General features: G+C 38.2%; 4 protein-coding genes and 1 long non-coding RNA gene across 7 annotated transcripts; 3 read left to right on the forward strand and 2 right to left on the reverse strand.

The window, feature by feature from the left end:
* Nucleotides 1-61,817: 61,817 nt before the first annotated feature.
* On the reverse strand, nucleotides 61,818-65,134 carry LOC131737333 (uncharacterized). 2 transcript variants are annotated; one of them, XR_009328952.1, is made up of 2 exons: nucleotides 64,914-65,134; nucleotides 61,818-62,469 (listed from the first exon to the last, which is right to left on the reverse strand). It is a non-coding gene; the product is annotated as an uncharacterized LOC131737333 (long non-coding RNA). The 2 variants fall into 2 exon arrangements; XR_009328951.1 differs by having other exon boundaries at nucleotides 61,818-62,472.
* Nucleotides 65,135-65,319: 185 nt separating this feature from the next.
* On the forward strand, nucleotides 65,320-388,173 carry LOC117411447 (exostosin-1-like). The gene is made up of 12 exons (XM_034019003.3): nucleotides 65,320-66,951; nucleotides 67,477-68,571; nucleotides 324,028-324,121; nucleotides 334,784-334,891; nucleotides 346,706-346,825; nucleotides 355,698-355,830; nucleotides 359,245-359,363; nucleotides 360,825-360,920; nucleotides 372,220-372,309; nucleotides 376,056-376,216; nucleotides 379,770-379,941; nucleotides 387,144-388,173. The coding sequence occupies exons 2-12, from the start codon at nucleotides 67,607-67,609 to the stop codon at nucleotides 387,327-387,329; spliced, it is 2,244 nt and encodes a 747-aa protein (XP_033874894.2). The 5' UTR covers nucleotides 65,320-66,951; nucleotides 67,477-67,606; the 3' UTR covers nucleotides 387,330-388,173.
* A 45,783-nt stretch (nucleotides 388,174-433,956) lies between these two features.
* LOC117411518 (zinc finger protein 512-like) lies at nucleotides 433,957-455,097 on the forward strand. Of its 2 annotated transcripts, none has more exons than XM_034019138.3 (16): nucleotides 433,957-434,247; nucleotides 435,626-435,703; nucleotides 439,217-439,272; nucleotides 439,672-439,730; nucleotides 439,992-440,197; nucleotides 440,438-440,512; nucleotides 443,323-443,415; nucleotides 443,797-443,921; nucleotides 444,516-444,602; nucleotides 444,810-444,908; nucleotides 445,160-445,327; nucleotides 445,616-445,810; nucleotides 447,735-447,836; nucleotides 448,353-448,415; nucleotides 448,603-448,701; nucleotides 449,079-455,097. In XM_034019138.3, the coding sequence occupies exons 2-16, from the start codon at nucleotides 435,628-435,630 to the stop codon at nucleotides 449,355-449,357; spliced, it is 1,782 nt and encodes a 593-aa protein (XP_033875029.3). In that variant the 5' UTR covers nucleotides 433,957-434,247; nucleotides 435,626-435,627; the 3' UTR covers nucleotides 449,358-455,097. The 2 variants fall into 2 exon arrangements, with proteins under 2 accessions (XP_033875029.3, XP_033875027.3); XM_034019136.3 differs by having other exon boundaries at nucleotides 433,958-434,247; nucleotides 435,626-435,715.
* A 1,526-nt stretch (nucleotides 455,098-456,623) lies between these two features.
* Nucleotides 456,624-500,759, forward strand: gtf3c2 (general transcription factor IIIC, polypeptide 2, beta). Its single transcript, XM_059025765.1, has 19 exons — nucleotides 456,624-456,836; nucleotides 458,214-458,629; nucleotides 464,147-464,498; nucleotides 466,287-466,599; nucleotides 468,526-468,617; nucleotides 468,975-469,052; nucleotides 469,430-469,528; nucleotides 470,128-470,355; nucleotides 470,565-470,676; nucleotides 471,898-472,015; nucleotides 479,841-479,872; nucleotides 481,128-481,257; nucleotides 485,422-485,566; nucleotides 487,786-487,947; nucleotides 491,310-491,397; nucleotides 491,751-491,879; nucleotides 492,437-492,598; nucleotides 497,418-497,525; nucleotides 498,959-500,759. The coding sequence occupies exons 2-19, from the start codon at nucleotides 458,281-458,283 to the stop codon at nucleotides 499,187-499,189; spliced, it is 2,928 nt and encodes a 975-aa protein (XP_058881748.1). The 5' UTR covers nucleotides 456,624-456,836; nucleotides 458,214-458,280; the 3' UTR covers nucleotides 499,190-500,759.
* Nucleotides 500,760-508,672: 7,913 nt separating this feature from the next.
* Nucleotides 508,673-522,832, reverse strand: LOC117410883 (proton-coupled zinc antiporter SLC30A2-like). Its single transcript, XM_034017790.3, has 8 exons — nucleotides 522,479-522,832; nucleotides 516,211-516,419; nucleotides 513,747-513,893; nucleotides 513,099-513,252; nucleotides 512,638-512,863; nucleotides 512,121-512,226; nucleotides 511,302-511,436; nucleotides 508,673-510,888 (listed from the first exon to the last, which is right to left on the reverse strand). Exons 1-8 carry the CDS (start codon nucleotides 522,556-522,558, stop codon nucleotides 510,743-510,745), a joined length of 1,203 nt encoding a protein of 400 aa, XP_033873681.3. The 5' UTR covers nucleotides 522,559-522,832; the 3' UTR covers nucleotides 508,673-510,742.
* Nucleotides 522,833-543,616: the final 20,784 nt, after the last annotated feature.

The following is a 543,616-nucleotide window of genomic DNA, read 5'->3' on the forward strand; positions in this document are numbered from 1 at the left end:
CATCTGTCCAAAGGACATTCTCCCAGAAGGATTGTGGCTTGTCAATATGCATTTTAGCAAATTCCAGTCTGGCTTTTTTGTTTTTCTGTCAGAAGTGGAGTCCTCCTGGGTCTTCTTCCATGGAGCCCACTTTCGCTCAAAAAGCGATGGATGGTGCGATCAGAAACTGGCATACCTTCACCTTGGAGTTCAGCTTGTATCTCTTTGGCAGTTATCCTTGGTTCTTTTCCTACCATTCACACTATCCTTCTCTTCAATCTGGGGTCGATTTTCCTCTTGCGGCCGCGCCCAGGGAGGTTGGCTACAATTCCATGGACCTTAAAGTTCTTAATAATATTTGCAACTGTTGTCACAGGAACATCAAGCTGCTTGGAGATGGTCTTGTAGCCTTTACCTTTACCATGCTTGTCTATTATTTTCTTTCTGATCTCCTCAGACAACTCTCTCCTTTGCTTTCTCTGGTCCATGTTCAGTGTGGTGCACACAATGATACCAAACAGCACAGTGACTACTTTTCTCCATTTAAATAGGCTGAATGACTGATTACAAGATTGGAGACATGTGTGATACTAATTAAAGAAACTAATTAGTTTGAAATATCACATTATTTATTATCTTTTCTAAGGGGTACCAACAAATGTGTTCAGGCCATTTTAGAATATCTTTGTAGAATAAGCAATAATTCATCTCTTTTCACAGCTTCTTTGCCTTATTCTATGACATACCAAAGGCATGCAAGTATACATGATAAAATAGCTTTTAATTTCATCACTTTTCAGGAGGAATGAAGCATTATTTCAATGAGCTGTAAGGGTACCAACAAATTTGAGCACGTCTGTATATATATATATATATATATATATATATATATATATATATATATATATATATATGGAATACAATACATTTTCAACTGGTTAAGAAATGTAGTAGATGCGACCACTCGTCAGTCCTAATAGTAACATTAGCTTTAGAGCATCAGAGAAGTGGGTTAAATTTATCTGTCCCCAAAGACTTGTTTCACTGCTCACAGAAGCAGTGATGTTGAGAACAAATGCTATAGATTTGCTATTTTATCAGAGATTGTATTAAACCACGAATAAGGTTCTATGACCCTGTTCACACTACTGTGCTGGCCCAGGGCTGCCGCATATTTAGGTCTGCAACCCCATTCACATCTGCTGTTCAAGGTGCCTTTGCGCGTTTACATATGTGACTAAAATGGCCTAAAAAGTGGCGAATTGTTTTTTTTTTTTTTTTTTTTTTTAATGGAACGATAGCCTGCACTCAGAATGGAAGAGCTACCAGGATATACAGTAATCCTTGATTTGTAGCAGATGTTTCTTATTAATATATCTTTTTTCAATGCAGCACAGTAGCAATTTTATGGTATATATTTAAAAAAAAAAAAAAACATTATTGATTATTTTGACTTAATGTTATGGTGTGTAACGGGGTGACGGTCCGAGCTTAACCCCACCCGCAATCACATTATTCTCTCAAGAACACAGAGGTATTAGAACGCAGGAAACAGCAACTTGCTAGTGTTCAGAGGTAGAAGTGTTTATGTTCATAATGGATACTTCACACAGATTGCAATTGACTAACAGGTTGTACATAAAACTGACATTCACAAGACAAGCATATGACTGACCACCTAATACTACTGCTCCCTCCTAAGGAAAGGCACGGCATTAAATAATAATGAATTAATTGTCCAATAACCAAGGCAGAGTCTGCAGGTGAAACCAGTGCTGCCAGATCAGAGGTTTTCCCTCCAGGTCTTACGTTTCTGTCAGGGCAATCTGGAGGTAGGAAATGGGCAGAGGTACAATTTTAGGGGATTTTCTCAATTAAAATTGAACTAAAACACAGTGTGATTTATTTATTTATTTTTGTATGTTTTTTTTTTTTTTTAATTTCAATATTACCAACTAAATTGCTCTGCAAAGTTCGTAATAGATGGCACACTCCATTTTAACAGGGAAAAAAAGTGGAAAGCAAAATTACTTGAGTGACCATCAATATTTCTCTCTAATGGTGTTAATTACTTTAGATCATATGAAAAGGCAAATCAAATAAATAGATGTGAATTGTTGAGTGTAATAATACAAGCAATTACTGCATTGGATTTTAGATCCTGTATGGCATCAAAGACAAACGAGAAGTGTGTATCACACTGTACTTTTATCACACAGCTTTATGATTCCAGATTTACAAACTGAAATAAAAGTCAAAAATAAAAATTAAAAAAAATAATGAAGAAAGATTTACTAGTCACATCAAACAGTGCTGTGTTGGGTTAGGACACTACTGTTAATTTACTGTTAGAACTAAGATTCTATTAGCATCAGTAAATGTATTAAAATTACACAAACTAGTTAAAATATAAAATGAAGATTCTACTCACTTTGCTATTTATAAATATATAACATTTACGCAGGCTTCACAGTGCATTCTGGTAGCCATGTTGTAAAGACTAATCCATTGATTTGGCATTTACTGTACACATTTTCCAACTGCTGTAGTAACATAATAATATACACTAGAAAAAATAGTGTACAGGCTACAGGACACTGAAACAAGTTGTAATTGGCATGCCTATAATGCCAGTACAATGTCTAACTAGACTTCAGTAGACTCCACAAAATAAGGCAGAAACGTGAAAAATAATTGGCTAAACTATAGAGCAGATGAAGACATCATGGCGAAAAAAGGAACATAGTTCACAGCTGAGCCAAGCTATGAAGGGCAATACATTAGTAAGACCGACTTGTTATGCTTCTCTAACACTGTGATTAATTTACTATAAAGATATTAAATCATTTAAACAAATCAATATAAAAAAACTTGGAAAAGAGTACAACAGCACTACCATGCAAGCTTAGGGATGGTCTGTACATACTGTACTGTTCCTATCTCACCATCGCATCTTTTCTTCCTTGTGAAGAAAAAAAATATTACGCTTTGCAATGATGTTTACCCATTATCGCAAGGCAAGCTTTTCCTTCTGGGGTCCAAGATTTAACAGTCGAAACTACTAATCACCACGTTGAGCTTTATAGGTAAGCAGGCAGTACTGTATGCTGACAAGGGTTAATGGACTTGGGCAGCAAACGTATCAATTAAGTTTTATGGTGAATGGTTTCACAAGCAGTAGTAATGTCAATTAGAAACTTTTTTTGTAGGTGATCCAGTCACAAGTGATGCTCAGATGTTTTCTTTTGTTTGCCCCTGTGGCAAAGTGGTAATTAGTGCGCAGGTGGAGTGCAGGTGCAGTAATCCAATGATACAAACAGACAACACAGTACGGGTGAAATGGTTTGTTTTATTTATAATCCAAAAGTCTGGTGACCAAGCAGGAAATAATAAAGAGCTTGCAATACACAGCAATGTGTATTGCACAGTAATGGTAAAGGGTTGCAGTCCTCTAAATAATAAACACAATTAGACACAAACACGGTCACAAGTCCAAAGTGAGTGCTGTAGTGCTTGTGTTGAAGTACAGTTTATTACGTGCAACAGTGATGAACAAGTAATGCAGTTTTGTCCGGGTTTAGTGCTGGCCGTGGGCGACAGCTCTTGATCATGTTAGCCGTCTAGTCTAGTGAACAATGAACAATAACAGAGTTTTAAACAGATAAACAAACAAAACACTCACGGTTCACTAGAACAATACACAGGTCCTTCCGGTATCAGCGTAACCATAAATAAAGGAACAGATCACATTACTATGTCCCCTTATATACCGTCAACCATGACCCCTTGGTTGACGAGTGCAATCGCTCCTCCAATCCGCGGATGCCACACCGTTTCCCTTCCGGGTCAATGATTTAGTGTACCGTAGCTCCGCCCCCTTTCTAGATGGACAACTTCTGCTGAACCCTGGGAATGAATTGTCGGGCCATCCAGTCCAGGGTACTCTGTTCCCTTTACACAGCACCCTCTAACAGTAAGAATCATTCGATCTCAGTCACAGCCCCCTGTTGAAAAAGTTATTTACCAATAAATTATAGAAATATAAGAAACACCAATGCTTGCCTGCTTCTTAGTAGCTGATTGATCTCAATTCAAGTTTGGTCTTATAGAATCCCAATGATTTAGTATCAACAACATGGTTAGGTAACCAATTCCATACACTCACCACTTTCTAAGTCTCCACTTAGTCTCCAACAGTGTAATCTTGGTTATATGATATATATATTTTATTGTAAAAACAGGAAATAAAATGAATACTACAAACATGTGACTTCTATAAAAAAAAACCTTCATCTGCAATGCACTGCAGCCATAATAAGTTCTGGTTGTGATGTGGTCGTTCCACTGAACCCCACTTTGAGAGTCTCTGGGTTAGGATGTCATTAAATACTTTAACCAGAGCTGTTTTGGTGCTCTGGAGGTCTGAAGTGAGATTGAAAGTGATTTTAAATTGGTGAGAAAAATGAAATCTAAGTGGAGTTGTTTAGCTTCCTGCACTCAGTTAAAATGTATACTAACTGACTACTCTGTCACAGATCCTCTCAGAGAAACCTCTGCAGAAACCCTGCTTAGTGATCAAATTAACAAGGCAAGCAAACTTTAGTATTTCTCAGGACATTTAGTACATCAACAAATTGGGCTCATGCTGCCTGTGATTAATGTGGTCTAATTGGCAAGTCAACCATGCATGTAGTTAAACTTTCACTTCAGGTAAGAAAAAAAAAAGGATTCATGATGGAAGGAAGCAATCAACAAGATGTTACTACTTTTATTAGCATAGAGAGAACCAAGGCCTGGTCGGTGAAATATCTCCAGGTTGAAGAGCATGCCTGTGTTAGTGAACAGTCCCATTTGTCAAGACAAATGAGATACACGGGTCTAGCTAATGGGCAAGCTGCCAGTGAGGCCAAAGTACCATGTAGTTTATTACCAGGGTGAAGAAAATTAGTTTTCTCTGAAAAAGACGGCACAGGCAATTTATTTTACTGACATCAATGGACCTTTGGCAGTTGACTTATCTTTGGTGTACGAGAATGGATTGCACAGAAACATCTGCAGGTTGTCGCAAAGGGTTCTGGGAGAAACAGTTTAAGGGCATCGTTGCTGTGGTTCATTTGGTTCGTATAATGACCTGTCTCCTTTAAAATTTTTCAAGACAAAAATAATTATTTGTTTGTTTTTAACAAGCTTTGCATTTGCTAGTTCATGAATGAATGTTGTGTTTGGATTTAGAAAAGGCACACTGTGATTTAATTAAAAAAAAAAAAAACATGCAGTTCTACTTAAGCGTGTTTGCAGGCACAGTTTATGTTGCATGGCCAATTGCAAGCTAATTATTAATGTAAATCAAGTTAATGTAATCATGTTTGGATACATTCATTTGAATCACATTAAGCTGTTGATTCAATAAAGCAGATGTTGTATTGGATGAATGCAAAGGCAATGCAATTGTGATTACAGTTTGAGACTATTTTAATTAACCAGTGATTGTATTAAGCCTTTTTCACCTTCAACAAGGTTCTGGGGGACCTTGTTGAAGTTCAGAAGTTTTTTAATCGAATGTAGCAGCCATTTGAGAGAATTATGTTTGTTTCCATTACCCTGAAGAAAAGTGACATTTTTCAAGCTGGAGAAATGTGTTTTACTGTACTCCTTTCTAGCAGTGATCTGTTTATATGTGTAATGAATATTGGTTGACTAAGTTGTCACTTTGCTATATTGCCAGTAAACTGTTTCGTTCTTCCAGTGTCTTTCTAATTATCATAAACTGCTGACTTTAATAAGTTTTTGCTCCAGTAAAAACACAACTGTATAAATAGGTACCAGAATTTGAGCTCAATTCAACTGTTTGACACAATGTTACAATATTCATCAAGATTGTTATAACGTAAACTCCCAACTTTGTTAAAGCCAGAGAGAGCGTACAGATAAATGGAGATTGTAACTATGTTTAGTACAGTTGAAATTTGCTTCTAACACTGTTTGACCAATAAAGGTTTTTAAAGACTGTTGAGTAGGTTTGTTTCAGTAGTATTATTTTATACCCACTTAGTTTTATTACATGCATCATTTTCACCCCAAATGGGCGGTTTTATGAATAAAGGTATGTATTTATCGTAAGGTATGTGAAATAAAGATTGTTTCAGGCGGGTTTTTCATCAGCACGATGGTGATCACGCCTACTTATAAAAAAAAGAGAATAATGTATTTATTTGGGTGACGCGTTTTTCAAAGCGAGTTACAATTAGTTATTTTACATACAAATTCTGGAACCCTGCGCAAAATCCTTTTCAGACCTGTGTTTAACATGCTGCTTTGCATATGTAAACCTCATTAATTCAATGCAAATGAGGCGGTTGCGCTATTCCACCACTTTCATTTTGCATCCGCTAAATCCTTGCATGGAAATGGGAATAGTACATTTTATGGGGACAGAACTGCACACGGTAATCATCACTGGGGTAGGTGTACTAAGATGGGCCAGTCGCTCGCATCGCAAACATACCGCAATTTGCATTTTCGTTGCGGCACTTGGCAAAGTAAACATTTTGTCCTTGTACTAAGAGAAAATCAGTGAGATTCTTTCTAAAATTTTTTAGGGAGAAAATAGAAGTCGCAATGCATTTGCACTGCAAATTTGTTTGCCACCTAATTATACTTCTCGATTTTCTCCTACACGCAATGCCCTTTGCGACTCCTGCTCATGACTGATTTAATTGAAACAATTGATTTTCAGGGTCATTAACAAGCCAGTTAGTCACATTTCAATAGTCTGGACTTCCATTTAACTGCAAAACAAGGTGGTAGTGCACACAATCAATAATGAAAAATACATTCTTAGCCACCCAAGAAAGGAGGAGGCGGAACACAGAAGATTCCAAAATCGTTAGCCAGATGACAAGGCAACATGTCTGATTTGCAGGTTATGAAAGATTATACCACCATACAACATCACTATGATACGCTGCACAAAGCAACATATTTTTAGTTTAGTGGAAATAAAAGAAGCTATGGAGTCTCAACGAAAGGAAAGGTTTTTTTTAACTTGAAGAAGCCATGGAAAGTGCAGAATTACCTTGGATAAAACTAAGTGGTGGGATTACAACAGATTACAAATGCAGAAGTACCCATTTTCCTACACTGGATTCTGCAACAACAGGCATTATGTGGAAAAGTTTTAGCAGAATTAGAACACATGATGAGCATTGTTATCAAGTGTGTGAGAGTCAAGTGCCAAGTGTCCAGACAGAAGTCATAAAGAGGTACATTTCCTGGTGGTACTGCTTACTATTTTGTAATTTCACAGTTTGTCAGTATCTTTTTTCTTTCAGTGCTGTTAAAAACGTTATATTTTGGAATATAAGTAAAATATTGAGACTTAGCATTTTATACTCTGACATCTTTTTTTTACTGTTTGAGATTTCCATTGAAAGTAAAATACTCTTCTAGTTCCTCCATTATATTACATTTATGATACTGAGTTTTTTTTGTTTTTGTCAGTGTTTAAGGAAAGCTGCTTATGTGTTTTGTGTAAAGTAGTATATTTGACCTACAGGTAGTGGACAAAAAAATGGAAACACCAATGTAAAGTCACTTAATAGGACGTTGGGCCACTATGGTATCCCGCTCTGTGGAGTTCTCGGCGGACCGTTTTTTTGAAGAAACTGGCTGTTCGCGCCCCAGGTTGAAATTTGCAGTCAACTGATCTGCAGTTGCTCGCCTGTTTTGCCTTGCATTTCGAATTAATGCACGGATATCACAATCCTGGAGTATGCTCTTCCGCCCACTGTTGCCCTTTGCTGATGATGTCTTTCCCTCGGAGTTCCATGATGACATCACCTTAGACACCGTTTGTCGTAAAACATCAGCAAGTTGAGCTGTCTTGGTCACTGAAGCTCCTGCCAAACACACTCCAACAATCACCCCTCATTCAAAGTCACTCTGAGGTCTCCTCTTGCAGCCATGCTAGCCATAATTATAGGCAACCAGGCCTGTCCAGCATTTTTATACATGACCCTAAGCATGCTGGGTTATTATTTGCTTAATTAACGCATGAGCCACACTTGTGTGGAAGCCCTTATTTTCAATATACTGGGTGTACCTCATTTACCCAGGTGTTTCCATTTTTTTGTCCACTACCTGTACACACAATTTACAGACATTTTCACATACTTTATGATGTACATATATACTGTAGCATTTCGCAGGCAGCAGAAAATTATGGACACTATTTATGGACACTATCTCAGAACCCTGACCACAGACCAAAGCTCTGACAGCAACACAGGATTCACATACAGTAACACATCAACCGTGGTAACCATCACAACAACAACCCCAGAACAGCACTGTATGTCATTTTATAGGCGTAGCCCGCCCCCTTATGCAAATAGATTACCAGGCTTCAGACACTACATGGGCCTCAGCCGCACACTAAGACCAATGGGCACAGACAGACAAACAACAACCAATGAGGACACACAGAATAACAACCAATGAGAACAGAGCAGGGCAGACAAACAAACAGTGGGTCACATGGTACGGGAATACACAAACAAATGTAAACAAGCAATGGCAGAATACAACGGGGAGGGAATAACACCCAGCATGCAAACACAAACAGACAGCAGGGAATACGGTACATAAACACAAATGCACGGATCGCTACAATATGTATATATTTCTTTACGGTGCAGCCCAATAAGTGAACAGTCTTCATTTAAATGGCCCTTGCTTCCAGATTTTTCTGTTCAAACACATTTTCATAACAGGCTTTGTATTCATGGCAGACAGCCCGTAAATAAATTGTGCACATTAAAAAAAACAAAACAAAAAAAAAAACTGATCAAGTCCCGAACTTCAAGTCCTGAGTGATTAAAGAACTCTGTGCTTTGTATGGTATAAATAAATTGCATATGACACCATACCACCCTTCCAGGAATGGACAGTGCGAACGTTTTTATTGAACCCTGTTAAGTATGTTAGCCACGCTATAGAGAGAACTGTGTAGCATCGGAGTGGGTCATAATATCATTCTGTGTATGAAAGTAACAGAATTGAAATATACAAAGGAGGATTTTAAACCATTCTCTGTGTCTTCTTGGTTTCTGGTCACAAACTCAAAGAGAGTCATAAACTAACTGCTGAACAAATGGCTTATCTTCACGATCGCTGAATGACTCTTTCGGCGCCGCAACCCAGACAGTTCTTGGTGTTTTGACACCTAAGACAGGAACCAGTCCATCACATAAATCCAGCCGACAGGGGGCAGAATAGCGGACCAATGGAGAACAAGGGGTTGCATTGGAACAAGAACAACCAATGAGTAACACTCCACGTGGACTCAGGCACTGCCCAAAATAACCAAACTATCCAATCACAGGGGTAAAGAGAACATTACAAAAGTATGAGCGTGACACTCAAACAGGGCTCCCGACATAAAATCCAAGGTTCTGATACACAAACCAATCTTTGAACTGTGACAATCTGGAGATCCAGCTGGAACAGATATACTGTTTTCAGACACTCTAATACGATATAACTATTCTAGTGTTTGCCTTGGTGTCGGAGTCTGCCGCGTAAGACGTCTAAAATCCAAAAAGTACTTGTAATCAAATCTCTAACTTAGTTCCGACTGATCACTGGAGAAGTTGGATGAACATTTGAAGTTGACATAAATTGAAATATATTCAATTTATTGAGCAAGCAGTGCCAGAGTTTGTGGTGGAATATCCCAGACATAACCGGACGAAGAGTGCACATGTTGGTGGAGGAATTGCTGTTTCAGTGGAATACCTAAATAGTTAATGACTCTTGTTCTTTGCAAAGACATTTCTTTCATACCCTGAAGTGGAGATGAAACGCGAGGAAGGCAGACCCCCGAATCTGGACCTGTCCTTGCCAGCAGGAGAGCCTTCGAGTGCCTGTATTATTGAAGACACGAAACAGCTAGAGGAGGCAGCGCACGTCCATTAAGTATTCAGTGAGTAGTGTTTTAATCCTCTTGTGAACTTGAGAAGAAGAAGACCTTAAAGTAAAATTAATGTTTTAAGTGGAATGTAAGAGAAGTATTATTGCTTTCAATTCATGCTTTGAGTTAATGAACACTATAGTAATTGTTTGTATGTGATTTATACAAATTGATGTGGGTTTTACAAGGCAATTGTCATTCTGTGTTAGAAGCTAGAATCCAAATTTAGCTGTCTTTTATAATAAATAATTATCGATAGGTTGTCTGGACGCAAAGAGCGTCTATCTCACAAGAGTGAAAATTGCCTTTTGAACCAAAACTATACATAAGAGACTGATTAACAATGCTTTGATTATCAAATATTAACGAAAGTAAATATTTGTGTTACTAACAATACCCCTGTTAAGACTAACCTTCGTCTTAAATAGCTGTCAGGAATGCAGTTGTAACCTTTAAGGGAATCTCCCATAGATTGCGTTGGATCGCTGATCAACCAGCGGGAGTGGGGTGTCGTTGTTTATGTTTCCTTTTCTGTACTGTTTAGTTTAGTTAATTATTCCTTCATGTATTATTTTAGTTTAGTTGTTGCACCTTTAATTTTTCCCTTATTTAGTTTTTATTTCTAATAAAACTGTTCCTTTGTATTCACTATAAACGTTCTCTAGTCTGATTATTCGGATAGAGGTTGGGTTCTACATGACTTGAATTCAGAATTATTACAATTTAAACAAGTCCAAATACAAATATACCTTGCACACTACGTGAGTTATAAAGGTCTGAATTCCTTTCAGAAATGGTTCATGCTTATGATAACTGTTAATGCATTTATAGGTTTTGCCCCTTATTATCTGATGTTTGGAAGATATGCACATATACCTTTTGATCTTAGGTGAGACATTACCAGGGGAGGGACAAACTGTTGTTGGGTTGGTACAACACCACAGATGATTGTGTTATGCTTATGGGAAAGCTAGGGAACTGTCTAAGCAAGCTGCTACAAACTGCAAAAGGAAATTGGTTTATTGCTAAAATTAGGGGTCATCATCCAAGTTGCTGTCTAGCTCCACCTCCTCCTCCGACAGTTCAAACAATTGGGATGTCAGTGATGAAGGGTGAAAATTTGGAGCTAGATTCTAGAGTCAGGGTACCTCCTATAAGGCGAGCAACATAAAATTCTGGCACTAGTAGACATGTTTTAATTTATTTGTTATTGTTTGTGTAACACTGGCGTGCAGGTTTGATTCACTGGTTTGTCTGACGTGCATGAATCTCCTGTCTGCTTGACTAAGATTCCATGTATATTTGAGTTACTATCTCTGTGCAAAAGTAGTTTCTATAAATGAGTACTGGTTCACTTGTGGTTTAAGTAAACTAACTATATTAAGGTGCACTGCTGTCTATTTAAGTATTGCTATTTATTAATCTCTGTATAGCCAATAATCCATTGCTAAAACATCTCTTTGAGAAAGTATAAATAAAACATTTAGCTTTATTTGGGTTTTTGACATGTCTCCTTGCCTCCACACATATGACTTGCTCCTTGACCTTAACAAATTTGTATTGAAGCTAGAGTGTTAACATACCGAATTAGCGTGGCTGCTTGAACCCGACTAATGGGCGGTTTACCAAATTATCACTGCCTCCTGGTCGTGTACGCAACAGAAGGGCCAAATTAAGTGTGAAAAATGGTAGTAAAATAAATGACCTTGAATAATATTGTTTTGGTGGTTTTATTAATTCACTTTAATTTATTTATTTATAGTATCCAATTATTTTATTCCTCCCCAGTTTAGAATGCCAAGCTACCAGCCCCTAGAGGACAAAGCCAGCCCTGCATGTGTTCCCTCACCAGACGCCTGGCCAGTGACCTTGGGAGTGTCACAAGCCTTCGATGGATCACCAGCCAAGATTGACAATTTGCCACAACCAGGACACAAACCTGCACTCCTGACTGTATGACTCACCATGCACAAGATGCAGGTAATTGATTATGGCAAGCAATTATTTTTGGTGCATGATGTCTAGATGATTAAAAAGCTCTTTCAAAATGTATACGTTTTTATTGCATTCTGAGCAATAATTCTAATGAGTTTTATGTTACTCTAATAGTGCTTGTTCAAGTGTTACTATTGTCCTTAGAAAAAAAAAGTATGCTGTACTTGCTGTGTGCTGTATACATTCATAGAGTACATTGTAACATGTGTTCCTTGCTATTGTCCCATTATATTTCCTTGAAGCTTTCATACTGAAAAACCTAATTGAGACAGTGCTACAAGTTGGTAAATGTTGCCTGTAATTGGTGTGCCAATGCCTCCAGAGTGCACCAATATTACATTATTTTGCAGTTAGGAGGCCATAAAAACATTGTCAGGGTGGCTCCCAATGAAATGTACCATGGTCATGATTTATGACTGCCTTCTTTCCATATTTTAAATGCAATTTTCTCATGGTGATAGAAAATATGTTTTACTGTGTTACAATTAGTGTTGGGACAAATATCTGAATATTCGAACAAATATGTTTTTGAAATGTATTCGGATACAAAAATCGGATGTTCATATTCGCTACAAATGACAAAAATACCTTGCACTTATTTACCGTCTCACCTGAATTTGCGAGACAGTTTCAAAAAATGGCAAATGAAAAAAAGCTCTGTGTGATATGTGAGATTAATATTAATATATATATATATATATATATATATATATATATATATATATATATATATATATATATATATATATATATTGTAACCGGTCGTTCGTTGCCCCTTTGAAAGCAGAGCCAGGACACCAGAAATTGGGTTTTTAAAGCGCGATTGCGCGATTTTTAATAAACAGAACACAAACAAAAATAAACAGCTAGCTCCGGTTGGAGCGCTAACTACACAGGTAAATCCCTGACTCACTCGCAGGACGGCTAAGCCGTTTACCTGTCACACAAAACACACCGGTTTACCACAGCACTTAACGACTGCTCGGAGACAGAGCACACTATCTGCCTCCTTCTACTCAGCAGCCCCGTACAGACAAGCTGCACGTCTTAAATACCCTGCACCTGGCATTAATTTACAATATATATCAGGTGCGGGTGATAATTAAACAAAAAACAATTAGCAAAATGTGCATACGCACATATTTTCTGCAGGGAGGATATTAAACCCCTCCCTGCTGTGTTACAATATATATATATATATATATATATATATATATATATATATATATATATATATTTTAGCTCAAAGAGCCAGCTGCCCAACGTTTCGATATGTTGTACATATCTTTCTCAAGGGAGCCTGAATATATATATAAACAGGATCAACACAGCAGCTCTTGAGCCCCTACTTAAAAGTTTTAGACAGCAAAAAGTAAACAAACCAGATTATGTGCATGCACGCATTGTGATCTATATGGAAAGCCATCTGGGACAAAAATGTGTTGTGCTGCTTTAGAGCGAGCCAGAATCTCATGGGACAGAAAAATGGCAAGCACGCCATTCTAAAATTTCAGTTTTCGTTTGCTTGTTCAGCTACAAAAAGGCACAAGTAAACCTCATGTTATTACTTCATGAAAACGTGTCTGTGACCACTGTTTAATGTGAAGAAAAGGCAATGGCAAGGAATGAAAAAAAAAGAATAAATAAATAAAATGTGTTGTCAACTTTATGTACTATTGATTATAATAAACACAAAACAACATTTAACTTGAACTTCTTTTTGGCAGCCTTTGTTTTGTAGTTAATTCACTGGGGTAAAGTAAGTCCTACACAACTTTATTCTTTACTCCTGGGATATTTTTCTATTTTAACATGTTACATATTGCAAAGGTTTGCTAAAATAAAGGCATATACACAGGGGCCACGCCCCCTGCTGCTATACTGTCTCTGCCTGTGTTCAGAGCAATATAATGGCTTTTATTACTTTTTGAAAAACTAACGAATATCCGGACGAATATTTAAATTGAGCGAATATCCAAACATGAAAATGCTGTGTTTGTCCCAGCGCTAGTTACGTTTATATATCTCAGGATTAAATGCATAGATTCATCAGTTAGAACTATAGTCAAAGGGATGGATTTTGGAATATACAATAAGCTATGTTGACTTGCCTTTTCAGTCTTGGTAGAAATGACTTTGTCATTGTTGTTTTAGGTTAAAAATAGTAAGCAAAAGGGTGAAGGATATATAAAATGTCCAGATTAGGGTTTCCTCTTGAAGATGCTTACAGCAGATGTCCAGACACAGAAATCAAAAGAGATATTTTGGATTTATTGACAATATGAGTCATATAGGCTGTAGGATCCACTGAAATCCACAGGTGTTGCATCTTAGTTATATTAGTTATCAAGGACGATTGCTCAAAATATTAATAAATCCTTCATTCTGGGTTTAAAAGTGGCTGTAATTCCAAAAATGTGTATTTTTTTGCTTATAGTGCAATTTGTACTGTATATAAAGCAGAAAGAAGGTTGGCTCAGGCTTAAAAAGAATGTGAGTGTTCTGTTTCTCAAATTATTTTATTTCTCATTAGGTAAAGAAAAAAAGATGAGCAACTTCAAATCTTCCAGAGCTCTCTTTAAAGAACAGACCTCTGTCAAAACGCTGGCGTGCAATCAGTTATTTTTCCAAATTTCATATAATAGAGTGGCTAAGAAGTCTGCATTAATAAGAAAATGCAGCGCAGCTCAGCAGAAATGTCTGACAAACTGTTGTTAGTTGATATCAAATCAAAGCACTCCCAATTATTTGACTTTTTAAGTGACTGCTTAAGGAGCTCCAGGCCAACTTTGTATACTTTTTTTAAAAGGTTGCAAATAATAAACAAAAAGCTCTCTCTGCCAGGTGATTCTGTTTCTGTTTTATGTTGGAAAAGGTTGCCAGTGTTCGTGTCGACCGAGACATGCGAGATCGGAATAGGTTTGTGTAGATATGTATAGATAACTTTTTTGTATCTATTTTAATAATTGTCATAAAACCAATACATACACACTCGATATGACGGCCCTCTCAACGGAACATTAGAGCATACTTTCACATACGAATTAACAATGAAAAAATTGTAGGATTTGACACTGACTGAACCTGCAAGCTCTACCAACTGGTTGAAGTAATGTATTCCCTGTAGTACTGCTAGATGGCACTGCAGCTTCAATCAGCACCTCTCTGAAGTTGTCTACAATTTAATAAGTATAAACACACTAAAACAGCACTTCTTTACTCGCTTCTTTTCATAAACTTTTCCGTAGGTAAGTGACAATTACTACATTTTTCATATTTTAGACCAAGAACAGACTGATATTAATACATGCCAAATATGTTAAACAACAAAATACTGATCGATTTAAAAAGGTGCTCAACCATGCAGTTCAATGGTCCATTTATGGAAAAAGTACAGTCCTACAGGTACCACAGTAGCAGGCGCAGTTTACACAGCCTCAGAGTTTCTGATCGCATCATAAATTCCAGATTTCCTAAATCCATTGATGGAAATGTCTGGTCTCCTTGATTTGTACCAAGATCTGGTGGTATTGTGTTAAACTGTATTACAGTATATTGCAGTTTTGGTAGAGCTAGGCTGACTGAGAAATATGTCCGGGTTTGGTCTGTGAAAAAGGTGGCAACCCTATGGGATCAAAGTAGTGACCACCCTTTGCAAGACAATTGCACAGCCAGAATCCACTGTTGTCTACTGTGACAATTATTGTACCAGCTTTAACCTGATCCAGACACTGCATGCTGACTTGGGCATCAGGTGCACTGGCACTGTGAGATCAAACTGTACTGGTGCAGCCACCTTAATGGACGACAAGGATTTGACACGGCAAAAGCACACAGCATACGACTACTGCTCTTCCGAAGGGGTTATTGCAGTGAAGTTATCTATACAGATCTATACAAACCTATTCCGATCTCGCATGTCAATTTGCTCAGCAATGCCTGTGGTATTGAGCCTCTTGGTTCTGTCAAGCGATTTAACAAAGAGGCTAAACAAAAGATTGATGGCCCATGCTCATCAGTCATTTTGTCCTACAATCAACACATGGGGGGTGTTGACCTTTCTGCTATGCTGGTTCATCTGTACCAGAGCCCCATGAAGTCACGGCGCTGGTACACCTCCCCTGTTTGGCTACATTTTGGACCTATCCATCACAATGCCTGGCTGATGTACAAGAGGGACTGTGATCTTCTGAAGGAAAAGCCAAAAACACTCAAAAGGTCTCGTCTGTCAGCTGCCCAGACACTGAAATTAGTCAGAATCTAAAGTGAACAAATTTCTGAGTGACAGTTAAAGGGTTAACTGCTTACATTGCTCCTGTTAAGTTTTATGCTGTACAGTAGTTCAGACTCCCACTCACCCCTTATAAATGCAACCTATTTTCTATTTGCGTTTATTGTATATACTTGTTTTTATAAATGACAGTATTTCACTTTGCGTTTTATTATCTTATTATTTGACGTTTTTTCAGACTTTAGAACAATAAATCGACAGTTATCTTCTGGACCCCAAACACAAAATACTGCTTAACTGAATAGCAGGAAGAGGTTTATACCTTCAAAATATATTCAACATTACCAGTGCCCTGTGGTGAAAGTGTTTATAGCCTGTTTTGATGTATCTCTGGCTTGACTGCATTATTTCCTCAGGCCTGATATGATAATGCATTCTAGGACACCGTTCTCATGCAGATGTTTGAAGTGATCAGGTACTTCTTATTACTTCACATTCTCATCACATCAAGTATGTTTAGGGATTGGACAAAAAAAAAAAAAAAAAAAAGGCAAGGGAACCACCATGGCTGGCCAGAACAGCATTTCTAGAATGTATGGAGAGTTACATTACCATTACTCAATGATTTATGACCGCTAATTGTTTCAGGGATATTGTTCTCCAGAGAGGCTCCCGGATGAGAGAGTTTGCTACCGGATGCTGAAATTTAGATTTGGGCAGAAGGCTGTGAAATGTCATTCTCATTCTGTTTCTGTAAGTGTAAGTGAATTGGAAGGGCATTAATACAACCAGTGGCAGCTGGTGGCCAAACAAAAATGGGGAGGTAGAAAAAAGCAGAGGGCTAGGAGTCCTCTTAAGATTATGAGTGTACTGTTAGTGACAACCCTGTTCATATCTTCATAGAATTTCACCCCAATTCAGCTGTTAAACACATTTTCTCCACTAGCCAGCAGAGAAAAGAAACGGTACCCCATCAAAGTTTATTCTAATAAACTTAACTGTTAGTGTTACACAGTGCCAACATACAGTATCTTTAAAAATGCACTGTATACAACATTAATATAGTATTTAGATTGTAAGACCATGTCACTTTAACACACTTTGCCTAATAGTTATTAAGGCAGGAGAAAGGCAGACAAGTATCAAGCACATCCTATCAACTTAATTTTCTAAATTTTAATAAATGGCCCAACAAAATAATTATATATCGTTCTGTACTGTATATCTATTTAATAAAAAATAAGCAATTCAGCTAAACTTTAATTCCGGAGTGAGGTACATTACAAAAATCAAAGAAACAAACAGAAACAGTACTCTTAATAATATATATATATATATATATATATATATATATATATATATATATATATATATTGTTTTTAAATGTGTTCAAATTTAAATAAATCAGTCTACAGGCATTCGCTACATCCTTCAACTGTGCTTTGTTCCTTTTACTCTCGTCTCATCCAAGGTCATCAATGTGGAAGGGCACATGTCCAGTGATTGGCTAAAACAGGCAAAAGGCATGCCACCATTTTTTTTTTTTTTTTTTTTTAAGATGTCTTTACTCGGTGTTCCATGTGAAAAAATGAAGAATATGATTGGCTAACAGACTAGCTAATCATAACTACAGAGACAAGAGTGTGTCTGCCGCCTCCGAACATATAGCAGTGACTGAGTGGAGAATTTGGATTGGACGGCTGCCTATTTGTTAAAGGAATGTATTTCTTGTTATATTACATATAAATAAGCCTATTTATTTCAAAATTTACAAGTAGGCAGTGCCTCCTCTGCCAAGCCACCACTGAATATAACCCTAGCATGATTGACCATATTACAACACAATATTACAATAGGCCACAGTACTCATATATTGTGGCAGGAAGGTGAGGGTATAATAATAAAAATGGATGCACTGTTAACATTGTGCAGGGTAATGTGTCAAAGTATGCCATGAAACAGTATAAATGCAGCACATGTTTAAAGGCAAAGGAACCTACAAGACCCACAAGCACTAGCGAAATCAGCCGATGCATGATGGGTAGCAGACCTGTATTTAAATCGGCTGGTGGAACTAGTGAGGTGGGGGTGTGGAAAGTCGTAAGGCGAAACTACATGGTGAGGAGCGTGTACGAAGATTGAGACTGCTTTGAAAATGGTAGCTTGAGGTAATGCTACATGATTCGTGCTGTGTTGGAGCCAAGTTGTAAGCAATGACTCTGACGAAACTGAAAGCAAGCGGAAGGCTGTAACCTGCTTGAATCAGATTGGACAATGAAGCCAATCCAAACAAAAGTAATGCAGTAAGTCGTCTTTACACCCTCAATGCGAATCTATGCATTTAAATTACTTTGCCATTTAAAAGTGCCTGTGCGTGTTTATACCAGCAAGTGGATTTGTTTATGCAGTTTCTCCGAACATTGTGTACAACAGAAACGCCATGAAGGGGCCGAAGTGAAACAAATTGCCGTAGGTGATATTATTTTAAAGGAACTACAACTGAGTGCGGGACAGACTTTGTGTTGTTTTAATCACCTTGATAACTGTTTCAGCAGCAAGTTCGTTTTATGGTGTATAAGCAGTACTGAAGGAGTAACACACCACCTCTCCAGCAACGTGGTACAGCCTGAGAGAGAGAGAGCCAACACGCTGATTTTAGTAAAGAAAAAAGACAACACACTGAATCATTGCACGTACAAAGTGAGCTCTGATTCCACAGAGTTCCAGGAGGGGCATTAGGGAGTGGCAGCACTGGAGCTGGGCTGTTTGTTTCAAATCTTGGAGCTACCAATACTTGGTAGCTCTAAGACTACCTGGGAGTGTCGGCTCAGCAACGCCCTCTGCTGGTCATCATTGTAAACCTTAAAAGAAAGAAGAAAAACAGTAGAACAGCCAAACCACAGAGCTCATTAAAATTCCGGGACAGTGTTTTAAATACTCACCTTGCCGTTCCACACCAGGAGGTTTATGTGGATGGTGGGTGGAGCTCTGCACCAGTTCGGGACTTTATAAAATTCAGAACTTTTGTGTGTTATTATTATTATTTGATTAACTTTAAGTTGGATTGAACCCTTAAACTCCGGTACAGGTTTTTGTTGTCCCTAATTTCTTTTTCCCCGCAGGAAAGAAATTAAAAATAAAACCTAGTTGTTTGTATTTCTGTTATCCTGCCTGTTCTTCATCAGGAGTCTACTCATCAGTCAGTTCTCCCACATACCTTTTCTATACTTTTCTAATTAAGCCACAACAGACTTTGCTTTACTATACACACATATACACACACATATATATATATATATATATATATATATATATATATATATATATATATATATATATAATAATAAAATCACTGTCTTTATTACATGGTGAAATTAATAAAACAAACTTTTCAACAACATGTTTGTCAAAAACGAGTTTGAAAGCACTCCTAGTCTCTCCTTCATTTTTTTTTTTGGATGTCATTAGCTCCCAGTCAAAGACCCCGTTCACACTACTGTGCTGGCTCAGGGCCGCCACATATTTAGGTCTGCAACCCCGTTCACATTTGCAGTTTAAGGCACCTTTGCACATCCCCATATGTGACTGAAAAGCAGGCCTAAAATGTGGCGAACAGCTTTTTTTTATTTTTTAATGGAACGATAGCCTGCACTCAGAATGGAAGAGCTACCAGAATATACAGTAATCCTTGATTTGTAGCAGATGTTTCTTATGAATAGCAATGTTATGTTATATATTAAAACAACCAAAAAAAAATAAAACATATTATTGATTATTTTGACTTAATGTTATGGGTGACGGTCCGAGCTTAACCCCACCGCAATCACATTATTCTCTCAAGAACATAGAGGTATTTAAAATGCAGGAAACAGCAACTTGCTAGTGTTCACAGGTATAAATATTTATTTTTGTAATGGATACTTCACTAAGATTGCAAATGACTAACAGGTTATACATACAATGACTGACAATCACACGACAAGCTCACGACTGACTACCCAATACGACTGCTCCCTCCTAAGGAAAGACACGACATTAAATAATAATTAATTTATTATTCAATAGACGGTTAAACCTGGAATCATTTTATACAAAAATAAACTATTCAACATTTATTCAATTTACAATACAGTCATATAATTTACATAACACGTTTCTTCTCTGTTATACATATTTGTTTAATCTGCATGAATACTGTCTTTGTTTACAAACACGATCGTTAAACTATTCTATTGTTTACTCGTTATTATTATCATTATTATTCTCTAATCCCTAACCATTACAAGTAAAGACTGAATATCAGCATTACCCCTTCTCTTGTAAGATTACCGAACGTATGGCTATAACAAAACCTGTTAGTCATACATTGCCCTGGTATCACAGATAACGGGGCGGTTGTAAGTAAACAAGTTGGCTGCCTGTGAATCAACGCACAAAGAACATGGACATTTGCAGAGCTTTTTTGAGATGTTATAGTAATAAAATAATGACTTGGATCGCATTATTGAGGAGTTTGGTGATAAAACGAGTGATCCGGAGATGATCGATCGGTATCTACGACTATTATTATTATTATTATTATTATTATTTATTTCTTACATAGGTGAACGCTATAGCGAACGAAAGGGTGGGGCGGGGCTGGACATGCCTAGTGAGTGCTTTGTTGATATGCAGGGCCATCTAAACCCGTTTGACTGTGGAAAAAAATACTTTAAAACAGCGCGTCTAAAATTAACTGCGCGTGTGAAAATAAATTAGACCTGGCGTGCCTGACTCGCATTTAATAAATGGACCGCATCAAGTTGCCGTAGCTACATGTGGAATCATGAGATACGCCTTTTTTTTCTTTTTTTTTTCGACTCGTCGCTCCCACTCGGCAATTGTTTTCTCGGCTTTTTCCGGAGAAAAAACGACTAGAAACCCGTTTATTGCGTTGCTATAATGATGTCGGACCCAGTGATGTCCGACAATGGACCGCAAAGGGTTAGGGAAGCTGCCTAATCTAAATACAGCAATACACCGTCATACATGCAATACACTTTGTTCAACGACATGCACGATACATAATAAACTACTGCTCTATCAATAGAATAACATTAACAATACTAATCACAATAACAGGCACTGGAATATTACAGTGAAAATACAATTAATTACACTTTCAGATTCTAAGCAAGTTACAAGCTTACCAGTGCCATTAATCAACAAAACAAACACACTTTTTTTTTTTACTTCAAATATTACAAATAGTTCCTGGTTATATATATATATATATATATATATATATATATAATGTTAGTTCAACTCGGAGTTAGTCTTCGTCATCCGGATGACTATTGTAAAATAAAACTGCAGCATTTTCCAGCCAGATTGTCGTGAGATGCTGGCGTTGAGCACAGAAAATAATCCCAAATTTGCTGTTTGTTTACATTTCCTTTCATTCAATTTATGTTTAGCGCTTCCCATGTGTTTTACAATGGTCTGCCTATGAGTGTAATCTGCAGCCTTACCATCAACGTGAAATTCGTCCTTGACAGACTCATTGATCTGATCTTTAGGGGTGATTGTTATTGTTTACGGCATCTTTGAACCGCTCTGGATACTGACTGAAGTGAACTGAAGCCTCATTCAGCACTGAACTTGAACACCGGAAGCAGCTTTATTAGACAGGTATGTTTACGTAAATTTAAAGCAACGTTGCCTGTGTTAATGTTTACATACGGTATTTGTATTGATTAGGTTATTATCAAACAAACAAAAAAATCCTTGCATGTTTATTTGCCCCTCCCCAAATGTAAAACAAAACTCAAAAATCGGAAAAGGCGGCCTAAATCTGCTTTGCGTTCATACATAAACGGTAGCCTAAATCTAGGCCTGCCCTGGGCTGCCTTTTCTTTATCTTTACCATGTGGCTCCAGATTAACCGGACGCTGTGAGACAGAACAGGATTTCAAACTTGCCCCTAAATTGAAATAAATGAAGGTGTAAATGAACCATCCTTAGCTACAATTAATAATGGTGCTTAAATACCCGCATGCGCGTCAAATAACTGTATTATACCAAGAATGAATTGCAGCCAGTCGCTATTTTTTTCTGTTTGTTAAAATTCAATCACCCATATTATTCTGCAAATACAATTTCATCATCATCTCGTTGCTCTATCGATAAATTAGCTATTCGTTCATTAAGATCTGATCAGAAGCAGCTGATCAGTGTGAATTGTTTGCTGCGCCCAAGCAATTCCACCACAGCAGGATTAATCTCAGCAAAGGTGGAGCTCATTTATACGTGAATTACTTTCAATTTAGGGGGAATTTTGAAATCCCGGTCTGTCTCAAAGCGTCCGGTTAATCTGGAGCCATATGGTAACCATATTTATTGGAGTGTTCACATATGAGAAAAGGAGGCCCTGAAGCAGCCCTGGGCCGCCTTAAATCACAAGAGTGAATGTGGTCTAGAAACCAAACAGTGCATAAGCAATGCAATTCAAACCCTAATGGCTTTGGTTAGACATTTGGTTAGAAAATGGGCATTTCTAGTCATTACATATAGCTGTATAACAGAAAGTAATTACTGTGGAAGGGCTCCCATGAGAACCTTTAATTCAAGACTAATACTGTAATTTCCATGCTGTGGAAGCATGAGCTTCTGATACATTATGGGCTAAAGATATATTAAGTTACTACTGCAGTACAAGATAAAAAATAAAAAATACTGATGCACAATGAAAACGCAACAGTGTAATTTTTACATCAATAGCTCATTGAGTACATACATAATGTTATTTGCATTTTAAATAGTGAGCAGATAGGTATGTTGATTGTTTGAGAAGTATTTTTCCTTGGGATAACAAAATATTGAGCTCAAGTGATGTGATTTCATAAAAATGGCAGGTGCTCAGTGTTTGGTATTTGAGTTGAGTTAAAATTGTCAAAATGAGTTGATTAAGAATATGTATAAATAGCCATTAGAAAAGACATGATTTTAATTAACGCAAGAACAGCGAATGATATGACAATGCCCTGCTTGAGTAATGAAGATCACCTGGTTGCTATCATCATGATTGAAGGCGGCCTGTCTGTGAGAGAAGTTGCCCGGAAAATGTTCTGCTTCAACAATCAGCAGACTAGTCCAGAGAAACCAGGAAACTGGTTCTGTGAGAAACAGGCCACGTCCTGGCCCAGGGCCGTCACATCCAACTGATCCATCTGCGTAACTGTTTTCAGACTGCAGTGGCTACAGCACGAGAAATTACAGGAACAAAATAACCAGCGCATCAGCAGAATGACTGTAGCTTGCCGTCTGCATGAAAATGTTTTGCATGCTCGGAGGCCGTTCATTGGTAACATGTAAACAGCTGAGAGTCGAAATCTCTGTCTTCTGAGAGTGGTGGAGTGTTTTATTCACCGATGAATGCCGTTTTGCCCTTCACAGACCTGACGGAAGACAACATGTGTGAAGACGTCATGGTGAGTGTTATGCTGACCGTTGTGTATTTCAAGCCAACCAGTGGGGCGATGGAAGTGTGGTGATGTATGTTGTGTGAATCTCCTTTCACACAAGAATGCCTTTGGTGCAAATTGAGGGCAACCTTACTGTTCAGCGATAAATTGACGAAATCCTTGAGGCAACAGTTTTTCCATTTCTGCAAGCCAATCCAGAAGTGTCGATTTTCCAGCAGGACAATGCAAGACCACACAGTGCTAGGATTACAATTGCACGACTTTAAGAAAACAATGTCGAGGTCTTGCCATGGCCATGGCCAGGAGTCCAATAGAACATCTGTGGGACCAAATCGCCAGTGCCATCCACAGGAGACAACCGCAACCTGCCAAACTTCGCCAGCTGGCTGCAGCTGCACAGGAAGAGTGGTGGAACATCCCACAGCAATCTATCCAGAGGCTGATCAGGTCTATGCATCAACGCTGCCAGGATTGTGTTAATGCTCAGGGAGGTCATACCCAATACTAACTTTGTAATATTTTCATTTTGACAGTGTGTCACGTTTCATACTGAAAATTTATCCTGATTCTTTGATTTCTTTTGTGCATCAGTATGTATAATAGGCTGCAACGTTTTATTATTTAATATTAGGTAAAATGTCCTGAGCTTCATGGGATTTGGTATTAAATATTCGTTTTTTTGCTTGCTTTTAAAATAAGCCTGGTTTACATTAAGAAAACCACTGAGTAACCCAGTTTTATAATCGAATGAAGAAAGGACTGTATTTTTAAAAAAGTCTTACCTCCACTGAGAATGAGGTCCATGGCTAGCTTATTAGTTGATGATATTACTTAAATGTAATTGTTCTGCACTATCAGGCAACTGCTATGGTGGAGGCTAATCATCAACATGTGGTACATAAATGAATGAGGAGTAAGGCACATATAATTTTAATAATAAAAAAAATGGTTCCCACATTTTGGTCGCCTTTGTCTGGACAAAGTGCATTTGATTATAGCTTGTGACAGGTTGTAGAGATAAGAAAGAAATAATTGAATCACACTTGTGCCTATCCAGGGGGTAGATAGTTTGCAAAGTAGCAGTCTATGACTGAATGCTTTTGTCAGATTTGTAAAGATTGTACCTATTAAAAAGACGGCTATTCTTGGTAAACTTCAGCTGAACTGTTGAGAACTGTTTAAAGGTAGATTGAAAGTCCATTACAGATAAGGAAGTCCATTGCTGGCAAGTGCAAAAAATTATATTACATCCACATATTTACATAGATCTCATAAATATGATGGCACATTGGTTTACCTAATCTGGGCTGATGTTTGTAAAGGTAGTAAAACATGATAATGGCCAAAGAAATGAGCTGTTAAAGGTTTGTAAATTGACATTTTGGGACCTGGGTTAATATACTAACCCTTTGCTCCCTGAGCCATGGCTATGAATCTGGCTTATGTCATAAGATTAGTGGTTTCATGATCTAACCACAGCAGACAAAAGTCCAAGGGACAAAAGTACTGTACCAAACAAGTGATATGTCCACCGATGACAATGCAAACACTGCAAGCCAGCATCTTAACCACTGGGCTCTTCTGCGTGTTTGGTTATAGATCCTCCAACCTCATCCCATCTTACCACCAGGGGGCAGAATCTGTAACCGCAGTGCATCACACAACACCGCCAGTCACAGATGCCAAGGATGAGTGGAGTCCCTCCAGGGCAGGCTTGAGGCATGTTCACAGCTATCCCATGCTATGTCTGCTCTTTAGATAAGAAAGGGCTTTAGTTTCCAAGCCATATCAATCCTCTTTCTCAAACATCAATAATTTGCCATAAAAATAGAAAGGAGAAGAGCTGAAGATTCAAAAGTTACCATGACCACTTGTCTGTCAGACATAAATTTATGATAAATAATGCAACTTAATTTATAAAAGGACGAATACACAGTAACTCACGAAGAACATTTATGAGTTGTCAAAAGTGATCCTTCTCTCTTCAACACCAGCTGGTTTTAAAATTGGCTATCATGGTGTTTACATGTATAAGTGTTGAGTTAATTGCCACTGGAAGAAATTACAGAAATGAGGAGCCCAGAGTAAAATCTGCAGCATTGCACCTCCGTTTTGTCATGATGATTCCTTAAAGTGATAATTGAGTGATGTTATTACTTGTATTGAAAGTGAAGCCTGTGGTAGGATTTGGGTGGGGTTTACAACTGGAATTTGTCTCAAAGCTGAAATAAAGATGTGTATAGTGTATCATTATTTTCCTACTTTAATGAATTGTTCAAAATGTTATCTATGATATTCTCTTTAAATGTTTTGTTTACCCAGACTGCAGAGTTACTTTCTGAAGCGATGCTGTGTTCAGTATTTCATTTGGATTATTGACACGTTAGTAAATCAATCAATCAATCTTTATTTCATATATAGTGCCTTTCATAGTGGACCACCATCACAAAGCGCTTTACAAGATGCAGTAACAACAAGAAAATCCAAAATACTTTAGATACAGAGAAATGCATAATACATGCTATACATTTAAAAAAAACAAAAAAAACCCGAACAAACAATGCATAATAAATTAAATACAGTGGAAAGTGCATAATACACGATAGCAGCATAATACATGAAATAGTAGCAGCAACACAGCAGCTAACAGCAGATATCAGACTTCAAGAGCATGGAAAGCAAGAGAGAACAGATGGGTCGAGAGTTGATTTAAAGTGAGCGACGGAGGGAGCATCACGCACCAAAGCTGGGAGAGAGTTCCAAAGAGTAGGAGCCATGAAGTTAAACAAGCGTTCTACAAGTGTGGTACACTTTTGCGTGGGGATAACAAGCAGGCCAGAGTTGGAGGACCTCAGCTTGCAGGCAGGTGCATAGTGGGTCACCAGGTTGAGCAGGCATCCATGGACATGCCCCTCATGAAGTCACTGCTTCCCCAGGACTGATGCTTAATAACTGTCAAAATTACCAATGACCTTACCTTGTTGTGCTTTGTTTAAAATTTTTATTTTACCCTTTGCGTGGTTCCGAAGGTGGAGTGATGGCTCCCACCTTCAGTACTGAGCCCCCTATTTATTATACCCAGTGTGCACTGGGTCTCGCCTCCTCAAGGGTGCTTCCATCGGAGCAGGGGGAGTTTTTTTTTCTATATTATGAGATATGACCTGGTTTATAGTACTGTAGATACACACTGGTATATTCCTGCTGTTGTAGTTGCTGCGGTTGAGAATGCCCACTACTCTGGGAATACATTTAGACTATTTTGGCTTTTTATTTTTGTCAGTGACTAATAACTTGCATGGAGTAGTCAGAGCCATTTTGATTGCGCACTAAACCCTAGTGTCATCCACAAGGAGATTAATTACACTCCAGATGAAGGCAAAAGCCAAGCTGCTGCAGGACAGAGCTAGGCAATGTGTTGAAAACGCAGAAGGAAATACTGTAGAGAAAATGGGAAAAGGGTGTTAAGAGATTTCAATTATGTGAATGCAGAATTTCAGCAATGCATCTAAGCAGACAGACATCAACATATCATGGTGATTGCCTGGAATAACAGGAATGTAATCAAGGCTACTGTAATAGACCATTCCACATATCTGTTAGTGGTGGGTATTTGCTGATTTTTCACCATGTTTTAAATCTACAGATTTTCCTAGGGTTCTTATAGAGCAAATAGTAAACATACACACTGCCTTTTGTACAGACCCCTCACTGTAAATGTATGTAAACAATTCATGCATGCACCGTATTAGAACCCTATGCTACTGCTTATGCTATTTTAGATTATAGTGAACAATCTAGACACTATAGCATTTGTATTGAGGATAACTTTATGCCTCATTAAACTGAATGACTTTTGCTGAAAGCAGGAACTATTATTGGATGGTTTGTTTATAACTGTGTCATTGTCAATTCCCAGTTGTACAATATTTATTTTATTCTAAATATTTTGGTATCATTTGTCTTATAGGTGAAGTGTTACCCCACTACCAAGGCAGTACAAATGGGTTCAGCGTTTGTTTGTTTTACCTCAATATACTTGCTTTTAGCAAAGGTGGTTACGTCTCTGCTCTCTTATGCAGACCTCCAGCATGTTCATCTCCCAGCCAGTCTCTGCCTGTAAGTCTTGCACCTCCAGCCTCTGCACTTAATTCTCTCAATGTAGTTATTGCTTTTCATCTTCAGAGGCTGCCATCTTCTCTTCGCCTGCTACAGTACCATGTTGCTGCAGGACTATGCCCACTGGCTTATATTTAAATGATTGCACCTCACCTTCACCGTTGAAAGTGATGGGGAATAAAGTCTGTGTGCTTGACAGAGCCCTCTGGTGCTGGCAGTCATTTTTGCTCAGTTCATGTAGTAGAGAAGGCACTGTCCACGGTCTTGCCTATTTCTGCTACCTCCTGACGTGTCACACGCTTCTTCAAGGTTACACAGGGCAATCTTTCTGGATGAGAATGTTTCTCTTCTTTGCTTTGGAGATACTGAAAATCTCACTGAAATGACCCCAGTGTAGCAAGCAGGTGCAAAAACATAAGAAGAGGCTGTTTTTTTTTTTTTTTAGATTCTCCCTACAACACCATCACTAAACCTGATCTGGAATTTTGAGAAACCTTGGTAAACAAAACCGTTCGATTTATTTATTTATTTATTTATTTTTTTAATGTACAGTATCATCCTGCAAACATATTAGACTGGATCTTTTGCGCAATGACCCCCCCTCCACCCCCCCACACCCACACCCACACCCCACAATAAAGAAATAGTCTGTTCCATCGTCAAGGCAGACCTGAGCTGAAATGTTGTTGTCACCATCCTGACGGCCCTCATAAATCATCAGGGGGAATATCTGAGCAACGGTGACTGCTCGCTTATCACGATCACAGACAACGCTACCAGCAATCCAGACAGCCTGTCACCCAACACACACAAGATAGGAGCCTGTAAAATTAGTCTAGATTACTCCCCCCTCTGCCCTTCAAAGGAGCTCTCTGCTGGCTCTGCAGCTAAATATTTATTTGAATGTTAAAGCATTGCCCCTTTCAGTAGCAGTTTCAGTAATGTGTTCATAGTCAACAACATACAGCTATGGACAAAAGTGTAGCATTACCTAGAATTTTTGGATTTGGATCTTTTATTTAATCTATATGAACATAATTTAGATATTTTATTTGACATTAATCAAATAAACTAAAAATGATTTCGCAAAAGTCCACCAGAAGCCATAATAGTAGTACAGTATTTCATGTTAGATTTTGAAACCTATACTTGTAAAAGATTGTTATTGCTGTATCAATGCCAGGGTATGTTCACTGTCTGTATCATAATATTGTACTGTGCTTATAAGTCTTGTTCTCCCACCTGGCTGCTATCTAAATCGGGTGGCACATTTCCAAATTGTGCAATTTCTTCATTTCAGTTTGCAGAGTGGGCTGTTGGCATATAGCATTTTGCGAGTGGTTTTCGAGTGACTGTTACCCATGTGAACTAATTTAGGATTCAGTTTTCCCTTGATAAAGTAATTGCAAGTGTAGATAAACTCAGAAGGATTTGAGAAAGGGTAGAATTAGATCTTCACTTGGATGCACTTTGGATTTTTTTATTGTTTTAAATCCTGAGAACAGATAAAGATCTACCATCTTTGTCTTGCTGAAAGCCCACCCCGTCTTCCTGCTCAGAGGTCAATCTTCCTGCCTGCCTTTTAACTGCTTTGGCTGTCTGATCACCTACATTACTGCTGCTGGGTCAAACCTGCTGGGCCTGCCTGCATTGCTGCTGTAGATGACAGCAGAGAGAACCTGCCAGACTTACTTATTTCCTTCTTTTACTCAGGCTGAGTCTCCAGACACTGATGAAACAAAAAGAAAGAAAAAGAAAGAAATAGGCTTAAACAAGAAATTGATTCCCAATAACTTGGGGAGCTGTGGTTTTCACATAAAATAAATCAATATGCACTGTAGGCCTGTAGTTTGCTCCAGTATACAGTAGTTTCTTCTTAAAGTAACTTTTTGGACATTCTGTAATCTCTGCAAGTTTGTATATTGTTACACATATAAATGTAATTAGGCTTGCTACTATTCGTTTTTTTTTTTTTTTTTTTTTTTTTTTTTTGCCAAATCGACGATTAATATCGACGTTTATAATTGGAAGAATTTATTGGTTTTTTTTTTTATCTTTATTTTTCAATTCAAACAGAGCATGGGCGAAATTGACCTTTATGCTTTTAAAAAAACAGACTTTTTATGCCATTGAGAAATGTCTCATTTAGAGAAACCCCTTTATCATATTCAACATGCAACAAAACCATGGTTACCAACATTCTAATTGAAATAATGTTTGGTCACAGCTACGCTATACCTAGACATAGATCCCACACAAATTTTTTTTAAAAAATGTCTAAAATAAACCGTAAAAAACGCAGCATTTAAAGTGTATTACACAGACTCTTATAGCATACATTTACAAGTAAAACAATATGCACAGACAGAACAAAATATTAGATAGTTGAACAGAACTAACTTGCACTTATTCCGAGCTCTGCCCCTCTCCTTAAGCACAGCTGGACTCACTGGAGGCAAGGCAGACTGGCCCGCTTCGTCCTGTTGCGGAGACTTCTGCCATCAATCAGGGTATTGTGCACAATACTCATTAAGTGTTTTCCTCTTGCGCCCCATTTTCAAATCAAACTAGTAACTGTCACCGTATACACCTATAATAGCAAACACTTAATTCCAAAGTAGGCGCTTTGAATGACAAGCTATAGCTGGCAAATGAAAGTGCACAGTCGGTCTGATGATTGACAGCCATTTAAACAAATGAGAGCATTCTAGCGCTGCTTCAGCCAACGAGATCTGTCAGGACAGGATGAAATAGCTGACGGTGAAACTACACCAGCCTATTAAGGAACCACTGATTTGACTGACAGCAACCCCTAGCCATTCATAGCGGAACAGAGACGGGACAGACAACAAGTATAAAAACTACACAGACGAGATGATTTCTTATATTATTAATTATTATGCATTTTACTCACACAAAATACATTTTAGCAATTCTGGGATATTTTCTATCAAACGAAAGAAAAAATCGGCGTCCGGGGAAGAAACCCTGAGCTGGTTTCTCACTTTGTATTGATTGACCCTAATAAATTATGAGTGTGCTGTCTCTTAAAGTAGTGCTCTTCCGCACCACTGACAAAGGCAGCTACATCAGTAAATCAATGTACAATGCATCGGTAATATGATCTCAGCCATGCAAGTGAAGCATGCAGCAAAGTATTCAACATGAATGATCATGATATTTAATTTTCATAGGAGAACAAAGTCTTTTTGCTACAAAAAGCAAAATAAAAAATGAAGATCCTGTATAAAAAAGCATGCTCTACTTCCTAAAACTATACAGTTCTCCTTTTGTATAGAGAATATTTGAATGTTTATTGTAACTTAGTTGTATCTTGTCATTCCAGTGGTCTTCAAGGTACAGTACTAGAGTTTCTGTCCTCTTCAGTTCTGATGAGTGGATGACCACATTTGGGGACCAAGGGCCTGAATGTGATATGCTCACCGTAACACACCTGTGCATAACTTGCTTCTTAACGTGATAAACAATTAGAAAACCGTGACTGAATGGGGACTGTGTTTTTGAGACAATTGGACAATGAGATGTGAAGCCTTTCAGCCTTTCCTAGTATAATCGTAGCCATGGCCAACATTGGGAGAAAGTCTGATCTCAGTTGGGACTCAGCACACAATTGATCATAGTAGTCCTAATTTCTTATGTAGTCATCTGAACAGAAAAAAACACACATATTGAACTATCATTATGAAACAACTATAATGTGTGTGTGTGTGTGTCTCACAGACTATTTGTTGGGGGCATTTCACTTTTGTGTCACAGAGTGGGACAGGTTTTAGCAAGTTGTCCATGAAGATAGATTTCAGTTCCTGAAGCTTGCCAGTGCATGTAGTCTGATCTGTGCCTTAAATGCAAATAGACAATTGGTGTTCTGGCAGAATCAAGCTTGAGTTCATCAGTGGAACATTAAATGCACCAAACTACTATAAAGGCCACTCATGGAATGCACAAAGGTGATTCCATAAATTGAATACCCTTGCATACAATACTATTGCCTTAATGTTTCAATATTAAAGTTCTATCTGAAGCTATGCAATTCTTCTTCAGTAATTGGTAAAAACATAGATCTTGGAAATCCCAGTGCAACATTACCATACAAAAAAAAAAAAATCATGTTTTTGTTGGACTGTGAGATGCAGTTTACTCTGATATGTCTAAAAGTACCTGTGACAGGATGGACCGAGGTTTGAGACTCAGAGACAGTTTTAAAGTTCAAAATAAAGTTTTTAATAAACAAAAATACAAAATAAATAGGCACAAGGGCCAAACAAAAAGGTTTCAAACACAAAATACAACCACAAAACAAAAACTTACAAAATAAAGTTTCCAGGCTGGGCGTTGCCTTCACTGGAACCAAAAACTTACACAGCACAAACAAAACACTCTTCTTCTGGAACTCTCCTTCAACTCTCTCCCAGCCAGGGCCTCTCCCCTGGCTTTTATTCCCTGTGGCTGGAGCCCAATTATTCAATAATTACTGATTAGTCAATTAGGGCTCCAGCCACATTCTCACATGTTTTTCTGGCAGGGAGGAATTTTAACCCCCTCCCTGCCAGTCCCAACATTGATCATAAAGACGGGCAGTACCCCGTCACAGTACCATTCACCTATTTTCATATTTAAGACTACAAATATCACTTATAAATATAAAATAGATGACAATACAGGTAGTGGAACCTCTGTGAGTTAGTTACATGTGTTTAATTCCAGTTGTGACAGCTATTCATTACTCTTCCAAGCAGTGACAGCCCTAACAGGAGCCAGGGCCACACCAGCCAGTGCTCGGCAGAAGCTTCCTCTTTGCACTCTTTCTGCTGCAAAACCTTTTAATGTTCTCGGATAAGAGAGAGAGAGAGAGCTATTTGAACAGGCTTGGGTGAAGTGTACCTGTTTCTTACCTCTTTTCACATGGTCATGGTTTAAGCTACTTTCTGGGATATAGAAAAGCTGAAGAACATCCTTTTAGAATTGTGGGGTGGGAGAGGTGGGGATCGTTTTTTTTTTTTTTTTTTTTAATTCAGAATAAAGTGTTTGTTGATTTAAAGTTGAGAGACTTTTAAGATATACAGCTGTATGTATTACATACTGTAGCAAGGTACCTATTGTATAAACTAGAGGTATCTCTGCCCTGTTGATTTATAGCATTAACCCATACATGTATTCTTGTTTGATCTAATAGCTTCCTTCCCTGCTAAATAAATAAGTGGGATTCTGGTTTTCTGGTGCCCGAGCCCTGGAAACAACAAGGCTATCATTCATGTTTTAATTAAAAGCACGTGCTGCATTATCAGGCTACAGTCTTCACAAGACAAGGCAGGTGCATTTTATAAAGAAAAATGAATACTTTGTCATGGATTCACTATGTAACACAATTTTTGTTCCTGGGTAGTAAGTGTTATTTTCTAATTGCTTATGCCTCAAAAGTATAGAAAATGGCTATTATTCCCCACAAACTTTGCTTTTATGACCAGGACAGTGATATTTTGAAATTTACCTATTTCCAATGAGAAAACGGGCAAATTTGTGTCTTTTCGTTCACATAAAGTCAGAAAAAAACAACATATGAATCCAAATTAACATGTATTTATACTAAAGTAATACAAAAATGACTACAAAAGATTTAGAAGTGAGTAGTTTTTCGAGATTTACGATTATACTGTAAATCACTTTCACGAATCAGCCCCCAAATGTAGTCTCCCATCATGTTCTCGTTATACTGTCCTTGGTATCAAGATGAGCATCAAGGATATGGACTTTGAGGGACATCCTACAGCCCATTGTGCCGTAGTTCTTCACCAGAGTCTCAACCAGCTCCACATAGTTTTCGGCCTTGTGATTGCCCAGGAAGTCCCGAACCACTGCGACAAAGCTGTTCCAAGCCGCTTTCTCCTTACTAGTGAGCTTCTTGGGGAATTCATTGCACTCCAGGATCTTCTTTATCTGTGGTCCGACGAAGACACCGGCTTTGACCTTTGCCTCAGACAGCTTAGGGAAGAAGTCTTGAAGGTACTTGAAGGCTGCCGACTCCTTATCTAGAGCTCTGACAAATTGTTTCATAAGGCCCAATGTGATGTGCAGTGGTGGCATCAGCACCTTCCGGGGGTCCACCAGTGGCTCCCACTTGACGTTGTTCCTCCCCACAGAGAACTCGGTCCGCTGTGGCCAGTCCCGCCTGTGGTAGTGCGCCTTGGTGTCCCTGCTGTCCCAAAGGCAAAGATAGCAGGGAAACTTGGTAAAACCGCCTTGGAGACCCATCAGGAATGCCACCATTTTGAAGTCTCCTATGACCTTGATGCCATCTCAGAAAAATGCAGATATGTATCCACTTAGGCAGCTGGAACTAAACTGAACTGGTGGGCTTGCCCCTGTATTTATACTACTATTTATATTACTGGAAAGTTCTAGAAGTTACTCCAAGTTTACTCAGCACTGAATCTATCTGGAATGTTCTGGAAAATAGGTAAATTTCAAAATATCACTGTCCTGGTCACAAAAGCAAAGTTTGTGGGGAATAATAGCCATTTTCTATACTTTTGAGGCATAAGCAATTAGGAAATAACACTTACTACCCAGGAACCAAAAAAAAAAAAAAATTGTTACATGGTGTTATAACCATAAACAGTTATGTTTCTCAAAGTGTCAATTACTGTGGTTTTCATGTGTTCCTGTTTTCTTTTTCTGCACTCATTGCAGGTTTAGCAAGTAAGAGGAGGTGAGACAGTGAGAGGTATAAAGCTGGAGCTCCATGCATGAAGTCAACAATACAGTGTCACCTCTAATGAGTGGCAAGGCACTTACTGTGTAGATTAACTTGTTAAAAAAACATTGAAAATTATGATTACTTCTGTTAGCATCCCACTAAAGTTGTATTTATAATTTCAGTAATGAGGTTCATTTTTTGATTGTTTTTTTTCAAAAGCTGTTGTTTTGATACAAATAATCTATGTTTAAGTCTTTCTGAGCCTCTATCACAGTGAGCATCTCGCGATTCTAAAGGGTAAGGGTCACTCCACTTAGATAGGCATACCTTAATAAACAAGGTTCATAATGTTTTGGCCCTCCATTTTGTTCCATTCCACATCTTCTTTCCTACCCCCACCCACTATTCTTCATCGCCATTTAAAGGTAATCAGCTGCATTTGATCAACTGACTGTAATTAACATGCTGAGATTTAGATTATGGTGTACTTTGATCTACGGCATAGCATGAAACTATAGCATGATACAATGCAGTGGTATTTGTAAGGCCCTCGTTTTGGGTATATGAAACAACAGAAAAAAAATGTTGTGCATTGTAAAAAAAACTTGGATCTGTATCTGTTGAAATACTTGTTATTAAAATTCCGCAAATAGTTTGGCTCTTTCTCTTCTTATTAATCTTGATCACAAATGATGTATGTTTGGAGATATTGCAATATTGGAGTGCATCCAATTTAAACTTTCTTTCTCCCAGTTATATCAGACCACAGTGTTAATTTTGTGTGAGATAACAAAAAGATTTTGAAGTGACTCAATTTTCTCATATGAAAAAAAAATACAGTAGTCTCCGTGTATAGGAACACCTCATAAGAGAACACTTCACCTAACACTTTTCCCATTGTAAATGCTCCGGCTAAAGGAACAGGAACTTTGCTTAAAAGAACACCTTCTTGGCACCGATAGCGATTAGTTCATAATGGATACAGTGTTGTTTTGTAACCTGATAACTCATCATCATCAAACTTAAATTAAAATGGTTTAATTAGTCTTTCCAAAAGCAACTTGTCATCGCGTAAGTGTTTTGAGGCACACTGATTGGTTTATTAAATCATTCCAGAACTTCCGTCACATCATTGACTTGTTTTGTATTCTGATTTCCACAAGTTCACCTCATCGCTACAAAATGGCATTTAAACAAACAGCGAAATGTGCTGTTTTTCTTGCTACAAAAAGTTGGAAATTGTTCGAGCTCTTGAAAAAAAACCTGAACAAGGCACAAGTCGCCGAACAATTTGGTGTTTCCCATTCTGGTGAGTTGCTTCACTATTCTGTTAAATAATCTGCATGTCTTGCATGTTGCTGCTGCATTTTTTAACGTGTGTAGGGGTGCTGTGTTAATTTAGTTTGACAGTTTATTATTTATTAATAATTGACTTTATTATTATAGTTTATTAACATTTGCTTGCCTATTGCTTTTCTCTTACTTATCCAGTTCATGTTGATGCACATGCATCATGAAAAGTAATACATATGTATTTATTTATTGATTCATATGTCTGATGGCTAACTCTGTCTTAGAGAACACTTCAGCTATAAGAACACTTTGCTTGTTTCCAGAGGGGTGTTCTCTTAACTGGAGACAACTGTATGTCAAGATCATATCTAAAATAAATCAGCATTTGTCATTTAATCTCTAACCAGTTTGTTTTTCTTTATTTGAGAATTGAAAAGTGAAAACGAAGCATCCTGCTTTCCATTATTCAAAAGTTTGTTTTTTGTTATTCAAAAGTTGCAAAACGAACAACGAAAAACAAAGTGGTTGCTTGTTTGTTTTTCGTTATTCAAAAACGAACTTCGGCCTGTGAGTCTACCCTTGACAACAGTTAATTAAGAATAATCACACAGACAGGTTGTGACAGGGTAGCCGTGTGGTGACGTCAGGCCAGATGCAGGAAGAAAAACAAAGGCAAAATACTGTGGTGCAAAAAGACGCGGCGTGCACCGTTTATTAAATAACAAACACAAATAAAATAAAAGGTTTTAACAAAAAACACTGCTCACTGAGCAAAATAAAAAAGATAAACAAAAACAAATCACGAACACCAAAAAAACATATAGGTCAGGCTGGGCAATTGCCTTCACTGTTCCTATATTTTTTTACTTTTTAATTCTTACACTCCTCTCTCGCTCTTGTTCTCGTTGTCGTTCTCCACTTCCGAACACCCACAGCGATGGAGGTAAGCTCTTCTGTACATCCGGCAACGTTACTGTAGATCACTACCATCTGTTGACAGGCATGTAGATTAAATTATTCACCAAAAGAGAAAGGCGGAAATCCAGAGCAGAAACAAAAATCGGTGACTTCCATGGTCCAAAAGTCCACTGTCAGATTTGCACGTTCTCTTTGTATTTATATATATATATATATGCTCTGAGCACACTGTTAAACTCAGGGGAGACATTTAAGGAGGACAGAGATGTTTTAAACTCCTGTAAGTGGTGTTGTTTGTGCACTGGGCGTGCTATGCATCCAAACAACTTTTTAATAATCAAGAAAATCACACAGACTCATTTAATTTGAAGTTTTAACGAATCAGAGCAGTAGTAGTGCTCTTTTCGGTTTATTAAATGCTCTAAAAATTGGATTGGTTGGTTGCCTAGACCACCGTAAATCCAAAGTAATAAGCAATCTGGGTGATCCAGTGCTTTTACAGGTTTAACAGCATTAGTACTTCAATAGTAATACAAATATGGTTATCATATGCTTACCCTCCAGGCTAGTCATTCAATATATCACTCTCTTAAGACTAGAACATAATGTATATACCTGCATCCAAAATAAACACGATATAAATTAAAATATATGCTTACCTTCCAATATATGGAAGTGTAGTGTAGGATATATGAAAAATAATATCTAACTTACATGAAATGCTCACTTCAGCTGCCAAGTTTTCATTAATTTCTATGATACAAGTTAATTTTGCTTATTATAGAAAGGCCTTGGATTCAAAACTGCTGACAAGAAGTAAATCTCGCTTTGACTGCAGGTAGAGGCGAGGCTAGTAATTTAATTATTTTTAGTAGGTCTACTGTGCACTAAAATTATTAAACACAGTTTACACTTTATTGTCTTATATTCAAACCTAACAGTTCCGCTGTTTTTTTTATTTGCAGCAAAACCTTTATTTAAACTAAATATTTATATTACTTGGTTTAATTGATATTATAATGTCTAAAATATGTTTTCTTTAGTTGGAAACAGAAACAGAAACTGAACTAATTTTTACATTGATTAAATTAAATGAACATTATCTCAAATGTGTTTTAACAGTTTGTTCACAACATTGTCAATGTAAAGCATCTGTTATAATTAACTCCAAGTAGGTTCTTTCAACAGTTTAACTTTAAATGGCATTATAAGATGCATTTCTAATTCAGTTACTTCAGTATAACAGTTGCTCCTAGAAATTGTAATATTATTTTACTCCATTGATCTGTTATGAAGTATTTTAAGCTTTTAGTGGAAGGTCCAGTTATTTCAATCTAAATACAGGCTACCATTAATATATTAGAATGCAATAGTATTATTCTGACTGAACTAAGCTTGACCCATTTTTCTGTTCATACAAAAGCCAGTTGAAGCAGGTTTTAAGATTACCTACCTTCTGGCCAATTTTAGTGTTGACTACCGTAAGCATTTTCTAATAAATTGTAGCTTAACGCAGTAAACTGTCCTATGTTTTTCATTCCCATTTCTTCCTGCCAGGTTCTAATTAATTTCTGTTATATACAGAAAATGTCTATTTTAATATAAACTCCTATCTTCTATAATCCGAAAGGTATTTTGTTTGTTAATATTAACGAGATTGCTCATTATAGAGAGGATCTTGGCTTTTAAATATCCCTGCTTCATCCGCCAAAACCAATGAGTCATCTCCAGCACTGCTTTTACTACAAGCAGGTAAGAACGAGGTTTAACTTAGCTATTTTCCTTCAATCGGTTCACTGTTAAAGTTACAGTTATTATATTAGGTTTCTTACTTATTTAAATACTTTTGTTTTTTCTTACTATAATCAAACCTAGTTTGATTGCTTTTGGCATATTAAGTCTGTTCCATAGAGTTTGCCATTCTGCTCTCACTGGATCAGAATGTTTTAAGGCTCTGAGTCTAATTAAAAAAGATGCTTTTGTCTGATAAGGGAGGCTTGGAATTTTCAGCAGGTCAGCCTGACCTTTTGATACCAGGAGCTCTCTTTTTCAGACCTTACACAGACTTATTCAAAAGGATACAAACTACAGAATCCTACAACATTACTATTAGCAATGTATTTCATTCTATAGCATCCAATCCATATCTAATAAGTCAGCTTGTTTCCAGCAAGAATCGAATTCTCCTCCTGGCTCAGCTCAAAGTGGCTCTGCAAACACCACAACAGGCCGTACACAGATCTGCTAATAATATGTTCTACTGGTTTTATATTTTTAAAACACATTATCGTGTCAAGATACTTCCCAAAGAAACTGTACATGCAGATGTAGGTAATTGTTTTTCACATCTGGTAATGTGTCTTTGGAGTAAATATGATCGATCGCTATTTAGTTTCAGAATCACACATTAAATGAAAGGCTACTATAGAGGCTGCTGAACAGAACGTAAAATAAACAGCTTTCAGAAAACAAACTGGAAAGTCAGTGCAGACAAAAAGTATTCTTGGCGGTTGTAGCCAAGTTAAATCAGTACTACAATCTAGCACAGCCACCTTGCTTCAAACAACCTGCTGCTTACTTAGAATGCAGTTAGAATTTTAGACCCAAATAGGCACGTTTTCTTTGTTTGACTCGGTACTAATAAAATAAATTATTGGATGGGACAAATAACATGATAACAAACGTGCTGCATATATTGCCTTTATTAAAGTATGCCAGATGCCCTTGGTTAACCGAGTTTTGGGACTGTTTCTAATCAATTTCCACATCTGTATAACTTGGCAAAGCTTTGCCTTACACCAATCAATTCAGTGGATGCAGAACGTGCAGTCTTAATGTATTGGTAAGTCCACACCAGACAGAGAATTTCGGAAGCAACTGCTGGGAGATGTTGCATGCTTGCCTTTAACAAATGACAACACTCTGTTTTAGTAAGGAAGCAAGTACCACTATTTGTAGGCTTTTATATTGCTCTGAAATATTGTCTACTTAGGTTTATTTAATGTTTAAACAGGTCAGAAAAATCCTAATTTTATTCCACAACCTACCCGTGAAAAATATGTAAATTTACCGCGATTTAAGTAGACCCCTACTTATGTATAAAGCAATATGGTTACATCACGCCTAAACATCTGGTTCGTTAAACAGCCCTGTGGCAATGTGCCCCGCCCCTGTGTGCATATTATGTGTTGTATGTTGCGTGCGTGTGTTAATGTTGGTGTATAGATTGGTACACGGGATATAAACGGGTCTGTGTTTCACGTGTGATTTAAAAAGGTAGATTGGAGACGGAGGTAGTAATTGTTAAAATAATAGTAGTGAAATCTGCTCACCGTGTTTTGTCTGTTTAGTCAGTTTTGTTTGTCTGTTTATTTTGGCCTCAAGCGCCGTGTCCTGTGTTGTGTTTTTTGTTTCAAACCTTTTATTTTCTGTTCTGTTTACTTATTAAATGCTGAGCGCGATCACGCGCTCAGCTTCATCAAAACCCCAAGTCTCTGTTTATTTCCTGCATCTGGTCTGACGCCACCCACTCCGGCCGGCTTTGTGACACGTGGTGTCAGAAGTGGGATCTACAGCGCCTCCAGGATTAAAAAAAAAAAATGGCAGAAGACGCCATCAAACTGCGGGACTGGATTCTGGAAAATGCTGGGCTGGAGGCCCAGTCTATACCAGTAGCCGTCCGGTTCCTGCGGTTGATGGACAGCGAGCGATGGGAGGCGTATGCGAGGGAACAGACCGTAAGCACCTGGGAGGAAGGTGTGGAGTTGGTCCTCAGCTACCTGGAGGCGGTCATAACTACAACAGCCCAGGTAGCAGGTCCACCAGCAGAGGAAGAATGCCTGCTGGTTTTGCCTCCACAGCCCAAGCGGGAGGAGCCAGAGCGTCCACAGCCCGAGCGGGAGGAGCCAGAGCGTCCACAGCCCAAGCGGGAGGAGCCAGAGCGTCCACAGCCCAAGCGGGAGGAGCCTGAGCGTCCACAGCCCAAGCGGGAGGAGCCAGAGCGTCCACAGCCCAAGCGGGAGGAGCCAGAGCATCCACAGCCCAAGCGGGAGGAGCCCGAACGTCCTACGCCTGAGTGGGAGGAGCCCGAACGTCCTACGCCTGAGTGGGGGGAGCCCGAACGTCCTACGCCTGAGTGGGGGGAGCCCGAACGTCCTACGCCTGAGTGGGGGGAGCCCGAACGTCCACAGCCCAAGAGGGGGGAGTCGGTGCGTCCACAGACCAAAAGGGAGGAGTCGGTGCGTCCACAGCCCAAAAGGGAGGAGTCGGTGCGTCCACAGCCCGAAGAGAGGGAAGTCGGGGCTTCCACAGCCCTAGGACCCAAGCTGCCAGCAGAGGGAGAATACCTGCTGGTTCCACCTCCACCAGCAGAAGAACAATGCCTGCTGTCCCCATCTACACCAGCAGAGGAAGCATGCCTGTTGGTTCACCTGCTGCTGCCATCCCGAGAGCTAAAGGGGGAGGAGCCATCGCTGCCATCCCAAGAGCCAGAAGGGGAGGAATTACAGGCTCAACCCCCTGAATTTTTCTGGCGGGGAGAAGGGCAGGATGCTGGTGTCCCCCAGCAGCCTCTATTTATGCTGCTGAAGGGAGCACGGCGCACACCAGCCCAGCTGCCACAGCAGAGGGAGCCAGCACCGCCACAGCTTCCCTCTGAGTGGCCAGCATCAGCCCCATGGCCTCTGCCTCCACCGCAAGGAGCAGAGCAGCAGGAGCTGCCTCTGCCTCCGCCACCTCCACCGCTTCCTCCACTAGGAGCAGAGGAGCAGGAGCTGCCTCTGCCTCCACCACCGCCAGGAGCAGAGGAGCAGGAGCTGCCTCTGCCACTTCCAGGAGCAGAGGAGCAGGAGCTGCCTCTGCCTCCGCCACTGCCAGAAGCAGAACAGCAGGAGCTGTCTCTGCTTCCCGTACCTCCACCACAGGGAGTACAGTGGCCGGAGCCCCAGAAAGGGGAGCTGTCGGCCACGAAGAAGGGGGAGGAGGTCTGGAGACCACCAACCCCAGCAGCAGTTTCGCTGCCGGAGATCGTGGGGGAGGTCCGGAGACCTGCTCCCACTGCAGCACTTGCGCTGCCGGAAGTACTGTGGTCGGAGCCCCACCAAGGGGAGCTACCGGCTACGAAGAAAGGGGGAGAGGTCAGGAGACCAGCATCCCCCGCAGCAATTTCGCTGCAGGCCTGGACCAGCAGGCTGTCAGCCGTGCCACTACCGGCAGGGGTGCTGACAGCATGGCCAGCCATGGACCCACTGAAGCCTCCCTTCCCAGCCCGAGACTTTGTTCTGGACTGCTGGATTTTTAAGGGGGGAGGTGGCCGTTGAGGCCATGTGTGCTTTGCACAGGGGGGGGTATATGTGGCAATGTGCCCCGCCCCTGTGTGCATATTATGTGTTGTATGTTGCGTGCGTGTGTTAATGTTGGTGTATAGATTGGTACACGGGATATAAACGGGTCTGTGTTTCACGTGTGATTTAAAAAGGTAGATTTATATTTAGGCACGAGGAGGGCACAAGTCACTTCACGTGCTGGTTAAATGTAATATGTAAGCACGGGGTTGCACAGAATTAATTCACGTGCTGGGATTCAAGTGAATAATTAATTAGTAATTGAATCCTAGCACAACAGTATATATAGATGCACATTTCATTCAGTCAGGGTTGGGTGTTCGGTGAGTGGAGAACGGGATTGGAGACGGAGGTAGTAATTGTTAAAATAATAGTAGTGAAATCTGCTCACCGTGTTTTGTCTGTTTAGTCCGTTTTGTTTGTCTGTTTATTTTAGCCTCAAGCGCCATGTCCTGTGTTGTGTTTTTTGTTTCAAACCTTTTATCACGCGCTCAGCTTCATCAAAACCCCAAGTCTCTGTTTATTTCCTGCATCTGGTCTGACGCCACCCACTCCGGCCGTCTTTGTGACAAGCCCTTATCTTCTAAAATGAATAATATACTTTTTGTACCAGGCTACCCCCATCTTTTCTAAGACAATTATATATAAGGTATTTCTTACAACTAATAACATATTCTCTGGTACCATGAGAAGCCTATCACTCCCCTAAGATAAGAATAAAGAAGCCTGCCTGTCAAAGTTAAAGCATCTGTTTTTTCAGCAAGTTCCGTCTTGGTTGTTAAAACATATTTTCTTGTACCATGAGAATACTAGTACTCTCAGAAGATATGAATATAAAAGCGAGGGCCCCCTAAGTTGCAACTGCTAATAAGGAATTTGGCTACATGAGCATTCCAAGGGGCTTTACAAGGTTGTTGAATCATGTCAGTGTGTTATGCTTTACTGAGCACATCACTAAGCTAACACAGAGTTCTTTGCAATAATATTTCTGCTTGTAGCTGTCACAGCATAATCTAAATTAATACAGTTTTTACAATAATATTCTTGCCTTTAACAATTAAATCATTTTCTGGTTCTGAAAGGCTCCTTAAAAGCAATCACAGGGCCCAGGATCCTTCGCTGCACATCGCAAGTGTGTGTTGCTGTCTCATACTTCGTACCTGCAGAGCACTTGAACTCTGCTAGCAGGTTTCCCATCTTTGCATTCTAGTTTTCCTAAGTGAGCCTACTTTACTGGATGAGTTACATTGCGTCCCATACACTCAATTCTCCTTACACTGTCGATTTAACATTGAGTTATCATGGAAACATGCAGGGCATGATTTTGGCTCCGCTGGTAGCAGCCCAGTTCTACACCTCTGACATCCACACATTGATCTGGGTGTATGCAAATCTGTCCCCCTTTTCAGGGAATGTTTCCTATAGTGAGTAATAGTCCTGCATTGATAACTATTTATTTAATTCATTTCAATTTGATCACAAAGGGCTATTTTGTTATCCCTTCCATCCAAAATATCTGAGTGGGTCAGAATTCACTATTTTTTCACATCAGAGGGTTCCCAAGCCTCAGTTTCCTCTAGATCATCAGTGGGGAACTCCCTTGAGAAATGAAGTTGGTTCTATCAAAGGGCCATATACTTTAGCAGCAAAAGCCTTCCATTCAAAAGGAGCCAGCTTATGCTGCTAATGTATATGGCCCTTTGTAAATGGTACGTAAATGCTGCCTGCTCAAATCAAGAACAAAGCTGAGTTCTACCTAAGTATGTGTGGAAGGGTGGTGGGCAATTCACTGACACACACGGGAGACAGAAGGTTTAATTGAAAACACCACACTGGTGCCCAGTTTTATTATTTTATATATTTTCTGTTAGCCCGCAGAGGGCGCTGTTGTCCGTCGCCTGAATACCGACAACGGTAAACAGGACCACAGAAATACCAATACTGGTAAACAGTTAATATTGGCACACTCACAAGTGTTCTGAAATAATAAATAAATAAGAAAAAGGGAAAATAAAACACTACAAAATAAAGGTGCTGCTTATGCAGTGCCCCCACTGCCGCTAAGCCGGTCAGCTCGGGTCGCCGTCCAAGGTTCCCCTTCTATTCACGTTCCCTCGGATACGTAACAATTTATATTCTATATTATTTTCTTTCTCTAGGCTGGTTGTCTTCCTCAGCCGTGCTTGCCTATTTTGGTCGCTCGCTCCAACCACTGGCGTTCCTGTCTGGTCTATGTTTACACTGGCCTTCTCAGCCAGCGTCTCTGTGTATTCCCAATCACGGCCACACAAGCATAACCAAGCGCAGTACTTATGGGCCAAGCAATCCCCCAAGGCCCGCCTCTCAGCCACTCAGAGAGAGGGAAAGCCAACACACCCTCTTCCCCACCTCTCCGTGTCATCGCCATGACTGACAGGCAGATCTTACATTTTAATACACTTGAGCACTTGCAAGAATTGAATGAGTGTATTCATCGTTTGAATACACTATATAACACAATTTTTGTTCCTGGGTAGTAAGTGTTATTTCCTAATTGCTTATGCCTCAAAAGTATAGAAAATGGCTATTATTCCCCACAAACTTTGCTTTTGTGACCAGGACAGTGATATTTTGAAATTTACCTATTTCCAATGAGAAAACGGGCGAATTTGTATCTTTTCGTTCACATAAAGTCAGAAAAAAACAACATATGAATCCAAATTAACATGTATTTATACTAAAGTAATACAAAAATGACTACAAAAGATTTAGAAGTGAGTAGTTTTTCGAGATTTACGATTATACTGTAAATCACTTTCACAAATCAGCCCCCAAATGTAGTCTCCCATCATGTTCTCGTTATACTGTCCTTGGTAGCGGCGTTCAAAGTCCAGTATATCCTGGTGGAAGCGCTCGCCTTGCTCCTCCGAGTACGCTCCCATGTTCTCCTTGAATTTATCAAGATGAGCATCAAGGATATGGACTTTGAGGGACATCCTACAGCCCATTGTGCCGTAGTTCTTCACCAGAGTCTCAACCAGCTCCACATAGTTTTCGGCCTTGTGATTGCCCAGGAAGCCCCGAACCACTGCGACAAAGTTGTTCCAAGCCGCTTTCTCCTTACTAGTGAGCTTCTTGGGGAATTCATTGCACTCCAGGATCTTCTTTATCTGTGGTCCGACGAAGACACCGGCTTTGACCTTTGCCTCAGACAGCTTAGGGAAGAAGTCTTGAAGGTACTTGAAGGCTGCCGACTCCTTATCTAGAGCTCTGACAAATTGTTTCATAAGGCCCAATTTGATGTGCAGTGGTGGCATCAGCACCTTCCAGGGGTCCACCAGTGGCTCCCACTTGACGTTGTTCCTCCCCACAGAGAACTCGGTCCGCTGTGGCCAGTCCCGCCTGTGGTAGTGCGCCTTGGTGTCCCTGCTGTCCCAAAGGCAAAGATAGCAGGGAAACTTGGTAAAACTGCCTTGGAGACCCATCAGGAATGCCACCATTTTGAAGTCTCCTATGACCTTGATGCCATCTCAGAAAAATGCAGATATGTATCCACTTAGGCAGCTGGAACTAAACTGAACTGGTGGGCTTAAGGCCCCTGTATTTACACTACTATTTATATTACTGGAAAGTTCTAGAAAGTTCTAGAAGTTACTCCAAGTTTACTCAGCACTGAATCTATCTGGAATGTTCTGGAAAATAGGTAAATTTCAAAATATCATTGTCCTGGTCACAAAAGCAAAGTTTGTGGGGAATAATAGCCATTTTCTATACTTTTGAGGCATAAGCAATTAGGAAATAACACTTACTACCCAGGAACAAAAAAAAAAAAAAAAATTGTTACACGGTGATATAAAATTAGTCACGGAAGCACATTATGTAGCAAAGCACTTAAACTGAAGGACCTGTGAATGGGAAAAATCTTTCTGACAGTTCATTGGACAGAAAGATGGTATTTATGTTAAAGTGAGTTCCAGTATCACAGAAGTGCATGTAGTCTACTGTACCACCTGCATGCTGCTAAACATGCTTTCACTTCTCAAAATACACTTTTCTAGTAGTTCTTCTGCGACAGACAACAATACAACAACAAATGAAACCTGTCAGTTTTGACAGTACTTTTTTAGAAATTCAGGATCGATGCAAATCCATGAATCATTCTAAGTATGATACTATAACCAGTGCTGTTGCAAAGTCGATCGCTACCGACTGCAGACCCATTGTAACATTGTAGCTTTGTTTTAGTTCAATAACGTTAGGTTACTTACCGTAACCCTGGTTACCTGAAAAGAGAAGATGACCACCAACCAACACTTTTGGGATATGCCTGCCTTAGGTAGGTATTCGCTGAGTATTTTATGTCAAAGCTGCCGATAGGTCCTTCTGTGGAATGACGTCCTCAGTCCCGCCTGCCGAGGGAATAAGTAGTCGTTCCGCGGAGCTCACTTCCTCTTTTGCATCAAACCCGCTAATGCGAGTGATGCTCCCTCACAAGGTTTGGTGGTCGTCTTCTCTTTCAGGGAACCAGGGTTACGGTAAGTAACCTAATGTTCCCTTTCAATTTGAAGATGACCACCAACCAATACTTTTGGTAAAGTATACCGGAGCCACCGCCAGGGAGTGCGAGCGGACAGCATATGAGGAGCGCCTCGCTACTGCCAACTAGTGTTGTTGGTGTGCGCATGCACCCTCAAGGACCCTTGTATCTAATGAAGGCGTAGAGGGATCTACCGCATTGATTCGGCATAACCTGGTGAATGTATGCCCAGTAGCCCAACTAGCCGCAGTACAAATGTCAGTCAATGATGCGCCTCGAAAGAGCGCCCATGACGTGGCCACACCTCTAGTAGAATGTGCGGCCACCCTCCCTGGTGGGGCTAGGCCAGCCTCATTATAAGCAGTCGATACTGTGTACACAATCCAGTGGGCCAGTTCCTGTTTCGAGAGGGCTTGCTCTAGGGTCCTTTCACCATAGCAAACGAAAAGCTGGTCAGACTGACGCAGCACCTTTGTCCTATCCGTATACTCTCTCAATGCCCTCACCAGGCAGAGAGAATTCAGTTTCCTATCCTCCTCCGAATCAAAGGGAGGGGGATGGAAAGCCTCTAATTACACTGACTGGTTCAAGTGGAAAGCCGTAATCACCTTGGGTAGGAACGTAGGGTTCATGTATAACGATAGCCTGTTTCCATTATCCAAGACGTAGGAACTGTGCACAGACAGAGCCTGCAGCTCACTGACCCACTAGCGGAGGTGATGGCCAATAAAAAGGCTGTCTTCATAGAGAAAGATTTCAGCTCTATGGAATGTATAGATTCAAACGGGGCCTTAGTAAGAGCCTCCAGTACCACGTCTAAACTCCACTCGGGGAGGGCGTCCCTTCTAGGGGGACTCAGTTGCCGAGCACCCATTAGAAACCAGGTTGTCAGAATATGGGCTCCCGGGGAAACACAGTATATAGGGACGTGGCATGCAGATATAGCTGCCAAGTACAACTTCAGCGTAGAGGGGGACCTGCCCACCTCTAGCAGATCTTGCAGAAACTATAAAATAATTGCTCTGGCCATGCACCACTTCTGAAAATACCTCAATTTATAAGCATATAATGCTCTTGTGGAGGACACCCTAGGGTTCTGCAGTGTACTAACTACCGCATCTGTGTGCCCTAAGGCAGACAGACGGTCCCGTTCAGGGGCCAGACCCACAGCTGGAGTCTGCCCGGTTCTGGGTGCCAGAGGGTGCCTTGTGCCTGACTGAGGAGATCCATGCGGAGCGGGATCTCCCAGGGCTGGCCCTGCAGCAGCTGGTAAAGGTTCGAAAACCAGATTCTCCTAGGCCATCTGGGGGCCACCAGGAGAACTATCGCTTTCTCTCTCCTGACTTTTCCAGAAAAGCAGTGGTATTGGCGGGAAAATGTATAAAAGCGCTTTGGGCCATTCGTTGGCTAGGGCGCCGAAGCCTAACGGACCTCTGCAACTGTGGAGGGAGAACCACAGAAGGCAATGAGTCGTCTCTGCTGAGAACAGAGCAGAAGGGAGAACACACTTGTTTTTTTTTATTTTTTGAAGGCCCAAAGCACCGAGGTGGACGGGCCGAGGCAGCCGACAAGGTCTACTCGACAACGGGGCACAGCCCCGATGGAGGAACACACAGCTGACTTTTTCTTTTTGCCCAAGCTGCATGAACGACAGCCGGCAGAGTCACTCAATGACTGGGCGGCAAGCCGAGCCCCGGCGGAGTCACTCAATGACTGGGCGGCAAGCCGAGCCCCGGCGGAGTCACTCAATGACTGGGCGGCAAGCCGAGCCCCGGCGGAGTCACTCAATGACTGGGCGGCAAGCCGAGCCCCGGCGGAGTCACTCAATGACTGGGCGGCAAGCCGAGCCCCGGCAGAGTCACTCAATGACTGGGCGGCAAGCCGAGCCCCGGCAGAGTCACTCAATGACTGGGCGGCAAGCCGAGCCCCGGCAGAGTCACTCAATGACTGGGCGGCAAGCCGAGCCCCGGCAGAGTCACTCAATGACTGGGCGGCAAGCCGAGCCCCGGCGGAGTCACTCAATGACTGGGCGGCAAGCCGAGCCCCGGCGGAGTCACTCAATGACTGGGCGGCAAGCCGAGCCCCGGCGGAGTCACTCAATGACTGGGCGGCAAGCCGAGCCCCGGCGGAGTCACTCAATGACTGGGCGGCAAGCCGAGCCCCGGCGGAGTCACTCAATGACTGGGCGGCAAGCCGAGCCCCGGCGGAGTCACTCAATGACTGGGCGGCAAGCCGAGCCCCGGCAGAGTCACTCAATGACTGGGCGGCAAGCCGAGCCCCGGCGGAGTCACTCAATGACTGGGCGGCAAGCCGAGCCCCGGCGGAGTCACTCAATGACTGGGCGGCAAGCCGAGCCCCGGCGGAGTCACTCAATGACTGGGCGGCAAGCCGAGCCCCGGCAGAGTCACTCAATGACTGGGCGGCAAGCCGAGCCCCGGCAGAGTCACTCAATGACTGGGCGGCAAGCCGAGCCCCGGCAGAGTCACTCAATGACTGGGCGGCAAGCCGAGCCCCGGCGGAGTCACTCAATGACTGGGCGGCAAGCCGAGCCCCGGCGGAGTCACTCAATGACTGGGCGGCAAGCCGAGCCCCGGCAGAGTCACTCAATGACTGGGCGGCAAGCCGAGCCCCGGCAGAGTCACTCAATGACTGGGCGGCAAGCCGAGCCCCGGCGGAGTCACTCAATGACTGGGCGGCAAGCCGAGCCCCGGCGGAGGAACGGTGTTCTCCCTGAACACACACCAATACTGCACAGGCAGTCACACTCATACAACAGACAGCCAAGAAAAGATGGTCTGTGACACAAGCGAAGTAGACCATAACAAGAAGGAAAGAGACACTCAAAATGGAGCCACTGATTCCACAAGAGAGGCAAGCTGGCCCTCAGCACGAATGCAAGGGAATTGCAGTCGACTCAGAAGAGCTCTTTTCGAAAAACACACTCTGGTTAGTGACACAGAAGCGTACCTTAATGTAGATGAGAGACAAAAGAGAAAGTGAGCTCCGCGCAATGACTACTTATTCCCTCGGCAGGCGGGACTATCGGCAGCTCTGACATAAAATGCTCAGCGAATACCTACCTAAGGCAGGCATATCCCAAAAGTATTGGTTAGTGGTCGTCTTCAATTGAAAGGGAACCACATGTATTTTAAATTATATTATTTACGATTATGGAGGATATAACTGTTACTCACTGAATAATAATAATAATAATAATAATAGTTACAGCTACAGTACCTTCCCAAGTTTCAGATCAAAACCAACAAACAGGTATTTTCTTAGGCCCGCTAATGAGACCTCTTCCATCATATATTTATTATTTTTTTTGTACCATACCGGTAACTGTTTTCATTAGAAAAATGTGTTTCTAGTTCCCGCTTCTGCCTTATCGTGTGTCTCGCGCACGCTCTCCTTTGGCGCCCGGTTCACTCGGGTTCAATCCCAGCACATGCATGAACACGCCGAAGTCATGACAAATAATGTCGAAACAGATTAAACATGAACGAGCAAATATGTATTTGCAACATTATATGACTGAAGCTATTGTATGTGAAATAGCTTGGTAAAGATGATGGATTAGAGGATCTTAAAAGTAAAATTTGATTTTTTTTTTTTTCTTTAATCACCCACTTGTGTTAAAACATGGTCAGAAGGGGCTGCATGAAGCCATTTCTCGTCTTGACCTTTTTGGAGGTGTTAATGTTTTGGATTGACATAAATAGGCTCACTATGCACCTTCATATGTATAGAATAATATAATAATAATTGGTATTCTACAGAGAATAGGGCTAAAAGGCTGCAAAACCAAGCTCTTTAAAACCATGTGTAGTACCACATCTAAATCTTAATCTTAATATAATCCAATGCTTTTACCATGGTAGTACTGTCCTGTACCATAAATGGACCATGGAGTACCAGAGTACCACCATGGTAATCCCATGGTACTTTTTTGTAAGTGTAAATAATGTGTATGTGTAACAATATACAGTACAGTATTGCAGTTATGAACTAATTATTTGCACTAACCAAAAGATGAGTGTTACAAACACATAAAATGATATACTGGCGAACACTCGTGAAACATACTCATACAAATTAGCTATTAATGGGAGTGTGTTCACACACACACACACACACACACACACACACACACACACACAAAAACAATACAGTGTGTCCATTAAGAAATACAAAACTTATAAAAAGGAATGTCATAAAAATGAAAATTGCAAATGGAATGTGTCAGCCAGTATCGTATGCCTCTGGCTAAATGTATAGATCAATCATCTCCCCAAAGCAGGCATCATATTCAATCAGGGGACAGTGTACATGAGCTGCCAAGAAAAAAAAGATACTTTAGAATTGGCATAACCAACTGACCCCAGCAGGGGTCGTAACCCCATCAGCAATAGGGAACCGTTATACAGCAAAGCATGTACTGTACATACAGTCGTCTCTGGCTAAGATAAGCGAACACAAGAGATGACCACCAGACACAATATGAATCAATAAATAAATAAATATGTATTACTTGTCATGACGCATGTGCATCAACATATGAAATGAACAGAATAAGAGAAAAGCAATAGGCAAGTGTATGTTAATAAACTATAATAATAAAGTAACAGACAAACTAACGTTAATAAACTGTCAAACTAAATTAACACAGCACTCCTATACACATTTAAAAATGCAGCAGCAGCTCTAGATTAATTATGAATACCTGTACAGGAGCAATATTCAAGACATGCACAACTCATCAGAACTGAAAACACCAAATTGCTCTGCAATATTTTGTAGCAAGAGAAACAGTGGCGGGTTTTACCGTTTGCTTGAATGTCATTGTTTTGCCGTTTGCTTACATGTCATTTTGTAGCGATGAGGTGCACTTGTGGAAATCAGAATACAAAACATGGCAGGCGGTTCTGGAAAGATTGAATAAACCAATCTGTGTGCCTCAAGACACTCTCACAATGACAAGTCTAATGATGATGAGTTATTAGTTTACAAAACACTACTGTATCAGTTGGGTGTTCTCTTAGGCAAAGTGTTTTCTTATGAAGTGTTCCTATCCACAGAGACTATTGTACATGTGTTAGATTAGTAAGCAATAAGGCATGACAAGGGTGTGTGATATACTGTAAATATCACCACATCCCAGGTGCGTTGCAAGCCACGAGGCAAAGCCGAAACTTTTAAACTATTTTCAGAATGGAATAGGGAAATGCTGTAGTTCAGGGAGAAGCAGCAGAGCGATCAGAATGACTTTTGAATTGCTTTGAATACTTTTTTTCACTACTTTAATTAATCATTGGTGTCCGATTCAGACTCATTCAATATCTCATGTACACTTCGGTTTCCCAAAAGGTCAACAACTACATAAATCTCGTCAATCATGTTAATTGCGATAAATTCCAATATGTCTGCTGTTTTTTTTTTTTTTATTATTCTAGTGGTGTATGGCTATCTACCAGTGATTTGGCCCTTTCTGAAAATTAGTGCCGAACCATGGTGATATGCTGTAATATCAACACCCACCCCCAAGTGCCCTGTTTTGACAAATCAGGATAGAGTTTTTAAAATATCCATTTTATAATACCTTACAATACATGACTTCACAAAAATAGTTATGCTGGCTATGACCAATACTTAATAGATCGTTTCTCAGGGGAGTGTATGACCGAAAGCAAACAATGGAGGTATTCAAAAGTTTGCGATGGCATGGAAACCAAAAAATAGAAATTACGATAAAACTTGGTTAGAAGTTATAAGAAACCCTTTCATAATGTCTGGTTATTAGTTCCTTATTTATCTTTTTAACTCCTACCTCTTGCCTTGGTACTACTGATTCTTCTGTGATTCCTGTTTAAATAGGATACAACTCTGGAGATGATTCTTCCCAATGCTATTTCTGTCGTTTAATTGGGGCACCACTGTTGGAGAAACATGCACTTTAAGAAACTATAGTTTAAACGATGACCTGTTTAGTTTTAGATTGTTTGTACTTGGGTTTCATTTAGTTAGTTAAGACAATTTGGGTTTAATATTAATTACTGGAGCAGGAAGACAGATGGTAGGGGGAAAGCTTTTAAAGTGCACCAGATGGCAATTTAAAAGGGGACACTGCTTTGTCAGAGAGAACACTTTGGGGGCTAAAACCTTCAAAAGCTTAAACAATCTCCTTCCTTCCTTATCTTTATAACAGGCTTTGATGTTACAATCACTTAAGGTAATAAAACGAAAGTTAAGAAATAAGGGGTGGTGTCTAATGGAAGCTATATTAACCACAATATTGTATTGTCTTGTTGATTCTGTTATGACCTGTGCTTAGGGAAAATGGAATACCCAACTTTTTGACTGTACTGAATAAAATATCTTTGTTGAAATCTACAACGGAGTTCGGAATCACAATTATTTATACTGACGGATGCATAAAGGAAAAAAGAACACTAACTTGTAACTAACCTTTCAAATTCAACAACAACTTAGGGCCGGACCAAATCAAAGTTAGCACTTAGCGAACGAGGACGCGAAAGCATTCGGGTGATAAAAACACAAGAAAAATTCCAAGCGAACTCTTGCGGAACCAAAAACAAGCCCTTTCGCCCTTCAAAAAGCAGCTATCGCTTGTTGACTAAGGCCCGGACCAAATCAAAACTTTGACAATCCGCTAATCGCACTTAACAAAACTGTACTTAATAGTGTTTTCTTTTTATTAGTAGAAGAAATAAGATACTTACAAAAAAAGAAAACGCTATTAAATACAGTTTTGTCAAGTGCGATTAGAGGGTTGTCAAAGTTTTGATTTGGTCCCAGCCTAAGTGGGTTAAGAAGGGGGAGTGGCTTGCTAGTATCGCTGGAAGAATTCTAAGAATTCGATTTTCCCAGGACCGGATTTTATAGTCAACTTTGAACTTGCCGAATTAAGCAAATAGTTAAAAAAAAAAAAAAAAAAAAATAATTGATATTTGCAAAGAAAAAAACAGTACATGCCTCAAGACGCTCCACTGACCTCATATATCTATGGAACACTTGCACACAACACTGATAATTTAAAATGAATGATTTACAGTATCAAATATTATTATATGTTTTATTCCTATTATTATCTTAATATATGTTGTGTTTGTCACACCCTTAAACGAAACACACGCAAGTCAGTTTTTTTCTTTAGCCTACTTTTTATTTATTTATTTATTTATTTATTTATTTATTTATTTTTGCAACAGTTTGAGTTAAATGTTTAATAAAGCAATACGTACAAACAATAAACTATTTTCTACTCACGGAGAGGTTTGCTTGAAGCGGTGTCTCTTTCAGTAGGTAAAGATTTTTAGACATACTTTCTTTTATTTCTTAACTGCAGTAAGCTACAACTAGACGGTACATATTTCACGTCATCTGTGACGTCACCTACCTCTGTTCAAATTATTAATTTCTTAAAGGCACAGTGCTCCATTACATTGAACTTCGATCAAATTCAAGGCTAACAAATATAAACAAACTAGAATACTAATGATCTAATGAATGTTTTAACCACTTTAAAGTTATTACCTTTTAGTTTTGTAACATTTGGTTACTCTCGTAAAGTACTTCAACATGCTGGCCTACACAGAGACATTATACGAAGCTCAATTTCACGCCACTGCTGGCTAGCATTTCATTCGAGTTCTTATTGTTGTTTATGTACACATAACTGATGCTGCTTGCAATATTATTATTATTATTTATTTATTAGCAGACGCCCTTATCCAGGGAGTCTTATAATCGTTACAAGATATCACATTACTTTTACATACAATTACCCATTTATACAGTTGGGTTTTATTGGAGCAATCTAGATAAAGTACCTTGCTCGAGTCCAGGGTTGCAGCAGCAGTGTCCCCCACCTGGGATTGAACCCACGACCCTCCGGCCAAGAGTGTATGTTTTCTTTCAAACTCGCGTCCGTATTTTTCGCATACCGGAAACAAGGCGGTATCTGCCCTGGCTGTCGTCACCTGTCTTTTAGCATATCGCCTTGTTTCCGCCCCTTCAAAAGGTCACGAATACCGACTGGGGATTGGTCAACAGCTGTTTTCATGTTGCTTTAGGCGGTCCATCCTACTCCTGTGAAACTTCTTTCCGTCCCTTTCGAGGATTGGAAATGGCTAGTTTTTGTTTTGTGATAAATAAAATGCGATATGGAAACCAGCGATATTATCACATAAACACTCTTTCACAAGAGCGATTTTAATGTTTGATTTGGTCCGGCGCATAGTTTAATGGGGATATAGTATTTTGAAATGAAGAACTTAGAACGCTTTTCAGGGCGAGGCAGGTTCGTTTGAGTAATAAAGCAGCGCCGACTGCATATCCAAATTCTGATAAACGATGTGTTGTTGACATTATGGTCACTATTAGTAAAAGATAAAAATAAATGATAACGGGAAAAGACACAAGCATTGAATAGAATATACCCTACTTTGCATTTAATAAAAAAAAAAAAAAAAAAAAAAAAAAAACATGTCTCAGAAATTATTTTGTTGCAAGTTTGGCACTGCAAGGTATGTATCAGTTTAGGGTTGAAAAACTTGACAAAACACACATCAAAACCATGATACAGTTACGGTATATGCTGCATTTCATACGGTCAACGTAAGAAGTTGTATTCAGTTTTTGTGACTTCAGGGTCCTCCATGGGAATAAATATGCCTTAAATTCGACAGTTGCTGCCTTGGGAAATCTTGGTTTTGTCACCATGCACAGTGGAGTTCATGATGCTTAGCAGAGCTGGTGACCCATGTCATTCTGATCAATAGATATTATCACTAATGGGAGCTGGAGTTGTGGGGTATTCCCCGTTGTAAAACACACATCAAAACCCTGACTGGTAATCAAAGCTTTAAAATGACAAGCTGGAAGCTTTAAAATGTTCATCCCTTTATCCCACTAACTAGACAAATAGACAATTAAAAGAGTGCTAACTAAGGGTTTAAGATTATTATTTTTTTGGATTTAGGATAAAATTACTACACTAAAAAAAAAAAAAAAAAAATACTGTCCTTTTCCTTCCTGGTATCTAACCACATCCTGTGCTGAAAGACTGCACAAGAAGTTAATAGGTGCTAGGAAGTAACAGACATTTTTAATTTTAAAACGTTGTCTTTGAAATATCTATATATACTGAATTAAAGCGCAAAAAAAAGAACAAAAAAAAAACATTCAAAACAACAAAAGGGGACAAATGATAAAGTTTCTAGTGACAAAGGCAGGCAAGCAATATATTTTCAAGAGGCAAGACTGGAGTAGCTTTTATTTAGTAAATCTGTACAAGCACTCATAACACAAGGTATAAATAATTATAACAATTCTAGGTGTGAACCTGTCATATCTTAAAGGTTGTTAAGATGAAAAACCACATATTAATTGTGAGAAAATGTGACACGTTACTCGGGTGATAATACACAGGTATAATCTGTTTGTTTCTACCTTTGTAAAATTAATATCCTTGAATGTATCCATCCATAACTTCTAAACATTTGCAAGAAACTTAAGTAAAGTCGACTGACATTTCAGCTAGTGCCTTCATCTTTGTCCTGATTAAATTTCATGTTTATACACATTATTTAATGCCCTTATAATGTAGTCAGAGTTTGCCAAGTAAGTGAAATCTTCCATCTGGCTCCTGCTTATGCCAACGTACAACAGATGAGCAAAAGTCTCCATGTTTGCATTTCAGTACAAAACAGAATAAAGAGGTCTTTTATAACAACAAAACCTTGGTTATCATTTCTTTATTATTTTAGGGCCACAGAACCAAACATGTCAACTAGCTTTTTAATGAGAGCCTGCAGTACATGTTGATTGGTAAGAAAATATAGTGCTGCGGGTTAGCAAGGTTATTGATTATGAGTCACAGCATTGTTCAGAAATGGAATGCTGGATTATAGATTTATCAAAGCTTTGTCTGCTAGGAGAAATGACTTCATTGCTCAGGAATTATTAGATTCCATTCAGTTACAACACAATGCTATAGCTTTATTTTTAGAACCCTGGCTGGGATCGAACATACAAGTTTGATCAATATTTCATGAGATATATTTGTGTGACATAGAGCTGTGCAGACACATGTTGAACACAGGGACTTAATAATGAATCATTGTGAAAATATAATTGACAAATTGACAGTAGAGCCCTTCTTGTGCAGATTTAAAATGAACTGTTTTAGGATTTAGCGTTATCATTTCCTTGTCCCTCTGACAGTATATAGGAAGAATTAGTCTTTCCAGCTCCTAGCTCACATATACATGCACAATTTTAATGGAACAAACTGATGGCAGCATCCACCATTTTCACCTAGCAAGAAATCCATAGGACTCAGCAACTAATGGTGGTCCCTATACTGTATATAATTTCTTCTAACCAAATAGGTTTACTCTTGCATTCATAGCATGACAAAAGCCTTAAGTCGGTGCTTGGGGCCAAGGGATTTTTAAATCACTAATCAATGATGCCAACTTTCCACCACAGATGCCTGTGAGACTGGTTTGAGTGGTGCTGAGCGGGGCACTTATACGTTCTGGAAAATAAATGTAGTTAAACACATTTGCATGAGATTTATTTCTTCTTTCATGGTGTTCTTTTTAAAAATAGTTTTATGAATTTAATACTGTATTTCTTTGTGATTTCTTCTATCCCAGGCATTTTTTAACAGACAGAAAGGGATGTTTTATATCTTTATATCTAAATTTTTCTAGTATTTAATTTCTTACCTTTTAATATTGTGTTTTGTGTGTTCTGTATGATTAAATACTGTTTCTGCTCAGTTAATCGTTTACCATGTCTGCTATTCCAAAATTGCTTCTAAAATGACTTGTCAAGGCTGATTTTGAAGAACTGGCTACAGAAAAAAATAGTGTATGATCATATATGACATTTTATAGGAACAGATTTGTTTATATATGAACATATATATTGCTGTTAACATATGTGTTTTATAAACAGTCATATATGCTGCAAATCATAGAAATGTTGATCTACTTACAAATATTAACACGTGAAGTGCAGGTTGACTAGATTCACTTGAGACAAGTTAAGTAATAAAGCCTATTTCAAAATCACAAGTAACCTGTTAATAACATAAAAAAACATTTTTCCTATCAAATAAAGTCTCCATCCAGTCTGAATGACACCCAACTGTATATGGATTTTCCTTTTCTTTTTTGGTTTACAAAGCAGAAAGGCTTAAACGAGAGCCTGCTGTATGATTTTCCCAGGGCTGTCAAGAAAACATTGCAAGCCTTGCAACATAATATGGGGGAAATCAGGAGAGCACATTCTTAGTACAATATTCCTTTCAAAATATGTACATTTTATTATGAAACAAGCAGAAAAGACTATAAAGTACTGTAAAAGTTCCTGAGCGCTCTAAGGTGCTGTACGTATGTTCAGGAATGTAACACATATTTCCGTTATGTTCACTTAATTCATTTACCTTTCTGATATAACAACAGCAGTGCAAACCTCATGTAGTTGATCCTGTCGTCTACAATGGCTGTGGAGGCTGTGTGGTCCAGTGGTTAAAGAAAGGGGCTTGTAACCAGCAGGTCCCTGGTTTAAATCCCACCTCAGCCACTGACTCATTGTGTGACCTTGAGCAAGTCACTTAACCTCCTTGTGCTCCGTCTTTTGGGTGAGGTGTAATTGTAAGTGACTCTGCAGCTGATGCATAGTTCACACACCCTAGTCTCTGTAAGTCGCCTTGGATAAAGGCGTCTGCTAAATAAACAAATAATAATAATAATGGGTAACCACAGCAAATGTGGGAAAAGGAAAATGTATATATTTTTGTAAACATTGTGTGCGCGTAGGCTTACCGCTAATACAAAACAGACTGCCTGCCACTTCAAAGTGACAAGTTTATTGTTTAAATGTAGATTTACTGATGCGATACCAGCCTGCCCATCCTGTTGTGTCAAATAAATAATTTCAGTCCGGTGAAAGTTCAATGACCCTGTAAGAGGGCAAGGACCTGGATCATTTATTGTTTTAGTGTTCGTGATTTTGTTTTGTTTAAACCTTTTATTTGGCTCTGTGAACAAGTTTCTGTTTGTTTAACTTTTTATTTAATTTTTGATCATTTAAATAAACGGTGTGCAGCGTCTTCTTTTTTTATTTTGTATTTGTTTGTCTGAATAATAGTCCACTGAGAGAGTTACCATTGTGAGAGCAGGGCTCAAGAAGGTGTATTATTTGTGTCATCTCTAGCCTTGCTTTATTTGTCATCCAGTTTGAGTAATGACAGAATGACTAACCTCCATAGAAAACAATGGGAGAGCAGTGTCTGGTTGTTGTATAATATATATATATTATTATAGTCCGAAAGTGTCACCTCGTAAAGGCGCTTCGATGTGATGTACAGGGTGAGTCGCACTGTCAGGGGAGTGCAGGGAAGCATCTGGCTGTGCAAAACTACTGATCTTCAAACATTAATTAGTAATACATTGAATACAAAACTGTAGAGGTTTAAACGAGACAGCTCATCTCCCACCCCAGTTACTTTGAATTTGTAGAAAATAGATACAATTTGGGGGTTCAACTGCACCTGTCTGCTTGTTATTTCTTGTGTTGCATATATTTGAAGATGACTATCTGTTCAGTCTGTGGGACATCCATAATGTTCTAAGTCTAAGCATAAGCATTGGGCTGTAACCTTTTTTCAAGCAGTCAAGGTTTATTACATTTTGTACACTATCAATGGAGATAAATGACAAATAAAGACAAGAAGAAGACAGAGATAATTGAAAAAAGGATCCCCAGTCTAATAAAGAAAATACATCCCAGGGATCTAGTAATAATGCCCTCCAGCTGTGCTTTTGGTAGCTCACAGTGCTATCAGGATGATGCAAAGGAAATTCCACCAGAAATTGTTTTCTTTTCTACAAAAATGATTTCCTATATTTTCAATTCAGAACAGCCCATAAAACTGAATCTCAAATTGTAAGGTTAATTTTATATGAAACATGAAGTAGTCAAACTTATTTTTTCTTTTTTTTTTTCTCTTTCTGAATTGGTTAACATTTGGGAATATGTGAACAAAGAAACAAAATCATTTAAAACTGGTGAAATCGTAAGAAACTAGTTCATAGTACTATTAGAGCAATGAATTTGCACAGTGGTTGTCATTTATAATCACTTAGGCGTAGTGTAATGGCACAAAGAATATCAATGGTGTGTAGGCTCACAGCACTTCTAGAACTACAGTGCAGTCATAATCACAAGATGTGTTCTCAGCAGGAATCTTAGAAAACACCTTGTACTTAAATGCATCCCCTGCTGCCCAAGCACCAACAATCATTATCTATTCTACACAAGTGTTTTCTTTAAAACTCAGCAAGCAAACATAATTGAAGATTACCTACAGATTACTGGTCCATCATACATGCTAATTTCCAAACCATCTCACCCTTTTCATATAGCCAGGTGATTAATAAGGACTAAAATCTCAGCTCAACCACAAACTTACTACAGTACATGCCTTTGCAGAGATTCCTTTACCTCTCTGTGCCTTAGCTGACTATTAAACTCAGCTAAAGTCACTGTGAACAAAATGCAAACAGATTTACATAGGTGTACATACTGCTTTGTTTGGGATGGGGTTTCTGATATTTTGTAAGGTACACTACATTTGATCAGAGGCCTGGAATTCATTCCCCATTTTAAATTACATATTTTCAGATGTGAAAATCTTGATGTTTTAAAATTTTTGTCAGTTTTTCGTTAAGTATATGGAAAACTACAAAGCAGTATGTAATTCAATATGTTAAAGTAACATTATTACTCTTCAGATTTCATTCAACTTTATGAAGAAAAATGTGTTAATTCTATAGGGTGATGCAAGACTTTTGGCCACAGCTATAGAGGATTTGGGCAACAAAACCTCCAGCTTTTCACCTCCAACTATGAAAATGAGATGAGAGTCCAAAGGGATAGCTTCTACTGCCAATGTTCCAAAGAGGAGATGTCTTGTTTAGAGCTGGAGCCTATTAGGAATCATTAGAATAAGCGATAATGACTTTTCAGTAGCATGCATATGTTTATTTTCACCCTACCACTGAGTTACTGAGTTGTCCTTGCAAGCTATTTTAACCTGCAATGCTCTCAGTAGTACAATAATAATAACACATTGTCATTACACACAGGCATGCTACAGGTTATTTTAAAATGATTTCATTCTTTGCTGTAAATATTCTGTGTCATGGAACAGCCATGTATGGTGGTCAAGCAAGCTTTAACGCAGTACACACTGACTCCATGGGATTGAAATGAAAGGGAAACAACATGAGGCATGTTACAGAAACTGTCAACTGATTTCAATGGTATGTCTAGAGCTGCCACGGACCGATATATTTTTCCTGAACACAAGACTGTCCTCTGAGCATTTAAGTCATGTTTTTTTTTTTTCTTAAAACATGCTTATCTACAAGAAGTTTGTTGTTTAAATAAAGTCCTTTTTGATTAACATTGTTGAAACCAAACACATTCTAGATAATATCAAAATGCCTTTGGGTTGCACACAATCTGTTTGGAGAATGTTGATCTATAATGATAATGTTATTTTAATGACCTCTTAGAGTCTGCCAAAGCCTTTTAAACCAAATAGTTTTGTTTTCTTGTCATTTTGTATACTGTAGTGATCAGTATCTGGATCTTACTGGACAAGAAAGCCGACCTATAACCTGCAACATTATATATGTCACATTTCTGCTTACATGCAAAACAAACAGTGTGATGACAAACTGTGGCGCCATTTTAAGATCTTGAGTCAGGACCCTTTTATTTACTTTTTTTTGGGGGGGGGGGGGGGGAGTTGCAAGTGAGGTTGGATATACACTAGCTGCTAATTCCAAAGTTGGAATTTTGATTCATAAATCTTGCAAATATATTGCCATGGTTATTTATAATCATTTATATTATAGGTGTCATTTTTAACAAGCATAAAAGTGAAATGTAGCTAATACCGGTAATACAATTTAATGGTATGAATGTGAATGCTTACTGCACCTGTTGGAAAACACTACAGTATTCAGGCAAATGGCTTCTCATCCTCAATCCAGTTCAAGAATATGTACTTGTGTTACCCTTTTGGGTTCCTCTTTACAAGTTCAACAATGCTACCACATTTAATGTGTTAATTCCAGACAATCTGGCCTATAATAGTGAATGTAATAATAAGTATCTATAGAGACTAAAAGGCATGAACACACCAGGCAAATTAGGCAAAAACGGAATTAGGCAGATAATTTATTTCTTTATTTATTTGTTCTTCAGCAAAGCTGTCAGTTAAAGCCATGTACATTTAAAAAAAAACAAAAACAAAAAAAGCTCTTGCAAACGTGAGTGTTAGCCAAAACCAGTCTCTGATCATAATATAATATGTTCTTAAATAAGGAATTCTATTTTTACCTGTGGCTCACTTTGATTGCTTGTGAAAATGACAATTACTTATTAAAGGTACAGTTCTCTATATGGTTTTATTTAACAAATTGTTTATTTAAATATTTCCTAAGGATGTCTATTGCCTCATAAACTCATGTTGAAAGCATCAGCTCAGTGGGTGTTTATTTGAGCTGATTACTTATAACTGTCCCTGTGTGGCTTGGCTGAGTGGTGGTAGGGTGAGTCATACAGTCAGGTTCAAAACCTGGCTGTGCCATGTTGTTGATCTTTTCTGGGGATTCCACAGGGAGCATTGCGTTTTCTCTGGCACTCCAGCAGGTTAGGGAGGCAAAATTTGGCAGGGAGAATTTCTCCTCACCCCGCTACTGTGGTCCCTACTTGCCGGCTGCCCGTCCAGTGAACTCAAGTGGCCTTTGTCCTCCTGGGTGCAAACAGGTAACTGGCTTGGTCTTGGGATTGGAGCACACCCACTGACCTTCAGTTCTCAGTTCTACTGCAAAAAGAGAACATCATTGGACATTCTAAAATTGGGAATAAAGATAGGGGTAAAATAATTGGCCACTCTAAATTAAAGATTAAATAAACAAACAAATAAACAGAAGTGGGTTGCTACCAGCAACTACTTGTAATTCCAAATCATGCAGTTGTGAACAGTTCAGCTTTTTGTTTCAAACATTTTCTTTTCCTTTTAATGAACTGCTAATATTCAAATTAACATAACTTGTTTCAAAATCCTGGAATGTTAGCAGCCACAAAGGACACAACAAACCAGTCTGCCTTAATGAAAGAAACACAATCTGAACCTAGAAGCATGAGAACCTCCAGTTTGTTTCTCACCCAGATGGCTATGATGATGACATAATTAATTGCACTTACATACTTCTCTCAGAGACTCACTGGAAACATGTTTTCAACCATTTCCCACTTTAGAAATGACAGCTGTTTACAGTTCCAAAACAGCAAAGACAACCTCATCAAAAGCTATCCTTTTAGAGACATGAAAGCGTGGCTATGATTAATACAATTTAGAAATTTACAAATGTATTGCTTGTTAGTATTGCAAGTCGGAATGGAAGGAGTTAAAATATCCTATTATTAGTCCTATCAGTAAATGTATCTTCCTGGTATTTTAAGAGCATATTTTAATGTGGGTTTATTATTAAAAAGCAATCAAAAACACCCATAACATAAAATGAGCTGACCTTCATAACATCACTTGATTGCTAAATTGCGGCTATGAGTCAGCTATGCAGAAATAATCAGCAAATGTCATTTTAAAATCATCATCAGTCAGCCCAAGAAAATGCATTTTAACAGGACTATGTCCTGCAGTATACTGTATACTGTACAACTGGTAGTGACACCAGGACATTTGGCATATTTTTGTTTACGACTGTAAGTCGCCCTGGGTAAGGGCGTCTGTTAAGAAATAAATAATAATAATAATAATAATAATAATAATATTAATAATAATAATAATAATAATAATAATACGACAAAAACACTCCTGTTTCCAATGGTTAAGATTCCTCTCTGCAGCTATTGCTTTTTTATTGTATACAAATGGTTCCTTGACTGCAACCTTTTACGCAAATTGACAAATGGACCAACTTTCTCTTACTTCTGCGTTGGCTTGTTTGGATGGTTAGAACCAGTTCCCTTTGGACACCTAAATTATCTTGTCTTCAGGTTTGGTGGTCTACTTTGACCTCCAAGTTCCAGACTTTCCAATTAGCAAATGATAATCATCATTTCAACATTTAGAAAAGGTGTCTGTAAACAATAATCAGTGTATCGTATGGCCTCCCCTTTGGGTATTTTTACAGTTTGCATTTTTCAGTACTATTGTTACACAGTTGTACTTTCTCATGAGACAGTGTTAGAGAACAGATTGGAACTATCTGTACAAAAAAAAAAGTTATGTTATTGGATCATATCAGCATTTTTATATATATATATATATATATAAAAATAGAATTTTTACTCACAAACCCGACTTCTGGCACACTAGATGGCAGTAGTTAGCCTGTACAAAACATTTCTGCTGCGGTGTTTCAGCAGGCAGTACATTTCCTTCAGATGATACAACCTCAAAACCCACAAATCTCCACAGATTTTTGTTTTTCCATTAGTTGTGTTTTGAAACATTATTAAATCTGTAAATTGAAACTAGGCTGCAAAATAAATGCAAAGTTTATTTGTGTCTTGTTTTATTGTTAAACAATTTGTTAGAGACATAAAATACCCCAGTAATTAACAAACAGAATATTTAAATATATGGTGGCTAAAGTGCAAGCAGTTAAGTGATGGTATGAACGGCTTTGGCATAAGCAACGTTTGTCTTTAGGTCATTGGGCAATTTAAACCTCTTTTATTATACTTTCTGAAACATAGCTGTTCTCTAAATTAAATTTTTTTTTTTTTTTTTTTAATAAATAACATTTTTACCATCCTAGAAATTCCACCAATGATGGTACACACACACACACACACACACACACACACACACAAATGTATTCCCGTTTTTTAAGCCATAAGCAAGTCCAGCTCTAATAATACCACCCTACCGCGTGTACTATTTTTTAAAACGCTGTAATAAAGTTAATATTCATAACAATTCTGGAGAAGCTAAACTAATGGAAGAAAAAATCTATAAAGTATTTCTCTCAGTAAGATAACGTTCATCATAGAAGTTTTGATGTGTGCTACACTATACTGTATTGCACTACGGTGCACTATAATTAACTCATTATTTCCAGGCATGACTTTACTAATGTAAATGAAAACCACATTAACTTCCAAGGTGAGAAGTTTGCCTTTAGGTAATATTCGCTGTTCGATCTAATGCTAATGAATAAAACTTCCCCGTGCAGCAGGTATGTGTCAACAAGGTCGCGCTGCCTGTCTGTTACCAAAGGTATGTAAAACACTGACCTTCGTTTTTTGACAGGATTATCACACCCAAGGATGTCTCCTAGCCTAGGGCAGTATCTCCGTTAAATATCAAAAAGGAGAACCTCGCCGAAGAAATATGACGGCTCCAAAGTGTTACCTGTTGAAAAGAAGCGTTGTTTGTGGAAGTTCTTTACACAGACAATGGGCGTAATTCCATACTGTATACCTCATCAGCATGCTTTCTCGTTGCAACCCGATGCAGTGACTTGTTTTGTTCACGCCTCCTAGGGTGATTGACGGCAACATTGGCCATTTAGATACGATCGTGTTTTTTGTTTAACCAATAACCATGGGGGCATTTAGGAAATGTTTTGAGGGGGGTTGGCTGACAGTTTTATTGTAGCAGTGGGGAGGAGAGACCTGAGAGAGAGAGGGAATGCTGGAAGGAATCATAAACTCTCCAGTTAGTAACATACACACACACAAACGGTAGAGAGAACGCTGACTGAGTCTGGATGGAGAGTGGAGATGACTGAGAAAAAACGGAGCAAAGATTGTGTCTTGTTAATAATAATAAAATAGTCCACAACCCTACTAAGGATATTTCAAATGTGTGTTCAGAAAAGGCTAACGGTGAAGACTAGTCGTTTTGAAAAATAACACAGTTAACTTTAATATAGCCTATAATCACAACAATTGCCAACTGAGAAATGAACATTGGACTGGCTGTGTGTAGCATCCACATGTAATTGCAAAGGTATTCGTTTTTAAATTAATATGCACTAACTGAAACGGATTTCTAAAGCTGTCATTTGTGGAATTCGTGTGTAGCCGATTGTATTGGGGAAATTAGTGATTAATTGAACTGGAACAGTACATTGATTTAGCTGTGCAGGAATAAAACATACTTATTGGTATGATAAATACACTACATCGTCACAGGTTTGGAAAACTTGGAAGTTGCAGTATCATCTTCATGAAATGTTAAGTGTTGGAGACACGGGACTTGCACAATACCACCAGAACTTATGAGCGAAACAGCTGGGCTTTACATTGGCGAAGATGTTTCTGACTGGTAAATCAAATGCGAAATAGTTCATTTTAAAATATGTTTTATTGATTGAATACTTTGGATTAATTGAACTTGTCCCCAGGGCATGCAACATTTCACAGTGTGTGAACACCGAATTTAGCTTACTGAATAGAGCTAGAGGAAAGGATGTCTGGGGCTAGTGCTGGCTACACATGGGTAATGCTTGGGACTCGTACAAAAAGTTAATGCCATGTCTAAATCTTGAAACTGGCTGAAAAAAAGTGAAAAGACATCACATTTACAAAGTAAGAAACTCTGAAACAGGCTGCCCTACGTATTTTAAATTCAAGCAAGTGATTCACTTTGTAGAATGTAGTTTTGGGGAAAAAAAAAAAAAAGTCTAATGACCTCATATGGAAACCCTTTGCAGCTCTGTTTAAAGAAAATACTTTCAAGTGAAAGAGGTACACAAAACAACTTTATATGGAAATTGGCTGAACGGACGTGTAGACTTTTGGATCATTATTCATGTACCACTTTGGGAATATGAATGGAACTTTTTTCCCCCTGACTTTTTAAGTATCGATAGCTTGGAATCTGGGTGATACTAAATACAGAAGAATCTGCTTCCTGCAGCTGATGATAATGGAATCAATATAAAAACTGCCATATCTATATTTAAAACAGTTCAGAATCTACATGACAAACTGTTGCATCACTCCCTCATAACAGTTTAATGTCGTTGTTAATTCTCCCACAGGAATGTCTGAACTTCTTGTTAGTGTTTTTTTTAATATATATATATCTTTTTTTTTTAATGAAGGGGATTCCTACCTTGAGATGTTTTAAAGCGCTATTCTGTGAAGATGACGTTCAAAAGGAAATTTAAATATTTAAAACAAAAGTGAGATGCAACAATATGTGTCTTAAAATGAGGTATTGACGTATGCATTTAGGACAACAGTTAAGTAGAAGGAAGAGACGTCATCATTCTTCATCTCCTTTAAGGGAAATAATAACAGCAGGTGTCACCTGTTAAAGCAGGTACGAGTTTAACTGTATTTTTTTCACAGTCCGCTAAATGATTTGGCGTATCTCAATTGATTGTCTTGCTAAGTTGTATGACTTCAAGAGTAGAACACTACTAATACTACAAATATTAATAAAAATGTGTATGCAGTACCATCAGAATCAGAAGTAGTAACTGTTCACTTCCAGCATTATATCATAATTGTCCTAGAAATCAACACTTTGATATGCTTAAATATTAATTCTAATTCTGTATTCTGTGTAAACATTTAAAACACAGAAAGTAATGTATTTCCTGCTAAGTAATTCATTATTTGATTAGTCTACATTTGTCACTTATGGAGCTGAGCTGCTCATACATTTAATGGTGTACTTGTACAAAACACACTTTCTTAAGTAGAATAGACCACATTAAGTAAAGTTAACATTTGACCAGCACTTTATAATAAGGCATGTCTGTATTATTACAGATTTAACATGCTTAGAGTAGTGCTTTGTAAAATAAGTGAAGTGAATGGCTACTGTGTTTTGTGCACACAGCTAACTAAAGCCACCAACATGCTCATTTTGAGATGAGAGTCTGCTTCATGTGTTGAAACTGGACCAGTCTCCTCCTCTTCCTCCTACTCCTTCAGCCTCTTTTCCTATCTCCATCAGCCCCGCTGCCCACATGCAGGCCAAAAAGAGGTACCTTCTAGTGTCTCTAGGAGCCTGTCTTCTACTGCTTGTCTATCTGGGGGGATTGCAGATTGGAGAGTTCCATCAACACCGCCACCACCCACGCCACCTTAAGAATCCAAGTGGTGAAGATCATTCAAGGCAGCGTTGGCCGCAGTGGATTAACCCTTTAAACACCTACCTGGATAGTGAGGAGAAAGATGAAAATGGCTCTGAACTACATTTGCGGCATGCTTCTCCCAGAGAGATTAGAGAGATCAGGGCCAACATATACAAAAATAGGAAGTGCAGGATGGACACCTGCTTTGACTTCAGCCTCTGCCAGAGGAGCGGCTTCAAGGTCTACATCTACCCTCTGCAGAAGGGGGAGAAGATTTCGGAGACCTACCAAAAGATTCTCACCACCATAGAAGACTCCAGATTGTATACCTCAGACCCAAGCCAGGCTTGCATGTTTGTCCTCAGCATTGATACATTGGACAGGGATCAGCTTTCTGTTCAGTATGTTCACAGCATGAAAGCGAAAATTCAAAGCCTTCCTCAATGGAACAATGGGAGGAACCATCTCATATTTAATCTGTATTCAGGGACCTGGCCCGATTACACAGAAGATTTGGGTTTCGATATTGGGCAGGCGATTTTGGCTAAGGCTAGCATTGGCATGGATAATTTTAGGCCAAACTTTGATGTTTCGATCCCATTGTTTTCAAAGGACCACCCACAGAAAGGAGGTGAAAAGGGTTATTTGACGTTCAATAATGTTCCTCCATCAAGGAAATATTTATTAGTTTTTAAAGGGAAAAGGTACCTGACCGGTATTGGGTCGGAAACCAGGAATGCTTTGTATCACGTTCACAATGGGGAGGATATTATTTTATTAACTACTTGCAAGCATGGGAAGGACTGGGAGAAGCACAAGGATACAAGGTGTGACAAAGATAATGATGAATATGCAAAGTAAGTGGCCTTCTATTGTTAGATTTGTGTTTAAAAGTAATCTTGTGTAGTGTTTTATTTTAGTAGGCACTTTGGGGAACTTCCAGCCTTGGAAGTTATATTTCATTGAGTGCATATAAACCTTTTTACTTCACAATGCATAGTAACCAGGTGTTCAAACTTGTGAAGTATGTTAAGGTTCATTTAATTGTTAAACCAGTCCCAGCTCATGTTGTCTTTAGCAAATAGTATATTTATGAAGCTCAGGTACTGTTACCAGCATCCATCCACATTCTGTAAATACACATGTTCAACTTTTGTTTTTTATTTGGTGATTTACATTTTATTTAGGGCAACTGGGTTGGTCATCTATCCATCTTGGTACAGAGTCAACTTTTAAATGAAATAGTGTTCAAAGATCTATTCCATGCTTCCATTCTTCACTTGAAGTTGTTAGCTCCACTGTCACATTGCCTTTTGGTGTAGATTTCATTGGACTTTTCCCATGGAGGGGTAGGTCCTACAAGGGTTAAGGATTATAGATTTGTTATCTCCAAATTCTCTGCTATGGGCTTCTTCTTTTTCTTATTTCTTATTGCAAGTATAGTTATGTTTTATGACAAGTATTATACAATTAAAATTCAATGTAACACTTTGTCCAGTGTAATTGCTCAGTCTGCAGACAGGCAGGATTGCAACATGCACCGTAGTTGGGTCGGCTGCACTGTAATCACCTCTTACTATAATTAATTTTGGGAACGGGCTGACGTAGGTGAATGCATTTTTTTTTGTAGGTCATCTCCCACAATAAAAAAGGTATTTAAAATAGGTATTTTTTATTATATATATATATATATATATATATATATATATATATATATATATATATATATATATATAATTTGGAATCGGCAATTATTTTTCTTATTTTCTCCCCAATTTGGTAAGCCCAATTATTGTTTATTTCAACCCGGCTCACCGCTACCACCCCCTTGCTGACTCGGGAGGGACAAAGACGGACACAAGCATCCTCCAAAACTTGTGCCATCAGCCGTCTGCTGCTTTTCACTATGCAGGCCTGCCTTGCAGCCACTTCAGAGATACAGCGTCGGAGGACAACGCAGCTCTGGGCAACTTACAGGCAGGTCTGCAGGTGCCCGGCCAGTATACAGGGGTCACTGGTGCGCACCTTGACTGACCTAAGCCCCCCGGGCTCTTGGCCAATTGTGCGCCGCCTCCTGGGAACTCCTGTCCATGGTTGGCAGTGGAATCGAACCGGCGACCTGCAGGCTATAGGGTGCATCCTGCACTCTACGCAGAGTGCCTTTACCGGATGCAGCATTCGGGAGATAGCTAAAATGGGTATTTTTGTGACCATAATTTGTTCTTTCCAAGAGAGGTATGAGTTACTGTAGTAGTTCCTAAATTTGGGGCCTGGGACCCCTGAGAGGCCATGGTGCTCTCAGCTGTCATTGATCAACTCGACAAATGTATTAGATGTTCATAGTGTTTGACTCATTTTCAGCTTACAAGAAAAATTGTGTTAGTATTTGTATTTGGTTATTTTTGCATCCTTTATGATAAATGTGCACAATATTACATAGTAAATGTAACATGGCAGAGGCTGAGTGTGAACTAGAAACCATTCACACTGCAAGCGAGCACATTAACCATTATGCAAAACAGTGTATCACACAAAACTGCCTGTTACATAAATAAAAACTAATACACATAATTCATTGACAATGAATTGCATGCTATCTTTGCATAAAGCACCCACAAGTGGCAGTAACATTCTTCTACAATTACGGATACTGATGCTTTGAAATATAGATACATTACGGTGCATGCTGTGTGAACCTTCTGACTAAAGCTTTAAAATAAAGTGGAGATTGGAGAGTGAACACCACAAGACCCTTCCACAGTTTACCTCTACAGTAATACAAGGTTTAGTGGGCTGAAGGTTCCAGAAAAGTTATAGAAAGCACTTTAGTTTGCACCTAATCCTCTGTTAAATAATTTGACTTGTTTTTATATATTTGAGGAAACTTTATAATTAAAATGTACTTATTTTGTTTTAATCTGAAGTCTCACCTAAAAGCCATTCAAAATAAACTGTGGGCTATTGTATGCCATAGCATTTTAAAGCATTTTCTGTGACTACTATGCATCCAGTTTGCCTAAAGACATGACTCCCCTGCTGATAACATATGATTTATGGTTGCAAAATTAAATATCTTCTCTGTTGGGTGCTGTTCTACATAAGTTATGGTCACAATAGATAAGTGCATTTTTGTATGTGTTTAAACATTGGCTTAAGTGCTGGATTATTTCTTTAAAAAAAAGACAAGAATAGAAATGGAAATATTGATTGATAAATCCAACATTTCTACATACTGGTGTGCAGTCTCATAGAAAAAATAACTGCTGCTCAACTGGAACAAACCAAACTCATGCATTAGTGACCCCAAAAGGTCTCCAGCTTAGATCGATTTTAGGTAGTTGTTAACTGTGATGGAATTATGTGCACAGTGGTATAGCCATTGTGTGCTCTATGTTAGGGTAGACAGACTGACTGGAAACAGTTTAAACGGGAACTTTTATCTTTAGAAAAAATATGTTTTTGGATTTACATCTTAAAGATGCAGCACAGAATATTTTTTAAAGCAACATCGATAGCATATGGGCATTTCCACACTAATGGGGTGCACATGTGTAACACAAAGTTTGAAAAACAAAGTTCATGATGTGATGTTCATCCCCCTCTTAGCATATGCTCTAGAGTCTCAATGACATAGTTCATACTCCATGCATGGTAACACTGCGAATGAGGACGTACACAAGGCATGAAAAGAGCCCTATAAATTACAATTGTGTTAAAATGTTGTGCATGACTTGTTATTTATTGACATTATTGACTTTATGAGCGTGTGCCGAGTGACTGATGTTAAACAGGGAGGATGCACAACCAAAAATTCAGTTAAAAGAAACAAATACTTTATTAGTGAACAAAAGTAAGCTTGTTCTTTCAACAAATACCTATTTACACTGATCCTGGATCAAAAAAAGAAAAAAAACATTGGCAGATAACACAATCCTTCTATACCGAGGCTACCACAGAGGTCAGATACTAACTTCCAGCCCACCTTATCTCAGGTAGGTCCCTCCCCCAGCAAAACCATTACTGGGCAAATGATTTACTCAATAAGAATGCTTTACTTCACATTCATTTCAATATAAACTCCATCTTACCCTTATTCAATTTACCATTATTAAAATAATAGGGTTAAACAAGATTAAATGTCCCCTCTATGGAAAAGGCAGCCCTGAAAGAACAGCGCATATTAATCATGAGCCTCAGGCACGCTCTCCCCTTTCCATACAGACAACAGCCTGCCACAGAGAACAAGCAGAAATGCATTACCTGCGCTCCTTAAATCCGATGGGAAGCACCATGTCTATAACTAATTGTTAACAATCTTAAAACTCACAACTCCTGTATGTATAAGCATTTTCATTAGCAAAGAATACTTAAAAGATACAAGTTCACTTTACCAGCAGTGTGCACCCTGCTACCCAAAATGGTACATCACACTCAAAAAAACCCAGCAAATGTATAAATACAGATTTCATTATTGTGACATTTCTGAGTCAACATAAACTCCTAGGTCTTTTTCATAGATTCCTTCTTCAATTTCAGTATCTCCGATATGATATTTATAATGCACATTTTTATTGCCTGCATGCAGTAACTTACACTTTTCTCTTTTAAATGTAATTTGCCATGTGCCCAATTCTGAATGCTGTCTAGATCATTTTGAACGACCTTTGCTGCTGCAACGGTGTTTGCCACTCTTTTTGTGTCATCTGCAAATTTAACAAGTTTGCTTACTATACCAGAATCTAAGTCATTAATGTAGATTAGGAAGAGCAGAGGACCTAATACTGATCCCTGTGGTACTCCACTGGTTACCTCGCTCCATTTTTAGGTTTCTCCTGTAATTGGTACTTTCTGTTTTCTACATGTTAACCACTCCCTAATCCATGTGCATGCATTTCCTTGAATCCCTACTGCGTTCAGTTTGAGAAGTAGTCTTTTATGCAGGACTTTGTCAAAAATTTTCTGGAAATCTAAATAAACCATGTCATGTTTTACAATTATCCATTGTCGATGTTGCATCCTCAAAAAAATCAAGCAGGTTAGTTAGACACAATCTCCCTTTCCAAAAACCATGATGACTGTCTCCCAGGATACTGTTACCATATAGGTAAGTTTCCATTTTGGATCTTATTATAGTTTCCATAAGTTGTGGACGACTAATACCGGGTCGTCTCCTGTTCTTTCTAGGAGACTGTCCACGTTCTCAGTGATTTGCGTGACAAAGGCTCCCGGAAGGCAGCACGCTGTTGTTGTAAGGGGGTCCAGACTGCACACTGAACTTGCTGTGTTTCTCAATATGGAGTCCCCAACAATCATGACCTCCCTTTTTTTGCTGCTGGCCAGCACCGTTTATGGGGTCCTGGATGTTGTTCCTTTCATTCTCTTGATGCTGGTTTTGATCATCTACATTTTGAAGTGGGTCAAATTTGTTTGATGTTTTGATTTCTGGTGGTTGTGTTTGACTAAGTTTCTTTTTTTCCCTGTCTTCTATCTCCCTAGTGGCTTTCTGTCTGTTAGGGGTGTAAACTTGCAAGAATTTCAGGTGTGTCAGCTCCTCAAACGCTCTCATTTCGTGCAACTCCATTTCTAGCATAGTTACTCGTTGAAGCAAGTCCTGGATCTTGCAGCACTTTACGTTATTCAATTACTCCAGTTGCCTACCGGTAACTCATTTTCTTTTTTACAGTAGCCTACTTAATACACAATTAACAGAAAACAGAACACTCACTTACAGAAATAATATTTTTTAAATGTACATAGAAAATTTGACAGTGCACTTATTGAAGTTTTTTTAGATTTTCCGTTTTTGTAGTCTTTTCCTTCTGTTTTTGACACCCAGATTTGTGTGTCTTTTTATTTGGAGGTTCCAGAGGTTCGGCAGGCTTCATTTTTGATGGTTTAAAATCATGTAATTATAATAGGCGTTTAGGCTTTATGATAATAATAGACATTATGATAATGAGGGTCGACAAAATGCTTGTCAAATGAAACTCTTGATTGTTGGAAAGTATGTGCCAATTATAGAATGTCTTTAACGGGCACATTTTATTATTTATTTATTTATTTCTTTATTTATTTCTAAGTCACCCTTATCCAGGGTGACTTAGAATTGTTACAAAATATCACAGTACAAAGTATCACATTATAAAATATCACATTACAAGTTATCACATTATTCAATATCACATTACAGAATATCATAATACAGATAACAGCAGTTATGAAAGTACAATAAGATCAAATTCAAGTAAGAGCAAAATAAAGAATATAGTAAATTATAAGTAAGAGCGAGTTCGACTAAGAGCAGTTAAAACTTATAGTAAATGTTTGCTTATATGAGTAAAGTTCAGTAAGAACATGTAGTAAGTATGGTAAATGGATGAGAATGATTTCAAATAACAGCAATTACAAAAAAAAAGTGAGTTTGGTTACCTATAAGAATAAAAGCAAATACAAGATACAGTAAGTAGTTATAGTTAGGAGCACTAGTAGAATACAGCAATGTGTGGAGCAGTTAAGTGCAACTACAAGATGTTGCAAGTACTGATACAGTTGGGTGCCATTTAGTCCAGTATAGTCGAGAGTTTTGAGATTTACAGATGCTGTCTGAACAGGTGTGTCTTGAGGAGGCGCCGGAAGGTGATCAGGGACTGAGCAGTCACTGAGGGGCAAGGGTGGAGAAGGAGCGGGCTCTGGAGGCGGGGGAGCGGAGGGGGGTTACAGCTAGTCTGCCAGAGGTGGAGGAATGGAGGGGGCGATAGGGGGTGTAGGGAGACATGATAGTCTGGAGATAGGATAGAGCAGAAAGGTCAAGACAGCAATAGGGTGCCAGTGCAGAGAGCGGAGCCAATAGCTTTCGGCTATATGAAGCAGGGCAGCAGTGTGGCGTAGTGGTTAGGGCTCTGGACTCTTGACCGGAGGGTCGTGGGTTCAATCCCTGGTGGGGACACTGCTGCTGTACCCTTGAGCAAGGTACTTTACCTAGATTGCTCCAGTGAAAACCCAACTGTATACATGGGTAATTGTATATAAAAATAATGTGATATCTTGTAACAATTGTAAGGCGCCCTGGATAAGGGCGTCAGCTAAGAAATAAATAATACTAATAAATAATGAAGAACTGGGGAGGATGGAAGCCACTAGGGAGTGAAAAGTGGCGGGACTAAGGGAACAGGATGCAACCAGGAAAAGAGAAAAGAAAAAAGGGGAGATCGGAAAAGTTTCACTGCACTGCAATATAGTTTAGTTTAGTTTAGTGAAAACAAAACGTTTCTAGCCCTTAAGGGCTGCTTGAGTAGGATAGCTGGCACAGAAATAGTACATTTACTCAAATTTTCAATTTTATTTCAGTATGTGTGTGGGCCCCCCTCTGGTGTCGGGGACCCGGGGTTGCCCAGGTGCTGACGCCGGCCCGGTCTCCCGCTGCTACCTTTAAAAAAGAATGATCAGAAGGAATTAATTTCTCTGAGGCGTGCCTCATATCCTTACGTCACCCAGCTTCTTGATAAAACCAGCATGACGACTGGAGCAGATACTCTGGTAATGGAATTAAGTTTAAAAATACAAATAATAATAATTATTAGCAGCAATGCTACAAAACTTTAAATACATTAGTTATCGTTGTTGTTTTCTATACCTATTCCATCCCACAAACAAAACAAAACAAAAAAATGCTGTAAGTGAAACAGAATACCAAAAGAGAAACAAAAGTATATTGGACACCTAGGTATCTTCCCAGATCAAACTTATATTATAGCAGAGCAGATAAGCACCCCTTGTCTACAGCATCTGCTGACAGTCTACCAAGGACTGTATATACAGAAAATATTCTCATAAAACAACAACAAAAAAACAGCATTTGCACTAATGTTTCAAGTACTGTAAAACACTACAGTTAAAATTCACAGTAAAATAATAGATCAGCATTATTAAGAGATTATTAAGAATTTTACTTTTGATATAATCTTAACTGCAGACACATTTTAGTTCCCATTGGGCTTATGAAAAGCATCTTATTTTTATTTTTGTCATGCTGGAGGCACGTCTACCAGGGTTTGAGGATCCATTGTATTTGCAGATCTTTTCACGAGCAGTACTTTTTATTACTCGAGCTGGCTTAAAGAATTAGATGGCATCCTACAGTAAAATATGCTACATGTCATTTTTAGGAGAAATGTACTTGATGTATTCAGTACGAATGTATTGAAGTCTGTTATATGTTTTATTGTTTCCATTTTATTGGCTAAATGAGAAGCACTTTTTTTTTTACCCCAAACAAGTTTTTTTTTAATTTTTTTTTTAAACATACTTAATTTTTTAAACCTCAAAACACAAAGTCAGTGCGATTTTTTATTTGGGGGGGGGGGGGGGGGGGGGGGTATTTATCAACTGCTGATTTCTGCCAGCATGCATGGTGCAAGTTTTTACTCTTAATGCCTTATATGACTTGTATACATATAGACAACTCTATCTTAATCATGAGACAACTTGAAGTATACAATAGAAAAATCTCAAAAGCATGTGCACACATGAAATGTATTGTAGGTAAGATGTTGCTAAGGCCCATTAATCCAGAACCAAAAAGAGTATTTTCCTGACACAGAGGGCATTAACAGACATTATCAATCAATCAATCAATCTTTATTTTATATAGCGCCTTTCATAGTGGACCACCATCACAAAGCGCTTTACAAGATGCAGTAACAACAAGAAAATCCATAATACTTTAAATACAGAGAAGTGCATAATATGTGATATACAGTAAAAAAAAATACAATGCATAATAAATTAAATACAGTGGAAAGTGCATAATACATGATAGTAGCATAATACATGAAATAGTAGCAGCAACACAGCAGCTAATAGCAGATATCAGGCTTAAAGAGCATGGAAAGCAAGAGAGAACAGGTGGGTCTTGAGAGTTGATTTAAAGCGAGCGACGGTGGGAGCATCACGCACCAAAGCTGGGAGAGAGTTCCAAAGAGTCGGAGTCATGAAGCTAAACGAGCGTTCTCCAAGGAACTGTTTGTATGGTATTGGTTAATTATACCTAAACACTCTAAAATGAACATTCTGTTGTCCATACTGCAGACATAGAGAAATCTAGTTATTGTGTTGTTAAATTGTACATTTAATTGGTCTGTAAACATCCTAAGGACATATACCAGGGATTAAGGACTGATTTCCCAGCCAATCAGTATTCAGGAAATCTTTGCATTGAAGTATAATTCAGAAAAAAAAATGTCACTGTTATAGTCTCCTTGAAAGTTAACTTTATTCTTTTTAATAATAAAGCGGGATGTTGAAAATGTATTTGGTAGTTTGCGCATTAATAATTGACACTGTGACAACCCTTTTAGTCAAGTGACCTGTGGAATGGATTTTATAGTTCAGTAGTTGGTCTCTGCTAATGTGTAGTTTCCAGCCTTGTTAATTCTTCCCACTGGAGCTAAAACAGATGCATTAAATGCTATTGAGATTACTTCAGTATGTGAATCCTAAAGGCAGCATCATCAGAAGATGAAACTGGAATAAACTGTGGAGCTTGATGTTCAGTGTGTGCTAAATTTGTTTCTTAATCTTCCCAAAAATAGTTGCGGTGATGAAATGATGAAAACACTACTTTAAAATGCAGGCAATGTAAGTACATTTTAATAGAGGTGCATCATGCTACGATAGCAGTGCTTTATTCCTGAATAAAAAATCAATTTGACCGTTTCCTTTTTTATTTTGGCATAGGTTTACAACACACTTTTAAGTGCTGCACCAGAGGGTGTTATTTTATGGGAATTATTCAATACAAATATCCTGGCTGTAACGCATTACAATAACTGTAATATGAATGAAATGCACATTGCATTAAAAAGGGTAACCTAATCTTACCTAATCATGTCGGTGGAGCATTCTACTTGCCATCCTTCTTTTTTAAATGTTTCCCTTAAGAGTTTCTCACAGCACAAAGGTGATCTGTTAACGCGATGTGCAACAGTTGTGCCAGTAGGCTACCACTACGACTAATTCCATTTTATTACATTTTTTAACTATGTAATATTAGTATGTGTTTTGTTTTATGGTTTCCTCAAATCAGCAGGCTATCGGGAGCTTCACTGTAAAATTAACATGAAGTTAAAAGAAAATGTGCCTGGTAAAGGATGATAGATTCTTAACTCCAAAAAATTCAGTTTTCAAAGAAAGTCAATATCTTCACTAATTATTATAAGAGAAGTACATTTGTATTAAATACTTTTCAACAGTGGGATTCACTGCTATGATATTAAAAACCATAAGCAAACACTTTATTGTTAGACAGAAAAATGTCAGTGGCTTTATCAGCAACAGTTTGAAGGTGTATATATCTCGATTACATAACTGTTTATATATATATATATATTTTTTTTTTACTGTTTCTGTACTGTATTTGTGTTACTGTTGCCGACCATTGTTGGGTTGGCTGTGTCTAATAACCTCCAGAGCTAGAAAGAGTATATCGATGACACTTTTGGATGGTGTCAGTAAATAACTCACACTGACAGTTTTTTTTGTCTCTTATAAATCTGCAATTTCGTTTTTGAGTCAGCTTATCACAGCTCTGTCCTCTCATTAAACTATTTTATTTTTTAAACTGTGAGCCATTTTAAATACAATGATATGCAGCATACCCTCCAACTGTACCGATGTGTGCAGTACAATACCGGCTGTCTTACTTAGGTAGTGGATCCTTACAACTTGATAGTGTGTACCTCATTTTGAAATCTGCTCTGTCCCGAGTACACTGACAGTGAGTATTCTGATCATTCTATCGCTAAGCTGCTAGAGGCATGCAGGTGTGAGCGTCATGGTAACCACCGTGCATGTGCAGCCAGACAGTAGACAGTGCATTTCAGAACAGTACCACTGAGCACCAGGCACTCGGCATTCAATACTGCTTGGAAGAATATAGCCAGATTTGTCTAAGGTAAAATTGACTTAACTGATAACAGGGTTAAGGAAACAAGGAAGGCTCTTCAGCATAATAGTATTTGGGAGTGAGCTTTTGTGTAACAAAATGAAAAATATACAGATGTTTGGTATCTAAATGTAAAAATGTAGGCTACTTTCTAGATGGCAAGTTAACATCTCAAAATTTCTCGGGGGGGGGGGGGGGGAGTGCGGGACATGCCACCAGAATCCCCTGGAAGCGTCTCTCTCACTTCGCTTGTTCAATACTGCGCTATGAGCCATTCTCTCGCTTAACACAATGCATGTACCTATTTTCAGCTGTCAAGTGTTGGAGGGTATGTATGAAGGTGAAATCTATTATTAGTATGATTTGGTATTTTTCATTATATGGGGTGGCAGTTATTAAAAAGAAGCTACACAGTTAAATACTGATAAATGATAAATGATAAATCAATGAGTTCAGGTTCTGAACGACTGTAAGAGAGGTTAACACACAGGCAGACACCTTCTACTGCAGGTCCGATTTGGATCACCCAGGAATGTTGAGGAAATGAGCGAGGTGGAATGTGCAATGCATTCATAATATTCTCACTGACCAATATGCATTTATCATAAGGTGGGTGATAAATTAGCCTACTTAAGAAAATGTAGTGGAACAGGTAGAGTTGTCAATTAAAGGCCTGGTGAAGTATCCCCTCATGATGCTACTCTCAGGCTGAGACAACTGTATCTTGATTTAAAAGTGGCAACAACTAGTGTGTTACTGTATATGCAGTGTTTGGTTATGCCTCCAGGATTAATAAATTCAGTAGGAAAAAAAACAACAAAAAAACATGTGTACTGTGTTATGTTTTGTATTAATTTATCAACATTCAGTTTTTAAACAATAATATACTATAAATACCTTTTCAATGTAATTGTATATATTATTATTAAGTACTGGTTGCTGTAAATTTAATTTAGCAATATGATTTTCAGTTTTTGTTCTACTATTATTTCAATATTTTATATGCCCAAGGCATTTATAGCAATCACACACAGACACACACACACACACGCGCACACACACGCACACACACACACACTCTCACACACAAGCTTTTAGTTTTCATTATTGAAAGAAAGGATCTAATTACAGGGATGCTTGTGTTGAATGTTATCCAGTTAGCACTCGTAAATCCCATCTGATGGATACATGAAAGGGATGATTTTAAAAAGCATTAAAAAAAACCAAAAAAAAACGAGCAGTACTGTTGGCTAGCACTTGCGTTTACTTTATCTAATGGAATATTGGCAATGATACAGTACTGTAATTTTTAACTTTGTTTAGTTAACTGACAAATAAAAAAAAAATTTTGAATGGCTTTTCAACTGGTAAATACTCGCTCAGATATATAAGAATTAAGAACAAGCAATATAGTGCTGATGTAACAAAAAAATTACAGATGGAGTTGGAAAACGTGTAATGGTGACATGTAGTATTTTACAATAGGATCAATCTGTTACAGTGCTGATTGATGGATTCGTGAGAGAAGGATAAATGGGTGCTGACCCAGCAGGAGACTCTTACAGTTGTGAAGCTTGTTTTAAACAAGACAACTATGCATAAAACAATAAAAAGCTTTGCTCAGATCAGATATTTTAGGACTGTTTTACATTAATGAATTTGATCATTTATTTATTACTGATATATTACTTGCAGAAAAACAAGTCCCCTAAAAGCATTGCTGCTTGCAGCATGGTCAATGTAAGCTTTGTTTGAATCCTTTTCGTGCAGAGTTGCCAATTTTGGCTATGGGCCTACAGGAACACTGCACTGGCCTTTGCACTCCCATGGGGAAGTATTGTCTGGGGATAGTTCATTCATCACAGGTTCACTGACCCCTACTGGCCAGGCACCTGACAAGCTCAGTCAAAAACTTCCCAGACTGGGCCTCCAATTCAGGATTAAGTCACTTAGTAACATTTGTTGCCTAGGTTTTGCAGGTGAAAAGAGGCGATTGGCTAGAATGCGGTAGCACAGTCAGTCCTCCTAGGCTGCAGTGATGAGGTGATGTTACATTTATAGATTTACTTACTTCTTGCTTTGTAATAAATGAATGATTAAATATACAGTACCAACGCCCGTTATATACAGTAAAGATCCCAGGCAGTAAAATTGTATTACTTGAAAATACTGTGGTTGTAATATTTTGAAGTGACAATTTGGTGAGCATGTGTGAGACATAATTAACAAGAAAGTGAAATACATTATTAAGGTTTTTTTTTTTTTTAGTTTTTTTTTTTTACATATGGGTTAATGTGAAAACTTGTGTGAAGTTTTTTTTGTTTTGTTTTTTTTTAATGTGAAGACTTCTACATAATAGAAGACACATTGGCAAGGGATGCTACAGAGCTTGACAAAACTGAAACTATTGTTGTTATTGAAGCCAAGTGTTGTGAAGATTCAAGGTGTTATATTATTTAACTCTCATCCCCAAGGTTTGACCAAAGGAGTATGGTAGTCTCAAATTACCTGGGAAACACACTACTTTAAACATTCACATATATGATGAAGGTGAATCAATAACACTATATAACAACTCTGGTGAAGTAAAACAGTTTATTGATTACAGAATAGCTCGATGAATAAAGAAGTGATTCAGTTAACAAAGTTACAGAATGTCGTCAATCAGTGAAAATAATCAAAGGGTTAAATCAAACAATCAATCGGTTTAACATCTCAGAGCACCCCAGTCTCTGGTAATGTTATGTGAACCTGTTTATACTCCTCAAACCAGTTCCTTAGAAGTTGGTTGAGCATTGGGTCCTTTAACTGTGGAGCAAGGAACAGTGGTGAGGTTGTCTGTGCATCTCTGTATCTTCGCCTTTTTCCCACTGCAATTACCAGCAGAAGTCTGAGAGATTGTTATTGTATCCAAGGCTGCAGGCGAGCAGCTTGAACACATATCCACTGTTGGTCTATGGGGCAGAGATTATGAAACTCAAAGTGCAAAGAAAGTTTTGTCGGTTTCACTGGTCCATTTGTCTTTGTAGATCAAGCGTAACAAAGTCCTGAACTCATTCTGTCTTGGGTTAATTATTCCAATTCCTTTAGTTAAAGCTTGACATTAGCACTCTCCATGTTTGTTAATGAAGGGTCCTTACTTGTATACTCCAGGGGTGGGGTCTCAAAAGTAACTACATTGTCCAATAAATTCACAGGTTTCCATATGATGTTTTACACAGTCAGCTCAGTGCTTATTAGTCATGATACTGAAATTTATAGTTGAAAAGAATTGAAAAGAATGAAAGAAGTTTCTTACAAATCTATTGTTTGTCAAAACATGGTCCTGGGTTTTAGACGTTGCGGCTCCAGTTTTCAACACCAACTCTCAAGACAACCACCAAAGCAATTTATCCTCAGACCAACATATTTGAAGCCTAGTTACTGCTTTTTTTAGGTTCATGCAAAATTCCAATTTCTGGATACGAATATACCGAATATACAGGCCATGCTCAAGTTCTCCGAAGCCAGCTGATATATTTTTGCAGGCAAGCAATGCTGTGTTAGCATATTAACGTTTTCATAAAGTTTGTCTTTATTTTGGGAAACCTCAGCAAACGCTGCCTTAGTCTGTACTAGTAGGCCCCCGGGGATGACAAATATGGATCTGTTTGATATTTTATATTCTTAAACACTACATATAGCAGATTTGCTTTGCACCTCATGCTAAAAGTAGGACAGTTTCAAAACTGTAGTACTGTAAAACAAAACAAATCTATATTAATTAACTAAAAAGCATATGAATCTTTAACCCAGTGAATCATGTGTATTAAAGTACAGGATGCAGACAAAATTATTCCAGCAAATCATGCCTTTTATATATATATATATATATATATATATATATATATATATATATATATATATATATATATGTATATGAACCCACCCTCCTTTGCTGTAACTGTTGGACCTCCTACAACTAGTAAGGTAGTGAATAAGTACTCTCAGCCCAAATGAACATGAGATCCCTTGGCGGGTCAATCATTGACACAGCAATGCTTATGAAGAGTGATACTCACTGAGTTAAAGCCAGGCAATATTTGGCCTGCCAATTATAATTTCGCAATGCAATCTAACATTTCACCAGGAGAGAAATTGGAAGTGTCAGGTTCTGGGTATTATGAAGCCCTATCAGCAGTAGTGGCCTTTTGCTTATAGGTTGGCTTGAGGAACTGAATACCCTTTACAATACCGGACCAAATAAAGAACAAACCATTCTTGTGGCATTCCCTGAAAGCAAATCTACAAAAACACATTCAGCTGTAACTTCTGAAAGATGTCAATAACATTTATATTTTATTTTATAACAAAATGTAACTTATCATGTTGGACTGGATGAAGAGTCTGTTGTTTTGGGCTGTAACATGACAAAATAATATGTTATTTAACCATCTCTCTTGATTAGGAAGTAAACATAGCCTGTGGTATCACTGTCAATGCCATTAAATGATACTTAAATGATACTTAATTATCAGTTGTGTTTCAAAGTTGAAATCTGAATTGAAACAGAAATACACCAGTCAAAATGGATGCACACTGACACATTATTAAATTGTCAAGGGTTTCTATGCTAAATTAGTCCCTGTTGCATGTTTTGTTATCAGAGTGTTTTGCTTAGATTAAGCATTGAATGGTATTGGGTTGAGATTCAGTCTTCCATGGATACATGGTACTGTAGGTGGACTATCACATAAACAGTGTAGGTGTGCAGCTGGTGTAGGGTCACAGTGGTCCCAGATAGCACTGAGAAAGAAAATAATACACTGTAAAGCCTGTATTTCATACAGCTATGAAATAATTTATTCTAGATCATTTCATTTTTTTTAAGTGCACATTCAAATGTAAAACCCTTTGGGCTAAATTACTTCCAGAAATTATGAATTACGTGATGTATGATGATGCATTAAAAAAAAAAAAAAAAAAAGTTTCATACAAATCTTTATTCTTCACAGCAGCACTAAATTTAATGAAGCCACGCTCCTAATCACAGTTCCCATACAAATCATAAATAAGCTTTATATTGTAAAAGACTAGAAGTACAGACGTGCTCAAATTTGTTGGTACCCTTACAGCTCATTGAAATAATGCTTCATTCCTCCTGAAAAGTGATGAAATTAAAAGCTATTTTATCATGTATACTTGCATGCCTTTGGTATGTCATAGAATAAAGCAAAGAAGCTGTGAAAAGAGATGAATTATTGCTTATTCTACAAAGATATTCTAAAATGGCCTGGACACATTTGTTGGTACCCCTTAGAAAAGATAATAAATAATTGGATTATAGTGATATTTCAAACTAATTAGTTTCTTTAATTAGTATCACACATGTCTCCAATCTTGTAATCAGTCATTCAGCCTATTTAAATGGAGAAAAGTAGTCACTGTGCTGTTTGGTATCATTGTGTGCACCACACTGAACATGGACCAGAGAAAGCAAAGGAGAGAGTTGTCTGAGGAGATCAGAAAGAAACTAATAGACAAGCATGGTAAAGGTAAAGGCTACAAGACCATCTCCAAGCAGCTTGATGTTCCTGTGACAACAGCTGCAAATATTATTAAGAAGTTTTAAGGTCCATGGAACTGTAGCCAACCTCCCTGGGCGCGGCAGCAAGAGGAAAATCGATCCCAGATTGAACAGAAGGATAGTGCGAATGGTAGCAAAAGAACCAAGGATAACTGCCAAAGAGATACAAGCTGAACTCCAAGGTGAAGGTACGTCAGTTTCTGATCGCACCATCCGTCGCTTTTTGAGCGAAAGTGGGCTCCATGGAAGAAGACCCAGGAGGACTCCACTTTTGACAGAAAAACATAAAAAAGCCAGACTGGAATTTGCTAAAATGCATATTGACAAGCCACAATCCTTCTGGGAGAATGTCCTTTGGACAGAAGAGTCAAAACTGGAGCTTTTTGGCAAGACACATCAGCTCTATGTTCACAGACGAAAAAATGAAGCTTTCAAAGAAAAGAACACCATACCTACAGTGAAACATGGAGGAGGCTCGGTTATGTTTGGGGCTGTCTCAGTCGCAGGTCATGGGTCCTCCAACAGGATAATGACCCAAAACACACAGCTAAAAGAATGGATAAGAACAAAACATTGGACTATTCTGAAGTGGCCTTCTATGAGTCCTGATCTGAATCCTATCGAATATCTGTGGAAAGAGCTGAAACTTGCAGTCTGGACAAGGCACCCATCAAACCTGAGACAGCTGGAGCAGTTTGCTCAGGAAGAGTGGGCCAAACTACCTGTTAACAGGTGCAGAAGTCTCATTGAGAGCTACAGAAAACGTTTGATTGCAGTGATTGCCTCTAAAGGTTGTGCAACAAAATATTAGGTTAGCGGTCCCATCATTTTTGTCCATGCCATTTTCATTTGTTTTCTTATTTACAATATTATGTTGAATAAAAAATCAAAAGCAAAGTCTGATTTCTATTAAATATGGAATAAACAATGGTGGATGCCAATTACTTTTGTCAGTTTCAAGTTATTTCAGAGAAAATTGTGCATTCTTCATTTTTTGTGGAGGGGTACCAACAAATTTGAGCACGTCTGTATGTCTTAGAAAATGAATGTGTGTTAATATAACAACACACTGCAATGATATATGCAAAAATTGCTCAATGAATGTCAATATTTCTCGATACTGCATTGGCAAATGGTTTTATGACAAAAAAGAGCAACTTTTTCTAAGAAAACACAGCAAAGGCCATCACTAGGGCTATCATTTTCTTAAAGGGAATGTCAGTTGCTCCTGATTTGCTAGCAGCTTTTGCCTCCCATTTTTTCTTTCCACCAGCGCCCAGTTCAAACTCAAAATCGAGGCAGTAGCATGCCAACATTAAGCACTTTACAAATCACCAAAAATCAGGCCCATAGTATATTACTTTAATGTAACATTGTATATTATAAGAGCAAACATGAAGAGCCCCCACAGTGTTCCTCAAGACCCTCTAATGAATTGTTGCAGATTTACTGTGAAGACAGTAAGCCATCTCAAGAAAGAACTGGGAATGCTGATTTCAAAACAATTTAGCATTACACACAAAGAGCATATGGGTTGACTTGAAAACCATTGTAATGTTTTATCTGTCCATCTGAAAACAGTGTGAAATGCTAGTAAAATTCTCAGAAGATTTTCATTTTTACAGAAATAATCCTTCTGCTTACCAGCCCACCTTTCAAAACTCAATCTTAATATTCATTTAAAGGCTTCATATCAGATTGTTCAGGTTTTAATGAGTTCTAGCCTGTGTACTTTGACACTGGGGTTCAGCACTGCTAAGTTATCACAGACTGATTTATCATGACAGATTTGAGTGGGAAAATATGAGACTGTATCAATTAGCTTTATGATAATTGTCAGATATTCATAGTTTTTGCATTATGTTGGCATGTTTTTTAATTATTCTTTGTTTGTTGTTATCTAGTTCACTAAATGAACACACACATTGAACTTTAAGTGAAAAGTTGTGTCCAAGTCAAAACAGACCTTGCTGTCTTGCTGGAGCCATCCACAGTAGAAATCAGTAAAGCCGGTGGCTGTCTGGACTGGGGGATATTGGCTTTAACCATTGAATGAACTCATCAAAAAAATTAAATAATAATAATAATTAAGATGTAAACTTTTAAGGTGCATGAGAAATGTTCAGCATCTCAAATAATAATAATAACAAAAGGCGAAATCAAAAAGAGAAAATAAAACACAATAATCAAAACTACAAAGAAAAGGTGCTGCACTTGGCAGCGTTACCCCGACCGTCGCTACCCGCACGGCCCGGGTCCTCGTCCTACACTTCTCGGCTCCCTCAGCCTGCTTTTTATGTACTTTATGGGGTCTGCCCAAAGTTTCCCCGTTACAGATATTTTTTTCTAGTTTCTTCTCTTTGGGGTTTCTTTTCATTTTCTTTTCTTTTACCAGCCGGGCTCGGTCCTGGAGCAGTGCTCCCGCTGGCTCGTTATGTTGTCTTATAGGGGCCGACCTGAGGGAACAACAGAACGTTATTTATAGGGCCAGCAAGCCCACCAATGCCCGCCTCTCAGGCACTCAGAGAGAGAGGGAAAGCCCACAGACCCTCTCTCCCACCTCTCTGTGTCACTGCCATGACTGACCGGCAGATATTGCAAGGCTGCTGCCCTCTTCCTGCAGCACTATGAACGCACCAGAAGAGTCACCACAGATCTCCCCCCGTTACAATTCCCAACCAGAGAAAGGACACAGACCTGTATCAATATATTAATGCATCCCTACTACATTCTCAGGAATTCTCTCAAAACAGGTTAATCTGTTTATATATATATATTCTTTAAGTATAAATTACACCTACAGCGTAAAGTCAAGATATACACACCTCCAGACTGTCGCCGATAAAACCACTGAAATCCAAGTATACATTTTAATACAAAAGTACCAGACACATTTTGTTTTAACTTGAAGTCCATAGTACTGTGAAGCTAGTGATGCTGATGGATCCATTGCTGAGTGAGGAGGGGTAGCCAACAAAACAAAACACAATGTAATAGTAAACTGTTAAAAAAACAAAACAAAACAAAAAACGTTGCCAATATCTATTCTTTTATGGACAAAACGCTGTCACAACAAAAAGCAACAACAAGAAAAGGTTCCCTTACCAAACAAAAGGTCCAGGAAATGGCACAATGGAGATTTCTGTTAATTATTTAGCAAGATGAGTGCCTACAGTAAACAAATTACTGTTGGTTAGGTTGCACTTCTGTCCTTATTTCAGTTCCATTAACCCTGAACCACTGCACAGAATGCCCTAATGGTGTTTTCCTAACAAGCAGCATACAACATTGGATGCATCCATCGCTCCAGATAAGGTTTTAGCTCATTGAGTAATTTACTCTCCAATTAGACATTAAAATGCAACTTGAAGTCACGAGTACTTTAAAAAAATAATGATAGGAGCAATCTACGCCAGCCAAAACAATCAAAGTCCCTTTCACACTGGCATGTTCTACCTGGGTCAGGTTCTACCCAGCAGGGTTGACCTGGGTTGACAGACACAAGCACACAATGCGCACACCAATGCCCCAGAAGCAGCTTGTTATGGACGCTTTCCATTAAAGCTTCTCTAGAATGAACCATCAGCCCAAATGTTGATTAGAGCAAATCTTTCTTTATCCCTGCTGTAATCTGGCTCATGGTGTGTCTCAAGCAACAAAAATATGGCTGAACAGAATAAACAGAAACATTCCGGGCCAAAGTGTGTCAACCCACATCCTGAGTTGGGTCGTTGGGACCCGGGTCAACCTGGGTACGACCCAGATACGTGGGTTCACACTACGCGGGATTGTGACCCGGGTTGGGACCCCGGTAGGAGTGCCAGTGTGAATGGGGCTCTGGACTGAGCAATCACCGAGTGATTCAGACAGTTTGGACAACACAAAAACATCAGACCTACAAAAAGAAGTCGGCACCAAGCCTGAACTTAATCAGAAAACTTCTCATCAGCCAGGATCTTCAAAATCTGGATAACAGCAAAGAAACTACCCCGCTAGTATTCATTCTGTTGATTACCCTGATTGTTGGAGTAAACAACAATATATGAAATACAAAGAGAAATATAAATAGCTGTTTTTTTCAAAAGGTTTTGTCGTGATGCAAATAAATGAAATTCTGTCTGTTCAAGGTGTATATTCCTGTTTGGAAGCACCCCAAAACTTCAACAGGAGTCACTAAACAAAAAGATTTTAAATATTTCATTTATTTAGACCTTTTATGATGCGTAATGAAAACAACTGACAGTAAAACAATTTTATGTTTTCATTGTATAACATTAAAACACTAACAAGTCCTTTAAAAAAGCTTAATAATATATTGTAGATTGCATTTAAAAACTATACATACAGTATATATATATATATATATTGTCAGACTCTGAAGTTTCTATTGGTGCCATGTTTTTGTGGTTTATTTGGACGTGACCAAAAAATACAGCTATTATTGTAAACAAAATGCAACTTTTTCATAAAATGTATTATATCTGCATCACATTTAGTCCCTAAAATTGCAAATGTTTGATGTAAGAATGTAGAAACTTTTAAGATGCTGGATGTGCCTGTGCCTATGTGGAAATACAGATACCAGGACACTTTTAATTTGCCACTTTGAAAAACGCAGCCCATGGTCTATTGTACCCACCCTGATTTCAAATGGCCACTACTCCATCAAATAATAAGATAAGTATATATAAGTATATATTTTCTGAAACTGCACAAGATAAGAATTTTATAAATGGGTAACATGACCTTGTGAGTCAATGGGGTGTTACCCATAATCCTTCTGCAATTTGAGGTAATATCACTGCATATCGTAAAAGTCACTTTTTTCCCCCTTATATTTGGACCTGTGAATCTAACAGCTTTTGTTACACTGTTAAAAAGAGTGTTTCTGGATTGCCCTGAGTGTCCTGAATTCAGAAATACCAAATAATATGTGCACCTTTCTATAGTTTGTAAGGCGTTTATAGGTCCTAGACTGAGACTAGGTCACTTTGAACTTTCCCCTTCCAGGTAATGTTGCTGCATGACAATAACTGACTTTAGTACCTTTTGTTGCATTTGTTACTGGTCATGGTGGTTTGTTCTGGGGTTTAGTCGTTCTAGTACTCATGTACCATGTGGTACCTTTCAAAACACTCCTCCAAACAGAGGCCTGGCATAATAATAGGGGCATGCTATAGACCGCCAAATTCAGACACCAAGCAAAATAATCTGTTATACAATGACATTAGAAATGCGTGCAGCAAAGGAGAAGCCATATTAATGGGGGATTTCAACTTCCCCCATATCAAATGGGAAGACCTCTAACCAAGATCATGCAACAGCCTCTTGACACAGGGTTTGTACTGACAGACTGGAGAATTGCAAACGTAATACCGATCCTCACAAAGGGAGACAAAACCAAACAAGGTAACTACAGACCAGACTTCTATTATATGTAAATTTATGGAAACTATTATAAGATCCAAAATGGAAAATTACCTATATGGTAACAGTATCCTGGGAGACAGTCAGCATGGTTTTAGGAAAGGAAGAATGTGTCTTACTAACCTGCTTGATTTTTTTGAGGATGCAACATCGACAATGAATAATTGCAAAGCATATGACATGGTTTATTTAGAGTTCCAGAAAGCTTTTGACAAAGTCCCATATAAAAGATTAATTCTCAAACTGAACGCAGTAGGGATTCAAGGAAATGCATGCACATGGATTAGTACTGATTAGAGGAGAAACCTCAAAATGGAGCGAGGTAACCAGTGGAGTACCACAGGGATCAGTATTAGGTCATCTGCTATTCCTAATCTACATTAATGACTTAGATTCTGGTATAGAAAGCAAACATGTTAAATTTGCAGACGATACAAAAATAGGAGCAGTGCCAAACACCGTTGCAGCAGCAAAGGTCATTCAAAATGATCTAGACAGTATTCAGAATTGGGCACATGGCAAATGACATTTAATAGAGAAAAGTGTAAAGTACCTAAAGGTACTGCATGCAGGTAATAAAAATGTGCATTATAAATATTATATAGGAGATACTGAAATTGAAGATGGAATGTATGAAAAAGACCTAGGAGTTTATGTTGACTCAGAAATGTCTTCATCTAGACAATGTGGGGAAGCTATAAAAAAGGCCAACAAGGTGCTCAGATATATAGTGAAAAGTGTTGAATTTAATTCAAGGGACGTAATATTAAAACTTTACAATGCATTAGTAAGACCTCATCTAGAATACTGTGTTCAGTTCTGGTCACCTCACTACAAAAAGGATATTGCTGCTCTAGAAAGAGTGCAAAGAAGAGCGACCAGAATTATTCCGGGTTTAAAAGGCATGTCATATGCAGACAGGCTTAAAGAATTGAATCTATTCAGTCTTGAACAAAGAAGACTACGCGGCGATCTGATTCAAGCATTTAGAATTCTTAAAGGACTAGATAAAGGGGTATTCAGAACAGAAAATAGGAGGCACTTTTTTACACAGAGAATTGTGAGGGTCTGGAACCAACTCCCCTGTAATGTTGTTGAAGCTGACACCCTGGGATCCTTCAAGAAGCTGCTTGATGAGATTCTGAGATCAATAAACTACTAACAACCAAACGAGCAAGATGGGCCGAATGGCCTCCTCTCGTTTATAAACTTTCTTATGTTCTTACGTTCTAAAGCATCATAACTACAAAAATTCGGTTGACATATAGGTAGATTAGGTTGAGGGTGGCTAAGACAGTCGAGAAATCCAGAATCCAATATCAAGAATCCAGTCGCTAATTCGCCAGTCATAAACACGCAATGCAAGTGAGTGGAATCAACAGTACTTTTTTTTTTTATTTTATTGAAAATCCGGACTTATTGGTCACGTGTCTCTGGCAATTCCAAGTCAGGCTACAAGCTGTCCCATCATTTCTCTAGCTACCACATACATTGTATTCACAATTGACCATTGAAACCTCGGGAACCAACGAAGTACAAGACGCTTGATAACATGCGAACTCAAGCTGTGCTGCAAAGGTGCTATGCGTATTCGTTACGCATTACATTTAAATATCATGCATAATTCATATTTATTCAATGCGTAAAATGCCCTTTACGCAGCTTATTTGGAGTATTACGCTGAGTACAGTGTATGTTGCACCACTGCACGTTTGTTCTTAGAAAACGCTAATAAAAATCTTTTTTTTAAAATACTGCTAAAATGACTTCATAAGGTTGACAAGCTACTTGCTTGAGTGAAGAATTTAGATTTGTGCAGCTGTTACCCGGGGCAAAATTTTTAGCAAATTTTCAGTCGGATAATCCTTTTTTCCCATATGTATTAAACTCTGGTCTGTATAGGCCTACTCACCAAAAATGAAAGCAGAGCTTGTGAACATTGGAGCACTAAGTGTTTGGGGGCACTTGGCACAGAAAGGCTGAAAGTTGTTTTATAATTATCAATGTAATGCAACTGCCATCTTGCTCCAATTCTGAAAGCTAGGCGTGAAAAGTTAACCATACAATACATTTCCACTTACATATTCCCTGCACACACAAACGTGACCATGCTTGTTTGTCCGATCTCATCCTTCTTACCCAATCAGTTAACACTCCCAATTGATACATTTTAACAGTACAATAGTTTTAAAACAAAATGTATGAGCACACACATTTAGATATGCTTAGTCTGTTTGCTTATTTTGGCAGTCTAAGCCAGAAACCTCATAGAAATAGCAAACAAGTTGTTATGACTCAAATGACCATATCCTAGTCACACATTTTAACCTACAGTTTCTAGTTGTTATATCAGTGGGTGGTGAGAAAATATTTAGACATCATCAGACACTGAGCATTGTTTTAAATTATCTATTGTAGAACACAGTGAAATGCTATTATAATGTAGCCAGCAATGAAGAAACATCTAAAAACAAGACAATTTAGGTTATAGGACAGCTAATATTTGATCAAGGAGTCATTGAAAGCTTTCTGGAAAAGCATTCTATCTGCTACTGTAATTTGATGCTTGGATCAGGTTTATTAAAGCATGCTTCAATCAATTGCCTGCAATGCATAGAGCAAGGAATGCACTGAAAATGTATCATAATTATACCTAATATTCACTGTTCAAAAGTAAATATAGCCTCATCAGTGGGTGCAGATAGCAAATAAGCATCAGAGAGCACACCCTGAGTGTACTGTATTTTAAATCTGCTCTGTTGAAGAGTTTTACAGTGCAATCTTGACTGGTAATTACAGCACATAACGGAATGAAGTGGTATATACAGTACATTAGGGGTGTGCAGTGGACCCTTTACTCATATTCAAATGATGTCACTAGAAGAAAAAGGAATTCATGGATTGAAGTCAGATAATAAATAAAAGTAAAAAATAAAAATAAAAAAAATAAAACAAGAAATGAATCACTCATTTTAATAAACAGTGTGTACAAAACAAAACACACAAAACAAATGAATTTAAAAAATAGCAAGCTGGTGAAGGCTACTGTTTTTCATCACAACATCAACCAGTATGCATGCAAAGAAAATTAAAAGCTGAATTTAAAATATTACACGCAGGTAACATTGGATCGCAAATTATACAAAAGAAATACAAATAAATGAACCAATAAAACCAATAAAAAAATTAAAAAACCAATAAAAAAATGAATTACAAAAAAACAAAATGTTTCCTAAAAAAAAGAATGGTACTAGATTATTTTGATTTTACTAAAATAAGTAATAATGAAGGCTGAAAACATGTAACACTACAGCATTTTAAAAAGTGAACAATTACCAAAAAAGAATAAAATTAGACACAAAGTCAGAAAATGTCATTAAATTACAGCATGCAGCAAAACACATACAGGTTTATATATATATATATATATATATATATATATATATATATATATATATATATATATTATTTAGTAAAAGGGACGTGGTGTATGAACATTAGGGCTCTCATTGATTGACTTTCCTCCACTTGTGAGTAAAAGGCCTGTAAAACTTGTGGCTCCGCCATCAGCCTTTCTCACTAGCAGTGGAGCATCTGATACTCTTTGTCACTGAGACTGATCATGTACCCTAGGCTGATCATGTATCCTACCATGATATAGCTACAATTTTTCTGGCTTGCAAGTTTGATTGCTTGAAATATGAAGCGCACAATACTGTGTTTACTGCATGATTATTGATTTGTACTGAGATCGGGTGGTATTGTGTTAAACTGTATTACAGTATATTGCAGTTTTGATAGAGCTAGGCTGACTGAGAAATATGTCTGGGTTTGGTCTGTGAAAAAAGTGGTAACCCTAATGTGTCATCTCTCTTTCTCTTTCACATGGGATTGTGTATGTGGATTATTGGAATGCCAACATTTTCACTAACACTTAGAAAGTCATTCGTGAAACTTGTCAGGTGTAGGCACAAAAAGGTGGCTAAGGCTGTAGAACTACCATCATGGATTATAAAGATTATAATGAAGTACATTCTAAATATGGGATGTATATACATTTTTTAAATGTCAAGGGCAGAGTAGCAGTTTTTCTACAAATTTTTTTTTTTTCGGTTTGCGGATAAGAAGCCATATCAGGACAATCAATATTCTAAATAAAATTAAAATGATTATTATTATGAGCTTTACTCAGATACAAGAAGACAAGGTCAGGTCCATGTCCCACTGCACCACAAAGTACAGCAGATACTTTCTGAATTACAGTGAGGTTGAAGCAAAAAAAAGCTGGTGGATATGAAGTAAACCTTTATGTTCTATCCTTTCAAGTTGCTTCTGTCCCCATACTCTAGGGGATGATCATAACAATTTGTGACGGGAAAGGCAGGATTGGAGTAGCCATAGGTTCCTCTGAGACCACAGCGACCAAGTACCTGCTCTTGATCAGCTGTTCTTATAGTGGTTTGCAACAAGAGATCTGTGATAATTCCTTGTCTTCTTTACCGTACTTCTCTGTAGATTAGCTATAATACCTCTTTGTGGAACAGCTATACTACTTGAGAGACTCCTTCATTATTCTAATCCAAGGAGTGGGTCAGGTAGACAAGAGTTTCAGCTTTTTCTTTCATCATGGTGCCTATTAACTCTTCCTCATAATCCAACTATGTATACAGTACATTGTGACCCATGCACAGTGCAATATTTTAGTGTGCAATCTGATCCTGCAAGTTATTCTGAGAACGCAAACATGTGAAACAGTCATCTGTGCAGCATCTATAGTAGTCATATGTAGCCAGTCCCTGGCAAGAACCGCACTTCAGTTTCCTGCTCTAATAAACAATTGCAAAAAAGGGATTGATTTCTATTTTCTAATAATGCTATTTTCTAGCTCTCAGTAGGTAAGAACATCGTTTACTGCACAATCAGCTGAGCTCCTGGAATATGAGCCCCACTGTCGCGTTTCTTGCTTTTGATGGTGGAGGGAGGTTGGTCGTTATGTCTTTGAAAATGCTTGGCTTGGGTTTTCATGCACTTGTTTCTGCTTCAGACATTGCCAGCCAGAGTACTTCAGATATGATGGGTCTTTTCCTAGATTCCTGCATCACAAATGATCACAAATTATTTTTAAAATGTGCAGACATGGTGACTTAAGGCTTCTTTAGGCCAATCATACATCATTAACATTTCTGACTTTTGATCTTGAACTTGACTATAGATGACCGGATAAGAATACACTTTTATCTAGAGAGGAACATTGCTGGTGATCATCGTTTGCTTGTTGTAGTATACAACTAATTGATTAAGTACCATTATATAAATGCTATCTTTTTCTTTTTTTTTTTTTTTGGTGAAATTACAAATAATAAGCGTTGGTGTTTCCTTTCTCATTCTCAAGGTCTTAAGATGTACTTTAAACTCAGCTGTATCAAGAAAGCCACTGTATGTAGATAAGACAGGCCATGTTATATGTATATTAAAACACATTGAAACCACTTTAATACAGAAATAAAGAAGACTCCTTAACATAAAACATATGTTATTGTTAACTGCATAATTCAGTCAGCTGCTTATTACATCATTTTTATACTTGAATGTTTTTAGCAAACATTTAAATCTGGAGGAACCTATAATGCAACATTCCAGTACATATTGTGAATGCTCCTCAGCTGGTGTGATGTGATATTTATATTTATCTACAGTACCCGTAGATGCAATTTCCAAATGCATTTTGTTTTTCATTTTTAATAAAAGCATTTTTAACCAGTCTACAAATGACTGTCTTCATTCCTGAAGCCATCTGTATAAAACAATAAACGTGTAGTTATGTTTGCTGTGTGATCAAATATTTAAAAAACTTGACTTGATTGCAGTGGTGCCATTTAATACGCAAGCAATGAGGTATGACAGGGTGTATGAGATACTCTAATATCACCACGCCCCGGGTGCGTTGTAAGCCACGAGGCGAAGTGCCTTATTGCGCTTATAAAATGGGTTAACTAACAAAATTTAAACATTTTTAATTAACAAAAAAGTCATTTTTATTAAATATCCTTCTGCCTAAAATTGATCTAAAAAGAAATAGTTCCATATACACTAACGTTAAAAAAAAAATAAAACCAAACAACAAAAAAAAGTAAAGCAATTTAAAGATGTTGAATTGAACATTGCCATTGAAAGTGCAGTTTTTCTTTATTTGATTCGTTATACTTCTTGGTTTGTTCATTACATTTTAAAGTAAAATATTACTGCCCATTTTCATAATGACACATGAGTCTGCCTTTAGTCACGCAGACTGTTCTTCACAAGATCTGCGACAGTATCAGGTAACAGTGTTGTTTTTTTATTTTTTTTAAATCGTCCTTTCTTTTCCGTGGAAGTGACAGGAGGTATCCATACCAGATTAGCGTTACTGCTTCACAGTGGTGAGAAAGACGTTTTTTGCATTATGGAATACCTGGTCACTTATCAGACTGACTTTGTGGTTTATGGCTGGACAACGTGGAGAATTACTGGTCTCGTGTTAAACAATTTTAAAACATGCAGGGCACAGCAGAACAGATGATACCATCATACCAAGACGAATTTATGTGGAGAGAAAGGTACGGCAGGAATTGTCAAGATGCTTTTTATAAATACTCTGCATCACAAATCACACAGCTGTACAGGCCGGGCAGGAGATGCAGGCGTGGCAGGAGATGCAGGCGGGGCAGGAGATGCAGGCGGGGCAGAAGATGCAGGCGGGGCAGGAGATGGAGGCGGGGCAGGAGATGGAGGCGGGGCAGGAGATGGAGGCGGGGCAGGAGATGCAGGCGGGGCAGGAGATGCAGGCGGGGCAGAAGATGCAGGCGGGGCAGAAGATGCAGGCGGGGCAGGAGATGCAGGCGGGGCAGGGGATGCAGCCCACCAAAGGAGTTCAGACATAGAGTAGACCAGGGGCAGTGGCAACAAAACATCCATTTAACCACAAAAGGCTATTTTAAGAGCCACCCAAATCTTGTTTTTTTAAAGATAGATATATATATATATATATTTTTTTTTTTACGAACTATCCATTTTCAGAATGGGATAGGGAAACACTGTAGTTCTGGCAGCGTTTTGAATTGATTTGAATACTTTTGCTTTTTTTTCACTGCTTGAATTAGTCAATGATGTCCAATTCAGACTCATTCAAAATCTCACCTACACTTTGGTCTCCCAAAAGGTCAACATTTACATACATCTGGTCAGTTATTTTTTATTTGCGATAAAATGGCTGCCATTTTTTTCCCCAAAAAATTCTAGCGACGTATGGCTATCTACCAGTGATTTGTGCCATTTTGAAAAGAAGTGCTGACCCACGGTGATATGCTGTAATATCAACACCTCCATGTGACCTGTTTTGACCAATCAGGATAGAGTATTTAAAATACACGTTATATAAAGTAAAACAGCAAATACCTCCTCGTGTAAATAGAAAATGACATGTACTTTTTAGTACAGAAGTGGTTTCACGGCTGCCAAGTCTAAATATTTGTGCTTAACAGCTGGCACTCTGTCTGATAAATCTATATCTTATTTTCTATTTTAACAAGCAACAAGTGTGGTAAACTGTAACACACAATGGATCTCTATTCTGAGAACACATTTACAACAGAGATAACTTCCTCTGCTTAGTCACTTGTTTCATCCAATGCCCAGAAAGTGGGGTTGATAGGGGCAAAGTAAAAAAAGGAACTGCCATGAAAGGTGAGTTGCTGGAATGTGTCTGTAAATGCAGTAATAGCTCAGTCTCTCTGAACAAGGATGGCAGACAGTAACTGACTAGCTGAGGCTCCTGGACACGATTGCTTTACTCAGACTTGACATCTGATCCTTCTTTCCCTTTCCTCAGGTTTAGCCAAGAAACACAATGGTCATTTTTGTTCTCGTATATGCAACTCAGATTACTCTGAGACAAATCAGCTCTTTCAGTTTTCTGGGTTAAATCTTGAATTTGAACTTGAGTTTGGTGGTTCACTGCCAATTGGCACGTTGATTGAAAGGTGATATTTCCACTGCGGGTTACTTGTTCAGCACATCTATCACATTGATCATCTTCTCAAAAGCCACACAGATGCATTCCTAAAACATGTGCTTTATAGTCACATAAGTATGGCACCTGTAACAGGGGGAGATCTGTGCTGACTATCTGGCACATGCGTGGTACTGCAGGAAGGGGGCAGCAGCCTCGTAGATCCGCCTGTCAGTCATGGCAGTGACACGGAGAGGTGGGGAAGAGGGTGTGTTGGCTTTCCCTCTCTCTGAGTGGCTGAGAGTTGGGCCTTGGGGGATTGCTCGGCCCATAAGTACTGCGCTTGGTTATGCATTCGGGTGGCCGTAATTGGAAAACACACAGAGAAGCTGCTGAGAAGGTCAGTGGTTGGAGCGAGTGATCAAAACAGGCAAGCATGGCTGAGGAAAACAGCCAGAAAAAAAACAATTTTATTAAAATCTCTAGTTACGTACCCAAGGGGACGTGTGTAGTGATAGGGGAACCTTGGCCACCCCAGTGTATAGTGCATAACAGTGTAGGACGGAGATCCCGAGCTGACCAGTTTAGCGGCAGAGGGGGCACTGCATAAGCAGCACCTTTATTTTGTAGTTTTATTATTGTGTTTTATTTCCCTTTTTCATTTAGCCTTTTGTTTACATTATTATTTTGAGCACCTGTGAGTGCACCAACTTTTAACTGTTTTACCAGTATTGGTATTCCTGTGGTCCTGTGTACCGTTGTTGGTACTCAGGCCACAGACAACAGCACCCTCTGCGGGCAATAAGACAAACGTTTAAAATAATAAAACTGGGCACCAGTGCGGTGCAAATAAAACTTCTGTCTCCCGTGTGTGTCAGTGAATTACCCACCACCTTTCCACAGTACCCTATACTTAATATAAAATAATTCAAGAAAACATGTTAAAAACAATTACCAAACATTAGCCACTAATTAATATGACAAAGACCAAAACACACAATTTCTGGCAGTTTAACATCCAATCTTTATAATAAATAAATAAATAAATAAGTAAATAAATAAATAAATAAATAAATAAAACCAAGCAATTTCAAGTATTTGTTCATGGCACCTTTTAAAGTCTGTAAAAAAATGATATGTTAATTGATTGATAACCATTACACAGTAACTAAGCTGCCTTATAAAATCAATAGCCAGAAAAAGAGGTAATTATTCCCAACATCTGTTGAAAAATAACATTTTGGCAACATTCACATTTGAGAAAAGCACTCGTGGCAAGCTACAATAAAGGAACTGCTACAAACTACTGCTACAGAACAGAATCAAAGAAACATGAAGTACCAAAATCCACAATCAGAGCAATAATCAAGAAGTACCACAGAACAAATTCAACTGAAATGCTTGAAAGAAGTGGACGTCCAAAGACAATTAGGGATTACAGCAGGTAGGAGAAATGTCCAAGCATCTTAAAAAAAATCCAAGATTAACAGGCAAGGACTTAGAAGCACCAGGCAGGTAAGAGCTTGTGGCAAGGATGACTTTGTGGTGACGTCAGACCAGGAAGAGAGTTACAGTTCTGCGAAGTATGAAGTGCGGGTGTGCATATTTATTGTAAAAGAAATATTTTAACAAAACAAAACACTTTTCAAACAAAAATGCACGATGGCCAAAACAAATAGACAGTTCTTACTTATCTCATTCCTCCTCTGAACAACCCCACCTCGTTCAGCCAAAGATGCAGGTTTTTATACATGTGACCATCTCCAGTTTAGTAATAACTTAATCAATCTGGTTATGGTCACATTCTGCATGAGAGTTTTTAATTTGCATGGCCGACAGTCAATTTGTCAATAATCATTAACTGCCAACCACACATTCTCACGAGCTGTCTGGCAAAGACGAGCTGCTAACACCGCCTCTGCCAGCCCACATTTAAACCCAACCATAACATATTAAGTCACTCGTGCCACATAACCCAAACAATACCTTTTTTATCATAACACAATAATAGACAATACAAAATAAACAAAAATACACACAAGGGTGGGGTGTGCTCCGCCACAGAGCTGTACAAAGGCACCTGAACATAGAAGAGTTGTAAGCACATAGACCTTGCTGCAAACCACTTTGAAAGAATATTCATAAAACTAACCGTATAAAATCTAACAAGAAATATGAACATGAATCTGAAGCATTCTTCAACAAATGGATCACAGTATGTTTGGAGAAAAAAAAAGGAATTCAATGAAGAAAACCTTGTACCTACAGTTAAACATGGAGATGGTTTGATAATGATATGGGGGTGTTTTAGCAGTTCAGGGACTGGATACATTCATGTGATTGAAGATTGAATGAATACAGCCATGTATCAAAACGTTCCACAAAGTACAGTCAAACCATCTGCTCGTAGGCTGTTTATCTTTCAACGCGACAACGACCCAAAGCATACAGCTACGTTAACTCTGGAATTCATGAAGAAAACAAAGATAAAAGTAATCAAATGGCCATCACAATCACCAGGTCTCAATCTAATACAAATGCTTTGACCAAGCATTGTGCACCAAATCTGTCTGAGCTGAAGGAAATATGCGAGACAGAATGGGCCCAGATTTGACCAACATCCTTGTTAAGAATGACCATAAATGTCTGAAAACCATAATAAAAGCAAAAGGAAGATACACGAAATGCTAACGCAGGGGTGCCCTGTGCTCCCGGACACGCTGCTGGAATGTTCGGACCTCCCTGTGCTGGGTCTAGAGACCAGGTTGGTACACCACCAGGCACAGTTGTTTGCCTGATCCCCTACTTCACTCCGCCTGAAACCCTAGACGTCACTGCGCGGTCGGCAGACGTCACTGGCGTTCCCCCTGCCTTATACGTCATTCGACCTGGAGCATCAGATGCCGCTGCACCGGTTACTGGGCTCTTACCTCTGCATGCTGCTGCAACCTCCAGGTCTCACCCCGTTTGGGTCCCTCATCATCGGTTCGTGGTCCCTGCCTGGAGGTGCTGGAACGTAGATTAACCTGCCCTCAAGCCCACCCACAACAAGGGTGGTTGTGTTTTAGAGTTGGCCTTGGAATGGCTGGTGTGTGGCAGAGTAGGGGGAGAAAGTAGAAAAATTGTAGTCCAAGAGGGAGCTACAGGACTACAACTTCCAGAATGTCCCGGGACTGCAGGAGAGGAAGCGCCTGACCAGTTAAGCCCTGCATAAAGGCAGGAGAAACCTTGCTGTCAGTGCTGATGGAGTAGCAGCCATAGGCAGACTGGCTGAAGGAAGGGGTACAAACCAGCTGTTGAAGAGACATTTAACAAGGAAGTACTGTGTTTGTTTGAAAAAGTGTTTTGTTTTTGTTTTGTTTGCTGGTAAACGGCTTAGCCGTCCAGCACATAGTTAGAAAAGTTTTCTTAGCACTTAAAAGTGGAGTTAGGTTTTTTTATTTTCTTTATTATTGTAAATAATAAAAGTGCACGCAAGTGCTGTTAAAACTCAGTTCTGTGTCTGTCTCGCTGGTGTGTAGGGTGAAAAGTGAGCCTCAGCCATAAGGCTACGTTTACAATACATATGAAAACATGCTACCCTGAAGAATGAGACCCACTTGGTAATAAATGCATCATCTAGAAGACGACTCTCGTAATTCATATAAGCAGTGCCTGCTACTGTTACACATACTGTGTATGCATTCCAGAAAGAAAGGTGCTAAACATTTTGGTTTTTGTAATTACACACCTTGTACACCACCTACTCGATATATTGCAGGTGTCGGGGTCCAATACAAATCTGATATATATCAAGGGCTGCAATACAGCGAGAGACACATTGAAAAACAAATAGGCTACCAAATACTGTATAACCACTCCCTCGTTTTATTGGGGGTGTCAGGGTTCAATATAAATGCTTTATGTTATAACGAGGGCAGCGATACGTTGAGAAACACATAGGAAAAAAACAGATAGTGTGACTGTAATGAGCATTTAAATGCACTTTATTGTTTACAGATCTAGAAAACGGGCAATCACTGTATGCTACATGGCAAACGGTAAAAGTAATACATACATTACATACTGCACCAGTACAGTAGAATCCGTGTTTCAATAATTCACATTTCAGTAATCCGTGTGGTTTTATACAGTTATCAAAATGTATTAGTGCAAAAATCATCTGATCTATGCGTAAGCAGTTATTTGTACGCTTTGTAGCAATATAGGTGGAACCTATTGTTATGGATAGTGTTTCGTGTTTAAAGGTTCCTAGACTTTGAGAGCAATATAGTGTGACACACACATATGAGCGCATTGAAAGTGGGTGTTGTTATAAGAACTGGCTGTAGAAAATAAAGTGTTTTGTTATTTTTTGAAGTCGGGAGTTTGTCTAATTACTACCTGCGTTATCCCCATAAATTTGAAACACGCTTTATTAGTGCAAAAATAAATGTATCTGTGCAGAAGCAGATGGTCAGTGACTTTTTTAAACCAGCTCTCTGCCTCTGAACAATGATGATATAGTATATATTTTGACCATTGTTGGGAAACAACTTTGCTGGAAACTGTATACATTCTTCTATATGATGCACCATATGGTGCTGCAGTATTCAATGTAATTTAATCTTGTTTTTTCTTGAGTGTAATGTACACAGCTGTTATCTCCCATCCCTCAGGCACGCCAGCCAACACATCTGCCATTGATGAAGAGCTTTGTTTTCGTACTGCCACTGCTTCTTCAGAACTTGTCTTTAAACTGCTGGAAGCAAGATTGAGATGTTTTCTATATTTAACATATACATTTTCACTGCAAACTTACCTGTAACCTGCATGCAGCCTATATTGTTAAATATTATAAAATAGCAAGAATAGAGGGGGTAATCTCAATGGCTAATAAGTGTTCTAACTTGAGCAGATATGTTACAATACCAGCACAGCTTTGAAACTTCTAGAACCATTCTGCCTGATTTACTTGACAATCAATTCAATTTTGTTGATAGTAATAATTGTTTTGGAATTAACTCTGTTTGACAGTAAACACAACATTGTATCAATTGCACCTTCTAGCTTCCAGTTTAAAAAGACAAAGGCACAATGAACTTGGTAAAATGGCCTATTCAGGCACAGGGGATGGGTGAGTCTGACCAAAAAGTTATCTTGTGATTAAAATTCAGTTGTATTTTCCAGATAGTACATTATTACATTACAGTGGAATTGGCTGGCCCACTCACTTCTACATGAACTCCAATTAGGGGTATCCTACAATATGACAATTTAACACTGTATGTCATCAAAGCTTACGCTTTCTAAACCTCAAGTATGAACTTCACACTCTGATCCCTACTGAATGAAACTGACATTAAGCCTGTATCTTTGACGAGCCTGTCAAAATCACATTTATATATACTGTAATAATAAATTAGTGTGTACTGTACTTAAATGTCCTGGTACATTCAGGCAGCCACATTGTTGCTCAAATACACAGTAATACTGTAAAGTATATTATTACAGTTAGGGTTTGTTTTTTGTCTTAATGCTTCACGTTTGTCTCTTTCTGGATTTGTTCACACTATCTGTTAAAGATAGTGTGTTAGCCCTGGTTTGTGGCAACAGCTGAACAGCACATTTCCTCAGCAGGGAGGAAGGAAGAGTTATACCTAATGAGCTCATTTTCTCGACCACACCTGAGACTTCATGAGCCGTTATTCCTTCTAGACAGTTTCTTGAGGGGTATGTTTTCTCGGCCGTTTCAAAACCGATCGGGACACCATTTGGCATGCTTGGTGTCTGTATCACGGAGACTGTTTTTTGGTATAGATTGTGAAAATTTGTTCGGTCCGTTTTTTGCAGTCAAATAACTAAAAAACGGCTGCGAGTTTAAATACCTCCTTAGGTAGGCTGGTAGAACTCGTTAAGGAGGAGTGCCTTTTTGTGGAACCAACAAAATCGATCAAGTAATTACCGAGATAGGGCTTTTCTTCGCGCATGCTTGGTTAGTTTTTTTATATGAAAATATGCCTCCACACTTCGGTCACATGTTAGAACGTTTAGTCACCCATTGATTCTCTTGTTAACTTATGTCTGAGCCGAGCTGAGGAGTGATCCAGAGTGTATAACTGCAGGCTGGGGACCAGCTACGCAGTACCTCTCTTTTACAAAGCAAGGGCTGCATTAAAAAACAAAATAATAACAAACTGGTAACTGTACAATTTCCTACAGTTACCATTCCAACTTAGATTTGAGCACAATGCTGGCATTCTGTGATTCTTGAAACATGTATTTTTTGTGACAACTGTAAGAGTTTAGTCGCACTGGGCAAAGGCTTCTGGTATGAAATAAATAAATTCAACAGGAATTAATGAGTTCTGTACTAGGTCTCCGTACACCACCTTATTTGCATGCTGTATAAATACACCAATTCTTGCTCATGACCAAAATTATACACATCATTATAATTAAAAAACAACATTCTGAAGATAGAAGACTGACAGGAGGGGCGGGTGTTAAAAAAAAAAAAATCACACACACACACACACACACTATGCTACGTGGGATAAGGGCCTTGTCCCTATATTGTAGCATTTTGCTTCCTATCTTGAATGAGGTAATAATATTACCGTTAATTTATATATACACTACCGGTCAAAAGTTTTAGAACACCCCCATTTTTCCAGTTTTTATTGAAATTTAAGCAGTTCAAGTCCAGTGAATAACCTGAAATGGTACAAAGGTAAGCGGTAAACTGCCAGAGGTTAAAAAAAAACATTTCAGAGTTATACAAAAAGGCCTTTTTCAGGGAACAAGTAATGGGTTAACAACTTACAGCTGTTCTGCAGCAATGGAAGTAAATTAAGCCTTGAAAGTTGATGCTAACAATTCCTACAGGTGTCCCAACTTTTGTTGATTACTTAGAAACCCTCTGTCTGTATAAAAGCAGTGCTGGAACAGACTGTGTTACTACACCCTCTTAAGCATTATTTGGACAGTATTGTACTGCAGGAAGTAGTATATTGCTCTCATAATGGCGAGAAAAAGGCAATTAACAAAGGAAGACAGACAGACCATTATAACCCTTAAAAGTGTAGGTCTTTCCTTTAGAGAAATTGCAAAGAAAGCCAAGGTGTCAGTGAGTACAGTTTCCTACACCATCAAAAGGCACTTGGAAACTGGAGGAAACTCTGACAGGAAGAGGTCTGGCAGACCCAAAGCCACAACAGAATCAGAAGACAAGTTTCTGAGAGTCAACAGCTTGCGTGATAGGCGGCTCACAGGACAACAGCTTCAAGCACAGCTAACACTGGTCGAAGTAAGCAAGTCTTAGTTTCAACTGTGAAGAGAAGACTTCGAGCTGCAGGTTTGACAGGTCGAGTGGCAGTAAGGAAGCCATTGCTAAGATGGCAAAATAAGAAAAAGAGGCTTGCCTGGGCCATGAAGCACCGCCAATGGACTACTGAAGACTGGAAGAAGGTCTTATGGACCGATGAATCAAAATTTTAAATCTTCGGTTCATCACGCAGGGTTTTTGTACGCCGTCGAGTAGGCGAATGGATGGTTCCTCGGTGTGTGACACCAATTGTCAAACATGGAGGAGGAAGCGTGATGGTCTGGGGCTCTTTTGCTGGATCCAGAGTCGGCGACTTGCACAGAGTGAGTGGCACCCTGAACCAAAACTGCTGCCACAGCATTTTGCAGGACCATGCAATACCCTCTGGTATACGCCTAGTTGGTCAGGGGTTCATCCTACAGCAAGATAATGACCCAAAAAATACCTCCAGGCTATGTCAGAACTACCTTAGAAGAAAAGAACAAGACGGTAGGCTTCAAATCATGGAATGGCCAGCACAGTCTCCAGACTTAAACCCCATCGAGCTGGTTTGGGATGAACTGGACAGAAGGGTGAAAGCAAAGTAACCTACAAGTGCAACACATTTGTGGGAACTTCTGCAACAGTGTTGGGAAGAACTTTCCAAACAATATTTGATTTCCATTGTAGAAAGAATGCCACGAGTGTGTTCGGCTGTTATATCTGCAAAAGGTGGCTACTTTGATGAGTCAAAAATTTAGATTAAATTTTGTTAAACAAAACGATTCCATGATTTCTTTTTTATCTCCAATTGATTATTTGTTCTATGCTTTAATTTCAGAGTACATTGAGACATTAAACTGCGTAAATTTCAATAAAAACTGGAAAAATGGAGGTGTTCTAAAACTTTTGATCGGTAGTGTGTATATATATATATATATATATATATATATATATATATATATATATATATATATATATATATATATATATATATATAAATAATTTTAAAAAATGGACACTGTAGGCTATAAACGGGGGTCACAGATTACTGTACTGTGCAAGTTATTTGCTATGCAGATGTGCACTCTCCAGTAATAATATTATGTGTGTGTCTGTAGTAGGCCCGATTAAAAAAAAAAGAAAAAAAAAAAAACCCCAGTGAAAAGCTTTCACAGAGTCACGTTTACACAGAATTCTGCATTTGGAGACAATTATAAAAAAAAACAAAAAAAACTAGCGACCCCCTTTTTGGCTGAAGTAAGAGTGCAGTGGCGGTCTTAGGTGACAATTTACCATCTTTTGGGGCTTTGTCAGCTCTTACTGTCACTTAAAACATTTTTTTTATCATATTGCTGTTAGGAAACAAGGGCACAAGCAGACTTTGGTACACATCTACTGATTGGAATAATGTCTGCCTTGCAGACTGGTTGTTACAGTTTTAATGTGGAGATGTCAGCTTGGCATGGTGTTGTTAGCAGCTATAGTAGATCAGCAAATGTAACAAAGAAAATAAAATGTAGAACCTTTATGATTGCAGCAAGAACATCAACAACTACTTCTGCTGAAATGGCCCTGTGAAAATTGCGGAAATTCTTCAAAATTCACGGCAGTATCGTATTTCGCGAACTGTGCACGGAACTATTTTATAAATTATGTGTACAGGTTTTTTTTTTTTTTAAACATCAAATATATTGATAAAAGCACTGACATCAAAATCAACTTAAAAGTTATTCAAGCACTTTACAATAGCTTGCGAAACGGTGTTGTAATTAACAGCCTGTAGGTAAAGTGTATCTGCAAGGAGAGCTTTCAATTCTAGTACGTCAAATGCATGTTCACCATTTAGGACTTGCAAAACAAATACAATGTGTAACACATACTGATCTTGGGCATCAGTCGATTCGTCAGTGACCACTGACAAGCAACCAGATTGTTTTACCAATTCCATAATCTCCTGCTTGTGATACTCTGCAACTTTAGCTAAGTATTCACATCTCAGCTAGGCTGATGAAGGAATCACTCCACCATTTGCTACACTCAATCAGGGATATTTGCTCAAACAAACGCCTCTGTCAGGTAAAAATGTAATGTGTTTTGTGCTTCACGGTTTTCAGAGGACTTTTGGAACATGGAAGTCACCATTTTTTGTTTCTTTGCAAGTAAAGCAGTCGCAGTACTGCTCTGGATTTCCGCCTTTCTCTTTCGGTGAATACTTGAATCTAAATGTCTTGTCAACAGCCGATTCTCGGTAGTGATCTACAGTAACATTGCAGGACCTACAGAAGAGCTTGCCTCCATCGCTGTGTAAAACTCCTGCTGGATACTGCTTTACGTGATCTGCTGCAGACACATTTATAGCCATTTTAGAGACATTTTCTTGTTTACAGTGTGTAGTATTTTAATTTCCCGCCTAGATTGCATATAGTCACATGACTTAATCACTGCACAGCATGTGCATGGCAAATAGTACACGCAGGGACACAGCAGAGCTATACAGTTTCGTTAATGTGATTTTTTTTGTATGAAATACAAATAATTATGAATTAATGTATTTTTACTTGCTAAGAATATTGTAAAAATCGCAGTACTGGGCTAATTTCATGATTTCCGTGCAGCCTGTGACATCGCAATTTACACAGGGCCTTAGGCATAACTGCCCTTCTAGAGAGTTTAATAATAGATTGAAGTCTTGAACAAGGGGAAGCCAGTGTGAATCTCCCACATTTTATTTCTAACAACTGTCAATTTATTTTTCTATTTTTATATAAACATTTTATTAAAAACGATATTGACAACTTTAATAATATCATTCATTAAAATGAATATCATTCATTAAAAAGAAATGAAAACAAATCTCAAAATATTAATACATGGATATCTCATAGGTGGCCTGCATTTCCCCCATATTGTTTACCATCTGTAGTGTGTTATAAAGGTAATGTAGAGACGCCTTGGGCAGCCACTGTTGCACTAACTCTACCTGATGTTCTTCACAAATCTCACTATATTTTGTACTTTTGCCCTTGTGCTATGGCCCTCCAAAAATCTGGAAATATTCATTTAGCAGAGCATTAAGCCCTTCTGGTGTAAATAGTTGTGGAAATGTAAGTTTGGCAGGGATGGGGTTAAATCTATCCCTGCCAACAGTCACAGGTATGGCCATTCCCCAATGAGGTAGTTGACTGCTAATTGGGGAATGGCCACATGTATATAAAATAAGTACAATCCTTTGTTTGGTGGAGTTTGTGTTGTGATTTTTGAAACGGTGTAGTGAAGGCGTATTTGTGGCCCCTGTGTGAGTGTGTGTTTGTTCCTGTGTTTAATTTGTGTTTGGTTTAATAAAAGTGTGCATCAGCACTTTAAACTGTAGATTTCTGTCTCTGGGGCTCTTTCCTTCCAGTAAAAAGCCTTGGCTGTGACGCTACCCTGCCACAATTCACATCATTTTGTGTTAAATAATAACAATCATTTATAAAGCCAGTGATTGGTTTATAGGTTGTGATTGCTAAGCCAGTTGTTTTCATACCAGGTAGAAATGTTATCGCCCAAATACAATATTAACAACTTGAGCATGGGCTCTGGGGGTGGGGGGTGGGGTCTGCATTATTTATAGAAATGCTGCAATAAACATAGCATTAAATACAGCTGGCTGAAAAAGCTACTTTAGCTCACCATGGAGAGCCAAGGCTCAGACTCGCGTTTCCCAGCTGTGTTATTTCACACCGGAGAGGTCCCTTCCTCTTTTACCTGCCTGTGAACCAAGATGGACAACATGTACCACAGAAGATACACAAGAGAGGATTGCTCTTTTTACCTGATTTCTGAGAAATGTTTTTTTTTTTTTTTTGCTCGTGCAAAACTGGTGGAAGAAGAACAAAAAGATAAACACGAATGAAATGTCAGCATCCTGGCTTGATAAAGATTTACAGTGTTTTTCATATCGCAAGTGCTGAGGCTTGCTAAAACAGAGAAGAGCTGGGGTTAATGGAATAAAAAAAATACCACAAGTTGCAGTACATTAGAGGGAACCACTCGGATGTTAGAGGGAACTTCTGACATTTTAAATGTGGGATGTTCCCTCAAAATTCAGCCAATTCACACCAATAGCTAGTACTGGCACTCTTGGTTTGTTTGTGGCTTCCTTAGTCTGATTTAGTCTTGGTGGGGATGGGGATTTTATTATATTAACGTACAGTATTTTACTCTATATTCATTTCAAGATGAAAAAAAAATGATTCAATGAATAGCAGTTACATTTTCCCAGAAGTTTATTAGATCCTGGCTTCACAGTGTATTCAATGCCCTTCTAATCAGGCAGCACTTCCATTTTATCTTCCAGCAGAGCCACCTCCCATTGTCCCCGGAAACCACCACCAAAATACACCAAAAAAACAATTAAATAAAAATCCAATTTATTGATAGCAATGGCCTTCCTGGTTGTCATGGTGATACACAAAAAGAGGCTACCCGTTTGACATTTTAATCTGGTTCGCTTTAATCAACTAGGATAGTGCCTATAGAGTCTGTCTTTGTATTCTGTTACCATATTGCATCAGTAACACGCTCACTAGCTTTTCACATGCTAAATCTCAATAGGCTTGCACCCCGGGTGGAAGCCATCTCCTCTCCAGCAGGAGCAAAGTTATTTTCCATGTAAGACTGATATACATATATAAAGATGTGGATTATATGTGTGTGTGTGTGTGTGATTGGGTATATCCTGTAAGAGCTCCTTTTTGTATTTGTGTTGACTCTACACACACAAAAAAGCTTTTTCTAAGGAATCTGAAAGCAGACAGAAATTATAATAAAAAAAGTGTTGTCATTCAGGAGACAACACTGTTTCTAAACTTTATTTAACATTATTAAATTGTCACATTTGCGTGATGTCATCACAGTATTGCATATCATAATATTAAGACATACAATAGGGACTCAGCAATTCTAAAAGTTTATCACAGTAAATGTTCATGATAATTTTGTAGTTTCCCCATACCCATAAATGTTGTACCAGGGTTACTTGATTTTTTTTTTTTTTTAATTGTTGATTTAAATAATGTTTCTTAAATCGTTGATTTAACTACCTATTATACTACCTATTTTATATAGTTTCTCAAGGAAAAGACATGAAAAGTATGTTTTAAAAACCTTTTATTAACACACAAACAACATCTTAAACTCTTACTGTCTATGAACTAAAGTATGCACTGAAATTTATATTAAGACCTAATTTAATTTAAATTATTAAGCGCCTGTAGTTCTTTTATCAAGTAATTAAAGTGATTCCTGCTAAGGATCTTTCTGGAACCTATTTACTTAACAGAAAATAAACTATTTGATGCTTAGTTGTTTTAGAAATTATTTTGGAAACAAACATAATGCCTCAGGCCAATATTACCTCAGATATTTATCTATGTAGCTTTGCATACATTAAAATGTACATTGCATATACATTAAAATGCTTTCAATTGTCCTTTTAACATTATTATTATTATTATTATTATTATTATTATTATTATTATTATTATTATTATTATTATGTCTGAAATTGCTTGTACCTGGCTGAAGAGATGTTTGTAAAAAGGGCTTATAAAAATCTGTACTAGGCTGAAGTTAGTAGAGACTCATTTTCTCTGCAAGTAACAGCCTCTCTCTGATAATGTACAATTGTTACAGTTCTACTTAAAATTCAGCACTAACCTCCAACTTATTTCTGTGTTATAAAATTGACATATAACTTTATGATCTAATTAAATACAGTGTACCTCAGAGTTTATTCCTTTCTAATATTTCGCATATAAACATACAAACTGCTTTACATAATAATGGAGATTAAATTAATCACATAGCTTGTTTCATATACAGCAAACTAACTGCAGCCCTGACCAGCAATCAGCGTCCTTAAAACACAAGAAGCTAAATTTCAGATTATCAGAAACACTTTTCCCATTATCAATGATTGGTACTGAAAACAACACATCGATTGAAGATGAATGTAAAAGCAGGGAATCTCATCTTGTAATTTCAAATTGGTCATGCTTTATTTTAAGGGCCGTTTTTTAAGTTTATTAACTGTTAACAAACATTGTTAATTTGTAGCTAAGGGTTAAGGTTAGGGTTAGGGTTAATAAAAACCTGATTTAATTTGCTAAACATTACTACAGTAACAATTTGAACCGATTTCAAGCATATGAATGACTGGGCATTGACATTAACATGTTTATTAGCTGTTTGTTAACAGATAATAACAAAAAAAAAACAGCCCTTAAAATAAAGCCCAAATCCGCCATGCACATGTGCAGTAGCATCCAGGACTGGCTATGATTGGCTTAAAAATGTCTGGATGTATAAGGTGACCAGATGTCCCGTTTTGAACGGGACAGTCCCACTTTTGGAACACTGGTTCCAGTGTCCCCAGAATCTTTCTTGGGACGCTCATTTCGTCCCGCTTTTTCCCCAGAGCATCATCGCGCCGGTAACAGAATATTGTATTTTCATGCAGGCTGCTGTGTTACTACCATATCTAACTTATTACAGTACAATGAGACTTGATGTGACCAAAAGTAAGCTTGAATGACCAGTAGCATTAAAAAGCGGCTGCACAAATCTCGTCACGCTATTGTTGAACATGGCGACAAGGCCAATAAAATTTTAGCTCATTAGTTAAGACAGTCTGCCGCCTCCCACTTAATTACTCAAATTCATACTCACTCTGGCACCACTTCTGTTGATCAACAGGATATCAATGACCAGTTTAAATGATTTTATTCCACACTCTATAGCTCTGAATCCCCTTATAGATTCATTTTTTCAGGACCTTACTATTCCCACTATCGATCCCCAATCTAAGGCTGGTTTCCATTGAGGAGATTAACTAGGCCATTAAAGTAATGCAGAGTGGCAAGTCCCCTGGTTCTGATGGGTTTCCCATAGAGAAAATAATTCTCTCAACTCTCCCCTCTGTTATCTTCTGTATTTTCTGAATAATTTATTTGCCAGTCTTTGCCAGTCTTTGCCTCTAACTCTTTACCAAGCTTCAATTTCATTGTTATTAAGCTGATTGCAGCTCATAGCGCTCTATCTCCCTCCTTAACGTCGACATTAACATTCTCGCAAAAGTACTGGCCCGTCGACAGTTTTGCCTTCTATAAGTTCCTTGGACTTGGCAGAACATTTCTCTCTCTGCAGATGATCTTTTGTACATTTCTGATCCTGCTTCCTCTCTACTTCATGTTCTTTCTATACTAGATCAATTTGGTAAGTTCTCTGGGTATAAACTGAATCTCCAGAAGAGTGAACTGTTCCCCATCAACTCAGCTGCCATGAATGATCCTCTCTCCACCTTTCCTTTCAAAATTGCTTCTAATAAATTTACATATTTGGGCATCACAATAACACATTCTTATAATGACCTCCTCAAGTCTAATTTCACTTCACTACCGGAACGCACCAAACAATATTTTGTGCATTGGTCTGCATTGCCTTTAACACTTGCTGGCCGTATTAATTCTGTGAAGATGAATACGCTATGTAGAGTTTTTCTTCAGAGACCAAAACCCTTGGGAGGATTGGCACTACTGGTCAGCCAACATTCGTAGCATTGCCTACTGGTTACATTCCCATCGTCATCAGGCTGGCCCTGCATGGCTATGTATGGAAGCTGCTTCATGTCAGTCTACATCTCTTATCTGCCCTGCTTTGCTACCTCACAATTTAGTACTAACCCACTAGTCCGACAGTCACTCAGGATTTGGGCACAATTCAGAAAGCATTTGGCATTTTGGTTTGCAAATTATTTCTATGTTTTCCACCATTGATGCTAACCACCTATTCCCTCCTTCTCTAGGGGACCTTACCTTTTGTGTCTGTCATGAAAAGGGTATCAAGTCCTTTAAGGAACTATATATTGATGACAATTTTGCTTAATTTGACCAGCTTTCACAGAAATTGAATCTTCCCAGAACTTTTTTTTCATTACTTACAGGTCCAGAATTTTGTACGAAACAAAGTTGCACAATTTCCTCTATTACCCCCCAAATCTCCTATTGATTCTATACTTGACTGCAACCCAAACTGTAAAGGCACAATTTCAAAAATATACACCATCATCTCCACCCTACATTACCCCTCACTTTCCACAATTAAATTGTTGTGGGGAACTGATTTAAGTTTAAATTTTTCAGATGAGGATTGGGAGCGAATCCTATCTCGGGTTCATTTGTCCTCTGTCTGTGGAAGACATGGTCTGATCCAATTTAAAATTTTACACCGAATCCACTTATGCAAGACTAAATTAGTTAAGATATTCCCGGATTTGGATCCAACCTGTGACAGATGTAAGCAGAGGCCTACCTCCCTTATTCATATGTTTTGGTCATGTCCCAGGTTGGCTCCTTTCTAGACCTTTATTTTTGAAACTTTTTCTCAAATTACTGACATAAAAATGGACACCTCTCCACTTATTGCCCTTTTCAGTGTCGTGCCAGAAGACGTCCCTCTGACCAAATTGCAATCAGATTCCCTGGCTTTTGTGACCTTGCTTGCCAGACACTTAATCCTGTTTAACTGGAAGCAAGCTGCCCCAGCCTCATATACACTGGGTTAAGGATGTCATGCAATTCCTTAAACTTGAAAAAATGAAATTTACTATTCGGGGACACACAGAAAAACGTTGTACATCATGGCAACCCTTAACATTTTTTTAATCAGCTCCCTCTCACTCCTTGAGCCATCCTCCACCCTTTTTTTACAGCCATAAAATGTGACTCTTTCACTGTTGTTTTTTGTGATCTTTCTTTCTGTTCTATCTCTTTTCTACTTCATTTTGAATGATTAGAGGGTAGATATAATAGAATAAATTAATGTTATGTTGCCATTGTACAAGGCTGCTCTCACCACAAAAATAACAACGATTAAAAAGAAACAGCCAATTATGTACTATAAAAAAGAAAAAAAGAACTACTTCAAAAGGAAATTCCTGTTTGTGCAATCAGGGCAGCTTCTAAATCTGCATTCACTTTCAATATGATATGAGATCAAACATTGCCAAAGTGAAAATAAAAACCCTAGAACTTCGCCGCAGCTTGGATGTTGGAAGTTATTCACAATATTCTCATGCTGTCCCAGTTTAAGGACTTAAAAATCTGGTCACCTTATGGATGGCGCGCAGCCAGTTAGCGAACACGGTGATCAGGCGATCAGCGCCCATGTGCCAAGACAACAAGGCTATAAATATGAGCAGCACAACAACGACTTTGTCTCTTCTCTTGCATGGTGTGTTCCTTTGCGGAAAGACAGGAAACATTTAAGCTGTTTAAATATTAAAATAAAATTACTACTGTATGGTAAACTTTTATAAGAGAATGGCGTAACTAAACTATGTAAAGGAAGATGTGTTATCCTTTGTATTGTCTCATGCTTATGTCTGCTTCTATGCTTTTAAATCCCTTCAGGAATGTAGATGCTACACCCACTAACTAGACACTAACAGATGTATTTATACTACAGCAGCAGCTTGGTTATAAATGAAAAGCCTCCATCCTATCTGAATTAATGGTATAGTAGGTGGCTCCAGATATTTAAAAAAAAAAAAATATATATATATATATATATATATATATATATATATATATATATATATATATATATATATACACATATATATATATATATATATATATATATATATACACAGTGCCTATAGAAAGTCTAAACCCCCTTTCAAAATGTTCACCTTTTGTTGCCTTATAGCCTGGAATTAAAATGCATTAAAATAGTTTTTTTTTCATTTATCTACACATCCTACCCCACAACTTCCAAGTGAAAAAAATATTCTGGAAATTTGTAGAAAATTAATTAAAAATAAAAACTGAAATAGCTTGGTTGGATAAGTGTCCACCCCCCTTGTAATAGCAATCCTAAATTAGCTCAGGTGTAACCAATCGCCTTCAAAATCACACACCAAGTTAAGTGGCCTCCACCTGTGTTAAATTGTAGTGATTCACATGATTTCAGGATAAATTCAGCAGTTCCTGTAGGTTCCCTCTGCTGGGTAGTGCATTTCAAAGCAAAGACTCAACCATGAGCACCAAGGAGCTTTCAAAAGAACTCCGGGACAAAGTTGTTGAAAGGCACAGATCAAGGGATGGGTATGAAAATATCAAAGGCCTTGAATAACCCTTGGAGTACGGTCAAGGCGATTATTAAGAAGTGGAAGGTGTATGGCACCACCAAGATCCTGCCTAGATCAGGCCATCCCTCCAAACTGGATGACTGAGCAAGAAGGAGACTGATCAGAGAGGCTACCAAGAGGCCAATGGCAACTTTGCAAGAGCTACAGGCTTTTATGGCCAAGACTGGTCAAAGTGTGCATGTGACAACAATATCCCAAGCACTCCACAAATCTGGCTTGTATGGTAGGGTGGCAAGAAGGAAGCCATTACTCAAGAAAGCCCACCTTGAATCCCGTTTGAAGTATGCAAAAAAACACTCAGGAGATTCTGTAGCCATGTGGCAAAAAGTTTTGTGGTCCGACGAAACTAAAATGGAACTTTTTGGCCTAAATGCAAAGCGTTATGTTTGGCGCAAACCCAACACAGCGCATCATCCAAAGAACACCATCCCTACTGTGAAGCATGGTGGTGGCAGCATCATGTTATGGGGATATTTCTCATCGGCAGGGACTGGGGCACTTGTCAGGATAGAAGGGAAAATGAATGGAGCAAAGTACAGCGAAGTCCTTGAGGAAAACCTGCTGCCCTCTGCAAGAAAGCTGAAACTGGGATGGAAGTTCACCTTTCAGCATGGCAACGACCCAAAGCACACAGCCAAAGCTACAGTGGAGTGGCTAAGGAACAAAAAGGTAAATGTCCTTGAGTGGCCCAGTCAGAGCCCCAACCTAAATCCAATCAAAAATTTGTGGCATGACTTGAAGATTGCTGTCCATCAACGCTCCCCAAGGAACTTGACAGAGCTTGAATAGTTCTGTAAAGAAGAATGGTCAAATATTGCCAAATCTAGGTGTGCAAAGTTGGTAGAGACCTATCCCAACAGACTCACAGCTGTAATTGCTGCCAAAGGTGCTTCCACCAAGTATTAACTCAGGGGGGTGGAGACTTATCCAATTATGATCTTTCAGTTTTGTATTTAATATATAATTTCTCTCAATAAAAACTTTTTTCCCCTTAACAGTGTGGAGTATGGTGTGCAGATAAGTGGAAAAAATCCTCATTTAAATGCATAAAACTCGTGAAAATGTGAAAAAAGTTCAAGGGGGTGTAGACTTTCTATAGGCACTGTATATATATATATATATATATATATATATATATATATATATATATTTTTATCGGCAGATATTAAGCCATCCAAACATTAGGTTTTATATATATATTGCGGCTCAGGTTCGTTGGCCCTTTAAAAACTTGACCCAGCACAGCAGACTTTGATTTTTCAGCGCTTATGCGCAATTCTTTTTAATTAAAAACAAAATAAAACAAACACAAAATAAACACCTAACTCCGGTTTTGGAGCGCTGACTACACAGATTATTACCTGACTAACTCGCAGGACGGCTAAGCCATTTCCCCGCCAAACACAATAAACAAAAACCACACAGGTTTCATACAGCACACTCTTTACCTCACGACTGCCAGAAAGCAGAGCACCTCTTCTGCCTCCTTCTCCACTGCACCCATGATCAGACTAGCTGTCTCTCTTAAATACCCTGCACCTGGTTCTAATTTAACAATAGCTACCAGGTGCAGGGGATAATTAATAATAAAACAATCAACAAAACCCTTCCCCAATTAACAAAACTAATCAAACAATTACATTTCCACAAACTAACACAAAACCACACATTTTACTGCGGGGAGGATTTATATATATATGTTGTAGGTCTGTCTTGGTTGCTTATAAACGTTTCATAGTAGTACATTGCAGAAAGCAAAATAAAACCCAACTGACATTTGACAACTTGCTACATTGTTCCACACAAGGGTTGTGTTAGTGAGAAGAACCTGTAACCTTGAACTGATTTATTCCCCTGCTTTGTACAGTGCACTACAAGTAGGTAAGGTAATCTTGCATGCTATTGGGATTGTCTTAAATGTCTCAAAATGCCTCACAAAGCCCTGTTAGAGCTGAGACACGGGCATGATGAATAGGCCTGACCTCGTATCTTTCCGCTCCCCAATTGAAAATCTGCTGGCCTGTCAGAGCGCCGTGGCAAGACCATTGATTCTGCTGTAATTGAACAGCATCAACAAGGCGTCTACAGCTGCTCAGGCCATTTATTTACCGCAGGCGTAATGCCGTGTTAATTTGCTGTTGATAGCAGGGAAGTGACGCTTAGTACTTGCGCTTGAACTTATCTCTTACACAGAAAAGCTACCTAATTTATTGGCTACCACAAGACCACAGAAATAGTTGACCTTGCTGCAGGGCCTACTTCTGTGTTCAGGGTTAAGGCAGCAACACCAGGAATGTCAGGGGTTTACCAGAGGCTACTAATATTTGTTTCCATAAGACATAAGAAAAGTTTGGGAATGAGAATAGACCATTAACACACCTTTCTCCCCTGGTCTGCTTTGCTGTTGTATAACACATAAGCTCAAATGCATAATTAAATAAGTAAGCTGAACTCATTTCAGACTTTTATCAAGCCTATTAATTGTTATCTCATTGGCTGTATTAGGGACTGTGACAGGATGGCTAAGTGTGGTGATGTCAGGCCAGAAACAGGAACTACACACAGAGGTACTCGGGTGCAAAGCGCACTGCGGCACTGTTTTTATTAATTACAAAAATGAAAATATTTAAACACAAAAACACTGCTCACAGAGCGAAAATAGAGTTTTAAACAAAACAAATCACAGCTCTCGAACACAACAATAAAGCAGACCTAAGGTCTGGCTGGGCAGTTGTCTTCACTGATCCTTATTTCTTTTACTTTCGTTTTAGTTCTCGTTCTTGGAGTCTCCTCTCACTGTCTCATTCTCCACTCCCTGAACACCCACACCGAACAGGGAGAGCTGCAGGCTTTTATATTGGTGATCATCTCCCATTTAGAAACAAATTAATCAATTAATTAACTCGGGAGATGGTCACCTTCTGCACGGGGTTTTGAGGGATGGGGCTTTCCCATCCACGCTGCCAAACCATAACAAACACGCCTTACGCCGTCATATTTATACATAAAATAAATCATAATAATAATAAACAAATACAGAAATACACATTTTACAGCAGGGCTTTGCCCTGCCCCCTATTCATGTGCAGAGCTCTGTTCCCCACTACCACAGGAACTAAAGCATGTTCTAATGTAAGTATGTAGACAGTGTTTAATCATTAACAACTTTTTTTTTACTGCTGCTGTTGTGTGTAGTTAATATAAAAAGGAAGCAATGTGTTGGCATGGGCCTTGTATATTGTAATGTAAGTGGATGCATTCCCACACCCCCCATTCATTTTGTTCTCACCTTGGTATTTCTAAAGTGTTTTGATTGCAAGTTACACATTTTGTTTTGTTTTATATTTTCTAAGCGATACATGGAGATTCTGTTACCAAGACAGATTTCTTGTAATCCAAATCTGGGCATTAATATATTCACAGTAAGCATTCATCATAAAGCCTTAAAGTGTGAAAATGCTTTTTTTTATAAAATGCCCACAGGCTGTTATTTCGTTATACATTACCAAGGCTGGGTGGCACCAGCTATGTGTAAGTTGTTACTTAGCTTAGTTATAGTGCAAGTCTTTATTAACTTAGGTTTTACACATTACTAAATTTACACAGGTTGCACCAGGTAAGATAGTTATAACGTAAGGCTTAGTTGTTACTTAAATGATACGCATACCTTCAGTTAGGTGTAAGCTGTTCATAGAATCACATTTCAAGATGGCATGGCAACTGTTACTACGTGAGCTTCTGTTTGAAGATGATTGTGTTCGACGTTTTCGGCATCAGCGTGTTTTGCGAGACCGCATACATCCTCTTGACAATTATGATGATATTGACCTTTATGCCCGTTTTGGATTGCATGCAATATACATGAAACAGGGTTTAACTCTGCTCCAACTTCATAGTACCAAAAAGTACAGTTTATTGATAGACTGAGATAAGTACATTTTTCTTTTGTTAAATGCCCCTTGAAGAAATGTTAATTCACAACACATTCAATAAAAGCTACATTTATTGTTAGCGTCAACTGAAACAGAAGGGGGGAGAAACTGTGTTATTCTGTACTGCAGTGAGAGCAGTTAATGGGTGTTAGAAATTATAAAACACAAAACACAGCTTTTCAAAGCTTGAAGTGAGTATAAATTGTGTTTTTTTAACAATGCTTGTCTACAGTTTGCTGCATTGCTTTTATCATGATATACAACAGTAAGGGGGGGACTTCCTCCTACACTAGGAATTACTCTAACAATTACTGTTATATCCCTGTCTAGTAACCTATTTGAAACTCTTATGTAATCTTTTGTAATGCCTGTTGCAAGTGTTGCATGTCAAGAGCAGAATATTATGTACTGTTTTCTTTGACATATTGTAATTGTATAGTCCATATTTTCAAAGCAAGCAGTCCATGTTACAAAATGAGTGTTTGAGACCTTGAATTATGTAACTTATGCAGGTTATAACACAGACCAGTTTTTGTCAATTCAGTTGAGAGTCAATGCAAACTACTAATTCAGATCATGTCAAAATCATATGAAATCATACTGTTCTATTTGGTCTTTGTTATTAAAGACACAGTCACTGCATGCCATCGCTAGCTTGCCTTCCCTTTTTATTTAGTGTAAAGTATGTGCTGCCTATTTTTGAGTGCTCAATGGATACCATCTCAGTGATTGCCTTAGACATGGTAAGCATATGGAAATTACATTTTAATAAGGTATGAAGTTATAGCTTTAAACAACATAAAGAAAATTAGGTGTTAATTCACGAAACACTCAGGGGTAGATGTACTAGTGTTGTGCCTGTCGCAAACCAGTTGCAAACAAAGTCAGTAGTCTAGAGTAAAATGTACTAAACAAGTGCAATGCTGTTTGCGACTTTTTAGGGAATGCTTTGCGGCAGCAGTTTTTCTTTGTGGTTCAACCTTTGATGAATATGTAATTATGGGCGTAATTATGCCGGCAATTATGACACTTACAATTGCATCCATTTGTTTTTGAAAGCATGTTTTCAACAGTCTTGAAAACAAATTTCTATTGCATTTCTGGTTCCCTCAAGATGTTGGGAGCAATAGACTGCACACATGTGCCACTAACCCCTAATTCTGAGCATCTGTATAGGACCATGAGCTGTTATGTGTTAATTGTCTAGGCTACTAAGTGGGCCAAGTTAAAAATAATAATAATAATTTTTTAAAAAAATGCTAAAATCCTTTAGTTTCAATTTAAAATAATCTTTTATTCACATTGTACACCAATGTGTACAATGCAGCAGCATGGTTTATTGTGTGTTATCGGTAGCCTACAGGCTAAAGTAAAAAGAAAGTGCGCTAGGTGTTCATTTGATTTTACTATTTTTAATTTCAAGTGAGTATTTTTTTCTTCCTCTGTGTGCAAGTGCTTCCTAAAACTCACTTCCTGCTTCACGATTTTTGAATAACCATAAATTCTTTCAGAAATGACCTCTCATTATTATCTCACAAACCTGGTTATTTGTTTTGTGCAGTCGGTATTGGTAGCTCTCATCAGTCAACAGTTTCGTTCCAGTTAATGATACAAAACGTATTTGTCCTGTAGTAAACTATATGCATATATATATATATCAGTATTAAAATAGGTAAAATGAAGACGGAACAGACTGCATTGTACAGATGATGTTTACATTTAACAAAAACAAAGTTATTTTGATTCTTGCACCCTTGACGTTGTTATCCTTCGGGCACGCTCTGCTGCCACAAACCGCAACTCAACTCCCGTTATTTATTTGAACAATGTCGCTGGGCTCTCGCAATGCTAGAGATCTCGCTAAGAAAACACAACACATACTTAAATTAGTATATTGCAGCTCTTTTCATTAACGTATTTTCTCTTAGTACAAATGTATACTTTGTGAATTTGTCGCAACGAAAATACAAATTGCGGTATGTTTGCGCTGCGACTGGCTCATTTTAGTATATTTACCCCTCAGTCATATGCACTATTCCTGATACCACACACTAAATGGGATTGACCTCGTGTTAAATAACATGTAGTATTTTTACTGCTTTGCATTCATTTGCACCGCTAATGAGGTATTCACTAAGGCAGGGTTTTTCAACCTATGAACTGTACCCCTTCTGTCTCAAGGTTTCACCACAAGTAACTTGTCATAGTTTTCGCTCCACAGAATGTTACCACAGTTGCAATAAAAGGCATAATAGCCTAATTAACATGTTTTCCCCCATTTATTTAATATATAATTTACATCACAACAGAACTGACACACTGCTGGGTTAGGACAGAATACCAAACAGTTCTTAAAGCTTTTAATTAAGACTTTGGATGCTCACAGTTCTATTATCAACTTATTATAATGAATGCAACATAGTCTGCACTGTAAATGTTTATTATATTAGCCTACCTAACTTCTAATCTAAATTATGGGTGCCTTTTAAAATATTTACAACATCAAAAACATTAATCTTAACATAAAAAAAGCTTCAAATCTAATATCTTTAATTAAAACTTACCATTTCAATGGGACACTTGAGCCTGGTGGAGCTTGCATAGCTCGTCAATCCTTGGTACGATGTCACAAAGACAAACTCTCATCTCATCCTTCATGTCTAATTTTGCTCTGTGCTTTGTTTTAAGAGCATCCAAGGCAGAAAGTCCAGACTTGCATAGATATGTGGGTGCAAACGGTAGCAGAACTTTTATTGCTTGCCAAGTAAGCTCTGGATATTCAGTTGAGATATCCAACCACAGCTCTTATACTTCTGATGCAAAAACTGTCATTGCTCAGTTCAATCAGTTTGTTCAGTTTGTTAACATTTAGACTGTGCAACATTTCCTTGTTGGTAACATTTCCATTTCACTGAAGTACATATTGAACTGAGCAACAGGTTGTGTGAGGTGGCTGCAGATTGTCTCTGAGATGTCCACCGCTTCAGATTCTCCATCATTGAAGTCAATTAGGCAGGTGAACATTGTTGTTATTCCCATTCTCACTTGTTCATTCCAGCGTTCTGCTTTCGCCATGAATCCTTTGATTTTATAACAGAGATCTATGATGTTAGTCTCTGGTCCCTGCATGCTTGTGTTGAGCCTGTTTAGTTTATCTAATAAGTCTGCCAGGTACGCAAGTTCTGCATTCCATTTGGGATCCCTGAAATAATCTACCAAAGAAGAATTTTGGTCCAACAAAAATTGAGTTATCTCTGCGCGCAAGTCAAACACTCTTCGCAATACAGATCCACAGGAAAGCCAGAGAACTTCAGAATGGAGAAGTCGTCCTTGATAGTCTGCACCCATTTCATTGCACAGAGCAGCAAAAATGTGGGAGTTCAGAGGTCTGGCCTTAATGAAATTCACATTTTTTACAACAGAAAGTAAAACTTCATTCAGGTCTGGACTCTCTGTGTAAAATACAATGAGTTGAAACTATCAAACCACTCTTATTGCCCCGTCTGTGCAAATACCGATACAGCTGTCCTATGAAAGGCCTTTCGTGGTTATGTACTGGTTAAGTATTTAAAAAATATCCGCTCCTGTTGTTTGTGTTGGCAATGTAAGACAACAAAAAAAATCTTCAACCAACTTCTTTTCCCAAACGTAGTGAACAAATACTAACAACGTCTGTGGATTCATCAACCTGGAGTGCATATGCAGAAACTGTTTTGAATCTCTCTATTAGCTGCGTCTCCATGTCAAGTGCCATTTCAGAAATTCTTCGAGAAACAGTGTTATCCGAAATCGTAATTTTTTTAACTTGATTTGCCAAACATTACTTTACAAATGTCCACTGCAGTAGGGAGGGCTAATCAACGATTCACCGATCGTATGTGCTTTCTTGCATTTGGCAATCCGGTGTGATATCAGATACAAGGCTTTCAGAGCACCCTCACTAACTGTTAAGGTACAAGTGAACACCTCCTGCTGCTGTTTTGAAATTTGCCAGCCTTCTTTCAAAGTATTCAGTCAGTTTTCCGACTAAGCTTGATGCTTAGTTTCCAAGTGCCTTTTTAATAAAGATGATTTCATACAATCATTGGAGAGCTCCTCCAAACAAACTACGCCTTTGGGTTTGGGTTGATCACTGTACATCCTAACTGCAAGTAGACACCACTGTACTTACAAACTTTCTGTCGCTTTGCACTTTCTGTAGACTCTTTTGTGTTTTCTTCCTTTGTGTTTATTTTGCAAGTGAGAAATGTATCCATTTTTGACTGAAGAAATGATAAAGGACATAATCTGAATGAGCTCTGTCAAACAACACTCTTCAACCGACCGCTGTATTGCTGTTGCTAAAATGCATTTGTGTGAGTTGAAACCTGCGCAATTGAAAGCACACATGCGTAAATTATCATTTTAAAAGTATACAGTCAGTTGCTAAACAAAAATGTAATCCTTCTGCACAGTGTTTTACAGATAATACATAATTCTGTTAAAAAATACATTCAAGACCATTATTTTCTATTATTTTAATTTTTACTTTTGCATTTCTGAGTCATCCTGCGTACCCTCTACAGTCCTTTGAAGCTCCCCTAGGGGTATGCATACCGCCCAGTTAAAAATCTTCTGCACTAAGAGGTGGTAAATTTGCACTGCCTTTACTAAGTACTACAATTACCATGAATTGTAAGCATGTGGTGTAGTGAGGCCAGAGCAGGCCATTATTATTATTATTTATTTCTTAGCAGTCGCCCTTATACAGGGCGACTTACAATTGTTACAAGATATCACACTATTTTTTAACCTTTGCTCAAGGGTTTTATTATTATTATTTATTTCTTAGCAGTCGCCCTTATCCAGGGCGACTTACAATTGTCACAAGATATCACACTATTTTTTACCTCTTGCTCAAGGGTATAGCAGCAGTGCACCCCACCTGGGATTGAACCAACAACCCTCCGGTCAAGAGTCCAGAGCCTTAACCACTACTCCACACTGCTGCCCCATACTGTGATTCTGTGTTTCTGACGGGACACTGCTGTGCAATTTATTTGAAAACTAAAGTCATCATTTTCTTTTGATATTTTGTATTTAAATCATGCTGGATCCCGGCTGCAATTCGCAATCCTCAGGAGCATAATCAGTAGCCTATTCTTAGGCACTACCTGAATACCAACCTGTCCCGCTGTCAGTTTTTCCTGTCACACTATGACAGGTCCTACTGAATACATCTGTCACACAGGAAAAGCTAGCACGGGCAAGATAGTGTACGATCTGGATTGGTTTAATTGTCTGTCATTTAAAGCGTCTGGTAGTGATGTTTTAAAGGACAGAAAATAAAACCAATCCAACTGTAAAGCGACCATGACATTTTATCTCCTACAACTTGACAGTGAATACTTCCTATACTGGATAGCATTAACAATAGCATAGCTGTGAAGCTACAGTAAGTAGATTACAGCAACAAACTTGGCGATGCACTGGGTGAGTCGCTTATTGGAACGAGAGAATGTAATATGACAAAACCTGAAAGCGTGTGGCCTGGTATTTGGGTAGCTGCAAATTGGGAAGAAAAAATAAACTTTATTCGTTCCTTGATTGCCTGGATGGTAAGCTGGGCTGGACTGTTTGTCAGCGTTTAGCTGACCTTCAGTCTTTCAAAAGTCAGGGAGTTTCAAGTTGGATATAATGGTAAAACCCATGAGCAGCAATTAAAACCTTTGTGTAAAAAAATTGCTGAGCATAAGAAATCTAATGCATGAATTGGCAGGTATGATCCTGGAGCAAAGATATTCCTGATGCTCTGTGGCAATGCTTTTAAGACTTTGCACTTAGGAGACTGACTTAATTTAATACTGGTAGTGTGAGTAATGACACATTAAGCAATACAATCTGAGACAAATAGCCACTGTATACCAGTCATTAATAACAATTTTATCTGTCAGTGCTGTGATAAAATGTAAATAGTTTAATAAAAAGCACAGACATATAAAAGAAAGGTTAAAACTCAACTCAAGTGCAAACAACGGTATGTGTATTGTTATAATTCAAGTTTTTAAATTATAACAATACTTATTTTTAACAAAGTATTTCATTTCATTAAATGTAAGATGAAGTAATATAATGCTACTACCGTTATTAATTTTCTGACAGTGCCACTATACTCCTGATTGCAGGGTTGCAGTATCCTGATGAACCAAAGCAAAGAACATTGTGGAATGCTAGCCCTTTTAAACTATCCCCCTAGCCAGAAAGCAGGCTGCAATTTGCCATGGTAAACTGTCCTAGCACACAGTAAAATACAGCGTATCAACTTGTGGTGGTATATGCTAATGAGGTATTTTAGCATGTGGGGTTTTCTCCAGCAAACGCTTTGATGAATATGGCATTAAACTGGAGAAAATACCATGTGGTGTGGAACACAAGCAGGAAAATGGGAAAAATACTGCCCGTTAATGAATGAGCCCCATAGTGTACTGTATTGAAGCAAAGTTGAAAGACAAAATCTTGATCAGACAGCCACATGAGTTATTTTTTCACAAATTTTATCAAAAGTGGGTATGTGTCTGATATTTATGAGAACAGTGCTGTACCAGGATGCTATCACAGTGAGCTTTTTTATTTTTGTTTTTTTTATGGCTGTTTTAAAATAGCAAAGCAATAACCATGTCTGCAAACAATAATGAGTGTGCCTGGATGTGCAGATCCATCTACAGTATAGGCGCTGTCAAGGATGAAACGCGAGAGGGCCAAAAGGATGGACTTTCTTTCTTTTATTCTTACATTTTAACAGTCAATTGCCATATATTTAAAAGTAATAAAGAGGTCTATAAAATGTGCCTTGTCTGACATCAACTGGACATTTTTAAATGCTTAAATAAATACTTAATCTGAACCACTTGTAGTTTGTCACATTCTAATCATGTCTAATCCAGAATCAGTTTACTTTTATTTTCAGGATCAACTCACCTGAGGGCTAAGCAGATGATACTCCGTGAGTGTTTACGGAGTACTGTAATTATTCCACGAATGAGGAGGAAGAGTGAGTTTTCTATGGCCACTGTGAAATAACCACAGTTTCACTTTAAATTAGTTTCATGTCTCACCTCTAGTACACCAGTGTAATCCTTAGCCTGTCTCCACAACACTCTGCTCCCAGTGGATGCAAGAAATACAACATTTATAAAGCTCTTAATTATGTGTTTCTATATTCACTAGAGTCAGAGAGTTCCAGTGTGACAGCTGTAATGGACAGTGTTGTGTGATACACTGCCATTGCGGATTCTTCCCCTGAAGTTGAGATGAGATGAGGTTAAAAGGTCTAAAACCACAAATGCAGAAGAGACCAGCTCTTTTGCATTATGGTTAAGACATTTGCTTGTGGTGTGCAAGGTTGCCAATTCATGCCTTGCCTCAGTCCTGTTACACAGGGTAATGGTTACTACCAGATGTACTTGGAGGTTAGAAATGATTCTAAAAGCTCTACTTAATACACATGATTTTTGACTAAAACAAAAGTAGATCCTACAATGAAAAATACATCAGTTAAGGCAACTCTATTAATAATATCCATGCCCTTTTAAGGTTGTTGCTTTTCCTTATTATAATTTGTTATTAATATATTCTTGTTGGCAATTAACCCTTCCCTGCTGACCTAAAACACCCATGCACAACAAACATACATTTTAAACAATAATAACCCATAACATAAAACACAAAATACACACAGGGACGGGGTGTACCCCGCCACACATATTTGTAATGTTGTCAGACTTTATGTACAGTGTACACTTTTACCTCCACACGTTAGTATGCATATACAATTATAATGCTGTAAGTGTTCTGTGGCTACTTCGTTTCATGTTGAGTTTATTTATCAAAGCAGAGTACCAGAGAAAATGCATGATTAGAGGAATTCACCAAACAATTCATTATAAACAAATTGTCTATTGGGTTAGGGTTCTATCGTGATTTTAAAAGCTTAATAAATATATAATGAAGTGTTACATACATGGTATACATGTATAACAACTGTGATTCTTGTACTGTGATTCTTGAAATGTATTTGTTTACGACTCTAAGTCGCTCTGGATAAGGGCGTCTGCTAAGAAATAAAAAATAAATAAATAAAATAACTAACAACTACAAACACAAATGATACTTCAAACGTATTTATTTATAGCCTACAATCGTACATACTAAAATATATACAAAAGTAGATGTCATCATAAGAAAATAAATTCCATAAAAAAAAATATATATATTTTTTTTCTTTTTAACCAAAAAATGATTGCAAAATGCAGTTGTGTTGTATATAGTAAGCTGTGGCAAGCTTCCGTTCATTTTTCTTGATCTCGTTAACATTTGATTAGTCGTTGAGACAGGAAGTGATGTACATGACCAGCGACAATTAAGCTTTTTAACGAGAAATGCGTTTATTAACGACCTCATCGACTCAATTTCAAAGCATTAACGGATTAATTTAATTAACACATTTAGTTTGAAAATCACTTGCTACTAAAGCTCTCGTTACTATACAGCGAGTTCGATACAACAACACTGGTTTTTGTGTTTTCCTGCCCACAGTGTCTAAGCCCTATAGCCTTGTAATAAGAAACATCAATCAGTTTTGGTTTCACTGATTAAATAATTTAGAATGTGAAGGTCAGTGTGTGCAGCCGTAATTAACATTGGGATAAAGAGGTGAGTATCCCAGCAACAGTCCATAGCCAGATGTACATTTGACAGTGTTCAGGTAAGCAAACTGCTTCTCAAAACTGGATTAATCACATTGTAAATAGCTTGATTAGGAATATGAGTATATTGGTGTCGAGTCAATAACCACATCATTGTCCCCAAAGTAGCTTATTTATTTAAACTTTTTTTTCCAGGATATGTTCTCGAGGTGCTACGTCTCATTTCTACTCAATACTTGAGGGACACAGTTGCAGTAAAACATTAAATGTGGTTACAGTTTGAAACTGTAAGTGATTCAGTAGGTAACTTTTAAATATGCAAACATGTAATATACAGTAAATAATTTAAATCCAATATATTTAAAACGTAAGTAACTTATTTTAAATTAACGTTGAAGATGCTTTATGTTACTTTAACGTAGTATCTTTTGGTGGTGACCCTTGCAAATGCCTTTATGTATATAGTTATATTTTTTTTTTACAACTAGATTTGATTCCATTTTTAATAGCTTTTCATTGTGCCAATTTAGGTGTGACAAAGTGTTCCCAAGCTTTTGGGGCTACAAGCTGTACATCCCTTCATAGGGCGAAATTTACTTTTTGTGAAAAAAAACTAAGAGAAATCTGGATTTCAATACTGAAAAGTGGACTGACATAAAACCCTTTTCAAACTAGGAAATTCTATGTTTTTAGAATTTTCTTTTCTCCCATCCCCAGGTTTTGACGCGGTGAGGCACCATCCTGAACCTGTAATAAGAAATTTGACAAGCAGTGGATCTGCTCACTATTTGACTTCCTATGGCTTTGCAGAACTGCCTGTTTTGATGACTCTGGACAGCCCTGTGCTGTTCTGCAGCTATAAAGAAAGAGATGTTATATCAAAGAATGAAGAGTGATGCTCTTTCTACTGTGGCAGGTTTGAAGGGAAGAATCTGGCCTAAAAGAATTAAGAAGTTAAGCAGCATTTCTGGAATGCCCTTATTTTATTTATTTTATTATTTTTACCCATTTGAGGAATTAAATATTTTTGGGGAGTTATTTATTTTTAGGCATCCCACAAAATCAAGGGGAATGATGAAAGTCCATCTCATTGGTGCCAAAGGGCTGTTGTCTACCCATTTTTTAAGCATTAATATTCAGGGGTCTACAGAACCTCGCTCACACATCAAAATATGCGAAAGAGCACAATTGTGCTTGGCGTGAGCATAGGGGGCATATTGCGATCTGCCTCAGTGATTGTTTCATATCTTTGAAACAAAGCCTCCAGGAATAATAAATCTGAAAACTGAAGGGGAGTGGGGTGATATTTGAAAATAAAGATGATAAATGTCTGTACGGATCGTTGCCTACCAATTTTGTTGTATCCACTGGTCTAATAGAGGCGTGTATGTTTTAGTGTAGCTTTTGTTTTATTCCAGATCCCAATCTTTTTCGCTGAAATGTCTGTTCTTGGCTCTTGACAGGGTGGCTTTTTCTTTTTCTTCCACCTGCTTGGTCAGTGAGTGACTGGGTTGTCCTGCGTCATTCACTTACTGGAGCTGCATGGTCAGTCACAATTTAAAAGCATGTCGATCATTCCACACTGCTCTCAATTTGTGATGCTTTTCATATAGAAACCTCATATTTCAGTCAATGATGGGCTGCAAAGAGTGCCAGAGTGTAGAAGGAGACCACACAACATAGTTTTGTGGCAGCAGAACCAAATGCAATTATTGCATTATTATTATTATTATTATTATTTGTTTATTTAGCAGACGCCTTTATCCAAGGTGACTTACAGAGACTAGGGTGTGTGAACTATGCATCAGCTGCAGAGTCACTTACAACTACGTCTCACCCGAAAGACGGAGTACAAGGAGGTTAAGTGACTTGCTCAGGGTCACACAATGAGTCAGTGCCTGAGGTGGGATTTGAACCGGTGACCTCCTGGTTACAAGCCCTTTTCTTTAACCACTGGACCACACAGCCTCCTACTGCAGAAATTAAAGGCAACATTTAGTTTTACATTGTAAAAAATAAGGGTGCACACGTTGTATTTCTATTGGTTAGTTATATCTGAAACAAAAACACATTTTCAATGTGAAAAAACACCAAGTTATCAAAAGTGCCCAGCCAATAAAGTGGAGATAAAAACACAAGCCAAGTTTCAAGAAACCATTGGGGCGACCTTGCCCAGCACAAAGCAAATAGGCACAACTGTAAAACCGATGGGAGCCAAGGTTGCCCCAAATGTTTCTTCTAACTTGTATAAAAACATTTTAAAAAATTGTATTAAACCATTTGTATTTCACGTGATGCCCACTTTTAACACCCCACAATGAATTGCTAATCACAGATTGAGCAGCATCTTTAAAATCTGTTCAGGAACTGTGCATTTGCTCAAAGCCCATTTCGCAATTTGGGACTTTATTTTGCTCCAGAAATGTTGGCGACCTGTTGCAATACGAAGTATGTATTGTTAGTGGAATTTGATATTTGTGCCAAAAAGTTTTTTTTTTTTTTTTTTACTTTTTTATTGCATATGCGAAAAACCCACAACAAAAACCTTGTAAATATCCATGGCTTCAAAGTACTCATTTGTACCAGATAAACAAATCACATAAACAAAGAAAACAAAATAAATTAAATCTAGGTTAGTAACTAATAATAAATTGCAGCCTCATGTCAATAGAATTTCAGACCAAAAGTCTCTTGCACTCTGTCCCAATCCAGCCTAGCGATTCTCTGCAAAAGATTTGAATGTACAGTATTATAAAAAGAAGTGCAGCACCTTCACATCTAGAGTGGACGGAAATGAATCCTCAGGCGGAGGTATCTTTGTTCAGTTGTGGAAGGATGGTTTTAGTGTAGAATTCCTTAGATTCATCATGCCAAATTTAGCTCCAGCGTTGTACAGAAGAGATTTTACTTCACTGTATGCAGCCCGTTTTTATTTTTTATTACAATTTTCCAGGTTTTGTGTTAAATACTGGTTGGATTATAAATGTTAATGGTATGTTTAAAGTACTGTAAAGTCTTTTTTATATGTATATGTAATTGCAGTCTCCTCTTGACATCCCATATCATCATTATGACATGTTCAGTTTGTGTGTACATGCTCCTGGAGCCATGGAGGTACTCTGAGCATTTTTAACAGGACAAGCTGACAACCTGCAATGCAAAAGTAGAAGATAAAATACTTTACTTTTAATAAAGCTATTCTGGGCAGGCTGTGCGATTCCTGCAAAAAATGATAGGGGTAATTGCAATACTGTAGGTAAGAATACTGAGGGCAGTGGTGGATTTTAAGGAGCCCCTGAAGAGAAGTTAATAGCAAGAAGATACTCTCCTTAAAAATAGGATGGTCTGTAGAAGAGAGTACAAGATAAGGCTGGTTATATTAAATCAGTGCTTTCATGTCTCGTTTTAAACGTTTCTTTATTTTTCTCCGGGGTAGGGATTTTAATAAAGCAGTCCTGTGAAGTCAGACAAAGCTATATATATATATATAGACATCCATGAAAGAGTGTGACATGCATTATTAAGTGCATTATTATGGGCCAAATTATATAATAAATAGAAGCATATCCAGTTCATATAAAGAATTATATTGCATAGCCCATTTAAAATATATTATTCACAATATGTACATACAGTATATGTTTCCTTTGGCACAGTACATTACATCACAGTGAATGAGGGAAGCACAATTTTATTGTACATTTCCAGTGTTATTTTTCAGCGGAAGCCTAGCAAGCAGCCCGGTTTAAATCCCTGCCCTCCAATAGACTAGCTATGTGACGGAGGGCAATTTACTTTATTTACCCTTTGGTGCCTCAGTCTGCCTAGCTGCAAAGCTAAGAACACACCAGATATATTAGATGGGCAATGCTTGGTAAGCTATTTCTATAAAAAAAGAGTATACACCTGCAGGTGGATGTACAGTAATACGCTTGTGTTGTGTAATGTCTGCTGGTGACTGAAGAGCAATAGGTTATAACATATGAAACATTGTTGGTGACATTGTAAAGAGAATGGTTCATGTTACCAGTCTAACCAAGTGTAGTGTGTGCCCATTCCAGAGAGGCTATGTAGGAAAATACCTAGTAGATTACTGATTTACATGTTATTATTTGTTAGAATTAAACAAATGTACAATATTTAGGTTGCTATTTGATGTGTTATTTTATTCTAATAATGATTGTATTTTACTCTGAATACAGCAAAAATGATGGTGAGCTGCGCAGCTAATGTGGTACTGTAGCTTTAACTGGAAGACCAACACACACTGTGACGTTGCTGCTCACTGCTTGAGTTATGACGTTTTTTCAGATGAACTTCTTCAGATCGGGTTTGGGTTAAGTGAATTTTCTGCATCGCCATGGGGTTATTCGTAAGACAACCCCAGCCTGAACATGAAAAGGGGTTCTAAACATTTTAATTAATCCCAGATGGGGGCATATTTCGGGTTGAGGTCCTAACATATATATTTAAAAACGTGACCGTGTGTATATAGAGCATATACCATGGCTTGCATACTGTAGCGATCTTGGTTCCCGCAGGGCAATCCACACACAGGCGGAGAGCGGGCGCGAACCCGGGACCTCTCGCACTAAAGCATAGCGCCGATACCGCTGTACAAAAGAGCCGGCTCCTTTGCAAGGAGCGTATGTTGGGCTTATGTCTTTGTGTGTTACTACGTCACCTACCAGCCCTACTGCTGCCTTCCCCCGCACACACTACACTCTGCCCTGCCAGCCTCAAGTCCGTCCCAGACTTGCTAACCAGGCTACAGTCCGACGAGTGCGTACCGGGGTACCTGCGTCCACTTCTGACACCAATGTAGCGATCTTGGTTCCCGCAGGCAGGCACATCACACAGGACGAGGCAATCCACACACAGGCGGAGGGCGGGCGCAAACCCGGGACCTCTCGCACTAAAGCATAGCGCTGATACCGCTGTACAAAAGAGCCGGCTGCAAGGAGCGTGTATCTCCAGTTTTATAACGCTGAGCTGGACTAAATAGATATTTTAACAGTAGAAGTTTTAAGCTGTCCGCTGACAGCGAGTTTAAAACCAGCAATAATGTATTCCTGTCAGCCATGAAAACTTTTAGAAAAGCAGGTAAAGACAAGGCCAGACACCCTCGAATTACCGGCCTGGATTTGAAGCGTCTGCGGGAAACGGAGGCGTTGTTCCCTGACATCGTGGTCAGATTAGTACGTAAAGTCTGGTTTGATCTTCAACTTAATCTGGCACGACGTGGACGCAAGGGTGTCCGATAACTAACAAAAACATCTTTTGAGATCCGAAAGGATGAAAATGAACTTGACCTTTGGCTTACGCCCCGGGCCGTACTACCCCCCCAGGCGTGGTATATATAATGGGAACCACACAGCCCGTCGTGGTTTATACCTTACATATAAAAGGACATCCTCTGCAGGTGAATAAAAAATCTTTACCACGAACGATCATTCAGTATTCTGGTTGTACAAGTATATTTAAATAAACAGCAATAAAAAGCGTCATTTTTTAATATTAAATCAATTAATTAATTCAGGGATTGTATTACCTGGGGGATATTTACTTTCACTGTCAACAGACTATGCTTTGACATGGATTAACCCTATTTATGGCCTCTTCACAACTGTCTTTAAATAGAACCTTGAGCTCAGTCTGTCAATTTCAGCCTCTCTATTGTTTCCCACCATTACTGGTGTTAATGAAGGGGCTACAGGCTGTTCGGATAAGTCAGACGCAGGCAGACCAGTAGCTGCTATTTCTTTTAAACTTACAAACATTAAATTACTTTCTGAAAAGATTCATTAAAAAATGATAGCTAACTTTAAGTGTTTTAAGTAAGAGTCATTTCCCTTAGGGAATATGTTCCCTGTTTTTGCAGCAGGTTTTGTCAGCAGGTTTTATTAGTTTATTATCAAAGAGCTACTGCATACTGGTCATCAATAAACACCAGTAAGCCACAAATGCCCTTGCGTCAACCAGACCTCCATAAGGATTTACTACTTTAATTACACAACTATAGCTCTAAATTGGACATGGCAAGATTTTAGCGTCCTTTAACAAGATTTGTATTTTTAAGTACTGTGAACTTTACTTTTTTTATGTTTTATTCTACAGTACATGAAAAAAAAAAAAAAACGTGTTGGACACCATTGGTCAAATTCAGAGAGTCCAGGGAAGTGGGTGATGCTATTAGAGATAACAAGCCGCATCTTAAAATAAAAACCTGCAATTACAGCTCACATTTACAGTGAATGTGATTAGAACTGTCAAGGGTGCTTTATTGCCAGGGAGCTCCTTTTTTTGCTGTTCTTCTACAAATTAGCAATAGGTTGCCAATTAGAAGTTGTTCTTGCAATTACCAGTACATTGTTGCTATTTTCTACTGACAGTGCCATCACCTGCCTGGTATGTGTCTGTAAGAATGCCTTGCAGGATGTATTTATTTATTTTTTTAATGTATTTTTTATTTAAAAAAAACAAACATAAAGCCCAGCTAGTTTTGTGGAAATGTATTTCCAGTATAATGCAAGTTAGCAAATTCAGTTGCCTCTGGGTCACACCCATAGTATATTTTGAAACCATTGTTTTCTCATCCCTTCTCAAGGGAATATTCTCAGTGTTTCAGATGAAGAGCTCCATTAATGTGACACCTCTGTCACATACAGCGGGGAGCATCTTGAAATGATTGACATAAAACAAAGGAAGGGTTATTTTTTTGTATTTCTTTTTAAAATACAAAGCATGTTCTAAAATAAAAAGTTCCAATATATATATAAAGCTACCTGTACTCTGGCTGACCATTGAACCGATGATGTGACAACACATCTTGTTCTGGGCTTCAGGAGGCAAGATTTGTCTGTGTTCGCTGTAGCATTCTAAAGCTAGAAAAATCATAGAGAGTTTGAGCTTTCTCTGTAGGATCCCCCTGATCACTTCCTTTCCACATTTAAATCCCTTGTCATCACAAAAAAACAACAACACGGAAATAGACTCAGCACTTGATTTAATCAACCCATACCCTCCCCTGATATACCACAGAGCACTGGGGGATTTCCCAGGATTGCATCAGCCAGGTATAGCAAAGAGGTCGGCCTATTTTCAATAATATATCTGGTACCATACTTTAAGGTAGCACTTTCTAGCTCATTTCACCTAACCCCACCCCTTCCACAACACCCTGTTATTAATCAACCAGCTGCAGCCAGTGACATCATTCCACCTGGACATATACACTTTTTTTTTTTCATTAATTACAGCCCTGTTAAGTTTACTTCTACCTTTGCGTTTACCATACGTCACATGCCAGATGTGCTTTAGTGGGACTATGCTCAAGTCAATGTATAACAAAAATACACACACACAAAAAAAAACATCTAAACAATACTATCTCACTCAACCATCAGAAGGATTCAGTTTAATACAATACTGCAGATCAATTGTTATGTTCACCTCACACTTGTCTGCCTTTTGTAATGCAATTTTAATAACACCAACATTTTCTAAAATACTTTAACCCTTTTTGTGAATTGAGGTTAATTATGTATTTTATTAGCTGCCGTGAAAATTCAAGTTTTCAAAACTTCAAAATGCACATAACAATTCTGACTCTTCTTAAAGGTGTAGTGGAAATAAACAGTAACTCAAAGGCAGTTACAACTCCTAAAAAACATAATGATATTGATTTCAGTGGCTTTGTCGGGGTGCACCTTATGATGTTACATTTCTACAAGAAATGTAACATCATAAGCTAGATGAGCTGACAGGATTTATACTACAGTGGCACAGTCATATCTCAAAGATAATTTACTTTTATAGAAAGCTCAGGGTCTTTTTCAGCCTGTGAGTGCGCTAATAGCCTTTCGTGTTTACTGTATCACACAACAATGGCACAATTCAAGCCCAGCCAGGCAAATATTAGACTACATACAGTACAATTATGACCATGCATTTATCCTTGCATCCCAAATGTGCTTGCATCAGAATAGAATTAAACAGTAAACTGTTGAATCACATATGGGCAGCAGTGTGGAGTAGTGGTTAGGGCTCTGGACTCTTGACCGGAGGGTTGTGGGTTCAAGCCCCAGTGGGGGACACTGCTGTTGTACCCTTGAGCAAGGTACTTTACCTAGATTGCTCCAATAAAAACCCAACTGTATAAATGGGTAATTGTATGTAGAAATAATGTGATATCTGTATAATGTGAAATCTTGTAACAATTGTAAGTCGCCCTGGATAAGGGCGTCTGCTAAGAAATTAATAATAATAATAATAACATACTGTGCCACTCAAGGGTAAACAAATAAAGCAGAGGAGGTGAATTGTGTACTTATAGTCTGTGTTTTTATTCAAAATGGTTGCGTAAATATAAAACATATAGAAATATTCCCTTGGTATCCAGGAGCTGCTAGTTGATTAATTCCATATACTGTATAACTGGCTGCAGTATGACACAGGCCTTTATTGAAAAAGAGAATGGTCTCATTAGGAACTATTCTGGGTGAATTTGGAAATGACAGCCTGCAAATGTATTTACAGTTGAAATTAATTCTGTTTCATCGCAGGAGATCAGGTTTCCTTTCCTGATATGTTAACCTGGTTTCTAGGCCGTCTGGCTCACATACTAAAACAGTTGAATCCTGTAAGAAACTGGGAATCTGTTTTAAATGAATTGAGGTTTATTATCTATTTTATAAAAAAAAAAAAAACAACAAGCATTTGTTTTGCTTCATAGAAGATGCTATGATGAAAAACCTAAGCTTTTTTTATATCAACAGACCATGCATTTATTACTTATTATATATTATTTTATATATGCTACAATATTTTACCTGCTTCTAGACAGGTACTATATTGTAGTGTGTCGGGGGTTTTGGGCAAAGCAGTTGTAGCTAGTTCTCAGCGGGGATGAGCTTGTCAGCTGGTGTTGCAATACCGCTCATAAGGAATAATAAAGCTTCTGTTTAACCCTACAGTACCCGGGGATTTGAAAGCAAAAAATGAGTTTGTGTTTCCTATTATTCATCTTCATATGATGGCACCTGACAAGCTGAACCCCAGTTTGCTGCAATAGATTAGCATAGGATAAGGCACGTACAAGCAACGCTTTAAAGCACATAAGCAAGCAGTTTCCCCCAAAAAACTGTACTGAAACAGACAGTGTATTGAACTCAAAATGTGATTTGTAGATAGCGCTGATGTAAGAGTGCACTCGCTGGGCGTTTCAGATAAACAAGTCTACTAATTGGATGTCTGCAGTATATGACATCTGAATAACACCACCTGAGGGACTGAATGTAATGATTGGATCAATAGCTAAAATAATTAGATTTGGAGAACATGGGGGAAAAGCAGTTGTAGTGCATCAATTGCTTTTGCAAGTTTTTTTTCTTTCACATTTTCTCACCAGATTGCTGTTTTTGTAAATAAATGTAAATTAAACCTTGGAGTTAACAATCTACTTTTATAAGGACAGTATCAGTTTACCTAGAAGAAATTTGAATTTGTCATTGAATTCATGGAGTTTCTTTTAGTATATCTATATCTCAAGAAAGCATTAAAATCAAAGCCTGACCCCTCAGGTCTTGTACCAGTGAGGTGTGTTCTATTTGTATCGTATTCTGTAAACTGATTTTCGTATACCTAGAAACCAAAAAAAACACTTTTTGTCTCCAGGAACCTGAATTACATGACAGGTTCAGAGAGGGCATCAATCTCTGCTTCAATATATGACATATGTTAGCAGTATATGCCTTTAAAATAAAATGCCTCTGATAGTTAGAAAATCAGAGCAATATTGTAAGCTTGCTGAGTGTATTTTAGATTTTAAATATTTCCTCAAAAGGTGGGTAATTATATATATATATATATAGACATACAGTATATATATATATATATATATATATATATATATATATATATATACAGTACACACACATATATATATATACATACATATATATACATACATATATATATATATATATATATACATACATATATATATATATATATACATACACACATATATATATATATATATATATATATATATAAACATGACCGTGTGTATATATAGCATTGTGACAGGCTGGACGAGTGGTCTGACGTCACGCCAGAAGCAGGAAGGATAACTGACACCAGGGACTGCAGTTAAAGGAGCTCACGCCGTTTTATTTCTAAATAACAAAAAGAAATAAAATATTTTAACAAAAAAAACTGTGCTCAGAGCAAAATAAATAGTTAAACAAAACTTTCACAATAAAACAATTACAAAATAACTGGCGCAAGGGCCAAAACAAAAGGTTTAAACAAAATACAAACATGTAGGCTGAGCATTAGCTTTCACTACAGTTCTTCTTTTTCAAAAATAAACACAGCACAAACAAACAACCACTCACCCAAAACACCACCCCCAAACAAACGATTTTCCCTTTTTATACCATGTGGCTGGAGCCTAATTATTAATTACTCAATTAGCTCCAGCCGCATTCTCACATGTATTTTGGCAGGGGATAGGAAATTAACCCCATCCCTGCCAACCACCACCAAATCACCACACAACAATAATATTATTATTTACAGGCAGGGCCCTGCCCTGCCACAAGCATATGCTGTGAAGTTATAGCTATACTACCACAAATTGGTGTTACATGTTGCAATGAATCCTTGAAGGACCATCATTGTAATTGAAAAAGGAGACATCACACTTAGCGAGGGACAATTGAAAAGTATTATATGCACACTTCTACAATAAAGGTGTAAGCCTCACAATTATCAATGGCAAGGGTCCGGTGCATTGTTAACAAGGCTTGTATTTCAGGCTAGTTGACAGTGCTTTTGACCTCATGCACTCTGAATTCTTACACTGCAGCCCTAACAGACAGGAGAGAGAGAGAGAGAGAGAGAGAGAGAGAGAGAAGAAATGGGAGCTGTGATCCTGACAATTTCACTTTGAGTCTTGGAAGAAATTTCACAAGAAACAAGTGGAGGCAACATATAGTAGTGGGTGCAGGATTACATGGCTGTGGCATGAAGTGAATGGATAAGCATCAGTTTTCACATTTTCTGACACTTATATTTGAAATATTTGGTGTCCTGTTCAGTTCTCTGGAGTAATGTTTTTGCATTACACACTAGAGGCTTATCTGTAACATAGTTACAGTGCCATTTTTTGTAATGTTTATGTATTCTAAAACACAGCACAGTTGCTTTTTTTCCAATACATTTTGACTAAATTCCCACAAGACTCCTGAAAGACAACCCCCCAGCATGGTGACAGGGTTTCTATGGAAATGAACATGCAAGCTGAAAGGGCTATACATATCTTCAAATAAATGAACAAATAAATAAGAACGTGGCTTACAGCTGGCCCAACAACAACGCACTTCCTCTATGTTTGATGGAAAGGCACAGTTTCAGTCTGGCATTCACAGCTTGTTACACAAAGAGAAGGCAATATTATACCAAGCCAATAACGACTAAAGCCTACATTTTGAGAAAGAGCTGGTTAGCTTTGGAGCTGAGATTACCACAAGCACACTCATATTTATGTCAAGCAAACATACTTGAGAGCACTGCCAGATATGTTTTGACATTTTAACGTCCCACGTGGATCCTAAATAAGTATACTTGTATTACTTTTGCTTAAAAACCTTTTAACAGTGTTACGACCCGTCTTACAGATGTTCTGTTATTTCCAGCCTCCCTGAGCTTATTTTAAAGTTGGCATGTTTCCAGTTTCAAGAAAAATCGTTTAGTGCAGTGGGTGGAAAAATTAGTAATTTGTTAGTATATCATTATGTATGTAAAAAAAGTATCTGCTGTGCTTCAAAATAATGAACACATAATGAACCTGTGCATGAAGTTACAATAAGTAAGGTAAATACAATACATTAAGTAAAAAAGTATTTATTTTTTATTTTTTGCTATGTGTATGCGTAGTGTGTGTTGTTATATCTTTTGTTTATAATATTTACTGTTGAAACTCCTTACCAACTATACTGTACCTCTCGAACAAAAACCTGCGCACCCAATAGGAATCCTATTTAAACTGTATTAATAGCATTATTAAGACCGCATGCTTGCAGTCTTTGTTTCAGGTTGTAATAGCAATTAGGCATTACCGGATAGAGATATGATATTGTATTGTATTGTATTGTAATTTGTATTATTTATTTTTTATTTAGAACTTATCGGTGAAACACAGCAGCATGGTAAATCTAATAATAATAATAATAATAATAATAATAATAATAATAATAATAATACTTTCGTACCAGTAAAATTATACTTCTGATTTTTACTCCTATTATAGGTATTTTGGTATAGGTATATTGTTACTTTACATATTTCATATATATATATATATATATATATATATATATATATATATATATATATATATATATATATCTCATGTAATGATGAGTAATGATGAGCACTGAAGTTAAAAATGAATCTGTCCTGTGAAGCCTTGATAGAGAGAGAATTCTGCAAGCTGCTCCATTTGATGACGAGCAAGGTTAACAGTATGCCAGGAAAGAACAGGTTCTTATGTGTGAAGCAGTTTACAATATGTGACACTGCACATAGTCACATATTAGCACTTTTTTAGCATCTGTTCCTCTTTTTGACTGAAGGCTATCTTTTCGATATAAATGTTAAGGCTTCATTCCACCTGGAATTCACTACTTTTGTTTGCGTAACACTTATCAACTTGGCATTTTCAGCCTTGATAAAAATGCTGCTTTTCCTTTAGAGAGATTAAAAGTCAAATTAATTTAAATAACATAGGCGAGCCTACCCCATGAGATCATCATCGGGATATTTTATAGTGGGCGTCTTTGCAGATCATTTGCAATGCCTGGTGCTGGAGGCTAGGCTACTGGAGTTAAACAAGTCTTTGCTAGTTGTTTTCACCCTTTGCCTCTGAAAACTTTAATTCAGAAGCTTTTAGATCAGTTGGCGGTGGGCAACCTTCATGCCCTTGCATCAGTGACTGACAGACAGATGGTACAACACATCAGACAGTGTGAGGGATGGGCTCCAGGCAAACAGAGCCATTTCTCTGGAATTATTAGTAGTTATAGTACAGCATGAAAAGCATTTGTCAAGTCATATATATATATATATATATATATATATATATATATATATATATATATATATATATATATATATATAATTTACAATGATCACCAGGTGCAGGGGATAATTAAACAATTAACAAATATAAATAAACAATACAAATAACTAAACAAATATACTTTTGTTTTTGGCAGGGAGGATTAACCCTTAGCGGTCCATTTATTCCACGCATCTCAGGCGCGTCAGGTCCAATTTATTTTCACACGCGCAGTTTATTTTAGATGCTCTGTTTAAAAGTATTTTTTTCACAGTAAAACAGGTTTAAAAGGCACTGCATATCAACAGTACACTCAGTACTGCATCTCCAGCCCTGCCCCAGCCCTTGTTCGCTGTATTTTTCACATACCTCTTCATAGTAGTGCATACCGATAAATCATCTCCTGATCACTCGTTTTATCTCCAAACGCCTCAATAATGCGACCCAAGTCATTATTTTATTACTATAACATCTAAAAAAATCTCTGCAAATGTCTGTGATATTCTTTGAGCGCTGGATGCAGAAGCAGCTATCTTGTTTGTTTATGTCCGTGTTATCTATGTGGTGCCGGGGCTATCTGTATTCATGAGATACACCCATTTTTTTCCGGCTTCTCTCGTCTCCTATCGGTCTCACTCAGCCATTGAATGGTTTTCTCTGCTTTTTCTGGAGAAAAAACGATTAGAGACCGTTTTTTTACGTCTTTTTGATGATGTCCGACATTGGACCGGAAAGGGAAAATTCCAATGTCGGACCAGGTCCGACATAGGACTGCAAAGGGTTAACCCCCTCCCTGCTGTGTTACTATATATATATATATATATATATATCATATATACAGTGCCTTGCGAAAGTATTCGGCCCCCTTGAACTTTGCGACCTTTTGCCACATTTCAGGCTTCAAACATAAAGATATGAAACTGTAATTTTTTGTGAAGAATCAACAACAAGTGGGACACAATCATGAAGTGGAACGAAATTTATTGGATATTTCAAACTTTTTTAACAAATAAAAAACTGAAAAATTGGGCGTGCAAAATTATTCAGCCCCCTTAAGTTAATACTTTGTAGCGCCACCTTTTGCTGCGATTACAGCTGTAAGTCGCTTGGGGTATGTCTCTATCAGTTTTGCACATCGAGAGACTGAAATTTTTGCCCATTCCTCCTTGCAAAACAGCTCGAGCTCAGTGAGGTTGGATGGAGAGCATTTGTGAACAGCAGTTTTCAGTTCTTTCCACAGATTCTCGATTGGATTCAGGTCTGGACTTTGACTTGGCCATTCTAACACCTGGATATGTTTATTTGTGAACCATTCCATTGTAGATTTTGCTTTATGTTTTGGATCATTGTCTTGTTGGAAGACAAATCTCCGTCTCAGTCTCAGGTCTTTTGCAGACTCCATCAGGTTTTCTTCCAGAATGGTCCTGTATTTGGCTCCATCCATCTTCCCATCAATTTTAACCATCTTCCCTGTCCCTGCTGAAGAAAAGCAGGCCCAAACCATGATGCTGCCACCACCATGTTTGACAGTGGGGATGGTGTGTTCAGGGTGATGAGCTGTGTTGCTTTTACGCCAAACATAACGTTTTGCATTGTTGCCAAAAAGTTCGATTTTGGTTTCATCTGACCAGAGCACCTTCTTCCACATGTTTGGTGTGTCTCCCAGGTGGCTTGTGGCAAACTGTAAACGACACTTTTTATGGATATCTTTAAGAAATGGCTTTCTTCTTGCCACTCTTCCATAAAGGCCAGATTTGTGCAGTATACGACTGATTGTTGTCCTATGGACAGAGTCTCCCACCTCAGCTGTAGATCTCTGCAGTTCATCCAGAGTGATCATGGGCCTCTTGGCTGCATCTCTGATTAGTCTTCTCCTTGTATGAGCTGAAAGTTTAGAGGGACGGCCAGGTCTTGGTAGATTCGCAGTGGTCTGATACTCCTTCCATTTCAATATTATCACTTGCACAGTGCTCCTTGGGATGTTTAAAGCTTGGGAAATCTTTTTGTATCCAAATCCGGCTTTAAACTTCTCCACAACAGTATCTCGGACCTGCCTGGTGTGTTCCTTGTTCTTCATGATGCTCTCTGCGCTTTAAACGGACCTCTGAGACTATCACAGTGCAGGTGCATTTATACGGAGACTTGATTACACACAGGTGGATTCTATTTATCATCATTAGTCATTTAGGTCAACATTGGATCATTCAGAGATCCTCACTGAACTTCTGGAGAGAGTTTGCTGCACTGAAAGTAAAGGGGCTGAATAATTTTGCACGCCCAATTTTTCAGTTTTTTATTTGTTAAAAAAGTTTGAAATATCCAATAAATTTCGTTCCACTTCATGATTGTGTCCCACTTGTTGTTGATTCTTCACAAAAAATTACAGTTTCATATCTTTATGTTTGAAGCCTGAAATGTGGCAAAAGGTAGCAAAGTTCAAGGGGGCCGAATACTTTCGCAAGGCACTGTATATATATATATATATATATATATATATATATATATATATATATATATATATTCTTTATCATATACTCCAGACTACAACCTATATTTCTTCTGAGTGTTCTTGAGTCCAGTCTGTTTAATATAGTGCTTCTTTATTAGTTTTCTGTGATGCAGGATATGAGTCAGATTACTTCTTTATATAAAAGAAGAACACTCTCATAAAGAGCTTGAAAGCCAGTTAGGTCATTTTTCATACTGACATTATTTCTTTAACTTGTACATTGTATTGTATATTGCTGACTTTTTTTTTTTTTAATGTGTAAAATATGTTATTCAGATGTGACAAATCATGTTATAAGTAATGGTATATACAGTATATATTATGTTATATTCTATATTTATTGAGAGTGTTCATTAAGTTTTCCTGAAGAAATGTCCTATCTTTACATACTAAATATGTGACAGTGTGTTCTAGTCTTGAAGTTTAACACTAGAACCGCCAGATTTTCAAACTACCTAGAACTGCCACATGGGTCACTTTGACCCATACATTTTTAAACTGCTTCGTTGTGAAAATGAAAGACATACTATCAGATACAACTGAAAAGTTTTATTCATGAACATCATATCGAACATTTGCATCGCAGAAACACTGTATTTAAATGGAACATTAAACATAAAAGGCTTTATTTTCAAAATGAGCACATATACAGCACGACTACAAACAGTGAAAAAATATAATAAAATACACATTTCAAAAGAAACGGGTATGTACATGTGTAAACGGGTATATGTACACACAAAACTATAAAACCAAAATCATTGTTTCTAATACTACATAAAAAGAAAATATAACACTACTTCTGGTATGACGGCTGCATTGTACTCTATGGAGGAGCATACGCGTCTGCCAGCTGACTGTGCCTGCATCCAGGAGCTGTGTTGTAAACACAGACGCAGTTCCATTGAATACTATTGTGTAAACACGTGTAAACTGGTACATACCAACCTGTAAAACCGAAATGTTTTTTTTTTCTAAAAGTAATATAAAAAAGAATATATAACATGCGTTTCATATTAGGCACATAAGTTGTTATCCTACCTGCCATTTCAGTTTGCTGTATGCATCTGTGTGCAGCTTGCCGTATTCCAATTAAAATGACTACTTTCAAGATTAAATATTTCCTTCTGATATATTCCCAGTTGCATTTGTGGAACACAATGAAGGATTGGTGTCTCCCAGGTACATTGAAAAATAAGCAATAGGCTTTCACTGAGTTGACATCTTGACAAATCCACAATCATAGCAATCTCTGTCTCGTAGTCAGTCTACAAACAAAGGCTTGAAATAAAAATAAAAAACGTGTGCTAGGAGGAGGTGGCGTGTCTTGTTTGTTGCATTTACAAAAAAATCAAATATCTTACGTTACATTAAAAAAAGACATGTATTGTAATGCATGGGTCACATTGACCCACGTGGTGGTTCTAGGTAGAACTGTTTATAACTATCATTTTTGTGATTCTGGCTATCAAACGGCGTCAGGATATTTAATGCATATATTTAAGAAAAGTCAAAAACGGACACACACATACAATTTACAACGGAAGAGTAATTAACATTTTAAATGCAAAATGGGTCAAACTGACCTGCATGGTGGTTCTACTGTTAAACAATTGTCTTTGAGACTTAGCAGTTTTATTGAAGGATTATGAATATGCGACTTCTCATATTTTAAGTTTGTCAAGATTTTGCCAGATGTTATAACAATATTCTTAACTTTGTTAATTTCCCAGTTTGTACCTTCCGATAGAATTCCCCATTGCACATTTAGTTTAACACAGCTTTTATTTTCCACCAGATGGTGTTGGTATTCTTTGTTTGGAAGTATTCTGATGTCTGGCGAAGAACCAGTTCAGTCGTCACCAGTAGAATATTGATGGTCCATTAATTATCTTTGCAAAGCCTACAATTCAGGAATGACCATCTTTTCTGATAACTGTTAGAGTATTTGTTACACATGTGTGATGTCTGGCTTTGTTTAAAGCTTTGAAGTAGAATCTTTGCTCCCTCACACCAAGAGTCTGCAAACAGTTTGTTTCTGGCCTGGTAGCCAAGATTTAACAATTCACATTGTGGTTAGAGAATAAGATACATTCTAACTTTATATAAGTATTAAGAAGAACCTTTATACTTAAACATATTATAAATTGTTTTTCTTTACACCATCATGGCCAGGGCTCCCGTTTATAATAGATTTAAATCAGGTCTTTCTGGTTGAGTAAAAGAATGACGAATCAAGGCTCTCGGGGACACGGGTATCCACATCCTTTATTCATGCATGGTATGTCGGGACTCTTAGGTTTGCAGTTGTCTGCATCCCTACAACGCACGTCTGTCTATCTGACACGGGCAGCCCCACTGCTGATTATTATTTGAATGTTCTTTAAATCATGCAGGTAATACAGTTGCGTTGTGTGAAGTGCAAGCTTCAGAATGGTGGCGGGGTCAAATTCTGTGTTGTAGTTGTTCCCTCTGTGGAGAACTGGCAAATATGGACCGGGTACATCTTGGATCGGAGCGGACTTGAAGGACTAAACACTATACTGAGGTGCGCCCCTTGCATGTGACCTCCTGGTTGCATGTGTACCATAATATTAAGCCTTATTCTTTTGTCCTGGACAGAAACAGTAAAAATGTTAAACCGTCCTGGTTTTGCTATTGTATTCACATTTTAAATAAGTACAAAACTGTAGCAGTGTGTTCAGCAAGCTAACAGCAGAGCAATGTATTATTCAAAAATAAAATAAACAATCCTGTTTGATAATTCTGATTATGTGTTTAATAATTCATATTCTATTTAACTTCCTGGACCATGTAAATTTTTTAAAAATGTTATCTTGGTAGTGCCACCAGCCTTTTAAGTTAATCCCTATTGTGTTTTGATTAACATAGCCATTATAACCGATTAATATATATGTATATATATGTATATATATATATATATATATATATATATATATATATATATATATATATATATATATATATATACACACACACACAGTTGTAGTCAAAAGTTGACATACCCCAGTGGAAATGTATAATTTCTAGAAGAAATTGATTTTTTATTTCAGCAATTTTTTTTTTTTTTGCAATAAAATCACAGAAATAAATATGTGGCAAAAATAAAATACAAGGGATAGTGCTGAAAGAGTTAAGCATGGAAAAGCAGCCCTGGTGAAGCCCATGTATCTCTCTCTTTAACATATGCTGGTGCTACTGCTGACAGCATTCCCTACAAATGAAGAATGGCGGTATTGAATTCACAGAACACAAAGATTGAATTCCAATATATCTTCACACTTTCGAAAAGCAAATCATTATTACAGTGTTATTTACATACTGTACTGTGTGTAAATAAGAACTGAGAAATACAAGATTGTTTTCCACAGCACAGTCAACCCTGGTTACTGTGTCGTCTTCTCCATCACACTTTCACACTTTGACAGTTCAGGAACATTACAGAACAGACGTGGCTCTGCTTGCTGTAATGAGATGTGGTGGGGCTTTCATTTGGGACATTCACAGCATCTGGAAAAAACATGCTTTTTAATGGGATTTGGTTTGCACTTTTAAGACAGATAGTAGACTCGTGTGAGTTTTAAACAGTAGCTCTCAGTCTCATGCATCGTTCAGTGCCATGGGATACTTATTTGTGGAAGAAGCTTTTTATTACACTGTAATAAAACACTGTAATTTTATTGAATTAGGTTACTGAAGCCAGCTTGGAGCCATATGAGAAACAGGTGATTTGTCATAGTGCATTTTCATACTGTAGGCTAATTGTGAGTCCCACTACTGTACATTTGGGATTGGAATATATGTTCTTGACTGTGCTTTCTTGCCTGTTATTGACATTAGAAAACCCAAACAATGTGTATTTATATTGTATTTTTTTTTTTTATTAGAGGCTTGCCAAGAGTATATGGTCAAGGCTACAGCCCTCACTTTCTTTGTTTGTCCATGTGTTACATTTGATTTTCCAAATACAGTAGTTTTTTTTTTCTAATCTATAGTTATTTTACTTCCCCTCATGGGGTCGGTGCACCATCCAGCCTTGGAGACCTTTACAGAATACAAGATTAGACATAAGCCAAGTCATGTGTATAAACATGTCTGTAACGAGTATGGTGACTTCACCCCGAATATGAGTAATACTCTTTCGGTAGTAAAAAAAAAAAACATTAGAGCTTCGAAACATTCAAAATGTGTGTCAAATTACTTCAAAGCTGTCGGTTTCTGAATGCCAGAAATGTATTTTTTCCAACACTTTTAGACCCCCTAACTTCCTAGGCTTTGTGTGGTTGTTCTTGAAGGACTGCACACTGTTAAATTTGTAAAGGAAACCTGTTCATCTCAGTATCATTAAATCACAAAGAAAAACAAAAGCCACCATCTCCCAAGAAATTCAGAATATTATTTGAGGATTTTACATATCACTGTAATGTACTACATTGTAGGAATAAAATAAATCCCAAATCACATTTATATAGTCAATTTATACAGAGGAATTGTTAGACTTTTCATCTTAAGGATCCAAACTCATAAAGTAAAGTGCTGATGTGTAAAATGTCTGCATAACCTAGGGGATGAAATTGTTCTTCTCATTAAGACACCCTCATGCTAAAGGGTTTGATGTTTCACACCATAGTCATCTAAGCATCCCTCAGTGCCCTGGAGCCTCTCATGTACTGAATGTATGGCTTTTTGCTCAGATGAGGTTCCATCCAATGGTTTATCATTTTTACAGCCTTATAAAACACAGCAGCAAGCCATGAGTTTCTTTTTAGAGCAATGTAATTCCATCAGCTGAGATGCTCACAAAGAATGGCATTTAGGGCCGATGGAGCGTAGTATACTGTGGTTGTGTGTTATAGCTCATTCAACGTAGATTGAACCAACAAATGTGAAGGATTTGGGTACTGTCAATGTGAATGTATACTAAAATAAGACCCCTATATGATGTGTGCCCCAACATCTATAATACACAATCTTTACAATGCTTAGGTTTGGTTAAATGCTTGCAGTTGGGGTGCTTTCTCTGTATAATTTTTTTTTAAGGATCTTCCATAATGAATTGAGAAATATTTCTGGGTTTTCATCTTTTTTGTTCATTTAATAATAATGGAAAATCTATTAAAATAAAATGTCAAGGAACTACTCATAACACGAGTGTTCCTTCCTGCAATTGTTGTATCTTAGTTTTCAGACTAGATGAAAAACACCAAATTTTCAAAGCTGTGTCAGGGATACAGGCTACTTGCAGGCACAAGAAGTCAAATAACAATTAAAAATAACATTCAAAATGCATACTACGTGCATGCCCCCCCCCCCCCGCCACCAACAGTTTGTGGTTTTATGAATGTTACACTTCAGTTATTGATAGACTGTGAGAGAAACTAGTGCCATGTGTTTTTATTTATTTTTTAAATAGTTTTCTTGTTTTGTGAAGTTAACCAGAGTGGATTAAATTATTACATAATCAAAATAAGAATGGCACAGACTGTTTCTGCGGATTACAGCTACGGATACGGATTTTCTGTGCATCACAGCAGTGGAGCACTGAATGAGGGGGTGGTAGAAAGTATGCATATGGGCATGCCTGACATCAATGGAAAGAGCAAAGCCTACACTTTTAAATGGCATTGAAACCTGAACGCTATCTGTTGAAGCGACTGAGTAATAGGCCACAAACGAAACTTAGGAACTGACTCATGTCACATGACTCAAGCCATTGTTTCGGTTTGGAGTAGTTTTGCTTAGGAACGTGTGTTCAGGACATACAATACATCATTGGAAAGCTCCAAATCTGTACTTTCAAACAGGAAGCTGTTACAGTGCCTGAGGTATTCACGTGAGAAGGTCGGGCCCACCGATACACTACGCCTGGGGTCCATACGGACCTCAAACCTAAAACAATTTGGGAAATTCAACCAGGCTACCTGGACTAGAATTATCCTTTGCATAGTGTAACAGGATGGGTGCCTGACAAGCACCTAAAAGGAAACAAAAATCAAGTCACTAGATCCACATAAATGATACTAAAGCACCGTGGGGTCCGAATGGACCCCAGGTTATCTTATGAGGGTTAATGTATCATAGGCAAATATATAACACACATATATATGGTATAATGGTTACTTACTGCAGCAGCTTAATATGTACAACAATAAAAATAATAATTGTTTTTATTCTTGATGCCAGTATGTTTGTCATTTAATAGCAGATGCTTTTGTCTGTATGTAGGAAAATAACTTCTTTCCCCCTGAGGACATGCATTTGAAAAAGCTTTTATGAAAATGATTCCATGCAGTAATTTCAGTCATATCCTCCAACTCCTTGACTGGTTTCAGTTTTAAACAACATTACATTACATTATCTTAAAAATATTCTTTGTAAAAGAAATATTCACGGACATGAATGGGCATACAATCCGTTTTTCTTTCGGCTCTGATTTCTGGTTGTTTTGAACCCCTAAACAACAACTTCGAGAGGTAACATCGCAATTTTCAGAGGTAATTCGATTTGGTCCCACCCAGTCCTCCAAGGTTTTAAGGCTGGGAATGTGTTTGCTTTGCAAGAGCAGGGTGATAGATGATTATTTTAATGTTCAAACTGTAGTTTGCAGTAAAACAATACATCGGAGTACGAACTTGCACACAATTATAGTAAAAATAGGACTGGGATCATGTTAACACGATCATACTGAAGTGGGCTTTTAGGACTGCAATCGTTTTGATGACTTACAGGGCCACTGTACTTTGCAGTACAGGCTTGAAACATATCACTGGATAGGGGAGGGATTGCATTTCACTTCCTGATAGTTTTTTTTCGTGTCACATCACTGGTTTGGCAGCGTAGAGAGAGGAGACATCACAGCCTGCTTCAGAGAATCTTTTTTAGAGGTAAGAAAGTGTGATAGAGGAGAAAGGACTGATGCTGTAAATCTCCCTCCCGATTAGAAAGGGCGCTGTGTAAGGGGTAAGGTAGATCTGCCACCTCGGTGGTAGGTGGAAACCGGAAGGTGACCATATTAGGAGAGGCGCGTAGCTGCAAGTACTCAGGACGATTCCATTGCGGTCAGCTGCGGGACAGCCCTCTATTGGAGAAACCATGGCGACACGTTGACTGCAGGGAGGAGTTTGCTGGGTACAAAGGGGAAGCAGCTACGTCAAAACCTCCCCTTGCACTGAGTTAAAAAGCGACCGGCCGGAGCCGATGTTTGTGTTTTGTGATTACGTGTTTTGTTTTGTGTGTCAACAGAGGAGCGGGAGGACGGAAGGCTGTAGCCAGCGAGCCAGCACATACCCCAGAGCACGCCCCTCATCGCACAGCACTTCACAGCACAGCGCACACACCACAAACTCTGGAAGAGAAGAGCACATTTTCGTGCACGGAGGACTGTGGTTATTGGAGTGTGTTTTGTTTACTTTTGTTTTAGCTGGACGCTATTGAGTTTTGCCCCATTACCATCACTGGTACTGGGGCTTATTATTATTATTTTTCCAAGTGGATTTATTTTATGATCTTTTTGTTTGTTAATTATTAAAACCTTTTTGTTATTGGGAGAATTCAGTCTGGACATTCACTTTCTACTGCACCACACCACTCAGCGTGTCACAGTAAGACACAGAAAAATGCTGTAAACCCAATGTATTTGACTACTAATGATATATATTCCATCTCATTTGTTTTACAATATATGTTTTTACAACATTTATAAATAACAGTTAACAATGTGTAAAAAAAAAATCACAAAATCACTCAGGTGAAACAATGCCTTTTTATTTGCCCAAACATCAATATTTTTTAACAAAACTTTCAGGAAGTATTGTAAGGTCCCTCAGGTTACCACATATCAATTTTTATACATTTGTCTCTTTGAAAAAACTAAATTGGAGAGAGGAGTTTTTGTGGTTTCTGAAGTACTTTATAATGTTCCCCAGTGTGTTGTGAAAACGGACATATTTTCCAAGATACTACTGTAAAAAATTCATTTTTAGTGAATTTTTATAGGAAGAGAGTCAAATACAGCCAAAAAAACATCTGGTCCTGGGGGAGTATCCCCCTAAAAAAGCTGAATTATACAGTGTATTTGTTTAGCATTAATGTGACTGTAGCAGGGCAGGAGAGAGCCCTCCACATAGTTAGTGGGGCAGGGCAGAAAAGCCCTGCATGTAAATAGGGGGCAGGGCAAAGTCCTGCTAATAAAATGTATTGTTTGGTGTTTATTGGTGACAGGAGAATGTGTATTATGATTTAAAATGTATTTTTTATTTTTATTTAAATGGATAACATTAGTGTGTTATGACTTGAATTAATTTTGTGTTTGATTTAAAATACAATGTTTTGTTAATGTCATTTTGTTTTTACCTCGTGAGAATGCATGACCATCAGCTACTGATTATTTAATTAGCTGACAGTCACGCAGAATTATTATACTCGTGCAGACTATGGCCGAGGGGTTAACAGGATAATTAATAGCCAGTTGATCCCTCTGCCATAATATAAATGACCTGCAGCTTTTACGGTACAACGAGACTGTTTAGGAGTAAAGAACGGGAGTAAAAGGAGATACAAGAATCAATACAAAGAAACAATTGCTACGCGTATTTGTATTACTTATTTTCTTGTCGGTCTATTTTGTTTGGTCAACATGCCATTTTGTTTTGTTTGTTCTGTGTTCCTGTTTTGTTACAACTTTTTATTTTTGTTCATTTATTAATAAAAGCGATGCAGCACCATTGATACCCCAGTCTGTCTGTGTGTGAGCTGTTTGCTCCTGGTCTGACGTCACCGCTCAAGCCATCTCTGTCACATATGGTGTTCTGCATGGGATAACAGCGCCTCCACGTGTTAGGCCAGGAGTACTGCAGATACAATTTTTTAAAAATTTTTTTGCAAGAATGGGAAGGAAGCAACAACAGAAGCAGCAGCAGAAGCAACAACAGACGCAGCAACAGGGTGAAGTCTGCTGGGTCTGCCTCGAGGGAGAGGAGTGATGTTTCTCCGTCCGTGAGCCCTGACATATCTCGCCAGACAATAGCACAATGCCACTTCCACCAGCCGTCTGCCACAGCTATGTCGTGGACGAGTGGTGCCCTGGTTGCGGTGCATTTGGGCACACAGTGGCCATCTGCCCCTCCCAATAGTAGGGAGAGATATTGGCTGCCCGAACGAGCCAGGACCAGGCACCCCGGAAAAATGTCCTCAAGCACAACCCCAGAAGGAGGAGTGGTGCACCAACTGTCTGTGCTATGGGCTACCTGGAGGTCTACGGGGACACAGACATGGACCTGGAGTGGGAGGAACCCAAGCTGCCAACGCCCAAGTGGGAGAAGCCTGAGTGGCCAACACTCAAGTGGGAGGAGCCTAAGCATCCAACGCCCAAGAGGGAGGAACCCGAGCGTCCAGCACCCAGAAGGGGGGAGCTGGTGTGTCCACAGCCCGCAAGGGGGAGGCCAAGTGTCCCGTGCCAAAGAGGAGGAAACCCAAGCATCCAGCACCCAAGAAGGGGAGCCTGAGCTTCCAGAACCCATGAGGGAGGAGCCAGAGAGGGAGCTGAACTGGTGGTGTCTGGACTTTGAGGAGGGTGACCACCCAACAACCCGCTGCCCAGACCGAGCAACCGAAAGGGAACTGCGCCAGGGTTCATCGTGAAAGAGAGAAGCCCTGCCATCTCCAGAGAGAAAGGGAGAGGCCCCGCTGTCTCCAGCGCTGAGGGAAGACTGTCTGCCGTTCCCGCTCCTGCCTCTGTCACCAGGAAGAGACTGCCCGCTGCTTCTTCCTTCGCCACCAGAAGGAGAAGCCCCGCTGCTGTCTCCAGTGCAACAGGAAGACCCGCCCCCGTCTCCAGTGACCGAGGGAGACCCGCCCCAGTCTCCAGTGACCGAGGGAGACCCGCCCCAGTCTCCAGTGACCGAGGGAGACCCGCCCCAGTATCCAGTGCAACAGGGAGACCCGCCCCAGTCTCCAGCGCAACAGGGAGACCCGCCCCAGTCTCCAGTGCAACAGGGAGACCCGCCCCAGTCTCCAGTGACAGAGGGAGAGCCTCACCTGTCTCCAGAGATAGTGGGAGACCGACTGCCGCTCCTGCCTCCACCACTAGAGGGAGACTACCTGCTGCTCCCATCTCCGCCGTTAGGGTAGGACTGACTGCTGTTCCCGCCTCTGCCACCAGAGGGAGAAGGGCTGCTTTTCCCGCCTCCGCCACCAGAGGGAGACGACTGTGTGGAACTATTGCCATGCCGAGAGCCAGAGGGGGTGGAACCGTTGCCGTCCCAAGAGCTAGGAGGAGAGGAGCAGGAGCTGCCTCCACCTCCACCACCAGGAGGAGAGGAGCAGAAGCTGCCTCTACCTCCACCACCAGGGGTCGAGGAAGGACCAGGACGTGATGCTGGCGGAAAACAGCCCGGCCGCAGCTGCTATGAAGAGGGCCAGAGTATCCAACCCCAGCACCACGACTGTTCCGGACTTCATCACCAGGGGGAGAAGTGGAGCTCCCACTGACGCCTTCTTGGCCGGCTCCCCTCCCGGCTTCACCTCCCAAGGGTCCGCTGTTACCATTGCCTTCGGAGGGACCTCTTCGGCCCTCTCCTGCACCGCATGGGGCTGCCGAGCCTGCACCGCCCGGGGATGCCTGCTCGCCATTGCCAGGAGTCACCTGCGTGCCCCCGCCCGGGGTTGCCAGTGACCGAAAGAGATGAAGATCAGCCCTACCCTTGTTAAACAAATTCTATTGTATTTTGGTCAGCCGTGTCTAAAATTAAGAACAGGCTTACAGTAAACGTGTTGTAACAGGATGACGAGTAGTGACGTCAGGCCAGAAGCAGGAACAAAAACAAAGACAAGTACTGCAGTGCAAAAAGACGTGGCGTGCACCGTTTATTTTTAAACACAAAAATAAAATAAAAGGCTTTAACACAAAACACTGCTCACAGAGCAAAATAAATATTTTAAATAAAACAAATAACGAACACAAAACTAAACGGTACCGGTCAGGCTGGGCAATAGCCTTCACTGATCCTGTATGTCTTGGTTTCGTTTTAATCTCTCCAACTGCTCTCCCGTTCTCTCCTCTAGAAAGCCCACCATTACACAACTAATTAAACTCGGGAGATGGTCACCTTCTGCACAAAGTTTTTAATTACTGTGGATGGGGCTTCCCATCCACGCTACTAAACAAAACAATAACAAAACCCGCGGCGCTTCGCCATCATATAAATACACTTACAATAATAAATAAATCATAATATACAAATACAAAATAACACAGGGGCGGAGGGGGAGACCCCATTCTAAAAATAAATAAACAAATAACTGTACATGGCTCCTCGCCCTGTTACACGTGTGTAGAGATAAATGTGTTTTATGAATATGTTACAAAAAATACCCACAGGTTTTAACTGCAACTACATTTGTTAACCATGGTAGTAGGCTTAAATTAGCTCTATTTGATATGCTGTTCCTACTCAGATTTAGCATCACAGGTCTGGCTCATTTCAATATTAATAATCTGTGTAATACAGTATTTACAGTATACAGTATAATTATAGATAACATGTACAGACAGCAGATCAAATAGACAACAATGTTTTGTATAGCTTTAGGTTTAGTACCTTATGGAACTGGAGGTAATGTATTTATCCCATTATAAGCCACTATGTATCCCATATGAACAGTATAGGCCTATACACTAGTAAAGTTTTTGCTCAAATGATCCAAATGTTCCTGCAGTATCCTATGCCTAAGTGTAATACCTTGTTATATGTGTCGTACTATAAAATAAAATTATCTTCTGGCAAAATCAGATTAATTGTTTTGAAAAGCTGGAGAGCTTATGCTGTCTGATGCCAGGAAGTGGAGGAGCTCACATTGTTTCTAATGACAGTAGTGCAGAATGTTCACACTTTGCTTGTGGTTATGGCTTAAAGAGAATAGAGATACTGTATTTCTTTCTCAAGATCAAGAGTGTCTTCTAACCTGTTTTTAAATGGGGGCATTCACTACAGGTATGCAGTTTAGCTTCCCTCTGACCCTTGTGTAAGAAGAGAGATGAGTAGAATGAAATACATCCATTTTCATTGTCTAGTGATGTAAACATTAATGCAGTGTTCTACCACAGCCAAAACCCTCATAAGAATACAGTGCACATGTAATGTGGAAATCTTGAGCATTTCAGGATCATGTCATTTCTACATTTAAATAGGAAGTTTGCTGACAGATGTGTAAAAAACAGTCCAAAATATTATATAACTCTATGCATAAAATGTGTAAAAGTGTATTGATGTTCCTCAGGAACAAAACCTCTAATTAGAGATGAGGTAGGTAGATTTCTGAGTGGAGTACGTTCACACCTGCAGGTTCACAGTTGTTCATAACAATATCAATCTTGCACGCCTAAGAGTCCTACAGTCATTGGAAAAGCTATAGGTTGCTGACTAATATAGCTATACAGCAACTCAATTCAGATACACTCTTCCAAGGGCAAGCTGTTCACTGAAATGACACCTTAGCTAATTGATTATACCTGGACCAAGCTGATAAGCTCACTTACGCTGTTTGCGATGCATGTGAGGGAGTTCTCTTACCATGAGTGTATTTTGTCCTTGTGACGGCCACAGTGGCCTGATTAACAGAACACACTGTCAGTTTATTTTATTCATACATTTTTGGACATTTTAAAGTCACAGCAGCAATCTGTCGGGAGCAAATAAGAGAATTCAGGCAGACATTTCAGCAAAGTGGGTAACAAGCACATGTAATAAATAGCTAGAGAAGACAACTGAAGCAAATAGCAGAAATTGATTAAAAAAAATGTATATGTGTATCTGTAGAAAGAGGGACCCTAATGCCAAATGATCCTCTATGGCAGTGGCATTACAACACATTGCAGTTTCACTAGTTTGAGACGGTGCTGCAATGGTGCCACAGCTGTAGCATTTTCATATATTGACATTGCAATGATACCAATACACAGTGGTTATTTTAATACCATGATAGCATATAAGGATCCAGTGTGCAGAGTAACTGGAACACAGTGCAATATTTCCAAACCAAATGCGTTGGCTTGCTAATGGTTCTGCTAAGGGTAATACATTTGTATTATAATTACAATCTCAGTTTTAATTGTATAACGCTTCTGTAAAGGAATATGAACAAAAGGCTGTAAGGTGAGGGCAGGCTTGTACTGCGCTGCACACTGGGTTTTTTTGTGGTACTAAAATGTATTGTGTTCATACCTGTAACGTATCCCAGAGTTTCACAAAACAGCTGTCAAGTGCATCTAATGTGTTTTCGTACTGTACCTTTAATTTCATTTTATCAACATACTGTACAATACTTTCCTACGTTTGCATATGTGCAGTTAACAAAAGTAACATGCAGTAGCAAATATATAGACTTTTGCATGGGAAAGAATGCATTCTTGGAAACATACAGTAGAATAGATGTTTAGAATGACGCTACCCTCTGTTACTGAATGCCTCTTCCAGTAAAAAAAAAGACGGAACTTTTGTTGTCATCCAGTGGCTCTGTAACACATTGCCAGGTGCAGGAAAACATTACTTTGGAATTGAGTCTCCCTTGTTTTGTCCCTGCATCCTTATGCTTGAGAGTTTGTTTCTATTTGATTCCAGGCTCTCATGGCTCTGAGTGCTCAACTCAAGCAACTAAATTATAATGCCTCTACTAGATACAGATAGCTATTGAAACAAAGTACTCCTTAAGTATTTGGTCTTTAGTAGGTTGCCAAGCTAAAGTAATACAAATGCATTTTTACTGGGTAAACAAAGCAATTCAATGAAGTTGTGCATTTTTTCTCTGTATAACCTTTTCATTGGGTAAAGCTGACTTTAGCTGCACAGCTATTTTGTTTTAGTGTAATAACAGTAATCAAGAGGAATTTGCAAACATGGCTTTGTGGGCGAGGATGTTTACTAATCAATCTACAGTGCTCTCACACAAACTTACACTGCATGTGAAAAAAAATAAAAGAATTGTTTGTTTTGGAGAGCACCCATGTGTTAAGGAAATGAGAAAATGTCAAGATTCTAATTGATTAGATTGGCAGGGCTATATTTTAATTTCACAGGTGGCACTTCTGCTCCCTTTTGGCACATATTCTGTCAGTTACAACTAAACTTAATCTTGGCATTGATAGTAAGTTCAGGTGCCCATTGGCTATCCACACTCAGTGCCTGGCTTGTGAAGGAAAACTGTCTGACTTCTCTTAATGTATTAATTTACTTGAGGTTCAATAGTTTAATCTAGTAAAAAAAAATACCTAACAAGATAACCCGGTTAGTTACTGTATGCTTAACCTAAGTGTCCACCAGTAACAGCTCCTGACTTTAATAAATGGGGAGGCTAAACAACAAAACTGTCTTTTATTGCTATATATACAGTTGTAGTCAAAAGTTTACATACTCCAATGGAAATTTATAATGTCTAGAAATTTCTCAGAAACAAATAATTATGGAAAAAAATATTTTGTGACAAAAGTTTTCCTTTTGTGGATGAGGAAATATGTTACAAGAAATAGATTTACAATTGTTTATTTCAGCAATTTGTTTTGCAAAACCCCCCAAAATACTGATTCTGAAGTATTCATTATTTAGGAACAGAACATTCCTTGATGTTTGTTTTAATAATTGACTACCTATAGATTTAAAAAAAAAAATGAAGACTGCAATGTTTGATAACTATGCCAAATGGTCTGTGCACCCATTACTATCAATATCAAGTACTTAAGCCCATTAAAAAGCTTTCTCCATTTAATTTTTTTTTTTTTTGGAAAACACTCCTTTTTTTAAATATGAAACTCAACATCTTTGCAAATTAATATGATCATTTTTAAGTTGATTCATTGTGTCATATCAAGTGACTGTGTAAATATTATAAAGCAATTGTGTGTCAATCATATCATACAGTCAGTTTGCAAAATAAATGTCTTAAGAATTGTTATTTTGTGGTTTTCTTTTTAAAAAAAACAGGTTTTGAATGATAAAATGTATTGCACTCGGTTTTTACTATTGCAAATTGAAGTGTATCCAGTGGGGATGGGGGAAGTGATTTGCACAGCAATTGGCTGTTCTCCACTCCCAAACCCCACCCAATGCCTTCAGACTTCTGGGAAGTCTGAAGGCAGTCAAGAGCTGCATTTTTCAGTACAACCTTTGTTTGTTTTATTGACTTTCCCCTATAGATCTCCAACTTAATTTAGTTATTTCGTTTTTAGTAATGTTGCAGATACAGGTACAGTTAGAGCAGCATGTTGTAGTCAGATAACGTGCACCATTCAATATATTTCATTGATAGTATATAATTGGCAGATTTTTATTTTACTTTTTTTTTCTCTCAACCGACAATATATTTACATTTAACTCCTCTACAAAATGACCTGCTTTGTATATCTTAAGCTGCCTCTTACTGTCAGTTGAAACTCATTTCAATTAATTTAATTAAAAAGGCCTCAAGCCTTACCTTGTGAATTTCTTAAAAAAAAAAAAAAAAAAACATATTGATCCTAGGAAGAGTAATGTAGAATTTTACCACTTTCATATGGGGTTGTGGGAGAATACATATTAATTTACCTGTACAAGTGAGTCAAAGCATTGATTGAGAATATGCACAATGGAATGATCTGCAGCAGCACTTATAACTCAAATCAGCTGACTCTATGCCAACCTAAAGCAATTGTAAAGAAAAAAAAATATGGCAATCATGGTGGTTTTCCTTCAAACAGAATTGCTATATAATGGCTGGATGGATGATTTGTGTTGATTTGAAGAGGATCCTAGTAATATAGGCGTGTGTACTTCTCTGTGTGGAGAAGTAGAGGTTCTGTGACAAAATTGCTTAAGATTTGGTTAAAGTATCCCTAATGCCTTAACGTCATTTATATGTAATATCTGCTTTGCCAAAAGGAACATATGGTAATGGCAAACTGTTGCCTACTCCAACTTTCTGAAGCACAAGCATACAGATTTGAAAACTCATCCATTTCACTAATATACTTATACCATAGGCTGTAATCCTCCCAGATTTAAAGTATTTGTCTTTTCTTTGTGACTGTGACAGGATGGTGTGGTGTGGTGACAATAACCAATTTCCAAACAGTACTGTGTTTCAAAATATCCATGTTTCATTTGCTCAAAAGTAAATAATAAATCCATCCCTCTACCAGCGATCGTATCGGGGGGTACACAGGGGTTTTCAGTCCCAAATAATAAACAATAATCCCACATAAGTAATCCATAGTGCACGAAATTGTGCGTGTCTTGTGCAGTGCTGTGAGGGTAGTGCTCAGGGGTTTGGTGCTGGCTCCATGGCTACAGCTCTTATCTGCTACTCCTCCTCTGCAATACAACAAACACAAACAAAACAAACAGCTCCAGCTGGATAGTACGTTTCAGCATGAGGGGCCATACTCACATAACTGCGTCCTCTTTGTACTATCAAACTCCTCCCTGTGATCAGCCTGGCACCACGGTTTTTCTGCAGCATGCCCCACAGCTGAACACAATGGAGTTGTACAGCAATCTTGCAACTACGTGCTCTCCCCAAAATGGCCGACTTCAGTTGCCAGCGACCGTCGAGTTAGCTCATCTAGCCCATCTTTCTGGTCGGGAGGGAGATTTGCAGCTCAGATTCCTTCTCTCTCTGTCACAGACTACTGTAGGTGGGCTATTTTGTTCATCAGATTGTTTTGAAGACCAAATTAATATCCAGGTAGCTGTGGTCGATGCCTTAAGATTAAAGAAACTTGATGATTTACTACATGAACATCAGGGAACACTAAATACGTTTGCAAATGCAATGTCATTTTAGGCATTAACTAACATCTTGTAATATGTACATGATGAGTGCATGATGTATAAATCATTTTATTAAATGCAGCATATGGATAGCTTTCTATGTAATCAGGTTGATTGTGAATTTTAGAATGAATGTGCAGTTAACATTCCTTGTTACTCAACAATAATTTTAAATACATTTATATTGCACCTCTAGAGCCAGGCTGCCACATAAGAAGATATGCAAATCTGAAGAAAATACTGCAACTCTTCACAGAGATAGAATATACATTTAGAGGTATATTGTTCAAATAAAAAACTTTCATTCCAATTAAATTCTTAGGAATTTGTAACCGTTATTTGATTGGGAAAACCCTTAATGATGTACATAGAAATCCACAAAAATAGGTTTTAAAGACTTATGCTATTACAAAAGTTAGTTGAAATGAGGAAGTGGTTAAGCCATGAGTCAGAAAAGCATCAACACAAATCCATTATCACACAAAGAGAAGTAGCAGGATTCCTTTGTTCCTAAAGAGCTCATAAGAAAACAAAAAACAATAAGTGCCTAATGCAGATTTACTGTAAGGAAAGTCAGGACAAAACTTTATTGCTGCATTCCATGTGCAATTATAAAATCACTGTTCATTGCAAAAAATATCACAGAGCACAGGAATATAACAATATGGGTTGGATTAATAATGGAATAATCGATTCAAACTTTTAGGATAGGCGTGGGTTTTTAAGTGGAATGGCCTGAAGTGACTATCACCCCATTCACACTACTGTGCTGGCCCAGGGCTGCCGCATATTTAGGTCTGCAACCCCATTCACATCTGCGGTTTAGGCGCCTTTGCGCGTTTACATATGGGACTGAAAAGCAGGCCTAAAATGTGTCAGTAATCCTTGATTTGTAGCAGATATTTTGTTATGGTGTGTAAAAGGGTGACGGTCCGAGCATACCCCCACCCACAGTCACATTATTCTCTCAAGAACACAGAGATATTAGAATGCATGAAACAGCAACTTGCTAGTGTTCACTGGTAGAAATATTTATTTTTGTAATGGATACTTCACTCAGATTGCAAATGACTAACAGGTTATACATACAATGACTGACATTCACAAGACAAGCTCACGACTGACTACCTAATACTACTGCTCCCTCCTAAGGAAAGACACATTATTCAATAACCGGTTAAACCTGGAATCATTTTATACCAAAATAAACTATTATGTAACATGCATCCCATTTATAATAAACATTCATATATTTTACACATGTTTTTTCTCAGTTATACATATTTGTTTAACCTGCATGAATACCATCTTTGTTTACAAACACGATTGTTAAACTATTCTATTGTTTACTCCTTATTATTGTCATTATTATTCTCTAGTCTCTAACCATTACCAGTAAAGACTGAATATCAGCATTACCCCTTCTCTTGGAAGATTACCGAACATATGGCTATAACAAAACCCAACAGCAATACACCGTCATATATCAAATACACTTTGCTCAACAACATGCACGATACATAATACACTACTGCTCTATCACAAGTAGAAGAACATTAACAATGCTAATCACAATAACAGGCATTGAAATATTACAGTGAAAATACAATTAATTACACTTGTCAAATTCTAAGCAAGTTACATATTATTAAAAAAAAAAAATGCTGCATGAAGTACAAAACAGGACATTACCATCAACGTGAAATTCGTCCTTTGACAAACTCATTGATCCGATCTTTAGGGGTGATTGTTATTGTTTTCGGCATCTTTGAACAGCTCTGGATACTGACTGAAGTAAACTGAAGCCTTATTCAACACTGAACTTGAATACCGGAAGCAGCTTTATTAGACAGATATGTTTACGTAAATTTAAAGCAAAGTTGAATGTGTTTATGTTTATATATGGTACGTGTATTGATTTGGTTATTATCAAGCCTTGCTTGTTTTCTGTGTTTTTCCTTGTTATTTTGCAGGAAACTGATTCCTAGGATCCCTACTACTGAGCTACATAATCAAATTGGTAATGTGATACGGAAATGCGGTCCTAAGTCTGTCTGCTTTGCATTCATGTATACAGCATGTAAAGGCCGGCCCTGGTCCTGGATTGCAGGCCCTGCACCACATCGAAACGGTGGCCTAAATCAGGCCGGCCCTGGGCTGCCTTTTCTTTTTTGGAGTGTTCACATATGAGAAAAGGCGGCCCTGAGACGGCCCTGGGCCGCCTTAAATCGCAAGTGTGAATGAGGTCTATAACTCCTTTATCACCAAGGGAAGCAGTCGAGACACGACGTGAGACTAGACAGATCTGAAAGTTTCAGTATGGGATTTTATTGTTAAAAAACAAAGCCATGAAACAACTCAACCCTTTTCAACCACTGTAAAGTATGTAATGCTGACATGTCACAGAAAAATAGCAACTTCAAATACCCTTAGTTTTTATCCAAATAATGATAAAATATTCATAAAAAAGAGTAACCGTTCTCTACAATACGCCTACCTTTAAAACATAATGGATTTATAACTGATGGTTGGATAAGACTGTGCATGCATTAATGACTGTGCATGTCCAGACTCACAAAGCCAACCAGACATGTTGACATACATTTAAGAAATGTATACAGTGCAGCTGCCAGTTCCCCTAATGTCACGAATGCCTCAACAGGGTGTTCAAGATGTGCGTCCTGGTGGGGGGTTGTTTAAATGGTCATGAAAATCTGACTATCCAATCACACCAGTACATACAGTAACAGAACGTTGCAACACTACATTTGCACCAATAAACTGATACACCTCAGAAATAACTACTTACAATGTCTAATTGCCATTTAATAATAAAAATAGAAAGCAAATATATTTTCCTGACCAATATTCAAACGACATCTTGCAAACAAATAATTATAAAAATAAAATCCCACTGTAATGCTATTAAAATATGTTATTAATTTGAATTTTATTAAAACTAGAAAATGTTATGACAATTATTGTTCAGCACGCATTCAAGTTAACTAACGAAAGCACTTATGTTGTATAAGCATCATATTAAGCACCTGATTAAAAGTGTAGCACGGTGTCTGAATATGCATGTTCTAGCTCCAATGTTTTTAAATGTAAATGAAAAGTTAAATAAAATAAATTTAAGTGCATATACACTGTGCCATCTTTGAGAGGCATAATCCCAAATAATCCCAATTAAAAGATCTTTGACAGGCTCGGTTTCTTCAGCCAATTTCCTGTGCCTGAACACTTACTGGTGGCCGCATTGCTTTTCTTTTCCTACTTAGTTTATCATATGAAAAATAAAGGAAATCTAGACATATGCACTTAAGTTTGTTCATGTATTTCTATAATAAAACCAAACTGTTTCTCTTTTAAAAACATTCAGCAGCCCCTCTCAACTTCCCAAGCCTTTTTATAATAAACTGGAAACAAACATGTGGTGGTTTTGGAAGATTTAAAAAAAAATGTTACTGCTCTGATAACAAGTCAAACGTAATAGGTTAATCAATCATATAACTTTATACAATACCTAAGCTAAAGTACATTACAAACGTATTTAAGTTAAATTAATACAAAAACTACTTTCACTTTCCTGTTCCAGTCACATGCTGCATAATTCCCAGCTAAATTTAACAAAATTAAAGCAATTTCCAATACTATTTCCTAAAATTATATGTAAAACTGTAATATTCCAGAATAGGTTGTGAAGGCTTTATTTTGCTCCACTGAATTAACTATAAAGCAGAGGATGTCAACCTTAAAAGTATGCACTTTTCATGTGTGTGTTTCAGGCAGAAACAGTACAAAAGTAGACATTGTTTTTTTTCTTATCCCTGCCATTGTAGTTTCTTCGCAATAAACAAAGTGGCAAATGACACATTTTCATAAAGTAATTATAGGGATATACTTGAGTTGCATGCAAGTGAAAACTGTCAAATTTAACTTAAATAAACTCTTCAAAAGATACTGGTGAAAAGGGGGCGTTGTACAAAGAAAAAAAAACTTGCTTGCCAAATCTGAGGCATCACTTTGTTGTTGTTGTTTTTTATGTTACACATCACTTGCCATTTTAGACACAGCCATGGATTTTTGCCTTCGAATTAATGTGCAGTAATGTCTGTAAGAATATTCAGATAGTTTTTCCGCGCTAAAGAAAGTAATACTACTACCGCTGTTTTCATATCGCACGACGCCTTCTCTCATTGCTCAACCAATGAGGCACTAAAACTAAGGAAATGGGCAGAGATTAGTGACTCATGCCAAAATGATAGCTAATCAGAATTAAAGCTTGGCCAATCAGATGACTTGTTCCTGTATTAGACTGCCAAGAAAACGCTTGTTAGTGGAAGCAAATACCCAGTAGATAGAGGCAACCTTACAATCTTGTATATCAGCAATTTTAGCTTTTGCAATGAAGGACAGCTGATGCTCGAATGCCAAAACAAAGGCTCTCGCAGGCCGGATTTGGCCCACGGGCCGCCTATTGAAGAACCCTGGTGTATACTGTGTTTGGAAGTCTGTCGTGAAGGCGAATGCCCAGTCTACAGTCGCTTATAGTGTTGTTTTGTTTAAACCGTTTATTTTGGCCCTCGTGCCTGTTTATTTGTTCCTGTTTTTGGCTATTAAAAGTGTGCAACAGAGTATAAACTGCAGCTTTTCTTGACTCTGAGTCTCAGTCCTGACACTATCTTGCTACACCCTGTGTTAACGGAGTTTTTTAATGGATTATTTTTTTTGACTTCAGAACACTGTTATTTTTTGGCAGGGCAAAGTAAACTTGACATTTCCCTGTTAGTATTACTGTCCTAAACAAAATCTGACATTTTTGGTTTTGACCCAGAATAAACAAAATGGCATAAATACTTAATACATTCCCTTCCCATTATGGTAAACTAAAACAAGTTACTATAACATGTCCTGAGATCCTGTTTTAATTGTAAATCTAAAAGTTTAGGACAGAAGAGAATGTCTTTTTAGTGGGAGTTGTTTCCAGACCAGCTGTTATTCCCATATCCAGGGCAGGTGCAGACTACAAAGTGCTGCAATTAAGACTGTCTAAATCCAGCTTTTAACTGCGTGATAATAACTAAACAGGTCCCATGACATACACAGTTAGATTTCTGCTTTCTGTTACGGTTTCTGGATCAATCTGGATTGATGTAGTAGGTGGTGTATGCTAGACAGTTGACCCTTCTGGGCAGCCTGGAGATAACTCTGTAAGGCAAATACTTTATAGTTGATTTGAGAATAATATTTCCATCTCCCCACTGGGTGTCTGAATAGCAATTTTGCACTCCGATAGTGATTTAAGTTTAGGATTGAGTTAAATGTTGGGTTAAAATTGGGATTTAAGGTTAGGGTGAGGTTAATCCGTAGATGCTGGCAGCATGCTCTTGGAGTATTATACAAACCGACAACATGCACTTGTGGGTAAATGTTGGGAAGTTTTAATGCAAACCATTCTGGAAAGCTCCACTTTGAGTTTATCTACATTCATTTGTCGCTCTACGACCTGCTCAGTTTACTTCCTACACAGTACAAAAAAAAAATCTAGCTACAAACATGGATGATTGGCACAAAGCATTTGAAGACTTATGATATCAATACATGAACGATCAAACACAAGTACTGCAGTAAGATCTTGTCTTGTAAGGTATGGTGGAAATACCTAATAGGAGAAAGCATTTTTCACAAAGGCTTGCAAGGTGACCCATACCTGCCTAACCTCTGGACTGTCAATGATCTCTGGGTAACTGAGCTGATCATAATTAAATACCAGTCCCCATATTTCACTTAAGACTAGAGCGTTCCATTTTAACTACAGTCCCTCCCTGCTAGCGCTGTCATTGGCTGCTTCAAGTTTTTATTTAAAAAATGGAGAGTGATAAGTAGAACCACTCCAGTTCATAACATCAACAATTTTCTTTTAATGGGCACTTGAAACAACCAATAATAGCAGGGATCTCTCTTCATTCAGAGAAGACAAATGCAGTTTTGGTGAATGGCACTGTGGAAGCTCGCACTGACGTTTCACTTCCAAACTGAGCGCGGATGAGAGGAGGTGTCGATGTCTGAAGGATGTTACATTTAAATGTGAGTTTAATAAAAAAAAAAAATGTACTTATCCCCCCCCCCCCCCCCCAGTTATATCTTTATATAAATACAGTTGTGCCATCAAGCTAACGTGTTCAACAACACTAATAAAGTGACAAAGTGTTTTTGCTTTTGAACCCCCAGGGTGGGATCATGGTGGTAGGATATTGAAATCAATAGAGAATTCGTGATGATTTGTTAAAATTGTAATAACCAGCAATCTGGACTCCTACTTAAACATTCCAAATTGGTCTCTGACACTGTCATCGTAATTGTTTGAACTGTGGAGGAGGAGGTGGAGCGAGACAGTGACTTGGATGATGACCCCCAAACCATTTCTGCTGGTACTCACGTGAGAACATTAATGATAAAAGTTATGTGAACCCCTGTGTATAACATTCAAGTCTTTGATGTCTATATCCCTGCCTACTGGCTTTATAACAACAATTACATGTACATACTTTTAAGCCTTCAACTAAACTAACAGGCATAATTGCAGTGCAGTATATACTGCATACTCAGAAGGGACCTGATGGCTATTTAAAACATGACAATCTAGATCTCAGAAGCAGACAGCATCTTTTTCTGGTAACAAATTAGCCTTGGTAAGTGTGGACTAGTGGATCCACCCACAACCCCAAATATAATTCATGTTCACACTACAGTAGGGCAGGTTTCCTGTTTTAAGAAGGACACGTTTAACTGAAACAATCAGATTTGTGATACAATTACATGGACAGCAATGTTTAGTATCAAACACTTTAAAACATTTGAACCAACTAGAACAGTCTTCCCATTTTGAATACAAATATTACAGCATATCCTCACCCATTTTCGGGGACTACTGTTACATAGTTCAACCACCAGATTCTGTACACTGGTGGGCAAAAAAAAAATGGGGAGGCAAAAAAAAGGCAGAGGACTTGGAGGTCCCATTAAGCCCCCAGCAACAGTAGAATCTTATTATTGTATTCTGACTGACAAGACTTTTCATATATTGGTATTTTTTTTATTTGACAGTTGCCTTTATCCAAGGTGATTTACAGGTGTTACAGGGCAGTACTGTACAGGGTTACAATGCATATTTAAATACAGTATAGTTTCCAGTAAGTGCAAATAATACAACTGTGACAAGGAGCCTTGTCACTGGTTCTGGCGCAAGTGTGTGCAGCGGTGAACAGATCAGGAGGTCCGGATTGGCTGGGGGGTGGGCCCAGGGAAGCTGCGTGGAGCTGAAAAACAGTCTGTGCAACAGTTCAAGGCTACTGCAAGGCCATAGCCATACAGACGGGCAGTGAGTGAAAGCTTGCTTTGTTTACATCCAGGTAGAGAGCATCCACTCCGCAGGACAACTACTACAGAGCCCCTCGACTACAAGACGGTGCCTGTGAAGGCTGCGCAGCTAGGCCCGTCACAACGACCTGGAGTTGCTGGGAGGCCGGGTCTTCAGGAGCAACAGAACTAGGTCAATTTAGGGGATGTTGATCCCAACCAAGTATAGAGAAGGTTGCCATAGTGCAGTAGGTTCCTGGAGCGGGATGTCTCGTGTAGTGGGACTAGCGCTCTCCATTTTGTGTGGCAAACTTTTATTTTTAGCTTTGTTTTGTTTTTGTTTCTTAATTAAATGTGACACTAAGGCTACCATTGCTGGTACCCTAGTGTCAGCAAGTGTGTGAAAATAATTCTGTGCACCTGTGCGGCATGTCAACACCAATGCTCTGTGTCTGCCTCAGTATTATTCAGTGGCGACCCACACATGTAACACTAGGTTGCAACAAGTTAGGATTACAATAAGTTATATCTACAATGACATATTAGTAGTGCAATAGTGCAAGGATAGTACCTCAGCTAAGGATCCTGTAATGTGGTGCTTAGGTTAGGCAAGTCTAGTGCATAGTAGTAGGGGAGATCAAGAGCTTTTCAAGTGCAGTTAAAAGGTTTTACCCCAATTCAGCTGTTAAACGCATTTTCTCCTGTAGCCAACAGAGAAAAGAAAACAGTTGCCTAGCATAGTTTATTGTAATAAACTTAACTGTTACATACTACCAGTGTATATTTAAAAATGCATTGTGTTCAAGACCACATCACTGACATACTTTGCATACAATATTTTCTAAACAAAGCTGTTAAAGCAGAAGAAAGGCAGACAAAACATCAAGCACATCCTGTCGACCTAATCTGCTAAAATAAATGACCAACAAAATAATTATATAACAACTGTACAAGCGAAAAGAGACTTGACCTGCACTGGGGAATATGGGCATACGGGTGTGCAGTGTCTTCTGGGAATAGTATTTTATCTGGTACGTGCTGAAATGTGTTTCCAATCAGCAGAAATGCAGAGGAAAACTACAATACAGTAATGGAGGCTTGTCTGCTCTAATGAAAACAACTCTCCGGACCCCTCCAATTAAAACCTGTGCTCATATCACATGATCTGCTACTGCCAGTACTGTGGGTAATAACAGATAGAAGTTTATAACAGAGCCATGCCTCCTCTGAGGAGCCAGAACTGCTGTTACTATAGGAATGTTGAATCTATGGTTTAGGTTAAAATGTAATTTTTTACTTGCATTTTAGATGTTTTTTTTGTTTTATTGAACATTATTATATGAAAGTGCTACACAATGCTTAATGTCAGCATTCTTAGGAGGGGCGGGTGAAATACTGTATATCCACGGTCTTCCGTCAGGTTCACGTTCAGACAGACATCATGGCTGATTCCAATAATTTACATGAAATTATTGAGCGTGCAGTTGCTGGTGGTATAAAAGCCACCATACACTGGGCAATTCTTGTTGCCGGCGATGTGTCGTCAGTGATTTATCATGAGAACCTTCTCACCATACACAGGCGATTTTTGTCGTTCAATGAGAGAATGGCAGGAGGACTGCCGGTGTTACGCAGCTTTCTGTATCCCCTTAGATTTGACGCCTGCCTGAGCTCATTTGCATACAAACTCCAGATTTAGCTGGCCAGTTAAATATTTAGAGATTTAAGATTTAGTTAAATATTTAAATTCATAAAATCCAGATTTATTTGGCAACAGCTAAAGAATGTATATATATATATATATAATTTATTTTTAAAATAAAGATTTAGCATTTAAATGTTGAAAAGTTGCTAAATATTTAAAGATTTATAAATTATATCTGAATGTAACATTAAAAAAAAATATATATATATTTTCACAACATTTATACATGGGTCCCCATAGAGATTATATATATATAATTTCACTTTGAAATTTTAAGGAGCCTCCACTGAGTGGTGGTTGACTTTAAGGCTGTCAATGTTTTATAATTAAAATAATAAAGGACAGCATAGCTGCTCATTGACATGAACATATACACAGGGCAGATCTTGAAATTTCTGCAGTAAAAACAATGAGAGCCGACTTCATGAGAACATTTTTCGTCTAGTCAAAACTATTAACTTACAAAAATGCCAAAAGGAATCTGAAAGACTCCTGAGTCACAGCACCATTTCAACAATTATAACCGGCATCCTGTTGAGTTCTTCTACGTGGGAAGCTATACACTGTCCGATTCCTAATATGGACTGATGCAGAATTTACTTCAGAAGATCCACTAAAACAGCTGATAGGATATGTTTCTTTAAAAAATGTACTGTAATAAACACAGTTCTGTACTAAAATAGGCTTCTTCGTATTCCTTTGGTGGTTGGCAATACAGTTTGAAATCATAGGATTAAGAATTTAAATACTTGTCATTAAAGCACAAAATGAATCGGTTGTGTGAGTTTATCAGAGTGAATAAAACAAAAGCAAGAAAGAAACATTGTTGTAAGAGCAATGAATTGGATGTCTGATTTTGAGTTATGTAACAATGCAACAATGCTGAAGAAAATCTTGCCTTCCACGTTTAATAACCTGCAATTCCTTGGAGTTTTAGATCCCCTCTACTGGAAGAAACTCTGTGGTAAGGTCCATGGGATCTACAGAGGCTTTCCTGCTCCGTTTCTCAGGTGTTAAGTATTGTGCTCGGGGGAAGCTCTTTGCAAAGTGCTATGGCCCCTGTGCTCTTCTGCTTCTGGAACTACCCAGGAATTTTTTTTTTTCTGTGAAAGGTTTAGGTTATGAGGATTTTCTTTGCATGTATTACCCCCCTGCTGATAGACTCATCTGACACTGCTGCCTAACTCCTGCTGGGAGAGGTCAGCTGCGATATCACAGCTGAAAGTCCACTGCGTCAACCTGCCTCCATGACACATTTTCTTTAACACCCTTGTTAAGAGTACCAGCAAGCATATTAAAAGCCTCATTATTTAGTAGAGCACAGTTTCTACAAATAGTATTTTAAAAGACTCTGCAGAAACAAATCGCCAAATGGGATGCACCATCTCTTTTAGCCCACTGCTCATACATGTTTGCTGAGTACTGCAATGTAGTGTTCCATTTGCACACAGCTTTACAGTAAATTACTGGTGAATCAATCCTAACTCAGAACATCTTTTATTTGAAGTGGGACATCTGAAAGAGCTTTGAAATATCACTGTGGTGAAGTTATTTTTCTGTTGTCTGCAGTTGTACTGTACTTGGCTGATGGTGGTGGTTTTCATTCCAGGTGAAAAAGCTCCAGAAAGTTTCTAGGTCAGTACAGTGGTTGCTTTGTTAAAGCCCTGCAGTCATGAACGGGATGTAAAAAAAAAAAAAAAAAAAACACAGGAAAGAGAATTAAACAACATGCAAGCAGGGAAAAGTTAACTCCATTGAATAGATCTCCATTCAGAATTAATGGACTGTTAATCCTATATCCAGTCTGACTGACTGTTTCAATTTTTCCCTGTTGTGTTTGTAGACAGCTTGTCCAAATGCTTTAGCCTGTGAACATAATTTGATTATGACAGGCACTGCTGTCTTTGGGGTTTATATGACATATCCTGTGCTGCCTCATTTCATCCCACAATGTCAACTTCTTATTCAGCAAACAGAAGAGGAATAGATCATTTGTTGTGTAATAACGGTAATGTCCTTGAAATCCTCAAACCACTAACACACACACATCAGTGCCATAACTGTTTGGAAACTATGCAGTAATGAATGGTAAAAGTCTGTCCGACAGTTGGTAAATAACTTCACTCACTCTGCTTTATGGGGCTGCTGAGTAAATGAGTGCTGGTGAAAATGCTGAGATGAAAGAGATTATTACTGCTGAGACCTCATAATAGAATTGGCAGAAACATTGGGATTGAAGGAGGTACTTTCCTACGGCATGACTCAGAGAAGAGCTAAGGGGAGGGAGGGGGTTGCTTCAATTTTTCTGTTACAGGTACTGACTGCAAGAGCTCATAGATAGTGTATAATAGTGTGACATTTGATGCAATATATCAAGTTTGTAAATGTTGTTGCTTTCAGTGTTCCTAACGATGATAATAATAATAATAATAATAATAATAATAATAGGTATTATGGCTGATTTAATAACTACTTCAATGTACTTCTTTGTAAGCATACATTTAACTGTAAATAAGGAATTTAAAGCAGATACAGTGTATGATCTCAAATTGTTTGTAATTCAGTCTGTGGGTTCTGGAATGGGGCTCCTTTGATTGGATTCTTTCGTGGATTACAGCAGATTGACTTGACTAAGCAAAGTGTTTTCCATGTAAATAAGTTGGTGTTTTGGCAGATTTAAAATGTTTAAGTATACCATTAAACATAGTATGATTTAAAGAGGAAATTATTAACACCATTTCAACTGTAAAACAGCCTGGTTCCTACCAAAATAGAGAGAGAGAGATACAGTGATTGGGTTTTTTGTTTCACATTTTTGCCCCCCCCCCCCCCCATAAGAATTAAATCTATGAATGGGGAAGAGAAGATTAACCAATTCACATTCTGCCAGTTGCCTTATCCCATTAACAAACTGTCCCCTTGTATTTTTTTCTCTTGTATCCGGAGAGAAAGAACTGCAGTAAATGCCTTTGTACGACATACAATGTAAAGTCCCATATAGTGCCAGAGAAGGAGTACGCGTTGAAGGAATCCGTTCCACCGAGATGACAATTACAGTTTCATTGGGAAGCCCTAATCAGTGGTTTTGTAAAATGCACATGTCTGAAAGTGGCTGGATTGGCTGAACTCTGCCCAGAAAAATTTGCAAAGCTGACACTGGTCTTCTATTATCTCCACTTTGTTTAGTTATTTTCTGAGGAAACAACCTTTATAGGATTTATGTTCATGAAGAGGGTTGTTAAACAGTTGTAGGCTGGGCATTAGCCTTTACTATAGTTGCAAACAGAAAACTATTGAACACACCTCACCCTCTTTCCAAACAATGGATTTCTGCTCCCCTTTATACAGGTGGCCACTCCCCAATTAGCACTCAATTACCTAATTGGGGAATGGCCACACCTGTGACTGTTGTCAGGGGCAGAATTAACCCTATCCCTGCCAACCTTACATTCCCACACACCATTTACACAAGCATGGCTTTTGCCCTGCCACAGGGCCACTCCAGCATAACTTTAATATCTAGTATAAATGTCTGGGAATCTTGACAAAGAGAGTCTGCAATATATACGTTACAGTATTTGGAGGGGATTGTATAGCTAAAGATTTATGAGTGATGACAGAGTGCAGAATTTTTAGGATCTATACTTGGGTTTTATTTATATTATTTGTCAACTTTCCATTGTCTGTTTACTATATTGTCTGCACCAGGTGTGTACAGTGTTGGTTTTTACATTATATTCATGTTAATACACATGTATAAGCTGCTTACTAGTCTGTTCCTTAACAGACACTGATCTTAATGGTGAGTCCACGATATAATGACATATGTACATATTTTGCATACATTGTGGTTTGAAGTAACAATAGAATGGGAAAAATTAGGGGAGAAAGGGGTCAACAATATACGGTACATATGTAATTTATACTACAGTATAACAAGAAAAGAAAAAAGGCCAGATTCACATCTACACCTAAATGGCAAAAATAGCAATGGAACTTGATGTGGCTGAAATCTCACGTCTGTCCATGTTCTTATCAAATGAGTAGCCATTGTCCACTCTTCTATATCTGGTAAGTCCCTATTCCTGATACATATACACTTACCCAGCTACAGTAATTTAATGTGCCATTGAAAAGCAGATATACAAATTCATATTTTCCCAATAATCTCACCTGCTGTTTATACAGCATACTTAACATTATTAGTAATTGCTTTCACAATACAGACAGAAATTGTTTTCCTAATCAACAAGACTATGCTTGGCCACCCAGTTAGGAAGTGCAGGTATCATTAGTATTGCTGGCAACTACACATTCATGGTGATGTAGGATTTTATATAAAAGCCAAAAATAAAAAATAAATATAAAAAAATATCAATTCAGACCAGACTGTAATTTGAGAAAAGCTACCTTGTCTGCCATTTTTTGTTTGCAGTATCCAGATGATAGCTATAATATTCATAAAATCTGCAAAATTACTTTTTTTCTCCCTTGGTTTTAAAAACAAACAAAATCACCCTACAGCACTGGTGCGCTGGGACTCACAGTTCCGACATAAGTCTTCTCCTTGATCCAGAAGGCTAACTCTTATTGACATCTGACACTCCAGATAATTTGACTTGGCTTTATACATTTTTCCAGTTTGTTACTCTACTTGATAGATGATAAAACCAGCATCCCTGGTGTTTCGTATCGTACCGTGACATCACTTAAATACGAGACTTCAGATTAAATAAATACACAGAAGACTTGCCATCTTTAATACAGCTGGGAAGATTGCCTTATTCAAAATCCTCATGCTAAATTCATTCAGCAATAAATTACAGAAATTATTATGTCTGGCAGTTTGCTAAAAAAAAAAAAAAAAAAACGTTTAGCCAAATAAGATGTCTCCTTCAATACACTTTGATGTATTTTTTTCTTTGTTCCGTGTAATTTCTACACGTGGTATTGTCTTCCAATGCTGTAAGACAGTTTGCCGTGTTAATAAATTAAACATGTATTTTTTTTCACTGGGTTTAAGGTGGTCATTTTAACACTGTTTCATGAAAAGCCAGGAGTTTTATAGACACATACCCTGTTAAATTCTACAGGCCATTAACTTTTGTCTGCAGTTTAATGTACTGCTAGATAAATACACTGTACAGTAGCGACTGTTGTATTGGTAATAGCATACATACCCAAAAGAACAACAGAAGCTAAAATAGTGAAAGCACTGTAAAACACTGACAAGTATGCTCAATTCTTGTAAAAACAATCGTTAATAATGGGACAAACAATCAAATCAATTTGCATACATTTTTTTAAATGTTCTCTTTTTAACTTTGTAAGCTTGTCAGTGTCTACTAGCAACTCAACTATTTACTGTTGTAGCACACATTAGCATAGGTTAGCACCTGATTCACTACTGACAGCTGTGTAACTATAGGCTCACAATACTTTCGGCAACCTTTAAAATGATAGAAAAATTAAGGTAAATCAGGGTTTTAAAGGTCTTTGTGTAGAAATTAGACAACTTAATTTTCTACAATCAAAAGTGTCTGTCACTCTGCAATCTGGCAGATGACCTTGTATTTCGTTAGCCTTTGACTCAGGACGTAAAACTCCCACTGTGGTCATCTGCTAGATGGCAGAACCTTCAGCAACAGGCAATCATCGCCTAAAATAAACCAGTAATATTATTTTGAAGCATTGAACTTCTGTAGTTGCTGGAATTTTTCAACTGAGGAATACATTTTGAATGAAGATTAAACCATTGGTACTGGTCTTTCTAAATAATCTGCTTTTAGGTTGATTTTTTGTAAATCTGTCACATCAGCATGAAATTGCTTCATGTTCTTATACCCTGTGGTCCCAGGGATGCAATTCTTGTACATAATAACCCTCTAGGTAAAGCTGCTTTTTTGCATCCAGTTACATATTACTGCACCAACCTCAGGGACATTAAATGTAAGTCGAGCAATTGAAAACCAACTTATATATGTAATTGCTTTAAGTTTGATTGAAATGCCAATGCCATATCATATTTGAAGCTGAAGCTCATGATAAAGCTCTCTGGTTCTGTCAGTCTTCTAGATCTCTCATATGGTTCACCTGTAGAATTGTCAATGTCTAATTTCACTGTAACCACAGACACACAAGTATATAGATAGATAGATAGAATACATGGATGAAAGCTATATTTTCATCCTGAGCCATTAAAAAAGGCATAATATCACAGTAGTGACGTCAAAAAGTGATAATTCCTCTAGAGGATTCGATTCCTCAAGACCATCGCTTTCAATTCAAACACAAAATGTCTCATTTTCAATAATAATAATGTAAAGCTGGTACATATATATATATATATATATATATATATATATATATATATATATATATAGCGAGAGAGAGAGAGAGAGAAAGAGAGAGAGAGAGAGAGAGAGAGAGAGAGAGAATTGGGATATGCAAATCTCAGCATTACAAAAGCCAATCAGTCCAAATCATGTGATATATATACACACACAAACGTATTTGGGAGTTCTGCAATCGACTTTGGTTTCCTTTTTGCAACAGCAGCCTTCAAATCAATCTCGATGGGATTCAAGTCCGGGGACTGAGATGGCCAATCCATAACTGCAATCTTCCTTGGTGCCTCTGATCTCATTTTGGTGTTAAACGTACTAGTACGTAGTGGTCAATTGCAAGGAGGTGTGCCTTTTAAAAGTTCCCCAGAAGGACGAATCTCGCTGAGGACTACATATTCTGTTAGATTATTTTCTCTTCTATATGATCAGTGGGTAGGCTTGAAGGTGCTGTAGTATGGTGTTGCTGTAAAATGTTTAAGTTTCTTTGCGCGTTTCTGTATTTCTCTGTTGGTAGGGTGATAAGTGAGGCCCAGAGGAATTCTGTCATCTGCAAATTGTTTGCTATTATTATATAAAACATCCTTTCTGTTTATATCAGAAATGTGGGATTTAGCTTCAGTGATGATCTGGAAAACCACAATAGAACATTTCCATTTTATATATATATATATATATATCTATATATATATATATAGATATAATAGAAATATATATGTTTAAATGTTATATATATATATATATATATATATATATATATATATATATATATATATATGTTTAAATGGCAAGGATATTATTATTATTATTTATTTCTTAGCAGACGCCCTTATCCAGGGCAACTTACAATTGTTACAAGATATCACATTATACATTATTTCACATTATACAGATATCACATTATTTTACATACAATTACCCATTTATACAGTTGAGTTTTTACTGGAGCAATCTAGGTAAAGTACCTTGCTCAAGGGTACAACAGCAGTGTCCCCCACTGGGGATTTAACCCACAACCCTCCGGTCAATAGTCCAGAGCCCTAACCACTACTCCACACTGCTGCCCTTTTGGATTGATTTTAACATCCAGCAATGTAAACAGCCTTTTTTTTTTTTTTTTTTTTTTTTTTTTAAATAACCCTAATACAAAGCATTATTGCACTTGCAAATAGGACTCTTGTGAGTGATTAAAACCTCTGATGTCTTTATCACCAGAAAGGAACTTTGTTTGTGTTCCTATGTAAAATAAATAAATAAATAAATAAATAAATAATTCGAAAGGTCTGGTACGGGTAGAACACATTGTAAATCACTCCTCTTATTGTCTGGTGTCTATCTGCAGGCATTACTCTTCACGGCAGCACCGCAGGAACCAGGGCTGGCTTGAACTACATGTACAGATGGAATTCTGGCTGTGTTTTGCCAAACAGTAAATTACCTCGCTAACATTTATGTAGAAAAAAGGCCCTGTAAATGGTTGTTAACCTCATTGATTGGATTGCTGGGGGTTATAGCTGATTAATCCACTAGAGGCAAGGTTGGGGGGAGGGGGGAGGGGGGGGGGGGGGGGGGGGGGGCGGAATTGTTTGAGTTGACAGTGCCAAGAGATAAAGTAAGAGGAAGTTGCATGGCTGAGTACGGGACCTGATAGGTCTGTATCTAAAGTATTCGATTTGCAGCATGTTTCTATAATTCTGTTATCTTTTTTTATCTATAATTTGTGGGTAAGGGGAGATGAAACCTGATTTGTTGTGTGGCTGATTGACACTCCTTTTTAGTTTTTTTATTTCCTCAGGATAACATTTGTCTATGACATTAGTAGGATGGTTCATATTTTCAAAAATGTGATGTATTTTTTTACCCTAGTTCAACATATACATTGAGCTTACAGTAGTATGAACTAGAAAATAAAGATTTGAATTGTATTTCTATAATCATATAATTGTTTGTGCACTTACAAAACCTAACCCTGGCATGGTCCCTTCCTGAAAAATACATGCACCTGTTTCAGACAAACAGACAAACAACATAAAGTACCCTCCCCTTAGTTCCTCATCCCCGAGGGAGCACAAAGTCCCAAAAGCGACCTGGCAGTTGGCGTGCCCTACCGGGCCGGGGCCTCCTGACCACCGGTGATCGATCAGCTCGGACAGGACCCGGTTCCACTGGGGAAGCTGGTGACGAAGCCTGGGGTGACTCGGGTACCTCAGACACTGAACAAGAGTTGTTGGGTTGGGGTCCCTGGCTGCCCTGCACAGGTAGGGGGCCAGTCGTGAAGGAGGCCCCAGGGGGGCAGCTTGACCCGGTAGACCACTTCACCCACCCGCTCCAACACTTCGCAGGGCCCCACCCACTTGGTCTCCAATTTGGGGCAGTGTCCTCGGGTCCTCTTCGGGCAGTACACCCACACCCAGTCTCCCGCACTGACATGACGGCCCCGGGCCCGGAGATCATAGCCCCGTTTCTGGCTCTGACCTGCGGCCTGTAGATTCTTGCGGGCAAAGGTGTGCATGGTTTCCAGGCGGTCTTAGAGTCTCTGGGCGTACTCCGGCAACTACCTTCTCTCCTTCCGAGGACTGCTAGGCCAGTACAGCACCAATCCCCGCGTTGCTGGCATCGGAGTCAAGAATGAAAGACAGGCGCGTGTCAGGTGGGGCTAGCACAGGGGCCTGACACAGGGTTCTCTTCAGGGGGTCCAGCGCCTCTTGTCTTTCGGGGGTCCATTCGAATGGCTCATCCTTCTTAAGGAGGCTGTGCAGGGTGGTGGCAACTGTGGCGAAGTCCCGCACAAACCTCCGATAGTAAAAGGCGAGCCCCAAGAAACCCCTCACCTGACGAGGATTGGCTGGGATTGCCTTAGTGTGGCCAGGGCTTTGGGGAAGGTACCTCCATGGATCAGCAGATCATCTAAATAGACAGGACCCTCTCCATTAGGCATTCAAAATTGGCCGGGGCTTTGCAGAGCCCAAAGGGCATAGCAATGCCGCCTTGGGTCTTGCTTCACGGGACAGGGCTACCTGCCATTACCCGCTCCGGAGGTCCAGTGTGGAGAACCACTTCGATCCCGCCACCAGGTCCAGGGCCTCATCAATCCGTGGGAGCGCATAGGAGTCCTTAACTGTGACCTCATTCAGGCACTGGTAATCTACACAGAACCTCCACTTGCTGTCTTTCTTGGGCACCATCACCACTGGTGAGGTCCAGGGGCTGTCGGAAGGCTCGATGATGCCGACGACTCTCATCTCCTCTAGAACCCGGTCAGGAGCCTCCTGGCACCCGAGGAGCATGTGGTGCGGCTGTTGCTTGATGGGGCCCTCCCGCGGCGGTGAGGACCAGTCTGGGGCCGAACAGCAGGGGCAGGCTGATCTGGAGGAGACAGACTTGCAGGTAGGGGCGGGGGGCCCACAGGCTCTTTGATCTGCCTAAAAGGACGCTCATTCCTGTAGTGAATCTTCGTGGCGGGGTCAAGGCGAAGGGGGATCCTCCTGGAAACCTCACTGTCCCGGACTGCTGGTCCAGTTGCCCCCCGATGAACTGGAGGAAGTCCAATCCTAGTATACAGGCATCTTGTACTTCTGCGACCCAGACAGGGTGGTGCACCGTACGCCCAGCCACTTCAATGGCCCTTTCCTAACATCGGCGTGACCACTCTGGTGACCGTACAGAGGTGTACAGTCATAGGCTCCATTCAGGTTCCCTCCGGTAACACATCGGGGCGGACCAACATGACTGTAGAACCTGTATCGATGAGAGCATAGCAGGGTACCCTTTGAATTCGGATAGCGGTGTGGCAATACTCTCCAGGAAAGGTCCACCCCATAAGCAGGCCAGGACCTTGAGGTCGGTGAACGACGGGTGCCAAGGGGGGTGAGGCGCATGCGCACAACAAACTGAACTAGGCACAGAATTTCATGTGGAACTGAATTTGATACTACACCGTCCAGTAGCACAGATGAAACTATCCCGACAGTTTCTGCATATGAGACTAAAAAATGCTTGTGCGAATGTACATTTAAAGCGACTATAAATTCCTAAAGGTTGACTATAAAAAATAAATGTGATTTTTTTCAGCTGAAAGTATATATATATATATATATAAAAAGAAAAAACCGCACAGTCAGATCTAAACTCTCATAGCTCAATCGTAATGTACTCTGGGAATGTAGTTTATTGGTGTCCACTGCCCACATTAATCACATATTAAAAACTACAAATCCCATACTCAGCCAATTTCACTGATTTATCAGTGTGATGGCTACTCGTTTCCAGACAGTTTGAAAACTTGTCAAACCAAGATGAGGAAAATAACAAATTATTTTCAAAAGAAAACCGCGATGAACAAAATTCAGATATGTATGCGTCTTTACAAGAAATGAGCAGTGAAGGTAAGTGAGAAGATGAAAGTGAACAGGGAACTTTGAGAGGGCTATGTTAGTTACAGCGTTTTCACAGTTGTAAGTAGCAAAAGAACATATAACTTCAGCCAACAGTGGCTAAAAGATTTTCCCAGGCTTAAGTTTGAGAAATGTTAAAAAAATACAAGTTTTGCCAAGATGCAGGGGAACACATTTTAGTTTCAACTTATGATAATGTTAAAGAATTTTTTTGAACAAAAAAAAAAAAAGAAAAAAAAAACGCCGTTACAGCCAATAAAGCCTGGCAGCCTGAAAAACTATAGCAGGCGCTGTTAACGCGTAAGTATACAGTCGTATCCCGAGTACACAAGCACAAATCCCCTGACTTTATTATTTATATTATATATTATTTATATTTATATCCCGCTATATTTTGATTAATAGAAAATTAGGTATGGTCATAATTTATAGACATAATATCTGGCAGCAACTTCTTCAGTGCAAGGTACATTTTCCTTATAGCTCTGCATATCGCATCGCCGACTGTATACAAAAATGTTCCACAGGCCATAAATCTTAGACCTATGCAGAGAACGGGCTCTGCTCCTTCGGGTTGGTTGCTCAAGGGGGAGGGGAGTTCTTAAGAGATCCACCAGATACAGTATACCACCCCTAGAGAAGCGTTATCGCTCGTACAGGGTGGAATCTGGATTATTAATCAGATCCTGGCGATCACTGAACACCCTCTCCCCACGAAAAGCCCTTCTTATAATTATAGCACCAAAATTACCACTCTCGGTATAAAAGGTGATGCCATTTATTTTAGTTTAAAGTAAGAATTAATCTTTGTTAACCTGCTCTGAAGCAGGTTAGTTTAATCGCGATAAATTACCATAGATTTAAGCCTGAGTTATTATTATCTTGTTTTGTGCAATAGACTAAGCCTTACTTTCACAATTAAACCTGGAGGTTATCAGGATAACTCTTTAAACCACTTTTGTGCAATAGGCCGCATGTTTCAAGCCTCCGATGAAAAATGCTGGTAAGTTTCTGTTTTATAACTATCTATACTTAATATTAAAAATGCTTTGATTGTGCGTTTGTTACGTTTTTGTTGTTCTGGTTGTTTTGTTTTATTATTGCTATCTTATGTATTGGACACTATTATATTAAACCCAACTAATAATTGTTGGTCATAGCTTAGTGGTGGATCACTGAGCCTGTTGAGATCCACCAAAATGGATTGCAGTGTTTGGTGTCTTGACCACCACTGCTCTACACCTTAAAATTGTGTTTCCTTTTATGATAAACAACAATCGAGACAGGCAATCAAATTTAAATGTGAGTGTAAATTCAGCCAGCAGTAATTTGTAAAGTGGTGCAAGAATTCCAAATCAGTGGGAAATTGAATAGCTATCACGACTGCTCCCTCCAAAGGTTTACCTTTTATGTAACACAATTTTTGTTCCTGGGTAGTAAGTGTTATTTCCTAATTGCTTATGCCTCAAAAGTATAGAAAATGGCTATTATTCCCCACAAACTTTGCTTTTGTGACCAGGAGTGATATTTTGAAATTTACCTATTTCCAATGATAAAACGGGTGAATTTGTGTCTTTTTGTTCACATAAAGTCAGAAAAAAACAAACATATGAATCCAAATTAACATGTATTTATACTAAAGTAATACAAAAATGACTACAAAAGATTTAGAAGTGAGTAGTTTTTCGAGATTTACGATTATACTGTAAATCACTTTCATGAATCAGCCCCCAAATGTAGTCTCCCATCATGTTCTCGTTATACTGTCCTTGGTAGCGGCGTTCAAAGTCCAATATATCCTGGTGGAAGCACTCGCCTTGCTCCTCCGAGTACGCTCCCATGTTCTCCTTGAATTTATCAAGATGAGCATCAAGGATATGGACTTTGAGGGACATCCTACAGCCCATTGTGCCATAGTTCTTCACCAGAGTCTCAACCAGCTCCACATAGTTTTCGGCCTTGTGATTGCCCAGGAAGCCCCGAACCACTGCGACAAAGCTGTTCCAAGCCGCTTTCTCCTTACTAGTGAGCTTCTTGGGGAATTCATTGCACTCTAGGATCTTCTTTATCTGTGGTCCGACGAAGACACCGGCTTTGACATTTGCCTCAGACAGCTTAGGGAAGAAGTCTTGAAGGTACTTGAAGGCTGCCAACTCCTTATCTAGAGCTCTGACAAATTGTTTCATAAGGCCCAATTTGATGTGCAGTGGTGGCATCAGCACCTTCCGGGGGTCCACCAGTGGCTCCCACTTGACGTTGTTCCTACCCACAGAGAACTCGGTCCGCTGTGGCCAGTCCCGCCTGTGGTAGTGCACCTTGGTGTCCCTGCTGTCCCAAAGGCAAAGATAGCAGGGAAACTTGGTAAAACCGCCTTGGAGACTGTGGCAATGCGCCCCGCCCCTGTGTGCATTTGTGTGTTATATGTTGTATGTTGCGTGCGTGTGTTAATGTTGGTGTATAGTCATTGGTACACGGGATATAAACGGGTCTGTGTTTCACGTGTATTTAAAAAGTGTAGATTTGTATTTAGGCACGAGGAGGGCACAAATCACTTCACGTGCTGGTTAAATGTAATATGTGAGCACAGGGTTGCACAGAATTAATTCACGTGCTGGGATTCAAGTGAATAATTAATTAGTAATTGAATCCCAGCACAACAGTATAAATAGGCACATTTTTAGTCACTCGTGGTTGGGTGTTCGAGAGTGGAGAACGGGTGAGAGAAAAGGAGAAATAAAAGTTTAAAATAACAATTGCTACAGCGTGCTGGAAGTGCCAGCACGGTACTTGTTTAACGTTCGTCCACTTGTTTTGTATGTTAGTGCGTTTTGTTTACCTGTTTATTTTGGCGTGTAGTGCCGTGTCCTGTTTTGTTTTGTGTTAAAACCTTTTATTTGTTAATAAACGCTGAGTGCAGCCATTGCACTCAGCTCATCACAACCCCAAGTCTCTCTGTATTCCTTCCTGCTTCTGGTCTGACGCCACCCACTCTGGCCGTCTGTGACAGAGACCCATCAGGAATACCACCATTTTGAAGTCTCCTATGACCTTGATGCCATCTCAGAAAAATGCAGATATGTATCCACTTAGGCAGCTGGAACTAAACTGAACTGGTGGGCTTAAGGCCCCTGTATTTATACTACTATTTATATTTCTGGAAAGTTCTAGAAAGTTCTAGAAGTTACTCCAAGTTTACTCAGCACTGAATCTATCTGAAATGTTCTGGAAAATAGGTAAATTTCAAAATATTACTGTCCTGGTCACAAAAGCAAAGTTTGTGGGGAATAATAGCCATTTTCTATACTTTTGAGGCATAAGCAATTAGGAAATAACACTTACTACCCAGGAACCAAAAAAAAAATAAATAAAAATTGTTACACGGTGTTATCAATGTACTGTTGGAACAATTCAATAATTCATGATTTAATGTTTATCTGGGTTGATTAGTTCTCTTATTAATAATATTTAATTGACCTGTTACAAAGATCGAGGATTTACTATGAACACACGCTAGACACAATAATGTTTAATCAATAGTAATATTTTATTAAGTACACACATAATAAACAGAAACAAGGAAAGTCAGAAAGTAAATCTCTTAGTCTCTAAGCACAAAACACAAGTCCGAAGCTCTCATTGCACTCATGCCTGCTAACAGGCAATTGAAATATGACACCGCCTGTCTTCTCACACACAAAGCAGCCACTGCAGCAGCTCCAGCAAGCTGTGACATAGCTTGTAAATTGCTCACACACACACACACACACGCCCACATACAAGCACAACCTCAACTGAAATGATGCAGACAATTTTAGAATATATCACATTAAGCTTATTAATGGTATACAGATTAAGGATATGGCAAGTTTACTTTTAAAGAAAGTCTTCATACAACAATATGAGGTAGATTACTTACAGTTACTTCATCAAGATTCACTAAAAGTTATTTCACACACAAAGTGTGCAAACTAAATAATTAACAGTTCAGTTATATGTGAATGTGTTACAATTAATTAATTTAGTTCCAAGAAAGGAAAATGCAAATGGAATTTTACTCAATGGTTCCTTGAAGATTAGACTTTTGGTCCGCTGGTTTGGAAACTCAATCTGTTGAAGTGTCCAGTACAAAAGGCTCTCCTCTCAGCAACAAAGTCTTCAGTCCCACATTGGACCAAACTTGGCGAAAAACCTTTCAATTCTCGATAGAATCAACAAACAGCTGCAACCAAGTCTTCAGTCCTCGGTATAGGATCCACAACAGCACCTGTCCGCACTGTCCTCTTCGTTGAATATTTTTGCTATGCAGGTAGCAGGGCACAGTTTCTTTTGGGTACTGTGGTTTTAGGTGTACAGCAGACCTAGACTGGTTAGTCTGATAAGTCTCTGTAAGTTTTACGGCAGTCCTCCAGCCGGGCCTCAGTCTCATTGCTTGTGGTCGTTGACTCGCTTGCAGCTTGCTTCCTTTTCTTGGGGCCATTCAGGCAGAGTCCCGTCTTGGGTCAGTTTTTAGGCAGAGTCCTGGAGTTGCAGCTTTGCTTAGCAGAGTGACAGCACCTTGTTTAGCATTCGATGTGTAGCGCAAAATGTTTACTTTTGCTTGGATATTTATAGTCTTTTCACTCTGCGGAGTAGCCAATTTAACAAGATCATTTGTGTATCTTGCCTTTTTTTAAACTCACAGTCCTTTGATGTTTTAATGTTTGTTTTTTTTTCCACTGGGACATCACAAGTTTATGTCTTCCTTGCATCAAAACGATTGTTGTTGAACATGTGAATTATCTCTATATAATTCAACTGTCCTTTCAGCCTAATCCAGTCCAGGCACCACCTAGCCCCTGTCACCTCATTCAGTAGGTCACATAGTTCAGTTTGTCTGCAAGAGAAAAGCCCTCTTCTCAAGACACAGCAGTTTGCCCTGTTTCTCAAGACACACAGTTTCATTAATTAATCTAGTTACATTTCTAATACACGTTCATGTATTATTATCATCTTCAGGGAATATGTCCCATAGTACTGTATAGTAGCAAGGAAGCAATTCCAATACACTGTAATGGTCTCCTAGAGTCATAGTAGTCTTAACTGCAACCTCCGCTGCTCCTACAGTGGTAGCCAAAACTAGCAATACTGTTGCAGTGCGATAATGTAAAAATGTTGCAGTTTTGCAATCCTGTTTGTTGACTACCATTGAATGAGCTGCACTTCATTAGTCCTGCCACCGGGTGGCAACAGAGCAGAAAATGTATTAAACAAAACAGCAGGGCGCGCTGTGGACCTAAAGACTAAGCTTGAATTACAATTGTGCATTTTATCAGAGTAGCTAAACTGTACATGGTTTGGAGTTATGCTCTGACGTCAATTAATTGTTCACGCTTGTTCCAGTGGCTGGAGTTATAGTTATCAAACTAAAATCAATATAGCAGGTTCTACACTTCCAATTATAATGATTCACTACTCTGTATCAAACTATTATACAGTCCTGTTAATTTTGTATTTGTTAATATATGCATGAAATTGGGAAAAATGAAAGCTAAGAGCATTATACTTAATAATGCACAGAAGTCCAATGATAATCAAAAGCACAACAGTTTATAATGTAGTCTTAAAATGGCAATGGCACAGATCTTGCTATGTAATCGGGGTGTGGAAAATCAAAGTCATGCTGTAAATGTTATGTACATTCGTCATAACTCGTGTCCTTTGAAAATACAGTAGGTCAGTGATTTTAATTAATGAATTATTTTTTTATTCTGGCTTTAGCAGGGACGTGTTTAACGTGTCCATTGCCTCTTGGCGAGATCAGAGGGAGTCATTATACTACCTAGTGTAATGACCACAGTACAGCTACTGCACATTTACATATGCCACAGATCCATCGGTTAAGGGTCTCTTATCTTACCAGGATGGATATGAGAGGATCTACTGTAAAGCCTAATCATAGGTGTAATTTATCTCTTTTTAAACAACAGGGGAATGCCCCCCTCACATTGCAGCAGTACTAAAACTTTTATTTCTTAATAGTTTATTTGTATAATTAGTATAGAGTTGCCACTGTGACCCAGTGGAAACGACAATCAACTGAGGCCGTGTAGGCGTGCAATGCATTATGAACGATGTCAAGCAGAGAGGAGAAGGCAATAAAGAACTGTTTCTACAAGCTTCTTTATTGTGAAATTTCTCAGTTGTGACACAGTACCATTTCTGATGGCTATGGTCTCAGTATTATAGACATATTTTCTGTTTTGAACATGGGGACCTGTATTGTCGTGGCAGGCTGTGAAATACCCCCTCCTGTCCTCTTACATGCCCCACCTACAGAAACTGCCCCTCTACTTTTGAAACCAAAGTTATGCTACTGAGCCTAATTAAACCAAAAAATACTTAAAATTGCAAAAAGAAAGGTATCCCCAAGGTGTCCTCAATCAAGAAAACATTGTTTTTGACCTTTACTTGGTTTAGCTACCAGTGCGTTTTAAATTTCAACCGTCAAAAATGTTAATTACTGCCAAACTAAGGAGTCGTACTGTCAAACATGCATTGATTTTGTTTCGGCAATCCTTAATGCACAATACCAATAGTTATGATTTGCTGTCATTCATTTTCTTGAGTAATTCATAGAATGCTCCTTCTTATCTTGGTTTACTCTTGAAATATGAACTACAAACAGAGTTCAACAGTGGTTAAGGTTCCTCAATTTTAATCAAACGGGAGGATTTTTATATTGATGTTATACAACATTATTTATATTTTTTGTCTGCATCATTAACCCCAACAGCCAATTGAATAAGTGCAATGGTTTTTAAATGTACAGTGCTTTACAAGATTTGTAATGGTTTACCCGTTCCACACACTGAAAAATGTAGATGCCTGTTGTAGCTTTAATTTATACTCCCTTTGGATTTTTTATTTTGCACAGCAGAATTGCTCCTGAGTACTAACATAAATGACTGTTTTAGTATCACTTTAATGTCTTAACAAGTTGTTAAGCAGTTGAATATGGTAGCAGCCAACTTGCTTTTAAAGTGGCACCCAACACTTGGATTTGGCGACCAATTTTTTTGGACTAGAAGCACTGTCTAGGCTGCTGGTTGGCAAAAACAAACACTATTTTCTGAATAAATAAATAAATATTATTCAGTTAAATTGTGTTGTTTCTTTCTGTAGCCAATAATTCACTTTCTATATGAATCCTAAGCAAAATGACACAGCACACTAGACTTTGGCCTTCTTATGTTTAGTGGCCTTGGTGCTCTCTACAAATGTACTTTTTTTAACTTGTTTTCAACTCTTAAACAGTTGCAGATTTAAAGTTAGTTATAACATTTTATAAGTAACTTGAACTCTGCAACTGTTTAAGAGCTGAAAACAAGTAAAAAGGTCTCATTTAGCAAATTACACTGTGTAACATTTTTTTTTTTTTTTTTGGTTCCTGGGTAGTAAGTGTTATTTCCTAATTGCTTATGCCTCAAAAGTATAGAAAATGGCTATTATTCCCCACAAACTTTGCTTTTGTGACCAGGACAGTGATATTTTGAAATTTACCTATTTCCAATGAGAAAACGGGCAAATTTGTGTCTTTTCGTTCACATAAAGTCAGAAAAAAACAACATATGAATCCAAATTAACATGTATTTATACTAAAGTAATACAAAAATGACTACAAAAGATTTAGAAGTGAGTAGTTTTTCGAGATTTACGATTATACTGTAAATCACTTTCACGAATCAGCCCCCCAAATGTAGTCTCCCATCATGTTCTCGTTATACTGTCCTTCATTGACAGCATCCAGGAGCCTCAAAGCCGTGCTGCTCCATAATGGTAACAAGTACCCGTCTCTTCCATTTTCTATACTTTTGAGGCATAAGCAATTAGGAAATAACACTTACTACCCAGGAACAAAAATTGTGTTACATAGTGTTATTAGTTTAATTAAGGGTTTAGTTAAGTGATTGAGAGCTCAGTTGGAATGAAAACCAGAAGACACAGGGGGTCCCCAGGACCGGATTTGAGAACCCCTCTTCTAAACAGTTGTTTTTGTCCTAGAAAAGAGAACAGGGGATGGGGGGGTACAGTAAATACTCTACTTTGTCGGGTTTCAGTAAAATGTTGCAAAGAAATAAAATTAAAATAAATAATAGGTTTTTGTCTAATTTTTTTTAATACATTTTTCATTTTAGAAGTTAAGCTTACATGGAGAAATAGAAAATATAAATGGATGTAAATTACAAAAATATATATATATATTTTTAAAAGAAATGACATGCCACTATAAGCTACTCATATTTGCAATCAGAACCTCACACTCAGTTTGCTGGATTTTTTTTTTTGCTTCTAAGTCGTGCATTTACAAAAAATGGCAATGCTGTACAACACAATTATAGTGCCTCTAAGGCAGGCATCTCAAAGTGCTTTAGCAGTCATAAAAATAAAGGTTTTGCATAAATTATTAGATATTTGTACAGGATGTACACTTTTGGGAATATGTATCTGTTTTCAAATAGCCAATGTATAGTCTTACTCAGCATTCCCTCTAAGCTTTTTAGATACAGAGAAACTTGCCATTTTGACTGAGAAAGGGTAAATTATCAGCGAGAAACCTTCGGCCACGCATTAACCCTTTTAATATATTATTTTTGTTGCATTATCAATTTTTAAACAATATTCCAACAGAAGTATCTCAACAATTTTACAATTTGCTTTAAATTTAAACAAGACATTTATTGTGGCTCTGCCTCTGATTCTGAATGATCCTGATATACTATATATATATAGAATTTTTATGAAGCGTACATTTACCTTTATGAAGCCTGTCTGAGATCCTATCATAAATGCAGCCCTGGCAGTTGGTTTCATAGATATAGACTGCATGCTAAACTGGTGGCCTGCATAGAATTGCACAGAACACTGGCGTCTGCACTGCCTTCAATTGGAACCATCAGGGCTACTGATTTTCCATTTTTGGGAAGAGCAAATTCCAGTTTTTCAAAAATGGACAATTCCTTTTTTTCAGACTCTTGTTGCTGTAATAGTAAGTAAAGCACCTGAAGACACTTCAAACCTGTCATGACGTTTATAAACATCACTTGGCTCATTGCTGGCATTAAAATAAGCAGGAAAACCTAAGAATTATATTAGAACAGTTCAGAAAACAAATGGCCAGTACTGTTGTGAGAATCGTACTTACAGTCTTCCACTGACAATGTAGTTCCGTCTACAAATGAAGGTGTTTATCTTATTGCTGACATTACAATAACAATAATAATACAAAAAAAACAAAACATGAACCAGTTCAGAAACAGTCCAGCAATGTCATGTGAGAGTAATCCTATGTGCAGCACTCCACAAATGAAGTTTAGCATTTTACTGGCATTACAATAACCAGGATAAAATATGAAATACTTTGTTTAAAAAAAGGTGTGTTGACTGACTCATTGCTACACAGGTTCAGTGCTGTGTATCACCGGATTGTAATTTAAATAGCACCCTTTTTAATGTAAACGCATAATGAATCCTACCAATTGTTTATGTGCTAATTCTGCCTTGTTATTTGCTAAATTTAACAAGAGGTGTGTCTCCAGACATAATGTCTTTAAGAAACAAACAGTGTGTAGTGTAGTGACTACACAGGAATGTATAGCTAGAAAATAGCTTTGAGGTTGTTTCTTCATGCCATGGTTTAATATTGCTAATTGTAGCTTTATTAATGGCAGGTAGCATGGAAAGAAATAAACTAAACAATAATTAAACACACAATTAATTTGGCTTACTTATGTCAGGAAAGCCTCGTCTGCCATTGCTGCCGTCTTATTTGTTTTTTGTTATCTACATGTTCACGACTGGCAATAATAACTTTTAATGGTATTGACTCATACATGATCAGTGGAATGACAGCAAAACTCATAGATAATCAGATTTTTTTTAGCTCTGTCTTTTACTGGGGCATTGCTTTGCTGCAGATGTCATGTTGAGTTTCAGCGGAGACTTCACGTGTGTGAAGTCACATGATGAATAAACATTGCACATGGTATGTCGTCTTCAGTTACTCTATTATACACTTAAATGTGTATTTTCGACTCTCAATTAATATTTTGATTATACTTTTACCATTTTCAAAACATTTGAGATAATGACATTGATAAAATGGTCGTTTTTTTTAAAGGGAAATAAAACAAAACTGACAAAGTATGAGTATTGTCAAGGCCTAGCCAGCCATGAAAAATCACGAGGCACTTGCCTGTGCCCTCTGCCACTAACATTTTTATAATGGAAGAAAAAAGATATGAGGACATTATTATATGTTGTTTATTTAAATACAAATGTTTAGTTAACAGTTTTTTTTTTCTGAATAAGATACTATTAGAATACTACTAGAATACTGAGTACCTGATGTACTAAATTTGCAGGACCTGTGTGGTTTTGTACAGAGCAAATAAGTAGTGTTTTATTTGCAACATTCAAATTCAGTATAAAAGAAAATAAGAAATGTAGCCATGCCAGAATATTTGTTGTAGACACTACACTTAGTTTTAAATCCTTATCTGCGCACCTAGGAAGTATGAGAGCGACGCTGAAAAGCAGAAACACAACAAGTACAGCGTCATCGCGAGGATGAAATGTTAAACAAAACACCAACGCTGACACGCTATTGTAATACAATACCAACAAATATATGTGAAGGGACCAGTACTTCGGAAAATACATTGGAGAGAAATCAACAGGAGGAAACGACCTAGGTTTATATGGATTACAGTGGGGCAATCTCCATGGAAAAAGAAACATTTTTCTCACTCTATTTTGGTAGTAGTTTCAGGTTGTGTCTGTTTCCATGTAGTTTTCTTTTGGACTGAGAAATTCCCGTTCCAAATGCAAATAAACTACAGTCAACTCTCGATTATCCGGGGGTGGATTAAATGGTTTGTGGATTAACCGTGGTAAAAAATAATAATAGATTGTGTATTTGTGAAAAAATTAAAATTATGTACTACAAATCACCGAAAACATCTATCAGAAGGTGTCTATTGTTTGGAACAATACAATACAAGAGACTGAGCAATGATGACATTGTGAGGTCGCTTGACGGAGAGGAGGAGAATGACAGCGATAGTGAGGGGGAGGGGCTAGCTAGCAAAAACAAGATCACGCATGGTGCTGCACTTAATCACCTAGACTGTCTGCTGGACTATTTAGAAAGTGAAGAGGACAGTTTGCTCAGTGACAAACTGATGTTGCGTAGGCTTCGTTCTAATATTCGAAAAAAGGAGAGCTCAGCTAAGAAACAGACAACATTAACAGACTATTTTAAAACAGTGTAACCTTTTGGCCGTTTTTCGTCAAGCAATTTATGTGATGTTTTGTGTTCCTAAAATATTGTACTTGTATTATTTTTACACTTTTGGATGATGTCTGTAGAACGGTAAATGTGTTCCTAAATAGTGGATGTAATTTTAACTAAATAAGTTTACATGAAATCAATTTTGTACCATGTTTTGACTAGTTTTGTTTTAACCGTGATTTTGGGTTATCCGTGACCTCCTTCCCCTCCATTACCCCGGCTAATCGAGAGTTGACTGTAATTCATATTAAAATACCGGAGGCAGTATGTTTGTGTCTGAGTTCCAATTTGGCCTTGTGCAACTTATTGATATCGTACAGATTTCTTAAAACCGAGTTTCCATTAAGTTTTTAGGTTGTCTTAAAAGACAACCTGTCTCATTTTGTCCCCAAAAAAACTAAACAAAACAAAACAAAAATAAAATACGTCATTCCTGTTTGTGCAGCTCTGCTGATTCTACTGACACAAATAATAATAAAAAAAATAAAAAAGTCTGCAGTTTGCATTTCCCATTTTGTATTTGAAACTGTCAGTAACTAACGCTGTGGCCAATGCTCATTTTTAAAACTGGTGCTAATGCAGACATCGAATCAGGTAAAATATGGATCAGCTAAGACTGAATAATTTGACATTAATGTCAATCGAGTGTAGTGGTAGTAAAACAGTAAATGGAAGCAAATGAATATGCAAAGAGGGGCCCCCAAAATGATAACAGCCCCGGGGCCCCCATTAAACTTAATCCAGCCCTGCCTGTACCAATAGATTCACTGGCACTGAGTGAGCTCTGCACTAATGTGACGTGCATTTTTACAGGGAAATCAGAGAATCAGCTGCAAGACAGACACAAATATGCTTATGTTAATGCTTTGTAAGAATGCTCTCAAAATGATGGATTTACCTCGAGAGGCTGGAGTCTAGATTAAGGTTAATATTTATGATAATAACTTGAGAAATTTAGTAAACTGAGTGTGAAGGTTGCTGCCAGTTATTGCGAAAAATGCACAGATTTTAGCCTTAGAGGGAACGCTGGTCCTACTGCTGGCAATCGTTACATGCTTAATAATCGTTGGGATTTCACAGGGAAACTAAGGCTTTCCATCTCTGCCCTGTTTGAAAAATGTTGGAGAATGTCAAATTTGTGACAAGCTGATGGAATAGAAGTAGGATTCAAGAAGGAGACATATATTGTGGTTGTTTAGCAAATGTGTTACCTATTAGAGTCCTACTGTTTTCACACGCAGTACTGGACCACTGACACCAGAATCATATAATGCACAAGTCAGTATCACACCCTTTTCTTTTCAGAAATCCTGGAACATTTCACAGGCAGCCATAAAAAAAAAATCAAAAAAGGAACTCATAAACCAAATCCAGTCCCAGGCTATTGGCTCTGAAAATTAATTTAATCTGAGCCCTTTTTTCCTTTTTATTGTGTTTGGCCTTTCAGGCACTTGCATGCAGTGCAAGTCAGATTGCAGAGATTGTACTTTGGATGCATCTATTAAACATATATAACTAAGTCTTTCCCGTTCCAGGTGGCTCATATCGTCAAAACCTCTTTTTCAGCGAGCTCCAATCTTTCATTAAGATCTTCTTATTAAATTCCTTGAGCTGTAATAAAGTGTGATGAAAGAGATTAAGGAAGGCTGTCTCTAGTGCTTGTCCATGGTCTGAGCCTGGGAGCCTATAGGAGGAACAGAGTGTGCACCTGAAGCATGGCTCTGGTGTTTCTTTTCTCCCTTTAATAAACAACAAAAAGGCCAGGCCTTGGGATAGTGATGTTCTTAAGCTTCTAGCTTAGTGCATTAACTAAAGTCCCCAGATAGTCTGCTGTGGCCTGTTTACGATAGCAGTGAATTACATAAAGTTGGATTCTTGGTGAATGTTGAAGTTAATGCAGTGGCAGCAGTGTGGAGTAGCGGAGGGTCGTGGGTTCAATCCCCGGTGGGGACACTGCTGCTGTACCCTTGAGCAAGGTACTTTACCTAGATTGCTCCAGTAAAAACCCAACTGTATAAATGGGTAATTGTATGTAAAAATAATGTGATATCTTGTAACAATTGTAAGTCGCCCTGGATAAGGGCGTCAGCTAAGAAAAAATAAATAAATAAATAAATAAATAATGGGGCTGATGTAAGGATACATGCAAAGTGATTTGCAGCTGCAAAACACCCATATTGCACCCAAAGTCTGCGTTTTGCACGCGCAAAACTTGTTTAGTAGAAAAAAATGCGGCGTATGTAAAGAATGGTTTTCACCTGGTGCTTTGTACCATCAAATTAGCACTTTGCCATCATTAATCCATTTAAATGATATTGAAATTAATTCAAATGAAGAAAAGAGAATGTAATTGGGTGGGGATCTGGAATACTAAGTGGGAGCAAACATTATGAGATGTAAGGATTTTTATGAGGTGCCATTTGGGACATAATTCACTCACTGAGACAGTGGGTCTCGTAATTTATGACATCACAGAAAACCTAGATGGAATTATTTTCCTGTAACTCACTGAAGCCCATCTATTATTCTCTCTCTCTCTCTCTCTCTCTCTCTCTCTCTCTCTCTCTTGCGTGCTTCTATTTACAGTGGTTGTCTCTGATACAGCTGGTTGTAGAATCCACTTGTCCCCAGTACCAGAAACCGGTATGGCAGCACACTCCTATAGATCCTTTAAATTACAAACAGCGCAATAAAGGTGAAATACTCTCTATCCCATTCTATCTCCATCTGTTTTTTAGCGTGTTTCGACACTTCAGTGCCTTCACTAGATTACTGGTTTCTGGTACTGGGGACAGTGGATACTACAACCAGGTGTATTGGAGACAACCACTTTAATTGTTCATGCCTTTGTGGTAAGCACCTCGTCACTATAAACTTTTGGTGCATGAATGATTTTTTATATATACAGTGCACTCTGTTTATAAGAATCACATCTGTCCCAGATGATTTAATTCTTATAAGCGGTTTACTTCTTAAACGTGGATCGATATGATTACTGTGGTGAAGTGCTGCTGAATCAGTATGTTAGTTTGAGAATGAAAGCTTTGCCTTCTGATTGGCTATCATATTATTGTTAATAAAACAATGAATAATCCTCTCCCTACACCAAAACCCTAACCTTAAAGGGCACATAAGGACCTTTTTATTTTATTGTGTTACATGTTCCCATGTGTTGCTACAACTGTTTACGTAAGATGTGTGTATTGCTTTATTTTATTTATTTTTTTTACATTTTGACCACTTTTTTAAACTTTTAAATTGCATTCCCTGCCTTAAGATGGCTTCACATGTACCCGCATCGACCTCTTGGATGACCTTCTCATCATCCTCCTGCTAACTGGTAAATCCATCTCATATATGTCAGTCAAGTCAGTCGAATGAAATCCAGCAACAGGAAGCAAACCACAGTTCACAGGATATCAGCACCCCTGTCATAGACGTGAGGAGGACTTGGATGGATACAGTTAGTGATGAACCTAATGATCCAGCATAAGAGAGAAAAGAACCTCAACTGGCACAAACCTGGAGTTAAATGGCCAAGAGCTTATGAGAAAACTGTGTGGGACACACAGATCTCTGCTTTGCGTTGGAAAGGTTAAGTGTAACAGTTGAAAAGAAGCTGGATAAATTTGGGGACATCATCTACGCATATGGAAGCGAGAGGTTTGGAGTTGAAAAAAGGAAGGAAAAAGTACAAACTATTCCTGGAAAGTCTAGATGGCAGCAGGAGATTGAACGCTTAGTTAGAGAAAGGAGACAGCTGAGGAAGCAAAGGAGAAGAGCAGAACAAAGTCAGAAGGAGGGACTCAATCTGTTACAAAGTGTCATAAAAGATAAGCTTGCAACATTGCGCAGAGCGCCTACAGAAACGCTACAAAAAGAAGGAGCGTGCGAGAACTAACTTTTATAAAGACCCATTCAAATTTGTAAAGAAGTTATTCACCAGTGAGGAAAATTACACACTAAAAGCATCTAAATTTGAGCTGGAGAGATATTTGGAGGAAACACATACAGATTCAAAAAAGGCAGGAGCCTATGTCAATTCCTTCAGACATTTCACCTATCAATCCACCAGAATACCAAATGGATGACTGTGTACCTAAGTGGAAAGAAGTAGAGCAAGCTGTGAAAAAAGCAAGGGCGTCATCACCTCCAGGGCCATTAGGTTCCGTACAGTGTACAAGAGTGCTTCAGGAGTTCTACGAATCCTGTGGAAATTGATGAAAGTGGCATGGGAAAAACAGGTTGTACCAAGATCATGGCACTGAGGTGGAGTCTTTATACCGAAAGAAAAAGATTCTACAAGCATCAGTCAGTTTCACTTTATTTCCATATTAAACGTAGAAGGCAAGATTTTCTTCAGCATTATTGCTCAGAGATTGTCAACTTACCTATTAAAGAACTGCTTCATTGACACTTCAGTACAAAAAGCGGGCATTCCAGGTTTTCCAGGATGCTTAGAACACATCAGTGTGATCTGGCAACAAATTCAATCAGCTAAAAAGGAGAGGAAGGAGCTGCATGTGACATTCCTGGATTTGGCTAATGTATATGGTTCAGTGCCACATGAACTTCTTTGGGCAGAATTTGATTTTTTTAGTGTACCGATGACAATAACAAATTTAGTGAAAGCCTACTTTGGAGATTTGCAATTTAGTTTTTCAACTACAGAATTCAGCACTACATGGCAATGCCTAGAGGTTGGAATAATGGCAGGATGCACCATTTCTCCACTGGCTTTTACCATGGCAATGGAAGTAATTATTAGGGCATCAAAATGGGTAGTAGGAGGAGAGCGCTTGACTTCTGGAATGCGACTACCACCAATTCGAGCATACATGGATGACATGACAACCATGACTACAAGAGTAGCCTGCACTAATCGGTTATTGGGCAAGTTAACCAATAACATTGAATGGGCACAAATGCAATTCAAGCCCACTAAATCAAGGACCATCTCTATAATTAAAGGTAAAATAGTAGATAAAAGGTTCTACATTAATGGTGAGGCAATATCAATAGTGTCTGAGAAGCCAGTGAAAAGTCTTGGGATCTAAAGGGTTGAAGAGCTTAGACAGCAGTGCTTTACCGCTTTAAACTAAAATTCTGGTGCTTTCAGTTTGGTCTACTGCCGAGGCTGCTGTGGCCACTAACTGTGTACTAGGTTTCTTTGACAACAGTAGAGAAGCTGGAAGCTTTAATCAGTTCATACGTCAGGAAATGGTTGGGAGTTCCACGCTGCCTCAGCAGAGTGGGACTTTATGGTAAAGGAATACTGTGGCTACCAGTCTCCGCTCTAACCGAAGAGTTTAAGTGCACCAAGGTCCAAATGGAAATGACATTACTAGAGTAATGTGACAAATGCATAAGGGAGGCAGCATCTGTATTGAAAACTGGAATAAAGTGGACAGCAAAGATAGCTGTGGAAGATGCAAAGGCTGTCCTTTGAATCGGTAATACAGAAAACGTCACAAGGACAATCGCTTAAAGTTTTCAAAGCGGCATTTGAATGATGGATATGAGTTCTGGTCAAAGGGTTTGTGGAGTGAGGAAACAAAAAATTAACTATTTGGTTATGCTAATAATTGTTACGTTTGGAGAAGGTCTGGTGAGGCGTACAAAGAAAAGAACACCATACATACTATCAAGCATGGAGGTGGTAATATCCTTCTGTGGGGCTGTTTTTCCTCTCATGGTGCATGAAATTTAGTTCCAATACATGGTAAAATGGATTCCATAGAATACCAAAAGATATTGGCCAATCATCTGAAACCCTCCGCTACAAAACTTGGTTTAAAGCACAACTGGATGTACCAACACAACAACGATCCAAAACACGCATCAAAATCTACTACAGAATGGTTAAAGAAGAATAAAATCAAGGTTCTGGAATGGCCTAGTCAAAGTCCCGATCTAAATCCGATTGAGAATCTGTTGAAGAATGAAGAGGTTATTATTGCTAAAGGTGTCTCAACTAGCTATTCATTTCATTTTCCTTGTCAGGGTATGAATACTTTTGAATGAGCATTTTTGGAGTTTTGCAAAAAATAAAAGATATATATTTCCATTGGGGTATGTAAACATTTGACTACAACTGTGTATGTATATATATATATATATATATATATATATATATATATATATATATATACAGATGTGCTCAAATTTGTTGGCACCCTTACAGTTCATTGAAATATGCTTCATTCCTCCTGAAAAGTGATGAAATTAAAAGCTATTTTATCACGTATACTTGCATGCCTTTGGTATGTCATAGAATAAAGCAAAGAAGCTGTGAAAAGAGATTAATTATTGCTTATTCTACAAAGATATTCTAAAATGGCCTGGACACATTTGTTGGTACCCCTTAGAAAAGATAATAAATAATTGGATTATAGTGATATTTCAAACTAATTAGTGTCTTTAATTAGTATCACACATGTCTCCAATCTTGTAATCAGTCATTCAGCCTATTTAAATTGAGAAAAGTAGTCACTGTGCTGTTTGGTATCATTGTGTGCACCACACTGAACATGGACCAGAGAAAGCAAAGGAGAGAGTTGTCTGAGGAGATCAGAAAGAAAATAATAGACAAGCATGGTAAAGGTAAAGGCTACAAGACCATCTCCAAGCAGCTTGATGTTCCTGTGACAACAGTTGCAAATATTATTAAGAAGTTTAAGGTCCATGGAACTGTAGCCAACCTCCCTGGGCGCGGCCGCAAGAGGAAAATCGACCCCAGATTGAACAGAAGGATAGTGCGAATGGTAGAAAAAGAACCAAGGATAACTGCCAAAGAGATACAAGCTGAACTCCAAGGTGAAGGTACGTCAGTTTCTGATCGCACCATCCGTCGCTTTTTGAGCGAAAGTGGGCTCCATGGAAGAAGACCCAGGAGGACTCCACTTTTGAAAGAAAAACATAAAAAAGCCAGACTGGAATTAGCTAAAATGCATATTGACAAGCCACAATCCTTCTGGGAGAATGTCCTTTGGACAGATGAGTCAAAACTGGAGCTTTTTGGCAAGTCACATCAGCTCTATTTTCACAGACGAAAAAATGAAGCTTTCAAAGAAAAGAACACCATACCTACAGTGAAACATGGAGGAGGCTCGGTTATGTTTTGGGGCTGCTTTGCTGCGCCTGGCACAGGGTGCCTTGAATCTGCGCAGGGCACAATGAAATCTCAAGACTATCAAGGCATTCTGGAGCGAAACGTACTGCCCAGTGTCAGAAAGCTCTGTCTCAGTCGCAGGTCATGGGTCCTCCAACAGGATAATGACCCAAAACACACAGCTAAAAGCACCCAAGAATGGATAAGAACAAAACATTGGACTAGTCTGAAGTGGCCTTCTATGAGTCCTGATCTGAATCCTATCGAGCATCTATGGAAAGAGCTGAAACTTGCAGTCTGGAGAAGGCACCCATCAAACCTGAGACAGCTGGAGCAGTTTGCTCAGGAAGAGTGGGCCAAACTACCTGTTAACAGGTGCAGAAGTCTCATTGAGAGCTACAGAAAACGTTTGATTGCAGTGATTGCCTCTAAAGGTTGTGCAACAGAATATTAGGTTAGGGGTCCCATCATTTTTGTCCATGCCATTTTCATTTGTTTTCTTATTTACAATATTATGTTGAATAAAAAATCAAAAGCAAAGTCTGATTTCTATTAAATATGGAATAAACAATGGTGGATGCCAATTACTTTTGTCATTTTCAAGTTATTTCAGATAAAATTGTGCATTCTTCGTTTTTTGTGGAGGGGTACCAACAAATTTGAACACGTCTGTATGTGCCTTCCTGTTTTGGGTCTCGTGTTGAACAAAATATTCAATGGTATCCTCATCATTGCACTGAAATAAAGGATTAGCAATGAACACAAAAATAAAAATAATAGACAATGAAAAGAAAAGAACTCATATTTCAAAAGAAAACAACTCTCGTCAAGAAAAATACACACATTGACCTGTTGTCTCGTCTGCAATCTTTAAAATGGCAGATGTGCAGCAAGCAATTTTCAAAAATGTGGGTGGAGAGTACAACTCACATGACTGATGACCGATCTCAGTATACAATGTATGTGTCTCATTATATAGTGTATGCATCTCAGTATATAGTGTATGCATCTCAGTATATAGTGTATGCATCTCAGTATATAGTGTATGTGTCTCAGTATATAGTGTATGCATCTCAGTATATAGTGTATGCATCTCAGTATATAGTGTATGTGTCTCAGTATATAGTGTATGTGTCTCAGTATATAGTGTATGCATCTCAGTATAGCGTGTCTGCTCAGTATATAGCGTATGCATTTCAGTATATAGTGTATGCGTAATTTCAGTGTATAGTGTATGTGCAATTTCAGTATATAGTGTTTATGTCTCATTATATAATGTATTCGTCTCAGCATATAGTGTATGTATTTCAGTATATAGTGTATGCATTTCAGTATAGAGTGTATGTGAATATCAGTGGGTGAATTATGTCCCAAACAGCACCTCATAGACTTTGCCTTGCACTTGGGCAATTGCTGACCCTCCAAAAACATTGCACTTCCTCTTACAAGGTGCAAACCATTGTAGAAGCGAGCAATTAAGAGCTGTATAAAACCACACACCTTCAGAGACCTGTCATTGGCCTCAGGATTGTTCCTGTGGTACACTTCCTGATGCGGCTCACAGGCAGGAAAACCTTTGGAGGAGAAGGGCAAGATGGAGAAGACCCTGCATATTCAAACCCAGGATCACTTTGTTTGAGATGCTGGAGGATGCAGTGGTAAGGTGTTATCATCACAGGCCATCGTAGACCTGATAGCTGAATTTAACCTTTTCATCACCTGGTTGACTATGCTCCCGGTAACACTGACTGTTGTTTTAAAATAAAGTTAGTTATGCATCTGTCTGTATACATAATTATTGTGATTCTGTAGATTTCAACAAAGATGTTTTATTCAATACAGTCAAACAGTTGGGTATTCCATTGTCCCTAAGTACAGGTCATAACAGAATCAACAAGACAATACAATGCTGTAGTAGCACTGTAACATAGACTTAACCTTATGACATCACTTTTTTCCTTTAACCCAATCAGAAGAAAATACGTTTCTTAGTTAAAGTTATACAATCTCTTCTCAGCTCTTTTGAAGTATCTGGCTCTTTCCAGATCCCCCTAAAGGGGCTAGCTTTTATGACCCCCTCATAAACCGACTGTATTTTCTAAGCAAAACCTGATTATATCTAGTTTACTATTTGGGAAGATGTTTATCAATAGGTTTGTAGCTCTGATACAAAACAGTGGTCTCCCCAAAAGGCAAATATATTTCATGTTACGGCTGGACATCAAAGGATTTGTTTTTACAACATTGTCCTGTTGGTCAGTCTTTTGTTCTAAAGACAAAAGCTGGGATACAACCAGCTTCCCAGGTTCTGACCAGAATTTAGGAGACTAAAAGATGTTAATCAGATCCCTAGTCTCATTAGAAATTTAACTAGAACCAGAACACCGACAGCATTGACTTTCTCCACTATAGAGGATCATAAGGCCTCTTTGGTTGCACAACTGATGTTGGCTGAAGCTTTTCAAAATAACCCAACTTCATGCTGTGTGACCTCAGTCATAAGGACTCTCAGAAAACTTGTATTTTATTTTCCTTGTGCCAAGAGGACTTTGCTGCCCTTCCTCTGACATATTTTTTTGTTTGGTTTGATTTTCGAGCTCCACAAATCTCATACAGCGCTTACTGCTCTCTGTACTCCTAACTCACCTCACCTCTGGGCTGTAAGTGCGGCTGCTAAGTAGCTCGATGAACAGGCGACACTCTTTGCAACCCTCATTATCATGATTGCAGCTCATTATTTGTGTGTGTTGAGTAATTTGCATTGCTCTTAAGGCAATTAGAATTTTGCAGCCATAATTGTTTGCACTACACCTATCCTTACATCAGCCACAATGACTTCTGTGTTGATCATTAATGACCTGCAGGGATGGTTGGGTATGGTGCTCAAATGGGTACATTTAATTTAAGGTGTTTTATGCAAATGTAATCTGCATTCTGTTTTAGCGAAACATCTTTATTCCATAATTCACATAGTACATACATCAACATGCTTAATATGAGGATTCAATATTGTCAGTAAATTAAAATTAGAAAATAAATGACAAAGGCAGGTGATCATTTTCCTTCCTTTCATTCAACTTGTCTTCAGTGAACATATAGTATGCTGTTCAAGAAATACATTCCATTGTGCTGTCATTTCACAATCCAAATAACACTATTGGTTGGGTACTATTGTGGATAGGCATGGGTTAAAGATAAGCCTACCCCCATTATGCCTCCTTTGTTCTGTTCTTGGGAGTATAAAACAACTGTCACCAAAACCACCTGATTTTCCTGCTATTTCTCTGCAAGCAATTAGTTATTCTGTCTGTCATAACATAGCACTTACAAAAAAACTGTAGTTCAAATCTTTATTTCTTTTTTCTAACTTGGAAATAATAACAGCTCATTTGCGGTTGACAGAAACAGTCACTGAACAAACACTGCCAATTAGATGCAGCTAAGGAGCAAAACATACTTCTATTGTGACAAACCCACCCATGGTGATGACAGATGGTATTTTTTGCTATGACGCGCATAACTCTATTTTTTGCTAAGCACAAATAACACAGTTTATTCTCATATGTGTTGTATACATATATAAATACTGTATATACACAGTAGTGTGCACATTTATTAGGACACCTGAAGATTTGTCAATTTTTGAGAATTTTTGAGTTGTGTCTCTTTTTTTGGCATTTTAGTGATATCACTAAACAAATATCACCACACTATGGTAGCTGTACTGGACCCTATTTAGCAATAAAGCCATCCTTTATATACCTACTTGCATGAAAACCTCAGGGTGTGAGAATTTCCATTTTCGGTAAGTAATCAGTGATATAAAAACAATAGGCACTTGTATGAAGATGTTAGACCACTTTCTGCTTTAATTAGGCATCTTAAGCAAATTCTAAAAAGTCTCGTGCATTTACCACTTGGGGCTATGTGTTCCTTTACTATTTCAAATGAATTGCATAGATTTCCAATTTTCTAAGATTTTCAGTTACAGTGGTTTGATTACGTATGCACAACAAATCAAAACTTCAGAAGCAATGGGGTGTTCTAATACATTTGCACACTACTTTATATACAGTATATATATATATATATATATATATATATATATATATATATATATATATATATATATATATATATATATATATTAAGGCTGTCAAGTGATTAAAAAAGTGATTTAAAAAATGTAGATATATATTTTTTTTTATTTCAGTTGATCTTGGTTTTAATCGCATATTTAATGGATCCAATTATTGCATTTATGTCTGTATTATTATTATTATTATTATTATTATTATTCGAAAAACAAACCCAGCATAAAAACCCTGTTTTCCTATTTCTGGATTCTGGATCCTATTTGTTGGTCCCGCTTTATAGTTTTATATTTATTTACAATCCAGCATTTGTTGTTAAATTGTTTGAACCAATTGCTAAATCACAATGGAGTCATTTTATTTCTCACCTTACTGCATTTAAAATGATCAGTATCTTTACTTATATCATTGCTGTTTAAATAATAATAATCTAGCAGAACCTGAGGCACCGAAGAGACCATTCAGAATATTGTTACAAGTACCTGAGAATACTGTGGCTATTGACAAGTGATTGCTTAACATGCTGTCGTAGTCAGAAATCAGAGAAAGTATTTCCACATAATTACCTCTATCTGAGGAATTGCTACCTTCATCGTGCCCTCTGAATGCCAGTTCTTGCTTGCCAAGGTAAACAACAGAATCAGTCAAGCGTTTAAGAACCTCATGATTTTTTCTTACTTGCTCATTGTGATGTATTGTATCTCTACGCTTCTGCTCATCCAGTTGAACATCAATCTGGGTTTGTCCAGTTGTTTGGAGTGTTACAGTGGCTTGCGAGTGACTTTGGGAACGCTCATGTTTTTGTGGTGACTTTGTTAGACATCCTAGATTGCTGTAGCCAGTGCTGTTCCATATCACCTTTTCTGTACTGAACAAAATACAGTTCTAGCAGTATACTTATTTAAATTGACAGCTGCCGGTAAGCCACGGATACCTTTCATAATTTCAGTTTTGTAAGTGCCGAGTATATCCCTTCCCTTCCTGTGTCAGTTCAGGTATTTGTGGTGTATACCTCAATTTTTTCTGAGAAAGTTCTTCTTGAAAATGGATTAGTAACCAAATTGACTACAATGTCTCTGTTGTCTTATGACATTTTTTTTTATTTGTAAAAAACTATTTGAAATATTACTTCGAAGTTCTCATTATATAGTTCTCAATAATGGTCTCTATAAGCAACATTGTGCGAAATTCAGTTATTCTTACACCCTACCCTAGCCTATTTATGTCCGGCCTCTGCTCACTCATGGTTGGACACCTGTATAACAAGAGGTACATCTTTGCCTCTCCCATTGGTTAAACCTACTAAAGACCTTGAACTGTTTATTTCCCACCTCCACTCACTTATGATTGGACTGCCACAGAGAAAATTCAGATCTTCTATTGGTTGATTTTATTTTATATACAAAAACAAAATTCTGCATGATTAAATTGTAAAAAAAAAAAAAACCTGCGATCAACTCTTTAGTTGATTAATCGATCCGATTAATCTATTAGTCGGAGCAGCCCTTGTTTGCAGTGATCCCGAATTTCTAAAAGAGTACTCTGTCAAAACTGATGGTTTTCATTTGTTTTTGTATTGTTGTTGTCTGTAGCAGAAGAACTACTAGAAAGTGTATTTTGAGAAGCGAAAGCATGTTTCGCACACAGATGGTAAAAATAAACTCTTAATTCACAAGTCCTTCAGTTTGAGTGCTTTGCTACATAATGTGGTTATGTGCACTCGAGTGTATTAAAATGGTGCCACAGGAAATGAATTATGCTATGCTGAGAGAAACAAGACAGAGGAGTGCAATTAACATGCCTAAAAACTTAATCTCCCCAAAAATGTATACGTTTATCGCAGAAGTGACAGCCCTATAGATATATATATATATATATATATATATATATATAGATACAATAATGTGTGTGTGTTACGGTTCATGTGTAAAATCTGTAAATCTATAGATTAACTGGTAAATGTATAGATTTACCATATCATTGGTAAGTCTATAAAATAACCTGCATATGTGTAGATTTACCAGCTCACCGGTCAATTTATAAAATAACTAAGGTGATGGTACAGCATTAGCATTCAGAAATAAAGTAACGTCAGGGGGGCCTATGTATTAAGCGTTGTGCATGCGCAAATATCAAGTTGCATGTGAGCAAAAACATTTTTTTGCATGTGCAAAATTGTGACGTGTGTACGAAAGGGAAATGCCCAATGCATCTCGAAAAATGTGCATGTGCAAATTCGTAAGGGCAACTCTACGCCTCCACAGCAAGATGCTCCAGGGAATATGCAGATTGGTCACTAGCATCTCATTGACCTCTGAGATGCTCCTGATTACATATGCAGAGCAGATGCACCTGTGCTTAATGATATGTACTAAAGTGAGCATCTAATCGCTCCATTACTTGCACATGCTTAACTTTGCGCCACTTAGGACTTGATGTAAATGATGTGATGGGGCTATAAAAAGGTGTGCTTGTGTGAGTGTGTTCTCCAGACAGAGATAAGTCATGAAAAGCCATGACATATGGTATTTCTGCAATATGGCCTTTAATGAGATATGTTGTTTATACCAGAATGCATTAATCAGTAATATACTTTATATACATATTTCATTTTGTTTTAAACACATGCCTTTGGGGGGGAAAAATGTGACGTCATTGACTCAGTGCCTGCATTTGTGTGGCTTAATTTGTTTATGAAGGGCTATATTAAAAATAAATTGTATATTTTTTTTTATAATGCGGTCAGTGTTTTCGCTGTTACTCGTCACCCTCGCCAATTATAAATGTTTTTTGAGTGACAAAGAAAAAATCAGCCCTGTAGTCAATAGTGACAACTGCTTCTGTTTTGTCTAATTGGTTTCATTTTTCAATAATTGTTCAATAGGATGATAGTAGTTAAAACACAACCGCACAATATGATTCAGACAGATAAAGCAGAAGATCATACTACAATAATCCCTATGCAACTATATATTTTTTTGCTAGTACTACCCATGTTCCATTGAGCTCAGTGGTTCTTGCTAATTCAGCATTTTTGTCATTTGTAATCTTATAAAGAGTGTGTCTCCAGGCTGAATGTATCTGTTTTCTGAAACAAGTTGTGTGTACAGTACTGTAGTGACTACATCTTCCTTACAGGGAGAGGAAAGCAAACAGGTTTGTTCAAGAAATGTATAGCAAGAATTATTTTTTATCATCGTCTGATATTCATGATGTACAGTAATTAAAATGGTTTAACAATAGTAATGAAAAGTAATACAAAGTTGCAAATTAAATAATGTTTTTTAAAATATTAAACGTGCCCCTATCAAAACCTTCATAGTTATTTTAAATGATAGCACAAAGTTAAGCATGTGCAAATAATGGAGCGATTAGATGCTCACATTAGTACATATCATTAAGCACAGGTGCATCTGCTCTGCATATGTAATCAGGAGCATCTCAGAGGTCAATGAGATGCTAGTGACCAATCTGCATATTCCCTGGAGCATCTTGCTGTGGAGGCGTAGAGTTGCCCTTACGAATTTGCACATGCACATTTTTCGAGATGCATTGGGCATTTCCCTTTTGTAAATATGTCACAATTTTGTGCATGCAAAAAAAAGTTTTTGCTCACATGCATCTTGATATTTGCGCATGCATACTCAGGCTCCATATACTTTGCACTGTCCCTGACTACTTACTGGACGGCTAAGTCGTTTACCAGCCAAACACATTATTTCACACAAGTGTAACTTTAACACAGTTCTTCTTCCTTTACATAGCACAGTACTGCACTGCACTGCACTGCACTGCACTGCACTGCACTGCACTTCACTTCACTTCACTTCACTTCACTTCACTTCTTAATCCAGCTCCCTGGTGATCTCTTTCAAAGGAGCTGCAAGCTCTCTTTTTATAGTCTGTGGCTGTTCCCAATTGACACCAATTATCTCGTTTGGGAACAGCCACATTCTCACATGTTTTTGGCAGGGACAGGAATAAACCCCATCCCTGCCAACCACCACTATATATATATATATATATATATATATAGCTAGCTACACCTGATGAAGACACACTATGTTGTGTTTTTTCTCTGTTCTGCTTGAATCAAAATGTTTTTAAGCAAGTACAGAGGGACAATATGGATCTGATAAACACACCTAACAGACCCCATATAACAGACTATCGCCCAAATTAAGGGGACCGGCATGGCCAATCCCTCTTGTTCTGTTGGGGCTATCAAAACAGGAAGACAGACATAACATACATATACATATTACATTTTGTCATAATATTTGACACAAAAATGCAGCAGATAAAAATTAAAATAAACAGTGTGGAAAATAATGACATTTAAAGACTGAACTATATGTTATTTAATTACTCAACATATATGCATGACTAGAAAAATAACTGATCCACATTAGTGTTATGGAAAACACATATTCATTACTCATAATGTTTTCATTATATATGTCAAGTGCAGCAGAAAGTTCATTAAAGATCCTAACCACTGTATGTGGCACAAGTGTAGAACCTTTTTGTCCCTCATTAGGGAAACCGTATTTTGCTATGTTACAAAACACACTATAATATATGACATCCAAGGACAATGAGTTATTGTTGGAGTAGGGGTGGGGCATCTTTTTCAATGTTATGAAATGGTGAAGAAAAACTGATATTGATATTGTCCTATGAAGTGATTATATAAAAAGGTATTGGTAGAGAAGGTTTTTTTTTTTTTTTTTGCACCTCAGGCCACTCAAAGCACCTGGAGCTGGAGGCCATTCATTTTCCATAGAAATGCTGACAATAGCCTGCTGAAGGTGAGGTTGCAGGGTTTCATGCAAGTGCTCTTAATAAGTAACACAAGTGGACCAGATTCTATTTGTTAGCCCCCGGGGTGCTACGAGACATTGGCAGCTGAGCTGTCAAAGCGCTGTCGCTGTACCTTTCAGACATCTGGATGTCAATGGATGTGATTTCAGTTTTATTAAATTTCAGCCTTTGATTGGTCTTTTAAAGAGCCCTCTTGGAGATTCTGACGCTTAGATATATGAGAAAAGAAAATAACAATCTGGCTGAACATGCTTTGTGAAAGAAAGCAGGGGGGGGGGGGGGGGGGGGGGGGGCTTTGTTTTTCAGCTGTTGCGTGGCCACCAAATTCAAGCTCTACTACAAAAACAAAATTAACAAAGAAGTTGGCACAAGTCCTGAAACATTTTGGCCACAGCTAATGTAACCTTGGAAATGAGAAAGCTTTTTTAATTAGACTTCTCCTACTGTAACTCACTAATTAGTACTAATTTTCACAGTGGGTATTTGTGTCTTTCTTGAAAGGTACAATGTGTTTTCGTTCCACTATATTTTATATTGTGTTGGTTAAAAAGTGATCATGCTAATTTATTTGAATGTATTGATGGTTAGACACTGGTTCGACATCCCCATTTCCAAAAAATATATTTTGTTGCTAAAGACTGTTGTTAAAATCGTATACATCATATTGAATTGCTTTCTTTTAATTGCAGCGTGGTTAAAATAGTATAAAGCATGACCCAAAAAATATTTTAGAAATTTGTTGGGGATTTGACTTATTTGAAGTCACAAAGGATTAAAAACTCGGATCTCTTGGGTCTTAGCTAGGGTTACAGTACCTGGGTGACACAAGGCAAGCAGTCTTAATTAATGATGTCTCTAGGTCTGCTTCTTTTGACAGTGGAGATGTGCACAGGGTATCTGTTTGTGCTATACTTACAGTCAGACAGGAAGCTCTGTACTGTACTGTTCTTTTACAAAAATCACATAAATTGCACTTACAGTATACTTGGGGACCAAAGCACCCAATTGGCCCATGGAAAAGATATTTGCATGAAGGTTAGGGGAGAAACTTCTTTCCTGATTGTATTATTTTAGAAAGTTGCTTTAAGGGTTATTGTTTTTCATGTAGACTGAATGTGTGTTGTCTTATGTTGTATCTCAGTTATTTGTTTTATTTTGTGTGGGTTTAGTTTTATTTGCTTTAAGGAAGCATTTTTTCCCTGTGGATATGTGTGAGTGCAGGACATGATTATTTACAGATCTCCAAGTCAGAGACAGGCATGAGTAGTCTGACTGTACTTGGATTTTTCAGAGGTCATTTTTGAGTGTAGATCCCAGTGTAACCGAAGGACTGCATCCGTCTGGGCAGCTGTAGTTGTGTAACAGCAGGCTTTAGCTCCAGTGAGCTACCAGGGGGCAAAACTACCATCTGAATCAGTATTGTGGTGTCATTGGCAAATACAAAATAAGCCATGTAATACATAGGCATTCCAGATGGCTGTATCCAGAGTGGGACAAATCACTTTGTATGCTGGTGGCCAACATTTTAAAACCAGGACAATATGAGGAGACATGTATATTTTGCACACACATTGCTTTCGCATGCTTTGTTTTCATGTAATGGGTGTTTTTTTTATTATCTTTAAATTATGGGGTGGGGGACTATATACAATCGATGTGCCAGGGAACTAGCTCCATACAATTCCAGGGAACTATACACATTAAACGCCAGGGAAAATAACTATATTAATAAAATGCCAGGGAAGACAACTATATAAAAAATCCAGTTACTGGCTAAAATACTAACACACTGTTAGCTTATCCTCATCTTCAGTTACATTCTCATTTTTATGGAGTTGGCCAGATGTGGATTTTCCAAATCCAAATGCAAATAGATTTGACTGTTGCTTCAGTTTCTTAATGTCGAGATATTTTGAGAACATGTTTTTTTTATTATTATTATTGTTCCCTGTGTAGTCTAAGCTGATCAACCGAGTGCGAGTCGGGGAAACTCAATGGCCTGTAGCGCTGCAGCACTCCTGTAACACAGAGATTTTTTAAAAAGCTGTGCAGTTATTTTAAACCCCCCTGTCTGTGCCGTAAGTTTTTTAGTTTCTTGATTTTCTTTAAGTCGTCAATAGCCGTCTCTTCCGAACTGCAGACAACGCAGAATGAATTCGGAATGATAATTTCCACTTTTCTGCTATAGCTTCTGGCTGGTGCGCGTTAAGAAAAAAGAAAAGGGGTCTGGTTCCACGAAAGGATTGGCTCTGTGAGATCAACAGGGTGGTGCAGATTCTGACAGTGAAGCAGAAAGTCTTTATTACAGAACAGAAGTTCTGTTGTATATCCTGTAAATACTTAGCTGCCAATGTGGAGAAAATCTACTGGCCGGGTGACCTGATTGAAACACACTGGTTGTATCACATAAAGGTGACCAACTATACATTATGTTTAATGCTTTATTTAAAATAAATCCTGGCACTCTGAACTCCCTGAAATCATACACAGGAAATGCTGATGTTGGCTCCTGTCCATTTGGCCAAATTACTTCACCACAAGCTGAGCATATAGCTAGTGCAGATAGGAACCTAGGAGGAAAATAAATAATGATTTGGCCTTGTAGATAAGTAAGCAGTTTAGCTACACTTACTCACCCCTCCAAATGTTGTGTCTTTGATGCTCAGTTGATTCCAAATTGAAGAAACAAAATGCCTATTTATTCCACAATTTATTCTTTATAATTTTGAAAGCCGTACTTTGTTTAACTATTTCCTATATACCGTAAACACTACTTTTAATCACACATTTTTAACATGATTGACTGTTCAGAACCAAGAAACACAAAGAAAAACATCACCATCTACTGTACCAAGGGCCTCATGCACTAAACGGCCGTAAATGACCAGAAATACCGAGTGGCAGGGGGAAGCCACATCGCGGGTAACAATGAAGTAGGTAGCTCTATTCACTAAGCTAATTATATGCACAAAGACGTCAAGCCAGCTTGTATTGGTTTCACATGCAAAAGTTCCAAACAAGCAAGCTTATGCATTCCATGCTTAATGTGTGTGCAGGACAGTAGGCACTGTCAAAAATCTTAGTCAATGGCATAAATCCTGTATATAGATGGATTATATGTGTATGCTTGCCTTGAGTAATTACTGATAACCACCACAAGTGCATTTTTTATTATTTAGCAACGAGTACAGAGGGCAAAGGCAGCGTTTCTGAAAAAACAAGAAGATGCAACTTTGTTGCATTGAGAAAGTCTTTGGTTGTTTTATGCTGTTAAAATGATTTGATACTTAGCATTTGCCCTTACACCTGCTGCTTAACAGTACTAATTGCAACTAAATAGGATAATACATACATATAACCATACCATATCAATATAAATGTTCTATTGAGTGGTACCTATCTTTAGACAGTCACAAACATCATAACATTGCACTACAGTATAGTATAAACCACATAAAGAAACCAACCATTTTCAATATATCAAGCATGTTTTATTGTAGCAGTTTTGTATGAACAGGTCTCCAATCTGTATTCAATAAAGTGTGGAATACCATTAAACTCAGTTAATTTGCATCTGACATTTAAAGTTCATTAGATGGTTTGCCTGTGAAATTTAAAACGTGCTTCCTGATTGTAATGGGCACTGTATTTGTAATCTTTTCAAATTACTAATTTATTTTTGATGGCTGAGTAATGCTTTGCTTTGCTAAGATATAATGCATGTTCAGTGCATTGATATTGACTTTTAAATAAGTAAATAAATAAATAAATAACCCCTTCTGATTGTTTTTTCCATGTAGGTCTTGTATAATCTCTGAGGTAACACTGTAAGAAACTAAACAGAGGAAAATCATGGCTTTTGCCTTTGTAGATGTGTGGCAGAATGGCCGAGTTGTGACGTCCCCCTGACACTCACACAAGTACTGCGGGCTGAAGCGCTGCTGAGCGTATTTATTATACCAAAAATAAATCAAACACTTTTACAAAAACACAGCTCACAGAGCCAAAATAAGAGTATAAACAAAACAAAATCTCGCACGCACAAATACCTCTACCAAAACAAGCACCGTGCTGGTCCTTCCAGCGCACGTAACAATTGTATTATTTTGTAATCTTTCTTTCGTCTCTCTCGCTCACATACCTCCTCTCTGTACACCCACCCCGTTCAGTCAAAGCTGCTGGTTTTTATACATGTGGCCATCTCCAAATCAGCAATAAATTAACCTGGAGATGGCCACATTCTGCACAAGACTTTTAACATGCATGGTCGACAGCCAATTTGTCAATAAAACATTAGCTGCCGACCACGCATCCTCGCGAGATGTAGTCTGGCAGAGACGAGCTCCAAACATCGCCCCTGCCAAACCACATTAAACAAGAAAATAAAATATAATACAATACAACAAAGCATTACAATACAACCCCACACACCATTCTTTTAAATAAACCCCAAATAGTACATTTTTACACACAAGACCAGTTTACCCAACTGGATTTGGCATCGCCTTGTATTAGAGATGGAAATTATGTTGATCATGTCTGAAATATTAATGAATGAATGGATTAACATCTCGAACTTCCAGCAACTTGTGGAGTCTGTGTCACATTGTGTTAAAACCAACCTAATACATTATTTGAGGGTTTAAAGTTATGAAAGAACAACTGTACCTGGGTAAATCTCATCAAATCATCAATACAGGTACTTTCACAATTAATGATAGCTTCTGTTCAGAGAGGCCAGCTAAACTAAACAAATTTAAATGGTGTTAAATCCCGATTTAGGGTTTTGAAACCACTTTGAAGGGTCTGATTGTAGCCAAGCGTGCCAAGTAAAAATTGGATTATAACATGTTTTGCAATTTAACCATTGACGATGCTAAAAGGCTGTGTCAAGTTAAGATACGATTGCCAGATAGTGATTTGGTGACTCTCTGTGGAACCTTCGTTTACAGTAAATTAGGGGTTTAGACACACTTAATGAATGTGTTTCATTGTATTTCTTTAATCTTTAAGATTGTGTACATGCTACAGTTTCACAAAGAAACAGAATCTCTCATAATCCTTATGAGATATTCTAGTATTTCCCTTACAAACATCAAAGCCTTCTACATAGCAGCCACCGGCACATTTGCTATACCTTGTGTTTGAATTTAAAATGTATTCACACTGGCTTTGTGATAAGAAAGGTATTGACCACTGGAGACTGAAGTCCAAACAAAGACCAGGTTCATCACAGGCAAAGGCCAGACCTTCCCTGGATGATGAAACTATTGTAACAGTTCATATTCTATTCCATTCCACTCTGCATTTTATTCATATTTAATGATTACTACTGTAATACATCATGTGTGTTTTCTATCATTCTTTTCAATCATATAGAAATGACCACCAAGGGTGTGCAACTGTATTTTCTACCTGCTATACAGCTGTGGCAACTGTGGTAGTTATTAGTTGGATAATCTCTATTTTCAAACCAATTCAGCTTTTTCACTGATTGAAAATGACTTGATTTTGGATGCTTTTATTAACAAAATAGAAACAACAACAGAGGATGACTGTGGCAGGACAGAGCCCTGCACATGTAAATAATGTATTGTTTGTTAGTTTTGTAAATATTGGGGTTTGTTGTGTGGGTTTTTTGTTCTTGTGTGTGTGTGTGTGTGTGTTTGTGGTGTATATTGGGTGTGTGGTGGTGGTTGACAGGGATAGGGTTAATTCCTATCCCTGCCAGATACATGTGAGAATGTGGCCAGGTGTTGATTGGATGATTAATTGTCAATCAACCCTGGCCACATGGTATATAAGGGAGCTACACAGCTCTTTGGAGGAACTGCCTGGGAGAGGGGTGACTGTATGGAAGGTTTTATTTCTTTTCTTTGTTCCTAAGTCAGTGAAGGCATTGCCCAGCCTGAATCTTTATGTTTGATTTGTATTTTTGTGTAAACCTTTTGTTTGGCCCCGTGCTTATTTGTTTTGTGTTTTTGTTTTATTTTTTTAATAGACATGCGCCCCAGCGCTTAAAACCTACAGTCTGAGTCTCTGTCCACCCAGCCATCCTGCCACAATGACATATAACACAAACAGCAGTTTATTAAACAAGTAAGACATTCCAATAAGAACATGGCATAAATAGACCATAAGAACATAACTACCAAAGAGCCACCAACTGACTTTCATTCACTACCAAAAGGCAGCAGAGACTTAGTCGGAATAAAATTGGCGGCGAAAGGATTTCTACAGTACAGTTGGGGTTGATCTTGAGAGCTTTACAAATCCAGTACAAAAATGTGTTTGTAAAAGGAAAACATACCTTATTATTGTTACCAAACTAAAAATATACTGAAAATCAACTCAATATTAGAAACAGTTCCTTATTTTAACTTTTGAAAAAAAAAAAGAAAATCATAAAGGCATTCCATTTGAATCCATACAGCAATAATACACCCATGTTGATTTAGAGAAGGCTAGCTTGTTAAATAGAGAATGTAGCCCTCTGTACTTTCATAATCTGGCGTGAGACGAGACATATAGAATGAATTCTGTTTGGAACAGTGAGTCCCGTTCTGCCTCAAATACTATGTTCAGCGTCATGAGCAGTACTGATGGCTTGTCAAGACATTGATGTTGTAGTTGTATGCAACCATGCAATAGGCTATGATGAGTCATTCTTAGCAAAGCCTAACATTACTGTGGAGTTTCTTAGAGTTAGGTCACTTCTGGTCTCTCGTAGAGACCAGAAAACTATCATCAAACTATGTATATAATTTTGGATGGAGATACAGCCTGAACATTATATTCAGGTTAAATATGATTGAAGGAACTGAATTCAAGGTGTGCAGCTGTTTTCAAAGACACCAATAGAAAACCTTCTCAAATGTATACCGTATCTAGTATAAATATACTGTACTTACCTGCACATGCACACAAAAACAAACTGTAGTATCTAAGACATAACCATACTATGTAAAAATTCCTGAGCAATCAGCATGGTGCCATTCCCAAGAGGAGAAATGGGCTCAGCTGCTTTTCTAATGGTTTACAGCTGGTACCATTTTAGTGAAACATTTTCAGTAAATTCGCTTTTCTACTAATATGTGTTTTAGATCCCATTAAAATGTTGATCTACAGTTAATCTGTATAGCAGTACACATTTCAAGTTGCAGTCAAATAAAATAGCTTTAAGTGAGAGGTATTCTGTTCATTATTGTATTTGGTTATTCACAAAATAGTTGCTGCAGCTACTGTGTATTGTACTGATGGGACTGGCAATAAATCTGTAAAATATACAAGAGTTCAGGGGACAGGAGTAAGGGCTGTGTATAGTGTACCTCTGGAATTTAAATAGGAGAGAAGTGCTTGTGACTTACAAAAGAGGACAAGGTTTCCCCTTGGTCGCGGAGAGCTGACAGAACCGATTGACCTCCAAGGCTGGGAAGCAAGCGTTACTTCACTGAAGGGGAACCATAATAGGATAGCAGACGAATCGAAACGATGAAGAGAAGTCCAGAAGTCACCTCCAATGAGTTGAGGCTGAGAGGCTGGGCTCCGAGACTGGGAACTAGGGGCCCGTTTCATAAAAGTTGTACGATTTCTATGTGCTTGCTAGGACGCAGAGGTCATCGCTGCAATCGTTTCATAAAACACATCGCAAGTGCTGTCGCTTGCGATCACTCTTTTGAGATCTGCGTTGAGAAAAATTTGTATGCAGTTACATACAATGGCAGGTGCGCCAAGGAAAGACAATTTTCTGAAAGAATAAATTGATACAATTATTGAAATGGTTGGTCAACACAAATCCGTTCTATTCGGCAAGTTGTCAGGAAGTTTAGTCACAAAGAAAAGAAAAAAGTGGCAGATGATCATGGATGTAATAAACACTGTCGGAGTGGAGCAGAGAACAGTAGAAAGAAATGGGTAGATGTAGTGAGCAGAACAAAATTAAAAGACGGGAAAAGAAAGGAGATACAAATAACCTCAAATGAGGAGGAAAAAAATGTCTAAATATAATTGGTGAAGTAGCTGTTGCTGGTATTGAGAGAGGATTGGAATAAGCAAAATAAGAAAAGCAGAAAAGCATCTTACCCACTGTCTCCCAATATCTCATCACCAATATCTCCACTGGCAGCAATATCACAATGATAAATGAAACTGCTGTTTGTACTCCCAGGGTATCGAATGACAGCATCTAACACAGGCATTTTGGCATCTGAGATGGCTTGAATATTAATGGAATTAAAACCTTTTTGGTATATGTACAGATGCTCATTCACAGCAGGTAATTGGTATTTTCGATTCATCTATGGCAAATTTCTTCATCTAATAAATCGCAGATTACAAAATGCAGCACATGTACTTTTTTTTTTTTTTGAATTGTGATGTTATTTTAATATAATATTATTTATTTATTTATTTTTCTTATTGAAACTCAATGTTAGTTCAGCGTGCACCCAAGATGGGCTTCCGGGTTAATAATGAGCTGATTTTTACGCATTAAAAGGCTTTTTGTGTTTCAAATATATTTAAGTTAGGTTAAAACTGATTAATAAAATCCATTTAGATTTGTTTCTGTTTAAATCTAAAATTAAGTTTGATTAGTTATCTTCCTTCTTGCCAATCTGTACTTTGATATTAAGTCTGTATATGCATCAAGAGGAATGGATGCACCCTAAATACTCTTTCCCTTCTGATTTATCTGCCATATCGATGGCTAGCCAGTTGTATGAATGGCATGGTATGTCCTAAAAGAGAATTTATGATGAAAAATTCTACTTGCAGTTGCTGTTTGGTTTCAAATTTCAGTCAAAATCGGCAACGTCGCAGCCCTGTGAAACCCACATATTAATCTGCGAGGTGCCTGCGACTGGAATTCAGCGCAAATCACTTTTATGAAACAGGCCCCTGCTTTACTCTCCAGAGAGGGAGACTGGCATGGGTGAAAAAGGATAGAGTGAGTGGAGGAAATGAGAAAATGAAAGACAGGTAGGATATATTTGACCGGAGGTCCCCTCAGGCTCATGGAGAACGTACCTTTCCCCAAGAAGCAGACAGCAGCACAGCATAGTACAGAAAGGGAGGATGGAGGAAAGAAAAAGCATGATAGAGAATAAAGGCATGACTTGGGGTTTAAATCGGAAGATTGACAGATAGTGTCTGATGTGGGGAGGAAAAACGTCAAATGAATGTGAACTAGCTGCAATGAAGGGTACATTTTGACCTTCGAAGCTTAGGAACACATTATCGAAGGAAGGTTCGATGGTACTAATTTGCATAATTTACTGGTGATGTCACCATAGCTACTTGTTTATATTTGATTGAAAATCCTACTGTTTTACAGCTAAGCCATATAAATGGAATACAACATTCATATGTAGTTTAAAAATACATTATGTAGAACAGTAATCATGTTTTTTATAATTTAAATAAAAATAAAAATACACGTTGTTTATTTACACGTAATTGATTCTGCTTGCGAGTAAGCTTGCATTGCAGCAGCACCAACTTCACCGGACTTAGGTAAAACAAACTTAATTTAACAGAAACCGTTCCAAGCAGGTTATCAGTCACAGTCACATTTTACTACTACTATAAATAATAATAATAATAATAATAATAATAATAATAATAATAATAATAATATGAATTTACTATTGGTAAGTGACCCTGGAGATTGGATGTGCCTCCATGATACATCAACAGTCGCTTGCACAGTTTGCATTCATCATTTTTTTTTTTTTTGGTCGTCTGGTTTTTTCCAAATTAAAATTATTAGTGTTAGCGTATATTTTGTGTGTTTCAAACATATTCTACCATAGCACTTCTGACACTGTCTTGTACACTAGGTATTCAGTACATATTTTACTGAAGCACTATAGGTACCCCCCAGTGCTTTGGATAACATACCCTGCTTCATACAAACGGCAGCGGCACATACAGAGTTGCTACGTATAAAGATTTGGTTGGATTTTAACACAACTTTTGTTTAAGTAACATGCATTATACAAATAAAATTTTTTGCATGTGAGTGACATTTAATGTGTGATTTATAGTATTCACACATTGTCAAACAATTTCTGTTAACAGAAAAAATCTTCAAATTCCTTCAAACGAACCTTCGAACCTTCTAATACAGCCCTAAAGTGAACTAAATTATTTTGCTGCCCATTGATTGGGATGGATATCAGAAGGCTCAACTCTTGAGAAAGCTTCAGCCTTGTGCCGTTCAATAGAAGCTATGTTGGAGAAAATAATATTTGACCTAGAAAGCTGAAATCATAACAGTACGACGGGTTTGTTGACTTTTGGGGATGAAACTATAAGACAAAAAAAAAAAAAAACCTCTCAGCGGCCAGCATCATTGTGTAACAGTGTCATTTAGATGCCTGGGCTTATTTAAGCCCTTTGTGACACAGGTTTTACAGTCCTGTGACGAACATTGGATTTCTTTGTCTTAGGTGTATTCCAGCTTTTGTAATAAGATCAAATGTAGTGCAAAAGCAGTTGAACTTTATTATTATTCTAAGCTACCGGTGTTACATAAAATCCAAGGAGTTGAAGGCAACTGCAATTCTGGAGTCAGATTAATAGCAGATTCACCATATGGAAATATAGATGTATAATGCAAATTTAATACTTGAAGGTCAAGTTGTTTTATACAGTATGTCTCTCCTCCTGTCAGTAAGCCTTTCATTCTAGCTAAAGTATCTACAGCATTGTTACATAAGTTATGTTATCTAATTGTATAGTATAGATGGATTGCATAAAGTCACACTTGATGCTATTTCTGTTACCATATTTGATTTTTTTTTTATTATTACACCGTGTAACAAATTTTTTTTTGGTTCCTGGGTAGTAAGTGTTATTTCCTAATTGCTTATGCCTCAAAAGTATAGAAAATGGCTATTATTCCCCACAAACTTTGCTTTTGTGACCAGGACAGTGATATTTTGAAATTTACCTATTTCCAATGAGAAAAAAAAATGTGTGTCTTTTTGTTCACAAAGTCAGAAAAAAACAACATATGAATCCAAATTAACATGTATTTATACTAAAGTAATACAAAAATGACTACAAAAGATTTAGAAGTGAGTAGTTTTTTGAGATTTACAATTATACTGTAAATCACTTTCACGAATCAGCCCCCAAATGTAGTCTCCCATCATGTTCTCATTATACTGTCCTTGGTAGCGGCGTTCAAAGTCCAGTATATCCTGGTGGAAGCGCTCGCCTTGCTCCTCCGAGTACGCTCCCATGTTCTCCTTGAATTTATCAAGATGAGCATCAAGGATATGGACTTTGAGGGACATCCTACAGCCCATTGTGCCGTAGTTCTTCACCAGAGTCTCAACCAGCTCCACATAGTTTTCGGCCTTGTGATTGCCCAGGAAGCCCCGAACCACTGCGACAAAATTGTTCCAAGCCGCTTTCTCCTTACTAGTGAGCTTCTTGGGGAATTCATTGCACTCCAGGATCTTCTTTATCTGTGGTCCGACGAAGACACCGGCTTTGACCTTTGCCTCAGACAGCTTAGGGAAGAAATCTTGAAGGTACTTGAAGGCTGCCGACTCCTTATCTAGAGCTCTGACAAATTGTTTCAGAAGGCCCAATTTGATGTGCAGTGGTGGCATCAGCACCTTCCGGGGGTCCCAGCCGTACTCATCATACTTCAAGGCGTCCAGCAAGGTCTTGATGCTGTTGTAATCCTCTTTGAGGTGCACCGAGTGAGCCAGGGGAAGAGACGGGTACTTGTTACCATTATGGAGCAGCACGGCTTTGAGGCTCCTGGATGAGCTGTCAATGAAGGACAGTATAACGAGAACATGATGGGAGACTACATTTGGGGGCTGATTCGTGAAAGTGATTTACAGTATAATCGTAAATCTCGAAAAACTACTCACTTCTAAATCTTTTGTAGTCATTTTTGTATTACTTTAGTATAAATACATGTTAATTTGGATTCATATGTTGTTTTTTTCTGACTTTATGTGAACGAAAAGACACAAATTCGTCCGTTTTCTCATTGGAAATAGGTAAACTTCAAAATATCACTCCTGGTCACAAAAGCAAAGTTTGTGGGGAATGATAGCCATTTTCTATACTTTTGAGGCATAAGCAATTAGGAAATAACACTTACTACCCAGGAACAAAAATTGTGTTACATAGTGTTATTATTACACAGAAGTAATTATGTTAGTGTATAAGTTGTTAGATATTGTATTTACTTTATATTAAGGAATCATTTCATACTTTCAAAGGGCAAGTGTTTGCATGATCTGATCCTCTGGCAATTATCCAGGCTGCATAAAATCAGTTGAGCACTCGGTCTCTGCGTTGGAGGCCCGGCAGAAATCCTTGCTGGAGACAGCTCTTCATCCCACTCACCTTCTGCCACAACACTTCTGAAGCGTTGGCTGTTTCACCAGAGGAGAGGAGAGCTCAGGCTTCACGCTCGCAGTATCCTCACCACTGTGTCAGCATATTATTATTATTATTTATTTCTTAGCAGACGCTCTTATCCAGGGTGACTTACAATTGTTACAAGATATCACATTATACATTATACAGATATCACATTATTTTTTACATACAATTACCCATTTATACAGTTGGGTTTTTTACTGGAGCAATCTAGGTAAAGTACCTTGCTCAAGGGTACAGCAGCAGTGTCCCCCACCTGGGATTGAACCCACGGCCCTCTGGTCAAGAGTCCAGTGCCCAAACCACTACTCCACACTGCTGTCCCCATATGATTTCTGGAGAGATAATCCACAATTCTGAAATCTCTCTCCCTCCCCATGTCGCTTAGTGATAAAAGGTTTCTAGAAGCTCTGCATGACTCTGCATTGAGATACTCCCAATCTTTTTTTATTTTACAGTATATTCGCAGAGAGAAAATGTGAAGGAATAATGGAATAGTTTTCATTGTTGTTAACATGCCACTTCAAGAAAATCAGGCAGATGGCCAAGGCCATACAATACTGTTTATAAGGCAGTAGATGAACTGAGTTTCAATTCACCAGTAGACCAAGCTACCTACAGCACTACAGTCATTGTATATGCCGCTGCAGTAATGGGTCTGTGCATATTGTTTTCGTTTCATCGTGTTTTTCCCTTTGACGTGCTATTTTGCTGAACATTACCCCTTGCTGATAGGTCTTGGAGTTTTGTCCAACCATGTGAGCTAAAAGAAGGTTATGTAGACAGGGCTTTTCTGTACATAACCACAAATCTAGCAGGTTTTGTTCATTAAACCCACTTTTATAAACCCCACCTTTTATAAACAAAGCTTATAAAAAAAAGGCCATTATGAACATGGCATAGAATCAGATGTCTCATCTTGATATTAAAGTAGTCGTTTGAGTTAGGATCAACATTTTCCATTTGCTAATATAAGGTCGCACTGGAGTGCACAACTTGAGTCTTCTTGCTGATGGTCAACAAATAATCCTTTTTATCTGTGAGTGAAACAGTCTCCTGAAATCTCAGCAGAGTGCTCGCTACAGTGAGCAATTCCATGACTGGTAATGCCCCACAGCTTGGCTCCAGCAAAAAAAGAAAAAAATATTGAAACAGAGGTGCTGTTGAGTGGGTCACCTCATTGGTTATTGGATTGTCAGATTTTTAAATTACAATTTTATGCTGCACAGTGGGAGGCCATCATACTACCAGGATCCTTGGGGTGCTTTTTTTGATAGATTCTTATCCTTTGAGACATACATTTAATTTGAAAAGCTAGTATATTTTAACTGTTCGATTTTCCTAAATGTGGGTGAATTCAAACGTATCTAGCTTCCCATTGTAAGGCTGACACTAATGCAGACCATGATATATATATATATATATATATATATATATATATATATATATATATATATATATATATATATATATATATATATATATATATATAATTTCCCAGATAGTGGTTTGTACATATGTAGTAGGGGCCTACACTTACTTAACAAATTGGGAATTTCAAAAGTGAAGGATTAGTGTTAATGAAATTTAGATGCAACAATTCTGGCTTTAATTCTAAGAATGTGACAGAGGTAAGCCAAGCCAATAGATCTCCAATTTCCTTCGCACGGCAGAAGCAGTTTAATCAGACTACAGTAGAAAAGAACTCCAATATTTGGAATGCCAATGCATACTCAAACAGTAAGCTGTATCAGTGGAACCTATGGATGTTGTCATACTGACAACTGATGGATATTATGTGTTGCATTGTAGCTGAAATACCATGGAGGTCTTATTTATGTTTAACATTTGGTTGGCTATTCAGTCGTGGTAAAGGTGACTAGTAGTTATTTCCTCTTGTAAGGTCTGTGAATGATCATTTCCTATTTGGCAAAGTATTTTTAGCAATTATGTAGTGATATTATTATTATTTATTTCTTAGCAGACGCCCTTATCCAGGGCGACTTACAATCGTAAGCAAAAAAAATACAAGTAATACAATAAGAGCAAGAAATACAATAACTTTTGTTCAAGCAAAGTACAAGTGTGACAAACCACAATTCAATAATACAGCAGATAATAGTGATAGTTACATCAGGATATGATTAAATAGTGATAGTTACATCAGGATGTGATTAAATACAAAGTACTACAGGTTAAACACTTGGCAGATTACAGTATTCTGAAGTTTTTATAATATCCCTTATAAAAGTTTGCCACAGTATTGTAAAGCACAGAGAGGTATGGTAAAGCAACTGTAGCACAAACTGTATTCCTGTAATTACATTTTAATCTAGCTTTTGTATTATATGTAACTTATGCTAGTGTTGCAGTTGTGCTGCTCCACCTGAGTTTAGTAAACCAGCTGTATCTCAACCACCAAACTGTCAGACGTACAACAAGCTATTATTATTATTATTATTATTATTATTATTATTATTATTATTATTATTATTATTATTATTATTATTATTATTATTATCAATATTTGCCTTCGCTTGAAACGTCTTCTAAACACCAGCCTCAAAACAACGGTGTTTTCTGACAAATATGTAGCACTCTTTCGGCATGCTCCATTTCTTCGGCAATGATTTGATGTTGTAAGCACCAAATAAACCAACAAAACACGGACAACAGCACATCATGTATAGTATTCTCCATGTTGGACATGATGGAAAACGTTTTTCCAGAGAGAACTTCCGCCCTAATAATCAGCAAGAGAGCCGAGTGCCTTTGGAAAGGTGCAGTGTGAAACCAACAGAACTGTGGTTTGAATTCACTTTCAAAGAAACTCAAGTTTGCTTGCATTTTCCTGGTGTGAAACTAACTGAAAACAAGTAGTTTGTTTGCAAGTGAGCCACGATTTGAATCATTTGCCCTTCAGGCTGCATAAAATTGCTTCTGAGTCCTATATTGCGAATTCTTTTTTCAAATTTGAATTGACCCCTTGGGGGACAGAGCAGTAGTGATATCAGCAAAACTATTCTGATCGCCATACATTTGCCACCTCGAAGTGCTGACGATTTCTTAAAGCAGTTAAGTAAAATAAGAGGCGGACTAGCATTCAAAACATTCCTTTTGTGTGGAGCTTAATTAACTGGGCCCACAAACATGAAAGGTCAACACAATTAGGCTATGTTTCCATTTGCTTGTTAATTTCTGGATTTGGAATTCAAGGCAAAAGGTCAAAACCTTGTGGGGTCCCCGATAGAAGCACAGTCGTGTGACACGCAGGGTGCGTCATGCAGCGCAGGTTCGAGTCCTGGCAAAGTACGACGGTCTTCGCTGGGGACTCCGAAGGGAGCGATGCATTGGCTCTGGTGCTCCCGTGGGTTAGGGAGGCAAATCTTGTCGGAACAGTCTCTCTTCATCGTGCCACTGCAAACCCTGCTGGCCAGGCTCCCAGTGAGCTCAAAGGCGGACACCTGCAGGGCTATCCATTGTCCTCCAAAGGTCAGTAGCTCGCTCATATCCGCTCTCATGTTCCTGGTTGAAAAATGAATCTGGCTTGGTTGTGGGATCGGCGGACACCCACTGAACCATCGAGTCTCCTGAGCCGTGTGGGAAATTGCTGCGGTGAGGGGAAAAGCGATTGGGCATTCCAAATTGGGAGAAAATCAGGGGTAAAATAATAATTGGGCACGTTTTTCCATTAGCAATCTCTGTACTAGCCATGTCAATGTGGAAGGAATGACATTTCTAAAAATATAAAATAATTCAACTTAAAATAAATGTAAAAATTATTCAAATTATGCTGAAGTTATGTCCTTCTAAAGGCCAGAATACACGGTAGTATATTAAGATTTTGTAGTGAATTACAGGTATTTGTGACGTGTACAGTACATCTATCCTCTTGGTATAAACCCTCGACTCCCTTTTCATTTGAGCCAAACAGTAATTGGGTCACTCTCTGGATCAATCGCTCTTTAAAAAATAGTTGGCTTTATTTTTTTATTTTTTTTTATCAGATTAGTAATGTGGATTGAATAGGGCTATCAGAAGGGTTTGAAAGATCTGGCACTGCTTTCTCAAATATTAGCTCATTTTATTTTATTTATTTTTGAAATCCAATGTGGTATGATGATGATGACTTCATTTGGGTCATTTTGAGAGAAGAAAAATATCATTGTAACCATTGTTTGATCTAAATTAAATAAACTAAGTCAGTAAGAAATGATTTTATGAAGCAGAGTAGTTATTGAGGCCAAATTCAAGACTTGGCTTAAGTTCAACCTGTAACCTGCTTGTCATGCAGTTAGAAAATGGCAGCCAACTGATGGAAAATGTTTTCAATTACCCCACAGTTCCAGCTTTTAACAATTATTGCTTCCTTCTGGGATTTGATTGGAACTTTCTTTTGGAAGTGAATTAATTAAAATGTCTAATAAAACACTTTTTTTGTGCTCTTTTTTTCCAAAGGTAGTTTTTCATCTTATGCCTTGGCCGCCCACTCCCTCTCTGTGGGTGAATGGGAAATTTAGTTTATACCAGATGGGTCAGGATAAGTTATGAAACCACAATTGTATCATGAGAAAGAACACTCAAACCGTTCAGGTCAAGAGAACAACTCCAGCAGTGCTGGTGACGGCTGCTTTACAAGCTTTGTGGAAATGTTTTATGAGAGAGTTTCACATTCCTAATGCAAACACTGAACTTGAACTTCTTATAACGAAAAGGTTTTAAGTTAATCATTTCTTCTTTAGTTCTATGGTATTTGCTCCCAGGACTAGACAAAGCAAGAGCAAAATGTATTGTGTGCCAGAAAAATAATGGATCCTAGCATTTCAGATATTTTGAAATACTTTTTTGTTCTGATCTCTTCTCCCAATGGTTTAAATAATTTGTTTCATGGTGACTGTACTGTACAATATGTGAGTTTTGTTTTCCAAATGTGGGTTACTTTGGTTTAACAAAGAACCATGGTATAGTATAGTGTTGTTTCAACTTTCTGTGAAGATAGTCAGACCTAGCTGCTACTGAAAAAAATATCAATTTCATAAGTGTGATTGTGGTGGGTGGTTCTTTTTGGAACTAATCTATTTTCAATTTCCCAGATTAGTTTCGTACTACAGTAGCGGTAGAAAATGTTTAACATTAACATGATGATTTCCAAATGGACATACAGTATTTCTTAGCCTTTTTTGTAAATGGTGTGACAGGGCAGAGGCCCTGCACACTGGGAAAATGTGTGTTTTGTGCCTGCTTTGAACAGTCACAGGGTAATTGTTTCATTGTTTAATTGTGTTATTGAGCCAGATCACCGGGCACTGATTTAATTAAGTACACCTGCTTGCAATTAGCAGGCAGGTATTTAAACAGGTCTGTAAGGCATGGTCAGGGGGCTACATAGAGGCTGTCTGTGTAGAGGCCTGAGAGGGTGAACTTGTGTGGTTCTCCTGAAAACCCAAAAGGTACTGTGTATGAGAATGCTGTACTGTGTTTTGTTGAACCGGGAAATGGCTTAGCTGTCCAGCTGATAGTTTAGGTCATTTGAAAAAGTTTAGTTAGCTCTCCTTGACGGAGGCTTTTGTTTTGTTTTACTGTTTGTTTATTTTGTTTGATTTAATAAATGTGTGCAAAAGTGCTTAAAAACTTTCAGTTCTTGTGTCTGGGTCAAGTATTTTAAGGGTACAAACCAACCTAGGCTGGGATGCTTTGCCACAATGGGTATAGCATTAGCTCCATCCATAACCTAGTCCAGAGGCATGTGAATGGCATGTCTATTAAATTATATTATGGTTGATACAGTGTGTTGGACGTGCAGCCCAATGATATTTTATATCAGAATATTACGGGTTTATACTGGGTTATGAGATAACCTGAAAAATACTTCATTCACTAAGACCCCTGTGCTGAGATTACTAGCTTCATGTTATACAAGGTTATTTGTAACTTTTCTCTTTCAACCAGTCAAGTTTGATAGCAAACTTACCATCAACTGTTTCAACTCCTGTGATTTTACCAGTGACGTCCCAAAAGTAATATTTAAAAGTCGTTGTTGCTATTAAAATATCTGTGTCTCATGATTTTATGCATTTATGTTTTTCACTATTAATATTTTTTTGTTATTTGACATTATTTTGATATCCTTGTTCATTTTTGTGTTGTTTAAAGGCCCTACCGCTTCTAGCTGTCTACAAAGTCGATTGATTACCAGGAAATTTGTACTTGGCAATCACAGGGAAATAATTGTGTAAACTTTCAAAGAATTTTGCTACACATCATGGAAATGTAAAGTGAACTTGGGTATAACGGGTCTACAGTATAGTATGTTCCCCTGTTAAAATGAGAAATAGAAAAAACAGCTGAAGATCTGTGTTGCATTTAATTGTTTCTGTTTCATAACTTTTGTGGAGATTTTGAAATGGGTTTTTGTGTGTGTGTGTGTGTGTGTGTGTGTGTAGGATGTGCATAATTTTGACCTCTGGCTTATATTTAATTTTAAACAAGTCTGTTTAATACTGAAATGAGATTCAGAGCCAAATTATTCTATTAATTCTAAGTACAGTAAGCTTGCAGTTAATGTGTTTATTAAACAATGTTAGATGTACTGTATCCTGTATTATTCTCCACATCCAGAAAATTAACTATAAAAGAGAAATAAAAATAACCATATGTTTACAGTAAGTAAGTCCAAAAAGTGAATGGATTACATTTGGATACAAACAATGTCCTTTCTTGTTAAAATCATTTGTAGTGGATTTATTTTACAGTACAGTTTAGCAAAAGCAAACAACTATAAATATAATTTCTCCTACCCTAACATCAGAATTAAAATCTGTGAAGGGAAACTGGAAGGCAATAAAAAAAAGACAAGGAAATAAAAAAAAATGTAAAAAGCACTGTCAACCCTTCCTACTAACCAGGTCCACTAAGTACTGTTTTGATACAAAAAAAAAAAACTGTTTTTACTTGTGACCTAAACCACATTGCTGTCCCTTTGGAGTGGGATTTAATATGAGTAAGTGTGCATTGCACCTATTATTAGTTAAGAAAACATTTTAACACCACAGATTTACAAAAGGCAGTACTGAAAGGCTTTTTAATTGGATAATCCAGGAGTATGAATTTATCTCATCGTTGGTATGCAAAGCAGTACATACGTAATTACATTGTCATTAATGGTAATGTTGCCCAAAAAACGAAACACAGATAATTATTGTTTACCATAATTATAATTGCAAATTCTACTGTAATTTTGTACTTCAGTTGCAATCAAGAAAATAGCACTAGTCCTTTCATCCCAGGTGAAACTGTAAAAAGCTCAAATGCCTAAACCAGTGTTATAACAAAACACTTGTGTGCTTGTTTTTATGTTTGAAATTACTGTTAATCCCAGCTAGTGTGCAACTGCAAAAGACACTCCACAATGTAAAATACATTTAGCAAGACCTTGCACTTTACAGAGAGACAGACAAATGCTTGTTTTCTCCCCAATTTGAAAAATCCAACTGTAATGTAATGTCACCTCAGTGCTCTAACCCACATGCTGCTCCAGAAGGTCAGCAGAATATGTTGTCAAGCTACTGAACCTTGGAGGACAAGTTACTGGAGGCCTCATTCTGGCTTTGAGCACCAGTAGGGGTCACTGTAACATAAACCAATCCCACACAAATTTGCATTCCTGGCCCGTGGGAGTGCAAAGGTCAATATGTCTCCCTGGGGACCCCTAGCCAAGTTCATCAACACGGCATCACCAGGATTGGAACCAGTGAGCCGTTTGGATGATTTACCCTTGCAGCCATGAGGGCCCCTTTTCTCCAGTGACGGGGTCTTTCTGTTTCCAGGCATGTCCTACCATCTCTTTTTCTGCTTCATCTCTCCTCTTGACATTGTTTCCACCACTTCTCATCATGGGGGAGGATAGCTCCAGCTTTAACTTCTGTGTTTAGTTTTTTTAAGCTGCAAGTTGAAAGGCATGGCTGAGGCACTAGAACACAGCCCAACTCTTAAAAGAGGTTGTATTTTAGGGTAAGAGAGCAGGGAGATGTGCCTCACTTTTGATAACCAGCAGTGGAAATGGAGCAGAATAGGCTGGCACTAAGTCTCTCAGTAGGGATTAAATACATTTTCTGAAGGGGAAGAAAGGCTTCTATCACTATCTAAGAAGCAAAAGTGCATCCTACTGTACATAACCGGGGCATAATCAGCACAGAGCTGGAGCACATTGTAATTTTAATAACCATGAGAGACACTGCTGGAACTCCCCTGGGTTTATCTGTGAGTGTGTATGTGTGTGCAAGGGAACCTGGAGGGAGGTGTGCGAGCTCTGGTACATGTTACTTGTGAGGTAACTGATTAATAATCTTCATCCATGCAGTTAATTTTTCCTCTGATGCAGAAGTGATGTGGAGTGTGTTAAAGAGCAGTGGTGCAGAATATATATATATTTTTTTTTAAAAGAGGGAAAATCTTGAAAAACAATTTATTAGATTCTGTGGGCGCATCTGTGGAACCCTGGGAGTTACTGACTGGGTTGATATGAATGCTGTTGCTGTGGTCTATCTGGTTTTTTATTTTATTTACAACAGTCTATGGTAGCCTTTTAGTTTTACTTTCAAGCCAGCAGTTAGATTCAATGTAATAAATCAAGTGCTATTATCTAGTAGTTTTGTTGAAAATGAATGCATAAGTATTTATAATATACAAAATACACAGTTTTGTTTCTGTTACGACTCTTTTCTGGTTACATACAAAGCCTGTGGTACTACCGCTGAATTTTAAAGGGGGACGAGGTACATTCATACTCCTGGATTATCCCATTAAAAAGCCTTTCAGTACTGCCTTTTGTACATTTTCTGTGGTGTTAAAATGTTTTCTTAACTAATAATAGGTGGGTTTATAGTAGTTTCCACAGTGAGAACAGTGTTGCATAGATGAAGTTTAAAAACAAAACAAAAAGTTTAATAATGAATGTAAAAAGGATTTCCATGATCACGTCTGTGTTATTAGTTTAACAGTAGTGTATTATAAAATGGAGGTTGAGTATAAAGAATATGCATATAACCTGCAAAATCATTATTATCGGTATGTGCATTTGAAAACGAATGACCTAAACTGTATACATTATAGAAATTTAATTCATAACACTGCCTCCCATAGTGAAACGTAATGGTGCAATCAACTATTGAAGTCTCAGGGCTTTTCTAATATATACAGTGCCTTGCGAAAGTATTCGGCCCCCTTGAACTTTGCGACCTTTTGCCACATTTCAGGCTTCAAACATAAAGATATGAAACTGTAATTTTTTGTGAAGAATCAACAACAAGTGGGACACAATCATGAAGTGGAATGAAATTTATTGGATATTTCAAACTTTTTTAACAAATAAAAAACTGAAAAATTGGGCGTGCAAAATTATTCAGCCCCCTTAAGTTAATACTTTGTAGCGCCACCTTTTGCTGCGATTATAGCTGTAAGTCGCTTGGGGTATGTCTCTATCAGTTTTGCACATCGAGAGACTGAAATTTTTGCCCATTCCTCCTTGCAAAACAGCTCGAGCTCAGTGAGGTTGGATGGAGAGCATTTGTGAACAGCAGTTTTCAGTTCTTTCCACAGATTCTCGATTGGATTCAGGTCTGGACTTTGACTTGGCCATTCTAACACCTGGATATGTTTATTTGTGAACCATTCCATTGTAGATTTTGCTTTATGTTTTGGATCATTGTCTTGTTGGAAGACAAATCTCCGTCCCAGTCTCAGGTCTTTTGCAGACTCCATCAGGTTTTCTTCCAGAATGGTCCTGTATTTGGCTCCATCCATCTTCCCATCAATTTTAACCATCTTCCCTGTCCCTGCTGAAGAAAAGCAGGCCCAAACCATGATGCTGCCACCACCATGTTTGACAGTGGGATGGTGTGTTCAGGGTGATGAGCTGTGTTGCTTTTACGCCAAACATAACGTTTTGCATTGTTCCCAAAAAGTTCGATTTTGGTTTCATCTGACCAGAGCACCTTCTTCCACATGTTTGGTGTGTCTCCCAGGTGGCTTGTGGCAAACTGTAAACGACACTTTTTATGGATATCTTTAAGAAATGGCTTTCTTCTTGCCACTCTTCCATAAAGGCCAGATTTGTGCAGTATACGACTGATTGTTGTCCTATGGACAGAGTCTCCCACCTCAGCTGTAGATCTCTGCAGTTCATCCAGAGTGATCATGGGCCTCTTGGCTGCATCTCTGATCAGTCTTCTCCTTGTATGAGCTGAAAGTTTAGAGGGACGGCCAGGTCTTGGTAGATTTGCAGTGGTCTGATACTCCTTCCATTTCAATATTATCGCTTGCACAGTGCTCCTTGGGATGTTTAAAGCTTGGGAAATCTTTTTGTATCCAAATCCGGCTTTAAACTTCTCCACAACAGTATCTCGGACCTGCCTGGTGTGTTCCTTGTTCTTCATGATGCTCTCTGCGCTTTAAACAGACCTCTGAGACTATCACAGTGCAGGTGCATTTATACGGAGACTTGATTACACACAGGTGGATTCTATTTATCATCATTAGTCATTTAGGTCAACATTGGATCATTCAGAGATCCTCACTGAACTTCTGGAGAGAGTTTGCTGCACTGAAAGTAAAGGGGCTGAATAATTTTGCACGCCCAATTTTTCAGTTTTTTATTTGTTAAAAAAGTTTGAAATATCCAATAAATTTCGTTCCACTTCATGATTGTGTCCCACTTGTTGTTGATTCTTCACAAAAAATTACAGTTTCATATCTTTATGTTTGAAGCCTGAAATGTGACAAAAGGTCGCAAAGTTCAAGGGGGCCGAATACTTTCGCAAGGCACTGTATATATATATATATATATATATATATATATATATATAAATAATGATGTATTAATTTTATATATATAGTTTACTTTCTAGGTATAGGAAGCTTGGCGGTCCAGTGGTTAAAGAAAGGGGCTTGTTACCAGGATATTCCCAGTTTAATCCCAGCTCAACCACTGACTCACTGTCTGTGACCCTGAGCAACTCACTTAGCCTCCTTGTGCTCTGTCCTTTGGAGGAGACTTAAAACCGAGGTCCTATTGTAAGTGACTCTGCAGCAGCAGAAGTTGTGATGCATAGTTCACCCCCTAGTCTCTGTAAGTCGCTTTGGATAAAAGCGTCTACTAAATGACTAATTCATACTACGACTACTACTAATAGGTAGTAATTGGGGGGACTGGGAAGACCAGGGAGTCTTATACACCAATCCACTGTATATAGCAGTGCAGCTTACAATTTTTACAATACACACCTTTTTATGCTGAGTGCAACAAATATCCATATGACCCATATCACAAGGTGTCAAACTGTCCGGAATAACATCTGTCGCTAGGGCTAGTCATTCTAAAAGACTTATCTACAGTATAAAGGGTTTACAAAATATTAACAGGAAGATATCCAGACATTTATAAGCATTTGTTTCCCCCTATTTGTGCTGAAATAAGCCTAAAGCAGAAAACAAATGACCAAGAAATGAGGTATCAACAAGCATGGAATACATCAGTTCAGGCAGTTATTGATTCAGCAAAAGCCCCCTGTGCACATTTACCATTTCCCTTCATGTATCTGTTGGTACTGTATGTATCCATGGATTTCACGGTTTCATAAAAGTAAAATATGGGAGTCTTCTGTGCATGTTTCAGAATGTATATCTTACATTAAGGACAGAACAGACTTTATGAAATAATGCTGACAAGGCTGCCGTTGGTCACGTCTGCTTCAGTTATATAAAGATTCTGTAATGCATTTCTAAACAATTTTGACATCGCCTCATTTTTATGGGTAATAAATTTTCACCATACATGACAGTAATTCAAGTCTATGTCATGTGAAGGCCACTTTTAATTCATTTCAAAGATAGTGGATTATACAAATACAATACATATTTTATTTGTGTTGTTAGCAGGCATTTTAGTCAGTAATACTTTGAGTAATAATGATCAAACCATATGAATAACTATCTGTATTAAGTCTTTATAAGTAAATAAAAATAAATAAAAAATCAGCTACATTTGCAGCCGAATGGGTTCTCCATAACAGAGTAGTAATACAAAGTTAATTACCACTACAGACCAATTTTAACATGATAATATTCAGTTTAATGATTCCAGTATGTTTAAATCACTCACTCCTTGTCGCATATAGTTTAGAAATCAGAATGCAGTACTGTGTATAAATCAAAGATGTATTGAGGTTTTTAGGGTCTTTATTAAAGAAATGGGGACCCTTATACGATGATCGTGTCTGTCTGGCTGTCCATCCGTCTGTCACATTATACAGAGTGAACACAATAACAGCCTTAATTTTGCACTAGTGATACACTGCTATAGATGTTTCATATTGCATTTGGCTATACACACTGCATCTAGGATTACTTAACAAAATACATGCAGTGTACAGTCACTATCTCGACAGCCACACCGTGCCTCATGTCTCCCCTGTGTGATTATTGCATCAGTATTCTCATTTTGTGGCATCACCCCTAACAGATTCCTCATGGAATAATGATTATTATTATTTAGATCTGGTGTATTTGTCACAGTGTTTACTTTATAAGTACTTTCTTGAACTGCTTATATGCAGTTTTCTGGCACCAAAAGCCAGGACTTAGCTAAGGACAGGGACATTGTAGATACTGGGAAACTCTTAGAGATAATTTCTTAAGTGGTAATACATTTATAGTGCAAAGATCGCAGCAGTTGGTGGCAGAATGACATGCCATTGTTTATGTTGTCTGTGTTAGAATAAAAGTGTTTTGTCTCTGAAGTGTGTTTCAAAGCGAACAGTATCTGACACACTATCCACTTCTCTGGCAGGAGAGAGAGGGCAGCAAGGAAATATGGGTTAGGGAGAGGGTAGAGTGTAAGACACAAAGATGTTTACTTAACATACCCATAGCTTGTATGGCTTACAGGCTTGTCACACCTCTCAGTTACTGCAATTCCATTCCATTCCAGTGTTTAACATGCACATTATTCTGTGGTGTTTAGAATATATTAAAGAAGAGTTTTGCCTCCGGGGCAGCTTTGATAAAAGTGCATGCAGACTGATAACATGACATAGGGGCGACACTTGTTGTAAAAACGTATCTTCCTTCGAGGCAGATCACTGACAGCCTTGGTATAGTTGTAACACTATAGCTTTGTAAACCCATAGCTCTGGTTTTGAATATAACCTCTCTCTCTTCTTTTTAAGAAACAATTTTAATACAGACACCATGATTTTCCATACTGAATACACAAACTGAGCTAGATGTGTCAGGACCATCTACTGAGGTTACATGATTCTTCAGGGGGATGGAATGTTTCAACTCAGGGTCGATAGTTTGATGCCTGTTCACCTTAGTGATCGAAAGCAATTTGGCTCTTTTCAGGGTCATGAGAAATTAGATCTGGTTGTCTCAGCCAAGTTAAAAGTGGAAGTGCCTAAAACCTTCATTGTTACTGACACAATTAAGCCACAGAGGTAGGGTTTGCACGTGGGTGTGTGTCACGGACAGCTTGTGGGTGACGTCAGGCCAGGAAGTAGACAGGACGCAGTACGGTGAGCGAAGCACTGCTGCACAGATTTACTATAAATAAAAAGGTTTAAACAAAAGAAAACACTTGAACAAACAAAATGGCACGACACAACACTCCACGGCATCAGGCAAGATGTAACCCAGCAACCACAACAGCATTGAACATTTATTGGAATGTCAAAAAATACGGGATCAGCATTTTCAATCTGTCCAAGCTGGTACTATTTGTTAGAAATGCTGAAATTGTAATGTTTCTCTTGGAATTCCTCAGGAAGCTTGGTTTGTTTTTTTCTCAGCAGCGTCACGTTGCTGTTTGTGTATTCGGGCAGACACCTTTGTTGTCTTTTTTCGGCAGTCAGTCACGTTGCTGTTTGTGTACTCGGGTAGTCACGTCTTTTGTTGGCGATTTTAATACATGCATCACTACACTGTACTGAATTTAAGACGCAGGCTATTTTTAAGAAGCAAAAAATAGTTAAAAAAGCACGTCTTAAATTCAAAAGAATATGGTATTTGTTTTAAGGAGACAGTGGCTACCCTTTAAAGGCTTGGATACTGACACCTGTACTAAATCCCTCCCCCTTGGAGGAGTGCTATAACGAGGCACAAATACGGACCAGGGGTGTGATTGAGCGCACCTTTGGGGTACTTAAAAGCAGATTTCGATGCCTGGACCGCAGTGGAGGAGCGCTCCAGTACAGGCCCAACACAGTATGCAGTATAATTGCGGTGTGCTGTACTCCATAATATAGCCATACTGGTGGGATGCCTATGGACATCATACAGAGGATTGAAGCGGAGCCACCTGTACCACCACATCCAACAGAGGACACCTATGAAGAAGGGAGGCAGAGACATGCTCAAGTGATATGTGATTTTTTTTGTACTTGTAAGCAAGCCAACAGTTAATTAAACATCACTGTTTATTAAAAAATATTTATAAAACGGAATGTGCAGATGCTGCACGCTGTTTGGCTGCTGAAGGGTTTTAAACCATGCATAAATATAGTTTAATGTACGGCCGAACTTATTTTTGTCTCATTACAGTTCGATTAATAAATTATCAATACACAGCGTATTAAACTCGCAACGGAGAGCCTAGAGTATAGTTTTTTATTACTACTCTATTGTGCCTTATTACTTGTTTTTCTCAATCATTTTTGCTAAAAGCAGCATATATTTAAAGTCGCTAAGTTTTTGGCCTTGTTTTAATGTTATTTCAGCCGTTTTGGCTAGTTACCTCCATCACAGTCTTGCGCATTGCAAAGCCTGCAACTAAATTTCACCCTTCCCCCGGGTCTAGCACGTTCTCGGCTGCATGTACTCTCATTTTAACTAGCTTCAGGCATTTGAGGTAAGTAGCTGGACAGGGCTACAATTAATTATTTTGATCCCGGCTGGGATAAAATAGTATTCTATTATTGTATTAATTGTTGGAAATGTTGAAAACCTCCAGTTTAACTGTGTTTGATGGACTATTTTTTCTTCAAAGCGGAAGAATATACAATTAAATTGTTTGTTTTTTAAAAAAAATATATAAAAAGTTAGATATTCTATGTATTGTTGTGTTTGTTTTATAAGCGGGATAACACACTCCAGAGCGTATGTTAATGCAACACACGTCCGTATGTTAATGCAACACAACCCACACCCTGTTATCCCTACATATCATATCACGTCTCTGGCTCCTTTCTTCATAGGTGTCCTCTGTTGGCATCCAACTTAACTCCCACTATTTATTCGAAAAAATGTTGCACAACAAATATTTAAATTAGTATAGTGCGGCTCTCTTTATTAACATATTTTCATTTGGTACATACTACAAAATTTATACTTTGAAAATTGTCTCATCGAAAATGCAAATTGCGGTATATGCGCTGCGACTGGCCCATTTTAGTACATCTACCCCTCAGTGTCTCGCTGGGATTCATGTTAAGATGAGACTGGGGGATGCTGGTCAAACACTATGTGCACTGTTTTGATGTAGAAAGACAAATGATGGAAGTCTGCTGGCTCCCATGTTTTTTAATGATGATTTGTATGCTATAATAAATAGTAGACTATTACCCTTGATTCAAGATCCGGCCTGAGGTTGATATATAAGCAAGCTTGCAATTGAGACTGCAATTGAGACTGTTCAGTTTGTTTAAACGATAATGATTCATTTGTACAACTTGACAAAACAACAATAAACAAACACGAGGTAGTGGTCCTTTAAAGGTAATGGCTCATTCCTGAAATATGGGTAATTTCATACCAACTCAAACAGAGCTGTTGCCTGACCGTCCCAGATTTTGCTAGAAAAATTCACCTAGGGGTTTTGGGCCCGCTGAGTTCAGAAATGCCAGTCATTATTTTATTTTTAATTTCCTCTTTGAGCTATGACCTGGCAAAGGTCAACCTAAAGTGAAAAAGCGACCCTGACCAGATAAAATCACCCTGGGCTCAACTTAAACGCTACCATCATGCGTAGCACCTCGTTCGATTCATAATGAATAGGGCTTTCGAGAAAAAAATGCCAGGAGCACTAACTCACTTTTGGCAAGTTGCCAGACAAGGTGTAAATGATGACTTTCTTCGGGGTTGCTGAGAAACAACTTCTGTTGCTTCCTCACTATCGTCAGGCTCCAAGTCTGCTATCTCTGGCAATTGCTGGACATTAGCGATAATGTCACTGTCAGATTTTTCTCCATCAGTAGGTAGGTCACTGCCTATAGCAATGTAGCGACTGAAGTCTTCTAACTCCATTCCTTCTGGCACAAAGGCATCTGAATTGTCCTGACCGTTGATCCCTGGTTGCTTTTCTGCTTTGTTTGACTGTTTAACAAAACTTGCTCATCTGGAGCAGTTGGCAATGGTTGAGTCAATGATTTTGTTCCAGGCTTCTCTGCAAATGCAACCTATCCAAAAGGGACAGTTTTCTGGCTAGTTGTGGTGCTGTAGTGTCAGTTTCTGTGCTATCAATAGTGTTTACAAGCTGGTGAAGGACAAGTGATCTGTAGTGCTTCTTGAAGGACAAGTGATCTGTAGTGCTTCTTGGTTGGATTAGAGACGTAGTGTTTGGAGGTAGGAAAATTAGTTTGACGTTTGTTATTCTAACGTCATTCACATGTGCAGCACAGTTGTCTCATAACATCAGGATCTTTCGTTTCTTGGCTCTCATGATGTTGTTTATTTTTTTCAGCCATGCTTCCCAAATCTCTCCTGTCATCTATGCATTCTTATTGGCCTCATAGGCAACTGGCAGTCCCTTTACATTCTTAAAGCAGCATGGATTCTTACTCTTACCGGTAACCAAGGGCTGTAATTTTTCGCTGCCATCCATGTTACAGGCAAGCAGTAGAGTGACGCGGTCTTTTGCTATTTTTGCTCCTGACACATCCGACCCCTTAACTGACAGTGTCCCGCCTGGAATGCCTCTCCAGTACAGCCCAGTTTCATCTGCATTAAAAATGTCAGCAGGATTGTAGTCCTTGATAATGTCAGGAAGAACCTCAATGACCCATCGCTCAGCACCAAAGTCATCTGCGTCTTGCTTCTCTCCGTGTTTCTTCTTAAACTTGATGGAATTGCGGTCTTTCCACCTTTCAAGCCACCCGCTTGAAGCTTTGAAGCCCGAGCCCTTGTGCTAAAGGATTGGCTTTCTCCATCAGGAATGGACCGCTTACAGGAATCTGTCTGCTTCTGGCTAGACGAAACCACTGCAGAAGAGCTGTCTCAACATCCTCCTCTTTACCTGCCCATTTTCGCTTCCTGTCAGGATTCATATTATTGCTCCATTCTTCTAAGATCTTCTCCTTGTTTTTCAGTATCCTGGAAATTGTGCTCTGATTTACCCCCAAACTTGAAGCAATTGATGTCTGACTTTCCTTATTTTCAATTTTTTTAAAACGTCAACGCACTTAGCTAACGAGAGCATTTTACAGGTTCGCTTCGCCATTTTCTTATTTTTCTCCCGCTGCCAAACCGTGGCAAATACATAAGCGCATAACAACAGCACTTTGACAGAACACGTGGACTGCATTATGCAATTATCCAAAGTATAATGCATTGTACAACCAACTTCGGGAGCACACATCTTCATGCAATTAAGCGAATTATGCATTTAGACGATATGCATTTAACTGAATCATATAATCATAGAAAACAATGCATTAAAAAACGGGACCAGTTGCATGAGGAGTCGACTGTATTTTAAAAAAATGCTTATCAAAAACTATCCTGGATTGTGTTTTTCCCAGTTATTTTATTGTAAACAACTTAGTTATTTGTTTAGTTTCTAACACACTTTAACAAACCGTCTTTTTGTTGTTTGTTTTTATAAATAAATATTTTGATTGTACCAATGATTAGCTTAAGAACACGGAATAGTTTTTTTTTTTTTTTACAAATGTTTTTTTTGTTTGTTTGTTCCTGGCAACTGCGGAGTGAGCTGGGGAGAGCAAGAAAGCAGAGCTGTCATCGTGTTGTGGGGTGAAACTCAATTCCAGATTGCACTCTAAGCGGAAAAACTAAAAAAATACATATACTGAGAAATAGCTGCAGGTCTGGCGAAAGATCTGTGCAACCCCCTCTCTGCAAAACCGCAGTGTAAACGCTATGTGAAAAATGATAAGAATCTCCACGATCAGTTGGACCTGAGTCTGCTTAGGGCCGAGGTGGCAGTGTAAACACAGCATTAGGTAAAGGCAGCAATGACTTCTTAAGGCAAGACTGGGTTCCTCCTGGTACTGACTCCTTGAATACATGGTGCAATTAAACAGCTTGGCACTGTTTTGTGAAGCAATTTTCATTTGTGAAGACATGGAGCAGTGGTACAACTAAACCGCTTGGAAGCCGTTTTGAAGACAAATTGTGGTTACAACTTATCTAATATATGTGCGATTTTCCTACACAAAGCAAGTTCTGTCCTTTCGTTTTGATTGGCTAGCCTGTATCAACATTCACACTTTTGAAATGAATGTGTTTTTGCAAGGTAAACTTTTGTGAATAAAGTAGTCACAGTGTTTTGTGGTTTAATTACTTTGACTCCTGCCTGTATTGTTAATGAAGACAATATCTACAGCAGTGTAACACTTCAGGGGGCCAATTTCCTACCCTTTAACAACCCGCCCTTTTAAGAACTGCTTCTACCAGCAACTTTAATTAGGCGCCACTATTCTCACAGCAGCTTTTAAAAAGTACCAAATAGCAAAACAAACAACAACTAGTATAGCCACATTTTATGCAGTTTTATAATATTAACAAATTTGCACAGTTCTAGTTTTGTACTAATTAAAAATAAATGATATGGTAATTGATCCTCGCTAGCAATTAACTGTTAAATTCCTTTCAAGTAAGTCTTAATTTAACTTTAAATGTCTGAAGAATAAAGAATTGCACCTTTGGCGGTCACGGGTACACGAAAACGCCCAGGTAACATAAAAATAAAACTGATCTATAGATCGTTGTGGCAGTGGGCCCCGCCCACGTGTGTGTTATGTGTTATGTGTTGTGTGTGGTGTGTTAATGTTGGTGTATAGGTATTGGTGCACGGGATATAAATGGGTCTGTGTAGCACGAGTGATTTAAAATATATAGTTGTATTTAGGCACGGGGATGCATAATCACTTCACGTGCAGATAAAGTATGTGAGCACAGGATTGCACAAATTAGTTCACATGCTGGGATTCAAGTGAATAATTAATTAGTAATTGAATCCCGGCACAACTGTATATATAGATGCAATTTTCACTCACTCGGGGTTGGGTGTTCAGTGTGGAGGGAAAGTCGGAAGTAAGCTGAAGAAGAAGAAGAAGAAGAAGAAGAGCAGCACGATACCCTGTTTGTTAGTGTTAGTCTGTTTTGTTTGTTTATTTACCTGGGATTATGAACAAATGAAGCATACAGATATTAGGGGTGGGTTAGAGTACTCGAAATAATTATAATTACTCAAACACTCATTTATTACTTGAGTACTCGAAAACATTTAAATAATATCTCTTCATGAATGTAATCAATATATTGTAGAGACCCAGTCAGTTCAGGTTGGCAGACCTTTGTTTCATCGGGTCCTGTGCATTCACATTATCTGTATTGTTCCGGAGTAGGACCATACCACTAGTTTCGGTAGTGTGGGTGTGGGTGAGAGCCCCCCCTGAGTTAGTGGTCCGCTCTTTTCTTCTCTGTGTGTGAGAGGACTGATAGAGCCGGAGCTTGTGTGTGTGTGTGGAAAGTGAGCGAGTTTTTAGGATAGAGGCAGACCTGTTTACACACTACTTTCATTTAAAATAATTTTTTTCATTTTTTGAAGTAGTGCTTTATATGTGGTAAGTTAGAAAATAAACCCTTTTATGTTTAATTGTTCATTTGAATAAGGTGTTTCGGCTGTGCAGATGTTTGATATGATGTGCTTGAATAAAACTTTTGAGTTGTATCGGATAATTGTCTTTCATTTTAATACTGATGTTGTTTAAAATGTACCGTCATAATGACTGCCGGTGCCGGTTTTAGATATGAGAATAACCGCGGCGGCTCTAGTGTTAACGTGGTAATTTTTGTGGCACATATGTTGAATAAAACAGTCTGGCATTAGGTTCGAGTACTCGAAATTTTTAATGCTCGAGTACTCGAGCACAATTACTTGAAATTCCCACCCCTAACAGATATGTACTGCACAGTGTGTGTCTTCAGTTTAAAAACAAAACAAAAAAACAAATTACAAAACAAAGGACATACCAGTTTGCTCTGACACATTTTTTCTTATTGAATTGAAAGCGCTTTAACTTGAAATATTGCGCTGTCATCTTTTATGAACACAGTCTATAACTGTAATATCCAGGAGCCAAGCAACATATAAACCACTCTGCTGCCTTTCTTGATGTTAAAGTGTAGCTGTGTGACCATTCAATTCATATGACATATCCCTGAAGTTTTAAAGAACAATCACAGGAAACACAAAACATTTAAGAGTCGGTTATTAAGTTCAACATTTTGAAGATCTCTGCTTTGGCAAATAGTACTACTGAATAGTATATGGCCATGATCATTTATTTTAAGGACAGTTATTTGGAGCTGAATAACTTTGATTGGTTATCACAATTTGCTTCTCGATTTCAACTCAACTTTGAAGATAACTGAAATTATTATAAAGCAACCAATGGTAGAAATTTATAATAACTGATGTGTGCAGAGAAAATAAATAAATAAATAAATAACATTTAAAAAATCACAGTAAGTTGACAGAAGATATAACACAATTTTCGTAACACACAAATGAAAGTATTATTTTCATCTTTGAGTAATTAACCCGACTCCACCCTGACCCCCCTTATTAAACCGGTTATTAGGGAGGTTATATATTAAAGATTCTTTTTTTTTTTTTTTAATAACCATCCGCTGTTGAAAGAGTACCCTTTTTCAAGGTAATTTCCTTTAATAAGGAGATTACATTTAGTGTAATAAGGAACATTTGTTTATTCAAGGGTGGGCAGTTCTTGAGCAATTTCTTAACCTTAGCTCCTTTTAACTTAATTATGGATGTGTTGAGCTGGGTAATTTATTGTCTCAGAAATCATGCTCTTTTTTTCTTAAGAAAAGTAGAAAAGTGGTATTTTATTCTGTGTCTATAGGCTGACTTCACTGCTGAATTAAGATAATACAGAAGAATGCCCAAAGACCTTACCAGAACTGCATTTTCACTGGTGTTACAGAAACTGATTGGTTACATGGATTGAATAACTATATGTATATCTAACATCGGAAGTAAAACCGACCCAGCTGGAGAACTGTATTACTCATAAAAAATACATTTGGTATTAAATTAAGCAAATAAGAGTTTGATGATGTAGCCGTGTGACTGAAATATTGTAATGAAGGGATATACATGTACAGGGGTTATGTTAGCAGGTAGCTGCACACAATACTAGGCTACAGTATGTTTATCATAATTTCAAAAGTCAAAGTTTTTTTGTCATAGAAAACACCCTGTCCATTTTGCACTGTTTTGTTCAATATATTTTACAGTATTACTAGTTGTGCTTTTATTTTTAGATAGTAATGTATATGAAAAAGCACATTTACAAATATATTACAATAGGTTATGTATGTGTACAATGCATCAAATGTTTCACATTGGTTCTTGAAGAGTAGTTAATGGTGTTTTCAAGATATGCTTGAAGTACCAACTGCATAGTTATTCATTCCTCTCATACAATACAGAGAATTGAAAAGCATATTCCTTTTTCTTATCATGAGACCTTTGGACTATGCGAAAGGTGCCTTCCATTTTGTGAATAATTGAAAATGTCAGTTTCTCTCTAGAGAAGCCTCGGGTCTGCTTGTCATTGACTGGAGGGATTCCTAGGGCAAATGAACCAAAGAAGGCTACTGTCGTCGTACATATATTAGGGGTGACCTTATCTCCCACCCATCCTCCCTCCCCCTTTCTACAATGTGAATGCCTTTTGTTCCACTTGCTTGATTTCCACCTATTATGACATTTCAGACAACATATGAATTGCCCTGCAATTACAACGGCCGATTGCAAACAGGCCTCCAGTATGGATTGAGGCGACTGCTTTCTAATTTGGTTTAGATGGCGCTGAGCTAAGGTAAAGGTTCAAAAAATGTTGTGCAAATGGCGAAGTGTATAATTATGCTGTATTTAATAGTGCCGGGACAAATATTTTTCGACATGTACTAATACAAAAATCAGAGGGTCATATTCGCTAGAAATGACAAAAATACCGTGCCCTTATTTACCGCCTCACCCGAATTTGGGCGACAGTTTCCAAAAATGGCAAATGAAAAAGCTATATATATAAAAACACAGGATCAACACAGCAGCTCTTGAGTCTCTATTTAAAAGTTTTAGACAGCAAAAAGTAACAAACCACTTTAACATGTTACATATTGTAACGTCTTGCTGTAAAATAAAAGCACACACACAGGGGCCACGTCCCCCTGCCCCTGCTGCTATGCTGTCTCTGCCTGCGCTCTGAGCAATATAATGGCTTTTATTACTTTTTAAAAATAAACGAATACTTAAATTATGAGCGAATATCTGAACATGAAAATCCTGTGTTCGTCCCAGCACGAGTATTTAATAGTGATGTCATAATGAGATCATGAAACATTACCAGGGGAGCAAATCGTTTAGAGAATTGGTACTAAATTTTCAAAACACCTACTGGTGCTAAATTATCAAAGTCAGGAAAACAACAATTTTATAAATGTCCATGAGAGGTCGTTGGGGGGCTTAAAACTTGCTGTCTTGTTGTGGTAAATGGGTTACTAATTCTTACAGGTGTGTGTAATCGGAGTCAGTTGAATAGGGATTATTCAATTTAGAAGCCCTATTTAAGAGGCTCTTTGTCTGTACCTAATTGTGTCAGTATACGAACCAAGTGCAAGTTTACCATCTCTGTGTTAAAATCACTCTGTGAGTAGACCATCTATAGGCGCTCTGGGTGAGCTGAATGTTGATTAATGTTGACATTTTATTAAGTTGTTAATTTGCTGATTATTGTGAAATGTCGTCACTATCAATAGTATCAATATTGTGATTCTGTTGTGCAAATGCAAATCCTCCTTGGTCTTGTTGTTTACCTGTCTTGTTGCTTCACCGCAGAAAACATACTGTATATGAGATCTGAATTGCATTGGATATTTTCTTAAGTAAGTGTGTGTGTGTGTGTGTGTGTGTGTGCGTGCGGTCATAGGGTCATATTCAGTACACCAGGTCAGGAAATGTATGATGGATGGTAGATCATTGAGGTTAGCCAAAGATAGCCACGTGGGGCAAAGCTGAGGTCAAAAAGGGCAGAGAGATTGTCACATGGTCAGACCTGGTCATAACAAGGTAGTGCAGGGTACTAGAACAGCACTAATCATTGAGTCGCATAGGGCAGATGATTCATTAGACTTATATGTTTCCATTTAACAAATTAAACAAGACTATAAAAGTCAGTCTCATCTAGTTCCATTGGGGCTGCCGTGTAAAACACTTCCTCCATCATATCAAGTAGGAGAGACCGATGACTAGTGCTGACAGAGTCACATTTCAAACCTTTTTGATCTTCTGTTGCTGATGGAAACGAACAAGACTAATTTCAAATTGCTTTCAACTTTTCAACGTGGTCCCAATGAGAGCTGGAAACACAAAATTAGCAAAAATATGAAATACAAATTATATAGTATTTGATAAACAGAGAGTTACAGAATTAAGACTCACTGACTCTTAGGAAAGAGAACAAAGAGAGTCAACTACTACAGATATGGCAGAAAAATACCAAATTCCTTTGAATTTAAGACACACGTTTTAAACCATTTTTTTTCTCAAAAATGGCCTGCATCTTAAATTTGAGTATAGTGATGCGTGTATTAAAATTGCCAATAAAAAAGATGTGACTGCCTGAGTACACAAACAGCAATGTGACTGGCTTGCCGAGAAAAGTCGAACAAAGAAGTCACTGCCCAGTACACAAACAGCAACGTGACTTGCTGCCGAGAAAAGACGAACAAAAACATTACTGCCCGATCTCGAATCATCCTTCCATCTATCATCCACCCAGGCAGCCATTCAAATAAGCATTATTAGCTTCCTAAGGAATTCAAAGGGAAGCTTTTACAATTTCAGGGTTCCGTCATTAGACTCCGTTCTATCAAACAGTACCAGCTTGGACAGATCAGAAATGCTGATCAGACACGTATTTTTTCATATGCCAAGCAATACCACAGTTCACAAAAAGGGAGAAAAACAGGTGTGAGTAATCACTACTGGAAATAAGAAGTCGCACATAACTGTAATGCTCTGTGTGATAGCAGATGGCCACAAACTGCCTCTATATGCATAATTGAGGTTGTATCTTTGTAATGCATATTTATTTGATGTTTTTATTTTTTCCTCAAATTGAGGGTGGGAAATGTGGGCTGCATCTTAAATTCGAGGGTGTCTTAAATTCGAAGGAATATGGTAGAAGAGGAGACAGACTATCAGGCTTCATAGAAACACTCAAACATTAAGAAAGCAAAGACAAATTCAAAATTCTATTACATTTGGGAACTTTGTTGTACTTTTTGTTGTGACAATGTTAACGTGACCTTCCTACTTAAGTGAAGGTTAAATAATAAAAAAAATTTAAAAAATCAATAAGAAACTGGTCACGTTTGGGATTACAGTAAGTGTCACTGCATTGCAATTGATGATCTCAAAATGGTACCTGTAGCACTGTTGCATATCTTTATATGCTCCTGCACTTTTTCTGTTTTCATGGCTGATAAATCCTAAAGAGCGAGACATATTATCTTTGATAACCTGACTGCTGGGCTGTCACCTCTGACAGATCTGTAATACACAACTCTACACACTGTCTCTATGCAACAATCACTTGGCTACGGTTCAGGCAGCTCCTTTTTAACCTATCTTCTTCGCTGCACCGAGAGCTTGGCCTAGGTATTAATGCGTTACCATTTTTTTTTTCCGCTCCTTGAAATTGATGTGGTATAATACTTCAGCGTGGCTGCGATTTATTAGGTTTTAGATTAAAACGACTCAGGGTGTTGCAGTCATTTCACTGATTTAAGAGTTTAATTTAAGATTAATGTTTCAAACAGACACATATTGAATGCTTTGTAATGATTTATTTTTGATCTTGAAAGGAGAACATAGAGTTACAGTTACGATCTACAGCACATGTGTGCTTGTTTGTCTGTGTGTCCTACTGCTACAGTATATACCTAGCTATGTTTTTATGTGATTCCAGTTTATATTTCTGTCATGTTTCATGTTTATCATATAAACCCAGACAGATGACAGCCCTATTTCAAAGTCCCTGCCAACCTTCCACGCTGCGGCCCAGCACTATAATCACTGAGCTACTCAACCTGACTTTGTCTCTTCTACTGAATTAAAAACAAACATAATGGATATAATAATCAACAGCTGCAACAGCAGTGTTGGGGTTGGGGTCAATTCCATTTTTTAAATTCCAATTCCATTTCCAATACCTTTTTAAAATCAATTCCTAATTCCTATTCCAATTCCCTTTCCCTTTTAATCAATCCCAGTTCCAAGTCCTTCAAAGGAATTCCTTTGGAATTTGAATTGGAATGTGTATCTTCCTTCTGTTGAAAGGTAAAGTGCACAGGCAAGACTTAGCTGAAGGCATTGCTGAGGTTAAAATCACCACTAAACAGGATTTCACAGTTGCTCTATACTCTGAGGGTTTTAGTTCTTAAATATGCAGAGCTGGACAAGGCTCTATTTAAAGCAATGTTACTGGACATTCACAACATAAAATAAACCTTCCTGTAGTCGTTAAGACTAATCATTCAATTTAATTATCACAGTGTTTGATCATCTCAGGTGTCTCTAACAATTATTGATAGGCAAAGCTGAAAGAAATGTGTGTTGACAATGGAATGTGAACATGTAGAAGATCCTTGCGCTGTTGCTTTTGTGAAGTAAGAGAATATTTGTACTTGTATAAGTCTTTGGGAATTTGGCAAGAATAAATGGAAGGTAGTATAGCTTTTATTCAACAGATCAATCAAATTCAAGCTTCATGCAGTTACAAACGAGCATTAAGGAGGGCTCCTTCTTTATTTCACTATCTAAATTATGCATAAAAAGATATATTATGAAAATAGTGGATTACTGAAGGGCCCTTAAACAGCAAAATACAGCACATTTGCTGTCAATATGGACTATAGGTGGATGTAGACTCGCTCTCTGTAATGCTGGAGGCAACAAAAAAACCCTCAAAAAGCCATTAATGCAAAAACATAAAAGTTATTTTTATTTTAACATTGAATGTTCAGGACAAGGTGCAAGTGCAGTTAAAAGTGCAAAGTGCAAATAAGTGCAGACTTATGGATTAACCATGAATAACCAAATTCATGAATTATCAAGGGAGTGTTGTACACCAATGCATTCCCAGTACTGTTAGTTTACTTTAATATAAAATGCATTCAGTGAAGCAGATCAGAGAATTTAAGTAAAGCTTTCTAAAGCTTTAAACAGTGTCTGTATATGAACTCTACAAGAAGTAAGTCACCTTCTAGTTGCCCCTGAGCTTTAACCATCATCATCAGTGACAATCTGTCATCAATTCCACTTAAAAGCAATCCTCCCTGTCAGTTAAATGTAAATGATCCTCCCTGTAAGTTAACTCAAACTAAAGACACAAGGGACTTTTTAACATTCAGGCAAATGCATGAAGTTTAAAAGAAACACATTGCTGCCAAAACACTGAACTTCAAAAAAATAACTAGAAAAAATGAAAGAACTTGTTCAGGAAACAACTAAATGGGTGTAAATTGTAAGATGGAAAAGCTATTTTAGGAGCTGCGTTACCTTTCAGGGAATGCAGCCTGGTATCTGCTATAATTGGTATCGGAATTGCCTCTGAAACCTTTTTCCAGGGAATTTAGGGAATGTCTGAGATATCGAGCAGCTAATTAAACTGACTGGTAGACCAGGAAGCGCACAAGAGGGCTGTAATAAGATTCTGGATGGTAGATTGTATTGTCAATAGAAGATTGAACCCATCAATCGCATATTGAATCCATCCCCACTGAGCCGTGTGGTTCAAAGTTCAAGTCCAGCCCCTGCTTCTCTATTTAATTCAATGGGTAGAGGCAGTGGTGCCATTTGAGTAAGTGGCGATTTATTGTATTATTTAATAATTGTGTGCTGTTCCTGCACAGGGCACTGTATTTTTGAATGGATATTGAGGACAAACTTTACTTAAGTATTGTTTACTGTATGTTTATAAGTGCTCGTGGCCATCTTCAGCAAGTTGAGAGCATATTTCTCACTCACTCTGCTGTGTCAGGCCTAGCATACAAGGAGTGCAAGACAAAGTACACTCTCAACTCGATTTGCGTTAGCCAGCTGACACTTATAAACATATTATTAATCATTAAATATAAAACAATAAACCAAAGGAAAACATGATATTAACATACTTCATCTGTTATTATTCAACTTGTTGTGGTTTAAACATTTAGAATGCTTTGTCATTGACATTCTGAGTGCAAGATCTACAGAATATTATAAGTGTAATTGCTGCTAAAAGGTTCCAATGGGGATGTAATTTATAATGTTTGTTAGTGTAAAGCATGACTACAGAATGTGAATACAATATAGTTGTAAGAGATTATTTGTAGATTTATCACCCACCTGAACCGGGTATGATTAATTGACTCCAAAGTACAGATATAGGTGATGTCAGAATACTAATTAAATTCATAAAATGGAGGGCTGTTTTTTTTGGGGGGTGGGGGGGGGGTAGTTTTTAAAGTATATATTGAACAGCCGAGATAATAATAAAAAATACGTATAGCTAGAGGGAGCCAGTCACTCCAGTTTTTCAAGGTAGGATGGTAGTTATTATTATTATTATTTGTTTATTTAGCAGACGCCTTTATCCAAGGCGACTTACAGAGACTAGGGTGTGTGAACTATGCATCAGCTGCAGAGTCACTTACAACTACGTCTCACCCGAAAGACGGAGCACAAGGAGGTGAAGTGACTTGCTCAGGGTCACACAATGAGTCAGTGGCTGAGATGGGATTTGAACTGTGGACCTCCTGGTTACAAGCCCTTTTCTTTAACCACTGGACCACACAGCCTCCTAAGTGAATTCGTTTTGACATTGTGCTGAGATCTCCCAGCTCTTAGCCATTTTTTACATCTAACCATTAGACCAAGCTCTCTAGAATTCCTGATCACATTTCTTTGTCATTGTTCTAAAGTGCTAAAATGACTCAGTTAATAATTCATCACTTCTGTCATTTGTCGTTTTCCGATGTACCATGAGAGTGGTTTGATGGGTGCACTTTTCCTTTGTACATGAATTCTTAATGCTAATACTACATCAAAAAAACTATATGGGAGCCCCCTCACTACACAAAACCAACATGCATCGTAACATTAAGTTTAATTTACGGCATATAACGTTCTCCTTTCAGCATTTACATTTTTTCCCTCAAATGCTATACTGTAAGTTTATGCATTTTATTTGTGCTTCGTTTTAAAAAAGAGGGCAACCCTAGGTGCATGATTTATTTGCTTATTTTATATGTGATTTTAGTTAACAATTGGCCACACTCTAGCAGCTTTATGTTCTTATATAATAAGGTTGTCTTGAGTAACACATTATGTTTCTGTTAATGGCTACACCATCTTACGAGACTTCAACTTCCCAACAAGATCAAAACGTGCAAAGGTTTGTGATTGCGTACCTGAACTATCCCTCTGTCACTGCTGTGTAATAGAGGTACTGTTGTAGATTTCCAGGATGTCCTAGAAATTAAGATGGGATTATTAACAGCCTCTCCTGGTCAATTATTTTTGGAATCAATAAAGAAACAAGGTGGGCAAGCTATTCCGGCTGCAAGCATTCTCTAAGCCTAAATAAATATGAATTGAAAGGTTTTCTTTTCTGCTTGTTACAGTGTTTAATTTAAAACATATTTAACAATTTGCACACATCAGCATAGATTCCTGATATAGATGCGACCACAATATATTATTTTCAAAAGTGCCATAGGGGAAGAGATGAAGATATCTTCATGAACACTTACTGTACTGTAGTTTCCCTACATATTACTCAACCATGTTCCTGATTGGTATGCAACATATTATTTACTTTGTTACTCAGCTCTGTAAACGCCCAGATGTTAAATGGCTGTCAAGCATCTTACGCTTCAGTAAATAAGCAATATGAAAATAAAATGTGATTCTAAAAATAGGAGATCATAGCACTTTTCTTGTTAAGCTGTTTGATAAATATAGTGGTGTTGATTATCAAACAATTAGAGCAAACTTGTGTAACAGGGCAGCATCTAAACCTCAATACAAAAGATTGTCTGCATTCATAGTTAAACCTCATCTCATTTCATCGTTGGTTTGCCGACTTAACATTTTTTCAAACCCGGGGGTTTGTCCGAGTTTGAAAAAATGTCAAATATAACTATATAAAAATTACATTGACTAAAAAGTACTAAAAATGGAGAAATAAAAAACCACATTTATCTACCACAACGATCTATTTCTTGATTCTATTTGTTTAATTCAAACCCTCACATTCTATGTTAAAAAAACAAAACAAAAAAAAAACAACAAAAAAAAAACTCCACTTCAGGCATTTCCCAGTACAGAATTCTCACTCATTTTCTGACCTATCGTTTTATATTTTTGCTCAGTTTCCCAGCTCAAATATCTTCTAACATCACTGTAATTTTCAATCTGTTAGGTGGTAGCATGCTTGTAAAAGTAATCCCACAAGTATCACTAACTACACGTCTTTGACGGTGTCTGTGTCAGCATCGAACCTCTACGTTTCCAGGTGTACACAGACACAGTCTGAAGCTTTTTTCTTCATTGGCATCATATTTTTTAAATTTAGACAGCAACATATTTTGTACACAGTTACAACAAAGTACACTATTGTAGTAAAAAAAAAAAAAATACATGACATTTCACAGAGCATCTAAATATTTTGACTAATTAATTTAGTGTGGTAAGTTCTATTCATACAACAAGCTACCTCACTGAACAAGGCTTCTTTTCTGACTGCGATATACATTTATGCCATAAGATAAATGTTTTATTCAAATATATCTTTATAAATTGAATTAAATATATATTAGCAACTGACCTTGATTCTTTTTTTTATTATTTTTTTTTTTTTTTTAAGAACATAAAGTTGACAGACTATCACAGAACCAGCAGGCTTGTTACACAACACAGGCACCGCCCACTTCTCTGTTTGGCTGCTAGCAACATCTATCTTTACAGCGCTTTGCTGAAAATAATTGAATGGCAGCAGTGTGGAGTAGTGGTTAGGGCTCTGGACTCTTGACCGGAGGGTCGTGTGTTCAATCCCCAGTTGGGACACTGCTGCTGTACCCTTGAGCAAGGTACTTTACCTAGATTGCTCCAGTAAAAACCCAACTGTATAAATGGGTAATTGTATGTAAAAATAATGTGATATCTTGTAACAATTGTAAGTCGCCCTGGATAAGGGCGTCAGCTAAGAAAAAAAAAAAAATAATAATAATAAATAATAATACATTACATGTGTACCTATCAAAAGCTGAAATTGTGATGCTCATTGTGGTGACGTTAATTTGTCCAGCTCTTCTATTGTTTTAGCAACAGCAATTGATAATTAAAGGCACAGCAGTCTGTCACAAATTTGCACCACTGGCACAGAGCCGAGGGCCGCCTTCTGGTGACGTTGGCACTGAGTGTAACGGCAAATTTGTGTCTGGTTTTCAGTGTACTAGTTTATAAAATGGACTGTCCGGTCTAAAACCGGACAGTTGGCAACCCTATTTCACTGACAGGACTGGGCAGTCTATAACGGCAGTGTAGGCCTATCACACAACGCTGCCTGTTACACTCTTCCCAACTTTAACCTCACCAATCGGCTGCAGATAATTTATGAGATCTGGGTCACAGCATCAGTGTAACAGAGTGGAGGCTGGGTACAAACCGACAGCCCTGTGCACCGCAAGCGAGGATCTTAACCACAATGCAAGAAAGACAGGCTCGTCTGCATTTGTGTTTTTTTAGAGCTTTTAAACTCATCTCATTTCACTGACACGGGACAGGACAGACTCTGTAACAGCAATGTATCACACAACACTGCCCATGACACTTGCACAGTAGAATTTCTGGCAAAATTCACGTTATTCCTTTAAGGACTGTGATCGTGTAAACACGACCATACTGAACTGTCATTCTGGGCCCGTGATCGGGTAAACACAATAAAAAAACACACTTAATTTATTTGACTTACTGGGCTACCATACTTTCCTGTACAGCTTGGTATCGCATACCATTGGAAGGGGAGGGATTGAATTTCACTGCCTGCTTTTTTTTTTTTTTTGTGACACCATTGAGACGGGCATTTTGTTTTTACAGGGCGGAGACAGTTTACAGCTGCACGCAGAAACTAAACATCACAGGAAGTAGTTTAAAAAAAACCCTGGAAAACCACTGTAAATCCGATGTATGTGACTTAATTATATTAGAACATTTATTTTGTCTCGTGTTTTAATATATATATATGTTTTTAGAACATTTATACATATCAAAAATCAAGTGGATATAAGCAGATACTGTTTCAAGAACTACATTCATCAGGTATTTTTTTTTTCTTATTACTGATAATAATGGAATGAAGAACTATTTATTTATAAATATTTATTTTGAGAAAATAAATTGAGAGTAGTGTCCATTATTGCAAAGACCCTGAGAATAAATGTTTATTATGGCATTGCAATCACTCAGGTGAAACAATGTCTTGTAATTTGCCCAAAGATCAATATTTTTCTACAAAACTTTTAGGAAATATTGTAAGGTCCCTCAGGTCATAGAATAACGTGTTTATACATGTATCTCTAAGCAGAATACATAATAATAAAAGGAGGCTGTGTGATCCAGTGGTTAAAGAAAATGACTTGTAAGCAAGAGGTCTTGGGTTCAAATCCCAGCTGGAAATGACTCTGCAGCTGATGCATAGTTCACACACCCTAGTCTCTGTAAGTTGCCTTGATAAATAAATAAAGATCATGTTGGCAAAAAAAAAAAAGCTAAACATTTTTATGGTTTCTGAAGTACTTTATAATGTTCCCCAGAGTGTTCTGAAAAAAGAGACACACATTCCAAGATTCTACTGTAAAAAATGTGTGAATTTTTATAGGAAGAGATTCAGATACAGCCAAAAAACAAACCTGGTCCTTGGGGAGCATCCCACTGAAAAATGCTTGGTCCTTAAAGGGTTAAAGGTTATGTAGGAAAGGAATCGAATTGTTTCAAATTTGAGTAATCACACATTATTAATGTCTGTTTTATTTATATAACTGCCATCCTCATTTGAATGTTATGCTGCATTTTAAAACAAAGCAGGTATTTCATATGGTCATAACCTAGATAAATCATATTTAATATAACATATTGTAAATATATGATAATACAGTTTCAAATATCTCAGGAATGTGATATTTTTTTTCCATTTGGGTAATGCCTCTATACCATACCTTCACCATCACAATTAAACTAACACCTGTGATTACCCTTTTTATACACCCACATGTTTTTGCAGGGAGGAATTTAACCCCCTCCCTGCCACCCAATATTCCCCACACACCGGCAGGGCTTTCACCCGGCCACACGAAGACAGGCACTTTTCATTTGCTTTGGTTTGTTCCCTGTTTGAAATCAACTCTCTGGGGCTGGCTAGCCCATTGGCCATCTGTCTGAGAGGATGGAAACCCAGCCCTGTTTAACAGAAAGAAAAGAAAATCACTGTGGTGAGATGGTGCTGTCCAGTCCCACTGCCTGCTGGAAGGGAGATGAAAGCACCAGCAATGTAAGTTGAACTCAGTTGATATACTGTAAGCCCAAATATACTGTATTCCTGAAACCTTCTAAAGAAGGAAAGCTAGCAGTTAGATATAAACAATTCTGATTTAAAATTAAAGCCTTCTTTCATTGTAGTTGTTTCTTTGTAGTTTGGTCCATTACAAAAGAGTACTGTGGCACATGCTGGCTCTAGAGCCATGTTGCTACAGTATTCACTTCTTTGCAGCGCTTTTTGGTGTAACAATAGTTTTGTTAATAAGTCTACAACAGGTTGAATGTTTAAATGTACATATTCAGTATAATAACAAAGGCTTTTTTTGTGGCCAATATTGTCTAGAATTCCCATTACAGGGCACCAACCACATTATGAAAGGTGATCCCAATCCAAGGCAAAGAGAAATCCCAAAACTCAGTCCATGGCATTAAGTGTTCTTTCCTCCCATTCCTACTGTTTGTGCACCTTAATAAAACTTCCAAGCTCTGAATGTTCACAAGGTGATGTGACAGCACACCAGAAAGAGAATGAACCCTTCCCATCTTCATCTACTTCTTTTGAAGTATTCTGAGGAATCCATTTACTATAGTAGCGCATGGAATAGAGAGATTCGTTTTCAACTGCAGAAGCAGGCTGCATATACTGGATTAGCGTGTTACTGCCTTTTGTGTTGTTGTCCTTTGATGATGCTTTTGAGAGACAGACTTTGAAGAGCATTCAGTTGTAGATAGATCAAAGATGTTGTCTTTCAAGGTCTACTACAGTTCTGTAGAATCACTGGCTGAGGTTCTTCCCAGTTAAGGTCATCATACACAGGGCAATTTTTCATCAATATGATGAGAAATCATCACTCGTCTGCAAAGAATGACAGATTATCAGCGAAAAGAGCTCTTCTCTATTTTTGGTGACAAGTCGCTAGTAATCAACCAATAAGCGCAGCTGTCGATATCACAAGGTAAAAATCATTCATAACAACTGGGAGAAATAGTGTCCGTAGTTACGTGGCAACAGGAGTCAGTTGAAAAATTGGTTGACCTCTATGAGAAGTATCCATGCCTATACAATACAAAAACAAAGATTGCCATGATAGAAATGTAAGCAGCAAGGCAATAGAGCAAGTTGCTATCCCGATTAACGTGCAAGTTATTAATATTTAGATGTGAAAAGCTCTGTCCAGACAGACTATTTCAACAGGTCAATCTTACATTAGAAATTATGTTTTGAAATTACCATATTCATTCAAATTTAAGATGCAGCCCAAATTTCCCACCCTCAATTTGAGAGAAAAATAAAACATCAAATATGCATTTACAAAGACACAACCTCAGTTACGCATAAGGAGGTAGTCTGTGGCTGTCTGCTGTCACACAGAGCATTACAAATGTGCTCCTTCTCATTTCCAGTTGTGATTACTCACACCTGTTTTTCTCCCAATTTGTCAACTGTGGTATTGCTTAGCATGTCGAAAAATACAGGGGTCTGATCAGCATTTCTGATCTGTCCAAACTGGTACTGTTTGATAGAAATGCTGAAATTGTGAAAGCTGCTCTTTGAATTCCTCATGAAGCTAATGACGCGTCTTTGAAAATGACGTTGCTGTTTGTGTACTCATGTAGTCGCGTCTTTTGTTGGCGATTTTAATATACACATCACTACACTGTACTCGAATTTAAGAATCAGGCTATTTTTCCGAAGCAAAAAATTGTTCAAAACGTGTGTCTTAAATTCAAAGGAATATGCTACATTTTTAATTATAAAACAGTACAGGTATGCATATTACTGTATCTTACAGACATAAGTACTTATTTACATTGTTCAGTGTTGTATTCTAAATAAAACAATTACTATAGATACCATAGATGCATCTTTGTGTATATGTTAAGCGATCATGTATTCAAAGCAAATATTGAAAAAACGCATGAAGTGTGGTGCAGACAACACACCACAGTGGTGCTACCTGGGTAGGCTAAGGTTACTTGATGACTTTGTCACACCAAAAAGAGGAATATCAAACTTAGAAAGGTAAGTATACATAGCCAATCATATTACCCAAGATTACCCTTTCTCTCCCCAGTATGTTTCGTTGCGCTTCCTTTCTCCAAAAGCGAATATCTGAATATGCAATATATCTGTAAAAAGTAACTAGAAATTGTAGCTAGGGGTTTAGGGACAAAAAAAGCTGTCCTAAAATCAATAATGGTAGTAATATTATATTAATAGTTAACCTTTATTTCAGTTTACATTTCATGAAATAAAATGTCAAGTAAAGCAGGGGTTCTCAACCTTTTTGCTTTGCCAAGCACACACGCGACAATGTTCATCCTGGCTCGGTACTTTGTTTTCATCGATGTCATGGCTGAAAATCCGGTGTTGCATAAGTAGGTTGTACTGAATGGGACCAGCACTTTCAGTGCTGCAGAAGAAGCAGTGCTGTATTCATCGGAGCACTCACACCAAAATGTCTCCAGTGGCATTTCACTGAACTTGGTTCTGAGGGAGCTGTCTGATGAAATGTCAATGAGCTCTTCTAACAGCTTTGATGGGACAGAGGGTGGCAGATTAGCTTCAATATTCTCACTAATAGCGTGAGGTGCAACGGCTTTTATTTTTTGCACAACACCAGAATGCTTTCCGGTCATTGCTGCGGCTCTATCAGTGAAGACCCCAATGCAATTAGTCCAGCTGATTTCTGCTGAAGTCATAAAATCATCTAACAGTATGAAAATATCGTCTTTGAGCCCCTTGCAAAACAAAAAGTCTTCCTTTATTCCCTTATTCCGCACATAATGAACTTGAAGGAGACACTCGCCACACAGGCTCTCTTAGGCTCTTTTCCCTTCAAAACATGACCCAACACACAGGAATTGAAAGAAAAAACACTTCTGCGCACCATTTTTGCAAAATAAATAAAAAACAAACCAAAAACCTAACACGAAAGGAATGCGCAGTTACCTTTTTTAGTACGATTGAGCACCTCTTCAATCGGGTTCCTTCACACAGCAGCAGTCCTGAAGGGACTGGCTACTTTCTTTGAATACCCTGCACCTGGCTCTAATTTACAATAATAGCCAGGTCCAGGTGATAATTAACTAATAAAACAATTAAACAATTACGTTTTTGGCAGGGAGGATATTAACCCCTTCCCTGCTGTGTTACAGAACATGGGCGAGTAAATGGGACATTTTAGAAATGTCTGTGGTGGGGGCTCCTGAGTGGCGCATCCAGTAAAGGCGCTACATGTGGAGTGCAGGATGTGCTCTATAGTCTGGACGTCGTGAGTTAGAGTCCAGGCTATTCCTTTGCCAACCGAGGACGGGAGCTTCCAAGGGGGCGGTGCTCAATTGACTTAGCGCTGCCGGGGGGTTAATAACAGCTTTATTTATTTTTTAACTCACAACACCACCTTGAAGGAAGTTCTGTATCATCATTCTGTGGGTTTTGTTGTTTTGATGCTGATGGTCAAATAAAAAATGTATCCATATCTGGTATTTATTGTGTGTGTTTCCAATGATTTTTCCTCTGCTTTGTAATCTGTCGTACTCCTGCTGAAATAGCTCTATTACACTATACGTAAACCAAGAACGTGTTATGTAACTTGAGAACGCGTTAATTTCTGCACATGCTTATGACATGCTAAAGCTAAGGTTTCAGCGCGCCAGAAGCATGCCGGGAAAATAACACATTCTCTGGTTTATTTTTGGAGGACCCTTGAAACCTCCTCAAGGCCCCCTAGGGGGCCACAGACCCCCGGTTGAGAACCCCTGAAGTAAAGGATGTGTTATAATTAATAAAGAGTTGGTTTGAAAACAGAGGCTGTGTTTAAAATACAACAGCTGAGTCGGCACATAAAACCCGTAGTTCTTCATCCACTATTGACTCTCAGTGGACGTCATATCGCTCGGTGTGTGGTGAAAAAGTTGCATGCAACAAATCACTGCTGAAAAATTGCAGACGCAAAAATCACCCCGTGTGTGGTGGCCTTAAGTCTCTGCAGTCAGCTGAACTATTAGTTTCAGTTTTGCTTTTTAATTGCACATTAAAATTGCTCTCAATGTGTTTTTTTCATTTTCATTTCAACTTTTTGTGTTCTTCTTTCAAAAAATAGAAGTTAATTAAAGAATAGAGTAAATGCTTGGAAATTATAAAAAACTGGTTTGAATCTACAGCATGTAGATATAGCATTATCAATTAATTTATTATCGGCAATTAAACAATTAGATAAAGTTATCAATCTGCAGTGGGATATTACAATTCCAGAATGATTTAAAAGTTGCTTAACTGTTATAAGATATTAAATCCATTTTATAGTGTCAGAAGTACATATTTGTAAATAAATAATTGTATTTATGTCTTTAACACTAATTATGAATTATGGTATTTTTAGAAATTATGGTATTTTGACAACAAAAGGGTTCCATGGCTCTCTTATACTGTAAGAGGGGTATAGTGGAGTGAACAATTAGGAAGGACAAAAGAAGCTAAAGTATCCTGATTTACTGCAACACAAGGCTATAATATCTTGAGCATTGTAAAACTGGACTATTCATCTGTCAGTGTTCAAATTCCAATGTTAACTTTGCCTTTAAATAAGTAAAGAAATTACCTACATCTGTAGTATTAAAAAATAGAAAAATGAAATCAATCTTGAAAGCTCATAACTTCAAAGCAAGACATCTATGTGGCTCAGTATTGATATTGTATTGGCATTTTTGTTTACCAGTTCTCCGGTCTTTGACCCGTCTGAACTCTAGTCTGTGGAAAGTGTCTGAAGTGCCTTTTGATGGAGTGGCATTCCTGTTCAATTATTCAACAGCTGATGTTCAGAGAAAAGCCGGTCTGTACTAGACACATTTTTTCTTGTAAGCAGGGAAAGAGGCACATCTACACTACACTACAATCCTGTCTACTAAACCAAAATCTTCTCAGTTAACCTCCCCAACTGGTTTTCTTTTCCTTTTGAGACATCATCAAATTCAAATCCTTTTTGCATGTATTTCATTTGAGTAACTGAGATGTCTGCTATGCTATGAAGTAAGTTAATGGTGAGTTGAATATTTTGTATTTAGTACTGGGTGTCAGTACTGTATGCCATTCACTGCCATGTACTGTACTTGGCAAGTGGAGGCATCACATGTTCTAGGACCAGCAGGGAGGCTACATACAATACAATCTAATTAAAGATTTAAGATGGAAGCCGAAAGATAGTAAAATGTTTTTGTTGTTTCAGTTACCCCTGGAATGATCAGTTGCAGAAACCAAGGCTCTATAGTCCACTACAGTATTTGCAAACTAGGTATAACATACAAATAAACACAATTTACAGATTGATCTGGTAATAGGTTAATATTCCAAAATGTATTATAAAATAATTGAAACCCACTTTGAGTGACAAGCCAGCCTGTTAGGTATTAATATAGCTATAACTACTTGTCTTGCACATTTTCACTGCTTCGAAGACAAGTCTGAGCTACCACCACCCCCCCACGCACACACCAGGACACTGTACAAATGTCAGCTTATTTGAGTTGAGTGTAAGAGATGTATAACCCGTACAAATGGTTGCTTCTATGTATTCGCATAGCATTAACATAAAGGTTAATCTCAATTCTACCACTCCCCGCATCCCCTTATCAGAGTGTAGGGGTAGGTATTGGGACTGAGGATATGTATTGCAATATAATCATTGAAGTCAATAGTGTTATATATATATTGCAATACATATTGGAATTCAATGCAAATGATGCTGATGTTGATGTTTTGCTACCAAAATAAAACTGTGCTTTTTGTCATTTTTATGGAATTTAAAGTATTAAAATGTAATACGACAAATTCAACTCTCATATGAAATGCCCAGTGACTCATTTGTGTTGGATCCCTTGAAGTACGTGCATGTGCTCCTAATTTGAAAAATAGAAAAACAGTGCTGGTTTGAAAGCTATTTAAAATTATCTTAAAACAATGATTTTAAATGTAATTTATATATTTTTATTATAAATAATATATTTATTTTCATTTTATATTAAACATGTTTTTCAAAAGTGCATCCTATGACTATGGCCATATCAAGTAAGGAGGCTGTGTGGTCCAGTGGTTAAAGAAAAGGGCTTGTAACTAGGAGGTCCCCGGTTCAAATCCCACCTCAGCCACTGACTCATTGTGTGACCCTGAGCAAGTCACTTAACCTCCTTGTGCTCCGTCTTTCGGGTGAGACGTAATTGTAAGTGACTCTGCAGCTGATGCATAGTTCACACACCCTAGTCTCTGTAAGTCGCCTTGGATAAAGGCGTCTGCTAAATAAACAAATAATAATAACCACAGGTTTAAAGCTGCTTTATGTAGCAGTCAGTGCAGATACCCAGGGTTTGGAATGGCCTTGCTTTTAAGATTGAATATACCGGTATATTACAAACGCATAAATAAGGGGCGGGGCGGGGCGGGGCGGGGGGGGTACGTGATTTACTATACAGGGTATCGTGGTGATTGAAGTTCTGCACTGGCGATGACTTCATAATCGAAAGGAATAAAAACCTAAAAGTCGCATGGGAGACGCATGCATTACCTAGTAAATGTTACCTCAGTTCAATGTACCAATACAATGTGAATTTGTATAATTTGTTTTAGAAAAATCAATATTTGAATTGGTGTTCCGGTACTTTAAGATGTAGGACGTAGGATGTAGGATGTAGAGTGTAGATACCACTGTATCTAAGGTTGGAGGTACCGGCAGAATAGTTTACTTCAGTAGTGCTAGTGACTTTGCTTAGCAGAATTTCTGTGCTTCTGTCATATTTTCTTTTGTTAGCACTGCTCAGATTACGAGTTCTCACGGGAAGTGATATTCTCCCGAGATAATAGCTGACATTTTCCAGTAGACCTTTCCCAGAATCAGTTTTACCAAAAATACAGGTATTGTTGTTCAAGTACCGGTTATTGTATTGCCTGATCAGTATCGCAATATACCGGTATATCGGTATTATCGCGCACCCCTATCAGAGTGTACTGTGCAGAATGCCTGGTATCCACAAAAACCATGTACAGGCTGAATGCTGGGACCCCACTGAACTATATTTGAATTAGCCTTAAAAAACAAAGATGTGTCAGCACATCTGTTACTTAGATGCCATCTGCTCAAGCAATTTCAAACTGTAATTGAGTAGCATGCAGAAACCAAATTAAAAAATAAAAAACCACTAAAATATCAGCCTTCATCAACAGACAGAGACTGGACATGGCCTGTAGAATACATTTTTCCTCATTTTCTAACTTTGAAGACAACTAGGGCACTGGTACTGTATCGCACTCTATTTTATTAACTGTTAACAAACATTATTTTTTAGCTAAGGGTTAAGGATAGGGTTAGGGTTAATAAAAACCTGATTTAATTTGCTAAACGTTACTGCAGTAACAATTGGGGCTTTGGTGTATGATTGATCATCCATAGGGCTCTGGTGTTTTAGCTGGCCTATTATATATTATTAACTAACAGTTAACAGAAAATCAATAATGTACATTAAAATGTTTATTGGCTGTTTGTTAACAGTGAATAAACAAAAAAAAAGCCCTTAAAGTAAAGCGTGACCATTAACACACTTAATTCCATTTAACGTGTTCAGAAACAGACAATACCATAAACAATATATAGTATGTGCAAACCATCCTGCATTTTCAGCACCAAGTTTTGTGATATAGGGTAACACAGTAATTACTGTTTACCTAAATGTACTACTGTGTACTTAGCAAGTAGTTCTGTGGTTGGGCAGATTACCAAGCTATGAGAATACATACCATACCCTAACAGCATGCAATGCTAACTTTATAACGCTAAAGTTATGAGCAATATTTAGGATCTTATATTTGTGTTCAACTTTATCACAAGAATGCAAGTGCCAGTAGAATGCCATTATTAGACAAATGGGAGCTGTGACCTTGAGAACCTATAACCAGTTCTGCATTAAAACAGGAAGCTTTCTAACAAGGTAGACTTGTACAGTTATCACAGTCATTAGAGGGTCAGAGCAAAGGGATAAAGGCAGTAGGCCACTCTTGAGGTATAAATTAATGTGTTCTAATATCGGTGGTAGCATTATTGATATAGAGGTGCTTGCATCCCTCCCATCCTCACCCTCACACTGAAATTGCAGTAATTCAGTTACTGCAGGTGATAGGATAATGATCAGGTTTGAGGATAAAATCCCTTCCCTGATATAATTGAATCATGTAGAACACGGAATTTAGAGATCCCAGGCTGCAAGATGGGCTTTATGAACTGTGAGCTCTACTTAACAATGTTTACCTGATGAAAACCACCCAGGGTGCTTGATACTCAGTAGCGCCTTTATTATATTAGATTGCAAGTTGCAACCAAACAGAACAGGGAATTGGTGTGAAAAAGAATTTAACTCTGTGAATAATCCCATTTGCAGTCAAAAGGCTGTGCTTTCAGTGCTTAATGTACCTGTTATAATCCTGGGTAACAATGCTATACATTGTACTGTCTTTTCTGTGTTTTATCTTGGTTACCTGTGCTTTACCATGATTGCCAGATTGAGTAGGCACACATTAATGATTCTGAATTGTGTATAGTAAAGATAGATCTTACCAGGTTGTTAAGACTAATGAATGCATAGGCTGTATATAGTGTAGTGTTAGGCCATAGACTAAGGCATTATGAGACCATCTATAACACTAGGGTTTTTTAAGCTGGGTCTATGGCATTTCCAGTACAATGGTCTATGTCAGTGAGTACAGTAAATTATTTAGGTAATCCTCGGTATCTATAAATAAACGTATTTTATTTAGTTCAATTATGTTGTGGTACTTATATTGTAGATACAAACAGGTGAATTCAAAGCTACCTTAATCAGCAGATGAAAATAAGCAGTGACGTAAAAGACAATTACAGAATATGTACTTGCCGATCCACCACTTGTCAATAGGCAGTAATATTTGATGTGGTACACAGCTGTATATTATAATGATTTTTCTCAGGTAAGTTACATTACACATTACCTAGCAACTTTGTTTTGTACCACCATCAACAATCAGTGTGTTGTCGGGCATCAAAGTTTTATTGCCCACAGCGCAACAGAAAGCAGTAGACTTACCAGCTCATGCAAATCTTATTTGACATTTAGTGAAAGTTTCTAAAATGGGTGGCATGACTCTTTGAATGATCTATCTATGATATGATCCATAGCTTGGTAATGTAAACTAGTGAAAAGTGTCTAATATTCATCCTTAGATATCTTTATAATCCTATGAGAGAGGCACATTAGTTAAAAATGGTATTCACTTGCACCGTAATTTCCTTCTAGCCCATCTAGGAATTGTATACGATTATAAGGATTTGTAAATGTTATTACATGACAATTTTCTCCTCATTAAAAAGCAGTTTAGGCATATTTCCAAGATCCAATCTGGAAGCTTTCTATTTGCATATTCATTGGACATCTCGCCGTGTAGTGAAACACAGGAGATCCCACAAGAAAATGATACAACAGGGACAAAAAAAAAAAAACTCAGCTAAATCGCTGGTAGAAATGTAAGATACATTGTGATAAATATGTAAATTCCTGTTTAATCATATTACTCTACCTCTAAAAGTATTAATCAAAATAACATTTTTCCTTCACAGTAACTGCGAGAACTTGAGCCTTATTGTTTGCAAGTTTGGAGAAATAGCTATCAAAACAAATCTCAGTCTTCGTGCGTTAAGTCACTAGAGTTATGGTTCACTTGTGTGCTTTAATATTACTATAATAATAAGGTGTGGAACTGGGGCTGTCAATCCCAAAATCAAAAATAATTATTCAATGTGCATTTGATAGTTTTATACCTACTAATATACATATATAATTCAAACTTTAAAATCAACACATACTGCACTGCATCCAGTTAAAAAATAACACATTGTCTGAAATGTCCTGAACTTTGATAACAAATCAGTTCATGTACATTTTAGACTTTATCTCTCTTTTATTTTTTTAAATGTTAGTGTCAAGCCAGTCCTCTTCAATGCAGAGAGTAGAATATATTGCTGCCAACAATACAACGCAGGATATAGCATACTGTGGGTAAATTAATGTGTTTCTTGTAAACACTACAGGGTGTTATGTATCCCCAAATGCATTACAAACAAGGCAAAAAATAGAAATAATATTGCTGAAGTCACCATATTTAAACACAGCATCACAGCAATAGTCTTCCAGCTGCAGTAAGAGTTTGCTTCTCAAGCAGCGGAATAGATAAGCAGTGTCTGAATTAATGCCCGTAGTAAGAAATCAGCTTTTCTAATTAAATATTTCTGCAAAGAGAAACCAATTCATTACATTAAATGCACCTTCCACTAACATGCAATATGCCGGTGCACCTGCTTCCTTGATTGTAGTTATCTAGGAATCCCACCTTTTCTGGAGGAAATGTAGTTGCCATCTTCCTTTCTGAAACATCAGTAAAAAACCCCAAACCTACTATTTTAAAATAAAAATGTAACTGACAGATATGGGGCAGTTGATTGTCTGTTATTTAAAAAAATGTGCCAGATAAAAAATATTAGACCAAGGCTTTTTCCAAGCACTGCGCCATAAAACAATGGATGCTATTGAAATTACAGGACAGTTTACAGTTTATTTAGTCAGCATAACTTAAATGGCTGGTTTCACAGAACTAATCTTGGATTACCTTACCTAAAATAACATTAGGCAGTTCAAGATTAGTGCTCATCAGAGTCTTTTAATCTGGAGAAAAGGTTTTGGCAACAATTTATGCTCATGTATGTTTTGATTTAGTGTTTATTAGATCCATGATTGCTCCAATTATGAAAATAAATAATACTAAGTGAATGGGTATCAAGACATATACATCTTTTTAGTTGTATGTTAAAGGGGTTTTAGCTAATTAAAACATTCCATAAAGCTTACCTGCTGTGCAGATCCATTTGCAGTCTGGCTTTGAAAATTTCATAAAACAATAGATCTGTTAGTTTGCACTTCCTAGTTACATGTGTTACACTTGTACTTCCTAAATTAATCCTTCTTTCCTATCATTAGCAAGCAGCTGCTTAGTCTAGTGAATTGCACATTTTGCAGCCAGTGACATGCTTTGACCCAAAAGATATTAAGGTGAAATGTTCTAGGAAGTGCACATGCATATGTAGGCACAGCTTAAAATATTATAGACATGCACAAATAAGGGATCTAGGATTGTGAACACCTAAGAGCCACATGGTTTCTAAGAAACTCTGGATGTTGTCCTTAGCCTCCCTCTTTACAATAGTGTTGCATGTGCCTCAGTTAAGCAGATTTGTCCTCAGCACTTTGCTTTCTTGAACAAAAAACAAAACAAAACAACATTATAACAAAATAGTGTGCATTTCTCATGGATGAGGTAACCCTTCGTGTCCTAGATAAAGTGGTAACCCTGACCTGGACTGGATATTATAGTGTAGTTTACAAGCCTAGTACTTTATATTAAGCTTGGCAGGCGTTTCTTTCTAATACTGTATTTTCAGTTTTCTGCCCTGCCAAATCAAATGTTACATATTTTTTCATCACCTGTATCAAGTATGTTTTTTTCACTTCAAGAAAAAAAAAGATCTTTAGCTTATACTGTAGCTCTAAATTTACCAAAGGGTTACTGCAAATTACCAGGTACAGTAGAACTGTTAATAGACATGAGTCAAAGTGTTATGTTAAGGGATAATATTACTTAATGGCAAATCAAACTGTTTACAGGTGGGCTGCAAATGAATAGGTCAATGATTTATTATTAGAGCTCCTGTCATTAATGTTTGTGCCTTTGATAGGTGAAAAGCTTTGGTGTATACACAAGCTGTGTGCATGTAAGACTGCCTGGAGCCATACCATACACAGCATTGGTCTATGACTTAAATATTATCCACTAAAGAAAATAAACAGAAAAACTGAAAATGGAGTTGTGGTTGATGAAGGGATTACATTGAAAGCAGTGTCACTGTCATGTTGTTTCACACACAATTCAGACAAAACCTTTCAATATCAGTTCTAAGGGCCTAAGCATAAACTGTGACAGTAATCACCAGTGCCAGTGAGCATGTTCGAAGCATGGGTGTGGTGTGACTACCATTGCAGTTTATTAAACCAGAGGGGTATTGCATTCTTCAGTACATTTCTTTCTGCTCATCGCCAAAACACTTATCTTCTCATTGGCATCAAGGCTGCTAGGTCACAGTGCAGAGTGAGGGAGGAGTCAAGATAATGTGAGGATGAACACCACCTGTTTCCAGCTGTGGTTTTAGATTACTGTATATGTTGTTCTGTTCTTCAAACAAAACAAAGCAAAATTGTGTGAAAATCTTGTACTGTACTTTATAACAACAAAGCATATCCTAATTAGGGTAGTCACCAGAGCAAAGGAATTTCAGTCAGTGGATCCTTGTTTGGCTTAGCCATTTGTTACAGTCTATATATATATATTAGGGTTGGAACAATAATCGATTATCGTGATATTATCGATAATGTTTTTGCATCGATAATTGTATTGCGTTGAAAAATAATTATCAATAATCATTTTATCGTCCGTTACCCACTATGATATGCTTGTGTGTAACAGTAACTCTGCATTGAAGCAGTAAAACAGGACTTAACTGTCTGCGTGAGTCGCAACACATGATCTGTGCGCGCTGCGTAGTGGGAAGTTGTAACATGTGACGTAAGATTCACCAAGTAAAGGCAAACGTTTGAGCTAATGGCGATGGCAACTGCAGAAACTACCAAACCTTCCGGAAAGATTTTAGAAAAAAGAAACAGCATCAGTCCTGTGTGGCAGTTTTTTGGAGTGACAGAAAGTGATACGCAAGGTAATAAGCCCGTCTGTAGGCAGTATGGAAAAGCTGATATTTTTTTAGTCGCAATTTATATATATATATATTTTTTTTAAAACACTTTTTTTAATAAGTAGCCTATATTTCAAAAGTTGAAAAGCTACCAAACAAACATTTGGTTATATTATTTGTGCTTTTTTGTAACCAACCATTGTTTCATAACTTTTATTAAAGATGCTGGTCTTTTTGAAAATTGTCTAGTTTTATTTCTTCTAAACTCGTAGAGGCAGTTGTCATATTGCTCAAGTATATATAGCTTTAAATTTGATAAATTCCAAGACATTTTACATATGTTCTTTTTTCAGCCGATAATCATGATTATCGTGATAATTTACAGCCGATAATTGATAACTGAAAATGTCATTATCGTCCAACCCTAATATATATATATATATATACACACACACACACACACACACACACACAAGGTGATTATAAAGTCACTTAAGCACTTGCAATGCTTTTGTTGAAGAAAACCTTACAGAAGAGCAATGGAAGTTTGCTGACTAAAGCAGCAAATTATGAGCAATAATATTCTAATTATAAAGCCATATAGCTGACATTTATAAGTGTTATTACATTAACTGCAAATTAAGGGCACAGGTTCCCTTGAGAACACCTCTTTGCGATTCAAAGGATGAAATTCGTTCTTTTTCATTTTCCACAGCAGTATTACAAAGGACCCAAATGATAGAATAATAACCCCATGTATGTTACAGCTTTTGCTGTGGGTGTTTATCTTGACTTGTAACTCTAGTTTTCAGTAAAGTAATGTATAATATTATTTAGTGTTATCACTGACAAAATCGGCAAATAAATAATTTGACTGTCAGGGATGCACTGAAAAGAAACATGTGACAGCCGCTGGGCTAAACAGCAGTTACTGATTAGGGTGAGTGACTCTTTTCCTGTTTACAGCAATATCTATACAGAAGGTGAAGGACTGCATAAATTAATTTTAAACTAAAAGATACTGAATAATGCTGAAGATAGTGTTGTGGGGAACCTAAAATCAAAGAAAGCCCCAACAAAAACTTTAAAACAGTAATCCATATCTTCGAACAGTAGATTGAAGACTGTTAGTTAATTTCATGGAGATAATCGAGTTTCCTGATGATGTGCATTGCCAGCACTTACATCTCTTTTGATTGTTAGAGTCGCATGAATATTTATAAAGAATAAGATTATGGAAGGAAAGGGTTGTTGTTGTGCAGGTTGCCTACAAAGTGCAACTCTGAGAATAAAGTGAATTTCTACATGTACTGAAGAAAAAGGCTTGTCTAATTAATCCCTATGCTGCAGCTGAGCCCAGCACTTGGGTATATTGGCGGTTACAGTGCAGTGGCATTTAATTATCACAACCTTGGCTGGAAAAAAAAACACTCTGTGCCAATGATGCCAAAGAGAAGTGCTCAAGACATATTGGTGTACATGTTTTATCATTCTGGTGGTCCTACAGCTTCATAAACCATTTAGACATAAAGGACTATTGTTAAGACAACAATCAAGAGATTTGGTGAACCACACTAAAGAAACAATTCATACTTACAACGATGGCAGAGTTGACTCCTTGTAGTCTTTATGACTTTTGGTTACATCTGATATCTTGAGCCATTTCTTTACACACAGACGACTTCATCATAGCACTTGCACTGCAGCTTGTGAAACATGATAGGCTAGAGGGTCATATATAAAAATGCTAGACAGGCCTGGTTGCCTATAATTATGGTTAGCATGGCTGCAAGAGGAGACCTCAGTGACTTTGAAAGAGGGGTGATTGTTGGGGCGCGTTTGGCAGGAGCTTCAGTGACCAAGACTGCTCAACTTGCTGATGTTTCACGAGCAACGGTGTCTAAGGTGATGTCGGCATGGAACTCCGAGGGAAAGACATCATCAGCAAAGGGCAACAGTGGGCGGAAGAGCATACTCCAGGACCGTGATATCCGTGCATTAATTCGAAGTGCAAGGCAAAACAGGCGAGCAACTGCAGATCAATTCACTGCAGATTTCAACCTGAGGCGCAAGCAGTCAGTTTCATCAAAAACGATTCGCTGATAACTCCACAGAGCCGGATACCATAGTGGTCCATTTTTTGTTCACTACCTGTACTTCCATTCAATAAATATAGAAATGGAAGTTACACCTAACTTGGTATCTGTAGAAAACTTTATACAAATCGGTTCATTGGTTCTAATTTGAGCAAGACAAAAACAGAGGATGAGCCTTTTTTGGATTGTTACCATGACCTATTTCCATTTGTCAGTTTTATTTCAAATTCAATAGGATATGCCTATACACTAGTTTAAGATATTGGGGTAGATGTAGGGATACACGCAAAAATGCTAAAGAATTGTGTTCACCTGGCGTTCTGCACCCACTATCAAATTTGCACTTTGCCATCATTAATCCATTAAATTATATTGAAATGCATTCAAATGAAGAAAAGAGCATGGAATTGTGCAGGACCTGGATACTAGGAGAGGCAGGAACATGTTCGGTGGAGAAGGGCAAGACGAAGAAGACTGGAGGATTATCCTAGACCCAATAGCTGAATTGAGGGATGAGCTAGACCCCAGCATCAATTTAGGGACCGCTGTCCCTGCACATGTGAAAGTGCTGTGTTCTCTGCACTACTTAGCCTCTGGTTCCTCTCAGACCACAGTTGGAATGTCTGGAGGAATAGCCCAATCCACCTTTTCCAGAGTGCTAGGCACATTTCTGGATGTCATGCTGAAAAGGGCAGGCCAATACATAGAATTTCCTAAGGATACTTGATAACTGATGTTGGCTGAGGCTTTTCTAAACAACTCAGTTTCATGCTGAGTGACCTCAGCCATAAGGACTCTCAGCTCCTTCTCAGAAAACGTTTCTTTTCTTTTCCGTGCGCCAAGAGGACTTTGCTGCCCTTCTTCTGACATTTTTTTTGCTTTGTATTTTTGTGCTCCCCAAATGTCATACAGCAACTACTGCTCACTGTACTCCGAACTCTGTCACCTATGGGCTGCAAGTGCGGCCGCTAAATAGACTGATGCACTTATTGAGACCTTCATTATAATAATTACAAATCATTTTTTGTGTCGGTGTTGAGTAATTTGCATTGCTCTTAAAGCTTACATAGGGCGCAGTGCAAAATAATTGCCTGACCACAATGCAATTAGAATTTTGCATCTGCAATAATTTTCACTGCACCTATACTTACATCTACCCCTATGTATCATCCTTGCTACTGCTAGTATAACATAGTATGTTATCCTTGTCTGAATTGTTATCCATGTTGAAAAAATAGAGGCACGCTTTTCACTGGTGCAGATAGAACAAAAAAACATGGCCATTGTTTACCATGATATATTTTTAAGAGGTTCTGCATTCCTTCCATAATATTACTGCTAAACACTTCTTTGTCCTTGTGGCAATGTGCCCCGCCCCTGTGTGCATTTGTGTGTTATATGTTGTATGTTGCGTGCGTGTGTTAATGTTGGTGTATAGAGATTGGTACACGGGATATAAACGGGTCTGTGTTTCACGTGTATTTAAAAATGTAGATTTATATTTAGGCACGAGGAGGGCACAAATCACTTCACGTCCTGGTTAAATGTAATATGTGAGCACGGGGTTGCACGTAATTAATTCACGTGCTGGGATTCAAGTGAATAATTAATTAGTAATTGAATCCCAGCACAACAGTATATATAGATGCACGTTTCTTTCACTCAGGGTTGGGTGTTCGGTGAGTGGAGAACGGGATTGGAGACGGAGGTAGTAATTGTTAAAATAATCGTTAAAAGAAGCTCACCGTGTTTTGTCTGTTTGGTCCGTTTTTGTTTGTCTTTTTTATTTTGGCGTATAGTGCCGTGTCCTGTTTTGTGTTCCAACCTTTTATTTTCTGTTCTGTTTAATTAAACGCTGAGCGAAAGCATTCGCTCAGCTTCACCAAACCACACATCTCTGACTGTTTATTTCCTGCTTCTGGTCTGACGCCACCCACTCCAGCCGTCTTTGTGACAGTCCTTCAAGTTTTAACAAAAGATGTAATGATGAAAGTTGAAGTCAATTTTGTCCCCAACTGTCTTGTGTCTTCTAATTAAGAACTTAAATTACCAACAACAAATAAAAAATCTGAAGTTTGCAGCTTAGTGGTGTCACCTTGCCAGTGCAATGACTTGAAGTATGTTTTCCAGAGTTTACCAGGCTTGTCAAATAATGAATCATTAAAGCAGGCTCTATGCTTAATCCTTGCTTGAAAGCCTTGTGATCCCAGGGTTATTCTGTTCAATCCTTTGGCACACAAGGGCAGCTGATTGATTTTCTAAAGACATGTTGAGTCATGACTCGTGTACAATATCAGAATTTTGAGAATACTTTTTGCCTATTCAGGTGACTGACTGTAGGTCGACAGCAAAGAAAAAAAAATTGAATGTCCAGTGAAATCAGTGAATAGTGTTATATCTGGTAGCCACAACAAATAAACAAGAAATAATTAGCAGCACAAAAAATAGATTCGGTACCAAAATGAATATGCATACTATCATGCCCCCTATTACAGTGCTTTTTTTTTTTTTTATCCACCCCTAAACTCACCACATACAATAATATTAATAACCACTTTGTATACTACAGGTATACTGTAATTCTGTTCAGAAAAGGCACAGTAGAAATGCAGTAAAAAGATGTGGGTTTTTTGTTTGTCTTGTTTTGTGGTCTTGCCAGGTTTTCACTTAAAGAGATTTAAGTGGCTTTTTCTTACTGACACAAGAATTTAACTGCCACAGTAACTCATCGTTCTTGCTCCCATAGCTCTTTGTTGATTGCCCCTTGAACTAATAAAGCCAAAACAGTGATGTAAGTATGCAACTGCACAATACAAGTGCACTGCAGTAGTGGCTTGTCTTTAAAAATGTACAGTTTTCAACTCTGCCCCAATGCAATTTATAAAGAAATGGTATCACTACTATACTGTATGAGTATTATTATTAATTAAAAACTAATTCTGAGAAGGGCATTCAATCCTAGTAACTCATTGTTCTATCTATTGGGCTAATGCAAGCAACTTGACAAGCCAATCAGATTGTTTCTACACATGTGCACTTAGGTGCAAATATTACATTAAAAAGTATACAACAAAAGGAGAGTATACAGTTTTTTATGTTGTTTTGCTTTGATCATATATGAACATTGCATTGTGCAGAAAAATAAACACACATTACAAATGCTGATTACCATGTATCGTATACTAAATAGATCCATTTTCAGTGGTTTCTGGTGGCTGAGAAATTAGTTTTTATAAAGCTTCAGTGTTGGATTTGTTTTCGATATGGTGTAGTTTGCTTATAAAGATTGCTCAGGTCTGATTGTTGTCAGTTTGTGCTTGTGTTTTTGCTGCAGCAATCTTGACTGGATAATCAGTTAATTCAGTTTCTGCCTTGGAGGTGCTGATGACATTGGCAGTCACTGAAATGGAAGTACAATATTCTCTGAACCTCTGAATTTTCTCTTCAAGTGTTGTGGCACTATTTTTATCTGAATGTGTAATTGGTAAGTGCCCTCAGGAGAAAGTGAAAAGAGCTTCTTACTGCTGTTTCTGAAAGAAATCCCCTAAACAAGATGGTGAATCTTGTCAGATTATTCCATATATGATCTATTCATGAAAATAATAATTTGCTTTCATAAACTAAGGGGTAGGTTTACTAAAGTGTTGCGCCTGTCGCAATAGCTGCAAACCAGTTGAAACAAGTTGGAAGTCTTGGGTGAAATGTACTAAACAGGTGCAATGCTATTTATGACTTTGTAGCAAATTCTTTGCGGCAGCAGTTTTTCTTTGTGGTTCAGCCTCAGATGAATATGTAGTTATGTGTGTTCCTGCATAAATTCGCAAAAAGGGGATGGAGATAATGCAAATCAGGGTTCTCAGATATTATAATGAGATGTACAAAAGCTCCAGACAATTGTGACACTTACAATTGCATACATTTTTTAAGAAGTTTTGAAAGCATGTTTTAAACAGTCGCAATTGTTGCTGGCATTTCCCATACCGCCTTTTCTCGTGCACTGCCAGTTGTGCTCAATGCATTTTTGAGGCGAATAGCGAAATACCTATTTTCCCTAAAACCAGGGAGCAATAGACTGCACACATGTGCTGCTAACCCCTCCAGCTCATTCTGAACATCTGTATAGGAATAGGAAACACACCTATTCTATTACTGTGCAAGTGGTTTGTAATTGTGCACAATCTAGCACTGCACCACTGACTAACTTAAAAAAAAACGGACAGTATACATTTGGCTTATAGGCTACTCATGATAATACGAATTAGTGGTATAATGCAAAATTTGTTGGTAGTCCCTTGAAATTCGTATTAACGAGAATTGACTGTCCTCCTGTAAGTATCATAACTTGTTAATGCGGCACCATAATCTATTTTGTGTTAATTGTCTTGGCTGCCAAGTTAATAATAATAATAAATAATTAGGGGTGTTCCCGAATACGAATTCCTATTAGGATATGCACGAATAATGGTATTCTTCCTAATATTAGTAATGGCCGAATAGTGTCAGGCAGTATTCGTTGCAAACAAAATGTTTGAGTGTCTCTCATTTCAACCACGCCTCCCTCTGCAGTCTGTGACACTGGCAGCCAATCGGTATGGAGAAGAAGGTGGAGCTGGTCTGTGTCACTGTACAGAGTCAGTGCTTCAGTTAATTCGGTTCGAGAGGACTGTATAGGGAAAAGTAAAGTAGAAATTGTGCTTAAATTACTTTCACCGTGTGAAGAAAAAGTTTGTGTTGTCATAATATATATAATTTTTTTTGGAGAGGGTAGGAATGTTGGCATTTTTTTAAACGTTGCGAGAATATAAATTTAATATGTTTGTATACAGTTTAGCAAGATGCCATTGTCTCTGTGTATCGTGCACGGTTGCAAAACTAGGCACCAGTTAGGATGTGCACTGCAGGCTGTGTGAAAGCGGAAAAACACTGTCTCACTGAGGTTTGGGATTTTAGAAAAGTTTATTTGCTTTTAAAAAACATTTACTCTTTATTTCTTTAGCATAGCTCGCAGTGCTGTTTTTTACAGCCCAAAATCACAATTTAAAAAGGCAACATTTCTCTGCCTATTGTGAAGGAGGTATTAATATTATGTTATATATATATATATATATTCACGATAGGAAGATGGTATATTATAATAATAATTTAAGAAAATGGGCAGTGTAGGCTATAAACGGGGGTCACAGATTACTGTACTGTGCAAGTTATTTGCTATGCAGATGTGCACTCTCCAGTAATATTATTATGTGTGTGTCTGTAGTAGGCCCGATTTAAAAACCAAAAAAAAAATCCCAGTGAAAAGTCATGTTTACACAGAATTCTGCGTTTGGAGACAATTAAAAATAAATAAATAAATAAATAAATAAATAAATAACTTTAGTGCGCTTCTAAAACTCAAATGTACAAGACTAGTGACCCCCTTTTTATCACCAGCAACCCAAATCTCGATATCCCATATGGCACTGCGCTGGTCACGTTAAGGTCACAAACGCATTAGCTGCTGTTTACAGTTAAACAGCGATCATGAGCACATTAAAAAAAAGTTTAATCAAACTTTAGGTAGTCGGATGCTGGCCATGCAAATAATGTCGTGCCACATAGTAGAACAACTGTTGAAACTTAAATTGACAGCACGGAGGCACATGCGAATGCAACTTATTTCAATTATACAGTAGTATGCAAAAAAATGTATATATTCTGTTTAGTACAAGTGGCTGTAAATGTGAAATGAAAACGTTTATGGTAAGCTTGTCTTCTATTCTACTTCTGCAATGCTAGAAGTTGGAATAATGGCAGGATGCACGATTTCTCCACTGGCTTTTACCATGGCAATGGAAGTAATTATTAAGGCATCAAAATGGGTAGTAGGAGGAGAGCGCTTGGCTTCTGGAACGCGACTACCACCAATTCGAGCATACATGGATGACATGACAACCATGACTACAACAGTAGCCTGCACTAATCGGTTATTGGGCAAATTAACCAATAACATTGAATGGGCACAAATGCAATTCAAGCCCACTAAATCAAGGAGCATCTCTATAGTTAAAGGTAAAGTAGTAGATAAAAGGTTCTACATTAATGGTGAGGCAATACCAACAGTGTCTGAGAAGCCAGTGAAAAGTCTTGGGAGATGGTACAAATGGGATCTAAAGGGCACAGTTTGTGTGGGAGAAGTTAGACAACAAGCAGTGGAAGGGTTGAAGAGCATAGATAGCAGTGCTTTACCGGGCAAACTAAGACTCTGGTGCTTTCAGTTTGGTCTACTGCCAAGGCTGCTGTGGCCACTAACTGTGTACGAGGTTTCTTTGACAACAGTAGAGAAGCTGGAAGCTTTAATCAGTTCATACGTCGAGAATTGGTTGGGCGTTCCATGCTGCCTCAGCAGAGTGGGACTTTATGTTAAAGGAATACTGCAGCTACCAGTCTCCGCTCTAACCGAGGAGTTTAAGTGCGCCAAGGTCCGACTGGAAATTACATTAGTAGATTCACGCGACAAATGCACAAGGGAGGCAGCAACCTGTATAGAAACCTGGAAGAAAGTGGGTGGCAAAGAAAGCCGTGGAAGATGCAAAGGCTACCCTTCGAATCGGTGATATTATGGGGCAAGTTCAAGTTCAGCATGGAAGAGGGGATCTCGGTCTCAGTTCAGCTCCTCCTACATGGCCAAAGGCAACCCCAGCTCAACGGAGGAAGCTGGTAGTCAACGAGGGCCAAAAGCAGGAGGAGAGGATGAGGTGTGTAAAGGCCGTTTCCCAGGCCAAGCAGGGAGAATGGATGAGATAGGATAGTGTGGAACAACGCAAGATCGGCTGGCAAGACCTATGGACAATGGAACAGAGCAGGATCAGTTTCCTCATCAGATCAACATATGATATTCTCCCAACACCACAGATCCTAAACCTCTGGGTGGGTGAGGATCCCTCATGTCCTTTGTGTTCACCATCACCTGCAACGCAACATTAAGGCACATTTTGACAGGATGTAAGGTGGGTCTTAGCCAAGGACAGTTTACTTGGCGCCATGACCAGGTGCTGCGATGTTTGGCCTTAGCATCGGAAGACAAGTTTAACATGACCAATAAGTTTCCACCAGTTCCATCAAAGCATTACACACAACAGACAATATTCCTCCGTCCAGGAGAGCAACCACCAAGAAAAGGTGTTAAAACCAAGCCTCGTCCAGGACAACTGGAAGCTGCTAGAGACTGGAAAATGCTGGCAGATGTTGGTCAACAGCTTATTTTTCCACCTGAGATTGCCACCACTAACCTTCGACCAGACATTGTCTTGTGGTCTGGATCAGCACGCCTTGTTCACCTGGTAGAGTTAACAGTGCTATGGGAGGATACTGTGATGAGTCGTATGAGAGGAAGAAACTTCGGTATGCTCAGCTAGCTGCTGGGATGCCAGAATCACTGTCGAGCCCTCTTGAGGTGTCATGGGTTAGTCAACGAAACACAGAGGATGGAAGGTGCCCACCTGAAGACCCCTAGAGATGTACCCTACTTAGCTCATGCAAAATCCTTGTATCCAAGTATCCCTCGTAAAGAAACTTTAGAAGCTTGTCAAAAAGCACTAGATAATAGACTAGATAAATCAATACCAACAGCAGAAGTGCTGAACATGATCAACGTAGTTTTAGAAAACAGTTATTTTACATTTGTTGATAAGAATTACAAACAAAATGGAGGTACAGCAATAGGATCTAAATTAGAAATGCATTTTGCCAGTACATACATGGGGAAATGAGAAGAACAATTACTTAGAAAATCAGAAAGAGAACCTTTAGAATACATTCTGTTTGTAGTTTATATTTTTGGAGTTTGGACACATGGAGAAGAATCTCTTTTCCAGTTTCATAAAATGGCAAATGAAATATACAGTAATATTAAGGTGGACCTTCGATGGACAAGAAAAGAAATAGAATTTTTAAATACCATAGTAAAATTTGAAGAAGGTTCAATTGAGACTGACCTCTTCTGTAAACCTACTGACATGCACCAGTATTTACACATGTCCTCTGCACATCCGATACACACTAAAAGGGCAATCCCAAAGGGTCTAGGAATAAGAATACGAAGAATATGCTCAAAAGAAAGTGACTAGGTAAAACAAAGACATGTATTAAAAACAAAAAGAGGATACAAATAAAGAATTATAGAGACGGAGTTAAGAAAAGTGGATAAACTAAAAAGAGATGATCTACTAGATTATAAAAATAGACATAAAAAGGTTCAAGAGAGTCCCATTAGTAATGACTTACTCTAAACTTTTGCCTAATATTTCTAAGATAGTTTGGAAACACTTGTGGATTCTACACAATTCAGAAAAATTGAAAAAAGTATTTCTTAAGGCCCCAGTTGTAGCATTCAAAAGAGAAGCTAATTTAGGTGATACTTTACTTTACTTTAATTGATAAAATAGGTTCTACAAATACTTGCACTACTCCATGTAAAGTGTATAAATACATGGACAAAAGTAAAAATATAATTAAGCATAAGAACAACACATATCCATTAAAAACTAATACCTACTGTAAAAATAGCAATGTTGCTTATGGAATAACCTGTGAAAAATGTGATGAAATAAAATATGTTGGATAGACTGGAACAACTTTCTATAAAATAATTCAGTACCACCTTTTATTAATTAGAAATAAAATAAAAATAATGACCCAATAGTACAGCACTTCACCAGTCAAGGACATGACATAAATTATGTAACGTTTGTAGTATTAGAACAGCTAAAATTAGACAATGCGACAAAGAGAAGAATAAAAGAAAGTAAATGTATAAATAGACTGAACATGATGATGCCAGCGGGACTCAACAGAAAAGAATGAACTAATTAACTCCAATAAATATATAACATTTAGATAAATAAATAAACAAAGTTCATTCAAAAGTTGTGCATGCTGATGCGCTGGGGAGGCCAAATCAAGGCTGATCTTCAGAGCCAGCATCGCATGATAATATAAGTATAAGTTTATATAACATAATGTTAATTAGAATTAATACAGATTTAAAGATAGAAGTAAAATTATGTCACAAGATATAGAACACAATTTCATCATGTAAGAATAAATCATGGATTTAAATATAAACAATAACAAGTAGTTGTCATGCCGTCAAAAACCTATAAATACCTCCAATGTTTTGATTCAAACACATGCTCCCTTGAGAAAGATATGTACAACATATCGAAACGTTGGGCAGCTGGCTCTTTGATATATATATATATATATATATATATATATATATATATATATATATATATATATATATATATATATTCCTCTTCGAATCCCTTTTTGCTAAAATCGAACGTCTTTTTCCACTCGACTTGACCGCCTAGACCAGTGGTTTTCAAACTGTGGTATGCGTACCTTTACTGGTATGCGACAGGCTTGCCACTGATACGCACCGACAGTTCTTTATGATGATATAATTCCTCAAAACACAATGCTCTGTCAATCGCACCATCGTAATGTATCAATCTGTTTGTACCACTGAAGCACAGAGACATGAGAACTTATAATGCAGAGTTCCAAAAAAAAAAAAAAATTGACAACTTTTTCAGGGGTTAGGCACAAAAATGCCGCATCTCCCTTTAAAAGCAAGTGTCAATATTTATGAATGCGAGTTGATGCACCAAATCCAAGTTTTTGGGATTTGGCCGAATACCGAATCCATCTCAAAAGATTCGGCCAAATACCGAATCTACAAAAATTGTTAAGAAAACTGAAGGAAACTGTTGAATGAAAAACAGACTGGCAGCTACTAACAAGGGACGTGCACAATCTGTAGTTTTGAGCCTTTTAATTAATAGTATTTTTATTAACGAATGGAAATATATCCCTGAACTGTAGAACCATTTACTTTACCTTTAGGAAAGGAGAGCAGCATGTTTGCCATAACCCACTATTTTCTTTAATGACATTTCAAGCTGTGTGAACTGATCTGAGAGCTATGATGAAAAAATTACATTGAGTGACCTGAATCTCCCTGCGAAATAAAACCCATGTTGATTTAAATGCACCGTATATGTAACACCTATCAAATAGGCTACAAAATAGTTTTAAAATTATTTTAATAAAACACAGCAGTTCTCAAATGGTTCAGCTTGTATTGGCACATTACAATAACGTAAAATGTAATTTACTAAAGCATATTGTTCAGCAACGTCTTGCACATCTGACAGTTGTAAAGTTACAAAAAATATATATTTCTGTACACCGTTTTATTGCACACATTGGAGGAATGTATTAAAATGGGTATGTGGACGTCACGGACCAGGAAGTAACTGAAACCAAAACAATGGATGGGCGGGTGAAGCTGAATGCTACTGCACTCAGCGTGTTTAATAAATCAAATCAAATACAAAAGATTTAAACAAAACAACAAAACCAAAGGGCACGAGGGCCAAATGAATCAGACAGACAAACAAGTAAGTGTCGTGCTGGCTAATCCAGCACGTTTTAGCAATTGTTAAATTCCTCTATCTCCCTGTACCTCATCTCTGTACACCCAACCCCGCAGCACGGACAGCTGCAGGTTCTTATACTCTGGCCGAGGGGTTAACTAGCTGTTAATTATCTTATTACCCCTCGGCCACAGTCTGCACGCGTTTGGTAAGGATGCATGACTGTCAGCTAGTTAAATAATCAGTAGCTGATCAGTCATGCATCCTCACAGGGTTTTTAAATATAAATATAAAAAACAATAACAAAAGACGCGGTGCTTTCATCCGCGCCACAAACAAATACAAATAATAATAAATAGGGTCGGGACACTCCGCCACATGCAGATATAGGCTTCGGATTCGGTTGATCAATTATACTTCTAGCATGTTATTCAATGTTTAACCACTTCATTGGAGTTTATACATTTGAACGTTTAAAATTCCAATCCATACTACTGCATAATATTAACTGTACAAGTAGTAATTAGCCGATGAAGTAAAGAATCATATCACTATAGGCCTAAAATATCTAAGGACTAATATTGTACACCTTGTAAGCAGCCTTTGTTGTTCCTTCAAAGTTCATTTTACCATTACAGTGATGTCAGTGTGGAAAAGCTCAAATCAGAAGCCTTGAGTAAAGGTTGATTTCAAATAATAAAGGAATTAGTTTCTGTTTTGCTGCAGTGGAGCGTAACTCAGCTCATTATGTAAAAGGGCAGGAGGGGGTGTCTGTGTAAGTTAGCTGAGCCTTTATTCCACCAATTTTTACCCTTCATAAAATAGCTAAGGTGCATGAGATGCGAATGTGGCTGCTTGATAAAACTTTAATGCCCAATTCCATCCTTGTAATATAATGCTTTATTAGATTTTGAGAGTTGAAGAATTTAATTACTGTAAATTAGACAAGCTAGAATTTGTTTTACTTGAACTGAATGTATCAAATGAATAAGCTTTCAATGAAAGAGTTCTGTGAACTATTATTAAATGGCAAAAGCATTATGAATAAACCATATACATGTTTAAGTAGATGCTTTGCCCATTTTTACACTTACATGAAAGTAAATGGACTCTTGGGCTTATTAAAGTTGTCATTGTCAACCAGCATGTATATTTGTATTCTTGCTATCCACTTAAATTGAGCTCCTGCTATGGGAGCATATTATAATGTTTTGGTATTTTTTATATGCTTTTTGACTGAAATGGTTATTAAATCTAATACCATTGAGACTAGTGACTGAATGCACCACTGACGTTGTGTGCATAAAATTGTATTGTGCATAGGTCTTCATGTTGCTATATATAGTGGTTGCAGCCAGTACAGGCTTTACATGGAAATCGAGAAAAATGTACTTTTCAATAAAAATTACACCTGTGTACCCTTGTGATTCCACTGTACAAGTTCAGCTACAAGATTCAATACAGCAGTTGTTTGAAGTTTTGTGGAAGGGATTTAGCCATCAATTTGGGAACAATGCACATTTTCCAGGATACTTTGTCTAATAAGCACAACTTTATCTGTTTATGAGACATTTGCCAAATTTTTATTACATGGGAGTAGCTATCATCTACTTCATGCTAATATTGAACTCGGCTTTCGACGAGATGATAGAGATGGGAACCAACCAAGACGTAGCTTCACTGTAATGCATGAGCCTTCAGCGCTTTTCCTCCAGGTAACGTGGATTTCCCATTGCTCGGTGTTGATGGCTTCAGGGATCAGCCTATTGTGGCCTCCTTGGCGCATCAGTACCTATCAGTATGCAACTGCTTTGTGACTAGGCCAGACTCATTAAGTATTGACTCCAGTGCTTAATTTTAATCAGATATATCAGGAGTTATGGAAGGGAATTGACAATCGTGGGCCAGGTAGGTCTATCAGGTTACTGATGTTCTATTAAAGAAACCTGCAAAACAAAGGGAAAGGTAGTAGGAATATACAGTAATAGAAGTGACAAATTTAGCACATTAATACCTTAATTATCCTTAAGTCATTTTTTGTACTGATCAGGGTCAACATTTGATCGCTAGGATACAAGAAACTGAGATGATGGGCTTGTGAAAGCTGCCAGGTTGACTGCCCTAGAGAATAAAGTCTTCTGTTTATCTGTATGAGTACTGCCGTGCAAGCTTCCCGACACCTTGCTTCAACATTCAACAGTAGCTGCTGAATTTAGTTAGACACACACAGCAGGAGTCTGTATTCCTTGTGGGAAAAAGTCTCTCCCTGTGAAATCTCACGGTGTGATGGGACTCTCAGCCCAAAGCCACATGGCTTGAATGTGCCATGGCTGTTTCCTGGCATCCCCCCCCACAGCTCAGGAAGAGAACTCACTTTAATGTGTGTCTCAAGGTAAGGAGTCTCAGTCATACAGTATCCCCATTTTCCTCAGTAACCTATTAAGTACCAAATACTTTTTTCTTTGAAAAACTCAGAACACAATGTATATTTTTGTAATTTGATGCATTACAATTTTGCACTCTCTTGTGAAGATCTGCATACTGTCTGCCTTGTCCCTGGTGTATGTTCAAGACTGCTGTGGTTGGGACCAGTGGTCTGAACCACAAGTTTCTAATCCGTGTGATTGCCAAGCAACTACAGAGCAAATAACAATCATAGAATGCATACCAATAGTGTATAGAGTATCCATTTTTAATAGAAAAATCCCAATCCAATTAAATTCTGGTGTTCTCTTGCTGTGGTATGAACATTTGTTCATTGTTTTACACAATTTGTGTTTTAAAAATTACAATCTATGTTATAAAGTCTGCATGTTAAATTCTGTATCGTCAAAACACTGAACAACTAAACAAACATTACAACATTAATCTGGCAGCTGTTATTCAACAGTCTTTTAAAACCCTGAAGAGGCACACCTTTTAAAATGAACCTCTTCCTACACTATTTTACCATATATGTTAACCTAAACCAACCCTCTGTTAAATCTTCCCATTTAAAACCAAGAGGTACTGTAGTGAGAGCTCTCATTGATGCCCTGTACCCTGAACAGTGTGCTAATAAGCAGTGTTGTATGTTATTACACTAAAAGGGACGCTAAACATCCATGCCTATCTGATCCTGCTGCAGCAAGACTTGGCAGATTTATCCCTCTGACATTTGCATAAATTGGAAGCAACTCATAAGATATTGCCAAGAATTCAGCTGTGTCACATACTGGGGCGACAGCTCAATCTGATTTATTGAAATGATTAATTTAATCATCTCTGTAAAAGTCTTTTTAAAACCCTGAATTCCATCCAAGTTCTAATTGAAACATGGATCCCTTGCAGCAACTGCCCCCCCCCCCCCCCAAGAGGTTCACAGAATTATGAAGTTGACTGTAGTGCTGATTAGTATTGTTTACTGCACATGCTGGCAGTACACCTTTCTGTGGTACAGTTTATAGGCCACCATGTAAAGTGATGTTTAGTCGTGAATGGTTTTGATGGAGTCTGGAATTTAGATTTGCTAGTGAAGCGCCTTATAAAACTCATCATTGTGATTTGTACCGACTGTTGAATTGGCCTTCTTTGAGTACTATAGGCAGAATTTTAATTCTGGTCCTGTACACTCTCTCTCTGTATCTGTTACATGTCTGTTTCAAGGTGAGTTGTATACTGTTTCGTTAATTAAAAAACTCCTTTTCCAAGTGTAAATTAACTCCTGATAAATTATGACAATTAACACGGATTTGCTTTTAAATTCCCATGCAAACTAAAGAAATAGTCGCAAGAAGCCCTGCTCGTTAAGATATTAACATTATTTCGTAAATCAACATAATTTTGGAAATCACATTAGGACGATTATTTAATAACGAAATAGGCATAACGACCGCTTGAAAATGCCAAAATCAATACTACATACCGATTTCTTGATTAACACTGGAGTTATCATTTACGACCTTTTGAAAATCCTACCCTATCTTAAACACTGATATATACTTATTCATAGAAAAACAACTGGCAAGTGCAACAGGGCAGAGACTGGATGCAAACCGGCGACCCTGCGCCCTGCAAGTAAGCGTCTAAATCACAATACAAAAAATCCAGGCTCATTTGCATCCGTGGTTTTAGAGCTTTCAACCTCATCTCACCTCGCCGACAGAGGACAGGACAGAATCCGTAATGGCAGTGCATCAAACAACACTGCCCGTTACCCATGCCTCATCTCATCTCACCGACAGAGGACAGGACAGAATCCGTAATGGCAGTGCATCACACAACACAGCCCGTTACCCATGCCTCATCTCATCTCACCGACAGAGGACAGGACAGAATCTGTAATGGCAGTGTGTATCATACAACACGGCTCGTTACACAAAGTTCTAGAACTACTTATTGACTGTTTTCTTTCTCAAACTACCAGGTCCTGTTTTTTTAAATTGGCGGTTCCAAAAGGCTCATCTACATTTGCTGTTTATTTGCAGCAGGTATTTGGAATTCTTCACAAAATGATTTTAAATTAACCAATTTAGTTTCTGCTGACATTTGTTTTAAGCAAATTAGGTATGCTTCTGATTAATTCTTGTAACTTTTAACTCTGTATTCAGTGGGCTTTTATTTACCTATTTATGGAGTTTTGTATGTGATGTAATTACTATGTGTATGCAATATGTTGTCATAACATTTAATTTGTTGGATGTTAATTGTATGTTGCCTTTGTTGCAGTCTGAGCTTCCTTTGTAAACTTGTTCTAAATTGGGGTTTTACCTGTTTAAACAAAGGAATTGATTGATTGATTGATTGATTGATTGATTGATTGAAATCAAGTTGAGAGCAAGAAAATGTCAAGTAGCAAAAATGAGAGCTTTGAGATATGATCGTTTAAAGTTTTAATAACTAAGCATAAATCAGTTTAGATGTTTCTTCATTAAAAAAAAAAATGATGGTGAATGATATTAGTGATGCTTGCTGTGTGGAGGCCCAGGGAGCTAGCAGATGCTTGTTCAAATCTGCAAGGAGTACATTATGAAAATAGGTTTTGTCAATGGCCCCACTATATCACCCATGCTTTGCTCCATATTGACATGTAAATGGCACAACAGAATGGCAAAATTGCTGGAAGCACACGTTTTATTTTAAACGTTGTCCATGCTTCTGCATTGTCAAAAGGAAATGGGTTCAATACTTTTCCAATCAACTGACTGTACTTTTAAAAAAATATTGTATTTAGTATTTTTGGTAACATATTTTATGTATTTATTTATACTCTCAGCATATACATCCAAAATACGACATCTAGTAGAGCTAACTGGAGACTGTGCAGTGCTTGTACAAGGCAAATGCAGAATGTATTATACAGGTGCTTTGCTTGGGGTGTATCCACACATGCTGTAAATTATGTAGCATATGTATAGTCGTAGATTTTAGTACTGGCACAGAACAAGGCAACCACATTGATGCAATACAAATTTTGCCCATAGAGGGCTATTCAAGCCCATATGTGGATAACACGTGATTCTATATGAGCAGCTACAAATCTGTATACTTGAGGTCGTAGTTCATGCATTCTGCATCATATTACTCTGTGAAAAAGCTTATACTTAATTAACCATGAGCTATGTTTTTTTATTGAGTCATGGTGTAATCCAAAATGTAGCATTCTTCATCATCAGAATAACCCACTGCATGTCTGGATAACCCTAGGCAACCATTATTTTATTGCATTACATTCCTCAATAACATGATGACTTTCATGTCAAAGCTGGGCAGAGAACTCAATTCATTTACCCCACATTACCAGGTACCAATCCAAGAGGCAAAGGCTAAAAAAAGTTCCCTGATGACATTTAACAAAAATATTCTAGGAAGAAGGCCTAGATCGAATTCTTCAGACATAGTTAACTAAATAAAAGGGGGTTTTGAAAAATGTTCTTATTTAGGGAAGTCTGTTGGCAGTCATTTATTAATGATGTTTAGATTAATCTTGTATTACTTCACTTTGAAAAGGGATGGTACCAGTACTCAAATCTTTCAACTGCAAATGTGCAGATATGTGTAACACCCTAAGTATCGATCAGCTTTGCAGCCTCCAAGACACAGAAGTACTAAATAGTACTGAAGCACCATGGCTTTTACTGGAATGGGGATGTTCAAAACAGCCAGCCAACACAGCTCCAGCAGCAAGCTTATTAATTAAACAGCTACATTATCAAAGACTAGTACAACAAGGATAATGTTATTCATTTATAATATACTGTTAATGTCAATTAATGTTGCAGTAAAAAAGACATGATAGTGCTAAATGTTATACTCAACCAGTCACAAACATTTAGCTATTTTCTGGCTGGTGGAATGAGAAATGAAATGGTTCATTAGTTGGCTCCTCTGTCTCTTTTAAAGACACAGGGCTTTATGGAAACTTATAAAGATACCACTTTATTTTGCATGGTAAAATAAGTATGTAATTGACCTACAAATTAACAGTTTCAATGAATAGCCTATAGTGCAATGGGGCAATGTAACCATATAAAAAATATTATTCTAAAATGTATTAACATAGCTGTCTTTTATGTATTTAATATTTGTTAAAGCACAAAACTAGCAATATATTTCTTAATAAACAAACAAAACATTATTGCACCAAATTGCAATTACAGTGAAAAGGTGTATATATCAAGGTGTATATATCTGTTGATGGTCTATTTACATGTAGCTGAAGTTCAATAAATGAAAATAGCTTTTTTTTTTAAAAAAGCATTACAGTGATTACAAATAACATACTCAATGTAAGTAAATCCACAGTTGAATGTAGCTCTGCAGTTCACGCACAGTCATCTTTGGCTCTATGTTCCAGCTGTATATCTATTTTCAGACAGCTACATATCTTTATTATTATTCCTCTGTCTTTACAGCATTCCCCTAATGTAATCAGCTGGCACTCAGCCCTACAAGATATTCATTGGAATACCTTGGTTAAGACCACCAAAGCTACTTAGTAAAATACAAGAACATTGTGATTACACAGTAATGCTATACGTCATTGGTTTACTAATGTTGTTAACTAGCTAAGAAGTGACAGTTGTGGTTGTTTTATTTATTTATTTATTTGTATACCTTTATCAATTTAATACAAATTAAAACTTGACTTTGGGGAACCCTACACCAAATCCTACCTTACCTCATGCTTCCATCTCCCTGTGTTCCCTTGCTTCCACATTTAACTGGTAACTGCCCTGTATTGTGAATACATATCTCTACAGTGGCTCTCAAAAGTATTCACCCCCTTGGACTTTTCCACATTTTATTGTGTTACAACATGGAATCAAAATGGATTTAATTAGGAGTTTTTGCCACTGATCAACACAAAAAAAGTCCATAATGTCAAAGTGAAAAATAAAATCTACAAATTATTCTAAATTAATTACAAATACAAAACAGAAAATAATTGATTGCATAAGTATTCACCCCCTTGAGTCAATATTTGGTAGAGGCACCTTTGGCAGCAATTACAGCCATGAGTCTATTTGGATAAGTCTCTACCAGCTTTGCACATCTGGACACTGCAATTTTTGCCCATTCTTCTTTGCAAAATTGCTCAAGCTCTGTCAAGTTGGATGGGGACCTTTGGCGAACAGCAATTATCAACTCTTTCCACCATATTCGCAATTGGATTGAGGTCTGGTTTTTGACTGGTCCACTCCAGGACATTGACCTTTTTGTTTTTAAGCCACTCCAGTGTGGCTTTGGCTGTATGTTTGGGGTCATTGTCCTGCTGGAAGATGAATCTTCTCCCAAGTCCCTGGTCTCTTGCAGACTTCAGCAGGATTTCTTTGTACTTTGCTCTTTATCTTCACAAGCTTTCCAGGCCCTGACGCAGAGAAGCATCCCCACAGCATGATGCTGCCACCACCATGCTTCACGGTAGGGATGGTGTTCTCAGGATGATGTGCGGTGTTAGGCTTGCGCCAAACATAGAGCTTAGCGTTGAGGCCAAAAAGGTCTATTTTGGTCTCATCAGACCATGGAATCTTCTTCCACTTGGTCTCAGAGTCTCCCACATGCTGTCTGGCAAACTCTAGCCGAGATTTGATGTGAGTTTTTTTTCAACAATGGCTTTCTTTTTGCCTCTCTCCCATAAAGGCTAGTTTTGTGAAGCACTGTGGCAATGTGGCCACGCCCTTGTGCGTAGTTTGTGTTATATGTTGTATGTTGCGTGTGTAAATGTTGGTGTATAGTCATTGGTACACGGGATATAAATGGGTCTGTGTAACACGAATGATTTAAAAATGTATTGTATTTGTAATTGTAATTTGTATTTAGGCACGAGGATGGTACAAATCACTTCACGTGCTGGTTAAAATGTAATGTGTGGTCACGGGAGTACACTTAATTAATTCACGTGCTGGGATTCAAGTGAATAATTAATTAGTAATTGAATCCCAGCACAACAGTATAAATAGATGCACGTTTCATTCACTCGGGGTTGGGTGTTCGACAGTGGAGAACGGGAGAGAGACAAAGGAGAAATACAGTTAAGGTGAAATAACAATTGCTACAGCGTGCTGGAAGTGCCAGCACGGTACTTGTTTAACGTTCGTCCGCTTGTTTTGTGTGTTAGTGCGTTTTGTTTATATATTGTTTATATATTTATTTTGGTCCTGTTTTTTGTGTTCTCTTGTTTTGTTTATTAAATGCTGAGCACAACCAAGTGTTCAGCTTCACCAACCTCGCTGTCTCTGTCTGTCTGTTTCTTCCGGGTCTGACGTGTCACCACACAGCCGGCCTTGTGACAAGCACCCAGGCTATTGTTGCCATATGCCAAATGTCTCCCAGCTCAACCGTGGAAGACTGTAACTCCTTTAGAGTTGCCATAGACATCTAGGTTGTCTCCCTGACTGGTGCCCTTCTCGCCCGGATGCTCAGTTTTTGAGGACGGCCTGTTCTAGACAGATTTACAGTTGTGCCATATTCTTTCCATTTCTTAATAATGGACTTTACTGTGCTCCGGGGATATTCAATGCCTTGGAAATGTTCTTATATCCTATTCCTGATTGGTGCTTTTGAAAAACCTTATTCCGGATTTGCTTTGAATGTTCCTTCGTCTTCATGATGTAGTTTTTGTTAGGAAATGTACTAACCAACTGTGGGGCCTCCCAGAGACAGGTGTATTTAACCTGAAATCATGTGAAACACCTTAATTACACACAGGTGGACTCCATTCAACTAATTATGTGACTTCTAAAGACAATTGGTTGCACCAGAGCTTATTTAGCTGCATCATAGCAAAGGGGGTGAATACTTATGCAATCAATTATTTTCTGTTTTATATTTGTAATTAATTTAGAACAATTTGTAGATTTTATTTTTCATGTCAACATTATGGACTTTTTTGTGTTGATCAGTGACAAAAACTCCTAATTAAATCCAATTTGATTCCATGTTGTAACACAATAAAATGTCGAAAAGTCCAAGGGGGGTGAATACTTTTGAGAGCCACTGTAATAATGTGCAGCAAGTAACAATCCTCAATGGACATTTTACTTCTTTTTTAATCTGTGAAATGTCGATTGGGATAATAATTGCCTAATGCAATTATTAATGCACTAGATATAGACATCCTCACTTTTGTAATTATTTGTATTTTTTTTAAAAGCACATTTAAAAAAATAAAAAAAAATGGTAAGATAATTATACTGCTGAGCCATAATGTCAGAGTAGGGAAGGGATGTAATGCATTAAGTGCAGCCCAGTAATTGAATCAAATTGTTCTAAATAAACCAAGATATAGTAACCCCATGTTCACAAAGGTGGTCAAGGATTCTGTGTTTCTTTGAAAACATCATTATAATCGCCTGAATAAAGTGGCTGCTGGAGGGAAATTGCATGGTTGGGTATAGAAGCTGTTCTGTAAGCAGTAATTCGTGGAAAAGATCCTGTGCTTAATTTGTGGTGTGGTGTTATCATAATTTTAAATGCATGTTTTGGTCAAAATACAAAAATAATATCTAATTAAAATATTCAGTTAATTCAATACAGTTTACATCATATATCCGTGGCACTTAAGTCAAAATATTTTATTTTAACACCCTAACACTTTTATTATGGCTGGCCAATATAAGGTGAACAAATTTGCCTTTTATTTATTTTTTTGTTCTGTAATATATTTTGAAGTGGAAGAGTGACACAATTTTTTTTTTTTTTCTCAAAGCACCTGTCTGGTGTAAAAGGTTTAAAATATATATATATATATATATATATATATATATATATATATATATATATATATATATATATATATATATATATATATATATATCTACCGCAGTAGATAGACAACATGTACTTGATGTGCTAGAAATAATGATCAGTTTTTGGTTGGACAGCTGATCTGAAAATCCAAATTAGGACTAGTGTTGACTCTCCTAAACTTGACATTTGCAGAGTGTTTGAAACGCTCCTATAAATGTTGTTTAGAAAATAAATCGCATAGGAAAAGGTTAAGAATTGAAGGCAATTACCAATGCTATATTTCTCAATTTAAAGGTTTAATGAGACAATTTGAAATTACAAGTTTGTTGATATTGTTATGCGGCTACTAATTTAATAGCAGAAGATGACTAGGGACATTCTAAAACATATATGAGAATAGAAAAATGCATGTTATACCTGAAATCCCTCCAAATTATTGTTTTTATTTTAGACTAGTACTGAGTGTTATAACAATCACATTCCTATTGTTTTATGTACAGTTCTTGATGTTTTATTTGCATAGACAGAGACCATTTTCATTGTTCAAGAAATTAAAAAAAGCAATGAGGTAACAAATTCTCAGCTGTGTGCTTAAGAAACAATGTATTTTTTTAAACATGGGTTTGCATTATTGGTTGTTTTTAATCTGATAATCGTAAGAAGTAAATACATAAAAAAAGAATTTCACTCTGTAAATGAGGGCAAACAATATGTCTTTAGTGTCATGTTTTGCACATCACAATGCTTGTATTTACAGTACCGTAGATTCATACTGTATACATTTTTCATTAAACTGTCCTTTCTTTAATACCGCTGCATATAAAAATTGCAATTGCAAATAGTTGAATTACTCAAATTATTCTAACATGTCCTCACAGGCATATTGCAGGCAAATTGCACAGAGAAGCAGTTTTATACGGTCCGAAGTATACCGACATTTTAAAACAATGTATTTAAATAAATGGTGGTTTTATTTCAAAACTAAACCCCAACGTTAATTTGCAACACATTTGCAACGGCTTGTTTACTATCCTTTTTAAATGCAGGTCAACAAATGCAAGTGATCCAACTCTTGAGTGTAAAGAGAATGCTCATATTATTATTATTATTATTATTATTATTATTATTATTATTATTATTATTATTATTATTATTATTATTATTATTATTATTATTATTATTTATTTATTTATTTATTTATTTCTTAGCAGACACCCTTACCCAGGACGACTTACAGTTGTATACAAAAAATACATATCAAGAATTACAGTACAATTAAGAGCAAGATACAAAATACAATGACTTCAGTCCTAATAAGAGCAAATACAAAACACAGTACAATTTGATATCAGGGCAGTTCAAGAGCAGATAAGTGTTGATAGATACATCAGGGTTAGATACGAGTGCAAGTGAAATACAAAGTACTACAGACTGGGTTAAGTGCAGGATTAAATACAGTAAAATAGGGAGCAGATAAGTGCAAGTTAAAGTGCATTAAAGGCAGAGTGCCAAGTTGTCCAGAGGGAGAGTTGAGTTTTACAGGTGTTGTTTGAATAGGTGTGTCTTGAGGAGGCGCCAGAAGGTGGTCTGGGACTGGGCAGTCCTGACATCCATAAGAAGGTCGTTCCACCACTGCTGGGCAAGGGTGGAGAAGGAGCGGGAGTGGGCTCTGGAGGCAGGGGAGCGAGAGGAGGTACAGCCAGTCTTCTAGTGCAGGTGGAGCGGAGAGTTAGGGTGGGGGTGTAGGGAGAGATGAAGGTCTGGGGGTAACTGGGTGCAGTCTGGTCAAGGCATCGGTAGGCGAGTACAAGAGTCTTGAACTGGATGCGAGCGGTGATTGGGAGCCTGCAGAGTAAGCGGAGCAGTGGAGTAGTGTGGGAGAAGCGAGGCAGAGAGAACACCAGGCAAGCAGCGGAGTTCTGGATGAGATGGAGCGGGCGGGTGGCGGACGCAGGGAAGCCGGCCAGGAGGGTGTTGCAGTAGTCTAGGCGGGAGAGTACCAGGGAGTAGTTAGTGAGGAAGGGTCAGATTCTTCGTATGTTACTCAGGAAGAAACGGCAGGTGCGTGCTAGAATGGAGATGTGCTGGGAGTAGGAGAGGCAGGGGTCCAGGGTTACTCCGAGGTTCTTGGCTGAGGAGGAGGGAGAGAGCTTGGTAGATTCTAGAGGAATGGAGATGCAGAGATCAGAGGAGGGGGAAGATGAGGAGGGGAAGAAAAGGAGGTCAGATTTCGAGAGGTTGAGTTTGAGATGATGCGAGTGCATCCAGGAGGAGATAGCAGACAGACAGGTAGAGATACAGGAGGGGATGGTGGGGTTAAAAGGGATTGAAGGAGAGGAAGATCTGACCATCATCAGCATAGAAATGGTATGAGAAACCATAGGATGCGATGAGGGGGCCCAAGGAGCGGGTGTAGAGAGAGAATAGGAGAGGACCCAAGACTGATTCTTGGGGGACTCCTGTTGAGAGAGGGTGAAGTGTGGAGGTTAAGCCACGCCAGGTTACCTGGTGGGTGCAATCAGAGAGGTAGGAGGAGAACCAGGCCAGAGCAGTGCCGGAGATTCCCAGGTCAGTAAGAGAGGATAGGAGAATAGAGTGATCGACAATGTCAAAGGCAGCAGAGAGATCGAGGAGAATTAGGACAGAGGAGAGAGGCAGCATGAGTTCAGCGAGTTAGTGACAGACAGGAGAGCAGTTTCAGTGGAGTGAGCAGAGCGGAAACCAGATTGGAGAGGATCGACTGGGTGTACTGCCCGCTCGAGGGTTTTAGAGAGGAAGGGTAAGAGGGAGACAGGATGGTAATTCTGGAGGGAGGTGGGGTTTTTTGAGGAGGGGGGTGATAGAGGCTTTTTTGAAGGCAGAGGGAAAGAGGCCAGAGAGGAGAGAGGTGTTGAGAAAGTGGTGAGTGGGGAGGGGGTCCAGGGTGCACGTGGTGGATTTGTGGCCTATTATATGGTCATAGGGATTACTGTACCTGTAGGCCTGCTAAAAAAACACACACTTTTTAAATTAAAACATTACGTTAAGTACAATACAAAAATATTTAGGTGTAAAACTAAAAGCTCTTTATTAAACAAACAAATAAAATAAACAGTTGAACAAACATCGACCAAAATACTCAAAGAGTACATTGGCCAAAGTAAGCAAACACTATAACAGAACACAAAACAAGGACAGGTCGGAAGGTGAGTAGACAGGTAGGGTTTGTATGATAGCAACTGTATATTCAGTTTCGATAGACACATGTCTCTGTTCTCCACTCCAAACACACTCAACCCGTTGCAGCCAAAGCTGCAGGTTTTTATAGTGGTAACCGAGGTATTAACTAGCTATTAATTATCTTGTTAACCCCTCGGTCACATTCTTTATTATGGATACGTGACTGTCAGCTAATTATATTATGTAGCTGATCAGTCACGCATTCCCACGAGGTAATTCAGAAACTAAAACAATAACAAATTATGGCGGCGTCTTTTTGTCTGCGCAGCAAACAATAATATAATACAAATACTGGCTTTTCGCCATCATATATACAAAAATCATAATACAATAATAATAATAAATAATAACAGCACACACACACACATATATATATATATATATATATATATATATATATATATATATATATATATATATATATACACACACATAGGGGCGGGACACTCCGCCACATGGGGTCTTTAACATTTCATCTACTTTATATATAGTAACATTGTGGGAATCTAAAAAAAATCTTCAGCCTATATGTGGCTTTCTTGGGCGTTATTTTTCAAGCTCAGATAGGCCTTGTTGTATACATGTAAATGAAACTCATATCTGTGGCCATCCATCACACACCCACACTACTTGCCTTTCTCCCTCTCCCACTCATACACCACGAAGCAATGTTTATTCTACCAGAAATGAAGACACTGTGAATGAAGGTTGAGGATCACATACTGTGCTGTACGCAGGGACCAGTCAGAAAAGGAATCTGTTGCACATTTTGGGAGGAGGGCGACCAAGGTCAAATGTCATTCTTCCTTTCCCTTCCTGTTGTTGGTTTGGGTTCACTATGGAGTATTAATAATGTTTTTAGAGCATTTGTGATCTGTTTGTGTTACCAGTAATCTTACAGCATACAGATTAAACAACCAGGCAAGCTGTTGGGAAGAATGCTACATTCTTAGAGCTGGCATTTGAGTTTTGTCACGTTGATCTACTGCAGATATCGTACAGCTGCAATATTGAATAAAGAGGCTGTTGCAAGTTGCCATATTGAGAATCAATAAAGCTTCAAACATATTGAATTTGAGACTGTGTTCTGTAGTTCATTTCCCTATTAGATTGTCCAGAAAAAATAAAGCAGCTAAATAAGCCAGTCACAGTTTGATAGTGAAAGGGGGCATTTGCACACTGGAGATCCATGTAACCCAGGAACATGAGCTCAGGTAGTGCAAGAAAATAGCTTTATTTGGAAGTGCTTTTGAAGTGGTGCAATGTTAAACCATTATTATTGATGGAGGAGATGCTATATTGTCATAATGCTTAATAGCACCACACTGCATTTTTTCCCCTATACTTATCTATACCATATCTGTGTTAACACTTGCCTGTAATATTATACTATGGCAAATGAATGCGATCAATGAAGAGTAAAAGAGAACATAAGATATAGGAGATCTGCTTGAATTATCATAAGAAAACAACATTGGTTGTCGTTATTCAACTAGGAAGAAAACAACTATTCTTAATCCATATATTTTGGCTCTGTCTTAATATACATTCTTTGGCCTCCCTGATACTCCAGACTGCTGCGCAGAGCAACTGCTGGGCATAGCTATGCAATTACTGTCTCAAAACAAATGGAACAAACAGAGTGGGGAGGATATGTTGGTGTTACATTGAAAGCCTCCCCAGGCTTTCTTCACAGGTCACAGCACTTGCTGATTGCTCCTCTGTTATGGTAGGGAAAAGTCTGGGGTTGGTGGTGGCTAAAACAAGCCCCCCCCCCCCCCCCCCACCTCCCGTGGAGAGGCTTCCTCTATGGACCACAGGGAGACAGAATGTAGTTTTTGTGTTCCACTATGCATCCAGGAGATTGAAAAATGACTTTCTTGTTTCTCTGCTTTTTAGATGGCCTTGTGCATAAACCATAGCTGGATATGTCAAAGTAAGCTGTGAGTTCCAGGGAGCACCCTGCTTCATAGTAAAAGCAATGTGTTGTTTGAAAAACTTTCAATTGTTAAACTACTTCCAACTTCAATCTGAAATTTACAAATAAACTCAACTAGTTATCTGAAGTATATTTGCTTGCATGAGTGGCTCGTAACAACTTATGGGAGTATATTTTAGGTTGTCTGGATTATTGCATGCTCAATATGTCTGGCTGTCATTTTTATTGTCATAGAAAGCTGTGATGAAAATATGGATTTCTAATTAAAAACAAGAACATCCACACTTGAGATCATGTCACGTAATATACATGCATCCAGTGCTCCAGATAAGATTTTGGGTCTGACAGTAACTTACCCTCTAATTTTAACACTGAGAGAGTAACATGTATTTTCAGGGGGTAAAATGTAACATTACCTTGAAGTCATGAGTAATCTCAATAAATACTGTACAATCTTTAATGGTAATAGGGTAGGCATTAATAAAGAGCCTTCCATTTTAACTGTATTGTTACTATGAACTGCTGAATAACCACGTGTGTGTTCTACAAGGTTCTTTATCAGGTCAGTGTATTTTTTTTGAGGTATCACACTGACTCTGCAAATTAATTACGTTACTTATATTTTAACAGTAAATTCTTAAACTCAGTTAACATGTTAAAATGTCAATATAAAGCCATACATAAAAATAAAATGCATCAATGCATTATAAAACAGTTAGTTTAATATTACAGGCACCTTTTTATAGAGGTTGCCTCTGACGATTGTTCCAGTTGGATTTGTAGCTGGACTGAGGTGTTTACACTTCAACCTGTGTCACTTCGAATTTTTCTTATTCTTACTGTGATTGGCTGCAAATCTTGCTATACTTGTAAATTCTCTCCTGGATGATCTTGTAAACCATGGGTAAGATCTTGACCTGATCTAATTCTGTAGAAATATGATTATAACTGGAACATGGGGGATGAACTAGTATCTGTACTCACACATTTCTGCATGTCCATTGTTTCGTCTGCCAGCAACACACAGAAACTGTCTTTTGAAGTCTGTTGACAAGGCAGGGCTGACAGCCACACTGGTTACATTGTACTGGATGAATGTGTATCAAAGAAAGACGGGGCCAATGGTATGATGATTCAGTGAACACTGGAGATTCAGCTGGCTGGAGAGGAACGTGGTGTTGGCTCCTTATTCCCACATTCAAGTTCAACAGTTTTATAAGCCCCCTCTCCTCCCGTTGTCCTCAAGGGAAGCTGTGTTTTAATAACAGTTTTTTCAGAAGTTGCTTACGGATTCCTGACAGTTCGCTGCCTGCAGGCCCCTGCTGGAATGCTAGGCGAAAGGAAGTGAAGTGTGTTAAGTTTGAGAGGAAGTCTAGGCAGGATAAACGACTGGAAATGAATGCGAACAGCAAACAAGGCCTTTGGGAACCATTCCTTTCCTATCAGCAGTTGTCCTGCTAAAGGGAAGTCAGTGGGGGACTTTGAGAACATACATTAGATGTGCTGCTGAGAAAAGCAGAGTTCTGTCCAGAATTTAGATTTTTTTGTATAATTCTTTTCTTGAATTTTGAACTTGAGTTGGTGTAACTGTTTCTTAAAGATAAGATGTTGCAATAACTTAGCGCACTGGAGGGTTGGAAGTTCAGACTCTGAGACGGGCTTCTTAAGACTCTGAGCAAGTTTCTAGATATTGAAGTTTTAACATCTGTCTGCGGATTGTATCTCCTTCTTAATTAGAAGGGTTCACAGACACTGCTGGCACACAGCGACACTGTCTGAGAAGAATGAGGGTTGCTGTCAGTTTTGGGTCATGACCTACTCTGTGCTGATTTGGTAGCTCAGTGCAGTCTCATCAGAGATTCAGTTTGTTATTGACACTGTACATTGACAAAAAGGGGAGTGATTGGGTTCTTAAGAAATTATTTTCCATTCATTCCAAAGACAAGAGGCAGTAAATTGTTTTGGAGTGTTAGCTTTTACTGCCATGGCACAACAGATTGGTTCCCTCCTGCAAAATCCAGCTACATGTTTCACAGTGGAAAGTGCTTCACTGGGGGAATAGAGAGTGAGTAATACAAGTATTCTTGAGATTACCCACAAACCTGGTACTGTAGTGGAGGCGTCTATATATCTGTCCATACATACATACATACAGTAAGTCATATCTAGAGAATGGCTTATCCAGTTGTGCTGAAACTTGTACGGGGACACTTTAGCAAATTATTGACACTATCATATAAACTGGGGATATGCAGTATAACTCTGGAGAATCGGTTATCTAATTATGATTAAACATTAGCACAAGTTATTGATAGTCTGTCTATATGTATAAGTACATATCTTGAGAACTTGACATCCAGTTGTAATGAATAAAGCTTTGTGTTTTTTCAGCAAATATGAAATAAGTAACTGTGTAACAAAATATAAAAACAAAAGCATATTAACAAAGAGTGAAAAAAATTTTAACAATGAAAGTATTTTTAACAATGAGTGTTATATATTTATATACAGTTTAAGTCAGGCTTCACGGTTAATATAGACACGGTCTAGAACTGTCTCATAAGAGTTTGCACCTGTGACAATGTGTTTTGAGAGTGAGAGTTATTCAACACCTCATGGAAAATCTCAGAGCTGTAAGGCTAAATATGTTGCTGTACTGTCGATCTGTGCAACGGGTTCCACAGTGTTAAAAATACTAAACCTTAATAAAATAATGCAGTATAGATAAACTGAGATTTATAATGTGTGTTTTTGTGTATTTACATACAGTCGTGTTGGGCTTTTATTACTAATGTAAAATTAATAAAATAATAATACAAAAATAGATAAAAGTAATTAAAAAGAACTTAACAAGTTTTTTTAGTAATGAACCTTGGTATGAACATTTATTGTACTTCATTGGCAAAAGTATCAGAATTGCAGTACTTTTGACCAAGTTCTACATTTTAATTGGTTTAGAAAGTATCTGCAAAACCACACCCCAAGTAAATTATGATGAAACTTAGCATGGATGGAACACGGATATTGAAATATGAATGTTTATAACAGGAAATTACAAGGATGCGATTGTATTCTGTGCAACAGAAAGCTTGTTCATGATTCCGTTTGCAGTAATTAGCTTCGTAAGCCTTCTTTTACACTCAATATAGGGATAGATTTACTAAAGTGTTGCGCATGTCGCAATAGTCACAAACCAGTTACAAACGAGTCAGAAGTCTACTTGAAATGTACTAAACAAGCGCAATGCTATTAGTGACTTTTTAGGGAATGCTTTGCGGCAGCAGTTTTTCTTTGCGGTTCAACCTTAGATGAATATGTAATTATAGGGGCGTTCCTGCATAAATTCGCAAAAATAGGGTGGCGATAGTTTCTCATATATTATAATGAGATGTACTAAAGTTGCAGGCAATTGTGACACTTACAATTGCATCAATGTTTTAAGAGCGTTTGAAAGCACGTTTCCCAGTCCAATTTTTCTAGTGCATTGCCAGTTGTGCTCAATGCATTTGAGGCAAACACCCAAGTACCTAATTTTCAATAAAGTCAGGGTGTACTTACAAGCCTTGAAAACACATTTCAATGACATTTCTGTTTTCCCCAACATGTTGGGAGCAATAGACTGCAGACATGTGCCACTAACCCCTCCAGCTCATTCTGAGCATCTGTATAGGACCATGATCTATTTTGTGTTAATTGTCTAGGCTACTAAGTAGGCCAAGTTAAAAATAATAATAATTTAAAAAATAAGGACCGGTAGCCTACAGACTAAAGGAAAAAGAAAGTGTGCCAGGTATTCATTTGATTTTACTACTGTGCTGTATACTGTATAGGCCTACTGTACAGATTTATATTTTTACATGATATAATGTGTAGCCAACCCAAAACACATTAGTGTTATTTCAGCACAATGATTTACATTTAAAATGCATTGAGCACTATAAATGTATGTGTGTGCGATTTTATTGTATTGTTTTTAAACCTGACACCTCCTTATATCAGACAAACATGTCCGGTTTAGCACTCTAGACTCTGATGTGAAACTGCCTTTCATTTATATATATATATATATATATATATATATATATATATATATATATATATATATATATATATATATAAAAAGTATTAAAATAGGTTAAATGACGGGACAAAATGCATTGTACAGATGACGTTTACATTTAACAAAAACAATGTTATTTGGATTCTTGCACGCATGCATAGACGTTATCCTTCAGGCACCCTCTGCTGCAGCAAACCACAACTCAACTCCCATTATTTATTTGAAGAATGTCGCACGACTCTCGCAATGCTAGAGATCTTGGTAAGAAGACGCAACAAATATTTAAATTAATGATTTCCATTACATGAGAGTAGATGTTAAAACTTCATGCTGATTTGAACTCGGCTCTTGCCAAGATAAGCAACAACTAAGATACAGCTTTACAGTAAACTAATGTGATCCATCTGCATCTCCATCCATTTACGTTTCCTTCCATCTGATGATGTAGTTATCCTTCTGCCTGGTGTTGATGACTGAAGTGTAATGCTGGCTCCAGGGATCAGCTTATTTTGCCTTCCCAGCACATCGGCACACACAATGGCTGTTATGCTGGCTCCGGGGAACAACCACAGTGCGGTCTCCCCAGCGCATCACATAACAACTGTCTGGATTGAGCTAAGTAGGGTACATCTCTGAGGTCTTCAAGTGGGCACCATCCATCCTCTGTGTTTCCTCGACTAGCCCACAACACCTCAAGAGGGCTCGACGGTGATTCTGGCATCCCAGCATCACCCCCCTTGGTCCCCCACTCAACTCAACCAGAATATGGCGGCTCTTTTTATTAAAATATTTTCTCTACTTTGCGAATTGTCACAACAAAAATGCAAATTACAGTTTGCACTACGACTGACCCATTTCAGTACATTTACCTCATAGTGAATAAATGGTTCTGATAAGCATTTGGTCATGTATTGTATTAATTTTATATCTTCAAGTTTAGTTTACTGATCACAGAGGGTATGATGAGCATATAAAAAAGAAAAAGAGCATAAAATGAGTTCTCAGACAGAATTATCTCTAAATAGCATCACACGTCATTATGCCTTTCTTTAATCATACAACAGAACCTGTGTGGATTAAAAATCACTTTCGATGGAAAATATCCATAAATAGAGGCAGGCATATTATATTTTCAGTTTGGTGTAATGCAGTGAAATGTGGGATTCAAATTACTATTTTGGCATAAATCTCAACCAGGGTGTTTGTAAATTGCCAATCTTTGGTCCAAAAACACTGTGTTTTATCAAGAAGAGTGTAAAGTAAGTACACTTAGAAGGGGCTTTAATTGCTTTCTACAATATGTATCTCAGTAACTATCTAAAATGCACCGCAGTTGTTGTTGGTGTGGTGTAGTGGTCCCAAGGTCAAGGCTGGTCAGTGACAAGAATAGCAACCCAGCCGGAAAACTGCAATTCAGCAGACTTTAGCACACTTTTACTTATTCTCAAAACAAACAGTTTATACAAAATCCAAAAAACACTACAAACAGCACCCAAGGACAACCTGCTGCTGCTCCCAGTCTAGCCTCTACACACTGTTCAGGCTTAGCAACACCTTCACTGAACTAGCTCCCTGCTGCTTCCCCACAAACAAACATGTCCTAGTTTTTGTATAGCATGTGGCCATGGGTTAATTGATTATCAATACATCAATTACCATCTGGACACATTCCACATTTTTCTAATTAACCCAATTAAAACTATGTGGCTGTGCAAATGGTGCCCATCTTGGCTCCAGGCTGTTTACCCACTATTGAGCCAAAATGGCTGCCAGCCACAAAAACCCATGTTTTTACTTGTGCTGGATCTCTGCCCTGTCACACTGGGTACAGTAATTAATTTGGCAATTTACCTAAAAGATATGCAAAACATGTCATGTACCAGATACATTATATGTGTTTCTTTTGGTGTAAGCCTGCTTTCTTGTGAGTGCTGGGTGCAGTTCAACCACAATGCCCAAAGTAGGCGGTTCCATGAGATTTAAAAAGACTTACATCTGTGTGTATTATGCCATACATATTGTAGCATGTAGGGTGTGGGTGGGTATGTTTTGTTCCTTACAGTTACTGTGCTGAATGCAATATATGGAAGATAATTACATTTCCCAAATAACTTTTACCACATTACTATACTATGGACACAGGGCTACTACAGTATATGTAAGCTTCAAATGACTATGCTAGCCAGTATTAATGTATTGGAATGAATATCACCAAACAAAAACAAATAACATTCACATAACTTGTAAACTAATTAAAATTTGATGATTAAGCTTACTGTGTTGTTTCAGGAAATTCGTAATAAGATGCCAACAGGCTGAATTATCATTATTTTCTGTGGTTAGTGGAGTACTAAGGGCAGCACAGTCAAAAGGTTTTCATTTAACGTGTCACAGTTATTGCTTCAGGACCCGCCATACTTCCCCCTTTGCTCAGGGATTAAATGTTCCAAACAAAACCAAATTTAATTAAAAGCGGTTTGAACAGTTAAACAGTAAATGACTGGGATGGGGTAGGGTAAGGAAATTAGTTTTATAACAGGGTGTTTCAGTTATTTTAAAATCTACAGTATATAATAAAAAAATAATACAAATAATTCTTGTAAAGCTCAATTGTACCCTATATATAATTAGTGCAAATGTATTATATTAGATATTATTTAGGAATTATTGGCCTGCTGCTAATCCAGAGGCGATATACTGCCCTTCTTCCCTCTTTGGTGTACCCCAATTGTTTAAAAGCTCCATTCTTCTGTCGTGTAGCTGTCTGAAGTCTCACTTACTATCAGGGCCGCTCCTTTCAGGCCGAAAAGCCTAGGCTACAGCTATCCTATCAGTCTCTTGAATAAATATTCTCACACTTGCTTGTTGAATGATCATGTGCTAAACACTGGCAGATGTGAATGTTAAAGTGTTACAGAGCACCCTGGAACGTTTACAAGAAACACATTCTGTTACCTATGCTGTGCCCAGCGTTGTCCATATCTCATTGCTATATGTTTAAACACAATGCCAACTCTTTTTTTACATTTTTAATCGCACGTCATGGGTCGTGAATGAACTGACCAAACATTTCTCAACACTGATTCTTGAGGGTGCTCCAATGCTGGTTTTCTGTTCCCACAATACACCACTCATTTCAGTCAGAGCACTGCCATTATTGCAGGAGGGAGTATGAGCTGGATACACTGCAGTGTTTAGACAAATAAAAGCTTTCTCCAGGCTGCTGTTTGCAAATAAAAGTAAAAAAAATGGGATACAGCAAAGGTAAAGTACTGTTATTTGTTTCAGGGAGTTTTTTACACTTTAATCCTCATTCATGATATATCACAGTACTTAAATTCACTTTACAAAAGGGTATCTTAGAGTTCAGTTCTGCAACAGCAACAACAAAGTTCACTATTTAAGAAACTGTTCAAAACTGCTGGTTGCTTTATTGACAACACTGGTCTTAAATTATTTCTATTTTTCATTATTTTATTTTTGTATTCACATTATCTATGTTTTTTTGTGTGTGTGTAAAAAAAACCCCACAATCTGAAGATAATGTGGGCACAAGGAAAATATTTGTATCCTCATTCATAAAGGATTTACCTCTGTGCTAAATTTGGACCCCTTTTCTTAAAAACCTGTGCATATCACTGTTAGAAATCAATGTTAAGAGAAGAAACAATAATTCTGTCTCTTCACCACACAGGTTACAACAGTGCTCAACTTGATCATGTGATCATTTTATAAGCCTACCCAAAAAAAAGTCAAGGGCAACTGAGACAATGGGAAGCTGAACTCCAGAGATGTATTTAATAGAGTAGCATCTTGTGCAACTCCTGGAAAAGGGGCAGTAATACCCGCTCCTGTCACTTTCATAACTAGCAGAGCAGTCTTGTTTATGACTTTATGCAGAGTTTATACCTCTGGACCTTGCTGTTGTACAGTGATATATTGCATCTTTCATGAAAAGGTATTGTAAAGCAGTATGTAGGACACTATTCTCAAAAGAGATTCTCAAAAGTTGCTGGGCTGTATTCACAAACCTTGAACTCCAAATGTGTTAACGTTTTAAATGCAGGATGAGATAATGGACATCAGACTGTTGGTTAATCAATAGAAAAAAAATATTTAATCAATAAAAATAAACTTTAGAATATACTGTATATGGACCCTTTCAGCATCATTCACTAAAATTACATTTTGGTAAAATTAAGTGATTTGCTTGAGTAAAATTAAATGATTTTGTCACCTGTTTCTCGCATTAGAAATTGGGTGAAAACCATGTAGGCTTTTGATAAACAATTTTGTCAGAATGTGGATTGGAAATGGAATCTCCCAATTACAGTAAATCATCTGAATTATATAATTTGTGAGGTACTGGTCTATTGCAGAAGAGTAGATGGCTGTATTGGTGAGGGTGACTAAATCCATATACTTAAATGTATACTTTAAAACAAAATAGTTTTTTTTCAGTATTTTTGTATTTATTTTACAGTATTATGTAGCATGCTAGTACATTAAGTTCTTATACTGTAGATATATATCTAGCCTTGTGATAAGAGGATAGGCAATTCATCCATAACTTTAGCACATACAAGACACTCAATTATACTTTGATATGGCAAGTCATGTAGACAAACATGGCTAATGCCTTTATCAGAGTACTAATGGGGTGACTTATGTACTTTGTATAAAATCCTCTGTGAGCCAACTCCAAAATGCATTCTTCTTGGTTTAATTATTTCAAATGTTTAAATATTTACATCATGTTTTTTATGTTCTCTCAGTAGGTACTATCTTTGATACATTTGAGCAGTGTGGCAGTGTGGAGTAGCGGTGTGGAGTAGCGGTTAGGGCTCTGGACTCTTGACCGGAGGGTTGTGGGTTCAATCCCCGGTGGGGACACTGCTGCTGTACCCTTGAGCAAGGTACTTTACCTAGATTGCTCCAGTAAAAATCAGACTGTATAAATGGGTAATTGTATGTAAAAATAATGTGATATCTTGTAAGTCGCCCTGGATAAGGGCGTCTGCTAAGAAAGAAATTATTATTATTATACTCATGAGTTACCAACAATTGGATTAATCTCACGTCACCTACAATGTAACAGAATTTCATTTTGAAATGTGTTGTGGATAACGTTGAGGCGGAACCCATGCATATCATGAAAAGCTGCTTCATTCACATGTTTAACTCCAAGCATGTAGGTAATGTTATGTAGCCATTGTTAGTAAATCACAACTACATTCTCTTACATTCTCTTCTTTTTTACTACTATTAGTGCTATCAACGTTTGCCTTAACATATAGTACATATATCCTGCAACGCAGTCACTTTGTTTTGTTTTTGTTCACAATAACACTTTTCTAGTTGACTCAAAAATGCCTTCATGAACTTCTTTAGCCAACTAACTAGCAGTGCCACTGTATTGATCACACTGTCATTTTCCCAACACAGCTGTCTGTCACAGTCAAGTGCACTAACCTAAGATAACATAACAGACAGATTGAGAGACGTGGTCTGCTCTCAGTCAAAAGGAGAATGAATACATTTTAGGGCAGGCAATTCCAAGATAAAATTCACATTTTAAAAATAAACTGGGGGGAAAAAAAATCTTTGAAAATATTGAGTGGTATTACATAAGATTTTATTGCTGTCCATTATTCGGTCAACTGAATATGAGGCATTTTTGAGGACACAGTTAATAACTGACCTTTTGTAGTGTTTTAGAGGTTTCAGCTTAAATACTCATGGCAAATTGTTAGATCTGAGAGTGTAGAATACTGTATGTATGTGTATTCAAACGGTTTGTGTGCAGACTGTTACATAACACATAGTTACATTACACATGAAGTGCACATTTTATTTGCACGTAGAGTGAAACATCTGATATGAAATGGCACTTAAGATAATCTCATAGCAGTTCAGGAAGCATTAAAACCACATTCCTACATTTTGTGTTTAAATGTAGCTGACAGACAAGTGGTTTTTTTTACCATCATTAGGTTTAACAGCAAGCACATGCATAACATATAGTTTACAGCATCATATTTTAGCAAATGCATTATGAAACCATTGTTACTTTTATGATCCCTGCTTTAAATGCAAGTCTGGCTGTTGTTTTTAGATGCTGTGTAATCATATGCTACATAAATCATTTTAATGTGCTTACATTCCCCACCATGCATGTTGCGGCTTAATAAGGCGTGCTTTTTAAAGCCTATGGATTGGCCTCTCCTATTTATTTGTGCACTATGTTATATGTTATTTATTTGTAAATATATTTGTTAGATAAATATGCTGCAGTGTATCATTTTCCAGGATACAAGTGTAAGCTGTATAATTGCCAAACTATACCATATGGCATTTCCTCCTTGGGCAATAGAACAGGAAATCTATGCATCTCTGTATATTTTTTTAATTAATAAATCCACCCCCTAAGTACAGAGATTCAAAGATCGAGGCACATTATTGATAGATGTGAAACATAATTAAGGTTGTGATTTGTTGCATCATGTATTGTTCAGAAGAATTCTAATTCAAATGTTACAATTCAAATGTGATTTCAGTGAGTTTATTACCTACATATTACTCATGTCTGCAGTGATTCTGATCAAGTCTGAAATCCGTTGCTCCAATTTTGAGTTTTAACAATGCTTCTCAAAGTCTTTGAATTCCGCATTCCATGAAACACGACACTCACAATAATCAACACGTCATCCAGTGAATAGTATTGCATTCTACTGTATTAGACACATGCATCCATTTCAGTGAAGCACAATAGGCAACAGCTTAATAAACTGCTGCCCTACCAAAACCTTATTTACAGCCTATCCAATTTCTGCAACCCTCAAAAGTTGTAGTTGTGGTAAGAGCAAAAGCCTTGGTCTGCTTTGCCACTGGGAGAAAAAAAAAACAGTATGAAGGATTATATTATAATTATGTTATTTGTGGATAGTGTAGCTTTTAACCATCTGAAGCAGCATGATGCAAGAAATAAAGTGTGAGCTCTCAAGGATAAAGAGAAACAGCTTCACCAGGGACTGATTGAATGAGGATATAGCAGTGAGATTGTAATCCTGGATGTTTTGTAGCTTTATATAAAAGCAATGTTGCCCACAGTAACTGTAATTACTTCTGTCACACTGTATCACAACAGAAGTAAAACAGGCATCATTACATCAGGTCCCTGGTGCCTTCTACTGTATATTGCAATTTTATATTACATAGAAGGATAAAAGAAACTTACGGTCCAATGGCAGTTGACTGTAATTTGCTTCAATACACATGTTTTTATTCATTTACTGCTATACTTTCACTCTTGGAGGAAATGCTGTGGAAACTAAAACACATTTTATGCTTGCTGTGCAGGTTGCCTGAGCTGTTAAAATGTAGTGACAATTATGTTCCTTTATTCGTAACTCACACTCAGTGTCACCATGTTATATACAGGTACTTATCACAGTTCTTGTCTGGGCAAATAGACACACCATGCTGAATAAATCTGAATATATTTGAATGTATTATTATAATGTGGGAGTTTGGATACCAAGACAGCAACAGACAGGCTTCTCCTCTAAATGATTATTTTTTCCAGAAAGCAAGCTCTACTGGGTAGGGAGGTGGCCTTCCCACTATCTTCTGCACTGAACATAGAATCATCAGGAAATTGCTGAAGGTTATTCATCTTTTGAATTGAGAACTTTAAATTGAATTAACCAATTACCAGTTCATATTGTAACTATATATCATTGTATTTGAAAGGCAGGATCATGAAAATAAGGAGGTTATACTCCCACCCACTTAGAACTGCCAGAACAGTCATTTTGACTGCCTTTTACATTATCAGCTATATCATTTATATAGCGCATTTTATACAAAATTATCGCAAAGCACTGTACAGTACATAGCAGAAAAAAAGAACAAACCACAACACATTTGTTTAGCATGTCACAAATACAACTGCCATAATCAGACCATTTAAATAACATATTTAAATAACAGTATACACAAAATACAAAAGCAGCAATTTTAAACTTATATTAAAACCCACTAAGATAAGAAAGCCATTTTATAAAAGTGTGTTTTTAGTGTTAACTTGAAAATTGTAACGGTCCCAGCTTCCCTGACAAACGAAGGCAGAGCATTCCATAATTTAGGAGCTCTAAAAGAAAAAGCCCTACCTCTCGTGTTGCTTCTGATCTCAGAGTGCGGTTTCGAAGATACGGGGTCATTAACTCCTGCAAATAACTAGGTGCTAATCCATTTAGGGCCTTGTAAGTTAACAGCAAAATCTTAAAATCAATACTGCACAGGGAGCCAGTGTAATGAGGCTAAAACAGGGGTAATATGTTCACTTTTCCTGGGTATAGTCAGAATTCTAGTGGCAGAATTTTAAATAAGTTGCAAGCGGGATACCATTTTGGGATATCAGAAAAAAAAAGTGCATTGCAATAATCGATTCTATATGAAACAAAGGCATGCATTAGTCTCTCGGCATCAGATACAGAAATAATTGGTCTAAGTTTGGCTATATTTCTCAAATGGTAAAAAGATAGTTTAGTAACTTCCCTAAATTGAGTCTCAAATGAGAGATCAGGATCAAAGATGACCCCCAAACTCTTAAGTTCTAGTTTATGTTTTGATGAGAGACTGCAAGGGTCAAGCTCATGTAATCCCACATTACCTTTTAGTTGGTTCTGTGATCCCACTAGCATAACCTCTGTTTTATCTGAATTCAACATTCAAATTCTGTGACATCCAATGCTTGATGTCTGTAAGGCAAGTAGCCAATAATAACACCCAGGCAGAAGAAATTCCTGGCTTTAGGGACAAATATAGCTGGGTATCATCAGCATAGCCATGGAAGTTCACTCTGTGTGTGTGGATAATGTTACCTAACGATAGCTTATATAATGAAAACAACAAGAGGCCTAGAATGGAGCCCTGTGGAACACCACAGACAACTTCTGATAATGCCGATTTTACCTCCCCAATAGACACAAACTGAAACCTATCAGACAGATAAGATTTGAACCAGGATAGAACAAGGCCAGACAGTCCTACTGTGCTTTCAAGACTATTCAGTAGGATGGAATGGTCTACAGTATCAAAGGCAGCACTTAAGCCTGAGTCAGAGCTTATCAGCAGATCATTCACAACTTTGACAAGGGCAGTCAGGTGCTATGTGCAGTGCGAAAACCAGACTGATACTTCTCGAATATACCATTAAGAGTTAGACATTTTTATAATTGAATTATAACAACTCTAGAACCATATCTAAGAATGGTAGGTTGGAGATTGGCCTATAGTTATTGAGGAAGTTAGGGTCCAAATTGGGTTTCTAAGTGTTTCTTACCACAGCTACCTTAAGTGCTGAGGGAACTATACTGGAGGAAAGTGAACCAATTATCATTTTTAAAATGTGGGTTATTAATAACACCGAGAACATATTTTAATATTTTTGTAGGAATAGGATCAAGAGAGCATGTAGTAGCTCTCATACAGTTTCTGCAAGGTAATCAAAGAAAAAGCCCCCATAGTAACCTTAATAGGTGTAGTTGGCAAAATTGTGCTGTAGTCGTTCTTAATAGAAGGTGTCTGTGGAATCTCATTTCTGATTTTACATTTTATATATATATATATATATATATATATATATATATATATATATATATATATATATATATATATACATATACACTACCGGTCAAAAGTTTTAGAACACCCCCATTTTTCCTGTTTTTATTGAAATTTAAGCAGTTCAAGTCCAGTGAATAACCTGAAATGGTACAAAGGTAAGCGGTAAACTGCCAGAGGTTAAAAAAAAAAGTTTAGGTTACCAAAAACTGAAAAATAATGTACATTTCAGAGTTATACAAAAAGGCCTTTTTCAGGGAACAAGTAATGGGTTAACAACTTACAGCTGTTCTGCAGCAATGGAAGTAAATTAAGCCTTGAAAGTTGATGCTAACAATTCCTACAGGTGTCCCAACTTTTGTTGATTACTTACAAACCCTCTGTCTGTATAAAAGCAGTGTTGGAACAGACTGTGTTACTACATCCTCTTAAGCATTATTTGGACAGTATTGTACTGCAGGAAGTAGTATATTGCTCTCATAATGGCGAGAAAAAGGCAATTAACAAAGGAAGACAGACAGACCATTATAACCCTTAAAAGTGTAGGTCTTTCCTTTAGAGAAATTGCAAAGAAAGCCAAGGTGTCAGTGAGTACAGTTTCCTACACCATCAAAAGGCACTTGGAAACTGGAGGAAATTCTAACAGGAAGAGGTCTGGCAGACCCAAAGCCACAACAGAATCAGAAGACAAGTTTCTGAGAGTCAACAGCTTGCGTGATAGGCGGCTCACAGGACAACAGCTTCAAGCACAGCTTAACACTGGTCGAAGTAAGCAAGTCTCAGTTTTCAACTGTGAAGAGAAAACTTCGAGCTTCAGGTTTGACAGGATGAGTGGCAGTAAGAAAGCCATTGCTAAGATGGCAAAATAAGAAAAAGAGGCTTGCCTGGGCCATGAAGCACCGCCAGTGGACTACGGAAGACTGGAAGAAGGTCTTATGGACCGATGAATCAAAATTTGAAATCTTCGGTTCATCACGCAGGGTTTTTGTACGCCGTCGAGTAGGCGAAAGGTTGGTTCCTCGATGTGTGACACCAACTGTCAAACATGGAGGAGGAAGCGTGATGGTCTGGGGCTCTTTTGCTGGATCCAGAGTTGGCGACTTGCACAGAGTGAGTGGCACCCTGAACCAAAACTGCTACCACAGCATTTTGCAGTGCCATGCAATACCCTCTGGTATATGCCTAGTTGGTCAGGGGTTCATCCTACAGCAAGATAATGACCCAAAACATACCTCCAGGCTATGTCAGAACTACCTTAGAAGAAAAGAACAAGACGGTATGCTTCAAATCATGGACTGGCCAGCACAGTCTCCAGACTTAAACCCCATCGAGCTGGTTTGGGATGAACTGGACAGAAGGGTGAAAGCAAAGCAATCTACAAGTGCAACACATTTGTGGGAACTTCTGCAACAGTGTTGGGAAGAACTTTCCGAACAATATTTGATTTCCATTGTAGAAAGAATGCCACGAGTGTGTTCGGCTGTTATATCTGCAAAAGGTGGCTACTTTGATGAGTCAAAAATTTAGATTAAATTTTGTTAAACAAAACGATTCCATGATTTCTTTTTTATCTCCAATTGTTTATTTGTTCTATGCTTTAATTTAACAATTAGTATAGAGTTCATTAGCATTTTCACTGTGTAGTGTGCAAGGTATATTTGACTTTGGACTAGTTTAAATTGTAATATTTAAATACCTTGTTGGAATTCAAGTCATGTAGAACACATCTTGATCGAAATAATCAGACTAGACAATGTTTCTAGTGAATACAATGGAAAAGTTTTATTTGAAATGAAACTAAATAATAGAAAAATTAAAAATAATACAGAAAGGAATAATTAACTAAACTAAACAGTACAGAAAAGGAAACATAAACAACGACACCCCACTCCCACTGGTTGATCAGCGATCTAACGCAATCTATGGGAGATTCCCTTAAAGGTTACAACTGCATTCCTGACAGCTATTTAAGACGAAGGTTAGTCTTAACAGGGGTATTGTTAGTAACACAGATATTTACTTTTGTTAATATTTGATAATCAAAGCATCGTTAAATCAGTCTCATATATATGTTTTGGTTCAGAAGGCAATTCTCACTCTTGTGAGATAAAAACGCTCTCTGCATCCAGACAAACTATCAAGAATGATCTATTACCAAGATAGCAAAATTTGGATTCTAGCCTTAAAAGCTGAATAATAATTGTCTTGTAAAACCCATATCAATTTGTATAAATCACATACAAACCATTACTATGTTCATTAACTCAAAGCATGAATTGAAAGCAATAATACTTTTCCTACATTCTACTTAAAACAAAACATTAATTTTACTTTAAGGTCTGCTTATTCTCGAGTTGATGAGAGGATTAAAACACTACTCATTGAATACTTAACAGATGTTCGCTGCCTCCAGCAGCTGATCCGTGTCTTCAACAATACAGGAGCTCGAAGGCTCTCCTGCTGGCAAGGACAGGTCCAGGTTCCGGGGTCTGCCTTCCTCGAGTTTCGTCTCCACTTCAGGGTATGAAACAAATGTTTTTGCAAAGAACAAGTCATTAACTATTTAGGTATTGCACTGAAACAGCAATTCCTCCACAATATGTGCACTCTTCGTCTGGTTATGTCTGCGATATTTCACTGCAAAGCTCTGGCACCGCTAGCTCAATATATTTGTCGACTTCAAATGTTCACCCAACTCCCACAGTGTCCGAAAACGGTATCTCTTTTCCAGTTGGTCACAGTTCATAGACTTGTTTGCGTATCGATAACCTTGGATTTCGTGTCGGGAGTCCTGTTTGAGTGTCACGCTCATACTTTTGTAATCTTCTCTTTACCCCTGTAATTGGATAGTTTGGTTATTTTGGGCGGTGCCTAAGTCCACGTGGAGTGTTTCCCATTGGTTGTTCTTGTTCCTAGACGGCCCCTTGTTCTCAATTGGTCCACTGTTCTGACCCCTGTTGGCTGGATGAGATGGACTGTTTTCTGTCCTAGGTGTCAAAGCACCCAGAACTGTCTGGCTTGCGGCGCCAAAGGAGTCATTCAGCGATCATGAAGATAAGCCATTTGTCCAGTATTTAGTTTACGACTCTTTTTAAAAGCATTCTTTGCCAGTGGGGGAGTTTGTGACCAGAAACCAAGTAGACACAGATAATGGCTTAAAATCCCCCTCTGTATATTTCAATTCTCTTACTTTCATACACAGAATGATAGTATGACCCACTATGTTCAGAAGAAGACAATAGAAAGTGAAAGCAGTGTTGAATCGAATACCCGAATGACAGTAATGTAACAACAATTACATTCTTTCAGTGAAGAAAAAAATCCATATAAGCTTGTTTCAATGTATGCTTTGTTTTGTGCTTTTTTCCCTTCAGGGACAATTGTAGAGATGTAGACAACTCCACAGAACCTCTGTGACTTTGTGGTGTCAAGGCTGTCCTCTTGTGTTCTTATAATAAACTTCAAACTAAAACAGCTCCTCAGCCAATCAATACTGTCTGTCTCCACTCTGTAGACGTGTACATCAGTGCGCAAACAATGATCTGCTTGTGTTTGTGTTGGAAAGGAAACGTAAAAGGCAAAGATTAAATACTGTACTGTATAGGTACTGAGAGCCACAGCTACAAAATGTAACTGTTTAAAGTTGTTCATAACTGAGTGTGTGTGTAAGGTTCAGATCATGTAAATCCATGTGTAATGTTGGCAGCTGACATCAGAATAAGACACACACTTTCCTCTGAAATACAGAGCTTGGCCCTTAGTTGAATGGTAAGCTGTTCATCTTTGAACCATGAGGTTACCGATTCATGTTCAGCCCATGCTTTTCAATTCATTTCAGTGTGCTGAGAGGCCAGTTGATTACACATGGTAATTAACCCCTTTAAAACAGGGATTCGGAAATGGGGTGGCTCTTTGTCTTCCCTGAATTCTGATCTTCCTGCATTTAAATGTAAGATCCCCTCATTTGTTCATTTAAAAGGTAGTATTCCAATTGGGATTCAATCCAGAAATACCTGACAACTAAACCGTAGAACTGACAGGAAAACAACCTTGAAGTACTGGCGCTATGGATTGTAATATCTAAGCTGGTTTAGCAATTGCTTTAGAAAACCTGCTAAATAATATCCCAGGCATAAAACAAGCTGATTGAACAGTTTACAGATGTCTGAGTATTGCCTCCAAAATGCCTTTTCTTGTGCTTTTCATTTAAAACCTAATTCATCAAACCCCCCTTTCCAATGAAACAACTGCCAGTCCTGTAGAAGTAGTTCATCTTTCACCGGACTGAGGAAAATGTAAGTGTAAATATAATGTGACTGCTCCCTTTTCTTTCCTTTAAGTCTCTTTATCTCCAGGGAAGAGAACCTCTATCTAATTACTGTAGTAACTGACAGCATTGTAACCTGGTAATTTGATTTAGATTGAGTTATACAAGAAACGGATTAACTTCTTATAAAAAATGCATTACGTTCCCTTTGCAGATGCAGCATTTCCCCCACTCCTGTTTTATAGTGTTATCTTGCTTTATCTGTTTACAGTGGCAGAGAAAACATATGGTCTTGGTATCTTAAAGTGGCAGATCTGTTTTCTTAAAACAGTCAGGATGCAGATAAAATGAAAAGAGAGATTAGATGAAATGTCAGTAAAACCTGCACAGAAATAACTAATTAGCACCTTGAAGATTAGCTGAGAAAAGCAATTGGTAACACTTTCTCGCTTTCGCAAATTGCTTTTTCGGGTAATTTTGTGTGGCTTCTACATTAACAGAAATTAATTGTTGTTGTTATTTTTTTTTTGTGAAGAACTGATAAATTGTTTGTGAAGCCAGAAATGTGTGTTGATCTATGCAATATGAATAATCGAGGTTATTAGCTTGGGTATTGCAATAGCTTTATGTGACATGCTGTGCACAAATACATGATGTGCACAAATTCTAATACCATCATAGAGCAAGTTCAAAATTAAAAGGAGCACTGTCCCCAATATTTTATGTACAGTATACTGTCCGTTCAAAAGGTAATGTGACACTTGCTGAAACAGTAGTGTATACAATCAACATCTTGCTTTCAGGGTGCTCTTTCTAACCCATTTCACACAAGCCAATCAAGTCATTTTTCCTAAGACTGATGACCTGAGCTACAGTTAAGGAGGCTGTGTGGTCCAATGGTTAAAGAAACAGGCTTGTAACCAGGAGGTCCCTGGTTCAAATCCCACCTCAGCCACTGACTCATTGTGTGACCCTGAGCAAGTCACTTAACCTCCTTGTGCTCCGTCTTTTGGGTGAGACGTAGTTGTAAGTGACTCTGCAGCTGATGCATAGTTCACACACACACTAGTCTCTGTAAGTCGCCTTGGATAAAGGCGTCTGCTAAATAAACAAATAATAATAATAATAATATTACCTGATATGCAGTCCTCAACTCTAAAAACAGGGACACACTGCAGTGCCCTGCACTATTTGTGTATGTCATTCCAGAGCTGTGAAGATTAATGAACCAACCTCAGAGAGGTGAACTTTAGGAAAGAGTGTGAACACTTTACACTTAAATTTGTTTGGATTATTAGTCCAAGTCCAAGGCATTAAGTGATTACTTGTGTATCTTCTCTATGCACATCTATGCATCTTTTATTATTATTATTATTATTATTATTATTATTATTATTATTATTATTATTATTATTATTATTATTATTATATAACAAGCAGTTGGTTGTTGATTTTTAATCTAGAAATGATTTTCCCCAGATAAATAGTTCTGGTTTGTATGCATTTTACATAAAGGTAAGACACTACTGGGTCAAGTGATATGCATAAATGTACTTTTACTATTCAGGCAATTATACAAATGTTCCTTTTTAGTCTTATTCTTGGATCTTCAAAAATCGCTAAAGTATCTTTAGACCCAGCAACCCCTCTATACTGAGGATCCCCCTTTGTCCTTTTCTGTGTTTATTTGACCACAATGCCACTACATGATAACATCTTAGGTTCAAGTACATTGACATTTTCACAAAAGCCCTAGTACCATAGTATTATGCTTCACTGTCAACTTCCAAACATAATTAAAAAAAAAATATATATATATATATATATTTTCAAAGGCAATGTGATTATGAAGACCTGTGTTGTCCCTCCTGTTACATCACAATATATTTGTTTTTTAACTTTAAAAAGAAAAGGCTGTTATTTGCCTTGGAGATGAAATAACCACCTCAGTTATTTACAGAACTAAGATTAATGAACTGACCTTCCAGAGGTGAGATGTAAGCAAACTCATTAACGTGCTGCTCATTAATTTTGAAGACTTTTAACATCATATACTGAAACATAAGAAGTTTGGTAAACAGTGGCTTTCATCAAAGCTGGATATAATGTTTACTGGAGGTTTGGCCAGGAAACGCTGTATATAGAGGGAACTTTACAGAAGGCTCATTTTGTACGTGCTCTACCTAAATTATAAGGTCTCTTGTACATATTATTCCCTGTAACAGTGGTAAACCTATTACACCAACTAAATCGAGCTCCTTATTAACATTGATAATGTATTTTATTTAACTCTGTTTTGAGGAATTAAATCAAATGTTCTTCTTTAACAGTCTTGAAAAGTTCTGTGGAAAAAAAAATTATAAGGGGGACAGACTTTAAATTATTCATGTGCGTTGTGAATAGGGGCAAATATCAGTGTTCATTTCTTTATTGTTAATATTTATAGTTTTATAGTAACTCTCTTTTCAAGTAACTTAAGTGTGTCTATACTGAAAAGAACTAAACCACATCAAATCTGGGGTCAGATTTTAATGTAAACCAACAGCCACTTTATATAGTCCCTCAGCTCTCATTGCCACATTGCTTAATCACCTACTAACCAGTAAAACAAAATGCACATGTCATTTGTCTTGTTTTCCTTTTTAAGAGAGTGATCATGCATGCTGAAAAGGCTATATATATATATATATATATATATATATATTCATTCTTAACCTGTTCTACCAGGGGTTGTAACAGAAGCGACACTATTGACAGTATGGATTCCTTTTGCTGCTCTACTCCTGCTTTTTCTCAATTAGGCAGCAAGCTCTTTTATTGCTGCCCATCGATTCTCAAGTCACTACATGTCTCAGTCAAGTTCCTATAACTTGGCCCTATTGTATTGCAGCCAAGCTAGGCACAAAAACAGAATAGCTAATATCTGTGTGCATGTATACAGTTTGTGATTAGCACGCTCTACCAATTGCTTGTTATGTTGGCTATTGAGTGACTATATTCTGAGAGTTTTAAAAAAATAATATACTAGGCTACCACTGCGCAGCCCGTTGACTTGTAGACTTGCCTAAGTGAGACAATAGGCACTTTGTAGTAAAAGTGCCCCCAACTTTGATAATGGCACAATTTGGATTGACGTTCTTTTTTATTTTTCGAGGGAATGGTGCCTATCTTTCTTTTTTTGTTACGCATGCATTTTTTTGATGAAAGGACTGAAGCTGTTTTTTTTAATGCACAAATCGACTTCATATTTACTAGATTTCAAACATGTTAATTTTGCAAGTACAATATGATATTTATTTTTGTAATTTATATTTGTAATTGTGGCATTTCAAAGACATTTACTGTGATAGCAAAAGAAAATACATAACTGTTTAAATAATAATACAAACCAGTTTTGTGTTGTTCTTTTGATTTAAATTATAAGTTAACCACATGTATGTATGTGGGGTGCACTTGCACCCCTTTCCACCTTCAGTGTGAGTTCAATTATTGCCGCTGATGTTACACTGAATCTCTATCAGTGTCAATAAGGAGCAACTCAGCTTGAAGAGAATCTTCTCCACTTCTCTGCAACACAGCTTGAAGATAATCTTCTCCACTTCTCCAGTGATGTTTCATTTTTTCTGAGCATTGCTCTCTAAACTGGAATGCATCTTAGCATAAATACAGAACCACTAAAAACAAATGATGAATGTGAACTAAATGTTTGAGCACAGGGGGGAAAATGTCAATAAAAGTCTGAGCACAGGGGGAAAACTTCAATAAATGTCTGAGCACAGGGGGAAAACTTTAATAAATATCTGAGCACAGGGGGAAAACTTCAATAAATGTCTGAGCACAGGGGGAAAACTTCAATAAATGTCTGAGCACAGGGGGAAAACTTCAATAAAAGTCTGAACACCGCAGAAGTTTCAGGGTGTTCGATTACTTCATCGCTGCAATTATTCAAGGAAAGTCACTTTAGGTTCCCCTGTAGCTGTAGATTCAGGTTAAGGAACGCTATTGCGGTGAAAGGAAACCCTGTGGAATATAAAGCTGTTGATATGCAGCTACCAAAAGCTTTCTATTCATTTCACTAGTCCTAATCATGATTGATTAGGTCGCCGGTCCTCCTCTTTCCATTGTAAGAGCAGACTGAGCTCTGAGTCCTGCCTCTGTTGCTCCTGCTACTCAGCGGGAGACAGGGGCTGCACCTCTCTCATTGTCACCGTGTCCACTTCCTCTTCCAATGCTTCTCTCTCCCACACCCCACCTCACTGCAGGGTCGCTTGGACAGGGCATCAGCATTCCCGTGCTTCACTCCTGGCCGGTGTTGGATGTCCAGGTCGTAGCGTCTCGAGCCAGCGGGCTACCTGTCCCTCGGGTTCCCTGAAGCGCAGCAACCACTGTAGCGTGGCGTGATCAGTGTGGAGCACAAATCGGTGACCACAGAGGTAGAGGCGGTAGTGTTTGATGGCTTTTACTACCGCCAATAGCTCCCTCCGGGTCATGCAATAATTACGCTCTGCTTTGCTGAGGGCACGGCTGAAGTAGGCCACCACTCTCTCTCCACCTTCTGGGGTGCCTTGAGACAGCACCGAACCGATACCCTCGTTGCTGGCGTCTGTATCCAGGGTGAAGGCGGCTGTCGTGGACGGCGCTGCAAGCACAAGAGCACTGGTTAGGGCATGGTGCAGTTGAGAGAAGGCAGCCTCGTGTTCAGGAGCCCACTGGAAGGTTGTGTGTCCAGGATGCAGTAAAGGGGGCTGGCAATGGTGACGAATCCTTGCACAAACTTCCTGTAATAGGACGCAAGGCCCAAGAAGCTGCAGACTTGCCTTGTGTTGGCTGGGGTGGGCCACTGCTGCACGGTGGAGATTTTCCCTCTTTGCTGACCTGGTGGCCAAGGAAGGTGGTCTTGCGCATGAACAGGTAGCACTACTTTGGCTGCAGTCGCTGCCCGGCGGCCTGGATCCTCTGCAGCACCTGTCACAGGTGGAGCAGGGCCTCTGAGAAGGTCGGTCCATGTACCAGCAGGTCGTTCAGGTACACCACACACGTCTGTCTGGGGATGCTATCCAGCACCTTCTCCATCAGCCGCTTGAACGTGGCCGGGGCGCTGCACAGTCCGAACGGAGTACAACGACTGGTGTGCTGGTGTGCTTTCCCTTCTATTTCGGCCCTCTTACATTTCCCGTCGGTGACAGGTCAGGTCTTGGCTGCAGTGCTTGCCGAGGTCAGTAGGTGCGGATGTCACCGGACCTTTCTACCATGGCCCGTTGAACAGCCACGATCTCCCGCAGGGCCTCTGCCAATGAGGTGATGCTCTGGGCTGAGTTGCTTTCCTCTTGTTCAGCCTGTCGGACAGTGGGTTGCGTCCTCCCATTCTTGGGCGAGTTGCAGAGCAGTCTGTAGCGACCGGGGCTTAGCAAGGCGCAGGTACTTGCAGAGCTCACCCGGTCCCATGGCTTCAACGAACTGGAACCGGGCTTGCTCCTCTTTCTCTTGGGCGGCAACGTCTGCGTACACCCGCTGGGCTTCCCTCTCTAGGTCTGTGGCTAATCGGGCCAGTGACTTCCCTGCTGTCCGTGCCTTCAGAACCTGGCCTGCAGTAGCTCTGGTTCCCCTTTATACCAAACCGGCATTGGAGGGTGGCCACCAGGGTGTGGTCACCCTGGTGGGAATTACAGTATGCAAACACAGTAGGAACACAGTACAAAACATAATTGCACCGATTGCTACAATATGTTTTGTGACTAATTTGAAGAATTTAAATATTTTCAATATTAACTAAATAAAGTTATTAATCAAATTGATTAATCTTGCTACATAATTGATTTATTAAAATGTTTGGATATAGTTACTTGATTGATTACTGTCTTGTTAAGAAGAAGAAGAAAAAAAATGTTTTTGATCGGAGTCTGCAGAAGCCATAGCTCAATCCTATTTGCCTACTACTTCATTCTGTTCACTATACCACTCATTTATCTTTGCCAAAACGAAATCCAAAATTTGACTTTCGGCATTGTAAAAGGCATTATTTACAGTGAGATGCAAATTCTGAACTCTCCTGTATAATGAGCAGAAATTTATGCTGTTCGTAAACTTGCGGTGATATTACAGTAGGAAGGACGGAGGCCACGAATTTGCAGTATTTATGAACACTTAAGTAATATTAGTACATAGAGCCCTCTTTACTGTGGCAATGACCATGAGATTTAAATAACTTATTAGGCTTGCATTTTGAAAATGTTTGCTTTTAGCCTACTTACACATTACAAGACTAGGGTTGGGATCTGAAGTCTGTTTACAGAACAAGAAAGCCGGACACATCAAGTTAATAACACACCGCACATTCTCAGCTTATCAGCCAAACAATCTGCATTTCTGGTGCATTTGCAGTTCACACAAGACTCTTTGCAGCAAATTGCATCAATGTGATGACCTGTGCCATCTAATAGAGTGTGCATTGGAAAGGATATACAATCACACAAGGATAAGGGTTCCATGTTTTAAGGCCTTTAACTAGTATGTCATTAGAAAGTGTGTTTTCTGTAACATTTAAGTAAAAGATGAGATTATACTGTAAGTCATTCACTGTAATTGAATGATCTTTCTGTAGCACATATTTTGTAATAAATGAAAATAATGGACTGTTAATTTACTCTGTTAATGCATCCCTAATTTGCACATTTTGATAATTTTATGTACAAAAGAGGCATCTTATATCAACATATGAAGTTCCATCATTACTGAATATTCATATCACAAGCAGTCCAACATTACCTTCATGAAACCATAAAAAAACATTACAAAACGCAGTTTACACACCTTGGCCTTTTCAGCACTAACTGAGTCAAGTTCAAAGGTTAAAGGTTTCGCAAGGGTTTCCTCAACAGACATTAGTTTACACGAGCAGCTGCAATGAAACTGGTACCACACTGGCACTGGTAAAATTTGTATACATTTTTATGTACTATTGGTATGACATGTAATGACATGTTTTACTGTTTTTTAAACATATGCTGCGTACCTGACCACATTTAAAACACCACTAATTATTCCTGTTATCTCTCGCCTTCTGTAGTTCCTGCTAGACTTAATTAACATGTGAGTTTGAGTGCAGCCTCCCTTGAAACATAACCCAAATCTCAAGCAGATAGATAGATGGTTAGAAGAGTGAAGTGGAATGAAGTGGAAGGCAACATATACAGAATAACAACAGCCCCTGGGGGCAGGGGGCACATTGTATTACTCACATTTCTGGCATCATGTTTAATAGCATTTATTTAAATCTATTTATTATGAGTGTGATAGCTGATTTCCAGAGAGAATACAGCAAGATCACAGATAGAAAAGCAGCACACTGAATGAATCAATGAACATTAGCTGTGCTACTGGAGTAGTATGATAATGATCAGCAGGATTACTTTTGAACAACAAGTGTAGAGGGTCCTTTAAGCATGCAGGTAGTCAATCAATGTGATTGCATTGGAGCATATCTTTCTTTTGTTGTTCTTAATGAAAGAAACCTGTTTATTTTATAAAACTAGAACCAAACAACAAATATAATTCAACTTCTCTTCAACACTCGTGGAATTAACATGGAATTTCCTCTCAGTTTATCTGTTGCAGCTAGTCGCTATAATATATTGTTCAAAACAATTCTGTGCATGTTTTATATTGTTTACATTCTTTATATTGTTTAAATTGTTGCTAAATAGGGCCCATTTTCCACTTTCTAACAGCTAAATACATATTATCTTGAAATCATTTAATTAGATTACACAGTCTCTCATTAACATATTCAAATATGGCAAGAAAACAAATCAATCTGAAATCATTTTATTTTCATAATGCTTTCCCTGCATTCTTTTTTTGTCACAGAGTCCTTACAGATCAGTGTATACTGTATAATTTTTCAATAAAAATGGCAATCATATAATTGTGTAGTACAGATTATAAGCTTCCCTATGTGTTAAAGGTTAGCCTACAGCCATCAGCCTAAATAAAAAGGTTGTTGTGGTAGAAAATAAAATAGGATAGGGATCTGGGTTTCAATACAATACCATGGGGGACATGTATCTGTATCAAGTATTTGCGACAGTATTAAGGTCATAGTGCCGAATTTACACTGGCCTTAAAATTGCCCTGTATGTATCATGACACTTTTGGCAAGTTAAGGCCAAGTTAGCACTGCCAAAATGCACTCCGCTATGCAATGCGCTCCGCCACTCATTAGCCTTTCATTTTAAGGTGTGTCAAGCCTTAATTATATGCATGGGCAAATTGTAGGTGGGGCGCATTTGTAAATGAAGTTTGTGATATTAACATGAGATTTATGAAGCGGCAGAACAGCAGTGCCAGCACTAAAAGGGTCCACAAATAAGATTTCAAATTGGTCTTATCTGAGCACAAAGAAAAAGTCAGAAAGCAGCTGATAGGAAAGAGCTGTATTTTTAAAAGAAATTCACGAATGACGATAAAAAAAATAATAATAATAATTAATTTCACAGAATGTCACGAACTCGGGGGAAAAAAAAAAACATTTTCTATTCACATTATATTCTACTGATGTAAGTTACTTTAAAATTTGGTATCTTTGATAGTTCATCAAGAACATCACCCAAACCAAGGCTGAAACATTTTAAAATTTAGCCTAGTTACTGAGTCAACTCTTTAAAAATGTACATTGTAACTCGATTCACTATTGAAACAATCTTTAAAAATGTAACAAACTCCTGCTGGAAACAAGATATTTAAATTAGTGACACATCAATTTAAATGACTGTTTAATTCTCATAGCCCATTTTGCTGCCTCTAATCCCAAAATATTAAACACAGTAGAAATGTTAGCTGCAAACCTGAAATGACAAAACCGAAGCTTTTGTGTTTTTCTTTATACACACTGTACATTAGTAGTATGTAGAAATGTCACTGTACAGTATGAGGAATTCACCAATCATGAAGCCGATATTTGTTTGACCCCGTTGCTGTAGTAACCAAATGCACGGCATTGACGCTGGACCGTGTACAGCTACTGTAGCGCTGCTTCTACTTGATAAAAGTATGAAATGAACAGGGGAGGTGAAAAGCAATGTAAAATACTGTAAGGAAAATAAAATGCATATTTTTCACGATAGGTAATCAAATACACGATTTCCGTGAGAAGGGAGAGTATTTCAGGTCTGCATTACCCTTTCTGATCTCCCTGAGGATGAAATTATAGCTAGATACTGGCTATTTCATTATGTACAATTGTTTGTATTGGTCGTATAGTAAACTTGGCATAGGTGGAGATTAAGGGGGCAAGAAAATGATAAAGGGTCTGTAACAGGGGAGATCTGGACTGACTATCTGGCACATGCGTGGTACTGCAGGTAGAGGGCAGCAGTCTCGTAGGATCCGCCTGTCAGTCATGGCGATGACACGGAGAGATGGGGAAGAGGGTGTGTGGGCTTTCCCTCTCTCTGAGCGGCTGAGAGTTGGGCCTTGGGAGATTGCTCGGCCCATAAGAACTACGCTTGGTTGTGCATTCGGGTGGCCATGTTGGGGAATACACAGTGACACTGACAGAAGACGTCAGTTTAAAAACAAGGACCAGGCAAGCCTGGCTTGGGAAAAACAGCCTGCCTTAAAATAATTAACAGAAAAATAGAAGAAATAATTACGTACCCAGGGGGACGTTTTCTAGCTGTACGGGGAACTCTGGCCACCTCAGTGTATAGGATAACTAAGCGTAGGTCGGAGGCCCGTTCTGACCGGCTTAGCGGCAGTGGGGGCACTGCGTAAGCAGCACTTTTGTTTGTAGTTTTATTACTGTTTTATTTTCCCTTTTTCTTTCGCCTTTTGTTTTCATTTTCTTAAAAGGGCCTTTGGTGGTTTTGCCACTGCTTCCACTCATGATGTTGTCTATGGCTGCCCTCCGCCTGCTGCTGGTCCTGCCCCCTACACAGCTGTGTGATCTCCTTTATGATGCAGAATATTTAAAAATGCATCTCAACAATTCCTGCCGTGCCTTTCCACATGAATTTGTCCAGGTACGATGGTATCATCATTGCTGCCATGCCCTGGATAGTTTAAAAATGTTTTTTTAGCACAGGACCAGTAATTCTCCACGTTGTTGGTGTTGACTCCTGTATCCGAGTCTGAAATTTTCAGAGTGGTTGACGGTTTTATGAATATAGCCGGGATCACCAGGTAGGGTTGCAATGCGTTGGTATGCTGGCCACTGATCACTGTGGGTATCAGTCCCTGGTCTCACTACCTTGGTGATGATCTGTAGGAGTGTTAAAGCATCTCGCCGCTCAACGAAGGCGAGGTACCAGAGCTGGATATCTGGTTGGTAAATGCCAAATACCCACCTATCGGGCTCTCCCAGGTTGCGACCACGTCTATATTTTGCATGGACCATAACACTCTCATCAATCCGAACCACACAACCCGGCCCACCGAGCAGCATGGGGTCCTGCATCAGCTTCCATGAGCAGATGTCCCTCATAAAGCTGTATCAGTCGATTGCTATTTTTTGTCTATGTCGACATGCATGGCAGTGATGGTGACAGATGACTTTCAAGCCCAAAAATAAAGCAGAAACAATATTTTCTGAAGGCTTAAGCAAGTGTTATGTAGATTTCTGACAGAACAGATTTTTTAGCACGACAGTCACGATTCGGACATCGCTAGATATATCCCACTAATTTTGTGTAGCTGCTGTTTATCATACTCATACCCGTATGACATTTCTCACACTGGAAAAGTTTACTCAGAATATTACACTTTTGAAATAAATAAATGATCTTAAGTGGGTCTGCAACAATATCACTTATAGTAATGATGTTGTTTTTGAAGCAGTAACTGACATAGGCCTAACGTTCCATTACCAACCGACACAGACAGAACATTGCATTGGTCCCCTATTCTCCACCAGCCATAAATTTGGTTCATTATATCATTTTCATTATGTATATTTGGTTTTATCTGTCGTATAATAATAATAGAATATAAAGTCAAGACACTTAGTCAACACGGGACATCTCTGCCTCTCCAAATGACCTACCTATCGTTCAATTGAGGTAGTCCATTTGGAGGGTAGGCGCTATTTTTCACATTAGTCTGTTAATCTGTGCTACCGGTAGCCCATTTTGAGGGTTTTAGAACAGAACCGGTGCAGTGGAATTTTCGCATTTAAATGTACCTCATTAATTTTGGGCAAGTTAATACATTCGAGATGGGGTAAAAGTTGTGCCGCGGCACAGCGCTACTTTACACCACTGCGTCGGTCGATCTTGATACATGTCCCCCCATGAGCTCTATTGTTCCCAATGAAATAAACACCAGGGCCAACAGCCTTCTACATATAGCTATTCAGAGCTACATGGCATGATTAATGCCATGCAATTACAGGTGTCTGCAATCTATTATTATGTAAATAAGAAAGTGTAGAGGAGAGGTGCATTGAAAGATGTGCATTGAAACATGCAAGAACAGCAATTTAAGAGAAGACATTACCAATAGAGTGGGTTATAACATTACAGTATGTGTGTAATTCATTGAACATAACATTAATGCTATGGAGAACTAAAGTACATCAACTCTCCTGGGTCAAGTGTTAAAAGTTGATGAATTGGTTTGGCCATGGCTATTTGATATTTGGCAAATATATTCATATACAAACTTTTAAATACTAGCAACTGTACCTGTTTTTGTTATTAGATGTGGGGGTTAAGCCAGACCTAGATATGTTTGAAGCTGGGCCTTAGGCTGTTCTAAGCAAAACATAATAATCATTACATCTTATCTTTCTCATACGAGTTTAAGGAATGAAAGCTAGAGCTAGGTCCAGATACATGGACCCCAGTAGTCCATATTACTCAGACTTACTTTAAAAAAAAAGAAACCAGCACACCTTTTTCTGTGCCTAGATCCGGGGCTATCATTAGTGTAGAACAGTAAATGAGTTTGAATGGCTTCATGGTGGAACTAGGGAAATTTGCAAGACATTAAAAAATGATTTAGTCAGCATAACAATAAGGGCCCATTAAGCTTGTATATGCTACTGTATATACCTAACTATCAATGGGTCCTACACTCAAGTATGTATAAGGTGTAATGGACACTTTTTTGATAATGATCAGCACCTCATAGTTGCAGTTTTAAATTAAGCCAAAAAGCACACAGACTGCACATCAATGAATGGTCTATAATAAAGACATAGAATCGATAATAATTTAATATCCAAAAATATTTTCCATCAAGTTTGTGTTCAAAACTATTATGGAAGACCTACAGGAACAGATTATTAAAATGTGTTATATCTTTGGTATTTCAAGTGTTTCTTTGGGCCCTACAAAGCTAAATAGCCTGCTTTATTTTATTAAATACGGCTTTAATTAATTTGATAAATACATAAATAATAAAGTTGCTGTTGGCTTATTTAATAACAGTCCAGAAACGTTTTAAGGTGTGCATTGTAAATGTTCTATAAGGTTTTATACATGCATACACATTTGGAAAACTGTTGGGTAGAATCTGCATCTATTCATAATGACTCTCTTCTAGCACAAAGTGTAAGCTTTTGTCTTTGCTGTTATTGTTTTTAGTTAAATACACAAGGATATGCACAAGGAAACTGAAAGTGATTTAAAGACCCACAATTGCAAAATCTTCTGTTTGATCTCATGCTTAATATGCATTTGTTCTGTCTTGTTTCAGGTTCGATTATCAAGAGCTGCTGCACAACTCCAGTTTCTGCCTAGTTCCCCGGGGTCGGAGGCTGGGTTCCTTTCGCTTTTTGGAAGCCCTGCAGGTGCGTAGGTTAACGTTATGCCAACAACATCCTGCCCTTCACTGTTCCGTTTATTACTTAGCTGTTCCCTTGGAAACCAAACGTATAAAAGGATACAGAGTCCCTGGCTTCCAGAATTACTCATCAGCAGTTCAGATCTTTCACTCTTCAATCAACCAGCTCTGGGCAGCAACCCTGATGTGTGGGTTATTGGTATTGACAACCTGTCTTAATTTCAAACACAGTGGCACAAAATACTGTAGATATGGAAAATATATTTTCTAAACAACTTAAGGTGAAATTCATTACCACATGTACAAGGCGGCACATCTCAAGCTCCAAAGGCAATTAAACAATTTAGAAACTGGTTAGGTCAAAGAGCAGAACTGGAAGTGTCAATTTTGGATATTGTTTGCCCACCCCTGCTGTATAGTCTCAAGAACCATCATGTACGACCTTGCCAAGACAGTTCCTTGGTAGGGGTATTGGTCTAATCTGCATGAACCCTATACCTTGTTTGCAATTGCAAAATTATGATAATGAAACTTAAGGTTTTCAAGTGCTTTGCTTCTGTATCTGTATTGTAGAATTATAGTAAAATAAGTCTGGTGGAATTCTGAATTATAATGCATTTGTATAATGATCGAAAATGAAATATACTGTATGTTTAAGCAAGTTCAATTTAAGTAAAGAGCAAATACCCGCTTGATGTGATTTTGTGCAGATATGGTGCAGAGTCTACAGGCTTATGGCATCAATGCACTGATTTGAGCTACAAGTTCTCAGGGAAAGCACTAGTTAATAACATCAGAATGCTTTTAGATAACATATAGATGGAGTTTATCGGTTATAAACATCAGAGCCTTAATATTGGTGAGTTTTGTGAGGGGACAAATCCGAAATTTTACAATGTATAGTGTACACAACAAAGTTAATGTGCTGTCTAACTCAGAGAGAAAAAATGTTTGCTGGTACATAGTGCCAGCGCTACAATTTACTGGGCCCTAGTGCAAGAGACTGTGAAGTAACCCCTGCAAAACATATTATAACTTTATTTTCAATCAAGTAACAGTATATCCAAACATTTTAATAAATCAATTATGTAACAAGATTAATCAATTTGATTAATTACTCAATTTAGTTTATATTGAAATAGATTAATAGCTTCAAATTAATCACAAAAAAGTATTAATCATAGGCATCAATTAGATTTTTAAACTAATTTTATCTATAAAAAAACACGTCTGCATCTCAAAACTTAGCCCACAGTACAATGCATTCAATACAACTCAAAAGCATGTATTTTTTTAAAATACTGAATTTTTATCATCTGTTGGTTAAGGGCGTAATTTCGTGAAACCGTTCCACCTTCCTTCCGTGGAACATGTTCCGCTTGTTTGACTTAGGATTGAGATATAATTTTAAACAAAACTATACAAACATAATTTAGATATTTTATTTAACATCATAAAATCAAACTACAAAATGATATCGCAAAATTCTGCTATTGTAGGGCCATAAAGTGGTACGTCATTAGAATGTGTTACGCGTACCAAAACATGACCCATGTAAGGTCAGAAAATGGTATGGCGTCAAAAAGTGGTATGTTTCAGGGTCCCCAAGTAGCTCATCTGACAGAAGCGCAGCCGCGTGGTGTGCAGGGTGAGTCATACAGTGCAGGTTTGTGTCCTGGCTGTGCGAAGTAGGCCAGTCTTTGGTGGGAACGCTGAAGGGAGCGTCGCATTGGCTTTGGCGCTCCCGTGAGTTAGGGAGGTAAAACCGACAGGGACTGTTTCTCCTCATCTCTCTGCAGCGAACCCTGCTGGCCAGGCACCCAATAAGTTCACAGTGGACACTTGCAGGGCTGGCCTTTGTCCTCCAGAAGTCAGTAGCTCGCTGACATCCGCTTTCGAGTTCCTGGGTGAAAAAGGAAGTTGGCTTGGTCACGGGATCGGAAGATGCCCACTGAGTCTTTGGGTTTCCTGAGCCATGGGGGAATTGCAGCGGTGAGGAGAAAAGCGATTGTGCATTCCAAATTGGGAGAAAATCGGGGTAAAAAATTTGAATTGGCCACACTAAATAAAACATTTTCTTTTAAAATGTGTTCCTTTGTATTTCAAGTCTTTTAATGCATGTGCCAGTTTATGTACCAGTTCTTTCTTTTCGTTTTTTAATATATACACTGATAGTGGCCTAACCTACAGTACAATATACAACAAGTAAGTATTGAATAGGCTACTGATGTATGCTTGCTTTAAATATATACATTTCAGAACCATTAGTTGTATTCATAAGTTGCTCCAGACCTTAACATTTCGTTAAAACAATATGCAGGTTTAAGCTTGTGGAATCTACATTATTTTCCAATGTTTACATGTGATTGCGTTCCCTCATTTAAACAGATGAATGCTATGTATAATAATTGTATTAAATGAGGTGTATATGCATGCTGCCTGTATACCAAGGACTCAACACTGGATATGTTATGTTGGCTATAGCTAGATAATAGTTTGGAGATAAAATAGTGCTTGTAGTATACCTATTCACTCTATATAGGAATGTTACCATGTAGATGTAAGCAATGTTAATATGTACAGTTACCCTGGCTCTATTGGTATAAGAGTGTCATTTAGTGCATCAAAGTGCCATTCGTTTTTCCATCAGGGAATAGTGGGTATATTTCTTGACTCCCCTCAAATGAGATTATGTCGTAAACGTGACAGAGGCGAGTCATCAAAATTGACACCAAATCAAATTACCCTCTTTCTTGACCTTTTCAGGATCCTTCACTTTATGAAGCCTAATCAACATGGTGACCGCCCGTTGAACTTCACTGCAGTCCAAAATACCAAAAACACTACGGAAACACCTATACAATATGTCCATTACACACATTCATAATATACACCATAAAGCCAAAGACAGTGTCAGGTGTGAGAATTATTGTAATTGTTCAAGAGTATAATGCTAATATTGATGCATGAAATGTGTATCAAAAAAGGAAAAATGTTTGCACAACTCCAGTATAGTGTACTGCATCCCTATGATAATAAAAACAAACAAGCAAACAAAAAAAACTGTATGGACTTGTGGCAAAGTGGCTGCTGATTAGAAACAGAGGTGCAGAGGTGATGCAGTGCAGAAATAATCACACAGAGAAAATTGTAATCCAGTTTAGAAAAGGGGTTTCTTTTTATTTGTAAACTCCCGGTCTGGCAACCAAACAATAATCCTCCGGCAATACACACCAATGTGTAGAGCACGGAAGGAAACAATAATAACTGGTTTGCAGACCAAATAATAATCCACTTTATCAGCCCCACAATAATACTTAGTCACCTGTCCGGGTGTGTGCAGTAGTGCTTGTGGTGGGTGATAACAATGGTGACTGTTGTGTTGTTGTTCCGGGTAGTGCTGGCGCAAGGCGACAGCTCTGGAGACATGTTAGCCGTCTAGTGAATTTACAAAATAAAAGACAATTACTAACAGTGATACAAACAAACAAAACACTCACAAACTCTCACAATACAATGGGGATCTCTCCCGGTCCTTCCAGTTGCGTATCACTCTGAACCAAGTGAAGGAAAAGATTTACGATTCTCCGTCCCCTTTATGTTATCACGCATGACCCCTTGGTCTGCTATCTAATTTTCCTAATATGAGTCTGTGGCAGTGTATCCTGGTCATAAATCTTCCTCCTGACCTGTGAGGGCGCTGTGTAACAGTGAACAGTGTGCCCTGGACTGGATGGGTTGGCAATTCATTCCAGGGAAAGTTGGAAGTCGGGCATCTAGAAAGGGGGTGGAGCCATAATACAAGTCATTGCCTCAAGCGGTCGGCGAGGTGGCAATCGCGGATTGGAGGAAAAGCGATTGCACTCGCTACCAAAGGCAAAATGACTGATGGTATAAAAGGGGATGTGGCGAAGCGAACTGTTCCTTTGTTATGGTTAATGAAGGACCACTGAAGGCGTATAAAAGAATCGTGAGTGTTTAGTGTTGTTTTGTCTGTCTTAATAATAGTATTGTTTGTCATATTGTTTGTATTGTTAGACGGGAGCTGTCGCACTGAAGCCAGCACCAAACCCGGACTGCACTTCACCACTGTTCACCCTAACATGTATTTCACCACTTACACGAAGAGCACTCATTTTGGATTAGTGAGCGTGTCTGTGTTGTGTGCTTCATTATTGTTTATTGTTTTGGGACTGAACCCCATGGTTTTTACCTGTGCAACTACACATTGTTGTGCATTGCCAGGTATTATTATTCAATGGTTGCAAACCGACCAAGAGCTGAATAAAAGCCTGTTTGGACCGTGAACTGTGTTTGTCCGTCATTGTTGTGCACTGCAAGCCACTTTGCCACAGAGTCTCAATGGTAGATCAGGATCAAAAATGACATCCACATTTCCCATTTCCAGTTTTAGTTCTGATGAGAGACTGCTAAGGTCTAACTTATGTAAATCAACATTTTTTGGTTGGTGCTGTGAGCCCGCAAACATGACCTCCGTTTTATCATAATTCAACATTAAGAAGTTCTGAGACATCCAGCACTTGATGTCAGCAAAGCAGGAAGCTAATAGACCCTAGTAGAAGGATTGCCTGGATTTAAAGAAAAGTATAGCTGTCATCTGCATAGCAATGTTCACTCCATGGCTGCAGATAATGTCACCTAATGGCAGCAAATATAACGAAAACAAAGGACCTAAGATAGAAAAATAAATCTAGGATTATTTGTATTTGTTTCAAAAAGGTTAGAATAGAATGAAGATCTAGCCTGGGACAGAGCCATCCTATATTTAACTTGATGGCTTTTCCATTCAAAGTAATGAACATGCAGATTAGAACCTGTGTGCTTCTTTTGGAAAAACCCTCTGAGTTTTAACTGATGCTACAATATCTAAAATGTTAGTCATGGAGGTGTTGTAGATGTCAACCTGCTCATCTGACAGCTGAGGAACCAATGGAGAAGAGCAGAACAAAGTCAGAAGGAGGGACTCAATCTCTTACAAAGGGTCATAAAAGATAAGCTTGCAACATTGCGCAGAGCTGAGCGCCTACGGAAACGCTACAAAAAGAAGGAGCGTGCGAGAGCTAACTTTTATAAAGACCCATTCAAATTTGTAAAGAAGTTATTCACCAGTGAGAAGAATGGCACACTAAAAGCATCTAAGGTTGAGCTGGAGAGATATTTGGAGGAAACACATACAGATTCAAAAAGGCAGGAGCCTATGTCAATTCCGTCAGACATCCCACCTATCAATCCACCAGAATACCAAATGGAGGACTGTGCACCTAAGTGGAAAGAAATAGAGCAAGCTGTGAAAAAAGCAAGGGCTTCATCATCTCCAGGGCCTAATGGAGTTCCGTACAGAGTGTACAAGAGTGCTTCAGGAGTTCTACGAATTCTGTGGAAATTGATGAAAGTGGCATGGGAAAAACAGGTTGTACCAAGAGCATGGCGCCGTGCAGGTGGAGTCTTTATACCTAAAGAAAAAGATTCTACAAGCATCAGTCAGTTTCGTCCCATTTCCCTATTAAACGTAGAAGGCAAGATTTTCTTCAGCATTATTGCTCAGAGACTGTCAGCTTACCTATTAAAGAACTGCTTCATTGACACTTCAATACAAAAAGCGGGCATTCCAGGTTTCCCAGGTTGCTTAGAACACATCAATGTGATCTGGCAACAAATTCAATCAGCTAAAAAGGAGAGGAAGGAGCTCCATGTGACATTCCTGGATTTGGCTAATGCATATGGTTCAGTGCCACATGAACTACTTTGGGCAGCATTTGATTTTTTCAATGTACCGATGACAATAACAAATTTAGTGAAAGCCTATTTTGGAGATTTGCAATTCAGTTTTTCAACTTCAGAATTCAGCACTACATGGCAATGCCTAGAGGTTGGAATAATGGCAGGATGCACCATTTCTCCGCTGGCTTTTACCATGGCAATGGAAGTAATCATTAGGGCATCAAAATGGGTAGTAGGAGGAGAGCGCTTGGCTTCTGGAATGCGACTACCACCAATTCGAGCATACATGGATGACATGACAACCATGACTACAACAGTAGCCTGCACTAATCGATTATTGGGCAAATTAACCAATAACATTGAATGGGCATGAATGCAATTCAAGCCCACTAAATCAAGGAGCATCTCTATAATTAAAGGCAAAGTAGTAGATAAAACATTCTTCATTAATGGTGAGGCAATACCAACAGTGTCTGAGAAGCCAGTGAAGAGTCTTGGGAGATGGTACGACGGGGATCTAAAGGACACAGTTTGTGTGGGAGAAGTTAGACAACAAGCAGTGGAAGGGTTGAAGAGCATAGACAGCTGCGCTCTACCAGGTAAACTAAAACTCTGGTGCTTTCAGTTTGGTCTACTGCCGAGGTTGCTGTGGCCACTGACTATGTACGAGGTTTCTTTGACAACAGTAGAGAAGCTGGAAGCTTTAATCAGTTCATACATCAGGAAATGGTTGGGAGTTCCACGCTGCCTCAGCAGAGTGGGACTTTATGGTAAAGGAATACTGCAGCTACCAGTCTCTGCTCTAACCGAGGAGTTTAAGTGCGCCAAGGTCAGATTGGAAATGACATTAGTAGAGTCATGCGATAAATGCGTAAGGGAGGCAGCACCTGTGTTGAAAACTGGAAGAAAGTGGGCGGCAAAGAAAGCTGTGGAAGATGCAAAGGCTGCCCTTCGAATTGGTGATATCATGGGGCAAGTTCAGCATGGAAGAGGGGGTCTTGGTTTCAGTTCAACTCCTCCTACATGGCACAAGGCGGCCCCAGCTCAAAGAAGGAAGCTGGTAGTCAACGAGGTGCAAAAGCAGGAGGAGAGGATGAGGTGTATAAAGGCCATTTCCCAGGCCAAACAGGGAGAATGGATGAGATGGGAGAGTGTGGAACAACGCAAGATTGGCTGGCAAGACCTATGGTCAATGGAACAGAGCAGGATCAGTTTCCTCATCAGGTCAACATATGATGTTCTCCCATCACCACAGAACCTAAACCTCTGGGTAGGAGAGGATCCCTCATGTCCTTTGTGTTCATCACCTGCAACATTAAGGCACATTTTGACAGGATGTAAGGTGGCTCTTAGCCAAGGACGGTTTACTTGGCGCCATGACCAGGTGCTGCGATGTTTGGCCTTAGCATTGGAAGACAAGCGTAACATGACCAATAAGTTGCCACCTGTTCCATCAAAACATTACACACAAAAGACAACATTCCTCCGCCCAGGAGAGCAACCACCAAGAAAAGGTGTTAAAACCAATCCTCGCCCAGGACAACTGGAAGCTGCTAGAGACTGGAAAATGCTGGCAGATGTTGGTCAACGGCTTATTTTTCCACCTGAGATTGCCACCACTAACCTTCGACCAGATATTGTCTTGTGGTCTGGATCAGCACGCCTTGTTCACCTGGTAGAGTTAACAGTGCCATGGGAGGATGCTGTAGATGAGGCGTATGAGAGGAAGAAACTGCGGTATGCTCAACTAGCCACTGAAGCGGAACAGCGAGGATGGAGAGTTCGGGTTTACCCAGTGGAAGTGGGTTGTCGAGGATTTGTGGCACACTCTACAACCCGGTTTCTCAGAGACGTCGGATTCAGTGGCCAAGAGTTGCGTCGCACAGTGAAGAACTTATCTGAAGCAGCAGAGAGGAGCAGCAACTGGCTGTGGTTGAGACGGAAAGATTCTGGCTGGGGACAGGTAAGTAAGCTGGGCTGAGTTGAGTGGGGGACGGAGGGGGGTGATGCTGGGACGCCAGAATCACCGTCGAGCCCTCTTGAGGTGTCGTGGGCTAGTCGACGAAACACTGAGGATGGAAGGTGCCCACTTGAAAACCCCAGAGATGTACCCTACTTAGCTCAATCCAGACGGTTGTCATGCTGATGCGCTGGGGAGGCCGCACTTTGGTTGATCCCCGGAGCCAGCATCGCAGCCGTTGTGTGTGCTGATGCACCAGGGAGGCAAAATAAGCTGATCCCTGGAGCCAGCATTACACTTCAGCCATTAACACCAGTCAGAAGGATATCTACATCATCATATGGAAGGAAACGTAAATGGATGGAGACGCATATGGATCACATTAGTTTACTGTAAAGCTACGTCTTAGTTGGTGCTTATCTTGGTGAGAGCCGAGTTCAAATCAGCATGAAGTTTTAACATCTACTCTCGTGTAATGGAAATCATCTAATGATACAGACTGAGTAACTGGCGATAAGCTTAAAGCCTCACAGAACTTTACAGCAGTTGGTGAATTAACGGCCCGAGTTTTGATTATACAATCCAGGCTCTTTGCAGTTGAAGGAAATTTAACCCAAAAAAGATTTACAAGATGATCAGAAATAGTAAGGTCAGTAGTTCTAATATTTTGAACAACCAGGCCAGGGGAAATTACTAAATCTTAAATATGGCCACAATTATGAGGGAATCCAGTAGCCTCAAAAATTCTGAACAATTAGAATCAGTGTCAATGTCAACATGGATATTAATCACCCAATAAAAGTCTTAGTTAACAGACAATATAGATACAAGATCACTAAATTTGTTCAAAAAGAACAAATTAGACTTGGGTGGACGATATATAATTGCAATAAGAACAGGTAATTTGTTATTTAAAGTTATCATTAGCAATTAAAGATGAATATCCCTTGAAAATGTCCTGTTTGATTTTAAATTCAGAGTGGAAGATAGAGGCAAGTCCACCTCCCAGACCAGTAGTGCATGCATTCTGGAAAAAAACAATCATTTGGAGGAGAAGCATCAATCAAAGAAACATTGTCATCAGCTCTATGCCAAGTTTCAGTTAAAGATAAACTATCAAGGTTATAGTCCATAATGAAATCACTCATTAAGGACACTTTATTAAACAGAGATCTAACATTAAATAAAGCCAACCGTAGAATGGTATTGTGACAAGATGACAGAGGTTGAGACTCAGAGACAGTGTGAAAAGTTCAAAATTAAAGCTTTTAAAACTCAAAAATACAAAATAAACCTGCACTAGGGCCAAACAAAAAGGTGTCTAAGACACAAAATAAACACAAAACAAAACTTACAAAATAAGGCTTCCAGGCTGGGCGTTGCCTTCACTGGATTGCAAAAACAAACCAAAACCAGCACACACAGAAAAACACAGTTGCTTCCTCTCCTTCTAAAATTCTTCCTCTACTGGGAGGCTGAGGCCTCCTTTTATGCCAGGTGGCTGAGTAATAATTGAATAATTCATTGATTGATTGCTCCCACCTGACACAATCAACCTGGGCAGGGAGGAGAATTTAACTCCATCCCTGCCAGTATTTCCATGGGCAGAGCCCTGCTCTGCCACAGGTATCATCAAGCAGAGGTAACATATGTAGGAGAGTACTTGTACACCTTTTAAAATTTGATCTACAGCCATACAAGGCTCTAATTAAGGGCACATTGATTCGGAGGTGCTGTGATTAACGACTGCACAAATCACTACCAACAAGACAAACTGTAGTTCATCCACAAAATCGTGTATTTTTTAAATTTTAGATAACCCAATTTGTTGCTCATCGGTTAAGGTCACATAAATTTGCTGAAATGTGAAAAAATATATATATTAAAAAGAACTTTAAGGGCCAAACTCAGTACATCGTACCCTGTTCAGATTTCCTTGTTTCCCTGTTTTCTGAGCTAAAATCATTTGTGCATGCCCATTTAAACGTGAACCACAAAATAACACCACACCGTATCAGAAACCATTATAGTAGTGCAGTACTTCATGTTAAATTTCAAAATGTCCCATTTTTTGTTAAGTATACGGAAAACTACAAATCGGTATGTATTTCAATATGTTAACGTAACATTATTCAGCAGGTTTCATTCGATTTTATGAAGCTAAATCTGTTAATTCTATAGGGTAATGCAAAACTTTTGGCCATAGCTGTACTGCTGATTCTGTGTATTATATTAGATAAATGACAACTGTACTGGCAAACTATAATAAACATAGCCCCGATTTACAATGGTCTATATTGCTATTTTTTTTAAAATATATTTGACCCATAATAATATCCTTAATGTTATAGTTTATTACATATTATATAAATACTGCTTTATGACTGAAAAAAATAATCAGAAAGTACAAACAGCAACCCCAAATAGCTGTCAGCCATGATGCTAGAACAGAAAAATGGAACAAACTGATTTTGCGACAAGACTAAAACCTGTTCCTGTTTCACATCGAACACGATGAACTTGTCCGAGTCTGTTCGCCTCACGAAATTCCGCCTTTAGTATCACATCTGCCAGCAGAGCATTACCTATTGCCAGAGCACTCACTCTGCGTCCCGCCTCCAGATAGACAATCTGTTAGCTGTGATTTGCGGATTTGTGTTTTGATTGATAGTCCGCCAATACTACTTAGATTAGATCCAGTAGATTAGACAGCGCCTATACATTTTTTACATTTAGTCATTATAGTGGGCTCAGAAAAAAAGAACAGAAATGGACCCCAGAGGCTGGACCCGGGTGCAGTTGTGTCCCTTGCACCACCCGTGATGCCAGCCCTGCTGGTACATACTTAGATATATGAGCACTTTAAATATACAACAAAACAGAATTAGAATAGACTGAGTCAGAATGAATTTGGCATTTCTGCCTATCTTTCTCTGTTTATTAAAATATTAAATGTCTTATTTGCAGGCTGCCTGTATCCCTTTGTTATTAAGTAATGGCTGGGAACTGCCTTTCTCTGAGATCATCAACTGGAGTAAAGCAGCTGTCATTGGAGATGAGAGACTGTTATTGCAGGTAGAGAAAGTCTCATTTTGTTTGATGGTGCTTAAACAATGTCTATCAATATGAACACATTGCATTACCTTATATCAATCACGATGTAATATTACTCTACAAGTATTTTTGTAAAGGTTTCCAATACAGTAATTTTAAATGAAAGTGGAACCATAACATCTCTTGGGGTATTTGACCATGGTCCATTTCATGTTTGAACTCTTTAACATGGAGAAGACACAAACCTTGAAGGATTATCCCTCCTGTTGAAAGTTCCTTCAATGTCCAGTAGCGATGGACACAGCTGGATCGAGCTTGTTACAGCACTGATTAAGTGATGGACCAAGCTTGTTGTGGCACTAGTGGTGAATTGATCTTTTAAAATCCTTTGTGTATCGTTTTAAGGGCTTATCAAGGGAAAAACATGACAATCTCTTTCTTTCACTTTCAGCTATTTTACATTGTTTGGTTATAAGTGTATGTGATGAACGTTAGGTTACTTACTGTAACCAGGTTAAATGTCTAAGAGACACAAATGGCAAAATCATAGATGACGAAAAAAAAAAGGGAGACAAAACCGAACCAGGTAACTACAGACCAATAAGCCTAACTTCTATTATATGTAAACTTATGGAAACTATAATAAGATCCACAATGGAAAATTACCTATATGGTAACAATATCCTGGGAGACAGCCAGCATGGTTTTCGGAAAGGGAGATCGTGTCTAACTAACCTACTTGACTTTTTTGAGGATGCAACATTGAAAATGGATAACTGCAAGGCATACGACATGGTTTATTTAGATTTCCAGAAAGCTTTTGACAAAGTCCCGCATAAAAGATGAATTCTCAAAACTGAATGCAGTAGGGATTGAAGGAAATGCATGCACATGGATTAGGGAGTGGTTAACATGTAGAAAACAGAAAGTACTGATTAGAGGGGAAACCTCAAAATGGAGTGAGGTAACCAACTCGTTAAATTTGCAGACGACACAAAAATAGGAGGAGTGGCAAACACCGTTGAAGCAGCAAAGGTCTTTCAAAATGATCTAGACAGCATTCAGAACTGGGCAGACACATTGCAAATGAAATTTAATAGATGAAAGTGTAAAGTATTGCATGCAGGCAATAAAAATGTGCATTATAAATATCATATTGGAGATAGTAAAATTGAAGAAGGGAACTATGAAAAAGACCTAGGAGTTTATGTTGACTCAGAAATGTCTTCATCTAGACAATGTGGGGAAGCTATAAAAAAGCTAACAAGATGCTCGGATATATAGTGAGAAGTGTTGAATTTAAATCAAGGGAAGTAATGTTAAAACTCTACAATACATTAGTAAGACCTCACCTAGAATATTGTGTTCAGTTCTGGTCACCTCGTTACAAAAAGGATATTGCTGCTCTAGAAAGAGTGCAAAGAAGAGCAACCAGAATTTTCCCCGGTTTAAAAGGCATGTCGTATGCAGACAGGCTAAAAGAATTGAATCTATTCAGTCTTGAACAAAGAAGACTACGCGGCGATCTGATTCAAACATTCAAAATCCTAAAAGGTATAGACAATGTCAACCCAGGGGACTTCTTTGACCTGAAAAAAGAAACAAGGACCAGGGGTCACAAATGGAGATTAGATAAAGGGGCATTCAGAACAGAAAATAGGAGGCACTTTTTTACACAGAGAATTGTGAGGGTCTGGAACCAACTCCCCAGTAATGTTGTTGAAGCTGACACCCTCGGATCCTTCAAGAAGCTGCTTGATGAGATTCTGGGATCAATAAGCTACTAACAACCAAACGAGCAAGATGGTCTGAATGGCCTCCTCTCGTTTGTAAACTTTTTTATGTTCTTATGTTCTTATGTTTCCCTGAAAGAGAAAATGACCACCAACCAACACTTTTGGGATATGACTGCCTTAGGTAGGTAGTCGCGGAGCATTTTATGTCAGAGCTGCCGTTAGACCCCCCTCGCGAAGCGACTACTTATTCCCTCGGCAGGCGGGACCGAGGACGTCACTCCACGGAGCTCACTTCCTCTTTTGCATTGAACCTGCAAATGCGAGTGATGCGACCTTGCAAGGTTTGGTGGTCATCTTCTCTTTCAGGGAACCAGGCTTACGGTAAGTAACCTAACGTTGCCTTTCAATTCGAAGACGACCACCAACCAATACTTTTGGGAAAGTATACCAGAGCCTTCGTGAGGGAGCGTGAGCGGACAGCATATGAGGGACGCCTCGCTACCGCCAACTAGTTTTGGTGGTGTGCGCATACAACCTCAAGGACCCTTGTGCCTAATGAAGGCTTAGAGGGATCAACCACATTAAGTCGGTAGAACCTGGTGAATGTATGCGGCGTAGCCCAGATAGCCGCAGTACAAATGTCAGTCAATGAAGTACCTCGAAAGACAGCCCGTGACGCAGCCACACCTCTGGTAGAGTGCGTGGCCACCCTCCCAGGTGGGGGTAGGCTGGCATTATTGTACGCAGTCCATACTGTGTCCACAATCCAGTGGGCCAGTCTCTGCTTTGAGAGGACTTGACCCAGGGTCCTTTTACCATAGCAAAAAGAAGGGCTGGTCAGACTGACGCAGCGCTTTCGTCCTATCCACATAACCTCTCAATGCCCTCACTGGGCAGAGCGAATTCAGTTTCCTTTCCTTCTCCAATCAAAGGCAGGGAGATGGAAGGCCTCTATTTCAACTGATTCATTCAAGTGGAAAGCCATAATCACCTTAGGTAGGTATGCAGGGTTCGAGAGCAACGATAGCCTGTTTCGATTATCCCAAACGCGCATGCAGGAACTGTGCACAGACAGAGCCTGTAGCTCACTGACCTACTTAGCGGAGGTGATGGCCAATAAAAAGGATGTCTTCATAGGGAGATATTTCAATTCTATGGTAAGAGACCCAATATCACGTCCATACTCCACTCGGGAGGACGTCCTTTCTAGGGCGACGCAGCCGCCAAGCACCCTTAGAAAACTGGTCTACTTGGGATACTGAGTCAATGGGGATGTGGCATGCAGATATAGCTTCCAGGTACACTTCCAGCATAACTTCCAGGGAACCTGTCCGCCTCTAGCAAATCTTGCAGAAACTGTTAAATAATTGCTATGGGGCAGTAGATGGGGTCATAACCTCTGGCCATACACCACTTTGTAAATACCTCCACTTTTAAGCATATAGTGCTCTTGTGGAGGAAGCCCTATCGTTCTGCAGTGTACTAACGACTGCATCTGAGAGCCCTAAGACGGACAGATGGCCCCATCCAGGGGCCAGACCCATAGCTGGAGTCTGCACAGATCTGGGTGCCAGAGGGTGCCTAGTGCCTGACCTGAGGAGATCCTTGCGCAGCGGGATCTCCCAGGGTTAGCCCTGCAGCAGCTGGCAAATGTTCGAAAACCAGATTCTCCTGGGCCATCTGGGGGCCACCAGGAGAACTGTCGCTTTTTCTCTCCTTACCTTCTCGAGGAAGGCAGGGAGCAGCGGTATCGGCGGGAAAGCATACAAAAGCGCTTTGGGCCATTCGTTGGCTAGTGCACTGCTCGGATCTCCAGCATATCTATGTGCAGGGATGTCCAGGGGCCAGTCCAGGACCTGCTGACTCCTCTGCCTGCCCAGACCGCACCCCAATCCTGGTCGTCACCTGTCGTCAACACTTGACAGTTGTGCATGCCTCCACCAGTGCAGGGTTTCCCAGCATAGGCGAGACATGGTCAGCCGACGGTGGCTGTCGCTCTTGGGGTGTAGCCGAAGCCAGAGACCCAAGTAGACCGTACTTTGGACTGGTATTAATTGGCTCATGGCATCGTTGAGGGTGAGACCCAGCCTCAACAGATGCTCTAGAATGTTGTATAACTGGGGCCCTGCTCTACCACAGATAGTCTGAGACATACTCCAAAGTAATTTGTTTGTTTGTATTCACTCGACAGAATCTGGTTAACATGTGTTTCCCTTTCAATTCGAAGACGACCACCAACCAATACTTTTGGGATATTCCTTCATTAGGTAGGTATTCGCTGAGCATTTTATGTCAGAGCTGCTGATAGGCCCCTCCATGGAGTGACGGGATGTCCTCGGTCCCGCCTGCCAAAGGAATAAGTAGTTGCTCCGCGGAGCTCACTTCCTCTTTTGCCTCTCACTACGGTATGGTAAGCAATCTGTGTCACTAACCTGAGTGTGTTCTGAAAGAGCTCCTCTAAGTGGACTGTAGTTCCCTTGCATTCGTGCTGAGAGGTGGCTTGCTGCTCTCGTGGAATCAGCGGCTCCATTTGAGTGTCTTTTTTCTTTCTCACGGCCTGCTTCGCTTGTGTCGCAGGCTGTCTTTTCTCAGCTGTCCGTCGTATGAATGTGACTGCCTGTGCAGTACTGGTGTGTACGTGTGTTGTTTTTCAACCTACACCTTCAGGGAGAACACCGTTCCTCCACCGGGGCTCGGCTTGCCTCCCCCATCGTTGATCAACAACAGCCAGTCAGCCATGTGTCCCCCGCTGTTGAGTAGACCTCGCCGAATGCCCTGCACCGCGCTGATCATCACCCTGGTCAGGCCTGACATCTTCCAGCAGGCCGGCGAGACCAGCCAGGCTAAAGTGGCACCCACGGCAGTGCAACTGTGGACGGTGACGGGGCAGCTATCCTCAATGCGAGGTAAAGGACTACGGCAGCTGCACCTGTGCCACCCCCTGAATCCCAGGAAGCACCAGCCCTTGCAATAGCTCCTGCAACAGATACAAGCCAGGAGCAGGGCACCAGTGGAGAGCAGGAGCGATGACGGCTGCCAGTATTATTATTATTATTATTATTATTATTATTATTATTATTATTATTATTTCTTAGCAGACACCCTTATCTGACATACAACCCCCTGCATCCAGACAAGAGCCAGCCCTTTCAAAGGCTCCTGCAAAGGTCGTGGGCTAAGAGCAGAGCACAGGGGGGTGAAAGAAACAGTGACAGCTGCCCCCTACCTGAAAACGGCAGAAAGCCGCCTTGGTGAAGCCATGAAGGGAGTGTACCGGTGCAGCAAGGAGCAGGAGAGCAACCAACTACACGCCCTCCTACAGGAGTTCGAGCACCTCTTTGCGGTGAGGCCGGAGGATGGGGGACGGACTGGGATGGTCCAACACCAGTCCAACAACACTGGCCGATCCCCATCCCGTCAGGAACCACCCCTCCGGCTGCCCGTGGTCTGACGCAAGGTGACCGTGAAGATCATCCAGGAGATGCAGGGGACCGGGGTGACTGAGCTGTCCAACAGCCCCTGGGCCAGGAGTCTGTGCTTTTATGTGGACTACCGTCGACTAAACATGGTCACCAAAAATAACTCTTACCCACTTCCCCACATCGACAAGTTGCTGGATTTCTTTGCCGGATCCTCCTGGTTCAGCATCCTCGACCTACGGAACGTCTATTGGCAGATGAAGCTCGCCCCTGACGCCAAACCAAAGACCACATTCTCCAATGGACCGGGCCTCTTGCAGTTCAATGTCATGCCGTTTGGATTGTGCAACGTCCCGGCCACATTCGAGACCCTTTTTGAGAAGCCTTTGATCGGGGTGAAGTGGATCTGCCTGAAGGCCGTACCATCGCCACAGACGGACCAGGATACCTGCCTCACCTGCCAAAAAGGGGGAGAGTGATGCTTTGCCTGTGCCGAGCCCGGGCACTCCACCAGGTGCGTCATCGTTCACGGGCCCCTTCAGCCACCTGCGCCAAAGACGAAGAAGGGAAGGACTGGTCGTCCCACACCTCCCGGGGATGCTTGTTCGTCATTTCCTGGGGTTGTCTGTCCCGCACTGCCTGGGGATGCTTGTTCGTCATTTCCCGGGCATGCCTGTCCCGCACTGCCTGGGGAGGCCAGTTCGCCATGGCCTGGGGAAGCTAATTCATCATCACATGCAGAGGCCAGTTTGCCACCGCCCGGGAAGGCCAGTTCGCCATTTCCCAGGAATGCCTGTACGTCACTGCCTGGGGATGCCTGCTTGTCATCACCCAGGGCTTTGTTGTGTCCACCAGCAGTAGTTGCGCTGCCAGAAATTCTGGGGCCAGAACCCAAGAAAAGGGAGCCGTTGGCTACAGAGAAGTGGGTTAGGTGAGGAGACCCCCTCCATCCACAGTAGTTTCACTGCCAGAGTACGCAGCGCTGCTGCTACATCCAGAGTGTCCCGTGCTGAGGGCAGCATTACCGCTGCCAGTGCCACCACCACTGCCAGAGTACGCAGCGCTGCTGCCACATCCAGAGTGTCCCGTGCTGAGGGCAGCATTACCGCTGCCAGCGCCACCACCACTGCAGGAGTACACAGCGCTGCTGCCACATCCAGAGTGTCCCGTGCTGAGAGCAGCATTACCACTGCCAGTGCCACCACCACTGCAGGAGTACACAGCGCTGCTGCTACATCCAGAGTGTCCCGTGCTGAGGGCAGCATTACCGCTGCCAGTGCCACCACCACTGCAGGAGTACACAGCGCTGCTGCCACATCCAGAGTGTCCCGTGCTGAGGGCAGCATTACCACTGCCAGCGCCACCACCACTGCCAGAGTACGTAGCGCCACTGCCACATCCAGAGTGTCCCGTGCTGAGGGCAGCATTACCGCTGCCAGTGCCACCACCACTGCCAGAGTACGTAGCGCCACTGCCACATCCAGAGTGTCCCGTGCTAAGGGCAGCATTACCGCTGCCAGCGCCACCACCACTGCAGGAGTGCGCCGCACTGCTATCAGCATTGCAGCTGCCAGCATTGCCGTTGACAACATGGCTGCCCGTGGATCCATTAATACCTCCGTTCCTGGCCTGCCATCACCCACAAGTCATCTGGGTCACGGTAAACTAGACAAGAAACCATTAGAATACAAAAGATGTGGATGATATACAGACGTGCTCAAATTTGTTGGTACCCCTACAGCTCATTGAAATAATGCTTCATTCCTCCTGAAAAGTGATGAAATTAAAAGATATTTTATCATGTATACTTGCATGCCTTTGGTATGTCATAGAATAAAGCAAATAAGCTGTGAAAAGAGATGAATTATTGCTTATTCTACAAATATATTCTAAAATGGCCTGGACACATTTGTTGGTACCCCTTAGAAAAGATAATAAATAATTGGATTATAGTGATATTTCAAACAAATTAGTTTCTTTAATTAGTATCACACATGTCTCCAATCTTGTAATCAGTCATTCAACCTATTTAAATGGAGAAAAGTAGTCACTGTGCTGTTTGGTATCATTGTGTGCACCACACTGAACATGGACCAGAGAAAGCAAAGGAGAGCGTTGTCTGAGGAGATCAGAAAGAAAATAATAGACAAGCATGGTAAAGGTAAAGGCTACAAGACCATCTCCAAGCATGTATTTGGAATATGTACACATGGAGAAGAATCTCTTGCAATGTTTCATAAATTAGCAAATGATATGCACCCTAACATTTGAGTGGATTTAAGGTGGACAAAATCTGAACTTGATCAAGATCTATTAAAACAGATCTTTATTTGAAACCTACTGAAAAGCATCAGCACCTACATATGTCATCTTCACATCCTATCTATACTAAAAGAGCAATTCCTAAAGGACTGCTCTGATGAAAATGACTACAAAAAACAGAGAAAGGAATTCAAAATAAATCTTAAGAGGATATAAAGAACACATTTTTGAGAGAAAATTGAGAAAAGTTGACAAACTCAATAGGAATGAACTACTTGATTATAAGAAAAGGGAAGAGAGGGTTGGAGTACCATTAATAATTACATAGTCTAAAGTATTACCCAACATTTCAAAAACAGGGTTTGAAGCATTTATGTTTACTTCATAGTGAAGAGAAAAGAAATTAAATATTTTAGTCCACAGTAAACATAAAGGGACCATAGATACTTTAAGGGACATTGGAACCTGTAAAAGCACATGTAAATTGTGCAAATATATTGGTAAACTTAAAAGTGAAATTGCAAATAAAGAAAAAAAAAATTCAGTCTTACAAAATCCGTCATGCAAGGATAGCAACCTTGTATATAGTATATTTTGAATAAAATGTAGCCTAATACAATAAAATATGTAGGAGAGACAGGAGCATCATTATATAGAAGAATACATATATCAAATATGAGAAATACAAAAGTAAATGAACCCATAGTTCAACATTTTACAAGGAAAATACACACCTTGGATGCCTTGAAGTTTGTGGTTTTAGAAACAATAAAATTAGATAATGTACAATATAGAAGAATAAAAGAAAATAAATGGATAAATAGACTAGATACCATATTCCTTGAAGGTTTAAATAGAAAGGAACAGTAGATCATTACATCATTAGCTAAGTAGTGAATGACATCACAAAGACATTAGATTTAAAAATAAATAAATGGGTGGTTACCATGGCATCAAAAGCCTATAAATACCTCCAATGTTTGTTTTCAAACACACTTTGCCTTGATAAAGGTATGTTAAACATACCGAAATGTTGGGAAGTTGGCTCTTTGAGCAAAAACTTAAATATATATTTAAGTTAAAACTGTGTAAACTTTTGCAAACTGTCACAGTTAAGTAAACCTAAATAAATTTCTGACTATTGTGCTGGCAGCTTAAAAACAAGAAATGCTACTTGTAGCAGCTGTACTCCCATGTAGTATACGGCTTTGAAAATGTTAAATATTTCTAAATGAGCCATTACTATATCCAGACAACAACTTCCAAGATACATACATTTCTTTGAGCCATGTGCTATATCAATAAATGATCCCATTAATTGTGTCCTGAAAGATGCATGATATGTATATACTTTAATTACTGAATGTATTAACAGCTGCTACCTGCCCTTTTTTTGCTTCAAAGTAAAGAGTAATTAATGTAGCAAAAAACAGATTTAAATTACGATAGGCAAAATGTCACCAAAGAGATGAAAATAAATGAGATAATTAAATGCAGCGAGAGGAGAGAACAAGAATAGACAGTAATAACAAGAGGTTGCTCAGAGATTTAAATATTTCTTCTTTAGAAATTGCAGCAATTAAGATAAGTATTGTGTTTATAGCTGAATAACAGTAGAAAAAAAAAACATAAGAAACTGATCATGGCCATACCTAAGTATGAAATATTGATAAAGTGTACGTACTATAAGTGAGCATTACCACTCAATTGTTGAATCTGAATATGGCTCTTACATTAAGATAGTGACAGATACTGAAAATATATTGACAGTGATATTTGATGGGATAATTCCTACTTTTTAGAACAATGCTCTTGAAAGGCTGTGTTTGACACAAGAGATAACATGTACTTGCACTTATGCCTGCAATCACTAAGGCTACATAGATGGTGTACTGGATGTGTGCACAGAAATTATATTTACACGACCCTTTTATGCACAAGTAGTGGGACAGTTAATAGGGCAAACTGACAAAGTGCTTGAGAAAGGGGGCTTTAATTTCTTGTCTATCTGTATTATATACTCCAATGTAGCCCATGTTACTGTTTGTTTAAAGTCCAGTACCATAAGAAACAAGCTCTATACCAGTCTAAGTGTTACTTTGGTCTGTGGTTTGTGGTTTCACTCACCAGTTAATTATTGTCTCACCACCCCTAGGAATTAATTGGATTTTGATAAAAACTTTACAGAGAGGACAGAAATAAGTGTTGGTACTATTACTCTCCAAGCCCACACATGCTTAGTGGCAGGTGACTTAATAACTCCCCTGTACAGTGCCTTGCATAAGTATTCACCCCGCTTGGACTTTTCCACATTTTGTAGTGTTACAACCTGGAATTAAAATGGATTTAATTGGGATTTTTACCATTTGATTTACACAACATACTTAACACTTTGAGTGTGCAAAATATTTTTTTATTGTGCACCTTTTATTAATTAAACAAAAAAAAAGACATTTGTTGGTTGCATAAGTATTCACCCCCCTGAGTCAATACTTGGTAGAAGCACCCTTGGCAGCAATTACAGCTGTGAGTCTTTTTGGGTAAGTCTCTACCAGCTTTGCACATCTGGATCCTGCATTTTTTGCCTGTTCTTCTTGGCAAAATTGCTCAAGCTCTGTCAAGTTGGATGGGGTCCGTTTGGTGAACAGCAATTTTCAAGTCTTGCCTCAGATTCTCAATAGGATTGAGATCTGGGCTTTGACTGGGCCATTCTAAGACATTCAGGTTCTTGTTTTTAAACCACTCCAGTGTAGCTTTGGCTGTGTGTTTAGGGTCATTGTCCTGCTGGAAGGTGAACCTCCACCCCAGTCCCAGGTCTCTTGCAGACTGAAACAGGTTTTCCTTTAGAATTTCCCTGTATTTGGCTCCATCCATCTTGCCCTCAATCCTGACCAGTTTCCCAGTCCCTGCCGATGAAAAGCACCCCCATACCATGATGCTGCCAACACCATGCTTCACCATGGGGATGGTGTTCTCAGGGTGATGAGCAGTGTTGGCTTTGCGCCACACATAGCGTTTTGCGCTAAGGCCAAACAGTTCAATTTTGGTCTCATCAGACCAGAGAACCTTATTCCACATGCTTGCTGTGTCTCCCACATGACTTTTGGAAAAATCCAAACAGGATTTGATATGTTTTTTTTTTCAGTAATGGCTTTCTTCTCACCACCCTTCCATAAAGCCCAGTTTTGTGGAGCGTCCGGGTTATAGTTGTCCCATGGACGGTTTCTCCCATCTCAGCTGTGGATCTCTCCAGCTCCTTCAGAGTTACCAGTTGGCCTCTTGGTTGCTTCTCTGACTAATGCCCTCCTTACATGGTCACTGAGTTTTGGTGGACGGCCTTCTCTAGGCAGAGTCGTGGTTGTGCCATATTCTTTCAATTTTTTAATAATGGATTTAACGGTGCTCCGGGGGATGTTCAAAGTTTGAGATATTTTTTTATAACCCAACCCTGATTGGTGCTTCTCCAGAACTTTATCCCGGACTTGTTTTGATAGCTCCTTGGTCTTCATGATGTTGTTTGTTTAGATATGCTCTCTAACAAACTCTGGGGCCTTCCAGAAACAGGTGTATTTAATCTGAGATCAAGTGACACTTTAATTGCACACAGGTGGACTCCATTCAACTAATTATGTGACTTCTGAAGGCAATTGATTGCACCAGAGCTTATTTAGAGGTGTCACAGCAAAGGGGTTGAATACTTATGCAATCAAGACTTTTCAGTTTTTTACTTGTAAATAATTTTGAAAAATATGTAGATTTTTTTCCCCACTTCGACATTATGGACTATTTTGTGTAGATCAGTGACAAAAAATCCTAATTAAATCCATTTTAATTCCAGGTTGTAATACTACAAAATGTGGAAAAGTCCAAGGGGGGTGAATACTTATGCAAGGCACTGTATATGCTCTACACACGGTCCACTATTTATTTGGCCTCTAACTGGAGAAATACTCAAACAGTTAAGATAACGCATACTGCTGCCCGAGGTAAACGGCTCCTCTGTCACCCAGTGAGCTCCAAGATGTTGTTATCTGTTCCAGTTTGTCACGGTGCTATAGAAATAATGATAGGACATAAAACCAGGGAATATTGACTTGGAGTTCTGTATATAAAAGAGGGTTTTAAAAAATGAAAAAAAAAAAGATTAGCCAAAATGAAACGATAATAATGCCACTCTTTGAGAAGCAACAGTATCACTGGCATTTATTCACAATAACGTCTTAAATGAATCATTGAACATTCAGTGGGAAAGGTGTAATTAAGTCCCCCTGGAGAGGCATATACCCATTAGTTGCTTACAGGAGTGTTGATTTATTTTATTTCTATCAGTATAGAGAACCCTCTGTTCTTATTCTTATGTTCTTACATTTAATTGCGCTTATTCTTTGTGTGTGTGTGTGTGTGTGTTTTTTTTCCAGATTCCTTCAATAACTAGATCTGTAGACCATGACAAAATATTGGCACTCAGGCAGCAGACCCAGTTCCTCTGGGATGCCTATTTTTCATCTGTCGAAAAAATAGTATTAACTACATTAGAGGTAAGTGCTCCCATTTATGGAATCATTAATTTAAGCTGAGGAGGGTGGGAGTGTGGGGAGGCTTTGTACTCAGAGGCCAGATAAGAGACAGCAAGGATAATGGATTGCCTTTTTATAATGTGCAAGAGCAGAAATCAGGAGGAATTGATGCTTGTAGTGGAACAACAGAGGTGGCACTGCTATTTTTTATTACACCAATTTTCTTCTTTTCATGCTGTACAGTCGCAGCAGCGTCTTCAACTCGTTCCTGTGTAAGATTTTGAGTTTCTGCTGGGCTTGAAAGGAGTCTGGGTGCTTCTTGATAATGGGTAGGAGTAAGAAGCCTTTGCAGTCTGGTGTCTGTTCGGGACCTATTTGGAAATACGTTCTGCTGGTCTCAAATCGACCGCACACAGAACACCTACTCCTCCTGAATCAAATGGGTAGACTGAAAATTGAAAAATATAACTGTAACTCAAAGAAACAAGATCAATCAAAGTCATTAAATGGACGGTATATCAACTTTGGAAGCAATAATTTCTTCCTAATGGAACATTTTGTCAGCTTTCCGATTTGTAACAGGTTGAGTAAATGTACCATGGGTGTCATAAGCATGGGGGCAAACTTGTAGTGGAGTCCTCAGACCTCAAGTCCGAGTCCGTGTCCCAGTCCGAGTCCGAGTCCGAGTCTGAGTCTCGAGTCCGGGTCCTTGAAACAAACTTAAATCAATTTTCATTAAACTAGTGGTAGTAGTGGGGGAACAGTTTACCTAACAGACGTTGTCTGATATTCCTCAGGAAAAATGCACAAATAATAAAAAATTAAAATAGCAAACAAAAAATTGTTTTGATTTATTTTTTCTAGCTAAATTATTCTATTTGCATGCCTTTTTCAACTTGTCTGTCACTATCTTCTTTTCTTTTGGAATTGGAATTGGAATACTGTTTAAATGTACCTGACGTTTATAGATAAGCTTCAAGTTCAAGTTTGTGGCCGTTGTTTTTCACTTTGATAGAAGCTGTGATCTGGACTATAGAGCCAGTGTAGTGTTAGAAAGTGGTACGCTGTCGGACTGTGCAATACACAGTGAGCTGAGTACCACTTTTTAATGTGTACCTGAAAATAACATTACACCGGTAAGAAATTAAAGATACTTTCTCCTGACTATAGCATCAGAGGAGATTAGAAGCAAAGCACAGAATATTTAATCACACAACGACTTTGATATGAATTAAGAAGCTCTAAAAGTATGATTATAACTTTTATGATTATTCTTTTTTCATTCATTTTTGTTTTCAGTAAACTCAAAATTATTAAGGTGACCAATGTTCTATTGTTTTCAGTGCAAACAAATACATTATATTCCAGAGATTCAGGGAGCTCAGCAAAATCAAATTACTTATTTTTCAAGAATGCAGTTTTAGAAATGTAATTCTACAGTGCTTAAAAAATTTAGCACATGGTGTAAAGTAGTAAAGCGAAATGCTCGTTAAAAGCCAAATAATTACTTAGTTGTTTACCATGCTGACATTATTTATTTCTTATAAAGCAAAAGAGAAAATAAAACTTGAGCTGTGATGCTTGCAGTTGGATTTGTGTGTGGGGGGGATTTACGATACAACCTAACTTGCTTCCAATTTCTTATTCTTACTATGATTGGCTGCAAAGACAACAGGGCTACCCAGTGATTGGATAATGTTTTGTTGGGTGGGTTTTTATTGTGCACAGTTTCCGAGTCACAGACTTGAGTCCTTCAAGTCTGCATGGGGTTAAAAAAAAGCTTTTGACCGCACAGTAAATTGAGTGATAAAGATTAGGCTTTTATAAAACCTTTCAAAATGGTGTTTCTACAGTTTTTTTTACTTGTTCTACTGTATAATGATTTATTAGTATATGTTGCCTCATTAATGGAAGGAACAGCAGATATCATAAATCTCCAGTGATGAAAATCAAGATTTACCCTATCAAAAAAGTATCAGTAGCATTGTGATGTGGTACACCCCGCCCCAGTGTTTATTTGTGTTATTTTTGGTATTATTATTTAAATGTATGTTATGTTAAAACACAGTTTATTATTATTATTGTTAATGTGGGTTTTTGGTTGGCAGGAAAGAAGACAATTATCTTCCCTGCTAACAATAACACACGTAGAATGTGCCTGAGCACGACTGAATGATTGACAAGCAATCAAGCTCAGGCACAGCTGCATAAAAGAGGCAGAAACCTCTCAGTCAAGGTTGGGTTGTTCAGAGGAGGAACATAAGTAAAAAATATATCTAAAAACAATTGCTACTCGTGCTGTTTGTTTGTGTGTTTGTCGCTGTTTCTATTTGTTTCGGCCATCGTGCTTTTTGTTTTTGTGAAAGTCTTTTGGGTTTTGTTTAAACCGCAGAGGTGGGACACTACATCGGCAAAAGCCCCTTTCAGAGTGACCAGGAAGACAGCAACCTGCCGTGGTGGTGGTGGTTGAAGAGAGAGGGGGCTCCATGATGCGAAGTGTGTAGGATGTATAGGCACGTCACTTGTTTGTGTGTTTGTCGCTGTTTCTATTTGTTTTGGCCATCGTGCCTTTTGTTTTTGTGAAAGTCTTTGGGGTTTTGTTTAAACATTTTATTTATTTAATAAACACGCACTCAGCGCTTCAACCCGCAGTACTAGTGTCTGTCACTTCCTGGTCTGACATCACCACCAAGCCAACCTGTCCACAAGCATACACCCCCCTCCACGGCTCTAACTTCAAAATTAGAGCTATAAAGTATTATGAAAAGATTGATGACTGTGACATATATCAACAGTATGTACAGAATAGCATAGAATATGAATCACCAAGTTTCATAACAATTTGATAAGCAATTATCCAGATACATGCATAAATGTAAGTGTGACATGCAGCCCCCCTGTATATCCCTAGAATATGATATTGTCCATAACTTTAACTAAATAATGTAAACACCAAAGTGTCATGACAATTGGTTAAGCGGTCCTCCCCCCATATCTCCAGAATCTAATATTATCAATAACTTATGATAAATAATGCTATTACAGTACCAGTTATCATGGGCCAACGTATTTTGGCAATTCATTATTGTTTTGTAAATTGAGGGCGATAACGAATGTCGAGTTCTGTTACCAGGTGCTAGCGCTTTCATCAAATGAAAAATTAAAACCTAGATTTAGCTTTATTCATTTTTTAAATAAATGTTAATAAATAAATTAAAAAAAACAAGAACATTCATATTTCAAAACAGAATAACGTTTTATTGTGTTAGATGACTTTTCAGTAAATATTCCAGCTGTATTTTTTATTCCTTTTTATTTTATTGCACCAACAAAACCTGTGCAATCAACCAGGACAACATACATCCCTTCAGCGGGTGAAAGTCCCAAAAGCTTGTTTACATTCTGTGACCCTTAAAAAAAACTGCAAACTATAAATTGGAACAACACTTTTTAAAATAATCAAAACAATTATAATGTAATATGACTTTATTGTTTCTGTTCTGGCATCTTTAAAAGGCATTTTGATCTTGAAGCCAACTTGACTAATGCTATTTGGATTTGACATAAAATAAGATTGTGCATTGAGTCATTGTGATTCTAAAGGGCTCAGATCCCATAATGCTCTTTGATGAAAAATGTGGCAGTTTTCTTGTTCCTTCTGCTTCCTTCTAATTGGTAACCAAACTCAAGGCCGCTCTTTTTGTGTATTCTCAAAGGAAATAGTGTAGTTTAATGTATTCTTTGCTATATTCAATTCCGTTTCTGCCCCAGGATGGTTTTCCCATTAACTTATTTCTGTTTTTAGCTGATACTAAGGAAGCTGTAAGTAAATGTACCTCTTATGAGGTTTCATTTTCTTCATAGAATTTTCTCCCCATCAGGTTTACATTTTCAGCAGATGAATCATAAGATGACATTTAGAAAGGCCTGAATCAGTTATGGATTGCCGTGAGGCCAAAAAATACTAGTTGTGTCAGGTTATAGCCCATTAACTCCTGCACAGGGGAAGGCAACTACCTGGCAGTTTTTAACAGTATTCTTCACCCTGTCTAGTTGTAAAGGGTTATTTATCAGAGGATTCATATGCTGTACCAATTGTGTCTATTTACTTTGGGAGAAAAAAATAGTTTTTGCTAGACTAAATAAATTACCCACAGTGCCTTATCGGGTATCTGCTTGGTAAGGTTTGGAAGTAATTGATTATTTATCCAATTTACTCCAGGCTAAGCTATTTTAGGCCATATGAGAAAGTAATACAAGTGTCTGTGCTAGGCTTAAATAATGTACTGCAATATCGCTATTTCAGCCTGTACTGTGCTTTTCCTTTGTCGGGTGTTTCCAATATGTCTCAGTAATTACTTTGTATTTCCACAGTAAGGCAGTGAAACTTTAGAAAAATGTTTAATAAGTCACATAAGCTAAGATTAGTTACCAGCATTTAGCTCAACAATAGGTATTATGTAAAATGTACCAGTATATACTGTGTGTCCCTGTATTAGCGTATTGTTACGTATGCATTATTTATGCATTTTGTGCAGTATAAGAAAGCTGTATATGTGCAATATAAATGTTTTGCACTTAACAGCAGTCATTACATGAAAATACAAAGTTATCATCTCAATGGGTTTATGTGATATTTAATTTCTTAATTTCTGTGGATAGTCTCAGACTTTTATCCATAATTTTGGACTATTTTGCTAGTAGAAAAAAAACTGTTTAACGTACTGTTCTTTGCAGTCCAAACCAAAATCCATTCACTAGACATACTGTACAAAAACGGATATATTTTAATTAAAATAAGTATTACTATAAACATTGAAAGCTAGTAAGTGATGTAATCCTATTCTTTAAAAAATGACCCCAACAAATAATACGAATAATAAAAGGGTCTGTGTGACAGTGTGCTCGTGTCACGTGTGTGGGAAGTCACTGTTCAAGAAATACAGAGAGACAACTGGGGGTGGAGTTGAAACGCCAGCACAGGCGCGCAGGATTTATTAATACAAAAAGAAAGTAAATAAAGGGGTCATGTGAGGTTACCAGCCATGGTAACGCACAGAGGACACATACAATAAGCTGTACAAAAATAGAAAATAAAACACAGTACAAAAACTACAAATAAAAGGTGCCACACAGGGCGAGCGCTAGCCTTACTGAACGAGGCGTCCCACTCCAGGAACCTGCTCCACTACGTAACCCTCGCTATACATTACTTAGGATCACTATCCCCTAAACTAACTATTTATGAGCCGGTATTCATACGACGACTCCTGCTGCTTTATACGGCCTTGGCTGGGCATTGCCTTCACAAACACCGCTTGCAGTCTCGAGGTTGCGTAGATGTCGTTCCTGCAGAGCGGAGCGGACCCTCTCCTCCCGAGTATACGCCGCTCCCCTCTAAAAAAACTAGACCCAGCACGTTTTAGCAATTGTTTTCTATTCACTTTAAAGCTTTACTTTCCTTCACCACACTCATCCCATTGCAGCCAAAGCTGCAGGTTTTTGTAGTGGTGACTGAGGGATTAAATAGCTATCAATTATTATATTATCCCTCTGTCATATTTGGCACGGGCTTAATAAGGATGCGTGACTGTCAGCTAGTTAAAATAATCAGTAGCTGATCAGTCACGCATTCTCACAAGGTTTTTACAAATAATAACAAACATTAACAGATAATGGCGGCGACTTTGTCTGCGCCTCAAATAATAACAATACACAAAAATAAGGCTTTTCACCAGTCATATTTACATAAATCATAATAATACGAAACAAAACAAACAAAACAGCGCACAGATATCTATAGGGGCGGTTTCATCCACCGCGAGGAAGGTTCACTGCGAGTCAAGGGGGACCCCCGGCCAAATTTATCTATCACTGTCACCTCCCATTTCTCTCATCTAGATCCTCCTTGGGGGAAGTATCGGTTGCTGCCCAGCCTTGGAGATCGGAAGGTTTGGTCCTACGTCTGCGAGGGCGGCTCTCCGCGAGCCAAGGGGAATCTCCTTACTCTTCTCCAAGTTATAAGCACATATCATCTACTATCATATCCTGAGATCTCTTCCTCTAAGCAGCCCTCGATCATGTCCATTGAATTGAACAAGAACTAATTTTGTGCTTCTCACTCGTTGTGAACTGATACTGTAACCAGCTGCGCTTGTTAGTTGCGAATGAATGAATGAACGATCCGTTTCCAGTCAGAGGTCACGTGAAACAAGAGTGTCAAGTAGATCAGTGACGTGAAACAACAGTGTCGAGTTATCCACTAGCCTAATAGTTTTTATCCCTTCGGTACCGGTAATAAGTGCCGAGTTATGAGTAAAGCATGGTGTCGAATTAAAAAATGAAAAAATCCAAAAAAGTCTGTCAAATTAAGCGAAGGTGTCGAATTATCCACCAATCGAGTTAACTGAGGTTGGTTGTATGTGTGTATATATATATATATATATATATATATATATATATATATATAAAATTGATCTACAAAAATAGATGTGCTGAGTCAATCTACGTTACACCAACTCCTGTTACCATTTGAAAAGTTAATTGAGCCTGACAGTGTGAGCCATGAAAGATGCTGTAATTAAGTCCTTGCACTAATCTTAATTAGAACATGCAGATTCAATATGTAGAAGCAGCATGGCTGAAATAGATTTTCTATAAACATATGTAAAGTTGACATGAACTCATTAGTATGGAGGGAAAGTAATGAAGCGACAGAGCTTAGAAGGTGTTTCTTGTGTTTCTTACAAAAATCATGGCAAAATAAATGAAACCAGAAAATTGTGTACAGTAAATTGGAGAAAATCCTAACTCCCAGTGCAGGTCACATCAGCAGAAAAATAAAGCAGGAAGCTAGACAGCATTCAAAATTGGGCAGACACATGGCAAATGACATTTAATATTGAAAAGTGTAAGGTACTGTACGCAGGCAATAAAAATGTGCATTATAAATACCATATGGTACATACTGAAATTGAAGAAGGAATCTATGAAAAAGATCTAGGAGTTTATGTTGACTCAGAAATGTCTACATCTAGATAATGTGGGGAAGCTATAAAAAAGGCCAACAAAATATAGTGAAAAGTGTTGCATTTAAATCAAGGGAGGTACTGTTAAAACTTTACAATGCATTAGTGAGACCTCATCTAGAATATTGTGTCCAGTTCTGGTCACCTCGCTACAAAAAGGATATTGCTGCTCTAGAAAGAGTTCAAAGAAGAGCGACCAGAATTATTCCAGGTTTAAAAGGCATGTCATGAACTGAACTGAATCTATTCAGTCTTGAACAAAGAAGACTATGCGGTGATCTGATTCAAGCATTCAAAATTCTAAAAGGTATTGACAAAGTCGACCCAGGGGACTTTTTCGACCTGAAAAAAGAAACAAGAACCAGGGGTCGCAAATGGAGATTAGATAAAGGGGCGTTCAGATCAGAAAATAGGAGGAACTTCACACAGAGAATTGTGGGAGTCTGGAACCAACTCCCCAGTAATGTTGTTGAAGCTGACACCCTGGGATCCTTCACGAAGCTGCTTGATGACATTCTGGGATCAATAAGGCAGCAGTGTGGAGTAGTGGTTAGGGCTCTGGACTCTTGACCGGAGGGTTGTGGGTTCAATCCCCAGTGGGGGACACTGCTGTTGTACCCTTGAGCAAGGTACTTTACCTAGATTGCTCCAGTAAAAAAACCCAACTGTATAAATGGGTAATTGTATGTAAAATAATGTGATATCTGTATAATGTGAAATAATGTATAATGTGATATCTTGTAACAATTGTAAGTCGCCCTGGATAAGGGCGTCTGCTAAGAAATAAATAATAATAATAATAACAACCAACGAGCAAGATGGGCCGAAAGACCGCCTCATGTTTGTAAATGTTCTTATGTTCTAAGTGTGTGTGATCTGTATTCATCAACCCAGACAGTCAACAATTGTGTAAATCCAGTCTGTGTTTTTTTATAATTTCCTAAACCCATTCAATAAAACAGTCTAATCAGGTACACTAATGCGCATACAGTATGTCAAACTTCTACACAAAGGAAAGGGAATTAGAACAATAAGATTGTTCTTATTGTATTATCAACAATCTAAATAACACTGCCTGAAACTCCCCTACTTTTATCGCAGACCTCTTGCCACTGTATTTTTAACATGTTAAGTGATAATAAAGAAGAACATACAGTACGAAAGAAAATGCATGCCTGCATACATGCCAACAGTCCCTATACGGTCGGGACAGTCACGATTTCCTAGCAAATGTCCCGCGTCCCGATGCATAGGAAGAAAGTCCTGATATTTACACAAACATTTATTCTGCACAGTAGAGTTAGTGAAAACCACACGCTGTGCTCTTCATGCGGCTGACACATCTGCTGATCACTAATTTATAACGCTTCATTATGCCTATTTCTACTGTTATGATGGTCGTGTTGAATTGGGGGGGATACATCGTATGACTCCTCCCATGTGTATGATGTGTATAACCCGCCCCCACCCCCCCGCCAGACGAGCGTCCCGCTGAACAGTTTCCAAATGTTGGCAAGTGTGTACCTGAGGGAGTTCTATAAAGTTAAATGGAGGCACTATTAAGGCCAGCTGCTGTTATCATGAAATTGTCATATTTAGCAAAATGTTAATATTTAGCAAAATGGTTACAATGTGGATGTAAATATTTCAGACACCTTTTACATTCAGACACTTTTTTTATTATTTTCTTCATGAACTTGCCTAGTGTTACTGAACTGTTCAATATGAAGCTGGAAAAATTAACTCAAATCGTAGAGCAGCTGCTGGTGTATTTTAACATCAGCCTGTTAACCAGCATTGTAGCTATTTATATTGATACAATTTGTCATTACAAGAATAAACATAATATATTTCCTTTTTTTCAGATAATCCAAGATCGAATCTATTCACACATATCAAGAAATAAGTTAATGTGGAATTCCTTACCAGGGGGTCTGTACATATTGCCACAGTATTCTACAAATGCAGCAGAATTTCCATTTTATTATTCAGTGTTGGGTAAGTCATGTCTGTTATTTATAGTTGTATTATTAGTAGTAGTAGTAGGAGTAGTAGTTGTAGTCGTAGTAGTATATCTGACTGTATTGATACGAAATGTACTGTAGGCATTATCTAATTGATGAATGGTATGAATAGACGAGACATCAAATTATTTCACAATCAATCCCAGAGTCCAAATGTTCATCACATCCTTTAACCCCTAACGGCAGTCTTTAAAACACATACGAAACAATTAAACATACTTCTTGTCATATTTCTCCCATGAATTATGTTGCTCACAAAACACAGGGCTGGATTCTCAGAGCTCTTTACTCCAAAGCGGCATTAACACATTTTTTTCAGGGATTAAAAACACACCCAGTAAAGTTACCAAAGCACGAATAAACAACTGGGACATTGTTCTTATTTATTTTAGAATCGTTTTCTGTGTTTTTTCCTGTTAGACAAAAAAAAACTAATGATAATTTGGAGTAAATTGCTTTGAGAATATAGCCCACAGTCTTCTACGTTGTTTAGAAGTGTTACTAATGTCCCATTCAAACTACCTAAATAATGTGCAATCATGCAGAACATTTGGAAAATTGACAAACAGAGAAGTAGTCAACCATTTAGATACTGTACATCTGAGAGTTTGAATCTCTGCAAGACTAAAAAGACAATTGGTATTTCTATCACTTTTATCAGGTTTAGCAAATCATAACTGCATAATTGCAGTTCTCTTCAGCACATTTTGTTTCTTTTGTTATACGGTACTAATGCTGCTATAATGGTATCGACACCATGATTAAAATGTAACCCCTCCTCTATTTAAAGAATCTGTTTGATTTGAAGTGCTGTAATGTACTCAGACACTTGGGTCTGAATTAGCAAGCCTGGTATTGAATGTATCCTAGCAACCATGGCGTTATATTTATTTTGAAATAAAACCACAGAAAAAAAAAAAAGTGTCAAATGTTTATTGAAAAAAAAAATTGAAGGTGTTCTGTTGCGCACATACTAACACGTGGAAGCAAACAAAATATTTACCAAGTGGTGTCTTTTCATATTAGCACCCCTTACTGGCACGAATTACAGTCTGTGCATGACTGATTTGAATACAATTCTACATGTTTACATGGCACATGAAATACTGTTCCAATCCTGATAGGAGATTTGAGAACCACATTGTGTGCAGTGATCTGATTCCTTGAAACCTGATCGGAGTACCTGGTTAATCCATTTCAATTCCTTTTCCATTCAGATTTCTCAGTCATGTAAACTCAAAACGCTCAGCAGGAGCACACTTAACAGCACAGTAACGTACACTCCAGGGGTGTACTAGAGCAGCATGATGCAACAAGTTCTTCTGACTGACATTTTGAAGAAGAAGAAGAAGAAGAAGAAGAAGAAGAAGAATCTAGTTATTGCGTTGAACAAAACAAAAAGAAACACAGCAATGAGCGCAATTGCTGTGTAAATGTAAAAGGAAGAATGTTTCAGCTTATGACATAACACAACTAAAAATGAAAATAAAGGCATATCTACTGCTACACTGTACAGCTTCAACATTCATTGATGTTTTAGAGAGATCTAAGTATAATACAGATATATTTTTTTTCACTAGATATATTGTAAAGTAGCACTCTGTGTTTGATTGTAATGCCTAACAGTACAGCAGAATGATTCAATTTCCAAGTGGCCCCGGTTGAGAAAAATCTAATTGTGGTTGTCAACTACTGAGTGAAAATGCAATCTCACCTTGTCCTCCCTGTCAGAAATTGTCATTGATGTATTGAACTGCCTTTTTCTGTTAGCACCCTCAGAGCCCCCCTTATCACCATACTTGCACACACACTCACACACACAATGCCTACTGTAATGTTAGAGTCTATACACATATAGGCTTTAGTGGAGGCGCTGGAAAAAACCACAATAAGTATTTCTTTACTCTTTCAAAAGAAAAAGAAACATTAAGATTACATTACCAGCCTGAGTGCTGGAACCTGATCAGTCTAGTAACATAACTTTAAAAAAGGATTCTGCCACCAAAGCGGAGAGCATCTTTGGGTAGGTTTTTACAGAACTGGTGACTTATAAAAATGGCATATATAAGCTTTGTGAGCTTGTGTTAATGCCTTTTTGTAATTTTTGTTTTGCTTTTCATCATTTAAATCATGTATGTATGTGTGTGCAAGAGCCTCTATGCTTCAATGCATTCATGTAAGCTCAAGGGTTTATTATTATTATTATTATTATTATTATTATTATTATTATTATTATTATTAAATAGTAATTTTGTAGACACTTACAAAGACTAGGGGGTGAACTCTGCATCAACAGTTACTGCTGTAGAGTCACTTACAAAGGACATCGGTTTCCATCTCATCCAAAGGACGGAATACAAGGAGGTTAAATGACTTGCTCAGGGTCACACACAGTGAACCAGTGCCTGAGCCAGGATTTAAATCGAGAACATCCTGGTATCAATTCCTTTTCTTTAACCACTGGCACACCAAGCCTTTAGTCTGACACACAATCTTCAAAGGGAAATATATGGAAACTTAAAGATCCATGGCACCATTTGATCTTTTCCATGAGTTAAGTCCTGTGTGTAAATGCATTGGTTTTTATGTAAATGTGAAAGATTTTTACTTTTCTTTCTTCTCTTTCATCCTCATACACATACTTCATTGAAATGATCACTAGTTCTAGATTAAATCAACCTATTTATTCTCTAGAGCACCTGTGTACAGATGTTCCCTTTTCAAAGGCTATAAATGCTTTGCCTGCTGTTAGCAGACCTTATCTCTGATTACCTTACAGGATTTTCAAAGGTTGCTGCTGTAATATGTAGCTGTCATTGTAAAGGAAGAGAAAAATACCTTACAATTTCATCTCATCCATTTAGCTAGGGGTATAGATCTACAGAGTCAGGCAATGGTGTATTGCACAACCTATGTTTAACTGGCTACAATATATTAAGTATATGATCATATTATGTTGTGTTTATTGATGATTAAAAGCATCCATATGCTTATATGGATAGCTCCTGGTTGTTTCCTTCATTATGCTGGTAAAGAGCATGGGGCACAAGTGGCTCCCCCAGGTCCATTTTATCATTACTCTGTAAAGGATTCTTATAGATACCAATGAGCATTGCTGAAGGCTCCCCTCTAGACTTCCACCCTAGACGAAACTGTCTAGGGTGAAGCATGCAGTTGTCACAACAAAGAGCTTCTAGTCTAGACAAATTCTAGTTTTCCTCCACTACCACAATTGCAGTTTCCTCCAAATGATATCCACAAGCAACAGTACCTTAGACATTCATCCCTGTATCACTGTTTTAAAACAGCGTACCTTGTTTAAGCCCTGATTTGTCTCTCTAATGGTGTCAATAAATCAATAAAGTTTTTTTATTCAACGTTGTTGTAGGTAAAAGCCCATCACAGGAATTCACAGCTGTTATCCAGGCTGTCACCCCTCTGATGTCACAGTCCCAGCCTATTGTCAAACTACTACTCGCTGTTGCCAAATCCAAATACTGCGCGCAGGTAAGAGCATGACTCACTTAATGATTAGGGATACAGAACCTTGTCTGGAAAATGTAATAGTTTAATATCATCAACTGTAAGTCTGTTGTGCAGTATAGCAGTGTAGACACAAGTGTATGCCTCCATTTATTATTATATTTAAATGAGTTAGAACTCTATTTTAGATTTTTATAATTGCAGCCCACTGTATTGATGTAATTTGGTCTAAATCCCTGGCTTCTGCAAATGCCCTTTTTTTATTCTGAGTTGTTGCATCATTGGCGAATGGAGAAATATCCAAGCTTTCATTTCTGCTGTGTTTATTAACCCCACTCAAGTGCTGCCAATGTTTAAGTGTTCCTTCCTGCTACTAGTGTTTGAAAATTAGATCCTGCAATGTCTGGCTCATTACCTACTGTAGGTCAATAAATATTCATGATGTTGATATATTCAGCTCTTCGAAGGGTGGGACATTTCAATGACAACAGATCTAATTAACTCAAAGAGTTGGATAAAATGATTGTGCTGTATATTTATATGTGACATGTTAAGACTCCAAACTCATAATATGTCTAAACAAGCCTCTAATCCTTGTAACTCTCTACTTCTTATGTTATCACCTCACAAACGCAATAATCCAAGAATTACAGGATGATTAAAAAACATTTATTACTTGTTGCTTAATTTGACAAAATTTAACAGGTAATTGGTATAAATGGAGTAAGCACATGTGTAGGCTGCAAATAATACATAATTAAAAAAAAAAACTTGTATTTCTTGTAACGACACTTCAAATGTATTCTGGTTATCAATGAGGATAACCAGAATATATCTGTACTGTAAAATGGAGTACATTACTGAGTTTTACCCACATAAAACACACATGTTAGTGTATGCAGTAATACCAAAAGAAACTGATAGAAAAATCGATGACAAATGTTTCAGTGAGATCAGAGTTTACCACCATGGTCCAGATTTATCAAAGTCTTCATGGGAAAATGCAATTTGCATAATTTCTTTTTTTAAACTGCTCAAAAGGTTTATGGCACACCTTGATAAATGAGGCCCCATTATTATTATTATTTAGTCATTTAGCAGAAACTTTGATCCCAAGCGAATTACAGAGACTAGGGGTTGAACTATGCAACTGGTGCTGCAGAGTAACTTACAGTAGGACCTCGATTTAATGTCTCATCCGAAGGACAGAGCACAAGTTAAGTGACTTGATCAGGGTCACACAGTGAATCAGTGGCTGAGTTTGGATTTGAACTACGGATCACCAAACCTCCCCATATGAGTAAAACCGTTATTATATTCAGAGATTTTCTCAGGAAAGGTAGTATCTGGTTTTCTTTGAAACCATTGGTGTTCAATGTTTTTGTTTTTGTTTTTTTTTGGGGGGGGGGTTCTGCTAGAGAATACAAAATCAACTGTATTTGTAGTTGCCCACTGTGATTAGGACTTTTTTCCCCTGTACCCCAGATAATTGTGCTATGGAACTGTGACAAACCTTTACCTCTGAAAAACAAGTGGCCCTCCACCTTAGTGCCTATAACAGTCATCGAGGGAGAGAGTAAGGTAGGTGACACCATTACCGTGGGGTCTAACAGTCCTTGATCTCAGTAAAATGAAAGTGTTAGAGAACACCCTGCAGTATTTAAAAGAAACACATTATAGCTTTGCTGAATCCTATGTTGTCCCAATTGTAGCAATATATATTTAAATATAATCCCATTTGTTTTGATATTTTTCACTCATCATGAGTCATAACCCATCTGGAGAATACCTTTCTCGGGTGCTTTTGCCAGGAGTAAGATATTTTGATAACACTTTAAAATAAGTGTCTGTAATCCCAATGTAACTAACACATGATTTCCTACTGATTTCAAATGAAATTCCTATTGAATTCAAAAGTCACAAGCATGAGATCATGGCAGATTTTTCATGACTTTGTAAAATTTCCCTTAATACACATGAAATAATCATGAACAGACACTTATTTTAAAGTGTCACTGTGGCAAAGTGGTTTGCAGTGCGCAGGTGTAGAGGTGATGTAGTGCCCAGTAATAACAAATACAGCACAGTTCATGGTGAAAAACAGCTTTTTATGTGTGCTGGGCTGCTTGTTTGGCAACCTTAAATAATAACACCTGGCTGTACACAACGATGTGTACAGCGCAGGTAAACCACAGGGTTCAGTCCCGAAATAATAATACTAATAATGACACACACTTTATACACACATGATCACAGGTCCAATAGTGAGTGCTCCTAGTGCAAGTGGTGATTTAATACAATCATTGACAACAGTAGTGCAGTGTAGTTTGGGTTTGATGCTGGATATTTAGCCATCTAGAATAACAAATAACAACAGTTAAACAGACAGATAAGACAACACTAAACACTCAGAGTACTTTTTCGTTGGTAAGTCCTTTACAGGTCTTTCCGTAACCATAACTAAGGAACAGATTGCTTTGCCACATCCCCTGATATACCCTCAGTCACGCCCCCTTCAGCAGCAAGTGCAATCACGTATCCTCCAATCCATGACTGACACATCGCCTACCGCATTAAGGCGATGACTTCTGGTATTGTGACTCCGCCCCCTTTCTGGATGGCTGACTTCCAACTGACCCTGCCAAACCATCCAGTCCGGGGCTAGGATTAATTCTCTCTCTGTCACAGTTACCGATATTTTTTCTTATAAGAATTGAGTGTATTCAGATCACGCTCCCTGTTACAACAATTGCTTGTTTTCTGTTACCACAATACACCATTAATTTCAATGAGAGCACCAGCATTGTTGCAGGAGGGAACATGATCTGGATGCAATACGATGCTTAGAAGAGAAACAATCGTGATTTTGTTTCAAACATATTGCTGTGGTACAGACAACATGGCATACAGCAAAAGTAAAGGATGCATTTCTTGTAAACACTGCAGGGTGTTCTGTAACACTTAAAAGCACAAACAAAAAGGCACTGGTCCAATGTATTCTTTTTTTTTTGTTTAGATGCAGGCACTTTATATGGTGTTTATTTAAGACTGCTAATAACGGAATTGGGGGGGGATTTTATTTCCTGCAGATTTCTATATAATGAATAATGTAGAAATGTTCAAAGTATGTCACTTCCTGTTTGTGTCTATATTTATTCTCTTTTACGTGGCACCATTTTGATTTACAAGTTATCTGTAGTATATACTTCTCCAGCTTTACACTCACTCTTTAAACTGACTCTTTGTTTAGTAAATATATATTTACCTGAAAACCTCTATGAAGTATTAGCAATATTGACTGATCATAACTGTTCTTAGAAGTTTGTTTTTGTCTACATATGAAATCCATTGGACGTATGGTTTATACATTTATCAAACCCTTTGCTATCAGCAGGGTTTGTTTTAAAACAAAGCTTGAGGTAACACAAAGAGCCGGACACTTTGCATAAATAAATCATAATCTTCATTAAAGTGATCTCTTTCCAAATATTACAAATGCAGAAAAGAAAGCCATGTCAAGCCATGTTATCTCATTGTTAGTGTATCCTTGGGAAACTTTTAGAGAACAAGGTTACATGATTCAGTTCATTTTCCATAGCAAACTTTTTTAACCTCTTTTTTCCACCGTTATTCAAGAAAAAGAAAAATCGGCTTCAGATTAAAGTATCCCACAGGTTTCGGACTAGGATAGTCAAATTAGTTCTGCTTCAAAGCAAAGATGTCTCCTGTTGAACAACATTCATCGGCCTTATTCCTTGCAGAAATGTCCTTGTAGTGGTCTGTTTTATGTATTGTATGTGTGGTCTTATATCTTGAGCGGATGTACACACCCTGGTGTTTCCTTTGGGGTTCCTAATTACTTACAGCTGTGAAGACTGTTTATCCAGACTTAGCAGCACTCCTTCTAATAAGAAGAGAAGAAAAGTTTGGGAACAGAAAAGGGCAGTTTGGCCTATCAATTTAGTTTAGAATGGAAGGCAGTACGATTTTTTAATGTTCCCAGTGTTTTAGATCCTTATGGAAACTATAATAAGATCCAAAATGGAAAATTACCTATATGGTAACAGTATCCTGGGAGACAGTCAGCATGGTTTTAGGAAAGGGAGATCGTGTCTAACTAACCTGCTTGATTTTTTTGAGGATGCAACATATGCAAACATATGACATGGTTTATTTAGATTTTCAGAAAGCTTTTGACAAAGTCCTGCATAAAATATTATATTAAACTGAACACAGTAGGGATTCAAGGACATGCATGCACATGGATTAGGGAGTGGTTAAAGCCCGCTGCACACAGCTCGACTCAAGCCGTCCTGACTCATCTCATCTGAGTATGCACAGATTCTGCGATCAGTTGTGCTCAGTTTTGGTTTGACGTCACAAATGAGTTTTTCCCGACTGGGTGTCACACACTGCTAAGACTGAATTACTGACCACAACTAGATACTGGTGATTACTATGTATGCAAATGTAATTAATACTGCCCTGTACACATTTTTGTATTATCTTAGCCCAACATAGTGACCCTCATATTATGCATGGCATCGTATGCTGATTAGACAGCGGAGAAGGCGCCACGAGGCAACCAAAAGCGCTTAGCCTATTAATTAATTGACCAGTTACAAAGTGCAAACGTTTCAGGCAGTGTTTGACTTTTTGTATAACTTGTCTACTACACTTTAGCCTGTGGTAAATAAAATCCAACCTGTTGATTTTTTATTTGACTTTGGCGGGTTTTTTTTCTCAGCGTGTGGATCTAGGGGCTTGTGATTTGTGACCTATGGAGATTGACGCACCGGTTACTTCTGTTTTAGCGCAGTAAGAAAATATACGCTGCCAGTAGATTGATAATAAAAAGGTAAATTGATAATTTACCTTTGATTAGTAAACGCCTAAAAAAAATATTCAAATGTGCACATATCTGGTATTTTTGAATTCGGGACACTCGGAGCAATTGACTAATGTATTTTTACCTGTGGAACTAAAGCTGTCAATATTCTGCCATCTTGTATGACAAGTTACATGCCAAGCTACGTCACTTAAACCTGCTTCACCATTGGTTGACACTCTTATGACTAATCAGTCTCAGTCAGTCTTGGTCGGCAACCGCCGCACACAGACAGACTGATCACATCTGAACGAAACTGCGTCTGAAAAAGATTCAACATGTTCAATCTTCAAATCTGAAGACATCCTGACTGAAATCTGCATAATCTTGGTTTTAAGGGCACGCACACTGATACGATTCATCCAAACTCTGTACGGCCAGTTGAGATGAGATGAGTCGGGACGGCTTGAGTCGGGCTGTGTGCGGCGGGCTTTACATGTAGAAAACAAAAAGTACTGATTAGAGGAAAAACCTCAAAATGGAGCGAGGTAACCAGTGGTGTACCACAGGGATCAGTATTAGGTCCTCTGCTATTCCTAATCTACATTAATGACTTAGATTCTGGTACAGTAAGCAAACTTGTTAAATTTGCAGACGACACAAAAATAGGAGGAGTGGCAAACACCGCTGCAGCAGCAAAGGTCATTCAAAATGATCTAGACAGCATTCAGAACTGGGCAGACACATGGCAAATGACATTTAATAAAGAAATGTGTAAGGTACCGCACGCAGGCAATAAAAATGTGCATTATAAATACCATATGGGAGATACTGAAATTGAAGAAGGAATCTGTGAAAAAGACCTAGGAGTTTATGTTGACTCAGAAATGTCTTCATCTAGGCAATGTGGGGAAGCTATAAAAAAGGCCAACAAAATGCTCGGATATATTGTGAAAAGTGTTGAATTTAAATCAAGGGAAGTAATGTTAAAATGTTATTAAATGCATTAAGACCTCATCTAGAATATTATGTCCAGTTCTGGTCATGTCGCTACAAAAAGGATATTGCTGCTCTAGAAAGAGTGCAAAGAAGAGCAACCAGAATTATCCCGGGGTTAAAAGGCATGTCATATGCAGACAGGCTAAAATAACTGAATCTATTCAGTCTTGAACAAAGAAGACTATGCGGCGATCTGATAGGAACAAACATATGCTCATCCAAAAATGTGGATTAATTGGCCATTTGAGTCTAAGTCAGCTGCTGTAGCTGCACATTTTAGACTCCTTGCTTTTTTAGAAGATTTGCTGTTCTACTGTCATAGTTTATGGTGGTTATCATTCACACTAACTGACTGTTGCTAATATTAAAGTCATAAACTTGTGCATGATTTATGATGCGTTTTCTTTTGAGAATTCTTTAGTGCAGAATGGCGTGTTTCTACGGTTCAGTACTGTCATTTAAGATAGGGTTTTGCTGTTCCACTTCTGTTAAGTTTAACTCGTGTCAAACTCAATCTCTGAAGAATATCTTCCTTTTATAGTAGTATGGCACTACAGAGTTTAATATAATAAGAAGCTGTCCTGAATTTTCAGTCTTAAGTTCAATGTCATGTTTCTGTTAATAAGCTGACTAATAAATAATGAAAACACAACAAAAAAGTCAATAAATGACAATAACAAATGAATTGTTTTATAATAAAAAAAAGAATGCACTGAAAAAACACAAACCAGGCTAGCCAGAGGTCATTTGCACAGTTCTACAAAAATATAAGATTTTATTGATTTTTTTCTATTTTTTTCTCCAGGCCAGTTACCTAATGGAAACAGAATAAATCATCCTTTTGCTTTCATTTATTTTCAAGTGTTGGCTAATTAACTCTCCCTGCCCCCACATCACGGATGAATTTGAGGTCAACTCTAATAGAGTCTTTTAAAACTTGATCTGACTGTCAGCCCACAATTGTAACTTTTGTCAAGTTCTGTTTATAGTGTTCTCCCAACCTTGAAAACAATATGTATTAATACTAACAAGCAAATCGAACTACTACGACTCCTCCTGGTCTTTTTATCTGCAGAGCCATGTTCAAGGCCCTGGTACAGTACCGGGTTAATTTGGAGCACGCCAACGCGGAGTTCATTGGTGACATGACGGCCTTTGTCGACCAGTGGACTCTGGGTGGCATGCTCTGTACCACCTCCCCCCCGCCCCCCCCTTTGTTTTGAACTTTTACAGACCTTTTAACTGTTTTTTTTTTCATTTAAAATTGGTTAATAGCCAGTCTTTGTTAGCAACCTCTTTTGTTTAGGGGGTGCTAAACTGAATTGTTTCACCTGCTGCCAGTGGTCAGCTGGTGTAGTCCCGCTGCTGGTTATTAAATAGGACTACTCCTGGTCTCTTTGACTGCGGAGCCATGTTCAAGGCCCTGGTGCAGTCCTGGGTTAATTTGGAGCACGCCAATGCAGAGTCCGCTGGTGACATGACCAGTCTTTTTCTTTAAAATGTGTTAATGTGTTGGCTTTGTTAGCACCCCCTTTTGTTTAGGGAGTGTGTGACAGAGAGCGAATGAATCCGAATCAACAATCTCCCTCCCGACCTGTGAGGGCGCTGTGTAACAGGAACAGTGTGCCCCGGACTGGATGGCTTGACAGTTCATTCCAGGGTCAGTTGTAAGTCGGCTATCCAGGAAGGGGGCGGAGTCACAATACCAGAAGTCATCGCCCTAATACGGTAGGCGATGTATCAGTAATGGATTGGAGGAGACGTGACTGCACTCGCTACCGAAGGGGAGGAACTGAAGGTGTATTTGCTAGATGTCATTGCTAGATGACTAAAGTATCCGGGAGCTGTAGCGGGAAGCCAGCGTGCAACCCGGACTGCACTTCTTCACTGTAATTCACCACCTGCACTTAGAGCACTCGTTCTGGACTTGTGACTGTGCTGTGTATGTGTGTGTCTGGAATGAACCCCTGTTTGAATAACAGTGCAATACACATTGTTGTGTAGAGCCTGTTACTATTATTTAAGACTTGCTGACACGCAACCTAGCCAAATAAAGAGCTGTTTTCATTGTGAACTGTTTTGTGTCTATCCTTCCTGAGCACCGCATCACCACTACACCTATGCACTGCAAGCCACTTTGCCACAGGGTGATAAGTAACACTTAAATAGGACTACTACTACGACTACTACTAATAATAATAATAATACATTGTATCCTGATGTCATTAGATCTTACTATAAAATAAAATATTGTACCACATTTTTGTAAATTATTTTTTCCGCAGTGAGGGTAAGCACTCGGCTCTCTCATCCTTCACAATGGACGCTCATTAAATAACTTCCTCCATCAGTTAGAGACATCAAGTTCTGCCAGCCTGCAATCCTAACGGGCTGACTGAGTCTTAATTTAAACCAGGTTGCTCAATCAAATCACTTTCAACTCACACTTGCCGATAAATGTGGAATTATATGTGGCATCTCATTTATGCTTTCATTTGCAAAATATTTACTGTATATTGAGAGAGAGAGATTCAAAATCAGCATTGGGTAAAAAACTGGGACATTCTGTTAAAGTTATTTGGTGTCAGCCATTTGTGCAATGATGATACAAATTTGATTTGCATTGGCAGCTTCCATGAAACGTTGCCTATTTATTTTCAGAATGTTAAAGCATGTTCACAAAATTGATTTAAAATGCTGATCTGGCTCCCTTTTAATAATTCTGTTATGATAAAATAGGAATATGCCAACTGATAGCTTCAGAAATAGAGCTCTGAGCTGTGATTTGTACTGAAACAGTCAGGTGTAAGTGATTGATCCAGAGTTTTTTTTATTATGTCTCTTTCAAGTTACATTAGAACAGCTTTTCAGAGCATAGCTATGTTCTTTGGGTGAAATGTGCAATAGATAATAAGCAGGTTTTGTTATTGCTATACAGTGTATCGAAATTGTATGCTTGCTGTTGAAAAAAAATCTATACTTTTTTCTCCCCCATATCTGTTCCTGACATTGATCTAATATGCCTATATGAAGGGCTTTAAATAAAAGCTAGAAATTCAGAAAATATGCCCTTTTATTTATCACATCAACTACTTACATGAATAGGATGCTGAGTTTAATTAAGTTAATTTCAAAAATATTTTTAGCCTTATAAATAAAAAGGGATATAAACACTTGTAAAACAATATAGGAAGGCGATACTTCCCAGTAAGGGACAGATTTCAGAATGTCCCCAGGTAGCACTTTGTCAGTGATCCTCACTGTATATCCAGTCATATATTATTTGTGTGGACTAGAAGAGCTCTGATCATTGAGTCCCAGTGGAATCTGCCCATATGCCAGCCAAGTTGAGGTGGAGGAAATATGAAAGTTGATATACTCTGAAGTAAGAACATAAGAAATTCCAGAACGATGAAAGGCCATTTGTGTGAGCAACATTTAAAATGTTACCAGTTGTTGTTATTATTATTATTATTATTTATTTCTTAGCAGACGCCCTTATCCAGGGCGACTTACAATCGCAAGCAAATACAAATACATTCAAGTGTTACAATATAAGTCATACAATAAGAACAAGAAATACAATAATTCTCAAGTGTGACAAACCACAATTCAATAATACAGCAGATAATAGTGAAAGTTACATCAGGATATGATTAAATAGTGATAGTTACATCAGGATATGATTAAGTACAAAATACTACAGATTAAACACTTGGCAGATTACAATATTCTGAGGTACAGGATTAAATGCAGTAAAATAGGGGGCAGATAAGAGCAAAATAAAGCATATTTAAATGAAGGGTGATAGTGTCCCAGGATACAACAGAGGAGTTCTACAGGTGCTGTTTGAAGAGGTGAGTCTTAAGGAGGCGCCGGAATGTGGTCAGGGACTGGGCAGTCCTGACATCTGTAGGAAGGTCGTTCCACCACTGCGGAGCAAGGGTGGAGAAGGAGCGGGCTCGGGAGGCAGGGGAGCGTAGCGGAGGTAGAGCCAGTCTTCTAGTGCAGGCGGAGCGGAGAGGTCGAGTGGGGGTGTAGGGAGAGATGAGGGTCTGGAGGTAGCTGGGTGCAGTCTGATCAAGGCATCTGTAGGCTAGTACAAGAGTCTTGAACTGGATGCGAGCGGTGATCGGGAGCCAGTGGAGCGAGCGGAGTAGTGGAGTAGCGTGGGCGAAGCGAGGTAGAGAGAACACCAGGCGAGCAGCAGAGTTCTGGATGAGCTGGAGTGGACGGATGGCGGACGCAGGGAGGCCAGCCAGGAGGGAGTTGCAGTAGTCTAGACGGGAGAGTACCAGGGCCTGGACCAGGAGCTGGGTAGCATAGTTGGTGAGGAAGGGTCAGATTCTTCGGATGTTGCTCAGGAAGAATCTGCAAGTGCGTGCCAGAGTGGAGATGTGCTGGGAATAAGAGAGGCAGGGGTCCAGGGTGACTCCAAGGTTCTTAGCTGAGGAAGAGGGAGAGAGTGTGGTAGATTCCAGAGGAACAGAGATAGAGAGATCAGAGGAGGGGGAGGAGGAGGGAAAGAAAAGGAGGTCAGATTTAGAGAGGTTGAGTTTGAGGTGATGCGAGTGCATCCAGGAGGAAATAGCAGACAGACAGGTAGAGATACGGGAGGAGATGGTGGAGTCAGAGGTGGGGAAGGAGAGGAAAATCTGAGCATCATCAGCATAGAAATGGTATGAGAAACCATAGGATGCGATGAGGGGGCCCAGGGAGCGGGTGTAGAGAGAGAACAGGAGAGGACCCAAGACTGACCCTTGGGGGACTCCAGTTAAGAGAGGGTGAGGTGTGGAGGTTGCTCCACGCCAGTTACCTGGTAAGTGCGGTTGGAGAGGTAGGAGGAGAACCAGGCCAGAGCAGTGCCAGAGATCCCCAGGTCAGCAAGAGATGATAGTAGAATAGAGTGATCAACAGTGTCAAAGGCAGCAGAGAGGTCGAGGAGACAGAGGAGAGAGAGGCAGCTCGGGCACACTTAAGTGAGTTGGTGACAGACAGAAGGGCGGTTTCAGTGGAGTGAGCAGAGCGGAAGCCAGATTGGAGAGGGTCAAGCAGAGAGTGGTTGGACAGGAAAGCAGAGAGCTGGCGGTGTACAGTCCGCTCGAGGGTTTTGGAGAGGAAGGGTAGGAGGGAGACAGGACGGTAGCTCTGGAGGGAGGTGGGGTCGAGGGTAGGTTTTTTGAGGAGGGGAGTGATAGAGGCTTTTTTGAAGGCAGAGGGGAAGATGCCAGAAAGTAGAGAGGTGTTGAGGAGGGAGGAGATGAAGGGGAGTAGAGCAGGAGCAGCAGCTTGAAAGAGGTGAGTGGGGAGGGGGTCCAAGGCACACGTGGTGGGTTTGTGACCCTGGAGCAGGGAGGAGAGGTCAGAGTCTGAGAGGGGCAAGAAGGTGGAGAGGGAGGGCGAGTTAGTAGGGGATGTAGTATATTATATTTTCATAGTTTTTTGTTTTTGTTTTTTTTTGTTTTATTTTTTATTGCAGTGTGGCGGAGTGTCCCGCCTCTATGTATTATTATTTGTATTTTTGTTTGCGGCGCGTGTAAAAGCGCTGCATCTTTTATTATTATATTTAAAAACCCCGTGAGGATGCATGGCTGATCAGCTACTGATTTTTTAACTAGCTGACAGTCATGCATCCTTACCAAACGCGTGCAGACTCTGGCCGAGGGATAATAAGATAATTAACTACTAGTTAATCCCTCGGCCAGAGTATATAAACCTGCAGCTCTCTGCACTCGGGGCTGAGTGTAGAGGAGAGTACGGGAGAGCGGAGAGAGAAAGCAACATTTAAAAAACAATTGCTAAAACGTGCTGGATTACCCAGCACATCACTTACTTGTTTGTTTGTTCATTCGTTTGGCCCTCGTGCCCTTTTGTTTTGTGTTTTGTTAAATCTTTTGTTTTGTTTATTAATAAATACGCTGAGTGCCGCAGCATTCAGCTTCACCCGCCCATCCACTGTTTTGGTGTCAGTTACTTCCTGGTCCGTGACGTCATCCACCTCACCACTGCGAGCCAGACTGCCACATGCAGTTACCCACATATTGTGTTAATGTGCTTTGATCAGCTCTTCAGTTCTCTTTCATCATAGACCCATATAGCACAGCAGTATAACTCATAAAAGGTCTGTGTCATCTAGTAAATTCTTTGGTATTGCTGTCAGCACAGTACCTGTATACAGTATCTGTTGAGTGGATGGTGCTGGCTCTTCCAACTGTATCTATGGTGAAAGCAACTCGACCTGAATTCAGGAGAGTACATAAGTGTAAATATGTTTCTATATACTTGCTACACTCTCCCCTGAAGTTTCTCTCTTTTACTGAATGCATAAATTAACCACCCAAATACATTCTCCACAGCCAAGTGGTTAGTGATGTTTTTCAATCCAAGTTAATGCATTTAGTGGTTCTAGTATTTACAGGTATACACAAGCAGTTTCTAGAAGTACCAGTATTGAATTTCAGCATTTCAACTCCTAAAAACCGAATTCCTGTAAACCATATGTGGTATGTGCTATAAAATGGGGAGCTGGGATTGTCTCAGCAGTATAGAAGTGCCAAATAGAGGAAAATGATCAATCATGATCTGAGAACTAAGAATGTCATTACTGAGACAGACTTCAGATATAAAAAATAAATTGGTTTTGATCACCAATGCCCAAACCCATTATCGATCGTGAGCAATGGCTTTTTGGCTCTTGATATCAAACCTCCTCACATCTTTCAGTTTATTTATATTGTGTCCAGAAATCATTTGAATAGTACAATGAACAGTTTCAGTAGTGCATGGCCCATTATAATTTGAGTACAATATGCTTAGTTCAGTTGTGTTCACAAGGATAATTTTAACCAATAGGAGTGAAACATATGTATATTAGAAAATAAACAGCATGACAAGAATGTTTAACAATAAGGCATGTGCTTTGTAAGACAAGTGATCAAGGAATTGTTTTATATGAAATTCATACAAAATCCATACATACAGTAAACTGACTTTAAATTAAAATATAAATAAAGTTTATTATTATTATACTCTTGTTTGTTTCTTTTTCTTCAGACTATGAGCAGTCGCTTCTTCCCCCATGACATTATCCAGACAGATGCAGTCCTGAGTTTGGATGAAGACACCGTCTTATCAACCAATGAGGTAGGTTTACTATATGCTTGCTACAGGATAAAATCTAAAATGGGAGGTTGGTTGGGCCCAATTAATTTTACAAAAGAGGTCAAATGATTTGGTCACATTATACATTATGAGTCATAATCCCAATGGAATCAAACCTCCTTATTCTGACCATGGCAGCGACAATGGGACCTTCTACTCTGTGTTTCTCCACAGATGTATTTCCTGCCTTAAAAGAACGACTGGCCCTGCTGAGCTGAACATGATTTAGCCTCTATGGGTTCAGATAGAATATCTAAGCACTGTTGAAATACAAAATTACATTCCCTCATGTGCATCCTATTTAGGCAGCATTTTGCCGTCTTATCGGGGGTGTCAGGGTCCAATATAAGTCCTCTACGCTTTTTCTCATTTTTCGTATAAAAAGCAGCACACCGTTTTAATTCGTACTGCAGAGGGTATTTGCTTCTCATCAACTTCAGTCTCCAATTCATTTCATGAGTCTTCCTCTCCTTTCTCAAAAGCACAAACCCGCTGCATTGAAAGAATCCATTCCCAACATAGGAGGCTTGTTGCGAGGGAGCTGACTTCACTGCCTTGTGACTTTTGCTAGTGCATTGCTGCCACACGTGAACATCTCGTTGGCTAAAATAAAAGACACTTTAGCAAATAGATATTTAATTTGCTTTGTGTTATTGTGCGATACGTGTGTATATGGTACGAGATTACTGCTTTGTTTAATTGTTTTGTATATTGTTGTTTGTGATGGGCAGTACGAAATAAAGCGAACAGTAATTCTAAATGCCTGTGTATATTGCAGATAAGGCATACGCAGTTAGACAGTAAAAATGGGGAGCCAACTCCAGGACCGTGATATATCCAAATCTGCAGGATAGCAAGGGGCTATATAACGAGGGATGGGTGTATATGATTTTGTAGCAACAGAACTAGGTTGGCTATTGTCCTGGAAATATTTATGTATTGTTTGCCTGCTTGGAAGCAAAGCTTTTAACAGGAGATGGCATAGAACTTTTCCAGACATTGAAAATGTAAACATATTAAATATTTTATTGTTTCATCGTGGGGAGACATAATTATGAATTCCAAGTCGCACTATAAAATTGATGGTACTAATCAAGATATTCCAAATTGGTTCAAAATAATGATGTTCTGTGTTTCTTCAGAAGCCTGCCAAAAAGAGTAGTCTGAAGGTTTTATTAAACAAACCACTATTACACCATTACAGTATGTAATCTTTTATAACCGAAAACAGTTCTAAAGAAAATAAAAGAAAGAAAATGGCTTTTAAAAATCTATCAACTTACAAAAAACATGCATAGCAAAGTTTAACTGTGCTCGGAAAAAAAAAAAAAAAAAACTAAATGAAAAGATTTTCTGATGTAAATTAGGATTTGTTAAAACAGGAAGTCAGTCCAATAATATATTATCATAAGATTTAAAAAGAGAGGTTATGATAATATGAAGCTAAACCCAAACTCTAATCCCTCGCTCACTACTCAAAACTACGTCCTAAATCTCATAGCAGCAGAGGATTCTTTCAATACTAATTCTGCTGCTTTTCGATTCAATTATAATTATTAAATGGCAGCACTTTATTATGGCTGAAATAAATTATACAGAAAAGAGAGCATTTGTAACTACAGAATAATGTAACACCTTCCATCCTAATATGAAATACCGGTATATCATATCGTTTGATAATAGCTAGGCAGGGGTAAGTCATTCATCATTTATTCCACAGAACCATTTTTTAGATGATATATGCCAAAATAAAGATAAAGATAAAAGGCCTATTGTTTAAAAAACAGGAAAAACGATATGTTTAGCGAGGTAAAGCTAAAAGTAAAATGTATTTATTTACCGGTAAAGATGTAAGGGAGGTTTGTGCATGCGGATGGCCATCTTGGATACGGTGCGGCCGGGAGGCCCAGGTTATTAAAGGGCTGGGCAAGCACACCTTAAGCAACAGAGGGGGAGGTTTTGACCTTGGGAAATAAAAAAGGGGAAATGTGTTTTTTTTTTACTTTGCTATCGGAATAAACAGCTTTTGGATATGTTTGTTTGTAAAATGTAAAACTATGAAAACTATCTATGGCGCCTCATTATAAATTATTCTTCACTGCAAAGTACAGTCTGTTCTCCTTTTTACCTCTGGTCATATTGCTCCCGTTTACAATCAGAAATCAATGTACAGTCTGTTCTCCTTTTTACCTCTGGTCATATTGCTCCCGTTTACAATCAGAAATCAATCTTGTTGTTTTTTTTATGAGGTAGAGTTGTTTCTATTGAATGTAGTCAAACTCGGTCGATGCTGTTGTTGCTAAGCAAAGTTACCTGTCCTCTCTGTTTATTGATTTTTTCTATGAATTAAATAAGTTTAATAGGAAGTAATATTCATTTACAATGTTAATTAAATTGGTTGCAGCACTAAACAAACATAAAGCTCTTACCAAAAGAGTTTCGTAGGGACATTCATAGTCGCACTCTCATCATTTTTTTTTCTGCAGGATTAATACTTAACTCCTGCTCATTTGTATTAATCAAAATAATCTCTTTATTTGTTTAAAAACATGGTCGTAAAACAAACAAACAAATAATGTGTTTCGACACATAACGTGTCTTAAATTAGAGATTCAGCTTTAAAATAAAACAACAAATTATTACATAGCATGCATAAAACGAAAAATTACATTTTCTTAATGTACACCCTCAAGTATAAAACGAAAGTATTATTAGGGTCTTTTTATATGCACTGGTTAACAAGGATATGGTATGCAAAACATTGGAAAATGATCAAGCAGAAGTACTAATTGGTATTTAAAAACAAAATTAGATATACCATTGTTATTAATAATAATAATAATAATAATAATAATAATAATAATAATAATAATTATTATTATTATTATTATTATTATTATTATTATAACAGTTAAATCCACTAAAAGACAGCCCTGTGGATATCAGAACACAGGTGTGTAGGCTACGCTTACAGCATCATCATCATCATCATCATCATAATAATAATAATAATACAAAAGTCTAAAATGTTTTTAAAAATGAACAATAAAAGCAATAAGTATCATTATCAAAAATAATGTATTGTTTAATCTCAAATTTGAACATTGTTAATACAACAAAACACGTTAAAATACACCGAGAGGTTTGTATCTGGCCTACTTTCAGCACGCTTAAAATTATCCAAACTTTTAATGACGTAATAATTGCATTAAACAAATATGCATTACATTTAGGCCTACCTTAAATTACATTTTCTATTATTATTATTTATTAATCCTGGGAGTCACTTTCATCGCTGTCACTTATTAGCAGTTCATTACGCTCAAGCTCCTCCTCATCTTCCTCATCTTCAATGGAAATGACAGAGACCCGCCGTTTAATAGAGACCCGGCGTTTATTTACAGTATTTGCCAGTAGACCCGGCGTGTATTGGAGACATACGATTATTTGAGACCCGGCAATTATTTGAGGTCTATATATATATATATATATAATGCCTAGTAATACAGTGTTGTAACTGCACAAGCTGAAAATATACTTAGATACTACTTAGAAATTACAGCTGAATTCATAAAAACTGTAAGTATTAAACACATTTCAATGTAGACAATTCATTGCGTTCTTTTCTTAGTACCACCTACAATTATTGGCAGTGTATTTTTAATATAAATATATACAGTTGATGTGTTTATTTATTTTTAAATCAAACTTTCTAATTTCACCCTCAGGTTGACTTTTCCTTCATTGTCTGGCATAGTTTTCCAGACCGCATAGTTGGCTATCCAGCTCGTAGTCATTACTGGGACAACAGTAAAGGGCGATGGGGATACACCTCCAAATGGACAAATGAGTTCTCCATGGTTCTCACAGGAGCATCATTTTATCACAGGCAAGTACTCCTTTACATCCCCAGGAACATATGCCACCTTATTTATAAGTGGTATGTGTTTTTACTAGGGGTTTTAATTGATTAATTATTAATTATTAATCACACTGGTGAGCTTTGATTGATAAAATTATATTTGAACGATTAATCTTGTCTACCTGAGTGCGGTATCAAAAAACGGTGCACGAAAAAGATATGTTGAAAGATCTTGGCAAAAGGGCAACTGGAAGAGATACCAAATAATTCACAATATCACAGAATGAAGAAAAATAGACTGCAACATGCAACATTTGATCATCGGTGCTTTCCTTTCACTGTATACAAGTTTATTGTATCATCTGCAAGTAAGCTGATTTTTCTTTGTTATTAAAACAAACGTATTTCTTTCAAACCGTATCTTTTTCTTTTAGGTATTGGCTGAAGGAAAAGCAAATGGGCAGTACAGCTCAAAAGAAAATGTCAGATTACATCACTAAAAGTGATCACTTGTAATTGTCTTATAATACAGTTTCATATCCCTAACAAACAGGTGTGATTAATCAGTGAATCGATCATAGATCGGACAATTAATCAATCAATAGAAAATGTCAAGATTAAAACCCCTAGTTTTAACAGTTTAGAGCATTTTTTCACAAGTCCTCAGACAAACCCAGTGTTTGTCATGTTTCAGTTAAACAACTATAAATGCTCAAATGATGCTTTCGGGGGTCCCCAAGTGGCTCACCAGGTAAAAGGGAGCGTTGCATTGGCTCTAGATTAGGGAGGCAAAACCATCAGGGACATCTTCTCCTCATCGCTCTCCAGCAAACCCTGCTGACCAGGCACCCAGTAAGCTCAGAACAGACACTTACAGGGCTGCCGTTTGTCCTTCAGGGGCCGGTAGTTCACTGACATCCGCTCTCGAGTTCCTGGGTGTAAAAGAGGAAGATGGCTGGTCGTGGGATCGGAGGACACCCACTGAACCTTCTGATCTTCTGAGCTGTGTGGGGAATTGCTGCAGTGAGGAGAACAAATAATGGGACATTCCAAATTGGGGACAAAATCGGGGGTAAAATAATTGGGCACACTAACTTAAAAAGATTTTTAAAAAAAAAAAATAAAAAAAAAATGATGCAGGCTAGATGATAAATGTCTGCCACACATGAGAACAAAATGCTCTGTAGGTTAATTTAACCAAGACAGACACACACAAACACCATGGCATCCATCTGTTACATTATAGAGACTTCTGTAGTGCTATACACAGCGAGCAGCACATGTTTTTATTCTAATTTCTCGGAGGAGGCCAGCAAAGTGTTTTTAATTGTATTTATTGGATGGATCAGAAATTCCAGAGTTTTATCACATTTCTGTAAAGGGGTGCTAACCTGCTGTTTTAATAATTGAATCATTAAAATGAACCAGAAATTTGAAAAAAAGAACAGGAGTGGATATCTTTTGCCCTGCCCTATTATCTATTATTTCCAGAGGAAAACTTTTACCAGTACAACCTTGTACCAGGACCAGTATACTACGAAAGTAAAAAATTATCCAGAATAAAAATGGTAGTAGACAGGAAACATTTTGCATAACTTATTTAGCTAAACGTTCAAACAGGTTTTTCAAAAAGAGAAAATTTAGGACTTGACACATCCATGAACTTAATGCACCTTATTGTATATTGTATAAAGGAATGGCCTGCCACATGTCAAGGTATAGAAACATGTGAGCCCATGCTAAGAGGATTGCTCAGTTGTGAGTACTGCAGCAGTAGTATGAGTCTAAGGGTTTCTATAGAGGGATTTCTCTCTATAGATTTATCATACTTATGTGGGCAGCTGCCCTGTATTATCAATGAAGAAGACACATTGGCTGTTGAGTTTTCATTGCAGATTTAATGTTATTTTGTTGGTTTGTTTGTTTGTTTTTTATTAAAGGAGGGAAGACTAAGTGGCCTTTCAAATCTGTTTTTGCCTACCAACACAATACTATTGACTTCATTGATGTTTCTCACAATCCAATCTAAACACTAGCTTCAGTCAACACACCCATACTCTGCAGATGTTAAAGATGTAGAAGAAAAATAAATGTACTCGGTTTTGTCAATACCTGTTAGAACTAAATAGCTGCTGATGTATAGGTGTTATTACTGGCTGAGAGTTCAAGTTATGGGTTTCATTTGTTTTCCAGAGCAAATGTCTGAGGCCCTGATTTGTTCCAGAGTATTCCTTTGTGCGCTGGCTTTCGAAATGTCTCTCTAGTGGTCTGGGTATTTAAAAACCTGTTTAGGGTTTCTAAACCACTAGTAACTGCATTTATATACATTTTCACCTTAAACAAGATGCACAAGGCTACTATACAATTTTCTATTTGCACCTATATCCAGCAGTGCTTCTTTCTCACTTTGAAAGCAGGAGCATATCTCTAGGCTGGGGTAGACTTGTATTAACAGTGGGTGTTTGTATTGAGTGATTCAAAGGTTAAACCCCTTATAATGCCAGCCGATAATGGTGGTTTGGTTGCCACAGCTACCGTACCCTTGCTCTATTTTGTGGTTGCAGGTGCTTTTCAGCTCGCAATAAGTCAAATCTATTAGAAGCTCCCGCTTAATGGGTTTGTTAAAGGTGTTGTTCTGGATCAATCACTAGTGATGCACATGAAAGACTCTCCTATGCATTGCTACATACTCCTTTTTAAAAGTAAATGCATTAACAACATGGGTTTATATTGTCTCACTGCAATTCTGCCTGCCCTATTGAAAATTCCACATGGCCTTTTTCATTTTTTTTTTTTTTTTGCAGCACTTATTGCATTTTGCAAGAAAGATACATTATTTTTTATTGAGTTAACCACTCCCTTTTATTTATCAACTGGGTCTCTCCCACGATATTGCCTTTTGATTAGATTTTCAGTCCACTGAAGTAGAAGGCATTAGAATGTACATGATTTAACCTTTACTTTTTCTTAACTGAACAAGAAGTATCAACTTTAAATGTAAAGGGTATAAAAACTTACAGTCCTCAATTAGCACTAATTTTAGCCTACCTAGTGTTAACTTTGAAAAGGTAGTCCAGGAGTATTGGTAGTTTGGGTCTGTGAAACTAGTCAAATGTGTTAATCCAGTGTTTATTTGAGATGTTTATGCTTAAAAATAATAGCTGAAAACCATTCAAAAAAGCTATTTATCCCTTAAATGAAAAAATGTAGTAATTGACAAACTTTCAACAGTGGACAGGACAGTGGTTATACAAAAGATATGTTAAGAGAAGATGTGGCCATAACATACTTCTAGGGCATGTAAAAAACAAAAAAAATTCCGCTCATGGCATTATAACCTCCGATGTATGACACTCCATGATGCCTTGGAATGCTCTATATGATTTTTGAAGTAAGTGCAAAAGCAAAGACACATTTTCATAAAGAAATAAAATTATATACAACTAGCAAGGTATAAATGCTGCTGCACTGTCCTGCAACTGACAAATTGTTTCTTGCTTCGTTTTGCACCAATTGTTTTATTCCACAAATAGTTGTAATTTACCTAAAAGGTTAAACCTCTTTTTTCTGTCCCCGCTAGGTATTATCACTACCTGTACACTCACTACTTACCAACCAGCCTTCACAGTATGGTTGACCATATGGCCAACTGTGAGGACATCCTGATGAATTTCCTGGTGTCAGCAGTCACCAAACTCCCTCCCATCAAAGTGACCCAGAAGAAGCAGTACAAGGAGACGATGATGCAGCAGGTAATCTTGTAGATGTTGATGACAGTGCTTTGAAGGAGCAGTCCAGGCAGCTAATTGGAAATCACTGCTCACCCTCTAGAAGCTTGTAATGCAATCCTGCATCCTGTAGGCATGCTTCAGGTAAAATGGATGTAATGTGGCCTGAGCTAAATAGTGACTGCACAGACTGGGCTGGGTGGCAGTATGGCGAGATATTAAAACAACTACGCCAAATATATATATATATATATATATATATATATATATATATATATATATATATATATACACAGCTCTGGAAAAAATTAAGAGACCACTGCAAAATTATCAGTTTCTCTGGTTTTACTATTTATAGGTATGTGTTTGGGTAAAATGAACATTTTTGTTTTATTCTATAAACTACTGACAACATATCTCCCAAATTCCAAATAAAAATATTGTCATTTAGAGCATTTATTTGCAGAAAATGACAGAAAATGACAACTGGTCAAAATAACAAAAAATATGCAGTGTTGTCAGACCTCGAATAATGCAAAGAAAATAAGTTCGTATTCATTTTTAAACAACACAATACTAATGTTTTAACTTAGGAAGAGTTCAGAAATCAATATTTGGTGGAATAACCCTGATTTTTAAGCACAGCTTTCATGCGTCTTGGCATGCTCTCCACCAGTCTTTCACATTGATGTTGGGTGACTTTATGCCACTCCTGGCGCAAAAATTCAAGCAGCTCGGCTTTGTTTGATGGCTTGTGACCATCCATCTTCCTCTTGATCACATTCCAGAGGTTTTCAATGGGGTTCAGGTCTGGAGATTGGGCTGGCCATGACAGGGTCTTGATCTGGTGGTCCTCCATCCACACCTTGATTGACCTGGCTGTGTGGCATGGAGCATTGTCCTGCTGGAAAAACCAATCCTCAGAGTTGGGGAACATTGTCAGAGCAGAAGGAAGCAAGTTTTCTTCCAGGACAACTTTGTACTTGGCTTGATTCATGTGTCCTTCACAAAGACAAATCTGCCCGATTCCAGCCTTGCTGAAGCACCCCCAGATGAGTCCAATTTTCAGCTTTGCCCAACACCTGGTCGTCTAATGGTTAGACGGAGACCTGGAGAGGCCTACAAGCCACAGTGTCTCGCACCCACTGTGAAATGTGGTGGAGGATCGGTGATGATCTGGGGGTGCTTCAGCAAGGCTGGAATCGGGCAGCTTTGGCATGAAGCAAGCCAAGTACAAGGTTGTCCTGGAAGAAAACTTGCTTCCTTCTGCTCTGACAATGTTCCCCAACTCTGAGGATTGGTTTTTCCAGCAGGACAATGCTCCATGCCACACAGCCAGGTCAATCAAGGTGTGGATGGAGGACCACCAGATCAAGACCCTGTCATGGCCAGCTGACAACACTGCATCTTTTTTGTTATTTTGACCAGTTGTCATTTTTGCAAATAAATGCTCTAAATGACAATATTTTTATTTGGAATTTGGGAGACATGTTGTCAGTAGTTTATAGAATAAAACAAAAATGTTCATTTTACCCAAACACATACCTATAAATACTAAAACTAGAGAAACTGATAATTTTGCAGTGGTCTCTTAATTTTTTCCAGAGCTGTATATATATATATATATATATATATATATATATAGAGAGAGAGAGAGAGAGAGAGAGAGAGAGAGAGAGAGAGAGAGAGAGAGAGAGAGAGAGAGCGAGCGAGAGAGAGCGCCTTGTGGCTGAGGTTCGTTTTGCCCATTTGAAATAAAGATCCAGACACAATATAGTCCGGGTCTGGCAACCCCCACTCTTGTCTTTGTACCCGGTTTGCCTCTCGGTTTGCAGCACTCGACTGCTCCAACTTCTTTATTAGGTCTTCCATTTCCATGTTTCTTTATTTCTTTATTATTCAGAGGAACATTCAAAGGCTTAAGTGACGCTTCTTAAAGCAACAGTGCTCTATTTCTACCAACTGTGATTATACAGATAGTAAATAATTAGAATAGAAATAACAAGTACATGTATATACTCCACAGTTTTCATACATGTATTGTATTCTAGTAATATTAATTTATATTATTTTCTCTATTACAGTTTATATGATTAGAATCTATATCCTTTGTATCTTTTCATTCATAACTTAAAAATGCTCAGTCAGAATTCCAAGTTAGAACTACAAGAATCCGAACCAATTACATACAGTACACTGTTACGCACACGGAAAGAATAGCTTAAGTAGCAGGGTTCCGAAAAATATAGCGTTACACATCCCAACGTGTTGCTACAAATTACATACCTGTAATTTTTCTTTTCATTGTTAATATCCAGACAACTTTTTACACTTATAACTTTAAAGTCTGTTTCAAATTTATTTTCAAAATGGCCACTCTACTACACACTGATAGTGTAAGGATTATTGCCCACATTGTCAAACAGGTAACACAGCAAGAACGATCCATGATGTGGTACGGAACAGAAAAGCAAGAGCACTTTGTTTTTTTTTTTTTTTTTTTGTTTTTTTTTTAATGGCTGTGATTTAGAGGACAGATCTCAAACCCCAGTGCACTGGAGCGGACATTTTAAAAAGCGCTTTGAAACAGACTTTCGAGTTATAAGTGTAAAAAGATGTCAGTATGTTACCAATGAAAAGAAAAATTACAGGTGCGTTATTTAAACAGTTGTAGCAACAGGTGGGGATGTATAACGCTTTATTTTTTGGAACCCCGCTACTTACTCTTTAAAATTTGCTATTATTAAAATGTGTTAAGCACACCAAACCTGCCTCCTAGACTTGTTAATTTGATTTATAAGCTTAATTGGGAGACTTTTCATTTTTTATACTTTATTTATACTTGTGTACAATGTTAAAGCACGTTAAGACAGATTTCCATTTCCATATAACAGTTTTGCCCATACTTTAACCCCTTAAGGTATACAAGGAATACAGTGCTTGTTGAAATGGTTTCTTTTTTAAATACATTTGCGTGTGACTCAGGTATCACAAGGAAACTGACAATATGGATGACCAGATCCTACCTGTCAGTAAATGTTAAAACCTGTTTTGTGCACCTCATTGCAACAATAAGAAAGTTAGCATACTTGTATTTGTGGAACACATATGTCAGTTGTACCTGAAGGGTTAAACCCATAATATCAAATAACACACCCTGAAACTTGACCCAATGTATTTAAGGTTTATTCAAGGTGCTGCTTCTTGTTCATTTGTAAATGTATATCTGACAGGAAAGAGCAGCTGACCACACATTACTGTAAATACAGGTCTTGTTTTACTATGAATCAGGATGATTTTCACTCATTTGTTTTCCTGTCGGGTCGGAGCAGTACTGTTTTTCAAATGTCTAAACCAAATGTACACAGCCCATCAGAAAACATTTTGTAGATTCTTGAATTCTATTTTAGATGCCGGTTTTGATAAAAGACTACTTCACTTAAGTAAGCATTCAGATATTCAAATGAGAATTTACAGAACCTTTATTGCCAATAGGGTTTGGGTTAGGGTTGGGGTTAAATCATGTAATTATCGGTACACTCATAGTTGTAAAAAGACGTTGTAAAAAGTCTCTAATACTATAAATACCAAATAACATATATAGTAAAATGTGAACACTATAAGATTGTGATTGTAACACACACGTTTCAGTGCAGTGAACAATATACTGCACTAAATTACTGATTGGATTTGATTGTTTACATGTGCTTTGTTAATCCCAATGGAACAGCATACTGTACAGTGTACTCCATGAAATTGCTACCAAAATGATTCAAACATAACAAATTATTAAAGTCTAGTGCAGTTTAGTACATTTAATTCTGTTTATCTAATGTAGCTTACTGTGCACAAAATAACCATACTCTCTTAAAAGCAGGGGTGGACACATACCTCTTTTCCCCTGTACAACCAAGCCATGCCAGGGCCATACCGAGCCCTCACTGTGCGGTTAAGGGGAGCCTGGGTTGTTTTTCCACTGCAGAGCCGAGCCGTGCTACTGACATCACACACAATGAAAGACAGTTGTTATTAATTATTGTTATTAACTCAGTTTGCCAAAAGGTGCGCAAACAAATGGTGTTCAAAATTTATTTACCAACGTTACAGCTGTATCTTGTATCAATATATTTTGTAAATATATTTAGGAATTTCTTTATAATCCACAAAATATATCAATAAAGTTCAATCAGTACTGTTGTAGGGGAAAAAATAAGGTTTTAAAAATTCGATTTGCCAAAGATATCCTGTTTTAAGGATAGTTTCATTTTTTTCTAGAGTTGTTTTGTATTTGGGTGTTTAATAAAAGAAGCTGTGTGAGCGCAGCGAGAGCTGTAGTTGTATGTACACTACAGCTGTATTTTGATTTACTACATTTTTGTAAATAAATTTATAATTGTTTTATTTTCCGTATTTTTTTATTTTTATATTAATATAATAAAGGTCAAGGATGAGAAATTTGGTCGAATGTTGTGTTTTTGAGTGTGTTGTTAAGTGTACCGTACCCGTGGTTTAAATCCATTTGTCACAAATTCGGACATAAACTTTTTCATTTCTGACACACAACTCCAGATCTTCCTGAACACTTCTATCTGCCCACATAGAAACTAGAGCCTGCACTTCCCCAGCATCCCAAGGCTGAACTTTTCTCTCATCACACTCGCTGCCCGGCATGTTGTTTGTCTTTGTGGAGTGTACTGACTGACGCAACGTAATTATGTAAATCCTTAACTTGTCATTTCGTAATCCTTATCCTGGCTTGGCTCAGCTCGCAGCCGGATTCAGATGTCTTGTGAGGCTGGAGTTTCACGGTTTGGTTCTCGCTCGGCTTGACAAATAGCCAGTGATGAACCACCTGTACCCGTGCCGTACCGAGCTCTCACAGGTCGGATTTTCCAGTGGAGAAGGGGTATCAGACATACTAATACAGTGCACTATATAGTATCTTGTATGATGAACACAAGGGAAAAATCTATTTCTCAATATATTTGACAGATACTTTTCAGTAATACTCCTCTCCTCCCAAGCCCAAGCTATGGGACAAAGGCTACCTTGTCTCCCTGCTGCGATTTATCAAGATAGCCAGGATTCATCTGTCCTTCTGACTGCCAGCCCGCTCTTTTCAAGCTGGATCTCACTGGAATTAAAACAGGCTAGTGAACAAACCTCTGATTTTACAGTCTCTTAGGAGGCAGTGCTAACATGAGGGGACAAAAAAAATCTACAAAAATCATAACATTTTATCACCTGGCGTATTGTTTCTGCTATAGCTATAACAGGAACTGGGTCCAGCAACACGAAACTCAACATGCTAAATAAATGATTGCAAGTTCTAATTACCACCAACAACTCAGTGACGCTAGGTTGAGCCACATTGATTTGTTATTTTGATATAATGTGTTCTGTGAAATTAAACACAACCACAATTTATATTGGATATCAAAAGTTGTATTTTTTGTAACTTCTTTTACTCATCTGTCAACTTTGTTTTTCTTCAGTTGTTTGTCTCTGTTGCCTTTCAAGGACACATTGTTGCTCCACATATGTACACAAATATCACCTTGTCTCTTATTGGATTTATCTCCTGTTTCATCACATATCTCACTGCTGGGTCTCCTAGTTTGAAATATAAATCCAAATATACAGAGAAGTGTTGGTTGTCCTGCATAGCATTCAGTGTGAATCGACCCATAAAGTAAAGCATACCCCTGATTCATATTGGCTAGCTGGCTGCTGCTAGTTGGAATGTGTGCAGGACCTGATCGATCACTGGGCTGAATGTAGACTGATGACTGCAGATCTCAGTGTTGATTAATGTCCTAATTGCTGAGGCAACAGGGACACTTATTTATTTACTCTCTTTAGTTTTATAATTCCTGTAGCAACCCCTACTGCCTATTTACTAAAAGCATTGTAAAGTGTAGTCTGGCATTATACAGCATTGGGAACATCGTAAAAACTCATCTAAAAGGCAAATTAGAGTTAAGTGAAAAATTGGGGTGGAATTTGATCTGCGGAATTAAAAAGAAATCTCATATTAGATGCAGACATACATTTTGGGGTGGAATCATTAGAGTAGTACTATTTATTTCATAACATTTAATTACTTAACTGAAATACAGAGCATAGGATCTCCAATTGGAAGTTATTTAGTACTACAAAGTAGCAGTTCATCTATAGCATTGCAGCTGAAAAATCTTAATCTGCAGAATTAAAGTAAAATAAAACAAAAATAAGCAACCAACCAACCAATAAAATATCTTGTTTTGCTCTGTCCTTTTTGGATGATGCATGGTTTGTTGCAGCTGCAAATACATAATGAAAAATTGTGACTGAAAATATTTAGTACATGGGATTCATTCTCCTTTGTGCAAATTGAAATGTGTAAATGTCGTGAAGTGGCTTTTGTGATAATGTGGTTGTGACAGGGTGGCTGAGTGGTGACGTCACGGCAGAAGCAGGCAAGAAAATAAACTGACACCAATACTGCAGTTGCAACAAAAAGGACACGGCGGTGCCGTTTTATTTAAATAATACAAACATAAATAAAATATTCAAACACAAAACACTGTGCTCACAGAGCAAAATAAAAAGGTTTAACAAAAACAGATCACGCACACAAAATAAATAAAACACAGGTCAGGCTGGGCAGATTGCCTTCACTGTTCCAATGTTAATTTTACACTTGTTTTCTCCGTCACTCCTCTCACTCTCTCTCCGCTCCTAAAACACCCCACCCTGAGTTGGAGAGCTGCAGGCTTTTTATAACAGGTGACCATCTCCCGATTAGCAACAAATTAAATCACCTAATTAATTCGGGAGATGGCCACCTTCTGCACGAGTTTACTAATTGTGTTGTGGATGGGGCTACCCATCCACGCTAAACAAAATAAACTGGCTACGCCGTCAAAATACAAAACAGTAAAACATACGGCGCTTGCCGACATAAATATAATAATAAATCATAATAATAATAATACAAAATAACACAGGGGAGGAGGGGGAAATCCCATTCTAAAATAAATAAACAAAACAATGTACCTCGCCCTGTTACAGTGGTAAAAAGAATAATTAAATGTCAATGGCAATACACATTTAACAATAAAGCTTTCGCTAATGCTTAGTGAATTTTAGTCACTATCTAGTCTTAGTGTATTTGGTTTCATTGTGGTATAATTTGAACGTTGCTAATCCGATATCTGTACTTGCTTCTTCTTGCTTCTCTACAGGGCTCCAAGACCTCACGCTGGGCTGACCCGGACCACTTTGCACAGCGGCAGGCCTGCATGAACTCCTTCAGCAGCTGGTTCGGGTTCATGCCTCTGCTCCATTCGCAGATGAGGCTGGACCCAGTCCTCTTCAAAGACCAGGTGTCCATCCTGAGAAAGAAATACAGGGACATCGAGAGACTATAAAAGAGGACTGGTTGAATATTCAATAAATCAATGAAAGGACTTTTTCAAGCCAACAAAGGTCTGACATTGTACAGACAGACTTATAAATCATGGTTATTATGCAACATCGGGCTATTTTACCTATTCTTGCTGGGTCTGTAAAGAATCACAGTTTGTGGAGTCTTTTGACATGTGCCAATGAATTGAACTTTTTGTTATAGATTAAACATCAATGCCAATAACCATATTTTGATGAAGAGAGTCAGGAATATCGTGGATCTGTGGTGTCCAATAAGGAAATCATACATCAATATGCAATATGTTCATTTTGGGAGTGGGCTTCAGTCCGATGTCGGTAGACCGGCCTCTTTAGAAAAAAGGTCAAGATGACTTGAAGGTGTCTTTAGTGGAACAAAGGAGAAAAGAGTAGACCGCAATCAATAATTAATAATTATAATTAGTTTATTTAGCAGACGCCTTTATCCAAGGCGACTTACAGAGACTAGGGTGTGTGAACTATGCATCAGCTGCAAAGTCACTTACAATTACATCTCACCTGAAAGACGGAGCACAAGGAGGTTAAGTGACTTGCTCAGGGTCACACAGTGAGTCAGTGGCTGAGGTGGGATTTGAACCAGGGATCTCCTGGTTACAAGCCCTTTTCTTTAACCACTGGACCACACAGACTCCAAACACTGGACCACACAGACTCCCCGAATCACATTCCTTTGACATGTAGAAATACTTTAAGGTTCTGTTGTATCTGTTGGTTATATATATAGGATATCTTGAAATGGTCTTTTCTTGATATAACTTCTAGCAAATTTTGAATTCAACATTGCCATTGCAGTCGTCCGAAATTTTCTTGTACAGACCAGTACATTCATATATTATATATATATATATATATATATATATATATATATATTAATTTCAGTTAACCAGCCATGGCTGCACATGTTTTTAACTACAGATAGTTAAAGTACTCAGCTTAATGCTTCTCAGTTAATATGTTTTGCTTTATTTGGTGTTCTGTATTTTCCAATCTTAACTCATGAGATATTTACATTGGTTGCACAGCCATTTTACATTAAGGTTTCACAGAACCGGATTAGCTATAATCTTTGACCACCTACTTAAGGTATCTTCTGATTCATCCTCATTGGGATCTGTGATCCAGCCATTAAAAAGACTGATGTGTTTTTAAGGATTTTTATATAAACTGTTGACATATATACCACTTTAAAGAGTAAGTAGCAAGTTTCTGAAAAATATAGCACGTATTGCTACAACTGTTTAAATAACGTACCTTTATTTGTCAAATTGTCACATTGTCAAACAGGTAACACAGCAATAACGATCCATGATGTGGTATGGAAAAGCCCCTTATGTTTTTTTTCTTTTTTAAATCACACTTCCTGCAGTGATTTAGAGGACAAATCTCAAACCCCAGTGCACTAGAGAGGCCATTTTGAAAATAACTTTGAAACAGACTCTAAAGTTAGAAGTGTAAAAAGTTGTCAGGATGTTAACAATGAAAGAAAAAATTACAGGTACGTTATTTAAACAGTTATAGCAACACGTGAGGACGTATAAAGCTATATTTTTCAGTACCAGCTATTCTTTATTGTGGCTATGTCACATGTCTTGCTAAAGGTTATCAATTTAAAAAATAGGTCACAGATATAGTTCATTAGGTTATCATAAGTACTATATAGTAACATATATACATATGTTTATGTATGGTAAGAACTAAAGTGTTTGGCTAATTAATGCAGTTAATATGAATAGAGCTTTTAACATCAACGATGATCCTCTGCCTAATATTTTTGGTTCACTGGGTTGAACACGTTGCATAGATTTATTATTTTATTCTTTGGTTTTTTTATTCTACTTTTTATTTTTTCTTCATTGTTTGGGTTCAATATTTTGGAAATCTGTAAGATTTTGTATCATAATAAAGGTGGTTATTTAACACAAGATTGTCCTAACTGAATAGAAATAACAGAAATGACTAATGATTACAGATCAGTCTGATCTAATAATCACCCAGCTTGACCTTCTAATTACTGGAATATTATCCTTAAAAACACATCCATGTTGAAAACTTAATTTTAGTTGGAGAGCTTGTTAAGAATAATTTATAGATTGTAAACTAAACTGTAGGAGGTTATGGATCAAGAAGTTAAAATCTCTTCAGCATCAACAGCGATCAAGATGTTGTAAATAAATGCATATTAAACTCTTATTTTATTTTTTGAGGTGTTCAAAGATATTGCTTGGTAGGTATTTGCGGACAACAGAAAACAGATTTTTTCCATTACCGGTAAAAATGATCAATTCTAAAGTCAAACCAAGAAATACTGACAGGTAGATTTCAGTGAGTCAATGAAACTTGCAGGTATAAATATCCTGGTTATTGGTTGGATTGTTGGCATGAGTGTTTCTATGCAGACTATAGTAAACAGGTTCCACTGCTATAAATAGCAACAAACAAACATTAATCACAGCACCCTAGACACCACAGTTGATCATACTGTACTGTAGTTGATTGTATTAAATGATGTTGAGATAATAATGTAGTTGAGAGGATGTGCTGCACTAAGCCATCTGTTTCTCTTGTGTAAAAAGAATGCATTGGGGTGCAGAAACAAATGGTAACATTTTCACATTTTTGCTATTGAAAACAAACATTTCCCATATCTGTTTGTTAAGTACAGATTCAGTTGCTGGAGAATTAATGTTTTCCAAAACTCCCTGTACCTACTCCCATCTACGTAGCTGGTTTCTGTTCACCTGTCCATAGTCATGTCAGCAAAGACCACGATTCAATGAGGGAGCTCACAAATTGACTAAATAAATGGCTTAGACTCTGAAGTAGCCTCCACTGAAACTTTGTATTACTAGCAATTGCCTATTAGGAAGAAATGGTGCTTCTTCTAATAAGACCAACACTTGTCATGTGGTTCAGCCATTACAACCCTTACTTGGTCATTCCACATCAATGGTCCCCACCTGGCTGCCTTGGGTTCTTTTGATATAGCATATGGATGTATCTGGAACTGTTTTAGGAAGAATACCAACATATTAGCTCTCAACTTTCATTATTTTTGGAATTTATCAGCCTATAATGGGAGGGTGCCTCTGACAGATGACAACAAGCCCTGAAAAGGGGGCATGTTTGAGAGATCAGACCTTTCAAAGTATTCAAGACCTCTTCTTAATACTCTCTTCTGCAGAACAGAACTGCTCTTCTAGTTCAATGCGATGGAGGCACATGTAGAAACAATGGCAATAAAAATAAAGCTATTGCCATCTCTCTAGTTTCTCCAGGTTATCTAACAACAATAAATATATATGCATTGTCAGTGTCACAGGGTAATTGGTTTCTGAGTTATGAGCCCACAAAGTGGACATCAGGCCAGAAATAGCATCCCTCCAGCTCCCCTGTACTCAAAAGGGATAGCAGATACACTTGAGGTTTTAAAATGTCATAAAGTCTAGGCTAAAAAAATGAGAATTGTAAAATGTATCCTTATTGGTGTCATTGCACTTTTTTTCTACATTTGGCTCCTCACATTAGCATTGATGATTATCAATAAGTAGTACGTTCCCACATTACTAAACTAGAAGAGTAGCTGTGTGTCTGCAGCGTGAATAAAGAAAAGGTTGTGAATACTTTGAAAGATCTGACTTTTCAAACATAGACAGTGCTCATTTCAGATCTGACTTTTCAAACATAGACAGTGCTCATTTCCATCTGTCTTGGGCAGTCCCCCATTATAGGCCATAGCTTCTTAAATAAGGAGAGTTGATTTTGTCATTTGCTGAATTTATTTACATCAAGGAAAATACACTTAAAATGATAAAACTAACAAGAAACAACTCAACTTATTTCTGGCTTGGTAACTGTATTTATTGGGTGTAATTTTAACGTTCCTAAAATCTTGTGCTAGTGATTTAGAAATCATATGAAAATCTAGCTCTTTGCCTGTTATGGTTTTAGTAACATCATTGTAGCAAAATGAAAGATTACTATGTAAATATCTTTGCTTAGGAGATTTTATTAGGCCAGACTTGTGATGAATTACATCCTATTAGACCAATAACATTTTGAAAGAATTCATCCAATGTAATGGCTTAAATCAGTGGAAGCCTAGCTGTGCCCTGAGTTAAAACAATTCGGGTAACTCGATCTGTCTCACTAACAACAGTTAGGCAGATTGTTGAGATACAGTGCTTAAACTGAAGATTATTCTCCAAAAATTGTATTGACTATTTTACTGGAAATTCACTAAGCTATTTAAGTGTCATTGGTATAATTATTTTAAACACACATTGAACAAAACTATAATAAATGACCTAGAAAAAGAATTCAAGGGCTCTTAGATTTTCTTTAATTGTTTATTTCTAGTTTTCTAATAGTGGGTGTTTTCTATTTTTAGAAAAATAATAGTAAAAATGTCACTTTGAAGTAAGAAGTATACATTAATAAGAATCTGAAACTTTTTTTTTTTTTTTTTTTTTTTACTGGGGTAAGCAATAATTCCACAACTTGAACAGAGGGACTCAATGTTTAGCTGCCCTTCTTAAAAAATACCATTGATGGTTGAAAGAAACACCTTTTTCTTTGATCACCATAATCAAATAATTTGGAAAGCTTTGGCGAGGATTATAGCTGCTTGTTTTCTTTTGATTTGGGTTTGAGATATAAGAACCCCTCCCCCAAATCAACTATAAAAGGTCTTTTTTGCAATGCTCAAAGTGAAACCTCTCTCTAACTGTGTGAGGAGGCGATGTGTGAGTAATTGATTTTGATATGAACGTCTCACCAGTAAGGGTTTTTATACACCTGCACTTCCTCCACCATTCAGACAGCTGTACTTTAAATTTAGAGATGCATAACTGGGTCACTGAAGAGAAAACACACTGAAATAAATGCCCAGCAATGTTCTTTTACCATGTCTGATGCTGTGAGAGCAAAAGATAAACCGATCCATTGTTCCATGATTAAATAGCGCCAAAGTGATGCAGGCCTTGTGCATCACCTAGAGAATGGAATACTGTCGTGTCAGCCAAACAGCTGGACTCAACCCTTCAAACCTTTTTTTTTTTTTTTTTTCAAACAATAATTTACAATCCCAAAAATACAGCACATCTTTCAGTTATAGCGAGTAGGGTTAGACTTGTAACAAATGTATCTTAGTTTTCTTTACATGTACCTGTACCATGGAGCCAGTCTGATGATTAACAGTGTCACTGTGGCGGGATTAAAATGTGTACATCTGTATGCCAGTAATTCATGTATATTCAGATAACCTGTGTAAATGCAGAATAAAAAAAAGTATTTGTATATTCATTTTTATCTCTGGATAATATTATTGCTTCATGCTTTTGTCTTCTAACCCCACACACTTCTACAGTAGTAATACAAATAAACATTGCAGTGGATTCAATCTAAAATGGCAAGTATATCAAAATCAAGTTAATAGTCATCTATATGTTCTCCTACTGTATCTAAGGTGGCAAGTTTCATTTTGTTTATATCTATATACATCACATGCAAACAGAACTCCACAATATGACTCGATTTGTGGTTTATGATAGCGTAACCATGAGTCAGAACACCAGAAGTCTGAATTGATCTATAATCTGAACCAGACCATTATAATGAAATATATATGGATAGCAGCTATAGAAATGTAATGTCAACTCTGGTGAATTTAAATATTACTGCAAATTGAGACCTTGGGTGTATAGTACAGTCCAGGGCATAATTTGAAAAATTAACTTTATATCTCTGTATTAGCAAGAGTCTTGTAGAAAAAAAAAATCCTCATTAATGAGTGTGCATAATCTTTATGGGATTCGTAAGGAAATTTCAAAATAATGGTATGTCATAAAATAAAATACAGACTAAGATGGTTCATACTTGTTTAATTTCAAGGCTATATTTTAAAATAAGTTCTTGAAAAGATTAGTTATTCTTTAATTGCCCCAGGTACCTTTTCCTGCAGTGTAACAACCTCAATTGATTTTGTATGTCTGTATAGTAGGGGCTTTCCATTGGGGCTCTGGTGAAGTTAAAGTGAATGAGCTGAGGTCTCAAACACACAGCTTTTAGCTCCAATATCCAACCCAATCATTCTGATTTAGGTAGTAAATGGAAAATATGTGGGGTGCCACTGCATTTTTATGGAGTCTCGCTTTTGAAAACCTTTGTCTATTTTTCAAGAGGTGATCATTTTCTATTCAGGGATATTCAGGGATGAATAACATGTTAGAGTAACACTGCTCCTGTGAGAGGGTTTGCTCCTTATAGTAATTTGAATATATTTGAAGAGTGAACATTTGTCTATTCAGGGACACCAATATATTTAGTAAGTAAGTGGTCTGAGAGGTGTAAAAACAGACACTAAAATTTGTCCTATCCACAAGCACCACAAACCAATACTTTTTTTATTTTTACCCATACTGTGTATCAGCTTACAGTACTAATGAAACCAAGGAGTGCTTTATCTTTTATACATGAAACAACAGGGACTTCCCACTGTTATACCACAAATCATTCACAGTGGAGCTTTGTTTGGAAGGTCATTTACAATAATCGTATAACAGCTTAAATTAAAAAACAATTACAGCTATTATTTAAGCAGTGTTTTGCCTTGCAGTAAATGATGCAGGAATGATAGAGTTTTGATGGCTTTCAATGTGTTTTGTGAGCGCCGTGGCACCCATGTTCTAGCCCTCATCAATCTGTTCCTATCCACGTATTTGTCAAATGCACTTTGATGGAGATTGAAATGTCTATATTGTGGTATAATCGAAAATACGGCATATAGTATGTTCATCACTTTTCTTTAAATGAGTTATGATGGGAGCATCCTCGAGGAGGGGAGGCCCAGTGCAGCCTAGGTGAGATGACCCCTAGAAAATTAATTATCGGGGGAATATTTATAATTTATCACAATACTGTACTATATTGTCTTCTGGACAATCGAGCTACCACTACTCCTCGAAAAACAGTTATACAAACTAGAAAGCCGATGAGAGCTACTTGCTACTTTAATTTCTGCTGAAATGGTGTGCTATGGAAGGTGAAGGATGATAATTAGAAGCTTCTTTGCTGGGGTTCTGTTCTGGAGAAACTTGAATATGACCACCATGTCTTCCACTACTTGCAGATTCTATAGCAGGGGTGTCCAATCACGGTCCTGGAGGTCCATTTCACTCCAGATTTAACAAGTTAAATTATATATTGGTTCATTTAAACAATTTAGAAAAGAGCTGGAACAAAGACTAGAAGCGGAAGAGTCAACGTTGGAGACTCCTGGTCTATAGACTCCACTCACATGTTAGCTTCTCAAATATAACTACAAGACAGTACTCACAGCAGTGTCTATCAAACAGAGTCTCCATGGCTACCGCTGCCATCTACGAATTCTGTCTGCTTATGTTGTTTACATGATGTAAGCTCCTTCTATTGTGATTGGGTGCAACTCACCAGACACACTCCATCAGAAGGCTAAGCCCAACCCCCAAAATCCAATGCACAGGGTAACTTTAGTACACATTAGAGGTTATGATTATGTTATGTTTATCAAAAGCAAGACAAGATGTAAAATTGAAATTAAACAGGATGTTTTTCCAAACTGAAACGGAATTCACTTTATAGTACTATCAGCTTAGGACCCAGAAGCACATAATTCTTAAGTTAGTAAAAATAAAAAAAAGATAAGGTTAGAAACCAAACTAAACTAAAAGAGAATGGGTGTCTGGGAGATGGTTGGCTAAATAGCTTGAAATGATATTGTATTTGGTTGTGCTCTGCAAATAACAAGCATCTTGTCTGTATTACAGAATAATACATACATCCCTGCCTACAGTAACCTTTTCGTATCACATGCTAAACATGTTTAAATTACAAATTATATCTGAAGTACAGATTGGTAGCACTGAGGGCGAAACTGCCTCAATAAGTTTAAAACCAGTATTTCACTTTCATCATTTTCCAGAAATTCCCTCTGTTCACAAGTTACAAAGTGTTTCATGAGGAATTCTATTCACCATCCACCTTCCCTCCCCCTCACCCCCTGGCAAATAGGAAAGTGAGATTCACACAGAGCAGGTCAACAATTCTGCAGCAAACATATTTATTAAACATCACAAAATCACACATTATTAGGACACCACCCTGTCTTCAACCAACTGCTGACACGGCCTTTGCCCCCCTAGGGGAAAACTATCAGCACCTGGGCTGCCTTCAGTTACCCAGTCAACTGGTGAGATAGGGTGTGACAACATTAAGATATCTGACAAAATTAAGACACACAACAGTAAAGTTGGAATACTGTTGGTCACCTGGTCCACCTGCAATCGGTCTGATGGTTGATTGAGGCTGGGAAAGCAAGCTCGTCTCATGGTGGTGCAACAGAGGAAAACTGGGATTCCTTCATGTGGCCTAATCCCTCACCAGAACATTATACCCATATGCAGTTTTAGTTCATATCAAAACAAAATAAATTAAGGGACATAGGTGGGGTGGGAGAAGGACATGTATGAACGACAGTGAATGAGGTAAGCAGGTGGGTACAATATATGTACTAAATCCTATTTTGTGTGTAGCTTTACTTTTCCTGCTGCTTAGGGCAGCAGTGTGGAGTAGTGGTTAGGGCTCTGGACTCTTGACTGGAAGGTCGTGGGTTCAATCCCCAGTGGGGACACTGCTGCTGTACCGTTGAGCAATGTACTTTATATAGAATGCACCAGTAAAAACCCAACTGTATAAATGGGTAATTGTATGTAAAAATAATGTGATATCTTGTAACAATTGTAAGTCACCCTGGATAAGGGTGTCAGCTAAGAAATAAATAATAATAAATGTTGTTATTCTTTGGCATTTTGGCCTCTGGGTACATCACATTTTCTTCTAAAGGTTATTTCCATGGTTACTTCTAACAGCAAACAAAACAATGTTTTTAAGTATGTCAGCAATGAATAGTTCCATTATATATTCTGTGTTTTCATAGAGGCCCTGGTGCACTTTTTACATACTGCTAAATTCTAACAAATCTCTGTTCCTTCCTATCCTTTCCCTCAAGACAATCTCAACAATTTTCTGCATCTGTAAATCTGGCATGTTCTGTGTGTATTTTGTTTTCTTTTGGGATTTTTCATGCTTTCTGTGAATGTTTTAAATGCCCTGAGATGTTTTCTGTTCATTAGAGCTTGCTGTCCTCTGAGTTCTAAAGTAATTAGCTCTCTTGTGTTTACTTGAGCTTTTGCAAAATAGCTTGGTATTAAAACTACACCATGCAAAAGGTCACTAGAGCAATTCCTCGGACTTCAAAGTTAGCAGATTAAATCTAGAAGGCTGTGTGTTTCCAGAATACACGACAAGAAAAGGTCATCTTAAATTAGGAGCACACAATGGCAAAGACAGACAATATAGTTTGGTGGGAAATATATGGACCATTTGCATCTTCCCCATGACTGCCAGTAAATTAAAAAAGACAGTATTTTTGTCATTGTGTGTCAGCAGTTACACAGACAGCTCTCAACTCACACATCAATTACAGACATATATTAAACACTGGGCTATCCATTTAAACGCAACACAAAAAATCCCTGAAGTTACCATAGAAACATGTACAGTACAGATGCCAAGCTTTTCCAATTACTGCAAATATAGTTGATCAAAAATAAACCCTTGAAGAAAGTGTCACTCCTATTCCATTGCACTGTATTAATTCACAGCTTAACCAAATGTAATGTTATTTAGTTAGTGAGCCTTTTCTCTACTGGACTGAAGAAAGAACAAATCTTTTACTGACACTACAATTATACTCAATGCTGCAGTTAGTAAAGCACCTTGATGGCTTATACGTATTGACATGATTTGACTGAAATAAATCTAATAAATTATAAATCATTAATGAATTGGATAATGTCACAGTAATTGCTATTTTAAATTATATTTAGTAAGGCTGTTGGGTGCTAAAGAGATCCTTTTAAAGAATTACGCCTTTTAACTTGACAGCACAAGTACTCCAGGATACAACCTAACCAGAAGAAGCGTACTCTTTTCAAAGACGAATTTTAAAAACTACTGAAATCTGCTGGGAAAGACAAACAGAGGTTTGTTTCCCTTAGTTTTGTTTTAAAACATCTGGTACCACACCAGGTTAAAGAATTATTTTGCAAGCCATGCTTAGTGTTCCTTGATCATTTCACCCAGAGGGTGAAATTGTCCCCACCCCTTCAACAGCTTATGTCCTGTCATTAACCAACCAGCTGCTTCCCCTATTCACTGGCATGCTTTCAGCCAGCACCATGCTGAAATGACCGAGGAAAATGTCCCAGTGTAGTACCAGATATCATGTTTTAAAAATAAAATACATGTTTGCTACTGTAGGCTTATATGTTTATTTTAAAACTGCACATTTTAGACCTACCTAGCGAAAAAAAAAAGTACAAAGCTCCAATCACAATTATAGTGAGGGATTAATCACAAGCTGGCAATGCTGTTTCGACTAGGAAGGGAGACTCATACACAGAAGTTCCAATGAAATGCTAGTGCACATTTTAATTATAAATACAAATAACAAACAAAACACTGGACATTAAACAGAACAAAACACGTAAACAAAATAAAACGACACAAGGGCCAAAATAAAAGGTCTACAAAAACACTCATGGAAATGTAAACAAACAGACTGGATGAGACAGCAGAGAGCACGAAAAACCTCCACCTCTCACCAACATCAGCTTTAATCATTACTTCTTAACATCCATGGTCACCCTATCTATACACCTGTGGCTGGAGCCTTAATTAATCATTTAATCATTTATTCAGTTGATGGCTCCAGCCACATTCCCATGTGTTTTCATAGGAAGAAATGTAACCTCCTCCCCATTATTCCCCACACCAACACACACACACACACATGCACCATCAGGGCTTCCACCCTGCCACACTGCCACTGTCCCTAAGCTGTGCCAGATTCTACCATCTGATTTGGTCAGATAGGTGTCTTGGCAACAGGTTGTTTAACCTTTTTTTAAAATAAAAATAATTAATTTCAGGTGCCCTTTCACACCTGTCTGTTGAACTGCAACACTGGTCACCTTCTCTCTACAAATTTTGTAAAAATTGTTCACCCTTGATAGCGTTAGCTTGCATGCCTAATCTGTATTTCCTGTATAGTCGCTATCCCATGACATTAAAAAGACGTTATCTCTTGCTTATTTTGTGTTGTTTTCTCATAAACCAGAAAACGCCACAATCTATTGCCGGTAATAATAGCTTCCCAGCATTCTGTCACAGGGTGGACAAATAAGAAGTGTGCAGCTCCATTGCAAAAACTCATTTGAAATCTCATTTTCTGCCAGCACTTCAATTTCGCCTTTTTATTTTTTTCTGACGGGTATAAGAAATGACAAGACTATGGGATATAGCTACCTAATCTCAGTTCTAATACCCCAGGAGAGCGAAGATGGTGCCAGAGACAGACTCAGGGGGTTTACTAAAGAGGCATTTTTAAATCATAAATGCAGCTATTTCCACCATGCCAAACAAATGTTATTCTGTTTATCCTATTAAAAGCGCGCATGTGTGTGTGTGTGTGTGCGTATGTGAGTGTATTGGGTGGCCAGAATTGTGGAACAGCAATGCCAGTATAACGGTGTGACAGGATAGCTTGGGTGATGACGTCAGGCCGGAATTGAAATCAAAACACAGGCAAGTACTATGGTGCGAGATGCAAATGCTTTTGTTTTCTTTTAATAAATTAAAGAAAGATTTAAAAAAACAAACACACAAAGCAAAAGGCATGAGGGCCAAAACAAATGATAACTACAACAAGTATTGTGCTGGTAGTTCCAGCATGAGTAGCAATTGTTTTATTCTCTCTCTCTCTCTCTCTCTCTCTCTCTCTCTCTCTCTCTCTCTCTCTCTCTCTCTCTCTCTCTCTCTCTCTCTCTCTCTCTCTCTCTCTCTCTCTCTCTCTCTTCCTCCTCCTCCTGAACACTCACAGTGCAGCCAAAGCTGCAGGTCTTTTATATTATGGCAGAGGGATTAAATGCCTATTAATTATCTTATTACCCCTAGGCCATAGTTTGCACAACTTTAATAAATCTGCGTGACTGTGAGCTAATTAAATAATTGCTAGCTGTCAGTCACGCATTCTCACGAGATGTACTAAAACATAAAACAATAACAAACAATGGCACTTCGCTCGTCCTGCATTTAAATAATAATACAAAACATAATGGGTCAATTGCAATGAACATTCAGAGTACTTTCCTGAGGATCATCCCCAGCTGCAGATTAAATTTGTTCCAATTGCAACGAACAAATGAGTTGGGGATCAACTGATCCTCAGGTTTAGTACGCAGCAAAGGAATGAGACTATCTCCAAACCTCAAGTGCGGGGTGCGCTCACCAACCAATTAATTCTAGTTCATTATAGTTCAAAGGATTTATGTGATTAAGCATTTTTTTCTGCAATAAATAAGTAACAATAACATATATATGTAAAACATAAAGATCATATATTTTAATTAGCCTAATACAGGGGTTCTCAAACTGGGGGTGGCAGGGATGTCTGATTTTTAATATGCACCTGGGGATTATCTGGAAGTTCTTGGTTCATTGCAATTGGTGCTAACTAGCTGTGGCAAAGTGGTTTGCAGTGCGCAGGTCTAGAGGTGATGTAATGCGTAAACAGGTGACAAACAACAAAGTTCACTTTCCAAACAATTCTTTATTTATTTAATTTTAATCCTGGTTGTTTTTTGTCACCGCAAATAATACTCCCAGGCAATACACAGCAATGAAGAGCAATCAGAATTATCCCAGGTTTAAAAGACATGTCATATGCAGACAGGCTAAAAGAATTGAATCTATTCAGTCTTGAACAAAGAAGACTACGCGGCGATCTGATTCAAACATTCAAAATCTTAAAAGGTATAGACAATGTCAACCCAGGGGACTTTTTTGACCTGAAAAAAGAAACAAGGACCAGGGGTCACAAATGGAGATTAGATAAAGGGGCATTCAGAACAGAAAATAGGAGGCACTTTTTTTACACAGAGAATTGTGAGGGTCTGGAACTAACTCCCCAGTAATGTTGTTGAAGCTGACACCCTGGGATCCTTCAAGAAGCTGCTTGATGAGATTCTGGGATCAATAAGCTATTAACAACCAAATGAGCAAGATGGGCTGAATTGCATCCTCTCGTCTGTAAACTTTCTTATGTTCTTATGTTCTTACTGTTTAAACCACAGATTACAGTCCCGAAATAATAAACACAGTATAAACACACACAGAACACGAACACGATCACAAGTCCAGAGTGAGTGCTAACGTGCAAGTGGTGAAATACAAGTTTTTGGTGCTGGTCTAAGCGACAACGTGTTAGCCATCTAACAAGAGCAGACAAGTACAATTAGAAACAATAAAACAAATGAACAAACACTAAACACTCACGGTTCTTTTATTTACACTCCTTCAGCAGTTCTCTCACAACCATAACAAAGGAGCAGTTCATTTGGCCACATCCCCTTTTGTACCTTCAGCCACGCCCCCTTGGTTAGCAAGTGCAATCACTTTTTCTCCAGTCAGAGATTGCCACATCGCTTCCCATCTGGGGCAATGACTTGGTGAACTGTGGCTCCGCCTCCTTTATAGATGGCCAACTTCCATCTTTCCCTGGAATTAATTGTCAGACCAAGAGGAGCTAATTTATCGAGGACGGGTGATGTAGTGGGTAAAAACACTACCTATCACCTCGGGAGACCTATAATTAAAAACCACCAATAATGTTTCTTCACAAACTAAAAGCCACTTTCCCAGCCCCGCCCCTATTCTCTGACTGCAGAGTCTGCCCCGGAGCAATGTCACAACATGAAGGTTCCAGCACTGAGCCAGCAGGCAGTAATGATAACTATTCTGAGAGGCTGAGCGCTAGTACCAAAAATGAGATACAGCAAGCTTTAAAAAATACATTTTGCAAATTTGAATACAATCTAGGAGTCATCTTTAGCATTGTTTAGTAGTGTGTTGTATATTAATCAATTGTTAATCAGCACAAACAAGGTTTAATTGTACAGTCAAGTCAGATTACACAAATTTCCATACAGAACAATAAATATGTTAAAAGCACACACTAATTGCCATTAATACTGAACAGAAATTTTAAATAAAAACAGGACTCAGTCGAGTTTTAAAAACTGCAATTCCTAAAATAAAGAAAACAAAAATCCTTTATGTCAAAGCATCTGTTACACTGGTAGTTGTTTCTCTGTACTAATGGTAATTAAATCCCTTGCAAAATCTATAGACCAAAAAATGTGGGTGTTTAACTATAGTCAAAAAATCTATCCAGTGTATTACTGATAAGAGTAGATAGCCACCTAGTTCTGGTGACCATGGATAGGTTAATTCTGCAAGACTATTTCAAGGTTGATATTTGGTTCACATTTGATATATTCAGAAACATTCCTGTGGTGTATTCCCTCTAGCCGAGACAACATCATCTTAACACAGCTTTTTATTAATCTGCTGTTCAGAACAGACATTTATAAATTTTATAGATTGTATGGCAGCCATGCAGCGCCATTAAACCTGGCTCCTAGATTAACAGGGAATTCAACAGGAAGCTCAAATGCTTGTAATCAGCTATCAAAATACACTACATAAAAAACTGAAGGTAACAAACAAATGTACCAGATGGGGTTGCACACTTCCATATCAAACCACCTGGTAGCTTGGCTGAAAAACAAAGATATATATATATCTCAATATAATCTAAAGTTTGTGTGCCTATAGCATCCCTGGTCTCAAAGAATAAATAGCAGGGGTTCATCACTCTGTCCCTCTTTTATAATTACTTTAATCCACACATGTGGTCTGCATCTCAAAACTAATGAATAGTATCAAATGTGTACAGATACTTTGCATTTTAGCCATCTCCCATAAGACTGCCTGAATAAGCACCTGATGGTCACAAAAAACAGACAGCATGTGACTCCAGTGTTCCTTTCACCCAACACAACCTTTCCATTTTTTAAAATGTTTTAATTTTTTTTTGCCAGTGTTACATTAACTCTGTATTTGCATTTACAGATTTTTTCAATTGCTAAAGCACATGTTTGGATACTCCTAAAACAATTATTAAATTTGGTTTAACTCAAATGCCAAAACACTTCACACATTTGCAACTCTTATCACACATTTGCAAAATTTAATCTGTCTGGCAAATCCATTCACACCTTAGTAAGTAATACTCACTTCAATATTAATTCATTATATATCTATCCAGTACCATACAGTATATGTTTATGAGAGATCCAGGACAACTTCAGTTAGAATGAAGATTTCTGTCAAGCAATACACAATGTGAGCTTGTGGACCATCAACCAAATTGTCAAAAAGCATGACCTTCAAATGAAACAAATCTACCAAGTGCCTTAAAATAATTCTGGCCAAGCGGGCTACTTTTGGAAAGCGATCTTTGTTGTTTTTCCTCCATTCATTTATGTGTAGTGGTATAAAATGAATCCACATACAATGACCTTACATTTTTTAACGAGGTACCAATCAATGCACATCATCAAAACTCGAGCAGACAGAGGAAGTGGTGTCAAACTTAAAAAAAAATAAAACACTTACATGCTTGGCCATCAATGGTGATAAAACGATATGGTGGATCGATGGTTCAGTGCATCACCCCCAGTCTTATTTTCTTCTTGTGGTGCTGAGTAAAATAGCACCAAAGCCTAGTGTAGGCTACTGTCTTTTTGTTTTTTTGTTAATCTACTTATTAATACAACTCCAAAGCAGTTGTATTATTCATGTGCATTTTTTTAATTTAAAATGGACAAATATATATAAGAGAGAACTCATCATGGACAATTAAAATATTCCACATTTTCATCTAAAAAATATTAAATCCTCAAGCCTGATAACTTATTCCTTCACAATCCCAAACTCATCTTTGTATTCCCTCTCATATTGGTAAATCATCATGAAACTTTAGCATGCTTGTGACAGGGAGAGCCCTGTCGCTGATTCTTGAACAGATGTGTGCAGCTGGGACGCAGAACAGGAGAAGCATTGCAAGGCAACCAAATGAGCAGTTAAGCTCACCCGGCGCTGAGCTGATCGGGAGGTCTGGATTGGCTGGGGGTGCCCTGGGAGACTGCACACAGCTCAAAAGGCATCTGCGCCACAGCTCAAGGCTACTGCATGGCCATAGCCATACAGACAGGCACTCACAGAGAGAGCGTCTGTTCCATGGAGAGGCAGAGACTCGGATCATTTTCAACAAGGAGTTTGTTGCGTTGTTTTGTCTTAATTGCCGTCAGCGTGGAAGAACTGGTTTCGCACAAGTAGGTGGTGCAAAATGGTAAAAGTATGTTTATGGCTTTGGCTGACAAGGCAGGGTACTCACATTCACCAGCAACCAAAAACTGTGTAATGACGCAGAAGGAAATCTCATCTTCAGAGAACTATCGCATGACAGTTCAATCAACTCATCCTTTTCTTTGCTGTCCAGACAAAGCTGATTTTCTGAGTTTACTGTGAACGGGTCTCGAATCCAGTCATTGCAGTCATATTCCATTTCAGGGATGTAACATGAAAACTTCTTGTGAAGCGTTGACAAGTGGGTCACAATGTTTTGTTTAATGCTTTCAAATGGTATGTCAGTGCTATCCAGGTATTCTCAAAGAAGTGGAAACATGTCTTTCCAAATGTTAAGCTTCTTGTGGAAAGCACCCATCTCAGAACATAAAACAGCAAATAAATGTGCGTTTAAAGATCTTGCTTTGACAAAGTTTACTATTTTAAAGGGTACATAAGGACCTTTTTATTTTATTGTGTTACATGGTCCCATGTGTTGCTACAACTGTTTACATAAGGTGTGTGTATTGTTTTATTTATTTATTTTTACATTTTGACCACTTTTTTAAACTTTTAAATTGCATTCCCTGCCTCAAGATGGCTTCCCATGTACCCGCATGGACCTCTCAGAACTACATTTCCCATCATCCTCCTGCTCACTGGTAAATCCATTTCAGTTACATGTGTCTAGCAGTTCAAAAATGTCCTCACATGTGACATGACTAGGAATTTCTCTGCAAAAAAGCATTTCTTCAGAAAAGTCCCCCTCCCAGATAAACCGTACAAATGTGAGTAACTGGCTTTTTCCAGCAACATTTGTTGATTCATCCAATTGTATGTATCACTAGCTTTAATTATTATTATTATTATTTATTTCTTAGCAGACGCCCTTATCCAGGGCGACTTGCATTCGTAAACAAATACATTTCAAGAATCACAGTACAAGTAATAATACAATTAAGAGCAAGATAAATACAATGACTTTGGTTCTAGCAAGTACAAGTATGACAAAATACAATTCAATAATGGAGCAGATAACAGTGTCAGTGATAGTTACATCAGGATATAATTAAATACAAAATACAACAGATTAAATAACACTTGACAGATTACAGTACTCTAAAGTATAAGATTAAATGTAGTAAAATAGGGGGCAGATAAGAGCAAGTAAAGCGCATTTAAGGACGAGTGATAAGTGTCCAGGGGGAATAAAAGAGGAGTTCTACAGGTGCTGTCTGAAGAGGTGAGTCTTGAGGAGGCGCCGGAAGGTGCTATCCTATCAAAGAGCTGCATTTTGATATCAGAAGCCATCTCATCAATTCTCTGCACAGTGTTGTCAGACTGCAGGGTGGTTTTCAGTTTTTCAGCAGCTTCAACACCGATCATGACCTCATACATGTCAATGGCTGCTGGAAGAAGAGGTTGTTCCCCAATCGTGTGAGGTTTCTTGGTTTTCACTATTCTCAACGATACAAGATAGGATGCTTTACCGCCAATTCTGACACAGTTGCAGCTTTAAGAAAGCAATTCTGCTGTTTGTTTTTTTCTTGCTGTTTACGTAAAAAGAAACTTACTGGTTTATCAGCTAAATGCGGATGTCTGGTGTTCAGATGATGCTGCAATTCTGATGGCTTCATTGACTCATTTGCTAATATCTCAGTACAAATCAGGCACTGTGGTTTTGAATTATCAATGGGGCCAGCAAATCCAAAGCCAAATTTTAAATAATTATCATCGTACCTCCTGATCACAGACTTAGATTTTTTCGCACATGGTCGTGTGCTGGCGTGTTCCTTTTCAGTGGGTTGTTTACTAGAAGCAGGTCCTCTTTTAAGAAAATGATCAATTTTTGAACAGGTAGCTAACAGTTGAGCTGTTTGCGCATAGGAATACAACAGTTAGTCACACATGCACGCACGCACACAATGAGCTACACGTGAGCAAGCGTAGTAGCGCACATGAGCCTTAAAGGCACATTACATCTTTGAACACCAGACATCAAGATGCTTACGTTTTCTCAAAATAGCAAAAATTAAAATAAAAATGAAATATGTACATTTAAAACAAATTAACTTGTGTTGCTGACTGTTTAAGTAAAAGTAGTTTACGGTCATTTGAGTACTGCTGTCACATCCTGTCATCTTATGACGACCCATGTAGAACCTTACCACGACCCACTAGTGTCATGCATTTGTCATGCATTTGTCTCCTCTCGACTCGACTACTGCAACTCTCTATATGGTGGTCTCCCGGCACGCACCATAAACCGACTGCAGCTAGTTCAGTATGCCGCTGCCAGGATCCTTACCAGATGTAAAAAACGTGATCACATTACCCCCCGTTTTGCCCAGCTGCACTGGCTACCTGTAAAGTTCAGGATTACTTTCAAAACTCTCCTGCTCACTTACAATGCCCTTCATCACACAGGTCCTGAGTACCTCCTCAACTTGCTGACCCGCAAGCTGAGGTCCTCCGACTCTGGCCTGCTTGTTATCCCCAAGCAAAAGTGCACCACATTTGGAAAATGCTCGTTTAGCTTCATGGCTCCGAATCTTTGGAACTCTCTCCCAGCTTTGGTGCATGATGCTCCCACCGTCGCTCACTTTAAATCAACTCTCAAGACCCACCTGTTCTCTCTTGCTTTCCATGCTCTTTTAACCTGATATCTGCTATTAGCTGCTGTGTTGTTGCTACTATTTAATGTATTATGCTATTATGTATTGTTTTGTACTGTATATCATGTATTATGCATTTCTCTCTATTTAAAGTATTATGGATTTTCTTCTCGTTACTTCATCTTGTAAAGCGCTTTGTGATGGTGGTCCACTATGAAGGTGCTATATAAAATAAAGATTGATTGATTGATTGATTTGGGAACTGCTGTTTTAGTTGGACTAGCGCTTGCCTTGTGTGGCAAACATTTATTTTTAGCTTAGCTTTGTTTTGTTTTGTTTTCTTTATTAAATCTGACACTACCATTGCTGTACCCTAGTGGAAGCACCTTTGTTAATTAAGTCAGCTCGCCTGTGTGTCTGCCTCATTATTATTCAGCGAGGACCCACACACGTAACGAATCCCCCTGTTACAATGCTACAAGGACCTTCTTTTGTTATTTATTCTTTTCATGTGTTTTAATATCTCCTTTTTAAGGAAGGTCTGGAGGAGAACAGACAAATTGTTACATGTTATTTAAATGATCACACAAGTGCAGATATCACAAACCGATTTGTGGCAGAGTGCCCCGCCCCTGTGTGTATTTTGTGTTATATTTTGCGTGTGGTGTGTTAATGTTGGTGTATAGGTATCGGTGCACGGGATATAAATAGGTCTGTGTAACACGAGTGATTTAAAATATGTAATTGTATTTAGACACGAGGATGGCACAATCACTTCACGTGCAGATTAAAAGGGGTATTTGTATGTGAGCACGGGGAAGTGCACAAATTAGTTCACGTGCAGATGTACCGAGATTCCAATTGAATGATTGATTAGCAATCGAGTCTTGGTACAATTGCATATAAAATGCAGTGTTTCACTCAATCGGGGTTGTGTGTTTGGTGAGTGGAGAACGGGTGTGGAGAGGAGATTAAAAACTAAAATAACAATTTCTAAAATGTGCTGTCTTATAAACCAGCACGATGCTTGTTATTGTTTATCGTCTGTTTGTGTTTGGCCAACACGCCGTTTTGTTTTGTCAAAGTGTTTTTGTTTTCTGTTTAAACCATTCATTTTACAATAAAACACTGAGCGCCACAGTGTTTCGCCCGTAGTTGCTCTGTGTCTTGCATTCATTTCCTGGCCTGACGTCACCCCTATAGGCCAGGCTGTTCACAAGGTCATTCTTGGACATTTGGGGTATCCTGACAGTGACCTGATTTAACCTCATTAATCACTACAACCTGGTATCTATTGCACAATGTAAATCATTTGTAAACCATTTAAAAGTGGATGTTCTTAAAAGTTATTGTAAACCATGTTTATCATGCTACCATGTTGGTCCCTCATAAGTTTACCACAGTACATTTGCACAGTAATGTAACAGTTATCTCGTCATTTTCCCACGGTCATGCTGTGCATTTACTTCAGTTTGCCATCTTATATTTTTTTTAATAAGATTTACCATATCTCTCAGCTTTAGTGCTTATACATGTTTTACCATGCGTTCACTGTGCTTTATTATACTTTGCTAAGCTTTTACTATGGTATACTTTTATAAGTGGTACATGTAGATATTTTCAACTGCATGAGAAATTCTGAAGACATGAATAAATTATCTTTGTAATTCATCAACTGAGTATGAATCAATAAGCAATCCAATCAGCTGCATTGATTTACAGTATTTGGAGGGCAATGCAGCTAAAATGTCTTTACAGTATAATCCTTGCATAGTGAAACAATTTAATCTAATGTGATATCTTTTGAGAAGTACTGTTTATTCCAACTTCAGTCCAGTGGCGTGCCGTCAGGACCTTCAAGGTATTCTCTGCTGACCAGCTTCACACAATTCAAATCCTAGCTTTTTCATCATGTAGTTTCATGCTATACATCTGACATTAATAAAAGATATGTTCTGTTACAAAAATAACATGTTCCCAATATTAAACATGTCCTTAAAGCTTTCATTTCCAAGGGGCTGCATTTAAACATCTTTCTCCTGATAATATGAAAAACAATTTCCTTACCATGCAGCCCAAGATTGACATTTTCTAGTGCAAAGTAAAATATACATGTGTTCGTTTTATCAGCATGCTGTAGAGTTGATTATGCTACATGCTTGGAGTCAGGTCATCAATCTTATGAGGTACAAATGCTGTATTATAAGGGGACAGGGAGCTGCTGCATTGATTTATTAAAAAGTACTGGCTAGGTAAGTATATGCAGCCATACAATCCAGATCAAGTCAGAGCTGTCTTTTAATAACATGGTGAAAATAGTCCTAGTCAACAAATGTCACATGTCAAGCCCTTTTTTTTACTATAAGAATACAAGATTTACAGCATTCTCGCTACTAGGGGATTGATTCAATCAGAAAAGTACAGCCCTGCTTTTTGACCTGTGTTATATCCCAGTTTTATGTTACTTTTCAATCAAACTCACAGGACATCCTTGTTAGTAAAAGGGGTCAAACACTTGGTGCAATATTCTATAAGCCCTTGATTTGAACAAGACACATTTACTGTGCCTTGCCATATTATAATGTTTTGGATTTTTTTTTTTTATTACTGAAAGAGTAAAAGGAAACTGTTTGAATGGTGGGGGGATGTCTACAGTATCAACATGGATTTATTCTAAGAGGCCATTAACCAAGGAATGGAAAGTCTGACAAGGAATTACTTTCATTTTGCATAGCTACTGATTGTGGTCTTACCTGTAAAGCTGAAGCTAAATAAAACCTACAGGTGATTTCATTTTTTTTTTTTTTTCCCTAAGTTGGGGTGCTACTGTATTTTTTTAATGTGCTTGTACCCAATTAGATAGTATATAGAAATATAAGTGATTGATCATTTAGATTGATTGCTATTCTTCTTATTACAACATCCATATGACCTCAGGGGCCAGAGGAGATCCCAGTGGGGTGTTTGTTCCTCAGATTGTATATTGACTGTGACAGTTAGAATAAAGGATGGAGGAAAAATACCATTCTGGACGAAACCTTGTGGGAAATCTAGGGTATTACCACAGCTATCCCGGTTGTTTCAGCACCATTCAAATTATTATTTTTGTTTCTGGACAGCTCTTAACACTAACATCACTGTGACAGGGTACACCCCGCCCCTGTGTGTACTTTGTTTATTTGGTATTATTTTGTATTATTATTATTTAAATGTATTGTTTAGTGTTTAAATACACAAAGTTTTGTTGTTGTTGTTTTACAGCATGGATGGGGTTAAAATTCCCCATCCATGTTAAACTCATGCAGACTAGAATGTCTCTAGATGATTCATTTATTACTAATCTGGTGATGGTCATATATATAAAAACCTGCAGCTTTGGCTGAACAGGGTTAGCGTGTTCAGAGAGACATGAGATAAAGAAAATAATATAGAAAACAACTGCTGTCTGTGCTGATTTTACACCGTGTCTGTTTTGTCTGTTTTGTCTGTTTTTTTTGGCCACTGTGACATTTTGTTTGTTTTGTGAAAGTGTTTTGTTTAAATATTTAATTTACTTTATAATAAATCTTTATGATAAATTCAAATTGTGGAAGGGTGGTGGGCAATTCACTGACACACACGGGAGACAGAAGTTTTATTTGCAAACCGCATTGGTGTCCAGTTTTATTATTTTCTTTGGCTTTATTTTCTTTAGCCCGCAGAGGCCGCTGTTGTCTGTGACCTGAATACCGACAGTCAGGTCCATAGTAATACCAATACAGGTACTGGCAGACACACTCACAGGTGCTCAAAAACAATAAAGAGAACCAAAGGCGAAACGAAAAAGGGAAAATAAAACACAGTAATAAAACTACAAAACAAAAGTGCTGCTTACGCAGTGCCCCCACTGCCGCTAAGCCAGTCATTACGGGTCTCCGACACAAGCTCAGCTATTTTTTACACACTGGGGTGGCCAGACTTCCCCGTATAACTACACATGACCCTTGGGTACGTAATTATTTCTTTTACTATGGCAGGCTGTCTCCCTCAGCCGTGATTGCCTGCTCTTTGTTTACACTGACGTCTTCCTCCAGCGTCACTGGGTATCCTCTCTCTGGCGGCCCGAATGCATAACAAAGCGCAGTAGTTATGGGCCAAGCAATCCCCCAAGGCCCGCCTCTCAGCCACTCAGAGAGAGGGAAAGCCAACACACCCTCTTCCCAACTCTCCGTGTCATCGCCATGACTGACAGGCGGATCTTACGAGGCTGCCGCCCTCTTCCTGCAGAACCACGCAACCTGATACTCAATAGTACTGTATCTTCTGCCATATGATGTTATCTATCGATCTTGTTTGCACTGATGGATACACAAACATTATATCTAGATAGACTGAGTCACTGCTGTTGTTTAATACCATATTAACAATTCCTGGTAATTACATAAGAACATAGAAACATGAGAAAATGTACGAACCACAAGAGGCCATTGGGCTCATCCAGCCATCTAAACTTGTTGGTTCCTAGCAGCTGACTGATCTCAAAGCATTGTCAAATTGGTTCTTAAATGATCCAAGTGATTCTGCCTCAACAATCTGCAAATTTGGTAAATTTGCTAATTATCCCCTGATCTAAGTCATTGATGTAGATAAGAAACATGGAGCCCTGTGGCACCCCACTGAGTATATGGCCCCAGCTAGAGGTTTCCCATGTTACAAGTACTCTCTGGTTCCTGTATTTTAACCAGTTACATATCCACTTGCATGTACTTCCTTGTATTCCCATGGATTGCAGCTTTAGGATTAGTCTTGCACATGACACTTTGTCAAAGGCTTTTTGCAAGTCCAAGTACATGATGTCATAGGCTCTTTTTGTGTCCATCCTTGCAGTGACTTATTAACTCCAGCACTGTTGGTCAAAGGTGATAATACTACAGTACTTCATTTTAACTATTTACTGATTATTGTTGACAGTCCCCAAACCTTGCTGGCACTGTAAAAGTCAATAATCAGTTACAGTTGAAAACTACATATTATTGAAAAACAGTTGTTAACAATCCTCAATAGTGATGGTCAAAGCAAGTAGTTCTTCTGTTTCATTTTCTGCCTTCACCTGCAAACATTGAAGAAATACTCCTGGGATTATAATGAATGCTAAATTGCAGCAGATAAACGTTCATGTGAAAAAAAGGTTAATTTAAGAGCTAAATCCACCTTAGCTGGTACTTGCTAGATCTGCAATATTAACAATTTGTTTTTTGCTTTACAAAGAAATGGTACAAACCTAGTTTGGTGGTAAATGCTTTTTGACTATTTATCGGTATGTGTAGCTGAGAGGGGCAGTGATGCTGATTATGATAATTATGAAATCCCTTTCATAATGATAATAGTGATGTTTACATGTAGCATGAAAATTAAGCTCCTCGTGATATTATCACACTTTAATGACATTGTGGTCATGAACATCCCTCAAAAGACATTTTTTGTGATACAATATTTTCTCACTAAGAAGGGTTTGGGAGAATATCAGTTATAATGATAAAATAGCGTGCTTACATTCTTGACATGATCACATGCTCTGCACAGAAATTACAAAAAAAATCATGAAGTTCCATGACATGTTGTAGATGGACAAAACTTGTGTTTATCAGAGCTTTTATTTTTTATACCATTTCAAAAGATGGGAGTCCCATGCACTCTATTGCAATGGAATACAGTCAACTGGGGGAAGTGAACACAAAAAAGTAGCAGGGCTATACAGTATTTTGTGTTCTTTTGGTGTTTTATAGAATAAACCCCAGTTTCATTGTTCTTCTCTGTATATATAGGTAATAACCTTACATGAGAAACCCTAGTTCAATGTGCCACATACCTGGGGAAATATCTTGGGACTCAGAACTCATTTCAAAAGCTGTATTTATTTATCATCACTAACATGCTTATTTCTGCAGCTGATGAGGCCCATGCTAACTGCATGACTGTGGGATTCAGATAACCTTGCCCTGACATTGAATCCTTTGAACAAATCTTTTCTTATCAGCATCTTGTAGCATTGGCTAAATGCAATTTCCTTTTACCTACAGGACCTGGTCAAATCCATCCATGGCAATCACTGTTGTGATCTGACGTTTATAAATGGGATTCAAGCAGCACAAGTTTGGAGGGTGTTAACCCGTTTACCAATGTGTGGACCTCCATCAACATTAATTTGGCAGGCTTTGGGTTGGAGATTGAGAGGAATGATGGTAGCTGAGGACACACTCATCAGAGGGGTGGCGATGGGAATCGACAATGGTATAAGAAGGAGTCATTTGTTGAGTTCAGTGCAACACTCAATCTTTATGCGTCCCAGGAGCATAGCAAAATAATTTAAATGTGGCTTAAGAGTGGAAGGACTGATGCTATGTTTACTATCTGCCCCAGGTGTTCACAGAACAAACTGTATACTAGACCAAGGAGGGATTGGCTCCTGCAACTCTTTCTGTTCCCCTCCCCTAATCCAGTATGATCAATGTTTTACTCCACTGTCCATGAGGGCTGCAGCTGAACCTCAGGTTTTTCTTTTTGTCATAAAGTTCCAAGTTTTGCAATAAAAATATTTTCTGGTTAATTGAATATGTGATTTAAAAAAAAAACTGATAGTGATGAAATTGTTAAATAAGGTAGATCCATAATAATTCAATACTAGATTTGAAACATGTGGTTACAAAAGTATTACATTGTGTATTTACAGTTTTATTTAAAAAAAAAATGTATTGCAGTTGCATAGTTACTGCAACAAAAAGGTATATTAGAGGAAGGGCAGCAAAGTCCTCTTGGTGCACTGAAAAGAAAAATAAATTTTTCTGAGGAGGAGCTGAGTCCTTGCGGCTGAGGTCACTGAGCATGAAATATAGTTATTTGGAAAAGCCTCATCCAATATCAGTTATGCTACCAAAGGAGCCATATGATCCTCTATAGTGGAGAAAGTCAATTTTGTCGGTGTTACCAGGACAGTCAACCAGGTGATGAAAAGGTGAAATTCAGCTATTAGGTCTAGGATGACCTGAGGAGTGAGATGATAACGCCTTACCACTGCTTCCTCCAGCATCCCAAACAAAGTGATCCTGGGTTTGAATAAGTGGGGTCTTCTCCATCTTGCCCTCCTCCGAAGGTTTTCCTGCCTATCCTCAACAGTGCCCAGCGTTGAAGTGTACCACAGCAGCCATCCTGAGGCCAATGACAGGTCTCTGAAGGTGTGTGGTTTTATACAGCTCTTAATTATTCACTTCTACAATGGTTTGCACCTTGTAAGGAGGTGCAATGTTTTTTGGAGGGTCAGTGCAAGGCAAAATCCTTACATCTCATAATGTTTGCTCCCGCTTAGTATTCCAGATTCCCGCCCAATCCCTTGCTCTTTTCTTCGTTTTAATAAATTTAAATATCATTTAAATGGATTAATGATGGCAAAGTGCTAATTTGATAGAACGTCATGTGAAAACCATTTTCATACCAGCCAAGTCTCCACATTCCACGGGAGACTCCCGACAGAGGCTTTATCTCGTCTCCCGGTGAGACTCAGGAAACTTCAGATAATTGAGATTGCTAATTGTAATGCATTATTACCTTAAGTAAATTTTCTCTAACAAGCGCTCCCCACTTGCTCGTTCACTCTACAGGGGAAACAGTAAAAAAAGGAATGTATATACTGTATCTTAATTCAGCTTGAGTCCCAAGAGGACAAGCCTAGCTCTGTGACATGTAACCTCCAGCAGACTCATCAGCTCTCCCCAATGTGACACAGCTTTGATCAATAGCAAGTCATGCTGATGCTGTCTGTTCTCTTGACTTTCTCTTACAGTTTTTTTCTTCTCTTTGCCAGTTACAAACAAGAACAATGGCCATTTTTCTTTCAGTGCCTTTGGCATTTCAGACTACAAAGTTATTACTGCAGCCAATGACAATCACCGGATTTAAGACATAACTCTGCAAGCATGTGTAAAGTTTGTTATGATATTTTCCTTTCTTTTTCTTTCGCACTTGATCTGGCACCACATATTGCTGCACCTTCATAAACTTGTCATTAGATGAATGTACATTACGACAAAGGTCCCATTCAGGGTTTCCCCTGGGTTCTAGATTTTTGTAGTCACTAGTGACTAATACTTTCTAAAAACATTAGTCACTCCAGATATTCAATAGTCAGTACTGGCGCACAGCTCAAGTTTTCAAGGACGTTATGAATCCTGTTTTTATTTTATACCTTAAATCACTGTATTGACCAAAACAATTATTTAATTAAACCATTTTAATAATGCTCTACAGTTTAAATAAATTGGTAATTTACAGCTGTAAAGTTTTAGAACATTAAAACGCAAGAACCAGCTTTATTTGCCCTGAAAAGCTACATACAGACACAGAATGCATTATGAATTACTTATACCATGTATGTCTTTTTACAATAAAAAGGGAAAAAAAACACTGTTAGAATATTATATACAACCCATGGAAACAGAGTTTTGCAATAAGGCTGAAACTTTGCTGCTTGTTTTCTTTTTTTTTATCTGACGCTTGTGAGCTTTGTTTGTTCTTTTTTGTCTGGTGTTCCGAATCCAAGTCTTCATCTTCTACAACTTGTTGTTCTGTTTGTTCTATTTCACTCTTGCTGTGGCCGCGCTGAAAAAACGAGTGGATTTTCTTCTGCGACATTTTACAGTATTGGCTAAAAGTTTTGTTTTTTAATTCGCGCGCACAAGTTTACCGCAATCATGTATTTATATTGATGATAAAGTTATAGAAAAGAAGTCAAAGAAAAGTTCACCATCTAAGCCTCTCTCTACAGCTGACCTCAATACGAAAACATATTACTGGCATTTTTAAATTATTGGTGACTAAAACGTACAGTACTGATGCTAATTAAAAAATAATAAACGCTTACCTAGTATCAGTGTGATGGATGTCCCTGCTTGTTACCACACAAATCACTGATGATGGCAGGGAAATTGGAGAGAGCTTCAGTCGCAAGACATTTTTGGCGTTTTTAATCTTTGATGGTATTTCGTCTTGATCGCCCTTTGCTAGTAATGTACTAGTATTGAGCAAACAACCCACATTTTTTCACTGGATTGAAAGCTAAAAACTTACTACTCTCACACCAGACGTAACGGCTTGTCAAACTAGACCGCATGACAATACTTAGGTTTCTGACTGGCCAAACATTCTGTATTTTGAAATGTAGTACTTAAGTTACAGTAGACTTTAATCGGGTCATTGAAAAGAATAAATATCGACTTGCAGGCATAAACGCAAACAGGAAATAAAATGATTTAAAGACTAGGCTTTTAGTTTTTTAAACTTAAAAGTTTTTTTAAACTTTTTGTATCCCAGAGAGACTGCAGTAACCGCCCAACTGTTTATATTACATTTAAACAACGGGGCTTATTTAAAACGTACATATTTAATATGTAAATTAGTCGTGTGTGCACTGAACGCTCTGTCACAGCTCGTCAGTCAGGTGTTAGCGACGTTGATTACATGACAAAAGTTTGCAATAGATTGGCAAGTGGTACTAAATAAAATGCGTTGTCTGCCATTTCAGAATTTTTCTCGAGTACCCCCCAGGGGTACGTGTACCCCAGTTTGAAAACTGCTAGAAGAAACCACATTACCAACAGATAAAGTTTAATAGTAGTAGTATTTAAATGCCGTTGTCCTCACTGGTAAATTCTTCCAGCTTCCCCTTTTATTTTGACAATTTCCATATAAAAAAATGTCATTTTTATCTTGACATTTTTCATTCTTAGCCACCAAGTAAATATTTTGGACAGTTTTCAAAACAACTGTTGCTTTATTTTTACAACACACGTTGGTGGTGTTGATAATATGACAAACGCGTATATCTGCTTCAGGTTAAACGATGGCCCGTGTTACACAGAACACTACAAATAAAATGTCAAATATACACTATGTATTTCGTTGGTTTTGTGGATTTGCTATGTTTTTAACTTACTTTAATACTGCACATAATTATATAGTTTAGAAAATGCTACTTACCAAAACCATGCTGCACGTGAACTGTATATTACATAATGATTTCCTTTATTCCGATTCCAGTGGTGTTTTCTCAATGCAAGATGTATTGTAGGCATATATACAGTGCCGTATAAAACCACATACACTGTATATATATAATTTTTATCATGCTCGTTATAGGCCTACTGGCGAAATGGTCAAGAGACAGTTGATGCTTAACACATACGGAATAATTTTGGCCTGAATTTTAGCATTTTTGGTCGTTTTTATAACGTTACCGTAGGCTACTTTTTTTTTTTTTTTTTGTAGTTAATGCGTTTTCTTTTCACAAATCTTCTGCACACAGTATTTTTAACCACAACTAAAATAATATTTCAGCAGTCACTGCCGAAGCTTATTACTTATTCTTCCAGAAGTAATGGTCGGGTGTAACAGTGATACGAGGTTGTGTTTGCGCCGGGCCATGTTGTTAACAAGCCTGATGTTGTCGTCCAGACTTTACTGTGAAACTGCCTGTAACCAGGGAGGGTGTGTGAGCGCATTCTACTGAACTGGAGAATAAAGGCACGGGAGTTTAATTATGAAAACGCAAGTATAAACAAACAGGTAAAAAAGATTAGCCTGTCGCCAGACATGTCATGGTAATACAAAATGCATTCATTTACTGCGTATTGGTATTGATTGCGTCTGGTCAGGGAATGGTGACACACTAGCGCGTTAAGAGAATTTCAGCGGACATTGGCGTAATGGCGTGACCTAGCGCGAACACTGCGGATGCAGGTTTGAGCAGAACTCTCTGTACTCGTGAAAGCGCAGCGGTCAGGTTGCAAAGAATAATGTGAGGCTGAAACAGCAGCATCTAGTACAGCCTCACGGTCTGGGTTACCATGGTAACTGACACGCAACATGAAACTGAGGCGCTGAATGGCTGACTGCATTTACATCATCTACCACGGGATGAGAACGTTGCAGAGTCAATGAATCGATGAGGCCGAGGCGCAGCAGTGACTCTATGGTTTAGCGATCCCTTCTTTTGAAGAACGAAACGTTGTGTGTGACTTTAACAAAAGGGATTTTTTTATAGTACAAACAGAAACGATCGTCACTAGTGACGATTCCACTTTTTTTTTTTTGTCGTCACTTTCAAAAAACATTCGCAAATTACGAGAGTGACGAGCGACAGCGAAACCCCTGGTCCCAATTCTCTAGCATTGGGGTGTCTAGTTTAGTCTTGTCCTTAGACCACCTGCTTTGACTGCTGACTTTCACCCCTGATTTGGCAAGCATTAATAGGTGACAGCAATGGTTAATATAGTTATTTATCTACAAGCCTTTAACATATATAGCCTTTTTAATTCATATGTGACAGGATGTGAGTGGTACAGTGTACAAAGAGAAGGTCCAAACAGTACTTCACTCCCAAAAACATCCGTGTTTATTTAAATAAAAATAATAATGCCGCCCGTCTAACAGCAATAGTATCGGGGTGTACACGCAGGTTTACAGTCCCAAGCATAAAAAGGTACAATACAATTTGTAATCCCAGTGCACAGAGTTGTGCTTTCCAAAACTGGGGAATTGTGGTGCTTTGCAGTGAGGGCTGTGCTCAGGGGTGTGTGTTAGCTCCGCGGCAGCAGTGTCCTGTCTCCTCAATCCTCCTCTGCAACAAACAAAAACAAGCACGCAATCCACACAAAACAAACTCCAGCCGTAGACTGCATTTCAACGCAAGGCCTGGTACTGACGTAGCTGCTTCCCCTTTGTACCACAAAACTCCTCCCTGCAATCAACACAGCACCATGGTTTCTCCAATCGCTGCCTGCCCCATAGCTGATTGCAATGGAGTCCTTCCGTGTACGTGTAACTACGAGCTCCCCCTAATATGGTCACCGGTTTCCGTCTACCATCGAGGATGCCCATCTAGGAGGAAGCATATCACCAACCTTACACAGTGCCCTTTCTGGTCGGGAGGGAGATTAACAGCTCGAATCCCTTCACTCTCTGTCACAATGTGCAACTTATGATATAGAATATTGTGAACAATAAAAATGTTTTTCATAAAATTGTAGAAGGAACTGTGTGTGAATGTGAGTGTAATGTATAGTGTTTTTTTAGAGCTAAGAAAAATTGTTGACATTTTGATTTGAATTGTAATTATGAAAATCATTTTGGCAGCATTTCACACAGGAAATAAGAAAGCAACTTTACCTGTTCAATAATTTTTATTAAATATGGTCCATAATTCACATAATGAAAAGCTTTATTAAAACATGATGGAACTCATTTCTTCACATTAATTGAAGAGGGCCGCCGCCGGTCAGGTAAATGCTTGTACCCACTAATTTATATTGCACTGATCAACCTTTGTGTTTTTTTTTAAATTTCATGTAGAAGGCTGGTGGGTAATTCACTGACACACAGGACACAGAGAAGTAATTCGGGAACACCGCACAGGTGCCCAGTTTTATTATGAGAGCGTAATTTCTTTTCAGCCCGCAGAGGGCGCTGTTGTCTGTGGTCTGCCGTACCAACTATGGTAACGACAGAGCCACAACTATACCGGGGGCGGTACAGAATACAGGTGTTCAACACAACAATAATCAAAAGGCGAAAGGAACAGGGAAAATAAAACACAGTAAACAAAACTACAAATAAAAGGTGCTGCGCTCGGCAGCTTCACCCCAACCGTCGCTACCCGCACGGCCCGGGTCTCCGTCCTACACTAGCGGCTCCCTCAGCCTGCTATACATTGTTTATCGGGGCTGCCCAAGGTTTTTCCCCGCTACCGCTAATTCTTTTCTTTTCTTGTTGGGATTTCTGTCCCCGCAGCCTTTATGCCAGTGCTTCCGCACGCCTTTTACGTCTCAGAGGGCAGACCTGAGGGAACAGCAGAATGTTAACTTATAGGGCCAGCAATTCCCCCAAGACCCGCCTCTCAGCCACTCAGAGAGAAGGAAAGCCTGCACACCCACTCTCCCACCTCTCTGTGTCACTGCCATGACCGACAGGCGGATATTGACGGGCTGCTGCCCTCTTCCTGCAGCACTATGAACACATCAGAAGAGTCAGCACAGGTCACCCCCTGTTACATTTCATAATTAACTTTTTTGTAATGCAGAATAGCAGTTCTTTACCCCTGTAGGGGGGACAAGGTATTATGTGATGAACAACTACTGATTAAATGTGCTTTCAAGCTGGAGGTGAGTGGGGCTTTATTAACCAACCTCAATTCAGGTGGATCAGATAATCAGCTTAACAAGAATTTGGGCAAAAAAGCTGCTGTGTTGTACAGTTTCTTTTTTCCCTAAAGCTCTTTAGAATTGAGTTGAGATATAAACTGAGATGATAATCTTCTGGAAGATTTGGTTAAAATCAGTGGTAGGTATTTGCATAATAATTTAAATTCCCACTACATCTCATTTATTTGAAAGCAGAAGGGAAAGTTCAAGGGACAAATAAATGCTGGTCCTCTGGTTCTTCCAGTATTCTATTATCAGCCTCTCCATATTTATAGAATACTGCATGGCTAGTGTGTGATATGAGAAATGAATGCACACCCGAGGGGTAGGATGTTACATTGTGGAGCAGCAGTGTGGAGTAGTGGTTAGGGCTCTGGGCTCTGGACTCTGGACCGGAGGGTTGTGGGTTCAATCCCCAGTGGGGGACACTGCTGTTGTACCCTTGAGCAAGGTACTTTACCTAGATTGCTCCAGTAAAAACTCAACTGTATAAATGGGTAATTGTATGTGAAATAATGTATAATGTGGTATCTTGTAACAATTGTAAGTCGCCCTGGATAAGGGCGTCTGCTAAGAAATAAATAATAATAATAATACATAAACCCCTGTGTGATGTGGGAAATATCAGTAGATGAGCCCATTGAAAAAATTGCTCACCAGTTAATATAATCTCTTATCCAGCACCTATAACTCAGTGCTAAGAGGTGCTTGCACTCTTTAAAAACGAAATGAGAATTATTATTATTATTAACTCAATTGTATATATATATATATTCTTCACCAGCCGTATATATACAGTATATGTGTGTGCCCTTTTTTCACAAATTTGTAAATTATTGCTTGTAGCACAATAGTAGAAGCTTATAATCTTTTGTAAACAAATCAAATGATCAACTTAGTGTGCACTGAGAAAGGTATTTTAATAAAGGTGATACACAAATCCAAATAATGTTATTTTAGTGTAGGATTTTACAAGATTAAGAGAGATAGAATGGAACCACAGTTTCATAACAAGTGGTTACTTGCTGTTTCTCAGATTAAAGTTGTTTTTGCTTCCTCACAATATTTTTTAAATAATATCCTTAAAAAAAAAATAACTGCAGATTGTTATAGTCATTGAAGTCCATTTTATTATCATTATAAACATAGAAGAAATCAAACAAGCAAAGAAGTGTCTGTAGGGCGCAGTTCATTATTTGAGAACACTACAATTGAATGATCATGGCAGGATGAGGTAAACATTTAAAACATTTACACATTTACTTAGTCAGAGAAGGTCACATTCCCACCAGGGGTTGCATTCATTTGGAGCATATTTGGCATTCACAACTAAACATATATACAGTGTTTAATTGTCCATTGTTTCATTTGTTTCTCCCACAAGAGGTTTATGATTTGCTTTCCTGTCAGCTTGTCTGTGTTTATTAAATCCTGTGAGAGGTGAGCCTACACTACACTACACTAGAGAGAGCTGTCACCATAAAACCAGTAGTGGGCTCAGGTCAGGGTTCATTCGATGCAGAAGAAGGTCGACTCTTTTCAGTATGTTAAAGACACACATTTTGGAGCCTTTCTATTCCCCATTTCTCTTTGACTGGTTTTGGTATTTCAGATCATCAACATAGCCTTCCCACAACTGCCTTCTAAATCCAAACAACTAATCACATTTTGCTCTGTCAAAAATCTTGACTGTGATAAGGTTACAGCTGCAATTCATCTCCATTATCTACCAACTCTCTAGCTCCTTTTAGTACCAGGGCGATATCTGCTATTCGTAAAGCACCTTGGTTTAATAATGAACTTAGGCCTTTGAAAACAATGGGTAGAAAATGGAAATGTAAATGGAGGGATACTGGGTTTCAAGCCCCTTTTTCAGATTTGTAAGGAACCTCAGAATAACAAATCTCTACATTTTGCAAGAGCTTCTTATTGGTCTACAATGATTGTGGAGGGGAGAAATAATCCTAGGCACCTTTTTACCACTATCGATCATTTGCTGAATCCAGTTTGTAAAAACACTTTACTTTAGGAGACATCCACTGAAAAATGCAACCAGTTCATAAACTTCTTTCTAGATAAAGGAGATTTAATTAGAAGTCATATTACTGGCATGGATGGCCTACCGGATTGTACCAGCCCAGTTCACACTTTGTTAGTCCACTCAATTGATCAAGCATCTATCTTTGGAGGTTGGATATACAGAACTGTCGGTTATATCATAGATGAGATCTACAACTTGTGCTTTGGACTCACCTCAACTGTTTTAAAGCAATGTAACGTAGTCCTGATGTTCTGAGCAACTATAGGCCAATATCTAACTTGCCATTTATGGCGAAAGTCTTGGAACATGTAGTGGCCAACCAGCTGCAGAATGTTCTTGCTAAGGATGACTTACTGGAAATATTCCAGTCTGGTTTTAATGCTCACCATAGCACAGAGACAGTTTCGGTGCGGGTGGTGAATGACTTGTTGAGCAACTCTGATTCAAGCTCACTTAATTGTATTGGATTTGAGTGCATCCTTTGACACAGCTGATCATAACATTTTACTTCACAGCCTAGAGCATTGTTTCTGTGAAAGGTACTGCCTTGTAATGGTTTACATCTTATCTTACAAATAAACAACAATATGTAGCCCTTGATAAAAGATCCTCTTGTACAGGGGAAATAACATCTGTAGTACCTGAGGGCTCCATACTTACTTTTTTCTGGTTATATTCACAGTATTACTAAAATGTAATTCTTTCATCTTAGAAATGTAGCTAAGCTTAGATCCTGCTTGACCTTAGCAGATGCTGAGAGATTGGTTCATACTTTTGTCATGACCCTGGTTGGTTATTGCAATGCTCTTCACTAGGGCTGGACAGCACATTAACCCCATCTATTAAACACGTAATTGGCTACCGGTGTGATACAAGGTTAACTTAAAAGTTTGACATGGCCTTGCTCCTGCTTATATTGCAGAGATGCTCTTTCCATGTCCCGAGTGGGTTGCAAGACCTTGGATTATTGGCGGAGCAGAGAGTTAGACTCTTTACCCAGGGAGCATGTGCCTTCTCAAACTGTGCGCCTAAGCTCTGGAATTCAACATTTTTGTTCTTGATAAACTGAGTTTGTGAACATAAAAATATATATTTTTTAGACTGTGCTTAACTATGAGGTCTTCTTCTACGTGGTCTGCTGTTGCTACCTGCTTGAACTTCATGAACTTCATCATCAGTCATATAAGTTTAACCTAATTATCTGATTGCAAAAACACATCATACACTGATCTCTTACAAGTATTCAGGCATGTGTGTCATAATTACAAAGAAAAAAGTCTAATATAAAAAAATTATAATAATAATAATGGAATGGATGGGTTTGTTCTTGATTCATTATTTCAGGAGATACCATATATTGCTTATAAATATATGTTGTTTTCACTGGATTTAGATGGTTTTAGCTCATTTACACAGCCTATTGTTGTTACGGGTACTATTCTTTTTTTCATCAGGTAAGAAGCATTTGGTTGTGAAAAGCATTAACAACATGCAATGTTTGAGGAAAAGCAAGGGTTCCATCTAGTGATGAATAGTATATGTACACCCTGACAAGAACACATTGAGGCCAATACTTTCAGATTGATTTGTGATGAAATGTGATTTACACCATTAAATGTATATAGACTTAAATGATAGCACTGCTAAAGACACACTGGTTAACATGCTAAAGTTCCCCCCCCCCCAAGCATTAAACGATCATCAAAAGAAAATAATTCTCTGTGATGAGATATTGAAAGGAGATCTATGTGTAAGACCACTACTCACACATAAAATCATGTATCTATTAAGGGTATGTGAATGTAGGACTGAAGAGACTGGCACTCTCCATTCAAACCCTTACATAAACTGAAGTCCTTGTAACTCAAAAGATGTTATTTATGACAGTACAAGATAATTACTGAGCCATATGCTGAAATCACAACCCCATTACACCAATGGTGCTTTTAAGATAAAATGATCAGCTCTTCACATCAATCATACCTGTATCTACAGCATCATAACTTGATAAGCAACAAGATATTACAGCTGTGCGTTTTTTCATGGATGTCAGTGAGCTAAATTTCCTGTTTCTGCCTGTTATTTAGTTACAAATATGGCAAAGGCAAGTGTTGCTAAATATTTTAGTTAGATTTGTTTTGACCCCGTGACCAGGATGACTGGTGGTGACGTCAGATCAGGAAGTAGACAGACAACAATACTGTGAGTGAAGCACTGATGCGTTTGTTTAATTCTAAATAAAAAGATTTAGTAAAACAAAAAACACATAACAAACAAAACAGCAAGTTGGCCAAAATATATTGACAAAGAAAACAGTGGACAAACCCCAAACAAGTATCGTGCTGGTGCTGTATCATCGGGGGTACTACTGGGCCAAGAATGGAAGTTTTAATAGGCCCGCGGGCGGCCCGGGTGTCAGCACCAATGCTGGCAGTGGCAAGGCTGAGAGTGGCAATGCTGGCAGCAGAAATGATGACCTTGGTGAGACTGGCTCTTCCAGCCGGGGCAATCCTGTCAGTGGAAATGCTGACATTGGGGCGAGGTCCTCCTCCTGTGGCACCGCTGGCAGCAGAAAGGCTGCTAGTTGCTTTGCTGTCTCCGTATCAGTTGAAGGTCTTGTGAGTTTAACCAATGGGAAAGTCAAAAATCTGCCCTGGTTTTGCAGCTGTCCAATCGTCAGTGAGCAGAGGCGGAACATAAATATGCTAGGGTGCGCGGTGTAAGAATAGCTGAATTTCACTGCTAATATTATAGAGACCGTTATTAACAATGATATAGAAAACTAAGTTATATTTAGAATTGCTTTTTACAAGCTTAAAAAAAAAGTCAGACAATGGAGACATCTTAGTCAAAAGGTATCCATGGCTTACCGGTAGCTGTTAATTAAAACAAATTTAAAAATAATTATGTGAATGTAAATGTAAATTACTTTATCTGATTTCTGACTATGGCAGCATGTTAAGCAATCGCTTGTCAATAGCCACAGTATTCTCAGGTACCTCTAACAAGATTCATAAAGAATAAAAGCAGAAGTACAGGAAGCCAAATACGTAGCTGTAATGGTAGATTAAGACGATGGAAATGCAGCTCAGCTGTCTTGTGTTTTCAGGTATGCTACGGGTGTTCTGTGAAAATGTGTTATATTTACTGAAATAAAAATGCTTTTAAAAATACTACATTTCCATTGGACTTACTTTATTTTTAGATTCTATAGATTTTTTAGTATTACTATGCAGGACAGCCACTATAAGATTGCTACCTTTATTAAAAATGTGCACAGATTAATCTACCGATTAAATCAATTAATACCCATAAATTAACCGATCAAAATTTTTAATTGAGTGACAGCTCTACAAAAATAGTAGCTTAAAGTACACTATTAGTATACTTAAAGTGTAGTTTGAATATACCTTAAGTATACTAATAGTGTACTTTTTTGTATACTTAAAATATACTTGTAAAGCATATGAGTATACTTACAGTATACTAAAGTGGGCCAATTTAGGACCAAAATAGTTTAAAAAGTATTTAGGAAGTGCAAGGAAAGTATACTTTAAGTATGTGAAAATAAGTATACTTTTATATACTTTTTATAAACTTAAGTCTATACTTAAAATATACTAAAAAATGTACTACTGGCTACCTGTAGGAATCCTGCAGGACTTTTTGACAGAAACGTAGGTCCTGCATGATATTTGCCAGAATTAGTATTGCCCTGTAGTACTCCTGCAGGACTGGTTAACAGAAAAATAAATCCTAGAGAATTTTACTAGGAATCTTCTCACCTCAGGAGTGCTTGCCTTTAAAATGGTGTGTAGGATTTAATATTTTTTATCAGTTGTACAGATTTATTCTTAATTTCTGTTTTCATGTTAGCTTTCATTTTTCTTAGGAATAAACAGCTTGACGATAATTTAGAAATTACTGTAAATGTTTAGTAGGAATCATGTAGAGCATTTAGACATTATTTCCTGAAATAGCCGTTAGATGTCAAATAATAGCACTATTATGCCACTGGCAGAAGTGTATATTAATATATAAGACCTTTATTTAATTAATTTAGTGTGCTCAGATTAATTATCTCTCCCTCTTTCTAATTTGGATAGGTGCAATTCAAACACCATTTTACCATCTCTTCCCACTTTTGGAGATGCCTGTGATTCAAGCAATTCATATTTTTCAACAAGCTGGTAAAATGATTGCCTCCAGAAAAAGCATCCAGCTCACAAAAATCCCCAAATATGTACCACTCAAAACCTGGACTGACAAGCCCTGTTGACCCACCTCCCATTCTCTTCATTAAAGACCCAGGCTAGCCAGCTGGGCTCCAGCAATCCAAAGAATCATACCTGCAACTTTTTGGCTTATGATTCACTCACACCATGCTTTTACTGAGTCAACCTGTTTGTTGAGACTTGACAAAAACAAAAATAGAATTGAATAATTTTTTGTTAATATACTTCATATGCCCCCTGGTACCTGTGTTATTGTTAGTTTACAGTAGATATACAATTCACATAACGCGATCAGAGTAGTTTATGAATAATCTTTATTGCATGTGATATCAATTGTTTATTTATTTATTTTTTTTTACAAAAAATGGTATTAAAATAATAATAATAATAATAATAATAATAATAATAATAATAATAATAATAATCTTACATTTCTAAAGCGCCTTCAATGCCAAAAGGCAATACAAAATACAAAAAATAAACATAGAGTATACAAAATATAACTGTCTAGTTTTGCCCGCTTGATGTGTCCTGTTACATAAGGGGTGTGCAACTGGGTAAAGTAGGGAGAACTAAGAAAATGAAGAGAGCAATAATTTAGACAGTACTTGACTGGAAGCCCAGTGTTGGTAAACCTAAAACTGGTATAATATGTTCAACAGGCTTACTACCAGTCAGAACTCTGGCAATCCATTCTGGAGCACCTGCAGCCTGTGAATATTCTTAGATGAAAAGGGTCCAATAGCAACATCAAGAAAACAGTATGTTATACTATAGTGAAACATTTTACAGCAAATAATGTATAGTCTTTATTTTTGAACTCTTATTAATTATATTTACTTTAATCAATTTCCCAGTAGTTTGGCTGTACACAAAAATAATTTCTATCAAGCTCATAAACTTCTTCTAAATTCACCAGTGTCCCAAAAGATCAGAAGATTTAAGCAGCTGAATGTCATTTGATGTTATTTATTTGATGTATGCCTGTAGCCAATGCATTATTTCGAGGGTCTTTAACAATCCTGTTTTTGCTAGTTTCTAAAGGATTTATAATCAAGCAAGTTGGTTTGCATTTATCAATATCAACAATAGCTTTAATCAAGCCCATTGTGCCATCTCTAAAAATAACACTGTGATTAATTCGCTTGATGAGGGATTTGCTTGTCTTAGTATGTACAAGTTTGCCTTGTACAATTGCTCTTTCATAGAATTTGCAGGTGTCAATAACATTTATATTAAATTATTGAAAAAGGTATAATTATCTTGGTTTCAGTTTGCATACAATGGGATGACCCAAAAGAAGAGTGTCATCAGTTTTTTCATTGCAATTCTTGAGTATCTGATAACCTTGCAGAAGATTTGTAACAAATGTTTTGTATTTTAAATTACAGGTTTTCAATGAATTTGTAACCATATGTGACAAAGTCTGATATCTAAGAAAGGTACTTGTAATTTGTAGTGGTATTCCCTGTGTTCCATGAAAGAGATATAGCAACACATTGTTATGGCCACTGGCGACTCCTGGCTTGAAAACCTGGTGGGGCACAGCCACTCCAACCCCCCCCCCCCCCCCCCCCAAAAAAACTGCTCAAACCCGATGCCCGATTTTAACCATTTTTATGTAAACATTAAGCTAGCTTTCTTACATTACCAGATCTTTCATCACAAACAATTATAGGCCAGATTGTCACAATCAAGAGAGCTGCAAACAACACTTTACAGGCAAGGGTCACTTATCGACAGACAGCTGCACCTGCACTAACCTGAACGTTGGAAATGGAAGTATCGTCACACTCTCGTGCCGTTAATAACAACTACATTAGTCAGTTTTGGTTTCTGTTGATGTCTCTGGCGTTGGTGGTTTAGCTTTTTTGTTGCAGAAAATCTCCAAACGTAGCTGTCTTTTTGCCATTTTAACAGGGCTCAAATTCACTCTGTTTTTAGCACATATTTTTGCTGACTGAAAAAGTTAAAGTCTCACACAAGAACAAATATAACGGTGAAGGGTCTTAGACACTCTTTGGTTATGTTATGTTATTAAGTTTTGAAAGTTTGAAATAAACTGCGCACTTACGTATTTTTAAATAATAAACCCTGGCAACAGTGGCGTAGCCAGGATTTTTTTTCAGGAGAGGGTGGAAATGGTAACTTTTTAAAGGTGAATAGTCACAGTGGTGCAATTGGCAACCTGATTTCTTATTAGTGTATTGATGTTTTATTTTCAAAAAAATAAAGAACAATCTTTTTTATTTAACAGAAGATCCAATAACCAAATACACTGTTGTGCAAAGAAAAAAAAAAAAAAAGATTCAGTTTAGAACACTTCCGATTAAAAACAGAAAAGGAAATACAAAGCAAAGGACTTGAACTTTTAATATAATACATAATTTAATTCGTACTTATGGTTGTTCATTTTGTTAACTGACATTTGGTGTTAAAAGCAAAGCAAACCATTTTATTTAATTTCACAAATCCTGACTAACTACTGTTAATTACCGTTTGACTGATGCAGGACTGCCTGTGGTACCTAATCTTCTGGAGGTTCGGGGGAGGAGGGACTTGTGCACACAGTTGCATTAATTACATTTTATAACTTCAGAGCCTTTAAAAAAAAAAAAAAAAGTACGAACAGCTGATCCAAAAAAAACTTGGGTTGATTGACAGCAAATCCAACCACTCATTTTTTATGGTATCGCACTGCACTGACATTCGCTAGCCTATCAGGCTTTGTTGAGCTGACAGACGCGCTGTAGCCTAAACAAATCAGAATGAAAACTAATAGATAACCTAACTCAGGAAATGAGACCGTTTGCCGTTTCTCTCTCAGCAGCGTCCAGAACTGTTTTAATTCTGATTTATTTCTTTAGTTGTTCAATTAATAATAGGTTGTACATTTACCACTCCATCTCCAAGACCTGGATGGACTTGGTTACCGTCCCTTGATGAAGCTGGCAGCACAGAAAAATGATAATCTTATAGGCTGGCCGCAGGAGAGGTCAGCTGGCAGTAAGATATGTCGTTAGGCGAGTGCATTCTACGTAAATAGGCTACTCATTACATAGTAGATGTCCTCTACCCCATCTATGTATGTAGTAGTTAGGCTACATAACATATACAGTCATAGCCTACATGTTACATGCATCTGTATGTGGTGCAGCTTGCTTATGTATTCTCATTGGTTGACAGCAATGCGGTAAATAAAAAGTTCACTCCTTAAGCGAAAAGAAAAATCAGCGCCGCCCGTGCCGCGTCCGCCCCGCATAGACTATAATGGGAAGTGAAAAATATAACAATAATGCAATGTCTTTATTTCTTACACATGTTTCAGTGTGAACGATCCTAACGCAGTGGCTAAGGCACTGCCTGGCAGAAATCGGGGGGGGGGGGGGCCGTGACCAGGCGTGCCCCCCCTACGCGTTGCCACAGGTTATGGCCCTGAAATACAAAAGTGCTTGAACACCACAAAGGTTCCCAGTTTCTGACAGTGTCACATGCATGTGATAAAATATGCATATTTTAAGTAACATGACACCTTCCATATAAATGTTCAGTCAAAATGATGAACTTACTAAGGTACATGTTTGCTAGATCCAAATCCAGGGTTGAGATGGAAGATTTTAACAAAATAAAAGTTCCTTGAATTCTTTTAAGCATGGTAAAGAGTAGAACAATAATAAAAAAAAACTCCTGTATTTTGAAGCTTTCCAATATCTTCTCTCACTGACTGAACGAGGAACACAAGTAAGTTGTGTTGGTGGCTTTATGGACAATAACTGTTTATCTAACTTTTCAGTCTGTTTGCCAATGTACCATGGAAACTGATGATAGTTAGTATCAAACCAAAGCCCAAGCAATTGCCTAGTTACCCCTAATAAAATACAGTGCATATAATCTACTGCAAAAACATGAATCAAATTGAAATACATTAACATAGTCAGTAAAGATGGACCTTTTACCCCATTAGTATGTGCACCACATTGTTGCTGTGAAGCTTGCTGTGCATCTCTATACAGTTCGTCATGTGTACGGTTAGGTGGAACAATTTTACTGTATGGATATACTTGATGGTAGCACCAGCTACACCCATATTCTCCATTAAATTGTTTGATGTTTTATACAAGGAATCTTGCCACTGTATCACAAACACACATAAGAAAACACATGACATACATGTGTTTCATCATTCAAGCAATACTGAACACCAACAGTTTCCATTGACTTACATTCATTCAAAAAGGGCTCAAGAAAAGTTATCATATTTCGTTTGCTGGCCCCAAACCACAAACCAGCTAAAATCACATGATGCTTTCTTTCCTTTGGTGGTGACTCATTAATTATAGCTTGAACAGGCCAGAAGCTGAACTTGGATGATTTAAAAATGGGTACATCATGAGTGTTGAATGTGAGTGATATATTTAAAGACCCTGGGTCATTTAATTCAGCAGTTGATTTATAATCCATCATATATAGCATTGTGGAGTAGTGGTTAGGGCTCTGGACTCTTGACTGGAGGGTCGTGGGTTCAAATCCCGGTGGGGACACTGCTGCTGTACCCTTGAGCAAGGTACTTTACCTAGATTGCTCCAGTAAAAACCCAACTGTATAAATGGGTAATTGTATGTAAAAATAATGTGATATCTTGTAACAATTGTAAGTCGCCCTGGATAAGGGCGTCAGCTAAGAAATAAATAATAATAATATCTTCATTATTTTCTTTCTCCCTCCTCCATTTATAATTCAACTTTTCAACAAAATCAATATCCTTAAATTTTATTTTCAGTTGGTTTTCAATTGACATAGAGATGACAAAATGCCCATTCTTAATTAGTGAATCTTTGTCTTCATTTACAGTATTGCAAGACTCACAAAGAGGTAAATCTTTCGCAAAATAGGATTTACAATGTGAACAGTAAAAATGACATTCACTGTTTTTATCTGCAAAGTTGCATGCCTTTTCAAATAAATATTTACTGTGTGGTACACTGTCATAACTTAAGGGACTGTGGCAAAGTGGCTGAGTGGATGCAGGTGAAGGGGTGATGCAGTGCAGTAATGAAACACACATAGATTTATAATTCTGTTTGGAAAGACTTTATTTCTCTTTTATCCAGGTCTGGTGACCAAAACAATAATCCCTTGGCAATATACAACAATATGTACTGCGCGGGGTAGACACTAAACGGGTTACAGTCCCAAATAATAAACAAGACATCCGACCCATAATAATACATACACGGTCACCAGTCCTGGGTGTGTGCAGTAGTGCTCTTGTTGGGTGATACAAGTTTATTTAGTGACAGTGGTGAAGTGATGTTCCGGTTTAGTGCTGGCCCTTGGCAACAGCTCCGGAAATGTGTTTAGCCTTCTAGGAATATATAACAAACAAGACCGTTACAAAACAAACAAAACACAACACTCACGATACTGTTTTTTCACAGGTCTCTCCCTGTCCTTCTCGGTTCTAGTTTACCAAACCAATGCAAAGGAACAGTTGCGATTCTCTGTCCCCTTTTATGCTGTCACACATGACGCCTTGGTCTCCAATCTGCAGCTGTCACATTGTTTTCCTTCCGGGTCAATGTGTTCTTGCAACTGAGTCTCGCCTTCATCCAGACTGGCCGACTTCCCGACCCTGGGAAAGAACTGTCATACCAGCCCATCCAAAGAACTCTGTTCTCGCTGCTTAGTGCCCTCACAGGTCAGGAGGGAGATTTACAACCAAGAATCATTGTATTTCTGTCACAGGGACTGAAGATTAATTAATATTAACAAATCATCCAGTGCTGTATCAGTTATTTTATGTCTAGTTGCATAAGCCAGATCAGAAAGAACACTTTGGGTCTTGGTTATCCTACTTCCTTGATATATTGGTTCATCCCCTTCTTCAAAGTCATTATTTTCTACCTATAATGAAAGCAAAAAATATTTTGATACATAATATATATCAATATTCATGCACAAACCATTTTACATTTCTTAGGATACTACTGCACTTGTGCTATACTATATTATTCATAACATAAACTTTAGCAAATGATATGAGATTACAATGAGAAACAAGTCTCTCACAAACAATCATTCAAGGCTTTGAGTCTATACTTTTAACCACCTGTATGTACTTGTATAACAGGTAATGCAAACAAAGGAATTACAGCAAAACCTGCTTTATGTCAAAGCAAAGTTAACGCATTAATAGTTTTGTATAAAAAAAGTACCTGTAGTTTGTTCAAACTGTATTTATTATTGCAAATAATTAATGGAAAGGGGGAAAAATTGTTGTTGAACCATAGTGGCACACTATTCTAATTTTAATTGTGCTGGTTCCACATTACCTAAAATGGGCATACTCTGATTTAAAAATAAATACATTCACATTTCAAGCAATGTCACCAAGGTGTAATAAAGTAATTATGTTGTTTATTTTCCAGATGCCGTAATAAAAGGTTTCCAACAATCCCCCCAAAAATGATCAGGGCAGCAATCCGTGAAAAACTCAACGATGAAGACAAATTAAGGAAACGAAAGCAGAGAAATTCATGAACAGTTTTTGATTATTAAAATAACATGCTGTCCATTGCATAATCAACATTTTATTCATTTATAGGAATTAAGAAGTAATTTATTACTAAAGAACTATTTTACCTTCATTATAATAGGCAATATTGCAAGTCTCTCTCTCTCTCTCTCTCTCTCTCTCTCTCTCTCTCTCTCTCTCTCTCTCTCTCACTCTCTCTCTCTCTCTCTCTCACTCTCTCTCTCTCGATTTTGTTGGAATGCTTTAAAATAATTCATTAATCCTGCATAGAATCACGTAGAAGTTAATCGTACAGAAATCCTGTAGAAATCCTACTGGAATCCTACAGCAATTAATGATCAATCCTGCAGGAATCCTACAGAAATCCTGTAGAAATCCTACTGGACTCCTGTAGAATTATAGGTCAATCCTGCAGGAATCCTACAGGAAAATTGAACATATTTCCTGTAGGACTCCTGCAGGACATTTCTGTAAGGGCAAGTGATACACTGACTCCTTGGAATGTCAGTGAGTGAAGTTTTTCCAGTTTGAGCGCAATTCTGTATCTGTTTTTAAAAATAAATAAGCAAACATTTTCATTTTGCCCCCCTGCCCCCCCCATGACTTTGGGCCCAAGGCAGATGCCTAGTTTGCTGATGTATTAATCCGGCCCTGAGAATACAGAACATTTCGTCAATGTTTTATCCACCTTAAGTATTTGTGTAACGATGTCTGGATTTTTGCCTTGTTTCCCTCTCTTTTTTGCTGGCTACATGAGGCAGGCTGCACATGGAGTTCTTAACAACCTCAAAACCTTGTAAACCTGTTCTAGGAGTGCTTGCCAAACTGGAACATTGAACATGCTCTCCCCATATTTTAAATTAATTAGGTAATTTGAATTTAGAATAATTTGTCTCCCTAAAACTACATGTAAACCCAAGTTGCCCAAAAGGCGCTACCATGTAAACCAAGCCAAAGACACATTTTGGATTTTGGATGCTACTTTATTGTAATTGGTCAAAGAGTAATGCTAAGATCCAGTAGGTGGCGCACAACCCTCTTTTTAAGCAAGCGAAGAAGCAAAAGGAACGTAGACACGCACAAATAATAAAGTACAGGTAAACAAATATTGAAATGTATCAGTTCACCGTGTTTTATTTTATTTTATTTATATTTGTTTAGCTTACTAAACGATATGTGTGTTATCTTTCGCATTTAACTAAAACATGACCTAATGCATTGCTGTAAATTAGTATTTGGTATTTTGCAAATGAAATCACACCGACGCAGAAGTGATATTGAAATGTTGTTTTGTACGGTACAGTAAATTACATTAAGTTACATTAAATTACGGTTGGATTTTACAAGATTGTGGGGTTAGCCTGCAATAACCACGCTTTGCTGTTAATAACGTGGCGTAATGTGTTTGCCAACTAATTTACATTATTGCAAATGGCCATCAAACTCATAGGGAATCGATTTTTACTTCTGCGTTCTATGCATGAATAAACATTTTCTCTCTGAATAATTTTTTTAATTAGTTTGTCATTTAAACAAGTAAGACGTGTGTCAAACCAACATAATCAACTAGCTAGTGTGCACAACTGTACCTCCTCCTTTCCTAGCATTGAATGGGACATTTGTATTTGTTGTTGTGTGAAAGAAGGCGGGTTCAAGAAACGGCTGACAGCATGTTCGAGTGATTCAATCAAGTGTAGGTGGCTATACAAATCGGAACCCCCCGGTTATCTAGTCTGTTTTCTAGGGGGGTGCCATCTGGGAGGGCGTAAAGAAAGTGTTTAAATAAATTAACAGTATCTTGTTTATTAAAAGGAAAATAGGACTAAGGGAAAGAACAGAGGAAATACGAGAGATAGAGGAAAAGCAAGGAAACTACCTTACGGTACAGTACAGATGACAAAAACACTAATGTGTTTTTATTATTATTTTATTTTTATAATACAGAAAAGTTATTTTAAAAAAAATGCATAAAAGCTGATTTATTTTTCAAAATGTTTAGCCAAATTAAGTTTATTTTCTGTCTGTGTTGTCGGTGCTGTGTGTGGATGGTGTGGTGTCGTGATGATGATAGAGCTGACTCTGGTACTCGACTGAAAAACAGTTGATGGTTCCAAAAAAATTCGGATTCACATTGTAATGATGACACTGGGAACCTCGTGACAGCTAGGCAGTCACCTTTAAGCTTTTTTTATTATTATTATTTTATTTGTAATGCATTTCATTCTGTTTTCTATGTATTTATTTTTGTACGTAATGTTAATTCTAGATACGATGTACTACATGTATTTTAAATAGTAAACGAGTTCTGAGTCAGTCATTTTGAAAATTAAAAAATAATACTAATAGGGCTGTACAACAACAAAAACTGGAAGTTCAAAAGTTGTTATGATGTTACCGTAGCTGAATGTTTGTTATGGGATGCTTGTATCACACTTTTTTGTTCGTGTGTTAAACAAAAATAAAAATGTAATGCAGACACGTTCTGAGGGTTTTTTTTTTTCATTTTAATAAATGCAGTAAACGTGTCTTTTTGTCTGTGGCAATGGATTTCAACAAGTAAATTCACAGAGTGGCCCAGTCAAACACAAGCACCATTGATCAGTGCTTCTCTCAGATGGAATGTCTAACCATCATAATCCCATAATAATTAATTACCTTCCAGCATGATATTCCTTTTAGATTATTAGGCTTCCAAACTGGTTTGGGAAGCCTATTGTTGTTGTAATTATTATTATTATTATTGTAATTATTATTATTATTATTATTATTATTATTATTATTTCTTCCCAAAGTTTTAAACTGCTCCTGTTCGCACAAGGTGTAACCAATCTACATGAAATTTGGCAGGCATTATTCCGTACAGATTACAGTTCAGATGCAAAAAAAAAAAAAAAAAAAAGATTAGCTCCTGCGTCAACCAAGATAGCGGCCTGATGCATTTTTTGGAAAAAAACTTTCAAAATCTTCTGGAGAACTGGTGAAGTTACTGATTTCAAACTTGTCAAATATCAAGAACTAAACCCGATTCTTCCAGTAATTGCTTAAGTGTTTGGTACTGGTACTGGGGCTTGGGAGCTGTAAAACTGCCTGGCAGTTCTAGTTATTATTATTAGTAGTAGTCGTAGTAGTCATAGTCGTAGTAGTAATACCTGTTTTATTACTATGGTCAATAAAAAAATGAAAAGGCAAGAATGTGCTATATTAATAAAGCAATATATTTAAAACATTTTTCTCCACTGTTAACTCTTTCTACTTTCCAGTGATGGAACACAGAAAGAAGAGTGGCTCTGCTTTGTACGTGGCCAGTAAGAGAAAGTCTTCAAAGCCAAAGCAAAAAGGCAAGGCACACGGTACTGTACATATCAAAAACCCTCAATGTAAATGTTTTCTTGTTCTTACTGGAACTCAAAACTGCTCAGCAAACAAAACATAGAACACATTACAGAATATCAAGCTGTAGTTAATGAATCATGTAATTTATTTATATACTGTGTGTGTGTGTGTGTGTATGTATATATATATATATATAATTTGTTTATTTAGCAGACGCCTTTATCCAAGGCGACTTACAGAGACTAGGGTGTGTGAACTATGCATCAGCTGCAGAGTCACTTACAACTACGTCTCACTTGAAAGACGGAGCACAAGGAGTGTGGAGTAGTGGTTAGGGCACTGGACTCTTGACCGGAGGGTCATGGGTTCAATCCCCGGTGGGGACACTGCTGCTGTACCCTTGAGCAAGGTACTTTACCTAGATTGCTCCAGTAAAAACCCAACTGTATAAATGGGTAATTGTATGTAAAAATAATGTGATATCTTGTAAGTCGCCCTGGGTAAGGGCGTCTGCTAAGAAAAAAAATAAGTAATTAATTAATTAATTAATAATTAATTAAGTGACTTGCTCAGGGTCACACAATGAGTCAGTGGCTGAGGTGGGATTTGAACCGGGGACCTACTGGTTCCAACCCCTTTTCTTTAACCACTGGACCACACAGCCTCTTGTATATATAGGGCAGCACGGTTAGCGCTGCTGCCTCACAGCACCAGGGTCCTGGGTTGGAATCCGGCCTAGGGTACTGTCTGTGTGGAGTTTGCATGTGTTCGCGTGGGTTTTCTCCGGGTACTCCGGTTTCCTCCCACAGTCCAAAGACATGCTGTCAAGGTTGATTGGTCACTCTAAATTGCCCTCTGTGTGAGTGTGTGAGTGAGTGTGTGTGTGGTGCCCTGCGATGGACTGGCGTCCCGTCCAGGATGTAGTCTCGCCTTGCGCCCTGTGTATGCCGGGTTAGGCTCCAGCTCACCGCGACCCTGTAAAGGAGTAAGCGGTTAATGATAGTGGATGGATGGATATATATGGATATATCCATCCATCCATTATCATTAACTGCTTACTCCTGTATGTATATATTGTATATACATACAGTATTATATCAGTGAAAAGCATTTTGTTTGGATGTACACAAAGAGTTTAAATGATTAAAAAAACATTTATTTCAGGACCTCTTCAGCTGTGCAGAGAGAAAAGTAAACACTGCAGTAAACTCAAAAGAGCCAGCTTCCCGAGGTTTTATTATGTTTAGCATACCTTCACCTACCTTGACAAAGGTATGTTTAATGCACCGAAATGTTAGGAAGTTGGCTTTTTTGAGCAAAAACTTATTTAATATATATATATATATATATATATATATATATATATATATATATAGTACTGTGCAAAAGTTTTAGGCAGGTGTGAAAAAATGCTATAAAGTAAGAATGCTTTCAAAAATAGACATGTTAATAGTTTATATTTATCAATTAACAAAATGCAAAGTGAGTGAACAGAAGAAAAATCTACATCAAATCAATATTTGGTGTGACCACCCTTTGCCTTCAAAACAGCATCAATTCTTCTAGGTACACTTGCACACAGTTTTTCTGTGGATTTAGGCAGCCTCAGTTGCTTCTCTCTCTTCATGTAATCCCAGACAGACTCGATGATGTTGAGATCATGGCTCTGTGAGGGCCATACCATCACTTCCAGGACTCCTTGTTCTTCTTTACGCTGAAGATAGTTCTTAATGACTTTCGCTGTATGTTTGGGGTCATTGTCATGCTGCAGAATAAATTTGGGGCCAATCAGATGCCTCCCTGATGGTATTGCATGATGGATAAGTATCTGCCTGTACTTCTCAGCATTGAGGAGACCATTCATTCTGACCAAATCCCCAACTCCATTTGCAGAAATGCAGCCCCAAACTTGCAAGGAACCTCCACCATGCTTCACTGTTGCCTGCAGACACTCATTCGTGTACCGCTCTCCAGCCCTTCAGCGAACAAACTGCCTTCTGCTACAGCCAAATATTTCAAATTTTGACTCATCAGTCCAGAGCACCTGCTGCCATTTTTCTGCACCCCAGTTCCTGTGTTTTCGTGCATAGTTGAGTCGCTTGGCCTTGTTTCCACGTCGGAGGTATGGCTTTTTGGCCGCAAGTCTTCCATGAAGGCCACTTCTGACCAGACTTCTCTGGACAGTAGATGGGTGTACCAGGGTCCCACTGTTTTCTGCCAATTCTGAGCTGATGGCACTGCTGGACATTTTCCGATTGCGAAGGGAAGTAAGCATGATGTGTCTTTCATCTGCTGCAGTAAGTTTCCTTGGCCGACCACTGCGTCTACGGTCCTCAACGTTGCCCGTTTCTTTGTGCTTCTTCAAAAGAGCTTGGACAGCACATCTGGAAACCCCTGGCTGCCTTGAAATTTCTGCCTGGGAGAGACCTTGCTGATGCAGTATAACTATCTTGTGTCTTGTTGCTGTGCTCAGTCTTGCCATGGTGTATGACTTTTGACAGTAAACTGTCTTCAGCAACCTCACCTTGTTAGCTGACCCAGTTCCTCACCCAGTTTTATTCCTCCTACACAGCTGTTTCTGTTTCAGTTAATGATTGTGTTTCATCCTACATATTGAATTGATGATCATTAGCACCTGTTTGGTATAATTGTTTAATCATACACCTGACTATATGCCTACAAAATCCCTGACTTTGTGCAAGTGTACCTAGAAGAATTGATGCTGTTTTGAAGGCAAAACAGCATCACTTTGCATTTAGTTAATTGATAAATATAATCTATTAACATGTCTATTTTGGAAAGCATTCTTACTTTACAACATTTATATATATATATATATATATATATATATATATATATATATAATTTTTAATTGTTAATTATAATAGTTCACACACACACCTATTTCATGCCATCAATCCATATTCCTTTTAAACACATTTGTTTTGGGATGCTAATTATTTCCTATCAATACAATAGGAAATATTCAACACCAAGCAGACATATATACTTCAATACCACATATATTAAAACTGGTAGGGGGCTTAAAGTCTATCATTTTAATGTGATTCCTGAGAAAGACTTTGTCATAGAAATGTATAAGTTACTACATAGGCCTATACCAGCATTGAGTATTTTATATTTATGGATGAAGGTGAGCAGCAGCAGTGGAGATTGAGCCAGGCACATTGTCTTCCACAATTAAAATCTTTTTGCTTTTCCTAAAGAAACAGTTATGCTGACTGAGGCCAGGAGGTAATATCATAATCATACTGTCACGTGACTGCACACCTGTAAAAAAGGTTAATTTCTTTTTAATTTTGAAACATGTTACAGTATATATAGGCATCTATATATTTCTTTTGTTTGCATTTCCCATCTTTGCGTGGCTTTTCGCATACAGTATTCAGTTACAGTGGTCTGCAATGCGTAAGGATAATGTAAATGCTGAAACTTTTTGAAAGAATATAAAAATAAATGCAAGGTCTTATTAAATCTTGTTTATGTTTAAACTGTAGCAACCTCTAAGGATCTGGAAAAGGAAGATAAATCAGCTCAAGACAAACAGTCCACGGTAAAGTTATCATTGAAAACCGCTAAAGAGCTACAACTACTGACCAAGAACAATGACACTCAGAGTCTCTGTTATAACCGGCATTCAGTTGTCAAAATAAATAAGTTAGACGGTGACACGGTCATTGTTCTCTGCTAAAGCTGTTGTTAAACTATGTCAGCACATTCTGCTTTACGTAAAGATGTTCGAAGTTGATCTGAAATGCCTCATGCTTGCATAACCTGCCGTTTTCTTAACCCTTGATCAGCCCAAGGTCACCAAAACTCAAATTTAAATAAAAAAAAAACACATGTCAGAAATGCAAGTACACTGAGGTATGAAAACTGTGCAGTACTGTATGTCACAGTCATTCTTTATGTATGTATGCAAGTATTTATTTACCAAAATAACCTGTTTCAGGGTGGGGATTCAGAACCGCAGAAGGTACAGAAGATAAAGATAACTCTAGGAGGAAAGAAGTAAGTGCAAGTTGATTTAAGTGAAATTCCTGCATGTTGATGAAAGTTACTTAGCACCTCTGCAAATCATACACTTTTCTGTATATTGAGTGCTTCGGTATGTTAAAATGAAGTTACCTTATAAGTTAATTCCATAATGTCATAGGAAATTACTAATTACAATTGTATCTTTTTTTAAGAATATAAAATTGGTCAAATAATGAAAAAAATACATATAAACCCGCAAAACTAAATGAGTATTGTTTGCTTGTTGTGTTTCAGGGCTCAGGAGTTTCAGAGTAACTTTGTTCCAGAGGAAGCCCCTGTTGACTCAGGGAGTGACTGCTCCAGTTCCTCTTCAGAAGACAGAGTCAGTGGTGCCGATGGCGATCCAGGAACCTTCAGGAAACCTGCTTGCTGGCTAGAAACAAAGGGGGACAAAAACAACACAGATGAAGTCAAGGAGAAGGCTGAGTTAAGCTCCACAGGCAAGTTGCAGTGCATTGATATTTTACAGTGCGGAGATGGACATAAGACATGCAAATAAGATTTTCACATTAGCAACAAGATTCAGTAGATACCTAGTTAACTATGACTGGAGAACAGTACCCTGTGTCTCATCAGAATATGCATGGTGATAATCACCTTGGAATTTCAGTGAAAAGGGTGCCTGTTGGAGGGAAAGGCTGTGATTGGTCAATACCGACTGTCTTTTCTTGCTTCTACAGGATCTTCAACTAGGAAAAGAAGAAAAACTGAAGCACAAGAAAATGAGAACTCCACAAAGCAAATCAAATCTATAGGTAAATGTATCCCTCATACAGTAAAGGGGTTCTCAACCATGTTTGAATCACACCCCCCTTTAGCATTTTTTTTTTTTACTTGCAGCCCCCCCGCCACAATTGCAAGTATTATAAATCACATATCAGAAATCATCCTACCACAGCAATAGCGAGTATTATAAATCGCATATCAGAAATCATCCCACCACAGCAGTAGCAAGTATTATAAATCACATATCAGAAATAATCCCATCACAGCAGTAGCGAGTATTATAAATCACATATCAGAAATAATCCCATCACAGCAGTAGCGAGTATTATAAATCACATATCAGAAATCATCCTATCACAGTGAGGTATTTGCCAGAATTCCAGTACATAGTATCCTACATCGTACAGTGTCACCCTGTGCATAGAACAGCACCACTAAACAAAACAAAACCAAAAAAAACCACACATACCTGGTACCTTTTGTAAAATGGATTATCTTATTTACTTCACTTAAAAACACACGTTTCTCCGGCTGTGCTTTTGATTTTAATAAAAATAGTCTTGCATTAGTCAGTACGTCACTGCAGACGACACACTGAGGATGAGGTTCATCTGCAGTGCCAACAAAGGAAAATCCAATTTCCAGGTAACTGTCTCATATTTCCAAACTCATTGTTTTTTGGATGCAGATGCACCTGCACAATCACGCCACAATTTTTTTTCATGCACCAGAACCAATCCATTTTATGTACTGAACAAGGGTACAGTACGGCAGGAACAGAACTATGACAGATCCTTAAACACAAAATTGGGCCTCTAAATTATTAAGCATGGTTTTCCAGACTAAATATGTACCGGTATCAAGGGTAATATATCTGTATGTTTGAAAGTTTGTGAAATTCACATTTAGACTTTCGTGTAAAATTTGTATTTTTTAATTGTTTTTTTACACTGTGTAACAATTTTTTTTTTTTTTTTGGTTCCTGGGTAGTAAGTGTTATTTCCTAATTGCTTATGCCTCAAAAGTATAGAAAATGGCTATTATTCCCCACAAACTTTGCTTTTGTGACCAGGACAGTGATATTTGGAAATGTACCTATTTCCAATGAGAAAACGGGTGAATTTGTGTCTTTTCGTTCACATAAAGTCAGAAAAAAACAACATATGAATCCAAATTAACATGTATTTATACTAAAGTAATACAAAAATGACTACAAAAGATTTGGAAGTGAGTAGTTTTTCGAGATTTACGATTATACTGTAAATCACTTTCACAAATCAGCCCCCAAATGTAGTCTCCCATCATGTTCTCGTTATACTGTCCTTGGTAGCGGCGTTCAAAGTCTAGTATATCCTGGTGGAAGCGCTAGCCTTGCTCCTCCGAGTACGCTCCCATGTTCTCCTTGAATTTATCAAGATGAGCATCAAGGATATGGACTTTGAGGGACATCCTACAGCCCATTGTGCCGTAGTTCTTCACCAGAGTCTCAACCAGCTCCACATAGTTTTCGGCCTTGTGATTGCCCAGGAAGCCCCGAACCACTGCGACAAAGCTGTTCCAAGCCGCTTTCTCCTTACTAGTGAGCTTCTTGGGGAATTCATTGCACTGCAGGATCTTCTTTATCTGTGGTCCGACGAAGACACCGGCTTTGACCTTTGCCTCAGACAGCTTAGGGAAGAAGTCTTGAAGGTACTTGAAGGCTGCAGACTCCTTATCTAGAGCTCTGACAAATTGTTTCATAAGGCCCAATTTGATGTGCAGTGGTGGCATCAGCACCTTCCGGGGGTCCCAGCCGTACTCAACATACTTCAAGGCGTCCAGCAAGGTCTTGATGCTGTTGTAATCCTCTTTGAGGTGCACCGAGTGAGCCAGGGGAAGAGACGGGTACTTGTTACCATTATGGAGCAGCACGACTTTGAGGCTCCTGGATGAGCTGTCAATGAAGGACAGTATAACGAGAACATGATGGGAGACTACATTTGGGGGCTGATTCGTGAAAGTGATTTACAGTATAATCGTAAATCTCGAAAAACTACTCACTTCCAAATCTTTTGTAGTCATTTTTGTATTACTTTAGTATAAATACATGTTAATTTGGATTCATATGTTGTTTTTTTCTGACTTTATGTGAATGAAAAGACACAAATCCGCCCGTTTTCTCATTGGAAATAGGTAAATTTCAAAATATCACTCCTGGTCACAAAAGCAAAGTTTGTGTGGAATAATAGCCATTTTCTATACTTTTGAGGCATAAGCAATTAGGAAATAACACTTACTACCCAGGAACAAAAATTGTGTTACATAGTGTTATTACTGTAATTACTGTATTATTAGAATGCTCACCGCACCGCTCTAAAAAGTTTGACACACCCCACCGGTTGAGTACCACTGGGATAAGGTAACATGTCACCTAAAGTAAAATAAAACTATTGGTGGTCTGCTTAGTAGAATTGTCTGAGAACATATGAGCCAGAATGTATTTAGGCTACAGTATAAATTCATTCTCTGTTTTATTTTGGAAAAACAATTGTTCTTGTTTGTCATTGGTTTATAATCCATACACGTGGTATATGGGTATTACAAATCTGACATTGCAGTTTAGTTGATAATGCATTCTGTGTGATATGTATATGTTCATTCTGTCAAGCCAGGTATTTAACCAATGGCCAATGACTACTAAACAATTTAATTTAATTTAATCATTACTGCATACATGGTGTGTAATTAAAATGGCTTGTACTAAACTACTGATTTATTCAATAAAATGTTTTAATTACCAGGTGTTTGTCTCCTTTCAAGAATGCGGTTTCAGCTGTCTACATTTTGTATTTTGAATTAGGAAATAAGCGAAAGACTCTAAATGCAGCTGAGCGGCAAGACTTGAAATCTAAAGGTCTGTGTGTGAAGAAAGATCCTCCTCCTTATCAAACAGGTAGGAGAAATGAAGTACCGGTTTCTTCTACAGTTATGAATATTTCCTGAACAGTTCTTTTTTAAATATGTGCTTTTAATCAGAATGTATTATAAAGCCACTTTTACTGTATTTTTTAACAAATTAAGCCCCTGTTTTTATGAAAGTAGATGATCTTATGATCCCTGAATTAACCACCTGATTTTCTCGATTTAGTTTTATATGCTTTCTTGTACCTTTTATTTATTTTTTGGATATGTTTGATAATAAAGTAATGTACTTTTATTGGGATTTAAAATATATATATATATATGCATGTATACCCAGTTTGACCTAACTGTATCCTTTGGGTGAGGTTGTAATTTAAAAACCTGTACATAATGTAAATATTCTGTTTGGTAGGAAGTCAAGAGGAGAGATGGCACCTGCAGATTCTCGATAAAGGAAGGGTATCCTGCCCTACATGTAAAGCAGTTGTAAGGAAAACAGTGGAAGGACTGAAAAAACACATGGCAAAGTGCAAAATGGTAACACCTGTAATGTGTATCTTAAATGCAAATGCTGTAATGTAGTGAAAGTCTTTATGCACAAACTGTTTTGATGCAGTAGAAGAGTTTCTACTAGTTGCCGTGGCACAGTGCATTAGCTGAAAACCTGGCCTCCTGCTGTGAGTGCTCCAATGCAGCTCTCTGTGTTTGTCCAAAGATACTGGAGTGAAACAAGCTGGTTCCTGTATGTCAGTTTTGAAGGAGATGCTTGTTGATTAATTGCCTTTGGAGGGTAGCATTACACTGATAACATAGCACATTACTTATTTTTTTTTGTGTAAGACAGATAACTGTCTTAAGATGTGGCAGATGTTTTTATTGACTTTTGATATTAAATTGACACATTCAATGTTATCTGTTTCTTAAAATGTGTGCTTTATAACCGTGGCTTTCAAACTTTTTTTCAAACTACCCCTTCTGTCTGGGGGTTTCAGCTCAAATACTCCTTTACACTACTGAATGGTGCCACAGTTGCAATAAAGGATTTTAGTTGTTTTCAGTGAACCTGTAAACTGTGAACATATTACATATTGTGAAATGCAGTTTAACATTTTTTTTATTATTATTATTTAGGATCCTTTTACATGTCAGCATTGTGGAAAACAGCTAAAGTCTTTGACTGGAATGAAGTACCATATTATGGCAGATCACAATGACTTGGTAAAGCAGTGCTCATTTTATTTTCAGTTTGACAAACTTGTACTTAAGCCAGTACACATCTTGCACAGGTTAATATTAAATTAGAAAACTTGGGGGTTGTTGGGGGTATTAATAACAAACACTATATCTAGACTACATTCCAACAAGTACTGGGATAGTATTTGCACCTTTAAATACCTGTATATCTAATTTACTTTGCTTTTTCAGCCAACTTTAGAAGATGCAAACGGGTTGGACAACCAGGCAATTAAAGACAAACTCAGAAAGGTGCTGAAAAGAATGGGCAAATTAAAATGTACAAACGAGGTACAGGTCTATTTTCTTTGCTGTTTATATTTATTTAGAGGGGGGGTTTTTTTGGGGGGGGGACCTTCTGAATGCTGAAACCTTAATTAAAGTTTACCTTGTATGCTGTTCTATAGTGAAAACACATTATAAGTTATGGAAATGTTTTTCACTTGGTTTGTAAAACCATAGAGCTTTTGATATTAAAGTGAAGGTGCAGTGAACTAATCTTTTGATAAATATTTGCTTTTTTTCTTTGCTGTTGATCTCAGAGTTGTACAGCTAGCTTCACCAGTATCATGGGCTTCCTGTACCACATGAAGAAATGTGGTAAAGAAGCATCAGAGCTAGAGAAACTGATCCTGAACTGTCAGCACTGTGGAAAAACCTACAAGTCTAAGGCAGGATTGGATTATCATCTGAAATCAGAGCACACCCCTGTAAGTCAAATCCCTCTTCAATGAAACAATGAGGTTTGGTATTACTTGGAGATAAAAACACATTTTCAGATTCCCTGTTTAATAAATCCCCATTAATAAGTCTTTCTCATGATAAACAGGAACCAATGCATGCACATACAGAGGAACGTAAAAAAGTTGGAAGGTTTACCCACCACAGTCCCAGAAGAGTTGTAGACAAAGGTAGTCCAAACATTCCACATTGAACAGCCCCCCCCAAGCTCAACCACCACCAGTCGCTAAGGATAAAATAAAGTCTTTTCCATGTAGGAGCCACTGAGCAGCGAGGAGGATGATTTGAAGAAGCCAGGGGAGACGACTCAGGAGAAGACGGCCAGCGGCAGAGTGAAGAGAAGGTCGGCCCAGGTGGCTGGGTACCACCTGCAGGAGATTGCCACTGAGGAGCTGTCCAAGGAGTGGCCCAAGCGGAAGGTGCAGCAGGACCTGGTGCCTGATGAGAGGAAGGTGGGTGCAGCAGGACCTGGTGCCTGATGAGAAGAAGGTGGGTGCAGCAGGACCTGGTGCCTGATGAGAGGAAGGTGGGTGCAGCAGGACCTGGTGCCTGATGAGAGGTAAGGTGGGTGCAGCAGGATCTGGTTCCTGATGAGAGGAAGGTGGGTGCAGCAGCACCTGGTTCCTGATGAGAGGAAGGTGGGTGCAGCAGGACCTGGTACCTGATGAGAGGAAGGTGGGTGCAGCAGGACCTGGTGCCTGATGAGAGGAAGGTGAGTGCAGCAGGACCTGGTGCCTGATGAGAGGAAGGTGGGTGCAGCAGGACCTGGTGCCTGATGAGAGGTAAGGTGGGTGCAGCAGGACCTGGTTCCTGATGAGAGGAAGGTGGGTGCAGCAGGACCTGGTTCCTGATGAGAGGTAAGGTGGGTGCAGCAGGATCTGGTTCCTGATGAGAGGAAGGTGGGTGCAGCAGCACCTGGTTCCTGATGAGAGGAAGGTGGGTGCAGCAGGACCTGGTGCCTGATGAGAGGAAGGTGGGTGCAGCAGGACCTGGTGCCTGATGAGAGGAAGGCGAGTGCAGCAGGACCTGGTGCCTGATGAGAGGAAGGTGGGTGCAGCAGTACCTGGTGCCTGATGAGAGGTAAGGTGGGTGCAGCAGGACCTGGTTCCTGATGAGAGGAAGGTGGGTGCAGCAGGACCTGGTTCCTGATGAGAGGAAGGTGGGTGCAGCAGGACCTGGTGCCTGATGAGAGGAAGGTGGGTGCAGCAGGACCTGGTGCCTGATGAGAGGAAGGTGGGTGCAGCAGGACCTGGTTCCTGATGAGAGGAAGGTGGGTGCAGCAGGACCTGGTTCCTGATGAGAGGAAGGTGGGTGCAGCAGCACCTGGTTCCTGATGAGAGGAAGGTGGGTGCAGCAGGACCTGGTACCTGATGAGAGGAAGGTGGGTGCAGCAGGACCTGGTGCCTGATGAGAGGAAGGTGAGTGCAGCAGGACCTGGTGCCTGATGAGAGGAAGGTGGGTGCAGCAGGACCTGGTGCCTGATGAGAGGTAAGGTGGGTGCAGCAGGAGCTGGTTCCTGATGAGAGGAAGGTGGGTGCAGCAGGACCTGGTGCCTGATGAGAGGTAAGGTGGGTGCAGCAGGACCTGGTGCCTGATGAGAGGAAGGTGGGTGCAGCAGGACCTGGTGCCTGATGAGAGGTAAGGTGGGTGCAGCAGGACCTGGTTCCTGATGAGAGGAAGGTGGGTGCAGCAGGACCTGGTGCCTGATGAGAGGAAGGTGGGTGCAGCAGGACCTGGTGCCTGATGAGAGGAAGGTGGGTGCAGCAGGACCTGGTGCCTGATGAGAGGAAGGTGGGTGCAGCACAACCTGGTGCCTGATGAGAGGAAGGTGGGTGCAGCAGAACCTGGTGCCTGATGAGAGGAAGGTGGGTGCAGCAGGACCTGGTGCCTGATGAGAGGAAGGTGGGTGCAGCAGGACCTGGTGCCTGATGAGAGGAAGGTGGGTGCAGCAGGACCTGGTGCCTGATGAGAGGAAGGTGGGTGCAGCAGGACCTGGTGCCTGATGAAAGGAAGGTGGGTGCATCTCTCAGCAGACTCTGCTCATTCATCAGGTTCACAAAAAAAAAAAAAGACTTTACTGCTTGTCTTGCAATAGTTTGCCTTAGTTGCAGAAATTGAATACAAGTGGGTTGGAATTAAGACAATAAGTTATTGTGGTGGAGATCCTGTTAGTGTGTTTTTATCTTATAAATGTTGGCACTATTAGCAAAACAGTTTGTAGTTTGGGATTATTCAAAATGAGCTGAGGCTATACTAACAAACAAGTGTATACCAAAGTTGATATTGCCATATCTTTTAATTTTGTAAGAATGTTTAACAGAAGTAAACTAATTGTAATTCTTAACCAAAATATTGCCCTGTCTACCTTTTATTTAGCTAAAGTATGCAAGACCTGGGTTACCCGCTTTCAGTCAAGAAGTGCTGCGGAAATGGAAAAGTGAAGTCAAGATCCACAGGAAAGTGCATTGCCCAAATCAGGTAAAGATTAAACGGTATGCAAAATTCAAGAGCTTCACCCTAGCTTTGTAAAGGGCTGGTATGTACTGTACATTAACTATGGCTGCGTTCCTAAATTCAACGCTGAGAAGCAAAAACTCTCAAAATCTTTCCTAAACTCACCGTTGAGAGCTAGTGACGCACAGTGTTGACTCAACACTGACTTAACAAACTCACCAACTGTATATATTTATTTATTACGAAGTAATGCAGCATATTTAATACAAACTTGTATTTAAGTTTTTAGATTCTGAAGCTGCAGGCTGATATTCAGAATCGTTCATTGTAAATTTTACCGTTTAGTTTAAGAATGAAACTAAGTGTTCCTAAATACCCGGAAGTGATGTGACAATAGTGATGTTTTTGTTGAGTCAACACTCAACAGTCCCGTTGAATTTAGGTACGCACAGTATGCTTTTCATAATGCTGGCAAAGTAGTAAATAACCTAGTTGTTTGGATAAACAGTAACAACATCTTCCCTTCTGTTGTACATACAGGGTTGTGACTCTGTCTACACCAGTGTATCTGGGTTGAAGGCTCACCTTTGCCTTTGTTCTAGGGTAAGGGTTGATTTATTTAAATAATAATAAAAGAAACAAAGCACTTGTATACACACCCATCAGTCATTGCGGTCCAGGTTTTACTAAGTTGCAAAAGAGTTAGGAAATGGCATGTTTAATTGATCAGTGTTTCTCACACATCTTGTCTATATTACAACCCATAAATTAATACATTCTGTTTTATCAGGGTGATTTTGAAGCTGGGAAATACAAATGCCTGATATGTGATAAAGAATTCAACTCGGAGAGTGGAGTGAAGTACCATATCAACTCTATTCATGCTCAAGTAAGAGATTTTTTTTAAAGCTGTAATGTAAGTAAAGGCTGCCTTCTCCGTATAGCTCAGCTTACCATGATATAAAAAGATCTCTGACAAAATAATCTGAGCAGTTAGACAACACACTGAATCAGGTTATCCAGGAAAGCATCAAATTCCTGCAGAATTATTACTGTCTTTCACCAGTCATATACAGCCAACACTAGAATGGACAGTGCACGAAAGGCACAGAACCTACTACTAAATCAAGTCAATGCTGGCAATGCTGTGAGAGGGGGGAGTAACCTAATCCTTTCTAATCAACATCCTTTAACTGGGGTGTTCAAATTATTCACTGGGTGCGTCTTTGTAGTTTTTTCTTTTTTTTTTTTTTTTTTTTCCATCAGGACTGGTTTGTCGTGAGCGCTAAAACGGCAAAAAGCTTTGAAAGGCTAATAAAGACCAAACAGATGGAGGATCACAGGAAGAGCTCTCCAAAGAAAAAACAGGCACTGAAGCCAACCAGGATTCGCAAAAGGCAGTTGGAAAAGAAGGCAGTCATGAGCTCCTCTATTAGCTTGAATAAGCGTCATAGCAATTCAGAGAAAAAAAAAGACTGCTATGATTTCAGTGGCAGCGACAGCCGGAGCAGCAGTGGCAGCAATGCTGAAGAAGAGGAAAAGTAGACCAACAGGCGTGACATGTGGACCCTCAAGTCTGAATCTGGCCACCAACCGAAACTAAACTCTTAGGTATTTTGTTCCTTAGCAACGGTTTCTCACATGACCATGGTGAAGTCAAACCCATAAATTATGATGATCTGTAAATCCGGCCACTGATCCAGTTGCGTAATTTACTGGTTTAAACAAAGTCTAAAAAGAAAAAAAGATTGTTTTGATGAAAAAAAGTATACACTCAGTAACATCTTATATAAACTATGTCAGGTCTAACACAAGAACCTACAGAACAATTGATATGTTGTCCCTATCTATTATTATTTTAATGCTGACTTTACTTTTTCATGAAACTAACACATGGTTCCCTATCAAGTACGAAATGTAACCATTACCATATGGGTATTTACCTCGTGAAGACCCCGAACCTGAATAAAATTATACCAAAGCTGCGCTACAGCGTCTGTGACGCAGTCATGCCCGGCCCTGAGGGCATAAGAAGACTGCATGCACAGATGCCAGCATTATTTTTCCTTTCACAGGACTGAACCTATATGAGACAGCCATAGACATATGAGTACTTATTACTTTTTATCTGCTTCTCTATCTCGCAAATTGTGTAATAGGCTAATTTATGTGATAATTATTTGCGTTGTTTTAGTTTTCTAGTTACACATAATTTTGTGCACGTGGCCTGTTGGTTGTCCCGTCCCGCAGCGACCTTGTGCCCCGCGTGAAGCCGGCGGCTATTGTCGTCCCTTCCTGGGGATCAAACAAATTATTATTTGAATTCTAATATTGTTATTACTGTTTTCTGTGAGTGTTTTTCTCTTGTGTCTTTTCTCTTTTTTTTCCAGAAACATGAATACAGCTGCTGGGCTCAGTCATGTATTCATTCAGACTGTTTGGGTTTTCCAGAAGCTATATAGGTGGGCATCCCTATATACTGCTTCTTGCAGTTACGTGAACCGTGTGAGCCTGTAGGCCACCGACCCACTCCGTTCCCAACCCGGCACCCGCCAAACAGGGAACGAGGTCACCGCACATGTATAGTAACGAGGGTACCATACCAACCCGGTGCAAGTCACCGCACTGTACTGTACTGCGGTCACCATACCGAGAGTACCGCACAGAGTGCACCGTACCGACCCGGTGCAAGGCACCGCACATGTACTGTACCGAGGGTACAGTACCAAGGCGAAGGACCAGTCCTGCTCGGTTACATCTCGGTGCAAAGACACACACCCAGTTTTTTACACTGCGTTGCTGTTTGGATTGTGCCGGGGTTTTATTCTTGTGACATGTGCAAGGCGTGTCTCCCAGTGGAGGATAAACACGGCAGATGCTCTTCTTGTCTGGAGCCAGAGCATGCAAAACAGGCACTTGGCACAGAGCTGCGACTGCAGCTTCTGCGAGTTTTGTGAGAGTTTTTCAAAACACACTCTGGGGAAACGGGTGTCTTGCAGTTCTGCAGACGCCATGTCCATTACATTTGGGCATGGATCTCCCCCATCGTCGGTTAAAGACGTGGCTGTGTCCTCTCCAGATGGGTCTGTGCCAAGGGAGAGCAGAAGGATTGCCCAGGGGGAAGGACCCACGTAAGAAGCCGTCGTTGAGGTCTTCATCATGCTCTGCCTCTCCTTCTCCTTCTCCAAGGAAGAGGAAGAGAAAGAGTCACCGGTCTAAAAGATCAGCGGACTCCAAACAAATGGAGAAACTCTGGGCAGCTGTTTCCCATCAGGGCACAGTGCTTGCTGAGCTGTTGCGGCAGCGCACTGTTCCGCCTGCCCCCCTCTGTACACTGGGAACAACACAGGGCTTTAAGCATGGACTGGCGGCAAGAGGATCTGCTATCCATTATAGCAAAAAATAGAGAATATAGTAAATAATTACATGTAAGAGTGGGTTTGACAAAAAGCAGGCCAGGCGACTGGTTCACCATGGTGGACCTAAAGGATGTGTATTTTCACATCCCCATAAGTCCAGGGCACTGGTGGTACCTGCAGTTTGCTTTCCAAGGAACAGTGCACGAGTTCTGTGTACTGCCATTTGGCCTTTCTCTAGATCCCTGTCCCTTTTCGAAGTGCGTGGAAGCTGTTCTGGCCCCATTGAGGCATCAGAGTGCTCAATTACCTGGACGACTGGCTCGTTTGTGCCCAGTCTCCAGTGTAGGCAGAAGCCCACACAGAACTCATCACCGGCCACCTTCAGCGGTTGGGCCTGTCCGTTAATCGTGCAGAGACAACTCACACCTTCGCAGACAGCCTCCTATCTGGGAGTGCGCTTGGACTCCAGGTGCAAGCTGTACACTCTGTCAGATGACAGGGTGCAGAGAATAGCCGCCTGTCTGGAGCTTTTTCAGCTCAACAGAGCGCTTACAGTAGTGACATTCCAGAGACTTCTGGCCTTGTTGGCAGCAGCTTCTCAGACCTTTCCTTTGGGTCCCCGGCACATGCACCCTCTCCAAGTCTGGTTCAACAGCAGGGTTTTTCAGCCCGCGTTGAACAGTGGCCGCCTAGTGACAGTGTCTCACCATTGTCGCAAGACGTAGCGCTTAGGTGTAACGCTGGGCAGCATCACCAGAAGGGAGGTAATCACCACGGACGCATAGAGCCTTGGCTGGGGCACTGTGTGGAATGGCATGGGGGAAAGGGGGGTGTGGAAACCCCCTTGGCAGGGTCTCCATGTAAATATTTTGGAGCTGTAGGCAGTTTTTCTGGCAAGAGATTCAGGGGAGACATGTGCTTGTCCGGAGGGACAACACTACTGTGGTGGCTTATATAAACCACCAGGGCAGCCTCAGGTTCCCCAGTCTCCAATATGTGGCCCGCAAGCTTTTGCTGTGGGCACACGATCACCTCCTCTCACTGCGGGGTTAGAAAACTGGGTGGCGGACATCCTATTAAGGGGAGCTCCCAGGGCTTCAGAATGGAGGCTTCACCCTGAGGTGATGAGACTAATTTGGGAGAAGTTCGGGAGAGCAGAGATAGATGTCTTTGACTCCCAGGAATCGACCCACTGTCCCCTTTGGCTCTCCGTAACAGGAGCCGGGGCCCCACTGACGATAGGTGCCTTGGCACACCAGAGGCCGAGGCAACTGTTATATGACTTCCCACCGCTTGCCATGCTCCCGCTATGTCTGGAGAAAATCAGGCAGGACCTGGCCAGTGATATTAGTAGCCCCTTACTGGCCCAGGAGACTCTGGTTTTCAGCTCTGGTACAGCTCCTGAGCAGCCAGCCGTGGAGCTTGCCACAACACTGTGAACTGCTCAGTCAGGCGCAGGGGACATTGTGGCATCCAGATCCGCCATCCTGAACGGCTGCATTTGGGCCGTCTGGTGTTTTCTAATAGGGTCATTGACACCTGGCAAAATGCCTGAGCAGCATCCACGCGTTCCCACTACGGGTACAAGTGGGGCATCTTTCAGACGTGGTGCCTGCCTTGGGGTTTTGACTCCACAGCCTGTCCCATGGCAGTTATACTGAAATTTTTTTCAGGTCCTGTTTGATGAGGGGAAGTCCCCCTCTACATTAAAGGTCTATCTGGCAGCTATTTCAGCTTGCCATGTCAAAATTGATTCAGTCTCCCCAGCAGCTCACTTCCTGGCGGGACAATTTTTGAAAGGAGTTTGGCGGCTTCGGCTGCTTATGAAGGATATTGTTGCTTGAAGCCTCCATTTGAGCTGAGCTGAAATTCTTATCGTTCAAAGTGGCTTTCTTGCTTGCAATCACATCGGCTAAGCGGGTGAGTGAGAGGCAAGCATTTTCAATTGCGAAAGCCTTCTTAATTTTTGCAAATGCCAGGACAAACGTTATCCGGCTTTTTTGCCGAAAACTCGGCATTCCACATCAACCAGTCTGTGGAATTAGAGGCTTTCCATCCACCTCCTTTCCAGTCTGACAGAGAGTGACAGCTCCATATGCTGTGCCCTGTGCGGCCACTAGCTTATTATGTGGACAGAACACAGAGTTGGAGGCAGTCTGAACAGTGTTTTGTCTTTTATAGGGCGAAGTCACATGATAAAGCTCTGTATAAGCAGAGGCGATTTAAATGGATAACAGACACAGTCAGGACTGCCTATGAGCGAGCAGTGCTTTGAAGTGCGAGAGTGTCGTCGGTTGTTCATTCTGCTTACTCTGAAATTACATTTTTCAAAATGATGTATGCTTCATGCCAATCTAATACATTTTCTGATAACCAGAAAAAAAGGGGAATTGAATCCCCTTTTCTAGCTCTAGAATGCTTTTATCTTTTTTTCTGATACTGCACCATGTAAAATGTGAGAAATGTATTGTACCTGCATACAGTATCTTACAGTGTGACAGGAATGCATAAACTATGTTGTATGCCTGTAAGATGCAGCTTGCCTGATTACACTTTCATCATACAGTACATAAAGTATACAAGACGAAGAAGATAAAACACATCATTTTAATTAAACACAGAATATATGTACTACTTTGTTTAAAAGCATGCAAAACTTACTATATTTAGTTAGACAGCTTAAAGGGTACGTAAGGACCTTTTTATTTTATTGTGTTACATGTACCCATGTGTTGCTACAACTGTTTACGTAAGGTGTGTGTATTGTTTTAATTATTTTTTTGACTGCTTTTTTTAAACTTTTAAATTGCATTCCCTGCCTCAGATGACTTCACATGTACCCGCATGGATCTCTCAGAACTACATTTCCCATCATCCTTCCCAAAACACTTGTCGTAACTACAGTCACTCTTTACTACTACTTGAGTTCACGAGTGATCTAGCGTAATCTTGACATGTTAGTGGAGGCTGTAATACACTGTGGGACCCTAAAGACAGAACTTAGCAAGGGCTGCTTGTTGCTCTGAATCATCAGTAATAACGCAGACGCCCTCGTAGTCGGCTCATTGCAATAAACGTTCATATTTTACAGAATTATATATCCTTGTTTATTTTTTACTCCATTAATTTAATATTTCTGCCTCATCTTGGTTAAATATATTTCGCTTTTGCCTGCATTTTCAACCAGCGGCGCATTTTTCATTTGATTTACAAGACAACTATCATTTATATATAGGCTACAACATGAATTAGTTTCAAATGTGTTTTCCAACAAAGCCCTGAAGACGCTATTCAAAGCCTAACGCTGCACGTGAACATCACGCACAAGCTACACTTTCACGTGGGGTTTTGGGAAACGCACGTAGAGAGGCTGGAAGCAGCCACACGTTCATCGTGACAATGATCATGAGCTCCAAGTACTTCTGTTATTGGGAAACGAGCCCCTGTTTTGTCACTATTCTAGTAGTACTGATAGCACAGTACCAGTAATATCTATGGTAGTACTTATAGCACAGTACCAGTAATATCTATGGCAGTACTTATAGCACAGTACCAGTAATATCTATGGCAGTACTTATAGCACAGTACCAGTAATATCTATGGTAGCCTTAACGTCTACTGCAGTTGTCTTCTGTTTGGTCTCAGGATTTGATCCTAAATTTTGTTTGTCAGCTTCCTATGCCAATCTTGAACTGGTTCATTTCGGTCCTAAAATGTTACACATAGAAATTGTTCATGCAGTACGTCTTTTACAAAAAGGTTGTAATGTTATTACGTTTAAACAGTATTAACTGCTAATTGCATTAAAAGTCTGAATATTGATACTTGGCAAGTGATTATGCCTAGGACCAAAGGAATGTAATTTTGTGCATTTTGCTTCCATTTTACTTTAAGTTTTTGAAATAAAAAACAAATGCTGTAATAAATATACTGGTGTTATGTGTCAAAAAGTACAAATACATATTCAGAAGTACAGTCATTGACTCGTAAAAGCAGGGTCACATAAATTCTTGCAGTCATGCACAGCCCCCTCCCTTTAAGAATGCTGATGCTCTCACAGTATGGAAATTATGTGCTGTAATATGTATGGAGCCTCAGTTAAACAGCCATTCCCTGTACTGCATATGATATACAGGCATATTAAAAAAATGTACAGGGCAGGATTTTTATGGGAGAGAAAGGTTTCATGTGGTAGTATACAGAGAAAGCATAATTCAAGTAATCACAAATCACTTACAGTTTTATTATTTTAATATTTATTTAAAAATTACAACCAGTTAACAAACAGTCTCTAGGTAATTGAATAATAAAAAGCTAAAGTAAAGCACCATGTATGTGTAGTCTAATAAAATATATTTAGATAAAGGTAAGGTTAAAAAACTTAGTTAAATACATTTTACTAGATTTATAACATCATATTCCACTAGAAAAACGTTACAATTCTAGTCAAAGATGTTTTATTCATAGTAGTGTATTTTAGGAGTTGAGGCCTGAAGACAGTATTGGGATTTTAATACATAGTTATGATTATTACAAGGTCATTTGGCTGCTTAACACTGCTGTTGTAGGAGAATATTTAGTGCAGACTAAGAGCAGTGACAAATTAACCCTGTAAATGGATCTGTTATTCAAAAAAAAAAAAACATTTTCAATTGTTTTTGCAAAGTTTTCATTTTTTTTAAATTATATTCCTGTACTGTTGTTAAAAATTCAAAATTTACAATAAAATGTTGCAATAATGCGATGTTCTACAATGTATTTTTCAGTAACACTTTTTAAGTGGCAGAATGTATATTTGACAAAGAAACCCACCACATTTGATGTCATAATTGTAGCAAGAGGAAATACACTTACTGGCCAAATAAATAAACTAGTTTGGATTAAATGCAAAGGGTGTGAGAGTTGTGTGCAACTATTCAGCAACAATCATGTGAAAGCAGAAAGATGTGATTTCAAAAGGAGTATCAAAGTGTACTTGTGCAACCACCTTGTACCTCAATGCAGTGGCTGCATTGCCCAATATGCCCATGGAGACAATCTCCCAGATGAAAATACCACTGGAAAGCACAACTCTGGTCTCAAGCAGGTCATGGCAGGACCTGCAGGCATGTGCGATGTATTGTATCAGGCAACATACATTGGACAAGACACATCTTGGAGTTCTCAGAGATCGAAGTACCCTGGTTTCGTTTAAAACCTAGTGTAACAACAACCACCCAAGGGGAATTTACAGAGGGATGTATTTTGTTGTAAAAGCGTAATTAACCAGAAGCAGCCAAACGTGTGATTTATATATTTAATACTGTCCGTGTTTTTATGGTACTGCTAAAAAAAAAAAAAAAAACCGCCAAAAAACAAACAAAAAAAACATTTCATATGCGTCTAAGTGTTTAAAAAGACCGCTGTAATAACTACCATTGGTGTAATTTTTCTCAGGTCTCTCACTAGACCCTACCTGTGGTAAGTTAGTGCATTACAAACGATTGCTACATAGTTGTCTTCCCTCCGCCCACAGAGGGCAGCAGAGCCGAGTGAACTGCACCAGCCAAAGGACTCCCAGATCAAGACAAATATGGAGGCTCGCCTATAACAAACAGCATGTTAGATTCAATTAAACCCCTTACAATTCCCTTTTAATCACTTTGGAATTGCGCAGTTGTTGCAGGTATGTTTTATCAGGCTGGTAATGTAATGCTAACTTGAAAGTTGTCGTACAAATGCAGATATATATATATATTATTGGGACAAATGTCGGGGAGGTCTATGAAATGTCTGATATGGAGACGGGTTTCGAAACGTGTTACCCTGTTTTTGCTAAGAGTTTCCAACATGCAGCAGCAGAGTAAGACGCTGAGCTATCCGACACCGGCGAGAAAAGGCCTCACTATATACTGAGGTCTTTTGTGGTGGCGAAGCATTACAACATCACTCGTACCCTACCACGTTATCATAGTCACACGCTTTAATTGTTAGTGTTACTGCTTTTTTATTTATTTATTTATTTATTTATTTATTTATTTATTGTTTTTAAATTGTGCCACTTAATACAGTTTAGATCGTAAAATAGTTTCAAATCATGTTGCGAAACCATTAAGTTAACACAATGTTTTATGTAACAAGACCGACCTGTTCCACTAGCATGTATTATTATTTTTTTTTTGTGAAACAGCACGTGACCATATATACATTTTTTTAAGCGAGCGAAAAAGTACCGTTTTCCACTGTTATTTTGTAGATTTCACGGGGTATTTATGTTACAACTTGCTATCTGCGTGGTGTTCATGAAAGGCGACCCGCTTTTAAAAACATGACCTCAAATAACGTTTCCCTATATTTATAATTATGAAGTGTTGTAATTTGCAATAAATATAAGTTCTCACACGTGCATATTTTGTACAAACAATTAAATGTTTAAATCTTTTCCACCCCTGAGGTTTGCCGTTTCCTCCTGCCTTGCTGTCAGACTGCAACACTGATGGTTTGACATCACACAGAAATAGCTACTTGCTTACTCTGGTGTAGTTCCTTCGTGATAGTGTACAGTATCATGGAACGTTTTGCAATCCTTTTTTTTTTTTAAATCATGTTTAGTTCATTTTCAGGATAACAACGTTATTTTTGATCATATTAATCGGTTTTTGAACTGTTTTTTAGACGTTCTTATTGAAGTAGTAGGGTGTGGACTATACTATTATTCTGGACAAATCTTTTTTTTATGTACTTGAATTATCTTAACATTTTATAAGCAAAATAAATATGTTATTTGCAAACTTGCTTATTTTCCTGCTGTTTATACTGCCTTGGTGTCTGACGTTGAAACTGTTCAACTCTCCCAAAACAATTATATGTGTTTGACACTTAATAGCAGTAAGATCCTGTACAGGAATTAGCTTGGGTTATACAAATAACTGGTTGAACAGGCTAAACATTTGCAGTTTATTCAGTGCCTTATTGCTTAAACTTAACCACAGTAGGAGCAATACAGTATTTAATACATTTAGTTTATTGTTTTCTGCAGTTAAAATGTCATTATTTGTTTCAGATCTAATGCTGACCATATATCCTTGAGGAGTAACACTGATTGCTGAAGGAAGGGGCCAGGGACATTGATGGCAGATACGGTCCAAAAGGACTGCAAGCAGGAAAGTGATGCTATGGGTTTGCCTTCAGAACCTCATTCCCAGAGACAGCCTGAAGCTCAGCATGCTGGGCAGACCAACATAGAGGGGCCAAAGCACAGTGACAGTTCTTCACTAATAGGAGGGGTCGGTTCAGCCTCAGCAGACTCTAAAAAAGTGGTATCAGAAACCCAAAGGAACGAGAAGATGGCTGAGGATAACACATTGATAGGGAAGCTAGCAGAGAACGGCACTGGAGGCTGTGGGGAGACGAGTAGATCCACCGATTCTCCTTTTGGCACCTCACCACATCAACGAAACAAAGAGGAGGATACTGCTTGTAAGTGTTTTCACATTCTCCTTCAATCAGAAATGTTTTTGTGAGATTTTTTTTGCTAACCAGGCTGACAATAATAAGAATAACTGGAAGTTGCAAGCAACTTTACGGCTTCCAAGGAGTTATTGTGAAATGTAAGCATTTTGATTGGTTGCCATCCATTGGTTGCCATTCACTCAGTTGTAGACATCACTTTTCATAGGCCTTTTTTTTTTTCAAACTTTACATTAATTGAGAGGAACAGTAGTTCCTCGCACCAAGTTATCAGCAAAGCGCGAGAACTGCCAGAGACTCTCTAAGCAGCATGGACAGTTTACGTGTTTTCAGGGTATTGGTTTAGCAAAAGTAAATCAGCCAAAAGCACCATTTCGCTTTTAATTTGCAGTTCCCAACACTCTTAGGTGAAATGTAGAAAAAAGTCAATACCTGTCAAAGTAAGGCAAAACGTCCTTCTCCTCCTTTCTCCCAGTGTATTTTTTGCAGGCCCCAGACACTTTTATCCATGCATATTACAGGACATCTGAGTTTAATGACAACTTGTTTTGTCAACATGGAAACATACTAGGGGACACATTTATTTTGAGATATCTGTATCATTTATATTAAACGGTTTATTGATACTTTAAATGGACTAGTTGCATGCATCACAGGCAAAAAAAAAGAAACATATTTTTTGAAGACCCCAGGGAGTTGGGTTTAATGACAATTAATTTGTTTTGTCAATATGAAAATATACTAGGGGACAGTGACGTCTATATCATGTATATACATTTTTTTATTTCTGTTTTAAAATTGAACATTTGCCTGCAAAAATATTTTTATATACAATTTTTTAAAAAAGGTCTGGTATATGTGGGATTTGAACCTGTAACCTTCACACGAGTGTTGCGTTAACTGTCAGTACTCAGGGCTTGAATTTCATTTTTTGTGTGCTGGGGGGGATTTCCCCCCTATGCTGCCCCCTATGGGGGGATTACAAAATGTTAGGGTGAATGGCATATATAAAAAACTATATATATTTTACTGCATCATCATTCACACTAGTGTTGCTTTAAAATAAGCTGCTTTCAGGAGACCTAACAGTAGGGCTCTGTCAAAGGTTCGAAGGTTCGTTCGCTAGCCACGGATTCGACGATTGTTTTAAACCTTCGAAGGTTCATCAGACGGGTTCACACACTGTATTTTTTTTTTCTGTTAACAGAAACTGTTTGACAATGTGTGAATATTATAAATCACACATTAAATGTCACTCGGATGCAAAATTCGATCTTTTGATTTGTATAATGCATATTACGTAAACAAAAGTTGTTATTAAAATTTGCTACCAAATCGCTACGTAGCAACTCTACGTGGAGCCGCTGCCGTGTATGGAGCAGGGTATAAAGTATCCAAAGCAGTGGGCTCATACCGCTAGGCCAGGGCTTCTCAAACTCGGTCTGGGGACCCACTGTGTCTGCTGGTTTTCATTCCAACCAAGCTCTTAATCACTTAACTAGATCCTTAATTGAACTAATTATTTGCTTAATTAGACATCTTTACTTGTTTTCAGCTCTTAAACAGTTGCAGTTCAATTTACTTATCAAATGTTATAGCTAACTTGAAATATGCAACTGTTTAATAGCTGAAAACAAGTAAAAAGGTCTAATTAAGCAAATGATCAGTTCAATTAAGGGTCTGGTTAAGTAATTAAGAGCTCGGTTGGAATGAAAACCAGCAGCCACAGGGGGTGCCCAGGACCGAGTTTGAGAAGCCCTGCTCTAGGCTGTATTGCTTCAGTAAAATATGTACCGAATACCTAGTGTACAAGACAGTGTAAGAGAAGTGCTATGGTAGAATATGTTTGAAACACACAAAATATACACTAACACTAATAATTTTAATTAAAAAAAACTGAGCACCGTCCGCCCCTCTCCACTCCAGCTCGTGTTATCCAGAAGCAAACCTTGGCAGTCTCGACAGCAAAGCGTTGTAGAGTGCACACGGCGTAAGCTGTATTGAAAGAAATGTCTCAACCCTTCTGCTGTTTGGGATTGTTTTGTTAAATGTTCAGACGACCAAAAAAAGTTGAATGCAAACTGTGCAAGCGACTCGTTTCATCATGGAGGCATAACCAATCTCTGGGGTCACTTGACAAGCATAAGTTCATATTATTATTAGTATTATTAATATTTTTAGTAGTAGTAAAATGTGACTGATAACCTGCTTGGAACAGTGACTGTTAAATAAAGCTTTGTCCACTGCAGTTGGTGCTGGTGCAATGCAAGCTTACTGAGACATAGCACTCTCCATTGCTTTTTGTCATTGCCTGACGTGAAGTTTTTGCATGCAGCATAAGAAAAATGTGCTTTTCTTTTTAACCAGCACTCCATTTCTTTTTTTAACTTCTTACACTGCCCTATTTCTGCCTGTTTTTCACTATTTTCATGTATGTTTAACTACTGGATAGTTTGTACTGCATGCATGTAACATATCAAATGAATGGCCACAAAATTTCCTTTCATATTATGTAAGTTGCATCAGGCATACTATATGTAGTAGAGATGAGAATATATGTAAAAAAAAAAGTTTTTCCAAAATAATCATGTTTGATCACTGCTATATATATTGTAATCATAGGTGGCTAAGGAAAAAAAAAAAAAAAAAAAAAAAAAACACACCATTGAACCACAATATGAAATGAACATGGGGGGACGAAACCTAAGCTGTGAACTCTGTCACATGATGAGACGCTTAACTTCAGGCGATCGTATTTCCAGCTAGAAGTACCGCATACACACACAGAATACGTCACTGGAAAGCTCAGAGTCTGGCTCAGAGGTGGCTTTTACGGTGCCTGGGTAATATGTGCGTAACCTTCGGTGCGCTGGCGCCCCTAAATGAATGGAGCTGAGTTTTAAGAGTTAAAGCGAAAGTCACCGCTTGCAAAACAACACCTAGATAGACTTCATATCGTCTTTTCTTTCAAAACTGTTTACTTACTGCAGTGTACTGAGTTTCTATAATCCTTAAAATTAGCGACCAAGAATCACGAGCGAATAAAAATAAAATATTCAAATATCCATCACCACTTTTATTTATTTATTTATTTATTTATTTATTTATTTATTTATTTATTTTAACCAGAACTACTCAGAATGCGGCTCATAGTGCCTTCGTCACTGACACCCACTTCCTTAGAGATTGTTGTAGCATTTCAGGCATTCTAAATTGGGTGAAAGATACATTAGCTTGGTGTCTTAAAATATCTCTGCAGGATTTTCCCGCACTGAAAGTTGCAGATATGCGGGAGCAACTTGGAAAATGTGCGATTCCCGCAATCCCGCGCTGAAATTCAAGCCCTGAGTGCTACACGATTAGTTGAGAAAACAAGCAGTATTTTGAAAGATGAAGTCAGCCAGCTGACATTCTCGGGACATTGTTATATTGGAGGAGATTTTGGAGAGTCGTCTTCATCATCATCATCATCATCATCATCATTCTGAGATTCTGATCTTTGATAATATTCTGATAATTTCTGAGAATTAGCTAATGCTGAAGGATTGCCTACATATTTGGTAAAAGTAAAACATAAATAAATAAATCAATCAATATTGAAATAAATACATAAATCAATACATACACTTTTATTTATTTCTTTATCTATCTTGATATATTTATTTCTTTATCACTATCACTATTTAATACGTTATGAATCGATACTATATGAAATGAAAGTAAATACTCAACGGTTCTTGTTCAATTGTATATTAGTGAAGATTTTTGTACATAAAGGTCATCATGCTTTCATATATTTTTACTTTCAAATGAAAAAATATATTGGAACGACCCGGACAATTGCTTGTTGCAGGACTTGTTGTCTGTTCAGTTTGTTAGGAATTTGTAGTTTCAAATAAAACAAACATTCTGAGAATTCAACACCGTCTTGAATATGAAAACGTTACAATATCAGTGTTCGAGCTCCCCCCCCCCCCCCCCGCCAAAAATGAACACACTGTATCATTTCAACAGTTAAAAATGAACTAAGAATAACATACGGTAGAAGCCCTTTCATCTGAACAGCTGGGGAACATAGCAATGGTTCGTATTAATGATCTTTCAATGATTGTCTGATAGCCCCAAACCTGAGTTTTACACTGTATATAACAGCACATCTGACAGCATTATATACAAGTGCATTAAATGTAAAACTGATTCAAACAAGTGAAGCACTGTTTATTTGTATGCACATACAGACGTGCTCAAATTTGTTGGTACCCCTCCACAAAAAACGAAGAATGCACAATTCCCTCTGAAATAACTTGAAACTGACAAAAGTAATTGGCATCCACCATTGTTTTTTCCATATTTAATAGAAATCAGACTTTGCTTTTGATTTTTTATTCAACATAATATTGCAAATAAGAAAACAAATGAAAATGACATGGACAAAAATGATGGGACCGCTAACCTAATATTTTGTTGCACAAGCTTTAGAGGCAATCACTGCAATCAAACATTTTCTGTAGCTCTCAATGAGACTTCTGCACCTGTTAACAGGTAGTTTGGCCCACTCTTCCTGAGCAAACTGCTCCAGCTGTCTCAGGTTTGATGGGTGCCTTCTCCAGACTGCAAGTTTCAGCTCTTTCCATAGATGTTCGGTAGGATTCAGATCAGGACTCATAGAAGGCCACTTCAGAATAGTCCAATGTTTTGTTCTTATCCATTCTTGGGTGCTTTTAGCTGTGTGTTTTGGGTCATTATCCTGTTGGAGGACCCATGACCTGCGACTGAGACAGAGCTTTCTGACACTGGGCAGTACGTTTCGCACCAGAATGCCTTGATAGTCTTGAGATTTCATTGTGCCCTGTACAGATTCAAGGCACCCTGTGCCAGGCGCAGCAAAGCAGCCCCAAAACATAACCGAGCCTCCTCCATGTTTCACTGTAGGTATGGTGTTCTTTTCTTTGAAAGCTTCATTTTTTCGTCTGTGAACATAGAGCTGATGTGACTTGCCAAAAAGCTCCAGTTTTGACTCATCTGTCCAAAGGACATTCTCCCAGAAGGATTGTGGCTTGTCAATATGCATTTTAGCAAATTCCAGTCTGACTTTTTTATGTTTTTCTTTCAAAAGTGGAGTCCTCCTGGGTCTTCTTCCATGGAGCCCACTTTTGCTCAAAAAGCGATGGATGGTGCGATCAGAAACTGACGTTTGTCAGCTTACTATACCAATCTCGAACTGGTTAATTCCGTTACAAAAAAGTACACATAGAAACTGTATTATCAAATCTTTTACAAAAAGTTTGTACTGAATGTTATTAAGTTTGTACAGTATATTTATAAATTAACTATTAAAAATACAGATGTCTTACAAAGATCTATGTAAAACCAGTACAAAACAGGTGGAACTTTGGCATTAGGTATGTGAATTTTAGAAATGTAATAAAAAAAGGTCCCTTTTAAAGGTTTATTTATTTCTGCTTTATTGCTGACTTACGTGGGGAACACATTTCTAAAAATCTCACCACCTGTTTATTTGTGTAGTTATTGCAGGAGAAAGCCCCCTCTTGTTCACTGGTGCGTCAAGCACTGATGAAAATGTCGCACCAGTCACCCCCACGTCAAAGAAAAAAGGCAGACCCAGAAAGAACCCTGTACCACAGAAGATGCCCACACTGAGTGAAGAGGGGGCAGAGAACAGCGAGGCCCAAACTCCACAGCCGCCAAAGGTCTATAAGAAGAGAGGGAGGAAATCAAAAGCTGAGCTGTTGGCGATGCGGCTTGAACAGGGACTGCTGGAAACACCAGAGCCAGTCACAAAGCAGCTTGAAGTGGAGATCATTGATGAAGAAGAGATGACCCTGGAAGGACGACCCAAGAGGAGAGCTGCTAAAGCGTAAGATTCTGCCTTCCCTTCTATCACACCCCCAGAACGAGACTTCTATCCCTACGTGTGGTGGATGATAATGCGTGACCATCACATTTTGAAAACGTGATTGTAAATTAATTGAATGGCACCTGTTTTTAACGTGTGCTGATGGAGCATTATTATCCCCTGCAAGGGATGAAATCACTGGCAACAACAATGTCATTGAGGCATTTGTACTTTTTCCGTTTATCTGGGAAAACATGTATCTAATTGAAACTTAAATACTTAACATTAAATACTTAATACTTAACATTATTTGGAATAAATTATTGAGCGAGGGGGAAATATGTGAGGCGTCTGTTTTGCATTGATTTGTAGAATTGGTTATCAAAGTGTGATAAAACATTTCATAAATTTGAATTCTAATTCTATACTATTCACTACATACTGTAGATGTATGATCATACGAGTAACTCAGGTTTTCTATTTACGGCTGTGGCAGGGATTTGTGTTACTTAACATTTCTTTGACATCACCCTTTGATCTTCAGATTGATTAATTCTGTGAGTCTTCTAACTACAAGTGGCTGTGTGGCTTTGAAGAGAAGTGGAGTGCAGGGCAGATATATTGATTAACAAATCCAAAGTTTGTGCTATGAATCCACAGAAAACTTGATTCGTCAACAAAACCAGTCAGAACAACTCAACAGAAAAGTGAATACCATTTTATTACGCAACAATCATTTCAACAATTAGTTAATTATAGTATTACACATTTCAAACGCTTAGCATTTCATATTGTTAAAGAAAAGTAATACAATTTATATGTTAATATAATGTAAAAAAAAAAATAAGTTTTCATAATTACAAATTCACTTCCACATAAACATCCCCCCTTTTAATTTTTATTTCACATTTCTTCTGAACAGGTTCAGGAACAACAGCAATTTCATCACCACTTAGTAAATCTCCATCGATTACACGGACGCTGGATGCAAACACAGCTCTTGCATTTCTTTTGTTTAACCATTGTTCTAACAAGCTTACAGCATACTTACATTTTGCCTGTGTACTTCGAAAACCGATCGCTGTCAATGATATTTAAGTCTTCATCTGTTTTACGTTCAGTCAATAATAAATTTATTCTCTGTTCCTGGTTCACATTCCTTTCTTTTTTTACAGTTTTATTTTTCTAATGCCACTTTCATGTCCTACATCTAAAACATAGTCCTCGCTACTATCTTCACTTACAACAGACACTTTTGTCTGTGTAAGTGGGATTTCAAACTCAAACTCCGAAGAACTCACGACAACGTTCCTGCAATGTGAGAGACAAGCCTTTTTTTTACTGTTTGAACTAAGCATAACAAAGGCGCAAAAACCAAATAAAAAAATCTATTGAATCTCATTAACGAACAAGTATCAATTAGGAAGAACTGTTTTAAGTGGCATAAACAACGCTAAGTGTTGAAGCTGTAAGAAAGTAATCCACAGTTTCTCGTGACTAACGGCACTCGAAACAGTGAATTATTTTTACCGATTCAACACTTAGCATTTTTTTTTTATCCCTACTGACATACTTATTTAGGTAGTGTGAATAATGTAGTAATCATTTTATACCCATTAAACCTGTAATGGAACAGGACTCCAGGACCAGCATTCCCTGCCCCTGATTTAGTGAAATTGTTTTGTCCAGATTAATGGCAGTATGCACTAGTTTCTATTAATGTGAGACATGGAAAAAGGCCAGGATTAGCTAATTTACCTTTGAACTAGTACTATTTTGTTTATTCCAATGTTTTAATTGTCATTCTAGGGCTATAAAATACCTCCACTGCCTTGCTGAGGAGATGGGATACTCCAACCAGACTCCCCAGGCGCCAGAGAACACCACCGCCAGTGAGACTGGCGAATCCAGTAAGCCAGTGAAATGCAGGAGAGGGAGGAAGAGGAAGAGGAACACAGATGAGGGCTCTGATGATGTGACCAGTGATGCAGACTTTGTCCTTCCTGATGGAGTGATGGTCGATCAGGAAGAGGAGGAGGAGGATGATGAGGATGCCTTAAATGTTGAATCCGAATCTGACCTGGAAGATAAGGGAAATAAAATAAGAGTGGCACCTGCTGCTGTAAGTGTACTGTGCTCTTACTGTATGTACTGTGTGTCAATGTCATATGAGAAATCAAAATCATTTGATGCAGGAATCATTTGTAAATTAGTAACCCTCGCTATGGTCATGCCTATAGGTTTTACATATTGCTGCTGTACAGTTGAGAAGCTTTATCCTATTGTGTCAAAACTTGACTATCCTATTGTGACAAAAAAGGACATGTGCCAATGGTGTCACTGGGGTGCTACTTTGTGGGGTCACCAAGAAAAACATTCTTTAGAGCAGTCTTTTGCGTCCCAGGTAGGCTATTTCTTTGAATCAACAAACCTGTGCCTGATGCCATTAAGCAGTTGCTTTTATTAGCATATGGAGAACAGGGAAGGAACAGGCACATAATAATTGAAATGTGCAAATTAAACAATTTATCATTGATGTATTTATTAAGTGTTTATTGCAAAGTTATGTTTGATACTTCTCAAAGCCAACATTTTGTGAACATATGATACTGACACACAATTCATTACCTGTGGAGAAAATAACTGTTTTCAGAGGGGACCCCATCAAACAATCATGGGGTTTCCATGCGGGTCAGTTTACACGTGAAATGGCGATGCGCGTGCACGTTTGGGAGAATTACTCGGGTAAATCAGGTTTGTGGCCGGAAAAAACGGCCAAAGAGAGGGATAGGGTAAATCTCATTTACTCATGTAAATGACAAAACACACGGGAAAACCACATTTTACATATAAATGTTAATGAGCGTGTTTATCCTTAACTATAAATATTGCAAGGGAGTAGGTCAGTTGTTATTGTGGATTCCAAGACGGCAGAAAGTAGTGGCTGATGGGCGATTTTTATGGTTAGCAGTGAGTAGTTCAATGCTAATGCGGGCGGTCGTTTTTTATTTTTGTTTTTTGCTGTGTCTGGTCTGTCATGTTGTATATGTCTTGTGGGTTTATAGTTCTGTATAAAACCACTTACCACGAACTGCGTTATGCATTTGTTATAGTATTAAAGCAGCTGTTTCAGAATATCCTTGCTGTAAAAACTACGCCTAAGTTAAACACGAAGAGCAAGTGAGCTGCTTAACTAAATTACTTCCCGTCCTTTTTTTGATCCCAGCTATGTCCAAAGACAACGCGTGTCTGCCCTCCACGTTAATAAATAGAGATTGTGAACTGGATGTCATAAGCCAGCTCGATTGCCCAAAACAGGGCAACAACATCCAAGTTGTTGATGCCCTCTCTGAACTGACCAAATAAAATTGCAAATGAACGTATTGATTGTGTTTTATTTGTTGGCATCATTAATATTTAACACAGCAGTAAATCCAACACAATTTAAAAGAAAGACGAGCATCTCTGACAGCATGAGCCTCCTCAAATTGAAAAACAATTTGGTCAAGAGCAGTAAAGCACCAAGCAGGCACAGGGTATTTTGCTTTTTACAGCAGCTTAGATTCACTCATGTACCGGTTCCCTGCACATGGAAACCACATTTTCACAAAATGTCACTAGTAATCTTCAAAAACAGCACGAGTACTTTATGCATAGTTAATTTACATATCAACCCCCACCTTTCCCATTCATTTGCATGACGTCGGGTGAAAAGCCTTGTTTACTCGAGTAAATTAAACGGAGCGAATGGAAATCCAAAAAAGCATTTTACACGAGACATTTTTCTCGTGTAAATGTCTCGAGTTTAAAAAAAAAACTTGAATGGAAACCCCATGAATGATGCACCACCTTATTGCATCTGTTATGCCTGATTGTTACTGGTACCCAGTTCGTTTTGTCACATACTGTAGTATATTCCCATATCTGACCATTGTAGTATGAAATGTATGTTTGAAATATAATTTATGATCCCCAGGAACATTTAACCAAACCTTCAACCTACCAACTCACCTGTAAGATTATTTCAATGATTTTCCTTTTCACGCAGACTAAACCAAAATTCTTGGGCATGGCTGCTAATGGCTTGCAGAACAACGTAATGGGTCCTGTTTGGAATTGCATGCACATGACAAAGGAGTAGTAAGTAAAAGAAAATAAAAAAATAAACATTCACAATGTCATCAGTCTGTACTCTGCAGTGGCTGTGGTCACGTATTGGCACAGTTAGAAACGCACACAAGTCCTGCATCCAGTCCTGAGTTTCAGAACTAATGTAGGCATATTAAAATGACCAGGGATTTGAGTAAGCAGGCCTCTGAACAGGTCACAGCATGAACACTGTCCACCATACCGGAATAATGCACCTGATGCACATTGATCAAATATATTTGCCACACACACAGACAAGTGTGCTGTTTCATTGTTGTTGTTTTGTTTTTTCATTAAAAAATAAATAAATAAATAAATAAATAAATAAATAAATAATCATTTTTGCAGTCGAGAAAAATGCTATTCCCCCTGGGTGTTTCCTGAATGGATACCTTCTTTAAAGGACTGGAAGTTTCTGTCTGAGAGGTATGCTTTTTAATTGATATTTGTATTTGATCAATTATTGGCATCAAAACGTATTCAATAGCCATGTCTTTATATACCAATACAAGGCTGTAGCCCTCTGCATTACATGTACATTAAATTCACACACATTTGGCATTCACTTCTATTATGATGTAGGCTTCATACTGTATTTGCAGTTCAAGAAAGTTATTATTGAATTTCCTACCTAGACAGGCTATTCAGCAGATACTAATCAGTTTACCTTATTCAATGCATCCTGAGCTGTAAATTATGTAAATTTAAGTTATTTGGTGCCAAGTTTAACTGTGAATGTTTGTTTAAACATATAAACTAACAATGCAGCAATCTAAGAGCACAGTAACTACTTTGTTTTGCAGTGAAGCACTCAATTATTTACCCCAAGAAGAGAAGTCGCCGCCCTTCAGGATAAGAAGAGAGGGTCTTAGAGATGATAATATGCTGCATCGAATTGGCAGGTAAGGAACTACAGTTAAAACACTGGTATTGAGATTATTAATAAGGGGGTGTGAATAAATGTAGTTTGTATTGTATTTCATGGCAAAAATCAGACACCTTTTAGATTAATTCTCAGCTGAATAGACATTGATGTTTTCTTAATAATCAGTTTACAGTGACCATGGTATTGGCCCATATTTTATATTAACAATAAGTAATTACATTTGTGTTTACTCAGTTACATGTTTTGACACATGCTCGCCATTGGGTGGCAGTACAGATTCAACTTTGCATCTTAAACTCTTTTTTTATGAACTGAAATTGAAGTGTCCAATCACTGAGGGACATAGACACAGAATTGTACACAGATGTACTTCGATAGACTGATTTGTGGGGTCTTTTGTGAAGTAATTTTTGCAGGAGTAGTTGGTAGAGTGGCAAATAACAATGTAAGCAGAAACAGCAAGAGAATCATAAAGAACACACAATATAGCACATGAAACAGGTAAGAAATAAAATACTAAGAGCATATATAATATGAAATACAGTATCCCTTTAATTCCTGCACTTTGTGATGGATATAAATGTAACCCCTTGATTCATTTGTATCACCCCCCAGATTTCAGTCCCTTTCCTCGCATTATGAACGATGGGACTTGGCTTTCTTTGTCGGTGGTCCAGTGTGGTCAATGGAGTGGTGCCCCTGCCCCGAAGGTTCAGCATCCACTCAGTACGCAGCCATTTACTGTAACAAGGGGATGGATGACAGGCACAAGGTGTCTGGTACGCACACAGAGCCAGCACTGTTGCAGATCTGGAACATAGGTGACCTGCAGCATTTCAGTTGGTGAGTATTATAATACGTGCAGATTTGTGTTCAGTGTGTCATATCTTTTTGCCGGTTTACATTTTTTTATATTGATATGCTTTACATATTGCACAGTAGAAGTGTTTGAAGTTAGTAATTGTAAAGATTAATACAACATAGCTGACACAAATCTGCGGTCAAATTTAGATTTGTTTCGTGTTTGTTTTGATTGCTCCATTTTTTTTAAGGCCAACAAACAAAGCCACCTTTGCATATGGGGTTGCCTTGGATTATGGCTGCATATGGAATATGAAGTGGTGTCCTAGTGGGGCGTGGGAGCTGCCTTCATCCAACAGAAAGGTGTGTAATATGAATGAACATTCACTTCGATGTGTGTGTTTTGCATGTGTGGTTCTTTTTCTCTAAGGAAGTTTGTAACAGATGGCATTCTTCCTTGGCTGCTGCTAGAACAGAATGTTCAGATTACCCATTACATCAAGAGAGTTGCTGAAGCTCCAAATAATTATGCCGGTATACATTCAAGCAAATGTTATAAAATACTGGCTTGAACCTTGTTTTAAGATTCACAGCTTCACCTTTCAAATTTCATCTTGTCAGTAAAAAAAATGGGGAAAACTTTGAACCAAGTTCTCTCTGAAGCATTCTTAGCAGTGTTGCCAGTTACCTGAGCAGACATAACTGCGAATGCAGCATTTTCTAGAGCAGCCCGTCGAGTTTACACAAACAAATGACATTATCCCAGCCAAACAAAACCAGCTTAAGAAAGAAGGTAAGAAACATATAATATATAAAATAATAATATGGGTCAGAATATATTAACACATAAAAATATGTCTTGTTAGTTTTGCGCTAATGCACTTGTGGCTGCTCCACTCGTGCATGACGGCTCAAAACCAACTTATGTAGGCACAGACAAACTAAACATACCAATTCTAAATATGCTGTACTGTATGCTGTTAATACACAGTACTTAATTGGATTTTGTACCCTCTACTGTTTATGTACAACCCTTATGTTACAGTAACATAAAACATTTTTGTAAAAACTTTCAGTACTTACATGTAAGCTGTCTAGTTTTGCTGCTTTATTTCCAGAAGGGTGAGCTTTTATTTGTAAAGTAATAATGTTATGAAAAACAAATTTTAAAAAATCCTTAACTACAGCTTATTTACATGTAGGTCCTATGCTCTCCAGTCACTTCCCAAAGTGAAAACAAATTGTCAGTAAGGGTTTTTTTTGGGGGGGGGTGGGGCGGGTGTGGGGTTCTCCTTTGTCTGATAGCTATTATTTCAGACTTTGTGGTTATCTCTAAATCTTCTAGTTTCTGAGTCTTTTCAATTTTTATTTGAAAGCTTACATACCAAAACACCAAAGTCAGAACAGTCACTGCAGAGCTAGCAATTGCTGCATGGAAATGTCATGCAACATACGTTACAAAAAGTGTCAATGTACCTGCAGTGTACTAATATTAAGTGAGGTGCAAATCAAGTCCATTTCAATGTGGTGGTAATATGCAAAGGGACATTAAACAGGTTTCACAGTTCATTTATTTTCTGGCAGATTCCCCAGATGCCCAGGCTTGGACTCTTGGCTGCTTCCTTTTCAAACGGAAAAATTGCTGTGTTCAGCCTTCCGCATCCAGAATCACTGACTGCATACAAGAAATATCAGAGTAAAGGTAGGGAGCTATCTGTTATTATTGTTGCTCCCCCAGTGAGATTGTTTTGCAGAACATGTTTGGAAACAAGTTGACTGTAAACTAGTTATTATGAGTGCCTGTATCTCGAATGGCCTGTCAAATTGATATACTGATATGGCGCCACTTTATCAACGAAGTGTGAAACATAAATTGCCACTTTACGTTATTTGTAGTACAAATGTAGTGTTTTTTTAGTACAAGTATGTCATATATACTGTATTACTATACTGCATAGGTAGAAAATATGGAAATTATTAAAAATAAGTACGATTTAAATAGTTATTTCCAAACAGAAATGCCCCACGTTATGGGGTTCACTACAGAATAACTGCATTATTATCACATCTTCTGTATCCTTTTATAATTTCTCAAAGTAACATTTGCTAACCCGGCAGTAAAAAGAGACTGGGATCAGTATGGGTACCCAGGTTTTCAGTGCCTACGTCGTTAAGCCGCAATTAAATCAAGCTGGGATTTAAACAGTATGCATAGCAAACTTTACAGTTTTTCCTATATCTACAGAACCTCCAATCAAATTGCCATAAAGCTTGGTTAGAACATTCTTTATCAAAAGTTAGTTTCCAAATCTTGTGATACTGTAAAAGTAGATGTCTGTCCATCTGTGTGTACCAATTATCCTGTATGGTTTAAAACAAGTTTAATAGACTTTGCTGCAGATACCACCCACCAACTACCACGAAAGAATAAGTGATGGGAATCATTTATTTATTTATTCTCCTGGAACAATTTAAACTCTCTGCAGCCCTCAATGAATCCATGACATGCTGGTTGCCCATAGTTGGCACCATTGCCTTATTGCTGTACAGTAGCAGGTGTTTCTATTTTATATGCACAACACCTGCATAGTTTTATAGCAGTTCCACTAGATGGCACTCAGTACTTGTGTGCGTTGACTAAAATCACTGAATGCCCATTTGTGGAGTATCCTCCATATTATGATATTGGTGCATTCTGGAATATAAATCAAGTAGACAAACTTGTTGCCCAGTATATTGATGAGTTTACATCAGTTTGTTAGAGGTTTACCTTAAAAGCTGTCATTAAGCGTTTTTGAAGATATGGATAAATGTACCAAAATTGTATACGATACCAGAAAGCTGAAGAATTTCTCAATCTAGATCTTATTCTAGGTGAAGGATGCAAGACTTGTGGCATTTTATTCACACTACCAACCATATACCCCCCCCCCCCCCCACCCCTCCAACCTTAAATTCCCAATATTGAGTTTGATTGTTGGGACCAACTAATGTTCAAAACAGCCTCCTGTCTCTGCCACAGTGTCCTAGCCTTGAAAAAATATAAAAAATAAAATAGAAATAAAAAAAACACTTTCCCCAGGATGATATTATCTGCTGTGAGCCAGCAGTAAATTGTTCCGTCCGTTTTCCAACTTCTGCAATATTATCTGAGTATTGTTACAATGATTAATGTACTCTGTGCTTTACTCAGTGCAGTGATCCCAAACAGACGTGTGTGCCGGAGATGTTTAAAATGAATTATTGGTAGAGGAAGAAAGGAACATTTCAACATTGTGCCATGTATCCTCACTTCAGGGATTTATTTTCACAGACTGAAAACCTTTACGTCTCATGCTATAGAAGTTTTATTTTAAAACTTGAGGCTGGCGCACAGGGAACACATTATTAAAGGTATATTATCCTTTGAAAATCTAAACCTGTGTCTACATTTTATATCAGATTGCATTAAGATAAGTGCTGATCATATGTATTTGACTATTCAGTGTTCAGTGTTAATCTACTGAAACTAGTTTTTCCAAGACACTCAGCACCAAAGTCCAATAGAGTAAAACACCTAACCCTTGAAATGTATTGATATTTTAAGTGATCTGAAATGTCAACCTGGTCTCTAAAGAAGTGGCCTTAATTAAGATGCTCTTTATACTGATGTGGCCTTAAAGCAGGTGGTTTGTTTTACAGTAATTTTTGGCAGATGTCATTCTTTCAAACATCCATTTACCGGCAAAATGATTAACGGTATAATTTCTTGCTCCACAAAGGGAGTGATATACTTGATCCAATACCCTTGCGGTAAATCTTATGTTGGTAAAACTAGAATAGTTGAACATTGTAGCACGATAAGATGTAAAAATAAAACCTATCCAGTTGCTGCCTATTTCATAGAAGCCAAACATTCGATTTCATATCTTAGATATTTTGGTATAGAAAAGGTAGAATTTTCAAGGAGAGCTGGTGATTTTGATACTTTTCTCTTAAAAAGAAGCTTTTTGTATCCATAATCTAAAAACTCTTATTCCTAATGGTTTGAATATTGATTTCGATGTTAGACCATTCCTTTATTTTTATTATTATTATTATTATTATTATTATTATTATTATTATTATTATTATTATTATTATTATTATTATTAATATTATTATTATTGCTTTTCTTCTATGATAAATTTTAATTTTATTTTTTTTTGGGGGGGGGGGGGGAATTTACATATATGTGTTTAGAAATTTCAATAATAAAGATTGTGTTTTTGTTAAATTGTTCATTTAGTATTTTTTTTTAAAAAGCTAATGATTAGGTTTTACAATTATCCATTATAAAGTATAATTGGTTATATATTAGCTTAATCTTTTGCATTATTACTATTGATGAATCACGTAACGTTATCTAAGTGATTCTATACTTATCTTTAATTAATAACTTGTTTCAATCTATTATGTCTTTATACAACTATCAATTATGTAGACTGATTGTGACTTCTTAATTTATTGATTGTTAACATCTGCAACTTTGTTACAGCAGACTAATCAGTGTAATCAGGGGGAGCAGTTGGTTTTGCCAAAAAGGTTATGGAGCAAAGTGCTGGAGCTGGGGCATACCACCCTTTGAGCTAGACACTTAAGCACCGTGAAAACACTGTCACGAACAGCCAGAAGGTTTTATTGGCCTGGAATGTATGGGGATGTGAGAGTTTTATCGAACTTGTCCGAACTTGTCCAGAATGTCAGATTTCATTACCAATCATGGATGTTCCATTTGAACATATAGGAGTAGATGTGGTAGGCCCTTTAGAACAAAGTTATGCAGGAAATAAGTATATTCTGGTCATTTGCAATTATGCTACTTAATATCCAGGAGCATTTCCAATGAGGGATGTGAAGGCAAGACAGGTAGCGTCAGTGCTGTTGCAATTTCTTTCTAGAGTTGGTTTACCGTGAGAATTTTTAACCAATCAGAGGACAAATTTTATGGGCCGTACCTTGCGTCAGGTGTACCAGTTGCTAGGGATAGGGAGAATAAGGACCACCCCTTACCACCCACAGACTGATGGCCTAGTGGAAAGATATAATCAAACATTAACCCTTTGCGGCCCATTTATTCAGCGCGTGTCAGGCGCGTCAGGTGCGTCAGGTCCAATTTATTTTCACACGCACAGTTTATTTTAGACATGCTGTTTAAAAGTATTTTTTTCACAGTAAAACAGGTTTAAAAGGCACTGCATATCAACAGGACACTCGGTACTGCATCTCCAGCCCCGCCCCACCCCTTGTTCGCTATATTTTTTACATACCTCGTAATAGTAGTACATACCGATAAATCTCCTAATCACTCGTTTTATCACCAAACTCCTCAATAATGTGATCCAAGTCGTTATTTTATAACTATAACATCTAAAAAAAGCTCTGCAAATGTCTGTGATGTTCTTTGAGCGCTGGATGCGGAAGCAGCTATCTTGTTTGTTTATGTCCGTGTTATCTATGTGGTGTTGGGTCTATCAGTATTCATGAGATATGCCCCTTTTTTTTCAGCTCCTATCGGTCTCACTCGGCCATTGAATTGTTTTCTTGGCTTTTTCCAGAGAAAAAATGACTAGAGACCTGTTTTTTGCGTCTTTTTGATGATGTCGGACAGGGTCCGACATTGGACCGGAAAGGGAAAATTACGATGTTGGACCAGGTCCGACATAGGACCGCAAAGGGTTAAAGAACATGTTAAGGAAGTTTGTTTCAGGAACGGGCAAAGACTGGGACAAATGGCTACCATACTTGCTGTTTGGCCTAGGCCTCCAAGGGCTTTTCACTTTTCTAGCTGCTTTATGGACCCCAGGTATGAGGACCTCTTGATGTGTTGAAGGAAAGCTGGGAAGAGGAGGAGGAGCAACCCCCGAAAGTGAGTGTGATCGCTTATGTCCTTAAATTGAGGGATCAGCTGGCACAAATGTCAACCCTAGCTCATGAGCACATGGGAAAGTCTCAAGCGGCTCAGAAGAAGTGGTATGATCAGTCTGCCCGGAAATGTGCCTTTCTGCCTGGAGAGCAAGTGTTGTTGCTGTTACCAACCACTGAAAATAATCTGCTAGCAAAATGGCAAGGTCCATACACACTGACTCGGAAGATGGTCCCAGTTACATATGAAATTCGCATACCAGAGCGCCGGAAACCACTGCAAGTTTTTCATATTAATTTTTTAAGAAGTGGTTAACACGCCCAGATCCTGCCGCAGAGAGTCTGTACATCCGGCCTTTGAGGAGGAAGTGGATTCTACAGAGCAGTATTTCCAGGGACAGCATAAAGAGGGAGACGTGGATTTGCAACATTTGCCGCCGGGAAAGCAACAAGAATTGCTGCAATGTCTTCCCACTAATTTGTTTGTGGAGAAACCAGGATGTACTGAGGTAATCCAGCATCGGATCATCGTAACAGACAACACTCCTGCTCGTCAAAAACTATATTGCATTCCCGAGAGGTTTAACCATCCACCTTCGAAGTGTTCTGTCGCCAAGGAGGAGACCAAATACCTGGGGTATGTGCTGGAACATGGAGTGATCCAGCCTCAATTTGGGAAGGTGGAGGCGATAAGAACAGCAGAGAGACCAATAAAGAAAAAACAGGTGCGCTCGTTTCTTGGATTGGTGGGGTGGTATAGGTGCTTTATCCCCAACTTTTCAGCCAGAGCCGCAGTCTTGATGGAGCTAACCAAGAAAACACAACGTAATAAGGTGCGGTGGCCCACCGAATGCGAGACAGCCTTTGAGGACTTGAAAGAGTCACAGTGCAAACCGATGCTTCTGGAATGGGCCTGGGAGAAGTCCTTCTTCAAGGAGAGCCGGGAGATCAGAGGCCTGTTGCTTTTATTAGTCGCAAGGTCTTGCCCTGGGAGTCAAGATACCCTACGATTGAAAAAGAGTGTCTTGCGATTAAATGGGTACTTGACTCCCTCAGATACTATTTAATGGGCTGGAAGTTTGTGCTTGAAACTGATCATCGGGCATTATCCTGGTTGGGACAGATGAGAGACTAATGCCTGAATTACACGATGGTTTCTGGCAATGCAGCCTTTTGACTTTGAGGTGCGTTATAGAGCTGGGGCACAAAGTCACTCAGCGGACTTACATTCACGTCTGCCTCATGCGGCGACTGTAGAAGGGGAGGGAAATGTAATGGACTGAATACACCGTTAATAAATAATGGGAACTGTAAGACTGTTTTGATCATAGAATGCACTGCAATAAGGACTTCCTGTAAACATTTTATTTGCGTTTGTATATCTGCTGGCTTAACTGTAAACTAACTGGTAAAATATAAATGAGAATGTACTTGCCAATGGGAGGAGGAGTTGAGTACGTTCCTGAAAAAAAAGTCTGTTTGTATCAGAATGGCGGGGTGCGCAGTGACGGCGGAGTTCATTGAATGGAGGCCTACGTTCAATTAACTTGCAGCGTTTCTGGCACAGTAGTGATCCGCCCGGTCCACTGCACCCATCTTGCTGGTGTAATCACAGATCACTGAAGGCTTGTCCAGCTCCTCAATTGCTCCTCTCTTGATGGTGCGCTGTACCTTCTCACAGTCACTGCCATGGAAGGTGCTCAACATGAGCACTAGCCTTTTGTCCTTCCATTCTAGCACCATGACCTTGTTGTCCTTCCTGAATGAGACTGTTGTGTTAGACAGTACGAATCATATTTTTTTTTCCCCCTGTCCCTATTTAGACAGGGAAAAAAGTCTGTTTTTTACGAGTGTAGAATGCTATTAAACTGCCTTCATTGAAATTGAATTCAAATGCTTTCTCCACATTCTGTGAGAGCGTGTGGTTTTTAATACCCTGTAATTCACTGTCAGGAGCAGTGGCAGTGTTATTGGAAGGCTGTATTGTGCTGTGGGAGATAAGAGGAACTTGGGAGGTTAATTAACATTACGGCTTTGTATTTATCAATTTGGCAGGCAGTTTTCTCTCCAGGGATTTCTTTTTTTTCTTACAATGCAGTGCCGCTGTAATTACAGAGCTCAGGTTAGCCCATACATACGTGCATTGCTAGAAATGTTTGTGCAGTGATCACATTTGTACTCTTTAGGAAAGAAAAGTCAGGGGACGAGAATGAAATAAACAAATATAATAACAATAAAAAAAACAATGTATATTACCTGCAAAATGTTTATATTTTGTATGTGTGAGTGAATAGCAGATCATGCTTTTTGTTTTAAACATCGTTCAGTGACATGTCTTAATGAACTGTATTCATTTTGTGAAACTGCTTTGCAAAAGAAACATGAGGTTTCATTTTGGGTGTTAAAGCTGGGCGCAAGCCAAAGAAATACAGTAGTGATGACAGTAGGTTCATGTTTATTCCAGACTTTTACTGGCAATTGGTTAAATACCAGTAGTAAATAAGCAACAGTCTCTAACATACATCATTAACAGAATGGATTCTCTTCCATAGTTATGAAGATTTCAAATCTGATATTTTACAGGTTGACCCTCGAGATGCTAGTCAGCACCAGAATACAAAATGTGCCTCTGCGCTGTACTGTAATTCTGGGCTGCTCTTCCAGCCTCTGTAGCTCCAGTTTGTCTCCGTCAGATCATTCCAACATCCCTTTTTTTGTGTGTGTGTTAAAAGCCGCCTTCTCCTTGCTCAATGGAGATAATTTACTGGCTCGTTTCCATCAGACAAGGATCTATAATTGAAATGACAAAAAAGATGCATCGCTACGCAGTTGTTAGTGTCTAAAGCAATGAATTTCAGCCTAGTACCCGACACCCTGCTCCCCTGGGGCTGTCAATCAGAAAGGGCTTAGTCAGCCCATCTGATGAGTTTACATTTGAGGTTGCCTCGTATGTGCTGGAGGAAGTGGTCATGCGTTTTTATACTGGTATCGACCGGATTATAGCAGAATATACACCAGAAAGAGAACGATGAAAACAAACATTACCAAGGATATGTAGCTTTGGTAAGAGGCAACTGTCTCTGTTAAGTAAGAGTGCATTGGAATGGTAGTTTGTTGGCCAATGTTGAGTAAGCATGGATGAAACGTTAAAGTGTATGAGATCATGAGTTCAAGTCCCAGGTCAAAAGATGAGTTTCTAATGTTACATTGAGGCAAGCCAGCTGGCCTTATAGACTGGTTAAACGGTTCATTGGCTATTGATAAGCTGAGATCTTTATTATATGATCAGAGTCTATGAAATGATGTTGTTTATATACAATGAAACATAACCGTTAATACTATACTGTACCATCGGCTACTTGGTCTATCAGGTGGTTATTAAAGACTAAAACAAAAAAAAAACATCTTATTAGTTTTGGCTTATTGCTAAATAGTGTATTATTGACAATCTGATCTTATTAAACTTCATACAAATGAATCATCTAACACCTACTGTAATGTGTTAAGAGCATACTGGTAATCAAAGGGTTAAAAGCCAGAATTATTTCATTTAACCCCCTTTTTCTCTTGTTTTTTTTTTTTCCTACCTCCTTGTAATTTTTCAGTGAAAAACCCTAATAAGCTTTTTTTTATATTTTTTATAGGATCAGTAAGTCAACAAGCGCTGATGTGCAAGGTGGGTAATTTCATATTACACAGCAAAAATACAGGAAGAGTTGTGAATTTTGGGGGGTGTAAGGGATTTACCATGAGGCTAACAGGAAATTGATATGTAGCATAGCAAATATGCTGAATGTTATGATATCTATTTATGTGCCTTTGTAGATATTGCTGTTTTATTTCAAATTCAGCCAGCTGAAGGATGCCTTGATTTACTGGTATGTTTATGTCACAAGATTCTGCTAATGAGAAAGCATTCAATACTGGGAAACGTATGGGGTAGTTTCTTTGTTTCTTGCACAATATTTTAAATTCTGTGGCCCCATAGTTGCAGGATATTGCTATATCTGGATTAAGATGAAGAAATACATCACTGTAATCAGGGTTAGAAAGTCACGCTCGCCCAAGACGAATTAAATCTTATGAGGACCACTTGATGTCTGTGCCTCAGTAGTCCTCTGTGCGAGTACTTGAAAGAAATGTACAGATATACTCGCCCGTTCACAGGCTTGCATTAAAAATGCTAAAAATGTACTAATGAGGTCAAAAAATAGGCCACGTTTTACTAAACATTATAAAACTAATAAATAAACAATTACCATAATGAACATTATTATAATACGTTGCTTAAAACGTAATAACACAATATTTTCATAATAAAGTTGAGTTCTTACCTATAAACAGTAACACGTTTAAAGCTTGGGACTCGCTATATGTAGTAGCTTGGTGTTTTTTACATTATTGTCAGCATATTTTAAGTGATTGGAAGCTGAAATTATTTTTAAAACACCCTTATACCAATACAGTACTATGGTACCATTTTAATAGCAAAACTGTATTCATCTTACGTACCAGTATTTAAATAGTGGGGAAACCTCAGCGTTTCCAGAAATATATTTTATTCTCATACCGAGTATGGAAAATTAGACGAACCATGTTTGTCACACAGACTAGTGTGTTTCCACACTGAGGTAATATAGCTTATACAACACTTCAGTGGGCATGCGCCAGTATGTTTGTTTCAGAGTACATGTGAGGGTACATGCGGAAGTCGTGTTTTTTGCCTCAGAAGAGGTGCTTGAGAACAGTGATTCTGGACATAGCCGTATGGCATTATGCAGTTGTTTGCACGCATAGGGATTATTATACAATAACCAAATACATTCGGAACAGCAAGGTGGGATAGTTTATGTTTTATCTTTAATGTAGTGCTGATGTACCCTTTAAACCATATAGCTCTTTGTCATTATTTTTGCCCTTCCTATCTGTAGGTCCAATGCACTGTTGTCCTGGAGGTGGGATCAATACAGGCCAGCAGTAACTCCCAGTGTGGACAATGCTTCTGTCTAGACTGGATACCGATGGAAGACCACAAGTTCCTGGCAGCTGGCTTCTATGATGGTATCTTTTGTTTATGGCTGTATCTGTCCATCAATTACTGTAATGCTTATGGCCGTAAGGATCTCAACAGCATCGTATTGTTTAAGTCAACACTTTTAAAATGTGTCCTCCTTTGCTTGTAATTATATTTAACATGTAATTATCAAGTTTGGTGAACAGTTTAATTAGCATTCACCATAAGATATCTTCAAATTACTTTGTTGTTACTTTACCTAAAGGCAGTGTAGACTTTCCAAACCAAGAAAAGAAGGTAATATAGAGCAGTTCTTGCTGTATAATCCCATGTTTGGCCATCTTAAAGTTTTATGGTTTGAGGGGAACACACTAATTCAGGAGACCTGCAGTCCAATGGTTCTGTCTTCCAGTAATTGTTTAAATTAGTATGTTGGATTTAGTTATATAAACCAATTTTGAAGACTTAAAGTTAGCATGAGTGAATGAATAGCTTAAAGTTAACATGCAGGAATAGATGGTATTAAAACATTGATGTGAAATGTTTCAACTGTTAGCTCCAATGCACTGAAAGCTTCTTAAGCTGCTCTTCGCATTGCGAAGTGTAAGAAACGGCATTCAATCAGAGAAGATTTTGTTTTGCCTGCAGCAATAGATATTTGCAATGCAATGTTTTGGGGTAAGAAATTGAAAGTAATTCCCCTGTCTGACAATACCATCTCAAGGAGGATCGATGATATGGCATGTGACATTGCAGATCAATTAATGGAGAAACTACACATGAATGAATAGCCATCAATGTCTGTTTTCATAATTTCAGTTTAATTGAATCTCCTGCTTCTACATTCAAAAAGAAAAATAATGTGCAACAGAAATTAATTTGCCACTGAAACCCCCTAGAGCAGCATTTTTCAAGTGGGGGTCCGTGGCCACGTTATTGGGGGTCCGCGAAGAAAGTTCACAAAACATAACAGAACGCATTTTATAACACAAAATGACTGTGGTTAATTTTCTGTTTAATCAATTAAATAATAATAAAAATTAACTGAAGCGAAAAGAAAAAAATATGTTAAGAACTTAAGCATAAATACCATGCTTCAGGAAGCGGTCAAGGTTAAAGGTCAAAGGGCTGTTGGTGGGGAAACAGCATTTGTGCCGTGCACAGTTATGATTAGGCAGCAACCGGTGGTTTACAAAAATTAAAAGTTCGATATTGACCACGGATTGTTTTTTGATCAAGCGTAAAAGTGAATCTGCGCAACAGGAAGAGAATGCAGAGGTAAAGCGTCAGAAAAAGGTGAGAAAATATGATCATGAGTATTTGAAATTTGGTTTTATCCTTGCAAAACATGTTGGCCCTGAAGGAGAACAGCTACCTGAATGTGTTATTTGTTCAGCCGTGCTGTCCAATGAATGTATGAAGCCTTCAAAATGAATCCGACATCTGAAAGTGAAACAGCCCACCCTTAAAGACAAATAGGGGGAGTATATAAAAAATTGCAAGAAAGGTTTGGAAAGGCAGATAACATTGATGAGAAATGTTTCAACTGTTAGCTCCAATGCACTGAAAGCTTCCTAAGCTACTCTTTACTTTGTGAAATGTAAGAAACAGCATTTGATCGGAGAAGATCTTGTTTTGCTTGCAGCAATAGATATTTGCAATACAATGTTTGGGGAGGAATACAGTAAGAAATTGAAAGTAATTCCCCTGTCTGACAATACTCAAGGAGTGACATGTGACATTGCAGATCAGTTAATGGAGAAACTACGTAATACTGAAGCATTTACATTACAAGTTGATTGAATCGACCAACGTTGCTAATGATGCCCAATTACTTGCATTCGTGAGGTTTATCGAGGGTACTGATATATCTGAAGAAATCATTTTTTCCAAGAAACTACCAAAACATACATCTGGTGGAGGAAATATTCAGATTGATTGAGTTATTTGTGACAAATGGCATATCCTGGTCAAAATGCACTGGGCTCTGTACCGATGGTGCCAGGGCTATGACGGGCCTACGTAGCGGACCTCTTGGATGTGTAAAAAAATGTTGCGCTTTCTGTAGTATGGACTCAGGGATACAGTTACACAGGGAGTCTTTAGCTTCCAAAACGCTGAGCCCCAAATTAAATACTGTTCTACAAACCGTTGTGCAGGCAGTACATTTCATTAAAGGTAGACCTTTAAATACAAGTCTTTGCTTTGCTGTGAGAAAAAACGGGAGCTGATCACGGAGTTCTTCTTTTTCATTCAGACGTAAGGTGGCTATCTCAGGGGGGCTGTTCTGAACCACATTTATTAAATGCACACTGAAGTACGTGAATTTTTAGACAATCACAGATGGAACTTGCTGCTAATTTCAACGACACTGAATGATTATTAAAGTTGGTATATCTTGCAGATTTGTTTGGAGATCTGAACAGATACATTTGTATGACAAACAGGAAGCTTTCTGTAAGAAGGCAATTAAATGGCGAGAGTGGTGGAATGAGGGTGGTGGGGGGGGTCCCGTCAGTGGAGGAACTGAGAAAACTCAAATGTGGCCATCAGCACTGCAGTGAAGGGTATCATGTGTGCCTATCTCACAGCCCTGGATCAGTCATTTGGTTAATATTTCGCGAATCTGGATCATGGCTGCATAAAACAAAATGCGGATTCAGTTTCCCTTTTCAGAGAATACGAGCAGTGGTTCAGTTTGACAGAGAAGGAAGAGGACCAGCTCAGAGCTTTCCTGTGACAGTGTGTACTAGAATCAATATGTCACAAGGGAATGCCTTGCTAGATTTTGGATTGTAACTCGAAATGCAGCAAAGGCCATAAAAGTTGTCTTGCCATTCGCAACAACATACCTGTGTGAAACCGGCTTCTCTTCCTTGACTGCTCTGAAAACAAAATACCGCCCTCGACTTCAACCAGAACACATGACCTCAGACTGTGTCTTTCTGTTGCGATATCTCAGAGTGTTGAACATTTATGCACATCACACCAAGATCAAGTATCACATTAATTTAAGTTGAATAACATGTATTATATAATTGCTGTGGATATTGTGTAATAGTAACAGTAATTTAAGCATTTTTTTTTTATTATTCCTGCCAGGTGTATTTTATGTGATATACAGTAGTTACTTTCTTAAATTTTTTTATGTTCTGAATTGTGTTCTAAGAAAACAACTGAGTGCATACTTTTTGGTCAGACGTTAAACCCCTTTGAGTGGGGGTCTCTGGTTTTGGTGACTTTGTGTCAGGGGGTCCGCAAGTACAAAACGGTTGAAAACCAATGCCCTAGAAGGTACTTATAGTCAAGAGATGTGTCTCGCTTCTTTATGTCACCAGGCTTCTGGACCAAAACTGAAAATCCAGCATGGTGACTGGAGTGGAGACCCTGTTAAATGAAAGCGAGTGTCTTTAAAACATACTTATTAACAGCAAGGTAGCCGTATAGAAGGATGTTTTCCCCTCCGTTATACAAACTTTGTAAATTAAAAAAACACACGTACAACTACCTGTCTACAGACATTATCGACTGCCATGCATCGTAACCTGTTAAACACCGGCCTGACGTTAGATCATAATAATCTTGCACGTATATATATTTTTTGTCGCGTTTTGTTAACTACTGCAGTGGCAACTTTTGTATATTTCTATACATCTAGCAACTAAATGTAACATTACAGTAAAGGAAACGGAATATCGAAAGATAAGCAAAAAAGGAACTGTCCTGCCATTTTAACAAACATATGTAATGCAAACAAAGGATATACTGTATGTGTTGGCATCATGGTGGATTTTATTGTTTTTTAAGCACAATTTGTCAATTCCCTCACTCCTTTGTGTAGTTGTTTGTAAGTATGTCATATAATCATAAAGTTGATGAATTCCCATATTAATGCAAACCAATGCAAACTTACTCTTTTATTTCAAAGTGGGGATTACTGTTCCATTGATTTCACGTTTGATCTACACACCTCAGAATTACCTGGCATTTTAAACACAGTTCCAGTGTAAATATAGAAAACCACTCCGTTATTTTGGCATGTGACTTGTTTTTTTTAAATTGGTTATTGACTTTTTGTAGCGAGGAAAGTAATGTTTCATAAAAACAAGTAAGAGTGCACTGCACAATTGTGTTAATGTAATATATCCCCTGTTGTAGACCTCTGTTATGTGATCTTGTTTTTAAATGTGTTTTCTTTTCTTCATTATAAGGTACGGTAGCCTTATGGAACCTAACTACCAAATCACTGCTGCAGCGTGTCTGCCAAACCAATGGATCTGTTACTCTATACCCCTACCACAGCTTCATAGCCCATGACCATGCCGTTCGTGTTGTCACCTGGTGCAAAGCCAGCAGGTAATGCGAGTTCAGGCTTTACCTTGGTGTGTCTGTGTGTTTCCAAGCCACCACTGGTTTTCATCCATAACAAAAGTTTACACCTGACAACTTCTGTGTGGCGTTCATCATTGCAAAAGATCAGATTGTTATTTGCATTTAAAAAAAAACACAGGTTGCCAGGTTGCAGACTTCCATTTTGCTGTGTTCTTTCAGAATACATAATCTGCATAGCCCTTAACTGTAAAACCATTGACCTTTCCTAAGAAACCAGCATGCCTTCTTACTGAAGTTGCATGAGGCAACATTAGAATGCATCATTTAGAAAATGACACCTAATGACACAAGCAGTGGGATGGAAAGCAATACAGTATGTATTGTTTCTCGCCTCAGATTTGCTGCAGAGGGAGAAACCAGAGACAAATACAGACTTATTAAAAAAAAAAAAAAATCAATGCAGTGAATCGAAAACAAGTAAGCAGATGGGCCCTCAGCTAGCGGAAAATGTAAATAAGAAAGTAGACTTTTTCTTCGTATGTCAGCAAGAGTGAAGATGGTTTACAGGAAACATTGCCATATGTTTGAAGGTTATTCCTAACTGCTGTGAGTGGCTTCAGCTGTTACTTTTTTGTGTTTATGCCCTGTATAATAAACCATATAGTGCATAAACAGATTAAAAAAAACGTAGTCTTAAAGGCGGGTTGTAGCAGCGTTAAGCAAAGCTGAGGACAGTTAACACGTCTTAAAGCATATTTCTTTAAATGTGCTCTTAATAAACTTACCTATAGATTTCCATTACATATCGCTGTGAACACATTTATTTCCACTAAAAAATATTCTGGTGTAATAAAGAAAAATATTTAGAATATATCGAGCTGTATCCCAATCTGGAAAATAGACATGTTTCTGTCACAAAGACAGCCGGAGTGGGTGGTGTCAGACCAGAGCCAGGAAATAAACAGACAGAGATTTGGGGTTTGGTGAAGCTGGGCGCGTGATCGCGCTCAGCATTTAATAATCAGAACAGAAAATAAAAGGTTTTAAACACAAAAACACGGGACACGGCACTACACGCCAAAATAAAAAGACAAACAAAACGGACTACACAGACAAAACACGGTGAGCAGATTTTAACGGTTATTTTGACAATTACTTTTCTCCTTCTCTCTCTCCCGTTCTCCACTCACCGAACACCCAACCCCGAGTGAATGCTACGTGTCTCTATATATACTGTTGTGCTGGGATTCAATTACTAATTAATTATTCACTTGAATCCCAGCACGTGAATTAATTCTGTGCAACCCCGTGCTTACATATTACATTTAACCAGCACGTGAAGTGATTTGTGCTCTCCTCGTGCCTAAATACAAATCTACACTTTTTAAATACACGTGAAACACAGACCCGTTTATATCCCGTGTACCAATCTATACACCAACATTTAACACACGCACGCAACATACAACACATAATAAGCACACAGGGGCGGGGCACATTGCCACAGTTTCCAATAAAGGTTTTATAAGAAAGCACATCATCAAGGGCAAATTAGAACTAACAAGGTACTTCGTCTAAACAGCATGCAAGAAATTGTCATTTTGGTTGCTATTTTTACACCTGCAATTGGTACAAATGTTGAAGAGATTATCTTTTTCTTCAGTAAAATGTGTAAACAACTAACACAGGCTATGTATCCCATACGAAACAGATCAGGAAAACAGCATTAAGTGCCTTCAATTTCTATTGATTAAAAGCAAGGTGATTTCAGAGTGCCAGTAAATCTAAAAACGTGTTTACTTATAACAAAAAATCTTATACTCTCCTTGTGTCCCCTATGTAAAAGCTGACTGAATTTCAAAAGCCCCCACTTTATTTGGAACCTACCGGCATCAAACATCATTCACAGGTTTTAATGTTATGTCACATTAAATAAATATTTATAAAAACAATCCAAGAAATATATATATTTATCAGCCATTTAAATTACAAACCCCACTGCTTTCCATTGTGTGTTCTATCTGTGCAATACCCTACATACTATAGACATTACTTGTATCAATGTAGTATAGTTAGGCTTTGTGACTCTTAAATACATTTTAAATATAAGACATATCCTTAGAAAAATTACTGGGGGGGGGGGGGGGGGGGATCTTTGTTTCTTGAGTGATTGACTGATTTTAATGACCTCATTGAACTTCCACTGAATTAACTTTGCCTCCTTTTAATTTTCAACGCTTCAGTGATTTTATACTCACAGCCAGCGAGGATAGAAAGTTGAAATTCTGGGATCTCAGGAGGACTTATGAGCCAGTCAATGTCATTAAACGCTACCTCAGTACAGAGGTGTCATGGCAGCTGCATTGGTGTGGAATCTCTGTGGCACAGGAAAACTGCTACGTTACGTAAGTCACTTTTTCTCCCCTCTAGCAGCGTTTCAGCTGAATAAACATCATTAAAAGGAATAATCTATCTGCTTTGTTTATGTATCAGTTTTAATATTGTACTTTTTATATTGTCTGTAATGCATGCATCTTGATTGAATAGGAATCCCATTACTATCTGCAAATGTTATGCTTTGGTTTCTAGGTAATGGAGACAAAATATTAAAGATAGTCACTTTATTTTATCATTTCTTTGTGAAGAGCTATGGCCAAATGTTTTTCATCACTCTGTAGAATTAACTAATTTTGCTTCATAACGTCCAATGAAACCTTTTGAATAATGTTACATTAACATATTTAATTACTTACCACTTTGTAGTTCTCCATCTATTTAAAATGTGACATTTCTAAATCCAACATGAAATACTACTATTATGGCTTCCGGTAGACTTTTGCAATATCATTTTGCAGTTTCTTTGATTACATGGTGTTAAATAAAATATCTAAATTATGTTCATATAGTTTATTTTTTATGTCTCAATTCTAAAATTCTCAGTGATGCAAAACTTTTGGCCATAGCTATATATGTGTTTTGTTTATGGATCATAGAGGCCAAATATTTGTTGTCTGCTTCAGAGGATACCAATAAGGACAGTATTTCATAACAATTTCAATCATCTGCTGACCGAGACAAAATCCATCTGTTTGTTGAGAGTGCATCTGTGCACCACAAGACCCTGAAAAACACATGCCAGTGGCCTCGTATTACACAGTCACCAGCCTGAATGGATGCAATTAACTGCTGCATAGTATTCAGAAAGGGAATCCCCTCAACCAAGACAGTCCACGATATAAGGAAACGAATTTGATGTTTGCAGATGAGTGTGCACAATACCAATTGCTATGTTAGTACGTTTCTAGTTACTGATTCCAGTGTTCAAAAGTTACACACATATAGCTTGAAGAGTAATTAGCTGGGTTTTGAAAAATATAGCGTCACATGTCCCCACGTGTTGCTACAACTGTTTAAATAACGTACCTGTAATTTTTCTTTTTTGTTAACATCCTGACACAGTTACACTTCTAACTTTAAAGTCCATTTCAAAGCTGTTTTCAAAATGGCCGCTCTAGTGCACTGGTAGTGTAAGGATTATTGCCCACTTTGTCAAACGGGTAACACAGCAATAACGATCAATGATGTGGTATGGAACAGAAAAGCCAGAGCACTTGTTTTTTTTTTGTTTGTTTTTTTAAATCGCTCTTCCTGCAGTGATTTAAAGAACAGATCTCAAACCCCAGTGCAATAGAGTGGCCATTTTAAAAATAGCTTTGAAACGGATTTTAAAATTGTAAGTTGTCAGGATGTTAACAATGAAAAGAAAAATTACAGGTATGTTATGTAAACAGTTGTAGCAACACGTGGCGATGTATAATTTTTCAGAACGCTGCCACTTTTTAAATATTTATCACTGGAGACAAGAAATGTGGCACCCAGATATAACAGAAATCAGTTCCCTATTTTTCTGGGAGAAAGCTCAGGTATAGAGATTGTCATCAGGAGTGGATTCAGGTCGCTTTTTGTCGCTCACATTCTCAAGTGCCAGTCTTATATATCTTACCTAACTGCTTGTGTGTAAATTTTAACTTCGTGATCTCTGGTTACATTCTCTTTTCCTAACAATATCTAAACACTGTCAATTTCTTGGCGCGAGTTGCAATGTTGTTCCAGACACAACATACACAAGGTCAAATGTACCCCAGTTTATCAGTTCCTTGCCTTGAGGGTGAAAAAAAAACACATCTGTTGATAACCGCACACCTTGCAGTTATGCTCAGCACAATGTTCTCTTCTCAAGTGAGCTCACAATATTTGTTTAACCTTCATTGACCCCTACAATGGTATTACGCACATAGATACCACCAGATTATGATAACTGCAGCACAATGTTAGTTTTATATATGTACAGTACTTATTTTTAAGAAAAGTTCCTTTTATTTATTTGTGAATTTTCTATATTATTTTCTTGACCCCTCTAACACAAATAAATAAATAGTTAAAGGTTTATTGAGTTTATATTTACTTTACATTGTGATGTTAGTTACACAAGTGATTACAAAAAAATGATTACAATTAGCCTAAAGAAATTATCTCTGAATATCCCTTCCATGACTGTCACAAAATCGTGCAATGCTCCAACCCTACCTGTTAAAGGCCCGCCCCCCCCCCCCCCCCCCCCCCCCCCTCCCTCCCTCCCTCCCCCCCCCCCCCCATTAAGTGTTCTATGATATCTACTGGTTGGTGAAGTTCTGTGCTTTCTTAACAGGAATCGGTCCTGTGTGTGGAATCCGATGTGGCTTGATCGCCTTCACTGATATTCCCGTTAGCCTTTTCCATGACTACTGTCTTACCTTGGGTATTGGTTGATGGGGTAGTGAAGATCATTCACTTGTCACTACACCTACAAATTGTGGTGTTCTGCTACAACATCAATCTTCCCTTTGCCCTTAATTTGGGTGGTATCTCTGTTTTTGCAAAACCTTTAAAAAAAAAAAAGGATATATAATCTATCCTTCCTTACTACTGACATGTTTCTCATGGATCCTGATACCTCTTTTCCACTGTACAACTGAGCTGGCTCTGCACAGCCCTGGCACAGCTTAGGAGGAGCCTGGTTGTTTTTCCATTGCAGAGCCCGAGCTGCACAACTGACATCACACACAATTAACGTTTCGAGTCACATGTAGATGATGCGGTATTAAGAGGCACTGTATTTGTGTTGAGACTGGGAGATTCAGAGGTTATGTTTGTGTTTTTCTTCGCTTCTGTTGTTCATATATTACAGAATACAATTGAAATGCAACAACAGGTTGATTTCGCAAAGAGGGGAAGAGTGTGGAAGCAGTAATTTGGATCTGCCAGCAAGATACTTGGCCTTAGACATTGTATGGCGTTGTTTGTCTTCCTCGAGAGTACTGACTGATGCAATGTATTAAACAAAAATCATTAACCCCGCCCCTGGCCCGGCTTGGCTCCGAACCAGATTCAGAATTGTTGTAAGGCCAGAGTTTCATGGTTTGGTTCTCGCTCGGCTCGACAAATAGTGTCAGAGTAGATCATTTTCTTCAAAGTGAAAATCCAAGATGGAGTGTACTTCATGACAAATATGAAGATTGCACAAGTGATGCTGTAGTGGTTGCAGTGAACCAATTAGCTGCCTGTAATGTCAAGTTGATAACAAATATTAATTTAGAAATGGTGCACAACCTACATATATTTAAAATACTAATGAAGTATTTGTGACAAATTGTGGTAAAATCAAGAATCAAAAAAGACAGCTCAGTATGATGCTTGTAATTTCAACTGTGTGTATACTTGTTCACAGGTTTGGGCTCAATGGAATCCATTATATTGATGCTGGATATATAGGATATAAACCATATTTTGTTGCCCCCAGAAGAGGAACGGTATGGGTGAGTCTGTCATTCTTGAAAAATATTAAGATTTTATATTAGTATATGAGTATCTTAATAATCAAAAGGTTATCAACTGTCAAGAACCTCAATTAGCGTACTGTACGTAATTGGTGAAATGCTGCTAATTTCACCAATTATGTATACTGGTTCAGATACATGTTTTTTTTAAAAAAAAATATTGTAAATTAATTAGTCAATTAATTATTGTGTTATACAGTCTTGTATATAAAGTATATATTGACTAAAGTCTGTGAGGTATTCATTTCTTGACTATTAAATCCTATTTAGAGAGTCTTAATAAAGTTCTGAGTCATGCACTGGATGATTTGAATATTTGACTTTTTTTCCAGAGTATATCAGGCTCTGACTGGCTCAATACCTGTGCCACAGGAGATAGCACTGGGGAAGTCATAATGATGTTGCTTGCTGACATGACAGCTAACCCCAACAACATCAAGCGACCAAGTGACCGCAGATTTGTATGTGCAGATTTGTATCAACTTGTATGTTTTCTCAGTTTTATTTGAAAATACTTATCTATATGTAAATCGTATATTTTATCATGGATGAGTTCAAAATATTAGCCTGTTATAGACCTTTTTCTCTGTAAATTTGACTTTAAAATGTTTAAATATTTGTTTTCCTACAATATGTTTTCCCTTTTAAATTCTCAACAGTATGCAATTTAAATTGTACCTGCCCACAGAGACGTTGGCAATACAGTGTACCTCAAATCCTCTGACCTTTTTAAATAAGTAGTTACCGGAAGTTGATTATTTTTGTAACCTGGGCAATACCAGACAATATTTTTTACAAAAGCCAAGATTGACCTTAACCCATAGGTGTCACTTTCTCTATCATCTTGGGAATTGCCAATAAATTATTTACAATAATAATGAATAGATTTAAAACAAAAACCATTTCAACCCGTAAAACAAATCTTTACTCCTTCTCATCCATATTGAACATCATTTATTATGGAGTCCTAATGACTGTTACATAGTGTTATAGCACATTGCTTTTCTTTCACCGGCAGCCTGTTTACAGGACCGAGCTTGTTCATTTTGATGCTGCTGCCAGTAGGCCTTCTGATGCAGAGGAAAGCACTGAAACAACTGACAGAACCCCTGTTTGTGAACCGCAGACATACAGCGAGACAATGAAGAAATTCTACCTCCTGTTCGAAGATACCGATCTGGTGAGTGAGAGATTGTATGTTCTTCGCGAGAAGTTTCTTTACGGTTTCACACAACCCTCCATTTTATCTTTTGACATGGATCGGGTGGAAAAATGTAAGGTGAGCTCGACTGGAAGCGAATAGTGATATGATGATTAATGGTATCAGATGTTTCAAATATAAATAAGTACAGATTTGGAAAAATACAGTTTGAAAAAATGGTTATGCAGTCAACTCTGCATAATTGCAGAATTGCATAGGCTCGGGAACTGTGTGATGCTATGCACATAACCGGAGTAGGGGAATACAATGGGATACAATGACAATAAGTCTATACGTACATGTACATGTATATATGACTCGTTTTAATCAGATTCATAACATTATTTTCCATTTATTCTTTATTTTATTGCACGTAACTTAAAATACAACTTCAAAACAATAAACGAACTTGAAAAATGGTACAGTACACCTGTAAAACATTCGAACATCACTTCTCCACGGCAACGCATGAAAAGTAAAATAATAAAAGTACAATATAGCCGGCTGAAGTTCATGTTAAGCATTTGCCTTCATGAAGGCTTGTATACGGTGCGATATATTTTATTTAAAGTAGCCTACTGTACACCTTCAGAAAAAAGAAAAAGAAACCAACAAAATACCGGTAGGCCTACACTATACAGTGCTACTATACGCTCAGTGCACACACTACTGTATTCCCTGCCAATGCAGAAAATGAAAAAAAAAGATGTGTACAGTACCTTACTGTCGATATTGTTACTACAACGTAGGAAAAAAGTCTTTGATGGAAGTCTGCGTAGTATCTGGCCTGAGCTTATAAACAAGTGATTTCAAACTATAAAAACTGGTGTGTCTCGCAACTGTTTGCCTCCATGAAGGCTTGTAGTGCAGAGGCTCTTCAGGGCTGCTGAGAAACTTGGAACAGTTATTTCTTCATTGCTTCCTCGTTACCGTCAGGCTCCAAGTCTGCCATCTCTGGCAATTGCTGCAAGTTAGCGATTAATGTTAGTGTCAGGTTTTTCTCCATCAGTAGGTAGGTCACTGTCTGTAGCTACGTAGCAACTGAAGTCTTCTAACTCCATTCCTTCTGACACAAAGACATCTGAATTGTCCTGATTGTTGATCCCTGGTTATTCTTCTCCTTCATTTAACTGTAACAAAACTCGCTCGTCTGTAGCAGTTGGCAATGGTTGAGTCAGGGATTTTGTTCCAGGCTTCTCTTTGCAAATGCAACAAGTCCAAGAGGGTCAGTTTTCTAGCTAGTTGTGGTGCTGTAGCGTCGGTTTCTGTGCTATCGATAGTGTTTACAAGCTGGCGAAGGACAAGTGATCTGTAGTGCTTCTTGAAGTTGGCAGTGATTCCTTGATCTATTGGTTGGATTAGAGATGTAGTGTTTGGAGGTAGGAAAATAATTTGACTTTTGATATTCTAACGTCATTCACGTGTGTAGCACAGTTGTCGCATAACATCAGGATCTTTTTATTTTTTGGCTCTCATGATGTTGTCTTTTTTTTCAGCCATGCTTCCCAAATTTCTCCTGTCATCCATGCATTCTTATTGGCCTCCTAGGCAATTGGCAGTCTCTTTACATTCTTAAAGCAGTGTGGATTCTTACTCATACCGGTAACCAAGGGCTGTAATTTTTCGCTGGCATCCATGTTACAGGCAAGCAGTAGAGTGACACGGTCTTTTGCTATTTTTGCTTCTGACACATCCAACCCCTTAACTGACAGTGTCCCGCCTGGAATGCCTCTCCAGTACAGCCCAGTTTCATCTGCATTAAAAATGTCAGCAGGGTTGTAGTCCTTGATAATGTCAGGAAGAACCTCAATGACCCATCGCTCGGCACCAAAGTCATCTGCGTCTTGCTTCTCTCCGTGTTTCTTCTTAAACTTGATGGAATTGCGGTCTTTCCACCTTTCAAGCCACCCGCTTGAAGCTTTGAAGCCCGAGCCCTTGTGCTAACTGATTGGCTTTCTCCATCAGTAATGGACCGCTTACAGGAATCTGTCTGCTTCTGGCTTGACGAAACCACTGCAGAAGAGCTGTCCTGGAAATTGCGCTCTGATTTACCCCCAAACTTGAAGCAATTGATGTCTGACTTTCCTTATTTTCTATTTTTTTTTTTTAAATGTCAACGCACTTAGCTAACGAGAGCGTTTTACAGGTTTGCTTCGCCATTTCCTTATTTTTCTCCCGCTGCCAAACCGTGGCAGATACGTAAGCGCATAACAACAGCACGTTGACAGAACACGTGGACTGCATTATGCAATTAGCCAAAGTAAAATGCATTGTACAACCGACTTCAGGAGCACACATCTTCATGCAATTAAGCGAATTATGCATTTAGACGATATGCATTTAACTGAATCATATAATCATAGAAAACAATGCATTAAAAAACAGGACCACTTGATACTGGGCACCCCTTTTAATATAAAACAGTGTATGTTGAAGAAAAAAACACACACACAACAACATACCACAGAAGAACATATCACAGAAACACACACATAACAAACATAACTACAAGCAGGTTTTTAACTGCAAAAAAAAAAAGCTGCAGAAACTCAAATAAAGAAAATCAAACAGCACCATGCAACACCACATCAGAAGTGTGTGGATTATTTTCATGTAATCTTTAAAAAAAAAAAAAGTATTGCAGAGCATGAATATTTGAAAGGTTTTTTTTTTATTATTTATCTTATTTGTTATAATAAAGTAATATATATATATATATATATATATATATATATATATATATATATATATATATATGTACACACTGTTATCACAGTTAATGTTTTGTGGTTGGAAAATTGTTTTTAATGGTACACCAGGAGAGTACTTTGTACCAGGAGAGTACATTTTCTATTTAGCTTGGCAACAAAAACTCACAAAAACTATATGAAAGACACACTCCACGTATCTTAGTTTATGGAACCAGTATAAGTCCACAGTACCTCAAATGGTGTTCCAGCTTTATAACTGAGTAGTGAGGACAGTTATTGAATTATGACTCAGGTAAATCTTTTTTGACATTGCACTATTAAAGGAAATAATTGCACTGTGATCATGGTTGGAATAAATGCTACCTAATTAAATAAGAGCAAAAGTAAATATATAGAGAGGTAATATACAGTATAAGCTGACAGGTTTAACAATACATACAGTATATGGAATCAACAAATAAGAATTTTCTTTTATAAAACTATACATGCAAAAAACATTTCCATAATTTATCTTGTACATTTCTATGTTTAACTACTATATATTGTTGTGTGTTTGGTAGAAGAAAGTAAATGGCAGTTAGTTTCTTCTAGAAATAGGCTGCTGCTTATCAGTCATGGGACCTAATCCAGGTGTAAAATGTAGGAGTTGTTGTGTAGGAAGTGCACTTCTGGTTCTCTTCTAACTCTCACCAAAGTGGCTATGACCGATTTTTATAAATTGAACAATTTTAATGGCATATAAGTATGCAAACATTATCTCAGCTGCAATATGAATGATTTTCAGACCAGGTAGCAGGAATGATCAGGTATCTGAATTTTTGCTTGGCTTAATGCAAATTGTAGTCCTAAGTAACAACATGTGAAGTGATGTGCTTGAAGTAAATTGTGTCCAGAATTGTGCATGAACTATCCTAAGCAAACTCAAACTCATCTGAGCTTTTAAAGAACTGGCAGTATTAAAGTCTTGCATCGAATCCAAATGTAGTTAAGACACAAAACTAAAAATTATAATTAGTGCCTCTCTTGCAAATAACAAATCGCTGTTACTGTTTTCTATTATAAATGACCACAGGCTGGCTGTGCAGGGTGCTGTGCCTCCCTCTACAGCATCTCGTTTTTGTTATTATGTTTTTACACGGTCTGTGGGTTTGAAGCTCTCTGCAGAGACGCTGTCTGTCAGAGATACATCTCTTCTTCAACCCTTGAAAACCACACTGCCTGCTTTCCCTGACATCATTAGCCATTACATGCTATAAGGAAGTAGGAGAATGCCACTGAATTTATTAGGTTAGTTATCTCCAAGACACACCCGAGTGAACGGTCGGGATGTTTCTAGAAAAAGACGGGTATTAAGTATAGAAAAATAAAAATAGTGAGGGCGAGATTGGGTGAATACGCAGAGTTAGCAGTGGATAATGACTAATAGTCTTCAAGCTTATGTGTTGATTAAGTGCCCTATTCTTCATTTAATTTAAAAGTTAATCTCTCCTGCCCTGGGTCTGCCATCTGCTGTCATGTTTTCCGCTCGAGTGACTTTCCCATTGACTGCAGCAGGCTGGAGTGCAGCAAGCCTGGCTATTCCACACTGTCACAGCCTGTACAGCACATCCATTTCCTTTAGCACCCTCCAGCCTCTCCAGCAAAACCCTGGCTGCAGCATCATGCCTCTCAGATATAACTGTGGCTGGAAGAAGGCAATAGGGCAGTCCTAATTGGTTCCTCAGTCCATTTGCGTTTTCTTTAAATATGGACATTTTCTTTTCTTCATTAATATCACCCTATGGAATTCATTCTGTGTATGAGCTGGGGGAAATTCGCTTTTACTCCTCTAAATTTCTATATTATGAGTCATTCAAGGTACACTCACTCGCTCCCAGACGAGTCAGGGAAATCGTGTTGGCTACAAGTACCTTCAAGTTTTGACAATAAAAATGCTAAATAATAACATTGCAAAACAACCTTGGCATATGTAGAAATGTTTTATGGTAGAAAAAGCTGCTTGAGATCATAACCAGCAATCTGATCATCTTCACAGATTGTTGTGTCTTGATTTACTTATTTGTTTATTTGTTTACATTTATTTATAGAGGTCATTTAAAAATGCCGCTAAGCGAGAGTCAATGAAGCAAATGTATGCCACAGAAGCAAAGGGTTCACTGTCTCCTGATAGGATGCCTCTGGACTCCATACACAAGGTGAGGTCTTGCTACTTTTCGTCTTACTGTTTTAACCTTTTGGGTGTTGCAAATCCTCAAGAGGAGGATTGTTTTTAAAAGTTGATAAAGTACCATGTGTCAACCTTATCATTTAAATGAATGTGACAAAAGTTTATTACTCATCCACAGAGCAAGTTCTGATTTCCTTAGGGGGGGGGGGGGGGGGGATAAAAGAAAATTGAATATTCCATTGTAATCCTGCCATTCAGTTTGCATTTCACAAGCTGTAATAGACAAAAGGCTACGACTTATTGGTGACAGGAGATAAGGACAGACAGAAACTAATGGGCTGTAAAATGAAGAAAATGTCACAGTGGGTTCCAGCGATGAAAAGCTTTGGAATTAAAAAAATAGAGGTCATTTACAGAGAGGCCCAGGGGATGAATACAGAACCCAGCTTTGACCAGGTGGTACCCATACTATTAAATACATTGATTTTGGTATACTAGTAAGTGACTGTTTCCATTTGATATCATACTGAACTAAAATTAATATATTTTTAATAAGTTGTTTACCTAAGCTTTTATTTTCATAGAATGCTACAATAGTAGGCTAATGTATTTGAAGTCAGTAGACTTTACAGAATGTTCTATTTTAAATATATATTTTTTTTACCTGGTGCCCCATATTGACAAATACTTATCTGTCCATGACATGAGCCATTCCATAAAATATTATCACTGTCACACTTCTAGCAAGCCAAAACTTTTTAAGCATCAACTCTCTACATTCGCATAGACACATTACCAGTGTAACACAAACGTACCATTTTCACAGAATGGTCTCCAATAGAAACATTATAGTTCAAGAAATATCATATATACAATTTGCATCCGTCGTCGGATAATTTACATTCAAAGGTGCTGAAGAGCTTATTAAATTTTTTATTGTAGGTGTTCTTATAACAGTAGCATGAAAGAATCAGTATTTAAACCTGGGCCTTTTACAGAAGCTCTCCAACCAAAGCAAATTGTTTTAACGTATTGATCTCTGTGCCTGGCTCAGATCAATAAGATGTTCTATTTGTATCAGGATAGAACCTTTGGGTTTTGATTCTGGTCAGCCATTGTCTTGCTTTGTAGCTACAGCAGAAACCAATCTAAAGCCTCTGGTAATTTATGACACAACACAACAAAATCCCCCCAAAAAATGAATCAGCGTCATTTAATTTAATTAAAAAAAATAAATAAATAAATAGTTTGTGATTGTTCCATCTACCATTCATTTGGAGCTAGACTTTACAAGTGAAGCGGACACATGCTGGTCGTTAATTGAGTGTAGAATAATTGTTTTATTGGTTAATAAGACACTGACATTTCAGACATACTACTTCCATTCTATCTTTCGAACCAAAGTCATAGAATTATATGAAATATCATGCCTTTTTAAACCTGTTGTCTGCCAACCTTTAGGTCCGGTTCAATCCCAATCTTGATGCTCATGGCTGGCTACTGTCAGGTGGGCAGTCGGGCATAGTCCGAGCACACTGTCTCCGAGGATTGAACAGCCCCATCACCAGCAAGCTCATCAGGGAGAGCCAGGCTCAGTTCAATGCCATGTACCAGCCTCAAGGAGCTATAGCCAATGAGGCGATCATGAAAACTGTCACCCACAGTATGGAAACCATTGTAGAGGTGCTGTGAGATGAGTTGCAGGAAGGGCTCTGGATGCACATGGTCCCTCCATTACCACCACCCCAAAGTCCTCAATTATTTTTAGGTATTACTAATGGTGGTCAATTGAAATCTAGCCATAATGTTTTTTTTGTTGCCCAGCTTCTCCAAGATATCTAAATGATTCAGCTCCTCTCTCTCTCTCTCTCTCTCTCTCTCTCTCTCTCTCTCTCTCTCTCTCTCTCTTTCGATCTCTTTTTTTATATATATATGAGGTCGGCACGGGTAGAAAATCTGGAACAGGGTATCTGGGTCTTTTTCGGGTAATGATTAAAAAAATCATAAATAAAGGCTACTTATTTGATCTTTTTGGTAAGAAACTATATCTGCGCAATAACTGTAGATAAAGCATTCCGTATTGGAAGCCACACGGTAATTATTATTCATGGATCACAGAGTTACCACTGACTTAAACCCAACAGGAAGTTATGTTGTTTTCTTTCCGATTTAGTTCCTGAGAAGAATATTCGCTGCAGTTATTATTATTGAGGTGTACTTGCCGCTAATGCAAAGCTTGTTTTAATGTTGTCTTTATTACACCGGCCAAAGACCCATGCTTACAACTGCATTGTCATATTTTCTACATTTTCTTTAAATTCTCAAATAAATAATCGATACCCAGGCAGTAAAAAGAGACCCGGGTTGGGTCATTTAAAACCCGACGAGTACCTGGGGTTTTGGGTGCCCGTGATGACATATATATACTACAAATAAAATAAATAATAACAAAACCTTTAAAATATTCATGCTCTGCAATACTTTTTTTAAAGATGACATGAAAATAATCCACACACTTCTGATGTGGTGTTGCATGGTGCTGTTTGGTTTTCTTTACTTGAGTTGCTGCAGCTGCTTTTTTTTTTTTTTTGCAGTTAAAAACCTGCTTGTAGTTATGTTTGTTATGTGTGTGTTTCTGTGATATGTTCTTCTGTGGTATGTTGTTGTGTGTTTTTTTTTCTTCAATATACACTATATATTAAAGGGGGTGTCCAGTAAATGTAGCATTTCCTATAATGTCAATTTAGGAGGTGAATGTAATGGATGAGAAATCCTTTCCCCCAAAGAAGTAGCCGGATGATTTTAAAAACCTTCAGTGTTTTGCAGGTGCTTTACTCATACTGTACAACACCCCACTGTCACCCTCCCCTTGTTCAGACTATGACCAAATGCTTTATTTTTAATACACTTCTTCATTCTTCCACAGTAATATCAACTTTTAATATTTAAATGTTGAAATATGTTCTGTGATAGATACATGTGACCAAAAAAACATTGCTTACCAGGAATATTGCTGAAGGCAAAGTCTACCACATAATTCAGATTTGTAAATGTTACACAGATATCCAACGCACAAATGAAGTTTTTGGGGTTTTTTTTAACATGATGTAAATCATTTTTTGTGTATATATTTTCGTTGTAAAAACTGATGGTCTTCTTGATATTTAGATAGTTTGACTCCAAAGCTGAAGTGAAGGCTACAGAAAATGGAACCAGTCTGTAAATATATAGTGTGTCTGTGTGTGTGTGTGTGTGTGTGTGTGTGTGTATATATATATATATATATATATATATATATATATATATATATATATATATATATATATATATATATATAATGAATATATGAATGTGAGATTACTGAAATAAAGGATTACTACCAAGGAATTTTTAGCTTTGATAAACTTTGGTGTGACTAGATCCTGCCAAATATTTTTGGTCCTCTGTTTGTTCCTATTTGTTTTTTAATTTGAGCTTCAGTGTGCAGGGTTACTAAAATTCCTGATGATGCATTGCCGTGTACATGCATTGTACTGTGAAATTACATAAGCAAGCAACAGCAGGAAAGCAGCTGTGTACTTGCTCTTGAGACGAATACAACCTTGACAAGACTTTAATAGTTAAGAACACACACACATTATATATATATATATATATATATATATATATATATATATATATATATATATATATATAAACTCAAGAGTTATTTCATGTAGCAGTTATTTATTCAACCATAGAGGGAAGCCTGCATGTTTTAATTTACATTTGTATTTTGCAAACTAACATAACCAATATCAGACCTCATCTGACCTTAAGCTGATAAAATGTATTGAGGAATAAAATGCCTGTCGCTGTAATCTTTTTAAAAAGTATTTATAGTAAATGTTAAAGTGGTTATAGCTAATGAAAATATAATGTAAATTATACTTGTTGTACAGTTTTGAAAGACACACGTGTTTTATTTGGGGAGTGGGGTTGTATCTGGTACAATTCTATGATTAAATAAAGTGGTCAGTTTGCATTCCTTACTTACAGCTAGTATGTTACGTCTGAGGGAAAAGTATGCCATTGGCTGCTTAGCCTGTTTGTCATCAGAGGAAGAAACTGGTTGGTGAATGACAGAAACAAGGTGTTGAATGGGTGGGAAACAACCTAAATGCAAGACTACCTGTAAGGAGTGTTTCCACAAGTGCACACGACACCTACATAAAGAATGGAAGTGCATGATGGTTAAGATCTATAGAATCCCTTCATTGGCTATAACCACTTTAATGGAAGCAATGTACACTTCGCTCATATTGAGCCACGTTTTTGTACTTTTACTGTTTTAAATAAGTATGAATTTAAGCTTTTTCTAATGTTATCATTTCAACCTGGTGTAATATAAGCATAACTTTTTTTCAAAATGGCTCTTGTATTTTTAAGTGCACGATGCAACTCCCATGCCATCCTGTATTTAAAAACTTAAATAACTGATTTGTACTAGACTTCCTCTTGAGCATATCAGCATATGTTCCACTATTTTATTTTATTTGATGTTTTTGCCCATTGTGAGTTGCAGGATTTTATTTTTCAATAAAGTCTTTAGTTGCATTTAGAATTTTATTTGTAAACTTTTTTCAATTTTATTTTTTTGGACAGCACCTGAATCCACAAGGGATGTTGCATTTGTATTGTCACGTTCTTTTAGTTTCACAGTTCTTTGAAAACAGATGATTAACTGCTACCCTTATAATATTGGGCTTTATAAAACATTTGCTTAAAGTTGCTTAGGATTATGAACTGCAAAAATATATAAATGCACACAAGTACTTCTAATTAACTTTTGTAACATTTTATTCCAATTTTCAAAAAACAGCACAAAACAGATATACACTGCAAATATTAAGACGCATATTTGTAACAGTGAGTATTCTTATTTACGTATCTATCCCACAAACCAGTAATACACTGTCAAAGTACAACACAAAAGAAAGTTACAGGCATCACACCAATTCATCGAACAAATATGAATCACCTATTTCACATACATTATGGTTTCAGTGATGTACAGGATTTTCTTCAGTTTTTTTTAGAAGCAATAAGGACCTTTGCCCTTTTTTGGTCCAGGAGATACAATGCCTAACCACTAGGTTATGTATTCCTTTTAACATGTGACATATTTGCGTCCCACCTTCCACTACAAAAAAAATGAGATTATGAGGCACGATAAGAAATGCAAGTGTGCTGGAATCACACATATTGCAGGAGGATTACAATCTGCATCAATTGCATGGAGAATACAGCCTTAACTATTGAAGCAGACAACTATCAAAGTCATTACTGAATTAGATGTTGCTAGAACTATGCACAAGGCGATTGCTAGAACAGTTACCATAAGTTGCCTAAAGTGTTGCATCTTTCTTAGTCAAACAGTAGCTAAGGTGCTATATTGCTGAGCACTAATGCACAGTGTATAAGCAATGGAGTTCTATCAAAATATACAGGACCAACGTTTTTTCCTATGGCAACATTCAATCAATCTTACATATATGTGTTTAAATTGAAGGGTTTATAAAATGTTACCAAAGGGTTTTGAAACTTGTGCTAATGCAGTTATGTTTAAGGGTATTTATGTCTGTAATTTTAAAAGAATTTCTCCGTAAAATAAATAAAATGGCACTAAACTGAATCTTCCCCCTTGACGTATTTTGAAAATTAGACAAATGTTTGGCCATAATCAGAAGCGACATTTGAGTCTTGCTCACTTACATGTGCCACATTGATCATACTGAGAAAGCACATGTAAATGAGCAACACTTTCTTATGGCTGTTGGTCAGTGTTAATCGAAGGGGCCGGTTGACTGCATGATGGATGGCAGTGAAAACTTTTTTTTAATTAGAACACGTCTTGCACACTTAAAGCACAGTAAACTGTCTTGTATAGTGGCTGAGCTTTGGATTCTGTTGGTTATGTTCAGACATGTTGACACATACAGTACAGCACATGCATAATACAATTAACAAATACAGTACAGCACATACATAATACAATTGACAAATACAGTATAGCTAATACAATTGACAAATACAGTACAGCACATACATGATACATTTGACAAATACAGTACAGCACATACATAATAGTACAGTTTAGGAATGTCCTGCGAACTTTACAAACTTGAAACCTTTTACTTACAGGCTTCTGTACATTTACACAGTACATTGGCAGTTGCTGACATTACAAAGGTAAACAAAAATACAGCAAATACTTATCTTCGTGGCCTTTTTAAAAAATATATATATACAGTTTATATGTTTCAGCAGATCTTGTGAATTATGTTACTGGTGGTATAGCACCAGTGGAGGCTCCTCAGAGGAGGCAAGGGAGGCAGTGCCTCCTCAAACTTTCAGCGAAAAAAAATATAATATATATATATATATACTGTAAAGCCATAAATATTTGTCAAATCACACCCATAAAACCTATTTTGCTCCAGAAACGTTGGCGGCCTGTTGCAATATAAGACGTGTGTACTGTTAGTGGAATTTGATATATGTGCCAAAAATATTGTCTCTGTTATAAACTCCTATCTGCTATTAACCACAGTACTGGCAGTAGCACATCACGTGATCTAAGCACAGGTTTTAATTGGAGCAGCCCAGAGAGGTTTTTTCATCAGAGGAGGCAATCTGCTATAACCACACACACAGTACCGTACTAGCAATAGTCTGATCCCTGGTTTTAAGTGGAGGAGCTACTCAACCCCCCACCACCCAGTCTGCCTCTGCTGAATCACTGCTTCACTGAGTATGCTCTATTATGAGTGGTGGAAGGAGATTTTGACCAGAAGAAGAAATCCATTATAACAGTAGGACATTATTAAAAACATATGGGACGGTAAATAAAAAATAAACTCAATAGCGTGGAAAATTCTATGACTGTTTAGTCCCCATTAAACCAAAGTTAATCAAAGCCAGCATTGTTGACTTGTGTGGATTAGGGGAGTTGTAGTTTTCCTTTGCATTTCTGCTGATTTCAAACCCCTTTCAGTGCGTACCAGGTAAACTACTATTCCCAGAAGACACTGCGCGCCCGTCTGCTTGTTGCATTGTGACAACTAGAGCATCAGTAAAGTGAGATATTTTCAAAGTGTCATATTATGATACCACTTCCTTCTCTGGGAACAAATCTAGTTGGAGAGAGACCAACCTTCTACCCTGGTATTCATACTCTTTGTAACAAACTGTATAGAAAGGTTTCATTACAAAATGCAGAGCTGCTAGAATATCAGCATCTGTTAACTGTTCTGATTCACATTCCATTAATTTAACATTAGCATACAAATTACAGTCAATTCTCAGTACAACGAACTTGGATTAAACTAATTTCCTGATAGTATGAATTTTCTACATGGTCCCAGCTAAATTTAGCATTGTCTTATTGTAAATTACTTCTTATAATACCAATTCACTTCACACAAATGTCCTGTTTGTGCAAATTATTTTGGAGCCCCACCCCCAGGGAAGAAAGATTTGAATAAACCGAATTGCCCTATTTGGAACAGATGGGAAGGATATTGAGAAATGTATTAACTTGCATCTTTCTCAACCATTCTGACTGGGATACAATAATACAGGCCTATGAACAGCAAAACTGTGGATGCAAGTTGTCAGCGTTTCTGATGTGCTACTGATGTTGAAGCTGCAATGTACAGTTGTATTTTCAATAAAATGCACAATACCTTTACATGTATAATATTTTTCATTGTACTGTAATTTCAATTTTATTTCGGTGTTACTGTTTACTTCAATAAAAACTGACAGCATGCATTTAGCTTAGACTCCTGATAACAGAAATTACTGGCAAGACACATTTTGTAACCCATCCTTTGAAATTTGTATTAATGAGAAAAGAGTTGACTGTATATGGGATTTCAAACCATCGGCGCGTTGATCTTTTTTACATGTACCTCAATTCTTTTCTCTCTTGCGTATGATATTTATGTGCACACTAACTGGTGCTGATACAACACAGTAACCATTATATTTAAGCATCAAAACAGACAATGAACATCACAAACATTACAGCCGTGACTGATACTAAAGTGAGTATTTCCCCTCTTCGTTCCTGCTGTACTGCAGTTTGGTTAAATGGTTTTGCACAATACACTGACTCCGCTGGACACCACTTGATTACACCAATGACCTTTTTTTTCTTTTTTTGTTTAAACTCACAATTGCATAGAGGCCAGGTTAGGCATTTTATTTGAAAGGAACAGCAGGTTATTTTTTAGCGTTATAGTATTTCAACAGTCTGCCTTGGAATGTAGGAAGAATGCCACTGAGGCAGTGTGACAGGTTTGTAACCAAAGATAGAAAAGATTAAGGAAGCAGCACAAAATGAAATAAAAAGCCAATACCACATCAGGGATATTACAAAACTACCAAGCTGCTTTGTGGTTGAAAGCGTTCTCATTATTCAGATTTATAGGCAGAAACGTAAGCCAGTATGTATGTCAGTTTAACAATGAAGAATAACAGAAAAAGTAAAAGAAAATACATTTAATGTATAACTTACATAAAAATTGGATTCCATTGTATGGTGTGTCTTGATTTTTCTCAAGAATCATACAAAACTAGTCAGTCACTTTGGAGTCATACTGTTCTCTGTACATTAAAAATGTGCCTCTATAGATATCCAATTGGCCCGAGTCTAATCTAAGCTAACCCTGTACTGATGAGTTAATGTTGTCTACCTCTGACAGGTTCACAGAATGATTGCTGTAACAGCAGCATGTGTTCAGTTCTGTAGTCTTGCTAAGAATAAAGAATGTCCCTGTACAGTTTTGCGAATGATGTTGGTGTGTAGTATGCAATGTCACCAGGCTAGTTAAGATCCGTAGGCCTGGCCTGAAGTGGAAAATATGCAAAATAAGCACTGGTGTTCAGGCAGGATCTTTGTCTAATTTAGTGGGAAATAAAGTATGGGCAGAACACAGAGGAGGTTTTGCTACATTACAGGGGCCAAGCAGCAAGAACTCAGCGTACCTGTGACGTGAAATACTTGATGCCCGGAACAAGTCCTGCTACCTACCGTGGTGAATTTTGTGTCTTGTGCACTAAACAGGGACCACTTTGAAAGGATCATGGGAAATCTTCACGTTTGCGACAGTTCGAACTTGGATCAATCAGATCGTTTTTCTGAAGTGCTCCCTCTCATTGATGCATGCTCCCATGAGGAGAAACACAGTGTAGATGAGGCAATGGTGTCCTATTTTGGAAGGCATGGTTGTAAGCAGTTTATAAGGGGCAAGCCTACAAGAAATGAGTATAAGCTCTGGTCAGGGGGGCCACTCATTATGGCTACGTAGTGTGGATTGAGCCCTACTAGGGTGCAAAGACCAGCATTGATCCAGCCTATAGGGTTTTGGGTAAGGAGGTAGTGTGTTGTTGCAATACACAGATGTGCTAGCTAGCCTTGGTAAATACCCTTACCACATTTCCTTTGATAACTTCTTCACATCCACTGCTCTGCTTAAGGAAATATCTAACCTAGGAATGAAAGCAACAAGTACGATCAGGGAAAACCGCACCACCGGCTGTCCCCTCCCTATGAAAAACACCATGTTGTAGTCAAGTTATGAGACAATGGAATTGCATGTGGCCTCAAAGGAAAACATTGTTGTTTCTAAATGGAATGATAACAGCATAGTTACTGTAGCATCTAATGTCTCACCGGTCCATCCAATTCAGACAACTAACCGATACTCACAAGAACAAAAAAGCTATCAATGTCAGTCAGCCTCATATCATAGACTACAACAAGCATGTGGGTGGCATTGATTGAAGAGATAAAAATTGGTACTTCCCACTAATCACCTTGATCTTGCTGAACAAAACTTTTCTCAGGTACGTACTGTATTATTATTATTTGTTTATTTAGCAGACGCCTTTATCCAAGGCGACTTACAGAGACTAGGGTGTGTGAAGTATGCATCAGCTGCAAAGTCACTTACAATTACGTCTCACCCGAAAAACAGAGCACAAGGAGGTTAAGTGACTTGCTCAGGGTCACACAATGAGTCAGTGGCTGAGCCGGGATTTGAACCAGGGACCTCCTAGTTACAAGCCCTTTTCTTTAACCACTGGACCACACAGCATCCTATAGACTGCAGCGGGGTGAATCAGACCACCTTTCATTCAGGCAATGTGTAGCAACTGCTTTACTTGAGTCAGCAGTGCAACTCAGACCAGAGGGTGACCATCAGCCTCAGAACACATCGACTCTGGGTATGACCAGATAGATCATTGGGTGATACCACAAGAAAAGCAAACACGGTATTGCGAATGCCACGCAAAAACACTGACAAGATGTAACAAATGTGATGTGGGGCTGCCTGTTAAGTGCTTTCTGAAACACCACATGCAGCAAGAAACCAGACTGCTGTTAGTTGTGAAGACTGTTGGCAGTGCTGCATGCGGAAAAACATTTGTCAACTGATCCACTTAAACATATAGAAAGAAAATATCATGTACTTGTGCCTTATAAAATCCTATATATAGTCCACATTATATCTCATGTCAGATGCAAATTCTAAATAAATACATATTGCTTTGCCTCCCTCCACTTGTTAAAAAAAAAAATATATATAGATATATATCTTTAAAATATGGCTCACTGTAGCGTCTCGCACTGTTACCGTCTCATGGTGCAGGGTACATAATTGAAGATTTGTTTGTTATTTGGTCTGCCTGGGGTAGTGTATGTACGTCTTTACCTTGCTGCACAGTATCTGTCCTGGCTACAGCCTGTACAGCAAGAAGCAATGCATCAAACCAGCTTTCAACTGTTTGCCTAGAACCTGCTTTTCCCTGCTTTTATTTTGGTCCCTATTAAACCTTTTGAAATGGCTCTGGTTCTGTATGAGGGAAAGAGTTAACTATTTATAACAACTTTAACTCACAGATCTCTGGCAATAACCTTCCTGTCCCACGATAAAGAAGCCATGCAAATACAATGTGTCCTTGAACACCTGCAGGCTCTCACACACATGGGTTACTTAAATGAGGAAACAAAATCATATTGAGTTTTCCCACAGAACTATATATATATATATATATATATATATATATATATATATATATATATATATATATATATATATATATATATAATAGAGAATTGGGGTATATAAGATTCTATTCTTCACAGAAAGTAGCTGGAACTCAAGCATGCAGACTGCTAACCAGGCTAGGATTTAGTGTTAGCTAATGCACAGTATATTTAAATGACAGGGTCTACATATTTACAAATGTAAATATAGTGCAATGTCATACTATATTACCTAATTGGATAATATAGAAGGTCTGTTTTTTTGGCTTCTTTTGCAATCATGTTTCAGTTGCTATTACATAAATATAGTCAAACTGTTACGGTTCGGTTCTCTTCCCTGTTTTTCTATGTAATCTTTGGTGATTTTCACACACAGAAAAATGGTATCCTGCCTGGCTTAAGTGCAAGAAGAAACAAGACCACACACTGACATGCTCTTGACTTCTTTTCATTTCAAGCATCTTGTGTTAATGTCACTTTATACTGCATTCTGGTCAAGCAATGCGTCCTAGGAATGCCAAGAGTGCCCTTCAATATGCATCCCCTCAGTCACAAAGTCTAAACCAATCGATAACATTCTAGTGTTTTTCAGTACTTAACCTGTTTAAAATGTACGTTCATACAATGTTTTATAGCACAAGCTTAGCAGTACAAGGTCAGATGGCACACCCATTTTACATTCAGCATACTCGGACACTGAATTGAGTTTTCTGAACTCAACACAGTGTCAGAATGCTGAATGTGAAACAGCCACCAGTAAAGGTGAGTGTGTTAAAAAATAATCTGCAGTGGTGTAATGCGTCACAGCCTTCATCTCAGTGTTCATCCTATTTGTAACGCACTACTAAGATGAGTGAAATCTAATGTCTGCTGATGAATTATGTATGAGCTGTTAAAAATGTTCTTATAAGAACCAATATGAGCTATAAATTAAATGGTGTTTCTTACTTCACTGCAGTTAACACATTGATCTTAGTGCTTCAAGTAATGAGGATGTTTTTTTTTTTTTGTTTGTTTTTTTTTAAATACACTTGAAACAGAAAGTGAATCTACAAAATAAATTAAAAGTTTCTTACGCACAAGCTATCCAATCTTATGCAGCACGGTGCAAACATTTTAAAATGTTTTTCACATTGTAACAGTTATTGACCCCCACTTCCTCTTCCTGAAACATTCCTGTGATGCACGACAAATCATTTTCAAAAGCTCCCCTCTATATAAATAACAAACAATTAGCCTCAGGAGCAGAACCTCAAACGTTATTGAAGCTGACACCCTGGGATCCTTCAAGAAGCTGCTTGAAGAGATTCTGGGATCAATGAGCTACTAACAACCAAACGAGCAAGATGGCCTTCTCTCGTTTGTAAACTTTCTTATGTTCTTAACTGTTATCTACTGTTTTTAAGTTTCTTTAGTCACTGTTTGTTTAACAGGAGTCACTATATCCTGAGGATTTTATGCAGTGTCCACCCATCTCGTTGTTGCAGCTGCAAACACTGCTTTAAAATAACATTTGGTTTTAAACGAAAGGATCTGTGACTGTTAGCCAAGTGTGTTTGTAAAAAAAAATAAAAATCATGCTAAGGCTTTTATACAACCATGATAATGCTTTTGTTGCACCCATGATTTTCAGTAACACTTTAGTTTAGGGATCCGTTATAAGTGGTTATAAACAAAAGCAAAAACATATAATAAAAGTGTATAATAATTGTATTGCAAAAACAAAACAACCCCATACAATTGGTGAGACAGACAGACAAACAGACAGACAGACAGGCATAGAAAGACAAACAGACCTGAAAAGACAGACAGACTATATCTGTTATAGCGATTATAAACAATAGCGCAAAAAACAATGACAAAAGTGTGTAATAATACTCGTATTATTTCTATTCATATTCTATAATTGTTAATAGCATAATTAATAACATGTTTATAGATTGTTTATAATCACTTGTATTGGATCCCTAAACTAAAGTGTTACCTGATTTTCTACCTCTGGTTACAAAATGTAGTAATGCCTTGAAAATGTGTCTCATTAATATGTACGCCGGCAGACATTAAAACCCCGTGATCAGAAAGGCCCTTTCATCCTCCCAGGGGAGAGGGCCGGGGGTGTTCCTGAGAATCCTGGGACCTCATCAGTCTCATTCTGTTGGGTCTTGACACTGTGTGCAGTGTGACATGTCTTCACAGTAGTTCTCCACTTGAATGGTCATGCTGTAGAAGTCAAACTTATTCTGCAGGAGCTCTGTAGCTTCCTTAAGCACTGTTTGTGCATCGGCATCCTCCTCTGTGAAAAACAGCACATGTGTTACAGCACTGGACGACCTAAACACAGTAATGGCTGGGGATTGTACCGAGTGCTGTGCTTCCAACTTCAGTTAACAGATTGCCACACAGTAGCATCAACAAAGTAATCTTTTAGAGCAAAAAATTAATTAATGAAACACTCAACTACATTAATTATTCATTAAAAACAAACCAACTATAGTTTTATTAAAGAAAAAAAAACTAGACTATTTAAATGTTTATGCTTACCTGTATTTATTAGTATTGGACTTCAATGACATTTCAAACTGGTAGTAACTGTACGCAGACAAATTTGCATTAATTAATGTTGACCTGCCTTCCATTAGTTAACACACCCACTCTACCATTCAGTCTGTATAGAGGGTATGGAGATTCTCCTAGATTTGTACTCACCGATGGCGATATGGACTGAGAGCATTGTGTGACTGAGCGTCAAGGCCCACAGGCGCAGGCAGTGCATTGCCTTCACACCTTTTAGAGACAGCAGGACCTCCTTCACAGAATTAAACTGGATTGTCTTTGGGGCACCTGCAGGAAAGAGATTTTGTTTTAGCTGTCGGTTGGCCACTCAGCCTGCTTGACTGAAAAGGCAGAGCTGCTCCATTGCAACATCTTCCTGTCAATGCTAACTGCTGCAATATGATTCTTCATGCTTTGCAGGATTACAAATCACAGTGTTTTGTTAGAAATTCCTCTAGTTTTTTTTTTTTTTTTTTTAAGCTAATGCAGATATTCTGATTCTGAAAATAGCATCTACTGGTATGTGTGACTTTAAACTGAAATTAGCATTAAAATATTATTGGCAATGGTATTGGGGGGGGGGTTATTAAGGTGATATAAAAATGATAATTTCAATATATTTTTATTATTATAGTCAAAACATCATTTCACATTATTTTTGTATTAAGTTGGAAAGGGGGGTGCAAAGAATGTTATGTTAATTTTGGCAATGTAATTGAAAGATAAATTCTACATTTCTAAACTGTCCCCAAATATTGCCCCTTAGTTGAATTTATAAAGATACCTGTATTGATTCCAGACTGTGGGGCTCAGTGCCAGGATATATCCATCAATCTAATTCTTCTGGGCTCTTTAAAGCCAGAAAAAACTACTGGCTTCACCCAACCAGTTTAGACTGTACAGCTACTGTAGCTGAGAAGTTTTCTTGAAAGATGTTACGCAAATTGAATGTGGTACTAAGTAATAACATACCTTCCATTAGTATTCTGAAGACATCCCTTAAGATGGTGACAGTCGTTCCCAGGACGAAAACAGAGAACAGGAAGGTACAGATTGGATCTGCTACTTTGTATTCAGGCTGTTAGTAAGAAGAAAGACATCAACAGAATGGTAGCCATATGATTAGAATACACAATTAAATGGTTATTTAACACCAGAGGGTACCATAGCACCTTGATATAGTATCATATGTTAAAACATTTTATATTGAAATTTTAGACTAATCCAGGGTCAAACTCATTCAGACCCAACAGCTCTGTGATTTTACAACATAGAACCAACAGCCACACCAGGATTCCTATATGTTCCTATGGATGGCCATTATATCAGAGTCACTGGAGACTGAAAAAACCTTGTGGCTAGTTAAATTGGGATTCAAACTGGAAGCTCTTCCAGGCTCTTAGGTATTCAATCAGACTGTTAGATCATACAGTAAATTTGTTCTGTCAGTAAAAAGTGTTGTGAAGATGTTTAAGGAGTCATTACTTGCCCTAAAATAAATAATAATCGCAGCAATCAGCACTCCAACACTCTGAAGTAGATCTCCAATGACATGGACGAAGGCGGCTCTCACGCTGGTGTTGCCATGGTGACCAAAGTGTGAGTGTCCATGCCCAAGACTCTCTGGGCTCTCGACGGCATCATCTAGTTTGTGATAACCAGAACCATGGCTGTGACTGTGAAACGTGGTGGACTGGTGCAGAATGTAGGCCATTCTAAAAATACAAAATATAATAAATTGAATTTGGGGGGGAAGCCTTGCCGAGCTGATACTTCATAATATGCTTCACCATTAAGGATTCAAAGGTTACCTCTGCATGACATCTTAGTCCTGGTTTCAAGTTTATTGTTTGGCTGCCCCCATTAGTACCCAATGTGATAATACATTCTATGAGTTAGGGTAAGGGTTAGGGTTTGGGTTAGAGTTCCGGTTAGAGTTCCTCAACTTACATAATATTAACTCCAACAGCACAGCCAGAGGTAATCACCATCACATAGCCCTCGATCTCATAGTCATTGTTGACGATCCTAATGATGGCCAGGTACACCAGCACCGCTGTCACAATCCAGATAGACAACACAGACACAAGGGCTCCCAAAATCTCTAGGGTATAAAACATCCCTTCTGTTACATTGACTGATCATGCCCAAAACAAGTCCCAGTGCTGCAGCAGCATGACCTCTAAACAGGCTAGTTGTATGTATTGAAATAGTCTCTTCTTCTATGAAATGTTCCCTTTTTGAAGAATAACTACAATGTACATTGGCATATATTTATTTAATACAAATATATCACATTATAATATAAATGCGTATAGTACAAGTATAAATATATATATATATATATATATATATATATATATATATATATATATATATATATATATATATATAATTTCAATATATATATATATATATATATATATATATATATATATATATATATATATATATATATATATATATACATATTAGTTACAACAGGATATCTTTTATTCCTAAGATTTTACCATTGGTATTAGTCATTACTTTTTAGACGCCAGTTAAAAGATCTCAGTAAACAGCAATGGGGTTTTTGGACTTGTTGCTTGGTCATACCTGATCTCTGCCAACCAAAGTTCATGGTCTTGGTGGGGGGTCTTAATGAAATCCACAGGGAGAATAAACTGACCATCATACTCCCAAAGTCTGTGAGTAAATGCGCCGCATCAGTCATGATCGCCAAACTATGAGCTAAGTAGCCACCTACAACATGAAAAAAAGTTAATAATTTTACCCATTAAAAAATATCCGTTTTGAGTTTTCCATACACCCTCACAACTGTGAAAACCTCTATTCCCTAAAAGCAACCTTCTAACAATGAATTTAATTTGGATTTAGAGTAAAAGGGCAGTAAAAGGTCACACAATCATGTTAGAGATGTGGGAAGTGAAGCCTACAGTATGTTTGTTCAGCTTTGCTTCACAGATGTTGTGGCTACTTCTAATAACTCAATCATGTGGTCAAATTAGTAATACCCTTCAACTCTGGTAATGTATGTACTGTATATTAATTAAAATAACTTACACTGAATAAATAAAAAAAATCTGTCAGTCTGTCCATCTGTCACACTATACTGGGGGAACATGAGAAGTGCCTTGATTTTTTACATAAAGTAAAAAGCCAAAGGAAGCTAGTTAAGGGCCATTTAATTGTCAGTTCCAAAATACAAAAACAAAAGAACATGCTTTCATATCATATTACTGTTGTCAACAGCTTTCATTCTTGACAATGCCCAACAGGATTGCAACGGTGATAATATAATAACAGATGTGAAAAATAATTGCCTAACACAGGGGTCAGCAACCTACGGCCTGCTGACCACATCCAGCCTGCCAAGCACACCAAGAAAAGAGGAGATTTATTTCAGGCGTAGCCGAGCCACTTGTGACAGCTCTCATCACTGTGATATTTCTGTGAAGGAGGCACCCTCTGCCATTTCGCTGTCAAAGCCACCGAAGAAAAGGAAAGTTGATAGTGAGTGCCGAGTGTTCAGTGATCAGTAGACCAATGATTACTTTTTTGTGCAATGCAAAGACAAGGCAATATACCTTATTTGCAGAGAGTGTTTCAGTGTTCAAAGAATACAATATCAGACATCATTTCAACACACATCATAAAGGCAAGTATAACCGCTTGGAAGGCAATTTATTACTGACAAAATAGAAGCTCTGACAAAATGCTTGTCTAATCAGCAGAATATTTTTAAGCAACTGTTTGAGCTAGTTAGCATGTGGCTAAGTTGATTGCTGATGGCGGAAGATGTTTTACAGTTGTAGAATTCGTATAAACGTGTATGATAATAGTGATTGAGGAGGTATGTCCTAGAAAGAAAAACTTGATCAATGATGTGAGTCTGTCTGAATCCTACTAGTACTAGACGAATTGAAGATATAGGTGTGGATTTGCTTTGCAAACTGAAAGAAAAGGCCAAAATGTTCGAATACTTTTCCTTGGTACTTGATGACAGCAATGACGTGTCAGATACAGCCCAACTACTCATATTTGTGCGAGGAATTGATGCGATGTTTGAGGTGACCGAGGAGTTTGGTGAGCTTCAGAGTTTGAAGGGGACAACCACAAGAGAAGTCTTATTTCTCAAAGTGTGTGAAACAATTAACATGCTTTAACTGAACTGGGAGAAACTGACAAGCACAACAATGGATGGTGTGTGAAACATGAGAGGAAGCAAGTCTGGTGTAATAGGACGAATCAACAGTGAAATGCAAAAATTGAATGCTGACCTTCCCATGCAACTTCACTGCATCATACACCAGCAATCGTTGTGCAGCAAAGTGTTACGGTGGAAATCCGTCATGAACGTAGTTGTTTCAAGTGTGAATTTCATCCGGGGCTATGGCTTGAACCATCGCCAGTTTCAACAGTTTCTTGCCGAAATGAAGCAGAATACAGTGATATCATGTATTACACGGAAGTGAGGTGGCTCAGTCGGGATAAGGTTCTCAAATGATTCTTCAAGCTGTGGAATGAGATTTATATTTTTCTCACAGAAAAAGAAAAGCAGAAAGTAGAACTCTGATCGTGCGTGGATTTGGGATTTAGAATTTTTAGGGGACGTAGCGGAACTTCTGAATGATAAGAACATGAGACTTCAGGGGAAGGGAAAACTAGTGCCTGAAATGTTTGCTGAAAACTGAAGATTTTGATCGAACATTTCAGTGAAAGAAACTTTTCACACCTTCTAAGTTGCACACCGCAAGTCTTAACCACTGTGCAAAAGAGCCAGGCTCATTTGTATTTGTTTTTATAGAGCTTTTACCATTATCTCATCTCACCGACAGGGGACAAAATCCGTAATGGCAGTGCATCACCCAGCACAACCTGCTACATTTTCAGGCTCTAAGAACAAACTTCGCTGAAGTTTTCTATTCCTAAAAATGCTGTCCTGGCTGGCCATGGTAGCTCTGAACCCAGTTACCTTGTTAATGATACTGTAGGTGTTTCTAACCCCTGTGCATTTCCATTGTAATCAGCCCCAAAAGAAACAGAGCAATGTTCTTACCGATAACCTCTCCAATCATGAATATCAAACACACTACAGAAGCAATGTAGAGTTTCTTCCTTGCCAACTGTGTCTCTCTGCTTTCAACGGTCTTTGTCGCCTTTCCATGGCAATGCTGTCCGACGTGTCGCTCCAGCTCGATTGCCGGGCCTGAGTTGCCATTCTCAAATGGGAAGTCTGGATACACCTCCTTGGATTCTGTGACTGGGCTAAAAGATAAAAATGTGTATTCCATGAATAGGTCTTTCCACTGTGTGGTTGTATTATCAGCAGGTTTAATCCACTGTATAGGAACAAATAACAGAACATTAATCATATACAAGGTACTTTATGTTTATAGGGAATGAAATTGACTGCTACAAAAGTATTTTAAACCTTTTTTTAGCAAACGGATCTGAAAGTTGGTTTTCACCAATATTTTAAAAAATCTTAAAATTGAAAATGACAAAATTAACTATATACTGTATTCTTACTTATCATAAATCAGTTAAATATGAATCAGTCCAAATGTTTCACAGTATTACAGTAATCTGTTGTGTATCCACCGGTCACATATCCACTCTAACCATTTATCCACCATGATCAAACGCTTCAGCACAGTGTGTGTGAGATATTTGTATTGCTTACAGCCAATGTAAATTGTTGAGCAATCTATAGCAATCACAGAAAATGCTGTAAGATGTTTTTTTAAAAAAGTCAAGCTGTTGTTTATCCCCCAGATAATGTTGCCTTTACCAGGGTTAACCAACCTATAGTGGAATGTGATTAGTGTGAATCAGGGTCCAGAGCAATTACTAGTACTGTTCAGATCCATCAACAAACGCCTTGATATCAAGAAACTCACGTATAAAACATGTTAAAACGATCTTATCGGGCAAGTTCATTTTTCTACTCTTTTCCACATTATTACACAGAATACAGCCTAATGAAGTACAGCTCTGTTATAGCTAGTGTGTAGATGAGCTAAAAACAGCCTCTATAGCTTCTTGACGGTCAGTTATTTTTCCTTTAATTGAAGTCAAGCATTGATTATTTGCTCAGAAAGGTAAGTTTAAAAACCAGGCCTCCTCCACCCCACAGTAAAATAAGCAGGTTTAAACAAAAAGTTTTCATTTGTGATTAATTACAAATATATTGTTTTATTTTAAGCATTGTATTCATTTCTTTGTTCGTAATGTGTTGACATTCACTGCATGCATCAGTGAACATCGTGACACACATGCTGATTCAGGATATGCAGGGAACATCAGATGTTTGCTCAGGTTGAGAAATGAGAACCGGCTGCTAGCTAACAGTCTGTATTCAAGTGATAACAGCCAATGCAAGTAATCACTGGAGAGACAATTTCCCAGTTCAAGTAATCACTGTAGAGACAAATTCCCAGTTCAAGTAATCACTGTAGAGACAAATTCCCAGTTCAAGTCAGTGAATGGCAGAGGATCAGACGCTGCAGATCAAGTTTTATAATTTGAGGCATCTTTGTAAGCCATCCTTTTTCCTAAACTATTTATTTTTATTATATTTATATATAGGTTTTATTAAAAAAAAAACACCTTGATCTATTTTGCTTTTTTTTTTTTGTTAACTGTACAACTGCTTATCCACAGTTCATGCCAAGCTGCTTATCACAGTTTACACGCTTGCTGTGCAGAATACAGTATCTCCTGTCACATTTACTTTGGTATAGAATGTTTCGCTTCAGAGATGGATTCCAATTTTGTATCATTTTGGAGCCCCCTTTGTATATATATAAATTGAATCGTATTTTGTCACACTTGTACTTGCTTGAACCAAAGTCATTGTATTTATCTTGCTCTTAATTGTATTATTACTTGTACTGTGATACTTGAAATGTATTTGCTTACGATTGTAAGTCGTCCTGGATAAGGGCGTCTGCTAAGAAATAAATAATAATAATAATAATAATAATAATAATAATAATAATATATATATATATATATATATATATATATATATATATATATATATATATATATATATATATATATATATATATATGCTCACCCGTTATAACGTGCCTCGTTATAGTGCGGAATCGATTATAACCATTTTAAGGCGTTACACAAATAACACAGTCTTGTAACTATGGCTCCCCACTACAGTATTATAAAGGGTGAGCACTAAATATATATATGTATATATATATATATATATATATATATATATATATATATATATATATATATAATGTCTAGGGGTGCTCCAGTATGACATGGATCTGCAGATGGATGAATTCTAGATTCAGGGTCCCATATACTCGGTGCTCATACAATCCACAAGGTAGCAGAAGGTAACGTTTGGTAATTAGTAAATATTCAAATATTTGCTTAAATGTTTAAAATGAACAGCAAAGTAAAAGGGAAGGTGTATTGTAATTCTAACAATGCAATTATCATTGCCACTATTATATCTCATCCCAAAGGATACATATATCACTGCATGTCAATATCAAGTTAGGTAGGCTGGACAAGAACAGGCTGTTTACCTCTTAATTGAATCCCCTCTCTCTGTAGTGCAAATTTCTCACGTTATTGTCAAGCTGTTTTTTGGATAATAATAGTTTTAGAATGGCAGATTTCCCTTTGGCGTGATATTTTATAGTGATGCTATTTTTTGTGTCGAATCTGCCAAAGGCTAGATTTGACTTAATTAACAAATTCAAGCTCAACGAACAAGCTCAATGATTGACTGTCACAGAGGCTCCACACTGTGCTCCATGAGAAGATCCCAGGTGGTCCCACAAATATTTCCAAAATAACGTAACTACATCTGCCACGCTCCCAAACATTTTTTTTTAAATAAATACATTATTGATCACCACGTTGCTTTAAAGTGAGGTGGTAGGTAATTACAGTTTTGTTTTTCTTTCAAAGTCAAGGAGCTAGAGGAAATTATTGCATACATACTTATTTGAAATTCTCATATGGTGTCGAGTACACTTTCAAAAACAACCTTTTTTCTGAAAGCAGAAAAGCACCCGTTCATTTTGTAAAACTATGAACCACATAAACCAGAATTCTAGTTTTCTTAAACACTCTAAAATGGTTTTATCTATTTCAAATTTGTGTAGCCCCATTAATGCTGGTTTTCTTCCCCCAGGAAATTTGTGTTAGGTAAAGACTCGAGTAAACGCTATAGAAAATATGTCCAGCGCGTTCTAATTAAATTGTACTGTGAATATACGGGGTAGTATACGTTAAAAAAGACCCCTGCTTGTACAATTGGTGTGGGTTTGTTACAGTTTAAAGTTTAAAATTTAATTTTGGTTTTTGCATTTGTTGTAGTTAGACCTATATATATATAGCCATACACTTGACAAAATAGCCTACGTTTTTCAAATATTCCTTCTTAAATATTGCTACTATTACAGTTACCGAAAATGCTAATTTGTTTGATATTTTTTTATATTAGTTTTAACTCAAGTTTGAAGATTGTTAGAATAAAATATCTGAATAGTGTAATTTTTAATTTTCAATATCGCGGTTTATATTATGTGATATTTGGTGTACATTTATTATTATTATTATTATTATTATTATTATTATTATTATTATTATTATTATTATTATGTAAAATGTAATCATATGGTATGGCTAGCCTATACTTACAGTTTTTCATGTTTTTTCTTTTCTTTCTGACAAAAATTAATAGGAAAACAAGCTATTTTCCTACTAAATTATTTTTTGTTATTTAAAAGCATTTGAGACACAAGAGATTCATGTCGCGTACAAAACGAGACCCATTACTTTATTTTCCAGGGGACAAAATCTACAGCCATCTGATTGTACTTCATACAAGGTGTTAATACACTGTGGTTATGCTTTGAGAAAGTAGAAATCATTTTAAATTGCTCATTGGAACTGGAATTTGTTGCTCGTGTACAAAATGAAGCACCTGCCAGTATTTTAGAGGTTAGTTCATGCAAGTGTAAAAGTAATAGTGTAGGCCTATATTTATCTAATAATAATAATAATAATAATAATAATAATAATAATAATAATAATAATAATAATAATAATAATAAAACAGAAATGTTGTATCATAATCCAACAGCAATTGTAGGCCTATTCTGTAACCTCTATAGTGATGCATCACGTTTTTTTTCTTCTTTTTTTCTTAGAATACCCGATATACTTTCATTAGGTCTACTTCAAATAATTAAACTGCAGCTGCTATCTGTCTTGCCTATTCGGTTATTTTTTTAGCGTGTTTTTCTAATCAGGTCACAGTCTGAGAGATTACAGGTTTATTTAAACACATTAGTGCATGTCTTTTGAGGATGCAACCTCCCCGGAGCAATCATCCCATTCATATCCGAAATGAATTGAGGCGTGGAAATGAATGTGTTCTCTCGCATAAAACGTTTTACACAACGTCTGATTAATGAGATTCCAGTCAAAATACTATCAAGCACATGTAAAAGGTTACAAGCTGTAACCACGATTACAATAATGAATATAAAATGCACTTCACAAAATGCACATCGCATTTTACAAATATATTTAAGGTATAGAGGATGTGTTTTGTGATTTTTACTGTACAAAAGTCAAAGGACATTTTTGTTTGCTATAAATGAAAACTAGGAATGCAGGTACCGATAGTAAAACACAGACAACTTTTTTTTTTTTAAACTGTAAAAAGTTTAAACATTAATTTAACGCCGGCTAATATATGTCCCTCATTCTGTTTATAAAAAAAAATCTGAAAAGGTGTCAAAATACTACAGTACCATTAAAACATGTTTGACTTCAAACACGTATGCCTAATATTTCGGTTATTTCTGAATCATTTTACAGTCCTACATAAAAATAAAAAAAATCTGTGGATCAGAAATGTACACCAGCAGTTCCAATAACGGGTATCAAAACAATTTGACACTAGAGGGTTTAACAATTCATACATTCCAATATAATTTTTTTTTAATGATATCTAATCAATTGTCATCTTTACATTGTGTGGATTTTTATTTCAAAATGTTACATCAACTTGAAATTCACAAGTGAAAACGAACAGAAATAATATAGTTTAAGTGATTATAACCATTTTAAACAATTGGATAAACATTGTAAGTGTCAGTGGAAGTGGCTGATTATGCAATATTATTTACTTCTGATTGTCCAGGATACAATCAGTAGCATATACTTCCAAAATGTAACTACACAGTAATAGTTTAAAAACGAAACATCGGGGGAATTTATTGCAGATCATAAGAACTCATTATTTTATTTATATTGTCACCTAGTCAACACGTGTTAAATGTACAAAAAGCCAGATTTAAAAAATAGAGATCAGCTTTTTTACCATTTAAACATGTAGCCTATACAATCAGAATGATTAAACCAATAACACAACCTAATACATTACCCTGCTATTACAGCACACTGATGCAGTTTTGGACTTATAAAAATCAAATACAATAAAAACCGGACGATGAACAATTGTACTGTTTCTGACCGGGACAACAAATGAAGGCTGAAACTGTGACAATCCCAGTTTTCACGGGATGTCTGGTAACCCTCATGTAGTTTCCAAAGGCATTTTTTTGTTTTTTTGCTCTATTTGTTTCCTCAGAATATAGACTAAACCACGTGCAAAATGTTTACTTCCTAGTCAGGTTACCTTGTATAGTTTGTTTCCTATGTGCAAAAGGACCGAGTCCAGCAGTTGTTCACATTGACGTTTAGCAAGTGAAAGACTGTGTGTTTTCCAAACGGACATAGACGACCTCTTTAGGTGGACTCGGTGCGGTTCGTTTCCCAAGGCGGACTTTGTTGTTCACGCCAAACATACCGAACTGTACCGAGTGCAGACCAAACCTTAAACGGACACAGTGTGAACAGTGGTTTTAAAACGTGATTTCTTTTGGTCCAGGTCATACTGGTAAAATAGTATGTTAATATAGGTAGGCTGAATCATTTACACAAATTACATTTCAAAGTCCAAGTTAATAATTTGATAAGGTTTCTTGTTAAAGTATATTCAAACGCTATAGAAGAAAAACATTAACACCTCCACATAAACGAGTTCTTAAACAAATTAGAATACACATACCTGTATTGCGTTCATCAAAATGCGAAGTAATTCATATAAACAGTAATTGTATATAGTATATAGTCAGTATATATATATATATATATATATATATATATATATATATATATATATATATATATATATATATATATATATCAAATTCAGAGACACTATTCTGTACAAACATTGTATTTAAGAAAAAAGTGCGATTTACCTCTTTATTTTTTGACTGTACATTTGCGCTTTCTTCTCATTGATAAGATGAGACTTTTCCGAACCCGCCACGTTATCCATTATTGTATTGCAGTAATTGAAGAATATAAAATCGAAGTCTGCAAAACTTAAGAAAGGAAAGCAGTGCGTTTAAACAAGATCTACAGATGTTCTATCCATGCCAGGATGATTTTTGTGATATCTCATTTGGTGAGAACAAGTTCCATAGAATGACTGAGCTTGAAGGTACTGGGAAAAATCTTTCGTGCTTAGAGGCACCAGACCTCCGCTGTGGTAAAATGTGTGTCGACAAACAAAAAACATAGCCTACTGAACGTCAATGTTCTCGAAGGAAACGTTTCCTAAGATGATCACAGCGTTCCAGGACCGCGAGTATGGGGGTTGTAGTACACAATTGCACACCCCCTTCACTCCCCCAAAGGCGTGTCTCCACCGACATGTTCTGAAATAACCTATTGGCAACTTTAAATGTAATACAGAGTTATACAAAATATTGTGATTAAACATGGGATGACATAACTGTTAGAATACATGTTGCAAGCAACTCGCCTGTTCTTTACACAAACATCTTCTGTAACATCAGTGTCATTGCAGAAGATGAATAAGCTGTTTGTTTTCTACAGGTACTTAAATATTAAACTAAAATTGGAGCATTTCTTGGTGAGCCAAGGCCTAGCTTTAGCTAAACTGTAGGAGTACAGCTGTTTACTGACCTTCAGCACAGGAAGTAGCTATGGAAGCAGCAGTTTAAACATTCAGTAGATAATGTATTGTAAGCATGGGTAATGGGTATCCCTCATTTTTTAAATAAAGCACAATTTAATAGTGTCACTTGATAGGTTACCATTTTATAAATGGTTGTTTTTTCCAAAGCATGTTGCCTAGTTTACCCTCACAGGCTCCTTGTCTAACAGATATATTGGTATCCCTCAATAGATTTCAATGTTCCAATCTTCAAATACATGCAATGTCCCACTTCCAGTGCATCTGTAACCTGAGTAATATCCATTTACAGACCATTCAGAACAACAGGGTAGGATATGTTTTCCAGATGAAAGGGGTTGCTGTGATGATGACTGTAAAATATATGTTGTACATCAGCAAATCTGTCCAGCAGAAGTCTTAATACAATATGACCCCTATTCAATACATTTTGTGGCTAGCTGATGCAATATGTTGTTCCAAATAAAAACACATATTAAAAATATCAATACAAAAAAAAAATTGATTCACTTTCTCTCTGTTAAATGCATGAACGGATAATGTCCCTAAACAGACTGAAATGATAATTGATTTGAGCTCAAATAGCTATTTAGTCCCTTTAGGAAATTCAATAGTGCTGTTGCCCCGCCGAGCCCCGCCCCGCCCCCCAGTTTCTCTTACAGCTTAAAACACTAAACCATTAAATATCCAGTAGAACTAAAGGAAACATAGCAATATAATTATGTTTTTAGTTTACAATGACATTGAACATTAACAAAAAATGATGGTGACAATGACTACATGCAAATGTATTTTAAAAAAGCTGCCACATGTTTAAATATCAGTGGAAATGTATTTTAACTGCATTTTCATACAGTGATACCTTACATTTACATACAGTATGTACCGCACAATATACAATACCAGCAGTCTACTTCAAAATACAGTTAATCTGTAAAAAAAAAAAAAAAAAAATCAATGCTGCCATCTAGCGGTCAGACCAAGACATTGAAAAAAGAATGTACGGATATTTCCAAAACGTTTTCCTACCTTTATGTTTTGTTTTCTTGTTTACACCCATTATTGACATAACAGTTTACTTGCATTGTGTATCTACTTGCACTTGAAATGCGACATACGTCTATGATTATTTATTTGGACAGTCAAAAAAAAGAAAACACTCCCTCAACTGAGTTTTAAGACATATTTTCTAACACCGAGATATTTCACATTTTATCAGTGTTTGCAAATGTGTGTTCTTGAGTAAGGGTTTCATCCTACTGCACATGTTCAGGCTGCTTTTACATCCATTTACAAAGTTTCAGCTTTTGCGGTCCTAAGGGTACCAGTTCTTTCTGATGGGGGTGGGATCAGCCAGGCAGAAATACCTGAAGGAAAATTAACTGAGCCCACAACAATATGCGCATGGGCAATGAACATCGTTTCATTAAATACAGGTGATTAACTATTTAACAAACAGGACAAGTGTTGAATACACAGTCAAGGCACGGGGTTTGCACTGTTCAATAAAAACAATAACAAGTTAATTATAAAGAACAAAGTGCAGTGCTGCTCAATACGATCCAGGAGACAGGTCTTAGTGAAAACAGCAATAAACCCAATACTCCCCGGGTCCAGCACGCTTCCAAAACCCCACAATGCCTTAGAACTACTACAATCTAAAACAGTTAAAAACACACACACACACGGAGGGAGACAGGAAGCACAGCAGGAGCCTCACTCTAAATGTCGACGGCTGTTTCATTCATTTTTCTCTCAACCCACAGCCGAACACAAACAATTCCTTCTCTGCTCCTGCTGGCTGTGCGTCAAACCGCCACTCCAGATAAACTAGAGTTCACTTCAACGACAAAATTCAATCTCTCGAATGGATGAAATCAGTGGGTCACCACGTTACACTCGCAACAGTAACGAGCAGAGGACATTAAAAGGACAGAGAAAAAAGGAAAGGGCAATTTTCAACCATCACATGTCTGAGAAAAAGGGCACTTTTGGGGCATAAGGGCAGGAAGGCGGGGGTGCCCCCCATGTGCTCGTCATTGCCTGGCAATGTCTAACTTGAGGGTGCTGGTTTGAATTCAGCAAAGGATTTATTGACCAGAAATAATTTTCATTTGTTGGCTGTTGGGGGATTAGCTGAATGAGTTCTGGTGGTCTACGACCAGTTCCCATTATAAACAAAAACATCATCTTAATTGGGGCAGGAAGTCTCAGAGAGGCCAGTTATGAAACTTGAGTTACCTGCTGAGCCAAACACAAAAGGCAAATTATCTGGGCAGTTTGGATAATTCAAAAGGTTGAATCTGTAGATAATGCCATCAAGACTACATTTTTTCACATTTCTCAAAGTTTTCATCTGTATAGTTGACAAATTGACAAAAAATAAATAAATAAAATAAAACTCCATGCCAATAATAAACGCTTCAACAATAGGAGGCTGTGTGGTCCAGTGGTTAAAGAAAAGGGCTTGTAACCAGGAGGTCCCCGGTTCAAATCCCACCTCAGCCACTGACTCATTGTGTGACCCTGAGCAAGTCACTTAACCTCCTTGTGCTCCGTCTTTCGGGTGAGATGTAATTGTAAGTGACTCTGCAGCTGATGCATAGTTCACACACCCTAGTCTCTGTAAGTCGCCTTGGATAAAGGTGTCTGCTAAATAAACAAATAATTAATTAATTAAACGCTGTACCCACCTCCAACAAGTAATGTTTCAAATTTCACCCCAAAGTCATATTGTTTCACTATATTCTGGTACTTGTAGTCTAGCAATACAAGCACCAAATTAATCGTCCCTTGAAAAAATACATTCCCGGTCATGCACACCGTGTTACAGCTTCGGCGCACACTTCCTGCCTTTCACAGCATGCACAGCTTCATGAACATTGTTGTGTGAACTGAACATGCCTGGGCTGCAGACTCAAGAAAATCGTCCCATCTCTAGGTCCGACAGGTACAGGGGAGCTTTTAGTGTAAATAGCTGTGGGAGCATATCAAGTCATGGCTGACACAACGACAGACCAATGCAGCATTGTCCACATATGAACCCTTGGAACACATATTTGTGACTTCAAAACTAGACAATGTGGGGAAGCTATAAAAAAAGGCCAACAAGATGCAAGGGAAGTAATGTTAAAACTTTACAATGCATTAGTAAGACCTCATCAAGAATATTGTGTTCAGTTCTGGTCACCTCGTTACAAAAAGGATATTGCTGCTCTAGAAAGAGTGCAAAGAAGAGCGACCAGAATTATCCCAGGTTTAAAAGGCATGTCGTATGCAGACAGGCTAAAATAATTTAATCTATTCAGTCTTGAACAAAGAAGACTACGTGGTGATCTGATTCAAGAATTCAAAATTCTAAAAGGTATTTACAATGTCGACCCAGTGGACCTGAAAAAAGAAACAAGGACCAGAGGTCACAAATGGAGATTAGATAAAGGGGCATTCAGAACAGAAAATAGGAGGCACTTTTTTACACAGAGAATTGTGAGGGTCTGGAACCAACTCCCCAGTAATATTGTTGAAGCTGACACCCTGGGATCCTTCAAGAAGCTGCTTGATGAGATTCTGGGATCAATAAGCTACTAACAACCAAACGAGCAAGATGGGCCGAATGGCCTCCTCTGGTTTGTAAACTTTCTCATGATGTTATGTTCTTATGTTCTTATTGGGTTCAACAAAGCGAGATAGCACACGTTTATTTCACTGATACAGTGAAGGTATATAAAAACAGTTGCCAGTTACCCATGTTAGCTACTCTGAACTGTCAAGAGAGAGAGGGTTTATCAATGTAGATTTTATGTTAAACACAACACCAAAATAATAAGCCCTCCTGTCTTTTAACTATGTTAGCTTTTCCCCATCTAATCTGTTTAAGGTAACCAGATTTAAGTCCTTAAACTGGAACACTATGGGAATATTGTGAATAACTTCCAAGCTAGAAGCTATTTGCACTTTGGCAGTGTTTGATCTAATATCAGATTCACAAAAAACAATTTTATTGCTGATTACTGCTGCAAATCTAATCCCTTTTCAGCCAAACTGCATCTCTCTCTCTCTCTCTCTCTCTCTCTCTCTCTCTCTCTCTCTCTCTCTCTCTCTCTCTCTCTCTCTCTCTCTCTCAATTCAATTCAATTTGGCTTTATTGGCATGACATTAAAAAAGAATTGTGTTGCCAAAGCACATACATGGCACAAACAACTAAAATATATACACAGAGAAAACATATATTTTAATACTAAACAGTATCCCTCCTTCCTCTATATTGAATAACTCCCTCCCTCTCTCTATACTAAACACTACCCCTCCTTCCCCTCCCTCTATATTAAACAGTACCCCCCCTCCCTCCCTCTATATTAAACAGCACCCTCTCCCCTGTGTATTAAACAGAATCCCCTCCCTCCCTGTGTATTAAACAGTCCCTTATGTTTTTATTTTTTTCAGTGTGGGAAGTGTATCTTTGTCTCAACCTCTCCTGTCTCACAGTGACCACAGAGCCTGTTCTCCCTGGCCAGCCAGGTTTGCCTGTGTCGACCTTTTTCAATGGCCAGGTTGTGGTCACTGAGCCGGTATTTGGACAGGATCTGCCTCTGCTTTGTGTTTCTGACAGTTACCAGGTATTCTGCCATGGTGTAATTTCTATTTAGGGTCTGATAGCACTCTAGTTTGTTTTGTGTTTTAGTGTTTGTATCCCCAGGAGTGTTTCAGGTGTTTTATAATTTGGTTTACACTAATTGGAATTGTTTTTGCAGTGCTGTCCTGAAGCTGACTGATGTCAGTGTTGCTTCAGGACCAGCTGGCTGAGGGGACTCTTTTCTGGACTGAGCTCTTGGTATTGCAGGGTTTTTTTAACATGGAGTGAGTTTGGGTCAATATTTTTTAGATAAATCCAGTATTTTAATAATCAATGGATAAAGGCCTAATTCAGCCCTGCATGCCTTGTTTGGGGGTTTTCTTTGTAATTTCATTGTTTTTGCAGAACTCTGCATGCAGGTTTTCTATGGGGTGTTTTTCCCATTTTGTGTAGTCCTGGTTGGTGATTGGACTCCACACTTCACTGCCATAGAGGGCAATTGGCTGAATCACACTTTCAAAAATTTTGAGCCAAATTTTGACTGGGAGATTTCTATTATAGTGCTTTCTCCTTTAATGCATTCACTGCCAGGTTAAAGCTCCCTGAGGCATTGATGGTCACACCCAGGTATGTGTAGCTGGTGGTGTGCTCTAGGGTGGTGTTGCCTGGAGTGAAGTGGTACTTGTTTACCTGAGATCTGGTTTTCTTTTGAAATATCATGGCTCTGGTTCATGTTTACTGCCAGGGTCCAGGTCTGACAGTACTGTTCTAGCAGTGCCAGGCTCTGCTGTAGCCCCTGCACTGTGGGCGACAGCAGCACCAGGTTATCTGTGTAGAGCAGGAATTTTATTTCAGTGTCAAGTAGTGAGGTCATTCTCTGTCAGCTTGGTCAGGGTGAGCTCCTTGAGATCTGCAACCTCCAGCAGTGAGAGGCATTCCTAAATGAAATTAGCTATGTAAAGCACGAAGCAGTAGGCCTTTGTTTCAAATGGTGTACAATGAGGAGTCTGTTAATGTGTAGAGGACCACAGGGATCATGTCCATTAGCATTACCACGCAGCCCATTACCTTCCAGTGAGCAGAGCTGACGGGTTACAATTTCACACTTGGTGGTTCCCCAGCTGATTATTCCTATAAACCCTATCCATGAAACCCTTGAGGTGGAATAATTAACTTGTATCAAAGGTCAAAGACATGAACATTTATATAAAGCATGCTTCAGATGGATAATTAGGCTGAGAAAAATAGAATATTCTGTTTACATGAAGATGAAGAATATGAAAAATCGTTTCCTGTCACTATTTAGGTCTCAAATGTCCTGCTCAGACATGTGTTTTAATTTAAAAAATTATATCTGGTACTATATTTGTTAGTTCACCAGGGGCTGGTTTTTCAAAACGTCTTTTCTCCACAATTTGGAAAGTCCAATTATTTTTTATTTCAACCTGGCTCACTGCTGCCACCCCTGCGCTGACTCGGGAAAGACGAAGATGGACACACACGTCCCCCGAAACGTGTGCCTTCAGCCGTCCACTTCTTTTCACTCTGCAGGCCCGCCATGCAGCCACCTCAGAGCTACAGCGTGGGAGGACCATGCAGCTCCGGGCAACTTACAGGCAGGCCTGCAGGCGCCCGGCCAGTCTACAGGGGTCGCTGGTGTGCGGTGAGCCGAGGACACAGTGGCCGACCTAAGCCCTCCCGACCTGGGTGGTGCTCGGCCAATTGTGCGCCGCTTCCTTGGAACTCCCGTTCACGGTCGGCAGTTGAATAGCCTGGACCCGAACTGGCGACCTCCAGGCTATAGGGCGCATCCTGCGGAGTGCCTTTACTGGATGCGCCACTTGGGAGCCCCCTAATATCTTCAATTGTTAAAATTGGAATTCCTTTTATTACGGGGGAACAGCTGGTTCTACTTTTTAGCACCTATTACTGATTCTGTATGTGTATTTGCTTCTGGCAAGTCCTTATGGGGGCAATGCCTCAGGAAAGACCACGGTGGCAAATAACATCATTGAGGCTCTGGATGTGCCCTGGGTGGTGCTCCTCTCCATGGACTCATTTTACAAGGTGAGCCGTACTGACTGGGTTGAGATGGAGCACAGAATCATCAGAAGGCTCTTATTAGAGTGGTCGAACGAAATTTTAGATTTCAACAAACAAAACAGATTATTCATTTTCATTTTTAACTAACTTAAACATCTGAAATCAAAATACCCCAAAAAATGTGTTTTAGTCATGTAAAAATGTGTTTTAACACACCAAATTCAGCTACTTTTTTTGCCCGGTGGCCATCTTGATTTGAGTTTCACCCACTACTGACTTTGAGCCTTCATAATTAAAATAAAAAAGTATATATATTTACAAAAAGATCAACACTTTACCAATAGAACAATTATTCTAAGCTAGATGGTTGTTTTAAATTGAAAGATCAAAAAGTGTACAAGCAAGCCTCCCAAAATCACACCTCTCACTGTGGGCAGACTTATTAAGAACAGCATGAAACGGGCACAGCAGTTCGGCCAGATATGTGTATGTGTCACTTTTAAAATGATGCGCTTGCCAGTCCTATTTCCACCCACATAATTAAAAACCTGAGCAGGCTTGGCTGCTGGTTTAAATGACGATGCATTGTAGACACCTTCTACAGCATAGAGTGTAAATCTTACCACTGCCTTGATTGGTTAGAGTAAAGGAAGGAAATTCTGTATTTTTTTTTTCACCTTTCCATATGTTCAAATTACTAGGGCCTAAACTGGCACAAAACTTAGACTTACTTTTCTTTTAAATTTAATTGAAAACGCGGTGCCACAGATCCGTGGACACATTTTGTTTTGAGATCAATATAGAAGATACAAACAAAAAGAAGAAGAATTCCATATGGTAGGCCTTCTTCAATTGCTATACTCTACTTAAATGTGTATTTTTGACTCTAAATTAATATTTGTATTACATTTTTACCAGTTACAAAAAACGTCAAAGTATGAGTATTGTGATTATTATTTATGTTTACTGTATTTATACTTCTAAAAAAATGTAGAAAGACTGTGCTTCACTGATTAATATTCAGTTATGTGACGAGTTGAAAACTGCAATGTTCATGAGTAGCACAGAGAAGAGAAATTAAATATTTTTGGTCACGATTGGATAAGGAACTGTTCTCTTTGCAATGCGTATATAGTGAACTTAGCTGACATATACTTGATATACTTGACTCCTAATTACTCAGATAGCAAATTACATATTTACTAGAGTAAATAAATAAATGCATATTTAAAACAGATCCAGAACAATGTATAACACCAAAAAATGTTAAGGAGAGTCTACTCCAACTCTGTGCATTTTAAGCACTTATCAAAACAAACAAATGACAAATATAGGAGCTCCCGAGTGGCGCATCCAGTAAAGGCGCTCCACGTGGAGTGCAGGATGCGCTCTATAGTCTGGATGTTGCGAGTTCAAGTCCAGGCTATTCCTTTGCCGACCGTGGACGGGAGCTTCCAGGGGGCGGCGCTCAATTGGGGGAGGGAGGAGGGAGGAGAGAGGGTTAGGTCGGCCAGGGTGTCCTCGGCTCACCGCGCACCAGCAACCCCTGTAGTCTGGCCAGGCGCCTGCGGGCTTGCCTGTAAGCTGCCCGAGAGCTGCGTTGTCTTTCAACGATGTAGCTCTTGGGTGACTGCATGGTGAGTGTGAAAAGAAGCGGTTGGGTGACGGCACATGCTTAGGAGAACACCGTGTGTTCGTCTTCGCCCTCCCGAGTCAGCGCAGGGGTGGTAGCGGTGAGCTGAGCATAATAAAATAATTGGCGATTCCAAATTGGGAGAAAATAATAAAAATAATTGGCAAAGACTATATTTATAAAAAATAAAAATAAAAAACATGACAAATATGTTTTATTTACTGAACCTTATCGAAAAAAAAAAAAAAGTTCATCCAACTTTATTGCAATTTCATTACAAATCAACATGGCAGCATAAATGGTTTTGTATCCAGAATCAAAAGATCCCTGGGGAACACTACTTGTGTTCATCTATTGTAACATGTTCCTAAAAGGATCAAATTCATCCTGCCCTCTCACCCTGGAGACCCCTCTAGGGTCCAGACTGCCCCTGTCCTGCTGTCTGCCAGTGAGTTATTTAGAACGAGTGACGCCCTGATGCTCTTGTCATTAAATGAGCATCAATATATGATCATTATAAACTGAAGGTTTATTACAGTATCGGGATACATTCTGTGCCTTTTGTAGTTTGACAAAGAGTGTCATGTATATCCTTTTTTATTATCAATTAATGATATGCCCTCTTGTGATATGTATCTTTATTCCATTAACACTGATGCAAGCCCATTAGAATATATGAGTTGGGTCTGTATATTTTGTATGTATGAACATAGTAATGCAGGATACATACAGTACATGGACATTTCCATTCAAAATGTCTCTGTGTTAATGATGATGTTGCTTTCCCTCCTCCTCCCCCTCCTCTGATCTCTCTATCTCTGTTCCTCTGGAATCTACCACACTCTCTGCCTCTTCCTCAGCTAAGAACCTTGGAGTCACCCTGGACCCCTGCCTCTCTTATTCCCAGCACATCTCTACTCTGGCACGCACTTGCAGATTCTTCCTGAGCAACAACCGAAGAATCCGACCCTTCCTCACCAACTATGCTACCCAGCTCCTGGTCCAGGCCCTGGTACTCTCCCGCCTAGACTACTGCAACTCCCTCCTGGCTGGCCTCCCTGCGTCCGCCACCCGTCCGCTCCAGCTCATCCAGAACTCTGCTGCTCGCCTGGTGTTCTCTCTACCTCGCTTCGCCCACGCTACTCCACTACTCCGCTCGCTCCACTGGCTCCCGATCACCGCTCGCATCCAGTTCAAGACTCTTGTACTAGCCTACAGATGCCTTGATCAGACTGCACCCAGCTACCTCCAGACCCTCATCTCTCCCTACACCCCCACTCGACCTCTCCGCTCCGCCTGCACTAGAAGACTGGCTCTACCTCCGCTACGCTCCCCTGCCTCCCGAGCCCGCTCCTTCTCCACCCTTGCTCCGCAGTGGTGGAACGACCTTCCTACAGATGTCAGGACTGCCCAGTCCCTGACCACATTCCGGCGCCTCCTTAAGACTCACCTCTTCAAACAGCACCTGTAGAACTCCTCTGTTGTATCCTGGGACACTATCACCCTTCATTTAAATATGCTTTATTTTGCTCTTATCTGCCCCCTATTTTACTGCATTTAATCCTGTACCTCAGAATATTGTAATCTGCCAAGTGTTTAATCTGTAGTATTTTGTACTTAATCATATCCTGATGTAACTATCACTATTTAATCATATCCTGATGTAACTTTCACTATTATCTGCTGTATTATTGAATTGTGGTTTGTCACACTTGAGAATTATTGTATTTCTTGTTCTTATTGTATGACTTATATTGTAACACTTGAATGTATTTGTATTTGCTTGCGATTGTAAGTCGCCCTGGATAAGGGCGTCTGCTAAGAAATAAATAATAATAATAATAATAATAATAATAAGGATAGTTTTAGCCTAGTGGGGGTTAACCCTCTTGATTCCCCCCCTCCTCCCCCTCGCAGGCTCTCAGTAAAGAGGATCTAAGTTGGCAGCTAAGAATGAGAACAACTTAGACACCTTTGACTTTGAGTTGCTTGTCACTGTGCTGAGGAAGCTGAACAAAGGGAAGAGCATCAAGGTCCTAATGTATGACTTCAGCAATGGGTGAGGATACACCCTGGATATTTATTGCAGTATCATTTGTGCCGTCTTTTATTATTTTGTAGGAGATGAAATTCTGCATAAAGTATTAATGATGTATTTGATTATAAGTTTCTTGAAGTATGTTGAAGGTGTGTGATAGCAGGGTGGATCCATACTGATTGGAAGAGAGTATAAGAAATGGGGTGGAAATGCTAATATATTCATAGCATTTAATGTCATGTTTTTGTTTGAATCATCAGTCAATTCTTTGATTTGACTCCACGGACATAGGCAGCTGGCATTAGGGCATGCTGTGACCTGCGTGTCTTTGCTTGCTTGTATCTAATGTTTATACGATTGTATTAACATTATTTTCTTTTATACATTTCTGATTAAAAAAAATCATTTGTCAGATTTATTTCCCTACAATTTTATTTTTTTAAAGGTGCCGTCAACTATAAAATTATTTTAAACTACAAAAAAGCTACTTTAACACACCAAACTATTTTGAAAAGCCCAGGGGATCTCCCTAGGGACACGCAGAGATGACAACGGCTACGATTTGACCGTAGCAGCTACTATTTTGGAGGTTCTGCTGTGTTGAAGGGGTATAATACTATGATTTTTATTAAATAAATAAATGATGGACACTCCCTGAATGTTTATGAAGTATTATTTCAATACCATGTGTGTGTGTTTCTGGTTTTTTTTTTATGAATTAATGGTTCTTAAATGAATACTGTATTTCACTGATAGTTTATTGTGGCATTTTAACTGACATACTAAGCTCTGAGCCAGTTTGCTTAGTAACCGGTTTAGAAGTCCCTGTGACTTCACACACCATTTCCCACTTCCACCATGATTTTGAAGAAATTTACTGTGACTACTCCTTGTTTCTTAGTACAGATTTCTGTGACAAAATCCCAGGCTTACTTGTCAGTTATTAAAATAGGAATCGCAAACAAAAAATGTCACTGTACTCAATCTAAAAGACCAAGGTTGGCTTGTCAGAAATATCAAGAGGAATTTACCACAGAATGGTCATTCATTAAAAGTCTACTGTGAATAGTGCCGGACACTTCTCTGTGAAACATGGTGGGTGTCATCACTTTTATCACTCACATAGGTACAAAGAGACACCAGCAGTACAACAAAATCTGACCCTGCCCATTACTATGTTTGTGCAAATGAGTTTTGAGGTTTAACTTTAGCTTTAAATAATGAATTGTTGGATACTATGCAGCATTTTGTGTTTTGATAGTTGCAAAGTAACATAAATTTAAATAATAAAAAAAAAAACATGTTCAATTTCTTGGTGTTATTTTGATATTTTTATGAAGTTTTTAGGTGGAATATTTCAGTCCAGGTTTTATAGCAGTTACGAGATCCTAAAACAATCTTCATTACTAATATTTAAATGCAGAATAAATAGAATTCCAAATTTAAAAAATAAATAAATAAATAAAGTATTTTTATTGAGTTTTTTTAATTTGTAAATGTTGTGTGTGTTTACAATTACCAAAGTTATAGATTGAACAGCAAACATGAGGTCATTGGCTTGCCAGAGCCTGAGAGCCTTTTAATTTCTAGGGGCTAGCAGCCACTGGCCTTAAACAAAAAAAAAAAGAAAAAACAATTCTGCCTCGCTCTGCTTGGCACATGCTACTATTTTCTCATTTCAGAAGTTGGCATCTCTCGACACAACCTAATAAACCAAAGTTGGTATCTGTATCACCAAATTGAAATGGTGTTTTCAGTGTTTACAGCACCCTCTCATTTATTAGTTTTTATAGATGGCATGTAATTTCATGCCTGATTGGATATGGGGGAATTAAAAACTTGTAAGGTCTTGGAAATGATCAAGCAAGGTGTTTTAGAATAACAAATAAATACATACATTGACAAAATAAATGAGGTTTGAAATATTTTGAGATTTATAATAATATTATGATGAACAAGATACTCCCCCCCCCCCCCCCCCCAAATGTCTTCATAATATTAAAAGCAATATACTATAGCATGGCAGCTTACAAAGCCAATTGAGTGGCTGAGTAGAAATACAGCATGGGTTCTACAAAGAAATACCAAATAAACACCTGATATATGTAACACACACTTGTTGAGCTGTCCCTTACATGATTGAATAGGTATTTCTAACTGCAGGTTACTAGCATGCCTTATTATCACATATCTGTTACAGTGCAATGCATTTTTATGACATTTTATAGTCTCTCAGACTATTAAAAGCTACATTCAGTTCAATAACCTATTACCATTGGTTATGAGCATGCTTTTTTGTATAGGCGGGTCATGGCAGTCCAAAGCCACTTCAAGGGAAATCCCAAATACCGGAAAGTAGTAATGCCACACTAAATTATATCTCTCTAAAAGACACATCATAGATCTTGTGTTTACATGAAGCGTGTGGCTTGGTTAATGAAAAAAACAGGCCATCTCAATCCATTTTGAGAGCTGCCAGCTCTTCCACTTGCAGAACTAGAGTGTACTAATCAATCATGATTCATTGTGTGGAATTGGGACCTTTATGGAGCATGTTCCAGTTTCTGGATTTATACAGCTGTGAGAATTCAGTGATGAGAATAGATCATATGTTTAGGTGGATTTCAGCATCGTCCTGTGTTAACTGCAGTATGCAAAAAATATACATATATATTTGGACAAAATATTTTTGTCAGTGTCATGTCTGTTTTAAAGATATTGATAATTAAAGATGCATTTGAGTCATGTTTATTAGCATTTTTTTCAGTACTGCTGTATACTGAAGGATTCCATGATTTAAAGTTTTGGATGTACTGCAGTAAAAATAATTCCCTGATAAAGAATTCCTCCACCTATTTTTTTAAATGTGATGAGAAGTAAGTACTGTAAAACTTTTTTTTTTTTTGTTCCCAGAAAATGGTCTAAGCTAATGTAGTGATATTCGAAGGGATCCTGGCATTCGCCAACAAGGAGCTCTTGAAGGTAATGATTTCAATTTGCTGGTTTTACTGGAGGAGGTTTCAGAGATTGCTTTTTTGATGTGTTTTTTTACTTGGCTGCATTTTTCTGTGTCAAAATAATCATTGCACTGAAACTAAAAGCTATTAATATACTGGCACAATGTCTCAGAGCCAAAGACAGGCTAGGAGTGAAAGCTACATTGAGTTCCAATGAGTTTATCAGTTCCTAACTCTCAACACTGCAGACCTGTATAGTGTTCTGGAAAAATATATCTCAACGTAGCAGTCTAGCACTGCGATCGGTATGACTATTTGTACAGCTATAGGAAATCTCTCATCCAGACAACAGGAGATGTATTGGAGATAAGGAACTTTAGAGATGTGTGGGTTTTATATAGGAATTTACTGTAAGCTCCTGGATGTAAGTCTGTGCAGTTGGTATGCCTTTATGGACCTTCTGTACATATGTCACAACTCCTGAGACTCTCTTCAACTCAGGAAGAGGTAATTTATCCTGCCATGACACTTGCTGTGCAGCAGGTAAGCTTCAAACACCCAGTGTTAGTTGACATAGGGTCCTTATACCTGCCAGTGTGATGGCAGAATAAATTGAAAATAGTCTAAAAACTTTGCAATCTACAGGAAGGACTTGTGAGCTGAATCTTATTCAATTGAGGACCTGGCTATTAAAGGTTAGATCCACTTGTTCCACTTGTTTAAATGATAAAGTCCAACCCCCTTACATCATTTCATATTATTACAATTACGTCTTTCGGGTGAGCTGTAATTGTAAGTGGCTCTGCAGCTTATGCATAGTTCACACACCCTAGTATCTGTACGTCACCTTGGATAAAGGCGTCTGCTAAATAAACAAATAATAATAATAATAATATTGCATTGCCTCTGGTTTATTGCCTCTCAATGTACAGAGCTCTACATGTATTGTGCACCAAGGCAAACAAAGTCTGCCCTAACTGTACTGTGTTGGTATTGATTTTAAACAAACAAATGATGAGGTACAGTTGACAGACATGCACAACTGTATGTGCAGTGAAGTTTACTGAAAGATGTAATGGCCCCACAGATCCTGCAAAAACTTAAAGAGCAGTGTTTTAATACTGTACATTTAGTCATTCTTTACATTTAAACAAATGCATATAGTTTAATACAGGACCAATATGTTTTGTATGTTTAATTGGAACAAAACAGTTTGTGCCATAATAAAATAAAAAAGGCATGAATTGTCAACCTGATGAGAGCTATCAATTAGGCATTGCACTTGGTGGATTTATTTATTAATTTATTTATTATTATTATTATTATTATTATTATTATTATTATTATTATTATTATTATTATTATTAGTAGTAGTAGTAGTAGTAGTAGTAGTAGTCGTAGTAGTAGTAGTATTTTTTTATGTGCGTGTGCGCATTTGTATGTTAAAGAACGAAAAATTGGTAACGTTGGCGTTTTGTAACTGAACTATATACCGTTAAGACATTTGACAGGCTGCACAAAATATCAGTTTATCAACCGAGATGATTATTGGTTGTTGGTTGCGCTGGAAATTAATTATAACTATAAAAAGCATAGCTAAACGGCGGTCGGGAGTTCAGTTCGAAGCGACAGACAAGCAAACAAAGTGTGAGAAGGAGAGCGGGTTGGGAGAGGGGGAGAGGGAATGGACTCACCCCAGGTTCGGCTGCCGGAGCGGGGCTGAAGCGAAGCTGAAGAGTCTCGTCTCACGGAGAAAGCTGCAGCTCCTCTCGCAGCAAAAAAGTAAATACATTAAAAAAGATAACCACGTAATAGGCCTAATATATATTTAGTTGTAAAAACAAATGCTGAATAAGATGTCTGTGTTATAAAGTGCCAGCGCAGCTTTTCTTCAGTTCAGATATTGTATCAAAAGGGAGACAGGGGTGATATACTTTTCCCCTTGAAAATTAATTGAAATAAATTTAAAATGATTTGCACACACTATCTCACAAGAACACATTGGGTGAGATATTCAGAGCTATTTACTATTTGAAGGGAAACAAAAAACAATAATTAAAATTATGCAATGAATAAGAAACAACGTCTTGCTATTTTATATGACCACGTAGAGTAAAACGCTTTAAGAATGTAGGACTTATTAAATGAACTTCAGCATCCTGTGTTTAGACCTCAGTAGAGCCATTTCCAGGAGAGATCACTATTGCCTTGTGGTTTTAATCCTGCAATAATGCTAAACTGATTAGTTTAACCTAGCTTTCAGACACTATGGTAAACAACCGAACCTTTTAATGTGTCCTGGCAGAAAACAGAAATACACATTTGTGATGTGTTTAAACTTTTGTTATCCCTCTCCCATGTGTCCTTCAGAGAACTGCAAAACAAAAGAGCAGGCTCCGACCCATTTGTTTTGTGATTATGGTGTTGTCAGGGAGTGAAGCTGCATTCGTTATTACCTCGAGATGTGCCTGCGCCCGTCGCCAGGCAGGGGTGATTAATAGTGCTGCCAGTCTACTGAGATGGAATATAATGAGATTAAAGAAGTGGTACTGTGATTCTAAATAAAATGATTTTATGGTTCAGATATCAGGTTTTATTTAGCATCCACAAACTGTTTTAGTGTATTGCAGCTGTTATGTGGCGGGGAATCAGAAAAGAGAACTTGTGGGATGTAGTTGATTATCAGAGCAGTGATGGATGGTTTTCTAAGTTTTATTTGGCCACTTGCAGGGAGAATAAATACGATGTACAAAATTAAATAGTTATCTCACCTAGGTATCATTCATATTATTTGGTTTCCAATTGTTTTGTTTCCATTTTTCAACCAATTTCTAAGAACCTCCTTTGATGTCAATCAAACACATGTCTGTGATAGTGTATTATGCACATTGATTATAGTGTTTCATGCATTTTCTTTAAGCGTTAAACACAAGGGTGTCCAATCTCAGTCATGGAGGGCCGTTCCACTCCAGGTTTAAGAGGTAAAATGATCACATTAACTACTTCCAGGTCTGGATGGAGGTTTAATTGGTTCAATTAAACAATTTAGAACAGAGTTGGGGGCTAACTTTGCCCACCCCTGTTTAAAGTTGTTAAAGACTTTGACAATTGACTTCACATTTGGTGAATTTCCCTCAAACCTCTATGGTCATAGCCAACCTGTTATTAGTAATTTAGTTCCCTCTCGCAAATGTAGCTAGTCACAGACAAATGATCTGATTTAGTAACCATTTTTTGTGAAACTGTCTGGTCTTCCAGTACATTTCAATGAGCTTATTTAGAACATGCTGGGGTGGTAGGGATGCCCATTTACAGGTATGATGTATGTCCCCACTGTCAGGGCCATCACTTGTTTTTCCCACTGGACCAAAGAAGTGGCCGTCTGGACTTGTTGGGCCCCCTCTCCAGCCCTGTTGCAACATTCAGCACTGCACTTCTGCTCAGCTGCTCCCATGGCTTCACATACTTTTGGATTGATACTTTTTTTTTTTTGAAGGTGATAAACCTACCGCTGTCTTTTGCTTAACCCATCCGTGCCCTTGTCAATAACCTGCGGGGAAAACATTTAAGTCGCAGATTACAACGTTTTACTATGGATCAGGAGTCCCAATTGACAGACTGCCCCACTGCTTCAAAATTGCTTTGTGTCACCGGATTTATGGGTAATTGTGATGGGGTACACTCCATGCCTGTGTTTACTTTTTTTTGTTGTATTATTACGATTTAAATTGTTTGGTGTTTGAAAACACAATGTTTTGTTATTGTTTTACAGCATGGATGGGGTTAAAATTCCCCATCCAGCTAAATGTGTGCACAATGTGTCCATCTCCAAATTAAGTGATTACCAATTTGGAGATGGCCATGTATATATAAAGCACTGATCAGCCACTCATTAGGGTCGGGTGTTCACAGACGAGGAACGTAAGAACGATACTTGTTATATTTAGTGTGTGTACTGTTTTGTGTCTGTTTATTTTGGCCACCATGCCACTTTGTTTTGAACACATTTTTTGTTTTGTTTAAACGTTTTATTTTTACAATTAAAGAAAGAGTGCATTTGCAACTCACCCATAGTTCCTTGCCTGTGTGTGTTTCGTTCCTGGTCTGTGACGGCACCACTCAATTATCCTGCCACGGTAATGTAGAGCCTCTTTCCAGCTCAAGGCCAGGCTTGGTGTTTACAAATCCGATCCTTCAGAGGACAGAGCAGCCGTGTGACAAGTCTGCCTGCTGTGCAGTTTTCTGAGAAAGGTGGTCAGTTTGAAATTTATATGGATCTATTTGCAGAATGACAGTCCTGTTTGGGGAAATTAATTGTTAAACTGGTTTTATTGTACTATCCACAAGTCCATCATAAATATATTATTGAAGTAGACCTTTTACCACTATTATATTTTGGAGCCTGTTACATTAAATTTGTCTTTTTGTCCAATAACGATATACTATAATGGACAAAATATTTATATTTACCCCTCTCACAGACTATTCTGTACCTTAAAAGACCCTGGAACAACTGGAATAATGAAGTAATTTTAATTTCTTAGGCTAAAATTAGTAGTAAGAACACTCTGGCAGCATTTTTTTTTTGTCAGTGTTAACAGACTGTGATAGTGTCCACGTTAGTGTATTACAACCTGTTTGGCTCATTAGGTAGCCTATTAACCGTAATGTCATTAGTTTTTACACTGCGTGGGAAGGAGCTGGTCATACTTCATCTATCAGCATTCCAGCATGATGTGTGTAAGTTGGAGTTTTACTGTTGGAGGTGCTGTCTGATGGGTGGCTGCAGCATAGTGCCCCTAATAGGAAGAGTGCACAAATATTTGTATTTATTTATTTATTTATTTATTGATGGTTATTTTTTTTTAAAGCTTCTAGATTTGAAAGTTTTTGTAGACACTGATTCTGACAAACGGCTAGTCCGGTGTTTGAAGAGGGACATCACCAACAGAGGTCGAGACATCACAGGGGTCATCAAGCAGTATACGTTTGTGAAGCCAGTGTTCGAGCAGTACATTGAACCTACGATGCAGGTGGCTGATATTTTGGTACCCTGTGGTAAGACACGTCTTCAGGATTTATCTGTACCCTAAATTTGCCTTTTGAGACTAAAGTTATATTATACCTCATCCCATTACTGGCACTGTAGGCATCATCATTTCCAAATCCTGAGGACCAGGCCATAGAAAACTTCTTCAAAAGGCTTGAGCCAGGAAATTTCTTAGGTTATCCTTAGGGGTTCCGATTTTCAGTGAAAAAATGATTTTGCCGATAAATACCTGCCAAATTTAATGTTTAAGTTACCGGCATTTATTTTATAAAACCGAAAAGCAGAGTCTCCACTTGTTTTTATTTTGAACTCCATTTCCCAACATCCCCTGCTGAGAAATAATGCGCCCGAAAAGGCTTCCTGCGTCAGTTCGTATCTGGTTTGTTGTTGTTACACACACTTCGTACATTTTGTGTAACATCCAGAACGAGCCTCAATGTCTGCTGCCAGCTTGGAAAAATATGTGTGCATTTACTACAGTCAAAGCAGACTTCATTAATTTTAAAACTGTTGGTGAATAGGGTTTTGATGTTTTCAAGTTGGATGTTTCTGTTTTAAGTTGGATGTACACAGTTAATTTCAACAAAGCTGACACACTGACTGTGCAGTGCAGCATTTGTTTTCCACGATTCCTTCATTTGGCCTGGCTTTGGTTTCAGGCAAGTAAATGCCTTCTACTAGTGTCACAGGTTGCGAATATAACGTGTTTTGTTTTATTGATGTTAATATTACATTTACTGTTTAAGTTGTATATGTATACTGACTTTTACCAGTTTCTATTGTGGAACATGGGTAGGAGGGTTGTTTTAACCAATTTTTTTTTTTTTTTTTTATAAATTTAGTCGTCGCCAATTTTTTACCCCGGTTTTCTCCCCAATTTAGCATGCCCAATTATTATCTGTATCCTCGGCTCACCGCTCGCAACCCCCACGCTGACTCGGGAAACAGCGGCTGGAACACGCGTCCTCCGAAACGTGCTCCTGCCAAGCCGTCATTTTTCGCACTGCAGATCCACAGCAATGCCACCAGACCTATAGTGCCGAAGAACAACACAGATCTGGCGGTTCCACTGCAGAACCACAGGCGCCCTATCGGCCACAGGGGTCGCTGATGCGCGGTGAGCCATGGATTCCCCTGCCGACCTAAGCCCTCCCTACCCGGGCAGCGCTCAGCCAATTATGCGCCACCCCCTAGGAACTCCCGGTCACGGTCGGCTGTGACATAGCCTGGATTCGAACCTGCGATCTCCAGGCTATAGGGTACATCCTGCACTCCGCGCAGAGCGCCTTTACTGGATGCACCACTCGGGAGCCCCTGTTTTAACCAATTTGAACAGTTTCATTGTCCTGAAAATAAGTGCTGATAAGTACCTGCCAAATTATTATTATGTTTTTTTAAATGCCGAAAGCCCTAGTTATACTGAACTCTATTGGCATTTCTGAGGCAAATCATTCTTTTCTTGGAACGTATAAATTGACTCTCTATATTCCCCAGATACACACAATCTTATAATAGGTATGTAATGTTATAGCCATAACTTCTAGTAGGTAAAGTACATCACCCATTGCCCATTCAGTGAAGATAGTTACCTAGAAACAATGTTACATAAAATAGAAGATTATGCCTAAAAATGTTAATAAATCTTTAGAAACTATTTTTATAAAACGTTTAAAAATCCATTTTATAAAAGCAATAAGGCACTTGAGGGCATGGGTTGTGCTGGATATGGTCACTTCTTGGTTGGTTGCAGGCACTCGACTGTGTCTCGTGCCTAACAAAACACCAGGAAATGACCATTTCCAGCAGAACTCGTGCCCTGTCTTGCCTTATTGCTTAATTAACATACAGTTGTAGATGGGTTGGTTTCAGCCAACAAAGCAGTACGTTCATTCAAGACAATGCACAAGCCCTAGGGTCTTATAAAACGGATACAATAAAAAAGGGTTTTTATTTTTCAGAAAAACAAACCATTTTATTATATATCCTTCCACTTTGGAGATAAATAGTTCTTCAAACAAGGTTCTGTTTGTTGTAAACATTGGAGGGTTTCAACGTTTTTTCATTTATTGTAATTAATTAAAATGAATGAAGCCTTCTTGCT

Source organism: Acipenser ruthenus, chromosome 6 (assembly GCF_902713425.1).
Source record: "Acipenser ruthenus chromosome 6, fAciRut3.2 maternal haplotype, whole genome shotgun sequence".
NCBI classification, from domain to species: domain Eukaryota; kingdom Metazoa; phylum Chordata; class Actinopteri; order Acipenseriformes; family Acipenseridae; genus Acipenser; species Acipenser ruthenus.

What these genes read in the sequence shown, in the direction of transcription:
- LOC117411447 (XM_034019003.3), top strand. Translation starts at nt 67,607, where the DNA reads ATGCAGGCCAAAAAGAGGTACCTTCTAGTGTCTCTAGGAGCCTGTCTT. An exon ending in GATAATGATGAATATGCAAA is followed by an intron (nt 68,572 to 324,027) that starts GTAAGTGGCCTT and finishes GTCTTGTTTCAG; the next exon opens with GTTCGATTATCAAGAGCTGC. An exon ending in TCATCGAGGGAGAGAGTAAG is followed by an intron (nt 360,921 to 372,219) that starts GTAGGTGACACC and finishes CTTTTTCTTCAG; the next exon opens with ACTATGAGCAGTCGCTTCTT.
- LOC117411518 (XM_034019136.3), top strand. Translation starts at nt 435,628, where the DNA reads ATGGAACACAGAAAGAAGAGTGGCTCTGCTTTGTACGTGGCCAGTAAG. An exon ending in TGGCAGATCACAATGACTTG is followed by an intron (nt 444,603 to 444,809) that starts GTAAAGCAGTGC and finishes TTGCTTTTTCAG; the next exon opens with CCAACTTTAGAAGATGCAAA. An exon ending in TGGTGCCTGATGAGAGGAAG is followed by an intron (nt 445,811 to 447,734) that starts GTGGGTGCAGCA and finishes CCTTTTATTTAG; the next exon opens with CTAAAGTATGCAAGACCTGG.
- gtf3c2 (XM_059025765.1), top strand. Translation starts at nt 458,281, where the DNA reads ATGGCAGATACGGTCCAAAAGGACTGCAAGCAGGAAAGTGATGCTATG. An exon ending in CAAGAAATATCAGAGTAAAG is followed by an intron (nt 472,016 to 479,840) that starts GTAGGGAGCTAT and finishes TATTTTTTATAG; the next exon opens with GATCAGTAAGTCAACAAGCG. An exon ending in CTCTGGACTCCATACACAAG is followed by an intron (nt 497,526 to 498,958) that starts GTGAGGTCTTGC and finishes GCCAACCTTTAG; the next exon opens with GTCCGGTTCAATCCCAATCT.
- LOC117410883 (XM_034017790.3), bottom strand. Translation starts at nt 522,558, where the DNA reads ATGGATAACGTGGCGGGTTCGGAAAAGTCTCATCTTATCAATGAGAAG. An exon ending in CATGATTGGAGAGGTTATCG is followed by an intron (nt 513,894 to 516,210) that starts GTAAGAACATTG and finishes TTCATGTTGTAG; the next exon opens with GTGGCTACTTAGCTCATAGT. An exon ending in CGATTATTATTTATTTTAGG is followed by an intron (nt 512,227 to 512,637) that starts GCAAGTAATGAC and finishes TCTTACTAACAG; the next exon opens with CCTGAATACAAAGTAGCAGA.